We start from the raw sequence: 421536 nt of genomic DNA on the forward strand, positions 1-421536 counted from the left end.
AGCTCTGATGCTAATCTGCAGTAGCTCTTATTTCTCCCAAGACTTTTCCTGCATATACGTGCTTCTTTCCAGGCCTCTGTCTCTAGAATGAGGTAAATGGAGAATTGTTTGGAACCATCCGACTCTACACAAATAGCTGTAATACAAGGTGGCAGGTGCCCAGCGTCTCAGGAGATGTTAAGAGCTAAGATGTTATGAAAGTTCTGAAGTGAGAGGGCAGGGAATGGGGCAAGAGATCTGGGAAAAACAGATGCAAACTAGAGTACTGAAACTGGATCTTGATGAATAGATGTGGCTATTAGGAAACGGGTGAAGGCTACATGGATGGAGATAGGCTGGGGTGGGGGGTGGTGTTGACAAGGGAATAAAAAGATCGAGGTAAGAGTACAGGTGTGCTCCAGAATGGCAGAGTTATTCATCTTTCATTCAGTAAGTAGTTATTGAGCCCTTGTTCTCTGTGGGGATATGGTATATAAGACAGAAACTGTCTCTACCCTTACGATCTCACAGTCCAGTGAAAAAGAGACAAAGAACAACTAAAAAGGTAAAGAAAACCATTACAATTTACAGTTGGTGCTATAAAAGGCACAGGGTATTCAAAAAGAATAACTGAGGGGAAGGATATACTTAAAGATGTGGGTGGTCAGGGAAGAACTCTCTTAGAAGTGACTTGGCATGTTTAAGGAACTGAAAGAAGGCCCCTGTGACCTGAGTCAGTAACCTGAGCTTAGTAAGAGGGAAGCCAGAGGCATGAGTGAGGCTGGAAGGACTAGAAGGGATTGGCTCACCAGGGTCTTGTAAGCATTGGCGTAGAATTTGGATATTATTCTATAATAAATGGGGAATGAAGGCAGGGTTTTAAGCAGGAGAGTGACCACAGCATAATTTTTATTTTTAAAGGTTACTCTTTCTGTATTAGTTATCTATTGCTACATAACAAATTGTCACAAATTCAGCTGTTTAAAACAACACATGCTTCTCATTTCACAGTTGCTGTGGGTCAGGAGTCCAGGCACAGCTTAGCTTCAGGCTGCAATCCATGTGTCATCCAGGGCTGGGGTCTCATCTGAAGGTTGGACTGAGGACAGATCCACTTTCAAGCTAACATGATGATGGCGAGATTCAGTTTCTGTGGGCTACTGAACAGAGGACCTCAGTTCCTTGTCACATGAGCTTCTCCAACATGGCAGCTTGCTTTATCGAAGCCAAAAAGGGACAGATTCAGCTAGCAAGATAGAAGTTAAAACCTTTTATAATCTAACCATGAAAGTGACATCTCAGCCCATTTGCCATATTCTATTGGTTAGAAGTAAGTCACTAGACTCACGCTCATGGGGAAGGGATTACACAAGGGTGTGAATACTAGGGGGTGGGAATCATTGAGGACCATCTTAAAGTTGGCCCGCCACAGTGGAGAATGGATTCTAGGGAAGGGCAAACTGGAGGCAAGGAGATAAGCGATACAGTCTAGAGATGAAGGATCTCAGAGAAGGGTGATGGCAGTAGAGCTGGAGAGAGTAACCAAGAATGAGAAGTGTCTTGGAGACAAAAGCAACAGGTTTTGTTGATGAATTGCGTGTGGGAGGTAAAGGAAAAAGAGGCATCAGTAACGACTTCTAGATTTCTGGCCCTCTAGCAACTGGTTGGATATTGGTGCTATTTATTTATTTTTTTAGCTAAGATGGTTAAGTATAGGGGAGGACCAGGTTTGGTTTTGGGGGAGGAGAATCAAGAATTGGGCAGCAAGAAATTAACAGGAATTTTAGGTAGGTACTCAGATATCTGACCTCAGAGGAGAGTTCTGAGTTGGAATATAAATCTGGGAATCTTTAGCACATGAACATGACTTAAAGCCATGAACTGAATGAGATGAGGCCCCACTGTGGGCCCTTGAATACCCCTCTAAGCTGTTTATGTGCAGATCATTCCTAGAACCCCATTCAGTCCTCTATAAAGTGCCTCAATCTACCTTTAGAACTGCCTCTCTTTCACTTGCCCTAATTCTAACTATCTTTTAAGAAGAGTATCCAGGTTCCATCCTCTCTCTCCCGGCTGGTTTTGCTTACTTAGCGGGGGTGGGGGCGTGGGGGGATGAGTGTATCATTTGACTTAATCCTACTTGGCCTTGTGCTCTATTTCAGCATTGTCTTAAACAATGTCATTCAGCTCCCATTCTTAATCTCATTATCACCATTTAGGTTGTAAACTTTTTGAGGGGTGGGGGTGGGGGGAGCGTTCCTTCTTTTATCCCCCCGTCCCTTTCTCAGTTCTCCACAAGTACTTATTGTATGAATGAATGTTTCAATAGCAGTTTTATTTATGGCCATTTTAATAGCTACCAAGAGGCCAAGGGGTGCTATGGGAGTTGTGCAGCTGTTTGGACCTTTGTGACTCTCAGATTTATTGATGCTGAAAAGGACTGGGGGAGTCATCAGATAGGTAAAAGGAAGTGAGAAAGGAGATAGAGTCAGGAAATACCCACAAAACCTGGGCTCAGCTGTCAAATATCAACAGGGATGCAACAGAGATGAACCCAGGTCCAGAATGAAGAGAAGAACAAGGATCTATGACAGACAGGATAGTGGGGCCACTACCACCCATGTTTTCAGCTGCCAAAACCCAGCTTTTGCACATGTATCTAAAGTTGATTCAACTGTGTTACCTTGGACAACTCACATTAACTCCCTTGAATCTTGGTTTTCCCATCCATGAAATGGGAGCAATAATACCTACTGCAGACTTATATTCAGGAATAAATGATACAGTGCTTCTAAAGTATCTGCTCCAGAATCTAGGGTATAAGAAGTAGCCAATGAGAAACAACAAACAAACAAACAAAAAAAACGGTACTGATGAACCTAGTGGCAGGGCAGGAATAAAGACGTAGATGTAGAAAATGGACTTGAGGACATGGGGTGGGGGGGAAGCTGGGACAAAGTGAGAGAGTGGCATTGACATATACACACTACCAAATGTAAAATGGGTGGCTAGTGGGAAGCTACTGTGTAGCACAGGGAAATCAGCTCTATGCTTTGTGATGACCTAGAGGGGTGGTATAGGGAGGGTGGGAGGGAGGCTCAAGATGGAGGGGATATGCGGATATATGTATACATATAGCTGATTCACTTTGAGTACAGCAGAAACTAATGCAACAATGTAAAGCAATTATACTCCAATAAAGATTTTTTTAAAAAAGGAAAGAAGATAGCCAATGAACTGTAGTGTTCAGCGTCATAAGGATTACGTCAAGTCAACCAAACTCACTAGGGACACATATATTGACCAGAATATACCAATACTGAACACATACGAGGAATTAGTTGCCAGGAATGTTCGTATCATTTGCTCAACACATTTTCTCTTCTGAAGGAAAGTGTATGTGGGAAGACTGAGTGCTGTCAGGAACTATTTAGTAAGTTGGAAGAAGGACAGAGGGAGGTGGGTGTCTGGAAAAATCCAGCTGTCATGAAGTGTTCAGCCTGTCAAGGCACTCACTGCTCAGGCTGCCCTTCATGGTCGAAGGCAGAGACACAGTGACCAGAGCTTGCTTTGGGGTGCCCTTTCTAGGCATCAAGCGCACTCTGCTCCTACTGTTGTATCATTGGTCGGTTATGATGTCATTGATTAGGCTATGATTTGGGTGGCCTAGAGTCCAGGCCTGAGGATGCAGTCTCCTTACCACAACTGGATAAGGACACAGTGTCCTCAAATGTTCCCTTTTGGTTCATATCTATGCTCATCGACTCTTACTCCCTCACAAGGTGACTGAATTTCAAGCTGGGGAGGGCGGATGCACCTTGCGGTACCATTCTATTTAACATATTCTACGTACACAATTTATTCAGAATGGTGGCTTTACAGATAAGGAAACTGAGGTATAAGGGATTCCCTATTTAAGGATGGAGGCAGAGACCTTGTCTCTGGGTCTTTGTAGACTCCCTGTCTTGGACAATTTCCACTCCAAAGACTCTTTCTATGGAATGTCTCTGTCATATCCACACTTTCCTAAAGGAAACCTTTATATATAGTTCAAATCCACCAAAACAAAATTAAAAGAAGAAAAAAAAAAACAACTCTGTTTCTCCCCATTGTTATGAGATCTCTGTGCTCAAACAGGCCCTAGAGGAGAGCCCATACAAAGCAAACGTCATGCCGTGGGCAACAAACTTCACCCGCCACACACACACACACACACACACTCACAGACACACACACACACACACACGCACACACCAACACCACCACCACCACCACCACCACCACCACCAGAGTCGCCCCAGCGCATTGTTTCAATACACAGCCTCTCTTTTAAGTACCAAAAGGTTAGCTGAAAGGGCCTTTCATGGCCTCGGCTGTTCTCCCCTGCCCTCTCCCTCCGATGCACTCGGTCTCCTGCGCGAATTCCAAGGATAACTCCAAAGCGGTGACACCAGCTAGTGCCAAGGAGCTCGGCGTGGCGGCGATCCGCTGGACGCAGACAGCAAAGCTCACCCTTCGGAGTTGGGCTGAAGTAACTGTCAAGCATCTGGCTGCCCCGCCCCCTCCCCGCGCGGGTGACGCCGCCGGCCCCTCGGCCGAGCCCCGCCCCCGCGCGCTCCGCGCTCCCCGCCCCCCGCGCGGCCGCCGCGCTCGCTCCACGCGCTGCCGGCCCCGCAACTTCAGCCCGCGTCGCAGCTGCCGGGAGCTGACGCGGGAGGGCCGCCGGCGCCGGGGCCTGGACGCGGGGACCCGACTGCTCCCCGCGACCCTTTGTCCCTTCACCCGAGTGAGCGCGCTCAGGGTAGCTGCAAAGCCGGAGGTGCGGGCGGCCCGGGTCATTGCATTGGCACGGAGGCTGTTATTCTAAGCCGGAGACCTCAAGTGTCCTCCTGTCATGACAAGGAGCCTTCGTCTTTAGGTATGAGCACCTTTTTATTCTTTTTTGCTTGATTTTGCTGACAACCCGAGTGAGGTCTGTGTGGCGAGGGTGTCCTCGGCTTGCATGAGTGTTGCCTGTTAAGGAGCCGTTGGGACTGGGGCATCCTCGGCTTCCTCCGTCTGGGAGGGTTCGGGTCTCTGATGCCCACAGGGTAGAGACGCGAAGTTGCCGAGCGGTGCAGGGCACAAGCACTTTTGCAGTCAGAACCGAGGGATGCCCAGGAGAGTGGAGGGACTGACCCAGAAGATGGTAAGGGGCCCCCGGCAGTGCCCGGCGGCTGGAGCATCTCTGGGGCTAGGACACGCGTGGCCGGACGTTAGGTGCCCGGTGGCGGGGGTCGGGGGGGCGGAGAGCGCCCCGGGATGCGGGTCCTGAGCTGCCGGCTGCCACCGAACGACTTCCGGCACTCTCAGCGCCCACGGGGAGTCCAGCTCAGGCTGAGATCGCAGTCTCTGGGGTCCCAGCTTACCCCCAGGCTGCCCGGATTCAGCTTGGCAACGAACCAGCCTCATCCCCGCGTGTCTGAATTACAAATTGGCACTGTGGGGTGACGGGGTGGGGGGATGAGAATTGGGAGGAGAGGCAAGAAGGAGAAATTTGTTGCATTGATGCCCACCAGTGTCTGGAAAAACGGGGGTGGGGAGTGGGAGTGGGGTAGGTGATGATGCACCTGAGGACCGGAGCACCCCTGCAAGTTTCTGTGGCTTGGGAGATGGTCTAGAGAAGAGAAGCATCTGCAACTCTGTTACCGCGAGACTGTAACCTCCTATCCTCCTCCCCCAGGGTAGTGGGGAGCGGATAGAGAACCTCATGTTAGAAGGGAGTAGGTGCTGCTGGAAATTAGACAAGCGGAAGCCATGCAGATGTTAAGGTGGCAGAAGCGCTGTGCCAGCCCCTCGTGCAAAGTGACAGCTCCCGCAGGAGCAAGAGAGCAAGTGGAAAAGCAAGATAACCGGGCGGATTTTGTTGGGGGGAGGGGCGGGGGTGGTGCAGAGGGGATGTTGGCAGCGTGGAAGGTTCTTATCGTGAAGATACCAACGTGTTGCTCGAGTGACGGAGAGGAAACGTTTAAGCTTTTGGTCCGGGGGAAACAATCATGATTGTCTTGGAAAACATGTTGGGTCCGTCTTTCCTCCCTGCTCTCCACTTCCTCCACGCTCACAGCCATGCAGTTGGTTGAAGTTCTAGGACTGGGACTAATCGTCGCCCCCATTCCCAAAGAGATTGTACTTGGCGCTGCGTATGGGACTGGGCATCTTCTGTGAGCATTTGCCCCTTTGTTATCTGACACGTGATCACTTCTTCGTTTTTGTTTTCTATCAGGGTTATCTGGCTCTGAGAATGTTCCTCTCCTCCTACCCACCCCCACCCCAGGATATTCCTATTCACCTATTTCCCCTCTTCCTCTTCCTCCTCCAGCCTTTTTGAACCAGCCTCTGAGTTTTCCCTCTAATCCCCCCCCCCCCCACATTGTGTCTCCATCAGACTGTTTTAGCTGCTGTTCCAAGCAAGGGATGTCAGCTGTGAACTCTTCAAGAAGGAGCATCATCGGGGCTACTCTCCAGTGGTTAATTAGGAAGCAGCCAGTGGCTAACCTTCTGTAGGAACAAATTGCAGGGGTGTGTCTACTCAGGGTAACAGCCACTAGAGGAAAGGGCCTCCCTGCTTTTCACCGTCCCTGGTAGCCCAGCCCTCAGGCTCAGCTTCTTGTGCCCAGCTGCCCCTTCAGTAGAGATACTGCCTAATCCTGTCTCTTCCCCAGGAAGGTGATACATTTGCCCCAAAATCTGCTGCATCCAAGCATCTGAAAACCTGAATACTGGAGAATCTGTTGAGTAAAAACGTACTGCATATGTTGCTTTTTCGAAAGGCCCCCAATGGGTGCTGCTTCTCTCTTCCTCTGCCAATCCAGTGTGAGATTTCTGCTTTAAATATTTTATCTTATGTATAAATATAAAGAAATACCAAGCTAGAGCGAGGAAAAGCTAATAAAAGCCTGCACTAGGGACTTGCACAAAATTCTGAGTACCCGAACACAAGCGCCGGCAATGGCTCTCTTTCTTTTTGTTGACTGCAAAGTCAAATTATTTCCAGCAGAAAAGGGACCCATCCCTTTTCAAGGGTGACCTGGAGAAACCAAGGGACCTGGGAAGGAGATATTTATATCTACAGGTGTTGGTAGCTAAACTCATATCAGATTCTACTCTTTAGTATTGAAGTCCATTGGCTTGGGGCCCTGCCCACGACGGCCAGGTGTCCTGCCCTAAGTCTGAGGCTGCTGAATGGATGCATCCCTAGTGTAGTTAAACCCCACCGCCCAGCTGGGGTACCGACCACATGCTCACTTCTGAATATAACCAGGTCACTTCTCTGCTATATTTTGAGTTAATTCACAGATCATTGGCTCAATAATCTGTGGTGTCAAGAGACTAAAACACAGACAAAGGCAGTTCTGGAGGGCGGGCAGCGCAGCCTGCACGTTTCACATTAAATCGTGGAATCGGGCAAACAACAGTCCCTGGGGTTGAAGCGTTTGCAAAGCTGTGTTTTATTTTTACTGTTCATTTCATTCAGTGGGTTGGGGAAAAAAGATAAAATGCTGTCTTGTTTCTATTCTGCAAGGAAGTCAGAAGTCTAAAACCAGTTTCTTCCTTTTCTTGGGAGGAGGTGGCGGTAAAGTGAAAGTCCATTTTGTTTATGCAGTAGGTGCTCCTCTGGGCAATGGCAGATTTGACTTTCCACTTGGGCTTTCTCTGCCCTGGTGGCCATGAGCAGGGCCTCGTGCTTCTGAACAGCTCCTCTACCAAGGTTATTTTCATCTGCCAAGCTGAACTCCACGAGCTGGAGGAGATAGACAGCTTGTGTTTGTGGCCATTCAACCAGAAAAGAATACCAGCTGAAAACAGACAGTGAAGCAAGGGAAGCGGGGCTGGGGGTGGGGAGAGGAGGTACAGATAGGCCAGCAGCACATAATTGGTTCCCCAAAGGCAAACAGACACGGATGGCTCCGTAGAGCAGTTGTCATGTAAACACCCCACAGTGATTATTTGAAAGATCCCTTCAACAAAGGAGAACGATTATGACTATGTGCCTTTTCATCTGGAGGGAACCCTCCTTTGGCTTCATTCCTCTCCGCTTTCAAAATCATATCCTTCTAGACAGTTTCTCCGCACAACATTTTCCCCCTGAAAATGAAAACCTCCCCATTGTGCACATGGAGGCCTTCCAGCCGATTCAACTAAACAAAAGCACTCAATGCACAGATCTTGAATGAATTAATATCGTAACACCCACACGTCCTCCTCCCTCTTCCTATCTGCCCTCTGAGGCCACCAAGTTCCTCTCTGGCTGAATGGCCAAGGTTTGTCGTTGCTGGGTTTTTCGTTTTGTTTTGTTTTTGGTTTTTGGTCACTGTACACTAATCCCACCTTAGTTGGAAGTATTCCCAAATAATAATAGATGTTTTTCTCAGAATGTGGCCAGCTATGTAGAAAAGATCATTTTACACATGGCCCAATGCTGGGGTGCCCTCCCTGGACACCATCAAGAAAAGAAGCCACTCCGACCTATTGTCTTGTGTGCAAGGTTTACATGACACTGATGAGCACTGCGTGGAGGAGATGAATGTTTTCACATGTCTATCACACTAATTAAAAAAGAAAATTAGATTTCTTTTCAACAGTGAAAGCAAATGAGGTGCAATATTTCTATGTTGTATTTCATAAGATCAAAACGAGCTCTCTGCCAGACCAAGGAGGGCAGAGTCTTAGGCAAAGGGAATGTTTTTCACACCATTTAGCATTCAAAAATATAATAAAATGATTAACTAGTATTTTTATTTCTGAGGTGCATTGGAAGTCCAAGTCCTCAGTGTTTTGTAATTTAAGGGAGTACTGGGATCTGGCCAAAGTTAGATTTTTTATTCAATATGAAAGTGTAAGATATTGATTATACCTTCTAGGAAGTGCACAGTCTGGTAGAGAAGGAGGAAGAACCCAACTGTGTTGGACAGAGTGCCGTCCACACATGTCTTGGTTTGCCCTGTATACATCTGTTGTTGCAGCCTAATTATTAATAGCACCCCTTTCACTCAGAAGGATTCCGGTTTGGTCACCCTAGAAATAGGGCTGTGAGAGGTCAGAGGAAGGAGAGGAAGGCTGTGATTGAAGTAGCCAGTGAAGATTTCATCCGTGCCTATGGTAAGATTACAGATAAATGGAAGGGAAGAGGGAAGACTCACCAGATAAGAAGAACAGGAAGACGGTGAGCTCCCTGAGGGCACAGAGGGTCTATTTTGTTCGTTCCTGGATCCTCAGGGCTTGCGTGCTGCCTAGCAAATCATAGGCATCAAATGTGAATTCGTTGCCTGTGACCTAGATTTAAGATCAAGACTGAAGGTAGGAAAGTTAAGGATAGTGAGGCGGTGTGCCTGGCAAAGGTCAGATGGGCACGATTACGAAATAAGGCTATTAAATAATGGTGATGGTGCTAAAACGAGGCTGGCGATGCCCGTCCCATGAAACAACCTGTGTACAGAACAATGTCCTGTAACTCTTGTATAATAAAGTCACTTGTCTTTGGGGTTTAATGCTGTGGCTTTCACCTCTAGCACTGGAAGTGATCTATTCCTTCTCAAACAAATTGTTCAGGAAGGAACTGAAGGAACAATGACTCCATTCTCTTCAAGCTGGTCCCCTTCTGTCTTTGTTTTCTGGGAGGACTTTTGGAAGAGAGGCAAGAGCGGGGTGGGGGGGAGGGTACCTCACAAATACGAAAGTAATACAGATGAACACAAAGGGCACACGGTTTTTCCTTCCCATAATAGGGGGAATAAATCCAAAGTGACAGTTTCCTGGAGCTAGTGCAACTCCTGAGAGGTTATTCCCAGTACAGCATTTGCTTTCCCTACCTTTTGCTGTATATGAAGGCCCGGAGTGACTTGGTCTTGGCCTTAACTGTAACAGTCTACCTTCTAATTAAGGTGACCCCGCTGATATATAGAGTTTCAAGGTTAACTTCCCTAAATGAAGATTCCTGTATAACTACCAGGTAACCCTTGAACAGCAGTGCCATACTTTTCATTTATAAAGTTATTTAGCAGCATTTTAGCCACTTTGAAATGATCTGTATCTTCCGAAATTGTAATATAATTTAGTGTTGTCTTGGTGATGGTTCAGAAAGATGTGGAGCTTAGAAAAGAGAGAGATAGACACACACAGGGATATAGCACTGAGAACATGCATCGGGGTTCCGTTGCGGACAACAGAATCCACTCAGCAGAAAGGACGTAAAATGACTTATGGAATTGTCGGGTCAGGAAGGCCAGGGAAACACACCCTAGGTCGAGCTTTCTGTAACAACTTTGAAAGTCGTGTTGTAATGGAGTCATTGCCTGATCAATAATCAAGATGCTGCCTGCTGATTTAGGAAGCTACTGTCTCCAGGATGAGGCTGCCACTGCCACCATCAGGAAACAGCCAGCCAGGAAGGCACCACGGAAAAGCCAGACAGTCCATGAAGGTGGTTGCCAGTGGTGACAACAGAAAAGGCAGAAGTATAGCACAGCAGGCAAAATAGTGTGTCGTCACCCCCTCCCAAAAGATATCCTAATCCCTAAAACCTAATCCCCGAAACCTGTGAATGAAGAGATTACCTTACACGGCAAAAGGAACTTGGCAAATATGATAAAGCCAAGCGATCATCCTGGATTCTCCAGGTGGGCTCAGGCTAATTTCATCAGTCCTCAGAAGCAGAGAACCTGTCCCAGCTATGGTCGTGTGACTATGCAAGAAGGGTCAGAGAGATGCGACACTGCTGACTTTGAAGGTGGAGCAAGAGGCACCGGGAGAAGAACTGTGGGTGACCTCTAGAAGCTAGAAAAAGCAAGAAGGTGGATTCTCCCCTGGGATCTCCGGAAGGGGACACATCTGTGAGACCCATTCAGACTTCTGACCTCCTGAGCTGTAAGCCAATAGTTGTGTGTCCCCTTATGCCACTAAATTTGTAGTAATTTGTTAGAACAACCATGGGAAACCAATACCCACAGCCTCCCCACCAAATCTTGTGGCAAGTACACCTGGTGGAGACCCCCTGCATCAGGTGCATAATCCGGGCTGCAGGGGATTCTCAAAACTGTTTTCAGCTTCTGGGCTTCGGTACTAGAAGGCACCAGGATGGGGTTGGAATGACGTTGAATGCCAATCACTCATATCCAGTGCAGCTGCCGTGGGAGCACATGGGGAGCCCGGGGAGCCACAAGTGTATATGCACAGTGCCCTGAGGGACGGAGGCGTGTAAATATGGCAGAACAGAATTGGATGCCTGAGATTTTTGGGAAGTTTAACAAGTGTTATTAAGTCATTAAGGCACAAGGGGGAGGGGAAGAGAAGGCATCAGAATAGTTGCCTGTTTTACCGAACTAGAAGTTACTATCTGATCTATTAGCTGTCGCTGGCAGGGTGGTAGTAAGGAGAGATTGTATGTAAGTATCAGTATCAGGGATAATTATTGACATTCTACAACTTATCTCAACTTTATACAGTCAGTCTGTATGGCAGACTATATTTTCCAAAGGCGGCCTCAACAGTATCTTCCACCCTACAGGCCTTCCTACACAGTGACTTTGATACTCTTCCCATTGAGAAATGAGGCCTTTGTTTCTCTGCTCAAAAACCTGACTCTCTGGACTAATAGGGAATGTGACTTCTAAGGCTAGATCACAAAAGATAACTCAGCTTCTCATTAGCCCTTGAAGCTGTCAGCCACCACGTAAGCTACCTGACTATCCTGAGGCTGCCATGCTGTGAGGAAGCCCAAACTAACCAGCCACATGGAGAGGCCTGGCATCACAAGGAGAGAGAGAGATGCCTGGCCAGTCCCCAGCTTCTCTGGTCCCCACTGCTCCATGTCCAGCCACCATCTGACTGCATGGTAGACCTTGAGCCAGACTGTCCAGCAGAGCCCTTCCCAACTCCTGACTCACTCTTGTTGTTTTAGGCCACTGAATTTGGGGATGATTTGTCACGCAGCAATAAATAACCGGATTGGTCCATGCTGTCGGATGCAGAAAAAATGTCAGTTAAAACCACAATCTTGTGTTATTCCTATCAGATTTCTTCACTGTGAGGTAAATAGTGTGACAGTTGTCAGTAGTAGAATAACCAAATCTAAAGCCCACGTTCTCTTGCTGTAGAATATTGGCCTAAGAAACTCATTCTTAAAATATGTATCAGAAGCAGTTTGTTGGTTGGTTTATTGGGGGAGGATTTAGGAAAAGGGGAATTGGTAGCATTGAGAAAGAATTTCAAACTGACTAATTCAACGTGTGAATAAGCAAGACTCCTGGTAACTTCTTTTGATAGTAGAATTGCCTCAGTGTGGCAGGTAGATGCGCTGCAAATCTTTACTTTGGGGAGTGTCGTCAAATTTGGGACCCACTTAGGAGATGGAGAAAAAGAGATGAAACACAGCCGGACTAACACACAATGAAGTGTGTTAGCCCTCCTCCCCAGCAGGCTGACTGCTCTTCTTTCTTTTTCTACCACTTCTTTTTTGATACCTTGATACCTTGATACCTTGATACCTTCCTTGATACCCAAAGTTTACTGCTCCTGAAGTTCAAGCTCAAGGTCCCCTCGGAAATGGTACATAATCATACATTGGTCTAAGTCATAGTACCTTATATTTCTGCGGGTTTTTGCAGTCTTCAACAACTTTCATCACATCCGTTATCCCATTTCAACCAGAGAACCCCATGATGTATGCAGGACGAACATTAATGTCCCTGGCTTCACCAATTAGGAAACAAAACAAAAGGCTTGTCCAAAATCACGGTGCCAGTATGTCTAAGAGGCTGGGTTAGTGCTGAGCTGTTCTCACTCCCATTTGGCGTCTGCCACCCCAGAATATCCATTCAACTGGCCTTTGTAGCAAAATCAATGTTAAGCTGGAGAGAGGGAGGGGTGATTTGTTCTGCCTGCCCACCATCTTCAGTCACCAAAATATGGCCTATTTGAAGCCCAATTCATTGAGAGCCTGAAGCATGACTATTTTCTCTTACTACCTGACTAATGATGTCAGTTTGACACTGTATTTTGCAAGTGGAAACCTGCCCCGATAATGACATAAGAAAGGTCAGGAACTGCTCCCTTTGCAGGCTCCCATGACATCCCTAAAAAAGCTTGCCCTTTAAATTTTGTCAAATGGCCTTTGGCCGAAAATAGGATAGAAATGGCATGTGCTGTTTCTTTTTTAAGGGTTATTTATTACTATTTTTTTAGATCCTCAAAGTGTGTTTCTTCACATTAATATATTTTCCAGATGTAACTTTTTTTGGCTCTGAGTATTGCAAAATGGCTCTTTTGCCACTGATGGAAGAAAACAGCCAAAGCAGGAAGAGGCTAAGGGGCTACATTAACTCAAGGTGCTTTCAAATATGTGAATATACAGTTATCAAGCTAGAGGTACTGAAAAAAAATATTGAAAGAATGTGTAGTTTTCATTTAAGGAATGAGTCTCACTCCTTTACAGTCTAACTGGGGGGAAATAAGTGCAGGTAGACCTTGCATGTAGATTCTGCGTACAAAAAAGATGTTCCTGGGCTTCCCTGGTGGTGCAGTGGTTGAGAGTCCACCTGCCGATGCAGGGGCCGCGGGATCGTGCCCCAGTCTGGGAGGATCCCACATGCCGCGGAGCGGCTGGGCCCGTGAGCCATGGCCTCTGAGCTGCGCGTCCGGAGCTTGTGCTCCGCAACGGGAGAGGCCACAACAGTGAGAGGCCCGCGTACCGCAAAAAAAAAAAAAAAAGATGTTCCTTGCATCTTCTCCCCTTAAGTAAATTATGTGATACTGAATGAAAGCACAGGGAAGTCTGAAGCCATTGCAAGTTTTAAAAATAAACCCAATTTCTGAATTACATATGTGTCCACATGTATCTCATATCGCATGTTGACATAAAGCCCCTCTTCTGTAGTGAAACATCAAATCTAAATAAAATGTTTTATATAATAATATTAATAATAGCTATCATTTAATAGCATTTCCAATATGCCAGGAACATGTATTCATTCACTGAATTCTCTCAGTGACCCCAAGGTAATTACTATTATCATCTGTACTTTATAGATGAGAGAACTGAGGTTCAGCAAAATCAGTAAAGACAGAGTACAGTTTTAAATCTGGGCCGCCTGGTATCAGTCTGGGCTGTAGCTGTGGATGTAAATATACAAAGACCCCAGATTCAGAGTTCCTGTAACTGCCGGTTAGTAGCATGTTCCATAAGCCTGAGTTCTCCCACAGAACTGAGCTGGATTGTGGTTGCCAGATCACTTGGCTTAGTCACTCAGTACTCAGATGGTCCATGCAATTTTCAGGTTGAGAGTCTTAGTTGATATCGAGGCATTAATGAGACACTTCAGGACTTTACTGTAATCACTGAGAAGCTTTTTCACATCATCCAGCCAAAAGGTTCATTAGTCCTGCTAAGTAAGCAGTGTGCCTGTGCTGAGAGGTACCCTATCACAGGGAAACAGACACTTTTCCACTGAGTAGACAATGCGTCCTGATAAGTGATGTGTGTCAGTGGCAAGCCTTCCCTTTCCTCATGGAAACAACTGTCCTTCGCAATGCCTCCGATCTGAAAACCCCACAAAAGGGGAGGGAAATGGAGAAAAAGCAAACTTGGGAGAAAAAAGGAGTCATTCCTTCCCTTTTAGAAGGATTATTGTCTAATCCATACCCACATGTAAAGTGTCCCTTGTTCAATTTTGTCTTAATTACTGAATGTAGGAAAACAAGATCATTGTTAATTCATGCAGTTTAATTTATGCATAGGAGAATTATACAGGATAATTACCTGCAGTTGAAGGAAATGAATAGTGTCAGAGCTGGTTAATCCATGCATGGTTCACCGTTCTATCCCTCTCTCAGAAAAGACTTAAAGCGGTAACCAGTGTGTGTGATGTGCAAAATTGCATTGGTTTGTTAAACAGAAGTATTCTTTCATTTTCTTTTTTTTTGCGGTACGCAGGCCTCTCACCACTGCGGCCTCTCCCGTTGCGGAGCACAGGCTCCAGACGTGCGCAGGCTCAGTGGCCATGACTCACGGGCCCAGCCGCTCCGCGGCACGTGGGATCCTCCTGGACCAGGGCACGAACCCGCGTCCCCTGCATCTGCAGGCGGACTCTCAACCACTGCGCCACCAGGGAAGGCCAAACAGAAGTATTTTTTGCCTTTGATTTGCATCACAAGTAGAGTTCTCAGATTCGGACTGACTGCATTTGAATATCATTTTCCGAACAAAAGCTTTGATTCCCTGACTTAACTCCTGGTTTTTTTTGTTTTTTTTTTTTTTTTCGGTACGCGGGCCCCTCACTCTTGTGGCCTCTCCCATTGCAGAGCACAGGCTCCGGACGCGTAGGCTCAGCGGCCATGGCTCACAGGTCCAGCCGCTCCGCGGCATGTGGGAGCTTCCCGGACCGAGGCACAAACCCGTATCCCCTGCATCGGCAGGCGGGCTCTCAACCACTGCACCACCAGGGAAGCCCTTAACTCCTGTTTGATCTTTTCCAGAAGTGTCCATTTTTCAAATCAGTGCAAGAGAAATTATCTTCATGGGCCCTATGTTAGCCTGAGTAAAATTTCTTTTATGGGAATAACTCAATGGGAATGATGATTATTTCATTTATCAAGATTTATGGGGGATTTATAATAATGATTGGTAGTTTCCTCATTGTCTGGAACCTCTGGGATCCAGTGGCTTCCAAAAACTAAAACCGAAACAAACAGCTGCAACAAATTATGGGACGATGAGTGGACACAGATGGAAATATCCTTGTGATTTTTGTCAAGCAATAGATAGCTGTTAAAGCCTCTTGGAATTCATCTATGGTAATTGGGAGAAGAACAAGACTTGGTTAAAGTTTATTAAAAAAAATTATTCTCCATAACCTTTCAAACATTTTAGGTTACAATAATACACAATTAAAAAAGAGAATAAGTATCAAAAGGAGCTCAGAAAGTCAGTATTCTAACTTTAAAAAATTAATGTTTATGCTACAGTTGAGCAGCACGTTTTGCTCTGAGCTTCGTTGTAGCCAGACCAAAACGGATACATACTCGGTTATCACTGAAGTTACTGCTATCAGGAAGATGGACATGCAAAATACAGCAGTTCCTCGGAGGGCCAATTACCCCAGCATTATGAATTATAAAAGAAATGTCTTATGTGGGAACTGACACAGAGGAGGTTAATTTGAGCTCGTTAAACCAGAGCATCGCAGTGAAGTTCAAAAGTCGACACTTTGCACGTCGACCTTCACTCTTATTTTCTTATCCCTCCATCAGGTTCTCCTAAAGATCCAAAAGGAGCAATCAAAGGAAACTTCATGAAGAGAAAAAGAAATATGTATAGTTGGCCTTCAATTGCTGTGTTTTGGACAAAAAAAAAGAGAGATTCAACTTTTCTAAGGCAAAGTTGCATGCCATAATCAGGTTTTTGTCTTCAGGCAAGGTTAGCAGAAGGAGTTGAGGGTGACTCCTCCCTGCCTACATGTTCTCACAGCGGAGCCCGGCTGAGACAATTGAGTTGCAACTTCATGATAATCTTATTACAGTGCCAGAATTCAGCGCTTGAGATCTTAGGTTTCAGTGCGACCAACCTGATTAGCAAAATGAAGAGCATAAAACTTTCATTGCTTAGGTAAGGCTATTTGTCTTTATATCCTTGACCTTGATGTTGATGATGATGGTGGTGGTGGTCGCAGGCATCTGTTTTACTGAGTGTATACTCTGTGCCTGGCATTACACTTTACAGGCTCCATGTCCCTTAGTCCTCCCAATAACTTAACGATGTAAATATTATGAGCCCCATTTTAGGGAAGAGGAAACTGAGCAGAGGTCATTGTTCCAAAGAGGAAATTCACACCAGTTGTGTGACTGCAGACTGATGGTCTAACCACACACCACACAACTTGAGGTGTCTGTGTGTGCACGTGTGTGTTTAAGCTTCCGGATCCTGCTGCTCCCTTGCTTTTACTTGCGGCTCCTCTCTGTTGTGTACAAAGACGCTGACTGTGGCAATCTCTAAGATTCTGTCTAACTTAAGAACCTCTGTTAATTACAGCTGTGATGGCATGACATTGCCTCTGAGCTGACTCTCAGGAAATACGTAACATATATACACACGTGTTAAGTTTATTCTCATTCACTAAGACAAATGCTCCCACTTAAACCATTTTCCTTGACTCTGGAAGTGCTAACAGAAACATAACTGATACATTTGATACTGCCCTTCCCTGCTGAGAATATTAATTGTGGCACACAGCATGGTCTGAAATCCAGCTCTGGAAGGTGGCAGGAGGGTAGGGGGTGCAGTGGCTGGCTGTGTCCAGCCACCTGTCCATACTGTTGCCCCCTTTTGCTCTTTACCCTGAATACCCCAAGCTGAACAGTTGGAGGGCATCTGCTCTTGGGGCTGGAACACCCACACTGCTGACTCGGAAACAATAAACCCATCGTGCCAAATGGTATATTTTTGGTACAGAGAAAAATTTGTCCCTCCTAGGGATCGAAATACATTCTTACGTGAATGCATGTCATTTTTTTTAAGACCTTGCCCAGTTCACATTCCACATTCTGCTCATCCCACTGGATTGTACTCAGCACCCACATTTAACGTTCTCTGTACTTTCGATTCCAAAGTCTTGGGATGAGGTTTGAGAAACACACAGTGTGAACGACACCCTTCAAAAAAGAAAATGTTCAGAGCAGCTGGTTGTCTGGAGGGCGTCCACTGAAAAGCTCACAAATCATACCATAGAAAATCAACTCTTAAAAATGCCTGCTTGGTGGTAAAATATCCTAGGATCTTGTGCCATATTTAATACCAACCGCATTTTTTTATTTAGGAAGAATCAACTATTTTTTTTACCCCCTCTGCAGATATTATATAGTCTCTCCAATTGAACCCTAGCTCAGCTAATTCGACTCTCAAGACACCTGAGAATGCACAGTACTATAAATGAGATCCTAGGTAAATTATAAAGCTCAGGAAATCAACCTCCTTTGAAAGATTTCTCCTCTGGGAGATGCACAGAAGTCTCCATCCAGACCTCATTAAACTGGAGACAACTTGATAATACATCCTCATCATTGTAACGATAAGAATAGCGGATGCTATTTACTGTTCGAAGCGCTTTAATTCAGTAACCTATTTAATTTTCACAGCAAACTATGAGTTTGGTTCTTTTCCCAATTTTACAGATGAGGCAGTTAAGGTCTGGAGAGGTTAAGCAGCCCATCAAGGCTACACAATATAAAGTGGTACTGCCGGGCCACAAACCCAGGCAGGGTGAATTCTTCGGTCTCAGCAGCCCTGAGATGCAAGGCTCATTTGCTTTGTCAGCACACAATTGGAAAACAGAAGATTAGAGGACCATGGGTTCCAGTCCTGATAGGCAGTTACTTTTGAGTCTTTACAACAGTGGAAAAGTTTTTTTCTTTTAAATCCTAAGCTTCTCAGAGCCGTTCCTTTTTGCCACTAAATAAGAGAGACAATTTTGTCCTGTGTTTCTGGTAAAGACTACAATGCCTTTTTCAAATATTTCTTGTAGTGGAGTTGGAATCAAATGACTAAAGAACATTAATCGTGACTCAATTTTTTACATATTGAAAGAATGGAAGGCAGATGTGATCAAGATTATGGTATACTGTGTGCACAGAGAAAAATTAAACCCTGGGAAGATTGTTTTAAGTATCTCTGGCAAGGCTCCACCCCAGATCAATTAAAACAAAATCTCTGGGGATGAGGCTCAGACAATCACATTTTTTTTTTTTTTTTTGCGTTACACAGGCCTCTCACTGTTGTGGCTTCTCCTGTTGCGGAGCACAGGCTCCAGACGCGCAGGCTCAGCGGCCATGGCTCACGGGCCCAGCCGCTCCGCGGCATGTGGGATCTTCCTGGACCGGGGCACGAACCCGTGTCCCCTGCATCGGCAGGCGGACTCTCAACCACTGCGCCACCAGGGAAGCCCAACAATCACATTTTTAAACTCCAGGAACTTCTAATACGCAGCCAGGTTTGAGACTCTCTAAATTATATTAGGCTGTTTCTAGATGTTATTGATAGTTATATCAATAGGAAGGTGCAGAGGCTGAGATATAGGTTAAATATTTATTTTAATGTGGTAAATATCTTCAAATAAACCCAATAATTCAGTTCTGGGTTTAGTCAAAACTGAACTTTCTGGATTTAGCCACAAGAGTTTAAGGTACAAGGCATTACTCCTGAATAGCAAGGATTACCCATTTATTTTTGTTGAATCTAAAATGCTGTTATTATTGTTATACTATGTTATACTATGTTACAATGAGCATCTCATTGTGGGGAAAGGTTATGGAATAAGAAAATAAAAAGCAAGGAGAGTGACAGTGAGACAAAGATCAATTGTTCCTGAACCCTCTGAGCACCTGATCAGACCTGATTAATGACGTCTTTGGGGCCACAGGGCATTCTGAGTACTGGTGACCCTCCACTCCAATTGAAGGAAAGTCACATTAAGAAGCAGGCAAAGAAGGGAATTCCCTGGCGGTGCAGTGGTTAGGACTCTGCGCTCTCACTGCCAAGGGTGTGGGTTCAGTCCCTGGTCGGGGAACTAAGATCCTGCAAGCCACGCAGCGTGGCCAAATTTTAAAAAAAAGAAAAGAAAAAGAAACAGGCAAAGAAAACTAGAGGAGGAATTCTGCTTTCTCGGCTAAAGGAAAATAGAGATGAGTAGAAGCAAGGCCACATGTGGGTGGTAGAAACTCCAATGCTAGTTCTGGTTCTGCCAACAGCCTTGTTGGAACAGTTGTCTACAGGTCAATTTCCTTACCTAGGAATCATGGTAATTGTGGTACCTAATTTACAGGGTTGCTGTCAGGATATAGATGTCAAAACATTTGGAAAAGAGCAATCTACAAACATGAAATGTTATTATGCGTCTCCTCATTAGATGATACTACAGACAGCTGTGTGGCCACCAAAAGATGCACCATTCTGTTTATTTTTATTCCCCAAAGGGTCACCTGTTCCAAAGTCTTCTAAATTTAGCATGAGGTACTAAATTCTTTGGGTGCTCCATATGGTGGATAAGGCCTCTGTCAGTTGGCTTGAACACCTAACTTCCCTACACAGAGATTATTTCATCTTTTCATTTTTGCATGACTAATGCTACTGAGCTCAGTGCTGCCAGTTTGTTCAAAGTATGCATTTGTTTCTCAAGTCCTAACGGCCTTAGACCCCTCTGTGCCCTTGTCCATGGTGAAAGCCTCAGAATATTCCCACGAGCTTCTTCCTACAAGCCAGAGGACGGAGGCAAAATCTGAGGCCCCCTGACCACACAGTTCCTTTCCCTGTTAATCTGCTCCATGTCTAAGAGAGATGGTCCCAGTTTGGGGGTTTCTGTGCTTACACAGATGTTGGTCTGGGAGGAATGGAAAATTAGGTGGATCTGGAACTTCTTAAAGCCAGTTAATTTGACCACCAATGTGGTCAAATGATAGGCTTCTTGTTTACTTCCAAGTGGGATTGGGTCGACTCACCAAGGAAAAAGGCTAAACCAAATCTCCCTCTCCTTCTAGAGAAAATAGACAAGTTTCCCTTCTCTATGACCTCATCTTTACCCGCACCGAGATTCGAGGAGGACAGGGATTATCATGTATTGCATTCATCCTGCATCTCCCATTCTTACCTTCACTGAGTTCTAAAGTGCTCCATAAAGCGGGTGAAGGTTAAGAATTACTGTCTCCGACACTATACTTGCTTGCTTCATGCTAGATGCGGGCCCTGACACCCGTACACTATTTGGGATTGCCTTCTTACATCAGCACTGGGCCAGTAGACATCCAATAAATTAAAATGTTCAAATATGCATGTTAATAAAGAAAATGGGATAACAAATTCCTAAAAACCCATCACTGAGTAGAATGATTGTCAAGAATTTTCCACACTTGCTTCATCCATCCCTTTTGTTATTGTTGTTATTAAAGCATCTTAAAGTAAATCTAGACCGTATGTCATTTCACTCCTACAAGCTTCCATGGGCATCTCAAAAGTGTGGACATTTTCCTGCATGATCCTAATTCCATTTTGCACCTAACAAAATGAGCGATATTTCCTTAGTATCGTCTAATACCTAATCCATATTAAAATGTCCCAAGTGTCTCAAAAATGACTTTTTTCGGGCTTCCCTGGTGGCGCAGTGGTTGAGAGTCAGCCTGCCGATGCAGGGGACACGGGTTCGTGCCCCTGTCCAGGAAGATCCCTCATGCCGTGGAGCGGCTGGGCCCATGAGCCATGGCCGCTGAGCCTGCGCGTCCGGAGCCTGTGCTCTGCAACAGGAGAGGCCACAGCAGTGAGAGGCCGCGTACCACAAAAAAAAAAAAAAAAGACTTTTTTCATTAGGTTTGTCATCATGATTAAAACAGGGTCCACACATTGCATCAAGATGGTATGTCTTTTGAGTCTCTTGTCCTTTTTCCTCCCTTTTTTCCCATGAATAAATGATTTGATGAGTAGGGAGTCTGAAGCCCTGAGAAGATCTGTCCAGAGAAAGCCTATTACCTGCTTTATTCCTCCCAGGCTGACCAAAGAATCACTCGCTCTCACTCTACTTTTTATAACTTCGCCCAGGCTGACCAGATGGGTGGGGTGGTGGAGACAGTGGCTAAGGACGCAAGAAAATGGATAAATCCACTTTCTCACTAGTGAACCAGAGACAAAATTTAAAACACAGAGCCAAAAGAAAGCCAAGCATTTCAGAGTGAGATTTGAGTCCCAGAAGATAGAAAGTATCCCTTCAAACAATTCTATTGTGACCCAGAGGATGGAGTGAATTCACAGGGAATGGCCTAGAACAGGGTTGAAACTGGTGAGAGTCAGGTGATGGAGTGGTGTGGTAGGGGAGACAGGTTGCCTTGGGAAAAGTCTTCCAACCCCTCTTTTTCCTGCTCTATAAAAATGGATCTGACTCCCCTCTAGGTAGATTGGCTAAGGGCATGAATGGGCAAAGGGTCACAGACAGCTAAGAGCAGAAGTTAATTTGCTAGCTGAGTGGGAGCTTGGTGTGATTTTAGGAGTTATGTGGGCATCTGAGAGGGGAAGCATCCTGACAGTGCCTTTGGGCTCAGAATCCAAGTAATATGGCATTTCACATGTGTACAAATAAGCCCGTAATGTATTCTTTTGTCTTTGCTGTTGGGAATTTGCCATATGTTGATGGGTCCAGTGTGGGATCCATAAACATTTGTTCTTTCTTTGCACTAAATTGTACTTTAAGCTAAGGATTAAACGGACTTTTTGCTTCATTCCTGTTTCTACAGCTTCACATCCTCTGGACAGAGCAAGGGATAGTAAGAAATTATTTTACACCCTTGGTGTACCATAAAAAGGAACATAATTCTGCTTTGTTGATAATCTAGGTATTTGCACATCGCTATACCTAACTGCTTTGCATTCTGGTTATAAATTATTTGATTTTGGCAAACAAAAATAACTCAGCAGATGTTGTTAATATGACCACCTTCTTGGTATGCAGCAGCAAGGACCAGTAATGAAACCACTATCCCTATTATAGCAGTTTAATTTGCTAAAACTACCATTCAGAGAACACGTGTACAGGCCCCTGGGAAACCACTCAGCTTTGAAACTGCTGGCATGTGATGGCACATTCATACACAGCCTTATTCTATTCGAACCAGAGTAACTTTTTGACACTGAGTTTTTCTGAAATGTTATCGTTTGCATCCTCCTGTTTTTTATCACCTCTACTTTGTTTGGTAATAATTCACGTGACTTCAGACAGAACGCCACAGGTCTAAGGAGACCAAGGTAAAATTATCAGAGAAATTTACTTTAAGGCAGAGAGAATTAACAAGGCAGATAAATGTCCCCCTATTAGTACATAGTGATTGGAAAGTGCCAGCATTCAACTAGCTCATTTCCTTAATAAAAACATTCTTTTATCTGTATGTTGCTTAAAAAACAACAACAAAAAATTAGTGCTCACTTCGGCAACACATATACTAAAATTGGAACAAGACTGAGAAGATGAGCGCGGCCCCTGCGCAAGGATCACATGCAAATTCGTGAAGCGTTCTGTATTTTTCTATTATACATAACATAGATAAGCAATAAAGATTTACTGTATAACACAGGGAACTATGTTCAATATCTTGTAATAACATAACGGAAAATAATCTGAAAAAATATATGTATAACTGAATCACGTTGCTGTACACCTGAAACTAACACAAGATTTTAATAAATCAACTATACTTCAGTTGAAAAACTTACAACATAAGATTTAACAGACATTTTTGTGCTTTTATCAGACTGTAGTGCAAACACAGCAGGTCATTGCTTCATGTGGTAGATTCACTCTGATACCACTATCCTTTTATCGATTTTTTAAAATTAATTTTTATTGGAGGATGGTTACAATGTTGCGTTAGCCTCCACTGCACAGCAAAATGAATCAGCCATACGCATACAGATATCCCCTCCCTTTTGGACTTCCCTCCCGTTTAGGTTGCCACAGTGCGTTAGGTAGAGCTCCCTGTGCTATACAGTGTGTTCCCATCAGTTGTCTATTTTATACATAGTACCAATAATGTATATGTGTCAATCCCAGGCTCCCAGTATCGATTATTAATTTTCATAATAAGTCTGCGTTATGAGAAGTCTTTCTATAAAGTTACAGTTACATAAGTGAATCATTCCAATAGCTAACAATAAGCACCCGAAGTTGATCAGCACACGCCATCATTTACAGACTTCTAAAAACTGCATGACGCAGGCTGTAATCAAGAGAATCAGAACAGAGACTGTGAATAATAATGCATATCTTCCCACATAAATTCTTTCATCTTCCCTCCTCTGGATGAGCCCTCACTTCTTTTTTTTCTTTTTTTTTAGTAGAAAAAGCCAAGTTAAGGAGCTCCAGGGGCCAAAGCTGAGAAGGCATCCAGGTGTTCTAACCCTGCGTCCCTTGGCCCCTTTAAAACCCCTGCGAGCTGCACTTTATACCCTCATATATTATATTCAAGTCTATAATAAGATGCCTGAATGCTAAGCGTTTGAAGTGCTGCTTTTAAAAGTGTTGTCATAACAACAAGAACAAAATGACAAGTGTAACTTGACTTTGAAAAGACTGCCTTAGTTTTAAGTCCATTGCTTTACCTAAGCAAGGGCTTAACTGTAACCTCCTAGTGCAGACAAAGGCTGTGATCAAATGACATTACCATAATTGAGTCTGTATCTTTAGCTATATTTGCCATCACATAAAATTGTCAGTCCTCCATCAATTCAGTTTAATTGCTCGGATGGCCAGAAATAAATTAATTGACCATAAGAAGAATCTATTTGTTCGATTATGTAGGCCATATCTGAAAAGCTTTAAGATGATTTCTTCTCCTTTCTCTGAGATGAACTGTACCATGTAGCTTAATTATAAGGTTCAGTTCCATTTTCTACCTGACTCTCATGCCCGCAAATGAATGCCAGTGTTGGTCACCCATGCTGGGCAAGGTACGTGGTGCATGATTACGCTGGGTACATTCTTCCAGGACCTGAGGATTTTTTTTCTCTTTAAGATGTCCAAAGATGTAGCTCCATTCTAGTGAAAATGATTAAAACTATGAGCTTATAAAAATGGTAATTTCAGTAAAGTCAAATAACAATAGAAGATGTCAGTGTCATTTTGATGCTGTTTTGAAATAAAGAAGCAACAATCACCATTAGCTAGAAATGAGTTGCCAAGCTCTAGGGGTAAACAGGCTACATGCAAGAAAAGCCTGAAGGAGTTGATAACACCAGGCATGGGACCATTTTCTTCTATGTTGGAGTGTTGTTTTTGAATCTGATGATCAAATAATGAGGATTTGTGGTGGGTGTATGTTTTTCTCAGCAGGACCAGACAAGCTGTCTATGAGGACCATGTTTCCAAGAAATTTTCCCTTTGATGTACATGGTTTTGAATAGGTTTAAAAAAAAATTAGGTAATAAGTGCAAAATGCTTTTTCCTTCAAACCAGGAAACAGTTGGTCCTGTTTTGATGTCTAGTTTGCACCAAATGAGGGTCTCCGAGTGTTCTAGACTTTGCATTTTAAAATGAGTTATAACATTAGTCAAAATCCATTTAACCCCTCTTGACATTTAAGCGAGTTTTATGTCCTGAGTCATTTCTGTTCTAATTATCGTGAGGCCAGCTGCTTCCCCCTGCATTTATTTGATCCACCAGAATGGAAGAAGAAATAGAGTTTTCATCTTCCTCAGGCTGAAATGGTGTCAATTGTCGAGAAGTTCCTACAACTGACTGTCCCAGTGAGTAGATGTGCAATTAACGTTTCTTCTTTACTCTTCAAATGGTTCAGCCAGACCCTTAAAATAGCTTCACAGTTCTCTGCTGTCATTGCTTAGATAAAATAAAAGAGGAAGAAAGAGGAGAGCAGTAATATCAAATTACTTGATTTCTGTATATCTCTTCACCTGTAAAGTATGTATGGTTTTATAATTAGTGCATTCTATTTGATGGATAAAAGCCAGATATATCTTCAAAGGGCGCATTCTAGTTAGTAGAAAAGACCATTACTCCACGCTAAGATTTTTTTTTTTTTTTTTCCTTGCGGTATGCGGGCCTCTCACTGCTGTGGCCTCTCCCGCTGCGGAGCACAGGCTCCGGACGCGCAGGCTCAGCGGCCATGGCTCACGGGCCCAGCCGCTCCGCGGCACGTGGGATCCTCCCAGACCGGGGCACGAACCCGTGTCCCCTGCATTGGCAGGCGGACTCCCAACCACTGCGCCACCAGGGAAGCCCCACGCTAAGATTTTTACATATGTTTTCTCATTTTCTCCTTGCAATAACATCGGTGACTTAGGTCTTATTATACTCACTTTATTGACAAGAAAAATTGGAGCTCAGAGAGAACTTGGGTGAACCCTGGGGTTAGCCTGGCTCCAGAGACAATGCTTTTCTATTCTACCCTGTATTGAGCATGAAAGAAGTTGGTACAGACAGGTGGTACCTACACTCAAGAAGTTTGTAGCTTATTAAAGAGACGAAACATTCAGGGAGATAATTATAATACACTGAGCCCCTGAGTATGTTAATTCCCATTAATAATTGGAAGTTTTGTCAGAAATAAGAGTCACAGATGTAGAAAACAAACTTATAGTTACCAAGAGGGAAAGGGGGGAGGGATGAATTGGGAGATTGGGATTGACATATAAACACTACTATATATAAAATAGATAACTAATAAGAACCTACTGTATAGCGCAGGGAACTCTATTCAGTACTCTGTAGTGACCTATATGGGAAAAGAATCTAAAAAAGAGTGGATATATGTATATGTATAACTGATTCACTTTGTTGTATAGCAGAAACTAACACAGCATTGTAAATCAACTATACTCCAATAAAAATTTACTTTAAAAAAATCAAAAAATAAAATAAAACCCAAGCTTTGAAAACAAAAAATAAATAAATAAAATAGAAGTACAACAACAAAAAATAGTTGGAAGTTTTGTGGTTCACAAGGCAAGATCCCTCTGGTTGAACTGGTTGATCTGCTCAGATAATGCTTCAAGAAACAGTTGGCTTTTGCATCAAATGATAGTCATGGATCAAACCCATTGAATAAAATAAGGATCCATGAATCCATGATGACAGTCCTGAAAATAAATAAAAACAAATAAATAAAAGGATTCAAGAAAGCTCTTACAGTAGAAAACAATGATTGAGTTCAAAGAGTACCATTTTGCCACCATCATAATAATAATTGATTTGGGCAAAAATTATCCGTGGATGCTAAAACTTCTGGGTTAAAGAAACAAGATATTTGCATAGCCCCAAAGTACCTCCTTACTAACCACTTACCAGTTGCAAAGGCAAAAATAGAAACTTTCCAGGAGAGAGACTGTCCAACAACACCTGAACCAAGTAATCAAAGTTAACATCACTAGTAATAGGACCAAGTGATTCCTTGTGCCTTCGAATGCAGTACCTTCAGAAGGACAGCAATATCACTTACGTGATGTCACTCCCCAAAATGCATAGCCTAAGCCTAATTATGAGACAACATCAGACAGACCCAAACTACGGAACGTTCTATAGAACACCTGGTCTGTACTCTGTGAAAATGTCCAAGTCACAAAAGACAAAGAAAGGACAAGGAACCATCCCAGATTAAAGGAGACTAAAGGCACATTTCGAGAGAGGCAGTGCATGATCCTGGATTGGCTCCTAGCATGGGGGTGGGGGTGGAGGGACAGTATACCAGACATTATTGGGACCATTTGTAAAATTTGAATAACGTCTGTACATTAGATAATAGTATCGTATTGATGTTACATTTCCTGATATTGATAATTGTACTGCAATTATGTAAGTGATGACCACGTCTTTAGGATATACACATGGACGCATCATATCTGCAGATTGCTCAACGGGGAGGAGCAAATATATATATAAATATGTATATGCAAGTTGCTCTCAAATGATTCAGGAAGTAGTAATGGGTATGTGTGTATGGGGGGAGACGACAGAGTAAAACGTGACAGATTTCAGCAAATGGTGAATCTGGATGAAAGATGTATGAGAGCTTTTTGTTCTTTTCTTGTAACTTTTCTGTAAGCTTCCAATTATTTCAAAAAAACAAAAACAAAACCGTAATTGGTTTTTGAACTGGGCTTCCAAAGTACCCATGGTTTTAGTTTTTATCAGTCAGCATTTAAAGTAGTTTTGCTTTTTAATTATCTAAACATTGCTATGTTCACAAAGATGCTAGTTTCCGGCTTCCCTTGATTTCACCTGTTTAGATCACATCCATTCTTCCGGATGTAGCCAGCGTTTTATCTTCTCTATGAAACTTCCTGGCTGTACCTGTCTCATTTATCTCCCTCTCCATTGAGAGAACTCTATTATTTTAAATTTTATTAAGCACTTACCACACACCAGCTATTGAGTATACTAACCCATTTGCACCTCAAAAATCCTCTGAAGTGTTAGTCCTTTTATACAAATGAGGAAACTGGGATTCAGAGAGGTTAAGTAACCTGCATAAGTTCAAACAGCTGTAAACTGTAGCCCCCAAATGGAGCCCAGATTCGTCTGACTTGGGAGTCCACATTCTAATCATCTCAGCTCTACTGCTTTCCTTGGAGCACTGAGAAATAGACATCACTTAAAATTTCACTGTGTGTTATTTCCTACATATTTCTTACATCAGACATGACCTCCCAACTTCTTTATGTACAGTCATATTTTCTTCTCCCATTAAATTATTAAAACTGTTTATAGCAGAGATCAGTCTTTGGTTCTTTTTAGATCTTGGGCAACGTATAGCATCCTGCCAGTGATGAGCCGATAATATGTACTGAATAATTGTGTTGATTGAGGTGTCTTAGAAAATATGGAAAGAAAACCATTGATATCAGTTTCCAGAGATTCTGAAAATGCGTTCCTTTTCTTCCACGTTAGTTGAACCTCAGTCTTCATTATCGCAATCTTTGTATTTCTCAAGCACCTTACTTTTTATAAAGCATTTCCTCATTTTCTGTATGTTTTTTTTTTTTTTTTTTGCGTTACGCGGGCCTCTCACTGCTGTGGCCTCTCCCGTTGCGGAGCACAGGCTCTGGACGCGCAGGCTCAGCGACCATGGCTCACGGGCCCAGCCGCTCCGCGGCATATGGGATCTTCCCGGACCGGGGCACGAACCCGTGTCCCCTGCATCGGCAGGCGGACTCTCGACCACTGCGCCACCAGGGAAGGCCCTTTCTGTATGTTTTTAAGCAGAAGACTTACCGTCTATAGGGCTGGTGAGAAGTCAGGTTAGAAGATGTCCAAGTAGCCTCACGACTGTAAGATCGAATGATGCTTTGATCTCAGTTGAACCTTACAATGCTTGTCTATTAAAATGGGGAGGAATTACTACTCTCATTCTCTAGATACCAAATTTGAGCTTCAGCAAGTTTAGTGTGTGCCCAAGAGGCCAGTAAGAACACCTGAGCTTGGTTCTTCCATCTCTCACTGAGGAGTGAGTCTATGTTGCTCTGTAAGTTTTTTCATGAGTTCACATCACTTGTCTCACTCAATCAATGTAATATCTCATGCATGTATTTATTGTTTGGTTAGCAAACAAAGCTGACAACTGAGAGGCAAATATTAGCCTTGCCTTGATTTATTTTAAGGCAGTACACTCCAAAAAAAAAGAAAAAGCCCGTGACTTAAATATATCCACTTTTTTTAAGATTAGTCAGGTACCTTGCATCCGTATAATAAGCAGACACCTATTTTTAGGATTCATCTTAAATAATCATTTAGCATAGCAGGCTATTTACATCTGCCCCACATGCCTCTTTCAGACAACTGAATTATACTTCTGCCCTTGACCAAGATGTGGAGGTGCATAAACAGGACAGCACTGTTAGGAGAGGAGAGCGGAGGCACACCAAGCAGGCAGGAAGAAATGACTCAGAAAGTGCAGTGGGGCCAGTGTGCTGCATCTTATGTGGTACTGATGGGGAAAAGGATCAAATCACGAAAATATTCAACTCTCAGGTGGTGGCTTGTTGATCGAGCTTTTCCTTTTCGGGTCCTGATTCCTCGGCACTTCCTCTTGCAGAAGGGATGATGACATTTTCTGGAAATTGATAGTGATTTCCCGACAGCTCTATTGATGTAAAACTCATATATCATATAAAATTAATTCGTCTTGAGTGTACATTTTGAGTTTTAGTAAATGTATACAGTTCTGCGACAATCACCACAACACAGTTTTAGAACACTTCCAGCCCCACTCCCAAAAGTTCTCTCATGGTCCTTTGCCTGCTCCCATCCCTGGCACCAGGCCAACACTTGGGTTGACTGTAGAATTGTCTACTTTTGCCAGCATTGTCACTCCAGGAACCTGCCAGCTGACCATTGCCTTATCTCAGAGGGTTGGTCTCAGTCTAACGTGGAGATAGCGTAGCTTTGTAGCTATGCAACTGTTGATTTCTAAGTCAACATTTTTCACTCCACGACAAATGCTTTGGTGAGAACTGAGATGTCCTTACTAACTTCACTCAGAAATCACAGATGTCTGTTATATTTTATGTCCATAGTGGGGGTCTTCCAGAATTACCTGTTTGTGTTCTATATTAGAGAATTTGGTTAAATGAAAAAAAGGAAAACACCATAAAAACCTTGCTCTTCCAGGTTTAAGACAGTGATGTCAGCTGTTGTTTTTTAAATTTCATAATGTTTGCTGTCCTGCAACTCCAGCATGTATAAATGCTAATCTGCTCCCCCGTCTCCCATAGAGAGGCCCGGGTGTCATCCTGGCAAGGGTCCACTTTGCTTTTGACCATATTTTAAAATCAGAAATAAAAGGCATATATAATATAGGCTGTATGGATTCCCTTTTATTATCCAAGGTAGCACATAGAATGTGGGGTAGACCTAAGTACCCTCTTAAAGGTAGTTGAAGAAAAAAGCTAATTTATAAACCCCTCGACATACCTCTAAAAAAAGAATATGATAGGGACTTCCCTGGTGGCGCAGTGGTTAAGAATCCGCCTGCCAATGCAGGGGACATGGGTTCAATCCCTGGTCCGGGAAGATCCCACATGCCGCGGAGCAACTAAGCCCGTGTGCCACAACTACTGAGCCTGTGTGCCACAACTACTGAAGCACACACGCCTAGAGCCCGTGCTCTGCAACAAGGGAAGCCACTGCAGTGAGAAGCCCATGCACCGCAGCAAAGAGTAGCCCCTGCTGTCGACAGGTAGAGGAAGACCATGCACAGCAACAAAGACCCAATGCAGCCAAAAATTAATTAATTAATTAATTTTTTAGAAAAAGAATATGATAGAAAAAGCAGGATACAAAATTTAACATGCATTGTGCTCAAAATTCTTATGTTTTATGCGGAAAGGGAAGAGTTGAAGAAAATTACATGCACCAAAATTCTGCTGGTGGTTATCGATGGGTGCTAGAAAACAACATGGTTCTTCCCTCCCCCTCCCTGCCCTGACTTCTTTCTACTTCTCTGTATTTTCCTAATACAGCAGAGTGCTTTTATGCTTGGAAAAACTAAAAATAACCTAATGATTCCTATTTGCTTTCATGAGTCTTAGTATATTTAACTCTAACGATCAATATTAACATTCCTTCTAGCTGACCGGTTGCTTTGCCCAGTTACCATATCAGTTAATCAATGCCTCTAACACTTCTACTATGAACTCGTCAGTTTGGAGATTCATGCCCAAGAAGTGATGAAAGGAGGCTGGCCTGTCTTACCTAACCTTGGGGTTCCCCGAGAGGAACTGTTCACATTTGGGTAGAGAAGCTTGCTAACTCAGGCTAATCAAACTTACAAGAAAGTTTAAGTCAGGATACCAGTTTATAAAAATGTAATGGGAAATGGAACTGTCACCTAGACTGAACTTTCAAAGCATTTTTTCTTCCAGTTTTACTACTCCTACTGGTAGCACCATCAGGAGCTGCATTTTAGGGTCTGGTGCGTAGCCCTGTGACGAATGCCCTTCATTGCCTGTCTTCCAAGCAACCCTCCAAGGTTGACTTCTATCATTCATTCGTTTATTCTTAAGAATCAGGTTATCTCTGTGTTCTCCAGGTCACTGGCTATTTCCCTGCTCTGAACTGCACTCATATTGTCCCTTTTATTTCTCATCTAAACAAGCACGAGACCTGGTGGGATGAAGGGGGACCTCTTGACCCTTGATCTTTTTTTGTCTGCCTCAGCCCCCTCCCCAGACCCTGCCATCTCCAGCCACGCTCAGTGCTGTTACCAAACTGCCTGCTGATCTGATAAGCTACCTTCTAATTCAAACAAACTAGGAACTTCCGGTCGGCTGGTGGCTCGTGGTACCCACCAAGGCCCGGTGTACTTGTATCACCGTGTCATATCAGAACACATGAAATCCTATACTCATTTTAATTTCAGAAGACTCCGGTATGTGTTCAGGTGGATCTTAGCACTGCATAGCCAGGGAGAAGGCAGCGGTTTTCACTGTATGAAGAGTCGAGAAGAGAAACAACTGTGACTTTCTGGCTTCTGTGCTGAGAGACTCGGCTCAGAATGGTAGGGTTTGTTCAACTCTTAGTCAAGGTGCTGGGGATTCTTTCCAGAAAGATTCCGTTCTTTCCAGGGATTGTGGGAGTGGCAGGGCACGGGTGGCCACCCGGTGTAACGGCCTGGGCCTCCTGGGACAAAACAAAGTAAGGGGCAAAGCACAGCAGCTTTATCGTTTGCCTAAGATTTGAGACCTTTCTGGGATTTAATGCGCAAAAATGAATGTTAGTTCTGCTGGCATTTTCGGAAAGACCAGGTGAGAAGTCAGTAACTTAGGGACTGGAAACATTTTTCAAAGCGCCAGGAGTTTCAAGTAGCAGCAGCCAAAGAGGGACTTGTGGTTTTTTATGTGGAATTTCGTGCTTATTAGATATGGTATTTGGTGAACCTTGGCAATACGTATTGGGTATAGTGCGTCCTACCAGGAGTACAGTACCATCTCTAAAAATCCTTCAGATCAAAATAAAGAAGTTGGTACACAGCTCAGAGCTCATAATGGGAACTTCACTGGGGAATCTGAATTATTCTACTGTAATCAGAATTTATGAAACCTCATACATTATTTCTCAGAAATTATATTTCTCCTCTTCAGGACTTACAAATATAAACTATATAAATATAGCCATTACCCATCAAAGCTATCTTATATGTTCTTGTATCTAAGCTTTCTCTCCTCTCCAGTCCCAACTCTAGACAACTCCAAATGTCTGCAGTTTCAAAAGAGAATTTTGCATACCAATCATACATAAATCCATTTCCTTTATAAAAACTCAAACAATGTAGAAAAAATTAAAATGTTTCTGACTACTACTCAATCGCACCTCTTCATAGACTGTGTATACTTTCAGAACTTTTCTATTCATGTACATAATTTTATATTTTGTTTTCAACATTCCTGGTATCATACTCTATTTTGTTCTGCAATTTGTCCTCGGCCGGGCGGGTCGGGGGGGCGGGTGGATCTTTCTATGTGGGCATATTGTTTTTAACTGCTATGGTTATGCCATAGTGTATTAACCATTCCTGTAATGATTAACATTTACATCATTTCCATTTTTCCGCTATTACATTAACTGTCGTGAACATCCCTGTATATAACTTTTTGTGAACTTGAGTATTTCTCCACAGGAGATAGCAAAGAGCAGATGTGACATATTAAAGGATAAGTATGTTTTACATTTTAAATAGTAGATACTACCTAGTTGTCTTCCAAACTTTCAGTACCACTTTATACCCCTACCAGCAGTGATACTGCAGTTCTACTTCAGTCCTTTCTTTAGGTAAAGGTTCAAAGAAGCATCTGCTACTAAAATGCAAATGACAAGGAACCAGTTTGAAGTCCTTAAAGCCTGAAAATGAGTAATGTAGCTTTAAGGGTAGTTTTGCTGGAAGTAAGCAGGTCTGTGAGATTCTAGGAAGCCAGGGAGCGCCTTGAAGACTTAGGGCTCCAAGAGGTGGGAGTGGAGTTGTCAAGAAGATGATAACAGAGTTGCAGGATAACTAGCCACTGGGGAATGGCTGAGGCCATTGGAAGAGTAGTAGCAAAGAACTGTCACCCCTGGGCTTCCCTGGTGGCGCAGTGGTTGAGAGTCCGCCTGCCGAGGCAGGGGACACGGGTTCGTGCCCCGGTCCGGGAAGATCCCACATGCCGCGGAGCGGCTGGGCCCGTGAGCCATGGCCGCTGAGCCTGCGTGTCCGCAGCCTGTGCTCCGCAACGGGAGAGGCCACAACAGTGAGAGGCCCGTGTACCGCAAAAAAAAAAAAAGAAAAAAGAAAAGAAAAAGAACTGTCACCCCTACTTCAGAGTTAGGGGTGTGGGCAGGGAGGTGCTTTGCATACTCTTATCCTTCAACCCACCTGCTCTCCCCTCTCCCTACCTACTCCTTTTCTCCAAGAGCCTGACCTTGTGCAGAGGCCCTCAAACTTATTTTATGACTCTCCTTAGGCAGTGAGCCAGCCTCTAGGGGCATTGATGGCAGGATAGAGATCTCAGCCTAAGCCAGCTATCAGTTGACCATTTCTAAGACCAGACAGGCAAAACCACTTACCTCCCTTCCTGTTCCCAGCGGCATCCATTCAACACGTAAATGTAATGAAAAGCGTCTGAGGATTTTATCCATCCCGAAGCAATTTACAAACTCAGAATCCAGGACAAACATTTGTTTTGTTCTCAAGAAGCTTTCTTACCTATTACTGAAAAAGGGGAAGAAGGAAAATTATTTCACTATCCAGTTCTAATGTTTAATTCATTTAACATTTAAACTTTGCAAAGAGAGGCTTATTTAAGACTTTTAAAAAGTTGGACATTTGAGAAATTGTAGCAGATGATTGTAACTGAAGTTTGAACATTTTCAACCAATTCAGCATCATCCTTTTTTTCTTTTCTAGGCTGAGCATCAGAACCATCTGGGGTCCTTTTCAAAATCCCAATACACAGGTCCATACTAGTTAAGTCAGAATGCCTGGGAGTATGTGAAACTACTGATCCAGTGGATAAGAGAAAAAAATCTTTTTGGTTTAAAAGCATAATCTCTAGGAAGTACAAGACAATAACACAGTTAAAATAGTTCAAATACTTTAAGTCTTTTCCCTGTGACCAAAGAACGCCATGATGCAACAGACCTGTTGAACAATAATTTACGAAATGAGATACAATACTAATTAAATTTGCCAAATTGAGACTTTGAGGTGGGTTTTAGGTTATAAAATTATTGGGCACAGAAAGAACATGTTTTCCTGATATTGATTAAATTTTCTGGATCTTTTTCTTGATATTTATTACGTTTTCTTGATATTTGCTGCGTTTGCATGTGATACAAAGATAGCACAGGCGTGCTTTATGAACCTAAGAAGGTGTTTTTAACGAGAACTGGACAGACTGCTTAGTAAGCAGCAAAGAACACTTAAGAGAACCTCATTAAGGATTTATGTGAATCATGGTTATTTTTGAAACTTGGGGGTGGGGGGAAGTAACCAGAAAGAGTCTTATTTGCACCACATTTTGTCCTGCCATTTATGCACTAGATATTAATTTTATTGGACATGCATACTTCTACGTCGTTACTTTTAAAATTCTAGAGAATGTTCCCAAACGTAAGCCTCCCTGTCTCCATCCCTAGCTGGACTGGGTGGGATGCCTGTCCTACCCAGATCAAAGAGCAACCTGTTGCTCAGTGCAAAGCCTCTTGCCAAGTGAGTCAGCAAGAATGCATGCGTGCTTCCTCAGAGCTGCTTTCTCCTGGGGTGGGTAGGGAGGAGGGGATTTAGCAACCTGCAGCCTCATGGGGAAGGGGGCTGTTTGTTCTCTCTCTGGGGAAGTAACTCACTCAAACCCCCTCCCTTGGCTGAGCTGCTTCAAATAGCTTTGAGTAGGGCCCGGTGAAGTTGGCTTTTCCATTACATCTAGATGGACACAAGAGTGTTTTGCTGCTGTTTTTTAGCTTTGCTTGCTTGCTTGCTGGGGTTTTTTTGTTTGTTGGTTTGGTTGGTTTTTTGCGGTATGCGGGCCTCTCACTGTTGTGGCCTCTCCCGTTGCGGCCTGTGGGATCCTCCCGGACTGGGGCACGAACCCGTGTCCCCTGCATCGGCAGGCGGATGCTCAACCACTGCGCCACCAGGGCAGCCCTGTTTGCTGGGTTTTTAAAGGGCAACTATTGATGCTATTAGTGGCTGCCCACTTTGGAAGTCTTTAGTCTGGACAGCGGCTGTGTCCCCTTTCTCCTGCTAGCCCGTCCCCCTCTCTGGACTGAGGTTACCTGCTAAGACAATGGTATGTGCTTTGACTCTTCCTGATCTAAAGGGAATAGAATTACCTAACTGTTCTAGGGCAGTCCTTTGGGGGAACTAACCTTGGGCTTCTGTCCAGCTGAAGTTGTATTTTGACAACGTGTCTTGGTCAGTGGTGATGAGTCTGTATAAAAGGTGAGCTAGTGACTGAAATAGGGTTTGTGCCTTCTGCTGTATTTTCCCCTTTACCTTTCTTGCCTCTTCTCTTGTGTTCTTATCATAACCTAGATTATCGCTACTTCTGTGAGCGTTCTCTGTGCTCTTCTTTTTTATCACTGCCACAAGAGTGGCACGATCTTATCTCTCAAAATATAGTTAAGGGTAGAAAAAGGGAGAACAAGTTTAAGTAAGTTCATCTCTCAAGAAACCTAGTGTTTTTAAGCCTTGTGACTTCTAAGTGTAGAATTCCACCGTAAGACTGGACTGTGTTTTGAATGTCACGCAGAACCTATCTGAAACTTGACTTGGCCTATTTGTTTCCTTTTGCCGTTGCTATTGTTGTCCTAAATGGATGGAAACATTCCAAAGTTTTTGAGTATTTTGAGGGTATGGTTGAACCTTGTTTAAAAAAAATAATCCCTGAAGGAACCCTAAAGTAACTGATAATGGTGTGTAATTTATATTTATTTACATCTTCATGTGTTTCTTCAGGTCCGCCTGAGAGCTGAACCCTTTGTCTTAAAAAGAACATGTCGGAGGCAAGAAGTCTTACAAGCATCTAATGGCCTCATGACTCACCTTTCCTCATGTCACCTCCTATTACCGTTGACAAGCTTCGCGTGTTTTCTGTTTGAACCTGCCTGTAATTTGCCTTAATCTTTCTGTTGTCTTGTAGGACTGCCAGCCAGACTCCCAGAAATCATGTTGGTAGGATCCCAGTCCTTCTCGCCTGGAGGGCCCAATGGGATCATCCGGAGCCAGTCCTTTGCGGGGTTCAGTGGCCTTCAGGAGAGGCGATCCAGGCAAGTTGTGTGTGCTTCTCTCCTGGGACACATCTTGAGAGGGATGTGAGCCTTGGTGCTCTGAAGAGGATCCATGTGCATGTGGCCTTGTCAAAACACACACCTATGTTATTTTCATCTCTTTCATGAAAAAGATGTAATGTTCCCCAAATTTCTATCATTTAGAATTCCTCCTTCAAAGAAGATTTAGGACAAGCTAGCAATACATATGTATAGCTCTCCCTACCCCCACCCCATTTCTTTCAGATCTGTTGATGCCTATTGCCAGAGTGCCTCCAAATGTTTGAACCCATTTATCCTCTAACCAGTAACAACAGATTTACCTTTATCCACACATCTGTTGATACTGAGCATTTTCTAAAAATCTTTTCCAGTCTTTTATGTCATCCCTAACGAGGATGAATGTGCTTTCATAAGTTTACTTGTCTTTTGTATTTATTTTGGGAATAACCAGTGCATTCACATCCATTGCCTATTTTGGGGGTGGATATTTACATATTTTCTTACAGAACAATAAAGGCTTTTTATATATATCCATTGTAACACCATATATTGTAGTCTTTTTCTCCCTAATTTTTTTTTTTGTTGTTTGTTTGTTTTTGCGGTACGTGGGCCTCTCACCATTGTGGCCTCTCCCATTGCGGAGCACAGGCTCCGGACGCGCAGGCTCAGCGACCATGGCTCACGGGCCCAGCCACTCCGTGGCATGTGGGATCTTCCCGGACCGGGGCACGAACCCGTGTCCCCCGCATCGGCAGGCGGACTCTCAACCACTGCGCCACCAGGGAAGCCCTTTCCCCCTAATTTGAATTGCTACCTTTTTTTCTTTTTACCTTTTGACCTTCTTCACCCATTTCTTCTATCCTGCCCACACTCCCTGCCTCTGACAGTCACCAATATCTATGAGTTTGGTTTTTTGTTGTTTTTCTTTTAGATTCCATGTATGAGAGATTGTACAGTATTTGTCTTTGTCTGACTTACTTCACTTAAGTGTGATGCCCTCGAGGTCTTTCCATGTTGTCACAAATGGCAAGATTTCATTCTTTTTTATGGCTGAGTATTATTCCTATATATATATATATATATATATATATATATGTATATAATGGAATATTACTCAGCCATATATATATGTATCACAATTTCTTTAAGCATTCATCCATTCATTGGACATTAGCTTGTTTCCATAAATCTTGGCTACGGTAAATAGTGCTACAATGAACATGGGGGTGCAGAAATCTTTGAGTTCATGTTTTCATTGTCTTTGGTTAAATACTCAGAAGTGGAATTGCCAGCTCATATGGTAGTTCTATTTTTAATTTTTTGAAGAACTTCTATACTGTCTTCCATAAGGGCTGCACCAATTTACATTCCAAGCAACAGTGCACAAAGGTTGCCTTTTCTCCACGTACCTGCCAACACATGTTATTTCTTGTCTTTTTGATAATAGCCATTCTAACAGGGGTGAGGTGATATCCCATTGTGGTTTTGATTTGCACTTCCGTGATGATTAATGCTGTTGAGCATCTTTTCACGTACCCTTTGGCCATTTGTATGTCTTCTTTGGATATGTGTCTGTTCAGATCTTCTGCCCATTTTTTAACTGGGTTGTTTGGTTTTTGCTATTGAGTTGTATGAGTTCTTTATATATTTTGGATATTAACTCCTTATCAGATATGATTTGCAAATATTTCCTCCTATTTAGTAGGTTGCCTTTTTATTTTGTTGATGGTTTCCTTTGCTTTGCAGAAGCTTTTTATTTTTTAGTTTGATGTAGTCTTACTTGTATAATTTTGCTTTTGTTGCTTTTGCTTTCAGTATCATATTCAAAAAAATCATAGCCAAGACCCATGTCAAGGAGTTTACTACCTATGTTTTCTTTTAGGAGTTTTATGGTTTCAAGTCTTACATTCAAGTCTTTAATCCATTTTGAGTTAATTTTTTTATATGGTGTAAGAGAGGGTCTAGTTTTATTCTTTTGCATGTAGCTGTCCAGTTTCTCCAGCACCATTTATTGAAGAGACAGTCTTCTCCCCACTGCATCTTATTGGCTCCTTTGTCATAAATTAACTGACCATATATGAGTGGGTTTATTTCTGGGCTCTCTATTTATTGATCTATGTGTCTGTTTTTATGCCAATACCATACTGTTTTAATTACTATAGCTTCGTAATAGAGTTTGAAATCACCCCACACCCCTTTTTGAAGCACATTCCACTGTATCCAGATTTGGGAGATTATTTTTGGTATGAAGTTATGTAGTCGATAAAGACCGACTCTGCAGACTGACTCTGGGGAGCAGATGTCTTTCAGACACAAGCTTGGGAATGTTAGTCTTCAGTTTCCCTAGAATCTCCCCTCATCTAAAATAGGACTTAGAGGAACTCAAGAAAAAGAACACAGGTAGTGAAATAGGTAACATGGAATAAAGTTCGTCCTCAGTTTTTCTGACATGATAAAGATCTTACATTCTTAGGGATCTTATGTGCTTTGACCTGTATTGTCCCCTTTGGTGCACACGGTAATGGCAGAGGAAAGTAAGAATTAACCTGGAAGGTGCACAGCAGACACCTACCAGACTCAGAGGTCACGGCTTTCCACTCAATAGCTGGGTCAGTGAGTAGTCTGGCCTCTGAGCTTCCTAATCAGATCAGTAGTTTGGGTTTAAGTTACCAGGTGTCCATCTTACCACTGTAGGCTGCCTCCCTGCCACTAATAGGGATGTTGAGTTTCATGTTATACCTAAACAAAGTTTACTCCATAAAAATAAAGCTTAAGGGAATTCCCTGGCCGTCCAGTGGTTAGGACTCAGCGCTTTCACTGCTGGGACCCCAGTTTGCTCCCTATTCGGGGAACTAAGATGCCACAAGCCTCTCGGTGCAGCCAATAAATAAATAAGCAAACTTTTAAAAAGTCTATTCATCCAGCTATGTGTGCTTTTCTTTACTTTAACACTACAGACATACCTTAGAGATACTGCAGGTTTGGTTCTAGGCCACTGCAATAAAACAAATATAATAAAGCAAGTCACACAAATTTTTTGGTTTCACAGTGCATATAAAGGTTATGTTTACACTACAGTCTATTAAGTGTACAATAGCATTATGTCTAAAAAAAATTGTACATACCTTAGTTAAATACTTTATTGCTAAAAAATGCTAACCATCATCTGACATACAAAGTTGCCACAAATCTTCAATTTGTGAAAAAGCACAATATCTTTGAAGTGCAATAACATAAGATGTGTTTATATACAGCATTAGCCCTTTGTCATGCTTGTGGCCCTTTATTTAAAAGCTATTCATGCACATCCCAGTCAAATTTAATAGACGCTTATGCCTGATGTCACATAGTGCGCATATTTTTTTAGCTGAATTACATTCTTCTGCCTGTTCATTATTTCCACCTAGGAGTGTTTGTTCTTGGCTTCCCGTGAGGTTTCAGTGATGTGACATGCTTTCACTCAGAGTGTACATTACCTGAATCCAGGCTTTGACTCTGGGTAACTGCTGCCCCGCAAAGCTTCCAGATTTCAGCAGTTAACTCTAACACCACAAAACTAAATGAAGGATGGCTCAGATCTATTAATATACAAGGGAACGTTACCTTCCCCAAAAGACACTGACACAACACAAGATGATTAAAAGGCATTTCTTTGGTCAGATCGTTTTGGATGCCCAAGAGTCAATTTCAGCTTTTCTTTTCTCTTTCCGTAGATGTAACTCCTTCATTGAAAATCCCACTGCTCTCAAGAAGCCTCAGGCCAAACTGAAGAAAATGCACAATTTAGGATACAAAAACAGCAGCCCTCCCAAAGAGCCTCAGCCTAAAAGGGTGGAAGAGGTCTACAGGGCTTTGAAAAATGGACTTGAGTAAGAACATCAAACCTAATAATGCACTGAAACCTTTGTCCTTTCTAAAATGCTTGGGAGGGTCACAAAAGCTAGTCTTATGAGATAATTTTAGAATGTCTATTTCTGTAGTAGGTGTTTTATTATTGCACCATAATTGAGGAAGCCTTAAATGAGTCCCAAAGATATGAACTTGATCGGGTTTCCATATCATAACCAAACATTGAAGGAGACCTGAAATAGTAATATGTTTATATTTAACTCTGTGTAGTATTGTATTTTACTTAAACACTGGTAGACAGGCATATCTGTTTTAGATATTGCTGAATAAGCGTTCTAAAACGTTCTTGAGTATATTATAGCAATGATTTGTCCAGAATAAAACTTCCCTAGTATGTGGTGAGATGCATACTGTCAGTGTCCTATGGAACTAGATAGAATTCTGTGAGCCCAGATCCAGGACTGACTCCATAGTTCTTGCCATTCCCTCCACATTGGTTTTTCTTTCCTGCTATGCCAGCCTCATAGGCATTCTCCTTTTTGACTATCTGGATAGTACCAGATTCAACTGCTAGATCTTTCAAAATGTGGAGAGTTTGGGAAAATGCAGAGCCTCTTCCCTGCCAGCTCTGTGCTCCACAGAGCAAGGTTCAGGTTCTTAATGCCCCCCCACTTTAGAAGGGAAAGGTCAGCATCAGATTCCACTTGACAGTCACAGAGTTCACGATCACGTCTCTTTTCTTTGCAGTGAGTATCTGGAGGTTCACCAGACAGAGCTGGACAAGTTGACAGCTCAGTTAAAAGATATGAGAAGAAACTCTCGCCTGGTAGGTACCATCTAATCCTTAGGGTGTTAACACAGTGGGTTTTTTGGTTTTTTGTTTGTTTGTTTTGGCTAACTTCTCTTACTGGATAGACATGGGGACAAGGAAGAAAGTTCAAGAAAAGCAGATCCAAGGGACAAAGTGCCATGTGTTTCCTGATGTTTATTTTAATGCTTCATATGTTCCAGTATTTTCCAAGCATGTTTATGCAGACAAACTTTGTAATCAGGAAAAAATACTTTAAAAAAGCCAACTCCCTATACTCCTCTTCCCAAGTAATATAAGGAAATGAAAAGTTGGGGTTTGCCTACCATATTGTTAGTACAGCATTTGGAACCCAGAACTTTTCCTTTATATCCAATTTTTAAAAATTGTAATAGGTCAGTGATACCTGAGAGGAAAAGGAGGCTCAAGAGGTCATTGGTAGAAGAAATCAGAGGCGTCCTTGAGCCAGTTCAACTACAGACTGTATTGTTGGAGATGCTTGCAAGTTTCCTTTACTCTAATGAATTGTGAGGACTTGTCTGCTTGAAGAGGTGTTTCTAATGATTTTAAATGATTTTGTTAAGTTCTAAATGATATTATGCCTTAAAGTTTTAAGGCATCAGAAAGCCCAGGAAAAGTCTATGTATACGAGGTACACATATACATGAATAGCTGTTATCTTCTTTTTTTTAAAAGATGTTATCGTTTTCAAAGGCTTAGAGGTTAAAGCCTTCATAGGAGTTAAAAGTTTTAGATTCTAATAATATTAGAAGATAAATTGCTCCCATTTATGTGGAACTCAATGTGGAGTGGCCTTCAGAGCTTTTGAATGTCCCTGGCAGTCCTCAATGGCAACAGATGTTCCTCCTTGGAGAACAATGGTGTATGGATGGAGGAGCTTCCAGCAGGACCTCATGTTCCATAAAAACCCTCCTGATGGGGGATGTGGGCTTAGTGTGCTGATTATACTGTGATATTGTGAGCACACAGGAATAAACTTGCTTTAAAAACAATTTGTGAAAAGCTTTCACCACTCTCAAGGGCTCTTCTTAAATGCCAATTTTTATGTGTTTAAACAGGAAGGCAAGTCTTTTTTTTTTCTTTTTTTTGCGGTACGTGGGCCTCTCACTGCTGTGGCCTCTCCCATTGCGGAGCACAGGCTCTGGACGCACAGGCTCAGCTGCCATGGCTCACGGGCCCAGCCGCTCCGAGGCGTGTGGGATCTTCCCGGACCGGGGCACGAACCCATGTCCGCTGCATCAGCAGGCGGACTCTCAACCACTGCGCCACCAGGGAAGCCCAAGTCTTTTTTTAACACATATAATCACTGCTACTTTTTATGTTAAAAACATTTTAAAAAACATTTAAGTGGACGTGAATTTATGTGTCCCTCACTATGTAAGAGAGGAGAGCCCAAAGCAAGTGAACGTCTTAAGGCTCCCAGAAGGCAGAGAGGACTGGGTAGAATTCTGGAGGCACAGAGTATAAATAAATATTAGCTCTTAAAAGTATTCTTACTATTATTTAAAATAACCCAGATTTACTCTTTTAAAGCGAATATCAAAAAGTCCAACAGACATTATGGGGCTAATCATTATTTCACTGACAATGCAGAAATGCAGACAAAAGCCTTTGATTCATATCAGTAACGGTTTTGAGGAAGACGTGTTTTAATCCAGATACTCCTTTTTTTTAAATTTTAGGGTGTGCTGTATGACCTAGACAAGGTAAGTTATTGTTCTGTGTTGGGGAGTTACTGGGAAATAAAATCCTTCATCCTTGAGGAGAAGTCAGTGACCCTTGCTTAGGTACAGTAAGATCCTAGAGAAATGATGATTTTTCTAATCCTAGAAAAGTTCATGCTTTTATCTAATGAGGATGATGAAAGATCATAAGTACTATGATCTACAGACCCAATAATGTGTTTAAGGTCACTTTTGTAAAAAAAAAAAAAGTCACCTGGTTGCAGGGTTTCTCAGTGTTCTGGTTAAGTTTAAGAATTTCCCAAGGGTTTGAAGGTCCTTACCTGTGTTCTCTCTAAATGGGAACTATCATATTTCATCAAATGGAAGACCTCTTTGATTGGAAAACACATCATTATCTTATTTGCCACTAAGAAAAAGAGTGATTACAGCTACACTGTGACACAGTTCTTTCTTTTCACTTAAAGTATGTATTTTATACTTAGTGACAAAACTCTCTTAGGTCTATTTTAAATGTAGATATATTTTTTAAGTTATATATGACGCTGTTTCTTTCCACACATTTCTGTACATACGAGACCTTTAATACTGAATCATATTCAGTGCAATCCCTATCAAACTACCAATGACATTTTTCACAGAACTAGAACAAAAATTTTCACAATTTGTATGGAAACACAAAAGATCCCACATAGCCAAAGCAATCTTGAGAAAGAAAAACGGAGCTGGAGGAATCAGGCTCCTGGACTTCAGACTATACCACAAAGCTACAGTAATCAAGACAGTATGGTACTGGCACAGAAACAGAAATATAGATCAATGGAACAGGATAAAAAGCCCAGAGATAAACCCACGCACATACGGTCACCTTATCTTTGATCAAGGAGGCAAGAATATACAATGGAGAAAAAACAGCCTCTTCAATAAGTGGTGCTGGGAAAACTGGACAGCCACATGTAAAAGAATGAAATTAGAACAATCCCTGACACCATACACAAAAATAAACTCAAAATGGATTAAAGACCTAAATGTAAGGCCAGAGACCATAAAACTCTTAGAGGAAAACATAGGCAGAACACTCTATGACATAAATCACAGCAAGATCCTTTTTGACCCACCTCCTAGAGAAATGGAAATAAAAACAAAAATAAACAAATGGGACCTAATGAAACTTAAAAGCTTTTGCACAGCAAAGGAAACCATAAACAAGACCAAAAGACAACCCTCAGAATTGGGGGAAATATTTGCAAATGAAGCAACTGACAAAGGATTAATCTCCAAAATTTATAAGCAGCTCATGCAGCTCAATAACAAAAAAACAAACAGCCCAATCCAAAAATGGGCCAAAGACCTAGATAGACATTTCTCCAAAGAAGATATATAGATTGCCAACAAACACATGAAAGGATGCTCAACATCACTGATCATTAGAGAAATGCAAATCAAAACTACAATGAGGTATCACCTCACACCAGTCAGAATGGCCATCATCAAAATATCTACAAACAACAAATTCTGGAGAGGGTGTGGAGAAAAGGGAACCTTCTTGCACTGTTGGTGAGAATGTAAACTGATACAGACACTATGGAGAACAGTATGGAAGTTCCTTAAGAAAGTAAAAATAGAACTACCATATGACCCAGCAATCCCACTACTGGGCATATACCCTGAGAAAACCATAATTCAAAAAGAGTCATGTACCACAATGTTCATTGCAGCTCTGTTTACAATAGCCAGGACATGGAAGCAACCGAAGTGTCCATTGACAGATGAATGGATAAAGAAGATGTGGCACATATATACAATGAAATATTACTCAGCCATAAAAAGAAATGAAATTGAGTTATCTGTAGTGAGATGGATGGACCTAGAGTCTGTCATACAGAGTGAAGTAAGTCAGAAAGAGAAAAACAAATACCGTATACTAACACATATATATGGAATCTAAAAAAAGAAAAAAAAAAGTTCTGAAGAACCTCGGGGTAGGACAGGAATAAAGATGCGGATGTAGAGAATGGACTTGAGGACATGGGGAGTGGGAAGGGTAAGCTGGGACGACGTGAGAGAGTGGCATGGACATATATACACTACCAAATGTGAAATAGATAGCTAGTGGGAAGCAGCCACATAGCACAGGGAGATCAGCTGGATGCTTTGTGACCACCTAGAGGGGTGGGATAGGGAGGGTGGGAGGGAGACGCCAAGAGGAAAGAGATATGGGGATATATGTATATGTATAGCTGATTCACATTGTTATAAAGCAGAAACTAACACACCATTGTAAAGCAATTATACTCCAATAAAGATGTTAAAAAAAATACTGAATCATAGTATAATCTGTTTGCAGATATTTTAAAGGGTAATTAAATTTAACGCATGTGATAATATTTATAACTCAAATGGAAGGGATGACACATAACCAACTATGATTATCTTGGGGCGTGCACAGACAGTTGCAGTTGTAAAATGCACCCCATTTCAGAGACATTAAAATGGGGGGGGCGAGTTCATATTTGAGCTGATAAAATGTTATTATGAAGAAACTTAAGTGTACTCCAATATGATACTGTCCTGCCAGAAATCCAGTGAATTCCATTTGGTTGGCCCCTCTCAATGTTAAACATGAGGATTCCAATAGCTAACTCAAGTTCATCTCTCAGAGTATTTATTCAATATTTTTTTAAAAAATACTTTCTAAGTTGATACTAGAGAATCTTTAAAGTAGCAACAGAGATAGGAGGAAAGGGGAAATAGTTAACATCTTCTGGTGCTTTTGAGTATGAGATAATAAAGATAGTCACACAAGTCTAATCAGTGGAACTGTAAATGGCTGTACTTTTTCAAATTTCTTCTTTTATTCCAGCAAATTAAAACAATTGAAAGATACGTGAGACGCCTGGAGTTTCACATCAGTAAGGTAACTGACGTTCCTCTTGTCTTTGCCTGTTTTTCAGTTCTCAGTCACTGATCAATACACCTTTGGCCTGAGCATAGCCTCTAGTCCATGGAGAATTTCTTATCCAATTGACTTCTAAGCTGATTAGCAATTAAATCCTCCAACAGGCAGTAAAGTTGTAGAAAAAACATAAGAATGGAGAGCCTGATCACCTAGCACATTGTTTACTCTGCTTCAGTTCAACAGATATTTATTAAGTGTTTCCTTTGCAGCGTGCACGGTGCCTGGTAGAGGATGCAGTCTGGTTAGAGATAAGATTAAACCAAACTGACCTACAAAAATCTTCACACTTGCCTAACTTTACATTCAGGTCCCACATACAACTTGGTACCCCCATAGCCTTCTTCATGAAGGCCTTTAAAGTACTTAACAACAGCTGTCATGTAGCTCCCTCAATCGTTCTCAAGCTCTTAGTTCCTTCCACTCTTCACATGGCTTGGTTTCCAGATTCCTTTTCATCCTCATTGCCCCCCTCTACGTACACCAGTTGGTCAGGGTCCCTGACATCCAGCCCTGAACCCTACAAATAGTTGACTGATGGTCCCACCAGCCTAACGTGGAGTGGGACTATCCCCCCCACCCTGTTCTGGACACTATCAGGCGGTATCAGTACAACCTAGAAACAATGTCCCTTTGAGGGCAGCTGGATCACACCATTGTCAATTCCTGTGCTTATCTGCACCCATCATCCTGTGTTCCAAGTGGAGAGACTGGAGGTTTTAGCAGTTCTCTCTACTAGTGGTCAGAAGCCCCAGGTTTTAGTCCCATCTCTGCCACGTACTCACTGAGCTATAACATCTGTGTGGACCTTGGCTTTCCACTCCATGCAGTGAGGCTGGAGGTGCATATAGTCAATCTAGATGATCCTAAGAATCCTTTCCAGTTTAAAATTCTATGATGATCTAAACATGTGTATATGCTACTGCCGTTGTACATTCCCATTCCCACTTTGAAAGATATTTATTACCTTGGCAAATCTGAAATTGCTCCTATTTCTGTTCAACTCAGTAAATAAAACAGGGACTTCCCTGGTTGGTCCAGTGGGTAAGACTCCTCACTCCCAGTGCAGGGGGTCCGGGTTTGATCCCTGGTCGGGGAACTAGATCCTGCATGCAGGCTGCAACTAAGAGTTCGCCTGCCACACCTAAGAGTCTGCATACCACAACTAAGATCCGGTGCAGCCTATATAAATAAATAAATAAACAAACAATTACATCCATTAGAAGATATTTATGTGGCGGGCAAGCTTTGAAATTACTCTGTTTACTTGGAAAAATACCAAGAAAACAATTAGTATTAGGTAAGAGAGTATTTTTCCATCTTGTATCCATCATTGTAAGATATAACAATCCTAGTGGTTATTAAAGGTTGGAAGTCCTCTATCTGCAGCATCTTATGGATGGATCCCTAACAAATCCTAACAAATGATATTTAATTGATTAGTCGGTTTATTTTGGTGAGAGCCACTGCTGACTTATAGGTAAGACAAATTCTTGCCTACAGATGGGCCAGTTTCTGCTTAGGTGAGTACATAGTTATCCTTTATTCTAAAGGTTAACTCCATTTGGCTAGGGTAGATTGATATTTAAATGAAAACAAGGGTAAACTTTTCTTTAAATGCAAAGTAGTACACTAAGTCGTTAGGGCTATACCAGTGGTCCAGTTAGCAGTTTCCTTGTTGACAGGATTACAGTCTTTGGACTACAGTGGGGGAAGGGCTGAAGGGACAGTCCCCCGGAAGGCCATACGGGTGAAACAGCCCGGCCTGCATCGGAAGAGGTATCAGCTCTTGTGTTTCTAAGTGTCTAGGGGACCTGCCGCGTCAGAACCATCTGCACTGTTTACTTAAGGTTTCAGACTCCTCACCCATCCCTAACCTACTGAATCAGCATCTCAAAGTGGAGCCTGGGCATCCTCATTTTAACAAGCTCACCGAGTGAGTCTTAGCTTAGTCTTAATGTATGGAAACCACCCTCTATGCTAGTCACCCAACCAAAGGATCTTATCAGCAGATACGCCACAACCCCTTGGGTCTTACACCTCCCTCTTATTCAGAGACAAACCCACCAACCCCAAAGAGGAAAGACTGTTCCTTCCGGAGTTTTGACGATTCCTCTCAGTGAAGTGGAGTGAATTGTTGAAGAGCAACAAAGAATCCTTTTAACCAAGAGAATCATTTTCAGTCTCTTAACTAACATTCATATGCTAAGCTAAGTGTCATTGACATCTGTATAGAGAAAGCAACTATGGAAAATTGTACTATTAACAGGTAATAGTAATGCTTTTTAGTGATCAGCCAAAAGTTTGCCTTCAGAACAAAAGGGGAATGTTAAACCCTGAAGTCCATCATACTCACCTCTACCTTCTTCTGGTTCTACAACTGTAGCCTCCTTTTTGAGGGAACAAAGTTTGTACTGAAATGAAAAATTCAAGCAGTCCTAGGTAGATAACTGCCTCCCAGGAAACATAATGTCTGGTGATATCCTTCTTCTTAATCTACCTAATAATTCCTGTAGTTAACTGTGGTTGGTGTGTTGATAATTGAAGATAGGACAAGAGACTATAGAGTTAAGTATCGTCAGATATAGCTGTATGTTTTCTCAGCCTAGGCACTATTGATATTTGGGGATAATTCTTTGTTGTAGGGGGCTGTCCTCTGTGTTACAGGATGTTGAGCAGCATCCATGGCCTCTACCAACTAGATGCTAGTAACACCTCCCAGCTGTGACACCGAAAAATGTCTCCAGATGTTGCCAAATGTCCCCTGAATATCAAAATCACCTTGGATTGATTGAGAATCACTGCCTTAGAAGTATTAAGTGACTGTCAGGCTTATATAATGAATACGATCAATAGCCATTTGCAATGGGTATATTATTATTTAAAAGCCTAAATATAGAGGTATTGCAAAGAAATGTTCATTTCCATTCCTCCCGTTTACTTTTTTAAATTGTGGTATAAATTACATGCCCAAAATGTCAGTTATTATATTCAGTCTGTTAAGTTTTAACAGTCATGCTTCACCCTAATTTTAAGAATAACTTACCTTTGTTTTCTCTCTTTTGTTGGGCCACATCTTTACAAAAATCATTTTCGATACATAGCCTTGAGTTCTTTTTTTGAAAAAAATCTAAATCTGGATGCGTGAATATCACCTTGTGACACTCTCTTAAAATAAAGTGATAATAGCCCAGTATAATGCAACGTCTTCACATTGGTTTGAAACTGCAGACACTCTTCCAGTGTTCGTTCCTTATATAAAAGACTCCTGTCTTCATTATCTAAACCTTGTCTCGCGCAGTCCACCAACGTTAAGTTCATTTTCATTTTGCGTCATTTGAAAAGAGAGCTCAGAGTAAAATCCAGTTTGAAATAGAAAATGGATCATGTGGCTATAACAAAAATGACGGATCTGTCTAAAAGGATGACACTACTACAAGATTCTCCTTTTGAGGTCAGAAACATAAAGTACCGTAAGCACTTAACAATGGCCAATGTCACTTCCTTCAAGTGTGACAAATATTTATGTCCCCTGTGTTTCTGTTTTGATTCCGGCAGGTAGATGAACTCTATGAAGCTTATTGTATCCAAAGACGCCTCCAAGATGGTGCCACCAAGATGAAGCAAGCCTTCGCAACGTCCCCTGCCAGCAAAGCTGCCCGGGAGAGCCTGTCAGAGATCCACCGGAGCTACAAAGAGTACACAGAGGTATGTGCCAACCTGCTCGGCTGCTGAACCCCACCTGGCCCAAGAACCAGGGAAATGGCACCCTCAACCTCATTCTACTCTTTAGAGAGAGACGTTTTACTATTTGCCTGTCTTGTGTTTCCTTGAGGCCATCGGTGGAGCTGTTTAACATGGCTCTCGGGTGGTTTTGTTGGTTGCATTTTTTTGTGTGTGTGTGGTACGCGGGCCTCTCACTGTCATGGGCTCTCCCGTTGCGGTGCACAGGCTCCGGACGCGCAGGCTTAGCGGCCATGGCTCACAGGCGCAGGCGCTCTGCGACATGTGGGATCTTCCCGGACCGGGGCACGAACCCGTGTCCCCTGCATTGGCAGGCGGACTCCCAACCACTGCGCCACCGGGGGAGCCCTGTTGGTTGTATTTTTGTTTAGAGCCTTCTGTGAACTCCAGACCATGTGACTTTCTGTTGTGAGCGTCACCTGTCAGGCACTCACCTCCTAGTGCCTGGTAATAGGTTTGTTCATGGACGTGTAAATCCACAAGATTTTAGACACTGTGAAGCCATTCACTGACCAAATCTTACACTTCTTTATGTGTATAGTCTCTGCACAAATAGACTATGAATGCATGTTAAAAATTTCAGCAAATGAGTAAGTCACAAATGCCCTGGTATTGGTCATTGAAATGCACTTCCAGATTCTCTAGTGTACAGTCTAGTCTAGCTTTATCCCTGCAAATTGAACAGACCTTGTGGTTAAGATGGCTGCCCTGGATATTGGGTTCACCCACCTCCTGCCTACGATTATTTTATTGTAAGAAATTTCCCTTCTATCTTAAAGGAGGCGAGATAAAGAACCATGAACAGAAGCGTGCTTTCCTGCTTTCTGACTGTCTCTGGGGCCCAAACATATGACACAGGGAGGTCTTCACTCCTCTGGGGGTCACCCGAAACCAGTGCCTTTGATGAAATGACTGAATTATTAAAGCAGCACTTCTCACTCTCCCATGTGTCTTTGTTCAAAGATCCAATTTCATGAATGAAGTCATCGGCCTGATGAGGGTCTGCTGGACAATTCCCAGAGCTGAGCATCTGGTCTCAGCCCTGGGACGGGAGGGATGTCTTGGATGACTTGCCACAGCATTGCTTCCTGTGTAACCCTCCAGCCCTGCCTCTTGTCTGAACCAGATTTGTCTTTTTTCATGGTCTAAAACAGGGCTTCTTTCTCTCCATTTGGGAGAATGCATTTTGAATGCATAAAATGAAACCCATAGGAATTCAAAGGAAACAAATTATATTGAAATACAGTTATTTCGGGCTTCTCTGGTGGCGCAGTGGTTGGGAGTCCGCCTGCCGATGCAAGGGACACGGGTTCGTGCCCCGGTCCGGGAGGATCCCACGTGCCGTGGAGTGGCTGGGCCCGTGAGCCATGGCCGCTGGGCGTGCGCATCGGAGCCTGTGCTCCACGACGGGAGGGGCCACAGCGGTGAGAGGCCCGCGTACCGCAAAAAAAAAAAAAAAGAAAGAAATAGTTATTTCAATATTGTCAGTACAGTGATCAAAATATTTTTAAAATCAAATGTGTGATACAGTACAAGAGTGCGGCCTTATTAACTCATCAAACTGCAAGATTTAGCAGTGGCTCCAATAACTATTGCAATTTGAAAGTAATGAAAAATAGAAATGATTTCTCAAGGTACCTGCAACAATTGATGTGACATGAACATAGACGTGACTGTTATCAGGTCTAAGTCACAGGTACTAGTCATACGGCTGCGGCGTGTTTTCTATGTTCATGATGTATGGACGTATTAGATATCAGTTAGAGGTTAGTGGAAATAGCGATGTGACTTTCTTTTTTCCCCATCCAAGCTGATGGAGCACAGGTTAAGAACCTCTAGCTTCGAAGCAGCCCTAGTTCATGAGACCTCATTTCCACACATCTGTGAAATCAAAAGAGCAGTTGCCAGTGAAGGAGGCCGTTCAGAGTACACACGTAGGAGGACTGAGTGGCAGCCGGTGCCTGTCCCAGAACTTTTGTCGGTTGTTTCAGAAATACCCTCTGGTGGTCAAGCGCCAAGACATGGCATCATATTTCCTCACAAATTCAAAGATGTAGAGTGTAATTTCAGCAAGAGGAGAAAGACGTCCAAGACTTCTGTAGCTTCCTACCTCACTTGACATTAAGTGGTTTCGTATCTTCACATAACCACAAAAACCAGCATTTTATCCCAAAGAGGGTTTAGGAATAGATGGTTCTGGGTGCCTTTGCAAGGGCAGCAGTGTGCATCCGTGGCTGCCTGGGTGAGACAGAAGGCAATTCTGACCATGGATGTCCTCAGCTGTTAAACTAGCTGCCCCCCAAGTTTTTCAAAGACACTGGTCGCAGTCCTGACATGCGTGATAACATCGTTGATATATTTCTAGAAACAGTAATGCATTCCTTCCCAGAGACACCCAGTGCTCTGAGGAAGAAAATTGGTTTACAGAGCTGAGACTTTGTTTTCGAAACTTTCCAGCTGCACAGAACTCAGCCTCAGGAGTTTTCCCCAGCTTTGCTAAGCTACTTGAGGTACCAACATTTAAGAGTCAGCACCTCTAGCTTGCAAGTCAATTCTGAATTCCTTTGCAAACAAAATCCAAATGGAAGTAGCCCCTGTCTGTGCTCACTGAGCTGCCCAGGCCATGCGTCCGAGCCCCTAGCTGGGATGGAGGAAGAAGCTTGCAGATGCTGCCCTGGGGGGCAGGGGTGTGTGTGTGTGTGTGTGTGTGTGTGTCTGTGTGTGTCTGTGTGTGTGTGTGTGTGCGTGCGTGTGTGTGTGTGTGTGTGTACGCAGGGGGATGGGACGGGGACTTCTGCTTAGAGCACCAGAGGTGGCATCAAAAGCTTAAACTGGCCATGCTGCAGAAGGGCCACAGCACTTTTCCTCTTGATTTCTGACTGCGATTGCTCTGTTTAGGTCTTCAGACACTGAGGAGGTAGGGTGCGAGCGGTTAGATATCTAACCACAGGCATAGACGGTGTGGCTCCTCTGCCTTTACTGTTCCTCAACATTAGAGTGAGGAGAGGACGCTTGTCAAACCCAAGAATCATTTTGAGGGCCTCAGGGCATGGCAGCAGGAACTCTGCCTCATTCACTTTGAGTACAGCTGAGCTCCTGAGCTCTTTTTTTTTTTTTTGCGGTACGCGGGCCTCTCACTGTTGTGGCCTCTCCCGTTGCGGAGCACAGGCTCCAGACGTGCAGGCTCAGCGGCCATGGCTCACGGGCCTAGCAGCTCCGCGGCATGTGGGATCTTCCCGGACCAGGGCACGAACCCGCGTCCCCTGAATCGGCAGGCGGACTCTCAACCACTGCGCCACCAGGGAAGCCCTCCTGAGCTCTTTTTGCCCCAAATTCTTATTAAGAAAAATTTCAGCCCTTCAGAAAAGTCAAGCCTAGTATGTTGAACATCATATACCTTTATTTAGACTTCCATTTGGTAATGTTTTGCCATATTTGCTTTTCTTCTCTTGCATATGTTTGATTTGTTTCCCTTTTTTACTCAGTCATTTGATAGTAAATGGTAGATAACATGCCATTTCACCCCATAAATATTTTAGCACAGATCCTTTAATGATAACCTATGTAACATGTGTATCCCTTGCATAACCACACACCATTATCACATCTAAGAAAATTACCAGTCCTCCTATAGAATTATCTAATATCCTGTGCATTTTCAAATTTCCCTTATTTGGCCCAATGATGTCTTTTATAACTGTTCTAGTTTATTTACTTTCAAATCAGGATGGAATAAAAGTTAACACATTGCATTTTGTTGTTATGTCACTTTAATCTCTTTTATCTAAAATTTTTTTTCCCATAATTCTACTGCCTTTTTATAGAATCCAGCCCAGTTCTTTTAGAATCTCCCACATTCTGGATTTATCTGACTGTTCATGATGCAACTTAACTTGGTCTTCTATGCTCTAAATTGCCGGTACACTAGAAGGCTTGCTTAGGCTTAGGTTAAATATTTTGTGACAATTTGCTACATACGCGTAACTCACTGCAAACAGGTAAATGCCTCTCATTTGAGCAGTGGTTGTCCACTGCTGTGAGAACATCCTGTGCTTTGAAAGAAATGTAGCCCTAACGCTGGTCTCCTGTGCTCTTCTTAGAACATGTGCACCATTGAAGCAGAGCTGGAGAAGCAGCTGGGGGAGTTCTCCATCAAGATGAAAGGTATTCTTCCTCCTTTTTATAGAGTGGGGTGCCATCTCCGCCTAGCTCCTTGAAGTGTGACATCACACACCGTTTTTATTTTCCTTGCAAAGATATTGGGCCACTCTCTCTCAACCCTCCCCACTTATGTTAATTTATTGATGCTCCAGAACCTTCTCGTCCTGAGACTTGCCTACATACTTAAATATTTACTGTGACAGGATCTCAAACATACACAAACATGGAAGAGTATTATAAGGAACTCCCATAGACCCATCACCTCCATTTAATAATCAGCAAGATTTTGCCACCTTTGCTTCATCTGTTTTCTTGTCTTTGTTTTTCCTTTGATGAAATAAAACCCAGATGTGGGAGTCTCTCCCTGTAGACGGCAATGTGCCTCTCTTAAAGAATAGGGACATCTTATGATAGGGACACCACAATGCCAAGTATTATCACTTCTAATAAAATGAATATGCCTTTGTTTTGAATCCATTCCATTAGCAAATGACCTGGTGGTCTCAAAAGTGAGTTATACTCAAATCAGTTATATTCAAATCAGGATTCAAATGAGGTCCATGCATTATCATTGGTCGTTAGATATCTCTTTTCAGTTTCCTTTCATCTAAAACAGACGCCTCCTTGTTTTTTTTTCCTACCATTGACTTGTCACGTTGAAGCTGTTGTCACTGTTGTCACTTTCAACATGTCACTGTTGTACAGAATGTCCCACGTTCTAGACTTGTCTGTTGGCTTCTTGGTGGTGTCATTTAGTTTGTTCCTTTATGCTCTACTTTCCTATAAACGACCTACCAACTTCTTTAATTTTAAATGTTTTTTAGTGTTAAACCCACACAGGACTGTGCATTTTCCTCTTTTTCCCAGTGCCTTTCTGGTGTTGACTCCAGGAAGTCCTACTCTGAAAGCGTTGTTGATTTGTACTGCAAACATCTTCAGAACCAAAAGCTCTAGTTGTAGAAAACGGAGCATCCTTCAGGTGTTGTCAGATTTACAGCTCAGTGGCCAACAGGGCTTCAGATGAGCAGCCATCACAGCGAGTCCATCTTCCTTCTGCGTTTGGGCCACTCACCCACTCACCGCAGGGAGAAGGGCTAGTTTGTGTGCCTTTCCTTTTCTGAGGTTTCTTAGCAGCTGGATCCCTGGGTTGCTAATGGGGATTTAATCACCCTCTTGTCTGCGTTTTGCCATTAAGGGAGTAGAAAAGGGGCGCTTTTTTTTTAAGTGCTTGACAGGAGAGCTTAATTTTCCAATGAGTCACCTAACTCAGGAGGCAAAGTGTTCTGTCAAGTGTGATGTCCGTAGAGCTGCTCTGGTTGAGTGTACCTGCAATCAACATGACCTTGACCCTCAGCTGCCCACACGGCTGTGTTCTTCTCTCCAGCAGATCCCGTAGTGAATCAGTCTGTTATTCAGTATGAAGTCTCAATACTTACTTTACTACGGAGGCGGGACATCTGTGCTTTTTCAGTTTTTTAGGTCCTTTCTCTTCACTGTGGGTCCTCACCGAGTCAGTGGTTCTAAAACCACTCAGGCCCTGCCCCCATCTCAGCAAGTCAGGGTGGGGCCCTGGCACCAAGGAGCCCCACAGCTCTCTTCCCAGCATTCTCTCGTTCTAAGGCAAGGTTACAATGGGAAGCCATCCTCTTCCCCGTTTCCCTCCCCCAAGATAGGTGGGTGGCACCCTTCGGGTATATTTTTCATCCTCGGGATGATTCTGTCAGCAGCCTGCTTCTGGAAAACCACTGCCCTGAGTCAGTGTTTAGCAGAAAACACTTCTCTCTCCTTCCCCTAACTCTCGGGCACCCTCCATGCAGGCTAGCACAGTCTGGGGTCTTACAGCTGAGAGAAATTCCCATCATGCCGTCTTCTCACTGTTAATCCAAGCAGTACCGTATTTCCCCTATTTCTGACGCTCACTATTATCAAAGTCACCAATTTGGGGTGAGTTGGTGATTTCCCCATTTTGTCGATGGGGAGTGGGGTTAAGTGACTTGCCCCAGAAGTCACACGGTACGTTGGAGTCAAACTTGAAACTGAATTCCAGAGCTCGTGGCTCCCAGTGCATTCCCATCCCCCAGCCCCATAGGAGGAGGGACGCTCTAACAAAGGTGAACAGATACTATAAACTATTGCTCAAAACATGTTCTCTTCTATGGGATGGTAGTCTTCCACCCAGCACACAGGCACCCAGGAGTGGGTGGGAGGAAAGGGACAGCCACCCACCAGACCTGGACCTCAGGCCTGAGGGTCAGCGAGGATGTTCTGGGGGCCCTACCATCCACCGGGGGGCCCGGCTGCCCAGCTAAAGAACGGCTCTGGGTTGTGATGGGCTGTCATGACGGACGGGCTCAACTTGCTGCCACCCCTGCTATTCCAGCTCTACCCTCAGCGTGGTTCTGTCTTTCCTGCCCGACGGGCTTCCCTGGCTTCTGTCTGGGTTCAGGGTTTCTCCCAGGGGGGGTCACTCAAACCTGCAAGTGATCCTCCTTTTTCTTTATTGATTTATCTCACTTCCACTTTCCTAATCTAACATGAAAACTTGAACTATTTCTATGAAGCCTTTCAGGGGTAACACCCCCGTGGAAATCTTCCTCTCTCTTGATAAAAGGGAGCCTCTCACGCTGCCAAGAAATCTTGCATCTTTGCAGTTACCTACTTTCTTGTCTGTTATTCATTCTGGTAAAAAAAAAAAAGAAGAAGAAGAAAAAAAGAATTACCACCCCCAACATACATAGTGACACAAGCTGAGGATCTTTCATAATATCCTCAGACCTGGTAAGCCAGCTTCCTCCTGCCACACGCTTCCCCAGCACACAGACGGCAATCATTCTGTGGGGTGTTGGAGGGGTGGGTAAGTGATGACGGTAAAGACAATTGGGCCTGCTGTTGGCCAGGCTCTGGGCTGCATCCTGGTGAATGGTCTCTGGCCTTGACTTCCACACAGTCTACTGGAGACAGTGGTTGCATGAGCCAGTCTAATCTAATTCCATGGAATAAATGATCTACTGGATCAATAATGTGGCCAATTGCTTCGATGCCTGGGGGGCGGGGGCGTGGCAGGAGGGGGCGCAAAGGGTGCCACCCGCCTATCTTGTGGGAGGGAAACGGGGAAGAGGAAGGCTTCCCGCTGTAACCTTTGCATTAGAATGAGAGGACCCTGGGAAGAGAGTTGTGGAACTCCTTGATGCCAGATTTTGAAGAGGGTCCAATGCCAGGCTAAAGAGGGAGCACTAGACCCATCCACCAATTTGCAGATGGAAAGACATGGTCTGTTACAGAAAAACTACTTCTCCCAAGTATTACCTACTTCATATTAAGTTCCAGGCAGTGTGTATATTCCAAAAGTCTGTGTTGGCACCTGCAGCTTTTAGGGCAGGTCTGGCCTTGGGAGAGGGGACATCTACCAGGGAGCTAGTAAATCTGCATTATTTATGCCTGGTCAGTAAATCATTCAGTCCTGTAATGGGAGCGCCTATCTATTCAGCTGTCTGGCTGTTTTCCTTGGAGTAGAAAGTGTCACTTCCTTAGCTTCAGAATCGCTCCCCCCCAGTGCTAAGATTGTCATGAATATCCAACCAGCCTTTTCTCTGTGTATACGCTGCCTGCCAACATGTGTGATCTTTTTATCTTTGGAAAGGAAGATTCTCACAGAACTAGAAAAAAAGGCGGTACATTCTTCTAGCAGAATGGTCCCTGAGCAAAAGAAGAACAGGGTGGGCGGTTGCAGACTGTAGCATCTGGGCCTTCCGAATGAGGTCATGGAAGAGCTGTTTTATCAGTAATAGATGTTTACAGTAAAACATCCACAAGGTGCAGGAAGATGCACCATGGAGATTAAAGCCCCCTCAGCCCCTCCACTTGCCCATGCTCATCCCCGGGTGCTGGCCCCCATGATGGTTTTTGGAGTGGCCATTATGAAAGCTTCGTAGACAGTGCAGCAGTAATCCCCAGACTGCTGAGAAAACATGAAGCCCTCCCCAACTGAAAATCCCAACAGGCCTCAGACCAGAGTCTGAAAGAAACCTGGCCAGGTTTAAAAGATACAAGGCGGCAACTCTAATTGACCCACTGTTAGTTTCATTTCTGCAATCAGGACCGTGAGTGGCTTACATTAGCAGGTAGGACTTGAAGAATCATAGCACAGCCTCAGGCCTGTTTTTGCCTGTCTACTGCCACGTGCCACGTTATGGTTATAATCAGAGTATCAGAGTGATACCACCTCAAGCATTTCCAAAAAATTTTGCTGTAATAACATGAGCTGAGAAGCTCAAAAACATCACTACCAAGTAGCTTTCTCCCATCTGGATAAGTTCTTCCAATATGAAATTTCTGGTGATTTTGAAAGGAAAAAATAAAAATAAAAACCCTCAAAGGATTTTCCCCTTTACCCTCCTTTATCCAGCACTGATATCAGATCAGTTTTTTAGGTTTTTTTTTGTTTTGTTTTTTAACCAGGCTTCCATTGTAATTGCATAGGTATGTAAAATAGGCAGTAGACAAATCCTGAATATTCTGCAGAGGTTTTTTTTTGGTTTGTTTTTTTTTAAAACATCTTTATTGGAGTATAATGGCTTTACAATGGTGTGTTAGTTTCTGCTGTATAACAAAGTGAGTCAGCTATACATATACATATATCCCCATATCTCCTCCCTCTTGTGGAGCTGATCTCCCTGTGCTATGCGGCTGCTTCCCACTAGCTATTTTACATTTGGTAGTGTACATATGTCCATGCTACTCTCTGCCGTCGTCCCAGCCTACCCTTCCCCCTCCCCGTGTCCTCAAGTCCATACTTTATGTCTTCTGCAGAGGTTTTTAAAGAGTGTTTAGGACTTTATTAGAATTGGTATATCCAGCCAATTGTGATTTATAAAGATCAGTCGATTGTGCTTTTTTTCAGAAGTTTTAAAAACAAAAGACTAATCCTCCAGAAAATTATTAGTGAAAATTGGCTTCTTTAATCCTGCTCTTATTTCAGTAAATCTTTTAAGAGGCTTGTTATGCTCTACTTGTTAGTGGAAACTGGTCCTCAATGGACCGGCTCCGTGGATGGAGAGGTGTGACGAACTGGTGAGTTGCTGCCATCTACTGACAGAGAGTGGTAACAGCAGGTGTCTTTTTAGGCCTCCCTGGACCTTCTCTATCATCTTAACCCTGGCATAGCCCGTTGAGACTGTGCAAAGCAAGATTCATCCGTCACACAGTCTCACAACTTAACGGGGCTCTTCCTAGAAAGAACAGTCTTCTCTGCCCCAGAGAGCACCTCTCCCATCACCCCAGCAAGGAATAGCCTCTCTTGCTGTGATAGATGGAATTCCCAACGATAGCTGTACCCAGTCATTCCCCAGAAACTATTATATGAGTTTTCACAAAGGCCTGACACTTTGAGTCTTATAAGTGTGCCAGTGTGGGTTTATAAAGAGGGGAAATGAATCCTGCACCTCTGATCCCAGTTGCTTGCTTACAGGTCTGGCTGGTTTTGCTCAGCCTCTGTCCCGGAGATCAATACGAAGTAAGTGTGGTGTCGGTCTGGGTGTTGGACTTGAGAGGCAGGAGTCAGCTGTCATTATTTTGCTTCTTCAATTTTTTTTACATGTTTTTATTTTGAAAAAGGAAATTTTGAGCCAATAAGTAATTTGGAGATTAGGGTAAGACCTCCCACATACGGGTCACCTAGACAACCAGTTTTAACGTTATGTCACATTTGCTTTATTATTACTAATACTATTATTGTTGTTATTTTGCTGAACTATTTTAGATTAATGCACAGGTGTCATGACCCTTCACCCCTAAATTATTTTCCTGAGGGAATTTCCTGACGGTCCGGTGGTTAAGACTTGGCACTTTCACTGCCTTGGCCCAGGTTCAATCCCTGGTTGGGGAAGTAAGATCCTGCAAGCGATGTGGCACAGCCAAAAAAAAAATTATTTTCCTCAATGTGGAAAGACATTCTCTCATATAAACGTTGTACAATTGTCTACACCAACAAACTTAGCACTGGCCCTTTAGCTAATGTCATTTGATGTACAATCTATATTCATATTTTTCCAAGTGTCCCAATATTGTACTTGATAGCAGTTTATTTTTCCTGATGCGAGATCCAATCCAGGATTATGACTACTCAAAAGTATCATGATTGAAGAATAATAGAATCTAGATCTTTCTTTATAAAAATATACTCCACAAAAGTAAAAAAGCTTTTTATCTTTTCCCTCTTCAGAAGGGAACTTACATAATGATTTCATCTAACTATCTCCTCCGAAACCTTCTATAATCATTCATCTTGGCCGGGGGTGGTGAGGGGGAATGTGTCTTCCTCTAAGCAGTAAAGCTGTCCTGACTGAGGAGAAAACTGCACACCCTTCCCCCAGAGTGTGTCAGATTTTCAAAATCCTTGTGCAGACCTGTCTCCCTTATCCACAAGAAGGATGCCCTGCTTCTTGCTTCTGGACACTTTAAGTAGATTTTAGCTGCCGGTTCCTTGTCTTTCTAAAGGAGCTGGGGAGTATGGAGAATTAATCCAGTGGTTGTTCTACTGAAGTAGAACTAACGAGAGAAAGAACTGAGCCAAAGGGCACGATGCAGTGACCTTGTTCTAAAGAAAGCCCTTCATACCCTCTATCCTAGAGAAACAGAACTTACCCCCTTTGAAAGTCTTTCCCTGCTGGTGCTCTGCTCCACGCCCCCTGCCAGGGAATTTGGAAGAAGCGACAGTCAGTGGGTGTCATGAGGATGCTGGAGAAGGGGAGGAACAGTAGCTGCTGTATTTACTCGCCTTTTTCATCCTGGTGTTTGGTGGGAAGGCGGGTGAGGGCAGTGAAATCTGAGGGCCCTTTGGTGTCTTTCCCCAGATTTTCATGAAGTATGGCCGACAGAGGTGGAAACTGAAAGGCAGAATAGAAGTAAATGGCAAACAGACCTGGGATGGAGAAGAAATGGTGTTCCTGCCCCTGATAATTGGATTAATTTCCATCAAGGTACAATATCGTCATTGCAGTTTGTTGTCTTTGCTGGTGCCACGGCTGGATGGTCCATCGTGGAGACCTGTGCCCGTGATTTCTGCCTGCTGCCCCTCCAGACCACAGACCTCTGTATGTACTACAGGTACATCAAAAGACTTGCCCTCGTGTCAGAGCGGGCAATGGAAACGTGAGATGGGCTTGGGAAACATCCACCTCTGATTTCAGACATGGTTCTGAAATGCCTGCCCTGGCCAAGAAAAACAAAGGAAAGAGTAACCTGGCTTCGTCCTCTGCACTCCTGTAAGGCCTTTCTTACCTCTCCCTCTCTCACCAGGTCACAGAACTCAAAGGGCTAGCAACTCATCTCCTGGTCGGCAGTGTGACCTGTGAGACCAAAGAGCTGTTTGCAGCACGACCTCAGGTGGTGGCTGTGGACATCAATGACCTTGGCACCATCAAACTCAACCTGGAAATCACCTGGTAGTAAGTTGCCCTTTTCAATATCATCATGATAGAAACAAGTGCTGTAGGCTCGTGCTGTCCCAAGGGTGGCGTGTGGACCGTCAAAATCACCGGGGAGCTTGGTACGAAAGCAGAGTCTCAGGCCCCACCCCAGACTCGCTGTGTCAGAACCTCTCAGGGCCCAGGAATCTCTTGAATAAGCTGGGTGACGTTCACACACGTTAAAGGAGAACCCTCTGCCATATCACTACTCTCCTCTTCAACTTCCTATTTTTAAATATTTTATTCTGTCTCCTCCCCTCCTTCTCAACCTTTAGATGTGTATAAAGAAGTATATCTCTCACGTCCACTAATTTGAAAGAAAATAACTGTCCAGTATGAGATATTTTATCCACGGAAAGATCCTGATTCTCGCTATGATGTTTTAATTGCTTGGCCCTCTTTATCTCAGATACCTGACACTGCTTTGGAAATTTCTGGATATCCTTAGTCTCTCCACACTCTATATACTGAAACAGAATATTTCCAAAGGGCCAGAGATACCTTTTGTCAAAGCAGGGAACTTAAAAGTGGTTTTCTGAAGTCACCCCGTGAGAAAGGTCATGATAAGCTATTAAGTACTGGTCGCTCACAACATTTGATCTTAGGCCCCTGGTATATTACCAAGTAACTAGGACATGTTCAGTATTAATGTTTGGGGCCACCTTTACAATATCGAGGGTCAGGCATGGAAGCGGCAAAGACATGTTGCCTTGTTATTGGAACAGTGTCCACAGCTTTTGCCCAGCCCATCTCTCCTCGTAACTTGTAATGATTGACGTCTCAAATGCAAGATCAGTGCTTCTGCTGGAGGAGCACATGGCATGCTGATAAATGGCATCATTGTGAACAGACTGTTATTCTCTCAGTCACACAACAGGCTCTGGGTCCACTGAAAGGAATAGGAGAGTTTTCTTTAGAACCGAACAATAATCTGTTGCTCTCTTGTATCATTAAAGCGTCTGCCCTTGCAAAGCTCCAGGAATTTTTACAGACTTCTTCAACATCTCGTGTTGGGACAAACATTAATACGTTTGTGTCTCTAATACGAACGAGGAAGCAAATTTATCTGGTCTGCTGGTGTGCACATAAATTGTGCTTAAAGCTGTGATGATAATCTGGGGTCCCTTGGGTGAGTCTAGACCCCGTTTTCTGCTCCACTTTTTTTTATCTTGGTTTGTTTGCTGACAGACCAATTTGGCCAAAACCAGCCCAGTTCCCACTGGTTTGAGTTTACGTAAGTATAATGAGGTGCTTTCTTGGCCTGCGGACCAGTGATTATAGGTGACTTTAACAAACATGTGTTCGTGGGGACCTGTTGTTTTGCAGTCCGTTTGACGTGGAGGACATGACCCCATCCTCAGGCGCTGGGAACAAGGCAGCCGCCCTCCAGAGAAGAATGTCCATGTACAGCCAGGGCACCCCAGAAACGCCCACCTTCAAAGACCACTCCTTCTTTGTAAGTTCAGTGTGATTTCTAGAGGAGAAATGATGAGCCTGAGGCAGTGCTTGCACCCAGGGTTTGAAATGCTTAATATACGGTGTTAGGGAGTCTCTATAATTCCTAATACAGTCGTCCCTCAATATCCGAGAGGGATTGGTTCCGAGAACCCCCCTTTGATACCAGAATCCTAGGATGCTCAAGTCTCTTATGTTAAATGGCATAGTGTTTGCACATAACCTATGCACATCCTCCCGGATACTTTAGATCATCTCTAGATTACTTATAATACCTCATGCAATGTAAATGCTATGTAAATAGTTACCAGCAAATTGGCAAATTCAAGTTTTGCTTTTTTGGAACTGTCTGGAATTTTTTTTTTTTTGCGGTACGCGGGCCTCTCACCGCTGCGGCCTCTCCTGTTGCGGAGCACAGGCTCCGGCCGTGCAGGCTCAGCGGCCATGGCTTACGGGCCCAGCCGCTCCGCGGCATGTGGGATCTTCCCGGACCGGGGCACGAGCCCGCGTCCCCTGCACCGGCAGTCGGACTCTCAACCACTGCGCCACCAGGGAAGCCCCTGGAATTTTTTTTTCATAGATGCATAACCCTTGGATACGGAGGGCTGACTGTAATGTCATCTTCGAGTTCACCCTAAGCACATGGTGACTAAGGAAAGCACATTCCGAGATGTCTGCGGCCACCCGCGCACAGGTGGTAAACCACCTGTGGCTCTCCTCTCCTCTCCCCCAACTTAACCTGTTGCTTGGTAAACACATGTAGACTTTTCTGCACATTCTCTAAGATCAGACTTTTAAAGAAGTGGGTGTAAGTAATGGCCTCCTTGTTTTAATCAGAAATGCTCGCTAAAAAGCTGACAAAAACATGGTAACCTGCTGCTTTCCACTAACTCCCCCATTTTGCTTTGACTTCTGAAGAGATGGTTGCATCCTTCACCAGACAAGCCAAGGCTGTCTGTCTTGAGTGCCTTGCAAGAGTCTTTCTTTGCCAAGCTGCACCGCAGCCGCTCTTTCAGTGACCTGCCCTCCCTCAGGCTGAGACCCAAGGCCGTTCTAGAGTTTTATGTGAGTGTGTGTGGCCCGCCTGGGTGTGACGTGCTTGCTGTAGGGGGCTTGTGGCATGTGGGCTTTAGCATGGCTCTTGTTTTATCTTCTGTCTCTCGCTCATTGGCTAACGGTTACGAGCCTCCTGTCCCTGGGTGGGAAATTTGGGCATGCATGCACCTTTGTGAGAGAGGCCGTTTGTCCTTCCCTGCTCATGATCTCCACTTTTGTGCTGTGACTTTTCTGCGCTGTGGCAAAGATATCCATGGTAACAATATTGTCACTTAAAATAAAATACAGTTGCACTCAAGGTCAAAGAAGATTTTTGTTCACAAGTTAAGCTAATGTATCACTAATAGCAATCTTTACAGTTGTAGCCTTCAAAACCTGGCACTGGATTTAAACCAATTTTCCCAAAACTATTTTTATTGAAAGAGGTTCTTAGCCTTAATTTATTGTATTGTTTGCTTGTTTTATACTATCGAAGTAAAAGAAACTCTTTAATTTGCAATCAGGAATGTAATAGGTAACCTACATTATATGTGTTATCCATTATGTCACAAGAGAATACACATACACATATGTACATACATACCTGGAATGTTCTGCCGTGTACAGACATATAAAAGTAATCTTTGAATGTCCAGAGAGGAAAGGGTTAAAAGTCTTCTGGTTAATAATAATAATAATTGTTATACTTCAATAAAGATGTTAAAAAAAAAAGAGTGCAGCTCTAGACTAACTGGCAAGCCTAAATTAGTAGAGAGACTGATTATAGAGGAGTTTGAAACAGATTTTTTAAAATCACTTTCAAGTACCCACTCTGCATGCTCAAATGAGGTAAGAGATTGTTGCATTAGTAAGATATATTTTAAAATATACTTTAAATAAAAATTAAAAATAGATTTATTTTTCTTTCTAAATGACTACCTGAAATGCGTTTTTTATTTTTCTTCCCAAAAAATAAATAAATAAATAAACCATCCAAAAATAATAATAATAATTGCATCTTATTCATTGGATTAAAAAACACAGGTGAAATGGACCAGGCTAAACTCTAGTGGAGTTTCCACGGAAAATGGGAAAGATATGCACGTGCCAGAGAAGAGTAGAGCTGATGCAGTAACTGTCAATGTCACGTGTATATTGGTGCTCATACACTGCAAGCTGGAGGGTGTAGAGATGGTTAGTAGAGGTTTTAATTGCATCATGTAAACAAGAGCAAGATTAGAAAAGAATGTGTGATGGCTTCCTATAGCCTTTTGGATAAACGCAAACTCCTCGGAGCAGCCGTTCCATTCCGGCCCAGTCTTCCAGGCCCACCTCTCCTCTCTCCAGCCTTCATTCTCTACCGGACTGCCCCCCGCCGACCCCAACCCCCATCACTGTCCTCCAAATGCACCCTCCCTCTCAAGAGCTCCCACAGCCTGTTGTTCCTTCTAGGACGCACTTCCTCCTCCTTCTGCCCTTCTTCTCCGCATTTTCCAGGGCTGAGTTCCAGACACTCTCTCTCCTGAGCAGCCACCCCCCACCCCTGCCGGGGCTCCTACCACCCTGCAGCATCCCTGCATCACCCCTCAGTTACAGCACGCCTTCCCCGTGTGCCCCTTTATAGGCTTGCGCTCTTGGCAGGCTGTATGTCCCCTTCAGCAGGGCATCTCAGTCTAACTGGATATTTGCCACTTAAGTACATGCAAATTGGGTTTGGGAATGTGAGACTTGTTAGAAGTGGCTGAAGAGGAGTTTGGAATTTAAATAAGAATCGTGACCACCAGGCCCGCTCCTTACTTAGCCAGCGCCTCCCGCCTCCCTCAGAACTGCTCGGAATGTGTGTTCTGAAGATGAGCTGAGGCTGGGAAGGAACCCTCAGAGGACCCAGGGCTTCTGTGAGATCCCCAGGGGACCCCACGGAGGAAGTGCAGGGAGCAGGACTGAGCCTTCCCCCATCCCTCCCCAGAAGCTTCCTTTTTTGTCTGTCCTGGAGGCATAAAGCGTGTTTGGGGGGATAAGGGGGGGTGCAGATACAGGAGGAAGGAAACTGAAGTAAAGGAGGCTGGAAATAGTGAGTCACACGGGGACCCACCCCCTCCCCGTTGGAACTCCCTCCCCCCCCGCCCCCCCCCCCGCCCCCCAGGCACCGGGACTCTGGAGCACAGTTCAATAATCACTAATCCAGGAAAACATTCTCACTTTTCGAGGCAAAGAAACTGAGCCTGCAGAGGTTACTTGAGTGCCCCAGTGACACATCCTTTTACTCATCCTGTGATTAAAGTAAAAACCTTCCAACCAGATGAGAATGGAGAGTTTGAGTTGAAATTGCATGTATTGGGAGCTGGTGGCCCAGTGATGGGACCATGGACGCTGCTGGAGGAGGATGGGGAGCCTCTTTCTGTCTGCTCCTCATTTCACTTGCTGTAACATTTTTGTTTCCTGGGCTAATTCCCAGCACTATCGTGATCATTCATTGTTTTATTTATTTATTTATTTATTTATTTATTTATTTATTTATTTATTTAGCGGTATGCGGGCCTCTCACTGTTGTGGCCTCTCCTGTTGCGGAGCCCAGGCTCCAGACGTGCAGGCTCAGCGGCCATGGCTCACGGGCCCAGCCGCTCCGCAGCACGCGGGATCTTCCCGGACCAGGGCACGAACCCGTGTCCCCTGCATTGGCAGGCAGACTCTCAACCACTGCACCACCAGGGAAGCCCTATTATTTTTTTTTTGGCCGCACCACGCAGTGTGTGGGATCTCAGTTCCCCCACCAGGGATCGTGGAGCCCACGCCCCCTGCAGTGGAAGTGCAGAGTCCTAACCACTGGACTGCCAGGGAGTTCCCTCATTGTTTTATGTATAATTAAAATAGGTACTTATCTTTACTTAAACAATCAATTCTGGAATCCAAGAGAGAGTATTCATTTTGAAGGAGTTGATCTCAAATAACTAAAAAACTTTTCCCACATTTAGCACTTTACCAAGACCACTGTGTCAGGAAAGGTGAGTTAGAAATTGCTTTAACGCCTGCATAAACAAATTACCTTGTTTACCTGGATATTTCTGACCTCTGTCTTCTGAGTTCTGCTTCACGGATCACAGAGCCTGGGGCTGCCTGACAGAGCACCTGGGATTTCTAGACACCCTGGGAGCTCTGGGGTTTGCAGCCCTGGAAGATAGTTGTTCAGTTTATCAGTCTTTTTCTCCTCTTTTTATAGAAGCACTGCGCATGTATTTCTGGTCTTGAATTGTTTGTGGCATGGTTACTGAATTAATAAAACTTTTTCCAGGGCTTGGGATTTGTGGGTAGAGATTTTCAAAAAATAATTTTATGAGAACTGAAGCAGAACAAAGCATCACATCTTTTGAGTGAAATAGCAAGAATGTTGTAAAGTCTTTGAAGATCGATGCCAAAAAACAAAAACAAAAAAAAATCAAAACAAAACAAAAAAAACGGTGGTGCTATTCTTAACTATGGCTGCCAAATATTGTGAGATCCTGGGATTTGGGAAACAAGCACCACTCCCCTGCCTCCAGCCTCTTCTTTTGAAAAATGTCAAACCTGAGAATAGTGCAATGAACTTTCACCAAGATTCAACAATAGTAATAGAGTTTTTAAAGGCTTGTTTTCTTTTGCCACGCATGTGCGTGCACGCACACACACAAAATCAACAATACAATGTTAATATCATGAAAGGTCTGTTTTTTAAATTTTAATTGTCTTACATTTTGTGTGGAAATGAACCATGCCAAACGCATCACTTGTATTTAAAATCATAATGATTTGCCTTTTATCTGCAGTCGAATCTACCTGATGACATCCTTGAAAATGGGAAGGCAGCTGGGGAGAAAATGCCACTGTCCCTCAGCTTCAGTGACCTGCCCAATGGGGACTGCGCCCTCTCCCACAGCCCAGGCCGCTCTCTCCCCAGCACGTGCTCGGCAAATCCAGAAATCACCATCACCCCCGCAGAGCTGAACCGCGACAGCCCCTCCTCCCAGAACGAGGGCCTGGATGACTCCAGCTCGGCCTCTTCCAAGAGCTCCCTGGGAGAAGGCTCAGAGCCCAGGCCCCACCGGGAGGAAGAGACTGAGGGGCTTGGGAAGCCCGAGGCCTGCAGAGCATCCGCGGGTGCCCGGACGGAGCGCCTATTCCTGGAGAAGGGTGTCGCAGAGGCCCTTCTGCAAGAGTCTGACGAGGCCTCTGAACTCAAGCCCGTGGAACTGGACACTTTTGAAGGAAACATCACGAAGCAGCTGGTCAAGAGGCTCACCTCGTCAGAGGTGCCGGCGGCCACCGAGAGGCTGCTCTTTGAGGGCTCTGTCAGTGGAGAGTCCGAAGGCTGTAGATCCTTCCTAGATGGAAGCTTAGAGGATGCCTTTAATGGGCTTTTCCTTGCATTAGAACCACATAAAGAGCAGTATAAAGAGTTTCAGGATCTGAACCAAGAAGTCATGCACTTGGATGACATTCTAAAAGTAAGTACATTTTTAGGGAAATTGGCTTAGGTCTGGAGACAGGTATCTTCAGCCAACATTCTATTTAAAATAGCCTATCTTTTTTTCTTTTTTATCCTGCCCCATCACAGGATCAGTAGATAATCATCACGTAAATGGCACTGATTTTTAATACTAGTAGCGTATATTTATTTTCCTGACAACTGATCAACTTAAGGAAAATGATTAGGAGTTAAATTAACAGCTCTGGAGAGCATCTAAATTCCCTCAGTCCCTAAGTTCATCATTCAGATTCCAAATGTGAAATGGTGGCCTTTTGGGCATCATAATCTCATTGAGATGCTCCTGGAGAGGGTACCTCTCTGAGTATCAGGGAAGCAGGAGAGCCCTCCCATGGTTGAAGACAGAGTTAGGCAGTACAGATGTGAGAGCCACGAGCATCTCTCCCCTGCCCAGGGCACCACCTCCTGGAGGATTCCCTTCTCTGCAATTGGCCCAAATCGGTGAGTCAGAACCCCAGATAATCACCCACGAATAATCGAGAAGCCAGAGAACCCTGACTCCACCAGAGTTATCTTCCTCTCTCCTGTTCCTAATCAGACCGCTCAGGATAGACATGGGAAGATAAGAGTGAGGGGGTGATTTCCTCTTAGGCAGGAGGTCCTAGCAATGAGATCGTTAATGCTACCCCAGAATGTATCTGTCTCCACTTGGCATACAGATGAAATTTTTAAAAACAAGGCACAAGAAGACAGAACTGGAATTTTTGTCCTGAATCCCACTGCCACTTCTTGTATTCTTTGCTTTGCCACTCTGATTTATAGTGCCACAGAGAAGAGAACTTGGATCTTTTTTCTGGAAAGAGCAGTTCTTTGGGAACTTGTTCTATAAAATAAGCTTGAAAATACGGTGTCAGGGGCAGGTCAACCCGTAGCAGGCTGTTGCATCCCTTGGCGTGACGGTTTTAAAATGTGGCCTTCCCCGTGGCATCTGGAACAACCTTCCCAAGGCTTTTCTCACAGTCTCGGTCATGCTGACCTAGGTCTGGAGGGGATGTCTGCCCAGGGCAGATAATAATCCATGCTCTGACTCCCCACATCCTCTAATGCTCATGACAGATTGATTCAGCTGTAAGTATAGCCTCCGAGCAATAGGGATGGGCATTCTGAATCTGCTTCCTGTAAAACAAACTCAAAAGCATCTGCTCAGGGCTCATGCATGGAGGCTGTTTGTCCAGTACTGCAGTGAAAACATCTTTTATCCCCTCAACAAGCTCATGTCAGCACAGCTGACCAGCTTTTGCTTACTGGGAAAAAAGTTGTTAAATGTAAAGAGCTAAGACACAATTGATCCACCTAAAGTAAGTGCCTCAAATGTCTAGATGCCCCCATTTCCAGGCATCTAGGGTGCTGATCAGTAGCTCAGTCCACCAGGAAGCGCTAAGCAAGTCATCTGTTAGTCTTATAAAAACCTGGTGGCTATAGGTTTCTTTCCAGAGTATTATTTCAATCTGCAGTTGTTCCAAAACTATCCCGCTACTAAAATCCTTAACTGCCCCTTTCTTTATTTTGATCGGTATTTAAACACATCCATACTGTGCAAGATCAGGTTCTGCAATCTAGCTTAGGGAAGAAGACCCTAGAAGTGGGTCAAGTCGGGACTGGCTCCTCCTCTCTCTCTGAGATGGAAAATGGCATTAGAGTTGAGGTCTGGGGCAAGTGGCTTTGTCTCCAGCCAGGATTAAAGCATCCGCTGGACAAAGCTTTCTCTTTTTTCCCTCCTTCACATTCCTAGGATGCTAAACACCTTGAGGATCAGAAACTAAATGATGCTGCCTCTTGGACGGAGATCACTGAGGGCGAATGAAACGACTCTGATTTAAAAGACTGAAAGACGGTTTCCTATATGCTTTGTCTTGAGTGTCAGAGACTCAGATCCCTGCAAGGCCCTTCCGACCTTGTGTAATGAAGTCAGCAGGGAGTGCCACCTAACTGGATGGAGAACATTTCGTTCTTCTTACTTGCAGAATTTGTCCCATTCAGTAACCCCCAGCATCCTCTTGACTATTTGGAAGAACTTCTCTCCATCTCTGTGCCCACAGCAACTGGCATTACCCTGTTTGTTATATTTCTGCTTAATATCCAGCAATGTAGAATTCTCCAGACCATAGAATGGGTTTGCTCACATAATTCCAGGGCCCAGTCAGGGAAGAAATGGAACTTGTTCCTTCAAAGAGCTGTAGAGGAAGCACAGCTACTCCTTGTCATGCCCATGCCATTTATTTTCTCCTCGATGCTCAAAGAAAAATTACATGCTGTGAACGTAAAATTAATTGATTTTTTTTTTTTGCGGTATGCGGGCCTTTCACTGTTGTGACCTCTCCCGTTGCGGAGCACAGGCTCCGGACGCGCAGGCTCAGCGGCCATGGCTCACGGGCTCAGCCACTCCGCGGCATGTGGGATCTTCCCGGACCAGGGAATGAACCCACGTCCCCTGCATCGGCAGGCGGACTCTCAATCACTGTGCCACCAGGGAAGCCCCGTAAAATTAGTATTTAAGTGTACTTACCTAGGGAGTGTGGATTAAGTGAATTCGAGTAGTTTTCTATTTCTGGGATTTGTTTTGTGAATCCTTTTAGAACAGGTTGCCTTAGATAGCTCACCCCTGTCTCAGGACACTAAACATGTTGCCACTTGGAATTAGAGATTGGTTAGTAGTTGGCATTGACTGTGACTCCTTAGATTTGTCTGCCAGTTGCATTTTATTTGGGGTTGGGCACGAGGCGGAGAGAGTATAGCAGTTCTATTTCCCAAAGCCTTCTGATTGTAATATTTTTTAAACTGTTTATTTAAAAAATTTCAAACAGAAGTAGAAAGAATCAGATGATGGACCCTAATGTGCCCATCCCCCAGCCTCCACAGTGCTCAATTCACAGCCAGTCTTGTGTCTGTTCTTCTGCCTGCTTCCTTCCCTCTGGATTGTTTTGGAACAAATCCCAGATATTGTGTCATTTTATCCACGGTTGTACTTTCTTTTAATAAGACGACTTTAAATGAATTTTTTAATGCCAACAAAAAAAAATAAAAGCTTGAAAAAAAAGAAAAGTGTCACATCTCCCGCTGGGTGTCTTTGTTGTGTTTCTCCTTCCGAATATGTTGATATTCTCCTTGGTACCTTCTACCTTTGCAGTGCAAGCCAGCAGTAAGCCGAAGCAGGTCCTCCAGTTTAAGTCTTACAGTTGAAAGTGCTTTAGAAAGCTTTGATTTTCTGAACACCTCTGATTTTGACGAGGAGGAGGAGGATGGTGATGAGGTTTGTAACGTTGGAGGAGGTGCTGACTCAGTATTTTCAGACACTGAGACTGAGAAAAATAGGTAAGTCTGAAGTCAGCGTCTGCTTCTATTTCTACTGTCATAGCTGGTACAGCAGTTCTTTGTAGCTACCAGACGGGACCTGATACACATCTCCAGGAAGATAAAATCCCCTATACATGAATTGGCTTACAGTTCCTTTTCATTGTTAAGTACAACTTTTAAATATCATTCACCTCTTTTGGTGTTGTTTAAGGAAAATTAAATTGATTTTCTTCCTTATAAGTGAAGGGGAGATTTTTGTATGAGTGTGTGTATATTTATGTGTATACACATACATCTTGTAGGTTTCAGTGTCTACAACTTGTCCCCAATGTAATTAATTGCAAATTAAGTAGGTATACCGTGTTTCTGGAGAACTCTTACTGGATCATCAGTTTGGACCTGGTTCTCCTTGCTTTGCATCATATTTCTAATTTCTTCATTTTGTTAGACTTTGCTTTTCCCACCCCTTATCTCTCCGTTCCTTTTGGCCATTGGGTCTTTGCAGTAGATTAAGCTCATCAGTGCCTATATCAAAGCCACGTTTAAGCCCCGTGGTCCATGTTTTCCTTAGAGCGTAAGAAGAGATGACTGGTAACTGATAACTGCCACTGGATCTGCAGGACTCCAGCTGGAATGTGGCCTTCTCTAGGATGGGGATGGGACAGAGCAGTGGGAAGGGAGGATAAAGGTGAAATGTTGTCACCTTCTTTCTCCATTGGGCTTTCTTGTACCAAACCACGTGTTTAGAGCTAGAGCCTGCGGTCCATTCTGTAAGCACAGTGAACATACTCAGCTCCATCAATTACTGCAAAAAAAAAAAAAAAAAAAACCCACAAACACTTTCCCAAAGGAAAGGGTGGGTTTCCATCCATCTTTTCTTTTGATGTGTTATATACACTGATTTTCAAGTTACAACAACCTATGGCTGTTCAACCTTCGCAGACCTCTCTGCGGGTGGTGTTAATATTTTGGAGTTTTGTTGTTCCTGGAGGGTTTCTTCTGCCAAAGTGAAACGAGGAAAAGAAAAAGTGAGAAATAGAATTTATCCTTTGAGCAAATTGGGGGCATAGCAAAGAAAATTTATGAAATGAATGTCATGTTTAAATTATCCTTCTACATTCTACAGTGAGATTTTTCTAACTTGATTCAATTTGTGAAATGCTTCTTAAACCAAACATCTTCCTGTATATTTGTTAGCTTAAGCTATTAGATGATGGATCAAGGTCAGATTAAACTTTTTTTCTTCTTGCTATAAGAAACATTTTAAGTTTTTTTTTTTTTTTTTTTTTTTTTTTTGCGGTACGCGGGCCTCTCACTGTTGTGGCCTCTCCCGTTGCGGAGCACAGGCTCCGGATGCGCAGGCTCAGTGGCCATGGCTCACGGGCCCAGCCACTCCGCGGCATGTGGGATCTTCCCGGACCAGGGCACGAACCCGTGTCCCCTGCATCGGCAAGCAGACTCTCAACCACTGTGCCACCAGGGAAGCCCCAAGAAGCATTTTAAAAACATCATAGCCTTTGTAAATTTTACAGAACATTGCTATTAAATATGTCTAATTTGATCAGTCTTACCGTATGTCATCAGAGGTATTATGGAAAATTGTGGAAATTGTGTGTGTGTTTTAAATATGTGCTGACTACCAGGACACAAGCTGAATGTTTTCCCCTTGGAGGCAAATGTGAATCAGAGTAAGGCATTCAACCCCTCTAAACTCTGGTGCATTATCTTTTTAAATTGTGGAGACTGGGGCGCATGAAACTAGAAGCCAAAAACCGCCTAGCTGTGTGAACGAGGACGCTCTGGTTAACACCTCTGCTGGTCATTCCTTCCATGTGTGAAATGAGACTCTTCCCTCCCCCTCGCCCTCCTGCACAAATTCATATTAAGAATAAAATTAAATAATAGGTGCAACAGATTTATTTTTAAATGTAAGTGCCCATCATGATACAACTTTAGACAGTTCAACGGTGGGCTTTACACAAAGCCCGCGAGGCAGAACTAAGCGATACAAATGCCCCTTTTAGCTTTTGTCTGGAGTAGAACATCACGTTTCTTCCTAACAGCTTTCCTTTCTCCTTTTCTTCAAGTCACAATTGATTTAAGGCCAGGAAAAAGCCTTCACTGATTATTTCTTAATGGTATTGCTCTTGGGAAACCACAGGTTCACAGGACAGTTTAATCCCAGAAAATCTGGCAAACCACTCCGTCAACAGAGCAGGAAAGTGCCATAGAATGAGGGCACATTTCAAAAGACTTCTTGGTAAGCCAACTTTACAGATGGTTCGTTGTGCTTGAGAAGCAAACAGAGAACTCTGGAAACAGTCTGTTTGCAGGATCTTTTTAATATTAGGCAAATTGGTGACCAGGCTCAGTTATAAAATAGTTTTTAAAAGGTATCTCTATTTTTCAAGATAGGCGAGTGCAAGACTCTTTTCAGTGGGTGCTGTGATTGAGTTGACCTGTGATTTCCATGCAGAAAGAACCAGCTAACATTTCGCTCACCTTCCTGCTTCAACAGTTACAGATCAGTACACCCGGAAGCCAGGGGGCACCTCAGCGAAGCCCTGACTGAGGACACAGGAGTCGGGACTAGTGTGGCAGGAAGCCCTCTCCCACTGACCACGGGAAATGAAAGCCTGGACCTCAGCATCATCAGGCACCTCCAGTACTGCACCCAACTCGTCCAGGTAGGACTGGCGACGACACTGGGTTTTTAGAGCCCAGGTTTTTGATGCACCAAGAATGGATGTGTGCTTCCTTTTTTGAGTTTTCCCAGGAAAATGAGAACTCAGGAATAAGAGAACCATCCTGCTTTGATTTGACCCAACTCAGAAACTCTGAAAGGCATGGCCGTGCTCCCTCAACCCTGAGTTTTCTATCTTAAAACCTAGTTCTCCAGACTTTAACAGGTAGTAGGTGACATATAATGTGCTCTTGCTTTCAAATCATTTGATAATAGGTGAGAGTAGTGTGATTTTTTTATTTTAGATAAGGAATTTGCATTCCGCCATCTACAAATGGACTTTGAAAGCCTGTATTATTGAACATATGTTAATATGAACCCATCACACGAGCTAGTTTTCTACCACCTGGACAGCTAAAGGCAAAATGCTCCAGAACATAACCACAGTTTCCCAGATCTTGAATAAGTACTTATTAGCAACAAGAAAGAACATTTTACAGGTATTATCCTCCTCACCAGTTCGCTTTCATTCTGCGACACCCCGGGGCTCACTTTTCTTCTCATTTCAGGCTGTGTATCACTTAAGATTTTGCCACAGCAGAGCAACTATTCTGCCATTCTTTTGTTGCAGGGAGAGTTTCTGCTGTCTTGAACAAAGCATTTTCCCCCAAGCAGCTATCGGTACTTGAATGCTTCCCCCTCACCTGGTGGTTTGTCTTCTCCCAATCTTGTTCTTCTCCCACTTGCTTGGATGTGTGGGGAACAGGAAAAGAATGTGAAAGCAAATGTATAAGGTTTCCGGGGGATGGGCCAGGCCAGAAGAGGAGGAATCGTGCTTTTAAGAGCACATGGCCAACTGGGAGACCAGAGGCAGGGTGAGGAGGAAGGACCCCAGGGAGGCCAGGAGTGGGTTAATGTTACTTTTTTAGTAACACACTTGTGATGAGATGTAGAAGAATCTGCTTCTCCTCCACGAATGTAGACCCTCAAAGCAGCCTCAGACACCTCACGTGCTCTGGGAAACTGGGTGGCAGTTATGACTCTTGCACTAGGTTGGCCAACACCCCAGGAGCTCTCTTCTGTTGAGCGTTGAATTTACAAGCCAGGTGCTGACAACCAATCTGGCAGAAGGTGCAATTTTTTTTTTTTTCTGACCAAGATGGACAAGGATTGTCGTTGACTTATAGCTATGCTCTATTCATCAAGCACTGGAATGAGATGGTTTTCACGGCTCTTTGTCCTTGGTGAGGCCGAGACTGTGCTGAGCAAACTCCCCGTTCACCTTTTAGACGTAAAGTCATTACTTTGTGAGGCATGGGAGAATTCTCTTCCATGAAGGGATGGATGTTTTCTCTCAAAGAATAATTGGCATGCAGTAGTCAGTGCAGTGTTTCTCTCGATAATAAGGCCTTGGTTATAACACTTCAACTCTTCTGTGGAGAAAATCAACACTAGAAAAACAAGAGGGGAGTTCCTCTCTACATGGTACGTGAGATACTGCCCAATCCATGAATCATTTAGTAAAGCCAATTAGATCTTTAAAATTTAAAAAAAGGAAAAGAATTTGTAGAGACGTGGATGGACCTAGAGATGGTCATACAGAGTGAAGTAAGTCAGAAAGAGAAAAATAAATATTATATTAACGCCTACATGTGGAATCCAGAAGAATGGTACAGATGAACCGGTTTGCAAGGCAGAACTAGAGACACAGATGTAGAGAACAAACGTATGGGCACCAAGTGGGGAAAGGAGGGGTGGGATGAATTAGGAGATTGGGAATGACATATATACACTAACATGTATAAAATAGAGAACTAATGAGAACTTGCTGTATAGCACAGGGAACTCCACTGTACAGTAGAAACAAACACAACATTGTAAAACAACTATACCCCAATAAAAATAAAGAAAGAAAGAAAAACAAAAGGAAAATAAAAGAGGTAGACATAAAGATATAGAATAAAAGAGTAAGGGTTAGAAGCTTGATTTCTAATTCACACCCGCTCCTGAATCAGTGAGTTTACTTATTCATTTGGTATATAATTGCAAAGAGATAAAAATGGGCAGTCCATAAAAATCATAATAGCTATAATTATGTTTAAAATAAAGCAGTTATTTTCTACCGTATTTATTTACATGAAAGGCATTAGTACATAATTGCTGCACTTGACTTTTGAATTCGAAAAATTCTCTTTGCCTTAGAGTCCAAATGCTTTAGACCATACGGAATGGTGGTACAGGTCTGCATCCTGCAGCCATGCCTACCAAGTGAAGGGGACAGGTTTCTGAGAGACACAGAAAGGACTAGAACCTTCAGGCAGCGACTGACTTCTGTCCTTTCCCCTCTCAAGCCCTTCCTTATTCTTGTGATCTGCACACAAGTGAAATCACTTGCTATTTATGTGCCCTTGAGCACGTTACTTGACCTCTCTGTGCCTCAGTTTCCTCATCAGTAAAATGGAAAATCAAAAGTTCCCACCTCATTGGATTGTTGTGCAAAATAACACAAACTGCTACACGTATAAGGCTCAGACCAGTGCCTGGCACATAGTAAGAACTTGTTAACTGTAGTGAGATAGCTTTGATTGTAGTTAGGATTATTCTACAGCACGCTCTTAATTTTCAGCTTGAAGACAAGGAAATAAATCAGGCTGTGAAAAATTACTACGCTTGTAAAAATAAAAATCTTTTTTCTGTTTCCATACCGGAGGGCAACCTAAATATGCCCTTCAAGTTTCAGAGAGGAGTTTTAGATTGACAGTACATACAAGAAAGGTAACTTTATAATAACCTTGCAACCCTACTACTGAGAAAATTCAGGAATTTACACAGGTATGAAAAAAGTTGAAAGCAACAAAAGCATGTCTGATTTCAGCAGATGTTGTAACCGGCCTGGAATGAGGAACATTTTCAAACTGGAAGAGAAACGTGTATGAGTTTAATATCCCTACATGGGCTTCCCTGGTGGCGCAGGGGTTGAGAGTCCGCCTGCAGATGCAGGGAACACGGGTTCGTGCTCCAGCCCGGGAAGATCCCACATGCCGTGGAGCGGCTGGGCCCGTGAGCCATGGCTGCTGAGCCTGCGCGTCCGGAGCCTGTGCTCCGCAACGGGAGAGGCCACAACAGTGAGAGGCCCACGTACCGCAAAAACAAAACAAAACATCCCCACTTCATTCAGAAGGACAAGGTTGAGTGGGGAAAGCTCTGTTGACAACAACGTAATTGACACAGTGGTTTTGTTTGTTTTATCAGCAAATTGTTTTCTCAAGCAAAACCCCATTTGTGGCCAGAAACCTCTTAGAGAAGCTTTCTAGGCAAATCCAAGTGATGGAGAAGCTCTCGGCCGTCAGTGATGAGAACATAGGAAGCATCAGTTCTGTCATCGAAGGTGAGCACCTGCAGTTACGCTGCCATTCTTGTAAATGTTGACCCCACGAGCCCCCTCCCGTGCCTGCATCTATTCATGGCTTTGTTAGGATGGCAGAGAAGCGCTCTTGGGCTGTAGAGGAAGGTCTCCACACGAGTGTGGTCGTAATTAACACCATGCTTCAGCCTTCGGAGTCAAAACAGCAGACGCCTAGCTTTTTCTAGCGGGGCCTCCACCCCCAGAAGGCAGACGCTAGTGTATACACAGAACCACCTCCCAGGCAGTTTCACAGACTTGTTCTCCTGGTGTGGTTCCATTTGGGACAGGTAATCAGGATTGTGCTTGCACCACAGAGCTGGCTGAGACAGCTCCCATAGTGGTTGACTGTCAAGGCAACGTGCTCTCAAACCCTACTGGGAAAGGTAGAAAAACGAGCAGTCAAAGGCCTTCAGGAGCATCCCTGGTTCAGAGAGCTTTAGGTAGAGAACTTGACCCAGGAAAGATGCCTTTGAATCTGTGTGGTCTGGCTACAGGGCTGTTTCCTATAGGCAAGAATCTGTATCATTTTTCACATCAGATAGTCTGTGGAAATAGTGGAAAACTAGGATCTCCTGGATTATCTCCGATTAAGCTTAAAACACCTTGTAGGTTCTTTCTATACATTTCTGCCTCCTGCTTCCGGTCCTCCCAGGAGCAGGTGACCTTGGCAGGTCTCTGAGAGATGTGAAAAGGGGGAGGACATTCAGACTCCTGTCCGTTCCTCCCCCAGGCCCCTCTGCATGATCACAGCCACATGAGTGAAATGCTGACCGTGGCATACGGCTCTTCAATCATTTCAGTCAGAGAGCCGCCTGGGCAGGGTGAAAAAACTCCTTCAATCATCCTCTGCTCTGTTGCACCCCCTGCAGAAAAGTCTCCTGAGGGTTGAGTCTCTGATCCTGTACATTTTTTGCTGTTAAGTTATAGGAGATGAGATGATTGGACCTTCTCCCAAGGGTAGACCTGCTGTTTTCTATCACCTAAAGCAAACAGCTTTGCTTTTGCTGCATTTCCTTTGCTGCCCAGGCTGGATGAGATCCTCATCTCAACTTCTTTGCCCTCAGGACACCTGCCAACGACAGAGGAATCCTGTAGTTCTGATTAAAAAAAAAGAAAGGCCCTTGGTGATGCCTTCCCCATCCTGACCCAGGTCCATCTCTTCATCTATTTCATTCAAAACATGTATCATGGGATGGGGTGTTGCTCTTCTATTCCAGCCATACCGGAATTTCACAAAAAGCTGTCTTTGCTGTCATTCTGGACCAAGTGCTGCAGCCCGGCTGGGGTCTACCACAGCTCAGCGGACAGAGTGATTAAGCAGCTAGAAGCCAGCTTTGCCAGAACTGTCAACAGAGACTATCCCGGACTTGCAGACCCAGGTACAGGGCAGCAGGAGCAAGGGAAACATTTCTGTCGTTTGTTTTGAGAGTGAGAGCTAGAGAGGTGCCCTCAACACTTTCCCCACAGCTAGCCCTGAGAAAGGGCTTACCCTCCAGAGAAAACATCATCTACTTAGTAAAATCGAAGAAAAGAAAGGCACTGAACATGTTTTCATTCTGAATATCAGCAGTGACCTTGAAAAGGACTATATGTCTGTGTTGCTATTGAAGTACGTATCTGTTTTTCATTAAAATGTCAGCAATACAGGAGTGTCAAATGGTATAACCACTTGGGAAAAACTGTTCGGCAGTGTCTGTGAAAACTAAATATGTATACTCCTACCCTGTGACCCAGCAATTCCACTCCTAAACGTGTCAAGAGAAATAATGCTTACGCTCATTTTTTAATAGCTTTGTTCACAAGAGCCAGAAATTAGAAACAAGTCAAATGCCCATCAACAAGAACATGGATACATTGTAATGTAGTCATGCAATAGGGTATTACATAGCAGTTTTCAAAAAGAATAAATTACTGCTACAAGCAACAATTTGGATGAATCTCACAGATAGTTTTTGAGCAAAAGGAGCTAGATACAAAAAATCCATACTATATAGTTCCATTTATATGAAGTTCAAGAACAGATAAAGCTAATATATTGATAGAAGTTCGATCATTAGTTGCCCATGGTGGGGATAGGTGGGTAACTATAGACTGGAAAGGGGCACAAGAAAACCTAATGGAGTCCTAGCAGTGTTCTGTATCTTGATCCAGATGACAAGCTATACAGGTGTATAGACATGCAAAAATCATCCGGCTGTACACTGATTTCACTTTACAGACTTCACTCTGTCATGTACCACAGTAGAAAGATGAATGAGTGAATGAATGAATGAATGATTGATCATGTTTCTTAAAAGCTGCTCCGTATCTTCCCCTTCCAAATAGTGTTTCGCACACTGGTGTCTCAGATCCTGGACCGGGCCGAGCCCCTGCTTACCTCCAGCCTCTCCTCCGAAGTCATCACTGTCTTCCAGTATTACAGTTACTTTACGAGCCATGGTGTGAGTGACCTAGAGAGTTATCTGAACCAGCTGGCCAAGCAAGGTGGGACACGTTCTTTGGTCACACTGTGTGGGGCTCAGTTTGGAATGATCCCTGGTCTTTCTAGTCATAGTTTTTAGTGGTGGTAATTTTTTTTCCCCAAGTCAACAGCTGGGCTAAGGTTCGCCTTTTAAATGACTTCTAGACCTTTCACATTAGTAAGCCCCTTGGCAACGAACCAGGGATTTGCTAAGCACATTCCAGTCATCCAGCAGGGGTGTGCCATTAACAGGAAGCTGGTAAATGATTTCAGACTTCTGTAATTTCTTTCCCGCATTAATGTATTTGCCACTTGTGGGATCAAGCCCGCAGGCAGTGCTATTTTATGTTGCCCTTTTTGGTGGCGCTTTCATAATACTAAGCAGAAGTGAGGTTCAGAAGAAGACCAGTGGGGTGACAGATTGGGAAGGGAAAGGAGGAGAAGATGAAAAACCACATCTAAGGCTTCATATCCAGGGATTGAAGAGAACAGGCAACCAACGCAGGGGTGCGGCAGTGAAGCTCCTTATTGCCTTCTCATGTGGCCCTTCGAACATAAGAAATAAAATCAGTGTCTGCAGTGAGTGAAAACCTCTTTGGGAGTGGAGCCAGGCAGTAAGGGGCTGGTTTCTGGTTCCCAGGTTTGTGCTCTATTTCTCCACCCACGCTTGACAATGGGGCAATGGAGGGGGTGGGGAGGGGAGGGAGTGAGGTGTGTTCTTGGGAGTAGACAGGTTGGCACAGCGCTAGTGGCAGAAACACTTTTGACCCTGACCCAAACCCAGGCTCAGCCCTTCTCTTTCTAGAACGTTAAACCCTGCGGCACCATGTTCAGCACGGTGATTGGCATCACAGGGAGAAGAAGAAAATCTTCCTCCACCCAGGGCCACTCCAGCCTGAGCACGGGAGTCTGTGCTTAGGTCCCACTCCCCAGCCCCGAATAGCCATGCTAGTCCAGAGTGCCAGAGAGGGCAAGCCTGGGCAGGAGACGCCTCTGATGGAAACTGAATAATATAGAAATTTACTCAGAAAATTGATTTTTTTTTTTTTTAGAAAATCGATTTAGATTGTGACAAATTTAGAATCAAGAAATGAAGAGCATAGGGCTTCCCTGGTGGCGCACTGGTTGAGAGTCCACCTGCCAATGCAGGGGACACGGGTTCGTGCCCCGGTCCAGGAAGATCCCACATGCCGCAGAGCGGCTGGGCCCGTGAGCCATGGCCGCTGAGCCTGCGCTTCCGGATCCTGTGCTCTGCGGCGGGAGGGGCCGCAGCGGTGAGAGGCCCCTGTACCACAAACAAACAAACAAACAAAAAAAGAAATGAAGAGCATAACAAAGTGAGACCCTGGGGTCCTAAAACCACATCCCCTTCCTCCTGTTACTCGGCGCTGGAGAATGACCATGGGAAGAACTCTAAGCCTTTACTTATCTTTTTTTCCCCTTTCTTTATACAAAGAAAAGCCGTTCATTATACAAAAAAAAAAAAAAAAAATTTAGAAAACATGGAGAAGTATGAAGGAAGAGATTCAAGTCACCTATTCTCCTATTTTTAAAATATAACGTGTTTTTCAGTTGATTGTACGCTGGTTTTAAATTTCAAAATTGTGATTACTCATTATAGAATATTATATCCTGGTTTTTAAATTTGACATTATATCCCATGTTATTAATTCTTTGAAACATTTTTTAGTTTTATAATATCCCTGCATTTAGATGCATACTAATATATTGGATTATTGTTGAATGTTTAGGTTGTTTTCTGTTACTTATTTAGCTGTTATACATAATATTATCTGGAGACATTTTACTAGAGTGTTTATAAAACAGTGAAGTTACCAGAACAATCACAACAGGAGAAATGGGAAATTAAAGCAAAAACATCTTAATCATTCACAAATTTGTTCATGTGTAGAGGATGTGGCTCTATCAATGGAATGTGAATTTTGTTATATTTTCCCATCTGCACGGACCAGATACACTCTTATCCTAATGCTTTTGTGGCTGATGGATGCCCATGCTGGATATCTAGTTAAGGATTAGAGTACATAGAGCATGGTCAATTTGTCCAAATGGAACTCAGAATCCTATTTTTTATCATATTGTCCCCATATTCCAACCAACTGGATTTTTCCATCAGGGTCCAGTTTCCTGAGTGCAGACAGAGAGAAGGCTGAGTAAGGGGTCACTCAGAGTCAGGGTTTTGCCAGGCAAGTATGACTGAAATACAGGGGGCTGGGGACTTCCCTGGTGGTCCAGTGGTTAAGACTTCACCTTCCAGTTGCAGGGGGTACGGGTTCGATCCCTGGTTGGGGAGCTGAGATCCCACATGCCTCACAGCCAAAAAACCAAAGCATAAAACAGAAGCAATATTGTAATGAAGACTTTAAAAATAAAAAGACAGTAAAAAAAGATCACTGTAGAAACTGTTTACTTGTATTTTCTTCACTGTTATTTTTACATGTGACTGTTTAATTCATCTCTGTTATTATAGTAGCCATTATGAGGTAGAAATCCACTTTTACTTTTTTCTCATATGATTCATTTGCCTTGATATAGCTATTTGAATAATCTGTCCTTTTCTCACTAATTGGAAACATCACCTTTCTAATATGCTAATTTTCATATATCCTTGGGTCTGTTATTATGTACATCCTTGAGTCTTATTTATATTTTTAATGAACATGTTCCTTTACTGTCAGAAGGTGACCTCTGTTTTCTTCTCACTCTCCAGTTTCCATGGTTCAGACTCTGCAGTCACTGAGAGATGAAAAACTGCTACAGGTGATGAGTGACCTTGCACCCAGCAGCCTTCTGGCCCAGCAGGAAATACTCAGGACTCTGGCTCTGCTCTTAACCGGGGATGACAGTGGAGTTAGTGAAGCTGTGATGCTTTACTTGGCAGCAGCCTCCAGAAATGAGCATTTCAGGGAAAAGGTAGGGCATGAAATGATGGACATCGAGGCAGAAGCTTGTTTAACTTTATGCCATTTACTATTAATAGTTTGTCATCTTTTCCTTTATAAAAATAATTTTCTTTCACTTATTAATAATATATATTCTGTAACATGATTTAAACTACAAAAATATACTGAAAATAGTTAAGTACCTGTAGGCAGCCCCCAGAGAAAACTGTTAATAACTTAGTGTACATTCCTTCAGCTTTTTTCTATTTTATCCATGCTAACATGGATAATTATTTTTTTCTTAAACGAGATCACACTATTCTGTCGTGCGACTGATTTTTTAAACGTAATATATCGTGGTTATTTTCTTTCCATGGCGGAACGTATCGATCTACTTCATTCTATTTGATGGATAAATGGCATCTCAGTATATGAATAACCCATTATTTTCTTATTCCGTATTGATGAGCATTTGTGTAGTTTCCAACTCTGAAAAATATTATGATGAACATACGTATGTATGTTCACGCACATGCATTTCTCATGAGTAGTTTGGGGTTAAGTCATCAAATTACTGGGTCAAACAGCTAGAATATTTTTAATTTGAAAAGCCATCACTCCTGATGCTAGGGAAGAGACAGTTTACCTCTCTTGGCTTTAATTCAACAGTCATCCAGGTATAATAGACACCTGCAATTCAAGCACATTGGGGCCCAGTACAAGCAAGGGCCTCGGTCCTCTGGGAGCCCTTTACAACTTGAACAGTCATTCTAAAAATCAATTCATGTCAACCTTCAGATCAGCTCAAGAAAATCAAACTTGGTCCTTCTTGTCCTTGGGGAGGTCGATGTTGAACTCTGAGAAGAGTTTGCTTAACTTTTCTGAGGCATTACATAAGCTAGCATGTGGTGACATGTACTCACAGGAAGATACTCCATTCTAATGCCATTTTGGCCCAAGAGCATGAACTTCATATTGTTCTTTCCTACAAAGTTCTGATCCTTTGGTAGAATTTGCTCAAAACTCTCTTCTACGGGCCGAATGCCATCACCCCCACTGAAAGAGCAAGACACGAGAGGCCATGTATTATGTGACTCCAGTCATAGAATAGAAGGCATGATGAATTGAGTAAAGAGACAGCTCTTTTAATAAACATGAATTTTAATGGATTTTTTTGTTGTTGTTCTGAAGGTAGTGCAAAATGTCTTGTTTTATCTGTAGCTTATCTCAGGGAGTAAAAATGATATATACACCTAAAACTACAAACAAATCGAAGTGTCTTCACAGCGTCCTTTCCTCCTTTTTCAGGCCCTGCTCTATTACTGTGAAGCCCTAACAAAGACTGACCTCTGGCTCCAGAAGGGAGCTTGCCTGGCCCTGAAAAGCCTGAAGGTAAGGTTCAGCCTCAGAGCCCCTGGCAGGTCAGCTTTGAGCTGACTTTGGCTTTGAGACTAAGCCAGGTGCATAGAACAGCTTTCTTGCTGTATTTGGAAGTACCTGCTTTAGCAGCATTTCTCCTCTCCTTTACACTGTATATTAGTTCGCGAGTCCTTTTTGTCTTTTGCTTTAACTGAAGTAGAGTTGATTTACAATGTTGTGTCAATCTCTGCTGTACAGCAAGGTGACTCAGTTTTATACACATAGACATTCTTTTTAAAATATTCTTTTCCATTATGGTTTATCCCAGGAGATTGGATATAGTTCCCTGGGCTATACAGTAGGACCTTGTTGTTTATCCATTCTAAATGTAATAGTTTGCATCTACCAACCCCAAATGTAGTACCTAAATGTAACTTAGTTTTGTTAAAGTCGATACGTTTCAGAAAACAATTCCATTTCTCAATAGCCCACAGGAATCAGTTTGCCTGTTAGAAAAGTATCTTCCATCCCAAAAAAGAGATGACATGCTGATTTCATCAGTTTTTCTCGTGTACAAAAAAATAGCAGGGACAAATAAAATTGGCAAAGAAGTATTAAAATCCAGTGTGCCAATAAACTCCCAAATCCCTCCTGGAGAACTCTTTTTTACTAAGCAGCTCATCAATCTTAATTGTGTCAGAGGGAGGTGTAAATGAAAAAAGGGCTGAGAATTGCCAACATTAAAGAGCTTGCCTTTCAGTAGTCAAGATTTAATGTTTGACCGACCTTAATCACAAAATATAAGATAAATCATCCCTGAGAAAAGAATGAAAAGGCCACACCTTAAAATTTGCTGAACTCTTGGGTTGGTGCAAGGACCTGCAGGCCTGATGGAACATGAAGGAAGGGATTAACACCTCAAAAGAAAAAGTTAATGACCTGTGAAGAAAAACAGCTCTGGGAAAATTTGCCTTCCTTGTTACTTGGTCAAAAAATTACCTTGAGGTGGCCAAACAAAGCACACAGTGGTTGCTGTGTATTTCGGTGCTCTCCTGATATACAGTGGCAGGTCGGTGATGATAGCTCTGATATAGAGTTAACATAAATTAAGACATGAGGATAAGTGATCTGCACCAGTTTTTGTGGATTTACATGCTGTGAAGCTTACCATAAAAGCTACAGTTTTAGGACTTCCCTGGTGGCCCAGTGGTTAAGAATCAGCCTGCCAATCCAGGGGACACGGGTTCGAGCCCTGGTCCGGGAGGATCCCACATGCCGCAGAGCAACTAAGCCTATGCGCCACAACTACTGAGCCCACGTGCCACAACTACTGAGCCCACGCACTTAGAGCCCATGCACCTTAACAAGAGAAACCACCACAATGAGAAGCCCACGCACCTCAAGGAAGAGCAGCCCCCACTCACCGCAACCAGAGAAAGCCCGTGCATAGGAACAAAGACCCAACGCAGCCATAAATAAATAAATAAATAAATAATTTTTAAAAGCTACAGTTTTAAAGTCTAGCTTATCCAGAGTCTGGGAGCACCAATTCCTCTCCTTTACCTTTTTCTCCTAGAGGATAGGATCCTTTGTGCTGAATAAAAGACCTCTTTCTAAACCATCTGCAGCCCCCCAGCTCCTGAAAGGGGCTCCAAACAGCATGATGTGAAAAACAGTGCAGACTCAACCAATCAACTCTTGTTAACTTGTCAGGGAAAAAAATTTGTTTTAATTAATGATGGCAAACAGCTGACATTTTTCTTTCCTGTTATCAAAATGAAAACAAGCTTGAGAGGTCAAGGTCCTCAAATCCAGTGGCCCTCCAATTTTAGGTTCCCCATCTGTCTTACTGGGCTAAAATAACCCATAGTCTACCCATGCAGCTACCATTTCATAAGCCTACCTTTCTTCCAGAAAAGAAAACTGTAATTTGTTACCCAATATCGACTCCTCAAAATGACAGGAAGAGCATTTTATTTCATAGCAGGCTCTCTTTCGGCTACCTGCCTTCAATACTGGTGTTTGTGTAGAGACACCTGCTGGGCCCTCTTCTCCCTTTATGAGTCGTCCCTGGGGAAACATCAACTCCTACGTTTTCCATCATCATCTCTATGCTAATAATTCCTCATATTTCCAGTCCAGGTCTTCCCTTCCCATCTCTGATCAGCTTGCTCTTAGGTATCTCCCCTAGGAAGTCACCTCAAACTCCACCCATCTCACCCCCACCTCTAGTCTCTGGTGTCTTAGTGGATTGTACAACCGTCTCTCAGTAGCTCAGGCCAGAAACCTAGGAGCCATCAGTGACCCTGCCCTTCCCCCCACTCTTTATCCTCACTCTATTCACCTGGATTCGAGCTACCTTCCCACTCGTCTCTGCCTCCCTGCAGTCCATCCTCTCCACTGCAGTTAGAAAGCTCAGAATAAAAGACAACTCCTTCTTAAAACTCTTACATGGCTTTCCATGATCTTAGAATGATGTCCAAAATCTTTAATGTGGCTTATAAGCCTCCCATCGATTTGGACCCTGTAACAAGCTATTCCCCTTACCTAGAATGTATTTCCTTCTCCACACCCCCAAACACTACACATACACAGACACACACACACACACACACACACACACACACACACACACACACACCCCTACCATGTGCCCAAACTTGACTAACTCCTCTAAGATATCACTTCCTCCAGGAAGACTTCCCTGATCAGACCAGGCTGCATTTCCCAGTCGTGTTCTGCCCTACCACCCTGACTCAGCCTATCATTCATCATAATAATTAGTTTACTTGTTTCACGGTCTGTCTTTCCACCAGACTGTAAAGTCCTGAGGGCCAGGACCATGTCATGTTCCTGGCTTGAGTCTCCCAGACCCTGTGAACTGCCTGGTTCACAAAGTGCTCAGTAAATGTTTGTGGAATAAACAAATAGAAGAATTCCCATCCTTGATCTTTATTCCCCTCCTCTATTTTAGTATATAGACTAAAATTAGGAATTCTTACATTAGAGCTGTTTTGGAGGGAATGAGATACAGTAGAAAGAACTAAGAGAATTGGATTCTATTTTGGAAAAGCAGGCTGGTCACTTCACTTCTCTAGGTCTGGAGTCCCCTGTGAAATAGGAACTTAGCTGATCATCAGAGCTCCCACAAGTACAAATCCTGGGCTCTGACCCAGAAAGTTCTAATACAGTGTGTCTGGAGTGGCACCCAGGAATCTGTACTTTTACAAGAGCGCCCTAAGTCATCTTGATACTCAACTAGGTTTGGGAAGCCCTGGGTTTTTAAAGTCAGCTACCAGCTACGAAATGCTAAGTCTCATGTAATCCCACACATACATGTCAGAACACTATTTTAACTACTTTCTCCTTGTAGGCTACTGAAAGCATTAAAATGCTGGTGACATTGTGTCAGTCTGATACTGAAGAAATCAGAAATGTGGCCTCAGAAACTCTCTTATCTCTTGGTGAGTTGGGGTTTTTTTTTGTTTTTTTTACATGATTGTTTATTTCTGACACCCTCAAAGGGAATGGTAAGGAAAAGTTTCATGTACCTTGTTTTAGCAATTTTTCCCCTATAGGCTATCGGCTCACACTTACACACACACACACACAGTATGACTGATCAATTTCCATCTCACCCCAGTTCCTCGTTCTAACTACCTGGATGTTGAGGGAGAAGGTTGCTCTCTGGAGCCTTTCTAGCTGGTTTCATAGTCTGGGCACTATTTGGAATCAAGAACATAGAAATCAAACTATCAAGCAGAGGTCAGAGTCAGGAAGCCAGGTTGGATTGCCAGGTTGGGGTTGGCACTACCTGGAGGACAGTGATGTGTTCCCCAGGATGCCATAATCCCCCACGTGCCACAGCCTCCCCCAGACTCTCAGGTTAACCTCTGATTGCCCTGCGGGCCTATTGCCCCTGAGCCCCGACACCAAAGAAAAGAGATGAAGTATTTATTTTTTTCTGGAATATCCAAATAACCCTTCTCCTTCACTTCACTCAAAGTATAAATACTATACCCCTCAAAGTCCTCGAATATAATCCGCTCAGTAATACTAGTCGGGAAAAAGCCGCTGCCCTAGTGTGACTCTAGTAGCAGCTTAAGGATGTAAGGAAGACTCTCGTGGCACTTATAGTCACCGTGGCGATCACACTCATTGTCTGGTGCTCTTTCTTAGGGTTTAATAAGGCTTCATTCTGCTATTGATATATCATGCAATGCATAGAAATCTTAGCCAATATATGTGTGTTTAAAGGATAAAACAGTTATTCCTCACGGCTTGCTTTAGGCATAGAAATTATTTAATTCCCTAAAAGCGTGCCCAGGGTATTATTAGTTTGAACTTCTTTTATCCTTTAGTGTTCTGAAATAACAATGAAGGAGTAGCCAGCAACGCTGCTCTTCCCACTGTAACCTGAGGAGGCTCATCCCTGTAGATGATCCCGATCCAGTTCAGCTGCACAGACAGCCGTATCTCCAGGGTTGGTCATCACACCTGCTTCACCTTAACTCGTTACAGATGTGCCTCCCCAAAGCCCCCACAGCCCACCACACCACCGGTTCGTGATTCTCAACACTAGATGCCCACTGGAATCACCAGGGAACCTTTAAAATACCCCCGTACCTGGGCTCCACTTCTGAGGACTCTGCTCTTGTCGGTCTGAGCTGGGCCTTAGCACTGGGATTATTAAAAGCCTCCCAGGTTGAGAACCTCTGAACTCAATGTTATGAATTTCCTTTGACCCTAAGACACAAATACTGGTGTATTTTTATCTCACACAGACGACTGAATTAATGTAGTGAAAATAGTATTTTTGATGGGAATTGGTAAAAGATACTCTAGGCCTGAGGGTTGTCACAGGGCATTCGAGGGGCTCCGAGCAGCCACTGTTTACCAACCAGTATGGAATTATTTCAGTATTTGAACCCAGAGCTGTCCAGTAGATCCCTCCGTGATGACGGGGCCGCTCTATATGCACTGTCCCAGACGGCAGGAAGTATTCACATGTGGCAGCTGAGCAGTTCAACATGGCTGTTATGACTGAGGAATTAGTTTAATTTTGAGTAGTTACCATTTAAATGTAAGCAGCCACCTGAGGCTGGTGGCCTCTCTATTGGACAGAGCAGTTTTCACCGTGCCTCTGGCCGTTCCAGCGCATCCCGGCTGGACCTCAGTCTTGTTTGGAACCATACTGCCTGACACCCCAAAGCTCGAGCTCTTTCTCCTCCAACACCCTGCCTACTTTACAGGGCTGTTAAATGGACTAGCAGAGGAGCCAACACAGATCCAAGCCCCTGAAAACTGAATCTTAGTAACAGCGAGATGCCCTGAAACCCCGGCCCGGGTTGTGTCACTGTAAAGAATATTGGGTAACACGTGCCAGGCACTGTTTTGAGGGATCTACATGGATTAGCTCATTTAATCCTCCTGAGACTCTATGAGGGACAGTTAATCCCAATTTACAGAGGGGCACAGTGAGGCATGCTAGGGTTGCATAACTCACCCACGACACCCAGGCCCGGTCAAGCACTGCAATGGAACCCTGACCCTCTAGGGCACCTGGATGCTGTAGGTTACTGGAGGAAGAACGGAAGACCTCTAAATTGGAATCTCCCTGTGAGCAAACTAGGAACTAGCCTGGTATTATTGGGTTTTTAAGTAGCATTCATTAGCCTAGGCATCCACAGGGGTGTGTGTGAGCGGGCAGGGAGTATGGTATAAATGTGCTTAATTTAAGGGCCCTCTGTCTCTCCTCCCACTACCATCAGCCGGAAAGGCATTGCTGTTCATGTTTTATATTCAGGGTTTTGCATAAATATTTTGTTTCAAATAAAGGGTTCTACTCCAAAGTAAGAAAAAGTTGGAAACCATTGAATCAGGGAAAAAATAACGTTTGCCTCAGAAAAGTCGAGGCATGCAGAAACAATCAACAAAAGAATCTAAAAATTGATGGCTTTTGCTTATAGACGAGTTCACTACAAAGTTCTTTTAAACACACGCAAATCTCTACTTTTGTATCTAATGTATTACTGAAAAAGTTAAATGTACTGAAAAAGAAAACAACCAAAAACAGACTTTTGGTTTATTGAAAGGCCTTTATATCCAATAAATTATACAAATATAGAGGCAATACATTATAAAATCCATGATTACACTCCTTTTCTAAAACCCACTAATATCAATATATTTCCAGCATTTCAAGGAATCTTTTCTTCTGTTTTTCTTCACAGTGAACTTCGGATTGAGCACAATTAATTATTTGCATCTTTGTCTCATTTGTATTAAATGTGTGAAAGCCTGTTTGTTTCTTATCACTAGTTATCTGTACTTCATTTTCCCATTTTCTAATCATTTTTTTCTTAAACAGGAAAAATGGAGTAAAATACTCAAATAATTTGCAAATACATGTTGGCTGTTCAAGATGGTACTACTGATAGAACCGGCCTAGTTGTTGGCTGGTAGACAGCATCACTACCTGTGTACAGGGCAAAGAATAATTTTTTAGCAGAAGCTTGAAAGCCTAAACTTGATTTTATGACAGATCATTTGGATGTACCAATATCTAATGTATAAAAGTGAAAGTTATGTAAAAGTTCAATGCACTGAAATCAAGGACTAGCCATACTGAAATCACTAATGCACTTAAAATATAATCCATATAATTTCTCAGGAATAAATCTATTATGTGAAGTTATTGACATCAAATGCCCATAGGACGTCTACTGTGTTTCACATTCTTTTAGTCTCTGGCATTAGCTCAAAAGTTCTTGGTTGTTCTAAACATTACCTAGAAAACAACATAATTAAGAATAGCCAAAGATGGCTTTTCCTTACCTAAAGTCAACCTAGCAAAATATAGCGACCCCTACCTAAACAACTGGTATTATTATTCTGAGTGATGAATAAAAAAGTTAAGTTCAAACTTGTATTCATTTTTGATGCTCTATATGCAGGAGAAGATGGGCGGCTGGCATATGAACAGTTGGACAAATTTCCTCGAGACTGTGTTAAAGTTGGAGGTCGTCATGCAAGTGAAGTTGCCACGGCCTTTTAATTACAAGTTAACTCTGCCTAACAGCTGTCTTAATAAATGGCCCTGTTAATCAAGGTGGTGCTGTGACTTAGCTCGAAGTTGTTGAGGTTGTCTGGAAATTTAACATGTTATGGGGGGAATTCAAAGTCCTCTTTCACAGTACTTACCTGCTTTTCCTTCAGCCAACGGAATAGGGCTATGTATCTTTCAGTAGATTACATGGTTGATTGCATCTGACAATACTTAGTAAAAGAGTCTGTCTTATCTAGTACGTATGGGATTTTAAAACAGCCGTCTTTATACGTTTTTGGAAGTACTTCTATAAGCTTGAAATAGTCACATGATACTTTGATAAATATCATATACCTTGCAGTTTTTCCTCTGTTCTGTTCTCAGGGTTGAGTGGCCCCCTTAGTTACCTAACTTTTCCTTAAGTGCAAAGCAAAAAAAAAAAAAGGTTTATTCAAGTAAAAGTTTGCCTGCAGAACCTGCTAAAAGATCATATTGTAAGAGTTTATTTCTTTTTAATTTCATTTTTTCAAGCCTCCACTATTTCTCTTGTTTCTTTCGTCTATCGTGAAAATTCCAAAGGCATGTTTCCATTATGGTAAAAAAGATGGGTAGATCACTAAAAACTACCTTATTAAGATTATACCCATACTCATTTTAAAGAAGATACTCAAAACTTAAGCTTTTTTTTTTTTAAACAGGAGCCATTTTATAATGATACTTTTACAATAGAGGTATTTTGCTGCTAAGACAAGTCAAACCCAGAAGTTTTCAGACAGCTGCGATTAATTCAGAAAGTTATGATGCTCCTTGAAGTAGAAGAACATAGAAGTTGGAGGAATCCGAATGGGGTGGAAGCAGAGGGTCATTAACAGTGGTCTTTTCTTCTATACAAATTACCATAAGGTTAGGAAGAAGAATGCCCTGAATGATGGTTACTGCCCCCAGAGAAATCATTCATCACTGGATAGGATCCTTTGGCCAAATAGTTAAACCAACAGTTCCCATATTGCTTCCACATCAGGATAGCAAGTCCTTTAAATAAAGTACAAGTCCATTCGGTAGCTCTTATTAAATAACTTTTCTTCCTCTTAAGAGTATACAAGGTGGGATATGCCAAGATATCTAAATAATATGTGTGAGTGTAATTTGAACTGTGGAATATCAACTGTTCTCTGAATGTGCTTATATAAAATATCATTTAGATGTCATTTTAAATATTTACATTTTAGCAAGACCTTTAAAAACAACTCTTATTTCATTTTAAAGTGAAAATTGTTTGTCAGGCTTCCTGGCAAATAAGTTCTTTCAACTGTGAAGTTATAATGTATATATATATTTGTAAATTTATAAATATTATATATATGCATATATCTTTCATTTTAAAGGTACATTGTACAGTCTATAGTTAGTATGTATAGTCTACAGTCTCTGTTAAATGGTTGAAACGATTTTTATAGAAAGTCAAATCACAAATGTTACAGAGTTGTTTGCTTTGTTGTTTGGGGTTTTTTTTTTATTTTTTGAATATTGCATGAGTACTTCCATATCTTTTGTATGCACTTCTGCATTTTATTTTTGGTTGAAGGGGGTGCTTTTAGTTTTGTGGCATTTGTATTCGTCACTCTTTCAATCATGTAAGTTAAAATAAAAATTATTTTTGAATTACTAGTCTCATGTTCAGAGTCTGGTGTATTTTTTTCACATGCCCCTCTTGAGTTGGTATTTACACAACACACTACACCTCATTCTCAACTTGAGTTTATTCTTGAAATTCCTTTATCCATACATGAGGATGATATTTCCTTCTCAGATTTGTTGTAATGCTAACTGGAGAAAAAAGAGCTGCATTTCATCACATCCCTTCGTCTGGAACGTATTCCTGTGCCACCTCATTTTGTCTAAGTTGCTATTGGTATTTTTATGTCTGTGGTAGGTTAGTTACGTTTCTCGGCCTTAGAGAAGTGGCCTTCTGTAGGAGGCTCCTATGCGTCCCAGCAGTGCCCTCCTCTCTTGTCACCCAAGCTGTATGCTCTGGGGCTTCCCCCTAAGAGGGCTGCGTGGGTCCTTCTTTTGTGGCAGGCTGACTATGTGGGCCGTCTGGTAGGCTTGGTTGGCCCCTAGTCTGGTGGGTTGCCAGGCCCTGCCTTGTACAGATGCTGCTGGCTGCTGTTTAGTGGGGCCTGGTCACGAGGTAGCTGGTGGTGGAATCCTTGGGGGCCCTGAGGCCAGTGCGGGCTCACTGGTGGGTGGAGTCAGGGTCCCGAAGAGTCTGGGGCTGTTGCCCACCCACGGGCAGGTGAAGCCAGGTGCTAGTGTTAGTGATGGACTGCTGGCAGGCAGAGCCAGGTCCTGGAGTCCGGCTGCAGGGCCCAGGGATCCCAGAGCTGCTTTCAGATCGTTGGGGAGCTGGGGATGGCGGTTCCTGACACAGTTGGGTGTGGGGTCCAGGGTGTCCAGGAGGCTGCGTTGGCCTGCTAGTGGGCAGGATCAGGGCCCAGCTGGTCCCAGGGTAGGGTCTGGCCTGTGGGATGGTGGTTTCCTCGCTTCTGGTGTCTGCCCCCTGGTGGGTGAAGCTGCTCTGGAGGCGTAAGGCCGGCTTCCTGGAGGGAGGGGCCAGTGGCCGGCCACTGGTGGGTGGAGCTGGGTCTTGGCCCTCAGGTGGGCAGGGCCGTGTCTAGAGGTGTGTCCAGAGGCAGCTGTGGGCTCTAGTCTTCAGGCAGCCTGTCTGCTGATGGGCGGGGCTGTATCCCCGCCTCCCCCACCCCCTCCGCCAGGTCTTAATGAGCCAAGATGTCGGCCGGCGGGAGTGTTTGTGCCGCTGACTGTTTTCTGCCGTCTGCGTCTGTGTCCCCAGGGTGAGCTGCAGCTGCCCCACCCCGCCTCTCCAGGAGACTCTCCAAGACCAGCAGGTAGGTGTGGCCCAGGCTCCTACCAATTAACTGCTTTTGCCCTGGTCCCAGTGCGTGTGAGATTTTGTGGGCGCCCTTTAAGAGTGAAGCCTCTATTTCCCCTGTCCTGTGGGGCTCCTGCAATAAAGTCCCAATGGCTCTGGGGCCTCGTCTTCCCAGTGCTGGAACCCCGGGCTGGGGAGCCTGACATGAGGCTCAAAGCTCGCACCCCTGTGGGAGAACGTCTACAATGTATTTATTCTCCAGCTTGTGTGTCAGCCGTCTGTAGGGGGAGGGGGTATGGAATTTGATTATATCACAGCCCTCCCCTCCTACCCATTTAGTTGTGGTTCCTTCTTTAGGTCTTTAGTTGCAGATCTTTTCTGGTAGGTTCCAGTCTTTTGCATTGATGGTGGTTCTGCAGACAGTTGTGATTTTGGTGTGGTTGTGAGAGGAGGTGAGCTCAGGGTCTTTCTGCTCCCACGTTTTGGCCTCAGTGCATGTGTTTTATCACCCAAAGGTCTTAACTTTGTCTTCCCAGCGCCAGCCTGCATAAACAGTTTCTTTAGGAGAGGTACCTTGTTGTAGAAATCTCGATAGACCTGTGCATGCCTTGCTAATGCCAAGGTACTGCTTCCATCACGGGTGGCTTTCCTTGCAGTAGTTACTGCAGGTGGCCATACATAGAGCCTGAGCCGTTTCCAAGCTAAGCTTTCCTGTTCTACTTTGTGATGATGCCTTGCAATGCCACCGTGACTGCAGCTCTGCAAACCCCCCCATGTCCCAGAGCTGCGTTTCAGAGTTGTGGTATATATGAGCAGAGACTGTAAGCCCCCTGAGGCTAAATGAGTCTTTATTTGTATATGTTCCCAACCCAAACCCCCACCAGCATCATCACAGAGAAGCCCCTGACATTCAGCTCTGAGAGTATTTACCAAGTGATTCATTAAATACCAGTGATTGCTTAGTTACTGAGTCAGCAGTAAAAACAATTTCCCCTATATGGTTTGTTGCAGTACTGCTTAACTGAATTACCTTACTTACTTTATAAAACTGTAAAGTAAAATTGTAAACCAAGGTCAGCAGAAAACACCAGCACTTCTCACTATATCAGGAAAACAAATTAGTCAAATAGAAAAATAAATATTTTTATCCCTGAAATTTTTCTGGGGACATTATCTCTTATAAGACAAATATGATGGATTTTGAGAAAGTTCTAAGTACACTTTTTGCAGGGAACAACAGTTGTTTGCTAAAAACTAGTTCTCTAACTTCTCATTTATTCAACAAGTATTTGTTGCATACTTAACTATAAATGAGGTATGCATATGCCAGGGACTGTTCTTGGCAATGGAGCTATAGCGATGAAGAAACAAAAAAAAAAATGAGAGGACATAAAAATCCCTACCTTTGCGGGGCTCCTATCCTGGAAAGAGGAGACAATAAGACAGAGAAAAGGAAGGAATTCCCTGGTGGTCCAGTGGTTAGGACTCCGCACTTCAACTGCCGGGGGCCTAGGAACTAAGATCCCACAAGCTGTGCAGCACGGCCAAAAAAAAAGAGAAAAGTAATGTAATTGCCCAGTGTTGGCGTAGGAGATGTGATAGGGCAAAGATCACAAGTTTCAAAGAGAGTGTTCAGGGAAGGCCGAATAGAAAACTACATTTGAGGGCTCCCCTGGTGGCGCAGTGGTTGAGAGTCCGCCTGCCGAGGCAGGGGACACGGGTTCGTGTCCCGGTCCGGGAAGATCCCACATGCCGCGGTGTGGCTGGGCCCGTGAGCCGTGGCCGCTGAGCCTGCGTGTCTGGAGCCTGTGCTCCGCAACGGGAGAGGTCACAACAGTGAGAGGCCCGTGTACCGAAAAAAAAAAGAAAAAGAAAACTACATTTGAGGATGGCCTGAGGAACTGATGGGATGAGTCAGTCATGTGGGTATGTGGATATCCCTGGGAAGAACATTCCAGGCAGAAGCAACAATAACCACAAAGACCTTAGAAAGGGACCATGCTTGATGTTTTAGATTTTCTAGTAGCCACTAGAAAAGAAGTAACAAGAACAGGGAAAGCTAATTCTAATAATATGTTCTATTTAACCTAATATATCCAAAATCTTTCAACTTGTAATCAATATAAAAATTATTAATAAGATATTTTACATTCTTCTTCTCATACGAAGTCTGTGAAATACAGTATATATTTTACACTTACGGCACATCTCAACTCAGACTAGTCACATTTCAGGTGCTCCATAGCTACATGTAGCTAGTGGGTACCACATTGGATAATGCAGGTCTGTGTTTCCCCAGTTGTCCCAGTAATATCCTTTATAGCATACACACACATACACATGCTCACACACATGCATGCACACACATAGATCCAGGATCCAGCCATGCGTTACACGTTTAATTTAGTTGTCATGCCTCTTCAGGTTCTTTTCTTTATTAAATTTTTTTATTGATTTACAATGTGTTAGTTTCTGAATCGCAGCAAAGTGATTCATATATATATATTCTTTTAAAAATTCCTTTCCATTATGGTTTATTACAAGATATTGAGTATAGTTCCCTGTGCTATATAGTAGAACCGTGTTGTTTATCTATCTGATTTATAATAGTTTTTATTTGCTAATCCCAAACTCCTAATTTATCCCTCGCCCCACTTTCCCTTTTGATAACCATAAGTTTGTTTTCCATGTCTGTGAGCCTGCTTCTGTTTTGTAAATAAGTTCATTTGTATCATATTTTAAGGAAGGGTAAGCTGTGACAAAGCGAGAGAGTGGCATGGACATATGTACACTACCAAACGTAAAATAGATAGCTAGTGGGAAGCAGCCGCATAGCAAAGGGAGATAAACTCGGTGCTTTGTGACCACCTAGAGGGGTGGGATAGGGAGGGCGGGAGGAAGGGAGACCCAAGCGGGAAGAGATATAGGGACATATGTATATGTATAACTGATTCACTTTGTTATAAAGCAGAAACTAACACACCATTGTAAAGCAATTATACTCCAATAAAGATGTAAAAAAAATAGATTCCACATATAAGTGCTATCATATGATATTTTTCTTCCTCTGTCTGGCTTACTTTACTTAGTATGATAATCTCTTTGTCCATCCATGTTGCTGCAAATAGCATTATTTCATTCTTTTTTATGTCTGAGTAATATTCCATTGTATATATGCACCACATCTTCTTTATCCATTCATCTGTAGATGGACATTTAGGTTGCCTTCATGTCTTGGCTATTATAAATAGTGCTGCTATAAATATTGGGGTGCATGTATATTTTCAAATTAGAGTTTTCTCCAGATATATGCCCAGGATTGGGGTTGCTGGGTCATATGGTAACTCTCCTCTTCAGGTTCTTTTACTCTAGAACAGTAATGGGCCCCTCTTTGTTTTAAACTTCCACACCTTACTATATTTGAAGTGTACAAGCAAGTACATTTTGTAGAATGTCCCAAATTTGGACAGGGTGTCCAAATACCTACTTTGAAAGTAGAGCCAAAAGGATTTGTTGATAAATTGGAAATGAGATGTGAAACAGACAAAAGCCAACGATGAATCCAAAAATTTCAATCTGAACAACTGGAAGGAAGGAATGCCATCTTCCAAGGTAGGGAAACTGAGAAGCAGGAGATTTAAAGAAGACCAGGGGGCTTCCCTGGTGGTGCAGTGGTTGGGAATCCGCCTGCCAGTGCAGGGGACGTGGGTTCAGGCCTGGTCCAGGAGGATCCTGCATGCCACGGAGCAGCTGGGTCTGTATGCCACAGCTGCTGAACCTGCACTGTAGAGCCCGCAGGCCACAACTGCTGAGCCTACATGCCATAGCTGCTGAGGCCCGTATGCTCTAGCCTGTGCTCCACAACAAAGACACTGCAGTGAGAAACCCGTGCGCCGCAATGAAGAGTAGCCCCCGCTCACCTCAACTAGGGAAAGCCCGCGCACAGCAATGAAGACCCAACGCAGCCAAAATTAAATGAACTAATTAAATAAATTAAAATTTTAAATTAAACTATAAAATAATAAAGAAGACCAGGAATTTTGCTTCAGGCATGTTAAGTTGGGCAAGCCTCTTAGACATCCAAATGGAGATACCAAGTTGGTGACTGAAGGTAATTGTGTTTGGAGTTCAGGTGAGAAATCCAGTTAAAAATATAAAATTGGGAGTCTTCAGCATGTGAATGGTATTTAAAGCCATGAGACTGGTTTGTTTCCTCCAGGAAGTATAGATAGAAAACAAGAGATACAGGAACTGAGCCTTGGGGCACTCCAATATTTAGAGGACATAAAGAAGAGGGGGAAGCAGCAAAGGAAAAGAAGAGTGACCAGTAGGGAATTAAAAGACTATGACATCTTAGAAGCCAAGTGAAAAAAGTGTTTCAAGGAGAAACGAGTGACAAATGCTGAGGACTGAGAATTGGATTCAGCAGAATGAAGGTCATCAGTGACCCTGACGAGCAATTTCAGTAGCGTCATGGTGGGGTTAAAATCCAACTTGGAGTACATCCAAGAGAGGATAAAAGAATATTTCAGGGACTTCCCTGGTGGCCCAGTGGTTGCACCTTCCAATGCAGGGGATGCGGGTTCGATCCCTGGTCGGGGAACTAGGATCCCACATGCCATGGGGCTACTAAGCCCATGCGCTGCACCTACTAAGCCTGCACTCTCCGGAGCCCGCACGCCACAATTAGAGAGCCCTCACGCCGCAACTAGAGAGGAGCCCACATGTCGCAACGAAGAGCCCACACTAGCACTGAAAGATCCTGCATGCCACACCTAAGACCCGATCCAGCCAAAAATAAATAAATATTAAAAAAAAAGAATGTTTCAAATGGCAAGTACGGCAACTCTTTGAAGAGTTTTTGTATAAAGGGGAGCAGAATATTGCACGTTGTGTGACTGTACAATAACCAGGAGGAGGGGCCGTATGAAGTCAAGAGAGTTGTTTTGTTTTTTTAATGAGAAAAAGTACAGCATGTTTGTTGATGCAAAGAACCCAGTTGAGATTGAAAAATTAATAAGGCAAGAGAAGAATAGTGAGCAGTCTCCCTGAATGGAGTGAGAAGGATTGGCTGAAATCTGCATAAATGGAGGGGGCATCGGTATAACAGGAGGAAAGCCAGAGGATATGGGCACAGACGCAGATCGGTGGGTAGATGTGATGGGGAGAGCTATGGAAGTTCTTTTTCGATTGCTTCTATTTTCTCAGCACAATAGATCAATCTAGGAAATCTATGATGTAGAGAAAAACTCTATGTAACAAATAAGCAAAATAGGCATAATACTACGAAAGATCAATGGGTAGGCATCACCTAAGCAAAGGCGCAAAGACAGGAACGAGCTGAGTGTGTGTTAGGGGAAGCCAGTTTAGTTTAAGCTGAGATTCTGTGCACCAGAGAAGTGAAAGTAAGCTTGGTTTAGTTCAAACTGTAGAAGGCCTTCAATGCTAGGCTGAAGAATCCAGGCATACATGGCTTCCCCCGGATTTGTGTATTCCATTCTATGGTGTTGCTAAGCAGTGCATTCCAGAGTTCTTGACTGTTCACTTCTGTTACTGCCAGTGGTGTGACTTAAGCACCCTTGGCCTTTTTACACAATGGCAAAGACCCGGGCTTACTATGCACAACTTTGGATTCAGGTTTATCGATATTTTGTGGAGCTGTATCGCCGCCTCAGGAAATGCTGGAGTGTCGTTAAGGGCTTTTTCACTAAAAAGGAGGAAGAACACATCCCTCCAGCTGAGAGTATTTTTCACAAAGAAAAGATTGCGGTGCTTGGCCGTACGGTGAAGGATAAATCTCTAGCCCTTGAACAGAGAGCTCAGGCTGCCTACAGAATTGGACTGTTGGCCTTTACAGGTACTGATTTAACCAGCTGTGCTGACAGAGGTGTTCCACAGTCTTTTTGCCTGTTCTAACACTGTCAGTGAGTGATTCTCACAGCACTCGTCTTAACATTCCAATAACGTTTCCTTTGCCTAAATTATTAGTTTTTTGTCTTTGCACCGCCAAAGATATTACTAATTACTTTCTCCTCAAGGATCTCATGTTTTCGAAAGAATGTGTCCATCAAATAAATTACTAATAAGGTACTTTCCTGTTTTTAATTTTAAAAGTATATATATATATATATATACACACACACACTGAAATTGCCTATCAAACTTTTCAGCATCATGAAAAAATTGAATCTATACTGAATTGATATAATTTCAACCCTTTTACAGGATAAAACGACTCGGTATTTTATTTTTTATCTTGCAAAAATGCATTACACAGACAGTAGTTCAGAAAAATCATGAAGAACTTAAGGCTTTTAAAATACCTACTAGGAAAGCCAATAGGTGCATTAGTGAAAAGCAACTATTAATGTATACTTGGCTAGAGAATTAAGTGGTAAACCATTTAAAGACATACTGCTCTGATTGTCAAGTCCAAACTTGCTTCACTTTTTTTTCTAACAAATTTCATGTAAAAAAATTTTATAGACAATCCTCAACAACACATCGCCTTATTAGAAGCTCTTGTTGGTAGCTGTTAGTGTCCTTGGTAGATCGATTATTTTTTAAATGGGAAAATGAATTACTTCAATGTAGTTTAATAGACTACTTTCACAGAATGGTGTCCATGAGAGAAAACATTTACTGTTTTCAAGGACCAAGGGGTCCTAGGTACCAGAATGATTGAGAGCCACTAGCACAGGACCACAGAGAAGACAGAAACTCAGGCGAACACCCAGGTGAGGGCGGTGTAAGTGGCACCCTCCACTTGAGGCATGCTCAGTTCCCTGTAGAGCTGTGGCCACCATTTGGGGTAAGAGTTAGCTAATTATAAAGGGATCAGAATCCTTTAACTTGATGTTACTTAGCCTTGGTTGTACTGGTGGGAAACAATGGAAAGGGCTTATGCCCAGGCTTTGGCTAAAGCTTTACACTACACAGAATATCCTTGGGACCATGGGACTGTGGTAGTGCAGATAAGAGGAGTCCAAACCAGGTCAAAATTCCAGTGGCTAGAATCCAGCCAACTGTGCCAGCTTCTCCTCACCATCCAACTCGTCTTCATCAGTGCCTTCTTATCTAGGACCTGCTTGGAGTTTGATATTTAAACTAGGATGATCTGGGGTTCAGGTATATGATGGAAGTAGAGTCAAGCACCAGGTTGGTCCCAGATCTGCAAAAGATTTGGGCTGAGAAATGTGTAAGGAGAACAGGACAGTGATGGACAACTCATGAAAAACCTCTCTTACCATTTAGACCCTGGCTTTGCCGCTCGGCCTTTTGGTTTTTCCTTTGTTTGCTCTAATGCTCTGGTACTTTTTCAAGTACTGAAGACAGAGACTCGGGAATGAGACCATGAGGGAGATTTGCTAGGTGAACACAGCCAGGCTTTATTCATCTTGCAATACTGACTCATAGGCGCCTGATTGAAGGAAACAGGGAGGAGCTTTGGGCAGGCAGTGCTCTTCATAGAACTCCACGCTGATCAACACACACGTTCTCACGTTCACAGCAGCACACGGGGTGAGGGAGAAAGAGGAGAACTCAAAATATCCGAAGTATCACATCCATAGCGACGAGACTATGAACACAGGAGCACTCAAATGTCACTAGCTACTAGACACACCAAAGAAATGCAAATGCTTGTTTTACAGGAGGACCAACTGCTGGAAATTTTGCCGCCGAGTACATGAAAGAAGTAGCTCACTTGTTGCAAAATTACGAGATGGAACCAAAAATAAAGATCCAGCTGCTCCAGAGTGTTGCATCTTGGTGTTACTTAAACCCTGTCAACCAGAGAATAGCCAAACATTTGCAGTTTATTCCTATTCTCGTTGATCTTTTTGATAACAGACTTGAGCCTACCACGAAAAGTGACATAAACAGCAACCTCCTGCTTAAGTTTTGGAGTTGCTATGTTCTCTCTGTCATGACATGCAATAACCTGTCTTGTACGCAGGAGCTTAGAGACTACAGTTCTCTAAAATATCACTTGCAAATGTTGGCCAGTGAGAATTGGTCTGGATGGCCCGAGAATTTTGCAGAGGAGCTGTATTTCCTCATTGGTTTTCACAGGAATTAATTTCTCTAAATCCAGTTACCTGATGCAGCTGTCTGCACCATTGTATCACCCTGGAAAACTGAAATAAATAACAATATCCGATCACATTATTCTTCAGCGTTTTTTTTTAGATAGTTGAAAAATTCTATATACATTTTCATAGTTACTGCAATAACCAAACTTATGAAAAGCGCCAGTGTTTAAAATAACCTCATAAAAATTAAGTTCATAAAATGAGAATTCACTGGAAGATGCATTCCCTATATAACTGTTAGGAGCAATGGTGTGTTTGGGGGGCTATTAGATGACATTAAGCTAAGGCACCCAGAAATGCCAAATCCAGACCCAACTCACAGCCACACCCTACAGTGGACACTGTCGTCCCACCCATATGTATCCTTTCAGCCCTATTTCAGTGACGGCCTTCCGGTTGCCACATCTTTGGCTGAGGTTGCGTTCTGGCTACCAGACCATGATCTTTCTGCACATCAGGCTGACCAGTTTGGGGGAATTTACACTGAATAGGAGCAGTGCTTACCTCCACTGGCACAACTCTGGATCGAGATGAGTACCATGTGTTCAGACACCTAAAGACAGCCTAAAGCTGGGCTCTTGGATTTTTACTCTCCCTATTTTGCCTGTTAAGAGAATGTGTAAAAGAAAGCTTGCACCTGACTTTTGTACTGCCCAGCCTCATCAAAAGCTTTGTTACAAAAAATGTTTACGGAGAAGAGCTTACAGGATGTGTACCTGTTTGTGTCTCTAACTACATTAACATTTGCCTCTAGCTTAAGTCAGAGCCATCATAGATTGAACTGCGTACTTTTCCTATTTCACAGACTTGCCTTGACTAAGCTTACTTTAGCGTTACGCTTCTTTCACTGAGGGGCCTGTAAAAAAAAAAGTAGTGTAGGTCCATGATCCTTGCTTGTATCTATTACAGGAATGTTGTTAGGGATGTTAATCACATCACGTGGATTCATGAGGCTCTTGGGGGGCAACTTTCTCAAAACTTAAACCAGGAAGAGCTGTGTTCTACTGAGCAACTGTTATCTTTTCATCCTTTGTGGATTTTGTGAATTGTGTTAACGCAGAGTTTCTGAAACTAGAATTCAGTTTATAGTGGGAGAATAAGGGTCGGAAATCATAAGTCCCCTTTAGAAACTGGGTCACGGCCACAAATTCCTTTTTTCAAGTGCTTTTTAAATTGAATTTGAATTTTTCCTCAGAGTAATTCATGAACGTAGTTTGAAGAGTCAAATATTGCCAGGCCTCTGATGAGAAACAGAGGTTCAGATTTGGGCCTTGAGGCATTTTTATGCTAAGCTATGTTTTTAAAATCGCTCTCCAAAATTTTAACAAATGGTTACTATTGTCCTTTGCTGTCCCTCGTAAGCTCATCTCTCTCCAACATTTGGATTTTCTTAGAAGCATATCCACGATAAGAATTTGAGCACAAGGGCTTTATTTGCTAATCTTCACGTGGACATACGCTTTCATTTCTCTTAGGTAAATACCTAGAACGGCCGGATCATACAGAATGTGTATGTTTAACTTTTAAGAAATTACCGAACAGTTCGATAGCATCTGTGGCATTTAACATTGCCACCAGCACTACCGGAGAGGCCCAGTTGCTTCACTGTCCTTAACACTTGGTATGGTCAAGTTTTGTTTTTCAAACTTCAGCCATTCTGATGGGCACATAACAGTATCTCACTGTAGGTTTAATTTGCACTTCCCTAAGGACTGTGTTGCCATCTTTTCACGTACTTATTTGCTATCTGTACATATGCTTTGCAAGTGTCCAAATATTTCCTCTATTTAAAAAATAAGGTTGTCTACTTAATGAGTAGTAAGTTCTTTATAGATAGAAATCCTTTGTTGGGTATATTTTGCAAATATTTTCTCCCAGTCTGTGGCTTGTCTTTCCATTCTCTTAAAAGTCTTTCAAAAAGAAGTTTTTGATTTTTATTTATGCAGTCTGATTTATGGTATAATTCGTGATTTTTGTGTGCTTTTTGAGAAACCTTTACCAAATCCAAGGTCACTAAAATTTTCTCCAATATTTCTTCTAGAAGATTAATAATTTTGGCTCTGACATTAAATTTTAAAACCTCTTCAATTCCTTCCTCTTTTGCTCCCTGCCACCAAATCCTGGCAATCCATTTTGACATTTTCCAGAAATACTTTTTAATTTGGCCAAGTCATCCTATCTACTTAGCTCTCCTCTTTCTTTGGGCTAATGGCCCAAATCTAAAACATAAACAGCTGTACTATTACAGTAACCACTGACCTCACATGGCTCTTTAAATATAAATTAAAATTTAAAAAATTAAAATGTTAGTTCCTCATATCATACTAGCCACATTTTGTGCTCAAAAGCCATACACGGGATACTGGTTATTATACTGGACAAACTCAGTTCCAGCATCCCAGAAAACTTATTGGACAGCGTTGCTACGATTAATAATATTTATTTAAGCATTTAGATCAGGCACTCTAGTAAAGGTTTTAATTCTCACAAAAATAGAGGTGGACTTAATATCAGAGATAAGAAAATTAAAGTTCTATAAGAATAACTTGCCTAAAGTAATCCTTTAAAGCTTGACATTGCTCTTTATTGCCCAATTTTATACAAAGCTTCTTGTATGCTTTCCACAGATCTTAATCCCAATGCTGTATACTTTGCAAACAATTTCCCTTTATTTGTCCTTTTCTTCCTTCAGAAACAGTACATATGAGAAATCCTGAATTTCACCCTACTCTTACTTCGTATTCCTTCAGTAGACATACTTTGTCTACACCAGTATGTGAAATGTGCAGATAGAAAGTTTCAGAACCCTTAGCTATTCATGCATCTCTTCATCTGCTCCCCACTTTGCTTCTCTCGAGGACTACCAACACCACCCCAACATTTTAAGCTTCCAAGAAGGGTATGATCATACCAGCCTTTACTTGGCTACTCAGATTCACCTGGGGAGCCTTTGACCCCAGATGCTCACACTCCTACTGGGTTAGATTACCTGGGCATGGGGTCTAGAAATCAACATTCCCTCCAGTGAGCTTGAGGTGCAACCAGGTTTACGAGGTAAAACCTCAGCTATCTATCTCAGTATAAAAAGGGAGAATTCATTTTCCCCTTGTTTCCTCCAAGCTAGTTAGCAGATTAGAAAGGAAACAAAACAAAAGCACAGACATAGACAAAGTTTCTACCCAGACTCCTTATACTTCATTCTTCAAGATATACACAAAGCTCAACAGAATGAAGTTTATTTATCATATACACAAGTCATGTCTGACAACTGAGAAAATGCTATTTACACAAAACAACACCGTAGATTGAAAATACATAGTATTTGTGTTTTAATACAATAATAGGGCCCCAGGATACAAACGAGGAAGTCTGAGTCCAAGTTTTCATTATAAAGTTATTTGCTCTGCTACAAAGAACTACAGTGGAGGTGAACGTTGGCAGTATATTTCTCATGAGTCACTATTACTGAATTTCACACACACGGTTTTGCATCTGTAGAGGAAGAGACAACTTCTTCAGCACATGTACCAATTTCTGAGTCTTCTCCTTCAGAATCCTCACCAGTTTCCTCTTCAGAATCAAATTCCTGACTATCCGGTGATTCAGAGTTATCCAGAGGTTCTTGATTCAGTCTCTTGTAAAGAATAAACCAATAATTTATTGTAAAAACTTCACAATCCAAGCCCATTATCAGTATGCTGATATAACTGACCCTCAATGTTATAATGAGGGTTCATTTCATAATGTCTCTATATTAAATTCACTTACATGCAGTCAAGTGTTTGTTAGATCAAAGTGCTAACCGTATTAGATCATATTTCTGCGAAGTCACAGTGTTTAAAAAGTTGCTTATTTTTTTTTTAAGTACTCACATGCTTTCAGAATACAATTTAAATCAGTACTTCTCCAACTATCTACAGTAAAGGGCCAGGTTTCCTAATTTCCCATCTGCTTTGGACCAATACTTCCATGGCAGTTAAGAGAGCTACTACAGTACTTCCAAATGAAAACTTCAGACGTGAGTTCTGTCATGGCACTAAAATGTACGGCAGAAATTCAGTACAAGAGAAAGTTTTGATATGAAAAATGTCCTCCCCAACAGCAAGATAATTTTTTGCAGACATGAGTAAGTTTAAGACCTATTTTTTAAGACTGGTAAAGTAACAGTCCATCAGGCTAATTCTTATAAACACAGTAGCTACTTCCAAATTTAAAAAAAAAAAGTCAGATAAGACGACCGAAGTTATTTCGTACACCAATTACCAGTTTTATAAATGACAGTAATATCTCATTGGCATTATATTTAAATTAAAAACTGTCTAGATATATATATATATATATATATATATATATATATATATATATATCTGATTCACTTTGCTGTACACCTGAAACTAACGCAACGCTCTAAATCAACTATACTCCAATAAAAATTTTTTTTAAAAAACAACCTGTCTGAAAATGACAACTGTGAAATATAATTTTCCATATGTTTTTCAGATGTAAGTATTCCTTTCTATATCGTTACAAGAAAATAGGTGTTCTTTTGCTCATAATAATATGCATCTAACAATTATTGAGCTCTCACTATGTACAGAGCAATTCTCTCAATTTTCTACCTATTCTCTAACTTGTTATTCTCATAGCAAGCCTATAAAGGTAGGCACTATTACTCTCCATTTTATTAAATGAGGAAAATGGAGCCCTGACAGGATAAATAACCTGCTTGACCTCAAACTTAATGGTGCTAGGTAGGGGGCTAGGACTCAAACCCAGGGAAATCTCTTTCTAGAGCCCAAACCACTTTCTGATCACACTACTGCCTCAACTTTATAGAAAAATAGATGCCTCTGAATCAGGTGAATGTTAAAATACCTACCTCTATTATCTCTGCCATATACTGTACATGTTTCTGCTACTTCTGCCAATTCCTTATTCTCCTTCTTCAGGCGGGCAATTTCATTGTCCTTTTGTTCAATTTCTTTATGAAGCTATGTGACATCAATCAAAAAGTTCAGTTTTCATAGATTTTGCTACGCTATAAACCAAATTATATGCCTCCAAGTATATAGCTGACACACATTTAGCACAAAGTTCCTAACAAAGGTGCTGTCTTTGGCTCTCAACACAATAGGCTTTCTTTTTGTATAATAGTTCTGGTAACAGAGTTGCCTACTTAAATTTTTATTCAGACAACATTAAGCTAGTTTATATGCTCTAATAAAATATCCTGGGCAGCAGAAAAGAAAATAATCCTGGAATGTTTAAAAATTCCACAAATTATATTCAGTACATACTTTCTCATTTTCCTTAAGTGCTTCATAGAGAGCCTTCCTCCGTTTTTCCGCCACTTCTTTCCAAATATTGAGAGGATGGATTTTCTAAAATAAATTGTTTTACATGTAACTTTGAAAATCATTACTGTTGTATACTGCTGTAAAAGCCCAATAACTAAAAAGGAAAAAAACCAATAACTTTTTTGTCTATTTTTTAAAAAGTTTACAATATCCTTCAGTACTGAGTAATACCCATTTTTTTAAAGATTAATGTTAGAAAGCCAAGTCAGTTTTTTTCTCTTATTTTTCCAACATTTTGAAGATTTCAATCCCTTCAAAGGAATTGAACACAAGTACAATACACATATAACTTTAACCTAGATTGTTAAAGGTGTTTGCAACATTTGCTTTGTGTGTTCATATTTTTTTAATTTAACATTCACATTGTGAAAAGTCCAGGATAGTTATTTTTACACTGTCCTTAAATTTGGATTTGTCCATTTCCATGATGAAATTCAAGCTACACAAGTTGGCAGGAACACTGTGTAAGAATGTTGTATCCTTCTCAGTGTATCACCAAAGAAGCACATACTAATTGGTCACAATACTGGAGATGTTAAATTTGGTCGCTTGATTAAGATGATTTCTCCCTTGTAAAGATACTTTTTTCCTTTAGTACACAAATAAATGATCTATGGAGTAAAATTTTTGAGTCTGTGGTATTAATATCCAGTTCCCTAACAACCTTTCACCCAATTTTCCTCCACTGATGTTTCTTGTTCCTTCTACATTTAGTAGTTGGCATTATTCTGTAAAGAACTTTCCCTACCCCAATTCAAAAGAAAATTACCAGTATGGATTCATGTATTCTTTTTTAATTCAATGTATTATAATCCATTCTTGTCATTATTCATTTTGATGCTCAAATTTTCCCAAATTTAGCCAGGGGGGAATCCCTTCAAGCAGACTCCTTGTCCTTATAACCGGCACCCATCAGGTTTTGAGTACTTCCGTATTTTCTAACACAAGAGATTCCAAGCTCACTCTGTAGTTTCCCTGCCCCAGTGCTGGAAGCAGCCATTTCTCCAGGGAGCTTTAGTGGAGAATAGTGTTTACAAACCAAGAACTCGATGTGATGGTGCTTCTTATTATTCGGGCGTCATTTGTTTCTGGGCTCTTTCATTGGCAGTTAGGAAAGGTTCTTTTTAAAAACTCACCAGTTTATACCAACACTCCCAATTCCAGTTCCACAACAGAGTTCTTCCTTTCCTTCCCCTTTATATACTGTATCTCCCTTAACCATACCATGGACCCAACAATATCAACATATTACTCATTTGCTCAATCCTAAAATATACACAAATTTTTACCCAAACTGCTACTACACCAATACCACTGCCAACAAAAATTAAATTCGAGATTTCTTTATAGTTCTTTTAATCCTCACAGTATAGCCCTCTGAGGGTCTACAGTCAGAGTTCTGTGTTCAAGTTGCATGGATTAATGTTTTTCATCTATGTGGTATGTTGGCAATATAATGTATAGTTGAGTTGTTTATTTCCATAATTAACTTCAGTGTTTTTTTTCCCACCAATCTTCATTAATTTTAGCCAAATCAGATATGAGTGTCACAAATCCTGTTGTTTATTCTACATTATTATTAGAGCTTCTTTATTTGTATGCAGTCAGCCTTTCTATTGGGTTGGCCAAAAAGTTCATTGGGGTTTTAACATCTTACAGAAAAACCTGAACGAACTTTTTGGCCAACCAAATAAATGAAATCCAATAAATGAAATCCCACTGTCTACTTATTTTTCCCCTCACTGTCCTCAGGGGACTCGAAATGAGCCCAAATGTCACTATAACCTTGAGTACGACAATTAACTTCTCTAGGCTCAATCTTTTTCCTCAGTAATAATGACCCATGGTTAGGACAGAAGTGATCACCTTCCATAATACTTATAAAGCATCATTAACTTCCTCTTCTGATCCCCACTGCCATTAGAAACTAGTATGTATTATAACCACGTGCTTCTCATTCACCTTCACTCCCCTTATTATTCCTATTGTCCCCTTATTTCATTCTCCTGGTATCTTTTCTTCAAATTCATTATCTCTATACATTTTTCTTCTGAAAAGACTATTTCCAAGTCTTATAAGTCCAATATCAGAGCTGCCATATTAATCACTTTCCTTTTCTTTAATATTTCATACATATCTGGATTTACCAAACAGTAGGACCTGTCCAAATGTACACTGTTTTATATATTTCCACGTTAAAAAATCTTAAATTATCAAAAACATAAAAGTAAAATATCTAATAAATTAAGAAGCTGTGGGAAGAGTTCATAACAGTACAACAAATAATATTTACCCTTATTTTGATTAAAAAATTTAAAATAAAAGCCATATACACACACACACACACACACACACACACACACACACACACACACACACTTTTTTTTTTCCATACCTGTAATCATAAGATCAAATGCTTCTTGGGTGACGCCTCCAAGATTTTTATTTTCATTGTGTTCTGGGTCAGTAACAACTCCAGAGCTGGAAGTCTTAGATATTAACTGGTCGTTCCAATGTTTCCGTTTGGACAAGCTTTTAACCAACTATAATGAAAATATATACATCAGTCATTTTGTTTAATGAACAAGAAAGCTGGGCAATTTAGTCTCTTATGAATTAAAACTAAAGCACTCAGATATGGGGATATATGTATAGCTGATTCACTTTGTTATAAAGCAGAAACTAACACACCATTGTAAAGCAGTTATACTCCAATAAAGATTTTTAAAAAACCGAAAGCACTCGTATCTCTATCTTTCTGATATCTTTGGCCCTTTTAAGAAATTACACAATTCAAAACTCTACCAAAATGTATAGTTATATTTTAGGAATTTTATTTACATCAACTATTTTGAATTAGACTTGAGCCTAAGGCTTAGCTGAATTTATTTTTATTATTTAAATGATTCAGTACCATGGAAAGGCACTAATTTCAAAAGTCTAGAAACCCTCATCCATGATTTCATCATTTACATACAGGGGTAAATGACTGAATCTAACATTTTATTCTTAAAAAAAAATCAAACATAATGCCTATAGGTTAACTCATAACTTATTACATTATCCCAGTTCTACTACAGGTATTCATACCACTTTTGAACTTCCTAAATGGAAAAATTAAAACAAAAACCACTTTTGTGGGGAATATACAATTGTTATCCTTAAATTATTTCCAAATTTCAATGATTTAGGTATTTCTGACGAAGGAACTCTTTGAAATGTTTTTAATGTAAAGGTAGCATCATCTGTACCCCATTCTAGCTCAATAATACACACCTCATTTTCTCTTCCGACTAGAGATCCAGCCGTAGAAGGCTGAATCATCTTCAGAGTTCTTCTTGGAACAGGACTGCTCTGAAAGTCAAGATAATGAATTATCTGGTTACTGAGTTCCTATATGGAGTGTTAACATCTCAGTGCTACCGTAATTTACAAAAGAAAAAAAAATGCTAAGGACACTAATGTTTGATCTGCTGTATACTTTTATAATGCTACATATGATTTGATCAACTAGCAAGCTTATTATTTCCCTAAAATTATAATAAAGTTTGAAGAAATTCTAAGAATAAATCACATTACCCAAATTTGACACAAACAAGTAGCTCTTCTTCCATTTCAATGGACATTCTTGCTATAGTCATGTAGTCATTTGTTTAGTTAAAACAAAAATATAACATTAAGTTCTAGTACTCCAAACCATGTATGATGAAATTCCAATAAAACAGGAATATTTGTATTCCCTCTTAAAAAGATCTTCTACACAGAAACTAGAAATTTACCAAACATCATAACGTTTAATGCTACCCACAAAAGAGGTAAATTGGAGGAAAAGGTTAATTATTTACACTGCAAAATACTTTCCCCTAATCAAAAGGATTCATCTCAGGCTTCCTTTAAATTGCAAATAGTCCCTAACACATTTATATGAATCCACCAAAAGAATATCACTTTAAAGAATATTACACATGTAAGAAGACCCGCTTCCCCCCTTCAACCTTTACCTGACTGCAGAAACAGTTTTGCTTCAAGCCCATTCATCAGCAGAGAAAATGTCAGTGCTTGAGGCATACACACACTCTAAAATGCACAAGCTATTGTTTTTGAAAAAAAAATGGTTTCCTTGTAATATGTAAATACCTTCCTGTATATTTCCTGATCTAAAAGGTCTCTCTATTTTTGCAAAAAATCATTAGTTATACTGCCACCACGGGATAGCAAACAATGGTGAACACTCAAACAAGGTCAGCAAGAACATGACACCGAAGCAGCGTGAGAAAGTTACTGATTCCACACTGTGCTTCACAGGACTAGAGTTCACCTTTCCCACGGTAAAGTTTCTACTGCTGATTATTATCTCACCATTTAACTGAAGAACAAATGCTGGCTACTGTGGGAACAAATATTACACCAACATTTCAGATATAATTTAGATTACAGATTAGTCAACATTGTCCAGACAAATAGAAGAAAATACAACTTTGGAACCTTAATAATAGGAGGTGTTAATTTATTTAAATGCTTGCTACTCATAAAGGCCAAAGAAGCCAGCTAAATGACCACTTCCAAGATTTAACTTTCACAACTGTAAGCTTTGTAGCATCCAGCCGTCCAAATGCAATATTGCTATTATCATTTTATTCATATAGATCATGTGTTAGAATAATAAGCTCTTTACAGCCAGAAAGGTTCTTATATATTGAGTCGTAATCTTTTTAGAAAACAATTTGAGATTCTATGAACCCCCTCAAAAAAAAACAAAAGAGCATACTCACACAGAATTTTGTGTATAATTGGCAAGGAATCCGTGAACTCCTAAAATGTACTCTTACAGACCTAGTTTCAGTCCAACGCCCTCATTTTACAGATGAGTAAACTGAGGCTGAGATGCTAAATAACTCACCCAACATCACAGTTTTGGAGGCAGAACCACAACCAAACAGAACCCAGATCCTTTTATATCCCAGATAGTTGTACTATAGATAGTAAATATTAGACTTCTCTTTAACTGTTAGAATCTGCTGAAATTACATAAATTATTTGTCTGGGATTTGATTCAGTGGAGGAAAGGGGGAGTGAATGGAGATGGAGATGAAACAAGACTGGCCATATACTGATAATTGTTGAAAATGGGGGAAGTAAAATGAGATTATACTATTGACTCTTATTTTTGAATACTTAAAAATTTTCATAATAAAAAGTTTAAAAACACACACATACAAAGCACAGTGGGAAGATGCCATCACCCTTTATGAAAGCTGATGGAATAAAATTCACAAATTATCGATGCAAATTATTCACGAAAAATAATGTAAGGAAGATACTAAGGCAAGGTAAACAAAGCAGCCTATCAAAAAGCACCTGCTATCACTTACAAAAAGGCTTTTATTTATACCATTGAATTTAAATCTGGAAACTGGTACACTTTCTTAACAATGTAGTCTCATTCCCAGGAATCCTGAGAATACATATAGTCTAAGTTGTGTGGCAGGACCCCCTAGCTAAGTTGAGAATTCATTTAGAACCTGAAGAGCGAAGCCAGTCAAAATTACAAACTCAAAATTAAGCTCTGTCTTTATTGTTATAAGAATAAACATTTGGAACATGATTTCCAGTGACAGTATAATACAGGGATTCAAAAAGTGTGGCAAAATGAGCAAGTCGGATGGTGATAAGCATATACCTTGGAAATATACGCAATATAATGCAAACTGTCTCTGTGGTCAAAGACACTAATCTGAAGATACATAAAAAGGATTTTAATAAAATCATTTCATGAAATGTAGTAAAAGTAGAAACAAAGCATTTCTTATATATAGAAAATCCTAAGGAATCTACTAAAAACTATTAGAATAAACAAGTTTAGCAAGGTTGCAAGATACAAGATCAAGGTACAAAAATCAATAGTACTTCTATACCGTAGCAATGAGCACCCCAAAAATTTAATTAAGGAAATGATTCCAGCTACAATAGCATTAAAAAGAATAAAATACTTAGGAAAAAATTTAACAAAAAAGTGAAAAACTCAAAAAACTTTGTTGAAACTTTTTTCTTTCAACAAAACATTGTTGAAAGAATGTAAAGAAGACCTAAATAAATGGAAAGACATCCCATGTATGTGGATCAGAAAACTTAATATTCAACCATAATTAATTTTTAAACAGTTCTCTATTGTTACTTGCCCTCAGACTAAAAACTGATTAATTCAACGTTCATAGAAATTATATTCAGGTTAAATTTGACTAAATATGTCAAAAAACATCTAACTACAAGCTTTCTATAACAAATTAAAGTGACTGCATCACATACCTTTACATTCTCTTGGATTCCTTCTTGTTTCTGCTTCATACTGTGATTCATTGTACACCTGGTGAAGAACAGAAGACCAGTAATTCAAAAACAGAATATGGTCTGCATCAGAAAGTGAAACCTAGTTTTTTGTTGTTGTTGAAAGTACAATCATAAAAATAAAAATTAAAAAATCATAGCAATAAAAAATGATGGAACTATCTTTTCTCACTGTACCCAAACTCAGCCCTGTCAATGACAAGTGACTAAAGCTAATGACATTTAATATCTCTATACACACACATACAATTAATTCTGGCTGGAAAAGTATTGTTACAAAAGGGAAAATTTGTATTCTAAACAAACTTACAAAACATGACAGTGTCCTGGATTAAATACAGGGCTGTCAAAGATCTGAAAAACGGACTTCCCTGGTAGCAGTGGTTAAGAATCCACCTGCCAATGCAGGGGACACAAGTTTGAGCCCTGGTCTGGGAAGATCCCACATGCCACGGAGCAACTAAGCCCGCGAGCCACAACTACTGAGCCCACGTGCCGTAACTACTGAAGCCCATACGCCTAGGGCCCATACTCCGCAACAAGAGAAGCTACTATAATGAGAAGCACATGCACCACAGTGAAGAGTAGCCTCCGCTCCCCTCAACGAGAAAGCCCCCCCGCACAGCAACGAAGACCCAACACAGCCAAAAATAAATAATTTTTAAAAAAAGATCTGAAAAACAGTCACCAGGAAAAGCAAAACACAGATACTTGGGTGTGCCCAAGTCAAGAGCAGCATCCTAACTCTACTGTTTCAAAGGCAGATTTAAGCTATAATAAACTTGGCTCTGGTAACCAGCAATAACTTAATAGTGATTTAATATCCAATCAAATAAGATTATGCATTTACATTTGTAGGGAATGTGTAACCACCATAATGAACTGAGACACTGGTGGAAGCAAAGAAAAGGGAGCAAGAGACAAAGGGCTATGTAACGCTGTTAACCACACCACTGGGCCGGACTCACTCCAAACCCAACTTTGAACTCCCCAGCCATGTCTCTCCCTCAAACAGATCTCCTTGATTTCTGTGGCATGCCTTTCTTTACCCAGTGCAGTGGCTTTTAAACTTTGACTATGACCCATCCCATGTGAATACACTTTACACTGTGCCCTAGCACACACAAACGCAAACGAAAATGTTTAGGAAAGAAAATCGAATTGTGTGACGCACCCTATTTTCTATTCTAGTTAATATTAAGCAAATGCTGGTCGAGCTGAGCCAAGGCAATGATTTTCAAACTGCGGGTTGCAGCCTGGGATTCCAAAATCACTCAGTGGTTGTTTAGAAAAATGTAACTAAACAGACGAGAAAACGTCAGAGTGCAGGGCATATGAGAAATAAATACTGCTTAGCGAAGGTTCTAATTTAGTTGGAGGGTTGCATCCTAAATTGCGATGTAAAAAATGTTCTTTAGTACATGTCCAGATTTAAAAAGTTGAAAGCCACAGATCAAATCTAATCCTTCACTTGTTCATCACACTCCCGCCAGAAACCTCGCGTCCTTACTTTTTATTCTCTAGTTCTTTTAAACAACTAGATTGAAAACTCTGGCATAGGACTGGGTCCAAGGAAATCCTGATAAACTGGTGAAACCAGTGTCACCAAGTTCAATTTTTTTTTTTAAGGGGGACGCAGAATTCAGGGACCTTGTCCCATGAGCCCAGTTTGCAGACCCCCTTGGATCACCGCCAGTTAATTACTGGTCAAGAGGGTGGATGTTCCGCCTCATCCCGACAGCCAGGCACGCCCAGGCTGAGGCCCTCACACCAAGCAGCTGCACACAAACGGCCCCGCGACCCCGCCAGCTGGCCAACGGACAGAGACCCAGAAACCAAAACCTGGGCAGAAGATCCGGTGCCGCGCGCCAGGTCCCTCCAACCGCTGAGCGCGCCACAGGGACTGTGCCCGCCAGCCAATAGAGAGCGCGGACGGGACAGCGCGCCAAAACAGATCCAACCAATGGGGCAGCCCCGAGCCTCACCTCCCTCCCCGTCCCGGCTCCTGTGACCGTTCAACAGCCCCTTCACTTAGACCCCGGCAGCGGCCCGGCAGCTGTCACACGAGTACCCGACTTCCGGCCGGTGGGAGCCCAAAGCGGCTAGTTTAGCAGCCCCCGCGGACCCACTCCGGTCACCTCTCTCACACTTACTGGATGGAAGCGGGCAATCCTTGTAGCGAACTCACGTAGTTGTGGCTCCGGCGCCTCGCGTGAGGTCCACAGGCAATACGCGTTCGTCCCCGCAGCCGCAGGAATGCTAGCGCGCGCGGCTGTAAAAGAGTGGAACTCCGCCCTTCGGCCCTAGACGGCCACGTGATCGCCTGACACGAGACGGAGGGCGGGGCCATCCGAATCCGGCGAATCGCCTCTCGGCTCCGCCCGCTTCGGCTCTGCCCCTTCCTGCGCCTGCGTGGTGGGCGTAGCGTGTGTTTGGGCTGGAATATCATGGGGCTTCTCCTACCTAATTCTTTAGTGTCCTCGGATCCTGCCTTCTGACCAGTGCTTGGAACTTCCCTTCAGAGTAGAATCCTCTTTTTTTTTTTTGACTTTTACAAGCGGGGAAAAGACCTGCGCCCACTAGTTGTAAACACTGGGAGAACAAAATATTGTATATGTAGTACGGCTTATTTTTCTGTAGAACCCTCGTTCCGCGGACTCCTAATTGTATTAAGAGCTTTTATATTTTCGTTTTTTGTATTTTGACTACATTGTGGTGCGGTAGTAGTGCCGGAAGGCCTAATCCTGCGATGAATCCTGCTATTCACTGAGCACCTAGTACGTACTAAGTACTGTTCTGGGCGCCGGGAAAACAACTGCCATTGCAATCTGAAGGAGCAGGAAAGCCTTAATAATAATTACGTCTAGCTTTTTTTTTTCTTTCTTTCTTTAAGTCGTTTTACAAATTTCTCAACTTTCTTTGTGGGCGTAGTACATTTCGGTTTACTGGAGTCTTGTTAAATCTTCTGTTTACACCTACCATAGCTATTATAATACAAGTCTGTTTTCCCATTTCTTAACTTTTCATAGGATTATCATTCTCAGAAGGCAGGAAATATTTATCTACTAACTACGCACAGCACCGCCTTTAGGAAATGCTTTCTCAGCTGTATACGCTGCAGACACTGCGTGCCCACCTCCTGCCACCCGCCCCACCCGTATTTCTTTTTGACAGAGCTTAAAATCTAGCTTTCTTTGGGGTGAAATGTAACATTTAATATAAATTCTAGATAAAGGAAACAACCCACTGTTTTGAAAACTGTCAGTAGACGACTGAGTTTCCGAGTAAGAATTTTGATGACCTTGTAATTTGACTGTGTAATTTGACTTTGAAACACCAGCCAGTCAAAACTAAATCTGACTTCTAATTTCTTCATTCAGCCACATGATAAAAAGGCATCACTGATGAAAAGAGCCCAAATAGTAAGTATATATTTTAAAATATATAAAAAGTTATATTCAGGCAGTCTGTACTAAGTATTGTATAAGGCAAAGTACCTAATGTTATTTCTTAACAGAACTAAGAAGCTGGGAAAGAAAAATGTCTTCTGTATGAAAATGGTAACCAAAACAGAGGGGTAGAATTTAGAGGTTATCATAGGTGAAAATCTAGAGGCAATAAAAGGATTGATTTTTTTAAACGTCTTATGAAGCACACCTCCCCAGATGTTATCTGTAGTTGTTAATAGTATTGGTTAATTTTGGAATGGTGTGGAGAGACATTAACTTTATACATTTTAGTGTTGTTTGACTTTTTTTAAGTTCAGCATACCAAAGGAGATGATGCCTCCCTTAGGAAAAATTGTGAAGCCCCCAGAGTCTGCAACAACCATGTCACCAGCTTAGGTAAGATCCCTTATGCTTTGCCTGCTCAATGATCAACTAGTTGATGTGACAAATTAATTCAGATATCTACCTATGCTATTCATTTGGGTGGCTGCCAGCCACATGATGGCTGTTGAGCACTTGAAATATGTCTAGCTTTCATTGAAATGTACTATAATGTACAATACACACCAAATTTCAAAGATTTAGTGTGAAAAGAAGGTAGAATGTAAAATGTTTCCATAATTTTTTGTATTGATTACATGTTGAAATAATACTTTGGGTATATTGGGTTGAATACAAATATTGTTAAAATTAATTTCACTTTTAATTTTTTTAATATGGATACCAGAAAAAATTGTAATTACAGATGTGATTCACATTTGTGTCTCACATTTTATTTCCATGGCACCTGGCTGCTCTAAACTATCATAATGTACATTATCCCACTGAATCCTCTCAGTAGCCATGTAGGGCAAATGTTTTCTACTCCCTTTTTTATAAGAATGAGAGGCTAAGTCACAAGTCCAAGATCTCACACAGCTAGGCAGTGGTAGACTGAGACTTCAGATCTTCTGACTCAAAGTCCACATGTGGAAAGAGGGAGGTTCTAAAAATATTCCTCTCTCAAGAGACAAAGGTTCCTCAAACCCTCGAAGTACTGGGGAATGTCTCCAAAACATATGCTTTTTGTTTGTTTGTTTTTTGGCCGTGTTGCTTGTGACTTGTGGGATCTTAGTTCCCCCATCAGGGATATAATTCGAGTCCTGGGCAGTGAAAGTGCGGAGTCCTAATCACTGGACCTCCAGGGAATTCACTGTATCCTTTCCTATTGCTTTTGAAGAACAATTTATAAGGAAACAATTTTGCAGGTATCTGGAAAAAAGTTATAAGTAGTTAATCATTTAATCAGAATTTTTCTCTAGGCATCCAAATACAGTGTCTTATCTTTAGTAAGAAACGATGGGTATTGATAGGGTTAAGTTTATGCAGTGATATTAACTCATATATAATCCTTTAATTTATTGCAGTCTTCCACTATACAAGTTTTGAAAAATTATGGGTATTTTTATGTAATCTTTCTATTAGCCACTTGTAGCTTAGCACAGACTCCATTGCTGGGCATCGTAGGGCTGTGTCTTCTTATCTTGCCCAAGAGCATTTATCAGTTTGTGAAAGAGAAAGGAAGAAAGAAACACAATACTGTATGATAATAGAAAAATAAAGCTAAATCATTTAGCATGGTATAAAGAATAATGATAAAATGTTAATGAAAAGCAATAGAACCTTTTAAAATTTTGTTATTACTTATTAAGGCTAAACTAAATTCCCAGGGTTTTCAGCCAGAGTGCAGAAATTGCCTGACTTTTACATGATAATCTCTATCCTTCTGGAAAGAGCCAAGGGGAACAAATAATAATTTGTTACATTCTGATTCAGAAAGCTCATGTAAGATCATTTGTAGAGCATCCATTTTACCCAATTCCCCAGCTCTGAATTGTATTCAAATAGTTTAACGTAGGTTTTAGGTTACCTGTGACATGTGTAAGGTTAAAAAAAAAGAGAGAGAGTAGGAAAAAAATGTTAAAATTCAATGTATCAGAATTAAGGTTTTTATTGTTAAGATAACATTTTAATAATAGGTAATATGAGACACATAGTAATTTTAAAGATGACTAATCAGCTATAAAAGATAGTTAACAGGTGATTACAAAGCACCAAGGAAATGAAAAATAAAACACACAATGAGTGCAGTCCATGATGAACATAAACCTTTTACTTAAGCCATTCTTTTTTTTTTTTTTTTTTTTTTTTTTTTTGCGGTACACGGTCCTCTCACTGTTGTGGCCTCTCCCGTTGCGGAGCACAGGCTCTGGACGCGCAGGCTCAGCGCCCATGGCTCACGGGCCCAGCCACACCGCGACATGTGGGATCTTCCCGGACCGGGGCACGAACCTGTGTCCCCTGCATCGGCAGGCAGACTCTCAACCACTGCGCCACCAGGGAAGCCCCAATTGTTGAATTTTTATGATGGCCTGTCAGTGTTCTTTTTTCAAAACAAGTGCATTCCAGGCAGAAATTTTCTTCTTAATCTCTCTTTCATTTGATGTTTATTTATATTTTATTCCTTAAACCCAGACCATTTCTGAAAGGATTTGAACATGGAGAAATATTTCACAAAATCCATAGCAGTAATTTTACAAAAGTTAGTTGGTAAATTTGTATGATGAAAATGAATTGTTGGCTACGTAAGGAAGGATGGGTGTATTAGGGTTCTCCAGAGAAACAGAACCAATAGGGTATATTTTATATATATATATATATATATATATATATATATATATATATATATATATATATATGGAATTGGCTCACATGATTATGGAAGCTGGCAAGTCTAAAATCTGCAGATCCAATGTCTATTTTGAGTCCAAAGACCTGTAGCTGCTGTAGAACCAGGGACCAGTTCAAAGGCTCCCAGGCAGGAAAGTGTGCTCTTGAACGGGGAAGGGGAGGTAGTGAGGTTTTCATTTGATTGAGTGAGGCCCACCCACATTATGGAGTCCAATTTGCTTTACTCAGTTTACTGATTTAAATGTTTATCTCATTCAAAAACACCCTCACAACTTATATATACTACCAAATGTAAAATAGATAGCTAGTGGGAAGCAGCCACATAGCGCAGGGAGATCAACTCAGTGCTTTGTGACCACCTGGAGGGGTGGGATAGGGAGGGTGGGAGGGAGACTCAAGAGGGAGGAGATATGGGGATATATGTATATGTATAGCTGATTCACTTTGCTATAAAGCAGAAAACTAACACACCACTGTAAAGCAATTATACTCCAATAAAGATATTAAAAAAAAAAAACCACTCTCACAGAAACACTCAGAATAATGCTTGTTCAAATATCTGGGTACCCTGTGGTGCAGTCAAGTTGACCCATAAAATTAGCCATCACAATGGGAAAGAAAGCCTTGCCTGGACCTTGACTGAGAATTTATTTGGATCCCCTGAGAATGGGAAGGCCTGGGAGTACACTACAGTCCATACTCGGCTGATGGGTTAATAGGAATGTCTTATATGAAGGAGAGAGCAAATTATGTCTTGTGTCTTATTAGTATAAAGGAACCAAAAATTGTTGAGCTTTATGTGTAGGTGAGTGAGTGCAGCTCTGTTTTCTAACAGCAGACCTTGGTTCCTTCTGAGAGCTATGAGGGAAGGATCTCTCTCCTTGGCTTATCGATGGCTATCTTCTCCCTGTGCCTTTTCCCATCATCTTCCTGCTATATGTGTCTATATCCAAATCTCCCCTTTTTGTAAGGACATCAGTCATATTGGATTAGGGTCGGCTATAGACTGAATGTTTGTGCCCCTCCAAGATTCATATGTTGGAACCTAATTCCCAATGTGATAGTGTTTGGAGGTGGGGCCTTTGGACAGTAATTAGATCTTGAAGGTGGAGCCCTCATAAATGGGATTAGTGCCCTTATAAAAGAGACCCCAGAGAGCTCCCTCACCCCTTCTACCATATAAGGAAACAGTGAGAACATGGCCATTTATGAACTGAAAAATAGGTCCTCACCAGACGGAATCTCCTGGCACCTTGATCTTGGACTTCCCAGAACCAAGAGAAATAAATGTTTATTGTATAGGCCATGCAGTCTCTGGTAATTTTTTTTTGGCCACGCTGTGTGGCATGTGGGATCTTAGCTCCCCAGCCCAGGGTTCGAACCCATGCCACCTGCATTGGAAGCACGGAGTCCTAACCACTGGACCACCAGGGAAGTCCCTCTGGTATTTTTATTATACCAGCCCACACTGATTAAGATAGGATCATCCTGATTTTCTCATTTAACTTGATTACCTTTGTAAAGACTTGTCTCAAATAAAGTCACATTGTGAGGTACGGGGCAGTAGGACCTAAGCATAGGAATTTGGGGGGGTACACAATTCAACCCATAACAGAAAGCTTTTCAGCTTTCCCACTCTACCTTTCTCAGCTGCTTGCTCCTCACTTCAGAGTGGGAGTAGCCAGCATATACTCTAGAACAAATGCAAAGCAACTACTTAAGCCATTCTGCAATTTGTGTAATTTTTCCTTTTTATGGTCATTTCATTTCAACTTTATTGTATTTGAAGCAATGCTAAGCAGCTCCTGCATTTTTAAAAGGGCTCTCAAGAGGAGAAAACCCCTTTTCTTTGAAAAATCTGTTTATCTTGTTCTCAATGAAAAGAAGTATTTCTAAGTAAGTTTTTGATATATGAAGCCCAAATTTAACTTTTGACATTATACATCACCAATCTCAGGAAGGTCTGTCCTGTTATATTATGTTTTTGAACATATAAAATGTGTTCCAGTAACACATTTGTCAGAAATAATACAGGAGACATAGAATTTTATTCACAGACATTAGGAAATATGAATGAAAATAATAGCATATATTTAAAAAAACAAGAAAAATCTTGAGGTAGGGAAAAGGCTTAAGACTGGCTGAAAGAAAAGTGGTCAGACTTGTGTTCCGAAAGGGCAGGAGACCTTCTGGGTAGATGGATTCCCAGTACAGGAAGAAGCCTGGTCAAGTAAGCTACATTATACTTCCCTTCTCAGTAGCTCTTGGGACTAGGTTTCTGTCGGCCAGTAAGAGAACAATTGTTTTCTACTTTGAGGGGAAATTGTACCAGTTAGTAGAGGTTTCAGTTTAGTAAAATATCTCAGATTGCACACAACAGACATTAATTGGTTAACTTCAGGAAAGAAAGGGAAAGTTCATGGAATGGGAAGGGACGAAACCATGGGGACAACTCTGATCAACAGCAAGAGTGCTTAGATTGTGTCTCCAGGATCTTCCCATAGTGCAGTGCAGCTCCAATGACAGTCTGTGCCCCTATGGTCCACCCTTGAAATTCCTGGGAATGAGAATTTGACTGACTCTGCTTGGGTCAGGTGGTCCAATAAGCTCTGGCTTAGACATGTATATGGTGGGAGGTGGTGTGATGCATTGTCCCATAGACATGCCACTTCACCCCACTCCAGGTATAAGGGCTGTTCCTGGAAAACGGTGGATGGCTGCTACCCCAGGAGGTCTCCTTCAGGCATTAAAAAATATAACAAGATCATTAAAGATCACCACACTTTGAGGGTGGGGGTAAAATGACTAAGAAAAAGCGTATGATGGACACTTTGCATTTGAGCCAGGAAAAGACTCTTTAGTTATTGAACTCTAAACCTGTCGGTTACGTCTACTCTGCAAAATAGACAAAAACAGGGATGTTTCTCAGAAAAATGAAACGTGGTGACCAGCACAGAAAGTGAGTCTGAGTATTGAAAGTGGAAAATGCAAGGGTGTAGTTCAAGTGATCAAAAGTAGCTGAGGCCAAGGAGACTTTGAGGATCAAGAATATGCTCTATATCTTAGTGTGATGGTGGTTACAAGACTGTATATAGTTACCCAAACTCATTAAACTGTATAGTTAACATAAGTGAATTTTATTGTGTGTAAATCATACAATAATGCTAGAAAATAAAACAGGCCAGTTCCTGAGAGAGGCTGCCTGGATGCTGAAGGAGAATATAGACAGAAACTCCTCACCTGTAGGAGGCCTAGAGCCAACTTATCTGCCACCAAGTGACTGTGCTTCAGCAGATAACAAAGCAGAAACAGAACTTGGGCTCAGGAAAAAGCTTCAAGTGGCCTGAGAAAATTCAACAAAATTAGCATCGGAGAACCTGAAACCAAGGACAGGCATCCTTACAGCCAAATAATTTTTAATCCTATCTTAACATTCGTATCTTTTACGAAGCATTTCACATGTGCCATTTCACTTTCATCAGCACAAAAACCTGCAAAGTTAACAAAATTATTTTTCTATATGCCACAGACAAACTGAACAGTAGGGCTGGTGTCAGAATGTGTGCCAGGTTATCGATTTATTTCCTCTCGTCCCCAGATTCACTGTCAAGTTCCAGAGGGAAGATTTTCCCACAAGTTCCGCCAGCACAGCACCACAGCAACTTCTGCCACTGTCCTTTCCATCCTCTCCAATGAGGTCTGGATCTCAGAAAGGAGGAAATTCCTTAGATGCTCTATCTCAGCACCCAAGGAAGCAAAGAGATCTCTCAAGAGTGTAATATAAGGAGCAGCCACTGTTCCTGCATCTAAAACACAGCATCCAAGGCAGACCCCATGCCCCCAGCTGAGATCTAGACCTTGTTGGAGAGGGCATGCCAGTGGCAGGGAGGTCCCTGTGGTGCTGCACCCAGGGAACTTGCTGGAAATCTTCCTTCTGGAAGATAGCTTCCTCTGGCGGTGTCTCCCCTGAGACCAGAGGGGTATTCTACTACAATATTGCCCAAGATATGGGGGCCGGTGGCACCTGGGAAGCTGCTGGCTGCTGGGTGCTGATGGCTTCTGCAGAATCCTGTCACACGCACTATTGGGTATTAACAGGAAACTTTGAAATGTAGCTTACTCAGCACAGTCTCCTTCTACACATGAATCTGCAGGACAGCAGTTGTTCTAACTGGCTGCCACTCCAGTGACTTTGGGATGTGTTGATCCCTGCGCACCTGTACGCGCACAAAGAAAGACCCTTAATCCCCTTTAGAACTTGCTTCTGACTAAATCCTTACTTCTGACAAGTAGGATGAACACCTTGTTTTAAATCAGATTGTCTTTTCTGTCTCCCTAGGGTAGCGTTTATTATTTTATCCCCAAGAGACTAGATACAGCTTGTTCAAGGCTGTCAGGAAATTTGAAGTCATTCTTCTTAATCTCAGGTCATCTCGTTTAGGCACTGGGCTGTAGGCAGGAAAATTACATGGGACTCTTGAGGCTTGGGTAAGTGCCTAGAAGGGCCATCATCCTAGGTGAAGCTGCCATCTGAGAAAACTGCTGAGAGTATGAGCTCTAAAGACTCTGCTCTTAAATCCTCTAATATGAGAATGTCAAGAGTTCAGAATTTATTTTCCAGATCAGCAAAGTTACATTTAGAAACAAAGATTCACTGGCTTTTTCCTGGAAATTTCGTTAAAGATAAATGCACCACCTATGAGGTATTCTTACCCCCAAATTGAATGTGAATTGGAAATCTACTGCCAGTTTAAGGAAATACTGGGGCCAGAAATGTGGTAAGCACCATGGGGATGCCATCAGCGAAATCCAAATTATAGGAAATGCTACAGGACAAATAACCTGGTTTCTTAAACAACTAAATGGCAAGATGAGAAGGAGAAAAAAAAAAAAAAGCAGAAGGAAGGATTTGTAGGATACAAAGAGACGTAATAACAGGTGCAATATATGGATCTTGTGTGGAATAACCAAATGTAAAAAAAAATGAAATAATAAGGGAAATCTGAATGCTGACTGGATATTTTATGATGTTAAGATATTAGGTGTAATAATGGTATTATGGTTTTTACTGTAATGGCTTTATCTGTAAATAGTGTTTAGCTATTGGATATTTTCTTTGAAATAATCATTGTGGGAAGGAAGCGTAAAGGTGTAAGTTAGGCTTTCTAACATGGGCACCATTGACACTTTGAGCCAGATAACTCTTTATTGTGGAGGGCTGCTCTGTGCATTGTATGCTGTTTAGCAGCACCCCTGGCCTCTACCCACTAGCTGCTGGGAGCACTGCCCAGTTGTGATGATCAAAAATGTCAACAGCCGTTGACAGATATCCCCTGTGGGGCAAAATCACCCCCAGTCGAGAGTCTTTGGTGTAAATAAGACAAGATTGGCCTAGTGTTGATAACTGTTGAAGTCAGTGTATATATATGAATACATGAGGATTCGTTATTCTGTTTCCTCTACTCATATATGTTTGAAACTTTCAATAATACATCTTTTAAAAATATTAACTTAAAACGGGTGAAGAGGGCTTCCCTGGTGGCGCATTGGTTGGGAGTCCGCCTGCCGATGCAGGGGACATGGGTTCGTGCCCCGGTCCGGGAGGATCCCACATGCCGTGGAGCGGCTGGGCCTGTGAGCCATGGCTGCTGGGCCTGCGCGTCCAGAGCCTGTGCTCTGCAACGGGAGAGGCCACAACAGTGAGAGGCCTGCGTACTGCAAAAAAAAAAAAAAAAAAAAAAAACGGGTGAAGAGATAGAAATAGTGCAAAGTGTTTGACCATAAAAACCTGGGCAACCACAAATATTTGCACCAATTAATTTTTGGAGACAAATGACAAGCTGAGAGAAAATAGATGCAATGTATTTCACAGGTAAAGGGCTGATTTCTCTAATTTACAGAGTTCTAAAACATTGAAAGAGAAAAAAGACAGCAACTCGATAGAAAAATGGGCAAAAGACAGGAACAGTCAATTCCCAGAAAAAGATATACAACTGGTCCTTGAATATATGAAACAATACTCAACTCTACTCATAAGAAGCTATATGCAAAGTAAAACACTGAGAAACCATTTCTCACCTATCAGGTTAGCAAATATTCGAAAACTTGACAACATCCTTGTGGTAGGCAGAATTCTAAAATGCCCCCCCACCATGATGTTTGACCTCTGGAGTTATAACCTTGAATAGGTTATGTTATATAGCAAAGACAATTGAATTTTATGAATGTATTTAAGGTCCCAAATCAGTTGTTTTTAAATGAATCAAAAGGGGAATGATCCTGGAGCCCTGACTTAACCAGTAAGTTGCCCTTCAGCAGAAGGCTCAGACCTTTCTTAAAGGTGGAGACATTCTCCTACTGTCCTTTAAGAAGCAAGCCACCATGAGTTTTATAGCCTCAAAGAAATGAATTCTACCAACAACCTGAATGAGCTTGGAGCCAGATTCTTCCCCAGTAGAGCCCTCAGATGAGAACACAGCCTGGCCAACACCTCCTTTAATGCTGTGTAAGACCCTGAGAAGGGTCCAGTTAAGCTGTGCTCAGATTCTTGACACAAAATAAGATAGTAAATGTGTTTTATTTTAAGCCACTAAGATTGTAACCATTAAAAAAAAAAAGATTGTAGCTGTTTGCTACACAGCAGAAAACTGATAGAACGTTCTGTAGGTGTGGCTTGGTGAAAACAAGTACTCTCATACATGGCTGATGGGAGTGCAAAACGATAAAAGCCCTATGGAATTTGGTAATATGCAGCAATGCATTTCTACAGTGTCTATATATGCATTGACTTTATATATAAATTTATTTATTTTATTTATTTATTTTTGGCTATGTTGGGTCTTTGTTGCTGCACACAGGCTTTCTCTAGTTGCAGTGAGTGGAGGCTACTCTTCGTTGCAGTGCGTGGGCTTCTCATTGCAGTGGCTTCTCTTGTTGCAGAGCACGGGCTCTAGGCACATGGGCTTCAGTAGTTGTGGCACGCAGGCTCAGTAGTTGTGGCTTGTGGGCTCTAGAGCAGAGGCTCAATAGTTGTGGCTGACAGGCTTAGTTGCTCTGCAGCATGTGGGATCTCCCCGGACCAGGGCTTGAACCCGTGTCCCCTGCATTGGCAGGAGGATTCTCAACCACTGCGCCTCCAAGGAAGCCCCACCTTGACTTTTGACTTAGCAGTTGCACTTCTGGGAATTTACTCTGAAGATATACCGCTATACATTTATAACAACATGTGCTCAGGGCTTTTCACTATGGCATTATTTATTTATAATACCTAAGTGCTGGAAACAACCTAATTGCACACCCATGGGAAACAGGTTGAATAATTATTGTTTCTCTACACAGTGTAGTACTATGAAACCATAATAAAAGAATTAGGAATCTCTTTGAGATGGAGAATTCCTAGAATATATCATAAAATGAAAAGAGTAGAGTAAAAGAGTGTATATAGCATTCTACCTTTAGTAAAGAAAGAAATAGGTGTGTGTGTATTTGCTTATTATTTATTAAAAAAGAAACACAGAAAAGCTAAATAAGAAACTGATGAAAATAGAAAGTCATTACTTAGGAGAGGGGAACAGGGTGGGAGTGAGTCTTTTGAGTGTATATAAAATTTTTGAACTCTGTAAATGTTTTACAAATGCAAAAAAATTAAATCAAAAACTCTATTATTGATGTGTATGTGGCAGTATATAGTGGGAAATGTACGAGTATCTGCAATCTATTTTGAAATGTTTCAAAAATATAAGATACACGGATGGATACAGAGCTGTTTAGATGAATGTGATAAAGTAAATATACTAAAATGTTAATGGTAAATTTAGGCAGTGGGTATACAAGTGTTCACTTTAAATTTTTTTCTGCTGCTCTCTATGTTTGAAAATTTTATAGTAAAATGTTGGAAAAAATTAAATGAAAATGAACGCACAAAAGCAAACCCTAAACTAATTCTAATTGTGCATCAAATTGATAATGTAACCACGTAGAGAAAAGAATTAATTCAAGTACGTTTTGAACATAGTACTCCCTACACTCTTAGTGGGATGTATTCAAAGGACAAGAAATGTCAGAGAAATCTTGAACTTTGCTTATTAGGAATCTATGTTGACTCCATGATAAGCAGTCAGTCAGATCTCCCAAGTTAAAGTAAATACCAGGACAACAGGATTCTTCCTGAAATAGCTTGCTTAGATTCAGTTTCAGAATGTTAATAACCTTATTCACAAATAATTTACCAAACAGTATTCATGGCACATAGTTTCAGGAAGAATTTTTTTACTACCCACTAGGTGGCAGTGCTCTCTAATCTAATTAAAAGCAGAACTTGAATTGGAAAGACTCATTCATCTAACAATCTATATGCTACATTGATTTTCTCACCTATCGAGCAAACTAGATTTTCATTAATAACTATGCAAAGTAACGTTCTTCAGAATTCTAACAACAAAAAAAATAGATCCTATTTCCCCATACATGGGCTATATTAAATCAAATTCAGAATCACTGGATTGGTGGAGACTTCCAGAAGTCTGCTAGTCCCCTTACCTCCCTTCAAACAGAATAACCTTCTGACTTATTATCTTTTCTCTGCCTGGGAAATAGGACATTTCTCAAAGTTCTGTTCCAATATTTGGCATAAAGTCAAGTGGTTCATTTATTTCTTCATTCATTCTTCATAAGGCAAACAATTTCTGAGTAATTACCATACGCCAGGTAATTTGCTAGGTGTTGGGGATAGGATGGTGCCCGCAGACACGGTCTGTTGCCCTCAATGATATTACTATCAATTGCCCTGGCAGTTGGCCTTCCTGGAAAAGTGGAAAAGTTGGTGTGGCTCCTAGTAACATGGCTTACTCTGCTCTTTTCAGCTCAAGCAGGGGAAAGATCTTACAACTATAAGAAATGGAGGCCAGTGGGGAAGAACAGATTAGTAAATAATTACAAGGCAACACGAGAAATGCAAGGGAGTAAGTAGAGGGTGCTGTGAAGCCCCCAGGAGGGGGAAAGAGCCCAGCCAGGCTTAGGAGTCCTCAGGAAAAGCTTCCCAGGTGAAGGGACATCCTAAATTGACTTGTGAAGGATAAGTAAACACTAGATAGGGAGGCGGCAGATGGAATGGGAGAGGGGAAGGGCCATCCAGGTTGCAAAAGTTGGAGGGGGAGGAATAGCATCTTATTCGGATCTGTATCCCCAGTGCCCAACACAATGCCTAGCACACAGTAGACTTTTGTTAAACCTAACTGTCACTCTGATGCTGTCATACCGTGTGACTTTGGACAGATCTGCCACTTCTTCGAGCCCAGGTGTCCTCACTCTGAAGGTGAATAAGATCCCTTGAGGAGATTGTGGAGAGGGAGTTAAGAGGACTCAAGACCTAAGCCTGAGGACCTCAGATACTTAAGAGACAGGCGGAGAAAAAAGAGTTACCAAGGAAGGCTGGGAATCAGCAACATCAGAGGCAGGAGAAACCAGGCGAGCGTGGTATCTCGGAGGCGAGCATTTAAGAACTTAGCATTGATCAACTGTCAGAAGTCAAGTAACTTAAGAAATAGTCAAAAGTGACCATTAATTTATCGATAAGAAGTTGCCATTAGACTTGGCAAGAAAAGATTCAGTGGCCTGGTGGGTGCAGCGGCCACATTGCAGTGGGTTGAGTGAGGCTAGAGTAGCAGGTGAACCTGTGGAGCCAGCAAGTACAGAATACTCAAGAAATCTGGCAGTGAAGGGAAGATCCAGATAGGAAAATGACTGAACATTTAAACCATGTTTAAATGCTGCTGCAGAGGAGACAGGGAAAGGTCACAGGTAGTGGGGGAGAAGCAGATGAGGCTGTGGGGCAAGGGTGGCATCTGGGAAGGTGGGAGAGCACAGGAAGTAAAGCCTTGTGGACTGGAAGAGGGTCACCCAGAGGTGTACTGAGCTTATTAGACACCCAGAGTGGACCTTCTTTTTATTTTATGAGACTTTGCCTTTTTATAGCAGTTTTAGATTCACAACAAAATTGAGCGGAAGGTACAGAGATTTCCCATATAATCCTCCCTGCCCCAGACACAGGTATAGCCTCCCCCATGATCAACATCCCCACCAGAGTGGTACATTTGTTACAATTCATGCGCCTTTGCTGACACATCTTTATCAGCCAAAGTCCATAGTCCCTTAGGGTTCACTCTTGCTGGAGTACATTCTATGGGTTTGGACAAATGTACAATGACATGTAGACATCTTTATAATATCATACAGAGTATTTTCACTGCCCTAAAAGTCTTCTTTGCTCCACCTATTTATCCCTCTCTCCCCCACAATGCCTGGCAACCCCTGATCCTTTTACACTCTCCAGAGTTTTGCCTTTTTCAGATGTCATATAGTTGGAATCATATAATATGTAGCTGTTTCAGATTGGCTTCTTTCACTTAGTAATATGCCTTTAAGGCTCTTCCATGTTTTCTCCTGGCTAGATAACTCATTTCTTTTCAGTGCTGAATAATATTCCTCTGTCTGGATGTACCACAGTTTATTTAGAGCGGATCATTTTTTTTTAATTGAAGTATAGTTTATTTACAATGTGTTAGTTTCAGGTGTACAGAAAAGTGATTCAGGTATCTTTTTCAGATCCTTTTCCATTAGAGTTTATTACAAGGTATTGGATATGGTTCCCTGTGCTATACAGTAGATCCTTGTTATCTATTTTATATATAGTAGTGTATATCTGTTAATCCCAAACTAATTTATCCTTCCCTTGCCCCTTTCCCCTTTGGTAACCCTAAATTTGTTTTCTATATCTGTGAGTCTATTTCTGTTTTGTAAATAAGTTCATTTGTGTAATTTTTTAAAATCCTACATATGTGATATCATGATATTTGTCTTCCTCTGACTTATTTCACTTAGTATGATAATCTCTAGTTCCATCCATGTTGCTGCAAATGACATTATTTCTTTCTTTTTTATGGCTGAGTAATATTTCATTGTGTATATGTACCACATCTTCTTTACCCATTCATCTGTTGATGGATATTTAGGTTGCTTCCATGTCTTGGCAATTGCAAAGAGTACTGCCATGAACATTGGGATTTGTGTATCTTTTCGAATTAGAGTTTTCATATTTTCTGGGTATATGCCCAGGAGTGGGATTGCTGGATCATATGGTAACTCTATTTTTAGTTTTTTAAGGAACCTCCATACTGTTCTCCATAGTGGCTGCACCAATTTACATTCCCACTAACAGTGCACGAGGGTTCCCTTTTCTCCACACCCTCTCCAGTGTTTATTATTTGTAGACTTTTTGGTGATGGCCATTCTGATCCATGTGAGGTGACAGCTCATTGTAGTTTTGATTTACATTTTAGAGTGGGTCATTTTTAACACATTATTTTCAGGAATCATGAAATGAAACAAATAATTAAATGGCCAGAAAGTAAATGCAGAAAGTAAAAAATTTCTCTTATTGAACTTTGTACATATGTGAGTAAAAAAAATTTTAATTAAAAAAATTACAGTACAAAGAGGGAAAAGTAATGCATTAATACTTTTGTATTACATGCAAAAGGTACAATTTAGAGAGAATACTGAATTGTACCACTGACGTAGATATGTTCTTTAGTCATTCTCCAGTTTTAAACAATTAATTTAAAAAGAAGAAATATCAATTTTAAAGAGTTTACTCAAATTCAGTAAAATATTTCAAGTATGAACTAAAATTTGGACTTACCAAACAAAAATACCACACTTTTCAATTTGCACTGTTCATTGTCTTATGTTTTAAACACATAAAAATCCCAAATGGTCAAATATACAATGACAGAATTGAAGTAACTCAAGTTCTGTTTCTCCACCTCTACAATCAACGTGCCATCATTTATTCTGAATCTAGTGTTTAGAAGCAAAACTGTAATATCCCACGGACTAGAGACAGGAACTGTACCTAAAGGGAACTCCAATGGTTGCTCTAGAAACAGGACTCTCCAAACCAACTGTCTGTGGCTGAGGCTGGGTGTATTGGATGCCCACTCTGTGGCTGGGAGTTCTCTGAACTACTTTCCGGCTAGAATATAATGTTTATTAAAGGAGTAATAAAAATGTGTTCATTTCAAGCTTATACATATATTATGCAAACTCAACAATAAGTGCGTTGTTTAGAACTGACTAGCAAAAGAGTTTTTCCAGCAAGGAGTATTTTATCTGACATTGTTTTTAGCATTGCCAATGTTTGGGGATGGTTAAAAGCAGACCAACCAAGCGGTTTTGTTTTTAAATAGCTACAGACAACACATCCTTCATGGCCTGCACCTGGGCAACTGCACCTCCCCCTCCCCCTTGGTAGGCCACTGAGACATTCTGCCCTTGTGGTAGAAGGAAAGCCAAAGGAGGCTTAGCAAGGTGGTAGGAGCAATGCCATCTGTGAGATAAGGGGAAGCTGACGCGGGTGGTGATTGTAGCAGAAAGTGCACTATTAAGGCTTGCACAGATTGGAAGAGGCACCGAAGGAGGTGGGATTATGTTGCAGGAAGGGGCAGGATCCAGAAATAGCATAGGAGACCACCTCAGCAGCTGACAAGTCACTCTGGGTCCCAGGACTTCTAAAACCGGGGTGAACAGCAGGCCTCAGATAATTGGATGGATAATCTGAGTTCACATAAGCATTTGTCCTCACTAAGAGAGCGTTTGATTGGGTGGGTGTGCCAGTATTCACTGTAATGGGTATCCCTGTTAGGAAGAGTTCCACTATACCCTCTCGGAGGAGGGGGACGGGGGAGGGAGAGGAGGCTCTGCCTTTACCCCAGCTACTTTTGACTCCTGACCGGGCAGCAGAATTGGCTTCTCGCAAATGGTGCAAACCACAAACGTTTTACGAGGAAAATGCTTTGCCTGGGGCTACTTTCCTCAGAAAGGTCTAAGGGCTTTGCCCTTAGAGTATAGAGCTCAGGAGAGTGCTCTTCAGCACAGGAGAAATAGTTTGAAATAGCTGCTGGGAAGGGTGAGACAGAACTGAAAGGAAATACAGGATGAAGGACCCAGAGGAAGTTGAAGACCACAAGTTCCTTTTGCTAAAGCTTGGACTCATTTTTTCTATTACGACCTCAGTGGGGAGGGAAGACAGATTGTTACTGTTCCCTAAACCAAGGGCTGGGAAACTTTTTTTCAGTGAAGGGCCAGATAGTAAATATTTTAGGCTTTCCCTATTGCATAGTGTTTGTTTTTACAACCCTTAAAAAACATAAAAACCATTCATAGCTCTCAGGAAGGACAAAAATAGGCCATGGGCCCAAATTGGCCTGAGGACCATAGTTTGGTGAACTTTGCTCTAAATAGTTGACACATTCTTGAACTGAAAAGAAATCACAAGCAATCTGTTAGAGATAATGAAGTTACTTCTACTGTTCTAAGGCTATTTTCTTGCAAGAGACTTGGTAAATCATTTTGAAAGGGGTATGTGAAAGACTCATTTTCTTTCTACCTGTGTGAAATAAAAGTTATATTTTTATTGCAAGACGAGAAATATAAGCAAAAAATCTCTGCCCTTTGGCCTCCTCTCTCCCCTCAGTGTGCATTGTGTATCTGCATTATGCATCAACCAAACCTCCCCCATTGCTCAACTGTAAAGGGCAACATTCTCCCAGTATCAACAGGATACTCCTTAAAAGACAGCATTCTTTCTTGGTCTTGTAAGAGGTCACATGACCCACACGATGCCGCTTAGATCTGGATTATGTAAACCGTCAATAATATGTCATTTGATGTACAGCCCTCTGTCTCAAAAAACTTATATAACTGTGCCTTGACTTCTAACAGGTAGAACAGTTCTCAGAGCTTTCTGAGATGCTCTTCCCAGGTGATAATCCTCAAGTTTGGCTAGAATAAAATTTCCCATTTCTTTCTTGGATCGACTGATTCATTTTTTATCGACATGAGTGAAAAAGAAAAGGGACAAGTGGGCAAGCAAGGTACAATTAAATAGGGTTTGAAAAGAGCTAAGGCAGGTGCCCTCAAGTGAAAGGAGAATTAGGGGAAGTTATATGATGCCGTATTTGTGTCACTGATTTGCTCAATACATCTTTTTTCTTTGGGGAATTTATAGGTTAGATATGAAACAGATTTTTGGAAAATGCACTGAAAAACAATTCAGTGAAAAGAAGAAAATATACCCCATGATTTAGGACTCCAAAAGTGTTAAGAAAAGTAGAAACATAAGCTCCAGTCTAAATTGTGAATAATCTCAGTGAGAATGAAGAGAGAAGAGAGCCATCTGAAGAACCATTGTGAGTACAAAGAGTTTTCCTAGGAGTTCAGCATTTTTAAAGATTTATACAAAAGATGAAAGACAGAGTACATTCCTCAAAATGAATGCAACGTTAGCAAAAGCCTACATGAACAGTGTTTGAAAAGCTAAAACCTAGAACAAACTGAAAGTTATATACTCCCCCTTAAGAAGCTGAAGGTTGTGGTTAGAAGTTGTGGTGGGATTGAGTGCAGGTAGTGATTAGCCTGGGTCAGGACCAGCTGCGTATTTGGGGGACCCAGTGCAAAATGAAAGTGCAAGTCCCCTTGTTAAAAAATTATGAGTAGTTTTAAGATGGCGACAGCAGAGCAGTAAACCAAGCAAAGGGCCCTTCTGAGTGACTGCTCAGGTACACATTTAGGAAGCAGGCCCTGCGCTGAGGACATAAGACTGATCAAACCCTGCCTCAGCCAAGCCATCTCAGCTTCAAGGTTCTCAAGGGAGCCATGCAAGGCACAACATATAGGATACTACACCAGGTACCCCTTCATTCTTAGTGGGTTCCTATAACTGTCCCTGCAGGGCTGTCTGGTAAACTCAGCTGCAGGACACAATTGAGGCTCAGGACAGAAATCTTTCTTCCAGGCAGGAACTGAGAATGCCTGAGGGTTTATGTAAATAGAAGAGAGAAAAAGAGCAAATGACTGAAGGCACCAACTAAGCTAGAGAGAAAAGCCGACTCTAATGACCTCTCCCTCTGGCAGAAGCATCCTGTTCACTATTTATGACCCCAATCAGTAGCAGCCTCCTCTAGGAGGTGAACAAAGTTGGAGGTGAGAAAAGGACCTTCTCCAGTCCCCTCACCCCATCCTGAGGGAAAGGGCTTTTAAAAGTACATTTGAATTGAAAAAGAAACAGAAAAAGCAGTATTCTTTGCTGCTTTTATGGAGTAAGCATAAATGCTAAGAGATAACAATAAGCAAGGAAAATAACCAATTGTTTTTCTTCTTCTTTTCTGTAAAGCAAGGTTTAGTAATCTGCAAAGTTTTAACAAAGAAAAAAAATGAAAACAATAAAAGAGTGTGTAAGAGCATCAGATAATAATACAGATGTTTTAAATGAATTTAAGTGTCTGGAACTAGACAAAATGCATTCCTGGGATACTGTAGGAATTGGTACATATGTGCTGAGTCACTGTAATTACTCTTTGAGGAATCGTAGGACGTGTTCGGAGAAACAAAAAACAACTGGGGGAAAATCTCAAATTTTCACAAAAAGAGGAAAAAATTTAATTCTCAAACCAGGGACTGGTAATGTCAAACCCAAGTTCATGTGCCCAATGCACAGTGAGGCCAAATAAACCAAAATGTCGGAGTTTGGAGCAAAGAAAGGTTGGAGTTTGGAGCAGAGAATGGTTTATTGCAGGGCCAAGGAAGGAGAACGGGTGGCTTGTGCTCAGAAGACCCAAACTCTTTGATGGTTTTCAGGGAAGTTTTTAAAGGCAACATTTGGGGTGCTGGCTGCAGGGTGTATGACTTTCTTCTGATTGGTTGATGGTAAGGTGACAGGGTGGTGCTCCAGGAATCTCAATCATCAGCCTTCTGGTTCCAACCAGTCTGGGATCTCAGTAAGTAGTTACCATCCTCTCCCTAGGTGGGGGCCTTAGTTCCTGTAGAACAGCTCAAAGATGTGGGTCACATTGTTATGTATGTCCCTTGAGGAGGAACTAGGACTCTGTTTTATCACTGCATTATTGTTTCTTCACTGCTTTTCCTTTGTTCCTGCATTCCCTTACTTAGTAACTGCTTGAATCTGCCCTTTGGAACTCAGAGAAGGTGTAGCTGAAGGCTTTTTTTCCTACAAACAAGAAACGGGGAACATGAAAAGGCTTTGGTACCCAGGAGGGCCCTCCAACACATCCCCCCCGCTCAATTTCACTAAATTTGAAATTTAAATTTTTGGTAAAATCATGAATAAACACCACTATACAAATAGTTTGCAAAGACTTATGTAAGAATGAAATGATGATAGAAGTCCTATTATGTGTCTGTAAACAAATCTTTTCAATCCAGTCTATTTTTAAAAGGGGGCATGGTGGGGTACAGTTGTGGTGGCAGATTGATTGAATAAAACAGAAATTACAGCAAAATGATGAGCAGAATCTATCATATTGTCCTTGGGAACAAGATGAAGAAACGTTGACAGACGAATCAGCAGTTTGAACCATCCAAACAGTGTTGATGAGTTAATATATCAGAGTCAACTTGTCTGGGTGGCATCTTTACAAGGGTTTACCCATCACTGTCTTATTTGGCACCTTTCTCAGTGTTAAAAAATAAAATTGAACCAAAACATTTGAAGATCTAATAGCCTTTATTAAGCGATTCATGAATCCAGCAGCATCCCATTTAGCAAGTAGAATCGCACTTGGAGGAGTGGTACAAAATAGAAGGCTTTTATAGAAAGGATGGTGGAACAAGAAAGTCATTAGCAAAAGAAAAGAACGGGTTCTTTGGAACAAGGACTTCTTCTTAGGGTTGGGTGGGGAGTGGGCTGTGGTACGCAAGGGTCTTTATCTTTCAGACTACCTTTCTTTCCTCTGGGGCGGAGTGAGGGAATGGAGAGGCCCCAGACAAATTACCTCTTTGGTATCATGGGCTTTAACACAAGTGATGCCATTTTGCGCCTGTGGTATTCTCTTTAATGTCAGTAATTTACATGTTGGCACAGAAAGTGTGCTTACAAGGTTTAACGATTATCCCTAACTAGAAGGGATAGTTAACACAATGGCTTAGCTAAAGATTCCCAACTATCTTCACAGCTGGAATCTCAATCCCAAATCAACAGGTTGACATTTTATCTAGAAAAAATGTAAAGAGATGTTTTTAGGTTAAAAAAAAAATTGTGCAAATATAGGAAGGAGGAGACCAGGCTTGGTAACAACTCATAAAACAACACAAAACAAATAAAAATGTAGAAGGTTTGATTATTTATGGGTTAAAGTGAACCATCTCTACAGTCTATCTGTTGAAAAAGCGCATATTGCTTTTGGCCAAATTATCAGAAACACGGTAATCATTTATTGAGAGGGAGTTAGGAGCACTGGCTCTGGAACTAGATTGTCAGTGTTCAAGTACTAGCTCTGCTACACTGGGTGACCTTGGACAAATTATTTAATCTCTTTGTGTCCTCGATCCTCCATTTAAAAAATGAGGGTAAGAATAAAGCACACTTAATAGGGTTCTTTTGAATACTGAAAGATAATACATATAAAACAGGGTAGCGCTCTATACATGTTAGCTGTTATTGTTCTGTTCTGGGCACTTTACAAACTATGTTTGCATGTATTTGTGTGTGGCTTTTATTTAATTGCATGTATTTATTGAAAAATAAATATTAAAATAGGACTAGGACTTCCCTGGTGGTGCAGTAGTTGGGAATCTGCCTGCCAGTGCGGGGGACATGGGTTTGAGCCCTGGTCCAGGAGGATCCCACATGCTGCAGAGCAACTAAGCCCGTGTGCCACAACTACTGGACCTGCGCTCTAGAGCCCGCGAGCTACAAGTACTGAGCCTGTGTGCCACAGCTACTGAAGCCTGTGCACCTGGAGCCCGTGCTCTGCAACAAGAGAAGCCACTGCAATGAGAAGCCCGCGCACCTCAACGAAGAGTAGCCCCCTCTCACCATAACTAGAGAAAAGCCTGTGCGCAGCAACGAAGACCCAATGCAGCCAAAAATAAATAAATAAATTTTAAAATATATATATTAAAACAGGACTAAAAGATATACACTGGGGCTTCCCTGGTGGCGCAGTGGTTGAGAGTCCGCCTGCCAATGTAGGGGACACGGGTTCGAGCCCTGGTCCAGGTGGATCCCACATGCCATGGAGCAACTAAGCCTGTGTGCCACAACTACTGAGCCTGTGCTCTGGAGCCCGCGAGCCACAACTACTGAGCCCACGTGCCACAACTACTGAAGCCTGCGTGCCTAGAGCCCGTGCTCTACAACAAGAGAAGCCACTGCAAAGAGAAGCCTGTGCACCACAATGAAGAGTAGCCCCTGCTCGCTGCAGCTAGAGAAAGCCCGTGCGCAGCAACGAAGACCCAATGCAGCCAAAAATAAATAAATAAATAAATTTATAGAAAAAAATAGATATACACTGAAAAATTCTTCCTTGATTACCAGACCTTCTCCCCAGAGATAAACCATTGCTCAGAGCTTCTTGTGTACCATTCATTATTAGGTACAAATGGATACATAAGACTACAATGTTCTGTAGCTTGCTTTTTCCCTCATGTATACTGTGTATCTTGGAGACTCTCATATCAGCACACATTGATTTACTCCATTCTTTTTTAAGCTTCATAGTATTCCATTGTGTAGAGGTACCATAATTTGTTTACCCTGTCCCCAAATCAGGGTCATTTATGTTTATACGGAGTCTTCTGCTTTTACAAACAACGCTGCTGTGGCTTCTCTTATAGCTCAGATGCTGGAGTCAGATTGACTGGGTTTAAATCCCAGTGCTGTCACTTATTTACTCTGTGACCATGTCTTAGCTTCACCAGCCTTAATTTCCTCAAGTGTAAAATGGTGATAATAATAGTGCCAAACTCATAGGGTTCCTGTGAGGATTAAATGTAAAGCCCCTTAGTGCATAGTAAGCTCTCAACAAATGTAAAATGCTGCTATTTTTTATTTTCCAACTTTATTTACATTTGAGTTTCTCTGTAGGGTGAATTCTTAGAAGTTGAATGGCTAGATCCAAGGGTGTTTATTTAAAATTGATAGATAATGTCAACTTGTTTCTCTGTTGGATAGTCTCTTTCTCTTCTAAATATACACTGCCTTTCACCACTCTGCTTGGTACCCCAGGAGGCTTACCTCCATGAAAACTCTTATCAGCCAGTGTCTTTGCCCACCAACTTCCAATCAGGTTCCCTGTGAGAAACACTAGCACCAGATGGAAGGGCAGGAGAAAGGAGCTCCAGGCTTGTTTGGCAGTGGCTGCATTCCTTTTCCAGAAGCCTGTTTGGCAACTCCTCCGCAGTGGCCACCGCTCCCTCCACGCTTCAGTAAAAGCTCCCTCCTCTTACCAGTTCAGGCCTGGTGGCAACCACTTCCTGCAGCTGCCTGTCCTTGGGTGCTTCGCCAACCCTGACACGTTCCCTCGACCCTTACATCTCTATAAATAATCTTTTCGTTAATCTTCCTTCAGTTACCCTCTTAACATGCCATCTGACTGGTACACTAGCCAATTTACACTCTCTCTAATAAACTGAGAATACTTGTTTTCCCATACTTTTGGCAATACTGTCATGCCAAACGTTTTTTGAGGTTTTACTTAGCATTTACCCTTATTTCTTTATTTTTTCTGAGCACCGATGTTGTTATTTATCTTTTATCACAGATAGTTTTTCCTGTTGAACTTCAGTTTCTTAAAGGCCATTGCATAAGTATGATCTCAGTCCCTTCAGGCTGCTATAACAAAATACCATAGACTGGATGGCTTATAAATGATAGAAATTTATTTCCTACAGTTGTGGAGGCTGGGAAGCCCAAGATCAAGCCCAATCAGCTGGCAGATTCTGTATCTGGTGAGAACCAGCTTCCTGGTTCATGTGGGTCTTCACATGGTAGAAGGGGCGAGGGAGCCCTCTAGGGTCTCTCTCTCTCTTTTTAAAAAAAGTGAGGTATAGTTGATGTACAATAGTCTGTAAGTTTCAGGTGTACAACATAGTGATTCACAATTTTTAAAGGTTATACTCCATTTATAGTTATTATAAATTTTTGGCTATACTCCCTCTGTTGTATTATATATCCTTGTGGCTTATTTATTTTATCCATAGTAGTTTGTACCTCTTAATCCCTTACCTCTATCTTGCCCCTCCCCCCCTTTCATCTCCTCACTGGTAACCACTCATTTGTTCTCTGTATCTGTGAGTCTGTTTCTATTTTGTTGTATTCACTAGTTAGTTTATTTTTTAAATTCCACATATAAGTGGTATCGTACAGTATTTGTCTTACTCTGACTTATTTCACTTAGTATAATGCCCTCCAAATTCATCCATGTTGCTGCAAATGACAACATTTCATTCTTTTTTATGGCTAAGTAGTATTCCATTATGTATATATACCACTTCTTCTTTATCCGTTCATCTGTTCATGGACAGTTAGTTTGCTTCCGTATCTTGGCAATTGTAAATAATGCTGCTGTTAACGTTGGAGTGCATGTATCTTTTTGACTTAGTATTTTTGGTTTTTTGGGATAAATACCCAAGAGTGGAATTACTGAGTGATATGGTAGTTCTATTTTTATCTTTTTGAGGAACCTCCATACTGTTTTCCATACTTGCTGTACCAATGTACATTCTTACCAACAGTGTACAAGGGTTCCCTTTTCTCCACATCCTCGCCAACATTTGTTATTTTTGGTCTTTTTGATGGTAGTCATTCTGACAGGTGTGAGGTGATATCAAATTGTGGTTTTGATTTGCATTTCTCTGATGATTAGTGAGATTGAGCTTCTTTTCATGTGCCTGTTGGCCATCTGTATGTCTTCTTTAGAGAAATGTCTGTTCAGGTCTTCTGCCCATTTTTTAATTGGTTTTTCTTTTGTTTTTTTTTAACTTTAGTTATATGAGCTGTTTATATATTTTGGATATTAACCTCTAGGGTCTCTTTTTTTAAAAATTTCTTTTATAAGGGCACTAATCCCATTAATGAGGGCTCCACCCTCATGACTTAATCACCTCCCAAAGGCCCCCACCTCCAAATATCATCATGTTGGGGGTTAGGTTTCAACATATGAATTTGGGGGGGGCTACAAACATTCAGTGTATAGGAAGATAAATATTTCCTCAATATTGTATTAGTTAAGTTTTCAGAAGGCCAATTAAGAATATCACGAAAGTCAACCAAAATTATTTTAAGAATTATTGGAGACTCTAATACTTTAAAATATTATATGCTATAAGGAATCGTTATAAATTCTGTTGGGTGTGATGATGACACTGTTGGTAGGTTAAAAATAAAAAGTCCTTATCTTGGGCTTCCCTGGTGGCGCAGTGGTTGAGAGTCCGCCTGCCGATGCAGGGGACGTGGGTTCGTGCCCTGGTCCAGGAAGATCCCACATGCCGCGGAGCGGCTGGGCCCGTGAGCCATGGCTGCTGAGCCTGCGCGTCTGGAGCCTGTGCTCCGCAACGGGAGAGGCCACAGCAGTGAGAGGCCTAGCGTACCGCAAAAAAAAAAAAAAAAAAAAAAGGCCTTAAAACACTTATACGTGAGATGATATGATATCTATCTAGATTTTTTTTATTTTTATTTATTTATTTTTATTGGAGTATAATTGCTCCAGAATATTGTGTTAGTTTCTGCTGTATAGTGAAGTGGCTCAGCTATATGTATACCTATATACCCTCCCTCTTGGACCTCCCTCCCACCTCCCCGCCCCCCTCCCCCCACAGATATCTAGATTTACTTTAAACTACTCCAGATAAATAAAAAATAGAGTGTGAGGAATACATGGACCAAGACTGGGAAAATGTTGGTAACTGTTGAAAGTAGGTGGTGTTTCATTATATACACTTTTATCCATTCTATACCCATTTATTATCCCCACTCCTATTTGTATGAAAATGTTCAAAATAAGAAGTAAACAAATGGGAATTCCCTGGTGGTCCAGTGGTTAGGACTCTGCACTTTCACTGCTGGGGGCTGGGGTTCGATCCCTGGTCCAGGAACTAAAATGCAAGCTGTGTGGTGAGGCAAAAAAAAAAAAAAAAGTAAACAAACAAGAAAAGCCCATAGCAATAACAAACAAAAGGTAACTAAGAAATTCAAATAGGGGAAAGGATGGCCAGCACAGTCCCCAGGAGAGGCTCTCTAGCCTGCCTCAGCCCCTGGCTCTCAGCATCCGCAGGACCAGCCCTGCTCAGCCCAGGCGAGATAAAGGCAATCCTCATTTTCAGCACCCATGGTGCTGGGCTGCACCCTGCAGGCCTACAAACCCTGTACTTGCCCATCCTTGAGAAGGAGCCGAGAGTCAGCGACAGAGGCATCAGTGGTTAATGGGTAGGGGGATCTCACACGGTGCTGGAATGACACCCCAACTGTGTGTGGCGGACGGTGGGCAGGACTTGGCAGTAGTCTTCGTTCCGGGGGAAGAGAGAGGTTACCAGTTACAGGGGGAATTGACTTAGGGTTGGCTTACCAGTTACCGGGGAAACTAGCAGAGGGACATACCTCTCATTGCCCCTTTGATAAACTATCAAGGTGTAGATGTTCTGATTTAAGATAAGAACAGTCACTAGCTGGTCATGTGAGTAGGGTGTAGGTGAAGCAGGCGCCGGTGGAGCAGGGAATGTACAGAGAGCGAGAGAACAGCCAGCTTGAGTGGCCTAATCATACACATGGGAACTTTCCAAGTTCTACCAGCCCTATGGTAAAGATACGCAACAGCGAATCATCAGGAGACTGTCCATTTGGTACCTAAGAGAGATGAAAATGTAATTTCCTAGAAGGAGGATTATTAATTGTAGGATCTAATGACAAACTGACATGTAGACATTATATAACATTATATTTTGTCTTCCATGTGGATTCTTCAGAGAGTAAACTTGGCATTTTAGATCTAATTCAAGTATTTTGGAAACATTAGATAAGTGTTTTTGAAAGTGTCTGTGAACTGGTTTTAATTTTCCATGTAGACAGGAATAGAAATGGTGATGGGAGTAATGATATTAGAGACCAATATGAATGAGATTATTACATAAATTGATGCACAAAATAAGCTGAAGATCTCTGAGACTAGCATAGCAGGAGCTCCAAGCTGTACTGTATGTATCAGATGTAAAAAAAAAAAAAAAATCTTCCTGTGATCCAAGAAATGTCAACCGTGGTGATATAAGTATAAAAGTGCCAAACCTGCCTTCTTTCAGATAAAAAATTTTAAAGGTTACTCCCAGGTAAAATCCAGAGGGAAAAGTCATCTAAGTTTACCATTCACTTGTTCACCCAAAATAGGGAAGAGTCTTAGCTTTTGCTCTTGGATTGAAGCCAAGGTACTACACACAAGTTGTGCAAAATTAGTATGTGGAGTTCAATGTTGCTTTCCTTGCTCGGTGATTTTAAAGAAATTGAGTAGTTCCTGTATGATTTTTTTTTCCTTTTCTAAACTGCATTTCTATGCCCACCAAAGGCATGCTCTAGTATTGACTACTGTAGTATTCAATATTTCAAAAAGTGTGAAACATTTCTGTAACTATCAAAACCCAAAACATTGGCGTTTGAATGGGTATCCAGTGCAGCATTCCTTAATTCTTTCTGCTATTTTTCACAATTGTTATTTAAAGAAACAAATATGTATTGCATGAAGACATTGTACCCTTTTTCCCTTAGTTAAAATAAATGCCAAGGTACCTGGAAAAATAATTCAAGTGAACAATTCGGTAAGTCCTTATCTCAGTATGATCTGCATTCCATTAGGTATGACTATGAACATTTAATCAAAACTTTGCAGTTGTAATTTTATGTTCACATTGTATTTGAATACCTCCCAATATTTTTGAAAGAAATCTTTCAAACACACGTATATGGCCTGTCCACAGATTTCTCATGCTCTTTTTATTTTGAAAAATTTCAACTATACATGAAAATGGAAAGACTAGTACTGTGAAAGCCTGTATACCCTCTACCCAGATTTAACAGCCATGTTTTTTATCTCTCTGCATATAGTTTTTTTTAACTGAACAATTTGCAATTCTTTGTGACACTTTTGCTCCTTCTATTTCTTCCCTTTCCTCCTGAGCTTTTCATTGTCCCTGCTCAGAACCCTTCACCAATTCTGCTTGCTGCTTGCCCCTTGAACCAGGCTTTCTAAATGACTCCAGCTCCATCCTTTGTCTTTCAATTAAGCACTAAAACATTTTGTCGCTTATTAAAGGAATATCAGGCATCAGTAAGAAGATGGAGAAAATCTGCTTTGTGTGGGAGAACTCAAGAGAATGTTCTGGCCTTTGGGTGTTGACTGAAAAACCATACCCCGAAGCTATTCAGAGGAAGGAATGTAGGTAAAAAGCAAAAATGATTTTGCATGTTAGAGGCTTAGGGAAAAGATTTGATGGCAAATAAGGCAGAATATCATCTTTCTCAGTTATAAAGTTGTGGGATGTCATCTATCCATGGTAAAGACCCATCTCCCCCATCTCCACACATAAAGTGGACAATTGCAAACCCCACTAACACAGTATACATGGTAACCCCAAATACACACAGTGCACCTTGATCTCAGGTCTTAGTACTTCACAGGGTTAATCAATCTGTTTCACTTGAAAGGACTGCATCTAATCCTTTAAGTATTAGGGAATGGATTGCTAATCCATAAACAAAAGAGAAAAGCAAGTCCCTGTGCTACCTGAATGATAGGTAAATCTTCCATTCAGGAGTTCATTGCTGTTAAGGAGACAACACCTGTGCTGAGAATTAAGCCTAAACTGAGGTAAGGTGGACCTTGAAATTAGGAGAGAAAAAGAACCAGTACACAGTGCTGATGTGTCAGGTAAAGAACAAGGAAGGAGGCAAGCTGAGTCCTTTAGTAAGGTGTGTGTGTGTGTGTGTGTGTGTGTGTGTGTGTGTGTGTGTGTGTGTGTGTGTTTAAATAGAATAAGAAAACTGGATGTTTAAATCAACAAAATGCAGAAGATAAATTAGTGTGTAAGATGGGCATTAATAAGCATCTATTTTACTATTGGAAAAAAAAGTTTTAAAAAAAGGAACTAGTTTAAAGCAAGATAGTTTCCTTTTTAGTTTTCTTTTATTTACCAAATATGGTAAAACTGTAGCAGCTACAGATTTAACAGAAGTAAAACAGATGATGTTATTAGGAAGTCACAAATGCACTGGTTTTAGACTTTGTTGGCTTTTAAAAATAAAACAGGGACTTCCCTGGTGGTGCAGTGGTTGAGAGTCCACCTGCCAATGCAGGGGACACAGGTTCGAGCCCTGGTCTGGGAGAATCCCGCATGCTGCGGAGCAACTGGGCCCGTGCACCACAACTACTGAGCCTGCGCTCTAGAGCCCGCGAGCCACAACTGCTGGGCCCATGTGCCACGGCTACTGGGGACTGCACACCTGGAGCTCGTGCTCCGCAACCAGAGAAGCCATGACAATGAGAAGCCCGCGCACTGCAACGAGGGGTAGACCCCGCTCGCCGCAACTAGGGAAAGCCCGAGCGCAGCAGCGAGGACCCAACACAGCCAAAAATAAAATTAATTAATTAAAAATAAAATAAAACAGTTGCCCTTTTTATTTTCCATTCCATATTACATATTAAATACTCTCAAATATCTAAAGAACCAATCAGAATTTTTTAATAATAAAATAATCTTGACGTGACTTCTTTCTCATGAATTTACTAAAATACTTGAGAGGGAGAAAGAATAGTTAAAAAGACATATCCTGTGATTGTAATCTACTTTTAATGTAACTAGAGACTAAATTAATTACTAATTTTTATGCCTGCTTTATTATAAAATGGTAGCCCAGTTGTAAACACCTTACTCTGATTTTATGTCAAAAGACTAGCACAAGTGAAAACAGAAAGTCTAGAGTTTAGTTAATAGTAGTGCATTATACCAATGTTGGTTTCTTATTTTGGCAGCCGCAATACAGTAACATAAAATGTTAACATTGGTGGAAACTGGCTGAGAGTAATATGGGAACTCCCTGTAAATAAAAGAGTAAAAAGAGTCTTTGTGACTCTTCTGTAAATATAAAATTATTCTAAAAGAAAAAGGTTATGGTTTTCTAAAAAGCCTATCACGTGATGGTATTTATAACAATGGGTGTAAGGATGTAAGGATAATGGCTTGCTCAATATTATCCAGATGATTACTGTAATCATGAAAATTATACATAAAAAGCTTGTTAATTAATTTTTTGGACTTTTCTAAGTAAAATCTGTGTTTAAAAATTCAGCTCAGACTATCAGTTCTAAACAAGTAACCTATAAAGCACAGTCAGACTATGAACAGTTCTCTAATTTGGGGGATATTAGAGTACCCAGAAATAGTCTTTCTTGAGACCAAAATAAGTTGGATGAGACCATTTGAACAAAAGAAAGTTATTGTCTGCCAGTTTCTCCTGCATTTCTGGTTAATTTGGAAGGAAAAATAAAGAACTGCAAGGAATCAGATGTCCATATATATCTTCTTTTTCCATTTTTTTCTGATATTCAGATATTTCTGAAATCAGGGCAGTTGGTAAGATCTAAAAACCCAGGAGACAGAGCCCTTTTAATAAGTAATTTTGTAGAGCTCATTAAAGATATCACATGCCTTCTTATTAAATAAACTAACTAACTAACTAACCCAAAGAACCTGTGTTCAGTCCCGCCACAGTTCTTGGCATTTATTAGTCTTAGAGACCAGGCAGCTGGCAGACAGTAGCCCATGGGCCAAATCTGGCCTGTTGTTGTTCTTATTTTTAAAGCCCATGAATTAAGACTGGTTTTTACACTTTTATTTTTTTATTTTATTTTATTTTTGCGGTACGCGGGCCTCTCACCAATGTGACCTCTCCCGCCGTGGAGCACAGGCTCCGGACGCGCAGGCTCAGCGGCCATGGCTCCCGGGCCCAGCCACTCCGCGGCATGTGGGATCTTCTCGGACCAGGGCACGAACCCGTGTGGCCTGCATCGGCAGGCAGACTCTCAACCACTGCGCCACCAGGGAAGCCCTGGTTTTTACACTTTTAAATAATTGAAGAAAAAAAGACCAAAAGGAGAATATTTCATGACACATGAAATGAAATTCAACTTTTAGCATCTGTAAATAAAGTTTTATTAGAACACACCAATATCTCTATGGCTGCTTTTCTGTTACAAAGGCAGAGCTGAATAGTTGTGACAGAGATGATAAAATCTAGCATATATACTGGCCCTTTAGAAAAAGAGTTTGTCAATTCTATTATAGACATCTTCCCCCATACACACACACCTCCCTCTTGGTTTTCAGAGCAGTGTTCTCATTTGACTTTCCAGCTAACTGCCACTCTGGGATGTAAGCAGCCATACGACAGGCTTGGTCTGGTGAGGACAGGACAAGGAGTATGGTTAGCTAGGAGGGGCCTGGCAGACACTAGTACAAAGGTAAGGTGTCAAGTACTGGAAGAGCTAATATATGGCTGAAGAGGCTGGGCAGGTCCTGGTGATCTGATAGAAAGGTCCCATTTTAGGAAGTCAGCCGAGGAATGAGGAGACAGGAATAGGAGACATGATGTGAGCGGTCTAGGAAGAGCCTAGGAGGTCAGAGTTTGCAAGAGCTGCATGAACAAGCAGGGTGAAACCAAACCCACATTCTAATCTTGAGACAAAGTTCACTGCCCCATTTTACATTGCTATCTGGGGTTGGATGGCATTAGGTCCAAAACTACTAATGACATTCAGAAGAAAATCAAGGATGTAAGGGGAACCCTACCTTCTCATAGATTCAACTCCTGTGATGGATGCTGAAGAAAAACCGCTTATCTCTCGACCACTAGACTTTCCTTGATACTGGTCTTCCTCCACTTACAATGGTGTTTCGTCCCGATGAACCCATCGTAAACTGAACATATTGTAAGTCAAAAATGCATTTAATACACCCAACTTACAGAACCTCATAGCTTAGCCTGGCCCACCTTAAACGTGCTCAGACACTTAACATTAGCCTACAGTTGGGCAAAATCATCTAACACAAAGCCTAGTTCATAATAAAGTGTTGGATATCTCATGTTATTTATTGAATACTGTACTGAAAGTGAAAAACAGAATGGTTTACCCTTGTGCTTGAGTGGCTGACTGGGAGCAGTGGCTCGCCGGCCGCTGCCCAGCATCACAAGAAAGTATCATACTGTTTATCACTTGCCCAGGAAAAGATCAAAATTCAAAATTTGAAAGACGGCTTCCACTGAATGCATATCACTTTCACACCATTGTGGAGTTGAAAAATAAGTCACACCATCATAAGTCAAACCATCGTAAGTTGGAGATGATCTGTATACAGTTCCACAAAATACTGATTACAAGATATCTTTACTTTTATATCTTTACCTTGGGGCAGAAGCTTGTCCTTCTTTCATGACTAGGCCAGATATCTAGTTCCATTATCAAAGTGAAAAGCTATCTTACCCATCTCCCAATCAAGCAAATCTCCCTCATATGTCACTAGAAGTCCCCAGTGCCTACATTCATCCCAATTCCCATCTGACTATACAGGAAGTATATACTGTAATGAACAATAGTTGGGCGATGAAAAGTGACAAAAAGAGGGAAGTCATTAAGTTGTGCTGATTCAATCATTTAATAGCCAGGAATAAAAATAGATAATTTTTTGATTTGATAAATCAAGTGTAGTGGAATAAGTATGTTTTAAAATGTAAAGATAAATACTAAAAAGAGCAGAAAGAAGGAAGAAGTGGTAATAATTTCATCCGTGCTGATAGTATGGGGTCAATTGGTCCTGTCTAAGGAGTAGAGGATTAAATGTATTACATAAATTTACATTTATAAAGAACCATTACGTTAGGAGTTTGGGATTAACATATATACACTACTATATATAAAGTAGTTAACCAACAAGGACCTACTGTATACAACAGGGAACTATACTCAATATTTTCTAATAACCTATAAGGGAAAAGAATCTGAAAAAAAAATATGTATATATGTATGTATCTATCTATATATATATATCTGAAACTAATACAACATTGTAAATCAGCTATACTTCAATAAAAAAATAATTTAAAAAAAAGTAACTGCTGGGGTAAAAATGCAAATATGTATTTCCTTATAACCCACACTCATACCCACAGAAGAAAATACAGTCTGAGTACTGAAAGATTTAAACAGTAACAAAACAAAACACCACAAACAAACAAAAAACAACCAATCCAGAAAACGTTCTACAAAATGTGATGAGAGTTAAGACCAAACGTATATGTATATGAGCTTAATTAACTCTGACAGGCACTGTTGCCTACCCAACAGCCATTGCCCTGCCTTTTGCCTGTTTTTTTGTACCCTGCTTTTGTTTGGAGCATGTACCCAGCCCTATGGGATGAGTCACTATTGGCTAAGCTGGGCATGGGTATTCTGTGTCCTTTTGTCAGCATCCCTTACATCTAAGAGTAGCCAGGAGTTGACTGAAGGAAAATGTACAACCTAAAAGTTTCAAGTTATGTTTTAATCGGGGACCTTACTGAAGACTGTATAGCCCAGGAGACAGCCTCTCAGATAGCTCTGAGGAACTGTTCCAAAGAGGAAAGGGAGGAGCCAGGGTATACAGGACTTTTTGTTGGGAAACAAAAACACCCCCTCGCCCAGGAAAAAAAAAAAACCCATGTCGTCAAACACCAAAAGATTACTGATAATCACAAAAAAACATCTCAAGTTAATGATTTTAGTGCCTGTCTGTGTATGGGAAGATGCAAGAGTCTGGACTCATTGAAATTATTCCTTAGATGTGTATCTTAACTATCTAGGGCCAGTATCCTGTTTTTCTCCATCCTGAATTCTCCTCAGGGTGCACCGTTGGGGTGACTGCAGTGGCTGATGGCTTGATTACAGGCAACATTCATTGTTTACTGGAATGGCAGGCAATTTCTTTTTTTTTTTTTTTTATACACTGGTATATGACCCGTTTTTATGGCCAATGAGACTTGAGGGGACATCTACTGCAGGGCACCGGAAAATATAGTTTTTTCCCCTGATAAGAGTAGCTCCAGGAGGATAGAACCTTTTACCCTGACGATCCTTTGTTTTCTGCCTTTGAATGTGCCTGTGATGTTAGGAGCTGTGGGAGCCATCTTGTGTTCATGAATCAACAAGAATAAGGGCTGGCAGAGCAGAGGGAAGGAGCCTGAGATCTGATGACTTTGCTGAATGAAGGCCAGCTACCGAGTTGCAGAGTGAGTCATATCTTTCCTTGCAACTTTCATTTCTGTCTTCAGGCCTATAGTACAAGGAGGTCATGATTAATCTTGCTTAGCAAAATATTCCCCTCCAAAGCTTTTAACCATTTGCCTTTGCAGACACTTAGGTATTTCACTTGCAGCAGAGAAGAGTTGACTTTGTACTAAAAATCTTCCTAGCAGAGAATCTTCCCAGCTTCAGATTACATAAGTGACCTTTAGCTTGTGGCATAGAATTCCAGATCACTGGAAATGGCAATGCAATAACGGAAAATGATTCAGAAGGAGCTTCTTGAGGTCACACACTTGTGTTACATAAACTGCTTCAAACAGCCTTTAAGTCTTTATTCTTATACATGCTTAAGCTCCTATTAGTTATTGGGTATTACTACTGCTTGGTATCTTTTACTGATTTCAACAATGACCTCTTTTTAGCTAAATCCATTATTCTTCTCCGGTTCTTCATTTTCTTGACCTCTCTATTGCATTTTTAGAAAACAATTACTCCTACCCTCAAATGCTCTCTTCCTTGACTTCCGTCCTATTTGCTAGCAGTTTCTTCTCATCTTATTGCCTTTGATTCCTCACACCACCCCTTCACGGGATATTCCCTTTCCCCAGTCCTTTGCTCCCTACTTTATTCTTTCACTCAAGGTCACATCATCTTCCCTACAGCCATTACCTCTGTGCTAACAAAGGCCTGTGCTACTTTCTCACTTAAATTGTAGCCCCCCACTGCTTCTTGCTATTCACTCTTGGATGTTGCACTGGTACTGCAATTTGAACGTATCTCCCTTCTCAGACTGGCTCCTTTTTCCATTTTCCTGCCTGTGGTCATGGCACGGTCATTTTCTTAGTCACTGCTGTTGTTTGGTAGAAACGAAAGAAATTTAAGTTGGCTCAAACAGCAGAAATTTATTTTCTTACAGCTCTGGAGGCTAGGAGTCCAAGATTAAGGCATTGACGAGTTTAGGCCTCTCTCCTTGGCTTGTTGATGGCTGCCTTCTTGCTGCGTCTTCATATGGTCTTTTCTCTATCCACACACATCCCTCGTGTCTCTCCCTCTCTTTTTTTTGTCTCTCCCTCTTTTTGTAAGGACACCAGTCATATTGGTTTAGCACTCACCCTAATGACCTCGTTTAACCTTAATTACATCTTTAGAGGATTTATCTCCTGATGCAGTCACACTCTGAGGTGTGCTGGGAATTCGGTGGGGAGGGGCATAATTTCATCCATTATAGTCACCCAGGCCATAAAACTTTGTTCTCCTGTTTACTTATCTCCATTATCTTCTATCCAGACATTTAGTCTTCTAGACTTTTCCTATTGTGTCTAAATCTGTTTCTTTACCACCATTCCCAGTGCCATTCTCAGACCTTAATCAATTCTAAATTTCCTTGCCTAGTCTTTATAAGGCCCTCTATAATGACTCACCTAATCTTTTCTTTTGGTATTTTTGTCAAAGCCATTCATGTTTGTAAGAAATATAAATGCTAATCATCAAAAGGAACAGTCCTCTGCCCTAATCCCAGGCCCATCGCCCAGATGTAGCCTCCATGTAGAGCCAAATACTGTGCCAGGAGTACATTTTTTCCTTAAGATCCACTGTTCTTAGAGACTAGAAGCAAGATAGTTTGTGACACATATGAGTTCCAAAAACTAGAATAGATTTTTACTGAACAGTGGTATAACTGATGGTATATGTTTCTTAAAGGTCCAAATGTAATTTTAAAAATGGAAAAGGAAAAAAAAGACCCACTGTTAACAATCCCTGGGCCATCCGAAATAAACTGCTCTTAACAACCATACAAATACATCCTCTTTTCTGTCACTCCACCAGTTGCTCAAAAATCTTGCCACATTTAGTTCATTTCATATTTGGACATTTTCTAATTATCTTTAGAGCTTCTAATTATTATTTTTTTCCTTATTGAAAGGTATATTAGTTTCCTAGGGCTGCCATAACAAATTACCACAAACTAGATGGCTTAAAACAATATACATTTATTCTCTCATAGTTCTGGAAGCCTGAAGTCAAGGTGTTGGGAAGGGGATGCTCTCTCGGGGCTCTAGGGAAGAAGCCTTTCTTGCTTCTTTCTAGCTTCTGTGGAACCAGCAATCTTTGACATTCCTTGACTTGTAGTTTCATTATTCAGTTTCTGCCTCCATCTTCACATGGCCTTCTTCCTTGTGATTCTGTGTATGTCTCCTCTTCTTGTAAGGACACCAGTCATTGGATTTAGGGACCACCCTAAATCCAGGATGTTTTCATCTTGAGATCCTTAACTAATTACATCTGCAAAATCCCTATGTCCAAATAAGGTCACTTTTTTTTTTTTAAGGATGTTGTTTTTCACTTTGTTTCACGAAAAGAAATATTTACCAGGTTACCAAGAAAATGCATAAGGCAACAATAAGTACCAGAAAAAAAAAGACAGAATGTGCATTTGAGTTCAGCTAAATCATAGTATCTAGCATGTTGACTGGTACAACTTCCAGATTTGCAATGTATTCTTGATTGAGGATCCAGATTCCACTCTTCTTTTTCTCCATTAACTCTCATTTTTTAGGGTTAGATCTGTATTCCCTTACAGGTTTTCTTCTCTTTCCACAAAGGGACAAAAATTCAGGTCAAAAACTGTAGTCACATCTGGGGCTTGAGAAAATAATTGGTAGTTAAATAATGAAAGCGGTTATTCCTCCCCTACACATTCCCAAAAGAGAACATGAAGGCTGGAGAATTATAATTGGCTTTTTGACCATCAACCCCCAACAGGATTTTTCCATCCTACCATTAAAGTGTTGAGTTCTCAACACTGTCCAAGAATCTGGAGTGAATGTTCTTGTCTTCTGCTGAACTTAAAGCTTCTGTTTGGAGTAACATAAACCAAGACTAGTTTCCCTTTCATGCAACAGCCCTTCATGTGTTTGAAGATGGCTACTCTGCTGCCGCTGAGCCATCCTCCCATCAACTAAGAAATGCCCCAGTTCTTTCAATCATTCTTCGAATAACTTGATTTCTAGTACTCTACCCAGCTTATCTGTGCCTTCTAGACAGTGCACTTCTTCAATATGCCTAAGTGTGTACCTAAAACTAAACACAATCCCCCAAAGGTGACATCCTATCCTGCCCAGAGAGATGTGGTTACTTCCCATCAGCCACGCAGTGTTTCCTTTAATGCAAACTAAGTTTGGGGACTATTTTAAAGTATCTGCATCCACTATTGTACCAAGCTTGTGATGAACTAAAGTCTTTATCTTTTATTTTAAGACTTAATACCATTCTGAGTCTTTTTTTTTTTTTTCTTTTTTTTGTGGTACGCGGGCCTCTCACTGCTGTGGCCTCTCCCATCGCGGAGCATAGGCTCCAGATGCGCAGGCTCAGCGGCCATGGCTCACGGGCCCAGCCGCTCCGCGGCATGTGGGATCTTCCCGGACCGGGGCACGAACCCGTGTCCCCTGCATCGGCAGGCAGACCCTCAACCACTGCGCCACCAGGGAAGTCCCATTCTGAGTCTTTAATTGCACTTATGCAATTGATTTAAAAAAACCTAAATATGAGATTTTACATTTATTCCTATTAAATATATCTTGAAGCTTCTAGCCCATGGAGGCCATGCTGATACTCTCATGAGCTCTGAGGGCCAGGTCACATTTTGAGGTTCCATGTGGACATGAAGTTTCAGGGGACACTATTCAACCCACTATAAGGGGAAAATATGACTTGCTCAGTATATCATTAATGTTTTTCCCACCCTAACTACTTTGAAGAAAGAGGGAATTATGGTCCAGAATGAACCCAGGAGCACAAACAATGTCATCACTGCCTTGTTTCTCTCCAACACTATGGCTTTGTTTTCCTCTATGTTGGCTTCATTCCCAAGCAAGCTTACCTCATGTGCCAGCAAAGATAGGTTCTAGCATCTCTCTAGGCTCATCCTCTTCATAGATTATGATCCAAGAAAAAATACAAATGACTTTGCCAATAGTTCCAGCAAAATACCTAAGGAAGTCTCAGATACACCTTGTTTGGCTCATCTCTGAACCAATCACTGTGGTCAGGGGAATGAACAAAGCTTGCTCGGCCTAACCTGGGTCACATGCCCACCCCTAGTATGAGAGGTGAAATGACCGTACCTAAACCACAGGGAATAAGAATGGGGAAGGATGGTGCCCTAAGAGATCCTTGGTAGATGAAAATCACATTATTCCTTGCAAAGCTGAAAATAGCTTTATCAATAGCTTGATTGATAGTTTAACTGTACATAAAATTCTAGGTTTATGATAATTTTCTTCCAAAATGTCTAAAGGAATATTTCATTGTTTTCTTTTTCCCCAGAATTTATTATGAAAAAGTTCAAAAGTACAGAAAAATTGAAAGCATTTTATGTGAACACCCATATGTCTATCACCTAGATTCTAGGATTGTTGCATTTACATTATCAAATATCTATCCCTTATTCATCCCTCTATTCATCTATTGATCCATCTTATTTCCTAGGCATTTCAAGAGCAGTTTCCGACATTATTACACTTTACTCCCAAACACTTTGGCATGCATATCATTACCTAGAGTTCAATATTTGTTTATAACTTTTTAATTTGAGTTAAAATTTGTATACAACAAAAGGCAAAAATTTTACGGGTACCATTCAGTGAGTTTTGACACTGCAACCCAAATCCATATCAAGATACAGAACGTGATGTTCCTTCATGTCCCTTTCCAGTAAACCCCTGTACCTGCCCCTCGCAGAGACAACCGTTATTCTGGGTTTTTTTTCAATCATAGGTTAATTATGCCTGTTTTAGGACTTCATGTAGATGGATTCGTACAGTATTCATTCTTTGTAAGGATTATTTTATTCTACATAATGTTTTTATTTATTTATTTTTACATAATGTTTTTGATGTTCATCTACATCATAGTCTGTATCTATTCCACTGTATGAATGAATATACCACAGTTTATCCATTCCCCTATCGATAGACACATGGGGGCTGTTTCCAATTTTCAGCTATTATAAATAAAGCTGTTATACACATTCTTGTACACATGTTTTTGTGGGCATAGTTTTCAACTTTCTTGGACAGACACTTAGTCATAAATAGACTGTAGGGCTTCCCTGGTGGCGCAGTGGTTGAGAGTCTGCCTGCCAATGCAGGGGACACGGGTTCAAGCCCTGGTCTGGGAAGATCCCACGTGCCACGGAGCAGCTGGGCCCGTGAGCTACAAATACTGAGCTCTGCGCGTCTGGAGCCTGTGAGGCCCGCGACAGTGAGAGGCCCGCGCACCGCGATGAAGAGTGGCCCCCGCTTGCCACAACTAGAGAAAGCCCTCGCACAGAAACGAAGACCCAACACAGCCAAAAATAAATAAATGAATAAATAAATTTATAAAAAAAAAAAAAATAAATAAATAAATAGACTGTAGGTCATAGTCTACAGTCATAGAATAGCTGTAGGTTTCATTTTATAAGGACCTGCCAGATCTTTATGCAAAGGGGTTGTACCGTTTTATAGTCTTCCAACAATATATGAGAGTTCTAGTTGCTCCACAATCCTTGCCAACATTTGTTGTTGTCAGTCTTTTCAATTTCAGCCATATTGATGAATATGTTGTGATGTTTCATGTTGATTTTAGTATTCATTTTCTAATGTCTAATGATTTTGAGCACTTTTTCATGTGCAATTCATGTATTTTCTTTTAGGTAGTGTCTAAGCAAATCTTTGAACTTGCATATTTACTAAGCCCGTGCGCCACAACTACTGAGCCTGTGTGCCACAATTACTCCCATATGAATATCCAGTAGTTTTAGCAATGTTTAAAAAAAGATTCTGGGGCTTCCCTGGTGGCGCAGTGGTTGAGAGTCCGCCTGCCGATGCAGGGGACACGGGTTCGTGCCCCGGTCTGGGAGGATCCCACATGCCGCGGAGCGGCTGGGCCCGTGAGCCATGGCCGCTGAGCCTGCGCGTCCGGAGCCTGTCCTCCGCAACGGGAGAGGCCACAACAGTGAGAGGCCCGCGTAACGCATTAAAAAAAAAAAAAAAAAAAAAAAAAAAAAAAAAAAAGATTCTGTTGTTTTTCTGACGTCTGATAATTTCATATAGCCTGTTGCCAGTCTGATTTTTTTTTTCCTTTGAAGTTGACCTATTTTCTCTCATCTCTGAGTGCTTTCTGGATCTTCTCTTTTCCTTAGTACATCTAATATTATCTTGCTTATCTTTCAGTATACCCTTTGAATCTGAAGATTCATGGCTATCTTAGCTTTGGCATATTTTCTTCAATGATTTCTATAACATCTTCTATTGTTGCACTTTCTTTGAGCTTTCTTTCTGGAATTCCTATTGGTTAGATCTTGGACCTGGATTGGACCTCTAGGTCTTTTATATTTTTGCTTTATTTTTGGTCTTTTTCTGTTTTCTAATGTCATATTACCACCGTTCTAGAAAAAATTTCAGTTTGGCAAGCATATTTTTAATTTCCGAGTGGCTGTTCTTGACTTTCTTGTTTTCCAAGTGTCTCTTATTATAGCACCCTGTTTTTGTTTTTTGTTTTTTTGTGGTATGCGGGCCTCTCACTGTTGTGGCCTCTCCCGTTGCGGAGCACAGGCTCCGGATACGCAGGCTCAGCGGCAATGGCTCATGGTCCCAGCCACTCCACGGCATGTAGGATCTTCCTGGACCGGGGCACGAACCCGTGTCCCCTGCATCGGCAGCCAGACTCTCAACCACTGCGCCACCAGCGAAGCCCCCAGCACCCTGTTTTTTACATTAGGTGTTCACTGTCTTATAGAATACCTCTGAGAATATTAATTAGAGGTTTGAAAAAATCTTTTTCTGTTACCCAAGTTGGTTCTTGTGAGGTCAGCTTTTATTTTTGCTTCTTCTGTTTTTTGGGTTTTATTTTTCTTTTCTGTTTTATGTAGCTGATTTCCCTTGTGTGTCCAGTGATGTGAGGGTGCTTTTTTTAACATTTGAAAAAGAGGAAATAGGCTGATTTTTTTCTTCAACTGTTACATATCAGGCTGTTTTCTGCTAGTTAATTTCCCGGAAAAACAGAAGAGATTTGACAGAAAATTCTGTGTTCATGAGCAGAGCTTGCTAAACAGGGACGCTTCTAGTTACAAGGAAAGGCTAGGGAGCCAGAGAGAGGAGGGTTTACCTGGACGGCTACCGCTCACCTTAGCATTAGTTCATCAGTATTTAATTAAAGTTATTGTCTGCTTATTGTCCTGTCCCCGTTACTCTTAGCTTTTATGGCTTTATTCATTTAAAAAATTCTTTACTGCTCTTTAAAATTGTGTATTGTAAGGGAGGGGAGACAAAAGTTTTTGCTTAGACTGCTGTTTTGAACCTAATCTCCTATCTTTTAAAAATTATTTCCTGCTCTTTCTAAATGGGCATCTTCCACTATATTTAGGTTGTTACGTTTACTGTCTCATGGATATACCAGACTAGTAGCTACCTTCTTGCCCTCAGTTATTGTGTTTCTTTTCCAGATATTTCCTTCTTCTCTTCGCCCTCTTCTTCCACCTAAGCCTAATGAAATTTTTTCCCAACTTTTGAAGCTAACTTGAGCACACTTCCTCCATGAATCCCATCTGTTTAATCCAGCTTTCATTGACATCCCTTTCATCTTACTACTATCCAACTCAGTACCTGTCATTCACAATTCAGCTCTTTTTTAAAAAAATATTTATTTATTTGGCCGGGCCAGGTCTTAGTTGCAGCACACAGGATCTTCACTGTGGCATGTGGGATCTAGTTCCCTGGCCAGGGATCGAACCCGGGCCCCCTGCATTGGGAGCTTGGAGTCTTAACCACTGGATCACCAGGGAAGTCCCCACAATTCAGCTCTTAATTATACAGGCTAGTATTGCTCATACTTGTTTCAGATATTTATTATTATGTTGATAACTATTAAAAACTCTTTGGGAAAAGGTATTTATTTTTTTTCTGTCCTTCAAAACACGTAGCATAGTATGCAAGTGTAGTAGATATTCAGTAAGTATTTGTAATAACTTCCCTACTATTTGCAAGAAAGGAGGCAGATGACAGCTTTTTTTTTCCTTTCTTTCTGGAAACAGTAGGAGACCTGTCTTTGAATTGGAAGCTGAAGTGGGGACACTGCATTCCGGGCAGAAGAAATGCTTATTCTTCTCCACTAAGGAAAAAACAAGTTACATAGCATAAATGTTTTCTGAAAGCAATGGAGATAGAATGATCCACCAGAGTTGAATCAACAGAGGCAAGAGTGGTTTGGAAAAAAACCAAAGTAACAAAATGTGATTTAAAAATACATTTTACAGGGCTTCCCTGATGGCGCAGTGGTTGAGAGTCCGCCTGCCGATGCAGGGGACACGGGTTCGTGCCCTGGCCCGGGAGGATCCCGCATGCCGCAGAGCGGCTGGGCCCGTGAGCCATGGCCGCTGAGCCTGCGCGTCCGGAGCCTGTGCTCCGCAGCAGGAGAGGCCGCAATGGTGAGAGGCCCGAGTACCGCAAAAAAAAAAAAAAAAAAAATACATTTTACAGTCTAGAATTCCACAACATTTCTAACAGTGGGTTCTCACAACATTGCTAACAGTGTCATTTTCAGTTAAAAAGGAAAGAGGTCTAGTGGTGGAACAAGAGCAAGAGGATTAGTTATAAGTGCTGTTCACCAAATATATCAGCTTCACCAACCTTCTGGGCACATGCTAGGTTTGTACTGCCTTGATCCCATGAAGTTAGGGGTAGCCATGCAACTTGTTTTGGCCAAAGAAATGAGAGTGGGAGTGATGTCACTTCCAGGTGGAAGCTTTAAAAGCCAGTGAGGGATTTGCCATATTCCTGTTTTCTGCTTCAGTGGTCATGGAAGCATGTGATGCTCCATAATTCTGAATTCTTAAAAGTCCATAATGAACAGTCTCTCTGAAGACCTGTGATGGAAACATAGTGTGACAGATAAACCTTTGTTGTTTAAAGCCATTGAGTATAAATTATTGCTGTCCAGGGTCAAGCAAACTACAGCCTGCAGGCCAGCTGTTTTGGTAAAATTCTATTGGAACACAGTGATGCACATTTGTTTATGTATTGTCTATGGCTGCTCTCATGTTACAACTGAGTTGAATAGTTGCAACAGAGACTGTGTGGCCTTCAAGTCAAAAATATTTACTATTACTCTTTAAGAAAAAGTTTGCTGACCTCTGACCTAGTCTGTCTTGCCTGTGAGAGAACTAGAGGTCTTTGATAAGTGCCCTTATGCGGCCATTATCTGTTTTGTGCACAACGCAAATGGTGTTTATAATAGCCAGCCTCCAGGATAGCCCGGATGATCCCCATCTCTTGGTGTTCACGCCCTTGTGCATTTCCTTCTCACACTGAATAAGGGCTGACTTGTATGACCAATGTGAAAGTGATGCAGTGTAGCTTCCAAGCCTATGTCATGAAAGACACTGTCACCTCCATCTCCCTCTCTCTGAGATCACTCTGGCGGAGGCCAGCTACCACCATGTTCTGAGGACACTCAAGAAGCCCTATGGAGAAGCCCATGTGGTAAGAAACTGCGGCCTCCTGCCGAGTCATGTGAGTCAAGCCTTCAGATGACTGCAGCCTTGGCCAGCATCTTGACTGCAACCTCATGAGTGACTCTGAGCCCAGATCACCCAGTTAAGCTACTCCTGAATCCTGATCCATGGAAATTATGAGATAGTAAATGTGTTGTTTTAAACCACTAAGTTTGGGCATAATTGGTTATGAAGAAATAATTAATGCAAGGTTCAAATGAAAACGTGTATTGGTACTCTATATGCTTATATATATATTTGTACATAGAACTTTATATACACACAATATTTTATTTTATTACTAGACAAAGAATTTATGTACTTTAATAATTAGAGTATACTTGTGTGAATATAGATAGGTGGAGTTATCCTGTGAAGGAAATTATTATACATATATGTTATCTTCCCCATTTGCTTTTCAACACCTTAATCTTTGTGGAATAAAGCGTGAAATGTGTTCTGGGAAAGAAGGGAAAAAGTTCCCCAAATATTTAAATTTTCCTTGATATGTTAACTGTTCAATTTGCTTTAAGTTCTTTGTAAAAGAATTGGGTAGAATGAATGGAGCAAACTTTTTTTTTTATTGGAGTAAAATTGCTTTACAATGTTGTGTTAGTTTCTGCTGTACAGTAAAGTGAATCAGCTATATGTATACCTATATCCCCTCCCTCTTGGACCTCCCTCCCACCCCACCCCTTCATCCCACCCATCTAAGTTGTCACACAGCACCAGGCTGAGCTCCCTGTGCTATACAGCAGGTTTCCACTAGCTATCTATTTTACACATGGTAGTGTATTTGTGTCAAACCTAATCTCCCAATTCGTCCCACCCTCCCCTTCCCTCTGTGTCCACATGTCTGTTCTCTACATCTACGTCTCTATTCCTGCCCTACAAATAGGTTCATCTGTACCATTTTTCTAGATTCCACATATATGCATTAATATACAATATTTGTTCTTCTCTTTCTGGCTTACTTTACTCTGTATGGCAGACTCCAGGTCCATCCACATCTCTACAAATGACCCAATTTCGTTCCTTTTTATGACTGAGTAATATTCCATTGTATATATGTACCACATCTTCTTTATCCATTCATCTCTCGTTGGACATTTAGGTTGTTCCCATGTCCTGGCTATTGTAAATAGTGCTGCAATGAATATTGGGGTACATGTGTCCTTTTGAATTATGGTTTTCTCAGGGCAGGGTATATGCCCAGTAGTGGGATTGGAGCAAACTCTTTATAATACTTTATTTCTAATGGTGATCATGTATTTCTAACAAAAGTGTTAGAAGCCAGATTTTTCCAATTGACTGCTATAACCTTCCTATATACATTAAATGGAATAGTTAGTAATAGCATTTGGAATTTGGGGAGTGACAGGGAATCAAGAAAGATCTTTGAAGTGAAGTTAATAGTGAAGAAGCAAAAGTCAGTGGGAGCCAGGGTTCAAGGAAAACGAAATTAAAATGTTTCTGATGGCATTTACTTTTTCTTTCACAAATTGAGACTAACAGACAAAGATAATGGGTAAAAAATTCCTTCTCAAATAGTATCAGCAGATTCTTCTGGACAGCAGTCTGTACATCTTTAACCCAAAGTATAAACAGGAGGGCGTGAAGTAATATTTTTGGATAATACCTGTAGACATAAAGCACGAGAAGTAGAAAAGAAAAAAGGAAAGTTAGGACAGAGAAAGAAAGGAAGTGGGGAAAGAAGAAGAGGTTAAACAATAAAGAAAAAACATAGTGCGGTGTAAGTGCTCCCCAGCTTATTCGTCTGGTTCCAAACTTAGGATAATGCTGGTTACCTGGCCAAATCTTATTTTCCAAGCCTGTAACTTGCTTTAGGCCTTCAGGAAATATTCAACTATCAGGCTGCAAATAAGTACTGACCTCCACAGTTCGGGCCTACATGAAAGTAGGGTAAGCCTAGAGGAGAAATTAACTATCTCCTTATGTTCCCCCCACACCCCAGAAAAGGCCCAGAAAACAAATATAATTTTTCCTTTTATATCATTTTTGTTTAGTAACCATGTGACTGCTGTGGATGGGAGGGCTGTATGTGCCAGAGTGTGTGCTGTGAATAAACTCTCTTGGACTGTGGAATTTTATTGCCCCATATTATCAGTTACCTTAGATGGTACACCTGTAAGGTTGAAATCTGGAGACCAGGCTCTGGTGCTGCTGCTTTTAGGATCAAACTGGAGAGTTTCAGAACTAGTTCTCTAGGCCTGGATTGACTTAAGCATAAACTTGTTCTGTATAGATGTTTATCATGGTTATTAAACTGTAAGTCATACATACGACCAAAATCAAGGCCCATGTCTGATAAACTTAACAGCATTAATGAAGGGAGACAAAATATTTGAGAATTCCTGAAACAGCTAGTATGCTTACTGGCTGTAATTGTAGTTATAGAGAAAACTGAGCTAGAATTGTTTTCTTCCTCCAGGGAACATTGCTGCTATTCCTTGGCTCGTGTCACTGAGACCTGACACAGACGCACAGCACACAGTGTCTTAGGATTGGTTCAACTTGTGACCAGGTGTCTCCAATTCTATTTCACAGGAGCTGAAACTGAAAACTTCATTTTTTACCTCAACATCTGCTCCATCCTGCTTTTTCACGATTATTATAGCAGTGTAAAAAGTTTTCAGTGGTTTCATAGCTAAGGCACCAAAAGCACAAGTAACAAAAGAAAAAACAGATAAAATTGACTTGAACAAAATTTAAAACTTTGTGTTGCAAAGACCACCACCAAGAAAGGGAAAACCCACAACCCATAGAATGGGAGCGAATATTTGCAAATCATATATCTGATAAGGGACTTGTATCTAGAATAAAGAACTCCTGCATCTCAATAATAAAAAGACAAGTAAATCAACTCCAAAAGAATGGGCAAAATCTCTGAATAGAAATTTCTCCAAAGAAGATAGAACAGCCAAAAGCACATGAAAAGATGTTCAACACCATTAATCATTACGGAAAGACAAATCAAAACCAATGTCAGATACCCACTTCACACCCACTAGGATGACTGTAATCAAAAAGGCAGACAACAACAAGGATGTGGAGAAATTAGAGTCCTTATACACTTCTGACTAAAATGTAAAATGATGCCTACACTTTGTAAAAACAGTCTGGCAGTTTCTCAAATGGTTAAAGATAGAGTTAATATTTGCCCCGTAATTCCATCCAAGAGAACTGAAAACAGAAGTCTACACAAAAACATTTACAGAAATGCTCATAGCAGCATTATTCTTTTTATTTATGTATGTATGTATGTATGTATGTGTGTACGTTTTGGCTGTGCTGGGTCTTCGTTGCTGCACGCGGGCTTTCTCTAGTTGCAGCGAGCAGGGGCTACTCTTTATTTGCTGTGTGCGGGCTTCTCATTGCGGTGGCTTCTCTTGTTACAGAGCACGGGCTCTAGGCACACGGGCTGCAGTAGTTGTGGCATGCGGGCTCAGGCTCGTGGGCTCTAGAGTGCAGGCTCAGTAGTTGTGGCACACAGGCTTAGTTGCATGTGGGATCTTCCCGGACCAGGGTTTGAACCCGTGTCCTCTGCACTGGCAGGCGGATGCTTAACCACTGTGCCACCAGGGAAGTCCCAGCAGCATTATTCTTACTAGCCAAAAAGCAGAAACAACCTAAAAGTCTATCAGCTGATGAATGGATCAACAAAATATGGCATAGCCATTCAATGGAATGTTATTCGGCAATAAAAGAGTTAAGTACTGAAACATGCTACAACACAGATGAACCTTGAAAACATTAGGCTAAGTAAAGGACCATGCATTGTATGATTCCATTTATATGAAATGTCCAAAAAAGGAAAATCTATAGAGACAAAACATAGATTAGTGGTTGGGCTGGGAAGAGGCAGAAGTGGAGTGACTGCTACTGGGCACGGGGTTTCTTGTTTGGGTGTTGAAAATGTTCTCAAATTCTGGTGATGGTTGCACAACTCTGTGAATATACTAAAATCCATTGAATTGTACACTTTAAATAGGTAAATTCTGTGGTGTGTGAATTTTATTTCTAATAAAGCTACTTTAAAAAAAAACAACTCTTCCAAGGAGATGATCTTGGATACAAATTAGGGCCAGATCAAGAAGACGTGAATATTACAGATATTTTTTTATATCTTTTTTTAAAAACCAATGTCCTAAACTACCTGAAATCCTCAGTTTTACCCTTTGAGTTTTCTGCACAGTTATCATTATGTGATTGTGAAAATCAATCAGGGAAGCACTAGGAAAATGCTAGATTTATCTTTCAAGGTTAACAATAATTTGGAAACCTCAGGAATCTCATCTTTTAGTTGTGAACAATTTATTTTGAAGGGTGGGTTGCAATTATTCTTTTAACTCATGGGTGAAAAATATGTCATTCCAGGTAATCTATTTTGATTTTACCAAGTGAAGAGCAGTAATTTGGGGACCCAATAGAGTTCTAAAATTTCATCACAGAGAGTAGCTCATAAAGGATTATGTAGGCTTTGCTTTTGTTGAGTGTTGGCCTTTGCTGATTACTTATTTATATAACTGAGTTTTTATAGGCACACTGGAGCTCTGAAAAGTGGGACTCATTGCTTTTTCATGCCAAAGACCTGTGATTTGGATGTGTGGGTCCGTCCCACAGTACCCTCTTCATATTTTGAGGAAGACAGAGAACCACCTAAGGGACAGGTCTTAGGTCTAAGGTCCTGATTGACGGATCGCCATAGAAATTGTGTTCTCCAAACGTATGGACACCAAGGGGGGAAAGCCGTGGGGATGTGTGTGTGATGAATTGGTCGATTGAGATTGACATGTATACGCTGATGTGTAGAAAATTGATGACTAATAAGAACCTGCTGTATAAAAAAATAAAATAAAGTTCAAAAACTCAAAAAAAAGAAATTGTGTTCTCAAAGTAGGGTTAAAATGATCCAAGGGGCAGGTTCGGCAGTTTTTCTGCTAAGCCACAGCAGCAACGCTCCAACGGCGGCGTCTCTCACCTTCTTCGGAGCTTGAGGGCCGTCCTCCCTCCCTGCGCACATGGCGAGGTGGGGACAGAGAGCCATGTGCGACCAACGTGAGCCACTTTCTGCTGCACGCTGTTTAAATTCCAGGTATTGGAAATGAATTTTCAGCTGCAAGATACCGCGGGGCAGACCAGAAGGACTACCAATCAGTGGTTTAGAAATAAAACCACAACGAACTGAAATGGGAGTCTCCGCCTCCTCTTCCGACACACATTTCCCTTTTCCTCCCTTACTCCGCCTCCTTCACCTTCGCTTACTCTCTGCCCACCGGCTCCGCCCCGTCCTGCGACCCGGCGGAGTCTGAGGCGGACCAGCGGAGGGAAGAGTGAATCCATCCTGGTGCTTCGTCTGGGAGGGCATAAGGGCGTGCCTTTTTGACGACAGAGGGGGAGGGGCGAGGGGCCAACTCTGGAGCCCGGGACCTCCCGACAGAGGGGGCGGAGGGAGAATGGGTCGGCCCTTTCCACGCCCTATGGAAACTCCATACTGGACAAGAGGGGAGTGTCTATTCTCAAACTTCCCTTTGAGGCGGAATGTTAACTAAGAAGCTTAAGCTCAAAGAGTCACCCTTTTAAAAGCTTACTCACACCCTCTGCTCCAGCTTTTCTTTCCTCCCTTCTTTGACAACCATGTAAACCTTCCCCTCTTCCAGTTTTTTCTCCCTCTTCGCTTCTGCGCGGATGGTGGCGGCCCGCGGGGTGCGCAGCCGCAGAGAGTTCGGGGCGGTGCCGGTGAGGGGCGGGTGACGCAGTGGCCGTCGCTGCCATTTTAAGTTGTTTGTTCTCGCTTCTCTTCTCAAACGCGATTCTGCCCCGGACCCGGGAGGCGCCGAGGTCGCCGCCGCCGCTGCCGCTTCCGCAGCCACCGGTGGGGGGGATCCGAGCTGTGCCACCGCGGAAGCCCACCCTGCGCTTCAGCATCTCTCCCCTTCTGGTCTCCTCGACCTTCTTTCCGAGAGCCGGAACTCGACCCGTGCGGATAAGAAAGACTCCAGAGCAGATGCTTGAACTGAAATAACTTTATTTTGGGGGGTTTACTTCGCTGACAGACCCCCCCCCCTTAGCGCAGGGCTCCCCTCCCCTTCCTCCCTTCCCCCTCCGCCGCCAGTACAAATCCGACCCCCCTCTTCCTCCTCGTTTCTCCTTCTCTCTTTCTCTCCCCGTCGCCGCTGTACCCGCGTCCTTCCAGTCAGCCGCCGCCCGGGGCGCCGAGCCAGACTATGGGTCCCAGGTGGGGGCTGAGCGGCGGCAGCAGCGCGGGCGGCCCGGTCACAGTGCGCACTGCAGCGGGGATGGAGGGGCTCAGTTGGCTGGTGGTTTTCTCTTGACATGGCTCCTGCCCGTGCTGCGAGCAGCGCCCCCGCCGCCGCCTCCTCTTCCGCCGCCGCCACCGCTCCGCCCGCGGGCTGCGGCTAGAGGGCCCGAACCCTACCCGAGAGTCGGTCAGTGAGTCCCGGTCTCCGCGGGGACAGGGAGGGGACTTCCCCGTCACCCACCCCCGCCCCAGCTGCCTCGAGTCCACCCTCTACCCCTTTGGGAAACCAACTAACGACCCCGCCCTAAGCAATTCAAACTCGGGAAACATGGTCTGTTCAACGTGAGAGCGGAATCCGGGAACTTAATTTTTTTTTCTTGGGGGGGGTGGGGTGGACATACTTTAAAAAATAATATTAACGCAACTATTTTCTTTTCTTCCCACTGATCCTTCCCATTTACCCTCTCCCGCCTCCTCTACCCGGGCGGGGATTGTTTCCACGATGAAATGAGTGAAAACCCGAGTGATCCAGTGTCTCCCGTGGTGCGAGTGAGTCGCTGCCGCTGAAGGCAAAGGGTGGGGGTGGGACCTGGGGGGTGGAAGGCCGGTGGTCCCCAGGCACTGCCTGGGATTTGGGAGAAGAGCCCGCCACCTTTGCCTCAGCAATGCTCACAAGAAGATAAGTCGCACTCCCCACGGTCTTGCAAGGGGGCAGATTCATAGGGAAGGCTCCCTTGGGGAATGTAGGACTCATTGCAGGACTTGGGGTGTTGGGATCCCGGGCATTAATCAGGTCTAACCACAGAGCCGGAGTCATTACTGTATTCTGTACCCCCTTTCCCTGTGCCATCATGATTCTCCTTGGCAGCAGCATTAGCAGCCGCCTGAGGGTGAAAATGTGGGTGATGGGGAAGTTGGTAATGACTCCGCTGTTTTTTCTTATGGCTCCTTTGGGCAACAGCTGCCCGCCCCCGGTATACACTGTAGTTGATTGCAGGGAAGCCCTGTACCTCTCCCCTTCCTTCTCAACCGATTTTGCACTTTTCTCTTTGCTCACCACCAAGTGTAATCAATAACACGCACTGACAATATATAGCAATAGTGAAATCTGAAATAACTAAGAATTAATTAGGTACTACAGCCATGGATCTGGCTGGGTAAAATCCAATTGGGTATTTCAGTTTCATTCACCTACCCTGTTTTGGGGGGTTATTTTGGTGGCTTCTTTTTCCCCTTCTTTTTTTTTTTTTTGACATTCAGAAAGCAAGGATCACAGTCCCCCTCCCCATTCCTTTTCATTATCCCTTCTCTGAAAAGAGGGAAAAAAATCCGGATGGATTTTGAGGATTGGACTGATGTCAGCTGTGTTTTATTGCACACCTAAATCCTATTAATAGGTTTTTCAGTTCCCCCACCTTTATTTTGGCAGTTAAGCCAAATGTGTTTTCCAAAAAGTTAGTTCAAGTATTTTCTCCTCTTTCTTTCCTTCCTTCCCTTCCTTTTTCCCATCTGACCCCAAACGTTATTGTCCAAACATGACTGGACAGCAGCTTTTGTTTCTTGACCCTGTAATATGACAGTCTGCTAATATTGCCAGAAGGTGCAGTTTTTGGGTTACAGCCTTGATTTTAGCTATTCAATCATATTAGCAGGAAAAAAATGACTTGTTTCTGTTGTACTTGAGTCTTAAGAAAAAGTGCCCATAGTTTAGTGACAATTTCCAAAGGCTTTAGTACCACCTGTATTTCAAAATGGGGGACCCAAACTCCCGGAAGAAACAAGCTCTGAACAGACTACGTGCTCAGCTTAGAAAGAAAAAAGAATCTCTAGCTGACCAGTTTGACTTCAAGATGTATATTGCCTTTGTATTCAAGGAGAAGGTAATTTAAAGTTCTTAATGTGAATTAGCACAAGTGGTTTTTGTAAGTGTATATTAGGTTAAAGAGTCTACATTTGTGTGCTTTAACTTTGACCCTTGTGGGTGATTATCTCAATCAAAGGAGTTGCCGTATAACTATGAATGGAAGGCTTGAGTGCTCTTGGTTTGGTATTACTTAATTCTAAAGCTTCTTAGGATCCACTTTTAGTTAACATGGGGTGGGTAGCATTTGTAAAACTCATTTATGTTTTACAATGAATTTCATTTATGTGGAGTTACATAAAGAACTTGATAACTGAATTTAAAGATTGTTTAAAGTATACAGAATGTTTGAAAGTAGTAAATTAGAATCAAAATGTTTATATGCTGAAAGCGATCTGGTTCATCAACTCGTTACCTTTTCTCATGGTACATTTAACGAAATAGAATGCACTTTAATTCTTAGAGCAATTGATTACTGTAAAGGTTTAATTTGTGTTTAGAAGTGCAGTTGATTAAAATTCAGAATGACCAAAAGAAGTTTAAATTTTTTTGTCTTAATCAGAATTAATTCACAGTTAAATAGCAAATAATAAGTTGTGAGGAGAACATGATAAAAGCAGTATTTTTTTGCAACTTAAAATAATGGACACTTTCTTAGATAATCGATCTCTCTTTGACATGAGGTCAGGTTACGAATATTAAGGAAATACTACTTTGATTTTGTGCTTAAATTATGAGCTAATTTCGTATCAGAAACATCATCTTAGCGTGGTATCCCTTTAATTTTCCCACGTTTTTACCCCACTATTGAAGATACTAGTATTCAATATTTAAGAATGCTCTTAGCTGCTAGAGTCTAGCATTTTAAAGTGGTTTCAAAAGTGGTTTGTTTTGAAATGATATCACGGATTTACTTCTTTTTTTTTTCTTTGTTAATTGCAGCATTGATAAGATGAGATTTTAGTTGAAGCCATTATAATGTAGGTTCACTAGAAATAAATACAAGATATAAGTAGTGAGACTAGATATTTGAATTTAATCTGTGAGATGCCCCAGATTATACCATCTAGCTCTTCTAACACCTATGAAAACCTGCTTTTATTCTTTGAATGGACAGTATCCAGGCAGTTGTCTGAGGAGTTGATAAATTTTATAACCTAAGTTGATGATGAGCCCTTGATCTTAACTACGTTTGAAGATTTGGCAGACTTTTTTTTTCTTGAATGTTGACGCTTGTAGTTACGTAATATCCAGAAGGAGTAATGGAAATTGACCCTTTTAAGGAGTGAAGCAGTTAATTTGTCTGAAGAGCTTTGATTTTAAACTGCTGAGATTTTAATTTGGCTGTCTATAGGACCAGTTAAGTGAATTTACATCAAGAGTAAATCACTGTTTTGTTTTTTTAACCTTAGGGGTATCTGGTGTTTGTTTCTCACAGCATTTAAGAAATATTGTCTAAAATAAGTACTTGCTATGGTTACCATAATGCTATAAAACCATGCAGTTAAAACATTCTGATAATAGCCTGTTTGTGTGTGGTAGAGGAGTAAGGGGGTTGGGAGAAGAACAGAAGGATCTACCTATTTGGAAATCTGTGTTTTCAGTACAAAAATTACATCAAAAAAAAAAAAAAAAATTACATCAGTTAAGAATTTTGCTGGGTTAGAATAAAGGTACATGACATTGTAATATGAACTCTGGGTGTTAAGACAGTGTGCTCCCTGTGGGTTAATACACCTTTTTTTTTTTCTTTTAGAAGAAAAAATCAGCACTCTTTGAAGTGTCTGAGGTTATACCAGTCATGACAAATAATTATGAAGAAAATATCCTGAAAGGTGTGCGAGATTCCAGCTATTCCTTGGAAAGTTCCATAGAGCTTTTACAGAAGGATGTGGTACAGCTCCATGCTCCTCGATACCAGTCTATGAGAAGGGTAAATTCTGTTTTTTTCTTGGTTTTGGTAGGTTTTTGTGAGTTAAACTTGGGTTTTTCTTCCTCCTAAGAATGGGTAGTTAATTATGGTCATAAATCTCTTTAAAAGTGGAATTTAAATAAAGCATGGATAACTTTCTTATGTGTTATTATGTTGGTAATTGTATACATTGTTGCTGTGGTTCGTGGTTTATATTACTGTTCATTGGGATTTCCTTTTTCAGGGGAGAACATCATGCCCCTTATAAGTAAGGAATTTTGCTAAACTTCGGCAGCTCATTGAAAGAAAGTTAGTCTGGGCAAACTTGAACAAGAGGTCCCCAGGATTAGTGGGCTTGTTGGGGAGGCTGGAGATAACCATACACTGGTCTGGAAGAGGTTAGTTGTCCTCAATAATCAGCATACAACAAAAATAGCATTTCACCTGTGATTAGAAGGTAGTGATTCATATTAGAAGTTCTGATTTTGAAGAGTGGAAATAATGGTACAAGGACTTTAAAAGAAAAGACAAAATTAGAGCTGCGGTTGGAGTTTTCACTATGCACTGAGTTAAGATCTTGATGTGGAAAACATTGGACTGAGTGATTATATGTGGACTCTATAAGATAAAAGTTAGAATTAGGTCATGAGCTGTTCAAATTGTATACAAACCTCATAAAAGACATAAAGTGATACATGGTTGACCCTTGAACAACACAGAGTTGCACCAACTGCCAGGATCCACTTATAAGCAGATTTTTTCAATAAATACATATACAATACTACTCAATCCACAGTTGGTTGAATTCACAGATGCAGGACTGTAGGTGTATGGGGGGCTGGCTATAAAGTTGTGTGCTGAAATTTCGACTCTGCTCAGTGCCCTTCATGCCCAAGCTGTTCAAGGGTCGGCTGTATAGTGGACCTTTTGCACTTGTAAAACGTTTCTGTAGTCAAACCCTGTAAGTTGTGACACTGCTTGTTCCGGCTTTGTTTCCTTGAAAGTAAATTTTTTTTTTTTTTTTTTTTTTGCATTTTATAGGATGTAATTGGCTGTACTCAGGAGATGGATTTCATTCTTTGGCCTCGGAATGATATTGAAAAAATTGTCTGTCTCCTGTTCTCTCGGTGGAAAGAATCTGATGAGCCTTTTAGGCCTGTTCAGGTATTTTATTCTAAAATAAGTGTGGTGAACATGTAAACAAGTTGAAAACTCAGAATAGCGTCCAATTAAAGAAATTCTTTGGGAATATGCTCTCTAATAAGTTTTACTTCATGAGTCCCTCCTCGCCTTTTGACTGTTATAATGCAAGAATAGGAAGCGTTTGGATTATAGAATCTCTTTGAGAATGAGATGGTTCTAACTATCCAGTGTGTCCTTGAAATTATGGTCAGAGAAAATCTTTTAAGGTAGACATTTGTTTATTTATAGAGGAGCCCATAGATGAACTTCAGAAAATCTCTTCCCCTGCACCACACACTCTCATAAAATACTTTATACTTAACCCTGGTTGTCAAAGGAATCTAAGAAATGAATTAAACCCTTTTCTAGGAGTTGATTTGCATAAAAACTTTATAGGAGAAAAGTAAATGTAGTAGTGGTTCTTAATTAACTTTCCTTGACATCTTGCTATGTTTTGACTTGTCATTTGATGTGCTTGACAATTCTAGTGCTTTATTTCAGGGCATTTACCTGGGTGTTGATGATTTTAATTTTATTTATAGTGTGTATATATATATATATATATATGAATGCAAGGAAGTACAACAAGATCCACCAAAGTGTTAATTATGATTAGTTTTAGGTCAGATATAGCTGACTTTTCCTTTTTAAATATATGTATGTGTTTCAGTAAATTTCTATATGAGCATACTTATTTAACAATCAGAAAAACAAAGAATTTGTTTAATTCGCTGCCCTGCACTGTGGAAAGCTCCGCGAATGATAAAATGTTAACTTACGGACTGAATATAAGCAGTAGGATATAGGTAATAGCTTTATAATTTTAGAATTCTACTGCAGTAAATAAGGTAACAATGTAAAAACAAATACACTTCTCTGAAGTAACTTAATATACATAAATATCCTGAAAAGCTTTAAATAAAAATAACATAGTTTTTTCTCAAGATAGATGAGAAAAGGAAAAGTAAACTTTAACTCACGCTTTTTTTTTTTGACTCGAAGCAGTTTAAAATCTGAATACTTCAGTCGTGAGATTTAATAGGAACCAGAGTAAAGATTGTTTTAAAATATCCAGTTCTACTGTATTCATAGTGCTGTGAAGTACAGAGAAGTACTAGTAAAGTAGATCTCTTCTTTCCTCTTCATCCCTTATGCTGTTGCTTTAGGTTAGCTCTTCATCACACTATTAAAACATTCATTACTTTTCTTCCGGGAATTATTTCTTACATGGTACCTATGAGAGTTTTCTTTTCAGTGTGGACCACTTCTTCCCAAATCTTTGGATATTCAAATAGGATAGAATTGAAGTGCCATAGAAATACAGACAAGGCCTTTTCCAGTCTCACTCAAATCTCTTTTCAGTGTGATACTCTACTGGCCTCTTCCATCCACCCTGATATTTGCCATATTGAAACACTTCAGGCTTTCTTTCTTGAGCAGTGTCTTGATTTTGACACTTGTGTTTGTGTAGGTTCTGTTTCCTATAACGGCATTTTCCAAATTACTTACCATTACTATTTTCTCCAAGGAAGATTACTGTCATCTTTCAAGGCCCAATGCAAAATCACTTCCTAATATTGCACTCTTGTCTACTCTGTTTTTCTTCCCATAGCACTTTAACAGTAAGAACCCATTTTAGGTTTTTTACAAATAACCACATCTTATTCGGGGAAAGATCTGAAGCAGGTTAGGTTTTATATTTCTGTGTGCTTTTCCTCTTCAGCAGTATGTGAGTCCCTTAAGGTTGAGATAGTCTTATTCATATTTTTCAGTATCTGATAACATGCTTTTTGTATTCTGAATTCAATAAATATTTGAATTGTGCAGAGGTACAATTCAGTATTACATTTTACATACAGTAGTACATAGGGGATACTACCCTATGTACTACCATAACATCTTTTGCGTTATGGTTTATGAGAAAAACTACTGGGTAGTAAAATCCTAGATAGCAGGAACTGATGTTTTTTCCATGTTAGTATTTTCTGCTGTCTTTGACATAATAGGAGAATAAAGATTGTTTGAACTGAATGGACTAATAATCATTTTTACAGTTCACTATCTAAATATCAGATTAAAGTTTCCAGGTTTCTTGAATTCCCCGTTAGCCTGGTGTTTTCACCTAGCATTTGGCCTCTTCACAGACATTTTGTGGGAAGATTGTGTTAATCTTCCTCATGTTAAAAGATTAAAAGAATATTATGACTGACTTGATAACTGTTCTTCATAACAAAAAAAGTTTTTTTTTAATCATCTGAAAAAATACATATAAAAACATTTTTTAAAAATTTGAGGGGGGGCTTCCTGGTGGCACAGTGGTTGAGAGTCCGCCTGCCGATGCAGGGGACACGGGTTTGTGCCCTAGTCCAGGAAGATCCCACGTGCCACGGAGCGGCTGGGCCCGTGAGCCACGGCCGCTGAGCCTGCGCGTCCGGAGCCTGTGCTCTACAACAGGAGAGACCACAGCAGTGAGAGGCCCGTGTACTGCAAAAAAAAAAAAAAAAACTTTGAGGGGTTCCTGTATCCTCAGGTGCCCATCCTTGTGAGGACTGGAAGCATATTTCAGGTGTGGGCTTTACATTTTGTTTACTCCTCTTAACTGATGGGTTAGAGCCCTGTTTTAAGTCTTAAAAAGTTAAGGGATTTGCACAGGTCGTATAAGTAGTGAGATGTGCAGCTGGGATTGGAATTTGGAATATAAATAGATTTATTTCCAAGAACCATCTACAGTATTCCTTATATGTTATAATAGCAAGAAGGGATGTGTCATTGGGCTTAAAATACTAAGGTAGGGGTCTTGAGCTGAGTGGGTTTGAAAATCTGATTTTATGATATTTGGCTTAAAATCATTGAGTATTAGGATTTAGTCAGTTTGGTGTAGTTTTTCTTAAAGGTCAAACTATGAAGTGCTATCCAGTAGAACTTTCTGTGATGAAGGAAATCTTCTGTATCTCAAGAGACTAGTTAGAATGGAGGCCACAAGCCACATGTGACTATTGATCATATTGATATGTGGCTAGTACTACTAAAGAACTGAATTTTAAATTGCAGTTAATTAATATAAATTTAAGTAGCCTCTGTTGGTTACCATACTGAACAGCACAACTCTATGCATATGAGTGCAGCTGATGTTTCAGGTGGTATATAACATGCTTGTGGTTACACATAAACGTTTATATTTCTTAATTAGGCCAAATTTGAGTTTCATCACGGTGACTATGAAAAACAGTTTCTGCACGTACTGAGCCGAAAGGACAAGACTGGAATTGTTGTCAACAATCCTAACCAGTCAGTGTTTCTCTTCATTGACAGACAGCACTTGCAGGTAAGCTGTTTTTTACTTTTCTTTTTTTTTTTTTAAAACCACATAAGGGCTCATTTTAAAAGCTTATTGGCTATCAAACTGTTTTCTATATGTTACTTAATTCTGTTTTGCTCCTTCAACATGGCATTAATTTTGAAGTTACTTAAAAACCAAGAAACAGACGTCCTGACCTTAACCGAGAACAGTGGTTCCCAAAACTTTGCTGCATATTAGAACTACCTGGGGAGCTTTTAGAAGTCATGATTCCAGCGTGCAATAATCAAAATCTTTACTTTGAATAAAATCCTCAAGTGATAACACATTATGTTTTGAGAAGCACTGGCCTAGACCTTTTAAATAAATATCTGAAAGGATGAGGCACATCTGTTTTTAAAAGGTGCACATGTGTTTTAAATAAGTACTTCCAATTTAAGTAGCAATCCAGGTATTCCAAATTGATTTTTATTCTGTAAAGTGTTGTTTATTCTTACCAATCTAAGCCTAAATATCATCACTTAGAATTTATAGTAGATAATAGATACTTTGTTATTAACTTTTAAAAATGGCATCATTTCAATTTATTTAGCATTCATTCAACAAATGAGCACTAAGTGCCAGGCACTGTACAGCAATGAACAAGTTAGAAATTCCTTTTGGGTTGACATTTCATTGTGGGAGACCTAGAAGTAGATAAGTAAAATATATAGTTAGATAGTGATAAGTGCTAAGAGAAAAGAGGGAATTACATAAACTGTTGGGTGTGAATTCTTAGATGGTGTCACCAGAGAAGGCCTCATTGAGAAGGTGATTTAAATTACGACTTATTTTAAAAGTACACTATTAATTACATTGTAGAACATTTTTGTTTTTACTTAAGAGGGAGTCTATGCAAGGTACTAGAAAAATACAAATGGGAATCATACTGCTACCTTCAAGGAGCTGATAGACTACTTGGGAAGATTGTACATTTTCCACTTTGTAAAAAGTTAAGTAATTATGGTGTAGGTACAAATAAAAAAACTGGGAATTAAGAAGATTAGGGGCTTCCCTGGTGGCGCAGTGGTTGAGAGTCTGCCTGCCGATTCAGGGGACACAGGTTCGTGCCCCGGTCCAGGAGGATCCCACATGCCGCACAGCGGCTGGGCCAGTGGGCCATGGCCGCTGAGCCTGCGCGTCCGGATCCACGACAGGAGGGGCCCCGGCGGTGAGAGGCCTGCGTACCGCAAAAAAAAAAAAAAAAAAAAAGAAGATTAATTTCACTGGAAGCATCTGATAAAACTGATAAAGAACCATACAATTTAGGTGGGGTGTTTTTGGTTTGGGCCTTATTGTTTGTTCTCAGTTTCTTCTTTACCTCAGTTTTCCTTTGGTGAATACTTTTTTTTTTTTTTTTTTTTTTTGCGGTACGTGGGCCTCTCACTGTTGTGGCCTCTCCCGTTGCGGGGCACAGGCTCCGGACGCGCAGGCCCAGCAGCCATGGCTCACAGGCCCAGCCGCTCTGCGGCATGTGGGATCTTCCTGGACCGGGGCACGAACCCGTGTCTCCTGCATCAGCAGGCGGACTCCCAACCACTGCGCCATCAGGGAAGCCCTTGGTGAATACTTTTTAGTTCACTCTTTTTTCCTTTTTAATTGCCTGTAGTGTACTTTCATTTGAGTTACTTGTTGAGAAAACTGTATAGCAGGGTATTGACTTATATTGTGGAATCCACAACAAAGATTTTTAGTCATAGATTTAATAATAACATACACTAGTGTAGCAACTTCATTTTCACGTGAATATATATGAGGTCAATAATACTATATAGAAATGACTAGTGAATTGAAGGAGTTTCTTGGCTAAATAAGTTAACAAATCATCTCTTTTTATGTATCGAGGTCAGGTGTTAATATTTTATGAAGCAAACAGCTTGAATCCTTTTAATGAAAAGAAAATTATAAGCTCATAAGCTAAATTTGGGTTGAAGGTAGGGTGTGACCAGTAGTCTCAGTTTGTCTGGAATGTCCTGGTTTTAATACTGGAAAGTCCCAAGTCCTAGAAACCCCTCAGTCAGTCCTGGGCACACTGGGATCACTGGTATCTGCTAGTTGTAGATGAATTTGTTCTTCAGTGCTCTTAGTCCCCTTCTTCCACTCAGGTTCTGTTCTCGATCTTCATAAGCTGGAGATGTGTTGCTGTATTGGCATTATATGGAAGAATCAACCTCCACTAGTTCATGAGGGAATTGATATAATAGTGGTGGCCACCACCTATAGTATACAGTTGATGCTTCAACAATTCAGGGGTTAAGGGTGCCAACCCCTGTACACTTTGCATATGACTTTTGACTCCTCATAAACTTAGTCTACTGTTGACTGGAAGCCTTACTAATAACGTAAATGGTCGATTAACACGTATTTTGTATGTTATGTGTGTTATATATTGTATTCTTAACAATAAAACTGAACAGAAGATGTTAAGAAAATCATAATAGAAAATACACTTACAGTACTATACTGTATTTATTGATACCTAAGTTTATGAATTTTATTTACAAGATGAATTGTAACTACAATATTGTTTTATATACAAAACACTAGGTGTTATATTAGTAACATCTACTAATTATATTAGTAACGTTAGACGTCAGAAAGATAATGTAAAAAAGAAATTCATATTTATTTACAGGTATAATGATCCATATATTGATACTGAAGAAGTGTAGTATAGTTGCTTTATGACAGCGTACTGTAATCGATACGATTGCTTCTTGGTAGCCTAGCTGTCCACTAACAAATGCTAATGAATGAATCATTATGAAAGTTTTATGGCATACAGTATTATAGGCATATTCATAATACAGTATTAGAAACATTGTAACATTTTTTTAAAAGCCACTTACAGGCTATGTTATTTCTCCAGTTGTGAGAGAGGCATACTATATGGTAATGTAATCCTTTGAAAGCAAAGCAATAAAACAGGTAGAAAGCTAACACGTTAATTATATATTAAATGTCACTCACCTTATGCCTATGTAAGAATAGACTAGGGTCTGCAGTTGACCCTTGAATGACACAGGTTAGAGCTGCGCTGATCCACTTAATACATGAAGTTTTTTCAATAAATACATACTACAGTACTGTACGATCTGCAGTTGGTTGAATTCGTGGTTGGTTGAATCTGCTGATCTGGAACCGAGTATATGGAGGGAAGACTGTAAACTCTATGCAGATTTTCAACTGCAGGTAGGGTCGGTGCCCCACCGCCTGTGTTGTTCAAGGGTCATCTGTACATACATTTTATGCATTCATGACACACTTAACTTTTTTTGAAATTTCTAGACTGCGTGGTTTGTCTATTTTTTCAAATTATCACAAATCTCCAAAATTTTCCCAGTATATTTATTGGAAAAAATTTGTGTATAAGTGGACCTGAGCAACCCAAATCCATGTTGTTCAAGGGTCAACTGTATTATGCACCAGACTCTATACTAAGAGCTTTACGTGTATGAGCTTATTTAATCGTCACAGCAGTCTTCTGAGGTGTAGATCTTACTACTACCATTTTATAGCTAAGGAAATCCAGAAATTAAGAAATTTGATAAAAATCATCTAGCAGAGATCTTTTGTCCTTTATATCCTAATATAATATATATGATAAGGGCTAGAGCAAAAAAGAATTTTGAATGCGCAGTGGCATAGAGGCATATGCCTAGAGTCTGAATAGTCATAGGTTGTTTTAAAAGTTAAAATGAAAAAATATATATGTATAGGTTCATTTACATATGTAGGTAGCTAGTCTGCTTCAGACATTGGCAAAGGCAGTCTTTCACCTTTTTTTTTTTAAGAGATGCTATAGTGAAAAGATGCAAAACTTTGAAGGCAGTTCTGGGTTCAGATTTCATCCTCGACTTACTAGCAGTGGTTATTTGTGAAAGCACCTACCATTTGTTTATCACATGTTAGATGTTAAAATAGTAACTGCTTTTTAAAAAATACTTAAGAGTTTGATTTAACTGTTAATTCATTGGCCTTCTAGTCCTTTCCCCCAGGATACACTTAAATCTTTTTTACCTATTTCTAATCTCTCTACCATCTACTCTCACCACATCTGCTGTCTTTCTGTATACAAATGTGATTGCAAACCTCTGTTCAAATCTATCTCCATGAAATGCTTTTAACCCTGATTTCTTTCAGCAAGTAGTCTGTGTTTGACTTTCCTTTCAATTTTTTATTCTGCATAAACTCTGTAAACATTTAGTTTATAATCATGTTTACTCTGTTTTCTCTATATTTTGTATGGCATGGTTCTGTCCTATTTAGGCTAAGGTCCCTATGGATGGGAACCATAAATTCTTCCCTTACTCTGTATGCTTTGTTACTGTGTCCATTAAGTGCTTAATAAATTGTGGGAGATGGACTTCACGTGATAATCGGTCATTTATGTTAAAGTCTTTATTTATTAAGAATATTAAAAAAAATTTTCCCCTTCCAGACTCCAAAAAACAAAGCTACAATCTTCAAGTTATGCAGCATCTGCCTCTACCTGCCACAGGAGCAGCTTACCCACTGGGCAGTTGGCACCATAGAGGATCACCTCCATCCTTATATGCCAGAATAGAGTGCTGACCAGCAAAATGGAGAAGATCAGAGAGTGCAGCAGCAGTTTTTTTTCTTTTTTTCTTACCACTTTATTCTTTCAGAGTTTAAAGAAAATGGACTCATGCACAGAACACTATGCATTTTGAAACTTGTTCATCCTGGATTTTTTTTTTATCATTTGTATCTCAGAACTTAAATTAGATGTCTTCTGCACAGACTGTGTGAAAGAAGATGCTTTGCATATTTGCTGCACTGCATCAGCATCTTACTAAAAATGTGAAATGAAAGGACTGTTGTACACTGAAATGCTGAAACGTATCTGAAAGCACAAGGTGATACTCATTCTTGATAGTCTTTCCATTTGTGCTGGGTTTTGCCTCTTTGACATCTGTCATCAGTATTTGGAGGGTGAGAAGTGAATGTAACAGGTATAAATAACATTTTAAAAACTTAAAGCTTTGCTATAATCACATTGTTCCAGAGCACTGTCAGATTCATTCTAATGACCAGAAGTGGTTGTTTTAAAAAAAAAAAAAAAAAGAAAAAGAAAATACAACCATGGGAAAGAAATCTTAAATGAAAAAAGCATCTCATTGTAGGCATTCTTGCCTCATATATTACTGGGCCATGTTTGCTTCCTGGTACTCATAAATATGTGTATTTTATTTCCAGATCTCTCCCCAAGTTGCTGTTATGAAAGAGCATTCTGCTGAGTGTGGATTCAGTTATACACATTAAAGCAGATCTGGAGTCTGAAGTAGCTAAGCAGCTATAAAACTGAGAGATACATTCATAGCTGCAGAAACCATAATAGGTAGAGGACTTTCCTTTTGGTTTTTGTTTTTTGTTTTTAAAAAGAGATTTTTATTATAAAGGAAAAAATTCCAGTGAATTGTGCAGAAATACTGGTTTTTACACCACCCTAAAGGAAAACTTAGGGTTTTTTGAAGTAGACAAGTTACTAAAGTTGGATCTTAAATTGTGAAAACATACAAAAACACCATTGAGTGTCAAAGTTCTAAAAGGAGAACTCATTTTGTGCAATGAACATAAGGAAAGACTACTGTATAGTTTTTTTTGGTTTTTGGTTTTATTTTTCTTTTAAATGAAGAAAAGCTTTGCTTAAGGGTTGCATACTTTTATCGGAGTAAATCTGAATGATCCTACTCCTTTGGAGTAAAACTTAGTGCTTACCAGTTTCCAATTGTATTTAGCTTCTGGTTGGAATTTGAATAAATGAAAACCTAAATAAAATAGGTGAAAGTTCCCTGACTATTCAGGTGAATACACAAAACTCGAAGTGGTAACTTTTCTTCTAAGTCGCTTGGGTACCCGTTATTGATGACCTTAGGAGGGTTTATAAACATGGCTAAACAGTAAACTCAAGAGAAGTTGGGTTTATAATTTCAACAGGTATGGGAATCAAGGACATTTTGTTAGCTTTTAACAATTATCATCCTGGCTTTATGCCTGGCTTCATGGAAAAGAAAAAAAATATTCTTAATTTTAGAATAATTTTTCACATGTTTTCTGATTAACTTAAAATTAGAATCTATTTGAAATTAACACTTTATCATGGCTGGGTACTGTTCTAAGCTCTTATCTTAACCTAACAACCTTGAGGGGATCTAGATGCAGAGGTTTAGGAACTTGTCCACACTCATTGTGAGTAGGGGAGGATTTAAAACCTGGCTGTCTGGCTCTGTAGAGTTAAAGTTTTTATTTTAGAATAATTTTAATTGGGAAAGTTATAAGTAATACAGAAAGCTCCTGTATAAACTTCACCCACAAAATAACTCTTGACATTTTGTCTTTCTCCATATATTTATATATATTTTCTGAATCGTTTGGGAGTTTGATCCCTTCCCCCTCGGTACTCCATATGTCCCAAGTACTCCATATATCCCAAGTACAAGTACCACAGTAAAATTATCAAACTCAAATGTAACAATGATATACTTTAATTTACCATCCATATTTCACTTTTGTTGATTGTCCTCCTATCTTTGATTATGTGGGTTTTTTTTTATTTCCCTATAGTTAGTACAGGATCATTGCATTCAGTTGTCATGTTTCTAGTCTCCTTTAATCTTGAACAGTTCCTCAGCTTGTTTAATGACCTTGACAGTTTGAAGAGTACAGGCCAATTTTTTTAAACACAGAGTGTCCTTACTTTACATTTGAGTGATGTTCCTTCATGGTTAGATTTGGATTATGTATCCTGGCCAAAGCCCAATGTAAGTACCTTATGCCCCCTAGAAACACACTGTCCGTGTACACTGTTGATTTTCATTTAATTGGTCAACGTGATGTCCTATTTCCCCATTTTATAGTTATTATTTTACATCTACCCCTCCACATTTACCAGCATTCTGTTAAAAGGAAGAGCTCTCCTGTCTCTGCTGTTTATTCAATATTATTACCTAAACAGTATGGACTCCCTTTTCAATGCTGTATAATTTTCATGCCTCTCATCATTTTCTTGAGCACTTCCTTACTTTCAAAGCACAAGATATGTTCATCTTGTAATTTCCCTATCTCAGCCCCCAGCTCTGAAATCAGGTATTTCTCCAAGAAGCCCAAGTTACTTTTAGTGGGAAATACTAGATCTGGGTTTCTTGTGTGCTCACTGCTACTATCAAGTCTGCTTCTGTCCTTTCAGCAGACAGATCAGCATGTATTCTAAGACAACCAAAGGACAATAAACCTTTAACTGTTGACTGTGTTTCGAGTTTCCAAAGTTGCTTTGGAACTTTATGATCTTCAGTCATGAAATGTTAACTAAGACCCCCTGATGGCAGAAACCAACTATTATGAATGCCATAGTCAGGAAAACTTCGAGAAATGGACTAAACAATTTGTGAACTTGGTCTTTCCAGTACTGCAGATTGGGAGATTCAAGATCTGCATGGTTTTATCCTAGGTACGAGAAAAGGGGCTAATAGTATGCTGCCCCCACCACTATAAAATATGCCAATCCTGTAATAAATTCTCAGAAAAGCAGTGCACCCACTGGACTATTTATCACTAATGTGCTTAGCCTTAAACTTGAGGACTACTCAGTCTACTTTATTTTCCAATGTGGCCTATGGTTCATCTATTTTGAAGTTCCATAATCTTGAAATTGGGTTAAAAAATGTAACATTTTAGAGCTGAGAAGGACCTACAGTTTGTTAAGGATTAATCGTTAATTTATATTTCTCCTTTATCTTGAATTTTAGTTTCAAGGTAATCTTATCTCAAAATGGTCCTGCTAGCTTTGCTTTACCTGTTTTCAAAACACTTTTGAGCTACGAACGTTTTCAAATCCAAGTATCATGTATGATTATAAACTAAAACTAAAGAGGCTTAGAATATAGACAACTCTATCCTATATTCCACTTGATCTCTATGGCATTTTCCCCAAAGAAAATATTTCTTAGCCACTTCTGGTTGTGCTAATTTATTTTGAAAATTATATTTGTTCAAGTCATATTTACTCTGGACATTCATTGTTGAGTTTCTTTAGGTCACCCTGCTGTTCTCAGTTTCCCAGGTGTTTTGTGTGTCTGCCTTGTGCTAGTAATTTTCCCGTGGCCTTGTTCATCAGATCCACAGAAACAAATGCAAGTGTTTTTCCTTGCTTCAGAACATGTGCTGTAATCACTATATCTTCTCCCATTTTAGCAGGTGACATGTACCTTGAAAAGAAACATTTAAATTTAGTTAACAGCAAATAGGTTTTAAAAGAGAAAGTTGTGTGCATCTCATAACAGCCTTATGTTACTTATTTACTCCTAAATAGTTAAAGAATAATATCCTTTCTAATTTGAATGGCTGGTCCTGACCAAGTAATATCTTACTGATTCCTTATGCACACGAATTTCTTTTCCCAAAAATATAGGAAGGGGTTTTCAACTGCCCCTGCCTCCCCACACTGCCCTATTTTTTTTTTTTTTTTAGTTTCCCACTTAATATTTATTTGTGGCTAGAGGTTTCCTTGAGCTTTCACTTAATTGGCTTAACTTCCTAGGTGAAGTAACACTTGGTGTTAATATCTTGTCATATCAATATGCAGAACTCATTCAACTCTAAAATGACTTAATAAGAACTATAAGGAATTAATATGAGGCCCTTTTGAATCTCAGGCAGCTCTTGATGGTGGCCAATACTTTGGCAACACATACTTTGAAAGGCCAAAATTATGTTTAGCTTATTAAAAATCCTTTAGGATTGTAGCAGCAGTATCTTAGAAGATCAGGAAATGCAGTGCTAGGTTGGAAGATCTCTGGTTGTAGAGAGATCTTAAGGCAAAGGGTGGTAGAGGGTCTTGAGGCAAAGCAGAGTCATCAAGTGGTCTTACCCTTATCATGTGGAATAAGGTAAGGACTGCTGAATAGGCTCACCAGTGCCCAAGCAGATCCTTCTTTTTGTACGTCTTAATTTCAAAACACCATTTGCATCTTGTCCTGTGATTTGCTTACTGCACTCTCAGTTTATTTCCACAGTAGAGAGAGACTGAAAGTTAAGTTAGCCTAAGAAAAGATTTAGATTGTTTAAAAACCTGATACATTATTTCCATTGCCCTTGTGATATATCACATTGGCTTTCCCACCCTAACCCCTGCCTCCCCTTCCAACAAAAATCTTTCTTCTCTTGCTTAGGTGGAAAAATCAATTGTCTTGAAACTAAATCCCCGGGCCCTGCACTCTTTAGTGAACGGGACACTGGCAACAGTACTAGTTAATGTGGGAATTTAATTTTTTGCATCTGGAAGTGTTTGACCCCTGCAGGCATTTTCACAACAGTGAGTGACAAACCTGACATCTGGGGTTCTGCTTCCTTATCATGAGAGCATGTCTGTGCAGTTGCAGAAAAACATGAAGTATTGCAAAACTGGACATTTGTGTTCACCTTGTTACAAGGCAATGGCGATGTATACGTGAAGGTTTCCTCAACTTTTATTTTTATTCTAGCTTTTCTCTATAGGTACTCAGTACAACCTTCATGAGACATTTGTACAAGTGGCACTTTTAAGGATTGTATGAAAAACAGTTACAAACTGTGAGTTTGTGATGATTTTTTTCCCCACCAGTATGCATGTTAGAAGCTGAATGTTTGCCTTTTTGAGTGTTTAGATCATTCCCCATTTATTACTGGTTATATTACTGATTACTTATTATTACTGATATATATTGTACTTGGAAATTAATTCCTCTAGTTCTAGATTCGAAAACCATGGAATATTTTAAGGCAAATCTATAGCTGCATTTAAGGATGGCCAGCTAAGGGCACCTCATGCTTTATTTATGTTATGAATGTGTTTCGTCTCGGTTGTTTGAAATGAGTTACCACGTTGGAAAAAGTTATTTGGGGTACAGTTTGGATACATACGTTATGTTCATGTCGACACTGACTCCGGGTGCTCCCCTTTCTGTGCACAGCAGAGCATATGTTGATACGACATCCACTAAAGTGGCTGTCATGCCACCATGGAGGGTGCCCATTTTATTGGTATGCTGCTCTTCTACTTTCACTTCACAAATCACTTTCCCAGGGACAGCAGAAACAACAGTCACCTAAGTGTAAAAAAAAAAAAAGAATTTTGAATATTTGGTGGTATTAGAAAAGCCCAAACAGCCTAACAAGAACTATCATTGGATTAAACCAAGTCACCCCCAAAAAGTTGATTCAGAAATTGAAAATCAAGTTACCAATCTCTCTCTGATAGAAAATAACTCTGATGTAAACTGTTTTGAAATAAAAAGGAATACTTAGGGAAAAACAGGAGTAGTTTTTCTTAATCTCCACTCCTCTGCAGAAATCAAACATTCCATCTGAGCTTTTCAGCCTGTGTACAACAACCTGGCATCTCTTAATGTCTCCTTAGAAATTTTGCACCAACAAAGCCAGCTGGTCCTTGTGATCTGTTAACCCATTATAGTTTTAATTTGGATGTTCTCTAGTTTTTGCACAAAGTAGTTTTTTAGAATGACTTCATAATGAATGGTTTAAAACCATTTATTGGAATAAATTGAGTAATTCAATGCATTACTAGAATTAATAAGCTTATACCATAAACTTATTTTAATATGAAAAAAGTTTGATAGAATCCAGCAAAGGTAAATTGCTGCTTTTAAGGTCCTGCCCCACTTATGGTATCATAATGAAAAAATTATATGAAAGATAAAATGTGGAACAATGAATTTAAAATGTTATATCAAACATCTTTAGAAAGGAAACTTAAAGAAAAATAATAGAAGTGTTTCTTATATCCTATCTAAATTACTAGGAAAAAACATCATAGATAATATTTAGAAGCTGGAACTAAACTGTGAATGGAATGTGCTGCATCCAGCAACGTAATTCTCACCGTCACTAGAAGTGTTCAGGCAGAATATGGATGAATATTTGATGTGTCTGTTTTTAGATACAGGAAAGGATGTCTCAAGCATTAAATGGTTTAATTCTAGATAACTACCATTTATTGAGCACTTTCATGTCAGGCACTGTGCCAAAGTCTTTCCATATACTATATAACAAGGAAGGGATTATTTCCAGTTTGTGTAACTTAAATTCAGAGTGGTTTACTCTCAAGGTCACCCAGGATGTGACAGAACTGAGATTCAGATCTAGGTCTGTCCACCTCCAAGTCTCCCTAGTTGCTAACTATAGAATCTCTAGGTATTCAGCGGCCTTTATGCTCCCACCAGGCAGACATTTCAGCATTTCACAAACTATGACTTTAGTTGTTTGTTGTTGTTTATCCCCTAGAAGGCCCTGATGTAAAACAGAAACAGAACTATAAAATATGAACCATCCTAAATAATATGTTTTGCTTAATGGGTAAATCAATGGAAAAGTAAACGTTAGAACGGGATCAAGTCTATTTATACAATAAATGACCTAGCCACAAGATGTCCTCATAAACTAATAATACACACCAAGCAAGCCCAAGGTGTAAACTCACCTTATTGGGGCATTTACCTGAGTCTGTCAAGCACTGCAGTCTAAAGATGAACGAGATCAAATCCCTGCTTTTAAGGGGTTCCCAGTCTAAAGGAATAGACACACATGCACACTGCAGTAGAGCAAATTACTGCAGATAGGATAAATACAGGTTGCTGGAAGTAAGGATCTTACTTATCAAAGTATGTTTTCAGGTAAGAGACATAGGAAAGGCATCCTGGGGAATTATTTGTGGATTGAAGGACGGGCAGGGGTTAGGCAGGTGAAGACAGAAAAAAGCCAGGCAGTTCAAGAAATAGAATCGAATAGGAAAGCATCATAGTCACCAAAGGTAGATTAGTGTAATTTTAAGGTTTGGTGTGTTTAGTAGAGGTCAGTTCTTAAAGTTCCATTTTATTATCTAACTTTGGCTGGGATTACAAAAGGTAAAACAAATGTCAATTGGATTTTCTACTGCAGACTACTGATTTTGTTTTTTTGGTTTTTTTGGCTGCATCAGATCTTAATTGCAGCATGCAGGATCTTCGTTGCAGCGTGCGGGCTCAGTAGTTGCAGCACATGGCTTAGTTGCCCCACAGCATGTGCGATCTTAGTTCCTTGACCAGGGATCAAACCCATGTCCCCTGCGTTGGAAGGCGGATTCTTAACCACTGGACCACCAGGGAAGTCCGCCAAAATACTGATTTTAATATTTATCTTTTTCCACAACTTGAAAGGACAAAGGACATACTAAGATACAAAACTGGTTGAAAAGGTACGTTGGAATAGAGATACTTTGTACTGGTTCAGCCAGATATGGCAGAGACATGCTTTTATGTGTTGCCAATTCTTTTCGGTTTTTTTTGGCTGGGCTGCATGGCTTGTGGGATCCTAGATCCCTGACCAGGGACCGAACCCGGGGCCCTCAGCAGTGAAAGTGTGGAGTCCTAACCACTGGACCGCCAGGGAATTCCCTGCGTTGCCAATTCTTGTCTCCCTCAGTAAAAATAAGTAAACCAATGGAAGAAGGGATGTCCAACATTGGGATGTCCATCCCAATGAAGGGATGTCCTACCCAACCTCCCAGAACTAAGAAACAGTCTTGCGGTGGAAAAAACAATGGAGAGCTACCTGTCTGATAAAGAATGGGGCTGGGGGGGCTTCCCTGGTGGTGTAGTGGTTTGAAAATCCACCTGCCGATGCAGGGGACACGGGTTCGTGCCCCGGTCCGGGAAGATCCCACATGCCGCGTAGCAGCTGGGCCCATGAGCCGTGGCCACTGGGCCTGCGCGTCCGGAGCCTGTGCTCCGAAACAGGAGAGGCCACAACAGTGAGAGGCCCGTGTACCACAAAAAAAAAGAATGGGGTTGGGGGGAGGACACTATTTAAAAAAAAAAAAGATCTCAGTTAAGATATAGGCTGTAGAGAGCACAGGTGTTTATTTGGTTAGTAACTATGGCTAACTTTGTGTTACAGACCATGCTCAGAAATGTACATGCATTGTCTTACAGGCATTGAGACCCTGTCTCGATCCTCACAAATCTTTGAAGTAGTGTTATCTCCATTGGACCCAGGTGTCTCTGGCTTAACCACTAATGCAAAACTGCCTCCCCTCACATCTCACCTGGACTGCTGCAGACAACTAGGACTTCATGCATCGGGAGGAAGATGGGCGTGTAGCCTTTTATGATGCCATGGGATCAGAAATATAGCTGCCATGGCCCCAATAATCCTACAGGTTGGATGACTGCAATAGACTGGCAAGAACTTTTATGGCTCAGCCCCAGTCTGACACAACAGACTTCTCAGTTTAGCATAAAAATGGTCTTAAATGGACATGTGCTCATATAAACATCCGCCCCTTTTCTGTATGGCCTGCAGTGTACTGTCTCTTCCCTGCACCTCAGGCATTCACATGAGTTTATATGACTCATGCTACCACAGCATCCCCCACTGCCACCCCTGACCTGCAGGCTCAAATTCCATCACAGAGAGATATGCTTCAGGTGACGAACACAGTTTCTCCCTTCCTCACTTAGCTTTTCAGTAAAGACATTGAGAAGGGATCCCTAATAGTCAACAGCAATGAAGGAGACAGTCCCTAATAGGAAGCTCTGCCCAGAACCCAGAATTATTCTTAGGCCTTGAGGTTTCCAATCTTTCTGGTCTTTTAAGAGTCACCGCCTGATTGGACTGCTGCTGATTGCTTGAGCAGCACACACAGGGCCTCTGCTAATGGATAAGAAACATATGTCTCTGGCTCTGTAAGGGTGTCTGTAACGGTCCTCAAGGAGTGTGGCACATGGCATGAGAAAACCTGCACGTATGTACAAATGTGAGTCAACCAAGGAGATGGAATGTGAAAGACCATATGTATGCACAAAAGCACAGAGAACAGGTAATACTGGTGGATGAGAATTTTGTGTATTTGTGAAGGAGGCTGTTTTCAAAGCAATTTGCCCTGATGATGGACACAGCTGATTTCACATGTGACACAGTACAGATACCAGAGGAAGTGTGTCTGAGGATGATGTAAAAATGCACCTGCATATAAGCAGGAAAAGAGGTAAAGAGTAAGATAGAAGGTGGCAGTGTGATGGGGTGGCAACGGCAAGAAAAAATAGTTGGAAATTATGTTAAGGGCCATAAAAGGGCATAAGCTATTCAAGAATTGTGGTTCAGCCATGCTGCTGTATCAGCCCAACATTCAGTTTTATAATAAATGTATGTTTTAGTAGCTTAATTACACAGGTGACTAGAACCAATAGTTAAGAGTACTAGCTCTGGAGCCAGACTTAGGCAAGATCCTTTTTTTTTTTTTTTAAATTATTTTTGGCTGCATTGGGTCTTTGTTGCTGTGCGGGCTTTCTCTAGTTGCAGGGAGCGTGAGCTACTCTTCCATTGAGGTGCGCGGGCTTCTCATAGCAGTGGCTTCTCTTGTTGCAGAGCACGGGCTGTAGACGTGTGGGCTCAGTAGTTGAGGCTCGCAGGCTCTAGAGCGCAGGCTCAGCAGTTGTGGCGCACGGGCTTAGTCGCTCCGTGGCATATGGGATCTTCCTGGACCACGTCCCCGGCATTAGCAGACAGATTCTTAACCACTGCACCACCAGGGAAGCCCCTTAGGCAAGATCCTTAACTGACGTTTCCTTAGCTGTAAAGTGGAGATGATAGCACTACCCTCCTAGAGTTTTATAAAGATTAAGATAAAATTCAAATTAAGTTAGAATGGGGCCTGGCATATCATAGGTGATTAAAACATTTTAATTCTCATCCTTATCAAAGTTGTGACTCAGACACAACCATCAAACTGAAAGTTGGTTTGAATAGTTTCACATTTGCTTAAATTTTTAAAATTTGCTTAAAATTTTTATTTTAAGCAATTTTAAGGTGCAGGGATTTGCTTAAAACTGCCCAGTTGGAACTGTTTCTGTTGCCAAGATCAAGGATGACTTAATTACTAAATTCAGTGGATGCTTTTCAGCCTGTCCCTTACTTGACCTCTCAGCATTCTGCAACATCTAAACTGTTTTCTGGCCTTTCCTGAACTCCCACGTTCACACCTCCGGATTCTTTTCCTCCTCCATTAGCCACTCCACATCCCCTTTGCTGGCTCTTATTCTGCAATGCCCGCCAGGAGTCAGAGGGTCAACTAATCATTCAGACTCACAAGCCCACCAAAGGCTCCAGTTGGTGCCAGTTTCACTCAGGATACAGGACAGTTTCTCTAAGGTTAGGTACTATAATACAATGTTAACACACAGGCAGGGAGCGGACAACTTGGGTTTAGATCCCCCTTACTAGTTGTGAGGCCTTAGAAAAGTTAAGCTTCTATTTTCTCATGTGTAAAATGGGGATAATAATAGTACCTGCCTCATCGGGTTGGCAAATGGCAGATTTTATCAAATTATTCTAGAATGCCTATAAAGGTGGATGCTATGAAGGCCTCTGTCACATCAATCACATTGGCAAGATTTCTCTCAAATACAGCTTCTCTGCTGCCTTGAACCTGGAAAAGAGGGGCTAATAGAGGAGGAACTTCCTCACCACCTACAGACTGAGGACTGGGGCTATCCACTGCTCCAGATCTCCTCTCAAGAGGGAAAGCACAAACTTGGGTAGAATTTTTGCAGCTGATCTAGTTTGGAATGTAGTACCTGAATACAGAGTCATTCCCAGGAAGGAATTATGCCCTGCAGGAATGTAAATATGGTGAGCCAGTTATGATAAAGCCACAAGTCAAACAGCAACAAAGAAGTTTAAATAATCTCTGTTCACTGAGGAACAGTATTCCAGAAATATCTATTGGCATATCATGTTGATAAATTTTAAATAATATTACTGTCCTTTTGTGGTAGATCCAAAGCCTCAGTTTTTCTAGTTAAGTATAAGGTCAATTCTTACCTTCCTAATCATTTCTATAGTCTTCAAAGGCTGCTTATCTTTCTCAACCCTGTATGTCCTCAAGGTTCAGTCCTAAATCCTTAATGCTTCTCTCTAGTCTGTGTTCTTCCTCTTGAGACAGCTCATTCACCTACACATCTTCACCTCTCATGTCCACAAGGATGACTCTACACAATTTTACCTTGCTTCAGAACTGCCCTCCCTTATTTCTTTGTGTGTTGGATTCCACATGGTATTTCCAGATCTCACCTGAGATTCCAGATCTCACCTGAGATACGTCCTTCCACATGTGTTATTGTGGGGGAAAGAATTCCACTGGCAAGTAACTTAAACATAATAAGGTTAAACATGTTTATCACAGAACTAGTCAAAAGTTTTAAGATATAAAAGGGATATAATGGCTCCACTCAGAGGAGATACATAGTGTAGCCAAATTCAGAGAGACAGACTGTAGATGAGGGTTGCCAGGGCTGGGGAAAAAAGGGAATGCGAAGTTATTGTTTAATGGGTAGAGTTCCAGTTTTGCAAGATGGAACTCTGCTATGGACTTGCTCCCAAAGAGCTCTCAGTGAGGAGAGGGAAGACAGAAAAATCAACAGATATTTTCAATAATGAATAGTAAGCCCTATGATAAAAGTTATCATAGGAAAGTTCTGGAGATGGATGGTGGTGATGTTACAACCATGTGAATGCAATAATTACTATTGAATTGAATACTTCAATATGGTTAAGATGGTGAACTTTATGTTATGTGTATTTTACTACAATTTAAAAGGGGGTATACAACATCAATGTTTTCTGAAATTATTTATTCATAGAACTCTTTTTTCTCAGGGCACATCTGATGGGACTGTTCCTTGGAACCCACTTTTCTCTTCTCTGAGACGATAAACTCCTAGAGTGCGAGGCATTGTGATTGGCATTTCTTTATAACCTAGAGTATTTAGTTTGTTGACTGATTTAAAAGTGATCTTATAGCAAGAACAGGACACTTTCTTTTTTGGGCTTAAAACAAAGTCATTTATTAGATTTTGATTCTGTCAGTTGGCAATTTAGGCTGGGCTCAGCCAGCCAGTTCTTCTGTCGGGCTTGCCTGGACTCACTCTTGTTTCTACAGGCAGCTGGCAGATTGCTAGGAGCTGGTTGACTTAGATGGCATAATTCACATGTATGGTGCTTGGTGCTGGCAGTTGGCTGGAGTGATGGGAGTGACAGACCACATGTAGAACGTTTATTTTGCATGTTAGTTTTTCTGAATCAGTATTTTATAAAAGATAGGTTTTGTGGGTATTTATAAACACTGATAAAACAGAGGTTTTAAAAAGAGAACTGGCTTAAATAAAGAAGTTCTAATGTATGATCTCATGCACTGACTTGACATCTGTACCATAACTAATTTTGCAATTTGCCTTTTTCAACAGATCATTTTTAGAGGAACAGAAAGTCACCATCATTTATCAGATTCTATATGCCAGGTCAAAACATCTGCCCAAAAAACAAAATCCCCACTGGAATATTATCAGCCAAATTTTCAAGTGTTATTCTACTTGATTCATTGATTCTGTGGGAGTGGGTGATGGAGCAGACTTGACACAATAGTACTGTACATCTCACTTGCTTCTTACACCCAGAAACATTATTCCTTCTCACCTTTGCAAAAGCGATGAGGTATAGAGGACAAGTGTGTCTGAGAGACCATATACATCTTTACTCCAATTTAGTTTTACCAATATTCTTGCATTTTAAAATCCTGCACTTAAAAGTGAGCATTTCTTGCCTTGAACAATCTCTGGTGTCATATTTAAATCACCAAATGGACAATTCTTTGACATAAAACAATTTTGTCAGTCAAGGTCCAGTGAGGCGCAAAAACCACACTAATTATATTAAGAGACTTTAAAGAATTGTTGGGACTTCCCTGGTGGCGCAGTGGTTAAGAATCTGCCTGCCAAAGCAGGGGACACGGGTTCGAGCCCTGGTCCGGGAAGATCCCACATGCCGCGGAGCAACTAAGTCCGTGCGCCACAACTACTGAGTCTGTGCTCTAGAGCCCGCGAGGCACAACTACGGAGCCTGCGTGCCACAACTACTGAAGCCCGCGCGCCTAGAGCCCATGCTCCGCAACAAGAGAAGCCACTGCCATGAGAAACCCGTGCACCGCAAAACGAAGAGTAGCCCCTGCTCGCCGCAACTAGAGACCCAGTGCAGCCAAAAAATAAACTAATTAATTAAAAAAGAAGAATTATTGGGCTCCCCTGGTGGCGCAGTGGTTGGGAGTCCGCCTGCCGATGCAGTGGACGCGGGTTCGTGCCCCGGTCTGGGAAGATCCCACATGCCGCGGAGCGGCTGGGCCCGTGAGCCATGGCCACTGAGCCTGCGCATCCGGAGCCTGTGCTCCGCAACGGGAGAGGCCACAACGGTGAGAGGCCTGCCTACCGCAAAATAAAAAACAAAAACAAGAATTATTAACCAGAGATTTAGAGAAAGACCACATTCTGTTCCATGCCAACACATGTAGAAATCGCAAGATTTGAACAACCAACTGAAACTTCAGTGCAAAGACATGGTTTATATATTATAGAGAACAACAAAGTTGCAATTTATCTAGTTTTGACCTAGGACAAAATGAATGATAAGAGGATGGTTTAAGTCAGGTGTTCAAAACCTCAGCACTGTTGACGTTTGGAGTGGGTGATTCTCTGTCGTGGGGACGGGGGAGGGAACCTGTGCAGTGTGGGATGTTCAGCAGCATCCCTGGCCAATAGCCACTAGATGCCAGTCCCACCCCTCCCACCACACTCCAGTTGTGATGATCAAAAATGTCTCCAGACACTGTCAAATGTCCCATGGGGAGCAAAACCACCCTCAAATGAGAACCACTGGTCTAGATCACGTTACCTTAAAATTTATGGTAAAAGAAACCATGTTCACGACTGGATTTATACATCACTAAGCATAAACCTGTACTTTAGCCTGAGCAACTCTTCCCACACGAAAAGTAGACAACTACAAAATCCATTTTTGATAAAATTAACAAATACAGAGCACCTACTATGATACTGACCTGTGCAGTTAACATGGTAGCCACTAGTCACCTGTCAGTATTGAGCACTTGAAACATGGCTAGTATGAATTGAGATGTGCTGTAAGTGTAAAATTCACACGGGATTTCAAAGATTAAGTACAAAAAGTACTCTTTTCTACTGATTACATGTTAAATGTTTTGGATATAATTAGTTACTTAAAATATTTTACTAAAATTAGTTTCACTTCTTTTAAAAATGTTTATAATAACAATTATATAATGTTACAATTATAAAATTATTATTATAAAATACCTCATTCAAAATGGAGTTGGGAAGCCCTGAAGGGGGAACTCTCCCCCACTTACCACTCCTCCCAGCTTACTTTATAAACCCCAGAAGGAAAAAGGAAGATTTTCTCCTCCTCCAGCAACAACCCAGCTGCTGAGAAACCTCCGCAACTCAACCAATGAGACGACCACAGCCCCAGCTCTCCTCTTCTCCAGCGAACTTGTTCAAAACAGCTCCTCTCAACATTCTCTTCTCCTCGCTATAAAAGAACAGTTGAGGACTTGCCTATAGTTGGCCACAGTTTGCATGTCCCAAAGTGCAATTCCTCTGCTATTTTTGCTGGCTAAGCCATTTTGCTGGCCAAACCACTTACGTTTTCGTTTTAAAGGCTGACAGATCAATGTAGGCACACCTAGCACATAACTGTGCTCCATTAAAGTAGTAATTATTATTACTAAGGTGAATTTAGGGACGCAGTCCAACAGAATCTAGCCAGAGACAATTTATTCAGCGCTCACCACGAACCAAGCATGGTGCGTTCTTTCCCTTCATTAGAAACCGCGCCTTCGCCTCTAATACCTTTTCCAAATTTCTGTCAAAACCGAGAGCCTTTCCTGAGAACTTTATCGCCTCCAGCAGACTCTTCGCCTTACAGCTCATCGTGGACCGTTCGCCGGCTCCCAGGCCCCACTCAAGAATGATTCTTGGAAGAGCAGGGAAGCCCGGAAATTCGCAAAAGAACAAGCACAGAAAGGGCGAAGGGTTTGCAGCCTTCTGGGCCCGCGACGCGCTCCAAGTCCGCACTCGCGTGCACCCGCGGCCACGGTGCGACAGCGGCTCGCGCACTGACGTCCCGCGCCTCGTTGTGACCTCGCGCGCACGCGCTGTTTAGCCCTCGCCAGCCCGGGCCCACTTTCCTGCTGCGCAGGCGCGCTGTCGTCCGCCGAAAGCGGAGCACGTTTCCGCACGAGGAGGTTGATGGGCGAGCGCCGGGGCGCTGGGCGCCTGCGCAGAGGCCCAGGCGTCTCCCCGCTCGGCCCGGGTTAGAGGGAGGTGAGCTGGCGGGGATACCATGGAGCAGAAGAGCGGTCGGGACGGTGCACCGGAGGGTGAGCGGGAGGAGGGAGAGCCCGAGGTGAAGAAGCGGAGACTTCTGTGTGTGGAGTTTGCCTCGGTCGCGAGTTGCGACGCCGCCGTGGCTCAGTGCTACCTGGCCGAGAACGACTGGGAGATGGAAGTACGCTTTCGCTGCTTCTCTCTTTCCCGCTCTTTACTTTGGTCCGTGCAGCGCACACGTCCCATCCCTGTGTCTTTGTTTTGCAGAGAGCGCTGGACTCGTACTTCGAACCGGCAGTGGAGGAGAGCGCTTTAAAAAGCCATCTTGAGACCGCCTCTGAGCCCGAGTCCTGGTGAGTGATGAAGGGGCGGGGACGACTCTGGGCGGGGGCAGTTTGTACTGGGTTGCGTTGGGCGTCCTGGGACCTGCAGTCGAGTTGGACAGCCGGGTTTGAGTAGAGGCAAGTCTCGCCTCTGAATAGCCGGAGGCTGAGGGTTTTTGTTGGTGCGTAGGATGGAGACGCGTCCCAGCAGCGGAGCTGACGCTTCTCTCCCGAAGTCCAGGCTGTCACTTAGAAGGTACTTTGGAGTCGGGGGGTGGGGAGTGGGGGAATATCTGAAATGTAATTTTTTGACTCCAAGTTTAGGAAATATGTAAGCAAGAGTTTCAAAACAAATGAATGAGGCAAAATCCTCTACTGAGGAATGGTAACTTGGAAGTCTTCTTGCTTCTTATATTGTTGTTGTTTATTTACTCTTTGCCGCCCGGCCAGGATAATAGTTTTTATAAGCTGCACATCCGCCTCTGTTATTCCAGTGCTCCCTCCCCAATTCATGCACTTCTGCTCTTAAAGTCCAGGTGCCTTACAGGTCCCTCCACGGTTTGACCATATTTCTGGGTTCGTTTCATTTCACACTCTCTTTCCTACCCTACAAAACTTTCAGGCATACCAAACTTTACCTTTCTCCAGTGGGCCATTTTTTCTTGCCTTTCAACTTTTGTAAAGATATTTATCATCTCTGCCTAGAACCCTTTTCTTCCTCCTTCCTTGCTAAGTAACATTTATCTTAAAAGTCCAGCTTAGACATTGTAAGGTCGGATCTTAACAAACGGCACCGCGAAACAGAGGAAAGCTTCAAGTGAGCTTTATTAGGGAGCCCTCCCGGGCGAGGTTCACTGGTCCGAGAGAAAGGGGCCAGAGAAGTCGCGCCCAGTCCTAGGCGTGGGAGATTTTTACTGGGGTGTAACGGAGGGGTGGTTTGCTATGCAGGGTGATTCCTTATTTGGTGAAGCTACGGCTGGGCTAGGTATTGACTAGCTTACTTTCAGGGGTTTGAGTCTCCCACCCCTCCCCCACCACCACCACCCCCATCCTTGGGGCAGGAAGTCGGGGGAGAGTCTCGATTCTCAGAATCCGTGAGAACCCTCTGCCTCAATGCTTCTTCTTCCTGGAACCGGCTGATGCTTCCTCTTCCTCGGGCCAGCTGGCCTTACAGACATGACTTGTCTTCAAGAAGCTTTCCCTGATTTCCCAAGTCTGGGTAAGGTTCTCCTCTTAAGTAATTCTATATAGCATCATGCATGACAACTTAATTCATATTATAATCGCTATAATATTACAGCGATAGCTATAATATGTAGTCTATAATATGTGTAGGTACACATATTGGTGAAGACACACATTTGGTGAAGACAGTATCTGTTTCATACATTGTTGATTTCCCAAAGTCTCATATAATATTTGGCATGTAATAGACTACACATTTGGTGAAGACAGTATCTGTTTCATACATTGTTGATTTCCCAAAGTCTCATACAATATTTGGCATGTAATAAGCTCTCAATAAATATGAATTGAATATATAAAGTTCTCCCAGCTGTATGGGCAGCCTTTACAGTTAACTGTTCATAGTAGATACTCTTTTCTCCCTGTGATCTTTTCAGCTGCACTGTCTTTTAAATGTGATAAGATCGTTTCATTAGGCTCCTTTCTCCGTCTGCCTGGCCTGTTGTTGGGGAATTGTCTACCCATTCATAGTGACATATCTCTGGCTCTCATGTTGTATTAGCTAGAGCCAGTTAGATTAGTAGGTGTTCACCTAGCCCATGCTGGCCAGTCAGATCCTCTCTCCTGGGATTAGGACCAAGAGTGTTTAGTGAATCTTCCTGTCAAGCTGGGACTGTACATGTTAACTCAGTACCTGTGGGGGACCCATACCCATACTCTTTTGTGCATGGGGAAGCTGAGAATGCTAGTCTGCAGAGAGAGTGAAACCAAGGGACGCTGAGTAGGATTGAGAGAGTGCCTTGATAGAACTTCCATAGGCATAGCTGTATTCCTGTACTTGGCTCTGGGACATAATTGTTTCCTTGTGAATCCTTTTGTTTTACTCAGACTAGCCTGTGTTGGTGTCTGTTAGTTGTATCCTAAATTGTAGTCAGTAAAGAAATTGGAACAAAGGAGATGGAGTCCCTGAAATCGTCCCTCAAAAAAAAAGTGGGTGGAGCTGAGTAATGGTGGGGTAGAGGACCATTAGGAGTCCCCTAGCCCAGAATCATGAATTGGCAGAAAACAAGCAAAGTGATGGATGAGGCTGTGGTCTGTTGTCTCTTGGAACTCAGATCAAATGCCAGTGAGAGTGAGGCTTTATCTATAGCATAGAATAAGAATCCACACTGATATAAATACATTTGTCCAGGAGTGAAGGGAACACTTTCCCTCACAGTAGAATTCCAACTACCAAATGTTGAAGGCATGTGAGAGTTAGAAAAAAAATTACCATTTGGGAACTATCTTGGTAGTAATTATCTCAGACAGGAATCATCAATGGACACTAAAACTAAGGGACTTGCCTGGTGGCGCAGTGGTTAAGAATCTGCGTGCCAATGCAGGGGACACGGGTTTGATCCCTGGTCCGGGAAGATCCCACATCCCACCGAGCACCTAATCCCCTGCACCACAACTACTGAGCCTGCTTGCTGCAACTACTGAGTCCATGTGCTGCAAGTACTGAAGCCTGCACGCCTAGAGCCCGTGCTCCACAACAAGAGAAGCCATTGCAGTGAGAAGCCCACGCGCCACAACAAAGAGTAGCCCCTGCTTGCCGCAACTAGAGAAAGCCCGCACGCAGCAATGAAGACCCAACGCAGCCAAAAAAATAAATTAAAAAAAAAACAAAAACTAATAGGTAAAAGTTGATGAGAAACAAGACATTTACATAGTCTCAAAGTACTTACCCGCAAAATACTTATTACATGGGGGGAAATCATAACTGTGCAGTGGAGAAACCAAGGGATCAAAGTTAACGTGACCAGTACTGGAGACAAATCCAGTACTGTTGGATCAGGCCTCCTGACCTGATGCACTGAGGAGGACACCCTATCACTTCTGTGTGATTCCTGCCAAAAAATGCACATCCTCAGAAAACATCAGACAAACCCAACCTGAAGGACATTCTACAAAATAAATGGCCTGTATTCTTCAAAAACATCAAGGTCAGGAGAGACAAAGACGGAAGAACTATTCTGGATCAAAGGAGCTTGAAAGAAATTCATGCCATCTCGATGCAACATGTGATCCTGGATTAGGATCTCCCAGCTGTATGGGCAGCCTTTACAGTTAACTGTTCATAGTAGATACTCTTTTCTCCCTGTGATCTTTTCAGCTGCACTGTCTTTTAAATGTGATAAGATCGTTTCATTAGGCTCCTTTCTCCGTCTGCCTGGCCTGTTGTTGGGGAATTGTCTACCCATTCATAGTGACATATCTCTGGCTCCCATGTTGTATCCCATTACTGGCACAATTGGCAAAGTTTGAATAGATCTTTAAATTATATAATAACATTGTATCAATGATAATTTTCTGATTTTTGATAATTGTACTAGGGTATGTATGTATGTCCTTATTTTTAGGAAATGCATTCAAAAGTATTTATGCAAATGTTTCAGAATAAAAAGAGTAAAGCAAATAAATGTTAATTAAGTAAAACGTTAACATTTATCTGGATGAGTGGTGAGTAGAATTCTTTTTACTGTTTTCTAAGAGTCTAAAATTATTTCAAAAAATGTTTAAAAGTTAACTAGACTTATCATGGTGATCATTTTGCAGTATATACAAATATTTAATCATTATATTGTGTACCTGAAACTAGTATAACATTATCTGTTAATTATACCTCAGTAAAAAAAATTTTTCAGGAGTTCCCTGGTAGTCCAGTGATTAGGACTTGGCGCCTTCACTGCTGTGGCCCGGGTTCACTTCCTGGTTGGGGAACTAAGATCCCAAAAGCTGCGTGGCGTGGGCAAAAAAGTTTTTTCTAATTAAAAAATAAAAATTTTTTAAAGAAGTTAAAAATTGGCATTACATTTATTAAAATTATAAATACAAAACCCTAGTTCTTAAATTTATGTATATTTTATAAATGCTTAGCAGTCGCCTTTTAATAATGTTTGTCCCTCCACTCAAATGTCTGGGCCTTGGTGGGAAAGGTGGGGTCAGGCAGACCTGTGGGCTGGAGCCCATACACATGGTCTCTCCAGCATGATAGTCTCAGAGTAGTCAAATTTCTCATGTAGCAGCTCAGGGTTCTTGTTGGGCAGAGTGTTCCAAAAGGCTTGAGTGCAAGCTACAAGGCTTCTTATGGCCAAGCCTCAGAAATCCCAGAATAATCCTTCTCACTATATTCTATTGGTCAAGCAAGTCACTAAGGTCCAGATTCAAGGGGAAGGGTATTAGTTGGACTTCACCTCTCAGTGAGGGGAATAACAAAGAATTGCAGCCATTATTTATCTGGCACAATGAGATCTTATTTCGAATGTGATTTAAAGTGAATCCAGATAAATGTGGAAATCTTACATTACTCAGTCTGATTTGGGGTCATAATTTATCAAATCATTTTAGTGACCTATGTCATTGAGGGATATTGAGTTGGTTCTAAGTGAGCAGACATTTGGATAACACAGTAAGAATCTATTTTTCCTCACTCATCAGACTCTTGCTCTTCTATAGGCAGGTACTTTTAGGACTCTTAAAGTTTATTTACCTGTAGAATGAGGGCTACAGAGAGTCACAAAATAATTTTTAAATTAATCAGTTTATAGATTATTTGCAAAGTTGTATTTCATTCTTATCTTGCCAGTGTTGACCTAACCAAGGAAGAAACAAGTGATTCCACTAGTTCTAAAACCAGCACATCTGAAAATGTTCAGCAAGAAGATGGCAGCATGTTCTCTTTTATTACCTGGAATATTGATGGATTGGACCTAAACAATCTGCCAGAGAGGGCTCGAGGGGTGTGTTCCTATTTAACTTTGTAAGTATTATTACATCTGTGTCATTGGTAACGTGATAACATGTTTTACCTGCCTACAAGGAGGGTAACAGTTCTAGGTTATGGGCTTTGGAATCGGTCCTGACTTTAGAGTCCAGCTGTCAGAGGAAACATCTGAAGGAATTGGGAGTGACTGCCTCTGGGAGCAGGATAGTGGCTTGGGGTACAGAGGGAACGCTAATTTTTGTTCATAGCCTTCTAGTACTATTTTATTTACTAAACTGTGTGTATAATTATTACTATGAAAAGAAAATTACCAAAAGGATCCGTATCTGCCACACACTAGCTCTGTGACCTTGTGGAACCATTTGTAAGCCACTTCAGTTCTCCAGAGCTCAGTTTTCTTCATCATGGATAATAACTGTTTCAAGAGGATTTAAGAAAATAACACTTAAAGCATCTGTTAAGAGTGAGGACCGGGGCTTCCCTGGTGGCGCAGTGGTTGAGAGTCTGCCTGCCGATGCCGGGGACACGGATTCGTGATCCGGTCTGGGAAGATCCCACATGCCGTGAGCGGCTGGGCCCGTGAGCCATGGCCGCTGAGCCTGCGTGTCCAGAGCCTGTGCTCTGCAACAGGAGAGGCCACAACAGTGAGAGGCCCGCGTACCACAAAAAAAAAAAAAAAAAAAGAGTGAGGACCATTGTAGGCTCTTAATATTATTGGTTTCTAGTGTCAATGATTCCTGTTCTTCTAACTTTGAAGGGTTGTCATGTATATGTTTTTTTTTAATTTTATCTTTACAGTATTATTTGTTAAATAGCACAGGTCTTTCTCATTTTATAGTTATCAAAGGTCAGCATAAATATTGAATATTAGGTGTCCTAGAGGACTATAATTTTGTGTTTCTTTTATGCTGTGGCATTTTCCTAATCTAGGTAGCTGCAAATGAAATGGTATACCTCATATTTTTCATAAATTGATGTGTTTAATTAGGTACAGCCCAGATGTGGTATTTCTACAGGAAGTTATTCCCCCATATTCTGCCTACCTAAAGAAGAAAGCAAGTAGTTATGAGATTATTACAGGTAACAGTTTTCCTGTTATTTAACTTGTCTTTTTCTTTGAAAAACGAGGAGAGAGATAAACCAAAGTTAGACAGTTGGAACATAGACAGGAAAAAGCACAAATAAAGTAAGTTTGAGAAAAAGAAGGCAGACACAGGATACTAAAAAAATCATAGGAGAATATTACATATGTGGAAAAATGGTTGAAATGGATGATTTTTCAGGAAAATATAAATTGCCAAAATTTGAGGCACTAAGTAGCTTTTTGGTGAAATCAAATTGTTAGAAAATGTTTAAGTGTGGTGATTGCACTGTGGTTATGCTTTTTCAAAAAGTCTTTATTAATTTCTTTTTATTTATTTTGTTCTTTTTCTACCTTTTTGCCCTGAATATTTTAGTTTTTGATTTTTCATCTATTTTGTTTTTACTAAGTGCATTTTAATATACCACTTTGGCTTCATTTCATGACTTTTGGCTAAATCTCATGTTTTCTTTGACTTTCACTTTTACCTAGTGTATGATTTTAATTTTGATTTACTTTTTAATCCAAAATTGCTGAAGAGAGGGTTCTCTCTATCTGCCTTTCTCTCTCTCTGTGGGACAAATTTTCTGCATCCTCTGGGGATTCCTTTTGCCTGTCTTCTGTTTTGGTTATCTTGTTTTCTGAATCCCATGCTTTCTTCCTTGGTTTACTTCCTCATTTTATTGGAGCACATTCTCTGGTCACTTTCTAAGAAGTAGCACATGGGGAGTGAAGTTTTTGAATCCCAGCCTATTTGGAAATGCCAATGTTTTATTCTCATAGTTCCTTGATAGTTTGGCTGGACAAAGATTTCTAGGTAGAAAGTCATTTTCCCACAGAATTTTGAAGGCATGATTTCAGTGCTTCCTAGTTTCCATTATTGATGATTAGAAGTCTGATGCCATTCTAATTCTTGATCTTTCTTCACCCCCTTCCCGCTCTGGAAGCTTTGAGGCTCTTCTTTTTTTTTTTTTTTTTTTTTTTTTTTTTTTTTTTTTTTTTTTTTTTTTGCGGTATGTGGGCCTCTCACTGTTGCGGCCTCTCCCGTCGCGGAGCACAGGCTCCGGACACGCAGGCTCAACAGCCACAGTTCACAGGCCCAGCTGCTCCACGACACGTGGGATCTTCCCGGACCAGGGCACGAACCCGCACCCCCTGCCTTGGCAGGCGGACTCCCAACCACTGCGCCACCAGGGAATCCCGAGGCTCTTCTTTTTAACTCCAGTGTTTTGGGGGTCTTTTTTTCATTTATTATGCCAAACACTTGGTAGGACCTTTCAGTCTGGAGGTTTGTGACCTTCAGTTCTGGAAAATTCTTTTTTCTGTCTCTCTCTTCTTTCCTCCCTCCCTCTCCCTCCTTCCCCTTTCTCTCCCTCTCCTCCTTTCCACCTGCTGGACTCTCCACGTGCCATCCTTCTAGTCTGCTGCCCTCCTCCCTGCCCCTCCCTTTCCCATTCTTCTCCTTTCTCTTCCTGTTCCTCTTTTCCTGGTTCCCCTCTGTTCTGATAAACCAGTTACCACTGCTCCACCTACTTTGTTCTCTGAAAAACTTGGAAGCTTTCATTCATTGCCCCTCCATTTCTGTTTCTTCTTGCAAGTTTATACCTTTCTAAATTTTTTATTCACTTACTGTGATTTTTCTGGTGCTTCCCGAGTGAAAAGTAACTGCATGTCAAGTTGCCTCAGTTTAAGTCTCATCTACTCTGCCTTTCAGAAATTTTTCAAATTTTTATGTTTGGTATTGGCACTGTTAACTGTTTTGGACACTTATGTAAATGCATTTTTATTTTTGTATTTCTTCCATACTTCCAGTTACACTTTTATATTTCTTCCATACTTACAGTTACAGAGGGACTTGGTTGACCATCTTCAACTATTTTGAAATAATAGTTTACTTTTAAGATTTATATCCATTTAAATATCTATATCTGCTTGTTACAAAATTTTCAGTAGGGGAGCTTGGGATAAACTGCAGATACCCCTGATCTCTCAGCCTAAATTCTTTTCCGCACGCATTTGAAGGTCATGAAGAAGGATATTTCACAGCTATAATGTTGAAGAAATCGAGATTGAAATTTAAAAGCCAAGAGATTATTCCTTTTCCAAATACAAAAATGATGAGAAACCTTTTGTGTGTGCATGTAAGTAATTTTTTTTAATTGACTGGTTTTTTAAAAAAAAGAATGAACTTTTTTTCATAGTTCCATGATGGGGTCCTTTTTAAGAAACCATTGTCTTTAGAAAAATATTTACTCCTCACTTACAGGTTCTTTTAAATAGTCTTAAAGAACTTTTTAAATTAAATTTTTACATACATTTCAAATATAGACAAATTGTAAAAATAAAATCCTTGATTCATTAGATGTTTTCTTAATGTATAAGAGTTTGCTAACATTCCACAGTTGCTTCCTAAAGTAGTTTTTTTTTCAATTTTTTAATATTTTTTTATTAAATGCACTGGGCTTGGTACCGTGTTGTACTCTGTGAGTCTTACAAAAATGAGTCAAATAGATCTTGGTCTCATAGAGCTCATAGATTAGCAGGGGAGAGATTGTATGTATAGTACCTAAAAGAAACGAAAGGCATAAATGCCATGGGAGAGGTATAATGATGTGCCATGGAAGTTTAGAGAAAGGAAAGATGATTTTCAGCTGCATTGTTCTGTGAAAGTTTCATGATGGAAGTTGTGTTTGAATTGGGCCCTGAAAAATATGTAAAATGTAGACATTAAGAACAGTGCAGGGCTTCCCTGGTGGCGCAGTGGTTGAGAGTCTGCCTGCTGATGCAGGGGACACGGGCTCATGCCCCAGTCCGGGAAGATCCCACATGCCTCGGAGCAGCTAGGCCTGTGAGCCATGGCCGCTGAGCCTGCGCGTCCAGAGCCTGTGCTCTGCAACGGGAGAGGCCACAACAGTGAAAGGCCCGCGAACCGCAAAAAAAAGAACAGTGCAGGTGGCAGAACCATCATGAGCAAACATTTGCAAATTGTACATAGCAGGGTATGTATATATGAAAGAGGGCATGTGTAGCTATAAACGAGCCTTCTACTCAGTTGGATGTAGAGGGCACAAAGGGGGTAGTGTGACGACAGGTTGGTAAAGTGGTTGGATCCAGGTTATAGGAGATCATGGATGCCCAATGTGAAGGAATTTGAACTGGACTCTGCAGGCAATTAGTTTAAATAATGAGAGATCTTACGTTGTTGGTATCTTAATTGCAAATGGTAAGTGATTCTCATTCATTCATTTAACTGACATTATTTTGAGTTACCTATGTGCCAGGCTCTCAGTAACATAGTAATAAATAAAAGAGCCATCTTTGCTTTCAAATGACTCAGGGCTTTGTAGGAGAGAGATAATTGTGCTGCAGTTCGATCTAGGGGACTTTATAAACAGTCTACACAGCGTGCTGTAGGAGGATAGGGGAGGGAGCCACCGATGCCTGGGATGCTGGGGAAGGGCTCCCAGTGGAGTTGACATTCGAGGGAGGTTTTGAAGTATTAGTGGGTACTTGCTCAGTATTCTTTGACCTTTAAGGATAAGCACAGTGCTGGTTATATAGTTTCAGTCTAGTAAATATTGATATATACCAATCAGTTGAATAATTACTGATTCTGTTAAAAAAGTTCAGTGTTAATTGTTAGTGGATCATTTTAACAACTCTAATTATTTATCTTGTTGCAGGTGAGTGTGTCAGGAAATGAACTTTGCCTTATGACTTCTCATTTGGAGAGCACCAGGGGGCATGCTGAGGAACGAATGAATCAGTTGAAAGTGGTTTTAAAGAAAATGCAAGAGGCTCCAGAGTCAGCTACAGTTATATTTGCAGGAGATACAAATTTAAGGGATCACGAAGTGAGTGATGAAGTCATTTCAGTGTTTATGGGCAGATTATTGCTGTGGAAACTAATTTAGGTTTCTTTTGACTAAAGCTATTAAAACTAGGACTTTGATGTGTTCATAATGTATAAGTGACCTTGCAGGTGCAATTCAGCAAATGATTATTTAGCCTGTGCTACTTGCCTAGCACAGGGGAAGCAGAGGCAGAAGGGGCTGTTACATTATTGGGTGAAAACGTATATATGGTATATGAAACAGACAACACAAAACAATATATATTGATTAACAAGAGGGGTTTAGAGAAAATAATGATTAGAAGAATTTAGAAAAGTTCGTTTATTTGCAGTTTCTTAGTTGTAAGGTAAGAACAGAAAGATTTGACCAGCATAGTTGTCCCTAACTCTTTTCCTTCTGGATTTTCTGTTTTCAACCTTTTTTACCTTCATGACATTGGATTTGGCAGTGATTTCTTGGATATGACACCAGAAGCACAGACAACAAAAGAAAAAATAGATAAGGTAGACTTCATCAAAATTAAAAACTGTTGTGCATCAAAGGGTATTATCAGTGGAGTGAAAGGGCAACCCGTGGAATGGTAGAAAATATTCGCAAATCATATATCTGATGAGATACTCAGAATATACAAAGACCTCCTACAATTAAAAAAAAAAAACACACAGAAAAAAATAACCTCATTAAAAACTGGGCAGGGGACTTCCCTCATGGTCCAGTGGTTAAGAATCTGCCTTCCAGTGCAGGGGACACAGGTTCCATCCCTGGTCGGGGAACTAAGATCCCACATGCAGCAGGGCAACTAAGCCCACACGCCGCAACTACTGAGCCCACATGCTGTGGAGCCCACACACCACAGCTAGAGAGCCCGTACGCCACAACTAGAGTGCCCACGTGCCACAGCTTTGGAGCCCACGTGCTCTGGAGCCCACGCACCACAACTAGAGAGAAGCCAGCACGCCGCAATGAAAGATCCCATGTGCCACAACTAAGACCCGACACAGCCAAAAATAAATAAATACAATTTAAAGCTATTTTCTTTTTCTTTTTTTTTTTTTTTTTTTTGCGGTACGCGGGCCTCTCACTGTTGTGGCCTCTCCCGTTGCGGAGCGCAGGCTCCGGACGCGCAGGCTCAGCGGCCGTGGCTCACGGGCCTAGCCGCTCCGCGGCATGTGGGATCTTCCCGGACCGGGGCACGAACCCGTGTCCCCTGCATCGGCAGGCGGACTCTCAACCACTGCACCACCAGGGAAGCCCTAAATACAATTTAAGAAAGAAAAAAATGGGCAAAAGATTTAGACATTTCTCGAAAGAAGATATACAAATGGCCAGTAAGTTCATGAAGAGATGTTTAACATCATTAGTCGTGAGAGAAATGCACATCAAAACCATGATGAGATACCACTTCACATCTATTAGTATGACTATTATAAAAAAACAACAGAAAATAACAAGTGTTGGCAAGGATGTGGAGAAATTGGAACCCTTGTGCACCGCTTCTGGGAATGTAAAATGGTGCAGCTGCTGTGGAACATGGTGTAAGGATTCCTCCAAAAATTAAACAGACTTTCCATATGATCCAGCAAGTCCACTTCTGGGTGGATACAAGCAAGCAAAAGCAGAGCCTCAAAGAGATAGTTGTACACTTGTGTTGGTAGCATTATTCACAGTAGCTAAACTATGGAAGCAACCTAAGTGTAAGTGTCCATTGACAGATGAATAAACAAAATGCATATATTGATACATGAAATAGAATATTATTCAGCCTTAAAAAGGAAGGCAATATTGACACATGCTATAACGTGAATGAACCCTGAAGACATTATGCTAAGTGAAATAAGCCAGTAACAAAAGGACAGATGTTCATGATTTCTCTTATATGAGTTTCCTAAAGTAGTCAAATTCATACAGACCAGAAGGAGAATGGTGGTTGCCAGGGGCTGGGGGGAGAGTGGAATGGGGAGTTCGTGTTTAATGGGTAGAGTTTCAGTTTGGGACATTGAAAAGGTTCTGGAGCTGGATGGTGGTGATGCTTGCACAATCATGTGACTGTACTTAATGCCACTGAGCTGTAATGATAAGGTTGTAAATTTTATGTATACTTTACCACGCTAAAAGAAATATTTTAATCCTAGAGTGTGAATGGGAGGAAAAGTTAATGTTGTTAGTAAATTTCAAATAAAACTGAAGGCATTTGACATTATTGGATCATATAAATGGTATACTCAATTTATAGATTAGAGTAACAGTTTTGCCTTCTTTACACTTAATGTTCATTTTTTTAAAACTACTAATAGCAATAACTGAGACCATGGATTTTCAGTCTTCTGAGTTTTATCTGACTCCCAAAGTTAGGAAGCTACTTGTGGCAGAAGAGAGAAGGGGCAAATTTCAGACTTCTCTGTCTCTCTTGATATTTTTATATTACCTACTTATTATCATGCAGTAAAATAATTTTATAATATATCTAGTTGTATCTAGTTTTGCATTTGTGCATTAATAAATAATCTGTGGCATTCTGATTTGAAAAGTTGCACTTAGATGTGGTAACGGTAAAGACCTTTTTAATATAAGGGAAAAAAGACTGAAAAGAGTTTTCTTTCTTTTTCTTTTTAGGTTTCCAAATGTGGTGGTTTACCCAACAACATTTTGGATGTCTGGGAGTTTTTGGGCAAACCTAAGCATTGCCAGTATACATGGGATACACAGATGAACTCTAATCTTGGAATAGCTGCTACTTATAAGCTTCGTTTTGATCGAGTATTTTTTAGAGCAGCCGCAGAAGGCGGCCACATTATTCCCCGAAGTTTGGACCTCCTTGGGTTGGAAAAACTGGACTGTGGTAGATTTCCTAGTGATCACTGGGGTCTTCTGTGTACCTTAGATGTAATATTGTGAACTGCTTTTCAAATACGAGTTTTAAATGTTCTGAGCAATTTTTTTCTGTGTTTTTGCAAATATAATTGCTACCTGTCTGGAAAGGTAGTTTAATATGGAGGAATTAATATACTGGATCGTTGTAACAAAAGAAAAAACGACTGTGATTTTATTTTGTGGAGTGTGTCCTCAGATTTCAGAACTAAATCTTAGTGTTTATTTAAACGAAAGCATACCTGTGTTCGGAACATGAGGCCTCTTAATGAAAGGTCACAAAGGCTATCTTGTAATAGTGCTCACAGCTGCTGGCTAGATCTGCATTTAAATAGATTGCAGCTGTCCTACCTCAGACTTTTTGTCAGCTAACAGTGCCTAATTGGTAAGCTAGAAATGAACTCATGATTTAAAATCCCTTAATTTTTAAAAATTCATGTTTGTAGTTATGTCACCAACAGAGGCAAAGTTAGGCTTGATAATGATTAAAGTCAGTTTTATAGAGGCATTGGACTTTTTTTCTAAGAGAAAAATGTGTAAAAAGAATTAGCCTTTTAGTTTTGCTACTTGTAAAACTGAATTTTTTTCAAGACATGAATGAGGAGCACTTCTACATGCGCTTTAAGGAAACATTTTTTTTCCCCCACAAGAGAATGTACTTTAAATAAAGTATTCTGTTTGTTTCACTATGTTTTTGTGCTCATGTTGAGATTGAAGTTTTTACCTGCTTCCTGTTTCTGGCTCCACTGCTACTGTTTCACCTTTGTGTGGAAGAAAACAGCTTTCCACGTTGCTTCTCACTCTGCCAAGTATTGCCAAGAATATATTGACTTCCTCAGTATATAAAAATGAAAGCTGGCGGTAATAATTAGAATGAGAAGTGGCAGAAACTTATTTTCATCAGAGGTGTCAAAATTAACAACTAAAACACCTAAAAAAAGATAAGCTGGGGCTTCCCTAGTGGCGCAGTGGTTGGGAGTCCGCCTGCCGATGCAGGGGACGTGGGTTCGTGCCCCGGTCCGGGAAGATCCCACGTGCCGCGGAGCGGCTAGGCCAGTGAGCCATGGCCGTTGAGCCTGCGTGTCCGGAGCCTGTGCTCCGCAACGGGAGAGGCCACAACAGTGAGAGCCCCGCGTACCGCAAAAAAAAAAAAAGACAAGCTGAATTTATATATAACATATGCTTTGTCATATTGGAAAAGTTTTATATGTTAATCATAATTTTAATCATTTAAAATGAGTATTTTTTTTTTTTTTTTTTTTTTGCAGTACGCGGGCCTCTTACTGCTGTGGTCTCTCCAGACGCACAGGCTCAGCGGCCATGGCTCACGGGCCCAGCCGCTCCGCGGCATGTGGGATCCACCCGGACCGGGGCACGAACCCACGTCCCCTGCATTAGCAGGCAGACTCTCAATCACTGCGCCACCAGGGAAGCCCTAAAATGAGTATTAATGCTAATATTTTAGCATGTGTTATGGAAGCAATAGTTCATTTTTATGGGAAAAGGATATTTTTGGCATAAATTGCTTATTCACTGGAAGCATAATAAGTTAGAACTCTACCACACTTCAAATTACAAAAAAGAAAAAATCTAGATGATGTGAAAGGCTAAATATAAAACTTAAAATATGTAGTAGTGTGTATTAGATTAAATAATTATCAAATTGTTTTAAAAGTGGAAGGAGTATCATTTTATGACTCAGCATCCAAGTGAAATACCTTCCCATTTACTCCTTATAGTGACAAAATCTAAGAAACAAGTTATAAGTGAATAGGAACAAAACTACTTTTGGTCTGCTTTCGACGGGCAATAGTTCTCAAATAATGCAAGAATTAAGAAACTACTAATATGCAGTATCGTGAACTTTTTACTTTGAATCTCAAGTTTTCTCAGTATAGTAGCTTTGTGTACCTTACCCCCCTTGGTGAAATTCCAACTCAGAATGTTATATATCAATATGCTAAGCACCCTCTTTGCCACTGATACGGAATGTACTTGAATCTTGCTAGGCCTGTTTCTCCCACCTTCAAAAAAAGATAGTTCCTTGTCTTTTCTTTTTTTTTTTGTTCCTTGTCTTTTCTTGTGCAGTTTAGTAAGAAAACATGTCCCAACCAACAACATATAAAAAGCAGACGAAGTCAGAAAAGCTGTACTAAAAATACATCATTTTATCCTTAGTATTTACCATAGTGTGTGGCATGTAGCAGGAGCTCAATAAATGCTGAAATGAAATGAGACAGTGCCCTCACATTTGTGTCCTAGGGAGGCAGACTAACATTTTCATAAGTCAGTACCAAAATAGATATTATATGTATCAAAATAGGTATTCATTGTAATGGCTCTGAGTTTAGAAGTCTAGGCTAAGCTTATATATATGTATATATGTAAAGACTTTAAGCCCATGTATTAATGACTTAATTTTTATTTAAAGACTCCTGGGAACGGGCTTGTTGTCTGAGTACATCAGATTTATTGATGTGGTGAGAAAGGTCACTCTGGGGGTACAGTGGAATGCCACTGGTGAGAAGAGAAAGGATGGAAGTGTCTCGTAAGGTTTGGGTTCCCTTTGAAGGAGGGTCTTGGAATCAGATTGGTACTGTTGCTTACTCTTTCAGAGGCAGGTTAGGAGAAGCAGGGACTAACTATGGACTGGGTGCTGTCATGAGGCAAGGAGAATTCAGCAGTGGGGTATCACAAGTTACGGATGAAAATAGCAAAGCAAAGGGGGCGTCTGTGGTAGGAAAGCAGTAGTCATTCAAAGAGGGGGTTGTTATGTCATTTTACAGCTGCTGCACGACTTTGGGGGAAATATTTCCTGTTAATTTTGCTTCTGGCTTAATCTGTGCCTGTCCTCCTAGCCCGATAATTGGCAGGGTTGCCTTTTTCTTTTTAGTCCAAACTGATTTTGACTCTTTCAGTCCCAAGCAGTTTTTATTCTTTTTTTTTTTTTTGCGGTACGCGGGCCTCTCACTGTTGTGGCCTCTCCCACTGCCAGTGGCCTCAACCACTGCGCCACCAGGGAAGCCCAGTTTTTATTCTTTAAACGTGCATTTTCTTTTAATCCCCACAATCATCCTAAAGGAATGCTATTACCATCTCTATTTTATAACTGACAAAACAGGTTTAGCAAGTAACGCATCCAAGGCCCAGCCATAGCCAGGGAGTAGCTTAGTAGGGGCTTGTTCATCAGGTCTAAGCACTGTACTGTAGTCATGGGGATGTGCAAGGAATGCCCTGGCTTCCTTTTGAGCCCTATGTTACCATACCTAGATGCATGGATCTTTCTTACAAGAAAACAGTATAAATACAAGGAAGAGTCTTCCACATGAGTTTTCTATTGTTCAGATGATCACCTTCCCATAGATGCAAATGTAATCTAAATACTTTGGGCACCTGGTTAACCTATAAAGCGTGGGGTTGATCTGGGCCCCTCCTAACACCTGCTTCCATCCTCATTCAGAAAGCAACACGTGCTCAAAACATAGTAGGGCCTAAAGAGGCTACCGCTGGAGGAGTGGGACTTGTGCGTGTGGGGTGAATTTGCTTCGGGGGAGATATTTGCAAAGGGTTTTTGACCGAAGTAGTGTGCTCGCGCCTCCCTAGAGCCACCCTGGCCCGCGGCATTTGGAAGAGGCACTCATCCCCCAAGCCGTTTAGGACCACGGTGTCCGTCAAAGTGTTGGTGAAGGAAAGGGGGTGGGGCATGCAGGCCGCCCTGCTGCCCGAAAGCCTTCTGCTTGGTCGCCTGCGGGGTGGGAGTCCGTCGCCTGGGTACCCATCTTTAGAGCCCAAGCTGGGAGTCGGGAGCTAGGCAAGAAGGACTGCTGCCCGCCCATCCCTGGGGGGGGCGCGTGTGCGCGTGCGCGCGCGTCGCCGTGGTAACGGCGCAGCGGAAAGGCGCTGAATCACGGGTGCGCGCTTTCCCAGCTCTAGCAGAAGCTGATGCGGGGGGCGGGCGGGGGTGTCCTCCTGGTTGCATCCTGACTAGACCGGGGCTGACCCCGGCGGGCCTGGCTGGCCTGGCGCAGAGGAGCGGTGGCCAGGATCTCTGTCACTACTGGAGGTAAGAGCGCAGCAGTAGCCTCATCCTGTCTCCGGTTTGGGCAAGAGTCTGTCCTCGGGGGCTATATCCTGGGGAAGAGAAAGCGAGGGTTTGGCTTGGATGGGGCGGTACCTCCTCCCTGACAACATATGCGCGTGCCAGTGTGTAAAAGTGTGTGTGTGTGTGTCTTTGTGTGTGTAGGCCGGGAGGACGAAGAAGAAGAGGAGCAGGTGGCACGGCAGGTGATGCTCCTAGCCAGCTGCACCGAATAGGGCTAGCTTTAGTGCGGCCAGGCAGCGCCTCGATGCAGTATCCCACTTCGCAACCCCGTCTGGCGATTGATGGGAAGTGGAGGGCAGCAAGTAGGCAGGTTATGCCAAAGAAAAATAAAATCAAGAGGCCCTGAGTTAGGAGGGTGACTTTCTTAAGGTTCTTCTGAACATCTAGGAAAGGGCTTTTCTTGATTGCTGCACCGATTGTTTCTTAGTAGGGTGGAGTCGAGGAAATTTCGCATCTTTTCCCCAATCTCATGAATTGAATTTCTTAGACCTGTAGAATCGGTTTTCTTTAAACTTCTTTTGGTAATATATATGTGATCCTTTGCTATTATTTACTAAATTCATTTTGTCTCTGTATCTACCATAATCTAAAGCTTGAAACCTTCTGAATGGCTTTTTTTTCTCTTTCCCTTTGAACTTCCCTCCACAGAATAGATATGAATCACGATATTATTAATCAAGAGCATAACCTAAGATTATGAAAGTCATCATTCTTTTCGATCATTCATTCTCTTAAGTATATGGAGAGAGAAAAGAATATGATATACCCACTCATATCCATTTTTATCGTTAGATTTCTCATCTAAATATTTTTGTTTGTGGGTTAAATGTTAGTGTTTTTTCCAGCGCTTAAATAGAAAAGTGAATGATATTTTTGATGATAATAATAGAAAAAAGTAAATTTTAGACAAACCCCCCCCAAAAAGAACAAGAATTTTTGTTAGTGTGTATTTCTTTATTCCTGAAATGCATGTTTCAATGCCCAATATGTTTCAAATTGTTTATTATAAGAAGAACAAAATCATTGCGACTCCCGAGATTAGGCCAAATGTAAAATTTTATTTTTATGCTTATCATTTTACATAATTTTTCGTACAGATGATTAAATCTGGAAATATCAGTTCAGCTGTAGACTTAGGCGTCATACAGAAACCTGAATTCCTCTGTAATTTGAAAAAGAAAAATATAATTATATATCAAGACTTCTTAGAGCCACAGGTGATAGAAAGATTCATCACACCTTTGCCATATAAAATGCCAAGTCAGGGAATTAATTTCCTTTCAGAATAACAAAAATAATTCAGCCAAACTCTTTATGTATTAAAAATAGTCAAAAGAGAGCTTCAGTAATTTATTAATGTACAAGAATGGATTTGCTGTTAAATTTTCTTGACTTAATTTTTTTCTAGCCAGACAGATAAGCAGCATTCTCTTTAAATAAATCTGTAGGACCAGGCATGACTGTTTCTGGGGCCGTGATGTATTAATAGATTGCCAGGTCAGATGGCCTGGTTTGGTCATGGCTCTGCCACTTAATGGCTGTGTCACATTTGGCAAATTCCTTAATTCCTCTTAGCCTCAGTTTTTTCATCTGTAAAATAGGGATAATAATAGGACCAACTTAATGAAATTCCTATAAGAACTAAATGAAGCAATATGTATAAGAGCTCTTTGCTCATTGCCTGGTATGCAACTAACTTCAATAAAAGTTAGTTGTTATTGTTATTCATTTTTTAAAATAAATTTATTTATTTATTGGCTGCATTTGGTCTTCATTGCTGCAGGGGCTACTCTTCGTTCCCATGGGCAGGCTTCTCATTGCAGTGGCTTCTCTTATTGAGGAGCACGGGCTCTAGGCGTGTGCACTTCAGTAGTTGTGGCACACGGGCTCAGTAGTTGTGTCTCGTGGGCTCTAGAGCGCAGGCTCAGTAGTTGTGGTGCACGGGCTTAGTTGCTCCACAGCATGTGGGATCTTCCCGGAACAGGGATGGAACCTGTGTCCTTTGAATTGGCAGGCGGATTCTTAACCACTGCGCCACCAGAGAAGTCCCATTATTGTTATTCTTGACGTAAGTTTTCTTTTCAGGAAATATTTTCTATGTCTTCAAAGTAATTTCTCACTAAAAATACAATTATTTTGATGTGATCAAAACTTGTTCTGGTTTGTAATGTCAAATCATCATAAAATGCATACATTTTTCCTTGCAGCATCTTTGCAACAACAATAATAAATATAATAATTACAATCTTAGAGACACGTCAATTCCAGGTAATTATATTTGATACCCTAAGGAAGGAGCTTTGCTTTAGTAGGCCTGGAATAATTGCTGGGTTATTGTTTTATTTGTTTTTCAGAATCTGTATTTTTAGATACTATTTATGTGAATTCCATAGTGAGAAACTTTCTTATTTATTTCTATTAAGCAGTAAATATGGTTGGACCAAAATAACATCTATTTTTGCATCATTTGACAGAGTCTTTTAACTAGAGGTGTTTGAATTTCAAAGTAAGTCTTCTTAAATGAGGCACAGGTAGATAAAGCTATGGTATTGGAGTTTTAACTCGAATCCCTTCCAAATAACCTTGGTAGAATATGTTACCTGTTGGAAAGTGTTACTATGTCCAACCTGTTGTGCATTCTTTTCCTTAAGTTCAAATAAGCAAGGGATTCTAGTGAACATCTGTTTAAGCAATGTAGCTAGGGTAACAGGATAACTCCGACCTCAAAATGAATTTTCAAAGTTGGTTTTATTGCATGCTGTAATGTAAAGCACCAGAATTATTAAGTGTCGAGGGCAGATTAACCCCAGTGTTGCCACCTACAAATTTTACTACACTTTTTTTAAAAATAAATTTATTTATTTATTTTTGGCTGCGTTGGGTCTTCATTGCTGTGTGCAGGCTTTCTCTAGTTGCAGCGAGCGGGGGCTACTCTTTGTTGTGGTGCGTGGGCTTCTCATTGCGGTGGCTTCTCTTGTTGTGGAGCATGGGCTCTAGGCACACGGGCTTCAGTAGTTGTGACTTGCGGGCTCTAGAGCGCAGGCTCAGTAGTTGTGGTGCACCAGCTTAGTTGCTCCATGGCATGTGGGATCTTCCTGGACCAGGGCTCGAGCCTGTGTGCCCTGCATTGGCAGGCAGATTCTTAACCACTGCGCCACCAGGGAAGTCCCGCCACCTGCAAATTTTAAATGTTACAGTGTGTAGAATGTTTTTTCATGTGGTGGTGGGGAAGTAGGGCTTGCTCTTCTCTAGGATAACAATCCTGTTATTCTAACATTGTGAGTATCAGCATATCTTACCTTTTTTTTTTTCTATCCTCCTCATTAAAATGAAGTGTAGGATGTCTTCTTGTCAATATAACACAGTTGCCTGTCTTCAGAATTTTTTTAAAAGGATCTCTTAAGATGACTTATCTTCAATAAAATTATTGGCTTTACCATCTCTCTCAGTATATGTGTACTTATCAGGAGGTTGAAATCTTTTATTAATTTAGTATCTTCAGCCTCCTTGTCTTAAAGCTTCAAGACATTCAAATTCTAGGTGCCAAATGCTCAACACTTTATTGCTGTGTGGGAAAAGCTTCTTTCCAGACACACATGTGTTTAGGAGTATGCTACTAGCAGCTAACTAGTCTTCCCTCGTTTATATCAGGCTTTCCTAACTACTCCTATGCAGCAACTGCTCCTCCCCAAATCAGGAGAAACTTTTTCTGACCTCATTTTACTAGACCTCTTCCACCCAGTTGACCATTCTCACTTTCTTGAAACGAGAACCTCTCTTGGTTCACAAGTTCCATCCTTCAGTCCCCTCCTGGGGTTACTCTCTAAAGCAGATATATGAACATGTCACACCTCTGCTTCAAAGTCTTCAATGTCATGTCCATCAGTGGATGAATGGATAAACAAAATGTGGTCCTTACATACAATGGAATATCATTCAATCTGGAAAAGGAAGGACATTGTAACACATGCTACAACATGAATGAATCTTGAAGATGTTATGCTAAGTGACATAAGCCAAATAGAAAAGGACAGTATTGTATGACTCCACTTATATGAAGCATCTAGAATAGTCAAACTCATAAAGATAGAAAGTAGAATAGTGATTACCAGGGACTGCCAGAGCAGGTAATGTTATGGTTCAGTGGGTACAGAGTTTCAGTTTGGAATGATGAAAAGTTCCGGAGATAAACAGTGGTGGTGATGGTTGTGCAAGAATGAATGTACTGAATGCCACTGAATTATACACTTAAACATGGTTAAAGTGGCAGATTTTATGTTATATATATTTTACCACAATAACAAAAAAAATTTTTTTAATCTTCAATGTCTCCCCACTGGCTACTAAATGAAGTGCCGACCTCTTAGTGTGACCTGGACAGTATTTACTATTTCTTCTTGGTTTACATTTTCATCCTCTTATCTCATCATTTCCCGCACATATTCTACATTCCAGCCATATGGAACCACTCAAAATATGCCATTCCTTGCACGATCCCATGCTTTCTGACTGACTACAGAGAGAAAGGCCTAGAATGCCTTTCTTTCTTCGAGAAGCAACCACTCATCCCTCAGGAATAGACCTTACATGTAACGTTTCTGAAGTCTTCCCTCGAGTCCTCAGTTCCTCTTGCTTTGATGATAGTCTAGCTTGTGGCTGTGCCTCCACAATGTCCCTTATCCCATTACTGTATCCTATGAGCTTCTATAGAACAGGGACATTTTATTTTAAAAATGCATATTTTCTTTAAAAAAAAACCTGAAGTTAATGTTTCCATTCTTCTCCAGAACTACATAAGATCTTAGTATACTTTAATCTGCCCCTCATCTTTCACTTCACTATTGTTTAGCATTTTTTTTTGGATAACATTTTTATTATTATTTCCAACACTGTTAGTCAATTTCTACCTTATTGATGCTTCTTCTGTCCATCTGTGCAGTTTTCCTTTCATAGCTCTTTTAGTGAGGACTCTGTGTTTATGTAAAAAAAAACAGAAACCCTTATTTTATTGTTACTCTTGAATGACAGTTTAGTGAGTATAAAGTTCTAGGTTGGCAGTTTTTGTCCTTCAGGACTTTTGAAGATGCTATTTCTATTCTCTTCTGGCATCTACTTTTTGCTGATAAATCCTGTTGTCAGTCTAATTCTTGCCCCTGTTAAGATAATCTGTCTCGTCTCTGGTTCTTTGTAAGATGTAATCTTTGTCTGGAATTCTGCAGTTTCATTTCAGTGAGAATAGGAATAGAATTATTTTAACCTGCTCAGTACTTCTTGTACTTCCTGGATATGAAGATTTTTGTCTTTCATTGGTTCTGGAAACTTCTTGGCCATTATCTCTTTACATTTTGTCTCTTCCCAGTTCTTTTTATTCTTTCCTTTTGGAGTCGTCAGAAGATGTATATTGGACTAGTTTTTATTTCAGGACTCTTACTCTTGCCTTTGTATTTTCAATATTTTATTTCTTTGAATTGCATTTTGGGTTACTTCCTCATACAATATAGCTTTCATTTCAGTTCATTGAATTTTTTTTTCAAGTTCATTGAATTTTAAGATCCAGTGGCTTTATTTCTAACTACACAACTTCTGATTTGGATCTTTTAAACTATGCCCATAAAAAAAATCTTACTAGGGCTTACCTGGTGGTGCAGTGGTTAGGGATCGCCTGCCAATGCAGGAGACACGGGTTCGAGCCCTGGTCCGGGAAGATACCACATGCCGCAGAGCAGCTAAGCCAGTGAGCCACAACTGCTGAGCCTGCACTCTAGAGCTTGCAAGCCACAACTACTGAAGCCTGCACGCCTAGAGCCCGTGCTCTGCACCAAGAGCAGCCACTGCAATGAGAAGCACACCGCAACAAAGAGTAGCCCCTGCTCGCCGCAACTAGAGAAAAGCCCACGTGCAGCAAGGAAGACCCAACACAGCCATAAATAAATAAACAAATAATCTTACTGTACTGTTACTTTATTATGATTTTTGTCTCCTCTCTTCACCTAATGTGTTTCACCACTTCAAACATACTTATTTTGTAGTGTCTCTTAGGTGTACTTTTACTTCTTTTTCTTGCTCCAATTTGTTACGTCTGCCACCTCTCCTTTGTACTGGTCTGCTCCCTAGCTTGTATTACTTTTGTTTTTAGGGTGGTTCATCTTCAGTGGGGATTGTTTTTCTGGTGGAGTTCTATGTGCTCTGTGTTGAGGACTGTCCTTCTAGACAGATTTTGCATTGCTTCTGCATAGGAGCTTAGCTATGTGTTAATAAAAAAAGTTTTGTTGTTGTTGTTATATATACATATGCTTCATTTAGCCTGGAAATGGAAGTTATAAATTAGTTCTATAAGGGTTGTTAAAAGAAAGTCCCCGTAAAGAGGCACATCTTGGCAATCCTTCCTCGTTTTGCTTTCGGTCTCATCATGACATGCCTCTGGTTTCTTCTAGCCCCTATTCTAGGATGCATTAGTCCTTCTAGGCTGCAGTGGTCTTTGTGAGGCTCCTCATAATATTTTATAATGTCAGTAGATGTTCAGCTACTTTCCTGCTGCATTAGTCTTTGATAATATCTAATTCCTTAACTGACCCAAATTATTTTTGTCCCTGCGTTTGAAACTAATACTGTATTTTCCCTCCTTCTCTTTCTTTTTTATAACTATTCCCATTTGGTTTTTGTTTGTCTTTTGAACATTCAAGTAGATTTTCCTTCTAGTTAGGAATATATAGTTATCATAATGGCATTTCTTAAAAAGTAATTCCCATCCCTTTGTTTTGTTACTCCTAGTTTGTTACAGAGTAAGTCCTAATAAAAAGTCAATTTGTTACCGAGTCCAAGCTCACTCTGCTCGTTCACGGCAAGACAGGCCAATAAATCGGAGACAAGGTGCTAAAGCAAGGAATACGACTTTATTCGGAAAGCCGGCAGACTGAGAAATGGCCAACTAAAGTCTCAAAATAGCCATCTTATCGGGGTTTGGATGACAGTTACTTTTATAGCACAGAGATGGGGAGGAGATGAGGTAAAGTAAAAAGGCCATAAGTTTTGCAAATATCTCCTGGAATGGCCAGGTTCCTGGAGGGGATGTGTTAATTTCCTCTTTCTTGTAGCCATCCACAGGTGAACAGGGTCCGGATATTTCCCTGAACAAAGGCACTTTGGTTTAACATTCAAGCAGAGGGGCAGGGTTCCCCAGGCAGGCCATTATGTACAGACAGTATCCTTTTAGTGAACAAAAGCAGCGGAAAGCAAGTTAAAGTAAAAGAAACAGATCCAACATGTAGTCGGATTTGGTTCTTCCCTGTTACAATTTTAGTTTATATATTTTAGGTGATTTTTGCTTTATAATGAGTATGAGAATCTACCATTGTCTTTTCTTCTCATTCCCCAAATATCCTTGCATATTTTTACCTGTTTATTTTTTGCAGATGGATTTTGTTAAGTACTTTAAAGCATTCTGTTGAGTTTTAATTCGTTTTGTTTCTTTGTTAACCTAATATATTGTTATCTTTAATACCTATTGTCTTTCCAGGTTATACAAGGTTTCCCTCCCCAATTATTCGTATCTCCCATTATCTCTCCCAGTACAGTTTTATTATTGTATTTAAAGATATTCTCTGTCACATTGTAAGTCTTTTTGCATATTTGTAATGCTTCTGGCCATGCCTAGGAATGGGGTCTCTCTCATTAGTGCTCTTTCTATCTGTATACTCGTCTTTTTTATGCAGAGATGCTGTTGCTTCAAAGAACTTTGCTAATCTTCACCAGCCTGCTCGTATTAATCCTAGTGCTGATGTTTCTTTCATTAATTTGATGAGTTTAATGATAAAGAAACATCTTGTGTTACTCTTTCCACCATCTCCTTAATCATCTGATTCTTTTATTTATTTTTTGGCTGCACCACGCAACATGTAGGATCTTAGTTCCCTGACCGGGGATCGAACCCGTGCCCCCCTGCATTGGAAGCGCGGAGTCTTAACCACTGGACTGCAAGGGAAGTCCGACATAATCTGATTCTTAGAACATTATTAAAGGAGGGATTTGACACTTTTTTTTTTTTTGGCTTGTATTTTCTCCTATTTGTTCCCTGGTCCGCCCTTTGGAGCTTCACAGAATCTGTTTGCTCCCCATTCCACATGAATGCCCTTCCTGTGTTTAAAAACCAATGCTGGATCATGTTTCCCTTAATGCTGCTTGATCTCCTAGTGGGAAGTCATCTTATACTGTAATTGTAAGGCATTATCTCTGATGCCAGTAAATTCCTGGGTAATCCTCTGTGTTGATTAGCACAGGCTTTCTAGAACTTATTTTACTTTATCAGCTTTCAGTGGAGAAATTCAGAGCATAGATTTCACTACTGAAAAATTGCCAAGTTTTTACCTTTTTGGCGAGGCACCTAACTACATGTACTGTCTGAGTTTCCTCTGCCTTACCTCCTTGTTTTTGTTGGTGAGGATTTGGGGGCTTGAGAGCCCCTTGTAGATGCAGGAGCGGTGGGTCTACACCTCTTCTACAGGTACTTTCTCAGCTGCTTTCTTTTCAAGACTGCTCTCCAGGCTCAGGCAGGTCAGGGGTGAAGGAGTGTGACTCATGAAGAGTTTATCAGTTGTCTTGGCAAGGGAAAGTGCTGCAAGTGAGAAAGACCAGGAGAAAGCAATCCTGACTCAGTTTTATCCTTTATGTTCCTTACCCGCTGAAACCTAGAGGCTCGTTTTGGAGAAACCGGAAACTAACTTCTGATTAGTGAGCCGCAGAATTTCAACTGATTCAACCAGAATATTCTGTGTACCTGTTGGGGATGACACATATCTATCTTACCTCTCTCAGATTCTTAATGGGAGCTTCAGATAATATGAAGTATGTAAAATTGCCTTGTGAATAAAAGGACTATTATAAATGGCTATTATGTTGATGATGAATATTATAAACCATTTAAAAAATGTTCTTGTTACTAATAGGATAGATTATTAACTGACAGTATTCTACCTTCTTTCATTTTATACTTTTTCTTTCATAGGGAATAAGTGAATAATTATTTCCTTAATGCCAGAAAGTTAAATTCTAAAGGCGAACTCTTTTTTTCTTAATTGAAGTATAGTTGATTTACAATATTGTGTTAGTTTAAGGTGTACAGCAAAGTGGTTCAGATCTTTTTTTTTCAGTTCTTTTCCATTATAGTTTAATACAAGATATTGAATGTAGTTCCCTGTGCTATACAGTAAATCTTTGTTGTTCAAAGGAGAACTCTTTGACCAGCTAATCATAGGCCTGCTGATAAATGGAATTGAAAGACTGAACAGTCTCAGAATTGATGAACAGTTTGCCTGATTCAGAAGTTTGGTAATCACCAGCTGTCTTCAGAATTTGATGCAAAGCAGATTCACTGTCATTGACACACAGGACGTCTGGCATCTGAACTTGGACATCACAGAGCACAAACTGGGTTTTCCCCCAAAGTCTCTGGCAGACGGTGTCTGCACTCTCTGTGGCCTTTCCCTGTGCATGTTTCCTAAAGGTGATGATTTAGTTATTAGAGCACAGGACAAAGCATTTATTTAGGGCACAGGACATAGCATATTATTTATTTAGTTGACCCCATTAGTAAGAATTAAATTTAAGGAGAAGGAAAAGTGCTGAGCCGGTTGAAAGCTAAGCTACTCCCATAATTAGGGAGACTGTTTAAAGCCCCATGATGTACACTTAAGGTTTCACCTTCTGAAAATTTTCCTCTTGGTTTAGGAACAGTATCTCCAGGAATATAAAACTCTGGTGTTATTTATAATACAAAGACCGTGAGACAGTGCGTTCATTTGCAGCAGTTTAGAAAAGATGGTAAAATGTATACCCTTGGAATCAGTACATAACAAAAAATAAATATAAATGTCTCTTACCTTTTCTTCCTCCTCACACACGACCTTTCACTGAACGCTATCCACCCGACCTTTGAGTTGTTCTCTTACCTGTTTCATCCAGTTACTTCCAGGAAATCACCACTTCCTTTCTCACGTTGCTTTGACTCTCGTTGAGTGCAGGATGCTCAGATGGTAACCCATGGCCTGCAGTCACCCCTGCGGTTAAAGTCTGCCTCAACAAAGACAGTTTTTGTCACAGTAGTGGCTGATAAAGCAAGGAATGAAGAATAATAAAAGACAAGAGAACATCTCCGGCAGCCCCCAGGGGCTAAGCTGAAATAGCAAAGTACAGCTCATCTTGTCTGAGTTCACTGGCTCTGAAAAGCAGGAGTTTACCAACCAAGTTTTGTTAGCCCATAAACCACAAACAGGACAAATTATAAACACAGTCTGTTCTGAGTAGCCTGCAGGAAAATGCTGTCCAGAAGATCCACTGGGATCTTTGAAATTAGGCCCCCTTTGAGCTGTTTTCATTTACCTCAGACAGGCAAGCTGCAACTTGCTTTTTTTCTGAGCCTGTAGAGGCGTTTCACTGCAGCATTATTGATAAAAAAAAAAAAAAAAAAAAGCCAAATATCACAAACAACCTAATGGCCTAGCAATTAGGAAATGGTGAAGTCAGTTATAATAATCACCTCAATGGGATGTTGCAAAATAACAAGAAAGAATAATGAAGAAGAAAGTATCAATAGCGATGAAGGATACTTTTGTGACAGAACGTTAAATGAAAATGAGACCGTGTTTCTCTAAGAGGGTAGCTTTGCTGAAGTATACTGGCTGGCTTACTGGCTGACAAAACCTGGTTGGAGAACTCCTGCCTTTCAGAGCCAGTGAACATGCTTTATAGCATGTTGCCACTAGCTATCTAGTATGATTTGATTGTCATGTTTTTAGTGTACATTTTTGATATTCTAGTTAAAGAACGAGTTATTTCATTCACTCAGCCTCCATCCGGCCAGTGTGCCAGAGCTTGGGGCACAGACAACAACCAATAAAAGGCAGTTCTTCTGGGGTTTGGCACTATATCATTTTAAAAATCATACTTTTCCCCTTGATCAGAAATGCTATCGCAGAAATAATGCAGCGCCTGAGGAACAGCAGAGTTTCATCACGAAGTTCATCTTTCATAGCTCATTCTGGCTTTTTATTTCAAAAACCAGCAGCAGCCACAATAAACCATCACCATTCAGCGTCTATAACTTCTGGCTACAACGTACCTTGTTCTGGACCGGAGGTTTCAAATATTCTGAAGTCCTTTGTCACTAATTCTACCTTGGTTCTGACTTGGCTGGTTTCCTTTGGGCAGAGATGAAAGAAAATCCCCAGTGTCTGAAGACCTGAGTTATTCTTTCTTCTCACTGTAAAATGGTTGGCTTTTTTTTTTTTTTTTCATCCTTAAACTTAGAGAATGCTCTCTGTTTTAGGTACCACGGAGTCAATAATGGGACAAGGTGGGAAAATTTCAGAAAGCCCTTCTGTTGAAAAATATAAAGGATGGTGTTATGGGTTGCATGTGTCCTCACCAAAAGATATGGTGAAGTCCTAGCTCCTGGTACCAGTGAATGGGACATTATTTGTAAATAGGGTCTTTGCAGGTGTAATTGAGTTAAGCTGAGGCCTTTAATCCAATATGACCAGTGTACCCTCATAAGAAGAGGGAAAATTTGGACACACAGGCAGCCAGGGAGAATGTTATGTGACAACAGAGGCAGAGATTGGAGTGATGCAGCTGTAAGCCAAGGAATGCCGATGACCGAGGCAAAGAAGGATTCTGCCCGGAGTTTCAGGGGGAGCGTAGCCCTGCTGACACCTTGACTTCAGACATCTATCCTCTAGACCTGTGAGAGAATAAATCTCTAATGTTTTAAGCCACCCAGTTTGCTGTGCTTTGTTATAGCAGCCCTAGGAAACTAACACAGATGGTAAAAGCAAGGATTATATTCCATATTTTTTTAAATTTATTTTTATTTTTTAAGCTATTTCTATTTATTTATTTGGCTGCATCGGGTCTTAGTTGCAGCATACAGGCTCTTTGTTGTGGTGCGCGGGCTTCTCTCTTGTCATGCGGCTCGGGCTCCAGAATGCGTGGGCTCTTTAGTTTGCAGCACACAGTCTCAGTAGTTGTGGCGTGAGGGCTTAATAGCCCAGCGGCATGTGGGATCTTAGTTCCCCGACCGGGGATCAAACCCACGTCTTCTGCATTGGAAGGTGGATTCTTCACCCCTGGACCACCAGGGAAGTCCCCGGATTATATTCAATAAGAAAGCACTTTGATGAGCACCCGAGGGAGCATAGAGATGGATGAGGCATTGTGGACCTGTTCAGGCTTTTAAGACCCTAGAGGACAATGATGCTTCAGAACTTTTGTATGAGTCAAACACAGCGTATTAAAATTAAAACAATTTAAAGAAGAGAACTTACAGGCTGGAAAATAGGAACACATAAGGTTACTTAGAAAACTTTTTGCATTGAAAGCAAAAGAAGTTAAAAGTGGGCATTGTAAAGCAATTATACCCCAATAAAGATGTTTAAAAAAAAAAAAAAAGAAGTTAAAAGTGGGAAAATTCAGAAGAGATGTGATGATTAAGTAAGTTTGTACATTTTAAGTGCTAAAAACAACCTGGGCCTGGCACATAGGAAGCACTCAATATATATTACCTGCTGGTATCATCAGCTGTTATTTCACCTGTTCATTCAGTTTTTATTCTAGCAATCCTATCTGAACTTCCAAGAACTTTTTCTTCTCTGATTTTTTTCTCCTCTTTTGTAGCAACTATTTTTATTTTATGGAGGATATACCCTCTCAAGTCTTTCTGAGGATATTACTTACCATGTTTAAAGTTTTTCTTTGTCCTTTTAACTGACCTCCTATTTGTTTATCATGGTCCTTCTCTTCAATGCGTTGTTTTTCTGTTTCTCAAATGTAGGGCAATTTTTGATTGCCTAGTCTTGTTGATTTCTGAAGACTACTGACGCCGGTGTGGCTGCTTTCCTCCGGAGCTGTCCATTCACTGTCTGAGTGGGAGGTTAACTGTGGTGTCTGAGTATGTGGGTAGGCAGGGTCCCGGCAGGTTTCCCTCTGGTGTGGGTGGGTGGGGACTCCCCAGGTAGCCACAGGGAGGAGAGCTGTGCTCTAGAGGTGCAATGCTTTGGAATGGAGTATGTTTCTTTCCAGGACAGTCTTCAGATTCTCTTGGCTCTCCTTTTTTTTCAGAGGCCCGCTGCTGCCACTGAAGCCCTATGAGGACAAATCTCTATCTCTTAAGAGAGAAGTTTTCTGGAATAAGCTTGAGACCAGTCTTTTAGTGCACCACCCAAAGTGCTGTACGCTGGCCCATCCTGTTTCTACATTCCTGGGTTCAGGGCTTAGAGCTTCTCCAGTGACCCCTGAAGGTCCTGTGCGTTCTCAGTTTATAGGGAGTGGGTTTCTGCTCTCTCCATCAGTTCCATGCCATCTGCTTTCTATCTTCCAGGGAGTTTTTTGGAATTTCTGGTCTATTAGTAGTTCTCATTCTTATTTTTCTGCCGTTGTGTTGTATTTTCTTCCATCTGTTCATATGCCCCGCCTACCTTTCTCCTTTATTTATTTTATTTATTTATTTATTTTTAATATTTATTTATTCGGTTGCACCAGGTCTTAGTTGAGGCACGCGGGCTCTTTAATTGTGGCATGCAAACTCTTAGTTGCGGCATGCATGTGGGATCTAGTTCCCTGACCAGGGATCGAACCCAGCCCCCCTGAATTGGGAGCACGGAGTCTTATCCACTGCACCACCAGGGATGTCCCTCCCCTTTCTTTTTCAATGGGAACATAGGCAAGAGGGGAAACAGATGTATTGATATGTCCAGTCTGCCATCTTGAACTAGAAAGTTTCCTTTTTATTCTCAGTTTGCCAAAGTCCTATTAATGAAGCTCATTTCCCCCCAGGAAGATTAATGTGAACATATTTGCTGTGCAGCCTGGGTCTCTGGACAGTCCTTGGAATAATGGTGACCCTTGTCTCCAGGATCTGCCTGTTTAGAGAACTCAACCGCTTCGAACAGCAAGGGTGGAACCATCCCTCTTTAAGGAACACCTAGGGACTTGGTCTATTACTATAGCATCCTGCTTGTCTCAAGCTTTGACGATAAAGTAGGTGTGTTAAGTAGCTATGATTAGAGAACCATAAGACAAGCACCTACCCCAAAATATCTCCTATACTGCCATCTGTCAAAAGTACCGAAAATAGCCTTTGGTCATCAGGAATCTCTGTGTGACAATGCTAGCATTCTCATAAAGAATACGAGCTTAAGGCTTAAACAAGTGGAGCTTGGGTTTATAGAAACCTGAAGGGAGGGGATTGATGGACGGGAAGGGGAGAACCCGACCAAGACTCCCTAAAAGGGGAGAGAGGCATAATTATGTGCTTCTTCGTTGTCCTGTGTGCCCACGCTGGCTGCTATCATGTTGCTTCTGTTTCTTGCTTTGAAATGAAATACTAAAGAGAATTGGCAGCAGGAAGGTAAGGCCTTTGCCTGCACAGGCACAAGGGATAGCAGTTCTTTAGGGATAGGTTGAGGATAGACAAACACAATTATAGATTGTCAGCATTCCCTTTCAGGGCAAAAACCGAAGAGGCCCTCATGTTTGGAATCTTCCTAGCTAAGATTAAAGCCAAACTCTGAAAGGCTGCAGCCCTGCTTACAAAAATTGACTTATAAAAAATTTCTGAAGTAAAATTGCATATTTTTTCATGTCTCAATGTCAAGTTCAAGAAGCCTGACTCTCCTACTCACCTCCAATGTTGATAAAATATATTGAAAATAAATTTCTAATTTTTTCCCCCCGTGGTAAATTATTAACCAAGGATATACAGAACAGGATTTTAAATCAATTAATCTGGTAGTGTTCAAATTAGCAGCAATCAGAATCCACTTAATTACAGTTTTTGTCAGTTGAGCCTTTTAATCAGCCCAGAGCTATATTTGGTTTGCCCTGGCTGAAGCAGCCAGGGAGTTGCTACCTTGTGATTTGCACCCCTGCTGACAGCAAAATGTGGCACTGTCAAGATCAGAAGACCTCCCTGTGGGTCCATCTGACTAGATGAGAGCTGTTGTTTATGGAACTGTTTGAAGATGGGCCAGTCCTTTCACATACACACATCTCCCTTCTCCTACCCAAGTCCACCACTCAGGCAGTTCTTCCCCCTCTTCTCTTTCCTTTATACTTCCTCCCTTGGTGTTTAAGCGGTTCTGTGGCTTTCAATACCAACTCTACAGCTCCCCATTTATGCCTCCAGCACCTCTCTCCTCTGAACTCCAGACATGTTTATCTGGTGCCCTGTTCAGCACTCCACTTGGATGTCTTGGGTTGGTGCCCATTTCAGGTCATGGCAACCCCATTTTTCCGGTTGCTCAGTCATCCTGATCACTTGTCTTTGTCTCATACCCTACATCCCATCCAACAGCAAATCCTCAGGCTCTCCCTGCAGAATAAATCAGGAATCTGACTCCTTCTCAAGACCTTCACTGTTACCAGCTTGGGGCAAGACGCCATGCCCCCACCCAGAAAACTTCACGGGCTTCTAACTTAGCTCTCTGCCTTCTACACGCTCATCAACACAGAAGCCAGCAGCTGCGGGAGCTAATCCTGCAACACTTCCCATCTCAGAGGCAAAGCCAAAGATCCCTCGTATTGACCTACAAACCAGTGTGGGCTCCATTGCCTCCGTAACATTGGCTCCTGGTGCCTTTCCATTTTCTAGCCATGCTGACCTTCTTGCTGTTCCTGGAATACAGGGCACATTCCCTCCTCCAAGCCTTTGCATTTCGTGTCCCCTCTGCCTGGAACTCTTCTTTCAGACAGCCACGTGTTTCATTCTCTCATCTCTTTTAAGACTTGGCTCAGATAGGACCTTCTAAGCTCATGAATTCTTCAGCAGTGTCTCATCTGCTCTTTAACACATCTGTTGAGCTTTTGATGAGCAAAAAATGTTATCTTGTTATTTTTACACCTGTGCTTGGTTATTTTTCAAATCTGCCAGGGTCTTTGTGTGTGTGTGCGGGCAAATCTTATACCTTACTTTTTCTTTTCTTTCTTTAAATATTTTAAGCATCTTATTTTATATTTGTATGCCATGATTTCATTATTTGAAAAGCTCAGGGACCTGATTCTCTTGTCTTCCTTTTCTTTTTTTTAAAAATTTTATTTATTTATTTATGGCTGTGTTGGGTCTTCGTTTCTGTGCATGGGCTTTCTCTAGTTGCAGCGAGTGGGGGCCACTCTTCATCACGACGGGCGGGCCTCTCACTGTCGCGGCCTCTCTTATTGTGGAGCACAGGCTCCCGACGTGCAGGCTCAGTACTTGTGGCTCACGGGCCTAGTTGCTCCACGGTATGTGGGATTTTCCCAGACCGGGGCTCGAACCCATGTTCCCTGCATTGGCAGGCAGACTCTCAACCACTGCGCCACCAGGGAAGCCCTTGTCTTTCTTTTCTGTTACCTTTCTTCATGGTGCCTGTGTATTTTGTAATTTGGAATTCTAAGCTTATGTTTGTCTGGGTTCCCTTCAGGGGTTGAGGAGAGTTCTTCCGGAAAGGATTTATCATTGCCTCTGCCAGGTATGTGTGGGAATTACCAACCCAGGACCACTTAAAGGTAATTTCTCCCCTTGGGATTAATTGGACTAAACTTGTAAGGAAAAATGGAGCAAACCTGTGGTTGTCAATTCTCAAAGGAGAATTATTTCTTTCCACAGAGCACAGTGGCCAGATTTTTTTTTTTTCCTAGTTCATCCTTTCACCCACAGGGATGCATCTCTTAAAGGTTCCTGGTTTTATGAGGCACCTTAGTTCCAACACCTCATCTCTAATGCACCCAAGGCTCTAACTTCTGTCTGTGTTGTAGCCATGAAACTCGCGTCTCTAGGTTCTAGAGATCAGCAGATATCTCATGCAGCTGCTGCCTCAGCATGCGCTTTCCAGCTTTCTGTTTATTTTCAGCCTTGGGGGATTTCGCTTATATTCTTGTGAATGCAGTTATATATTTAAAAGGTGTCTGTTATATTTTCCCCAGTAATTTCAATATTTTGCTGTGTTGCCATTTTGCTAGACACAGAAATCCAGACTTTCCCCATGCATGTGTAATACTGTTTTCTTTTTAAAATCTGCATCTTGCATGTAGTACTGGACCATAGACGTCATAGTAATAATACAAGGATGTTATACATCCATGGGTTATACAATAATATTTAAATATACCCTCATATTGGATATTATTGCTTTTATAAATTAGAAGAAAACCCAATTAGCTTTTTTTTTTTTCTTTTAATGGAGAGAGACACATAAGGCAGTACAGAATAGTGGAAAGAACATGTTCTCTGGTGTCAGACATAACTGGATTGGGTTCCAGTTCTTGGACATTTTAGATTTTCTGAGCCTCAGTTTCATAATCTATAAAATGGGATAATAATATGCAATTGCAGGGGTTATAGAGGATTAAAATGAGTGCATGTAAAGTGCCAGGGACATTATGAAATAAATGGAATTTTTACAAATGTTAATGTACTTCTCATACAATGTTATATTTGTGGTGATAATGTAGCCTTGATGTGTCCCGAGGGGACGGAGCAATGACTGAAGCTTGGAGGTTATGTTTGGGAAGCTGAGGAAGGCTTCTTAGAACTAGCTTTTGAGCTGGCTATAGGCAGGGTAGGGGAGGCTGGTCGATGCTGGAAAGAAGACTGGGAAGAGGGGGACATGAAGAGTTGTGTGATGAGTTTGCTCTCCTTTCTCAAGGTGTCTGTTCTGGCATATTTCAGGGATTTGTAATACTGTCTCCAGTCGTCATCTGAACCGTCTGTGTAAGATGTACGCAGTCACCGTAGTCCCAGGAGGCCTGCCTGGGGCCACGGGATGCTTCCTACTTGGTTGACCTGAGTTTATTGGTCACAGCTACTACAGTGACTTTTTCTTTCTTTTTTTTTTGTGGTACGCGGGCCTCTTACTACTGTGGCCTCTCCCGTTGTGGAGCACAGGCTCCGGACGCGCAGGCTCAGCGGCCATGGTTCACGGGCCCAGCCGCTCCGCGGCATGTGGGATCTTCCCGGACCGGGGCACGAACCCTTGTCCCCTTCATCGGCAGGCGGACTCTCAACCACTGCGCCACCAGGGAAGCCCTCTTTCTTTTTTTTTAATAAATTTATTTTTTTATTTTTGGCTGCACTGGGTCTTCGTTGCTGTGCGCGGGCTTTCTCTAGCTGCGGTGAGCGGGGGCTACTCTTTGTTGTGGTGCGCAGCTTTCTCACTGCGGTGACTTCTCCTGTTGCAGAGCACGGGCTCTAGGCGTGCCGGCTCAGTAATTGTGGCTCACGGGCGCTAGAACACAGGCTCAGTAGCTGTGGCGCACAGGCTTATTTGCTCCGTGGCTTGTGGGATCTTCCCGAACTTAACCATATGACCTCACTATGCTGCAGGGGGTGTTGGGAAATGTAGTCTTTTAGCTAAGTACCCTGGTGCCCCAAATAATTATCTGAATCTTATTACTAAGGAATAAGGGGAGGGCATTTACTGAATAGACACCAGCAGGCTTTGAGCCTCACTTTTCCTGCATCCTTGACCCTCATCCCTTTCTTGTCCAGGACAAGATGTGTGCCATCATTACTTGTTGAACACATTTCTGTGCTTTGCTCTTCTCTGAGCTCAGCCCATTTCTAGGACTCATTCACTCTCTAACACCATCCCTGAGCCTTATGTCATCTCTGAGTCAGTGATGTCATCACCATTATCCAAAGAGAAAGAACAGTTGGGGTGAGGCTTCCAGGACGGTCACGGATGACAGGAAGCTCAGAGATGGGGTGATGTTCAAGAACAAGATTAGGCCAGAAATATAAGGAATCAGAAATAACCATTTTACATACGGCTTGGTAATTTTTTTTTTTTAAATGCTATGTTAGAACAACCATGGCAAAATACCTAAGCCTTCTTTAAAAATGAAAATATAATTGTATTTTATTAATACAAAGGTAAGATGTATTCATTGTATTAAAAAAATAGAAAATACAGATAAGAGAGGAAGGAAAAAAGGAAGAGAAAAAAACATCAGAAGGGAGAAAAAAATTACTTTCACCTTGGAAGGGGTATTTCTTTCAGAACTTCACATGTATAAAGTTGATCCATGCAGAGTTTATGTAAGGATCTATGCATCTGTACTATTTATAACGTTTTGAACTTGTTAAACCTTATTTTAAAAGCCCTATTTTACTGCTCAGATTCAGCTCTATCTTTGACTGAAATTTTTAGGAAGTTAGTGAGGCTTTCTATGTGAATTCTTTAAGATTTTTCTTTCCCTTTAATGAGAACATGAAACAACGGGAAGGTAGGCAGAGGCAAGCAGCAGGAGAGGGCATGATTCTCTTGATAGAATCAGGCAATTCAGAGATTGAATAATAAGGAAAGAGGGGAGGTCTTCTTAAGTAACCCGGAGCAGAATGTTCTTACTTCCGAGACCCATAGAGGAGGACTGGGGCAGCTACAGGGCAAGTCTGAGGTCCAGAGTCTCAAGACTGACTCTAAAACTCAGTTTCCTTTTGTGTAAAATGGGAATAAGAACTCCTACCTCAGAGAGAGTTATTATCAGGATCAGAAGGGAAAATATATGTGAAAACATGATTTAACTCATGAGGTACTCTATATCAGCGATCCCCAACCTTTTCAGCACCAGGGACTGGTTTTGTGGAAGACGGTTTTTCCATGGATGGGCGGGGGATGGTGGATGGTTCAGGAGGTAATGCGAGTGATGGGGGGTGATGGGAACCGGCAGATGAAGCTTCCCTCGCTCACCACCGCTCACCACCTGCTGTGCGGCCCTGTTCCTAACAGGCTGCGGACCGCCACCAGTCCACGGCCTGGGGTTTGAGGACCCCTGCTCTATATGTATAAAAAAAAACCCCAAAACCTAGGGAGTTCCCTGGTGGTCCTGTGGTTGGGACTTTGCCTTCCAATGCCGGGGGTGTGGGTTCGACCCCTGGTCGGGGAGCTGGGATCCCACATGCCTCGCGGCCAAAGAGCCAAAACATAAAGCAGAGGCAATGTTGTGAAAAATTCGATAAACACTCGGAACATGGTCCACATCAAAAAAATCTTAAAAAAAAAAAAGCCCCGGGCTTCCCTGGTGTTGCAGTGGTTGAAAGTCCGCCTGCCAATGCAGGGAACACGGGTTCGTGCCCCGGTCCGGGAAGATCCCACATGCCGCGGAGCGGCTGCGCCCGTGAGCCATGGCCGCTGAGCCTGCGCGTCCGGAGCCTGTTTTCCGTGACGGGAGAGGCCACAACAGTGAGAGGCCCGCATCCCGCAAAAAAAAAAAAAAAAAAAAAAAAAGCCTCTGTAAACTTAGAGCTAAAAAGATTTTTGATAACATGAAGTCCATACGCCTTTTAATGTTGAGGAAATGCAGATCCATTGTTTGCTTATATTAATGTACTGAATAAAGGAACCTTACAGATGATGTTGAGAATAGGAAATGCTTTTGTTGCTGAGCACTGTAAGGGTCAAGGGTTTGGAAATCTGGCCCACAGCCCATTTACCAGGCTGTGTGCCTTTGGAGCAGTGTCTGCCCACAGATGCACCTTTTATTAATTCGGCTTAAGGTACCCTATGGTATGGCAGGGGCCCAGTCTTTATCCGTGGGGTTCCTGACCAACTGCCCCCGACTGACAGCACCTTTGCTACTGTGGGCAGCGTCTTGGCAGCTGGCATCACGGGAGGGCCAGTTGCTCTTCTCCTGCCTTTTAGGTAGGGCGTGGTCAATTACTGCAGACAGGAGATGGCCAATCTTTTCTTCTATCCACTTCCCGTCCCAAACCACACTTTCCTTGCTGCAGGGCAAGGAAGTTCTTAGTGGCAAACTGTTGGCACCAGCAGGCCGTCTCTCTCTGGGTTGTTAGGCATGAAGCTTATGGGACGCTTACGGAACGTTCACATTCTCCCCTTTACCTTATTGGAAGCTCGTGTTCTGATGGCCTCTGTTATCCTGACACAGAGAAACGTTATACCCGCCTCCTGAACTTACCTTCGGTCACCTGCACTCTGGTTCCTTTCGTCTCTTGACCTAACTCGGCTCAATAACACAGAACCCCTGGAGGCCTCTTTTGAACTCCGCCGGGCACTGGCCAGTGATGCTTGCAGGCTGGGCAGCAACCTTGCTCCAAGTGGTCAACGACAGAGCCGTCAGCGCGGTTCAGTGGGAGGCCTTCTCGTGATTTGAGTTGTTTCTTGAGGAAGAGTCAAAGCGAGGTCCAGCAGTTTCCACGCCCTCCTTCTATAGGATGCTGGGTTTGACTGTTTTAATAGGCTCCTTGTTCTTTCTGGTTGCCTCTGATAAAGCTAATTCACATATCAGTACCTTCAAAGTGGAAGCTGTCCCGGTGGCCCGGTCCACATCACAAATCTAAACCACAGTCGGCCTGATCTCAGGTGGCCTTGGCCAGCAGCGGCTTGAAGCAGGATCTCAGTTCCCCGACCAGAGATTGAAGCCAGGCTGTGGCAGTGAGAGCGCTGAATCCTAGCCACTAGACCATGAGACCATGAGGCCACAAGGCTCTGGCTTGTCTACTTTGTAGAAATGAATTTCAACAAAGAGATGGAAAGTAGTGAAACAAGTAAAGTGTTTATTAGGAGGGAAAAAAGAAAAGTGCATGTGAATAGACACACATGGGCGGGCTCAGAGAGAAAGTTGTGCCTTCGTGGTAGTTTAAATCACTTATATGGGGCATTTCTTCTGGGTTTCCTCTGGCTGGTCACCTTGCTTTGCCTGGCTCTGAGTCCATATTTGGTATAACTCAGGGTCCTCCCCTGTGTGTGTCTGCATCTCTTAGCCAAGATGGATTCCAGCTCAGAGGCCTGTGGAAAGGTTGACATCACCTGTTATGGGGTGGCAACCCCTCCCTTTTGGCCCCCCCAGGAGCCTTTCTGCACAGGTATAGTCAGGAAGGTCTTCTTGACCTCCAGAATGAGGAATATGTGGTCTCCTTATCTCTTATCTGGGCAGGACTCAGCTCCTCTCTGCTCCAGCTATTATCTTTGTCTTGGAGTATCTGTCCACAGGTGACAAACTCCAGCTGCTCAGCCTGGGCCCATCTATCTCCTGCCTCAAGCTGCATTTATGGGAAACGCCTGTCAAGGAACCCTCAGATACACCAGTCGCAATCCTCCAGCTCAGCTTAGCTAGCTCACCTTACCCTAGAAAGTAGGACCTGCTTGCCTCGTAAGGAAATCCCCGACCTCCTAGCCAGTCATGTCCTGTTTCCACGTTGCCACTTCTAACGTTCTACAAAACTCACTCTTGCCCACACTCCCTCAGGAAGAGTGGTCCACTGCTTATGACATCCTGTTCTCTCCCAATCCGTGGATTGTTTTCCCTTGAATAAAGGACAGCCAACTCATCACTAAATTGTTTGTTTTGTCATTTGATACCCCTCACCTCCCCTAGATTACCACATCATTTTCCCCCCAAATTTTGTGTATTTTAATAACATATATAAAGAAAAATACACAATATATTGGTAAAGAGGGAAGAAAATCACCCAAACTTCAATGTGTGAACCTAAGTACTGTTCAGTGTGTGAACCCAAGACTGAGTTCCTTCCAGTCTTTCTCCAGTGATAATAGTTTTTCTGGTTGTAACCGTAGCAAAATGTGAATTTGTGTCTCTGGTGGATCTTTGTCATTGTGTTTGAACACAGAGTATCCAAAAAAAAAAAAAAAAAAAACTCTGGCTAATTTCTGCAATATAAGGAATTTATTTAAACAACATTAGTTTCTGGGGAACTGGGAAAACAAGGCTGGAAGATACACAGCCAGGAATGTGACAGACCTAGTCCAGGGAAGATGCTACGCTGTTGTCACTGGGCACAGACATCTCACCTGCAGGGCCAGCAGTGCTAATGCTGGGGTCTCAACACAAGCCTGGAATCACTTCTGCTGCTCCTCTGGAGATTAAATGTTACTGTATGACACTTCCACCACCACCCCACTGGGTGGAATCTTGCACTCCCTGTAACCTCAAGTCACCAGTTTCTGAGGGTGTCTGTCTGGTCGTTGCAGGACAGCACTTTGGGTTCAGAGGACGTCATGAAAGCAAGGATGTGGCATTTTCAACTACTCTAATGGGAGGAAGACCCTGTCTGTTATGGAATTCTCCATGTCATTCTTAAATGACTAACCGGGAGGCCTCTGCTGGGGTGTCCCACTCTTTGTCATCCCTAGTTCACACGTAAATTTCTAAATGTGCTGAGATGCTTCTGGAAAGGGGGCGGGAAGAGGGAAGGTGATGAGTCTTGTTCTTTCCTAAAAGAACAAGTGTAAGCTGTGTGGGTGGGGAGGGAACAAGGAAAGGGCGGGGAGAGAGTGGTGTGCACTGGGATTAAACTCTAGTTTACCATAACATACCAACTAGTAACTCACAGCAAGGCTCTGGCACGCTCTAGGAAGCCCTTATCTAGGTGTGCTTACTCCTGGAAGCCTTGTTACGTATTTGAAATAACAAATACTTGGAGTCCAGACCTCCTCGTACTGGTTCTTCTTCAGCCTTGAGCAAATCAGTGAATTTTTTGAGCGTCAATTTCATCACCTTCGTACTCTCGAAAGCATAGATTATAATATTGCCTGGGTTGTTGTGAAGATCACATTGAAGAAAGTGCCAGGCGAAAATAAAATGCTAAAATTACTCTAGTTCATTGAATCTAAGATGCTCATGATTGGAAGAGCCATCATTATTTTAAATACCTTGAAGGAAGAAAGAAATCCTGTCAGTTATACCATAGCACATCACTTTCCTATCCTGTAAACTATTTCTACACATTGAAAGAGATTTTGGGGGGTTGCTTCGGCAGATTTTTATCCTGAGTCTTTCTTGTGTATACATAAAAAGGAAATATAAGTGAATATACATTAAGGTATTTTTTAATTTCCTGACAATATTTGTCCATTTCTGCTGAATCACTTGTCAAAGCATTTAGTGAGGTCTGTGTTTTTTCTGCACAATTTTGCCTCTCTGTCGTCATGAGCACCGGGGATGCAGCACTTCTGAAGAGTGCTTCACGTTGCCTTATTTCAAGCCTCTGACACCAGTCCTGCAGAGTCCACGTGTGTGTACAAGCAATGGCATTATCTTCTGCCCAGTGTTTGGCCAACTTAAGACATCCCAGTTTCAGAGATGGTAAAGCATGAAAATATTTACACGTTAGAACTGATGAAATATAATAGTATGATTGACTCTATTTCGTTCCCTAGGTTTGGCTTATAAAGGGAGAAAGCATGAGAAACCCTTTGCCCCTTCTTAGGAACTGTACTTGCTATTTGAACAAACTTCAGTGGATGGTTTGCCGGAGATATGGTTGTCAGGATGGGGAAAATTTCCCCCTTCCGCTCTTGGTCCTTTTGCCTGGTCAAATAATTAAAATGACATAAGGCAGATTAACAAGAGAAAACCAAATTTAATTGCTTACGTACAGGAAATCCACATAATGTGAGAGATTCCAGGTAAAATGAGAGTCAGTAAAATGAGGTATATATGTCATCCTGGACCAAGGAGAAGGGGGTAGGGGTCTGGGACTTCAAAGGGAAGGAAGGCAATTCACAGGAAGATGAAAAAGAGCACATGTTTGGTAAACAAATGTTTGCTGCATCATACAGAGACAGAAGAACACAGAGAGGAATTTTAACAAACAGACTTTGCTAGGTTCCTCCCTGTCTACCACACCTAGTTCACATTATACTGTATTTATTTATGGTGAGAGGTCCCTTCCTGGAACAGGTCTTCTATCTAAATCCTTTTGGGCAGTTAGGGTGAAGGTCAAAGATTCTTCCTGAATCCTTTAGACCTTGACTGAAATAATCCACATGCCAAAGTGGCACATCTTGGCGTGTCCTGCCCTGAACCTCACTATGGCCCTGGGACGTAAACAAGACAGGCTTCCCATTGCCATGAATAAATAATATAAGTAACTTTGTATGTTTCTGCGTTTACCTGTTTCTTCCTTCCTGTCTCTTTTCTGTTTTTCCTTTGAAGTTCTTGAGGCCGAATCTGGCTCCTAAGAAACATCAAAGGAAGCCTGCACCAAAGACCCCTCAGGGCCATCTCTGAAGCCTGCTTCCACCCACCGTGTGAGTCAACATGGCTCCCCCCACAGGTGCGCTCTCTTCATTGCTGCTGCTGGTGACCCTTACAGGTAGGAAACCGTTACCCTGGAGACACCACCAGACATCACACTTGGACTTCCTATCTTTGGCTTAAGTAACTCAGATCAACCTGAGGAGGTGAAGGTGCTGTGTGTTTGCTTTCCAATAGACTTATTTCACATATAAAAAGGCAGACCTGGGGCTTCCCTGGTGGCTTAGTGGTTGAGAGTCCGCCTGCCGATGCAGCGGACGCGGGTTCGTGCCCCGGTCTGGGAAGATCCCACATGCCGCGGAGCGGCTGGGCCCGTGAGCCATGGCCGCTGAGCCTGCGCGTCCGGAGCCTGTGCTCCGCAACAGGAGAGGCCACAACAGGGAGAGGCCCGCGTACCGCAAAAAAAAAAAAAAAAAGGCAGACCTCATGCATAAGTGGTTTCTGGAAACAGGCATTTAAATTTTTTATCATGACTATTTTGGGGGAAATAAAATCACATTTCATATATACCAGGAAAACTTCATGTATTTATTTAAAAGAATTGCATAGTAGATCTTTTTTGGAAAGCAAATGACAGACTTTTTCTTTTATCGTAAATCTTTATTTTCATATAGTCTGTTTGCTTCTTGTCGACACACCATGGCGTAAAATCATTGGTGAGCATCAATTCTGATGATTCATGCCCCAACTAGGCCAGCCAAGCCAGCCGAGCCCCTTTGAACTTACCAAAGATTGAGGATGGAGATATGGCCAGGGAAACTGGTTTTATATCCGGGGTTTGTCCAAGCATGGTAAAACCAGGCTGAGGCTTCCCTGAGAGCGACCCTGGTTAAAATGTGGTTTCCTGGGCCCCATCCAGACCTACTGAATCAGAACTTCTAGTGGGTGTGACTCAGGAGTCTGAAGCATCTGAATTTTTATAAGCACAGTTTTAGATCATACAAGGGCCGCTTCAGGAAACACTACAATCGGGAAAGCCCTATCGTTTCCTGAAGTTTACTCTCCCCACGCCATCCATCCATCTTATTAAATTCACCACTGCTTAGTATGCAAGGCAAGATGTTCCTTTATTCCATACTCAGTGTACTCTTTACTCTGGAGAATGCTGTCGTTCATGTTTGAGCCCTCTTTCTCTCTCTCTCTCTCTCTCTCTCTCAAATCCCCACTTTTTCACTGCTTTTCTTTTTCTTATGAGGTGTTTTTCATTATTTCAAAGTTCCTGAGTTACTGAGCCCAAATAATGTTATTTAGGGTTTGTCTGTCTTTTCTCTCTCTCCTCTTTACCTTTGATAAGATGCTAACCGATGATTTTATTGACCTGTCAACAATCATGGAGTGCCTAGTGTGTTCATGGATTGGGCTGGTAATTTGTAGAGGGGACAAACATGTGAGTGCTTCCGGTCTCTTCAAGAACGTTCTTGAGTGAGTCTAATAGATTCTAAAGTAATTACGGCAGCTTGGCCCAAAGGGAGAATGGTTTAGTTGTTGGGAAACCCACCTTTTCAAACTTCTTTCTTTAGCGTTCAGATCTCTGCTTAAGGTATGTATATCTAAACAGCCCATTCAGGTGATTTTTTGCAGAACAAAATGATGATCTGTCCCAGAGGTATTGGGTTGGCCAAAAAGTTCCTCTGGGTTTTAAGTAAAAATAAAAGACACATTTTTCATTTTCACCAAGAACTTTATTGAACAACGTATTCACCATTTTGTTCCACTACCTTTTGCCATTTTTCAGGCAACTTCATAATTCCGTCTTCCCAAAACTTTTTATTTTTTTGAGCAAAGAACTGTTCCAGGTACCTTTTACAGTCTTCCAGGGAATTCAAATTTTTTCTGTTAAGAGAATTTTGTAAAGAATGAAATAAATGGAAATCTGAAGTTGCAATGTCTGGTGAATATGGTGGATGAATCAGAACTTCCCAGGTAAGCTGTAACAGTTTTTTCCTGGTCATCCAAGAAACATGCGGTCTTGTGTTACCCTCATGGAAGACTATGCGTTTTCTGTTGACTAATTCCAGACTCTTTCATGGAGTGCTGCTTTCAATTGGTCTAATTGGGAGCAGTACTTGTTGGAATTAATCGTGTGGTTTTCCGGAAGGAGCTCATAATAGAGGACTCCCTTCCAATCCTACCATATACACAACATCACCTACTTTGGATGAAGACCGGCCTTTGGTGGGGTTGGCGGTGGTTCATTTCGCTTGCCCCATGATCTCTTCTGTTCCACATTATTGTACAGTATCCACTTCGTCCATCACAATTTGTTTTAAAAATGGAACGTTTTCATTATGTTTCAGTAGAGAATCACGTGCAGAAATACAGTCAAGAAGGTTTCTTTCACTTAACTTCTGTGGAACCCAAACATCAAAGCAATGAACATAACCAAGCTGGTACAAATGATTTTCAACACTTGATTTGGATATTTTGAGTATGTCGGCTATGTCCCGCGTGATATAACATTGATTGTTCTCAATTAATATCTTAATTTGATTGCTATCAACTTCAACTGGTCTACTGGACCATGGAGCATTGTTCAGTGAGAAATCTCCAGCACAAAACTTCCCAAACCACTTTTGACATGCTCGATCAGTCACAGTACCTTCTCCATACACTGCACCAATCATTTTTTGTGTTTCAGTTGCATTTTTACCTTTCTTGAAATAATAAAGCATAATATGCTGAAAACGTTGCTTTTTTCTTCCACCTTCAGTATTAAAATGGCTACACAAAAATTCACCAATTTTGATAAGATTTTTTTAAATGCACGCTGATATGACAGCTGTCACAACCGAATCTAACAGAATTGTTTCCAATGAAGTTAAAGACAACTAAGTGCTACTACAGCCATCTTATGGCAAAAAACCAAACGAACTTTTTGGCCAACCCAATAAATGGCGATCTCCACCTTCAACCTGATGGAAAACTGCTTTAAGCTTTGTGTTGAAGGTTCCTGCCGTGCTTCTTACCCACGTGTAACAATTTGCTTATTCCAGGATCACAGCCTTTTCCCTGTATAATGGTTTCTGTGACAGTTTTATAAGTTGGCTTTTAAGCTTCTGGTGGCCACAGCCAGAAATGAAACATGGTAGTTCTTATGCACCATATTGCCCAAAAGGAGAGGACCCAACAGTTGTTCAAGGGAAATAAAATGTATCCTGCCATTTGTGTTTGAAAGAAATTTCTAGTTTGAGTCTTCATTTAAAGTCCCCTTCATTTAAAGGAATGTAGTGATATCTTTACAAATAAGGACACTATTTTTGAGAGTAGAACTGGGAGTTGGAGATTACCTGCCTATTTTATATGCTTCGTCGTCTCTTGACCTTAATTAGAAATGCTATTTTGTTATGTTCAGCAGAATTATTTTTTTTCCTCCTCTCCATATCTGAGACTAAGCTTTCCTTTAGAAACTAGAAGGCTAAAACTATTAAGGTGATTTTTTTTAAAAAGTAGATTTGGTTTGAGAAAATGTCATTTCAATTGAATTAAAGTAGTTTGTTGGGCTTCCCTGGTGGTGCGGTGGTTGAGAGTCCGCCTGCCGATGCAGGGGACGCGGGTTCGTGCCCCGGTCCGGGAAGATCCCACATGCCGCGGAGCGGCTGGGCCCGTGAGCCGTGGCCGCTGAGCCTGCGCGTCCGGAGCCTGTGCTCCGCAACGGGAGAGGCCACAACAGTGAGAGGACCGCGTACCGCAAAAAAAAAAAAAAAAAAAAAAGTGGTTTGTTGCTAGCTTATTCATTGGGAAAGATGTATATTTATTATATCTAATTCTTATTGAATTGGACCAATTAGACTTTCCTGTAGAGTCAGTGTTAGTCATTGAATGATTCTTAAAAATTTATAACGATGATATGTATACAGGTAAAAAAAATAGGCTGATTCTCATACTGTATTTAACCACTTCTCTTACCTCCAGTTAGAAGTGATCTCTGACTGTCATTATGAAAAATGTAACAGTTATTAAGAGAACGATCAGTGATGAGCCCTCACTGGAAAAGAAATCCTTTGCTGTTCTGAGTTCTGCCGCAGAACTCATCAAACTATATGTGCTGAGGGACCAATTCGTTTTTATTTCCAATCTACCACCGACAGATTCTTTGGTAAGAAAATCAACACACAGTTTCTACTGAAAGAAAAATGCACAGGGTAAAAGTTGTGGGTTTCCGTTTTATTCAGGGACCTTCCGGAAGACTATAGCCCAGGAAACAGTCTCTCGGTAGCTCTAAGGGAACTGCTCTGAAGAGACAGGAGGAGAGGCCCATATATATACGATTTGGGGCTAGAGAATTCGTGCAGTCAAGCACACATTTTAGTAAACGATTACTGCTAGTCACAAGGAACAGATATCTCAGCTGATGATTTTAGTGCTTTTCTATGTAAGGGAAGATACAAGAATCTGGGCTCATTAAAATTCTTCCTAAGATATGCATCTAAGTATCTACGGGGCCTGTTTGTCCAAAGCACAGAGCGCCTTATCCTGTGTCTCACCCTGAATTCATTTCTGGGTGCACTGTCAGTGACTGCAGTGGGTAATGACTTTATCCTTGTAGAACTGGGTGGTGGGCAGCATTCTTTGTTTTACAAAATAAAAAAGCAGGAAAGTGATTTTTGTCCTTGGAAGTCAGGGAATGACAAATTGCCGCAGAGCTTTCTAAAAGCCCCAGTTGCCCTTATTCTTTATGGACTGGTCACAGCGTTTGTGGCCTGCAGGTCACACTTACGTAGCACCGCTCTCCTGCCTGCTGTATTTGCCAACTGGCACAATTTGTAGTTCATGGTTTAGAATGTGCTTAAAGCTAGTTGTTATAGACCTGTATTTAGGACAAGTTTTTCTCTCCTTTGATATGTCATCAGAATTGATCTATCATCAGAATAACCTGAGATGTTTAAAAATTCAATTAACAGCATGACATTGTTCCTAAAGCAAACCTTTATAGCTGGGTTTTGGGTGAGGAGCAAAATATTAGAGTGTAAAAGCAAATACGCACGTAGAAGAGAACACCTCTCTTCGCTGAGTGGAGTAACATCATATAAAGAGAGAGGGTGGGCGGTTAGATGGACAGGTGGGAGAATCTATGGATGGATGGATGGGGGTGAAAGGATAGGAGGACAGATGTACGGATGGGGCTGTTGATGGATGGGCTCTAAAGCCGTGGACTTTCTATAGGAGACGCTGGTGGTTTATTTGCTTGCCAGAAGTGATATGCCTCGCTTCCTTATTGGAGACCGCGTGTTTGTAGGTTGTGCCTGTACGCAGTGCAGTGAGGGGAGGACGTATTCCAATGCCATCATTTCTCCTAACTTGGAAACTAGCAAAATTATGCCAGTGCCTCAAACCACGCCCGTGGCAGACTGCACATCTGCCTGCTGTGACCTGTACAGCTGTGACCTGGCCTGGTGGTTTGAGGGCCGCTGCTACCTGGTGAGCTGCCCTCACAAGGAGAACTGCGAGCCCAGAAAGATGGGCTCCATCAGGTCTTACCTGACCTTTGTGCTCAGGCCCGCCCAGAGGCCCGCACAGCTGCTGGACTCCGGGGAGCTGATGCTGAACAGGGGTTCCCCGTCAGGAATCTGGGGGGACTCACCTGAGGATATCAGAAAGGACTTGGCCTTCCTGGGCAAAGATCGGGGCCTGGAGGAGATGTCTGAGCACTCACATGGGGAGCTGGAGCAGAGCCTCTTCCGGCCCATCGGCAAGCAGGAGCCCCGAGGGAGCTCCAGGTACACGGATTGGGGCTTGCCGGCCCGTGGCAAGGGAGGTTCCAACTCCTCTGCTGGAGGCAGCCCAGCAACATCGGCGGAGAAGCAGAAGGAGGGCCCAGAGCACCGTGAGCTGAACGAGTCGGCGTGGACCCCGGCCCCGAATGCCTCCGCCGGGGGAAGGTTTTTGCTTCCCTTGGTCACTACTCCACCTTCCGGAAAGGAACTGGAGAAAGAGACTTTTCAGCTCCAGGAGCAATCCAGCAACAGCTCTGGAAAAGAGGTGGGTGTGGCTGGCGTGTGTAGGAGAGGGTGGGAGGGGCTGAGTTCCCTTTCAGAGCCCGGCCCTCATTAGGACATACGTCACGCGAAGCTTCCTTTTGGGGGCACCTATTAAGGTATCGTCTAAAAAATGACTCTCAGAACCTTCCAAACAAAACATCCTCTTCCTCTGTTGTGCACTCATGACCAGACTGTTTAAAAGAGCAAATATTTATTCTGCCTTCACAAGTCAGCCCCCTAATGATGATTTAGTGCTTCTCCTTAGAGATGCCTCTACCGGTATCTCAGATGAATGAGGTTTTGTAGAAGCTTCTGGAGCCAGCCCATATACACAGCGAGTGTAGCCAGAGGCTTTGCAAATCTCTCGTGGTAGGTTTTGTAGGAGCAGAAAAAAATTTTCTCCTTTCCAAGTTTTTTGGTTGGGGTAATAATTAAATTGACGTAAGATAGATTAACAGGAGAAAAACAAATTTACTTTGGTATGTATTGGAGCCCCCATAAAAATATGAGAGGTGACCAAAGCAGGAAGGCTTTGTATCTTTTAAACAAAGAAACAATCAGTCTGTGAAGAATTGACAAGCCAAAGAGGATTAGGCTTGGGGTAATAAATTGGTGACAAAGTATCTGTTAAAGATAAGTATCTGAAGCATATTAACATTTTTAAGAGTTTGAGCAAAAATGCATTCAAATCAGGCAGCATCCAGTATAGCAGGTATAAAGGAGCTCCGAGGAGCTGTACAAAATGAAAAACTTTTCTAGGCAGGAGTGGAAACAAGGAATATAAGGCAAAAAAGTGGGTTGGTTATTACAAGGTTACTTTCTTTTAAGGGGTAGTAGGGGTTTATCAAGTAGATTACCTCAAAATTATTCCTGATTGACTGGTTTAAGATTCCCATTTCTGGGAGAGCTGAAACTGTAATTAAGTCTTGGTTTGGGGGCCTAACATAAAGGACTCTATTTGGGGCCTGTTGCTTTAACACGAGGTTTGTTTCTACAGCCTTCTCAGCCCTAAATTTCCCCTCTATGGTGATAAGGATACCTTCTATCCTCCTGGTACAGTGTTTTATTTTCCACGAAAGTACATATTTTCCCCTATAGTCAATTAAATTTTTTTGAGCTGCATTAAGTTGTAGATAATCCTTGAAAAGAAGGGTACCTTTTGCATGGGAGATTTGTCTCTTGCTTTCAGGGGGGACAAAGGAGGGTCAGAGTGTCCTTCTTGCACTGGCTGTTTCTCAAGTACCTTTCATTCAGAATAATCAGCTATATTTTAGAGTGACACTCTGACCCGCTACAGTTTCTTCAAGACCCAACAAGGTTCTGAGGTTGCTTGAAACTCACCAGTGAAGAATCAGTTGGATAGGAGGAACAAGATACTAAGGAGAGAACATAAGCTGTACAGAACGTTCCATGAAAAACACAGGTGAAAAGAATGGGAACCTTTGGGAGAGCAGACATACCCAAAACAGAGGGAAGGTTCAAGTGCTAACGGCAGAAGGTCAGGGAGATAGAGAAGGAGGCTGCACTGTGGGGAGAGTAGTTGGGAGCTCAGAGACTGCTCATTTGGGAAATACCAGGACAAGGTGAGGATATAGTGGGTGTGTCGATCAGGAGAAGCCGAATGCAGTTGGCAGTAAAGTGACAAAAGGACAGGTCATGGGAGAATTTAGTGTACTTCAAGATACAAGAGAGCAAATCAGAATGTAAAGGGGCATAAACCAATTAAGATTTTTTTTTTAAAAAAAGGAAAATATTATTTAAGATATCAGTGCTTAGGTTAGAATAAGTGAAGAAAGCTGGATTGAATTGACTAGACATTATAATCTCAACCATTAAAACTTGCTAAACATTCTTTTAAGCAGTGAGATTATCAGCTTTTTTCCTGCCTTGATGTATTTTTCATTTCAAAGTTTTCATATTTTTCTGTCCTTGTAATTATCTTAAACATTCTTAAGACTTTCAATTAAAAAATAAAGTATCAAAGATTAACGGTGTTCTTTTCCCCCATCCCTGAGTATTAACACATTTTACCTTCTTTTATGTGGCTAAGTGAACTGCAAAAAAGAGTAGCTGTGTTTTCAATAAATACCAACGCCCCCCCCTCTAGTTAACATTTGAGTTACAGCTTTGCTTTCTGTGGATCTCACACTCAGCCACCCCTTTGGGTCTCCTGTCTTCTTAGCCTGAGTTTTACTTATCTGGCTCCATACAGGCACTGGCAGTTGGAGCTCAGAAGAGCATTTTATTATCATGTTGTGAGCTTTACCACCTGCACATAATATTTAATTTAAAACTTTAAGTTGGATAACCCTATAACCATAATCTTAAATTATAAATTATATACAGTGGGTGATGTGAATAGAGATCATTTACTCTGGAAACCTGTTCATTGTTGAATTATCTGATTGTCTTCAATTATTGCTACTCTAAGTATTTTCTCTCTTTTTATCTTGAATGTTTTCTGTATGTGTATGTTTGCCTATAATAATTCTCCAACCCAGAGTTGCCTTACATTTTTAGCAGGTAGCAGAGAATATTTAAAAGAGATGGTCTAGAGTTCCAGTGGTTTGCAATGTTAGACATGGTATATCAAATGCTACTGAGTCTAATTTTTGAAAAAGTCAATGACATGGTGTTGTCTTGAAGAGTTCAACCTTTGTTTTTCCCCCATAACAACTTATGCTTGTAATTGATCTCCTAGGTCCTAATGCCTTCCCATAATCCTTCTCCAGCCAGCCTGGAGTTCAGCCCAGCCACCATGGAGAAAAGCCCAGCTCTCACAGTCACCCCACGGAGCACAGAGCATAGCATTTCAACCCTTCCTGCTAGCACCCTCCCCACTGAGTCTGCCCCATCTCGGCAACCTGTATCTGCTCCTACTGCCCCCAGGACAGGTAATTTAAAAAATATAACTGGAAGAAATGTACTGAAGACACGCTGTAGAATATAGTAGTGACAACTTCGAAAGTTTACTCATTCCCTCCGGGCACGTTTTTGAGCATCTATCGTGTGCCAGAAATGATGCTAGGCGCTGGGAATAAAAAGATGAATAGATATTGTCTTTTCCCTCCTTGACTCTATAGTCTAGAGGATGAGGCTGACAGACAAATAGATGGTTTGATACAATACGGTAAGTGCTCTGAGAGGCTGCTATGGGAGCAGAAAAGGAGCAGCCCGGCTGACTGGCTCAGAGAGGCCACAGAAGCCTTTCCAGAGGTGGTAATGCTAGGATAGATGAGCCAGCAAAAATGGAGTCAGCATGCTGTTCAGGTCGAGGGAGCGACATGTGTAATAACAATAATGATAATTACATTTACTGAGCACTTACCCAGGGCCAGGCATCACACTCGGCATTTCCTGCCCATCCTCTCATTCACTGCCTGTGCCAGGGAACAGAGGGACAAGAGCTCAAGGGGCATTTTGGGAAGAGCTATAAGGGGTTCAGTATGGCTGACACTGATCATGTAAATGGAGTGGAAATGGCAAGGTCTGAGTCTAGAGTATTTTGAAGGATCCTGTGTTCTGTGCTAAGGCATTTGTGCTTTATTGGATGAGTAGAGAGAATCCCTGAATGATTTAAAGCAGGAAAGTGAAATGATCAGACTGATATCAAGAAAATAGTATGGGGTTGACCTGAGGCAAGAGGATGCATTAAAAAAACTGTAGTGAGTGGTTGCAGGGATGGAGGGAAGGAACCAGATTCAAGCGATATTAGAAGGGCAGAATCATTAGAACTTGGTAAGTGGTTGAAGGTCACGATGAAGGTAAAAGGACTCTAAGATATATGAACACATGGAACTGAAAATTAGATGAGTGGTTGGGCTGAAGATAAAGGACTAGGTGTCTTCGGTGTAGAGGCGATTTTTGAAGGCCCTCCAGGGAGAGCCACGGGGTGGGCTGGGGAGAGGCCTGAGGGGTGGAACTTTGGAGCCATCATTGTATTAGGAGCCGGGACAGCAGAAGGAGCCTATAGAGCTGACTGAGTGGCTGTGACAGAGAGGTAGAGAAAGAGGAGAGCGTGGACTGAGAGAAGGAGAGAGGAGAGGTTTCCACGTTGGAAGAAGTGATGAAGGGGCTGGGTGTTACAGGATTGAAAAGCTCCCATTGGATTTAATACTAAAGAAGTTACTAGAGACTTTTGTCATGTTTCCTGAGCCTTTCTGTGGGTAATGTACTTTGAGGGTTACCCTCTTTTCTTTGGTTATTTACTTTGATCCTGAGCTTCAGTAGAGAGAAGGATAATGGTGGAAGAGCTGTGCAGTATATGGAAAAGGAAACTGGCCTGGGAGTTAGCATCCTTGAGTTCTAGTAGCACCTATTGCATAGAGTAGTTAGAGGATGAAATGAATTGATAATCTTCAAGTCCTTGGAACAGAGCCTATCAGAGTTCACTCTCGTAGATAAGTGGCTGTTGACATAAATACAGTTTAAATTAGTTAGATATTGGTGGATCTATTGCTAATGATCCACATAGCCTCAAGCAACTTATATTGCCTCTCCAGGGCTCAAGTTCTTTATCTGTCAAATGATGGGTTTGGACCAATATCCCTTTTAGGTCCACAATGGCTGATTTTTCTTGGAAAGAGTCAGTGACAGGGAAGAAGAGCCAGAGACGGCAGCGAAGCCTCTGCAGCTGGTCTAGGAAGGCACTCGAGGGACTGAGTACAGACTGAGAGAAGTAGATTTAAACGAGCCATATCTCCATCTAACATCTCCAAGCAGCTAGGACCTCTAGAGAGCACTCAGCTTTTCTCTAAATCTTTGCTTTTCTCTATGTGATATCTTGACGATCTCAGTTGTATTTTACAAAGGGAGACTAATGTCCAGTTGAGTCAAGCCAATTGAACGTTATCAGTATAATCCTGGTTATAGAGCAAGGAAACAAGCCTTGTTCTGAATATGCTGATTTAGTGACTAAGCGCTTCTGGTGAGAGTGGATGTGCTTTTGCTGCTTGAGTTAAAATAGCTTTTTTATATTGAGGTTGACAGGCTTTTCTCTTGGAAAGGTTCCAAGAGCAAGACCGTTGCAGTAATTCATGGGGTTACTATCAGAACTGAGTGGCGCGTGATTAATGCTACAGAAACACTTATGATTGCACTCCATCTTTTTAAGACTAAAAATAGCACGTACCAGGGGGTCAAGCAAAGCTGGAAGCAAGAGAGAAAATAGACCCAGTCCGCAGTACGCTACCTGTTTTCACGCAACTCTTGTCACCGACACCTTGCTCAGTCGATCTGAAGCATTATTTTCTCCACAGTGCCTACTCACGTTGACAGTTTTAAATTTATGAAATCTACCCTGCAACATAATATAGGGCACAGTTCAGTTACTAGCCAGAGGGGAAAAGTGTCTTAGATAAAATCGCATGAAGGACTATTACAAAAATATGGGTTATCTTATGGATACTAAAAACTAATCTATCATAGGGCAGTAATTTAACATCATTGAAGTATATGATGAAATGTACTATTTCTAATTAACTTTTAGTGAAAGAACTCACGGTGTCTGCTGGTGATAACCTAATAATAACTTTGCCGGAAAATGAAGTTGAACTGAAGGCGTCTGTTGTGCCAGCGCCACCTGCAGGTGAGAGTTTGACTTTCCTCTGGGACCAGTAGGGGCCCATTAGCTGGTGTGTCCTTTAGGTGTCTTTACTGGTTATTTACAACTTTGATTCATTTTCACAACATAGTGAATGTCACTCTCGAGTGGATGACAAGGCTTTGATGATCATAAGCTTTAAAGTTTATTGAAAGAGTTTAAAATGGAGTGAGAGGATAGGAATTAAATACAGAACATTTCCTTTAATTGGTCAGGATAAGAAGTCATACATTTCTGATGATGCAAAGCAGAGTGATACCTTAGAACAGGAGAGGTTTCCATATACCAGCTTTTGACTTGTAATAACCCACAGAGCCTGGGAAAGTTCCACTGTCAGGTGAGGGAGGGAGCACATGCACAAAGGTTGTTTGCAGATATTGTAGTGGCAACACGTCTCAGGTTCTCAGGATCCTCACACCAGGTGTTCAAAAAATGTTTAAAATACTCTTTCTTCTGCTGATCCAGCACTCTGCTCTTCAGCAAACATTTGACCTATTCCTGTGACCTGTCAAATGCATTCTTTCTTAAAAGTATATTCATTTTTAAGGTGTTTGAATATTTCTCATTCAGGTTAGTTCCTTTATTCATTTTTCCCTATCACACATGGATCAAAATTTAAGCATAGATGTTAATATTTGGCATTTGTCATTTACTCCTTTCAGCTGAGGTAACTCGTGCTTTACTAGAATCACAAGGTGGAAGACAGCTTCATCTTAATATAAAGAGATTTAATCTGTTCTTATGGCCTTATATAAACCCCTACGACAGATGGAATGAATTTAAATCTCCTTGCCTTTTATTAAAAGGAGAAAAGTACAGTGGATTATACTATGTTAAAATTTATATGTATAGTCAGGTGTAGTAGTCTGGAAGGAAAGTCATCAAATGCCAACAATGAAATTAGGGCAATTTTTTAAAAACTTTCTATATTTTCTAAATTTTTATAAGTTGTATGTTCTTATAATAACAAAGACATTTTACATTAAAAAGATATAGAGGGCTTCCCTGGTGGCTCAGTGGTTGGGAGTCCGCCTGCCGATGCAGGGGACACAGGTTCGTGCCCTGGTCCGGGAGGATCCCACGTGCCGCGTAGCGGCTGGGCCCGTGAGCCATGGCCGCTGAGCCTGCGCGTCTGGAGCTTGTGCTCCGCGGCGGGGGAGGCCGCAGCGGTGAGAGGCCCGCGTACCGCAAAAAATCTATATATAATAAAATAATAATAATAATTAAAAAATTAAAAGATATAGATACCTTACTGTTCCTTACCTGAATGATAGTTGAAAGTTGAGTGCAGTCTATCTAAATTAATTTCTGCTAGTAGATTGAAGACTGTCATTTTCCTCCATCTGCCCAGATTACAGTGACTTCTAAGAGTTTATAACTACTCATATTTTTCTTTGCCCTCAGAAACAACCTACAACTATGAATGGAGTTTAATAAGCCACCCTGAATACTACCAAGGTGAAATAAAACAAAGACACACTCAAACTCTTAATGTCTCTCAGGTAAGTGGTAACCGGTGGTAACTGACAGCATACCTTAGAATTCAGGTAACGCCTTCTTAGCTGTTGAATCTAGAAGTCTCTCTTACGACTAAGGTTAAAAGAAGAATATAAATGAATCAAGTTTCAAGCATGTAGGTAGACAGGTAGATTTAAATAAAGGGGCTTGCGGGATCTTTTCTTTATTTGACTTACTTGGCATATCAGCCCAGGGAAGAGAGGCTGGCCCAGGCTGCTGTGGGTCTCTGTAGTGAGGTTAAAGCCTGTGTTCCAACTCTTGATCCCTTTGCAGTGTTAGAGACATTCTGGTCATCTCTGATTCTTAGTCAGGCACATTTCTAGGATTGCCAAAAATTCCATTCCAGTTCACATATGGTTTGACTACCAAATATTGCTCCTAGATATAAGCCCTCACAAGAAGAAATGTTCCCTCTTCTTGGCCCATAGATGATTATGTTCTCTTCATTTCTGATATTGCACAGCTACTGGTGCAACATGAGTTAGCATCACCCCCATGCCACTGAGCGCTGTTTCTCGAAGTCTGGCACCCAGACCATTGACAGCTGACCCACAAGTGCTACTTGGTAAAAATGCAAGATTCCCATACACTCAAGTTTGAGAACTGCCGCCCTCGGTTGGTCCATGTCACATATGCCTCTGTAAGCCCCGTGAACATCTGTAACTAAGCTGAAGGCCTTCCTGGGTGATCTTCAGTGTTCCAGCATATAGGCTTCAGACATGTGGCAGTGTGTCCACAGGTCCCGAGCCCCTTCTCTATGCTGATTCCAGGAGAACGGCTTCTGGAATATTTAAGGATTTTCTAGGCAGTGGACCCATCCTGTTGTTTGCATGTTTATCAGTATAACTTTTCTTTATCTTGCAGTTGTCAGTAGGACTTTATGCCTTCAAAGTAGCAGTTTCTAGTGAAAATGCCTTTGGAGAGGGATTTGTAAATGTCACCGTTAAGCCAGGTAAGCCTGTGTAAGAGGACAGCCTCCTGTTTATCTCAATTTTTGGTGCCTGAATAACACGGTAATATATCTTTTTAGTTTTACATTAGGCTCCATTGTAGAGAAAACATGCTAAGATTATACGGTTTTTTTCTTTCTTCTTTCTGTATAATTCTTAGTACTTGCTTGACACTGCTGTGTAAGGTTGCAAGGTTATTGCTTGCTGTTCTTAGGTGTGGCAATAACCTCCTCCCTCTGACATTTGCTGAGTTCACCCTTCTACCTCCATTCCCCGTGACTCAGCTTGTCCTTAGGTGAAGGGAGCAACTCAGGGGTCAAGGGAAATGTATGCCATGGGCTTTCAAGCCCCCTGGTCCTTTCAGGCCACCACTAGTCCATAGGTCAGTGCACTGGTGTGAATTAGAAATAGTGGCCCTTTGTCTGGGTGGGCACAGCCCTGGCTCAGTGCGTGGAGCATGGGCCTTGAGCCTCTGCCACCCCCTCCTCTGGGCACAAGGGATGTGGGCCAGCTCAGTGCCAACCTCACCTCCAGCCTCTTCCCCAGGGGCTGACAGCTCCCCATTTTGCACATTCTGCCTGGTTATTCTTAGAGCTAAACGTGGTTGGCGGGGGCGGGCCCGGGGGGCGGGGCTTCAAAGAGTCAAGAGCCAGCTAATCGTAGGAGCTGGAACCCTACTCCATTGCTCCTCTCTTGAAGTTGCTGCTCAGGTTCTGTGACCAACCCCTTGCTTGTTATTACATGTGTTCATTGAGCCTGGGCTTTCATACAAAAATCTAAACCTGCAGACGTGCTCCTAAAGTGTATAGGGGGGTTCCAAAACATTACAAGTACTTTCCATAGTTGAGGCCTGCAGGATAAACACTTTCCGGACAGGATATTTATAACCAATTTTTGAAAATCAGATGGTTTATTTGGGTGGTGACAACTTGGGCTCAGCCCGTGTCCTTTTTTCTGTCACAGCCAGAAGAGTAAACCTGCCTCCCGTGGCAGTTGTTTCTCCCGAGAGACAGGAGCTCACTCTGCCTCTGACGTCGGCCCTCATCGATGGCAGCCGTGGGTATCCAGCCATACTTCAGGGGATTTTGCCCTCTGCACTATGAGACGTAATGGGAGGCCTCTATTGAGGCTGTGAGGACTTATGGGCTAACTCACCAATAGATGAGCATCTATCTGTATCTTCAAGTCCTTCAGCTCCTTTAGCACAACTTCTCTGTCTTAGGCTGAATTTCCCTTCAGTTATGTCTCATTTGTCTATGAAAAAATTCTTTAGGGTCTAGCTATTTGATCAGAATTAAAGCAATTATTAAAGAATCTCCTTTCGATGTAGTATACGTGATGAGCAGTTGGAAATCACTTTTTTTTTTTAATTATTATTTATTTTATCTATTTTCTTTTTTTAGCTGCGTTGGGTCTTTGTTGCTGTGCACAGGCTTTCTCTAGTTGTGGCGAGCGGGGGCTACTCTTTGTCGCAGTGCACAGGCTTCTCATTGCGGTGGCTTCTCTTGTTGTGGAGCCCAGGCTCCAGGCATGCAGCCTTCAGTAGTTGTGGCACGAGGGCTCAGTAGTTGTGGCTCACGGGCTCTAGAGTGCAGGCTCAGTAGTTGTGGCGCACGGGCTTAGTTGCTCTGCGGCATGTGGGATCTTCCTGGACCACGTGCCCTGCACTGGCAGGAGGATTCTCAACCACTGCACCACCAGGAAAGTCCCTAAAGCCTGTTTTAAATGAAAATATTTACATGAGAAAATATATTACATTTTGATTCCTCTAATTCAGTGCGATTTAGTTACAGGAAACTGTTCAGGATTATTAATCTGTTGCATGAACTTTTCTTTCCTTAAATGAATTAGATGAAACTGGCTCCCTTCCAGGTCTAAACTTCTGTGATTCTACTTAGTACATTTTGTTTGCTGTCTTTTAAAGTAGAAATAGGAGGTTTTCATGTAGGATACTACCTTTATCTGGATTTACACTTAATAATTAGGGTAGTAAAAGGTGTTTTGTAATTATATAGAAGCATCTCGATTCTTTATGAATCTGTCAGTTCAGATACCTATTTGAATTATCAGTAAGATATCGTGTGCTGTAGTTGAAATGAGTTAAAAAAAAAAAGCAGTAGTGCCTGTCACTTTGCTTTTTAAATTCACAACTGAGTCGAAACACCCTCACTCAAATCTGGTGGAAACCCAGGAGAAAAATCATGATGATAATTTAGAAAGAAGTAATCCTCCTTCTAACACATAATATATGGCCATTGAAATCTGTGCAATTATATGATTTCATATAAAATCAAATGTAAACCCCAATAATGTAAATTACAAAATTTATGTTTTAATATTCTTGTATTTAATTCTAGTTTTTGTTTATTTGTCCATCTTTCTAGACAGTACAGATGATACTAAAATAGTGAGTTATCACTGGGAAGAAGTTAATGGGCCCTTCCAAGAGGAGAAGACCTCAGCTGATACCCCCGTCTTACATCTGTCTAACCTTGTTCCTGGAAACTATACTTTCAGGCAAGTGGGTTCGCTTTCCAGCACTGACAATTTGACTAGTTCCGATAGATGCCGATAGAACATTGTGCTTCTTTTCATTTTGACCAGGAGACAGGGCAGATTTGGTTTCCTCTGGGCTTTTGGTTGTCAGCCACTTTACACTCTGATACCATCATCAATAATATAAATTACAAGTGTGTATTTATTAGAAACCTTTGGATTTGGTTGTCAGGAATAGTATGGGATGGCATCTATTTTGCTGTGTTGAGATACGTGAAAGAAAGTTTCTATCTTCAGAGTGAAAGTGAGGCAGGTTTATATGATTTACCTGTTTCTTTATCTTTTTACAACTTTTAAAGATATAACTGAAATGTAATAAACTGAACATATTTAAGGTATAAAACTTGATGAGTTTGGACATTTGCATACACCCATCAGACCATTGTCACATTCAAGATAATAAACATCTCCATCATCCCCAAAAGTTTTCTCATGCCTCTTTGCAATCCAAACCTCTCTCTATTCCTGTCCTTGGGCAACCACTGACCTGCTTTCCCCCACTTTAAATTATCTTGCACTTCCTAGAATTTCACATAAATGGAATTGTACAGTAGGTGCTCCTTTTTGCCTGGCTTCTTTCACTCAGCAGATGATTTTTGAGGTTCATTCATGGTGTTGTCTCTATTGATAGTGTGTTCCTTTTTGTTGCTGAGTACTATTCCAATATATGGATATACCACAATTTATCCTTTCATCTAGTATGGACATTGGCTTGTTCACAACTTTGAACTATTACAAATAAAGCTGCCATGAACATTTGTGTACAAGTCTGTGTGGACATGTATTTTCATTTTTGTGGAGTAAATACCCAAGAGTGGAAAGGCTAGGTTCTATGGTGAGCTTATGTTTAACATTGTAAGAAATTGCCAAGCTCTTTTCCAAAGTGGGTGTATTAATTAATATTCCCAGCTGTAGTGGATGAGAGTTCCAGAATCCACATCCTCACCAACACTTGGTGTAATCAGTCTTTTTAATTGTATCTAATTTGATGGGTGGTTGTATCTCATTACGGTTTTAACTTGCATTTTCCTGTTGACTAATGCTATTAAGCGTATTTTAGGTGTTTACTGACCATTCATATAACTTCTTTTGTGAAGTGTCCATTCAGATCTTTTTCCTGTTTTAAAAATTACATCTTACTTAGTTGTAAGATTTTTATACATTCTGAAACAAGTTCTTTATTTTATATATGTGTTGTGGATATTTCCCAGTATATGACATTTTGTTCTCTTAATGGTATCTTTTAAAGAGCAAAAGTTTTAAATTTTGATTGTCTAATTTATCAATTGTTTCTTTTATGTTTCATGCTTTTTGTGTTCTATCTAAGTAACCTTTGTTTAATCACAAGATTGCAAAGATCCTGTTTTCTTTCTAAGTTTTATAGGTCTAGGTTTTATTTTTAGATCTGTGATCTGTTTTGAGTTATTTTTATGTATTGTGTGAGATTTTTGAATGTTAAATCAACCTTGCATTCATGGGATAAAACCTATTTGATCATGATATTCTTTTTGTTTGTTTGTTTGTTTGTGGTACGCGGGCCTCTCACTGTTGTGACCTCTCCCGTTGCGGAGCACAGGCTCCAGACACGCAGGCTCAGCGGCCATGGCTCACAGGCCCAGCCGCTCCATGGCATGTGGGATCTTCCCGGACCGGGGCATGAACCCGTGTCCCCCGCATCGGCAGGCAGACTTTCAACCACTGCGCCACCAGGGAAGCCCCCATGATATTCTTTTTATGTAGCATGGGATTCAACTTGATAATATTTTTGTCAGGATTTTTATGTCTGTCTTCATGAAAGATTTGGTCTGTGCCTTCTTCTCTCTCTCTCTCTCTCTCTCTCTCTCTCTCTCTCTCTCTCTCTGCATTGTCATAAGGTTTTGATATGAGGATTATACTGGCCTAATAAAACAAGTTGACCAGTGATCCATCCTCCTTTATTTTCTGAAATACTTATGAACAACTGGTGGTATTTCTTCCTTGAAAGTTTTATAGAATTCACCAGTAAAATCATCTGGGCCTGGAATTTTCTTTTGGGGAAAGTTTTGATAACAAATTCAATTTCTTTAATAGATGTAAGCCTATTTAGATTTTCTGTTTTTTTTTAATTTTTCTTTTTTATTTTATTTTTATTTTATATTGGAGTATAGTTGATTAACGATGATGTGTTATCTGTTTTTTTCTTGTGTCAGTTTTTAGTAAGTTGTATTTTTCAAGAAATTCATCCATTCCTTCTAAATTATCATATTTTTTGGCATAAAGTTGTTCATAGTATTTTCATATTATCCTTTCATGTCTGTAGGATCTGTACTGATAACTTCTTTTTCATTTCCAATATTGGTGATTTGTGTTCTTTTTCTCTTGATAAGTCTAATTAAGGGGTTTGTTAATTTTATCTTCTCAAGGAACCCTAACTAGAACTGTTTTAATTATATTTGCCTGTTTTCTAATTTGTTCTTTTCTGCTCTTTACTGCTTCCTTACTTCTGTTTGCTTTTGATTTACTTTGTTCTTTTTCTTCTAACTTCTTAGAGTAGAATCTTGGTTCGTTCATATTAGAGCTTCCTTAAAAGCTTATAAATCTTTCACAGGTATAATTTTCCTCTAAGTGCTGCTTAGCTGCACCCCACACATTTTAGCTTATTATATTTTTAAGACCTCATATACTGCTTTAAGAATCTGATGATTTCAGAGAAGGAGCCCGTACATATGTATTTATGAATCGTCAGAAGTCTAGCCAGCTTAAGAAACTCTCAAGCATCTGACTGGATTCATCTTTGACTAAAAAGTCCACAGAGGTGCTCTAAAGTGCTTTAGATTTTACACATGTTGTAAAAACTTCTGTTTGGGTTTATTGGAAATCTCAGCTTACGAAGCAGTTTACTCTATTAGGATAGCTATCATTTAAAAAATGGAAAATAGCAAGTGTCGGTGAGGCTGTGGAGAAATGGGAATCCTTGTGCATTGCTGGTAGGGATGGAAAATGGTAGAGCTGCTGTGGAAAACAGCTCGGCAATTCCTCAAGAAGTTAAACATAGAATTGCCGTATCTGCAATCTCACTTTAGATATATACCTCAAAGAACTGAGAGCAGAGACTCAAATAGATGCTTGTACACTATCTTCGTCCATTCAGGCTACTATAACAAAAATAACCATAGACTGGGTGGCTTTTAAATGACAGAAATTTATTTCTCATACCTCTGGAAGCTGGAAAGTCCAAGATCAAGGTGCTGGTAGATTTGGTGTCTGGTGAAGGCCCTCTTCACATGGTTTATAGACAGCCATCTTTTCACTGTGTCCTCACATGGTAGAAGGGGTAAGGGAGCTCTCTGAGGTCTCTTTTGTTAGAGTACAAATCCCATTCAGGAGGCCTCTGCCCTCATGACCTAATCACCCGGAAGGTCCCACCTCCAAATACCAGTCGCATTAGGGATTAGGTTTCAATATATGAGTTTTGGGGGAACAGAAAACATTCAGTCTATAGCATCCTCCAATGTTAATAGAACAACACAAATGTCCATCAACCGATGAATGAGTAAACAAAATGAGGTATGTACATACAAAGAAATATCATTCAGCCTTAAAAAAATGAACTACTGAGACGTGCTACAGCATGGATGAACTTTGAAGACATTTGGTTAACTGAATAAAGCCACTCACAAAAGGACAAATATTGTATGATTCCACTTAGTTAAGGTGCCTAGAGTAGTCAAATTCATAGAGATAGAAAGCAGAATAGTGATTGCCGTGGGGTGGTGATAGAGGAGAAATGGTGAGTTAGTGTTTAATGGATACAAAGTTTATGTTTGGGATGATGAAAAAGCTCTGGAGATGGATAGTGGTAATGGTTATACAATAATGTGAATGTACTTAATGCCACTGAATGGTGCACTTAAAAATGGTTAAAATGGTAAGTTATATGTACTTTACCCCAATAAAAAAAAAAGAAATTTACCTAGCTCTGAAAGCTTCTTTTATTATTGAGTGGATTTCTGGGAATCTATAGGCCTTGTAGGGGTAGAGTGAGTAGCCACATGGGGCATCCAGTGCTCTTGGATGTTTTTTAAACTTTATTTAAACTTTAAAGTTTTTTAAACTTTATTTTTTTAAGAGCAGTTTTAGGTTTACAATAAAATTGGAAGATACGGAAATTTCCCATATGTCCCCTGCTCCCCACGCGCTCAGTCTCCCTGTTATCAACATCACTCACCAGAATGGTTCACTTTTTACCAAGGATTAACCCACATTGACACATCATAACCACCAAAAGTCTATAGTTTACCTTAGGGTTCATTCTTGGTGTACATTCTATATGTTTGGGCAAATGTATCATGACGGATATCTATCATTATAGTATCATACAGAGTATTTTCACTGCCCTAAAAATCCTCTGTGCTCTGCCTGTTCATCCCTGTCCTTTTCCCCCTCCTCTGGTAACAACTGACCTTTTTACTGTCTTCATAGTTTTGCCTCTTTCAGAGTATCATACAGTTGGAAGTATATAGTAAGTGGCCTTCTCAGATTGGCTTCTTTCATGTAGTAATATGCATTTAAGATTTTTCCGTGCCTTTTTATGGCTTGATAGCTCATTTCTTTATAGTGGTGAGTAATATTTCATTGTTTGGATGCACCAAAGTTTATTTATTCATTCATGTACTGAGGGACCATCTTGCTTGCTTCCAAGTTTTGGCAATTGTCCATAAAGCTGCCATAAACATTCATGTGCAGATTTTTGTGTGGACAGAAGTTTTCAACCCCTTTGGGTAAATACCAAGAAGCATGATCGTATGGTAAGAGTATGCTTGGTTTTTTGTTTTTTTGTTTTTTTGTGTTTTTTTTGGTGGCCTGTTTTGTGGCTTATTAAACATACATTGTACATTTGGTTTGGCCATTGAGGAGGAGAATGCATTTAAAAATCAAAATAGAGTAGCTTTTGTTTGTTTATCCAAGGTAAAACTAGGTGGCCATTGTGCACGTGATTTCAGACATGTTTGTGTATTGCTGAGAACTTGAATTTTCTGAACTGTATGGGATCTAAGGACACCACCAGTCATTCTCAAAACAATATCTGCTAGTAGCTTCCAGCTGCAACCTTATTGTCTGAAAGTCATCACCTCTTATAGAGTATGTTTAGTTTTGTAAGAAATTGTCAAACTGTCTTCCAAAGCGGCCGTGCCATTCTGCACTCCCACCAGCAGTGAATGAGAGTTCCTGTTGCTCCACATCCTCTCCAGCATTTGGTGTTGCCAGAGTTTCAGATTTTGGCCATAGTATAGGTGCGTAGTGGTATCTCATTGTTGTTTTAATTTGCATTTCCCTGATACTGTATGATGTGGAGCATCTTTTCATATGCTTATCTGCCATATTCTTTGCTGAGTAGGTATTTATGCTAGTTTGATCCCTGGTTGGGGAACTAATAAAAACATGTCGTGTATTTATTTTTAGTTTACCACACTGGCTGCCACAGCTTGATCCAGAAGAAATAATAGGTTTCGAGAGACAAGTAACAATGCAGGTGTTTCAAAAAATGATATTTTCTTCTTATAATAAGAATAATGCATGTTTGCTATAAAAATAAAAAACAGAATGTATCTAGAAGCAGAAAGAAGGAAATTAAACACCTCCCATAATTCCACTACCTAGGAATAAACATCCTTAAGAGTGTAGTACTAGGGAGACGCAAGAGGGAAGAGATATGGGAACATATGCATATGTATAACTGATTCACTTTGTTATAAAGCAGAAACTAACACACCATTGTAAAGCAATTATACCCCAATAAAGATGTTAAAAAAAAAAAATTAACATGAGCACATGGCAAATAAAGAAAACAACATAAAAGAAAAAAAAAGAGTATAGTACTTACATTTATGGTCCTTTTTCTATACACATAAACTTAAAACTTTTTTCTTACTTGGATCAAAATGTATAAGATGTTTTACAAGCTACTTTCTATATTTTCTTCTAAAATTAAAAATTTTGTCTTCCATGTTTACATTTTATCCATCTAGAATTGACCGCATGTCTACCGTGGTTGGATCCAATTTTATTTGTTCCCACATGGATAATCAGCCTATTGTCCCATTACTGTTTATTGTCTAGTCTGTCCTTTCTCAATCTGCAAGACCACGTCTCTTCTATATCAAATTGTCATATATGAGTGGATCTGATTTTGGATTCCCATTAATTATGGATATCTATGTCATTAAATATTCTGCAACATCATGTTTGATGCTGATACATTTCAGAAAATTAATTTAGCCCCATTATTCAATGTTTGGGGGAACATTCTTATAGTTAAATTTTGGAGTGCAAGTAAAATTTCTGGGTCAGAGGCCTGTGTGTTTTTAAGGAGTTTGATATATGTTGCCAAATTATTGTCTACTTCTTATCTGAGGGTTTTGCTAAGGTAAACTTGTGGAAACTTTATGACATAAAAGTCTAAGGGGACTTCAGAAAAGTTATTTTTAAAAGTCTTTCTATAACACTTTACTTATTTATTGGGGTAAAATTTATATACAGTGAAATGCCACTTTATGAGGTTCTTTTGATTAATTTAAATTTAATGACTCTTTACCCGTCTCACTGGGACAGGCCTACTTCGTTTTTATGTTGTTGTTTGTTTGTTTGTTTGTTTTAACTCCCCAACCAGGGATCGAACCTGTGCCCCCTGCATTGGGAGCACAGAGTCTTAACCACTGGACCGCCAGGGAAGTCCCAAGGCAGGCCTACTGCTAACCCCATTTCACTAGGAAGAAATTCCCTTAGGGGCCCAGAATGTGTCCTGACTCAGCCTGGTTGAGGAGGAAGGACCTTAGGTGTTTGGTTTGCCGTCAGAGCGAGAACTGGAGTTTGGACCCTGGGTTGTATAGAGTATGTGGGATAGAGGCCCAGAATATGGGGGCCCCCTGTACAGGTACCTTACCTACAAATAAGGCCTGTGTTTCTTCCAGAGCTTCATTCTCATATTCCTATTTACACCTGTTACACATGCATTGCTGCTCCAAACTAAATCTTGGCCCCAGAAGAATAAAGTGACCTTATTTCACTGATCCAGTTGCCACATCACCAATGAGTTTACTACAGGAGGGTCAGTGCAGCTCTCTGTGTTGTTTGTGTAGGCAGAGTATCGTTTGTATTTCAAAGTGCTTAATCCTAAAATTGCTTTGCAAGGAGTGTCCTGAAAACACTTAATATTAAGTCCTCTAGAAAAGAATGAGAAAATTAAAAAGCTTTGTAGCTGAAAATTCAGGAGTGATTTGCTGTCTCTACATGCTCAGGCCTGCAGGCAGGACTTAAAGCTGCCTGGACATTTTGAGTCTCAGGTGGTAGAGAGAGGCTTCTGTGTTGGCTGAGGATGGTTTCTTCATCCAGCATCTCAAAGAATGAGAAACCCATATAAAATAAAACTCTATCATGTGAATATATTACTAGCTAAAAATAAAGTAAATCAACAGAAACAAAGAGAAAGTAGAGCCTCAGGTCTCTGTTCTTTCCTCAGCTTCATCCTCAAATTTCTATTTACACCTGCTCTCGGTTGTTCTGAGAAATGTACCATAGGCAGACTAAATTGACCACTTGCCTTGAGATTTGGCATATTCATGCAGTGTAATAGCTTCCTCTCCTTTTCATAGACTGACTGTTACAGACTCAGATGGAGCCATTAGCTCCACAACAGCAGCCCTACTAGTCAACAGTGCTGTGGACCATCCACCAGTTGCCAATGCGGGACCAAATCAGACCATAACTTTGCCCCAAAACTCCATCACTTTGAATGGAAACGAGAGCAGTGATGATCACCAGATTGTCCTCTATGAGTGGTCCCTGGGGCCCGGGAGTGAAAGTAAAGAGGTGGCCATGCAGGTGAGTTCTCCATCCTGCCTTCAGACTTTTGTCTATCTGTGTGTTCATCTGTCCGTCCGTCCATCCATCTATCTATCTAAAATATTGGTACAAGGGGGCAGCTAAATTCAGAAAATGTTTTATAAAGTTGTCTGATATATTACAACTAATAGAAGAACAGCTAAACTCACAAATCTTCCAAATTTATGTCACTTTCCTTCACCCACTCTATATAAGCCCAGGATAGCAACTAAGCAGCTCCTATACAGACAACTTGACCTTGAGGTTAGTTTAGGAAAAGTCTGACCTAACATTTGCTACAGAAATATTATTTTAGTATTAGGATAAACCTTAGGAATAATCTAATCTAAACCTCATTATCAGAAAATTCCTTTTTATTTTGTTTCTCCTATTTTTAGAAACTGCACGTTACCTTTTCTGGATCCAGTGGGCTCTTGTTAAGATCTTTTTGTATTTACCTTTTGATTTGTTCAGATTGCGAATATATCTGTCTAAAGTCATAAAAACCTTGAAACATTGCTGTATTTGTATGCGTGAGTATGTGTGAGCTGTTTGCTACTTCTGATGATGGCCAGCTTGGTGTTTTTTTGTTTTTTTGGTTTTTTTTTGCGGTACGCGGGCCTCTCACTGTTGTGGCCCCTCCCATTGCGGAGCACAGGCTCTGGACGCACAGGCTCAGCGGCCATGGCTCACGGGCCCAGCCGCTCCGCGGCATGTGGCATCTTCCCGGACCAGGGCACGAACCCGTGTCCTCTGCATCGGCAGGCAGATTCTCAACCACTGCGCCACCAGGGAAGCCAAGCTTGGTATTTTTGAAGTTATGTTATTATTTAAGAGTTTAATGGAAGAAAGATAGTACCTTACATTACCACCTTCCTCTTCTCCTTCAAACTCCATCTCACCAGTTCAAGACAAATTTCTCATTAGTGTTTATGGTGAAGTCAGACATTCCATGAAAACTGACCTACTTTACTTTTTGATATTTCTGGAAAGTGCTTTGTGATTATGATGAATTAAAAATGACTGGTTGGATGCATGAGTCTTGAAAGAGCCGTGAGGTCCTTCTAGATACCCTTGGAGAGCACTTGGTATAGAGTTCATCTCTACCTAAGAGTTGTGGCAAATGCTATGTTTGCTTCTGTTAGGTTAAGAATTCGCATTTGGTGGGGTTTGGATACAAACAGGAAGATGGGTATTTTGTATTTTCTCAGTTAAAAAATATTCCAAATTTTCTTTCCCTAATTACGGCGAAGTATGTGCCCAGAGCTAATGCCCCAGTACATCCAAGTCTAATGAACATGTATCCAAAGGAAGTCACTAGTGCTGGGCTGCAGACCTAGCCTCGCTGCTCTGAGCACCTGCCCATCTGCTGCAGACACTCTTAAGACTATCCACAGTAACAATGTCACTGCCTTGTGATTGACTGATAAGATGTCAAAAGGGGTGATGCTTTTTATGAATTGGGGCAATCGCAAAGATCAGCTCTTAAACCAGCCTCTCTTACAACTAGTCTAAAAATCGCCAAGGCAAGCTGCAGGGGCTATGCTTTGTGCTGGGGAGGTCACTGAAGGTCACCGAAGCCTGTGCAGCTACCTGAATCATATGGCTTGCTTTGAGGGCTCTCAGTGAATTAGTCTGCTCACTTCGCATTTGCCACAAGATTCCTTTTTATTGTGTGCATAAGCATTCATGTAACCATATTAATTTTGAGGCACATATTACTAGGAAATTATACTTTATAGAGCTCTTCAGAAAAAAAGTACTTTGCTCTACTGAGTCATAGTAGGGAAAAGCCCTTTTTTAAGTTCTTAAAATAATGCATTTCAAATTTCAGAAGTTCCCCTTGTGATAACACACTTGATTTTCTATCCATTTTTTTCCCATTTTTCCACTAAAACTCTAAAACACACACACAGGGATTTCCCAGGTGACACAGTGGTTAAGAATCTGCCTGCCAATGCAGGGGACACGGGTTCGAGCCCTGGTCCGGGAAGATCCCACATGCCGCGGAGCAACTAAGCCCATGAGCCACAACTACTGAGCCTGCGCTCTGGAGCCCGCGAGCCACAACAACTGAAGCCTGTGCGCCTAGAGCCCCTGCTCCACAACAAGAGAAGCCACCGCAATGAGAAACCTGTGCACGGCAACAAAGAGTAGCCCCCACTCACCACAACTAGAGAAAGCCTGCGCGCAGCAACGAAGACCCAACGCAGCCAAAAATAAATAAATAAATAAATGAATAAAACAGATACATTTATCTTTAGACAATCTTGTGATCTGTGAAAATAAATAAATTATAATAGGACTTAAAGTTAAAAATCCTTTTCAGGATGCCATGAACTTCAAACATAGGAAATAACTGGAAATATTACCAACAACACAGCAGCAACAAAATGAAAGGGTATTAACCTGTAGGCAATAAGTAGCTAGCTACTATATACTCAGTTGAAAAAATGCCTTATTGAAAAGTTTTGTTGTCCTAGCATTTAAAAAATTTATATTTACAGCAAGGACTTACTGTATAGCACAGGGAACTATATTCAATATCTTGTAATAACCTATAATGGAAAAGAATCTGAAAAAGAATATATATATATACATATACACATATATATAACTTAATCACTTTGCTCTACACCTGAAACATTTTAAATCAACTATACTTCAGTAAACATTTTTAGAAAAGAAATACATGCAGGGCTTCCTTGGTGGCACAGTGGTTGAGAGTCCGCCAGCTGATGCAGGGGACACAGGTTCGTGCCCTGGTCCGGGAAGATGCCACATGCCGTGGAGTGGCTGGGCCCGTGTGCCATGGCCACTGAGCCTACACATCTGGAGCCTGTGATCCACAACGGAGAGGCCACAAGAGTGAGAGGCCTGCCTACCACAAAAAAAAAAAAAGAAATACATGCAAAAAAATTCAATTCAAAAGATAACAATAAATGGAGAAAAATAACAAAATTTATTTATTTAGGGCTTCCCTGGTGGCGCAGTGGTTGAGAGTCCGCCTGCCAATGCAGGGGCACGGGTTCGTGCCCCGGTCCGGGAAGATCCCACATGCCACGGAGTGGCTGGGCCCGTGAGCCATGGCCGCTGAGCCTGCGCATCCGGAGCCTGTGCTCCGCAAGGGAAGAGGCTGCGACAGTGAGAGGCCCACGTACCGCCAAAAAAAAAAAAAAATATATATATATATATATATATATATTTTATTACTATTAAATTTATTTTTGGCTGCACTGGGTCTTTGTTGCTGCACGCGGGCTTTCTCTAGTTGCGGCGAGCGGGGGCTACTCTTCGTTGCGGTGCACGGGCTTCTCATTGCGGCGGCTTCTCTTGTTGCAGAGCACCGGCTCTAGGCACGCGGGCTTCAGTAGTTGTGGTACGTGGGCTCAGTAGTTGTAGCTTGCGGGCTCTAGAGCACAGGCTCAGTAGTTGTGGCTCACGGGCTTAGTTGCTCCGTGGCATGTGGGATCTTCCCAGACCAGGGCTCAAACCCGTGTCCCCTGCATTGGCAGGCGGATTCTTAACCATTGCGCCACCAAGGAAGCCCACAAAATTTATTTTTGATTATAAAAGTAATACATTAATTACTTCCTGTGGTTAAAAACAAACAGGGCCTCCCTGGTGGCACAGTGGTTGAGAGTCCGCCTGCCGATGCAGGGGACGTGGGTTCGTGCCCCGGTCCTGGAGGATCCCATGTACCGCGGAGCGGCTGGGCCCGTGAGCCATGGCTGCTGGGCCTGCGCGTCCAGAGCCTGTGCTCTGCAAGGGGAGAGGCCACGGCAGTGAGAGGCCCGCGTACCACAAAAAAACCCCACAAAAAACAAAAAACAAAAAACCCAAACAAACTCAAATTCTGATAAAGTGAAAAATACACCTTGACCTCTTCCAAGTCCCCTTTACTCAAGATAATTACTTTTATGAGTTTAATGTGTGTGCATACCAAATCTCCTCTATGTGTTTGCATACATGTATATGTGCATGTAGCAAATATCTATCATGCTGTATCCATTGTTTCACAGCTTTCTTTTTTTGCTTCGTAATATGTCTTTGACATCTTTCCACTTTATTCTTTGTAAATCTACTTTATTCTTTTAAACTTCTTTTTTTTCAACTAGCATCCCACAGTGTATTGTGGTGGGTTTGGCCATTTCACTGTTGATGATTGTTTAGATTGTTTCCATTTTTTTTTTTTGGTGTCATAGGCAATGCCTCAGTCAGCACCTATGGGCGAGTCTCCATAATTACACACGTGGGCGTTTCTCTAGTGTAGATACTCAGTAGAAATGCTGGGTTGAAGAGCATGTTCTTTTAACATTTGAATGGATGCTGCCAGATTGGCTTCCAAAAAGGCCATATTAATTTATATTCTTTCAATAGCATCTGAGGATATACAATGGACTTTAGCTCCCATTTTCCTGGGACATGCACATTTTTTTTTAAAGCAGGATCTCCACATTTAGTAAAAACACTAATTTTTCATTATGTCATGCTAATTACTTGTGCTTCTTTAATATTATTTTTTCTTTTTCATTTTTGTATTTGCTGTTACTTAGGGAGTAGAGACACCGTACCTTCATTTGTCTGCAATGAAGGAAGGAGATTATACATTTCAGCTGATGGTAACAGATTCTTCAAGGCAGCAATCCACAGCTGTGGTCACTGTGATTGTCCAGCCTGGTAGGTGAGATGGGAAAGGGATTTAGCCCCAGAGATTAAAACAGAAATGACATCTGGGCTTCTGGGCTTCAGACCAGCCAAATTTGGTACAAATTCTCTAAATCTTTGAACTATCAAGAAATCAGGGCTGCAGAGCTGAATCTTAATATCAAGGCAATTTGCTTTTGTGGTTCTGAATTATGTCCTGGCTGTGTCTCCAAACCATGGCATGAAGGACAAAATGAGAGCTATCTCCAGAGTCACTTTGGGCTCTGATGCCATGCCCCACTCTGCTGCAAAGCTCTAGGGCATTCTTGAAGAGGCTGGTAGTTATGTGTGGCTTGATACTCAGATGGCTTGTGGCCAGACATTGGGGAATTAACTACAGTTCCACTCCATGACTTTTAAGGTATTTTAAAGAAACCAAAGACGTACATATTAGGGAACAGTATTTCTTGCTGCCTGTAACCCCCATCTCAAACTTAGAATGTTTAACTCCTGGGTCAGCTAGGAGACTGCAGTGTTTCACCCCAGGATTCCCAAAGGACAGGGCATGCTCTAGTAGCTGCCTGAGCCGAATATGAGTAATTTGCTCAAATAAAGAAATCAGGGGATGGCAGACTTAATGCAAAGAGATAATATTTCTTCACACCGTTTCTATAATTCTAGAAGACAACAGGCCTCCGAAGGCTGTCGCCGGCCCGGATCAGGAGCTGGTCTTCCCGGTGGAAAGCACCACCCTGGATGGGAGCAGAAGCAGTGATGACCATGGCATTGTTTTCTACCACTGGGAGCATGTCAGGTAGTCAGCCCATCTCATCACTGAGTGCTGGGTTCACTCCCTGGATGAGAGCTAATATTACCCCTGCTCTGGAGAGTCTACATTAAACACTCAGCTTGAGAGTGTTGAGGAGTCAGTATTTAAGCACATTTCTAGAAGTGGCCAGGGAACTATTGATTGGATTCTGTATCAGGTGTGGATGGACAAGATGGACATTCCTTGACAGTGGAGAGAGGTGGAGCTGGGGCAGGTGGACAGGGCAGTCTTGGTGTGAGGTGAGCTTCATGACAGAAGTGGTGCAGGGGAACCTGGGTGGGGTCCTCACGAGGCCCCCCAGTCTGCACTCACTCAAACCACGTGCAGTGATTATAGACAACAGAAGTGCAGAGTTCAAGGGGATTCCTTTATCCTCCAGCATTTTCTGTGCTGTACATGCTTAATCTCATGGAATCCTAGGTCATTTCTTAAGAGGTAAATGATAATATTATTCCCATTTTAAAATTTTTATTTATTTATTTATTTTTGACTGTGTTTGGTCTTCGTTTCTGTGCGAGGGCTTTCTCTAGTTGTGGCGAGCAGGGCCCACTCTTCATCACGGTGCACGGGCCTCTCACTGTCGCGGCCTCTCTTGTTGCGGAGCACAAGCTCCAGATGCGCAGGCTCAGTAGTTGTGGCTCACAGGCCCAGTTGCTCCACGGCATGTGGGATCCTCCCAGACCAGGGCTCGAACCCGTGTCCCCTGCATTAGGCAGGCAGATTCTCAACCACTGCGCCACCAGGGAAGCCCCTTATTCCCATTTTAAAGATGAAGAAACTGAGGCTTGCAGAGATGAGTCAGTCACAGGGTCTCTGGTCGCCCAGATAGTAAGAGCAAGAGCTGAGGCTCAATCATGGGTCTTCCTGACTACAAAGCCCACGATCTTCACGACTCCACTGTATTGAATAATTCCTCTTGAGCCAGGAGATCAATTACCTGGCTTGCTCTCTCCTCCTCCACACTCTCTCGAAAGATAACTGAGGATTTCAGCTGATTTTATTCAAAGGAGAAACAGGAATAGTTTATAAGGCTCCATTCTGATCATTTCACTGACAGTTCAATTTAAAAAAACAGAAGACTCCAAAATCCTCTTCCCAGGAATCCAGCAGCCTCTGTCTGAAATAGGCTTTAACTTGTGACTCTTACATAGAACTAGAGAATCTAAATGAAGACAAAATTATCTTAGAATTCTCTAGATGGTATATATTATTGCTGTGAAAAGAAGCATTTATAAGGACACAAGCAACATACCTGCCGTCGTCAGAATCCCATGCCCCCTGCCTTTTGTTAATGACTGTCCTGTTTCACAGAGGCCCCAGCGCAGTGGAGATGGAAAACATCGACAAAGCTATAGCCACAGTAAGCGGTCTTCAGGTGGGTACCTACCACTTCCGTTTAGCGGTGAAAGACCAGCAGGGACTAAGCAGCACGACCACCCTCAGCGTGACCGTGAGGAAGGGTGAGTCAAGGCAGAGGGCAGGTGGATCTGCCAGTGGAGGAGGTTGGGCCCCTTCTGCTTTTCAGTCTCACAGACCCTAAGCCAGGCCATGGTTATCTGGAAACGTTAGTGTTTGCTTATTGGCTATAGCAGATACCGAACTCTGCTTGGCCAAGCAAAGGTCACTCTTCTTCCGTCCAGATGCACAGCATTTCCTTTTGTTTGTGGAGTGTGTGTCCTAATAGCTTCATTCTCCTTCTGTGACTACTGGCACCTAAAGCCCCATGTCCTAGCGACCCCATGATGCTTTGCTTTCCCTCTTCCTTGGAAATCTAAGATGGTTTCAAACTCCATGTTGTTTCTTAATATGAAACGTGTGGTCCAATCTATGACATCCTGCTTTATGTACTTGTCTCTTTCTTCTTTTCCATTTGACCATGAGCTGGTTGAAGACCTTTGTTTCAGATATTTCTCTCTCTTCCACGTGGCACAGTGCTAGACTCATGGCCAATCAAAGATGTTGGTTACTTCAGTGAATGAATAAATGATTATGATGTATTGAAGATCAGAGGTGTAAAAGAGCATGGCTGGATGGTAAAATCCATTCACCAGTATTATGGACCAGCAAGAGTGTCAGTTCATTGGGGAGGGTGGCTGAGACAAAGGCAGAAGCTCAGCCTTGAGGTATTGTATGTGTCAAGTGTCATGCTGAGGAATTTGGACTTTATTTGCTGGGCAGTTGGGAAAGGATAAAACAATTTTATCAGCACAGTGACATCGATTTGAGTTTTTTTCAAACGTTTTATTATGGAAGTTTTCAGCCATATATAATAGTAGAGAAAGTATGGGGACATGTGCATAAAAGGGGGTGGTTGTCTTAAGTTCCAGTTTTGAAGCTCGATAGGGTCTAGATATTGTTTTTTATAGAAGGATTTTTGGGCTTACTCAATTTACTGCCAGTCTATTTCTATTCTTTCTAGCCTTTCCCTGTATGGTCAATGGAATTAAGCCTCCTCAGTGCCAGATTCTCCCCACTGCCCTGAATCCTACCTCTTCAATTTACTTAGACAAGCAAGATTTGGTACTGTTAGAAACAAAAATATTTCTGTGGCCAGATAGTGTGGACCAGTACAAAATAATCCATAGCATATTTTAAAACAAAATATTTTCGTTTTCCAGACCCCAAACATTAAGTAAGATCATGATTTCTCTTTTTTAAAAAGAGAAAAAACTGTAATGATAATAGAAAACTGTCCAGCATATAGGCTGCCAAATTACAACTAGCTAAGTGCAAAAAGAACTTTAAGAAAGTCTGTATGTTATCTAATGGGTATTTGGGGCAGGAAATGATGCTTTTTGGATATTTTAAATCTACATATCTGCAAGATGGAATAGTCATGGATAGTTTGTGATACACTTCTATCACAAGTGTTTTAAATCAATTTCTTTGCTTTCATTTTTGCTATATTTGACTTAGAAAATAATAGTCCTCCCAGAGCCCAGGCTGGTGGCAGACATGTTCTTGTGCTTCCCAATAACTCCATTACTTTGGATGGTTCAAGGTCTACTGATGACCAAGGAATTGTGTCCTATCTGTGGATCCGGGACGGCCAGAGTCCAGCAGCTGGAGTGAGTACTTGAAGAGAATTGCCCCTGGACCACTAATCATTACGTCTGTATTAGTTTGCTAGGGCTGCATAACAAAATAGCATAGACGGGGTGACTTAAACAACAGATATTTGTGCTCTTCCAGTTCTGGAGGCTGCGAAGTCCAAGATCAAGGTGCTAGCCAGTTTGGTTCCAGATGAGAGCTCTCTTCCTTGTTCTCAGACAGCTGCCTTCTTGCTGTGTCCTCACAGGGGTGGGGCGGGGGTTGGGGGTGGCAGGAGAGAGAGAGGAGAGAGGGGAGGGGAGGAGGAGAGAGAGGGCTCTTAATAGACCTTATCTCAAATAGAGCCACACTGGGGGATTAGGGCTTCAGCAGATGGGGGAACACAGTTAACTCCATAGCAGTGTCTCTGTTATGACCTCATCTCCCTTTCCGTGGTCCCCACTAAGGTGTTTATGCTTCTAGGTTTCTTCTGAGGGCTGGAGGCAGCAGGCTGCTGTTCAGTTTAAACAAATCTGAAGTCCCTTCCGACTTTTTCCTTGCCCGGACTTTGCGTAGGGTCAGAAACCATAGCCTGGAGGGACTTTGAAACCATGTCTTCTCATGGGACTCATTTTGCTCCTTAGCTTCCCCATTGTTCCTATTTTGGTCCAAATGGATTCTTTCCTTTTCCTCAACATTGTACCAGATAGGTCAATAGATCGAGGATTGCTATTCCCATTTCCTAAGTACAGAGAATGAGATGCAGGGATGGAAAGAGACTTGGCCAAGGTCAACTAACTCATCCTTAGTCAAACCAGATAGACTTAGGTTTTTAGCTCCTGGCAGGCCTTTTTCCCCATTAGATCACTCTGCCTCTTAGGCTGTAAATTTAGGTAAATCTTCATTCCTCCTGTTGCTAAGGACTTGAGAGATGCAAATTTACTCTTGGAGATGTACTGAAGGAGTGGTCCCAGGGAAAGAACTGAAAATGCTTTATAATTTCTAAAGTAACTCTGGAATGAATACTGTTCAGCCAGATGGTGGGTTAGCCTCTAAGTGTAATTATAACAGCTCTCTGATCAGAGCCCTTGTTACCACCCTCTTCTGTTAACAAGTTCAGAGAGAGGGTCTGGGAGAGTCTTCTCGAATTCTTTGAGCAGAGATGTTGCTACTCAGGCTCTTGGGTCATTTGAGAAGGTGAACCTGATACACCATGAGGAAACCCGAGATGAGAGCATTGTAAAACTATCTTTAAAAATAAGACCCAGAAGGCTCTTCAAAGAGTGCTTCACCCTCCAGGTCTCTGCCCTAATTTCGGTGGTTTCCCCCTCTGTAGGGTGGAATTTGGTAATTCCTAGAGAGCCCTTGGGAAGCAGCTCAGCCCACAAAGTCCTGTCTAAGGATTGTGCCTCCTGGTGCTTTAAAAGTGAGAGAGACGCTGAGGATTACCCGGACCTTCACTAACCCACCACCTTGCTTCCTGTTCACCCTGCCCCTTAGAATCATGCATGTGTGACAAAGACGGGCCCCCGAGGTTTGGGATCAACAGAGGCCCAGGTTGGGAGCTGACTATTGAATCATGAACTGGGTTATTTCTCAGGATGTCATGGATGGCTCTGACCACAGCACGGCCCTGCAGCTCACCAACCTGGTGGAGGGGGTCTACACTTTCCACCTGCGAGTCTCTGACAGTCAGGGCGCCTCGGACATGGACACTGCCACCGTGGAAGTGCGGCCAGGTGCGCTCACAGGCTTCCGGGCCTGGGTTTGTGGGGCTGGTCCGTGAGCGGAGGCTGCGGGGAGAGGTCAGCCTTTGGGGCTCCTTGCAGATGACAGTGGAACCTGGTGTGGGAAGCTGGGTCCACTTGGAGGTTTCCTCTGCCTGTGGTTATCTATCCCCAAACAGATCCAGCCTCCTAACTCATTAGGGAGAATTGGGTCCGGCAGCAGGACTCCCTGGTCACTTTGGTTTTCCTGCCAGAAGACAAAGACCTAATGTGAGGTGGACATGAGGTCTTCATTCCTGGGAGCGCGGAGAGGGCAGCTCCAGCAAGGTGGCCACACCGACCCCCGGCATAAACTGGGCCGGGCCCGCAGCGCTCGGAGACATAGTTCTCTTACCAGGCCCGAGGAGGTGTGTGAGGTCCCAGAATTTCACATGAGCCCAGAGGCAGATTAGTCACACCTCCTTATCATCTGGAGAAAAATGAATAGACAGCAAGCTGATATAAAAGAAGGAAGAAGTACTCTCGGATAGTGGCCCCCGTGGTACTTGGAAGAATTGACCTGAGCCCTAGAACCTAAGCGTAGAAATTACACAGGGGTCATTTAAAGCTCTTTAACTATTACACAGGCCTTGCTCCTCCTATTATCAAGCCTGGGGTTTCCAGGTGGAAAGCCCATGTCTTCTCATTTCCCCAGACCCGAAGAAGAGCGGCCTGGTGGAGCTGATCCTGCAGGTTGGCGTTGGGCAGCTGAAGGAACAGCAGAAGGACACCCTTGTGAGGCAGCTGGCGGTGCTGCTGCATGTGCTGGACTCAGACATCAAGGTTCAGAAGATTCAGGCCCTCTCGGATCTCAGGTAAGAACTGCACCGTCCAGCCTGGAGCGCGTCATTTCCTCTCGTTCTGTGTCTTTGCACGCATGTTTATCCCATTCATATTCTTTTTTTTTTCCTCAAAGGGAAGCAGTAAGGACAACATCATTATAGGTCCTTCCCACAAGTCTCGGTAAATGTTTGTTGATTGAGAATGTTCTGAATGAAGGCATAGGGAACGTCAGAGGGAGCTGGGTTTTAGTTCTGGTATCATCGGAGGGCATGCGCATGGTCTGGGGCACGCACGGGGGATGCCTCACAGCCAGGCTTCATCCCTGCCCCGTGTTTAGGGGCTGAGACTTCTCTCAGTGTGAGAGGATTATGGGTTACCATTGCTGTCTTCTGAGGGTCTATAAGCTTCAACCTCTTCCTTGATTTCTTATAAGATTTACAATTTTAATTGAGTTTTTAAAAAACTCTTATCCAACTTATGAACAGGGAAGTGGGATGGGGAGAGAGAGAGAGAGAGAGAGACAGAATATGGGAATAAAAACCTACTATTCATAGTAAATCCATCTGCCAGTTATTGTCAGCTATTCTGTTTAGGTTTGCTTTACAGATAACTGAAATTTACTTAGAAAAATAATAAATTTAAAATGCTCGTTATTTTTTTACGGAACTCTTTCAAAAATAGATCATACATTTCCCTTTCTTATATCAAACACTGAACCAAACACATCTGAAAATCAATTAAACCAAAAGTTGTTTCTTTTTTTTTTTTTTTTATAAATTTATTTATTTATTTTTGGCTGTGTTGGGTCTTTGTTTCTGTGCGAGGGCTTTCTCTAGTTGTGGCAAGCGGGGGCCACTCTTCATCGCGGTGCATGGGCCTCTCCCGTTGCGGAGCACAGGCTCCAGATGCGCAGGCTCAGTAGTTGTGGCTCACGGGCCCAGTTGCTCCGCGGCACGTGGGATCTTCCCAGACCAGGGCTCGAACTTGTGTCCCCTGCACTGGCAGGCAGATTCTCAACCACTGCACCACCAGGGAAGCCCCAAAAGTTGTTTCTTTGAAAGATCAACAAAATCGATAAAGCTTTAGCTAGAATGACCAAGAAAAAGAGAGAAGACTCAAACTGCTGAAATCTGGAATGAAAAGGGATATCACTACCAACCTTATAGAAATGAAAAGGATTATAAATGAAAAGGAATTAGTTAAGATGAGGTCATACTGGAGTAGGGTGGACCCTTAATCCAACATGACTGTGTCCTTATAAGAAAAGAGGCACAGAGACAGACACACAGAGAACCTGCCATGTGATACTGGAGGTAGAGATTGGAGTGATGTGTCTACAAGCCACAGAACGCCAAGGATTGCCAGCAACAGCAGAAGCTAAGAGAAAGGCATGGAGTATATTCTCCCCTAGAGCCTTCAGAGAGGATGGTCCTACCAACACCTTGATTTTGGAATTCTAGCCTCTAACACTGTGGGAGAATAAATTTCTGTTGTGTTAAGCCACCCAGTTTGTGGTACATTTTTATGGCAACATTTGGAAACTAATACAGGTTTGAATAAAATCTCTCCAAAGAAAATATACAAATGCCAATAAGCACGTGAAAAGATGCTCAGCATCACTAGCTATTAGGGAAATGCAAATCAAAATCACATTGAGATACCACTTCACACCCACCAGGATGGCTGTAATCCAGAAGACAGACCATAACAAATGTTGGCAAGTATATGGAAAAATTGGAACACTCATACGTAGCTGGTGGGAATGTAAATGGTGTAGCCACTGGGGAAAACAGTTTGTCAGTTCCTCAAAGTGCTAAATGTAGAGCTACCATACGACCCAGTAATTCTGCTCCTGGGTATATACCCAAGAGAAATGATAAACATATGTCCATACAAGATCTGGCACATGGGAGACTCAAGAGGGAGGAGATATGGGGATATATGTATATGTATAGCTGATTCACTTTGTGATACAGCAGAAACTAACACACCATTGTAAAGCAATTATACTCCAATAAAGGTGTTAAAAAAAAAAAAAAAGAAATCTGGCACGTGAACATTCACAGCGGCGTTATTCATATAGCCCAAAAGTAGATACAATCCAAATGTCATCGACTGATGAGTGGATAAATAAAATGAGATATATTCATACAATGGAATAATATTGGCAATTCAAAGGAGGGAGAAATGCTGGTATATGCTGCAACCTGGATGAGCTTTGAAAACATTATGCTAAATGAAAGAAGCCAGACGTGAAATGCCTCATATATATTCCATTTATATCAAAAGCCCAGAATAATTAAACCTACAGAGACAGAAAAGTAGATTAGTGTTTGGCAGGAGCTGAGGGGCGGCATGGGAGCGGCTCTTAATGGGTGTGGAGTTTCTGTGATGATGGAAACGTTCTGGAATTATTTATTTAATTTTATACTTATTTTTGCCTGTGTTGGGTCTTTGTTTCAGTGCTAGGGCTTTCTCTAGTTGCTGCAAGTGGGGGCCACTCTTCATCGCGGTGCACAGGTCTCTTCACTATCGCGGCCTCTCTTGTTGCGGAGCACAGGCTCCAGACGCGCAGGCTCAGTAGTTGTGGCTCATGGGCCTAGTTGCTCCGCGACATGTGGGATCCTCCCAGACCAGGGCTCGAACCCGTGTCCCCTGCATTGGCAGGCAGATTCTCAACCACTGCGCCACCAGGGAAGCCCATGTTCTGGAATTAGATGGTGGTGTTGGTTGCACAACTTTGTGAATATGCCAAAGGCCACTGAATTGTGCACTTCAGAAGGGTGACTTTTGCGAGTTCCCTGGTGGCCTAGTGGTTAGGATTCTGGGCTTTCACTGCCTTGGCCCCAGGTTCAATCACTGGTCTGGGAACTGAGATCCTGCAAGCTGCACAGCACCACCAAAAAAAAAAAAAAAAAAGGTGACTTTTTATTGTAAGTGTATTATATCTCAACAAAAAGGTAAAAATGAAGATGTGTCTGAAAGTTCTCATTCTGTGTGTGGTTATGTCTGTTTGCACACACACATACATTGCTCCTTTTATCCAAAGGTCTATCTATCATCAGCTGAACTCTGGGACCAAAGAACCTTTATTTGTGAATAGAAACCAATCAATCCCTTGACCCTCAGAATACACCCCTATGTCCTTGCCAAGCGGCAGAGTTGTGGCCGTCTTCTCAGCACCACAGGTCAGATGGCTGGAATGGATATGTCACATTGGTCACTGCATAACCGTGTGGCTCGCCTCTCTCTCTGTCTCCTCTGCAGCACCGTGATTGTGTTTTATGTACAGACTGGGCCACCTTTCAAGGTCCTCAAAGCTGCGGAAGTGGCCCGAAATCTGCACAGGCGGCTCTCAAAGGAAAAGGCTGATTTCTTGCTTTTCAAAGTCTTGAGGATTGACACAGCAGGTATGTCCCCATCAGAAATATTCTTTTTTATTTTTAGTTTTAAAGTTCAAGTAATGTAATACCTAATTGTTGTATATTCAGAATTGGATTCCACTGAACTAGACATCCCATCCAATTAAATGCAATGGGAGTCTTATAGAAACATAATTACCCAGGTTAAAGGAAAAGATTTTTCGGAGAAGGTGAAATATTATTTGGTTCCTATATGGTGGGACAGTAGCCAGGTCTCATAGTCTGTTTTTCGTTTTTTGTGGGTTTTTTTGGCAGTACGCGGGCCTCTCACTGCATCGGTAGGCGGACTCTCAACCACTGCACCACCAGGAAAGCCCTCATAGTCTTTTTTGACTTAAATAGGAATGAACTTCAATATTTCATTATCTTTCCAATTTCTCCATGTCAACCCCTACGGGAATATTCTAAAAGAATCAGATTTGCTGATCGTGGCTATGTTTTACTGGCACAGAAAGAGGACATGTGGACATCTTTGCTTTAGCATCCAGAGATTTGTTTTGCATTTATGTCTCCAGCTGGTTTCCTGCAACATACATTTGCCAACCATGCTTTGTCTTTGAGGGAAACTGGAGACCAACAACAGTTATGGTCTGTTTTTAAAACCATACTCTTTCATACTGGTCATGGTCAGAGATTTCATACTTAGATGGTCAGAACAGTATTAAAAGACAGATACGTGTTATAGGTTGGAAAAGCCATGTTTATATAATTTATTGACCTGGGACATCTCGTGCCTTAGGTTGTGAACATGGTGTTATGTAGACTCTTGGAAATTTAAGATAGATTTTTTTTTTTTTTTTTTTTTTTTTTTTTTTTTTTTTGGCGGTATGTGGGCCTCTCACTGCCGTGGCCTCTCCCGTTGCGGAGCACAGGCTCCGGACGCGCAGGCTCAGCGACCATGGCTCACGGGCCCAGCCGCTCCACGGCATGTGGGATCTTCCCGGACCGGGGCACGAGCCCGTGTCCCCTGCATCAGCAGGCGGACTCTCAACCACTGCGCCACCAGGGAAGCCCTAAGATAGCTTTTAAGTGCCTTCCAGTGGTACCTCTTTTCTTAGTGGCTTGCCTGACGCCTCTTCCTGGCACCAAACTCATTCATATGTGTGGATGGAAATGTGGTCTTTATCCCAGGTCATTTCAATAAACACTGGGGACTGTGATACCATTTGGGGAGTAAAATTTAATTTGTTTCAGATGTATACCTATCCACAATTGACTTTCTTTGTAATATGGAGTAAATTAATTTTTTTAAGAACTCCTTTTTTTCTAGCTACAAAAGTAGTATTTATTTATTGTAGGAAATTTGGAATACCCAAGAAGGCAAAAAAAATTAGAATAATCCTTTAGATTCTAGAGTCTAGAATTCCCACCATCCAAAGATAACTTTTGTTAATATTTTGATGTTTTTCCTTCCAGTTCCCCCATCTCTAGAAACACGTTAATACAATCAGGATAATTTGATATATAATTTTTTAATCTGGTATTTAACTTCAAATCATATTATGACCATTTTCTCAAATCTTTTAAAATTCATCCCTCAATAACATATTCATGACCTCACAGTACTCCATCCTAGATATGTTCCACAACTTATACAACCAATCCTCTACTCACAGACCGTCAGGTTGATTTTAAATAATGCTGCAATGTAGATAAGTTTTTGTGCACATCCCCAGTCATTTTCACTGGATAAATTCTTAGAATTTCTCTTTCTTAAGCCAAAGGGTGCTACGTTTCTGCTACATGATTAAGGCTTTTGTTTCACAGTTCAGGTGTTGGCATATTTCTGCCATTTGCTTCCAGATGAGATTGTCGATTCGAGAGACTTTCCCTGGGACCCCTGTTCATAGCGTAAGAGTCTCTTGATTCAACGAGATGCCTCTGTTCAGGGTCTATGCTATGAAAAGACACAGCTGAAGCCAGGGAGCCCCTTTTCTCCATGGTGACCTCTGTCCCACTCGCCTCCTTGCAGGGTGCCTCCTGAAGTGTTCTGGCCATGGTCACTGTGACCCCATCACAAAGCGCTGCATTTGCTCTCAGTTGTGGATGGAGAACCTGATCCAGCGTTATATTCAGGATGGGGAAAGCAACTGTGGTGAGTCCTGGTGTGGTGGCTTTGGGTGAGGAGCCTTCAGACAAATCATTCTGAACTGTCAGAAAGATCTGCCTAGCTTTGCAGCTGTAAACTCAACCCTTTTCTCACCCGAAGCCAAGCGAACGAGCTCACGTGGTGATGGGTTAAGATCCTCCCACAGTTCACCTTGGGGGTGTGTTTAAGGCTTTTCGTAAAACTTCCCGATGAGGAGATTCACCTTGGCAGAGCAGATTTGGCTAACCATCGCTGGCGTTGCTGAGAAGGCTGCTTTGGGCTACATGGTCCCCATTTCCACATTGCACCTGCCTTGACTTGAGCTGAGTGTGACCTTCTGGTGAAGTGGTCCCTGGTGTGGACCTGGCTGGAATCAGATGAACAAGAAAATTGGCCCATTCTTCCAGGCTGTCTGCCCAAGGAGGCACCAAAAATTGGAACTACCACCTCAGCTGGCCAAGCTGGTGCCCTTAAGTCTCTTCTGAGGAGGGAACTGTATTTCAATGCCAGTCTATTCCTAAGAGTAATTTTGTTTTCTTGGGGATGTAGATGGACGTAATTGGCCAAAAAATTAGGATGAGCTGACTGCCAAATTATGTTCCCACTCTCTACTACATAAATATTTGAAAATAGCCAGCCCTTGGATTGTTATTCCAAGGAGCATATATAACATCTAATAGAGGTAAACCTTTTGTTTTTGTTCCATTGGTTTCTCTCTTCCTGAGTTGCTGGTGCAGAACTTTTTACCCTGGATTTCCACAAGATGTGGGGGAAGTGAAGATCAGGTAGCTTCTGAGTGGCTGTCTGGCTCTGTGAAAAGCATCTTCATGTCATAGGTGACCATACACTTTATTTGCTTTATTCAAACCAGGCCAGAACTAGTTTTGAGGTTCTGTGATTCTGGAATGAATATATTTTTTGTTTGTTTGTTTGTTTGTTTGTTTTGCGGTATGTGGGCCTCTCACTGCTGTGGCCTCTCCCGTTGTGGAGCACAGGCTCCGGACGCACAGGCTCAGCGGCCATGGCTCACAGGCCCAGCCACTCCGCAGCATGTGGGATCTTCCCGGACCGGGGCACGAACCCATGTCCCCTGCATCAGCAGGCAGACTCTCAACCACTGCGCCACCAGGGAAGCCCATGGAATGAATATTTTGATGTGACTTTCATGGGTGTTTAAGAGGCCTTACTTTTTAACTGATGAATTTATTTTTTTCTGATTATTCTGTTCTCAGGTCAGTGTGAAATATGTGCTCCATGAGGTCCCTGAACCAGCTGGATGAAAGTCGGGTGGTTTTAAGTTGTTCTTGATTTATTTGTGTTTCACCTTGCTTAGGCTCTCGACCAGCCTGGCGAGGTGGTAGCAGCACCACAGATGGCTTTGCTTGTGAGGACTCAGAAATATTCATTGTGAGTCATTGAAATAAAGCTGTTTTGCAAATGGTATGTAACATGTCCACTCTGGTTTTCTTGTTTTTCAGAGTGGAGTGTGTTCTATGTGACAACATTGGCTCTAACTCTTGTCGTGCTAACAGGGGGTTTAACTTGGCTTTGTATCTGCTGCTGCAAGAGGTACCTGGCACGCTTACTTATGTCTTTGAAATAAAGACGCAACATTGAAGGTGATATGACAGTTCTAGCGGCTTTTGCTCGGGTTTGTGAAGCTGCTAAACTGTTTGAGTCACTCATTTTATAAAGAGAAACTTGACTTTAAAAGTACTTTATAATGCATCCTCCCCCACGAAGCTTATGTGCCTGGTTAAATAGAATAATACTAGAGACAGCTTTTTTTCACTGCAGCTCTCATATTTTCTAGAAGATTCAGTGCTTCTGTATCAAATCTAATGCTCTTTTCTATCAGTCTCGCATTATGTTCACTAGAATAGTACCTAAGTGGCCTGACTAATCCACCCTCGGTAGAGAAAGGCGTTGTAGAAGTAGACTGATCTAAATGCTAGATTTATATTATTTTACGTATGTGAAGCAACAGTCTAATCTACCTGAATTCTATTTCATAAATGCAAAACTTTAAGCGAACTGAATACTATCACCAAAGAGAGGTTTTGCTTTAGATTTTTCCTTCTTTTTTCCCATGGAGCTGACCGCTGAGAAGCCCCAGAGCTGCCTAATTGTCCGAACCTTCCATAACCCCATGCTTGACCCTCTATAAGGAGATTTGTAGGAACAGTGATTACTCAAGTCCTTAGAAGACAGCATTGGGTCCGCTTTCCTATATGGAACTCTATAAATGCTCTCCAAAGAAGACGTGATAAAAAGAAATAATGGTTATACCAAAATAATAGTTATTTTTCAGAGATCACTTATCAGTTTTTTTTAGTTTTATTTGTGGTTATTTTCCCAAAGGTAGGACTGGTGAAAGAGAGCACAGGCACTTAGAGGCCTCCACCCCATTAAGTTTTCCCAGAACCATCTGGGATGATGGTCACCCTGCTGTGCTTGGCTTTAAGAATTCTGCAGCTTTGTGACATTTGTATCAAGTAGATGAGCACGATGATGACGAGAGTGATTGACTGTGAACGTTTATTAAGTGTTTGCCATTGTGATGAATGGTTCTAAGTGCTTTCTGTGTATTATCTTATTTAGACCTCCCATCAACCATATGAGAAAGGGACTATTCTTACTCCCATTTTACAGGTGGGAACATGGAATCACAGAGGTAACAAAAAATGATGTCAAAGTCACCCCGATAGTAAACCCAGGGTTAGAGGCCCATGCTGTTAATCACCAAGCTATCAGAAAACTGCCTTTGTTTGTTCTCTACATATCTTAACCATAGTGTTGATGTGTATTTTCAAATTATCCCCTAAAGCATAGGATGAGCTCCATAGGGTCAGCCCAGTTGTTTTTATGTGTTGACTGAGTTATTGCTTATTCCTTTGGGGGAATTTATTATCATTTCTGTTGGTTTTTTTTTTTCTGACTGCCAGTTACATCATCTTTTCATTCCTGCATCTTTGGACATCTCAGGATAGTATAGGTTCAGGGGAAAACTTGCTATATCCAGGTTTTTATGAGGAAGGAATGACTCATGGAGAAAAGCTTGCTAGGCCAACACACAGGTATTGAGAGTTTCTGGAAAGGTCCCTGGCACCTCAGCCTGAGGACTGGGTGAGAGCCTGCAGTTAGGAGGGTGATAGCAGTATGGCCCTTCTTACTCTGACATGTGTTTCTTCAAGATGCACGATGTACCTCAGACTCACCAAACTCAGATCTGGCCGTGTATGCATGTCCTTAACAAAAGATGCCAATTAATAGAATGTAATAAATTCTAAAGGCAAAACATTTCCTTTGGTGTCCTCCATGTGTTTGAAATCCTGGATCCTAGTTACCATTTCTGAGAATCTGGGTTGACCTTTTCTTTGTTCTTTTCAGACGAAAAAGGACTAAAATAAGGAAAAAAACAAAGTACACAATCCTGGATAACATGGATGACCAGGAAAGAATGGAGCTGAGGCCCAAATATGGTAAGGCAGCCTCCCAGATGATTTCCTGGTGCCTTTCCATTATTTGATCGAGGTGTCTGAGTGTCACCGTAGGTGAAGGGAGAACAGCAGGCCGGAGTGGGCGCTTTAACCGGGGAGGAAGAGCGAGACTGGGATTCTGTGAAGAAAATCAACCTACTTCAATCCCGGGGATATGCTACCTGGGAGGCGATAGTTGTATTATACACGTAATGAAATCTTGGCAAAGTGCTTTGAGGCATGAATGGGTGGGGGATAGGAAATGCCTATTATTGGTAGAACCAAATGACCCCAGGAATAAGACTGCTTTTCAAACAGGTGTCCCCAGTGCCTGGCTTTTCTCTACTCATGGTTGGAGGGTGGGGCCTGTGATGCTGTTTCACCCTGGCTCATCTCTGAATGCTGTTCCTTTTAGGTCTGCCACACACAAAATGCCCCAAAATAACACTTGGACTTCAAAACCAAACATTTTTCAGTGCCTGCATTAGCTAATCAGCCATGTGTATAGACGGACACAAAAGCTTTTACAAACAATTGACTTTGTTCACAGCATGAATTGATCCCCATGCTGAGAACTACCTCTTGACCACCTCAGTTAACTCTCTGATTCTCACTTATTAACCCTTGGAGACTAAAAGAACCTTCTCTGGCCCCCTGAGGCTGCTTAGCACTGATTCTATGGGCTTGTCATAATTCTGGATTGATGACGAAATTGACTCTTACAGAGGGCTGTAATCACTTTCGAAGTTGTGAGATGCAGAACGTTGTCCACGGCAAATGTCATGTATCTACCCATGTATCTGTCATGTACTTTTACCCAGGTACATTTACCCATGTAAATGTCATGTATCTGCACAGACCCTGAGTTAGGCCCTGGAGATGGGGAGGAGAATGAAGCATAGGGCCCGCCTTGGGGCACTCAGAGCCCAGAGGAGGATAATTACACCAGAGTCAGAGTCCTACAGAAGCCGGATGATGCCCTGTAGGAACATAGAGGCCAGAATGACTGAGCGTTTATGGAGAACGTGGTTCGGGCCTTTGGCGGGGGAAGCGTCTCAGGAAATCCACATAATAGCGTGCATTTATCAGGTGCTCACCATCTGTATTACATAACTAATATCGGAGGTGTCATAAAGAGACTTTGTACCTAAGAGCTCAAAGTGCTTTTGGGCGCATTGTCTCACCCACCTGCCTCCTAAAATACACTCCTCCTTCTGACAGTCCTGTTTCTACTCACAGCCCCGCTGTGTTCCTCATTACCAGGCTCTAAACCTCAGACACCGGTGCTTGGTCCAGGATGCCTTGTCCCCACTCCGGCCACTCCATCCTGCCTAATCTCTTGCCCTCTTTCCTCATCGTTCTCACCACCACCCTAGTTCAGACCCTTGTGATCTCACCTGTGGACTAATAGTAGCAACAGTAATAGTTAGCAGGTACTTAATGTTTAATATGTAGGAGGTACAATTCTATGCACTTTACCACTGAATTCCAATCCTGCCAACAGCTCTATGATTATCCCCATTTTACAGAAAGGGAAACTGAGGCACAGAAAAGTTTAGCAACTTGCCCAAGTAACAGAGCTAGTAGGCGCCAAAGGCAGGCGGGACAGGCCGTCTGCTCTAGAGCCTGGGCTCCCTTCCTCCATGCTGCGCTGCTCCGTGTGTGTGGCTGGCTCTCCAGCTATTCCTCTCTCTTCCTTCTGTCCTGCCACTGGGTTTTAGTAATATCTTAAAACAACATTTTAATCGTGTCACTCCTTTGCTAGTAGGACAAAATCCAAGCTTCATGGCTTCCCTTGGATTCATGTGCTTTTCTATGAGATCCCAGCCTCTTTTTGTGTTTCTTTTTTTTGCATTTCCTACGTGAATCATTTGCTCCAGACTGCTTTCTGCAAATATTTCTGGATGTCTCCGCATACTCCGTGCTCCTCCACTGTCCTCCTGTCCAAACCCTTCACTCTCTTCAAATCCCATCCTGTGTGAACGATCCCTGAAGCTTCTAAGTGCGCACTTGTCTCTTCTTGATTCATGTAAAATTTATTTTTAAAACTTTCTTGCCTGTCATGAACCCTCATCTCGTCTTTGTCTTACATCCTTAGCTAGACACTATAAATTCTTTGAGAACAGGGGTCACATACCTGTCCCTTCTCTTATTTTAACTCCCAGCAATCAAATATTCTACTAAAAATATTTGATGGGAACAAGTGGTAAAATCATAATGGTTTTCATTTATTGAGTGCTTACTAAGTGGTAAATGCTGGCAGGAGCTTTACATGCACGAGTTCACTTAACCCTCACCATAAACCCATGGAATAGATGCCTTGTTATCTCCTAATTTAATAGATGAGGAGACTGAAAGCCCAGAGAGGTTAGGTACCTTGCCCAGGGTCACACAGCTGGTGAGTGACAAAGCTTGGGCTCAAGCTCAGCAGTGATTCCAAAGCCCCTGTTAATACTCACTAGGAAACCCCAACCGCCTGCTGCGTTGTGAGTGATCGTTTCGCATGTGCAGAGCGCATGACTCCGTGCATGGGACCAGAATGATGGGCAGCTGAGAGGGAAAATGCCCTTCCCCCCAAGATGCACCTGTCTGCTTCTCCCTAGGTATTAAGCACCGAAGCACAGAACACAACTCCAGCTTGATGGTGTCTGAGTCTGAGTTTGACAGTGATCAGGACACAATCTTCAGCCGAGACAGGATGGAGCGAGGGAATCCAAAGGTTTCCATGAATGGATCCATCAGAAACGGAGCTTCCTTCAGCTATTGCTCAAAGGACAGATAATGGAGCGGTTGTGAAATGGAAGGACGCCCACAGGAATCCTTTAATCCAGGACAGTCAATGGGAGTTAAAAACTAAACTAACTCTTGTTAGAATAGCGTGTTCCCATCCTTTCACCCTGGGCTGGAGGTGTGTCCCCATATTTTAAAAGACCTGTCTTCTGGGGTTTTTGAGACACAAACCAAAACAAAAACGTTGCTCTTTTAACTGAGATGCTCGTTAACGGGAATAAAGGTTGGGTGAGGGGCTAAGGTATATACTTAAAAGAGTTTTGCGTTTTCGTAGCTGGCACAGTGTTTTGTTCCTATGTTAAGAGAAAGATTAACCTGTTTCTATCTGCAGACCCTCGCAGAAGATGAGTTCAACATGGTGTAAAGAGGGCCAACTTCTCTTAGGAGCTGTGATTGCCTTTAAAGACGACTTTCCAAGCATGGTTTCTGTCGTAGGACCCTTGGAGTCTGAGGGCTGTGTGTCTATATATATATTTATATATATATAAAAGATACTTTATCTGAGGACTGGGTTGTCCTCTGTCCAGCAAGTTTTCTGTGCTGAAGAGACACCCATACAGAGCCCAGCTCTCCTGTTCTCACTCTTTTGCTACGCCAACCGCCATTTCTGTGCTCTCTCTACAGAGCAGCTCTTGGAAGTCCGAGAGTTAAATAAGAATTGTATTCTGAGGACTGGAGGCGACAGAGAGGGAGGTGGGGTTTGCTGACTTTTAGGTTGAAGGTTGAAGGTAGCATTTTAGCATGTTTCACCTTTTCTTTCTCTGAGAAAAACAAGCCACACTGAGGCCTCTCTCAGTCCCAGTTTACATGAAACACAAGAAAAGTGATTATTAATTCCTTAGACATTTATTGAGCATGTGCTATAGGCCATGCATTTGGACCTCTATCAGTAGGAATAAAGACTCAGCAACTTGGTAATATATACAGGCGGGCCTCCGTGTCCATGGATGCAGGACCTGTAGGGATGTGGGCCCCGTGGATGCAGAGGTGGGAGGGTGGGGGAGGGCCGACTGTATTCCCAAACTCTGAAATATAATCAGTCTTAATGAGGATGGTGTGCTTATGATACTCGGCACCTACAGGTACTTTCCCTAATAACTTGACACAGATATCCACTTCATATGTTTAAAAATATATTAAACCCTTTTCTACTAAATATCTTATTTTAAATATATGAAAAAAACATTAAAGCATCCCCAACCCCAGAGCAGCACCCCAGAGCAAGGACTTGGAGTTAATTGTAGCCTGACACGTTGGCTAGCTGATTGTTCCCCATCCGCCCATGGTCCTGAGGCTGGGGGCCTGGGTGGTGCCCTTGGCATTCTTTGTGGAGAGACTAGAATGAGAGGTGGGGCCCGTCACAGACAAGTGTGACCTAAGCAATATTCTGTTGCACAAGCCTCTGTCACACGAGGGGAAAACTAGGATTGCTTTGCTATGACTAAGTGGAGAAGCAACGTGATTAAACTGTCAGGTTGAAACCATCAGGACAGGACAATAGAGAAAACAGTTCCCATGGGCCTTGGAAAAAATTAAGCTTTCCGGTGCTTTTGTTCCTGCTGCTAATATTCATCCTCATGAGAACGTCTTATTTTTAATTATTCTGCTTTATAAGCAGTGGCAAAAAAAAAGTAAAAAGCACTGGAGGGTGATTTTAATTTTAAAATAACTTCTCTGCTTATGTCTACACTTTCTGTATATCCAGCCAGTTCAATACTATCGATGGTGTTAGAAGGAAAATGTGATGCTTTTTACATGAACATTTAGCTTCATACACTTAAAATCTGCCCTACCCAGTGGCCAGGGTTACATTATTTTTGTGCACAACTGGAAATTTCTGGCACAGAGGATGGCAGCCTAAATATGAGGTCAGTAGAGCACAGTGATGGAGAAGGGAGTGATCATCTGTGAAGTGCTATGTACATAATACACATATTTTACATACTCCATTGACCCTTACGGTCATCCTGGAAAAGTAGATATTCTTCTCATGTTGCACATAATGAAGGCCCAGAGAGTTTAAGTAACTTGCTCAAGGTCACGGCCAATTAGTGGTGGATCTAGGAATCGAATGCAAATTTTGTAAGCTGCAAAGTCCATGCTTTCCACCCTCCTCCCCTACACAAAGAACTCCCACCTCCAACTGTTGGAGGGCAAATTCTGGTGGACCTTTTGGACCACTTGGAAGTTCTGTTCCTAGGACCAAGGAAGACAAAGGGAGAGAAGCCTGCCTCATCTCTTCTGTTGGATCACCCCCAGGGCCACCCCTCCAGGTCACTCCTCCTTTTCTGTCTCCAGCCCCGCTGGTCTGATCTTTCCACCACAGATGGATCTTGAATCTATGGTGCAGCAGAAATAAAGACCACACCAGTGATCAGAAAGTGGGTCCTCTCTTGTTTTCGGAGGAGCAGAGCGTGAGGTGGAATGGCAGCCAACATTCTTCTCTTGTGCACTTTGCATTAAGGGCCTTGGGAAGATGAATGTCACTAGCAGCTCAGGATAGATGAGAAAAGCAGGGCCCGAGAATGTGGGAGAGGGCATTGGTAGGGCTCACAGGCTGACAAGATTCTTAGCTGCTTTGGCTGAAGTCTTGGTTTTATTTTTTTAATGTTATCTTTTTCCCATGTATTGACAACGTATCATTTCCAATATAACACTATTAAACATATATGCTAATCTGAATAAAGGTGTCTGTAGTCTCTGTAATGCCTCCTTGTTGTTGAGGAGGATGGGAATACTTATTCTTTCTGCTTCTGTGTGGAGGGATTTCCCTGGAGTAGGAGGCAGCAGGCTGGCCCACGACCTGTTTTTGTGCAGCCGGTGAGCTAAGAATGGTTTTTACATTTTCAAGTGGTTGAAAAAAATATCATATTCTGGGACACGTGAAACTCACATGGAATTCAGATGTCAGTGTCCATAAATAAAGTCTTACTGGAACACAGGCACACTCATTCATTCCTTTGTGCTACAACAGTAGAGGTGAGTAGTTTCAACAGAGACTGTGTCTCAAGCCTAAAATATCTATTATCTGAACCCTTACAGAAAAAATTTGCTGGAGCCTAGAGTAGCACCCCCGGCTCCCTCCTCCCCGTGGGGGACAGGATTTGGGGAGGCACTGAGGGTGCTCAGTGCTGCCTGTCTTCTCTCCCCTGCTTAGATTCGGCTGCCGCCGGCTGCCAAAAGAGTGCATTCCCCTGGTTTCTCTGACATTAATGGGTAGTCTGCCCTCTGCTGGAAAAGGCCTTCAGTTGGGGGAGGTGCAAATTAGATTAAGGTGTGTGTGTGCTTAAACTACATCCCCTAATCTAGTTTCCATCATCCGTGTGACTCTTGCATGGAAAAACTGGTGAAATTGGTATAAAGATCGTATGAACGGTGTGTATTTCCTGGTTTTGATATTGTGTTAGTTATGTAAGATGTTAAGCTGTGGGGGAAGCTAGGTGAAGGGTACACGGGAATCTATTACTTTTGCCACTTCCTGTGAACTTATAATTACACCGTGCCCTCTGTATCCGCAGAGGCAGAACCGCGGATCCGAAGGCCCGACTGTACAGTGCTATTTTACATCAGGGACTTGAGCATGGGTGGATTTTGGGATCCATGGGGGTACTGGAACCAATCTCCCACGGATACTGAGGGACGACTGTATTTAAAAACAAAAAGTCAAAAGATTTTGAGGGGAAACATACAGATTCATGATTAATCGCGAAACACTAGAAGCGTTTCCATTAGTCGGGAACAAGTTTTTTAAAAAGGCAAAACCATCATTTCTCCTACTAAATGGTCCATAGAGCCTCCCTTTTTGAGATGAGCTTAGCGAACAGCCAAGCTTCCTTTATTTGAAGCCTACATGGTGAGAGTTACTACCTCCGTTCTCCTGAAGATGGGCCCAGAGTTGCAGTGCTGAGTCTTAGCGCAACAGGAAAAAGCACATAGCCTTATATAATCTGACAGAACATCTGAAAAAACGCCCTTGTCCACTAAACCACCGGGATAGTGGTGTTGCCTGTGGTCTAAATTGTGGCTACTCCTTCCTGGTTAGCTGATAAAATGGATGGATTATAGGTAAATTTACAGACCACCAATTTCCAAATCCATTTCCACTCATTTATAAATAGCGCACAAATAGAATATCCCTGTAGCCTTTCAACACTCAGACCATGCAGGACCTGCTCTTTTTCCAGACAGGTTTCCCACACTTGATAAATGAAAACCACACTAATTTGCTTTTTAAATTTGTTGCAAGCTAAATCAGAGATAAAGCAGCTGTAACAGGTGAAAATTTTCCTGTTAGAAATAGTAGGAAGATGAAAATACACTTGCTTCTAAGCAGACGCCTAGGCCAAGCATTGAACAAACTCACAAATTGAGAGTATAAAAAATGAACAGAAACTTCAAGTAAATAGAGTCGGGCGACCAGAAGGGGGAGCTCTCACACCCTGTGATGATAGTAAAGCCCAACAGGAAGAAGGAAGACTTCTCTTTCCTGGTAAGGACTCAGCCAATGAAAAGTCATGAAGTTTTTCATTATAACCCTCCCAACTTCCCTTTCCTCCCGATAAAAGTGTTCTTCCCTTGCTGGGCAGGGACTTGCAAGCGGCTCGCTATGGCTGCGGGCACTGTGTTGTAATTCTGTGCCGATACCAAATAAACCCATCTTTGCTGGAGAAATATCTGGGAGTCTATTTGTTTCAGGTTAACAAGAGGTAAGTGGATCGTTTCTCCTGGTAACAAAGTAATTTTAAAAATCAAAAGCAGGTTAAGAGAAATGCATGCAATAAATGGAACGACAAAGGGAAATGTGTATTCTTCCTTCCAGAGAAAACCTTACCTTTGTTCAAGGCCTACTGCTACAATTTGGATTCAAAGAGGCCACGTGAAATTTCTTAGAATATAAATGAACACTGGATGAAAATATAAGATATGCTGTTTAAATAATTAACAGTGATTATATCTGAATGGCAGGGTTTCAGAAATGTCTTCCTCATACATTTCTGTATCCAAAAAACCCAACCGTTGAAAAAAGTACATAATGGATAACAGTGGCACACGTAGAGGAGTGAAGCTGGTGTGTTTGAGAAAGCTGGAGGCTACTCCTTTCTTAGGCAACCACACCTGCAAACCAGGTAAATTCTCAATTTAGTTCAGCAAACATTTAATGAGCGCGAACCATACGACAGACCTGTTACCAAGTCTAAGCTTGTACTGCTCACTGCACAACAGGCCAATAATCAAGAGACTAGGAATAACGACTTTATTCGGAAAGCCAGCAAATGGAGAAGAACATGCCCCAAAGAACCATCTTGCCTGAGTTAGAATGCAGGTTTCTTTTATACTAAAAGGGGAGGGAGTGAAGTCAAACATTTCCTGGTTCGGGTAGGCCTCTGTAGGGGATATGTTAAGTTCTTCCTCCTTGCAGTCATTCACTGGTGGGCCTGGTCAGGATGTTTCCTGTGAGCTAAACAAAGGTATTTTAGCTTAATGCTCATTACCTGGGAAGCAGGGTTCCCAGAGATGGGCCGTTATGTGTAGTTTAAGCTTATAGGCAACATCCCTTTAGTGATTAACTTGTAATAGAATGCAAAATGTTCTTCCCTGTTACAGGCCGTCCCGTAGGAAGGTGCTAGGGTACCAAATTTCACAGGCAGGTTCCCTGCCCAAGAGATTCACACACTAGTCAAGGGAGCACCATTTATACATGTAGGAGAGGAAAAATAATTTTCCCTCTACCTTTCTGAGTTCTTGGCTGAGACCACTGCAATGAAAGATTAACAAGAGAAAGAGAAGTTTATTAACATGTATATCTCATGTAAACATGGGACACAGGGAGAAATGAGTAACTCGAAGAGGTGGCTTAAAACTTCAGCTGACAGAGCATTTCAACAAAGAACAATAAATCTCTGGAGAAATGACAGGACGGAGGAAAGCAGCTGTAGGCTTTCAAGGGCGGAGATAAAAGCTAATTAGTAAAATTTGTTATTTAGATTCCAGGCTGATTGGGCCTGAAGTTGTCTCTGGGAATTAACCTTTGTCCTTCCCTCCTGATGCGGGGAGGGGAGCAACTTTATAAATCTGTATCCTGCTTTTAGGCAAATGGAGGGGGAAGGGAAGAGAGAGGGCTTTTCTTGTATCTGCTTCTTAATTGCCTTCAGCTCACAAAAAACCTATGCCAAAGTGGCATCTTTTGGGCTGGCATGTCCTGAACTCCTACAGTCATATTTTGGGGTGGCATACATATCCAAACTGGTCTAATAATCTCCAAAGTAAACTCAAACGATGAACTGGCAAGAAAAAAACCCACCAACCAGAAACCTTGACATAAAAAGAGGAAATTCTGTTAATTCAACCTTTATTAGTTACACACGCACAACTCTGCTGACAAGGCATTGACACACACACACAATTATCGAAAACTGGAAAAATGAATTATGTGCACGTTTAAAAAACAAAATATTTCCACACTTCCAACTACATTTATTCCCAAGTTTTATCCCATGAAATACAGCACAAAAAAAATCACAGCATAAATATCATTCAAGTAAAATACTGTCTACTATAGCTGCTCGTGAACAGTTAAAACCCTGGGCTCCAGCCTTCCGAGAAGGCAGTCATGTGGCACAGTTTAAAGTTAATGACACAAGTTTACAATAAAATAGAGTTATTTGCATTGTGCTTCTGATCTTTACTTTCACTGAGTCTTTACATAAAAATAAAGGTAGATGAACCAGCGCTTGACATAAAATTGTATTTAAAAGCTACTCAAATGGATAAAGATAATAGGTACAGAGGAGCTTTTTAAATGAGAATCCCTGCATAGCTGGGGAAAGTAAATTGAGAAGTGTTTTTTTTCAAGGCCAATAGACTCCCATTCTCTGGGTAATTTCATATGAGTTATGTGATAATTGCTGGGAAGTTCTCGGTGAGAATTCACTGGAGCAAGGCCCAGAAAAGTATTTTTTACACAGTAGGTGTTCAATAAAATGATATAATGCCTCATAAACGGGGGAAGGTCAATATCTCCCTCTTGGTTTAGATCAGGGGTTGGCAAATTATTTCTGTAAAAAGCCAAAGAGTAAATACTTTAGGCTTTGTGGGCAATACTGTCTGTGCTGCAGATACTCAACTTTGCCAAGAAAGTAGCCATAGATCATATGGTAAATGAATGGATGTGGCTGGGTTCCAATAAAATTTTATTTCTGGACACTGAAATCTGAATTTCACAAAATTTTCACGTGTCATGAAATACCATTCTTGTGATTTTTTTTCCCCAACCACTCCTTTGGGAATATAAAAACCATACTTAGCTCTGGGTTGTACAAAAGCAGACGGCAGGCCAGATTTGGGCTGTGAGCCAACCCCTGGTTTAATGGTCCTTTTCTATTTCATATTATAACATACATTAAAAAAAAATCCATCACATATGGTTACCTTATTGAAAAACAGCCCCCAAAATGTTCATTTAAAAATACTTCTCTGTTTTCCCCACAACCCAGAACAATTTTACTAACAGTAAGCTATTTCCTTTTCAAATTATTTTAATTCCAGAATTAATCAAAGATATTGGAATGAGTGTCTGGCCCTCAATTTATGTACCTGGTGAGCCAAATATACTAGAAAACTCAAAATCTGCCACCCAGCCAAGACATTCACTGATTTACAAAGTTACAAATGTATTTGAATGTATTCCTCCAAACATTTCAAGCACCAGTATTCCAGACTTCTAAAAACTAGTGTTGGAGCATTTTTATTGTTAATAGCAAACAGATGGACACACCTAAATATTAAGTAATTAGGGTGTTACATAAAACAACCCTAAAACTAAAAAGTAGAAATTCACTGTCAATATGATGCGTACGTGATTCTGGACAGGGTCTGAGCAATGCATGTTACCAGGAGGTGGATTTCAGCTCATTCCTTATTGGGCCTTAGGGGAGATGGCAGATGTAACCCAGGGCAAACACAAGGCAGCTCCAGGACTAGCCATGGTACTTTTTTTTTTTTTTTTTTTTCTCGGTACGCGGGCCTCTCACTGCCACGGCCTCTCCCATTGCAGAGCACAGGCTCCGGACGCGCAGGCTCGGCGGCCATGGCCCACGGGCCCAGCCGCTCCGCGGCACGCGGGATCCTCCCGGACCGGGGCACGAACCCATGTCCCCTGAATCGGCAGGCGGACTCCCAACCACTGCGCCACCAGGGAAGCCCTAGCCATGGTACTTTTGTGCACAGGGACATCTCAGACCTTTAGCTATTCAGCTCCCCATGGCTCATTGAGGGACGCTACATCCCAGCTGTGTCCAGGAGTGACTGCCTCTAGCACTACTTTCATTCATGTTTTCCTTTTGCTCCCCAGAATATCCACAGAATGTCAGTGAAGTGTGCACACAGAGAGAGTGGAGAAGGAGGTGCTTCATCCTTGTATGTTCTACCAGGAACAGCTTTTATTCCTTTTCCTTGTATATCAGAACAGACGGAGACATGATACAGAAAAGCCTAGTGTGTTTTTAATCAGAGTTTTCACAGTGACAGGAAACAGTGGTCATAGGGTTTTTTTGTTTTTGTTTTAAATGATGAACTATAAAAACTCTTATTGGATAAAAGGTGCCTGAAGGGCAAAACCTCATGCCTCTTCCAATTGGCAATTATGGAAATTCTTTTTCCTTTTGGGATTATTGTGAAAGTGCTTTTGCTCTTTTGCAGGTGAAGGAGCAGTGCTTCATAAGAACAGAAATAGCAGGCTGCAGGTGACGAGCCCTCACTCAGGCTCAGGTGCTGGGCAGGTGGGTACCAACCTCCGCTCACCTTGGCAAAGCCACTGCCGGACACCCAAGCGGGGCTGGGACGTGCTGCTCATAATAATGACAACTCCTGCACTTACACTGAATTTTTACTTTTTGGCAAACACTTTCACTTTCTCTGAGGCTCACAATAGCCCATGGAGCTAAATAAGGCATGTATAGTATCTCTACTCTCCTGAGGAATGCGGGTTGGGGGGGGCGGGGAGGGGTTGAATGGCACATGGGGACAAAGCCAGGCCAGGCCATTACTTGTGGGCCATCCATCCCACCAAGCTGCTGTGCTTTATGCTTAGGCTCATTTCCTAACGGAAACAACACGACATGGAAAACAGCACAGAAATGAAAAAACCTTTAAGCAGTTAATTTAGGACAATGGAGACTTCGATTTAAAAAATGGTCGAAAAAGGGAGAGGGGTTCCTTCATGTCTCAAAGAAACACAGGCAATTCCGTGCTATTTCTGAAGTCTTAAAAAATGAGTGGTTCAGGGCTTCCCTGGTGGCGCAGTGGTTGAGAGTCCGCCTGCCGGTGCAGGGGACACGGGTTCGTGCCCCGGTCCGGGAAGATCCCACATGCCGCGGAGCGGCTGGGCCCATGAGCCATGGCCGCTGAGCCTGCGCGTCCGGAACCTGTGCTCCGCAACGGGAGAGGCCACAGCAGGGAGAGGCCCGCGTACCGCAAAAAAAAAAAAAAAAAAAATGAGTGGTTCAGCCTCTGCAGCAACACCCCAGGATACCCAGCAAGTGTCTTTAGTGCACCCAGGCAGTGATCCAGCTGTGACCATGGGGCTGTGGGGGCCAGCTGGCCTCACGCTGCACTTTGCTCTGAGGCAGAGGGGGTCGTGGTGGGGTCCAGGGCTTCATTCTATGAACCCTAGGCTGGTTCTCGGGGAGTCTGCGGCCTCAGGCGCATGGCATGTATTGGTCCCTAGTCAGGTAGGGGGAGGGGTAGGATTTGCATCTGTATAAGATTATGAGGACTGGATGAGCTTTAAAAAATTCTTAATTCAGGGCTTTCCTGGTGGCGCAGTGGTTGGGAGTCTGCCTGCATCGGCAGGGGACGCGGGTTCGTGCCCCAGTCCGGGAGGATCCCACGTGCCGCGGAGCGGCTGGGCCCATGAGCCATGGCCACCAGGCCTGCGCGTCCGGAGCCCGTGCTCCGCAACGGGAGAGGCCGCAGCAGTGGGAAGCCCACGTACTGCAAAAAAAAAAATAATAATTCCTAATTCAGATACCCTATGGGCTTATTTAGAATAATGGATGGCATGTCCCCATACATGTGGCAAAGCTTCCTTTCTTATTTTTTAAAGAACTAAGGAATCCTATAAGCCTCCAAAGCACACGTACTTGAGCTCCAGGTACTCGTCAATGCCATACTTGGAGCCCTCTCGCCCAAGGCCAGACTGCTTCACCCCACCAAAAGGGCACTCCACGGAGGAGATCAGTCCTTCGTTAACGCCAACCATGCCGACTTCTAGCCGCTCCGCCACCCTCCAGATCTGGGCTGGGTCTTGAGAGTAAAAATAACCTGTCATGGGGATAAAGGACATGGATGTAGAATAGTCATTAAAGCCAACGGTCCCCAACCCTTTTGGCACTGGGGACTGGTTTCAAGGAAGACAATTTCTCCATGGACAGGAGGGACAGACGGTTCATGCAGTAATGCGAGCGGTGGGGGGTGACGGGAACCGGCAGGTGAAGCTCCCCTCACTCGCCCACCACTCGCCACCTGCTGTGTGGCCCGGTTCCTAATGGGCTGCGGACCGGTACCGGGCTGCGGCCCTGGGGGTTGGGGACCCCTGATTAAAGACATCATGTCCACAGCTGAGGATGCCATGGATGACCATCTGCCTAGTCGTGCGGGCCTGGAACCCTCCCTGCTCCCATGTGGAGCCCCGAGTAGGTCCTGTGCACGTCTTCATCTCAAAACCTTTGGAAATCATCTTTCTGCTTCTATTCCACTCTCGCTAGCGCTCTCACCGACTCCTATCAGGACTGTAACAATAATGAACGCAGCTCCTGTGGCCTGTTCAGTGCATCCTGCACACGTCAGTTAGATTATCCACATAATTTTTTTTTTTTTTTTTTTTTTTTTTTTTTGCGGTATGCAGGCCTCTCACCGCTGTGGCCTCTGCCGTTGCAGAGCACAGGCTCTGGACGCACAGGCTCAGCGGCCATGGCTCACCGGGCTTAGTTGCTTCGCAGCATGTGGGATCTTCCCGGACCGGGGCACGAACCCGTGTCCCCTGCATCGGCAGGCAGACTCAACCAGTGCGCCACCAGGGAAGCCCTTGCTGAGTGCATTTATGCACATATAATTTTGTCAGGGTCATAGGGTACATTCTGGCCACCTTGTCCATGTCCAAACTGAAAGAACGGCAGTTACTCTGTGAGGCTCCCTCTGCCTGTGCTGCCTTCGCTTCCTTCATCGCCCCTGATGCTCTCTGTGAGGTCGGGTGATATCTCTTTTGTTCAGACTTCCAGGAGCCACACAAAATGGGAGGAAAACCCCTTGGAATTTCCAGGCATCGAGCCTCTGGGAACATTCTCCACCTGAAACACAGCACTGCTTCTTCTCCCACGACCATACCCAGCTCCAACCAGGGAGCCTCCATCCTGCATCCAGGAATGAGGCAAAAGAACACGGACTTGCACAGGCCCACCCCTGCCCCTGGGAAAGCAGTGAAACACATGCTCCAATGAAGTTGCCTTCTCAAAACCCAGGGTGACGTTTAAAAGGCCACCCTGGCATCAGCTGGAGAAGTGATTATGACAGCTACCGAGCGAAGACAGACGCCTACCTGCCAGCCCGACGTCGGCCACGTTAGCGATCGCCACCGCCTCCTCCTCTGTATCAAACCTGCCAAAGTCAAGATGGGTCATCAGCAAAATCCCTAAGGGGAGAGTAAGGAAAACCAGCTGATTTCCTCCTGATTTGTTTCCCAAATAAGGGCGAGGGGTTAATCAGAGCTTTGCAGAGAGTACAGAGGAAAACACCATCACTCGCTGCAACCGTGCAGAGTTCAAGGCTAGCGAGCTCGGATCAACACGAGTTCATCTCCTCTAGGAGACTGGGAGACACACAGGGAACTGCGAAGTATTCAAGATGTCGAACAAAACGCCTTAAGAAAAGGATTACGGCTCTTGCTACCTACTAAGAAGAAGAATATGTACCGATCGGACTTCCCTGGTGGCCCAGTGGTTGGGACTCCACGCTTTCACTGCTGTGGCCCCCGGTTCAATCCCTGGTTGGGGAACTGGGATCCCACAAGCCACAGGCGAGGCCAAAAAAAAAAAAAAAAAAGAAATGTACCGATCATAACAACTACTTTAGAAGCAGCCATAATGTAGGAGAAGGAAAACAGCCAGAGGCCACTGGGGCCCAAGGCTCTTGTGTCGGCCCCACCACTTATGCTCTGAACAGTGCGACGGTGCTGGGGGTCTGTTCCCCTTGGAAATGAGACTGCTAGCGTGGAAGCCTTATGCAGTCTCTTCCAGCTTTATCATCGTTATTTCTGGAACAACATTTCAGAGGCCTTTTTCTGTTGCCCCAGAACTGTAACTGGGGGCAAAACATTGTCTGCATCCCAGATCCTCAATTCAGAGGTCCAGCAGCAGTGGCAGCCGGCCAGCCAGCCCTCTGAAGGCACCGGGCAGAGCTGGCGGACCCCAGTCAATGCAAGAGGACGACTGGGAGAGAAGAGAGCGCTCTGGGGGAGGGCAGGTCAAGGAGGGTGACCCCAAGAGAATTATTTCTTCCAAGGATGACCAGCTGTGTCTCCCAGGGCTTGGCTCTCCACCTGTAGAGAGCAAGCCATTCTATCCGCCAGAGAACAGAAAACAGGGCATCACCCATGTCCTCACTGGCCACCTGTGCCTCGAAAATGCAGTCATCGGGACTTCCCTGGTGGCACAGTGGATAAGACTCTGAGCTCCCAATGCAGGGGGCCTGGGTTCGAGCCCTGGTCAGGGAACAAGATTCCATATGCATGCTGCAACTAAGGAGCCTGCCTGCTGCAACTAAGGAGCCCACGTGCCGCAACTAAGGAGCCCTGGAGCCACTAAGACCCAGTGCAACCAAATAAATAAAAAGAAAATGCAGTCATCACATCATCAGTTGTGACATCCTTGAGGATTTTCACCTTTCTGTGCTAACATGGGTGGTGCTCCCACCGCCCTGTGTCCCAGAAGAAGTGTGAGACTAGAGACCCCTAGTAACAACTGTGTCCCCCTCCCTGACCTAATGCTTTATTTACACAACACCACCCATAATGATATCAGGCAATGTGCTAAGTGCTTTACGTATATTATGTCATTTAAACCTTAAAACTGTCCTGTGAGGCAGGTACTAGTTTTTATTCCTTTTCCCATCAAGGACCCTGAGGCTCAGAGAAGTTAACTTGTTCAAGGGGACACAGGTATGAAGTAGCAAAGCCTGAATCTACACCCAGCTCAACTCCAGAGCCTGCATTCCTAACCACTGCATCCTTTTGGAAAATGTCAAGTTCATACTCCAGATAAAAAAAATTTTATTAAAACAAAGAAGATGAAAGTTCTCCAAGTGGTTCATTTCCCCAATGTCAGATTAATCTGTAATTTTTTATTTATTTTATTATTATTATTTTTTTGCGGTACGTGGGCCTCTCACTGTTGTGGCCTCTCCCGTTGCGGAGCACAGGCTCCGGATGCGCAGGCTCAGCAGCCATGGCTCACGGGCCCAGCCGCTCCATGGCATGTGGGATCTTCCCAGACCAGGGCACGAACCTGTATCCCCTGCATCGGCAGGCGGACTCTCAACCACTGCGCCACCAGGGAAGCCCTAATCTATAAATTTCATTAGCAATAGAAGAGAGAGAAATATTTGGAGAAATAATGACCAAGAATTTCCCAGGACTAAACAAACACTTTAGACATTAAAAAAGACATTGGACCTCTGACTGAAAAAGCTCACAGTGTGCCATACCCAAGCTACCATGGTAAAATTTAAGAACGTCAGAGGCTGTGAGGAATTTTAAAAGTCTCTAAAGAGAAAAAGCATATCCCTTCACAGGAGTAAGAACCAGGTATCAGCTTTCTCAGTGACAACCCTGGAAGTAAGTAGACCAAGGTGTGACATCTTCAAAGTGTTGAAGCTAGAATTTTATGCAGGTAAATTATTATTTACTTGTGACTGTGAGATAAAAGGTCACATAAGAACACACAGTTCATTTCCCACAGACACCCTTGAAAGAACTCTTAAAGTATGTACTTCATTACAAAGAAAAATTAGTTCAGCAGAAAGCAAGAGAGCAAAGTAGAGAATTTGGTAAATTTTGTGGTCTAAAGAAGCAATAATAGAAACTAAATGTTACATTGAACTTAGTGCTTCCACTGATACAACCCTGCTCTCTACTTCAGCCCATCCCCCACCCAGGCCTCAAACGACACACGAACTGGATTTCTCTCCGGGTTTCCTTTTCCTTTCCTATCCTTTCTCCTGTCTTCCGACCCACTGGATGACCTTACTTGATAACGGGTGCCACGGGCCCAAAAGTCTCTTCCTGAGAGCAGAGCATGTCTCGGGTGACGTTGCTGAGCAGGGTGGGCTCGAAGAAATTTTTTCCAACTTGATGTCGCTTCCCGCCTGTCACAACAGTGGCCCCTTTGGAAATGGCATCACTCACATGTTTCTCTACCTGTGTGAAGAGAAAAAGAAGAGCCCTTGGGAAAGGTGGTTGAGGATACTTGGGAAACGTTTAAACTGCAGAAAACTGTAACTGGGTTTCTTTCTTTTTCAAAAAAACTGTAACTGGGTTTCTTTCTTTTTCAAATAGGTTAATGTACCCTGGTCCCTTCTGGGTAGAAAGAACCAAATGCACAGAGGTACAGAGGCAAGAGGGCACATGGTGTGTACCATGCTGTCTCCTCCCACCTCTGTGATTTTCTCGCTGTTTGCTGTTACGGTTTGTCTAACGGTCTAATACACATATGCCCATGTCTTTGCAGGCCTGATGCTCAGCTGTCTTCCTGGGATTTGTTCTCATCTCCTTCCTGGGTTAGTTCCAGGCTCTTGGATCCCATGTTGTTCTCCTCCCTGGATTTCACTTTCATTCTGTTCTAATACATTCTCGAGTAGTTGTTTCAAAAAAGGTGCACTGAAAATGGTTTACCTTCAGAGTTTTCTGACACTGCATGTCTGGTGTTTTACCTTGCATTGGTTGGTGATGGAATTTGGACCCAAAGTAATTTTCCTTCAGAACGTTGAGTGCAGGTTCGATCCCTGATCAGGGAACTTAGATCCCACATGCCAGCAGAGTAGCCAAAAAAAAAAAAAAAGTCCTCACTCCTTTGTGGGTTTGTGGTAGCTTTTCCCGCCTCTGGAAGCTTCTTGAATATTCTGGTATGTTCCTAACATTCTAAAATTTTAATGAAACATACCTGGGTTTTTCTTTTTATTATTCTACTTGGCAATTGACGAAGTCTTTCAATTTTGAAGAATTGTTATTTTCCCATAGCTCTGAGAAGTTTTCCTCTAGTATTTGATAATCCTATTTCTTCCATCTCAAGTCTTTCTTTCTAGAGTTCCTATTACTAAAATGGATACACCCGTCACCTCAGATCGATTTCTTTGTGCATTCCTGCCATATTTTTGCTTTAAATTCTAAGAGCTCTCTTCGATTTTGTCTTCCATCGTCATTACTGAGTTTTAAAAAGATTTTGACCACCATGTTTTCAATTTCTAAAAACATTTCTAGGAGTTCCCTGGTGGCCTAGTGGTTAGGATTCCAGGCCTTCACTGCTGTGGCCCGGGTTCAATCCCTGGTCAGAGAACTGAGATCCCACAAGCTGCACGGCACAGCCAAATAAATAAATAAAAACGTTCTTTCTTGTTCTCATTGCTTCATTTTCATAGAACCTGCTTCTGTTTTATAGATGTACTATCGTCTCAGAACTCTTGGAGAATACTACTAGATTCCTGGAAAAAATCCTGTCTGTTCACAGCGTCATCTACTTTCTTGAGAGTCAACTGTTCTGTTTGCTCTTCTTGACCCTCCTCTGATGTGCTGTGGGTTTTCCTCTAGGGCTGTCAAGATTCTTGGTTGTTCATCTTTCTAATGAAGTATGCGGTTGGTTAATTTCAACGGGTGACATGGGTGACCTCTGCTGTTTCCAGTCTCTTCCCCGAACGAGAGGGACAACACCAAGCTTGGGTTTATCTCACTCGGCAGGCTTCACTTTAGGGGTGGCCCCACCCAAGCAAAGGGCAAAGGCAGGGGAGCTCCTCTCCGGCGTGCCTACCCTCACTCTTCACTCTGTACTCCTCGTAGGCTGGCTGCTCTATTTCTTCAGAGGCATTTTCCTGCCCAGAGCAAATGCCTCTGTTACGTTGTATGTGTTGGTGGTGGGTGGAGGGAAATGACCCAGAAAACTGTGCAGAAGTAGAACCAATTAGCACTATTTCTCCCCTCCTCCCATTGCTACCCTCTACCCCAGCCATTTCTAGAAAAGCTCCATCCTAGAAATGACACCCATTTCCTCTGCAGGCTTCCCCTGGGCCTGCCTCATCTGCTTTGACTTTTCTGTTAACACGATCCCTGCTGCCTTCCAGAAGTTCATCACAATCCGTGGTCCACTGGAGTCTCCCCCTGCCTCCCATTCTCAGCGGAATATGCTGTAGGATTTCAGAAGAGATAAATAGAGGCTTGGGCACAGTCTGCCATCGAGATTCACCCTTTTGAGATCCTCACCCCTTCTAATGCTCTCATAGTTCACTGTCTGCAACAAATCCCCATTAGCGTCCTTTCTATGATTTATATCTCTAAAAATACCTCTATTTAACATACTTAACAAGGCCCCATTCTATTTGACCTCAATTAGAATATGCTCTGTCCTCCTCTTGTCACATTAAAAGTGATGTGCACTTTTTTCCCCCAGGTATTTACCCTGTGACTGTATGTACACTAAAGCCAGCACAAGGGATTGTTTTCAGACAAGATGTTTTCTACTAAACTCTCAGAGGGAAAAAAACAAAAGCAAACCCTTCAACTGTAGTTGCTTGAGGTCCTAGGAAACAGCGTCCTCTAGAGAGCAATGTCTATACAATCACTTTGGCAAGAATAACAACAAAATCTCCAGACATGTTTCCCAGTCCGCAAACTAGCAATAACTGGGGCACTAAATGGCTAGGCCCTACTCCAGACAAATTCACCCCCAATCTCCTCAAGTAGGACCGAAGCATCTGTAGTTGTTAAAGGTACTGGGTGGGTTAAGAACCACCCCTCTGGGACTTGAACCATAGCTGGTACAGAACCAGATTTTCTTTGCTGGCTGAGTGCCCAGGGTCCAAAGGCATCTCAGAAATGCAGGTGGTACCCATGTAAACTTTAATGTATGTTCTTTATCTAGAGGTAGAGAATACCAAGGCAATAACTAGACATGTTATCAGAGCTCTGTAAAACCCCAGTGCTTCCTTGGTGTCTACTGGGGAAGGCACCAGATATGATCTTCAGCCAACCAGACTGCCCACTGGGTCAGGGCAGCCATGGCGGGGCTTGGTCCTCAGGCCCTCAGGAGGCCGACGAACAGCGACTGGGCTGTGCTTCCCACCTGGGTGCTGACCTGGCTCTAACTTGATTTTGGTTCCTCAGGTGACCCAGGAGGCTGGCTGTGCCCCCTTTTTCCCCCCGCCCACAACCTCCAGCCTCCATTTTCTACTAAAATCCTATTGAAATCCTTTCTACCAAGTAAGGACTTATCTAGGGAGCATACCGGATGTTTGGTATTATACGAAACCTCCTTGTAAGCAACTCTAAAGAGGATTATTTTTTTAAAACAGTAGGACAAGAAGAGAAAACTCACCTCGCTAATAGTCAAGATTGTGACATTATTTGAACAAACAAATCCTTGCTTAAGGAGTTTCCCTTTCTTGCCATCTCTAAATCTTAAACATGATTTCTGTGGCTCTACATCTACCAGGGTGTTTTCGCCAAGGATTCTTCTGCAAGGGCGTTTTGTTTTCAGTGCCAGCCAGCAGTTCAGCTGAAACATAAACGATCTCAAAAAACAAAGCCTTTTTCCTTTCCTTTTAGGTGTTCCAGAAATTAAAGAACTTTGTATTTCAGGATCTTAATTCCTGAGGCAGCAGGAGATAGAATTAGCACCACTGTAAAAGAAAATTTAGGGAGGGCGGTAGGAGAACAGAAGTGACAGATCTCATGGGGACTCAGTGAATTGATGGAGCTGGAAAAGCTTATAACCACGTGGTGCCACTCAGTTTGTACAAATTGGCAGAAACTCATTTGTTTTCCCGATTTCTCCATTGTTTCCAAAACCGCCTTGCTGGCCACCTTACCAGAGTGGTTTTGCTATTTACGCTTCTGATACTGAAACCATGACATTGAACAGATAATAAAACGAACTTACCTTTTCTACAGCTTTCTCATTAATTAACGGGCCTTGAGTAGTTCTCTCCTCAAATCCATTACCCACATGCAGGTTTGTTTTCATTGCCTCGGCAAATTTTTTCACAAAGGAATCATGGATACCCCTTTGCACCAAGAAACGGTTTGAGCAAACACAAGTCTAGACAAAAAGAAACAAACTCACACTGACAGTTTGTTGGAAGCTATTGACCCAACCAATAACCGTGTGCCTGCTGCTACCTCTGAATGTGAATGCACTTCCCCAGGTGATTCCCGTCCTGTGTTCTACCTGCTGTGTTCCTCCCCACGTGGGCTTGGCCCTAAAGACAAACGTGCTGAGTGCATGGACTTCTCCAAGCCCCTCTACAGCCGCCACCTCCCTGTGGTTAAACAGGTAAGCGAGGATAAATATCTGTGCGCAAAAAACCAAAAAGCCACCTAACCCAAGTTTTTTCGAATGGCTCCTATTGGAAAGAATAAAACCAACACAAGAATCTGTAACTCCCTGAGACAGTGATGCTACAGTGACAGCAGAGCTAGAAGGAAAGGGATTCAAAGGCTAACTTACATCCACTAGCTTATTAAACCTTTCAGTTGCTTGGCGGAATCCGAGATTTTGAAAATGGACGCAAGACCATTCTTCTGTGTCAGCCTACATTATTGAAAAGCCCTTTGCTTATTATTTTTTCTAATTAGACCTAATATTTTAAAATTATGTAATATAAACACATTACAGGAAATGTAGTTACCCTTGATATGTTTTCTTCTTGGCTTTTTCGTTTTTTTTTTTTTTTTTTGTCTTTTTTCTTAATTGTGTATTTTTCTAATAGAAACAAGCCTATAGATAATTTTGTATCCTGTCCATTTTTATTGGCTTAAAGCAATACACCCCAAAGTTGTAACTTTATAAGTGTAACTCTGAAGGTTACATACCTTGCCATTTTGTGTTTCTAAAAGGAAACATACCTGTTTCCGAAACAACCAAGCTTATTAGGTTATGTGAAAGGAGAAAAATTAATTACCAAAGGCCAAAACAAGGATGAAAGCTATTTAATATGGAATATTGTACAACATTTCACCTTTTTTTCCCCCAGATAACCTTTCAGGAATTATCATTCCATTTCTGGAATGCATTTAAAACTGCTTAGTGATGGTACTCCAAGACAAAGTGCTTAAGAATATTGTATAAGAAGCCAGGATCCTGGCGACAGCTTGGATAGAAGTTGGGAGACTGGGCCCTAGGCTCACAGTCCCAGATCCTGAACCCAAGGATGTATGACTTCAAGTCAATTAGTCTTTCTAGAGTTTCATGTCTTCAGCTGTAAAATGCAAGGTTTGTGTCAGATACCTGGGAAGTTCCCTGCTAGATCTAATGCTCCAGGATTCCCTACAAGGGGTGAGCTCAGGCCACCACTCTCCCAAGGACAACCTGGACCCTCCTTGGGCCACTGTAGTGTGTGCCGCCCTGTAGTGGGTGCCTGTCATGCCCCCTCCATCTCGGGAAGAATGAGATCCAGGCAGCAGGGTTTTGAGTTTTTAAAGGCTCCATCTCAACATTTTCCTCCCTTCTTTTCCTTAAGACTGTGGGCCTCAGACCCTAGGTGTTCAGGCTATTTTGTGTCTGAGGAGATGTTTAAACCTGTTCAGCAGAGAAAAGCCCAGTGAGGTAAAACTATGAAAATAACCAGATTCAAAGAGGAGATGAACGATGAGATGAGAGAATGATTTGATTAAAAGGCATCTGCTGTTCAGGAAATGCCTTGAAGCCAGGGATAATACCTTATTTCTCTTTGGACCCTCTGAGCCTAGCAGAGTCCCAAGCAAAGAGGGGGCACTTACTAAACACCTGATGAAAGAGGGCATGGACAAAGAATGAGGGGAGTGTCGTCCTAGGAGGTGAGGAAGGGGGTAGGATCTGTAAAACACACAACCCAGAAAAATGCCCTGGGACTCACCTGTCCAGAGTTCCTAAATTTAGATGCCATGGCCCCAGCGACAGCCTGGTCAACATTGGCACTGTCAAACACGATGAATGGGGCATGGCCGCCCAGCTCCATGGACACCCTTTTCACAGAGTTTGCTGCATGATGCAACAGGACCTGGGAGCAGATGAGAGGATGCTGTGAGCACCGAGTCAACTACATGGCCCGGTAAGCCTTTGTTTCAAAAAATTGCCCAGTAGTGGAAAAAGCCAGGTGCACAGTCGTGTATACGAGATGACAGTTTGCATAAGAAAAGGGGAAAATAAGAATCTATGTGTATTCATATTTGCTTGTATTTGGTAAAGAAACACAAGGAAGATAAAAAAACTAAAAATTATTTATAAAAGGGAGGAAATCAGGGATAGGGGTGAGGGTGAAACTTCTGAATATAACCATGTTTATACTGTCCCGGTTTTTGAACCATGTCAATGTATGACCTATTAAAAATTATGATAAATTTGTTATGATAAACATAAAAAATTATGATAAAAATTATAAAATTATCGTATTATAGAGATATGCTAATAAAATCACCCATAACCCCATAACCCATAGCTTACCACTGATAAAATCTTAAGGTATATCCGTCCAGAATTTGGCTACACACACCAGGGACATGTGCCTTTTTTTTTTTTTTTTTTTTTTTAAAGAAAACAGGATGGTAGAGTTACACAGCTTTATAACCTGCTTTATCTTCCCAATTAGTCATATATCTGGAACATCATAACATGCTCACAACACTTTAAACACACCCATATCAGCGTGTGTTTCTAGAACATCCTTTAGCTGCTTGCCTAGTATTCCACTGCAGAGCTACTCATTCATTTATTTATTCAGCCCCCATCTGTTGGAAATTTAATTTGCTTCCAATTCCTTGCTATTAAAACAACACTGCAGTTACTCCCTCAGTATAAATAGAAGTAGAATCACTAGCTCAATGCACAACTGTAAAGCTTTTGTTTGTTTGTTTTTTGCTGTATGCGGGCCTCTCACCATCGTGGCCTCTCCCGTTGCGGAGCACAGGCTCCGGACGCGCAGGCTCAGCGGCCATGGCTCACGGGCCCAGCCGCTCCGCGGCATGTGGGATCTTCCCGGACCGGGGCACGAACCCGTGTACCCTGCATCGGCAGGCAGACTCTCAACCACTGCGCCACCAGGGAAGCCCCTGTAAGGCTTTTTGATACATATAACTATTAGGCTTTAAATATCCAGGAAGAGATTCTTACGGCCTAGGAAAGCTGCCCAGGGATGTTTGCTTTATTACACGATAGTAGGTCTTCATCCAACCACAGCTATGAGAACGGTGGACCCACTTGGATGGTTCAAGTGAAACGAACAGTGGTCACAAGCCCAAGGGCACTCCAGGACTGGTCCCTGTGATACACAGCTGTGGGTTTTATGATAGGTCTCTTAGTCAAAATTCAGAAAAGCTGGAAAATTACTTCAGTGCTGGTACTTCTCTATATGCCCAGATGTTAAGATTCCAGCAATGAACTAGTAAAAACAGTCTTCTCAATGAAATGTTACTATTCAACAACGTAGTACAAGTTTTAAGATTAAACCTATTTCTTTTTTTAAAATTTATTTTATTGATGTATAGTTGATTTACAATGTTATTTGTTTCTGCTGTACAGCAAAGTGATCCAGTTATATATACATATTTATGTGTATCTGTGTGTATATACTTTTTCATATTCTTTTCCATCATGGTTTATCACAGGATACTGAATAGTTCCCTGTGCTATGCAGGAGGACCTTATTGTTTATCCAGTCTATATATAATAGTTTGCATCTGCTAATCCCAAACTCCCACTCCATCCCTCCCTCAGCCCCCCTCCCCCTTGGCAACCACAAGTCTGTTCTCTATGTTTGTGGGTCTGTTTCTGTTTCGTAGATAAGTTCATCTTTTAGATTCCACGTATAAGCAATATCATATGGTGTTTGTCTTTATCTTTCTGACTTCACTTAGTATGATGATCTCTAGGTCCAACCATATTGCTGCAAATGGCATTATTTCATTCTTTTTTATGACTGAGTAGTATTCCACTGTATATACATACCACACCACACCTTCTTTATCCGTTTATCTGTTGATGGACATTTAGGTTACTTCCATGTCTTGGCTACTGTAAATAGTACTGCTATGGACATAGGGGTGCATGTTGTCTTTTCGAATTATAGTTTTGTCTGGATATATGCCCAGGAGTGAGATTGTTGGATCCTATGGCAACTCTTATCATATGGCAACTCTATTGGATCATAGTTTTTTGAGGAACCTTCATACTGTTTTCCATAGTGGCTGCACCAGTTTACACTCCTACCAACAGTGTAGGAGGGTTCCCTTTTCTCCATACCCTCTCCAGCATTTATCTGTAGACTTTTTAATGATGGCCATTCTGACCGGTGTGAGTAAACCTATTTCTTTATTTCCTTCTGAATTTTTAAGAACTGCTCTCTGCCAGGCCACTGATTTTTCTGACTCTGCTCGCTCTTGGATCGCTTGCCTCCACCTGTGTCCTCTGACTGCGTCTTCTTGCTACTCAGTGCGCATGATGAGGGCTTGAACCTGCCTCTGACCTTCATGACCCCTGTGGAACTGCCTGCAGTCCTGCTACGTCTTAAGGAATCCTTTCTGCTCCAGTTCCCCCTGCTGACCTTCTCAGGATCTCAGCTTTCAAAGCCCTAGAAAGGGAACGTGAGTGCCCAGCTCTTCTCTCTATGGCCAGGTCACTCGTCCTAGGTCACTGGCCAGCCTATGAATCTGTTTTCCTCGGGTCAAATGACCACTCATGGTTGAATTCTCTGTGGGGGAACAGATGAGGTATCATGTGCTGTAAAGCATGGCTGCTGTCCCCGCAGCAGGCCCCAGGAGGGGTGGTCCCCCTGGAAGGAGTGAGGGCAGGGCAGCATCTCCAGAACAGGCTGACGGAATGGGGTTCAGTAGAGGCAAAATTCTACGTTGCAAGATCAGGAGCTCAGCCACTGATCCTCTGCAAAGATCAGCTCAGAATAGGCCCCTGGCTATTCCTTTATCAGTGATTCCTGTCACTCTTCCCTTTAAACCCCTTGAAGTGAATCACTGTCCTGCGTAAATAATTTAAGAGGCACAGTTGGGCTTGGCAGGAACATGGTCGACATTTTCCTTCGGGGTCTATCCAATGGGGATAGTTCACTGAGCAAAGCGAGGTTCAGTAATGAGTGGCTGGACTTTGTCCAGCATCTGAGAATTTCTCTGGCTTCAATGGCAAAGGTTTACCACCTTTTTCCCAGGCCTCTCTCTTTTTCTCTAACTATTGATATCTTGAAACCCTCTGAGAGTAAGCTTGCTCTGCAAGATCCATTGATCAGGGTGGTAGCAGTTTATGGATCTAAAAATTCCTGCTTCTGGAATGAATGGCAGGCTTCCCAAGTGTGCGTTTATGGCATGACAAATGTGGTTATGGTTGGGAGCTACTAAAATTGCTTAATTCTCTCCTGTTTCTCGTGGTGTCAAAAAATGACCAGTTTCACATGGTGTCAAAAAATGACCAGTTTCACCAAAACTTTCAGATTAGATTTATATTATTTTTATCTGGTATATGTTTATGTACGTCTCTAGCATGAGTGTGTGTGTGTATATATAAATACCAGCAGAAAAAAGTATACTATCTGGAGAGAAACACCATAAATAATAACTTTTGTTCTCCTCTGCTTTTTTTCTCTTTTGAACATTTAAAAGGATAAGTAAAAATGCACTCACAGGCACACAAATGAAGTTTTCGGGAAAGAACTTTTCAACATATGAGGGGGGAAAAAAACGAAAAAAAAAAAAGACCTTTCTATTTCTGTAAGCACCTTTATACTAAACACAATTTTTGTTCAATTCTAAGACATCCATTTCTTTAATTCTAGATTATGAAAGAAACATGCATTCCAGAGTTATGAGAATTCCAAAGTTATGGACAACTTTCAGCTACTTCACATGCAACAAATAATGGGAAACTTGTCTACCCCTAAACAGTTTTGTCAAATAGAAACCTAGGTCATGTCACAATAAGGAACAGCATCCAGATATCTCCAGAAAATGACTGTACGTTACGTTATGGGACAGAGCTTTTAACACTGCCAGAAATCTTCCTACAAATGGTGACCAAGATGAAATAGTATTTTGATACTCTATAAAGACAAGATATTAGAATGCCATTTGGTTTTTTGAGACTTGAGTCACATACCTTTCCAGTGGCTGTTGAACCAGTAAAGGAAATTTTAGACACTAGGGGATCCGTGCAAAGTGCTTCCCCTACTTCCTTGGCCTTCTTTTGAGAGCAGGGAATAACGTTGTATACACCCGGAGGAATTCCAGCCTGGTCTGCAAGCTGTAAAGAGAAACAGCAAACGTGGCAGCAAGTGACCAAACTGGAAAAACAGAAAAGAGAAATAAATAGATGTTTTAATCTAAAAAGTAATGGCAAAAAAAAAAAAACCAGGCTGACTTTAGGGACAGAATATATTTGGAACTGAAATAAGATTCTTAATAGTGCTAATGTGATATTAATGTGTTGTTGGAAGTTTCTGTATGAATTTAAGCACTATTTTATTGTGTGTGTGTGTGTGTGTGTGTGTGTGAGAGAGAGAGAGAGAATACATATATGTATATTTCCTAGCCCTGACACTAAAAAGCCTAGAAACAATGAGCAACTAGTAGCAATGACCATCCCTAGTGCCCCAAATGTAGTCTTAAAATAGAATTTCCTACCAGAAGAAATAAGGGCTTTCTGCAAAAATGGTTAATCCCAGGTCTGAGGCAAGAAATATATATAATAAGTCTAAAATATCTTGTCATACTAGCAAGGAAGGTCTCAAAAACTAAGAGTTATGTTAAAAGATAAAAGAGCCAACTCGAAGAGGCTGCCATTGGCCAAAAATGGGGGCAATCTGAGCTTCATCAAGGATAATAACCACAGCAAACTGAAACTCATCAAATACGTTAAAATCTACTAGCACATAATGCCACTAACAAACTAATTGGGAGCCTTAGGCAGATGACAGGAATAGATGCATTAATTTGGAAAACTGTAAATAAAAAGAAAGAATCAAACATATTGTCTTTCCTATGGGAATTTACCATTGGGTAACCACGCAGGAGATGATGGGTGGCTTTGATTTATAGAAGTGGTCTGGTGAATAAATGAAAGAAAAAGGAAAGAATTCAAATATCAACCATTTTTGCACTCCTAATGAATTAACAGACTGAGTGGCATTGCACAGCAATGGCTGCAAATATGAAAACGGAGACACCCAGACATTACTCGCCTCCTGACAAAAGGACACAAAATGGGATCGAACCCAAATCTGAGGAAGCGTCTGGATGCAGCTGCCAATCTGTGGAAAGTGCAGCAGACAGAGGAACCCAGTGCATGGTGTGCCATCTGCAAAGCCCCAGACTATGGGGAACTCTACCGGTCAAATGTCTCGCTTCTTCAAAAGATAAATTGTAAGGGACAGAAAAGGATGAAGGGGAATGTGTAGAACAGGAGAAACTCATCAAACATTCCCAATTTTTAAAAAGTGAAGGCCACCGCAGGAAGCCTGAATTTTACTCTGAGAGACATGAGAAGCTATTAGACGGTTTTAAACAGAAGAACAAGATATGACGCAGATTGAGCTGGAGAAGGGAACGGTAAATAAGAGGTCCCTGAATCTGAGAAATGCCCACATTTCAGTTACATTACTATGACTTAATAAAAATGATGGCTAGATATCATTTTTAGGGTAGGCTAAACAATACATTGCCTACAGATGACAGAAGACTCCCCCATCTGTTATTTTTTCTAAAAAGAACATCATCTGGGTTAAAATAATGGCTAGTGAATTAAAACACAACACCATCAAACAGGAGACGCAGGCAAAGAAGGTTTCGAAAGTCTTTCCTTCCGTCCCAGATAACATCCTTTTTTTGGACTCTGTGCAGAGAGCTCACCGCGGCCAAGGCCAGGGCAGAGAAGGGCGTGTCCTCGGCAGGTTTCACCACTACCGTGCAGCCTGCGGCCAGGGCGGCCCCCACCTTCCTCGTGATCATGGCGCTGGGGAAATTCCACTGGATCAGAAGAGAGAGGAGGTAAGTGAGAGGAAGGACTGCCCCCTGGTCCAAAGGCAGGCAGGTTGGGAAGTCAGCCAGCAAATTCCAGTGCACAACTGCCTGGCAGAGCTGTTCTTGCACAGGTGAGCTCTCAGAACACCTGGTACCTGCTGACTGCAGGGACTGGGGAGACAGAGGCTCATAGAGACAGGAAACATCTTCAGAGTTTAAAACAGTACAAAATCATCTACACTGGGGACAGCCAACTTTCTCTGTAAGGGGCCGAGTAGTTAAAATTTTAGGCGTTGTGGGATGTCCAGTTTCTGTCACGAGGACTCAAGACCACAGACAATACAGTATGTATATGAATAGGCGTGGCTCTGTCCCAATAAAACTTTATTTACAAACACAGGCAGTAGGCTGGATTTGGCCTGAGGGCCATAGTTTGCTGACCCTGCAGGGGGAAAATATTAGCAAAGGTGATTTTGAAAATGGTAGATGATATATTACTTTCCTCTCTCTATATATTTATAGATAGCTCTCTGTACACATCTGTGTATCTATAGTAACAATGTTTTATTTCAGCAAAAACTCATATAGTGCTTATTCTGTCCCAGGCACTGTTCTAAGCACTTTTAAACTATAATTAATTAAATTCTCATCACAACCCAGTGAGGTTGGTATTTTTCTCCTCGTTTGCAGGTTTGGACAAAGTGAGACAGAGCAGTTAAGTAATTTGCTCAAGGTCACACAGCTAGTGGAGAGTCGGCTCTGAGTCAAACCTGGTCAGTCTAGGCAGTGAGGGGGGCAGTTCTCTGTAACTATGGTGAGCAGGGAAAGATAAGCAGTCTTGAGACCAGCTGGCAGACACTGTAGAGAAGTTAATATGGGATCTAGAAGGTGGACCCAAGAAAGGCAGTTCATGTAGAGAAAGCTGGGTGCCCCACAAGTATACTGCAGCCCTATCCAGGCAGACACAATATCTTATTTTTTAGCCATTTTACTTTCAGAACCCGGCCCAGTGCCTGCTGGTAGATACATAAATACTTTGCTGTTGATGATAACCATAAATTAAGCATAAAATTTTCTCAAAACTATAGCACGTTTAAAAATTGTCAAATCTTAAGTCTTTTTAAAAAATAATAAATACCAAAGATCTTTTTAGATGTACTAGGCAATGCCAAGAAGAAGCCTTTATGCTAAGTTAGAGGAGCCCCTGGGTCCTCCAGGGGGTCAGTCCCCTTCTGCAGGCATTAGAAGTGCCCCTTGGCCACCACCACACATCTCACACCTATCGCAGAGGACCAGGAAACACACCTCCACATGCAGCAATGGCATCAGGAAGCCAAGAACAGGTGACAGAGCTAACAGGATGAGCACACCTGCTCAAACCCCACTCAACCTCCTCCCCCAGGATCTTGCAGATCCTGCCACATACTGGAGTGATGACTGCGGCCACACCGAGGGGCTGCTTGAGGACCAGGGCCCGTTTTTCTTTTGCTGGGGTGTAGATAATGTCTCCGTAAACGCGGCGGGCTTCCTCTGAAAACCACTCCAGGAAATTTGCAGAATAGAGAATTTCTCCCTGTGCCTCCTTTAATGGCTTTCCCTAAATTAAATCAGAAAAGGACACACTCATTACCTTCTAATAACGAAAGCATGATTCTGAGTTTCTAAATTCTTCAAGGATGCAAGCAGAGCAGGAAAGTCTCCCGTTACAAAACCCACAGGGTAGTTGAGAAATTTCTAATGAGAAATGGAATATTTCCTGCCACATCAGTAAACAAAGGATGTCACAGTCATCAGCGATTTGCAGCCCCAATGTGAGCTGGTGAGCCCTGAGTGAACTCAGGATGTGAAAACACAGGATACTGGCCCCAGAGAGCTGAGGTGCATATCAAAGGAATGATTTCAGTGAGCCCAGAATCTTGCATCTTCCCATACAAAGGAAAGCGCTAAATTCCTTAACTTGGGATCTGGTTTTCTTTACGATAATCCTTTGACATTCAGACTACCCGCTCTTTGTTGCAAAACTTCTGTATAACCTGGCTCTGCACTTCACCTCCTCAGAGCAGTTCTCTCAGGGTTACTTGAGATGCTGCCTCCCGGGCTTGAGGTCCTAAAAATTCCCGCCGAATAAAACAAAACTCTCAACTTTTCGGTTGTGAATATATTTTAAGTCAACACTAACCTCAGTGTGAGTCTTAGAAAGCAGAATCACAAATGGTGATGGAAGGAAGCCTGCCAGGCTGATAGGAATTGAGTAGGATAATCAAATAGCTTAGAAACCCCATTAGGGGACTGTAGATAGAGAGGGGACTTTAGGAGACCACAGTAAGGTTAATGATCACTCAAGAAAGTAATGGGAAAATCCTGAAACAATGTGGGCTTGCTTGACTCATAAAGCCGAACAAGTCGCTTAGCATCAAAGCCAGATTGGCTTGCTTGACAAAATCAAGCTAACTTGATTAGCAACAAAATCATACAACAGAAGCATGAGACATGCCCCCAATACAATAAAACAATGGTGGCATGAGACCTACAACCTGTCGGTGGTGTCATCAAGTTAATGACCCCCAGCACATGCTCTGTGCGCACACAAAAATCATTTATGGAAAGGACATTTCAAAGTGAAAGACCCTCATTGTAGTGAGACCTGAAATAATTTTTCCAAAGTGCCATGACAGTCCTGGCCTGACCATGTAGGGACAAAAAACCCAAAGTGGAGGCGGAGCCGATGACAGAAACGTGGTACCTACTCAAGAAAGACAAAGAAGGTCTTCCCCCCCTCCCCTCTCTTCCTTTGATTATAAAAATGTAACCCACTAAGTACTTGGGGCAGCGCAATGCTTGCCTGCCCGCTTGTAAGCCTCACAAGCAACCTATTCTAATAAATCACTTAAAAAAAATAAATTTATATATTTATTTATGGTTGCATTGGGTCTTTGCTGCTGCACACCGGCTTTCTCTAGTTGAGGCGAGCAGGGGCTACTCTTTGTTGCGGTGCATGGGCTTCTCATTGCGGTGGCTTCTCCTGTTGCAGAGCACAGGCCCTAGGCGCACAGGCTTCAGTAGTTGTGGCACGTGGGCTCAGTAGTTGTGGTTCGTGGGCTCTAGAGTGCAGGCTCAGTAGTTGTGGCACACGGGGTTAGTTGCTTCCCGGCGTGTAGGATCTTCCCGGACCAGGGCTCGAACCCATGTCGCCTGCATTGGCAGGCGGATTCTTAACCACTGCGCCACCAGGGAAGTCCTAAATCACTTCTTATCTATCACTCTGCCTCTCGTTGAATTGTTGTTTCTGCACTGAGACATAAAGGACCAGGCTTCTTGGAGGCCCCCGAAATGACACCTAACAGTTTCAAGACCGCCCTGAGCCACAATCATCATTTGCATTCTCAATATGTTTACAATTAGGAGGAGGCACCTAGAACTGCCTCTTCAATTTTTTTTCCTTCTAACATCTTCTAAATGTTGTGAACGGTGGAAAGTAATTTATTAGAGCAACCAAAAAACTGGTACCTTTGAAAATGTACAAAAACAACATGAAAAATCAATCAAAGCAATCACATGCTAAAAACCTGGAATGGTGGAAAAGGAGTATTCACGCAGTCCCACTCAAAATCTATTTCTTGCATATTATTAAATAGGCGTGCCTGACTTAATTTTGTGCCCAAAATAAGAATTAGCTGATATCTGATCGTTAGGCAAGGAATTCACGTTTTCTTTAGCTACAGCACTGAAGTTAGAGGCTTCCCCATGCTTCAGTCTAAGAACTCCTGGACAACTTCTTCAGGTAGTAAGTTAGCGTCTGAACTTACACTTTCAGCTGTGATTATCTTGGCAAGGTCATCCTTATTTTGTATCATTAAGTCGTACCATTTCCGAAGTAAAGAACTCCTCTCCTGAAAAAGAATTAAAAAATAGTAAAATGCCAAGTGTGAGAGAGACTATTAAATAATCTTCAGTTTCCTAAAATATTTGCTGTGTGGTCTCATTCTTGGGGAGACATACATTGACCTTTTTTTTAAATTGAGGTATAATTGACACACATTATATTTGTTTCAGGTGTACAGATCTTTCTTTGATAAGTGATAACAAAGATCCAGTTGTCAAGTTGCATCTAACAAGGTGTGCGGAGTCATAAATTGTAAGAGAGAAAAAAAGTTCTGTGGAACAGCTGTTATTATTTATGGTAAATATGAATAACTTGAATTTCACCACACTAAGGTATAGTTCCTTACTTTAAAAAAAAGTACGTTTAATTGCAGTGAAATACACTAAAATTTGCCATCTTAATCATTTTTAAGTATGCAGTTCAGTGGCATTAAGGACATTCACAGTGTTGTACAACAGTCACCACCATCCGTCTCCAGAATGCTTTTCGTCTTGCAGAACGGAGACTCTGTACCTGTTAAACAGTAACTCTCCACTCCCCGCAGCCTCTGACAAGCACAATTCTACTTTCTGTCTCTGTGAATTGGACTGCTCTAGGGACCTTATATAGGTGGGATCATACAGCCTTTGTCCCGTGACTGACTTATTTCACTCAACACAACGTCCTCAAGTATAGTTCTTTATTTTAACGACTCACTGGCTAGTTAAATTTGTCCCACAGACTGGGGTGGAGGTTGCAGGGTAAGGCATTTGAATGGGTTTTGCACAATTAAGAAGAGGGCCCAGGCACAACACCGTGGATGCCCTTGATGCCACTGAACGGTACACTTGCAAATGGCTAAAATGGTAAGTTTTATGTTATGTACATTTTATCACAGTTTTTTAAAATTTCCAAAGATAAAAGGATGAATGAATGAATTGGATTATTAAGTATATTATGGAAGAAATGGTTTCTTAAAAAAAATTTTTTTAGGGCTTCCCTGGTGGCGCAGTGGTTGAGAGTCCGCCTGCCGATGCAGGGGACGCGGGTTCGTGCCCCGGTCCGGGAAGATCCCACATGCCGCGGAGTGGCTGGGCCCGTGAGCCATGGCCGCTGAGCCTGCGCGTCCGGAGCCTGTGCTCCGCAACGGGAGAGGCCACAACAGTGAGAGGCCCGCGTACCGCAAAAAAAGAAAAACAAACAAAAAAATTTTTTTAAAGGAACTCATATAAAACAAAAAGAGGGCCCAGAGAATCCAGGTCAACCAGGCCACACAGAGGTGCCCCGAAGGAAGATGTGCCCCGGAGCTCTGGCTTCCTGCATCCAAACAGGTGTATCCGAAGCAAAGGAGAATCTTTGGTTTATTCCTACCTGCCTGAAAGGTTGCCCACAGCAACGAGCAAACCTTGTTTGTGATTCTGTCATCCTAATCCATCCAGCAGGTGTTAAGATTTAAATTATTTTCTCATTCCACTCATGAGCAGGGAGCCTGAGACTGTAAGCACCACTAACCATCCTTCTCTGGGTTCTTTCCCTTCCCTATTTTGGATAAGCTAATAAGCTTCGTTATCTTAGCTCTCAAGGGTGTTGTTGAGATGAAGTCTTCTGAATCTCCAACCCCCAGAGAACAGGCATTGACAGCTCTTAAAACAGTATTGCTGCAGTAATTTCACCCTCACTGTGTAACACTGGTTAAGAATCTGATGACTGTGGGCCTGTGTGCTGTGACTTATTCTGGGTAAGAAAGGAAAGACTAAAATCTAGGAGGCCTGGATTAGAGAAAAAAAAGAAATATGAGTAAATGGCCTGCAAGGAATAGAGCACCACACAGAGTCTGAGAGAGAATGAGAGAACACGGAAAGCATGAGAACGGTAAGAATAAAAAGCAGATTCTGCTTGCTGGCAGAAAACCCAGGGTCCAGTCTGAACACAGAAACCAGCAGAGGCCACAAATTGCCCTCAGTGTGCGCAGCCCGTGTTACGGGTTAGTTGCGCCTGCCCAAAAAAGGCGTGTTGGGAGTCCCAATTCCCAGCACCTCAGAGATGGGGAGATGGGGTCTTGACAGAGGTCATCCAGTTAAGACAAGGTCATCGGGATGGGCCCTAACCCACTATGACTGATGTCCTTATAAAAAGGGGAAATTTGGACAAGACAGAAGCACGCACAGAGGGAAGATGACACAGAGAGACACAGGGAGAAGATGGCCATCTATAAGCCGAGGAGAGAGACCTGGAACCAACCGTTCCTTCCCTCGGAGCCCTCAGAAGGAACCAACCCTGCCGACACCTTGATTTCAGGCTTCTTGCCTCCGGAACTGAGGTGACACGTTTCTGTGGTTTAAACCACCAAGTCTGTGGTACTCCGTGGCGCCAGCCCCAGGAAGCAGCTCCAGCCTTTGTAAGGAGCTGAGTAAGTGTGCAGGCCTCAGACAGGGCGCTGGGGAGGCTGGTGGTGGATGGAGTAACGTGGGGCTCAAATCCCAGACCCTCCACTTGAGCGACAGTGAAGTTACATAACCAGGAGCCTCTGTAAGCCAGTTTCCTCGTGCACAGCATGGCTCGACTGTCTACCTCACAGGGCCATTGAAAGGACTAAACAAAATGCACCTGGAGCACCAAGAACAGTACTCAGCTGTGGAAGGCGCAACAACAGCCCTCAAAGAGGGCCTCAGCCTAATCCCTGGAACCTGTGAACATATTACTTTACAAGGCAGAAGGGATTCTGCCGACGTGATTAAGTCAAGGACCTTGCGGTAAGGAGATGATCCTGAATTACCCAGGTGGGCCCAGTGTAACCAACAAGGATGTCTATAAGAGGGAGAGAGGTGGGGCAGAGGCAGTGTGGGAGGTGTGATACAGAAAGAGAGGTTGGAGTGCTCTGGGGCCACAGACCACAGACTACGGGCGGCTTCTAGAAGCTGGAAAAAGCAAGGAAAGCCCTAGAGTTCCTGAAGGAATGCAGCCCTGCAAACCCGTTTTGGACTTCTGACCTCCAGAACTGTAAGAGTAAGTTTGTGTTGTTGCGTTTTGTTAAGTCCCTGAGTTTGGGGTGATTCGTTACAGCAGGCCACAAGGAAGTAATGCATCAGCTTATAAGGCGGTTAGTAAACGCATCAGTAACCATCTTTCCCTGAACTCCTCCAGGAGTTCACAAGGTGGAGAAAGGAGGTCATAAAACGCGTGAAAAGAAAGACGTGAAGTAATGTAAAAGATGTCAAGGGGAAGGGCGAGACAAGGGTACGGGCCACGCTACGGGTTCGGGGGAGACTGACGGAAGGCTGTGTGGTCCAACGGACGCCATGGCAGACATGATACACGAGCCAGACCCCAGGAATGGCGGGACGTGAGTGGGCCTAGAGAGGAAAGCAGAAGATAGCTGGGGGGCAGCGGGGCGAGCAGCAGAGGCCTCGGGGCAAGAAAGCTGCCTTACAAGCTGCGTTTGCGCCCCACCGTCCAAGCTGCAGAGGTGGACCCAGCTTCCTTAGAAAGCCAAACCCACCACTTCCTTAGTAAGACGCTCCAAGGTCCTTTCAAGAAGCCCCAGGGAAGACCACCTGATTGCACCTGGAAGAGCTCCAGGGCACTGTAACACCCCTACATGGCAGGCTTGAGGCTGCGGGCCCTGGTGGGGCTCCAAAACAACGGCAGAGGGCCCAGGGTTCAGCCTCGACGCCCACCCTTCCTGTAAGCTCGCCATTCCCACAGCTGTAAGTGCATACGCGTGTTGTCTCTAGCTCAGGCCTCCCTCTCCTGACTCACGTAGCCAACATCCTACTTAACACCCTCACTTGGTGACTAACAACATCTCAGACTCAGTGTGTCCAAAGCTGAGCTCCGATGTCTCGCCCCAATGCTGCTCCTCTCACTCCCTTCCCGTCTCTGGATAGTTACTCCTTCCTTCCAGTGGCTCTGGCCAGAAGCCCTGGGGTCATCATTCCATCCTGTCTTTCTCTCACACCTCGTCTGTAATAATCTGTCGGGGAATCCAGTTGCCTCTACCTTCAGAATATATCCTTGATCAGAACACTGCTCACCGCCTGAACGGCTCCCACCCTAGTGCAGGCCCATCAGCATCTCCCACAGGAGTCACTGGCACAGCCTCCTAGCCCTCTGGGCTTCCACCATTGCCCCCCCTTCAGTCTATTCTCAGCACTGGGAATAGACTGAAACCCTTTGAAATGGAGCCCCGCCTCACTCGCAGTAAAACCCCACTCAGTCCTTAAAATAGCTCCGCAGCCCACTGGATCCAGCACCCTTCTCTTAAGACTCTCCCCCCACGTTAGTCCCCTCAGCCCACGGGCCTCCTTGCTGATCTACACCTGTGTCAGGCATGCCCCTGACTCAGGATTTTTGCTCCAGCTGAATTCCCTCACCTCCTTTGGTCTTTGCATCTCATGTCCTCAATGAGGCCTACCCTGATGTTATAGGGTCCCCCTCCGCAATTCATATAACCCCCCAGTACCTCAGAATGTGACTGCATTTGGAGATAGGGTCTTGAAAGAGTTTTTTTTGTTTTTTTGCGGCATGCAGGCCTCTCACTGTTGTGGCCTCTCCCGTTACGGAGCACAGGCTCCGGACGCGCAGGCTCAGCGGCCATGGCTCATGGGCCCAGCCGCTCCGCAGCATGTGGGATCTTCCCGGACCGGGGCACGAACCCGCGTCCCCTGCATTGGCAGGCGGACTCTCAACCATCGTGCCACCAGGGAAGCCCGAAAGAGGTTTTTAAGGTTAAATGAGGTCATTAGGGTGGATCCTAACCCAATATAACTAGTGTCTTCACAAGAAGAGACTAGGACACTGACAAGTTCAGAGGCAGAAGCATGTGAAGATGGGGGACGACGGCCATCTACAAGCCAGAGAGAGGGGCCTCAGAAGAAACCAACCCTGCCCACACCTTGATAGCAGATTTCTAGCTTCCAGAGCTTTGAGACCAGAAATTCCTATTGTTTAAGCCACCCAGTCTGTGATACTCTTATGGCGTCCCTAGCAAACCAATACACCTGCCCACACTACTTATTTTGCATCTTGCCCCTTTTCTCTGGCCTCTGATCCTCTTAGCCCTCCTTCTCTACCTTTTTTTCCCTCATAGCATCCATCACTTCTAACATTTGTTTAGCTATGTTTTGTTTACAGGTTAGAACTCCCCTCCCACCCCTCACCCCCAAGTGAACTCCAAGAGGGCAGGAATCTTTTTTGTTGATTGCTGTATCGCAAGCACCTCCCACAGTGCGTGGCATAGCAGTTGCCCAGACAATATCTAATGGATGAATGAAAGCTATGACTCCCTCGGGTACTTGGACCTTATTGCTGGATTTGTATCTTTCTTCAGAGGAAGGATGCTGACGGACAGGGTGGACAGTCACTTCATTGGGCTGACTCCTAGGTGTCACATAATAAGTGCTCTAACAGCCCCCATCCCGCACCCCCAATTCTCCACTATTCTCTGTGTCAGTTAATAGATGGAGCTCTCTAATCAGGCCCCAAACCTGGAGACTGGTCCTGGACTGGTCCCTTCCCCTGCTCGATTCTTTTCCCCAGTTCTCTCCACTGCCGAGTTCGTGACTCGAGCCCGAGGCACTCACTACCAGCCTCCTCGTGGACCACTGAAGATGCTCTGAAGTCACTCGTGCTCTCACCTTCCCTGACCCTTCCCGCCCTCCACCCCCAACACACATGCACGCACGCACGCACCGGCCTGCTCAGCCTGCTCGCTTGTAATCGCATGTTGGTGTTCTGCCTCACCTACTGGATACCTTATGAGGCTTGAGGTTGGGGCTGTGCTCCCTAGCGCCGGCACAGGGCTTGGCACAAAGCCGACGCTCCAAACGGATTTGTGGGCCATCTCTTTTCTTGTTACCATGACTGTCCGCGTGGTGGATGCCGGAGCATTGGGGAGGGGAGGTGACAGCTGGTTTCGCTAGAGGGCAAAGCCCGATCGCCCCCTGGACCCGGCGCGCACTCACCTTGGCCGAGACCCCCCTCCAGCTGCAGAAAGCCTCGTAGGCGGCACGCACGGCGGCGCGGGCCTCGGGTACCCCGCAGTCGGCCACCAAGCCCAGCTCGGCGCCGCTGGCCGGGTCGTGCACCGGGAAGGTGGCGGCGGCCGGGAGCCAGCTGCCGCCCACGAAGCCGTCGGTGCGCAGCAGGGCCGAGGAAAGGCCCAATGGGCCCCGGGCGTAGCCGCGAATCCGGGCCACCGGGTAGTCGGCGCGGGGGCGGAGCACCCGGCTGGGAGGCGTCCGCAGGAGGTGCAGGGCCAGGCAGCTCCGCAGCCGAAAACAGGTCGCCATGGCCCAGGCGGCTGCGGCTGCGGCGGCAGGAAGCAGGCAAGCGAGCGTGCGCACCCGAGTGCAGGGATCAAGGCGGCGGCGGCGGACGCGGGCTGAAGGTGGCCGAGACGCGAAGCAGCGCCCTCTCCCCGCGCTCTTCGCTCTGCATCTCCGCGCAGTCTGGACCTTAACCCTGAGCGCCGGGTGGCTTGGCTTCCTGCGCGACCTGGGAAGGGTCGCTGGGAGAGACACCTGAGGAGTGCCGTGCTGTCACCTTTGTCCCTCTCGTTTGTCTAACTTTTCCTTAGCCCCTCAACCGCTGCAAGAGAACCGCTCCCTCTCTCCACCACTCCCCCAAACCGGCATTCCCCCGCCACCGGCATTTGTGCTTGGCCCATGAATATGCTGGTGTCTGCCCCAGCTTCTAAGGACGTGATCACGATTCTTTATTGCCATAGCTCCTGTGCACTCAGGATTTGGGGCGAGGGTTCTCCGAGGGGGTGCAGTGTGGTCCACCGTTCTGCTGCCTGGATGCTTTTCTAAGTGTGTGTGTCTAAGTGTTCTCTCCATTAACTGGGAGCAAGCAGGGGTGCCCATGATATAAGCGCCTTTGGAGACGAACAGACTTGGATCTAAGCTCAGAATCTGTTGTTGGCAAGCTGTGTAACCTTCTACAATTTATTTAACCTCCTTCCTCTCCTTTGTAGAATGGAACAATACCTGCCCCATAGGTTTGTTGTGATTTAACATATGCTCAGTACAGCATTACTCAGTACGTTAAATTCAGCAGTGTTCAAAGCCATGCTAGCTGCCCTGGTTCAAACAACTAGTGAGACTAAAGTTAGGACGCCTACTAATCAGTGGGACCATTTTGTCAAAATCATCAACCAAGGTATAATCACAATTAGACTTGGCCTAAAACCCGGTAAGTAGCAAGGAAGCCTCAACTTCAATGAGGATAAAAATAAAAATAGCAGGCCTATACTCGGAATTTGTGGGTTCAAATGAAGCCTAACTCTAGGCGTTGATTGGATCACTAGTCTCAAAAAACTCCCCTTCTGTATCTCTGCTGAGTGGAGAGTCTCTTGCTGGCTTTTGCAGAGCCTGTGGGCTCTTTACCTTTTCTAGATTTTTATTTGCAAAAGGCCGAGGCGGTACTTTATATTTTGACTTTGGTTTTTGCTGAGTCACTGTCACTCAATCTTGAGTCCGTCACATTTGGCAGAAATGGGAATAGCACTTAATTAAATAGTGTTTAATCTTGTGTGTGAGTGGGTTCACTTTTGGGTTCTGTATTCTATTGAAGGAATTGGGAGGTGAGAGGCAGTCCTGATGGAGACCACAGCTGGTTGGGTATCACATTCGGGACTGGGGAGCTGGTGTGCTTCCACCTACGGCCTGCAGAGAGAGCTCTACGGATAGTTGATTTCTAAGGGTTGGGGAAATCCATTCTGCTGAGCAAAAACTAAGTCCCAGAAAAGTGAAGTCGGCTGTGGCTGCCTCTCTCGATCCAAAATTACTTTTTTTTTTTTTACTTATTATTTTTTCAAGGTTCTATTTCAAACGGTGCCCACTCTGCCTAGGGCCCATAGGACTTTTAGAGGAACACAAAAATATTGACCTTCTTATAAAATCAGAATAAAAAAATAAGCTTTTACGTTCAGTATTAATAACCTTTATACCAATGCAGATGTAAAATGTGATTTTTTAAAAGTTTATTTTTATGAAGGAAGGGACCCTCCCCCCCCCCACCCCAACCAAGGCAAAAGTGCCCAGGGCCTAGGAAATTCACCATGTCCCCTGCCCTTCTCCCCAACTCACTGTTCTGTGCTCTTTGCATAGTTCCCATTTAGGGTGGGAAAAATTCCCTCCTCGTTCCGGGCTTGCTTCTAGGCCCGCCCAGAGCTGGCCAGTTGTGTTCACCAGGGCTTAAAAGGATAAGACCACCAGGTGACAGGGACCTTTCTTCCTTTCCCCTTGGCTTTCCCCTGTCCTCTACCTCTAATTCTCACTTTCTCCATCCTCTCTTCCATTCACTATAAGGGCACTATGATGACAGCAACATATTAGACTGTGCAGAAGCGAGCTGAAATTGTCTGCTTTATCTCAAAAGTTTCTGGACCTCAAAATTGTATCTCATTTAACTGCACAAGGAGACCCACCTTCACTTCAAAAGTCCTACCCTGTGTTGGCTTCATATACCAATCTAAACTGTTATAAAAGGTATATTGCTGTATATCTGAGTGTAAAGTTTTTATTTTTAAATTCAATAAGGAATATAGTTACTCAATAGAAGTCTAAGGTGCATCTTTTAGAAAAGGAACATTTCTTTTGAATGATAATAGTTAACATTCATTAAACACTTACTGTATACCAGTCACTTTTTTTTTTTTTTTTTTTTTTTTTGGCGGTACGCGGGCGTCTCACCGTTGTGGCCTCTTCCGTTGGGAGCACAGGCTCCGGACGCGCAGGCTCAGCGGCCATGGCTCACGGGCCCAGCCGCTCGCGGCATGTGGGATCTTCCCGGACCGGGGCACGAACCCGTGTCCCCTGCATCGGCAGGCGGACTCTCAAACACTGCGCCACCAGGGAAGCCCTATACCAGTCTCTTTTAAGCATGTTACCTGTATACTCATCTGATCTTCACGGCAACCCTATATGGTAGGCATTATTATTATCCCCATTTTTATGGATAATTTTATAAGTAAGGAAACTGAGGCAATGAAACTTTTAGTAACTTGCCCAAGGTCACCCTAATAGAAGGTAGCAGAACAGGGACCCAAATGAAACCCAAGGCCTTGTGGCTCTCAAGCCTGTATCTCCCCACTCATTCCTTAATATACCTGCATGTTTACTTCTCAGCTTGTGTCTTTATTTCCAGAAAAGCTCTAAATGGTAGACTCATGATCTCTATTTTATAACAAAGCCACCTGTATTAGGGAAAGAGGGCGTGGGGTAGAAAGAAAAACAATTCCATACACCTTTGTCAGGTAGTTTTCTTAATATTGCCAGCTCCATTTTAACTTTCCTTTAAAAGTCATATCTTCATTACAAGCAGCATTGTCCTACAAAGGCCCTATCTCAAAACCATCACACTGTACTGCCTAAGCAAATAATTCCCTCCTATTCTATTACATACCTAAAATTAAGTCATTCTGAATCTTAAACACAAAAAATATATGTAATGAGAAATTTGGCATTAATATGGCTTAGTTACTGAACCCTGAACCCATTTCTTTCTCTGGTGCTTTTTGGATAGGTTTGCTTTATTAAACCTGATTAGATATTGTCTTCAGGCAGTGTTATTTTCCCTGTCGACCCTTTGCAACCCTTTACTGTTATTCATTGAATACTCCTGGGTCTTCTGGGCTTACCAGAGCCCTAAGTTATAATTGCCTCCCCCTCTCTTGCAGGCTTTGGAAAGCCCGGAATAACAGGGGAGCAAATTCCGTGGCCTCTGATGGCCAGAGGGGCATGGCAACCTGTACACGTGTGTGTGGGGCGGGCTGGAGGACGTGGGGAGGGCACCTCTGTCTGTGGAGGGGAGACTGCTGGCTCTTCAGCTTCAGGTGGTGGTCACATCACATGGGAATGTCAGTTCATGTAGCCAGTTTGTTGTTTTGCTTTTTTAAAGAGAGCTAGAAATCTAGGTTTCTATGTGGATTTTCCCCATTAAGAAAAAAAAAGTTGGCCTAAATTTATAAAACACCCTATTTGCCAAACAAAACACATCAGCTTATGGCCTCTGACCTACAAACAGGAGCAGCAGGGCCTCATGCCATCAGGGTTGAGGGAGAGCTCTAGGATCCCTTTCCTTGGGGCTTTGCAGATGCAGAGTTAGGGTTACAGAGGAAACTTGGCAGACACCTGAGGGTCTCAAATCATCCCATCTTCTATTCTTCTCTTCCGTTTGGCTAACCTGAGAAGGAATACCGTGTCCTCCCACTCTTTTAAAATCTCCTTTCTTGTTTTTAAGGTATAATATGCATAATTCGAGCTTTAAGATCACCATCATTTCTATGAAGAGTTAAACCTAATGTTTCCCATGGGTTAAGTGCTATAGATTGGATACTTTGTCAGGTGTATTCTGAACCTAGCATTTTCTGAATCCTTCTTTCTTGGTCCTAAATCTGTCTCTCCCCACTTGCCCCTCCACTCCCCACCCACCGACAGTGGTATTGGCATCTTTGTTTGGGCTGCAGGAATCTGACCAGGCAGCAAGCTCTGGATAAGCCCTATAAGAATAGCCAGAGATAAAAAGACCAGGAGTGGCTGCTGTTGTGTAATCAATCCCACACAAGTGTCAGAATTTGTTGCCAGATACTGAAAGAGAAGCTGGTTCCAGCTGATCGTCATAAAAGACTTCCCAGCCCTTGTGGCTTCAGAGGCTAAGGAGACAGGGTAACCAGACGTACGTGTGGAGAGATGCAAGAGAAATCAGCTCTTGTAAGGTGAGGTGGTCCAATATACTGATTATCAATAGAGACAGGTGAGTCTTTTTTTTTTTTTAAAGAAAGCGAAGAATATTTGGAGACAACTTTGCTTGTGTCTCCGTCCAGATTTCATGTTAAAAAGAAATCCAGGGGAAAGCGGGGTCAGAAGATGGGAATGCACCACCTGGAGGCATTTAGATTTCAGTTTATCGCTTTTTTTCTTTCCCAGGTGGAGTTTGTTTGCTGTTCTGGTGAAGTTAAACAGTAGTTAAACAGTTGAGTTCACTGGAAAATGATATTATTTTGAAATGAGGCTGGGTTTCCCGTGTCAGTGACCTGCTTAGCGGGAGAGCAGTGGGTCTGGGCCAGGATTTCAGACTCCGTGCTGCCGCAGCTCTGAGCATTTCTCGTCACCATAGGAGCAGGGAGTAATGAGAGCATGTCTACTTTCAGATTCTGGTCAGGAGTGCTGATTGCACTGGGCTCCCTCTGCCCTAGAAGTTCACCGTGTGGCATTTCAACACACATAGAAATAGGTAAGTGCCGACCCCTTGTCATGGTATTAAGGACAGTATATCTGTCAGAAATGTTAAGGAAGGGATTTAAAGTCTAACGCGTGTATTGATAATGAGTTTCCCTGCTGCACTGAGCCGTGGGGCAGTGGAGAAGAAAAAGCCAGAGATGGAGTCGTCCAGGATTGGGGATTGACTACTGGGGTGAGGTCCATGGAGGAACAGGAAGCCTCTTTGGTCATTGGGTCCCTGGCTGTTTCTCCGCGTGGGGAAATAGGAACTGGATAAACTAGGGGTTCCCATGAAGCAGAAGAACTGACAGAGTGGGAGAGGAGAAAGACGGGTGGAATATGGTAGGAGTGAGGAATTTATGCTTGTTTTTACATTTCCAAGTATATGTAATGGACCGTGTGTGGCCACGGGAGTGGGTCCCCTGAGTCAAGTGGCTTTAAAGATGGTTGGCTTTAGGGAGGGCAAGGAATGGTCCCTGGCACTAGAAATGCCCAGAATGATGGCAGGATTTGGGGAACACAGGGGTACAGCAAGCTAGTGCCTATGAGCTCAGGGGCAAAGGCTGAGTTACCTGGATAGAGGTAAATGGTAACACAAAAAGTTGTTTCTTGGACAAAATGTATTTGTAATGTTTTTTAACTCTTTAGATAAAAACAATAACAATATTTTATAGTTATGCTACTTCCAGAAGATTCAAAACAGAGCAAGATTACAAATAAAATATAAAAGTTTATCAATGCAAAACAGACCTAGAATATTGAGCTCAGCTGGGCAAGAACTATATTATCACAGAATTCTATGATCTGAAAGGACACTAGAGGTCACTGAGTCCAGTTCCTTTATTTTACAGCAGAGGAAACTGATCCCAGGGAGTTTTCACAGCTCACTTGTTAGTGACCTGGTCAAGAATTACATATCCTGACAGCTGGTCCAGCGTTCTTTCCATTAAACATCTATTGCTGGGCTTCCCTGGTGGCACAGTGGTTAGGAATCTGCCTGCAATTGCAGGGGACACAGGTTCGAGCCCTGGTCTGGGAAGATCTCACATGCCGCGGAGCAACTAAGCCTGTGCACCACAACTACTGAGCCTGCGCTCTAGACCCCGCAAGCCACAACTATTGAAGCCCGCGCACCTAGAGCCTGTGCTCTGCAACAAGAGAAGCCACCGCGATGAGAAGCCCGTGCACCGCAACGAAGAGTAGCCTGCGCTCATAGCAACTAGAGAAAAGCCCACGCGCAGCAACGAAGACCCAATACAGCCAAAAATAAATAAATAAAATAAATTTATTAAGAAACCCAAACATCTATTGCTAAAAGGGAGTCAGGCGACAGTGGAAAAGGAAATTGGACCTAGGTTCTAGTACCAGCTCTGCTGTAAACTACATGGGTGACTCTGAACAATTCACTTTCTCTCTCTCTTCTTCTTCTGCAAAGTGAGGGGGCTGAACTTCTTAATGAATTCTAAATTATTTTGCACATCTAAGTTCTCTGAAAATGAAATTGCTGAAATTATAGCAGTGGGCCAAAGAGGAACAAATATAAGTGGGAATGTTCAAGTTTTTAATCTTTGGATTTTAAAAATTAGACATGAAATCTAAAAAATTTTTAAAAATCAGATAATTATGTTTCTTCAGTAGTTGCAAAACAGGTGCTAATAATATGTTAATATATATTAATCTAATATATGCTCAATATAAAACATGTAATAAAAAATAATAAACATGTTTATGTGGACATAATTGAAGGCAACTCCTAATCTGCACACTGAATATTTTTCTATAAAAGGCGATTAAAACAACACTTATTTACTAATAACTTAGATTTCATAAAATCCTGGTTCTTGTTTTCACCTCTTATGTAGGGCCTGTGTGGATGGTTGACATTTATGTGAGTTAATTATTAGAATTGGCCTCATTCAGTGATTTGGGTTTATAAATCACTGGAATCCTATATACAGGTTATTTGTGGGCTGTGACCTTGTCTCTCTTATGGTATAAATGCTTATAATATGGTAGTGGCTATATTTTTGTTGTATGAATTAAAAAAAAATTGGATGTGACTTCCAGTAGAAATAAGGTATCACCTCTGAATGTCTCTTCATAATTAGTGTTCGTCGATTCTAAGGGGATTCAGGGTGTGGGCGTGTGGGTGGAGCAGGTGGCTTTTTGAGACTTTTGTCCTTCTGAAGTAGTCCAGTGATGAGGAAACACTTAAGGGACACTGATTCAGTCCATGGTTTAGGCCCTGTATTGTATTTCCTACTTGGGTTTATCTACCCCAGTGGGCTGCAAAATATGGTGATGACAACTTCTGTTTATTGAGTTCCTGCCATGTGTCAGCCATGAGCTCCTCACTTAGCATTTATTTTCTGTGATTCTCTTAACCTGTAAGGTAGATATTATTTACTTAATTTTACATAGGTGGGAACCGAGGCCTGGAGAGGTTAAGTAACTTACCCAAGGTCATAAGAGCTAGTTAAGCAGAAACTTTAAATCATCATGCAATTTTGATTTGTATTATAACAATATAAATATTGTTTGAATCTAATTATAGCTAATGAAAATTACTAGTACAAAGTTAACTTTCATTTCCCGCTTCCTTGACAGTTACAACCACAAAATTATGTATTTTCCTTTTAAAATGATCTCTAGGAAGTTCTGTTTTCAGTTATAGTTGAATTTAATTGATTTATGTATTTATTTCTCTCAGGTCACAGAGCTCTGGAGTTTCTCCACCTTCAGGATAGGACTGTTAACTACAAAGAGGTAAGAAGTTTGATTTTTTTTTTTTTTCTTCCTTGGGCATTAACTTTTTCTCATAGGTGACAAACAAAGGTCCTAACAGATATTGAAATAGTAATTTTAAGAGTCATTTATATATCTTTATAAAACATTAATATTTGGGGTTATATGTCTCCTCTAGCACAACTTGAACATATATAATTTAAATAATATCGTTGAAATATTTTCATTATATTAATGATAGTTTGAAAAATATTTGAGAGCATTTAAATTTAAATCTTATTTGTTCTTATAAAGAAAGGTTGCACCTAAGATGAGCCATTTATTTTCCACCACTTATCTCTGTGTGCTGTATAAAAATTGCATCACCGTGAGAAGAAGGAAGTATTTATTGAGAAGTATGCCTTGAGATAATCCTTCCAATTTTTCTGCCTACTGTATTCTTGGTAGGACTAGCTGATGGCTCACCTTTAACCATTCTCAAATTATTTGAACCCATTCTGGCCCTATACACTATTTCTAGTCCTATAGCTAAATAAAACTTTGTGACAAAGATGATTCTTAAATATTACCTTTGAGAGAAATGGTTAAATTCCCTCTTGACATCAGAATTGGATCAAATTATTTACCAGTGAGTCTTGACAATCCAGTATGGAAATCAGTATGGTTAAAAACAACAACAACAGAACTGAAATCTAGCATCATCCATAAATCACTTTTAGTCATTAGTTTCAACTTCCTTATTCACCAATTTAACAGGCCCTCTAGGAAAAAAAAAAACAGCATTTATATTTGATTGTCATCTTCCTTGACCCTGATAGAAAGTGGACAGGAAAGAGGAGAAGCAAGAATCTAATTCATGGTGTGAACAATCAATCCCGAGCAGAGTGATTTTCTAGTAGAGGCATTCAAGCTCCTATCACTAACTTATAGCATGTTAAATGGACACACATACTTCCCCTCAGCATTGGTCCTAATCCAAATACTGATGTCATCATTGGAAATGTCCTGAGGACACACACCTCCCCCTTTTAACTTATGAGGACAGTTAGGGATTACTTTACCTTTTATCATGTTGTCAAAAAATTCCTTTTGAAGGATTGGTGATCTATTTTATATCTCCATATGTGGGAATCTTTGGAGTTTCTCTTTCTCCCTACTAAAACCTGCTCTTTGGTGACTGCTGGACTCATTGGTCCAGTTTGGTGAAAGGATAGAGAGGGAGGTTACCCAAAGGATGCCAGACAGACCCCCACAGGCTGGCAGTATCTCAGCAAGCCCTGCACATTCGGGGTCTGAGTTTTGTTGGTTCTGGGATTATCATTTGCTGATACATCCAGAGGTGACTACATTTTAATGACTTTGACTTACCCTAATCAAGTTAATAAGAGACTAATGCATAAAGCTGAGAAAACCAGCTTATTAAGTTATAAGAACTGTAAGAACCAAGTGTACCTCACATTGGTGGTCATTATTGCCCTGATTTTATTCTCTTTCTACAACAATAAACAGAATGTGGTATGTTAACCAGGAAACCAAAACGATGGTATTTGGTTGGTTGCTCTCCTCTCTTTGCTCTGCTCCTCCCTCACTGCCCATAGAATAGATTTCGTCTTTTCTAATTATAAAACTAATAGAAACTCATTGTAAAAAAAAAATCTTAGAAATAACCAATGTTAACATTTTGCTTTAAATCATGCCAGGCATTTTCTCTGCATTTATTAGCACTTTCTCTCTTTTTTTAAATTACACATTATTTTGTAAACTTGCCTTTTTTGTCATTTACCATATCAGAGATATAGTCATATATCTGTTCATGTCCATATCAATAGACATCTTCAGAATAATTTTAAACCATTACATACTTTTCTGTACCATAATTCATTTAACCAGTTCCTTATGTTAACTTTTTATTTTGAAATAATTTAAAACTGATAGAAAAGTTGAAAAAATTAGACAAATAATTCTTGTATGCCTTTTACCCAATTTCCCCAGTTGTCGATAACTTATCCTATTTGCCTTTTGAGCCTCTGTATACGTATTGATTTTCCCCTGAGCCATTTGAGAGTTAGTTGCTGACGTGGTAATCATTACCCTTCAACACACCCTTGTGTACAGTAATTCCCCTCATCCTCGGGGGATACATCCCAAGACTTTCAGTGGATGCCTGAAACCGTGGATAGTACCGAACCTCATATATACTGCATTTTCCTATACATATATTCATACTTATGATAGAAAGCTTAATTTATGAATTAGGCACAGTAAGAGAAACTACAATGACTAATAATAAAGTAGAACAATTATAACAGTATACTATAATAAAATTATGTGAATATGGTCTTTCTATCAAAATATTGTACAAATTTAATGTCTTTTCCATTTTATCTAAGCACTTAATCACACACTGTGGCTGTAACTTTTACAGTTTGAGGTGCAGCAGCAAAATTCGCACAAATTTCCTTCTTCACAATTTCATGGCTAGGTTTGTTCTTACTGTACAGTAGTTCTTCCTGTATATCTTGCTGTATATCAAACTCATCATACACTTTCTTTCCTTATTAAGTCTACAGTGTTCACCTTTTCACTTAAAGGAAGCACTTTACAGCTTCTCTTCAGCATATCCAAATTGCCAGCATCATTATTCTTGTGCTTTGGGGCCATTTTTTTTTTTTTTTTTTTTTTTTTTTTTGCGGTACGCGAGCCTCTCACTGTTGTGGCCCCTCCCGCTGCGGAGCACAGGCTCCGGACGCGCAGGGTCAGCAGCCATGGCTCACGGGCCCAGCCGCTCCGCGGCATGTGGGATCTTCCCGGACCGCGGCACGAACCCGTGTCCCCTACATCGGCAGGCGGACTCTCAACCACTGCGCCACCAGGAAAGCCCTGGGGCCATTATTGAGAAAGATAAGAGCTACTTGAACCCAAGCACTGAGCTACCTTGATAGTAGATCTAATAGTGGAGACAAATGGGCAGGATACACTGGACAGAGGGATGATTCACGTTCCAGGCAGACAGAGCAGGATGGCTCGAGATTTCATCGTGATACTCAGAATGGCGCCCAATTTTAAAACTATGAATTTTTTATTTCTGGAATTTTCCATTTAATATTTTTGAACCATGGGTAACTGAAACCAAGGAAAGCAAAACCATGGATAAGGAGGGACTATATTTCCTAAAAACAAGGACACCATGTATATACATATATATAACTACTATATGTATCTATATAACAACAGTATAATAATCACAATCAGGAAATCAACATTGAAATAACACTATCACCCAATCCTCAGGCTCTTACAAATTTCACCAGTTGTCTCAATATACTTTATGGTTCCAGGAGCATGTGTTTAGTTGTCTGATCTCCTCCAACATGTAACAGTTCCTCAGGCCTACCTTGTCTTTATTGTCCTCAATAGTTTGAAAAAGTACAGTCTAGTAACTCCGTAGAATGCACCTTCATTTGGTTTTGTCTGATGGTTCCTCGTGATCAGACTCTCCTGCAGGTTATTTTTGGGCAGAAATATTATAGACCATTGAAGTGATGCTGTATTCTTCTCATTGCCTCTTACCAGAAGGCACATGATGTCAACTTGTACCATTTCTGAACTTTTATTTCAGCTATTGTATTTTTCAGTTCTATAATTTCCATTCAGTTCTTTATATCTTCTATTTCTTTGACTTTTGTTTGTTTCAACTGTGTTCGTAATTGTTCACTGAAGGATTTTTATGATGGCTGCTTTAAAATATTTGGCAGATAATTGGAAACATTCTGCCATCTCAATGCTGGCATCTACTGATTATCTCTTTTCATTCCTTTTGACATCTTTCTAGTTCTTGGTATGATGAGTGATCTTTGATTGAAACCTGGACATCTTAGGTATTAGGTTATGAGACTCTGGATCTTATTTAAACTTCCTGTTTTAGTTGTCTTCTTCTGATACCACTCCGGTCGGGGAAGGGGTCAGGGGACAATGCCTCCTGACTGCCAGCTGGGGTTAGAATTCAAGGCTCCCCACTGGGCCTGCCCTGATGCCTCTCTGGCCAGGAGGGGTAGGAGTGCCTAATTGCCACTCCTCACCATGGCCTCTACTGATGTCAGAAGGCAGAGGTGGCCTCTTATTGCTGGCTGGAGGTGGATGTCCTGACTTCTCCTGGGCTTTTTCTGACACTGCCCCCCTCCCCAGTGGGGATGTGGAGAGATTCCTTGTTACTGCCAGCTGGGATTGGATGCCTAGGCTCTCCTCATGGTCTCACTGACATCAAAGGGTAGGGGTAGGGGGCAGGATGGGAGGGATGAAAGTCCTGGCTCCCTCCTTAGCCTTTTCTGATACCACTGAAGTTGGGGTGCTGGGGCACCTTACCGCAGCCTGGTGAGGGGACAAGTCTAGGCTCCCCACTAGACCTTAGTTGGTGGTGAGGAACGGTGGGACCACAGGTTTTTCTGTGATGTTTACCTGGAGGAGAAAGGTTATTGTGTAGAAGTCCTCTGTCTTGCTAGGCTGTCCGTTTCCTGATTCTCTGGCTAGAGAGAGCAGGCTTTTGTTGTGGCATTGTTTTGTTCTGTCTCTACCCATTGGAGTTTCTTGGTGGCTGGCTTTTCCATTATCCAGTTTGGGATATATGAAGTAAAAAGAAAATCCACAGAACTCACCACAGTGTTATTCTTCAGGTCCTGAGTTTCTTAGCCAATCTGCATACTTATCTCCACCTTTAGTCATCTTATATTCGTTCTGAATACAATGCCCAGGGTTTGAGTTGTATTTAGCAAGAAGAATAGGGAAAAGTACACCCACTTCTGGAAGCAGAAGTCCTATTGATGTTAATTTTATCACTTGGTTAAGATGGTGTCTGCCACATTTTTATATTGGAAAGTTAATAAATATTTTCTACTTTTTAAATTAATTAGTAAGTAAATATTTTGTGAGGAGATATATTGAAGTAATGTAAATATCCTGTTTCTCCTCAAACTTTTTAGCATCCATTGCTTATTCTTGCCTGAAATAATTTTGATTGTTGCCAAATTGTTTATCTGATTCCATCATTCCTTCTACATTTATTAGTTAGCATTCTGCTGTAAGGTAGAGCTTTTCCTTATTCCCCATTTATCTATTTCTTTATATTAGTATACAGTCATGGATTCCTATTTTATTCAGTGGTTTATATCACATTACTAACATTATTTATCTGGATGCTCAAACTGTCCCAGATTTCACTTGAAGTTGGCTTTTGTGTCTGTCTGTTTACCTATTTAAAACCCTGAGTTCACACAAAAACATCTCCAGTTCAACCCATCAGCACAGGATTTATTCTAGCTTTCTCCATGTGTGTATCTGTAGCTCCTTTCTCCAACAGTGAGAAACCTGGCCTCCATCATCCTCAATATATATTCTTACACGCTAGATCTCCTTGTATGTGATCCATTACCTGGCAAATCCCTTCAGCCCTGGCCCTGCTAGTCTAATCCCCTTGGCCCAGAAACAAATAAAAATAAAGAAGGAAAAAACAGGGAAGATATACATGACCAAGAAAGGGTTAATATCCTTAATTGTTCATGTATTTCATTGAAATTTCTTTATATTCAGATTTGGAAATGGATTCACTTTTATGGTCTATTTTTTTAAATTATTTTTTCATTTTTGCCAATTTCATATGTGAAAATGGTATTTTGTTATTGGTTTAATAGACATTTAAACGATTGATTTACTATTAATGAGGTTAAATATATTTCAAGTGTCTATTGACTATTTCTATTGCCTCTTTTGTGAATTGCCTATGTCTTTTTTTTTTTTTCATAAATTTATTTTATTTTTGGCTGCTTTGGGTCTTTGTTGCTGCGTGTGAACTTTCTCTAATTGGGGCGAGCGGGGGCTGTTTTTCATGGCGGTGCGCGGGCTTCTCACTGCGGTGGCTTCTCTTTGTTTCGGAGTATGGGCTCTAGGCACGTGGGCTTCAGTAGTTGTGGTACATGGGCTTAGTTTGCTCCACAGCATGTGGGATCTTCCAGGACCAGGGCTCAAACCCATGTCGCCTGCATTGGCAGGAGGATTCTTAACCACTGCGCCACCAGGGAAGCCCTTCCCTGTGTATTTTGCTCATTTTTCTATTACGATACTAATCTTGATGTGGAAAATGGCTTATTTATTAAAGACAGTAGCCTGTCATGTGTCAAGTGATTCTTGTGGTTATTTATTTTTCTCTTAAATTTGTTTCTGATGCTTTTAACCATGCAGAAACATTTAAATTTTTGTGTAGTTAAGTGCGTCATCTTTTGTGGTTTCTGCCTGTATGTTTTCCTTAGAAATATCATTCCCACTCTGAGATTAAACAAATATTCACTTAAGATGTGTCTTGTTAATTTCATGGCTCTATTTTTGACATTTAACTCTCTAATTCATCTTGTATCATTTTGACATAAAGCATGATAGTGATCCAGTGACCTGTTGTTGGTAATGTCAACTTCAAGTCAGCGTCACCTAGGCTAAGTATGGATTCCCTGCAAAAATGGAATACTCATTGCCGTGGGATTGTGCTAACACAATTGTTGATTACTCCGTCCTTTATTCATCTCTATCATGCATTAAATTATTATCTATGCTTGAGTCTGTTTCTTTACTCTTCTGTTTCATTGATCTGTCTCTTTTGGTTCTGATATCATACTGTTTTAATTTCTGTAGCTTAAAAATACATTTTTATATCTGAAGGATACCTCCTCCCTCTGTACTTTTTTTCCCCCTAGCAGTTTCTTGACTATTTTTCTGACACCTTTACTTTTAAAATTTTACTTTAGAATTATTTTTCCCTGTTAAATGACACAGCCTCACTGGGAGATGCAGATTCAACAAGTCTTAATGCATATAAAGTGAAAAACAGTGGCTGGAAGGTAAATATTCAATAAGGTTAATTATTACTTTTAAGTGGCAAAAGTCCAACTCCAGCTATCTTTAGAAAAGAAGGAGACTTTATGGGTTCATGTAACTGATAGACCTGGGAAAGAGCTGGACCAAGAGGTCTAGATGTTGTTCTCTCTCCTAGTGGAAGACACTGGCCATCCAGGACTCAACCTCTAAGTTTAAAATCCCCGATGAGAGGAAGGTATCTTCCCCACAGCTCTAGCTGAGAAGTCTTGGGGAAAGTTCTAGCTGAACTAGCTTCCATCAAATGTGCAGCTCTGAGCCAAGCACTGTAGTGGGAGTGGATATGCTGGCCTTGTACCCCTATGGTCAGCCTTACTGATCAGTATGGAAGAGATTCTATCTTTAGAAGACTGGGGATGAGACACTGCTTGAAAAAGCAAAAACAAAAAGTAGATGATACTATATTTCCTTATGTTTTAAGTTCTTTGAGGTACTTCTTTGTTGCTTTCATACATAGCCTATGTTATTAGTAAGTCTCTACTGAAAAATTAAGAAGTTGGAGTGCCAGACTTCTACTTTGCCCATGGTGTCAGAGTTCATTTGCAGATCATGGAAACCCTTCTGGCTAGCGTATGCTGAGAGGGGCATAAGACCATGTATTAGGGGATTCAGTGCTGATAAACTGTGAGAAATGGAGGAGCGAGCTCTAAGCTGAGTGTCCAGAATGGATTCCCAGGAAAACACGCAGAACTGGCCTGCCAGGACCACCATGCAATCAGACAGCCACTGTCCCATTCACTAGCTCCACGTCCAGCTGTCTCCTGTGTGGTTTGGAAAGGAAGAAGCCACCACCTTGACTGTTGGCTCTGGGGTCTCATCACCTCAGCCACCCTCCATACAAGCAAAATAGATGCCCTGCACTCTGCCTGTGATCACCTGGGCCCCCTCCACCTTTGCTGCGGAAAGGCCAAGCACTTCCTTGCTGGCTGAAGGAGCAAAAGAGGGAGAAGTGGGCTCCTCGGTAGAGGCTGGGAAATGTACTCTTCATTTTCTAGACTCTGGCGTGCATCTGGGCACAGCCATCAGGGGGTCGGAATGGGATGGAGTGAGCCAGGCCACCAAGGAAGAATGCTGAAAAGAACACCTCTACCACTGACTTGTACGTCATTTTAATGGGGGAAGGATATTTTTTAACTCTCCAAAAGCTTATAATCTTAACCTTTAACTTATAAAGGATATAATCTTACTCTAAAGCACAGGTAGCAACTCTAAACATGTGTGTGTGTGTGTATATATATATATATATATATATACACATATATATGTACATATGTCTATTTTTCTCATTTCACTGATTGTCACTAGATCATTGAAAATTTTTACCACACACCAGTTCTGGGTCAGTGAAATAGCCTTGGGGAAATCCTGCTCTAGTGGGTGGGCAGAAAAAGTGGAAGGAGATAAAATTCAAACAGGTGATTTTTGCTACTACTTAATCAGCCTGTCTGCTTTTGGTAGGAAAGAACTTGAAGTTCTACGTGGCAGGGTGCTGTTTGGATTATACATGAATTTTTATAATTTCTTTGTCTACGCCTTCCTTCCTGCACTCCTTCCTTCCATCACCGCCTGCCCCGCCATCACATTGTTCTAACTTCCCATACTTGGAGATTGACTGGGCCTGCTTTTCCCAGACTGTTGACACTTGCCCTCTAATCTCTATATTTTCCTGCTCCCCAGCTGTTACTTGAACACCAGGATGCATATCAGGCTGGAACCGTGTTTCCTGACGCCTTTTACCCCAGAATCTGCGAAAGAGGTAAGCGAAAGATTTATAGACCAAATGATGTCACTTTTCCTTGGGTGATAGGAATAGCTAGGACTCAAAAAAATATAAAATAACACATTATATTTTCTACTATTGTTGATCAATGACTTAGGTGCATTTTCCATTTAACCAAAGCTTACCTGCTTAAGCATAGAAATTCTGAAAGCTTTATTCTAAGCACCCTGACTTGCTTTCCTGCTTCATGGCAGTAAGAGAAAACATTTTGAAAGAAATCAAAAGGCCTGAGTTTTTGTTCCTTCTATGTTGTCTGTTAGCATGTGACCTTGAAAAAGTCACTTCCATGCTGAGTCTCAGTTTCCACATTTATAACACAGTAATATCTAGTTAATTACTATTTAATTAATAGTAATAATTAATGCCTGCTTTGCAGCTTTACTGAATTGCTGTTGCCATTAATGCATGTTATTTTGTCAAGTCTTATGCAAATCCAAGGTAGTGTTATTAGTGAACTGGGTTTATGAGTTGTTTCAGTCAGGGCCCCCGGAGGCATAGAAGATGTACTCAAACTGAATAATCTGAGGGGAGTTTTATAAGGGGACAGTTTACAAAGGTGTGGACAGGATACAAGAAAATTGCAGGGCATAGTGCAGGGGAGGGGGCAGACACAGCTGCAGGGAGAGGGTTGCTTGATGGGGCCAGACCTTGAGTCAGGGACGCAGCCAGCCCCCTGTGACACCACAGAAGGGGAGCTGGGAGAGTGAATACCCCACCCTCTCTCTCCTCCTTTTCTCTGATCTCCTGTCAGTTCTCCCCATTGGCCAAAACCAGCCCACCTCAAGCCAGAGGACAAAGTATTCAGTTGAAGCAGGTCACCTCAGAGGAACAGTGCAGGAGGGAGAAGGACAGAAAGTGAGTCTGGGGGGACCAATGAAAGACATCCAGTACATTGGGTTGCCACATAAACCATTTTTGGAGTCTTAGGGTCATCAGCCGTTATCTCATTTTTTTCCCAGTACAGTGATACATTTAAAGTCAATGAAATGTTTAGAGCTGCTCACGCCTCTAGTTACGATCCCAGATAACTCAGCTTTTGTGTTTCTCTATTTGTACGTTTTTTTCCTGTTTCCCTCCTAGTCTGTTCACTATCCTTTCTCTATCCTATTATTATATTTTGCCTGCTTGTTGTAGTTCTTTCTAATAATAGGATAACCTATAACTTCTAATTTAGCATTTCCCAAACTGTATTTAGGAGGCTTTAATGTCTCTTGATATTTTTAACAGCTTCTTGATATCTTACACAGAAAAAGAAAGAAGTAAAAATGATTTTTTTGTCAATTGAATTTGAGATACTTTTGCTTAACATATGCCCTTTTTAGAGACCAAAAAACCCCAACACAATAATAAAGGTTCTGAGAAGAGTGTAAGAGGAATGCAAACTCCAGCATTTTCTCTTTTTTTTTAAAAATACATCAGTAGATAAGATATACCCTTTTATCTGTTATAAAGATTGGGACCAGTATGTGACTGAAGTGAAAAGGTCAATTAGAATTATAAAACATGTACCATTACATGGAATTTCACCCAGAGTCCTCCTAGATTTTCTCAGTTTTTCTAAACCTTATCTTTCTCTCATACATATCTACTTCAACAGTTTTTTCTTCTTTGGTGATTCACTTTTATTGCATCTTTCGAAAGGACTTAAATTTCTTAGATAGTTAGTTGCCAAAGAAGCCACTTTTTGAACTCATATTTCATCAATTTACCTAATTAAATTCTATCATCATAGTAACAAGGACAATTGACTTAATAAACAGGGTTAGAAACAGACATGGCTGACCTACCATAAACTGTAACAGAGCCATGGGGACCGAGACGCTTGGGCCTATGCACAGTGGCCTGCTAGTTGCCAGCATCCAGCAGTCCTGGGATGTGGCTTTCTTTTGCTTCCAGTCCATATGATTTACAGAGGGAACAAGGAGCTTCGGTTAATCCAGCAATTTGGTTAAATGAAGTTTTGTCAAAAGAACTACTGGAAAAAAAAAAAAAAAAAAAAAGAACTACTGGTATACTTAATTCTGGATTTTTGCTGTATTCTGTAGAATAGGAATGGTAAGTTTATCTCTAGGAAAACTGTTGGAGAAAATCAGATTGCTTAGTTACAACTTCTTTGAAAATCATCTTCAGAGAGACCAGTGATTTAAAACTGGTTAGTAGGTCTTTGTTGTTTATTTATATATATATATATACATACATATATATATACATATATATACAGATACATATATATATACATATATATATTAGTGTATATCTGTGTATAGTGTATATATATATACACTATATGTATTAGTGTATATATATATACATATATATATACATATATATATATATATTAGTGTATATCTGTTAATCCCAAACTCCTAAATTATCCCCCTCCCTCCCTTTTCCTTTTGTAACCATAAGTTTGTTTTCTATGTCTGTGGGTCTATTTCTGTTTTGTAAATAAGTTCATTTGTATCAAGCACAGGGGACTATATAACCTATAATGGAAAACAATCTGAAAAAGATGTATATGTACAACTGAATTACTTTGCTGTATACCTGAAACTAACACAACATTGTAAATCAACTATACTTCAATTAAACAAAACCCGATTAGGTTATTTTTAGTTTAACAACGGTATAAAAAAGTCGACCTGAGAGATCTGAGTGGAGTTTTGCTTTTGATTTCCACTGTGACATGTGACACTCCCTGAAGAATCTGGCACTTGAAGGTTTTGAGTAGATGTCAGTTCCTGTCTTTTTCACCTCTCCTGCGAGAATAAAGAGGCATATGGGACACCCCATTTAAAAATATTATAGGGCTTCCCTGGTGGCGCAGTGGTTGTGAGTCCGCCTGCCGATGCAGGGGACACGAGTTCATGCCCCAGTCTGGGAAGATCCCACATGCCGCGGAGCGGCTGGGCCCGTGAGCCATGGCCGCTGAGCCTGCGTGTCCGGAGCCTGTGCTCCGCAACGGGAGAGGCCACAACAGTGAGAGGCCCACGTATCGAAAAAAAAAAAAAAAAAAAAAAAAAATTATAAACTCAAATGCTTGAAAGCCTTTGGAGTATCTACTTTTGTCTTTTGTGCTGTTAGGGAGGCTGACTGTGATGGAAAAGAAGATTGAAAAAAAACCCCAAAACCTAAAAAAAAAATAAAAGGATAACTTATCTCCTTAGCTTTAAGGCACAGATCTTAAATACTTCCAGCTTTTCTTGCAGCCCAGCTGTTTCCAGATGCTATGAGCAGTTAAGGCTCCTTTTTCTTTTGACTGGCCCTTCTGTTCTAGAGGCTTCCTTGGAACATTGACTCAGGAAAATAAGAGGCTTGGAGGGAAGGCGAAGGGACGCAGCAACACATCAGGTGGTGGTGGAAGATTTGATTGAGAATGTCCAACTTTTTAAGGAGGAATTCTGAGGGTTGCTTTTGTTTTGTCAGGACAATTTCATGAAGTGTCAGAGAGTACTCACTGGACTCCATTTCTTAATGCAAGCATTCATTATATCCGGGAGAACTACCCCCTTCCCTGGGATAAGGTAGGCACAGCCTCTAACCCTAAAGATACTCAGTTCCTGCCAAGTACTCTTTCTCCTACATTAACCCCATTTGTGACCAGCAACCCCACCCCAGACTCTGTGAGGGCTGGTCACCGTCGTGCCTGCAGTGCCGAACACAGCATGTGGGACATAGTAGATGGCTAGTTAATACCTGAATAAATGATGGGTTTGTGTTTGTGTTTTGAAATTTATACCTTCAATTTTATCTGCAATAAATGATGTTTTTAAAATTTGGGCTATGTCACTTGGTCATTTTGTTCTAATAGTAAATTAATCTGAAAGCAGTTCCAAGGCACTCGAAAACATTTTTAAAAGTCCTTTGTGTTTTTTGGGAAACTACAATATACCTGTCTCTGATTTTTTTGCTAAGTCTCGATGGAAATGAATTCATCTGTATTAATCCTTTAATAAGATTTTTATAAAATAACCCCCCCCCCCCACCGCCACACACACAACTCTAATTTGCTCATTTGGCAGGACACAGAGAAATTGGTAGCTTTCTTGTTTGGAATTACCTCTCACATGGTGGCAGATGTCAGCTGGCATAGCCTGGGTATTGAACAAGGATTCCTTAGGACAATGGGAGCCGTGAGTACATATCTTCAGGTTTTAATGGCTTTATGGGAGTGATACTATCATACCCAAGATCCAAAACTGACCCTCTTAGGAAAAGGAAAACTTTAGGTTATTCAGATTCACATGGAAACAAGACTTTGCCCAATGCGGTACTTGTTAGATTTCCATCTTTCCTGTTCATTCCTCTTACTCTTCTTGCTTCCCGGGTAAATTCATCCACATGGGCAGAATGACTAATGTGCACTGAAAACAGCGATGGATGTGATATTCTGTTTTAGTCACAAACAGTATTTGAGAAATTGTATGTTTTATTCAAGCTGTACCTCTTAACAAAAGTATAAATACCTACTACTTCGTTCTACCGTTTTTAAAAGTAAGTTCACATGTTTTTGTTTTCTTTCCTTCTTACTTTTCTATATGAGGATGCCATATCACCACTAAAAATTGTGATCTTACCTGGTGACTTAGCTTCTGAAAGTCCCCTCCGGTCATTCATTGATATTAATACCGTTCTGTACCAACTTTAAACTTGCACTTAGTAGAGATTTTCCATGCATCCTGTTCGATGCAAATGTCTGCAGTAGCTTTATCTGTCTCAAGGTATTAAGTATACAACTCAGCTGCCAATATCATTTTTTAACAAATAAAGCAATAAAATTAAATGTTTCTTTGAAAAGTGAGTCCATCACTAGTCATTCTCAACAATCATTGGGTTAGACCGTCACCTCTTCACTACTCACTTCATTGTGGGCTTTAATTTGTGAGATATAACAAATGGGTCTCTTTTTTTCCTCAGATTGATTTTCACGGCTCCTATTCAGAGGCACATCCGGCTGGTGATTTCGGTACTGTTTATTTACATTTACCAGATTTTCTTTTGTGCTAGTTATATTTCACTTGCAGTCACTATTGTACCTTAAATGTGTATTTTTTTTAAATCTCTTGCCACTAGCTTTCTATTTTAATATTGCAGTTTGGAGTACAGTAACACCTCATTTCACATAGAGATGTACTTCTGTAAAGTTGCATGTTTTTTTCGGTAAAAAAAAAAATCCGTTACATTTTATCATTAATTTGCATCATTATTTTAGAAAAGCATTGCTTTTTAAATTGGATTTAAATTCATTGCCTAGTGTCTCCTAATACTTTAGCTTTAAATTGGTAAACTCCATCTTTTTTTTCTATAGTAAATTACCTTTAAATATACAAAGTATTGGTGAGTGATGTTTATTTACAAGAACCCTTATGGCCCTTCTTAAAGTAAAAAACCTTTTGGTTATATGGGTGACTCTTTCTTAATTCATGTGTTTCACTAAAATTTTAAAAGATCACTTTTTCTTAAAGACGTGCTTATACCTAAAACAATGAATGGAAACCTATAACAATGTGAAGAACTAATAATCTGGATTGTGCAAATTTGTGTTCAAAGAAGCATGCTATGTGTTGTCATTAACTCACCAGATGCAAATATTTTCCTCATATCATAGGAGGAGACGTGTTGAGCCAGTTTGAGTTTAATTTTAATTACCTCTCACGGCACTGGTAAGAGCAATGTACATTTAAATGTGTGATACCAAATGGCAGTTAGGAGCTTGACTCTTTTTCCCTTAGGAAATATAACTTGCAATGTAATTAGGAGCCTTCTGCGTTCGTAAATTTTGAAAAGTAAAACTAAAGATTAGAATAGCCTAAGTAGATTCTTTTAAGAATTATGCCAAACATATAAAATAATGTATTTTTATAAATAAAAAAATTAGATGATGCACACTGTGTGGCTGCCACCTAGCTTAAGAAGTAGAGCATTGCTGGTATCTAGAAGCTCCAAGTCTTTCCCGCTCTATCACATCACCTTTTCTCCCACCAGATGTAATCACTACCCTAGATTTTCTTAATCATTTAGTTGCTTTTCTCTATAGTTTTACTACATGTAGCTATATCCATATGCAAAATATTATATGGGTTTTCATTTTAGATAAATAGAATTACACAGCATGTATTTTGCTTAAATTTAATGTAATTAAACTTAAAAATGTTTTTGCTTAAAATTATTTCTCTGACATTTAATCATATCGATATGTTCGGCTGTAGTTCCTTGATTTTCACCACTCTATGGTCCTCCATTGAGTGGATATACCAAAATGACTTCATTCTAATATTGATGGATGTGTAAGTAGTGTAAAGTGTTTTTGCTACACACAGTGTTGCCATGTACTTTTTTGCACATGTATTTTTGCACCAGAGGGGAATGTCTTTCAAGCAAGTGGCACCAGAAGTGGAATTGCTGGGCTGTAGGGCTTATGCATGTTTAACTTAAGTAAATAATCCCAGACGGTCATTCAAAATGGTCTTCCCAATTTGTACTCCCGTCAGCTTTGTTCTGCTTCTTGTGTGTTCTCCAATACTTGGTATTGTCCAGCTTTAAAACTGTTCTAACCTATTTGGTGTGTAATGGTATCTCCTTAAAGTTTTAATTTGCATTTCCCAGACTACTAATGAAGTTGAATATTCTTTTGTATTTTATCGATTGTTTGTATTTCATTTTAAGTGAAAACCTTTTGTTTGGTTTTTAGCCTATTTTTCTGTTGGGTTGTCCTTTTTATTTCTGAGTATTCTCTGTATATTCTGGTTTCTAATCTTTGTCCATTTATCATTTATTTGTTATAAATATCTTTTTATAGTTTGTGGCATGTCTTTTTACTTACGGTGTATCTTGATAAACAGAATTTGTTAATTTTAATGTAGTTGAATATATCAATCCTTTCTTTTGTAATTTGTACTTTTGATGTCTTATTTAAGAAATCCTTCCCTACCTTGAGGGAATGAGGTTATTCTCCTACGTAGCCTTCTAAATCATTTATAGTTTCATTTCTTAGCTTTATATCTTTAATTTACCTGGAGTTAATTTTTTGTATATTCTGTGACAGAAATTTTACTTTTTTCCTGTAGAGATAACCGATTGTCTCAGAACCATTTATCAATAGTCTGCCCTTCCTCACTGATCCGTAACGCCTTCTATGACATAAATTAAAATTCCGTACATATGTGGGTCAGTTTCTGGGCTTTCTATCATGTTCTGTTGGTCTAATTGACTTTCCCTGAGCAATACTGATTTTTAAAATTACAACAGCTTTAATACATCTTGACATCTATTAGGGCTGATTTCCCAACCTGTACTTTTTCTTCAAATGTACCTTGTCCCTTCTCTTGCCTTGGCTCTTGGTAGGATCAAGTTGCCATGTTCCAGGAAAAATCTTGTTGGAATTTTGTTTAGAATTCTATTGACTCTAGAGATGAATTGGAAGAGAATTAACAATTTTGCAATATTGAGTCTTCTTATCCAAAAATATGCTATGTTTTATTTAAGTTGTCTTTAATGACTCTAAAATTTTATAAGTTTTTCCATCGAGGTCTTACACATCTTATTAGACTCAGCACCATAAATGGTAACTTTTGGAAACAATTGTATTTTCTAATTGATTGCTGGTGTATAGAAATGTAAGTGACTTTCTAATTTTGATTTTGTATCTAGCAACATTTCTTAGCTATCTTATTCTAATTATCAGGAGATTCTTTTGAATTGACTCACAATTCATAATCTACAAATTGTAACAATTTTTTGAAATTCATTTATTTATTTTTGGCTGTGTTGGGTCTTCGTGGCTTTTGCTTTTCCTTTTCAGTCTTTATACCCATAATTTCTTTCTTGCTGTATCATATTGGCTAGTATTTCCAGTACAATAGAAGTGGTGATATTGAGCATACTTTTCTTGTTCTTTATTGTAAAGAAAACGCTTTCAATGTTTCATCAAGTTTGCTGTAGATTTTTGGGAGTATCCTTTATCAAATTAAGGAAGTTTCCTTCTATTTCAAGTTTGTTAGTAGTTTTTATTATAAATTAATTTCTTGTGTATTGAACTCTTATTCTTCATCTGTTGAGATAGTTATTTATTAATCTGTTAATATAGTGAATTATACTAATCTATTTGCAAGTATTAAATCAACTTTACCTCCTGGCACAAAGCCAATTTTGCAAAGCTATATCATCTTTTTTTATATTTGCTTCATCTCTTCTTGATGTTTAGGGTTTTTGCATCTATTTTTATGAGTTAGTTTGTACTGTAATTTTCCTTCTGTCTGTGCTTGGTTTTGGTATTAAAGTCATCCTGGCTTCATGAAATCAGGTGGGGAGTATGCCTTCCTTTGCTATTTTCTGGAAGTCTGTGTAAGATTATAACTCTGATTTCTTGAATGTTTGGTAGAACTTGTCTGTAAAGCATTCTAGGCCTGATGTTTTCAAAAGTAAGGACTCTTAAAAAACTTTTAAAACGGTTTTAGGACTGTACAGTTTTTCAGTTTCTTCTTAAAGAGTTTTATATTTTTCTAGGACTTTTCCATTTTGTCTAAGTGTTTGAACATTTTGGCATAAGGTAGTTCATAATGTCTTACGCTTTTTTCTTGTTTTATTTGTACCTATATTCCTTTGTTATCCATAATGTTTTTTATCCTGCCTTCTCTTATATTTTTAAACAATTAATCATGTCTAATATTTTTAGTTTTATTATTAAAAAAATAAACTTTTGGCTTTGTTGATCCTCTTTACTATATGTTCTTTTTCTCTTTCATTATTTTTTCTCATATTTATTTTCTTCCTTCTATTTTCCTTCGGTTCCTGTGAAATTTGAGTCTTGATTTTAAGGTCTAGCATATGATCAATTTTTATCAGTTTTCCATCTGTACTTGAAAAGAATGTTAATTCTCCAATTTTTGATTTAATGTTATATATATACTTATTAGCTCAAGCTTATTAAATGTACTGCTCAAATCAGAAGATTTGTAAGCTATAATTAAGATAGTCTTACTATTTTTATCTGGTTGGTCTAACAATTACTGAGAAATTTGTTTAAAAATCTCCCCCTGTGGTGGTTGAATTTTTCAGTTTCTCCTTGTAGTTAGTTTGCCATACATGTGTTTGAAGATACGTTGTTAAGTATATTTGAGTTTTAAAGTCTTATATTTTTCTAGTGAACTGAACTTTTTATCTGGTGACTCTTTATATCTCACAATGCTTATTGCCTTCAAGTCCGCTTTACCAGATATTACTGTAATTACTTTTTGTTGTTTATTTTTTCTTCATATGTTTACTAAGCAGTCAGGTGACATAACTCTATCCCTCAGTCCCAGCCTCAGCCCCTGAGCATGGAGAGCTGAGAGTTGGGAGGAGTGCTTACAGAACAAAGAGGAAGTAGAGCTGGGGGCTTGGCAAGTTGCCCATTCCCATCCCTGGTCCATCTACCTTAGAGCTAAGGGAGGCCCAGAACCAACAGGTCACTCCCAGATCAGATGAGGCCAACTGGCCTTTGGATGTCCCAGGAAGAGGTGGTGGTAGCAGTGACATGAGGTTTCCCTCTAACGCTCCACACAAGGTCATCTGCACTGGATTAGATGTCCATTTCAAATTGTGCGTCATCGGGGATCTTGTCTTCTTTTGCTTATATTCACTGGTGCTTGAATTACTCAAGGCTTGCATTAGAGTTGCATTTCTCCAGAGAAGGTTTGTCTTGCTTTCTGCATGCTACCTCAAGGCACCACCTGGGACCACATTAAGTTACTTTCAACCCTTGAAGTTCTTCTGACCACACAGCTGGCATGAATGAAAGACAAAACATTTGTGGGGCTGGGTAGTTGTTATCGGTTCTCAGGGGAGATATTTTCCCCCTCTCTATCCTTTGCCAAGATGAAGACAGGCAGGTTTCTTTGCTGTCCTTGTTGGTATGTTGAGTTTATTTCTAGCTAATATTCGTGCAGAAGGTATAGCCTTTAATGAGGAGTTTCCTCTGAGATGGCCCACTTTTGGTATTTGGTGGTTCCTATACTTTATCTCCTGTCTCCTGCATACCACACAGCCATCAAACAAACAAAACAAAACAAAAAACTCCTAGGTTCCCAGGTTTAGCAGATGTCTCCAGGGCAAAAGCTGGCTTCCCACATGCTTACTTCCCAAAGTTTCCAGTTTCAATTTATTTTTGGCTTTTGGAAAAATTTCACTTTCTTTTTAGCTTGGTGATGCATCTAAGCAAATATTTTTGTTATTTTGTCTAGCCTTTTAAGCTATGTTTATGGGGAGGACCATTCTGGTGCGCTTGTGAAGTAAAAAATGGAAATCTCAATAGATTCCTTCTTATAAATACACTAAAATCAGGTTTTATTGGTTGTGATTTCTGTCTGGTATATTCTAAGGTTTTTTTAAAATATAAAAGATAACAGTATAAATCTAATTTTTAAAATGCTGCTCTTCTTCCAACTGAAATAACTAATATCTGTGAACCAAAAGATTGACTTAGAATTCTCTTTTACTACCTTCCACTATGTACTCTGAAAGTAGGATGTTGGGGTAAGGAGCCATTTTTGGTGTTTTTAAAACAATGATTCTTGAGAGTAATTCAACTCAAGAGAATAAAAATACTTTATATTGCTCCTTGAACTCTGAATTCACAAAACTAAACATTCTTTTTATATTTTATAGTTACTTATCTTTGTATAAATATTTGATTAGGGTACCTGTTTGCTCTGCAGCATTGAGCAAATTATTGAACTTTTCTGTGCCTTAGTTTCCTGTATGTGAAGTAGGACTATGATAGCACTAACCACTTGGGGTTGTTGGTAGGATTAAATAAATAATGAATGTAAAGCCCTTTGCATGGTGTCTGGCACATAATAATCCTGGAATAACTGGTAGCTGCTACTGCTGCTGTTATTATCTTCAACTTCAGAATCAAAACAACTCTTATTCTAATGCTCTTCTCAGGTATGTGCCTGTTGAAGATCTCCTGGAAATTTATAAGAAACTCTATGGCCGAGCAGTCATCACCAAAAATGCCATTGTTGACTGTTCATACCTTCAGTTCTTGGAAATGTAAGTGTAACTAGAGGAATGTTTGCAGTCGATTTTATTGTGACTTCCTTAACTTTCCAATGTTTAAGTTTTCTGAGAATGGATATTGGATTTATGGATTTTGCTTGTTCAAAGGCAGTTGCTTGATAGTGGATACATGTTGCTGGAGTCTTATCTTCATTAATTTGCCTCATTTCTTTGTGGAAACCACAGCTCACAGTCAAAATTATTGCTTATGTTGCAGGTATGGTGAGACGTTAGCTGTTTCCAAGGTAAAGGCATTTATTCTTCAAAATCTTAAAGTGTTATAAAGATACCATGAGAAGCACTTGATTCATTTATTTATTGACTTATTTTTCTTTCTCTGTGCCATAGCTTTATCCCACTTATTCTAGAAAGTCCCCATTTTTGGTGGAACAATTTCAAGAATACTTCCTAGGAGGACTGGATGATATGGCATTTTGGTCCACTAATATTTACCATCTAACAAGTTTCATGTTAAAGAATGGGACCAGGTGAATTCTTACTCTATTTCTCCTTCCAATCACTCCCTGCTTTGCTACCCTGTCCCCAACATAACTCTCAGGTTTTTCAATTGATCAAATGAAGAACAAGAAAGTCTCATGAAGTGCTATCCTCTCCTAATCAAGAAGGAAAAGAATGGGACTTCCCTGGTGATCCAGTGGTTAACACTCTGTGCTTCCACTGCAGGGAGCATGGGTTCAATCCCTGGTTGGGGAAGTTCTGCATGCCACGTGGCGTAGCCAAAAAAAAAAAAAAAAAAAAGGAAAAGAATGGAAACTGTTTTCTCAAAACTCCAACTAGCTCCCATCTGTTTAAGTTTGCTGATGTCTCTCCTGTCTTAGGGATGAAGAGGTAGATATTGCAAGGTTTGTGGTCTGGGAGAAATGGCTCAGGTGGGAAGGAATCTGCTTCCACAGCTGGACTGCATCTGTTTCTTTTGGGAGACCCCATGCTGTGGGCTGGGGTGTCCGCCTCCCCAAGCTCCAGCAGTGGATGTGGCCATCCTCCTCTCCACCCGATCGAACTCTCAGGGCTCTAGGGTTTAAAAGGTTACTTCACCTAACCCCCGCACTCCAAAATGAAATTGGAAATGAATGCATTCATAAAGCTCAGCCTTCTGTTGGAATTTGACATCTAGCCCAGATGGGACAGTTGCTCAACCTCCAGCTCCTTTTCTGTTCCTCCCCAGCACACCTAGGAGGAGCGTCCATCAGAGACTCAGATGGCGTGTAGAAGAGGGTAGACTGGTCTTGTCCCCAGATCCAGCTGTAGTAGACATTTCGGCTCTCACAGAATCTGTTCATGGCCTGAGGGAGCCAAGGTTCTCTCAGAACCCATGTCCGACCATACCGCTGAAGATGCAGCCCCTCCCTCCCACGCTGTTGAACTGAGCAGGGTAGGGATGGGTCTGGATAGGGACCCCTGGAGGCAGCACCTGCTGCAGGGAAAGGGCAGGGTGGGAAGCTGAAGCGGCAGCGGGCAGGGAGAAAGAGGGTTCAGTGGCAGGAGCTGCACTGGGGTGGCTATTCTGGGTGAGGATCACAGGAGGGTTGGGCTTTATAAGTTCAGGGGCCTGTATGAGCGCAGCTCCAGAACAGTGTACACTGCATGATCATCCTTTGCCCTTAAAACATCTGCTAGTGGGCTTCCCTGGTGGCGCAGTGGTTGGGAGTCCACCTGCCGATGCGGGGGACGCGGGTTCGTGCCCCGGTCCGGGAGGATCCCACGTGCCGCGGAGCGGCTGGGCCCGTGAGCCATGGCCGCTGAGCCTGCGCGTCCGGAGCCTGTGCTCCGCAACGGGAGAGGCCACAGCAGTGAGAGGCCCGCGTACTGCAAAAAAAAAAAAAAAAAAAAAACATCTGCTAGTATTCAAAGAATGTTAACCATAATTATATATTATGTTTTATATTATGTACACAACATATATATATATGTGTGTGTATGTATATACAACACAATTATATATATTGTGTTGATTTGAAACAAAATTCCCTTTGATAAATTCAACCTTAGCCTTGCTTTTAAGACTCGGCAAGTAACAGTGTGGCAGATGGAAACCATCCAATATAAATAGCACTTTTAATAGTGAAAATTAACCTTCATTGAAATCCCCAAGCTCTTTTATGGCTGTGGGTGTTTCAGTCCATGTGTGTTGTAGAGAGGATGAACTTTGGAATTTAAGAGACGTGTCACTCTCTATTGACCTATCCCAAGCAAATTGTTAAATCTCCCCAAGTCTCAGTTTCCTCGTGCGTGAAGTGTAGGCAGTAATAATTCTATCTTTCTCATAGGGCCTTGTGAGGAGTAAATGAGATCACTCATGTAAAGGGTTTAGCCTACAGTAAGCACTTGATAAATGTGGGCTACTAGTAGTAGTGTTAGAAAAAAGTTAAGTTTGTATTGGAGGGATTCATAACACATGGCCATGTTAGAGTGAATGACCTACATTTATTTGTTTTATAAAGTCCAAGTGTATTGATCCCTAAATTGGAAAAACAATTTTGGTGTTTGTCTTTGGCTCAGTTGTCCAGCATAGCTAAGGAAAGTTCTGTAGCTGGACCTTATTCTTTAATTAGGAGGAGATAACTGAGAAAAAACAGATTTCTTGTCTCTTGATCTGTCTTAATTTATCAAGGCAGAAAATTCCATGAATTGATTGTATCTTTACAGACATTTGCAAAGAAAGATTCATCAGAATTTATGCAACTCTATGGGAAATTTGGAGAAAGCTCCAAAGAAAGACAACGCAAACTCATGACAGAAAGAAAAGCATATGTATTTTCACATTATAACTACTTCTTAACTTACTGATACGTGATGTTCCAAACAAATTTGTGTTACTTGAAACTCATAGTATATCTTCCTAAAGAAACAGTGAAATAACGGTAGTTACGTTCCCAGCCAGAACTCTACTTAACTCAAAAAGTATTTGTAATTGTAGTGCTAACCTTGTAAGGCTGCCGTCTAAATCCCGGTGGTGCAGAAAAGAGAATTTGAGGAAAACCTTTTCCTCAGCTTAAAGCTGGCCCTAAGAAAGATTTTGAGGGGAAAAGTTTGCCTTCAGCTCTTTTCTGAATTCCTTTTCCAGCAACCAGTCCTTTTGCCCCAGGCTCATACTTCCTTCATAACTGCCCTGAAACTCCCTCAGTGACCTCCAAAGCTTCCTCTCCTTCAGAAGAGTCTTCATTCTGGAAGAGACTCTTACAGTGTAATACCCACTCCTTTAGTGCTTCTGTTCAGTGTTAGGGAGAAAGTTCACCTCTTACATTCTATCAGCAACCTTTTCACTTGTAGAAAGGGATACTTAGTTACCTATTTAATTATTAGTTTATAAGTTTTTGTTTTTAAAGGAATGAGAATGAGAAATTAAAACATTGAGCATAGATGGGCAAAAGGTGGCACAGTTGGGAATCAGTTTCTTTCAGTCTCTAACTCTGAGATGGTTCACGTCAGCAGGGAGAACTCAGCAGGTGGAATCGGGAGGGAAGGGGAAGGCTGTGAGTCTAGAGTGACCAGCCGTGTGGCGCTGCCTATGTTACTGTAGTAGCACCTGCTTATCCACCCTCATTAAGTAGGGCTCAGGCCCTTTACCAGTCCTGCCTGGCTAAGTTATAAAACCTCTGCATGAAGACTTTTGGAAGTGGTTTGAAATGTTACACTGATTCTCAGAAAAATTCATGCTTGAAAGGAAGGTAGAAAACTGCCTAACTCATTTGACTATTTCCCCAGTAACTGCAACCTACCTGAGAACCCTCTGTTTATCGCATGTGGCAGCCAGCAAAACAATACCCACGGGTAAGTGGATTCCAAAATGGCTCATAGAAAAAGAACATCTCACTCTCTCAGAGGGGTGCTCAGTAGACTCTGAAAGCATGGGCTTTGTAGACAGAGGTTCAAATTCCAGGGCTGCCATTTACAGCTGTGTGATTTTTAAACAAGTTGCCTAATTAATTTTTGAGCTGCAGCTTTCTCCTTTGGCAAACTGGAATAAATACATATCCATACTCCCAGAATTATTTTTATGGATTATGTGCGAGAATGGATGTAAAGCAATTAGCACGTTAGTAAGTTGCTCATTAACTGGTAAATGATAGTTAATAGTTATTATTACCATCATTATTGTTATTATTCATAAAGTTTGGCCAAATTCCACCCTGAAAAAGTAATTATCAACAAGACAGGGTGGGGAGAAGTCCTCTCAGTTAGTTTCTGAGGAAGAGGGCCAGAGGATCTGCTTTGTATTCTAAGGGGTGGTGTTCCCTGCTGGACTCAGGTACCAACCACCAACCATTCATTCATGCATTTAATAACTATATTAATCCTAATAAATATTATTACTAATAATACAATAAAACAGTACAAATTATAAAATAATATTTCCTCATCATTATGTGCCAGGAACTAGTTCAGGCATTTAGAGACCTCATTGTGAACAAGACAGAAACAGTCTCTGCTCTCAGAGGATGGCGGGTGGATGGGTGCTGTAAATACCCTTGAGTATTAGGAAGGACAAGTGTTGGGTGCTCAGGATGTACCACAGAGTGTCCTAACTCAGTCACAGGAGACTTCCTGTGAAGAACTGATGCTTCAACCAAGATATTTAGGGTGAGCAAGTGTCCGATACTCAAAAAGAGGGCATTGCAATAAAAGATGCTAAGGTGAGAGAGAGTTCGGAGCTTCCAAAGAATTGAAAATGTGCAAAAAGTGTTCAGGTAAGCCCTCACTTTTTAATTTATGTGAATTAGGTAAGTTTTGTTTTGTTTTAATTAAATTGAACGCCTTTAGGCTGGGTTTGCAAGCTCTAGATTGTCGGGATCCCTACACTGGCTGGTATCTTATGCAGACCCCCTTTGTTCATTTGTTGCCCAGCTTCCACTGTAAGCGTCTCTGAAACCTGTCTGGCTTCTTTAGGCATCTGATTGGTAGACTGGTTAAAACATATGAATTTGCAAATGTACTTTTATTGTATAATTAATTCTTGCATGTCTTTAAGGATAAATCAGTCCACCTGCATACTGGTTTCCCGAACAGCTATGACCTTTTCTTAGCCATTTGTATGAAATGTTGACTTTCGATTTTTTTTTTTTTTTAATCTGGAAGGAATTCAAACTTATACGCCTATAGAACTTACTTTTGTAAGGACAGGCTTTTTCAACCTTGGAAATTAAAAGATGTGGAATCTCCTATAAAAGGTTTTCTAAAAATTTTTTTGTGTTGCTGTTCCTTCAACTTGCAGATGCTAAAATTTTATGGCCTTTTAACCTGTGATTAACTTAACTATAGTTTTCAACTCAGTTATTCAGGGGGAGTTGCTATTTCCTCAGTCTTAACCAGTTTATTCTTCTCTCTTTCCAGCAGCTCAAAAGTACAGAAAAATGATTTTCATAGAAACGTGACTGCAGCCCTAACTAAAGATATTGGAAAAAATATAAACTATACCAAACGAGGAGTGTTCTTTAGTGTGGATTCCTGGACTGTGGTAAGAATTTTTGGCTTGTAATGGAGAGACAGGCACCTGCCGCTTCCTGTGATACCGCGTTTTGTAGAGTCGCTGGTTGTTTAATCGTTCATTGAAAGTCACCTGGGCATGAGCCAGGCTCGCAAGTATCCTTGGCCTCCAAGTCTGGCTTGTTCCAGAAATATCCCATGATGAGAGTCTGGACCTCAGTGGCCTTTGGCAAGCCAGGTGGAGCCCAAGGTGGCCGTGGGGCCAGTTCTGCTCTGTCCTTAGGCAAAGTGTGTCAGCAATATTGTAGGCTCACTGTGCAAGGCCCGACACCAAGGGGGCACCACTGCATATGAAGTTCCTCCATGAGATCATCTTAAGTGTCATTCCACCATGGAGATAGAAGATGAAGGGGAAATAGCCTCTGACATTTAGAAAATTTCAGTCTAATAGGGGTGATAAATACAAAAATAACCATTTGTGAGTAGGATGCAACAAATCCTATGGTTGGGGGTGGGGGTGGGTACATAGACTCTCATGAAGATAAAAAATTATATCCCTACTATCAGAGGAGGCTTCATGGAGGAGGTGGCATTTGAGTTAGGCCTTGAATACTAGATGGTTTTTCATCAGTGAGCATGTATTTCTGGTAGTGGGTTGGGAAAGTTTCACGATGTTTGGACATCTGAGTAGTCTTGTTTGCCTGGAACACAAGATAAGGGATACAAGGTACTTGCGAGAGTTGGGAAGGGAGAAGGGTTTAGACGACATTGTGAGCTGGTCGAGGGCCCGGGCAAGGCCTGCTTCACAGGTCTGCAGCCTGCATAGTCACACAGAAGGCCGCCTCACTTGGTTTAATGCTCTGCTGTCATTGCTTTAAAATTCTTAATAACTTGGGAACAAAGAAATTTGCATTTTCACTTTGCAATGAGTTCTACAAATTATGTACCCACACCTAGACCTGGGAAGCTCTGTCAAAACAACTCTCATTTGGTCTTGCAATTATGTAGATCAGTCTCCTTTGCAAAGGGAAAACTGTGTAAGAGAAGGACTTTATACTCCCAAGGCCTGGGTGGTACCTGGCATGGTGCTTCCTGGATGAATGAGGATACCAGAGCTGGGCAGCAGATGAGTAATCTGTGGATGGCCTGCCAGTTAGACTGGAGAAACGGAAGGCACAGTCCTTTCCTGCAGGGCCCTTAACGGGCACTTCTCTGGAGCCTGAGCTGTCCAGGGCTGTCCCATGGCTCTGAGCTGATTCTGCTCTGGGGCAGGCCCGGGAATTCTTGTTTGGTCTTATGTTACCCCTGGGTGGATTTCGAGTTGTGTTCCCTGAACTTGCATGGATCTGGTGCCTGGCCAGGTTGTTCAGGGCCACTGCAGTTTGTATTTGTGTCTCTGCAGTAACCACGCTAAGAACAATTCAGCATCCCAAGCTGAGGGGCTTGTTGTCCCCTCATTTCTCTCGCATACAGCTTCCAGCACTCCACACGTGACCACTCGTGCCTGCCCGGTTTCTTGGGACTCAGAGCAAATCCAGCAGCCTCTCAATTTGAGGGTGGTTGGGAGAGTTTCTAGCATTCCTGGTGGTATTTCAGTTCATTTTTTTGGGGGTGGGGGAAAGAAGGATATATATATATATATATATATATATATATATATACAAATATAATTACAGTTCTAGATTTGAATGGACTTATCTTTAAAAAAAGTTTAGTTCGTAACAATTATTTTGTTCAGTTACATTCTGCAAATTAATAGACCATCCTGACTTGGTTTAGGTTAATCCCAGCTGACTCTTTCTTTCCGTGATGGCCCTGACCTCTAGGGCTATAACTCCCATCTGTGAGCACACACTGGGGGTGTGATTTCACTCTCCTAATTGCCAGTCTTAAGTCGTCTTACTTGTTGATAGGAATCGATAAGTTTTTTTTCAGCACTTGTAAAAACTTGTTTCCTAAAGTCTAATGCTTTTGTCAGGAAACGGTAGCTTTGTTGATTATGCTGTGTCTTCTTCTGTCTGTAATCATTTTATTTCAGGATTCCTTATCTTTCATGTACCAGTCTTTGGAGAGGAGCATACAGGAAATGTTTACTGGCAGCTCTCTGCCACTGACGCATGTTTCTAGCCCCTCAGCATCTTACTACTTGTCATTTCCCTACACAAGGCTTGGTTGGTACGTATGAGTTTATCTAATTCATTTTCATCAGTATTAATTTCAAGCAGTCATTCACAAATGTTTTAAATGGTGCCTGTTAGCACTTTATTTTCCAATCAATTCATCAACAAAAACAGTAATTTTGTGGTTAAGTTCTGGTAAAGATAAAATTATCTCCTTAAAATTGGTCAAAAATATGTTTAAATACAAACAACTTTTACTTTATTAAATAACCACAACAATAAACTATTACTTTATAGAATATTTGTGAAGCTTCAATGTTTTCGGAGATAGATTATTACAGATATCTTGGCATCTAATGACATTAGAAAGATAAAAGCAGGTAGCTATTATGGTGACTGGACTACTATAACTTCATAAGGCAAAAGCCTAGCACACCACAATAATTTTATAAAGAGAATGTTAGGGATTCCTCTGATTTTAAAGATCAACTGTTACCAAACTGAAATCGAGTCCCCTCGCCCGATGCACAGCAAAGCCAATCTACTTATACCGAGCTGCGGTGAAGGAAAGTACAGCATTTATTGCAGGGCCCCAAGCAAGGGAGTTGGAGACAAGCCTCAGGTCCACTCCAATTTGGTCTTCGAGTTAGGGGTGTTTTTAAAGGGGGAGACCAGTGAAGCTGGGATCAGTCATCATCTTGTGACATTTCTTAATCATACTTTCAGGGGTCAGGATGTTTCGGTTTATGATTCTCTGGCCAGGTGGTCCATGGCTCGGGGATTTGGTAGCTCGCTTGGCCTGGAGAAACAACCTGAGTTTGTTTATATAATTAACAACCTTAATTATATCTACAACAGCCATTTTAGTACATTAACGATGTTATCGACAGCAGCTGTTTTAGTCATCTGACTCTGGTTGATTAGTGTTCAGTTAGCAAAGGATTGAGGTCAGAGGGGACAAGAAAGGGAATAAAGTTTTGGATAGAAAGATTAATCATAAACTCAGTAAGGGAACTTGGTTTTAGGGGGACTCAGTTTCACAACCAAACTGAGCCCAAGGATATAAAAGTGACTATTTTTTGGAGGTTTTTGTGAAACCGCTTTTTTTAAACCACACTTTTTAAATCCAAATAACATTGCATTTCCCTTGGAACAATATACTGACAGCCCTTCCTCTTCAGGCCGCTAATGCATTCAGCTCCAGCACAAGGAATGGGGGGTGAATGCTGTCTTTACTGGCCATTCATTTGTGAATAATGAATAGCTCTTCTTGGCTGCCTTCCTGAAAATCCAAATGAGGGCCTCCTGCTGGGCTGTCTGCCACATGGGGCGGGGGAGTGGGGGGGCAGCACAGAGGTCCTTCCTGGGGGCCATTACTGGCCAGAGTCCAGCCTCGGGAGTGCAGAGACCAGCAGTGTCTCCACGGTGTGCATCTGACCCGGTTCACCAGGCGTCACACCCGTTAGAAACTGCTCTTCTCTTTTTCCTCTGTTCTGCTATTTATTCTTAGGCGGTAGTCAGAACCAGAATAAATAAATGACTTTTGGTCATTCCAGCCCCGCCAGAGACGTTTGAACCATTGACTCAGTTTGGCCAACTCTGTAACTGGTAGGTCATGGGCTCTCATTTAGAAACATCCACTAAACCTGTTAGGCATTGAATTTTTTCCAATATAAGCCACCCTATGTAGCTATGGTAGAAGTAAAATGGTCTACTTACCACAAACTTGTCTTTGATCAGGTAACAAGTTGAAGTGAGTTGAGCCGATTGTAAAGTAACCTGTGCGATTGGCTGATGGGGAATTTCCTCTCTGTTCTCAGGTGGAGCCTGGGATTGTGCTTTGGCTGCTCTGGGTTTTGCATGTAGGACAAGGTGCTTTTGTGAGGATGCTTTTTATGTGTTCAGGTTATGTGGTCCAGAAATGCGCAGAGGCCTTGATTTGTCCAGTTTTGTTGTTATTTTTTCTGCCGGAGAACAAGGCTGAATCACACACACAATATAACCTCAGAGGTGAATATTCACAACAGTCATACAGGATGGAAAAATCCATGAGAGGAAGTAAAATTCTAGAATCCAGAAAGGAAAGGAGCAGAAGACCGTTTTACTCATAGCTCTCAGTAGACACTGCAGTGGGCTCCCTCTTCTTCCCTACAGGGCAATGACCTCGGCTGACCTCAACCAGGATGGGCACGGTGACCTGGTGATGGGCGCCCCGGGCTACAGCTGCCCCGGCCACATCCATGTGGGGCGCGTGTACCTCATCTATGGCAGTGACCTGGGCTTGCCCCTCGTCGACCTGGACCTAGACAAGGAGGCCCATGGGATCCTGGAGGGTTTCCAGGTGAGGCCCCCATCTCATATTTTCCCTTTTAGTGTCAATAAGCCACTGCCCGCATTTCCCGGCAAACTCTTCCAGGATGAATGACCAATAGCAAGAATAATGATAGTAACAAACAGCTGGTGGCCAGCATTTGTGTAGTACTTTTCATGTTTAAAAGCATGTTCACGTCATTAATCTCATTCTATCATTAACTTTGAGTGTTTAGTCCAATACCTTCCAGAAACACCCATACTATTTAGTGGCTTTGAGTAGCCAATCAGAATGTGATACCTTGATAATATAAAACCTCGTTTGGTGTGTTTCTTTTAATATAAATAGTTTGTCTTGTAAGAATTTTAGATTCACAGAAAAGTTGTAAAGACAGTACAGAGAGTTCCCATGTACCCTTGACCCAGTTTCCCCTGTGTTAACATCTTACGTAATTATGGCATACTTGTCAAAGTTAAGAGACCAACACTGGTAACTTGCTATTTTTAAAAAAAAATTATTTATTTTTGGCTGCATTGGGTCTTCGTTGCTGCGCACGGGCTTTCTCGAGTTGCAGCGAGCAGGGGCTACTCTTCGTTGCGGTGCGCAGGCTTCTCACTGCAGTGGCTTCTCTTGTTGCAGAGCACGGGCTCTAGGCACACGGGCTTCAGTAGTTGTGGTATGCAGGCTCATTAGTTGTGGCGCACGGGCTTAGTTGCTCCGCGGCATGTGGGATCTTCCCGGACCAGGGCTCGCACCCATGTCCTCTGCACTGGCAGGCGGATTCTTAACCACTGTGCCACCAGGGAAGCCCAACACTGGTAAACTGCTATTAACTGAACTCCAGACTGTTCAGGTTTCGTTCCGTTGAGTCATTATTCACCACCAGAGGAGTCCCGCAGTGACTGTACAGATGTTCCGCACGGAGACAGCATGAATTCCTCGTGGGAGCACTAGAGACCGGGAGGGTTTTCCTCCCTGACGTGTTTGGTATTAGTCCTTACGTGAGCAATAAATAAAGAGGGGCCGACAGAGCCCTGCTACCAGCCACAGATGAGTATGGGGGCTTTGGTGACACTGCAAGCTCCAAATATCAAGCACCAGGGGAATTTGGGGTCAGATGGTTTCTTGCCCCAGACATACCGTTAATACGTTCGCTGTGGAGTTAATGCTGTGAAAAAATAAGATGGTGCACCTGAACATACTTTAAATAATGAAAAGCCCAATGGTTTATAAGCTAGGTTTTTTAAAAAATAAATTTATTTATTCTTGGCTGCGTGGGGTCTTTGTTGCTGTGAGCGGGCTTTCTCTAGTTGCGATGAGTGGAGGCTACTCTTCGTTGCGGTGCACGGGCTTCTCATTGCCGAGGCTTCTCTCGTTGCGGAGCACAGGCTGTAGGCACACAGGCTTCAGTAGTTGTGGCACATGGGCTCAGTAGTTGTGGTGCATGGGCTTAGTTGCTCTGCGGCATGTGGGATCTTCCCGGACCAGGGCTCGAACCTGTGTCCCCTGCATTAGCAGGCGGATTCTTAACCACTGCACCACCAGGGAAGTCCATATAATCTAGTTTAAGCTCTGATGGAAGGAGCCTTTGAGTCCGAAAGGTGTTAAGTTGATGACCAGTGTAGGAGGTCACACAGTACCAGAGGGACAGCATTTTCTGGAACCTTCTGACACCACATGAGAAAGTTCCGAAATCAACTCATTCTTGTTACTTCTTTCTTCACCAAGCCATTCCCCTGTCAGACTGTGGTGTAAAGTGTAATCCTTTGGTCTCCTGTAGACAAGGAATAAGAAAGGCAACTGCTTCCTGTGTATGAGAAATTCTCTCAAAGACACTTGGGGTGAGGAAGGAGGTAGCTCCATGCTCTCTTGTCCCAGTGACCTTTGATAATTTGGAAGATGGCCAGATTAAGGCATGTGCTAGGGATGGGAATCCTGTACTCATCCCTGGTCTGCAGTTAACCTTTCTGGTCCTTGTCTATAAAGTGGAAGATTAGGATAGATAAGCATTTGCCTACTTTTAGAATGCTGTGCTTTTCTTGGAATGATGGTTACCCTGCAGGAGGGCTTGATGGTAAAGCTAGTGGTGATGAAACGAACCCATCTTCAGTTGGCAGGGACCCCTACTCATTGGTCCCCATACTGCCCCAATGCGCTTGTGTCCCGGGGCAGTCCTCTCTTATTTATCAAGTTCCTGCCTTGTAGAAAGGGGCTGTGTTCTCAAATGCCATTGCGCCACAGGTATAGGGAGATTAGCCAACAAATAACAGATGTGGGTTCTGAGGCGTGTGTGTTATGTGGCAAGCATCACTTGTGCAAGACTCTTCTTCATTGTTAGATAAGTTGTGAAAGAATAGGAGAACCTCATGAGTTATATTTAGGTCTAGGCTCACTCTAGACAGTAGGAGATGAAAGATCTAGAAAATCCACCTTGGAAGAAAACTGTCCCTGAATGGAGTGAATTTTCCATCTGTAAACCACAAAAGTAGGAGTAATAAAAGTATGTACGTTAATCCATGTGAAATGCTTAGTGTCTACAGCACTGTCATCGATAGAACTTTCAGTGATGATGGAGATCCTTTAAAGCTGTGCTGTTCAGTGTGGGAGCTACTAAGTGCTTTGGCTTTTGAGTATTTGAATGTGGCCAGTGCAACTGAAAAACTCTTTTGGTTTAATGTTAGGTAATTTAAATTTAAAAGTAATAGGCACATTTAGCTAGTGGCTACCGCACTGGAGAGCATGGCTCTAGAACCTCCTGAGTATTCGACAGATGTTAGCTACTGTTATGTGATTATTATCTTGGATACTTTCCAAGAGGAGTCTGGTCCTTAACGTGGGGCATGATACACACCAGACCATTTTCTGAAAACCTAGAACTTTTAAGAACCGACATTCTTCTCTCTGGCACCTCATCTTCCCCTTGGGGCAGACAGATGAGCCAAAAACATCCTTAGGGCAGAGCTACCCATCTGGCGGGTCATGGGTGTGTTACAGGCGGCTGCAGTTTTGCTCCTCAGTCCTGGGATACTGGGTGGGGTCCCCCAGGGAGTCAGGTGTGCTCTTCCTGAGGTTGTGGCTCAGCCCAGGGGAAGTAACTGGTGCCTCTTCAGCCTTCAGGTCGGTTCGGCTCTGCCGTGGCCGTGCTGGACTTTAACAAGGACGGCGTGCCGGACCTGGCCGTGGGAGCCCCCTCAGTGGGCTCCGAGAAGCTCACGTACACAGTAAGGAGGCTGCTGGGGGTGATGGTAGTGGATAGGGCGGGAGGGGAGGAGACACTGAGCGGCGACTCCGGAGGAAAGCAGGCAGCAGGGGTGCCGGGCAGAGCTTTTGTAGGGAGATGGTCCCAGCCCCCCACGCAGGTCCTTGATGGGACTCCGGTTACCTGGCAGCTCCTGTTCCTGCCTCCCTGGCCTTAGTTGGGCTTCACGGGTGGCTCTCCACCGGGTACTGTACTCTCCCTCCCCCCTCCCCCGGGATGCTGAATGATAGGGAAGGTAGAAATTCCAGCTAATCCATAGCTTCCTGTCATCACAGCAGGGAGGTGACTTCCTGGATCTTTCCTCTCATGCAAGGAACCCAGCGGGTTCCCTCTTTTCTTACCGAGAGCAGAGATCCTGGGTCCTGGCCCACAGGGCTTTCCTCCCACAAGTCCTCCACACCATAGCCGGGCACCGCGAGTGACAGTGGAGTCAAAGGCCCTTCGTTTCCCTCTCCTACCTCACCCTGTTTCTAGTCCCGTGAACAATTTGTCATCCAGACCCATCAGGTGCCCTCACATTAGGACTGGAGCTCACCTAGCTCCCTCCACCTGGAAAGCCCTTTCTCCCCTATTTTCCATAGGGGTGAAATGTCACTTCTTGCAGGAAGTGTGATCTAATCCCTGGCTCAGGAGACACTTCGTTGTTCTGTGCTCGCTCCACCTTGGTAGCTCCCCACGCTGTGGTGTCACAGTTGCCAATTGGCCAGCTTTTGGGGTGGAGAGAGGTTGGTCTCATCCACCACTGTGTACTCAGTCCTTGGTTCACTATGGAAAATAAATGCATGTAGAAGGAGTAATGATGGAGACAGGCAAGTTATAAGACGAGAACTGAGAACTAGTTCGTAACACAGTAACAGCACGGTCTGCATCCCAAGGCAAGTAAGCAGTACTGACACACGTGTTAGTGTTCAGAGAAATAATGGGCTGGGCCGGAGGAGGGCTTCGTTGAAAAGCCAGAAACTGAGCTCGGGCTTGAAGGGGTGGGGAGTTGAGTAGGTCATTCTGCAAATACACTGAACAATTATGGATGGCAGATCCGGAGCAAGACGCTGGGGAGGCAAAGATAAAAATGACAGTTTCTGCTTTGGGGGCTCTAGTAGTCTGATGGACGTGGCCAATACACAGGACTGGACACTGACTTCTGGCAGTAACTAAGCTCCTGACCCTACAGGGCTCTGATGGTGATTTATTTCATCATCAGTCACCTTTGTCTTGATATTATTTAAGGTTCTCGGGTCACCACCAAGTCTTAACGATCGCCCTGTGGTTTGTCCTTGTCTAGGGTGCGGTGTACATCTACTTCGGTTCCAAACAAGGAAGACTACCTTCTTCCCCCAACATCACCATCTCTTGCCTGGTATGTTGAGCACCTTTGACAGGTACAGAAAACTAGAACTCGCCATATCCTACTTGCCTCAAGGGCTGAGTAAGACGGATTTTCCTGTTTCCTCTTTAGGACACCTACTGTAACTTGGGCTGGACACTCTTGGCTGCAGATGTGAATGGAGACAGTGAACCTGACCTGGTGATTGGCTCCCCTTTTGCTCCAGGTGGAGGGAAACAGAAGGGAATTGTGGCTGCGTTTTATTCTGGCTCCAGCCACAGCGACAAAGGTAGTGCTTTCTGGGGCTGGGGGTGGAATGGGCGGAGACCTCCGCTGCTCTAGTCTGTGGTGCCTTCTCTTGCATATGGGTTTTTGTCCTATTTTCCTCATTGCATAGCATTTCACCTAAATTTTCTAACACTCTTATTCTTACAGATGTTCTGGCAAATGATATGGATAGATTCACTGAACAAACATAGAGGGATCCAGTGTGTAGGTCCAGATCCAGAGGAGGGAGCGATAGTTATTCTTATAGTGTCTCAGTGGAATGGAAGAGTAGAGACACTCAAGCATCCCAGTGATGCTCTAACTGTCCAAAGGCCCTTTTTGCCGTGCGGCTTGTGGGATCTTAGTTCCCTGGCCAGGGATTGAACTCGGGCCCTTGGCAGTGAGAGCACAGAGTCCTAACCACTGCACCGCCAGGAAACTCCTAACAGGCCCCCTTTTTTAATTTATGTATGCATGTATTTATTTATTTTTGCGGTACGCGGGCCTCTCACTGCCGTAGCCTCTCCCGTCGCGGAGCACAGGCTCCAGACGCGCAGGCCCAGCGGCCATGGCTCACGGGCTCAGCCGCTCCGTGGCATGTGGGATCCTCCCGGACAGGGGCACAAACCCGCGTCCCCTGCATCAGCAGGCGGACTCTCAACCACTGCGCCACCAGGGAAGCCCCAGGCCCTCTTTTTAAATAGCATCCTCTACTCCACAGAAGTGAGCTCTAGAAATGCATTGCTTATATGAAGCGTGAGTTCCATTTCTGACATTGGGACCCTGGGGACAGCAAGGGGGCACATGAGTTGTGGCAAAAACTCAGCCCAGTGAACCCATTTCTCATTGTCCTACAAAAGGGGCCCACTCTTTCCATTCTGGTAGTCTTTCCACATAAAGTAAAAGGCACTGGTTGTCTTGTGTAGAAGAGCTGAATGTGGAGGCGGCCAACTGGATGGTGCGAGGCGAGGAGGACTTCGCCTGGTTAGGATACTCCCTTCATGGTGTCAGTGTCAACAACAGGACTTTGCTGTTGGCTGGGAGCCCGACCTGGAAGAATGCCAGTAGGTGAGCACTGATGTTGGGGCCCAGGGACCAGTGAGCACGAGGGGCAGGTGCCTGTAGCCGTGGGAGCCCATTGAGTGTGGGGTTCAGAGGAAGCAGCTAAGAAATTCTTACCCTTCAAGGAAACGCTAAGGCTCTGGGGCAAGGTTGCAAATGTTCCTTTTTAGACGTTTAAAAGAGAGATGGGTGTGTTAGTTTGCCAGGGCTGCCATACAAAGTACCATAGGCTGTGTGGTTTAAGCAGCACGAATTGATGGTCTCATAGTTTTGGAGGTTAGAGATCTGAGATCAAGGTGTCAGCAGGGTTGGTTTCCTCAAGGGCGCCTCTCCTTCGCTCACTAGACGACCACCTTCTCCTTGTGTCTCACACAGCCTCTTTTGTGTGCCCCCATCCCTGGTGTCTTTCCCTCTTCTTACAAGGACACTAGTCCTATTGGTCAGGGCCCCACCCTAATGACCTCATTTTAGCATGATTACCTCTTTAAAAACTTTATCTCCAAATGCCATCACATTCTGAGGTACTGGCAGTTAGGATTTCAACATATGAATTTTGGGGGAACATAATTCAGCCCTTAACAGTAGGCATCCCTCTATTTTGTCAGTCGGGAAGTAGAATGGTTAACCTCACATCTGGAGAGCCTTGATATTGGGATTCATTCTGAAAGCACCCCACGCTCATGTCTAGGTTCACAGGGACCAGGGGCATACAGGGAGGGGGGCATATGCGTGGGGAAGATGTGGGTTGTCTTTCCTTGGACCTCAATACCTGGCCAGCATTGAACCCTGTGCCCCATCAGCTAAGACCAGTGTGCTTCATTCCAGTCTGGACCATTTGTTCCACACTCGTGATGAGAAACAGAGCCCTGGACGGGTATCTGGCTATTTCCCACCAAACTGTCAAAGCCGGTTTACCATCTCTGGAGACAAGGTATGACAGCCCCTCCCTCCCCAGGAAAGTGGACACCACAGTGAAAGTTTTCTTAGCTGTACTATATTGACTTACTGCTATTTCACAGGCAATGGGGAAACTGGGTACCTCCCTGTCCAGCGGCCATGTGATGATGAATGGGACCCGTACACAAGTACTGCTGGTTGGGGCCCCGACTCAAGGTAGGTCGCCCGCCATGAAACTTGCTTCCTTTTAGTCATGTGGCTCCTTGACCAAGTCATATTGGGGGAAAGTTAGGAGATATGGAGGCAGACAGACCTGCATTTGAATATTTCCTTTCCTCATTAATAGCAAGCTGGGTCACCTTGGGGAAGTTAAACTCCCTGAATGCAAAACACAGCTTATAATATCTACTTCAAAGGTTTGCTGAAAATCACACGTGAAAGTAACTTGGTGTGTTTTTAAAGCTCCTATCCCATTGAGCTTGGAGGCGGAGCAAATTTTATAACCCAGTTCACCAGGAACAGGTCCACTCTGAGGGTGTATGTTAATAAAACATTATTTTGTCTGGTTTATGGGCGAGTTAAAAGAACAAAACAAAAATCTACTCCCTCCAAGAGTATAAAAGTAAGTTATGCTTATTATAGAAATTTGTGAAAATATAAGGAAGGTATATAGAAGAAAAAAATCACCCCTTATCCAGATATTTTAAAGCTTAAATGCATACATATTTTTTCACACCTAATATTTTATATCTTAAGCATGTTCGCATGTTAAATATCCTTCTAAAACATTACTTTTGATACTTGTATCACATTTTTTCCATACACACATGCCAACATTTACTACCATCATCCTGTTGCTAGAGGGTCTAATCTTAAGACTCTTACTACACATTGTGAAATTATTTTTCATTTCGTACAATATATTTGAATGATACGTAGAAGTGGATTGGGCAAAGGAGTGGTTAAATCTTTCCTTGCATGAGTAAGGACAAAGCATTACAACAGAAAGTTGCTGCCTTAGCTTTGGAATCGTTGTTTTCTTCTTTACAGAGTCTAGGTAGTGATTTCTAGACTCTTGCAACACACATTACTAATTCTGGGTCAGCACTCTTGCCCTCAGAGTGCTGTGAATTAGAGCTTCCCAAATTTTCTTAGTTTTAGTCCCTTTACTGCCTTAATAATTTTCTCCATTATCAAATATTGTATAAAATACAGAATATACAGGTTAATTATATATGATACATATATATAAATGATGCTTTTTGAGATAAGTATAAAGTCACCTGCAGTTGTAAGAAATAATAAAGGTCATGTTACATTTTATCCAGTTTTCCCCAATGATGATAATCTGCACACCATAACCAGTGTCACAACTGGGTTATCAACAGATACAATCCACCAATCTTGCTCAGATTTTCCTATTTTTACTTGTATTTTGATTGTATTTCACCCACATAATTTGAGGGGCCCAGACAAAATTTGTTACCTGAAATTCTGGATCATTTTTCTTAACAGGAGAGCATAAAGCCAAGCACAGGGCCTTTCTCAGTATGGGGCCCCGCGGGACTCAGTAGGTTGCAGATGCTGTGTTTATGTCCTAACAGCTTAGCTCCTTTGGGGTACTGTACCACTTCTCAAACCCTGGAATCAGATTAGACACCGCTATCCTCATCTCGATCCACACTGATTTTCTAGTGGTACCTGCATTTTACCGTAACAACCCATTATGATAAAATCCCAGTTTTGCAAAGATGTGACATCATTGAAAGGAACATAGGGATCTAATGTTGAAACTATGACCCACCTCCAGCAGGTAGGTCATGTGGCATCCGACAGATGTCATTGTGTTACCAGCAAAAGTTCAAGATACCTGCAGTATCCCCGTGAGTTCGCTGAAGCGTTTCAGTGTACAGTTGGGGAATCACAGCTCTAGGGACAGATTAAGTTAAATGTGAAAAATCTGATCTACTTTCAGGGCAAGTTTGAGTAGGATCTCTGGGTCAGAAATGTGGCCACTATATACAAGTTTGAATATTCAGTGAGGATTTTAGAGTGCTGATTAAAAACTATGAAGTACTTTCAGTATGAAAAAGAATACTCAACGATGGCAAGGTTGAAGTGAGATGGGAACTGACACACTGCTTGTGAAATGTAAATTGATATACCTTTTCTAGAAAGAGGTCTGGCAAAATGGCAAGAGCCATTCCCCAAATCCAAGGCTCTATGGGCCCCTTCTAAGAATCTGTTCTCATAAAATACTCAGAACTCTGGGGAAGGATATTTATCATAGTATTCATTACAAAAGCAAAAACTTAAAAATGGCCTGAGCGTAAAAAGAATTTTATAATCTGCAAAAACCCCCATTAAGATGTGTGTATGTATATGTAAGGATATATCATTGTCCAGAAAGAAATATATGCTTTATATACGTTTTCTTCTTTATACTTTTTTGGGGTGTTTCCCACACCTTTTATAATGATCATATATTAAAAAAAAACCTTGGCATTCACAAACTTAACTATCTCACAGTAATCCTGAAAGTCAGTGACACAAAGTAACCGATAACTTCTATGTCCTATCTTCGTCCTTGTGATGACAGCAGTTACCATACTGTGGTTTATTTCAGATGTCGTGGCGAAGATGGCATTCCTGACCACGACCTTGCACCAAGGTGGGAGCACTCGGATGTATGAACTGCCACCTGACTTGCGGCCTTCTCTGCTCAGCACCTTCAGTGGAGACCGCCGCTTCTCCCGATTTGGTGGCGTTCTGCACTTGAGTGACCTGGATAACGATGGCTTAGGTAGGAAGGAACGGTGTCTCGGGCCAGTAAGAAAGTCCTTTGCTTAATTGATGGGTCCCCCTAATTGGCTCACCTAGGCTCTAACCTCATAATGAATCAAGACCAGAGCTGGATGTACAAGAGTAGTACTTTTTGAACATGGTGACACGAGAGCCACCCACATGAACTATTATTAATGAATGATAACAGAAAACAAAAGCCTCTGACTACATTGGAATGAAATCAGGACAGACCTAGTAAAAGGTGTACTAATATTATTTGTGGAAGGTTGGGTCAGGATCCAGTAGTGTAGTGCAACAATGACAGCGAGTAGATACTTCCTGCTGCTGGTTTTCATTGTTTACAGATGAAATCATCATGGCAGCCCCACTGAGAATCACAGATGTAACCTCTGGACTGATGGGGGGAGAAGATGGCCGTGTCTATGTGTATAATGGCAAACAGGTCACCTTGGGCGACATGACAGGCAAATGCAAATCATGGGTAGCTCCATGTCCAGAAGAAAAGGTAACTGTTCTTGTACACAATTCCATACCATCCTGGGAAAGGATGGCTACTTGCTGATGCCTTAGTAAATTATGTCCACTACAGAACTCTTAATATTTCTGCCTGAACTCAGGTAGCCTGCCCCTTACCTGGGGTCAGGACACAATCCCTTGCTTGTGTCTGTAGGCCCAGGCTGCCTGCTTACTGGCAGTTCTGCTGTGTTCACCCCCCACAGCTGCAGTTGGATGGGGTGTCATATTGGTTCTTGGTCAGAGCCGGCCACTGCTTGGTTAGGAGCCCACGGCAGAAGAAAACAGGCCACGGCCATTGGAGTTTCAAGAAGACTCCCAATCTTTTTATTTCATCCTTCATTGCTTTGTTTTATTCCTTTTCTCAGGTGGGTTTCCTTAAGTTTCCTGGGTCTAAAACACTTGGCTGTTATTTTTAAACTTAAAAATCACTTTTTAAATTGCAAAAAGTGAAAGTTTATTGTAAAAATATTAGAAAATAAACAGTACAAAGAAAATTAAAATCTACCTAGAATTCTACTCTACAGAGATAACGTCTGTTAACCTTTTGATGTGTATCCTTCTAGTATTTTGCTATGAACTTAATTGCTACCATTTACTGTGTATTCACTCTGTGCCTAGCACTATGCTACACATAAAAAATCTAATCCACATCAAAGCTATTAATTTGGTATTTTATACCCATTATAAAGAAATTGAAGATTGGAGAAGGAAGTTGTTACAGGTCACACAGCTAGGAAATAGCAGAACAGAGACTTGAACCAAGAGCTGATTCTAAAGTGCACTCTTAACCACTACACTGTGCGTATCTTATTAACGGTGGTGACCATATTGTACAAGATTTTGTATACAACTTTGTTTTCTATGCCTTCCTATAGTCTTATACAATATATCTACCAGATACCTAGTATTTTATCTGTAGATAAACCAGTTTAATCATTAAGTGATTATTATTAGTCACTTAGTCCATTTCAAATTTTTGCTGTTATAGTAAGAAATATTCACATATAAACATTTTTATACATCTATTTTTCTGAGCTAAACTATAAGTGGAATTTCTGGTGACAAAGGGCTTCTCTAAAATGAAGAAATGTGAGTGTAAGGGTGTAATTAAAATTGGTTTAAAAAAACCCCCATGAACAGTAATAACGTTGTCTCCCTTTCTCATCACTTTCTTTCAGGCCCAATACGTATTGATTTCTCCTGAAGTAAGTACCTTCTGAAAAAAATGAAAAACTACCCAAAAAAAAGCAGCCCTTCCCCTTATTTCAAGTTGATAAAATAACATGGTGGGTTTTTTTTATAAATTTATTTTTGGCTGCGTTGGGTCTGTGTTGCTGTGTGCGGGCTTTCTCTAGTTGTGGTGCACGGGCTTAGGGCTTAGTTGCTCCGCAGCATGTGGGATCCTCCAGGGCCAGGGCTCAAACTTGTGTCCCCCGCATTGGCAGGCAGATTCTTAACCACTGTGCCACCAGAGAAGCCCCATGGTGCGGTTTCAAAGGCTATTAACAGACTGTGTGTTTTCCAGGCAGGCTCAAGGTTTGGGAGCTCTATGATCACTGTGAGGTCAAAGAAAAAGGTGAGTACCAAGACTGTACCACTTTGATATCTGCATTTGTTCTAAGACTGGGATTTGGGGATGATCTCATTTTGTATGTATTTTAGATTTTTTTATTTGAAAAATAGAGGGACACACAAAAACTCACACATAATCCCATCATTTTTTGGTAAAAAGTTTCCCTTGCTACCCCTCCAACTTCATCCTCTACAGCAGGGGTTAGCAAATTACAGCCTGTGGGCCAACTCTAGCTGGCTGCCCGTTTTCGTATAGCCCATGAACTAAAAATGATTGACATGTTTGCAATGATCAAAAAATATATTTTGTGACACATGAAATTTATATGAAGTTCAACTTGCAGTGTCTCAAGTTTTAGTGGAATATAGCCACGGTCATTCCTTTCCTTACAGCTGCTACTGTTACCGTTGATCAGTTGCCTCAGACTGACATCCCACAAAGCCTAACATATTATCCTGGGCCCTTCACTTGCCATACTGGCTAAGCACTGTTAATATTTTGGTTCTTCTTCTACAAGACTGTTTTTGTATGACTTTAGAAACAATACACATGTAACTGTCTTTCAGTGCCTCCTTCCAGACAAGTACATATAGAACTGATTCTTTTCAATGACTGAATAGTAATTTATTGTCTGGATGCACCATATTTTATTTCTTTGGTTTACTTTCTCAATAGACATTTAGTTATATCTCATAGTTATTTCCATTTTTTTTCCTATTGCAGACAACGCTCTAGTGAGCATTCTTGTATCTTTATAACTGTGCAAATTTCTCTGCTGGTAAGATTCCTAGAAGACTGCTAGGTCAAGGGGTATGCACATTTTGAATTTTTAATAGATACAACAGATTAAATGGGTTTTATCTTAAAATTTACAGCTAAACCACTGATTCCACTCATTTATTTTAGGATATGACAGTGTATGGAATTATGCTAGGCTATGAGAGAGAGAGAAAGTTTTAAGATTTATACACATGGGAAGTTAAATAAAATGCAAATCAGTGTAGGATTAAATGGTAAAAAGTGAACTATGAGATGAAGTTCAAGTAGCCCTTGCTGTAACTCATTTATAGGCAAGCTCGAAAGCAAATACTCAACCATTATTTATACCAACTGAAGGGGGTGGTACAGATCATCTAAAAGTATATTTGATTCCTTTCTGTATAACAATGCAAATTCATCTTCCTTATTACACTTCACAAGTCAACTAAGACTGGGGGCCCCTAAAGCATTCAGTGTAAAGATAAATCAAAGGTTATCTTTAAAAAATGGACACACACAATCTGAGGATGATCAGAGAGGGTGGCCTTTTACTTGAGTAAAAGTTATGACTTTGAAGACTCCTTTCTCTACGTGAGCATTAAGTACTGAACTAGTAACCAGCTAGAACCAGGAGGACTTGGCACTTACCTGAGTGGTACTGCCACTTCCTGTGGGGCTGCCTTCAGTCAGCCCCAGGGCCCTGGCGGAGCAGTGTTACACTGGGCACCAGAGAGGCAGACAAACCTGGTCCCTGCCCCCAGGTTCTTAGAGTCTAAGTGGAAAAATGAAACACCTGTAAGACCAGCAGGTCCATTTAGGACGACCAAAGGCAGTCAGAGATAAATGGAAGTCTATGCTGGTGGAGTCAGGGAAGGCCTTGCAGGGCCCCTCGGGCCTGAGTGGATCTGGAACTAGGAGTAGGCTGACTGGGCAGAGAGGGCAAGAAGCAGGGTAAGACTTGATTTTAGGTATGAAGATGGTTTAACCAGGAAATGGAGAGGAAACTTAGCTCACAGACTACAGGCAAATCCAGTAAATGAGTAATTCCATAAATAAGAGTTGAGATTTTCCCTCTTATCTGACACTAGTGTATTTAAAAAGATACAAGCAAAGGGTTAAGCATAGTATTTGACATATGGTAAAGGCTCAACATGTTAGCCTTTATTTCTGGATTCCATTGGTAGTTTTCAAAATTAAGTCAATGAGAAACGTCACAGAAGGGTTGGTCATTTTATGGTCACAGCCTGCTCTACCACAACCCTATCAGCCAGTTTGATCAGCTACACCTCATTTATCAGCCATGGTCCAGAAAAACTCTTCACAGTTTCCAAAACTAAAATCCACCTCAAAAAATGTTTAAAAACTTGTACAAGCTTAGACCATTTTGAAAGACAGTTCCTACAATATTTCAAGCAGCAGGGGCAAAGGCCAGCCTGTTTGTGGCAGTCTTATTACGCAAGATATGCCGTCTACGCTGCACCACAGCTCAGATGCTGAATAAACACACATGGACGCACTTTTCCTTTATGTACCAGAGAAGGGACTAGAGAGAACTTCCTCAGCTGTGGTTTTCTGAACCTACAGATCTGCCAAAGGGGTATTTAAGCTCAAGCCCTGGGGTCTGGCCAAAGTCTTACTCATCTTTATATTTCCAGAGCATAACACGATGCCTGGACTACAGCAGGAACTTAATAGATGTTATGAACGGAAAATGAATTCTGTTTTGTGTCCCCTACAGAACCAAGTTGTCATTGCTGCTGGAAAGAGTTCTCTGGGAGCCCGACTCTCTGGGGCGCTTCACATCTATAACCTCGGCCAAGGTTAAAGGTTTCATTCCATTTTCCTAACCTGCCCCTCCCTCTCTCATGCCAAGTCATCTCCAGGGTGAGCGTTCTGGTGGACAGAGTGGTGCATCCAGTGGAGCCTTGTAGATCCCACCACAGGTGGGGCTCCTGGGGATGGAGACATACACACTAACAGCCAAACTATCTGGAAATAGGATACAGTAAATGGGGACATCAGAAGCAAGTGAAACAGCAAATACTCTGGTTAGTCATGTCCCTTCCAAAGTTTGTACCTAAACTTATTCCTAACTTGGTTCCTGTGCTCAGACCTGCTGTACAACCTATTTCCTCTTCCACATGAGTACCTGTGTCTTTCTGATGACTGGAAAGGCGTCTCTCTGGTTATCTCTTAGGAAAACCTCTGTAACACAATTCTTCCTAAAAATGTCCTTTTAAAGTTGGTGACCCATTTCAATCAAACTGAACTAGAAAGCACAGTATACAGGAAAAAGGCACGGTGACCCATTCCAATCAAGCTGAACTAGAAAGCACAGTATACAGGAAAAAGGCACAAGGAGGAGAAACAGAGTGAGGAGAAAAGTAAGGGGTGAGGCATAACCTCACAACTCCAAAATCATCTTGCAAATGCTGTGGTCCTTTCTTATGAGGATGATTGTATTTCCAATGTTTCATATAGTGAACGACAAATATAAAAAGTAAAACATCATCTTACTGTGCCCTCAGATGCTTTCGGAGAAACGACTGTTCTAACAGCAGATGAACCTAGTGAGCTAGCCTGAAGTCATCCCACGAAGCCTTGGGTGCGTTAGGCTGCCACAAGCTGTGCCAACAGAACTAGAGCAGAAAGGAGAGATCTGTCCTGAGCCGGAGGCTACTGCAAGGGACCAAGAGGAGTGAGGCAGGCTTGTTTCTGCGCTGGTTTTAGCAGAGTAGATCTCATCTGCCAGTCCTGCAGGGTGGCATATTTAAGGGAAAGGAAATGTACCACAGGATTTCAGCTTCACTAAAAATCTGCAGGCATTATTATCCATAAACAGTAACTAGTTGATTCTCTATCAGTCAGGGTACAACCTCTTTCTTCTGACACTAGTGAAATGATACTAAAAAGCAGGAGAAAATAAAAAATGACCAGAGCCCTTCTCTTAGCTTCTCTGGAGGCAGTACAGAGACTGGTCAAAGGAGACAGGCATTCAGCTGAAGAGTAAGCTAAATCAGAAATCAAGGAAAAGCTAGTAGAATTACAACCGTGAGCATAAGGTGAGTATGTATATAGGAAAACAGCATAAACAGGCACATACCTAGATAGGACCTCTGGATCACTCCTGGGACTGTCTCATCTTTCTGAAAGAGGTATACTAGCTGCATGGTTCCCCTATGGCACAGCAAAAAGCACATAGAAACACCGTGTGGTTTTTGGTTAACAATTATTGGCAGCTCAACCTATTTGAAGAATTATTTTTAATTAAAAGGAAGTTTATTTTTAGGGGACCAGAAATTAGCTGTAATTATGAGTTTTTATGAATTGAGACGTCTGAGTGTAGAACAAGCTAATGACACTGCATTTTAGTAAAGGCATGTTTTCACTATCGGATTAGAAGGATGCATACCTTCATATTGCCATTATTATAGAAAGTGTTATGCTTTACTAAATGATAGGGCCTATGTTTAAACATTATTCTCTACCTGAAGATTTTTATTTTCTCAATGCCTGAACATACCACATAGCAAGCAGCAGGAGGAGAGGGTTAAAATTCACAACGTTAGAAGCAGGTTTTCATATAGGATATCAAACCATACTAACCCCATATTCAAAATTATATAAATTGTACTTCTACTGAGTATATGGCAAATAGGTAAAAACCCAGCATACAGGAAAAAAGTCTAATACCTGACAGTCTAATGTATTATCCTAATAGGTGGATTAAATTTTCACTCTACTATGTATTAACTGTAGTTCCAAGCATTGATTCTGAAATACTTAACAAAAACACCTTAGGGATTTAATCTCTCCTGAACACAAACCTGAACTTATACCATTTAACTCAAAATTACCTTTAAGATATCAGAACACATTTGCAATTTTTTATTACCTGTATATGCCAAAACTTTCATCAAGGCTTCAATACTGGAATTGTTCTATGCCTTTGTATCACAGACCTACAGAGATTTGAAGTGAGTTTGGGAATAAACTCAGGTCTCTGAATTCCCTATTCCATGCTCCATCTGCATAGCTATTACTAAGGTAATGACAATAAATCCTGAATTTAGAGTGAGTTTAACATTGCAATCCCAAAACATAAAGCTTGTACAACTCTTGGAATAACCAAAATAAACGGCTTTTTAATATGACTATTTAGTGGTTATCAGTCTTTACCAAGGATGAAGCAAGTGTTAATAGCATCTTAAAATGACGTCTATTCTTGCCACATTTTCTTAAAGGCCTTACAAAGGCAATCTGTTAAGAATATCATTCCTTGTACTTATACGTGTTAAACAGAATACGACTGCCTGCTTACTCATAACTGAATGTTTGGTATTCTTTCACCTTACTTACATACTCCGTCTATTTAAATTCAAAATTTAAAACTGCTGAACATTTTTTTGGCATAAGCTGCTATTATTTGAGGGCTCTTTAATATAAGAAGCATCCTGCTACCTATCACCAAAGCAGAGCTAGCTGACAGCTGGAAATCATACTTGATTTAACCACCTTCAAGAAATTTAAACCATTAGTACCTTCCCTTCATCAGACTTATGAGGTAGTTGCATTTATTCTCCCATTTATTGATGCGACATGACTCATCAAAAATTTTTGTAAGCCCACAAACTAAGCAACATCAAAGAAAAAAAGACCAAAATTCTATCCTATGCCTGATCTTAACCAAATCAAGTTTTGCCCTCTGGACTTCCAACTCTTCATATGTCACAGTTAAGTGATATTTATTACCTTATTTTACAGTGATGACCTAAGATCAAAACTAGCAGCAGAGTGCTCTGAGGTGTACCAGAGAAGAGTGCCCTGTGAAATCTAAATATTGTCAAAGATACTTCATCTTGGAAATCATCAAATAGATGTATGATGCCATTCACATTCCAACAACCACACCATAAAGTGTGCTCCAAGACAAGCCCAGCCTGTTTCATGCTATTCTAATGTCCTCTCATAACCAGACATGGGAACAGGGAAGACTTAATATTTGTAACTTTTCTTTCAAATCGGCTACTAGAAGATCATTTTTATTCCTAGCACTAAACCACCTGGCAAATGGACCCCTAAACTCCCTCATATGACACATTAGGGTATCGGGTATCCTCCAACATCATCAGGGTATGCATATTTATTTTACTACTAAATTTGTAGCGCAAGAGCTGCTCTGAACACTCTAGAATCTTCTATGCATCTTTTGGAGGCAAATATAACTGTCATGTTCTATTGCATAACTGTACTTAACCTCCAGAAAATAATTTGGGTTCGCCAAAAAGTTTGTTCAGGTTTATAAACCCAACATTAAAAGAGGCAGAAGATGTTAAGTACGATAGGAGTTTTTTTTTTTTTTGGCGGTACGCGGGCCTCTCACCATCGCAGCCTCCCCCGTTGCGGAGCGCAGGCTCAGCGGCCATGGCTCACGGGCCCAGCTGCTCTGTGGCATGTGGGATCTTCCCAGACCCGGGCACGAACCCCTGTCCCCCGCATCGGCAGGCGGACTCTCAACCGCTGCGCCACCAGGGAAGCCCCAGGACAGGAGCTTTGAGACATACAAATATCAGTCATTTGTTTTAAACCCAAATCTGATTGTGAAAACCAAAAGGTATCACAATTTTAAAGTTTATCTACCCTCTTGTTTTAGGAAGCCCATCTGTCAACCTCCAAGGTGTAGGCAAATAGATTAACTAGGCTACATATATTTTCCTTTTTGGGGTGACATGTCTATCTGTTCTAAAAACCAGGGAATGACCAAAACAGCTATAAAGCAGTAATAGAATGGAAATTCTTTCAGCTCAATTCCCAAAAGCTTTAATTATAGTCAAGCAAAGAAAAATAGTTTCATTGGTTGAGGAAGTAAAATTCTGATTAACTGGAATCTATATAAAGCTGACATTAAACTCATTTCCTTTTTTTTAATTCCTTATATAAAAAGGGGGCAAATACAAGAAAATAAGATTATGTCAAAGACTGGTTTAAAGCACAAACTCCCAGAGTTTGTTTTAAGGTTAATATATATTCTGCTAGCTTGTCAGTTCAAATTCACAAGAATGTGATTCCTTGTACTAAGACTAAGGCAACCTGGTCTCATAACTGTGGGCTTGTCAAGTTTCTAGGCTTCATTTGGCATGAGGCTGCACTTTTGTTGACATGTATAAATTAAATAAAATTGATACCACAATCTATTCTTGTGTTAAGTTAATCTCTTCATGCCTTACATGTCTATAAAAACAGCTTCTTAAGTTTGTAGGAAATAGAACTTTGGCCTTTTACAAAACAAGTGCTTTGTTTCTTTACTCAGAATCCTGAAAATGCAATTAAGTTCTAGTACTGTGACTGCCATAATATTTTTAACATCAGACACTATAATTTAAAAGTGGTTTTTTCCCCAAGTCTCTGACTCTTATAAAAGAAAATAACAGAAGAATATCAGAATTCTCCTGTGACTACCATAAAAAAATAATTCAGTTTCCACCGGGTTGTGCCTAACGGTTTGTTAGGACACTCCTGCTTGATTCAAGTCCATCCGGCCTGAAGCTGTGTTTCACTTCCGTCCTTCTATCTGCCTGCAGTGTCTTTTTAGGTAAAGAGGCCATCTAAATGAAGCAGAAAAATTCGTAATTTTAGTTGTGTCGTTTAAAAGAAAAGCCACCAGTAAAACGATACATTAACCACTAAACGAGGAAAGGACTGCAAGCCACGTATCAGTGTCTTGAGCTCCAGGGGTATAAACTATAAGTGGAAACGTAAGAGAAAGAGGTAACCTGTGTATCTTTTCCTATACACGATAAATGTTCTCTACATTTCAATTTTGGTTATGACAAAAGCTGCACCACAAAGTTACTAACATCTGTCTAAATGTACAATGCTTGTCAGTGTCCCACACAGAATAAATTTCTAACTTATTTACTGTGCCAGGCCCTGCGCTCATAAGTGCATTACACACATTATCTAATTCTCCCTTTAATTACACGAAGCAGGTGGCAGATGCGAAAACTGAGCGAGGCTTAGAGAAATTAAGTAACCTGCTCAGGGTCACTTCAGAGCCCAGGACTGTAGCCCCTCTGCGGTACTGCTGTGAACCAGACCCTTCATACCAGAGGAGGCAAAGGAGCTTCCAGCTGTCGTCCAAGGAATGACAGCAAGCGCCTCCAGATGAGGCCACTTCCCATGAACATAATTCCTGTGATCAGCCAAAACACTCTATGGTCCTAAAAGAGAACACACAGTTAATTTCAATCACAAAAGGTTAGTTTCCTTAGTGATAAAATTTCCTGAACTTATCATTGCCCCAGAGTTTAAAAGAAACCTTCTGTTATTTGTACTGCTCTTTCCTATAGGAACTAAGAACAAATAGCACCCAGAGACCAAGCGTCAGAAAATAAATCAGAAGGAAAACATGATTTAAGAGTATTTTACGATCATCAATGAACCCACATTAACTGCTTTTACTTTGTGTTTCCTTCGTCTGTTTACATTCACACAAATTTCAATAGTTATAATAGTTAGGATCACATAGGACATACAACTTAATTTAAATTTTTTGCTTATAGCCAAATTTGCCAAACTGTGAGCTGAGGTGTCCTGGCATTACAGCACCACAGAATACTTTAAATTCTCAAGGAAATCACAGTGCCATCTGTGGAATACCATGAGAACTGCTACTCTAAAATTGTTTCGACCTACCTTCTTCTTCCTGTAAGGTAACACGACAGAAACCCTAACATAATAAAAGAAACTTTTGGTCTAGGGATGCTGCAAAAAAATTACTAAGACACTAAAAGCATCATGAACCAAGAAAGTCTGGGAACCTCTGACTTACAGTGAACATTTTCCCTCACTGTCATTTTCTTTTCTTTTTTCTTTTTGTGGCCACGCTGCACGGCTTGCAGGATCTTAGTTCCCTGACCAGGGATCAAACCCAGGCCCCCAGAGTCCCAACCACTGGACCGCCAGGGAATTCCCCTCACTGTCATTTTCAGAATTGTATTATCTTTTGCAGTGTGATGCTTTTGAGTGCATGTGTGAATGTATAGAATCACAGAATTTATATTAATCTCCCACATGGAAGGAGTCTCAGCTACAGAAATGCCATTCGTTATTATCAACAATGGCTTGGTCTCCAGTGATTGGGAGCTCAATTTCCTCCAAAATGATCAGTAACCACTGATGGAAATTCAAGCCACATATGAAAAAGAAATCTGCCTCCTTTTTAACATGAAATTAGATGTTGGACATAATTTATCAAGAAGACAAGTGCTAATGTGAGTTAACTGTTTGGATGAACACATTTCCAGTTATCCTAAACGAAGACGCTAATTTATTAAGTAAAAATTATGTTTAAATGAGATTTAGCATACCCAGATTACTGTTGTTTTTTGCTATAGACTGGTTCTGTAATGCCCTATAAATCAAAAGTCTGGGAATGCTAAAATGTGATAAACTTGAGAGGTAAGCAAGTCCAAAATTCTATGTGTCATTAAAATACACACACAGCACAGTGTGAGACCTCTAGGAGATTAAGGGAAGGGACAAGTGTCTAAGAGTTGGATTTTTAATGCCCCCTCAGCTCTGGGCGTGCCCTGCAGTATTGTATGTTTAAGTACCTACCTTTCAAGCTCTTCATCTCTGCCACTGTTCAGTCTATCTACTCCTTAAAAATAAGATGCCTAGAACATCTTGATGTGCCAAAGGCTAAAAAAACACTAAAACTGATGGGGACATGTCAAAAGTACTCAGAAGTCAGCATGAAAGGAACAATTTGAACACCAAGATAAATAATGACAGTAGTGACAGATTATAACTCATTGACTAAAGTAAGACCCCATGAGTCCATACTGATACAAATGAATAAATAACTGGGAGAGAAGGAAGGCTCTACTTTACAAAGAATAAAAGTAGGAGGAGTGATGAAATTAGAAATCACCATGTGATAATCATCATTGCAGTACTTGATTCAGACATGAATCCACTTTGGATCAATTAGTGGATGCTAAAACTAGAGGGTGCAAATTATTAGAGAACTGCAAATCAAAACCACAATGAGGTACCACCTCACACAGGTCAGAATGGCCATCATGAAAAAGTCTACAAATAACAAGTGTTAGAAAGGGTGTGGAGAAAAGAGAACCCTCCCCTACACTGTTGGTGAGAAATGTAAGTTGGTGCAGCCACTATGAAAAACAGTACAGAGGTTCCTCAGAAAACTAAAAATAGAATTATCATATGATCCAGCAATCCCACTCCTGGGCATATATCCAGACAAAACTATAATTCAAAAAGATACAAGCACCCCTATGTTCATAGCAGCACTATTCACAACAGCCAAGACATGAAACAAACTAAATGTCCATTGAGAGAGGAATGGATAAAGAAGATGTGGTATGTGTATACAATAGAATATTACTCAGCCATCAGAAACAATGAAATAATGCCATTTGCAGCAACATGGATGAAACTAGAGATTATCATACTAAGTGAGTCAGAGAGAGAAAGACAACCATATGATATCACTTACATGTGGAATCTAAAATATGGCACAAATGAACCTATCTAAAAAACAGAAACAGACTCACAGACATAGAGGACAGACTTGTGATTACCAAGGAGAGGGGGTTGGGGGAGGGATGGAGTAGGAGGTTGGGGTGAGCAGATGTCAGCTATTATATAGAGAATGGATAAACAACAAGGTCCTACTGTATAACACAGGGAACTATACTCAATATCTTATGATAAACCATAGTGGAAAAGAGTATTTAAAAATGTATATATATGTATAACTGAATCACTTTGCTGTACAGCAGAAACTAACACAACATTGTAAATCAACTACACTTGAATTATAAAAAAAAAACTAGAGGGTACAAATTTGATGAATAGCAGAGTTCTTACAAGATACTTAATTCCACAGAGAAAAAAAGTAACTTCACAGGACAGAAAGTGGGCAGATGCCACCTTAACCAAATGATCATAGTATCACCAGTAATGAGACAAACTGACATCAAGGGTCTCCTGATGGGATTCAATGTGAGGAACACACTGACACAATGTGTAACCAGAATCTAATAATGAAGAAAGAGTATCAAGGGCCAAACAACTGACCTACATTCTTTGTGAACGTCAAGGCCACGAAAGACAAAGATCGAAAAACTGGCCTAAAGAAGCCTAAGGAGACATGACAACTATATAACAACACACGATCCAAGATTTTCTATGACGCAAAGGGCTCTACTTAGCTGAGTGGTGACACCTGACCAGGGTCCATAGATTAGAAAATAGTGTTGTTTCAATGTTAATTTTCTGGAGCTGTGGTTATGTAAGAGAATACATGTTTTTAGGAAATATATACTGAAATATCTAGATGTAAAGGGGCATCATTTTTTGTTTACTCTCAAATGATTTAGAAAAATATGTATATATTGATAGAATGATAGAGTAAATATGATAAAATGTTGCTGTTTGAAGAATCTGGGTAAAGGCTGTATGGTAATATTTGACTATTCTTGAGACAGTCTGGTATTATTTTAAAAAAGAAAAATGTTTTTCCTATCTTGGATTCACCATTGTAAATATTAACTCCAACTATACAAGAACAGGGAAACCTCTGATATTCATAGATTTAATGAACATCTCTCAACTCTCCTCCAGGAAACCTGGAGATGTCATTTGCGACTCTGGTGAGACACTGATCTGAATCTTGCTCTGGGAGGCAAGCCTAGCTCACTACTTTCTACTCAGATCTCATTACAACCAGAATTATTGCATATGCTGAAACTATCAGAAAGGAATTTCTAAAAACTCTTCATTTTTTTTAAATGGGCATTTAGAGAAAAATATTAGAGTAAGCATAAGATAGAGTTAGCTTGTAAAGTGAGTATATGTACATAAAAATAGTTCTTAACAAAAATAATTTGGGAGAATAACAGGGAAGAGTTCTGCAGTCACAAATTGGGGAATTTGCAAAGGTCTTTGGAAGTACCTTCTGAGAATGTCCAGGGTTGGTCTATGTCGCACAAGATATTTTGGCGGCTACTGGACTTTCTACTATATTTGGGCTCAAAAGCCTCCAAGAGATTCCTGTCACACTTAGAACAAGCCCAAACTCTTAGCATGCGCCACAAAATCAACACGCCCTCCCCCTCTGTCCTTCTGACATTCTCCCTGCCTTTCTCCACTTGACGCAGCTCCCCTACCACTCTGGCCTTCTTGCTGTTCCTTCAACAAGCTCAGTGCAGCCCTGCCTCAGTCTCAGTGCAGCCCTGCCTCAGTCTCACATGCATGGTTCCCTCTGCTTAGATCACCTTCCTCCCAGGCCTTCCCACTTTCTCTTTTCATTCAGGTCTCTGCTCTAGGGTCACCTCCTCAGAAAGATCTTCCTCGACCACCCTATCTCTAGGATGCCCCTCGTCTCACCTCCTGCTAACAGTCTCTCCCTTTACCTGGCTTTATTTTTCTTTATGGCACTTATCACCTAATATACCATGGATCTGTTTATTCTCTTCTACCTCACTGTAATGGAATCTCCACAAGGGCAGGGACTCAATGCTATATCCCCACGGCTAGAAGCAGTGTTTCGTGTGCAACAGGCACCAAAAACCGTATCTGTAAGATGAATGAATGAAGTGTGTTGATTTATTTTTCTTTCACATCTTATAAGGAGCATTAAAATGACTACTGCTGACTTTGCTTCAGGGAGCTATAATCTTTTGCAGACTTTAAACAGCAACCGCAAACTTGAGGAACACGGCAAATGGGAAAGTGTGGGATTATTTGGGCACATATAACCAGGGGAGTAATTTTACTCGGCTGGGTTGGGGGTGCAGTCAGGGAAGAGTCTCCTTGGAAGTAACACATAAATTGAGACCTGAGAGAGAAACAGATGTTAACTAGGCAAAAACAGGTGGATGCCGAGGAGAGACATGTGGAGGCCCCGTGAGTAAGAATAGTGATGAATCAACCGATGGTGATGGCAAGGTGTCTGGAGACAAGATGGGGATGTGGGTGCAGCAGACCAGGAAAAGCCCTACAGGCCAAGGAATCTGGATTTTTATCTTAATGACAGTCAAAACCCCCTGAATAATTTTACACAGAAGAGTGACCATCAGATTTGCTTCTTTTAAAGACCACTTTATAAAACTGAATAGTGGTCCTGATGAGATGACATGGGTTGGACTTCGGCAACAGCCAGAGACAGAGAACAGATCTGTTAACGAGGACACAGAACCCAGCGCCAGAGTGTGCCTGCCAAATGCACATGCAGATTCATTTCTAGAAATCTCACAGTAAGACATCTTCTGAAAGTACAAGCCTACAGTGTTATGAAAAACCCTGCGAGGGGCTTCCCTGGTGGTCCAGTGGTTAAAAGAATCTGCCTTCCAATGCAGGGGATGCAGGTTCCACCCCTGGGCAGGGAACTAAGATCCCACCTGCCGCAGGGCAACTAAGCCTGCACACTGCAACTACTGAGGCCTTGCACTCTGAAGCCTGCAAGCCTTAACTACTGAGCCTGCACGCCTTAACTACTGAGCCTGCACCACAATTAGAGAGCCCACATGCCACAACTAGAGAGAAGCCCACGTGCTGCAACTAGAGAAGCCTGCATGCCACAACGAAAGATCCTGCATGCCGCAACAAAGATCCCACATGCCGCAACAAAGATCCCACATGCTGCAACTAAGACCTGACACAGCCTAATAAATAATTTAATTAAAAAAAACCCTGAGAGTTCAGTGTTATATTAAAATGGAGCAAAGTGGAAAGTGCAAGTCTTGGGGACTAAATCCTAGTTCTGTTATTTCCTAGCTCTGTGCCCTTGGTCAAGTTACTAACATTTTCTGAGCCTCAGTTTTCCTACCTATAAAGCAGAGAAAATACATTCATTTTCAGAGTTTTGATAACTGAGTCAAATAAAGCATGCAACTGCCTGGAACACTGCCTGACACACAAGAATTTAAAAGAAAAAAAAGAAGAATCCCTCATTAACACTGCCTCACAGTGTACTACTGTTTGTTCAAACCCTTCCCATGTGTAATTACATGTTTTGGGAATCATAAGGTAACCTAGGCTATCTATGTTATAACAGAGTCTAACAATACGGCATGAATTTTAAATGAGTTAGAGTATATATTTTATTTCACTAGGGGAGTATGCATGTTAAAACTTTCTTTTTAAAATCCATTAAAGGGACTTTCCTGGTGGCACAGTGGTTAAGAATCCACCTGCCTACAAGCAGCTCATGCAGCTAGATATCAAAAAAACAAACAACCCAATCCAAAAATGGGCAGAAGACCTAAACAGACGTTTCTCCAAAGAAGATATACAGATTGCCAACAAACACATGAAAGGATGCTCAACATCACTAATTATTAGAGAAATGCAAATCAAAACCACAATGAGGTATCACCTCACATCAGTCAGAATGGCCATCATCAAAAAATCTACAAACAATAAATGCTGGAGAGGATGTGGAGAAAATGGAACCCTCTGGCACTATTGGTGGGAATGTAAATTGATACAGCCACTATGGAGAACAGTATGGAGGTTCCTTAAAAAACTAAAAATAGAACTACCATATGAACCAGCAATCCCACTACTGGGCATATACCCTGAGAAAACCATAATTCAAAAAGAGTCAAGTACCACAATGTTCACTGCAGCTCTATTTACAATAGCCAGGACATGGAAGCAAGCTAAGTGTCCATCGACAGATGAATGGATAAAGAAGATGTGACACATATATACAAAGGAATATTACTCAGCCATAAAAAGAAACAAAAATGAGTTATCTGTAGTGAGGTGGATGGACCTAGGGTCTGTCATACAGAGTGAAGTCAGTCAGAAAGAGAAAAACAAATACCGTACGCTAACATATATACATGGAACCTTAAAAAAAAAAAAAAGGTTCTGAAGAACCTAGGGGCAGGACAGGAATAAAGATGCAGATGTAGAGAATGGACTTGAGGACACAGGGAGGGGGAAGGGTAAGCTGGGACGAAGTGAGAGAGTGGCATGGACATATATACACTACCAAATGTAAAACAGATAGCTAGTGCGAAGCATCTGCATAGCACAGGAAGATCAGCTCGGTGCTCTGCGAGCAACTAGAGGGGTGGGATAGAGTGAGTGGGAGGGAGACGCAAGAGGGAGGAGACATGGGGATATATGTATACATATAGCTGATTCACTTTGTTATAAAGCAATTATACTCAATAAAGATGTTAAAAAAAAAAAAGAATCCACCTGCCAATGCAGGGGACATGGGTTCGAGCCCTGGTCTGGGAAGATCCCACATGCCGCAGAGCAACTAAGCCCGTGTGCCACAACTACTGAGCCTGTGCTCTAGAGCCCACGAGCAACAACTACTGAAGCCCGCGCACCTAGAGCCCGTGTTCCGCAACAAGAGAAGCCACTGTAATGAGAAGCCCACACACCACAACGAAGAGTAGCCCCCGCTCACCGCAACTAGAGAAAGCCCGTGCACGCATAACAATGAAGACTCAACACAGCCAAAAATAAAGTCCTCTTAAAAAAAAATCCATTAAAAAAATTATCTTCAAAACATTTAAAACAACCTCTAGATTACTGAAATAATACATTCTCACCTCCTCAAGGGAAGATTCCAAATTCATTCCAAAAGCAACTCCCATTAGTCCAAAGAGCGAAAGAGAGAAGGTTCCCATGGTCAACTGTAGGTTCAACCTCATCATCACATTACGGTGGCTGGGGAGGAGAACAACTGCTTAGTTCAGAAGATCTTACCAACTACACGCAGCAAATTCACGGAATAATCTATTAAAGACCACACGGATTAAACATACACCTTAAAAAAAAAGACACGGCCATGTAGTAATTACAAACGATAATGATGGTATAATTCTTTCCAAAATGGAAAAACAAAGCTATCCTTAAAAGCTTTATTACTTTGTATTATTTTATAAAGAAAATACTGATTGTTTTATACGAGGCCTTCTTACCTGTCCAAGTTGATGAATATGATACTCTGTGAATCGTCAATCAGTGCCCTAAGTTCCCGAGCTGCATTGGAAAGGTCCTCAGCTAATCGGTAGTAGTTTTCCAACAGCAACTCCATCTCTTCTGCATGGTCAATCCCAGCACTGCTCTTTTCACTTTAATTAAGAGTTAACATAATTAACATGCCCCCAATACATGCATTATACATTTAGTACCACAGAACTTCCTGAATTAGTATAAAATATTCAGCTACCAGTGAAAAAAAACTACCCTTTGCCTTTACTATTATTGTGATTGAGGCCAGTCTGGAGTGGCTTTGCCAACTGATCCTAAACATGACACAGGTAGTTGAGGACACGGGTTCCATCCGTACACAGGCCCCACTGTATGCCATGGCCCTGATCCCAGGGATGCTCATGCAATGCTACCAGTTACAGGAAAATGCAGACATGTGAATGCTGATGAATTAGTGCAAATCCCAAATCACTATCAGGTAAAACAAAACCAAAAATTAAAAATGAACATAAAGAGCATTTCCTTTCCAAGGTAAATAATTAACATCATTTTCATATATGAAGTAAACTGTTTTTGAAAAATGTCAATACAGTCAGAGGCTCAAGATGGCAGAGGAGTAGGACGGGGAGCTCACCTTCTCCCACAAATACATCAACATGCGGAACGACTCCCACAGAACACCTACTGAACGCTGGCAGAAGACCTCAGACTTCCAAAAGGGCAAGAAAATCTTCACACAACTGGGTAGGACAAAAGAAAAAAAAAAAAGAGAGAGAGAGAAAGGAACCTGGAAGGGACCTGCTCCCAGGAGGGAGCTGTGAAAGAGGAAAGGTGTCAGAACACTGGGAAGTCTCCTCCCTGGCAGGCAAACCAGCTGGGACGGGGTGGGGGGTGGGCGGGGCTTCAGAGCCTCGTAGGAGAGCACAACAAGCAGTTTGCGGAGGGCAAAGCGGAGAGAGCCCCACACAGTCAGTTGGTGCTGCTGCCTGGCACTCCCCAGCCTGAGACGGTCCTCCACTGGGGCGGGTGGGGGCCGGGTGCTGAGGCTCAGGCTTCGGAGGTCAGAACAGGAGAGAAGACTGGGGGTGGCTGCCTGAGGGGGCTAGGGTGTGGTGTGCCACCACTGAGAGAAGAAGCCTGGGCCCCCCAGAGAGGTAGGGCACCACTGCTGGGGGGGGGCATGAGGGGGGGGCATAAGGAGAGGGGTGGAGCCTCCACAGGAGCTTCTTTCTCAGGCAGCAGGGCACTGCTTACATGAGCTCTGGGGGCGGGCACGAGCCACCACTGCCATCTCAGGCTCCAGAAGTGGGAACAGCCTGCCAACGCCGAGGGTCCCATGACCAGGCACCAACCGCTGCCCCTGACCTCCTGGGAGCGTGCGTGGGGCACGCACCTGCTCACCCTCTGACAAGAGGATAATGGCCAGCACACGCTGAGGAAAGAGATGGCAAACATCCAAACCAAAGACAGCCCTCAAGCCAAAAAAATATTAAACCCACAAAAGCTAAGCAGGAATGCTCCCGCATGTAAATAGCCCTCCAAGCCTACAGTAGATAATTGTTTCTCCTAAACTCACAGGGTAAGAGAAATATAAGCTAAATGAAGAAGCAGAGGAACCACTCCCAGTTAAGAGAATTGCCCGGAAGGAACAAACAATGAAACAGACCTCTTCGGTCTAAAAGACACCGAGTTCAAAGAGGAGGTAATGAAAATACTGAAGGAATTAAGAAAGGCTATCAACAGAAATGCAGATTACTGTAAAAAGGAACTAGAAACTATAAGGAGGAGCCAAGAAAAGTAAGAAAATTCATTTGCTGAAACGAAAGCTAAGCCTTGAATAGCAGAATGAATAAAGCAGAAACATAAGTGATCTGGAACACAGAATAATGGAAATTACCCAATCAAAACAGCAGGCAGAAAACCAAATGAAAAAAATGAAAGCAATATAAGAGACCTATGGGATAATATAAAGTGTGCCAATCTATGTATAACAGGGATTCCAGAAGGAGAAAAGGGGACTGAAAATGTATTCGAAGAAATTATGGCTGAAAACTTCCCACATCTAAAGAAGGAAACAGATATCCAGATACAAGAGGCACAGAGGGTCCCAAACAAGATGAACCCAAACAAACCTACACCAAGACATACTATAATAAAAATGGCAAAAGGTAAAGAGAGGATTCCAAAGGCAGCAAGAGAAAAACAAAGAGTTAATTACAAGGGAATCCCCTTAAGGCTATCATCTGATTTCTCAACAGAAACACTGCAAGCCAGAAGGGAGTGGCAAAATATATTCAAAGTTTTGAGAGAGAAAAATCTGCAAACTAAAATACTCTATCCAGCAGGATTATCATTTAGAATAGGAGGGGAAATAAAGAAGTTCTCAGACAAGCAAAAACTAAAAGAATACAGCAACACCAAACCTATCCTGAAAGAAATATTGAAAGGTTTTCTCTAAATACAAAAGAAGATATAGGAAAGGGGAAATCACAGTTGAAAAGTAAATCACTTAAGTGAGCCAGTATACAGATCAAAAAGAAAAAAAAAAAAAACCTACTGTGAAAGGATGATAAACACAAGAAACAGCAAAAGGATAAATATGAAGCTGTAAAAAAGGACATCAAAATCATAAAATGTGGGAAAGGAGAGTAAGAAAATGTAGATTCTTGTTTTTTAGAATGTGTTTGAGCTTATATGACTATCAGTCTAAAGCAAGCAGATATAAGAAGGGGTTAACATACTTGAAAAACAGGGCAACCACAAATCAAAAACATACACTAGATCCACAAAAACCATAAAGAAGAGAACACAAGCATAAAATAAAAGGAAATCATCAAACCACAAAAAGGAACAACAACAAAAATCCATAGAATCAACTGGAAAACAAGGTTTAAAATGGCAATGGATACATATGTATCAATGATTACCTTAAATGTCAGTGGACTGAATGCTCAAATCAAGACAGAGTGGCAGACTGGATAAAAAAACAAGAGCCTACAATATGCCGCCTACAAGAGACTCACCTTAGGGCAAAGGACACACACAGATTGAAAGTGAGGGGATGGAAAAAGATATTTCATGCAAATGGAAATGACAAGAAAGCAGGAGTTGCAAAACTCATATCAGACTATAAAATAGACTTTAAAACAAAGGCCATAAAGGAAAAGAACACTATATAATGGTAAAAGGATCCATACAGAAAGAGGATTTTACAATCATCAACATATATGCACCTAACATAGGAGCACCAAATCCATAAAACACTAACTGACATAAAGGAAGAAATTGACTGGAATACAATAATAGTAGGAGATTTTAACATCCCACTCACATCAATGGACAGATCTTCTAGATAATTAATAAGGCAAGAGAGATCCTAAATGATGGAATAGGACAGTTAGACTTGTTATTTTCAAGACATTACATCAAAAAAACCAAAAAACAAAAAACAGAATACACATCTTTTCAAGTGCACGTGGAACATTCTCTAGGACTGACCATATACTAGGGCACAAAACTAATAACCTCAACAAATTTAAGAGTATAGAAATCATTTCAAGCATCTTCTCTGACCACAACAGCATGAAACTAGAAATCAACCACAGGAAAAGAAATGAGAAAAAAATGATTATATGAAAACTAAACCATATGCTACTAAAAACCAATAGGTCGATGAGGAAATCAAAAAGGAAATTAAAAATTACCTTGAGACAAACAACAATGAAAACACAACCACACAAAATCTATGGGATACAGCAAAAGCACTTCTTAGAGGGAAGTTCATAGCGATCCACGCCTTCCTCAAAAAACAAGAAAACATCTCAACACCTAACATACCACCTAACATACCACCTAAAAGAATTAGAAAAAGAAGAAAAACTAAAACCTAAAGTCAGCAGAAGGAAGGAAATAATAAAGATCAGGGAGGAAATAAATTGAGATTAAAAAATAGAAGAAAACATCAATAAAACCAAAAGCTGGTTCTTTGAAGGGGTAAACAAAATTGACAAACCTCTGGCCAGGCTCACCAAGAAGAAAAAAGAGAGAACCCAAATAAGCAAATTAAGAAATGAAAAAGGAGAAATCTCAACTGATACCACAAAAATAGAAAAATCCATAAGAGAATACTATGAACAATTATATGCCAACAAATTTGACAACTTAGAAGAAACAGACAACTTTCTAGAAACATATAGCCCACCAAAACTCAATCAAGAAGAAGTAGATAATTTGAACAGACCAATTCACTAGAAGTGAAATACAATCTGTAAAAAAACAAAACAAAACTCCCTACAAACAAAAGTCTAGGACCAGATGGCTTCACAAGTGAATTCTACCAAACATACAAAGAAGAACTTACACACATCCTTCTCGAACTCTTCCAAAAGACTGAAGAGGAGGGAACACTCCCAAAGAAATTCTATGAAGCCACCATCACCCTGATACCAAAGCCAAAGATACCACCAAAAAAGAAAATCACAGGCCAATATCTTTGATGAATATAGATGCAAAAATTCTCAACAAAATATTAGCAAACTGAATCCAACAACACATAAAAAAGATCAAACTCCACAACCAAGCAGGATTCATCCCAAGTTCACAAGCATGGTTCAACATATGAACATCAATCAGTACAATACACCACATAAAAGTAAAAAACCACATGATCGCCAAAAGATGCAGAAAAGGGCTTCCCTGGTGGCGCAGTGGTTGAGAATCTGCCTGCCAATGCAGGGGACACGGGTTCGAACCCTGGTCTGGGAAGATCCCACATGCCACGGAGCAACTGGCCCCGTGAGCCACAACTGCTGAGCCTGCGCGTCTGGAGCCTGTGCTCCGCAACAAGAGAGGCCGAGATAGTGAGAGGCCCGCGCACCGCGATTAAGAGTGGCCCCCACTTGCCGCAACTAGAGAAAGCCCTCGCACAGAAACGAAGACCCAACACAGCCATAAATAAATAAATAAAATTTTTAAAATGCAGAAAAAGCCTTTGACAAAATTCAAAATCCATTCATGATAAAAACATAATAAAAGCCATTTATGATAAACCCAAAGACAGTATACTCAATGGTGAAAAGTTGAAAGCCTTTCCACTAAAATCTGGAACAAGACAAGGATGCCCACCCTCACCACTTCTATTCAACGTAGTATTGGAAGTCCTAGCCACAGCAGTCAGACAAGAAATAAAAGGTATTCAAACTGGAAGGGAAGAGGTAAAATTGTCACTATATGCAGATGACATGATACCATATACATAGAAAACCCTAAGGACTCCACACAAAAAGTACTAGATCTAATAAGTGAGTTCAGCAAAGTAGCAGGATATAAGATTTACATTTAGAAATTGGTTGCATTTCTTTACACTAACAATGAAATATCAGAAAGGGAATATAAAAAACAATACCTTTTAAAATCACACCAACAAACAAAAAAACCCTAGGAATAAACCTGAGCAAGGAGGTGAAAGACTTACATGTTGAGAACTATAAAACATTAATAAAGGAAATTAAAGAGGATTCAAAGAAATGGAAAGATATCCCATGCTCCTGGATTAGAAGAATGTTGTTAAAATGGCAACACTACACAAAGCAATCTACAAATTTAATGAGATCCCTATCAAATTACCCATGACATTTTCCACAGAATTAGAACAAATAATCCAAAATGTATATGGAACCATAAAAGACCCAGAATTGCCAAAGCAATCCTGAGGAAACAAAAACAAAACAGGAGACATAACTCTTCCAGACTTCAGACAATACTACAAAGCTACAGTAAGCAAAACAATGGATCAATGGAATAGAATTGAGAGCCCAGAAATAAACCCACACACCTACGGTCAGTTCATCGTCTACAAAGGAGGCAAGAATATAAACAGGAAAAAGTCTCTTCAGTAAGTAGTGCTGGGAAAGTTGCACAGCTGCATGTTAAGTCAATGAAGTTAGAACAAACCCTCACACTATGCAGAAAAATAAACTCAAAATGGCTTAAGACTTAAACATAAGACACGACACCATAAAACTCCTAGAACAGAGCACAGGCAAAACATTATTTGACATAAATTGTACCAGTAAACACTTAGGTCAGTCTCCCAAGGCAATAGAAATAAAACCAAGAATAAACAAATGGGACCTAATCAAACTTACAAACTTTTGCACAGCAAAGGAAACCATTAAAAAAATGAAAAGACAACCTATGGACTGGGAGAAAGTATTTCCAAATGATGAGACTGACAAAGACTTAATTCCCCAAATAAACAAACTGCTCATACAACTCAGAAACAAAAACACAACCCAATCGAAAAATGGGCAGAAGACCTTAATAGACATTTCTCCAAAGAAGACATACAGATGGCCAGTAGGCACATGAAAAGATGCTCAAAATCACTAATTATTAGAGAAGTGCAAATCAAAACTACAATGAGGTACCACCTCACATCAGTCAGAATGGCCATCATTAAAAACTTTACAAATGGGCTTCCCTGGTGGCGCAGTGGTTGAGAGTCCACCTGCCGACGCAGGGGATATGGGTTTGTGCCCCGGTCCGGGAGGATCCCACATGCCGCGGAGTGGCTGGGCCCGTGAGCCATGGCCACTGAGCCTGTGCGTCTGGGGCCTGTGCTCCGCAACAGGAGAGGCCACAATGGTGAGAGGCCCGCGTACCGCAAAAAAAAAAAAAAAAAAAAAAACTTTACAAATAACAAATGCTGGAGAGGGTGTGGAGAAAAGGGAACCCTCCTACACTATTGCTGGGAACATAAACTGGTGCAGCCACTATGGAAAACAGTATGGAGGTTCCTCAGAAAACTAAAAATAGAACTACCATACGATCCAGCAATCCCAGTCCTGGGCATATACACCTGGACAAAACTGTAATTCAAAAAGATACATGCACCTCTATGTTCACAGCAGCACTATTCACAATAGCCAAGACATGGAAACAACCTAAACGTCCATCAACAGATGAATAGATAAAGATGTGGGGGGTGTGTGTGTGTGTGTATGTGTGTGTGTATATATATACACACACACATATATATGCGTGCACGCACACACACACACGCACACACACAATGGAGTACTACTCAGCCATAAAAAGAACGAAATAATGCCATTTGCAGCAACAAGGATGCAACTAGAGATTATACTAAGTGAAGTCAGAAAGAGAAAGACAAATACCATATGATATCACTTATATGTGGAATCTAAAATGTGGCACAAAGGAACCTATCTACGAAACAGTTGCCAAGGGGGAAGGGGGTGGGAGAGGGATGGACTGGGAATTTGGGGTTAGCAGATGCAAACTATTACATACAGAATGATAACATCAAGGTCCTACTGTATAGCACAGGGAACCATATCCATCCAATCTCCTGGGATAAACCACAATGGAAAAAAATATAAAAGAAGGTATGTGTATAATTGAGTCACTTTGCTGTATAGCAGAAATTAGCACACATTGTAAATTATCCTCCCTACTAAGGAGGATAAGTGGGAATGAAGCACTCCGTAAAAGACAATTATAAAGCATATTAGAGATAAATTGGTCTAAGAAGCAAAGAAAGCAAGAGTTACAAGAGTGATCAAGTTTCTGCTACTATATCTAGCTGCTATAATATCAAGCGTTATAGAGCCCTTTTTATCTTAATCGTTCATTAGAATATAACTAATTTCTCAAAATGTTGAAAAATCTGTACACACTACAGAAACTATGCACATTACAAAGGTGTCTGTATTAATCTCTGATACTGATCTGCGAAGTACAAAAATGAAATATTTGGGGTATTTAAAAGTCAACATTTAAACTTGGGTGTGCACAAGAAGTGTAAATGATTCCTAAATTCATAAGAGATAAAAGGTTTACAAGATAAGAGTGTTTTCATATTAACCAGACTTACAGAATCTGTGCCAGTGTCTCTACTCGCCTCCCTGCACCCCACACCCTTTCCCTCCTCTCTCCCGCTGAACTCTCCAGGTAAGTTATCTGGGTAGATGTGTATGTTACTTTGGTGACCAGTCCTTTGAAGATAAAGGTAATGGTGTGTGTACAGTCAAAGCCCAGCATATTGTTGTGTATACAGTGTGCACTTAATAAGTCCTCATTAAATTCAAACAGATGCAGTATGGTACAGGAAACAGTGAAACAACTGGGGATGAAAAGTGCCTACATCCTCTATCCCAGGAAAACGTTGTGCCCTCCCTAAAAAGTCATCCTGAAAAAGACAAACAACTGATCCTAAGAGAGAAACGAACAAAGCATGACTGTCTGCTTACAAGACCTGTGGGTCGCTCCACTTTGTCAGACAGAGCTCCTCCAGCAACTCTTCTTCATCCAAGATCTCCAAAATGGACTCTTTGAAGATTTTAATATCTGTTTCTAACTCTGACAGGCTGTAAGAGTAGTTGCATAGAAATGATCAATAACATAAACCTATAAAAATATTTCCCTACAAGAATAGTGTCTTTTTGGTGTCTTATCAAGTAGATCCACTTATAAATTCATGGTAAACACTGATTTGTAAAAAAAAAATTTTTTTATATTTACTATGCACTCTGAGAATCAATTCCCAATCCCAAAACTACATTAAGTGGTAAAATTAACCAATGATGTAATTTTCAGCATATATTATTTATCTCAGAAACATATAATCACTGTGATTTAAGCTTCTGGGCTCAGAAATTTATCTTTACTCTTAATAAGTATGGCAGATGATGAACAGACTGTTTACTTTTAATTCATAAAAACATCCTAATATTTTCAGACAAAGAACTACTGATTCAGGAATTTTAACTGTTAACTCCTGAATGGATTTTTAGGGGGTACAAATCCTGAGGGCATGTTCATTCAGTCTGTAATATAAATTAAAATATTATCCTTAAATTCTGGAATGCATTATGATAAACAAAAAAACCCATGGACCTTGAAGGGAAAGAAAATTGGATTTGAGTCTAGATTTGCTATTTAGTAGCTGTTAAAGTTTAGACAAGTTACTTAGACCTCAGTTTTCTTATCTTCAAAATGAGGACCATGTCAACAGGATTGCTGACAGGATGAGATGACATCACACACATAAAAGAGACTGATACAGCATTTTATGCAAAATAGCTTTTCAATAAACATTAGTTTGTGTGCCCCCTTTAGCTCAACTTCCTACCTAGGCTACTTTCTTAAAGTTATGAAAGACAGTGAAAATCAAATATGGAAATGAAGGTACTGAGAGTAAGTCACAAAGTAAAAAATGTCATTATCATTAGCGAGACTAGTTGGTATTTTTAAAACAGCTAAGAATTACACTAATTTTGGACCTGAATATACGTTAAACATTTCACTGTTAAGACTACTGAAAGAGAAGTTTAAGACATCTGTGTCTAACTCCCAACTTGGTAAATCACCCATATTTACCTTTTGCCATTTTGTAGTAAGATGTGCAGTTTGCTTCTGTCTATGGAAGAATGTTTGGGATCCACTAAAGCTTCCAATGTCTCAAGGATCAGTGGTTGCAAAATGCTAAGTTTCCCCTGAAGAGTGTTGATCTAGATAACAACATGACCTTTCATAAGAATTAAAACAATCTTTTTAGAATACTCAGGGTCAGTGAATGCTCTGATTAAATACAGAAATCTGTAATAGCTAGCTAGGAAGGCTGGTAACATTTCAGAACATGGGCACTGCTGGAATGCCCATCCCAGATGATTAAAAACTAGATCTCCTAGGTTAAAAGATAACCATGCATAATGTTGTTAGTAAGCTACCATTTGGTTGGCAGGGAATTAACTCCCGTAAGACTCTTCCCCCTACAGACACCAGACACTTATAATGAAAGGAATGGAGGACTGATTAAAAGAAAAGCTGCCGTTCTTTGGTTAAAACATAAACTTGGGCTTCCCTGGTGGCACAGTGTTTGAGAGTCCGCCTGCCGATGCAGGGGACACGAGTTCGTGCCCCAGTCTGGGAAGATCCCACGTGCTGCGGAGCGGCTAGGCCCGTGAGCCACGGCCGCTGAGCCTGCGCGTCCGGAGCCTGTGCTCCGCAACGGGAGAGGCCACAACAGTGAGAGGCCCGCGTACTGCAAAAAAACCCCCAACAACATAAACTTTACATCTGGTAAACAATACCTATGTTCTTTGTAAATAGGATACAGTTCAAAACTCCTATGAACAAGGCTCTTTTGAAAACCAAAACATACCTTAGACTTTACAAAATAAACTTGAAAAGTCAAAAGTGTATTTATTATTTGGGTTAATATAGGCACAGCAGGAATCAATCAGCAGATATACATTGATACAGCTATACTAGTTCTTAAAATATTAAAATTCTTCCATACCTGTTGGTAAACAGCATAACAGCAGCTGAATTAAGCAGTAAGATTAATAATGTAAATTCCAACATATACCATCCATCCCAGCATTAGCTGCTGAGAGCTTAGTCAGTCTGTGTAGCTTGCCAGCGACCAGTTTATACCTAGTATAAATGGTCGCTGGCATAGATGGTGATTCAACTAGTCACCATCTCATTGGCTGGCACTAGCTGGTGCTATTGCCTCATTAACCTGAGTAAGGAACGGACCCATCTCCTACTCCCTCAGTAGAGCAAGGCAGACAAAGAAGGGTGCCAGGTTCCAACAACCCCCACCCACCTCATGTCCCCTTAACTCTCCCCTCCTCTTCTCCCACTCTGGCTAGCATGCTCATGGCACTGACTCTTGCATGTAGCCAGGTCCTGAACAGTACTATCCGGACTAATAGGGGGAAGAAAAGATGAAGAAAGATTTGTCGGGGCTAGGAAGGCAGTGACCATCCTTGTTCAGAGCTTGACAGGATCCCCAGACACTCAATGATTATCAACTTAAAGGAGGAATCGTAAGAAGAATTGTACACGGTTTCCATGTCAAACTAGGTCTCAAACACAGGCATCATTTAGCTAGCTCAAACAAAGGATTACACAAACAAAGAATGATATGGAAACTATCAGAATGATTTGATGAAAGATTTGTGCTATAATATTTATCATGTGCAAGTAGTTACACAACAATTTAGTTAGAGAATAAAATGGAGTACAGTTAAAACCTTTTGATATGTTCATTTATATATTTAGGATAAGTATTTTGAATTAGCATCCCTGAATACACTTATTAAAATTGAACAATGGATAGACAACCTGAAATGAGCTTCACTGAATGTCATAACATGACTGTCAAAGAGACTCTATGTATACTATACCTAGAGACTTTACATCTATTTGTTTGGGTCATAAAGTTTAAGAATTAAGTACTTTCTGCATATAAGACCCTTAGAAATGTTTTTATTTGGCGGGAGGGTGTGGTTAGGGAAAATGCTATTAAAACAATACCAAAAAAAAAAAAAAAAACAATACCAATGTGTCTTCCTCCTCAATAGCACTGTAAAACCAGAAAACATTCAAGAAGCTAAATAAAAACAGGCTTACCCGATACTGCAGGAGTGCTTCTATAGCTCTAAATTCAAAAGGTAAAGGGTATGTGACAAGTTGACCCTCTCCAGCCAACTGTGAAGGGAGCTCCCGGAACAGCCACTGCTCTAAATTTAAATTACGATAATCTAGTATCAGAAGACATTCTGGAGTTATCACAGCTTTCAAATACTGGGGAAAAAAAAAGAAAAAAATATATATATATACATGTACACACACACACGCGCACATGTAAGTTGCAGAGTTGTAGGGAAAAAATAACCTTCATAAAATAGGATTTAATACTCTATTTTGGACTAAGCCTAAACCAAATCACTGTTCATTTGGTTTTTCAAAAAAAGTCGACTTTTTTTTTTAAAGAGAGGAAGCCTAAAATAAATCCAAGTCTCGATACCTCTAACTCAGTCTCAACAGAACTAGAATTAAACAAATCATGTATTTATTAGGACTTCCAGGGTAATCATGAGAAATATAGAGAACAAAGGAAGCAAGATAAGGTCTTCTTAAAAGTCAGGTATTCAGCAGACTTTTAGAAAAGATTTAGTTTAATCATGATTAGTTTGGCTGAAATGGGAAAGTTTCCTTTTTAAAATATCACCAAAACACATTAAGCTAATTCAAAATGATAAAGATAAGATGTATCCTTAGCACTCTAATTTAGAACACTATGAAATTAAAAATTTATTCTAAAAAGAAAGACTGACATCTTTTATGTTAGAAGAGTAACACAGAAGAGTAGCCTGTGGCCACTGTATTAGTGATATAAAAATCAGAAATTTTTCTTTCACATTTTCCCCATTTTACAGCTGACCCTTGAACAACACTGGCTTGAACCATGCGGGTCCACTTACATGCAGATTTTTTTCAGTAGTAAATACCACAGTACTACACTATCTGTGGTTGGTTGAATCTGAGGATGTGCAACAGCAGATATGGAAGAACTGTGGCTATAAATTATATGTGGATTTTTGACCGTGTGGAGGTTCAGCGCCCCTGACCCCCATGTGGCTCAAGGGTCAACGATAATATGAACATTTTTATTCAGAAAAGTTGAAAAATTACACAGTGAATACCTATACACATACCAATTCGATGATACAATTAACATTTTGCTAAATTTGCTTTATCACATACTTCTCTATCTCTTCATTAAAGAGGTACTGTTTTGAAGGGTGCTAGCTATTGATAATAAAAGTGAAGAATGTGTTTTGGAGAAAAATCACTTGGGAAAAGACTGCTTCCCTTTTTAATTTTTTAAAAAATTAATTCTAGATAAATTGACAAAAACCTGCCATCAAAGACTTTTTGAAGAAACCAAGTCTCATGTCCACTGCAGGGCCGATACCATTGAGATCTGCATCCCCTCATCTATTTCCAAACCTTAAATGTTAGCCCACCAAAATAACTTAAAGCTTTCGATAAAAATAAAAATTTAAATTAAGATGATAAACTTTAAAGGATATTCTTAGGCTATTTGGAAAACCAGAATGTATTTTTAGTAGCTGAAGTTACACTACAATTACACATAACTGTATACAACTGAAAATGTCTATTATAAATCAAGATTCTTTCTCTTATTTCAGAAACTAGAGACTAAATTCAAACAGTGAGAATGGAGACCAAAGTCAGATCTTTTCCATCATAAATAGAGCAGTGCTATGTCTGCTGAGTATATGTATATAATCCATGTAAAATGAGTTTTACTCTTAACAACATGTTATATTATAAAATATTCTATGTTTCACATAGCTATTTTTATTACGAAATTACTTTTAACCTAGTTATTGGTCAAGATAGTTAGGAACTTTTATAAGACTGCTGGAGAAATGTATATGAAATAAAATCCTTTACCTCCATTCTCATGATAATCCTATTGTTTCTGGTTGTGATGCTCATTAAATGCTGAAACCTCAAATCTCTGGCTTGAAGACCTAATTCTTGATATAAGTCAGTTTTCTTCTTTTCTATAAAAGAAACATGTTCAATAAAAAGAGTGGGTAAACCAATAAACCGAAAAGTTTAGATTTTTATATCAGAGTACCCCTCCCACCACCAAGATAATCTTCTATTACTACCAGAAACAAGAGCTAAACTGGGTCTTTTTAATACCCATTTCTACCTCAAAAACTGACTCAGGCTAAATCTGGTCAAACTAATTTTTCTTTTCTCCTTTTAACCATACTTCATAAAATTTCTCTGTACTTAGAAAAGCCCCTTGGGACCAATATAAAAACCATAGCTATACATCATTGGAATTTACAGTATCAATTTCTAGCTCTAGATTCATGGATTTTTAAATATGAACTGTATAGAACTACAGTTCTACTTTCTATTTTTTTCCTTACTACATTATCAACTTCAGCATTTTAAATCTATGAACAGACAAGTTCAATTTTCTTTGTTCTTGGACTAATACAAAATGAGAAAATGAAGTCAGTTCTCACACTAGATTCTCCTACCCAAGAACTAAATTTATTACCTAAGAGAAAGCAAAACAGATGAAGAAACTCAAGAAATGATGCTGGTAATAGTAGCATCTATTCTTGTAGTATCAAGCCACACCTGTGACAGAGCTCTAAGTAGAACAACCTTTTGAAGGAGATGCTGAGCCAAAAAATGCCCAAAATACTCCACTAGGATCTTAGCAACAGCAGGAACAGGACCACGGGGTGGGAAGGACATGGGAGACCTGAAACCTGCACCTGAGGTCAGACAGTAAAGTAATGCTTGGTTTCATTTAAAAAAGTAACCGTCCGTAAGAGCGATCACTGGCAGAGTTCCATCTGACTGCCATCCAGTGCCCTGTCCCTTCTGTCTGCTGTCACCCAGTGCTACTGCAGTAACAGTGGTATTATGTGATTCTCTGCCTTCAACATGGTACAGGAGGAGAGGGACATGAGGACCAGGGCAGTGAAAGGGAGACTAATGGAGAGAAACAAAAGGGAGAAGAGTGTTTCTCTCTCAGCTGCACACCAGCCTACGCTCTTAACATCCTGTTAGAGTGAAAGTGGCTCCTGACACAACAACAACACAGGTCAGGTGTTGCCAGTTCCAATTAGGACAGATGGGCAAATGCTGAAAAAGATCTCCTTCAACACATCCATATATGCAAAGAATATTCTACTCAAAATATTATAATTTCTTGACTTCCAGTGGGTTCACTCATTCACTGACGAGTGATTTAAAAGAAAATTACAGATACTCACCAAAAGAAGTAACCTTTCCCCCTTTGTCAAATTTTGTCTGGAGAGAGATAATAAAATATTATTTTCTCCCAAATCAGTACACTATTTATGGTATCATATCATATGGTATTATAATCCTCCCAAATACTGAAATACAGATAAAAACCATAACTGCCCTTAAGTTAAATTCAGTCATGAGTTAAGGGTCAAAAAAAAATTCCCTTTCCCTTTGCTAGGACAAATCTGACCTTGGATTAACTTTCTAACTTGGTTTCCCGGGAGATCTGATAAAGGAGTGTCAGTTGTGTTACTAGGCAACAACGCTTATGGTAAAAGTGCCCAATGACTGGTAGACAGACTGCTCTGGACTGGAAAGACTAAGAACAGACTACAGACACCTGTTGGGAAGCCATGGTTCTGCCTTTCCCGAGTGTAGTGGTTCTTGTAACTGACTATGCTCCTTACGGGAGCCCTGGATGTGTCTCTGGGATGGTTACAAGATACTGGCACTAGAGGGCCTGGGGATTCTAAGCCAAGGTGGATCTCACACCCACATTTGAGAATATCCTCTCCTCGCACCTGAGCTGTCACACAGGGGGCCACAGGAGCCCCTGCGTGGCTGTAAGGACTTCTTTTGAAGAGAAAACACCTAATGCTGCCCTTCTGCACTTCCTATCCTTTATCCTTCTGAACAGACTGGGACCAAGTGTGGCTTATCTTGTGAATCCAATTATCTATGGAGGCTATGAAGTCTCTCTGGTGGGTGTTGCAGAATCAATGAATGTTTACAAAAAAGACCTCTTCTGATAATTTAAAAAGAGGACACAATGCAGAAACTGTGCTTATTTCCTATAAAGCAGAGAGGAGGTTTTCCTGTAATACTTGTCCATAGTCAAGTTTGAAGATGTCAAATAATATTTAATGAATCACTAGGTACTGAGCTGTATTAATTACTATTAAATATGCATTTTCAGGAAGACACACTCTAAGATACAGTTGTAGGTCCAAGTCCTGGGTTATTACCATGGAAAATACACATGCTGTGTTAATAATAACACAATAAAACCTCACAATATATATTTCAGCTTGCTTCTCATGAGCAAAGATAAGATCAACAGGAATACATGAGTATCATAAAACATCAGAGTTCAAGGGAAATTTACATCAAGGGAAGCTTTATGTTTTGTGTAATACACACTAGCTTACCTCCTTACACTTATTTCACAAATATATACATCTGCAGAAATTTGAAAATAAAGATAAATAAAACTATTTGGTCACAAATTTTAGAGAAAACCATGATAATATTTTACTGAATGTCCTTCCAGACTTTTTCCTATTAAATATATTCATGTTACACACACTTCTTTGCAGTCTCCCCTCCACTTTCAACTTAACAATGATGGTGAATATTTTTGCATCTCAATATTTATATTTTTTCCTTAATGGGATTTTTTTGATTTAAAAAAACCCATGAGATCATACAAACTGATTTTTTTTTAAATGTTTACCTTGTAATATAACTCACATTATTTCAAATAGCATCAACTGATTTTAAGTGCTCTTGGTAGACAATGATGTCACCTGCAAAGAACCTTCTTTCAATATTTAACACCTGATTTTTTACTGTTAAACTGGCTAACTCTTCCGGAACAGTGAATAAGTGTGATAACCCCCAGAACTACGTGTAAAAGTTATCTTGTTCTGTATAGTTGATAAAGAAAAGTTCTTATGTTAGTAAGCCTAAATAATAAGGATGATATATAATGGCTAATATACACTGAATGCTTACCATGCATGAGGTATTATTTTTAAGAGTTTTACATATGTGAGTTAATTTAAATCTCACAATTCTATAAGGTGGGTACTTTTACCCCCAGTATACAGATGAGAAAACTAGGGCACAAAGATGTTATAACTTGTCCAAGTCCATCCAGTTAGTAAGAGACAGAGTTGAGATCTGATATTAGAAACTCTGGCTCAGAGCAAGTACTTTATTTTTCTCTCTCTAAATATGTGTGTGTGTGAGACACACCATTTGTGTTATTTTATTCAATTTTTTTCTGAACAAAAGAGAAAGCTGCAGAGATCATGACCCTTCAAAGCATGCACTCTCAGGTAATACACTGCTGCCCTCAAAATGCTTCTGCACATATTACCGTTGCATAGCACAGGTTCAAGCCATTTTGTAATTAACAGCCTTCAAGGATTTCTAAATAGATTTCTGGAGAAATCTTGAGTATTCAAATAGGAAGCTCTGAATTGTGATTTGAGCCACCTGTTCTAGTATTAAAAGATGAGCTCTATAGTCATTAGCAAAGTTTCAAGAGTGCTGTGAAGCAAACCTAGCTGGTACTCAGGTCACTGGCTAAGCAAAAGACAATGACTTATAAGGATTCATTATAAAACAAAGTTAAGTAATATCATCAAACAGACCACACATACTCACCACAGTAAACATCGGGGCTACACTGGCTAAAGTGGCTTGAGAGACATCAGAAGTTCTAAACCGGTGAATTTCACCTGAAAAACGAATCAGAGAATTCCTTGTGATCATATGATTGGTTTTCACATGCAGCTAAGATACAATTCTCACAGTATGTGGAGGTCTTCAGCCTATTTTACTATGTTTTGAATCTTTTTCCTAGAGGGAAAATAAGAAACACTCTTGTTAATATTTGTAGGTGATAATGTTACGTTTGGCAATGAATGAGTAGCTTAGGTGAGGCATTAGGATCATCTGTGGATTCCAGTCACTACTTTTCCTTTCTAAGTATTATTGATATCTTATAGTAGGATGAACAAGTGTATAACAATGTTCTGAGATTAAAATAAAATGCCCATTCTTTTTTGCCTAGTTTAGAAAGGCTCTTCATGCAAGTTACATTGGTACAGTTTAGAAAACATACATTCCAAGAACCACGTGACCTTTCAGCAGTCCAATATCAGGATTATTTGACCTATAAATTATGAAACCTACTGATTTTACTTCTATGTACTACCTTCTTTTCCACACATATACTTTAGAGTGAACATACTTATGAAATAACCTACTGCACTGGAATGGAGACCGCAGTGAACTGGAATAAAGACAAATCTTTATCTGAAAATAAACCTATTTAAAACATGTGATTTAAATTGAAGTGAGCTCTCAAGTATAACCAAGTAAATGTAATGCCTGACATAGGACACTGTTCAAAATACTAAACGTAAGAGGAATGAACAGAATTCCTATCTGCAGAACGTGTAGATATATTCTCACTTCTGATCTTATTCCTTCCTATTACATACATTTAAAGACATTAATTTGTTACCACCTGAGGTTTGTTGGTTCCCTTCTACAAAATACAAACCATGTTATGAGGGTCAGCTGAATAAAGGTTAAAGAGCTACACATCAGCTTTTGCTAATCAGTCACAAGTTAGATAAAATGTTACCATCTAATGTTTTGTCCTAAAACATTAGATGGGCTGAACCTGGGTTCCCAGGCATTTACCAAACAAAGAAGGGAATATGAAATGTAACCCAGTTTGGAAAGAGTCTCCTAATGGGTATGAGGAAGAAGGTGGAGATGGTGAGTTACTTCGGGAGCATTTTAAGAGTACAACTGAGAAACTTACTTGAGGACATTTTTTGCGAAGCCATATATTTTAATGCCTTTTGTTTCTCAGCAATATTAGCACCCACACTGTCACATTTGTGAAAATGTCAACGTATTACCGTCATGTTCTATCATTCAGGGGAAAAAAAAAATAACTCAAATTTCAACCCCTCTCCCCCCATCCCCCGACTCCTTCTGGCTGTCTGGTTACACAGTACTTGGAAAAAAAGTCAGATCTTTCTCAGAAGCAACTCTTCCCATTAAGTTTCAAAGTCTTCAGCCTCACCTCTAGGTGCGTCCCCACCCCTTAGCTGAGCAACTGGAAAAGGTATAAATGTGTCCGTCCATAAGGAAGAGACAGAAAACAGGGGAAATACTTAAAAAAATATTTCAGGTAGATAAGCCTAATCTTAGCTTCAGCACTATGATGACAGGTAAGAGCGAAACTCTTTAAAGTCTTTTCACAAGCGCACTTAGGCCTGGAGATTTGCAGCCGGGGCGGTGGGAAAGACAAGAGGCATGTCGCGTTCGGGGCTGGTAGGACGCAGTTCGGCACGCGGACCTGTGCAAGGGACAAGAGCCGGGCGCCCAAGGGCGGACCTGGAGACCGAGGCCGGAGCAGCCACAGCCACGTGGGCTCCGGCGGTCGGGTCGGGACCCCGGGATCACTGCAAGTCCGGCGTCCCGGGGCTGCGGGGCGGAGAGGGTAGTACCTGCCGTGGGGAGCCGGCGGGGCTCGTACAGCGGCGCGGCCCACCTCCTTCCGAGCAGTTGGGCAGCACGGCCGCAGGCGGCAACGGGGCGAGTCCCGGGGGTCAAGCCCAAGGCCAGAGAGCACAGGGTGCGCCGGGGCAACCTCACCGCGCGGGGCTGGAGCTGGGCCAGGCTCCGCAGGCATTCCATGGCGCTGGAACGAGGAGGAGGCAGCTGCAAGACCCCAGCCCTTCATACCTGACGGTAGCGGAGCAGCCGGCACTTCGCGACCCAGCGCGAGCGCCCAAGCTGCGGCCGCTGCCTACCGGGCATGCGCGGAGCGCGCTTGCGTCTAATTTACCGCGCATGCTCGGACGGTGCCTTTGGGTGGGCATCTCGTGTCCCTCGGCCAATCGGAGTTTGCCTCCTGCACCTGAGTCTGTACCTGTAAAGCGAGTAGGGACCGGCTCGGGGGGGCGGGGCGCGTTTACCTGCGTGAGTCGAACTATCTAACCCAGATTCGGCCCTTAGGGCTTTGGAGCCGTCAGGTCGGCGCGTAGAGCGTCGATTATTTCTATTAACTAGTAATCGTTAAATGTGAAAAAATACCCATCATGTATATAATGCTTTGCGGTCTCTGGAGCATTTTCATACGTATGATGCAGTCTGCAATTTGGAAGTGAGGAAATTATGCCCATTCCCAACTCAATTTATATTTAAGTTTAATGTAGCAAAAATAATTAACCGTCATATGGAATGATATATTAAATTTTGCTAGTGAAGACTGAGGAACATAAACGCGTAGGATTTATAGTCCGTATTTAATCAAATGTAAGATAGTATCAATTTCAAGGTGCCATTTTATATACCACCAAGAAAGTAAAATCGCTGATAAACTTTGCTCTCTAATTATATAATTTAGGAGTCATCCCAATTTCAGTCTGTAAAATAAAAAAAAGTGAGGCTTAGAATTGATGAAATATAGTATATATACATCTTTTTAAAGTGTGAGTTAATAGACTTGTCCCTTACAAGGTAGAAATGCAAGGCAGACACAAGTTTTACAGATTCCCATTCAATCACTATGTATGAATACAGAGCTGAGGAAACACGAGAGAACTTTTCCCCTCCCGTAGGGTATTGAGGCTGAGGATGGATTAGGCGGCAGTAGACAGAGAGAAGGCTTCCAAAACAGGGGACATTTGACTTGAGCATTGAGGGCAAAGGAGGACTTCAAGCAGTGCTTCCTTGGCAGTGGGATGGGGTGGGGTTTGGAAAAGAGCCCTGGGTATATAGTACATGACTGGTAGATTTTTCATGTAACTAAGGGCAAAAAGGATGAAATACATCTTTCAAGAACATTGAGTGCCTTCAGAGACATTTCTTGGAAACAATATGTGATAACTTTTTAAATACTTAGTCCCCAGCATGAAGAGACAACTCTGTTTAAGATGACCCTTACAGAGCCTTAGAAAAACTCTGGGACATGGCCAGACACATGGCCTTAAAACTCATGTCAAGGATTTAGAATTTCATCTGAGAAGGGTGGGAGCTATTGTGGGGACTTTGAGCAGAGAAGTAAATCTGATTTATGTTTAAATGGATTGTTCAGGCTGTGTGGGGAAGAGATTACAGAAAGGTAAGTGTGGAAGCAGAGAGATGGTGATGATGGTTTGGGTTAAGGTGGAGGTGGTGGAGACTGGATGGGTTTGGTGCTATAAGCTGAAGGCTGAGTTGACAAGATTTGCAGATGGGATGTAAACTAAGAGGCATAGAAGCTGACTCCAAATTTTTTGGCCTAAACAACTGGGCAATCATGGTGCCATTTACTGAGCTAGGGAAATTTGGAGAAGAGCAAGTTTAGATGGAGAGCAGATGATGGCTTGGCGTTTGGTTCTGGGCATGTTAAATTTGAGAGCTCTACTAGACAGATATCTAAGCATAGATATCAAGTAAGCAGTGTGGAGTCTGGGGAGATTTTGGAGCTAGATATATACATTTGGGACTATATAGAAATATTTAAAGCCATATGATTGGGTAAAGTCTCTTAGGGGGTGAGACAGGAAAGAGAAAAGTTCCTGTGATTCAGCTCTAGGTCCTCCAAAATTTAATGGTTAAGAATCGAAGATGGATCCAGCAGAATATGAAAAGGCATGGCCAGGAAGGAGAAGTAAAATTAGAGAGGGTGGGATCCTTGAAGCTAAGTGGAGAAAGTGTGTCAGGAATGAGGAAGTGGTTATGTCAAATACTACTGTTTGGTAAGTGAGAAATGAGAATCGTCTATAGTGGATGTGATGCTGTGGAGCTTACTGGTGATCTTGACAGGAACAGTTTTCAGAGAGTGGTAGCAAACGGGATCTGGATTATCACCTTCCTTTTTAAAAAAATTTTTTTTACTGGGGTATAGTTGTGTTACAATGTTGTGTTAGTTTCTACTGTTCATCACCTTCCTTTTCATCTCAAGCCATGACAGAATCCCAAAAGATTCTGCACCTATATAACAATTTGGCTTTAACGTTCCTTAATCTCTTTCCTTACCTCTTGAGCTTCAAAGCACGTTGGTGACCTAATCCCCCAGGATCACACTCCGGATTGTGTTCTCACCCAGAATTGTTTCATCTCAGAAGTGTTATACCAGTTATGCACACCATAGCCTTCTGGAGGCTCTACACCCCCAGTGATTATATTCTCCCATCAGACCCTTCCTGGATACTCTTCCTTCTCTACCCAGCCCAGATTATGTAACTGATCACTGAAACCACTAAGACTTGTACTTGGAGCATGTTGCACTCATGGGATGTAATCATAGAAGCCACTTTATTTTTGTCTCTTTAATCCTGCCGAGTGGGGCTAGTCTTTCTCTTGCCTCTTGAAAACTGGAGCTCATTCCATGACTTCTCCGGTCTTTCAGTCCTATGTTCATTTTAGTCTCAATTCAGCAATTTAAAATATCCACTCCCTATTATGTTTAGTGAAATAAGTCAGAAAAAGACAAATACTATATGTTATCACTTATATGTGGAATCTAAAAGGTGAAATGAATGAATATAACAAAACAGAAACAGACTCATAGATACAGAGAACAAATCAGTGGTTACTGGTGGGGAGAGGGATGTGGGGAGGGGCAAGATAGGGGTAGGGGATTAAGAGGTACAAACAACTATGTATAAAATAAATAAGCTACCAGGATACAGCACTGGGAATAGAGCAAATATTTTGTGATAACTATAAATGGAGTATAATCTATAAAACTTTTGAATCACTATGTTGTGCACCTGAAAGTAATATATTGTAAATCCACTATACATCAATAAAATAAAACATCCACCCCGTATACTTCAATTCAGTAATTTGCAGTGTCAGACCCAGTATACTAATTGCTGTTTCAATCTTCATTCGAAGGAAAGACTCGGTTCCTCTTTCCTTGTTAGGCCTGGGGGCAAATAAGAATTTTGGGTGTGGGTAGAGATTCTGGGCAGCTCCTTCTACCCCTTTCCCATTGCCTTTCTTATTCCGTGGCTGCTGTTTCTGACCCTGCTGGGGCAGTGAAGCAAAGTTAAGAGTGAACTAGGGCTTCCCTGGTGGCGCAGTGGTTAAGAATCCGCCTGCCAATGCAGAGAACACGGGTTCAAGCCCTGGTCCGGGAAGTTCCCACATGTTGCAGAGCAACTAAGCCGATGGGCCACAACTACTGAGCCTGCACTCTAGAGCCCACAAGCCACAACCACTGAGCCCACATGCCACAACTACTGAAGCCCACGTGCCTAGAGCCCGTGCTCCGCAACAAGAGAAGCCACTGCAATGAGAAGCACGGCGACCAAGAGTAGCCCCTGCTTGCCGCCAACTAGAGAAAGCCCGCACACAGCAACGAAGACCCAATGCAGCCAAAAGTAAATTAAAAAAAATAAGTTTAAAAATACATAAATAAAAAAAGAACTAAAAAAAATGTGAACCAAATGTGTTTATTGAAAGATGGCCCCGTGTTCTCTCTAGGCAGGGCAGATTTTAAGCTGATTTCATCGTGGGCATATTCACGTGGTCTCCAGAGGACCACCTCCCTCCCTCTCCCATCCCACCCCCCCACCCAGGGCCAACTGATTGCCATTGCTTTGATGTGGGCAGTGACCGTCCTGATCACTTTCAGATTCTTCCCCTTCTTGCCTCAGATGACCAGGTTCCTCTCTTCCTGACATGCTGCTCTTTGGGGCAGGATCCTTTTAAAAACAACTTCAGATTGATATTCCTCTTGTCAGGTCTGCATCTAGGATTTCATGCAACTTTAGAAGGAGTGCAGTTACTTCCCTGCAGAGCTGGTCTCCCTTGCCCAGGTGTGAGTCTAGGATCTCTTCCAGCTCTTGGAGGGCTCGTAAGTTCCTCTCACTAGACTTGAAGTGAGTGGGTAACACTTCCCCTACTCCTTTCTCTTGATGGTCGTGGTAGATTGGGTGGGATTCCCAAGCACAGTTTTTTTTTTTTCCAAATCTTCCATATAATATCTGCCCCTAAGTCTTCAGTCTTTCAATCCTTTTATATTGTGAGAGGTGAGAGGTTGAAGAGCCCTGTGATGGCTGCTCAGATTGTTCCCTGGGGAATTTGCAGCTGGCAATCCATCTGTTAACTCACTTTGGTGCTGATACCCTATCTTGGCATCTCCGTGGAAGCACCTACACTCCTTAGCACCTTTGATTCTGTTGCACCTCTTTTATTTATTTGTTTATGTAGTCATTTATTTCCACAAATATTTATTGAGCATAAACTTCATGCCAAGTATTATTTTAAGTTCTAGGGGTAGAGGAGTGAATGAAACAAGTCCCTGTTTATACTGAGTTGAATAGTGGCCCCCCAAATTTATGTTCACCCACAATCTCAGGATGTGACCTTATTTGTTTTTTGTTTTGTTCTGTTTTGGCTGCGTGGCATGTGGGATCTTAGTTCCCCAGCCAGAGACATGGAACCCACACCCCATGCAGTAGAAGCGCAGAGTCTTAACCACTGGACCACCAGGGAAGTCCCAGGATGTGACCTTATTTGGAAGTAGAGTCTACAGATTTAATTAGTTAAGGATCTCAAGATGAAATCATCCTGGATTTAGCGTGTGCCCTACAATGACTAGTGTCTTTGTCAGAGAAAGGAGGGAGATTGGGACACACAGACCCAGATAGAAGACAACCATGTGAAGATGGAGGCAGAAACTGGAGTGATGCTGCCACAAGCCAAGGAACACCAGAAGCTACCGGAAGCCAAAAGAGACAAGGAAGGATTCTCCCCTAGAGACCTCAGAGGGAGCATGGTCTTGCTGACCCGATTTTGGTCATCTAGCCTCCAGCACTGTGAAAGACTAGTGTTCTGTTGTTTTAATCCACCTAGTTTGTGGTCCTTTGTTAGGGCAGCCCTGGGAAATTCATAAGCTACATGTTTTCATGTAGCTTAAATCCTAGTTCATTGGGGCCCATAAAATTCGCAGCCCCAGCTCTGCCCTCAGTGCTGCCTGCCAATTATTTTGCCCTCTCTCAGTCCCTTCTCTTTTTCCCCTAACACCTCCTTTGAATATTTACTGGTATCCTTAAACCTCTTATTCCAGCCAAGCTCTACTCTCTCTTAGCAGATGGAGTACTCTGCAGTCATTTAAGGTACAAAATAATTTTACAGTGTCAGGAAATACAGTGATATAGACCAAAAGCAAGTAAGACCTGTTATAATTTTACATTTTCCTCTGGCTTAACTTCAGTTCTGTCTTTTATGGCTCCTTAATATTTGGCTTTGGAATTCAAATCAAAGCCTTCGCCCAAAATGTTTTGGGCCTTTAGGAGAAGTACATTCATTTCCTTTGGAGCCTCAGATGCATTTCTTGAAAGTAATTATATATTCTGGTCATTCTTCATCCTTTCAACCAATATTTCCAGGCACTGTATTTAGCTCTGGAAATATAAAAAAAGAGAGATGCGATACTTAGCCTCAAGGAGCTTACATATCAGAGACAGACATTAAAAACATGATTTGGGGGCTTCCCTGGTGGCACAGTGGTTGAGAGTCCGCCTGCCGATGCAGGGGACACGGGTTCCTGCCCTGGTCCGGGAAGATCCCACATGCCGCGGAGCGGCTGGGCCCGTGAGCCATGGCCGCTGGGCCTGCGCGTCCGGAGCCTGTGCTCCGCAACGGGAGAGGCCACAGCAGTGAGAGGCCCGCGTACCACAAAAAAAAAAACAAAAAACCTGATTTTGCAGATAATTGTTTAATTTCACTTGAGAAGAGTACTATGAAAGAAGAGTACAGAGTTCTATGAGGACTTATAAGAGGTGATCCAACATGGGAGGCCAAGGAAAGTACTTCTTAGGAAGTGACAATTTGGCTGAGACCAGAAGGATGCATAAACATTAGCCAAATGAAGAGGAGGGGCTAAGAAAAATTTCCAACAAGGGGAAAAATTGTGTGGGAAGACTAGTGTTCTTTGGCCACTGGAAGACCTATCAGAAGTGGCTGTGTCTGGAGCTCAAGTGATTCTAGATGAGGCCAGAGGGGAAGGCAGGGGCATATCATGCCAGGCTTTGCCAGCCAACTGAAAGAGTTTTGATTTCATTCTTTGAGAAACGGGGACACTATTGAAGGGTTTAAACTAGGGGAATGGATTTGGTTTTCATTTCTACTTTTTAATTTTTAAAAATTGTTGGCCTTCCCTGGTGGCGCAGTGGTTGAGAGTCCACCTGCCGATGCAAGGGACACGGGTTCGTGCCCCGGTCCGGGAAGATCCCTACATGCCGCGGAGCGGCTGGGCCCGTGAGCCATGGCCGCTGGGCCTGCGCGTCCGGAGCCTGTGCTCCGCAATGGGAGAGGCCACAAAAGTGAGAGGCACGCGTACTGCAAAAAAAAAAAAATTGTTATTTTTTGACCATGCCACACAGCATGTGGGATCTTAGTTTCCCAACAGGGATTGAACCCTCGCCCCCCTGCAGTGGCAGCATGGAGTCTTAACCACTGGACCGCCAGGGAAGTCCCTCGATTTTCATTTTTCAATGGTCACTCTGGCTTCTCTTGGAGACTGGGTTATGGGGGGTGAGAGGGGAAGCAGGAAGAGCTTTGGGAGGCTGCTGCAGGCATCCGTAAAAGATTTGATGGGGGCTTGGATGAGGACAGGTGAAACGGATATGGAGAGGATAGACTGAAGAGTTATTTAGGAAGTAGTGTGGGTAGGACTTGGTGACTGGGGAGAGGGAGAGGGTGTATTAGTTCGCTCAGGCTGCCATAACAGAATTCCACAGACTGTATGGCTTAAACAACATAAATTTATTTTCTCACTCTTTTGGAGGCTGAGAGCCCAAGATCAAGCTGTTGTCAGGTTTGGTTTCTCCTGAGGCCTCTTTCTTTGGCTTGCAGATGGCTGCCTACTTGCTGTGTCCTCACATGGTCTTTTTTCTGCACACGCACATCCCTGGTGTTTCTCTGTAAGTCCTAATTTCCTCTTCTATTAAGGACATCTGTTAGATTGGAGTAGGGCCCACCCTAATGGCCTCATTTTTAACTCAATTACCTCTTTAAAGGCCTTATCTCCAAATATAGTCATATTCTGAGGTCCTGGGGGTTAGGGCTTCAAAATATGAATATGGGGACCCAATTCATTCAATGACAGAAGGTAAAGATGAAATCCATGACTCTGGGAGAAGTAAAATACTGAATTATGGTACTGTTGACTGAGTTAGGAAAACCTGGAGGAAGAGATAGTTCAGAGGAAAGACTGGGAATTCTACATTGGACCTGCTGTGTTTGAGACTGCCTAGTAAATAATCCAACTGAATAATAAACAGATCATTGGTCTGGAGCTAAGAATATGGGTTTATCTAGGCTAGATGGATAAATGTGGGGGATTTGGCGTATAGATAATCAGTGAGGCTATAGACGTGCAGGAGATTGCCTGGGGGCCAGGGGGTGTATAATAAGGAGGGGAGAAAAGGGTCCAGATCACAATCTCCAAGGCACACCAACCAAAACCGGAGTGATAGAGGAAGAGCCAGCAAAGGAGACTGAGGAGTGTGGGTACTTTGTCTGTTGTTAGCATGTACTGGCCTAAACAGCGGTGACCCCCAAATAAAATAGTGGAGTTACCCTGAAAGAACACTGCTTTTCACTATGGTGGCAGAGTAGTTAAGGTGAGGGCCTAGAAGTTACTATAGCTCTAAATTTCACTAAGATCCATAAGGAAACAACCCATGGGTCTCCTTGATAAAAACAAATGCAGATCCCCAGGGTTGATGTGAGAGGAGGGTTCTCTGTGATGGGTTTAGGAGTCTGGCCCATCGTCCCTCTATTGTTTCCCTTGTGGCTTTCTTACTGTCATCACCACCATTCTGAAGTTGAGGTTCTACTCCTTTTTAAAGTCCTGGGTTAAGCCAGAATATTTGAGTTTATCATTATATACCAAGCACTGCGCTTAAGCACTGCAAGTAGTAAACTAGAGGAAAAAAGTTGGCGCAATATCGTAGTATCATGATTATACTTTTCCACACTTATCTCAACTACACACCGAGATTTTTATTTTAGTTAGTCTAAGAAATTTTCTTGTAGATAAGTGTTCAGTTGTTATTAGAGCATTTTTTAAATGTTGAAACTAGCTTTCAGACTCCTCTTATTTTCACAGAGCCTAAGGATTCAGAGATCCCAGGCTGGGGCTCCAGGTCCTAAAAGAATTGCTTTTCCTTGGTTGCCAGAGGGATGACTATGTCGCATCAATCTTTTCTCTTTTCTCCCGCTCTCAACGCACCTGTCGCTAGCAGGCATGTTTTCCTAATGAAAACATTTCAGATCCACCTGGAGTTAATTTAAAAGCTTCACTCTCCTAGTATTTCGCTAAGAGAGAACAATAACTGAATTTATATCTCACGGTAGCTAGGAACCAAAACATCCAAATATATTTTCTATTTTGAAGAACAATGGTTAAACGTTGTAAATATATTACATTATAAGGCGAAATATATAATCCAAAAGGATGTAGTCAGACACGAGACTGAGTTCAAAAGAATCATCCTTCCTGAATTTTTAGCTTTATTGCTGGAATTCTAACAGAATGTATGTGGCTTTGCTGTTAATAACTACTACTTTTTTTTTTGAAATTTTAACATAGAATGTTTATTTGACGAGACTAAGAAATCTCCCTTGCATTTAAGGTGTGATGGAAGTATTGTGGTTAAGTCAGAAAATACACAAGAGATGAAGAACTACTACTTGTTAAGTTGAAGGTTTATATATTACAAATGAATGAAAAGGATGAAAGAATTCTTATACCAGGGTTTCTTTTTAACCTCAGCTCTATTGACATTTTGAACCAGATAATTTGGGGGTGAGGGCTGTCCTGTATGTTGTAGGTTGTTTAGCAGCATCCCCGTCCTCTGCCCTCTAGGTCCCAGTAGCACCCCTTCCCTGAGTTGTGACAATGTCTCCAGACATCACCACTCTCTCCTGGGGAGCAAAATCACTCCTGATTGAGAACTACTGTATTTTATAACAAGGAGAAGAATCCACAAAACCCCAAGACCATTTTTGCCCTTAGAAGATATATCCCTTTCGATGTGTCTAGACATATTCTTCACACGTGGTAGACATTAAAAAGTGAAAATCTAATGGTACCAGACTCCAGTAAAATATGATTTTTCCTGTTTTTATGGCTTAAATGTGTGTGATTATTTATTTGTGTGCGTTATCCCAAACCCAAATCCCAGCTTTTAAAATCATGTTCCTGTTTACATACAGCACCTACAATGGTAAGTGGGCTTCTCTGGGGTCTGGGTCCATGACAACACCTGGTGTCTGCAAGAGATAGGTTTCCCCTGTTGGAAAATTTTCAAGGAATTTGGCCACAAGAGGGAGCACTATTCCTATGCTGGCTTATTTATTTATTAACTGTTTTAATACCTGCTTGTCCCACAGAGTTCAATGATGCAGGGAATTCCTAATACAGAAATCAGAAACACTGCTAGTATACTAGTCAGGATTTTCCAGGGAACTCGAGCCAAGAGGATAGAAGGAGATTTATTACGAGGAACTGGCCCACACGATGATGAAGGCTGAGAAGTCTCTTGATCTGCCATCTGCAAGCTGCAGGCCCAGCAAAGTGGGTGAGTAGTTCAGTCCGAGTCTGAGGCCTGAGAACCAAAGGAGCTGATGGTGTAAATACCAGTCTGAGGGCAGGAGAAGATGAGGCATTCCCACTCAAACAGAAGGCAGGAAAAATAAAAAAGGTGGAGAATTCCTCTGCCCTTTTTTCTAATCAGGCCCTCAGTGGATTGGATGACACCCACCCACACCGGGGAGAACAATTTACTGAATTCATTGATTCAAATGCTAATTTCATCCGGAAGCACCTTCGCAGACGCCCAGTCAAGTTGACACATAAAATCAACCATCACAACTAGTTTACCCATCGTGAATCTAACCACATCTCCATTTTTATAATCGAAACACTTGCCACTACATTTTTTTTTTCAGTTACATTTTTTGAAACCAGTAGTGTAAGATAGCACCTTATTGGGCTGTGCTCCATAGGCCTACAAGGGCTGTGCTTGCCCAGCTTCAGGAGGGAAGAAAGAGCCTGGAGTGAGCAATCAAAAACATCAATGGCTTAGTGGATGGGGGAACTTACACTTCTGAAGCCAGGTCCTGGAGCAACACCAGGTGGGCAGGAGTTGGAGGTAGTCTTACTCCTGGGGAGGGCGGGGGGAGGGGGGGGAGGTTACCAGTTATAGGGGAACTGATGTCAGGTGGGTTCATTAGTTACCAGGGAAACCAGCAGAGGGGAACGCCCCTCACCGCCCCTTTGATAAACTCTCAACAGCTGGGGCAAGTATGTAGGAAGGTCAGTCTTGTGAGTAGGGTGTAGGTGAAGCAGGCCCTGGTCAGGCGGGGAGGGTACAGAGAGCAAGAAAGCAGCCATCTTGAGTGGCCTGACCATACATACCTGTAGATGAAAGATTGCTGCACCATATAGATGGTTTAAAGAATTTCTCAGAATAAAAGTATTAGAACTAATATCCTCTCCTTTGGAGAAAACACAGGGTATATGGTGACATCTGATAACTGGCACAGTCTCCACCTTTATGTACCAAATACAGGTGTATTGAGAAGGTGTTTAATATAAAGCAGCATTTTAGAATTTTTTTTTTTTTTTTTCCGTACGCGGGCCTCTCACTGTTGTGGCCTCTCCCGTTGCGGACCACAGGCTCCGGACGCGCAGGCTCAGCGGCCATGGCTCACGGGCGCAGCCGCTCCGCGGCATGTGGGATCTTCCCGGATCGGGGCACGAACCCGTGTCCCCTGCATCGGCAGGCGGACTCTCAACCACTGCGCCAACAGGGAAGCCCTTAAAAATTTTTATAAAAATTTAGCAGCTGTCAATATGTGTGTGTGAAGATTTTGGTGTGTGAAGATAATAGACCTTAATAGAAGTACATCTATATGCTTTAAAAAATAAATGTACATGTACTTCATACTGTAATGTGCTTGAATTGGCTCCAGGCAACAGCCAAGAATGATATGGCAAATTTGGTGAAAAATTACTTTCGAGAAGTTTAGAGTGGGCGAGATAGAGTTAAATAAATAGAATAAAACCTTGTATGACATGGTATGTAATTTACTAAATTTTACCATTTTACTCTTTTAAAAACCGAGCTTATCATATGGATATGCCACTGTACTTTTTACACCCTCTGCCAACACAAAGGGAAGCCGTGTTCAGATATGATCATCTAGGAAGATGTTAGAAGAATTTAAGTTCACTTTTTCAGGAAGGTTGGAAATGTTCTAGACCTTCCCCAGTTTACCAGACCTGGAAGTGAAGTTTTGAAACTGATAGAGGTACGTCGATACATGTTTTTTTTTTTTAATCCAAACATTTTTAATATAACCCTAATGCCTAAGGGAAGTTCTCATAGGATCTTGACTATAATACAGAATGGCATAATTTTAGTTTACCAGAAAGTGAAGATTTAGCTGATGGTGAGTTAGCTAAACCTCATTTTTGTTTCAACCCTTCTTATTGGGAATGTTTCTAAGCTATATTATTTTTTTTTATACATTTATTTATTTTATTTATGGCTGCGTTGGGTCCTCGTTGCTGCGTGCGGGCTTTCTCTAGTTGTGGTGAGCAGGGGCTACTCTTCGTTGCGGTACGTGGGCTTCTCACTGCAGTGGCTTCTCTTGTTGTGGAGCACGGGCTCTAGGCACGTGGGCTTCAGTAGTTGCAGCATGCCAGCTCAGTAGTTGTGGCTCACGGGCTCTAGAGCACAGGCTCAGTAGTTGTGGTGCACAGGTTTAGTTGCTCCGTGGCATGTGGAATCTTCTGGGGCCAGGGCTCGAACCTGTGTCCCCTGCAGTGGCACGAGGATTCTTAACCACTGTGTCATCAGGGAAGCCCTCTAAGCTATATTATTATTTTCTGCAACAGTAAATGAATCTTTGGTAATCTGGGTCATGATTCTAGATGTAATTTCTTACTGATTAATACACTAGCACTAGGTTTTATACCAGGTAGACTTACTTTTGAGTTCCATAATATCTTATAATCAAAGTTGACTGATGAGAGTAAAAGGTGATGGCTGGATCCTTAAAAAAGCGGCTGCCAGCTTTGCTTCTTCCTTTCCTGGGAAACTCTGATTTTGGTGGTGGGGAAATGATGGTAGCAACTAGGGCAGAGACTTGTCAGGGAAGATCCTGGGGTGGGGCATTCCAGCTGTACAAGTAAAGCTGTTGGAGAGATTTATGAGTAGTGACCTTACCGACTGGAATGACACTACCTCTTCCAATCTAAGACACTTGGGATTGTTACCATGGCTGTTAGCCTCGGGCTCTAACCCTTTCCCTTCCCTGAGGGAAGGTAAGCTGTGAGCAAGTGTTATCTTTGTCTTATGGGAAACCACCAGAAGAGAAAAACAAGAGGCCACCAGAATTGATTAGAACAACCAGCCAAATCCAAGATGGCAGAAGACCCGACCTCCAGCAGACCTTGAGCCCTGTTATATGTTCATTGTACTACATTAGCATTTATTTTATTTTATTTACTTCGTTTTTTATAATTTATTTATTTTTGGCTGTGTTTGGTCTTCGTTGCTGCACACGGGCTTTCTCTAATTGCAGTGAGCAAGGGCTACTCTTCGTTGTGGTGCATGGGCTTCTCGTTGCGGTGGCTTCTCTTATTGCAGAGCACGGCCTCCAGGCACGTGGGCTTCAGTAGTTGTGGCATGCGGGCTCAGTAGTTGTGGCTCGCAGGCTCTAGAGCACAGGCTCAGTAGTTGTGGTGCATGGACTTAGCTGCTCCGCGGCATGTAGGATCTTCCCGGACCAGGGCTCGAACCCATGTCCCCTGCATTGGCAGGCAGATTCTTAACTACTGCGCCACCAGGGAAGTCCCTACATTAGCATTTTAAATGACACACCTACTGGCAGCCAAGACAGGAAGGACCATAGAAGGAAGAAACAGAGATGGCAGTCCAGTTCCAGGAAGAACCCCACCCATTCCCAGAAAACCAATGCATAGGGCTCTCCCTCATTAACCTTACCTTTAAAAATCTTGCCGGACCGAGAAGTTGATTTGTGAACTAAGTTTCCACTTCCATTCTCAGCCATTGAATGGCCATTCAATAAAGCTTGCGCTGTTTTAGTCTCAGCATCAGTTTCATTATTGGCCATGTGAATCTGAATAGGAAAAGAAACAGGAGGCCTTGGCTGGGCTAGGGCCCAAGTCAGGGTCCATAAGACCAATTTGGTAACATGATTGCAAGGTGCACCGTTATTTTATGTACCCCTAACAAGGAAAAATATTAAATTCAATTAAATGATGATACAATGCTTTCTTATAACATAGATTTTAAAAATTATATAATTATTGAAAGTGCTCTTTTAGACTTATTTAGACATAGCTCTTTATCACATGACATTCTTGTATATAAATGGGAAAATGTAAGCAAAATATCATGGCATTTCTAAAACTTTTTTGTTTCAATGCTAAATCATGGTATGATCTTAAAAAAATTAATCTTAAAAAAATCTTAAAAAGTTCATTTAAAAAATCAGTTAAACGTAACACATGAGGTACCAACCATGAACATATCTCAAGTGGTGACACTGTGAACAGTATGGCCAGGTTCTTACCTGCTCACACAATACACCACCTGGTCAAGGACAAGTGTAGGACTTTGTAAGGCACATCCCGATTTCAGAGATGTAAAGGTGGTGGGAAAAAATGTGCATCTTTTATGTAATGTAAAAATAAATGTAATGTAGTTATTTGTTTCTTTTTTTCCTCTCTTCTTCCTTCTGGCTTAAGTAAGTTTCTGATATTGTTTTGTCATTTGTCTCTTTCAGATTAAATTTGAGTCAATCATGGGAAAAAGTAGTTAGGCAGGGTTCAGGGTGTGCTGGGTTCTTTTCTTTTTTCTTTTTTGGCTGCGCAGCATGGCTTGTTGGATCTTAGTTCCCCGACCAAGGATTGAACCCGGGCCCTTAGCAGTGAGAGCGCAGAGTCCTAACCACTGGATCGCCAGGGAATTCCCTGGGTTCTTATCAGGAAAGGTTTTACTGCATTTTAACTTATATGGTATTTAAACCTTGTCATCCACTCACATAGATGTTTTAAGAAGCGCTTTTCAAATCTGCACTCAGTATGGTTTTGCTGCTCTATCTGAACGTGTCATTGGGAAGTGATCATAAAACAGAGGGTTGAAAAAATGTTATATTGTGCAATCACTGAAACTTCTGTAGTTTATAATTAAGTTAGAAACCGATATATGTGAGGAGCAAACATTAGACTGTCTAGCCTTAATAATACTATCTCCTATGCTGGTCGTGGTCTTATTGACTGATAAAAAATTTTTTAATTAGAATTCCCAAACTTTAAATAACATCAGAACATCATAGTTCCCTAAAGCAGCTCCCTCCATTAATCCAGAAACTGGACTGCAGTTAACCAATAACTTCTGTATTAGTGACATAATTTCCTGCAAAATTGTTACTTTGTAATGGTTAACTTCTCTCTTGGTTTGTTCACAGCAGGGGGTAGTTTTCTTTCATGGAAGTCTTCTATTTATAATAAATTCACTGTGGCTTACCACATGGATCCGAAAACAAAACCAAACCCCCCCAGGTACTAAGGGATAATACTGTTTTACCTCAGTAATTATCAGTGACCTAAAGAAAATCCTTTAAAACACTAACTCAAAAACTGTTAGTCCAAAGTGGACATCTAAGGTTTTCACAGAAGTAACCTTTTAATGACGGTAGAGGCAGAGAACTAGCCATCAAAGCATACTTGTTGGTGTTAAAGGATAGTGATTTTCATTTTGGAATTAAAAAAAGGAAAGAAAAGAAAAACTCTCTTCTGAGGTTGTGTAGAATTAAGGTCTGTGGAGAAATGTAGCCCGTTAGTAGTGTGAAGATATGAAAGAAGCCCCTGGAATGTTGGAGACAGGCCCAAGCCACATTCACTGTGTGGTTCTATTGCCCCAAATCTGAATTACAAAAGGATTAGCACAGTCTATTAACAAAAAAAATCAACCTCAGATATGCATTACTCTAATTTTCACTTTAATGAAATCTGATAACAACTTGGAGAGGCAGTGAGCCCACCAGAGACCAAAGGACCTTGAATTCTTTGGGCTGTGGGGTCTGGGGGGAGGTATCAACTGACTACTAAGCTTTGGCTTTATTTCTTTTTCATTTACTTCCTTATATTTAAAGATAAATATATTCATTTTATAAACATCACTCCTGACTTAACGTAAATAAGATAGTTATACCTACTTACTTAATAATTATGCATATAAATAGAGAACTGGGAGGTAGAAAAACAGAACTTAGTTTGGCATAGTGAAACCATTCCAAAAGTATTGGCCAGTTTGTAGAGTCAAGTTGAAGAAGATGAGCTAACAATTTTATTAATTCAGCATCGAAGAAAGTCGTGTTGAGGGTGACACAAATAATTTTTTTTTGGCTAGGAAGGGACTTTTGTTTTTTTTAACATCTTTATTGGAGTATAATTGCTTTACAATGTTGCGTTAGTTTCTGCTTTATAACAAAGTGAATCAGCTATACGTATAAATATATCCCCACATCTCCTCCCTCTTGCGTCTCCCTCCCACCCTCCCTATCCTACCCTTCTAGGTGGTCACAAAGCACCGAGCTGATCTCCCTGTGCTATGAGGCTGCTTTCCGCTAGCTATCTATTTTACATTTGGTAGTGTATATATGTCCATGCCACTCTCTCACTTCGTCCCAGCTTACCCTTCCCTCTCCCCGTGTCCTCAAGTCCATTCTCTATGTCTGCGTCTTTATTCCTGTCCTGCCCCGAGGTTCTTCAGAATCATATATATATATATATATATATATATATATTTTTTTTTTTTTTTTTAGATTCCATATATGTGTGTTAGCATTTGGTATTTGTTTTTCTCTTTCTGACTTCCTTCACTCTGTATGACAGACTCTAGGTCCATCCACCTCACTACAAATAACTCAATTTTGTTTCCTTTTGTGGCTAGGTAATATTCCATTGTATGTATGTGCCACACCCTCTTTATCCATTCATCTGTCGATGGACACTTCGGTTGCTTCCATGTCCTGGCTATTGTAAATAGTACTGCAGTGAACATTGTGGTACATGACTCTTTTTGAATTACGGTTTGCTCAGGGTATATGCCCAGCAGTGGGATTGCTGGGTCGTATGGTAGTTCTATTTTTAGTTTTTTAAGGAACCTCCATACTGTTCTCCATAGTGGCTGTATCAATTTACATTCCCACCAATAGTGCCAGAGGGTTCCCTTTTCTCCACACCCTCTCCAGCATTTATTGTTTGTAGATTTTTTGATGATGGCCATTCTGACTGATGTGAGGTGATACCTCATTGTGGTTTTGATTTGCATTTCTCTAATGATTAGTGATGTTG

General features: G+C 41.8%; 10 protein-coding genes, 1 non-coding gene and 1 pseudogene across 24 annotated transcripts; 8 read left to right on the plus strand and 4 right to left on the minus strand.

Annotated features, from left to right (window-relative positions):
- Positions 1 to 4702: 4702 nt before the first annotated feature.
- Positions 4703 to 92318, plus strand: RIPOR2 (RHO family interacting cell polarization regulator 2). The gene is given in 23 exon segments (XM_032648450.1): positions 4703 to 4897; positions 36653 to 36779; positions 40496 to 40651; positions 41379 to 41457; positions 43143 to 43166; positions 46006 to 46059; positions 49657 to 49806; positions 53943 to 54006; positions 59471 to 59490; positions 59492 to 59515; positions 60855 to 60980; positions 61300 to 61448; positions 62796 to 62925; positions 67760 to 68437; positions 71606 to 71790; positions 74291 to 74459; positions 77708 to 77843; positions 79079 to 79240; positions 80187 to 80345; positions 83054 to 83256; positions 84534 to 84617; positions 87958 to 88048; positions 91541 to 92318. Coding segments are annotated over 22 exon segments (3045 nt in total). The 5' UTR covers positions 4703 to 4897; positions 36653 to 36678; the 3' UTR covers positions 91642 to 92318.
- LOC116763018 lies at positions 22954 to 23060 on the plus strand. Its single transcript, XR_004352433.1, has one exon. It is a non-coding gene; the product is annotated as a U6 spliceosomal RNA (small nuclear RNA).
- A 137-nt stretch (positions 92319 to 92455) lies between the features above and the next one.
- Positions 92456 to 102679, plus strand: ARMH2 (armadillo like helical domain containing 2). 2 transcript variants are annotated; one of them, XM_032648455.1, is made up of 2 exons: positions 92456 to 94541; positions 102178 to 102679. In XM_032648455.1, exons 1-2 carry the CDS (start codon positions 94364 to 94366, stop codon positions 102603 to 102605), a joined length of 606 nt encoding a protein of 201 aa, XP_032504346.1. In that variant the 5' UTR covers positions 92456 to 94363; the 3' UTR covers positions 102606 to 102679. The 2 variants fall into 2 exon arrangements, with proteins under 2 accessions (XP_032504346.1, XP_032504345.1); XM_032648454.1 differs by lacking the exon at positions 92456 to 94541 and adding an exon at positions 99274 to 100382.
- A 3159-nt stretch (positions 102680 to 105838) lies between these two features.
- Positions 105839 to 116621, minus strand: GMNN (geminin DNA replication inhibitor). The gene is given in 9 exon segments (XM_032648456.1): positions 105839 to 106252; positions 107498 to 107527; positions 107529 to 107609; positions 107916 to 107978; positions 107980 to 107999; positions 110371 to 110518; positions 111252 to 111329; positions 114282 to 114339; positions 116474 to 116621. Coding segments are annotated over 8 exon segments (633 nt in total). The 5' UTR covers positions 114333 to 114339; positions 116474 to 116621; the 3' UTR covers positions 105839 to 106090.
- A 26496-nt stretch (positions 116622 to 143117) lies between these two features.
- On the plus strand, positions 143118 to 143648 carry LOC116762202 (annotated as a pseudogene).
- Positions 143649 to 165786: 22138 nt separating this feature from the next.
- Positions 165787 to 180191, plus strand: C11H6orf62 (chromosome 11 C6orf62 homolog). Of its 2 annotated transcripts, none has more exons than XM_032647438.1 (5): positions 165787 to 168364; positions 170102 to 170278; positions 171299 to 171421; positions 174630 to 174764; positions 179218 to 180191. In XM_032647438.1, exons 1-5 carry the CDS (start codon positions 168236 to 168238, stop codon positions 179341 to 179343), a joined length of 690 nt encoding a protein of 229 aa, XP_032503329.1. In that variant the 5' UTR covers positions 165787 to 168235; the 3' UTR covers positions 179344 to 180191. The 2 variants fall into 2 exon arrangements, with proteins under 2 accessions (XP_032503329.1, XP_032503330.1); XM_032647439.1 differs by having other exon boundaries at positions 165946 to 167033; positions 179218 to 179877.
- A 236-nt stretch (positions 180192 to 180427) lies between these two features.
- ACOT13 (acyl-CoA thioesterase 13) lies at positions 180428 to 194847 on the minus strand. The gene is made up of 3 exons (XM_032647440.1): positions 194546 to 194847; positions 184698 to 184882; positions 180428 to 183004 (listed from the first exon to the last, which is right to left on the minus strand). The coding sequence occupies exons 1-3, from the start codon at positions 194624 to 194626 to the stop codon at positions 182848 to 182850; spliced, it is 423 nt and encodes a 140-aa protein (XP_032503331.1). The 5' UTR covers positions 194627 to 194847; the 3' UTR covers positions 180428 to 182847.
- A 52-nt stretch (positions 194848 to 194899) lies between these two features.
- Positions 194900 to 208793, plus strand: TDP2 (tyrosyl-DNA phosphodiesterase 2). Of its 3 annotated transcripts, none has more exons than XM_032647435.1 (8): positions 194900 to 195203; positions 195290 to 195375; positions 195536 to 195601; positions 200162 to 200335; positions 201288 to 201379; positions 203403 to 203521; positions 205064 to 205234; positions 207848 to 208793. In XM_032647435.1, the coding sequence occupies exons 1-8, from the start codon at positions 195039 to 195041 to the stop codon at positions 208127 to 208129; spliced, it is 1155 nt and encodes a 384-aa protein (XP_032503326.1). In that variant the 5' UTR covers positions 194900 to 195038; the 3' UTR covers positions 208130 to 208793. The 3 variants fall into 3 exon arrangements, with proteins under 3 accessions (XP_032503326.1, XP_032503327.1, XP_032503328.1); XM_032647437.1 differs by having other exon boundaries at positions 194926 to 195019; XM_032647436.1 differs by lacking the exon at positions 195536 to 195601.
- A 3277-nt stretch (positions 208794 to 212070) lies between these two features.
- Positions 212071 to 285513, plus strand: KIAA0319 (KIAA0319 ortholog). Its single transcript, XM_032650392.1, has 21 exons — positions 212071 to 212165; positions 237147 to 237306; positions 242485 to 243227; positions 245928 to 246120; positions 248715 to 248813; positions 250233 to 250330; positions 251211 to 251298; positions 252260 to 252352; positions 253681 to 253813; positions 261484 to 261712; positions 266269 to 266392; positions 267041 to 267173; positions 268500 to 268648; positions 270105 to 270256; positions 271819 to 271957; positions 272640 to 272799; positions 276035 to 276177; positions 278162 to 278284; positions 279757 to 279847; positions 281669 to 281760; positions 284361 to 285513. The coding sequence occupies exons 2-21, from the start codon at positions 237252 to 237254 to the stop codon at positions 284537 to 284539; spliced, it is 3216 nt and encodes a 1071-aa protein (XP_032506283.1). The 5' UTR covers positions 212071 to 212165; positions 237147 to 237251; the 3' UTR covers positions 284540 to 285513.
- Positions 285514 to 289113: 3600 nt separating this feature from the next.
- Positions 289114 to 374854, plus strand: GPLD1 (glycosylphosphatidylinositol specific phospholipase D1). 4 transcript variants are annotated; one of them, XM_032647454.1, is made up of 29 exons: positions 289114 to 289253; positions 293245 to 293324; positions 303007 to 303134; positions 304815 to 304890; positions 325810 to 325892; positions 328590 to 328645; positions 337217 to 337295; positions 340746 to 340843; positions 341342 to 341452; positions 342237 to 342285; positions 342928 to 342982; positions 348246 to 348353; positions 348577 to 348604; positions 348708 to 348847; positions 352086 to 352151; positions 353712 to 353835; positions 355843 to 355979; positions 358079 to 358265; positions 361346 to 361456; positions 362777 to 362851; positions 362951 to 363107; positions 364012 to 364153; positions 364973 to 365078; positions 365167 to 365260; positions 367671 to 367847; positions 368194 to 368354; positions 369544 to 369570; positions 369891 to 369941; positions 372436 to 374854. In XM_032647454.1, exons 4-29 carry the CDS (start codon positions 304850 to 304852, stop codon positions 372520 to 372522), a joined length of 2550 nt encoding a protein of 849 aa, XP_032503345.1. In that variant the 5' UTR covers positions 289114 to 289253; positions 293245 to 293324; positions 303007 to 303134; positions 304815 to 304849; the 3' UTR covers positions 372523 to 374854. The 4 variants fall into 4 exon arrangements, with proteins under 4 accessions (XP_032503345.1, XP_032503346.1, XP_032503343.1 ...); XM_032647455.1 differs by lacking the exons at positions 289114 to 289253; positions 293245 to 293324; positions 303007 to 303134; positions 304815 to 304890 and adding exons at positions 310701 to 310819; positions 314846 to 314972; XM_032647452.1 differs by lacking the exons at positions 289114 to 289253; positions 293245 to 293324; positions 303007 to 303134; positions 304815 to 304890 and having other exon boundaries at positions 325796 to 325892.
- Positions 289845 to 324587, minus strand: ALDH5A1 (aldehyde dehydrogenase 5 family member A1). Of its 4 annotated transcripts, XM_032647457.1 has the most exons (11): positions 320618 to 324587; positions 314599 to 314682; positions 312219 to 312389; positions 310682 to 310798; positions 308934 to 309077; positions 304696 to 304839; positions 302742 to 302900; positions 298845 to 299014; positions 296141 to 296199; positions 294687 to 294867; positions 289845 to 290005 (listed from the first exon to the last, which is right to left on the minus strand). In XM_032647457.1, the coding sequence occupies exons 1-11, from the start codon at positions 320942 to 320944 to the stop codon at positions 289987 to 289989; spliced, it is 1575 nt and encodes a 524-aa protein (XP_032503348.1). In that variant the 5' UTR covers positions 320945 to 324587; the 3' UTR covers positions 289845 to 289986. The 4 variants fall into 4 exon arrangements, with proteins under 4 accessions (XP_032503348.1, XP_032503347.1, XP_032503349.1 ...); XM_032647456.1 differs by lacking the exon at positions 289845 to 290005 and having other exon boundaries at positions 293028 to 294867; XM_032647458.1 differs by lacking the exons at positions 289845 to 290005; positions 310682 to 310798 and having other exon boundaries at positions 294460 to 294867.
- On the minus strand, positions 374761 to 404955 carry MRS2 (magnesium transporter MRS2). Of its 4 annotated transcripts, none has more exons than XM_032647460.1 (11): positions 404639 to 404955; positions 402774 to 402847; positions 400346 to 400382; positions 398991 to 399103; positions 397137 to 397310; positions 395094 to 395224; positions 393965 to 394081; positions 385679 to 385831; positions 385307 to 385424; positions 377804 to 377917; positions 374761 to 377302 (listed from the first exon to the last, which is right to left on the minus strand). In XM_032647460.1, exons 1-11 carry the CDS (start codon positions 404826 to 404828, stop codon positions 377192 to 377194), a joined length of 1332 nt encoding a protein of 443 aa, XP_032503351.1. In that variant the 5' UTR covers positions 404829 to 404955; the 3' UTR covers positions 374761 to 377191. The 4 variants fall into 4 exon arrangements, with proteins under 4 accessions (XP_032503351.1, XP_032503354.1, XP_032503353.1 ...); XM_032647463.1 differs by having other exon boundaries at positions 404683 to 404953; XM_032647462.1 differs by having other exon boundaries at positions 402777 to 402847; positions 404639 to 404945.
- Between the last annotated feature and the right edge of the window lie 16581 nt (positions 404956 to 421536).

This window comes from Phocoena sinus, chromosome 11 (genome assembly GCF_008692025.1).
Source record: "Phocoena sinus isolate mPhoSin1 chromosome 11, mPhoSin1.pri, whole genome shotgun sequence".
In the NCBI taxonomy this organism is placed as follows: Eukaryota; Metazoa; Chordata; class Mammalia; order Artiodactyla; family Phocoenidae; genus Phocoena; species Phocoena sinus.

What these genes read in the sequence shown, in the direction of transcription:
- KIAA0319 (XM_032650392.1), top strand. Translation starts at nt 237,252, where the DNA reads ATGGCTCCCCCCACAGGTGCGCTCTCTTCATTGCTGCTGCTGGTGACC. An exon ending in CCTGGAAACTATACTTTCAG is followed by an intron (nt 253,814 to 261,483) that starts GCAAGTGGGTTC and finishes TCCTTTTCATAG; the next exon opens with ACTGACTGTTACAGACTCAG. An exon ending in CACCGTGGAAGTGCGGCCAG is followed by an intron (nt 271,958 to 272,639) that starts GTGCGCTCACAG and finishes TCATTTCCCCAG; the next exon opens with ACCCGAAGAAGAGCGGCCTG.
- GPLD1 (XM_032647454.1), top strand. Translation starts at nt 304,850, where the DNA reads ATGAGAGGATGCTGTGAGCACCGAGTCAACTACATGGCCCG. An exon ending in ACATCCGGCTGGTGATTTCG is followed by an intron (nt 342,286 to 342,927) that starts GTACTGTTTATT and finishes CTCATATCATAG; the next exon opens with GAGGAGACGTGTTGAGCCAG. An exon ending in AGACGTTAGCTGTTTCCAAG is followed by an intron (nt 348,605 to 348,707) that starts GTAAAGGCATTT and finishes TCTGTGCCATAG; the next exon opens with CTTTATCCCACTTATTCTAG.
- ALDH5A1 (XM_032647456.1), bottom strand. Translation starts at nt 320,944, where the DNA reads ATGGCGACCTGTTTTCGGCTGCGGAGCTGCCTGGCCCTGCACCTCCTG. An exon ending in TGGCCGCAGTCATCACTCCA is followed by an intron (nt 310,799 to 312,218) that starts GTATGTGGCAGG and finishes CTTCTGATCCAG; the next exon opens with TGGAATTTCCCCAGCGCCAT. An exon ending in CCCGTGGCACCCGTTATCAA is followed by an intron (nt 296,200 to 298,844) that starts GTAAGGTCATCC and finishes TGACTTTGGCAG; the next exon opens with GTTTGATACAGAGGAGGAGG.
- C11H6orf62 (XM_032647438.1), top strand. Translation starts at nt 168,236, where the DNA reads ATGGGGGACCCAAACTCCCGGAAGAAACAAGCTCTGAACAGACTACGT. An exon ending in GATACCAGTCTATGAGAAGG is followed by an intron (nt 170,279 to 171,298) that starts GTAAATTCTGTT and finishes TGCATTTTATAG; the next exon opens with GATGTAATTGGCTGTACTCA. An exon ending in AGCCTTTTAGGCCTGTTCAG is followed by an intron (nt 171,422 to 174,629) that starts GTATTTTATTCT and finishes TTTCTTAATTAG; the next exon opens with GCCAAATTTGAGTTTCATCA.
- ARMH2 (XM_032648454.1), top strand. Translation starts at nt 100,121, where the DNA reads ATGGCAAAGACCCGGGCTTACTATGCACAACTTTGGATTCAGGTTTAT. An exon ending in TGGACTGTTGGCCTTTACAG is followed by an intron (nt 100,383 to 102,177) that starts GTACTGATTTAA and finishes CTTGTTTTACAG; the next exon opens with GAGGACCAACTGCTGGAAAT.
- TDP2 (XM_032647435.1), top strand. Translation starts at nt 195,039, where the DNA reads ATGGAGCAGAAGAGCGGTCGGGACGGTGCACCGGAGGGTGAGCGGGAG. An exon ending in GCCTCTGAGCCCGAGTCCTG is followed by an intron (nt 195,376 to 195,535) that starts GTGAGTGATGAA and finishes GTTGGTGCGTAG; the next exon opens with GATGGAGACGCGTCCCAGCA. An exon ending in GAAACCTTTTGTGTGTGCAT is followed by an intron (nt 203,522 to 205,063) that starts GTAAGTAATTTT and finishes ATCTTGTTGCAG; the next exon opens with GTGAGTGTGTCAGGAAATGA.
- ACOT13 (XM_032647440.1), bottom strand. Translation starts at nt 194,626, where the DNA reads ATGAGCTGTAAGGCGAAGAGTCTGCTGGAGGCGATAAAGTTCTCAGGA. An exon ending in TTGACAGAAATTTGGAAAAG is followed by an intron (nt 184,883 to 194,545) that starts GTATTAGAGGCG and finishes TTTTACACTTAG; the next exon opens with GTGACTGTTGTTTCTGCTGT. An exon ending in AGTGTCGACATGAACATAAC is followed by an intron (nt 183,005 to 184,697) that starts GTATGTATCCAA and finishes TTTCTTTTCAAG; the next exon opens with GTACATGTCACCTGCTAAAA.
- MRS2 (XM_032647460.1), bottom strand. Translation starts at nt 404,828, where the DNA reads ATGGAATGCCTGCGGAGCCTGGCCCAGCTCCAGCCCCGCGCGGTGAGG. An exon ending in TAGCCCCGATGTTTACTGTG is followed by an intron (nt 400,383 to 402,773) that starts GTGAGTATGTGT and finishes ATCTCTCTCCAG; the next exon opens with ACAAAATTTGACAAAGGGGG. An exon ending in TGGAGCGACCCACAGGTCTT is followed by an intron (nt 385,832 to 393,964) that starts GTAAGCAGACAG and finishes TCTTAATTAAAG; the next exon opens with TGAAAAGAGCAGTGCTGGGA.